The 492,908-nt window shown below is 39.0% G+C and overlaps 15 protein-coding genes across 35 annotated transcripts; 6 read left to right on the forward strand and 9 right to left on the reverse strand.

The window, feature by feature from the left end:
* Positions 1 to 2,728: 2,728 nt before the first annotated feature.
* On the reverse strand, positions 2,729 to 38,535 carry LOC118809142 (poly [ADP-ribose] polymerase tankyrase-2). 2 transcript variants are annotated; one of them, XM_036572145.1, is made up of 27 exons: positions 37,949 to 38,535; positions 32,012 to 32,236; positions 30,957 to 31,052; positions 28,509 to 28,545; positions 28,281 to 28,356; positions 27,666 to 27,760; positions 27,493 to 27,559; positions 25,990 to 26,176; positions 24,951 to 25,072; positions 24,736 to 24,827; positions 24,416 to 24,494; positions 23,564 to 23,735; positions 23,105 to 23,184; positions 22,813 to 22,958; positions 21,983 to 22,148; positions 21,658 to 21,877; positions 20,991 to 21,100; positions 15,465 to 15,653; positions 9,017 to 9,254; positions 8,002 to 8,084; positions 7,222 to 7,342; positions 6,895 to 6,992; positions 6,535 to 6,609; positions 6,308 to 6,413; positions 5,251 to 5,437; positions 4,424 to 4,580; positions 2,729 to 3,800 (listed from the first exon to the last, which is right to left on the reverse strand). In XM_036572145.1, exons 1-27 carry the CDS (start codon positions 38,151 to 38,153, stop codon positions 3,741 to 3,743), a joined length of 3,489 nt encoding a protein of 1,162 aa, XP_036428038.1. In that variant the 5' UTR covers positions 38,154 to 38,535; the 3' UTR covers positions 2,729 to 3,740. The 2 variants fall into 2 exon arrangements, with proteins under 2 accessions (XP_036428038.1, XP_036428039.1); XM_036572146.1 differs by lacking the exon at positions 15,465 to 15,653.
* A 3,528-nt stretch (positions 38,536 to 42,063) lies between these two features.
* tbc1d12b (TBC1 domain family, member 12b) lies at positions 42,064 to 66,101 on the forward strand. Of its 5 annotated transcripts, none has more exons than XM_036572149.1 (15): positions 42,064 to 42,388; positions 42,642 to 43,635; positions 45,443 to 45,554; positions 48,618 to 48,674; positions 51,124 to 51,245; positions 55,758 to 55,840; positions 56,541 to 56,658; positions 56,897 to 57,003; positions 57,521 to 57,601; positions 59,995 to 60,092; positions 60,402 to 60,473; positions 62,262 to 62,390; positions 62,487 to 62,596; positions 63,197 to 63,455; positions 64,348 to 66,101. In XM_036572149.1, exons 2-15 carry the CDS (start codon positions 42,704 to 42,706, stop codon positions 64,414 to 64,416), a joined length of 2,349 nt encoding a protein of 782 aa, XP_036428042.1. In that variant the 5' UTR covers positions 42,064 to 42,388; positions 42,642 to 42,703; the 3' UTR covers positions 64,417 to 66,101. The 5 variants fall into 5 exon arrangements, with proteins under 5 accessions (XP_036428042.1, XP_036428043.1, XP_036428041.1 ...); XM_036572150.1 differs by having other exon boundaries at positions 42,064 to 42,379; positions 59,998 to 60,092; positions 64,348 to 66,087; XM_036572148.1 differs by having other exon boundaries at positions 42,064 to 42,379; positions 64,348 to 66,084.
* Positions 66,102 to 67,661: 1,560 nt separating this feature from the next.
* Positions 67,662 to 80,056, forward strand: noc3l (NOC3-like DNA replication regulator). 2 transcript variants are annotated; one of them, XM_036572163.1, is made up of 21 exons: positions 67,662 to 67,800; positions 68,220 to 68,430; positions 68,549 to 68,678; positions 70,603 to 70,760; positions 70,844 to 70,909; positions 71,383 to 71,516; positions 72,013 to 72,174; positions 72,935 to 73,028; positions 73,108 to 73,283; positions 73,810 to 73,938; positions 74,041 to 74,172; positions 74,758 to 74,838; positions 74,945 to 75,045; positions 75,239 to 75,311; positions 75,636 to 75,699; positions 75,773 to 75,844; positions 76,393 to 76,574; positions 76,940 to 77,068; positions 78,156 to 78,253; positions 79,424 to 79,508; positions 79,587 to 80,056. In XM_036572163.1, exons 1-21 carry the CDS (start codon positions 67,792 to 67,794, stop codon positions 79,707 to 79,709), a joined length of 2,409 nt encoding a protein of 802 aa, XP_036428056.1. In that variant the 5' UTR covers positions 67,662 to 67,791; the 3' UTR covers positions 79,710 to 80,056. The 2 variants fall into 2 exon arrangements, with proteins under 2 accessions (XP_036428056.1, XP_036428057.1); XM_036572164.1 differs by having other exon boundaries at positions 71,386 to 71,516.
* A 61-nt stretch (positions 80,057 to 80,117) lies between these two features.
* plce1 (phospholipase C, epsilon 1) lies at positions 80,118 to 190,908 on the reverse strand. 9 transcript variants are annotated; one of them, XM_036572154.1, is made up of 36 exons: positions 190,689 to 190,908; positions 186,354 to 187,279; positions 184,281 to 184,736; positions 150,904 to 151,150; positions 133,428 to 133,738; positions 125,808 to 125,953; positions 125,381 to 125,639; positions 124,798 to 125,009; positions 122,018 to 122,044; positions 120,605 to 121,259; positions 115,483 to 115,668; positions 115,279 to 115,396; positions 114,615 to 114,783; positions 112,736 to 112,858; positions 112,504 to 112,640; positions 111,959 to 112,197; positions 111,483 to 111,544; positions 111,122 to 111,287; positions 109,661 to 109,768; positions 109,456 to 109,572; positions 109,213 to 109,371; positions 105,029 to 105,158; positions 104,476 to 104,517; positions 103,255 to 103,370; positions 103,036 to 103,153; positions 97,297 to 97,428; positions 95,976 to 96,269; positions 94,470 to 94,633; positions 92,047 to 92,308; positions 90,317 to 90,435; positions 89,294 to 89,422; positions 88,809 to 89,000; positions 87,118 to 87,279; positions 86,118 to 86,330; positions 85,504 to 85,618; positions 80,118 to 82,157 (listed from the first exon to the last, which is right to left on the reverse strand). In XM_036572154.1, exons 2-36 carry the CDS (start codon positions 187,059 to 187,061, stop codon positions 82,009 to 82,011), a joined length of 6,942 nt encoding a protein of 2,313 aa, XP_036428047.1. In that variant the 5' UTR covers positions 187,062 to 187,279; positions 190,689 to 190,908; the 3' UTR covers positions 80,118 to 82,008. The 9 variants fall into 9 exon arrangements, 8 of the variants coding, with proteins under 8 accessions (XP_036428047.1, XP_036428048.1, XP_036428049.1 ...); XM_036572155.1 differs by having other exon boundaries at positions 103,261 to 103,370; positions 190,689 to 190,907; XR_005007339.1 differs by having other exon boundaries at positions 82,001 to 82,157; positions 85,392 to 85,618.
* A 6,307-nt stretch (positions 190,909 to 197,215) lies between these two features.
* On the reverse strand, positions 197,216 to 204,954 carry slc35g1 (solute carrier family 35 member G1). 2 transcript variants are annotated; one of them, XM_036572166.1, is made up of 4 exons: positions 204,594 to 204,739; positions 202,759 to 202,865; positions 202,187 to 202,361; positions 197,216 to 199,286 (listed from the first exon to the last, which is right to left on the reverse strand). In XM_036572166.1, exons 2-4 carry the CDS (start codon positions 202,802 to 202,804, stop codon positions 198,539 to 198,541), a joined length of 969 nt encoding a protein of 322 aa, XP_036428059.1. In that variant the 5' UTR covers positions 202,805 to 202,865; positions 204,594 to 204,739; the 3' UTR covers positions 197,216 to 198,538. The 2 variants fall into 2 exon arrangements, with proteins under 2 accessions (XP_036428059.1, XP_036428058.1); XM_036572165.1 differs by lacking the exon at positions 202,759 to 202,865 and having other exon boundaries at positions 204,594 to 204,954.
* A 3,071-nt stretch (positions 204,955 to 208,025) lies between these two features.
* lgi1b (leucine-rich, glioma inactivated 1b) lies at positions 208,026 to 237,686 on the reverse strand. 2 transcript variants are annotated; one of them, XM_036572168.1, is made up of 10 exons: positions 237,573 to 237,686; positions 220,315 to 220,379; positions 217,539 to 217,609; positions 216,681 to 216,752; positions 214,434 to 214,505; positions 213,880 to 213,951; positions 213,723 to 213,794; positions 213,455 to 213,624; positions 210,174 to 210,338; positions 208,289 to 209,106 (listed from the first exon to the last, which is right to left on the reverse strand). In XM_036572168.1, exons 2-10 carry the CDS (start codon positions 220,339 to 220,341, stop codon positions 208,289 to 208,291), a joined length of 1,539 nt encoding a protein of 512 aa, XP_036428061.1. In that variant the 5' UTR covers positions 220,342 to 220,379; positions 237,573 to 237,686. The 2 variants fall into 2 exon arrangements, with proteins under 2 accessions (XP_036428060.1, XP_036428061.1); XM_036572167.1 differs by lacking the exons at positions 217,539 to 217,609; positions 220,315 to 220,379; positions 237,573 to 237,686 and adding an exon at positions 216,910 to 217,307 and having other exon boundaries at positions 208,026 to 209,106.
* On the forward strand, positions 224,126 to 246,081 carry fra10ac1 (FRA10A associated CGG repeat 1). 2 transcript variants are annotated; one of them, XM_036572172.1, is made up of 15 exons: positions 224,126 to 224,210; positions 225,303 to 225,379; positions 225,692 to 225,784; positions 226,695 to 226,740; positions 227,134 to 227,210; positions 227,328 to 227,411; positions 227,505 to 227,589; positions 227,673 to 227,718; positions 234,210 to 234,323; positions 235,132 to 235,174; positions 235,297 to 235,436; positions 235,929 to 235,973; positions 237,625 to 237,694; positions 237,830 to 237,909; positions 245,862 to 246,081. In XM_036572172.1, exons 1-14 carry the CDS (start codon positions 224,181 to 224,183, stop codon positions 237,870 to 237,872), a joined length of 993 nt encoding a protein of 330 aa, XP_036428065.1. In that variant the 5' UTR covers positions 224,126 to 224,180; the 3' UTR covers positions 237,873 to 237,909; positions 245,862 to 246,081. The 2 variants fall into 2 exon arrangements, with proteins under 2 accessions (XP_036428065.1, XP_036428064.1); XM_036572171.1 differs by lacking the exon at positions 245,862 to 246,081 and having other exon boundaries at positions 237,830 to 239,266.
* On the reverse strand, positions 238,677 to 252,244 carry pde6c (phosphodiesterase 6C, cGMP-specific, cone, alpha prime). The gene is made up of 21 exons (XM_036572176.1): positions 251,708 to 252,244; positions 250,267 to 250,419; positions 249,832 to 249,921; positions 249,593 to 249,733; positions 249,405 to 249,479; positions 249,241 to 249,305; positions 248,927 to 248,993; positions 248,734 to 248,781; positions 247,985 to 248,380; positions 247,827 to 247,892; positions 247,383 to 247,529; positions 247,133 to 247,240; positions 246,399 to 246,508; positions 246,222 to 246,309; positions 246,036 to 246,136; positions 245,840 to 245,947; positions 244,016 to 244,079; positions 243,846 to 243,920; positions 243,304 to 243,387; positions 242,997 to 243,150; positions 238,677 to 240,472 (listed from the first exon to the last, which is right to left on the reverse strand). Exons 1-21 carry the CDS (start codon positions 252,173 to 252,175, stop codon positions 240,432 to 240,434), a joined length of 2,649 nt encoding a protein of 882 aa, XP_036428069.1. The 5' UTR covers positions 252,176 to 252,244; the 3' UTR covers positions 238,677 to 240,431.
* Positions 252,245 to 254,709: 2,465 nt separating this feature from the next.
* On the forward strand, positions 254,710 to 256,489 carry rbp4 (retinol binding protein 4, plasma). 2 transcript variants are annotated; one of them, XM_036572173.1, is made up of 6 exons: positions 254,710 to 254,865; positions 255,054 to 255,172; positions 255,258 to 255,394; positions 255,486 to 255,592; positions 255,906 to 256,118; positions 256,257 to 256,489. In XM_036572173.1, the coding sequence occupies exons 2-6, from the start codon at positions 255,071 to 255,073 to the stop codon at positions 256,268 to 256,270; spliced, it is 573 nt and encodes a 190-aa protein (XP_036428066.1). In that variant the 5' UTR covers positions 254,710 to 254,865; positions 255,054 to 255,070; the 3' UTR covers positions 256,271 to 256,489. The 2 variants fall into 2 exon arrangements, with proteins under 2 accessions (XP_036428066.1, XP_036428067.1); XM_036572174.1 differs by lacking the exon at positions 254,710 to 254,865 and adding an exon at positions 254,904 to 254,928.
* Positions 256,490 to 258,449: 1,960 nt separating this feature from the next.
* cep55l (centrosomal protein 55 like) lies at positions 258,450 to 277,674 on the reverse strand. Of its 2 annotated transcripts, none has more exons than XM_036572170.1 (9): positions 277,636 to 277,674; positions 276,548 to 276,759; positions 273,291 to 273,563; positions 265,328 to 265,372; positions 265,044 to 265,194; positions 263,076 to 263,380; positions 261,612 to 261,683; positions 261,391 to 261,516; positions 258,450 to 258,657 (listed from the first exon to the last, which is right to left on the reverse strand). In XM_036572170.1, exons 2-9 carry the CDS (start codon positions 276,743 to 276,745, stop codon positions 258,454 to 258,456), a joined length of 1,374 nt encoding a protein of 457 aa, XP_036428063.1. In that variant the 5' UTR covers positions 276,746 to 276,759; positions 277,636 to 277,674; the 3' UTR covers positions 258,450 to 258,453. The 2 variants fall into 2 exon arrangements, with proteins under 2 accessions (XP_036428063.1, XP_036428062.1); XM_036572169.1 differs by lacking the exon at positions 277,636 to 277,674 and adding an exon at positions 277,061 to 277,138.
* Positions 277,675 to 284,146: 6,472 nt separating this feature from the next.
* Positions 284,147 to 291,546, reverse strand: abi3b (ABI family, member 3b). The gene is made up of 5 exons (XM_036571823.1): positions 291,285 to 291,546; positions 288,784 to 288,951; positions 286,493 to 286,684; positions 285,663 to 285,733; positions 284,147 to 285,479 (listed from the first exon to the last, which is right to left on the reverse strand). The coding sequence occupies exons 1-5, from the start codon at positions 291,411 to 291,413 to the stop codon at positions 284,657 to 284,659; spliced, it is 1,383 nt and encodes a 460-aa protein (XP_036427716.1). The 5' UTR covers positions 291,414 to 291,546; the 3' UTR covers positions 284,147 to 284,656.
* Positions 291,547 to 303,286: 11,740 nt separating this feature from the next.
* Positions 303,287 to 334,752, forward strand: ace (angiotensin I converting enzyme (peptidyl-dipeptidase A) 1). Its single transcript, XM_036572177.1, has 25 exons — positions 303,287 to 304,198; positions 308,811 to 308,981; positions 310,091 to 310,178; positions 310,930 to 311,073; positions 312,796 to 312,987; positions 313,088 to 313,185; positions 313,472 to 313,641; positions 315,961 to 316,184; positions 316,276 to 316,420; positions 316,830 to 316,928; positions 317,695 to 317,817; positions 319,527 to 319,738; positions 320,064 to 320,203; positions 321,636 to 321,794; positions 324,982 to 325,069; positions 325,399 to 325,542; positions 327,000 to 327,191; positions 328,464 to 328,561; positions 329,201 to 329,370; positions 330,056 to 330,279; positions 330,741 to 330,885; positions 331,661 to 331,759; positions 331,930 to 332,052; positions 333,898 to 334,091; positions 334,249 to 334,752. The coding sequence occupies exons 1-25, from the start codon at positions 303,992 to 303,994 to the stop codon at positions 334,443 to 334,445; spliced, it is 3,846 nt and encodes a 1,281-aa protein (XP_036428070.1). The 5' UTR covers positions 303,287 to 303,991; the 3' UTR covers positions 334,446 to 334,752.
* Positions 334,753 to 336,329: 1,577 nt separating this feature from the next.
* itga3b (integrin, alpha 3b) lies at positions 336,330 to 392,852 on the reverse strand. Its single transcript, XM_036572178.1, has 26 exons — positions 392,546 to 392,852; positions 372,122 to 372,249; positions 366,612 to 366,694; positions 366,081 to 366,330; positions 364,983 to 365,081; positions 364,234 to 364,438; positions 363,404 to 363,591; positions 362,731 to 362,819; positions 362,363 to 362,499; positions 360,613 to 360,693; positions 360,432 to 360,499; positions 358,872 to 359,008; positions 357,240 to 357,386; positions 357,065 to 357,162; positions 356,264 to 356,432; positions 356,048 to 356,122; positions 349,601 to 349,677; positions 349,361 to 349,438; positions 349,165 to 349,267; positions 345,857 to 346,033; positions 344,139 to 344,246; positions 342,880 to 342,993; positions 342,220 to 342,318; positions 342,009 to 342,134; positions 339,136 to 339,299; positions 336,330 to 338,661 (listed from the first exon to the last, which is right to left on the reverse strand). Exons 1-25 carry the CDS (start codon positions 392,716 to 392,718, stop codon positions 339,189 to 339,191), a joined length of 3,120 nt encoding a protein of 1,039 aa, XP_036428071.1. The 5' UTR covers positions 392,719 to 392,852; the 3' UTR covers positions 336,330 to 338,661; positions 339,136 to 339,188.
* Positions 392,853 to 421,892: 29,040 nt separating this feature from the next.
* On the forward strand, positions 421,893 to 425,238 carry dlx3b (distal-less homeobox 3b). 2 transcript variants are annotated; one of them, XM_036572179.1, is made up of 3 exons: positions 421,893 to 422,205; positions 423,535 to 423,722; positions 424,234 to 425,238. In XM_036572179.1, the coding sequence occupies exons 1-3, from the start codon at positions 421,893 to 421,895 to the stop codon at positions 424,528 to 424,530; spliced, it is 798 nt and encodes a 265-aa protein (XP_036428072.1). In that variant the 3' UTR covers positions 424,531 to 425,238. The 2 variants fall into 2 exon arrangements, with proteins under 2 accessions (XP_036428072.1, XP_036428073.1); XM_036572180.1 differs by having other exon boundaries at positions 423,538 to 423,722.
* Positions 425,239 to 433,116: 7,878 nt separating this feature from the next.
* dlx4b (distal-less homeobox 4b) lies at positions 433,117 to 441,060 on the reverse strand. The gene is made up of 3 exons (XM_036571694.1): positions 440,006 to 441,060; positions 438,325 to 438,518; positions 433,117 to 433,503 (listed from the first exon to the last, which is right to left on the reverse strand). The coding sequence occupies exons 1-3, from the start codon at positions 440,292 to 440,294 to the stop codon at positions 433,288 to 433,290; spliced, it is 699 nt and encodes a 232-aa protein (XP_036427587.1). The 5' UTR covers positions 440,295 to 441,060; the 3' UTR covers positions 433,117 to 433,287.
* Between the last annotated feature and the right edge of the window lie 51,848 nt (positions 441,061 to 492,908).

The raw sequence follows: 492,908 nt of genomic DNA on the forward strand, positions 1-492,908 counted from the left end.
TAAAACAATGTTATTTTAACAGTTACACCTTCTTGAGCCTCAATTTAGCATATTGGTTTTTAAATCAATCATGTAGAGCTCCGAGCACCACAGAAGTGCTTGTCCCCACAGTCATGTTTAAAGAGTGCCATATTTTGAGGTAAAAAAACATATTTTTCTGCTATTTTAACTACAATAATCTATACATGACTATGGAATATATAAATTAAATGAATTAAACAAATAGCAAATAAATCTTATAAAATATACAATTAAAGTTGCGGTCCCCAGAAGTCGTGTCACTGGTGTTACCACGTAACAAAATTGTCTTATTTTTAGAATGCAGTGGCTAGTGGCAGGACACGGCTCTCTGGCACTGATGAGCAGCGTAGATGGAATTCAGGGGGCGAGAGCAGATAAACTTCAGGCATCAGGGGGCAGATGATGTGTATGAAGTATATGCAGCAGAATGGGGTGAAAGGCTCACAGCCACACCTTATTATCTGTCACATGGTGATTTCAGGGAGTCTACACCAACAAAACTACTCTTTTGTCTAAAGAACAGTTATTTAGAAAAGTGCCCCACCACCCCATCAAAACATGGAGACAAGCTAGTTGGTGGAGATAGCAGTCTGCTACTACAGGCCCATCAGCAACACAGTGAAATCTTGCAGTAAGTGTAAAGCATTATATAAATTATAAAGTATTAATAGTTGTATTTGTATATTTACATGTTGATGCACACATTTTCTAAGCAGCTTACCCTTCTGGGTCACAGAATGAGCTGGAGTCTATCCCAGCAGTCATCGGTCAGAAGGCAGGAAACGCCTGGGACAAGTTGCCAGTCTATTGCAGGGCAGACACACAGATATATACAGTAACACCTAGGGGCAATTTAGTGTGTCCAGTTGGCCTGACCTCATGTCTTTTGACTGTGGGAAGAAACCGGAGCCCACAGAGGAAAGGACCCTGGCTGCCTGGCCAGACATCAAACCCAGGCCCTTCTTGCTGGAGGCAGCAGTGCTACCAACTCCGCCACCATGCTGCCCATGTTCATACAGTTCTAAACAATTCATTCTGATGTAGGAGTTGTTTATAGTTCTATCTGCATTCCACATTCCACATCTATACTACTGTAAACCAGTTCTCTGTACAAATTATTTACAGCTATGTCTATGTACATTTTCATACTCATACACACACACACACACACACACACACACACACAAACACGCAATTATCGAAAGCTGCTCATCTTCCTGGGTCGCGTGGGTGCTGAAGCCTATCCCAGCGGTCATTGGGCGGAAGCATATGGTTCTAAGCAGCATCAAAAATGGTTCTGTAGTTACAATGTCAAGCTTGTAACAACAGAAGAATGTTTTTTGGTGATGTATAGAACCATTTTCAAAAAGGTTTAATATGGAACCATATATCCCACCAGTCCAACACATTTTCCATCAATCAGAAGAACCATTTAGCCATGCAGACAACACTTCAAGCATGTAAGGGTTCAATATAGAGCTCATTGTTTTAAACAGAGTCATTGCCTTTACTAAAGAACCATTGAAGAACCATTTTTTAAGTGTGTTCTACAAAATCCTAGGAGGGATACCAGAGAGTACTACAGAAAAATGACATGAGTACCATAAATTTAGCACAGAAAAAAACTATTATCTGTGTTAAAGCATCCCAAAAAATTAATAATAGCCATTGCTTCACCTGCTTTTCCTCTTTTCTGTATTTTTAATATTTTATCCTAATGGTTAAACCTTCTATTCTTGTTCTTTTAATTATTCTTATTTTTGCTGCATAACTTGTCCCGCAGTTTTCAAGATATCAACACCGTTGCAACTCCAGATTGTCCAGTCTGATTGTGTGATTCGGGCTTGTATAGAGTTTTTTGATCGGATGTGCGGATTCTGAATATTTTCCCATAGGAATGAAGTGGTGAAAAATTGCATGACAGTCTACTGTACTTCCGCTTGACCAAAAGACTCCGTTTCACACTATCTCAGGGCAGCCCCCCAAGCACAAATTCAGTGTTATTCTGACCGGCACTCATCTGTTTGTCTTTTTTTTTTCCATCCCTTGTTTCTCCCATTCATTTTCGCCATTACTCAAACTCTATTACTTCTTTGCCTGACAGCCACCAAACTACATGTCCCCACTCAGGGCAGGTCCTCAAGCTCTAATCCACAGGCATACTGACCTGCACTCCTCTGTGTGTCGTTTTGTCATCCCTCGTTCCTCCCATAGAGTCCTATTCGAAGCCTCCAACGAAGCCTGAATCTGTCTTTTTCCCGAAAGCGACCAAAGTACATGTACACATTCAGGGCAGGTCCTCGTGCTCTAACCCAAAGCCATACCGACCCGCACTCCTCTGTGTGTCATTTTTTTTATCCCTCATTCCTCTCATAGTCTCCCATTCATTTTCAACAACACGTAGTTACCACTTATCAACTCCCCATGAACGACATAAAACACCTTATACACCACGGCAACTGCCTAGGAGTAATTTAGCAATGGCATAGCAAGTGCCTAGCAACACCTTAGAACCCACCTGGGATATCATAGTAACCTATGCGTTTCCGTTCTGCATTTCCTTCAGGAATTGCAGGTTTCTAGTTTTTAGTACAATGGGACAAATAGGAAGTGGACAGGCTCCCAGTGAAGTGGGTCTGGGGTTCATTTCTCAGCCTAATTCAGTCCTACAAAGTGTTCATCTTCAGTAACATAACAGCACTCTTGGTTTTGAGACACATTGATTTATTCATAGAGTTTATGTTTCTGATAGTTTAACTCTGTAGTGTTATAATAATAAAAAACAGGTATTCATAAAGATCTTTATTTCGTATTTTTCTGCTCTTCTTCCCCCAGTGTAGCACTGAAGTAGCGCAAAGCAAAAACACATCTCAAACATGACATTACGATGAATTCATGCACAACAGACAAGTGCACCAGAGACATTATGCAACAACAGCATAGAAGTGGAAAGGCTTGTTATGTCTTTTCTAACTACTTGCTCAGCTGCTCTTGAAACAGTCCGTCTGCCACAGGCTGCTCTGTTTTATGACAGACGACTAACTTTCGCCTTTTCCTTCACATTTTTGATTTTTCTTTTAAATGATCTGGAGATTTTCCTTGCCAATTTTTTTTAGAATTAAAAGTGAAAGACATCTAAACTGACAACTCCTCACAGACAGTGTCATCATTAGAATGGAAGAAATTGATGCTGAGCGAATTTGGCTTGCTATCATAATGTTCTCTCCTCACACCATGTAACAATATTCAGTGTATTACTAGCAGTGTTTCACCGGATCTCCTTTGGAAGTTACCTGCATGTATCACAACAGCAAAACAGGAAGAAAATGGCATACACATTGGTAAAGTCATCCCCCAAGCATATAACTCTCATAATACAAATTTAAATAAGTTAACATGCTAGTACAAAAAATATAAATACACAATTGTCTTTGTAAAATAAATAAGCCACCTTTGTGATGTGTTCTGAACTGAAACCTGAAAGTTAGTGATTTACAGTATCAGCGACTGACTGGTTGAAAGCCTAGTGCTAACCAGCTCCTACAGACAGAGTTATAAACACACAAATGGAGTAAACTGTAAAGTAATAAATATAAAATGTAGGCTGTATTAAGAAAAGATGAAACAAAAACATTTTATACAGCATATGATGAGAATGAGTATGTGCATGCAGTAGGCAGAACAGTCTCTTTCCACACAGAAAGTGAAGAATCCTGGTGTTACTCTGTAGTCCCATCTGGTCTGATGATCTGATAAGTAATCAAATATTCAGGATAAGCCTAGAAGGAAGAACATCATGAGAATAAAAACAAAAACTTCATTCCTTTACACATAACTGTATACGTAGCATCTTGCTACTTGGAAATATAGCACTTCGATTAGAGACTTCTAGTATAATTACACCACAAATAAAACAATTCCACAGTTTTGAGTCAAAACAAAACAAACTGGCACAATTTATGAATAAATAGTTAGAAGTGAGGTAAACATTCATTTTGCATCAGCATTTTGCTTGAAAACTAGTATGATCCATGAACCAAAGGCTATCAGCACTACAGGAACAATTTCCCAGCTTCGAGTCAAGTCCCTGGCTAAAGAGGATTTTCAATGTAATCTGGTCCAGAACTAGATTAATCCCTTAAAAAGACCTATATGTAGACCCGCACCTCAGTTACTCACTCTTACTACATAATTTGCAAATTAGTTTCATTGTAATCCCTGAAGACTTCATAAGAGCTAGTGAAAATGAGTTCATATGAGTTCCTGAATAATTTATTACAGTTATTCAGTGAAAAGTCTTAGGGATAATCACTGAATAACAGGCCTGCAGTTTAAGGGGTTTAAACAGTATTACACTGCTACCGATTCATTAGTGTGAAGCATGAAATAAGGAATCTGGTACCTGCTCTCCTCTGTAGATGACGTACTCAGCAAGCGCAAGGCCGTTAACACTGGGCCTGCCAGAGACTGAGTGGTGACCTGGTGGCGAATGAGCCATCTTCATGGCACTGAACTGTAGGAAGGATTTCCCCAGAGTCACGCGGCAGAACAGCAGATGTCTGGAGGCAGCAAGTTAGAAAACTCTTAATACACCAAAATAGGCTTGCACAGTAGTATCGGAAAACTTTCAAAAATGCCTGAAATTAAAAATGAGGGCAAAAAATAATAAAACATTAAAAATCTTAAAAAAACCTTAATAAATATTAATATTTGATAAGTTGTATATTTGAGCTATGTAGAGATCGCATGTGAAACAGTGCTTCTGTGGACAGCATGGTCGCCTGTGATTGATTTGTTCACAATGTATTTTTAAAAAGTCATTGGACTGTTCAGCGACACAGATGTGAATGATGCAGTAAACACTGGACGCTTTTTGAAGAAAAGATCTAAATTCATTTCTAAATCTGCATTAGCATCAGTGGGAAACAGAACAGACCTATACATGGAACAACAAAATTTAATTGGCCCATCGCCACTAACTGAAACTGCGAGAGCATAATCTATGATGTAAATCTAAACTATTGAGTAACAGTTTCACTGAAATTTTTTAAAATTAAAGTATATATTGACTAGATCACAACTGCATGTCAAAGTCAAAATTGCCCCAGATAATCCAGACCAGATGATAAAAGAAAAAAAAAAAACTGACACTGGCTGAAAGAGTCCAGCATTTCAGTTGGCCAACTTGTCTGACGTGACTGCAAGAAATAATACACACAAATATCTCACCTCTGACACATATAGCATGATCTGTCCTTGTGAAGAGGGCATCCTGTGCCTCCTCCTATTCCATATACATACTGGTTGCTCTTTGAGGAGTTCTCAGCAAAGTAGATCCCCGCTCCAAACATTCCTCCGATGTAGGCATGCCTCTCGTCGAAGCCTTTGTGAATGATAGCATTTACAAATGGTGAACCTATAGAACAAAAAAAAACAATTAAGCGAATCCACAGAAAAACATTTCAGTTTATTAAAGAACCCTGTTGAAACCATGCTGTATTCAAAATTTTCACATAATGTAAAGGTTCTTTATAAATGTAAAGTTTCTAAATATTACAAAGTGCTGCTTTAAGCAATCTAAAATAGATGTGCTTATGTGATTTCTGCTCTCTGTAGATATGGACAAACAAATACAGCATAGCTAAAACAGTAGCTAGGCTGGATTTTATACATATTTATATGTTTATATGTTCTTTTTTATAACAGACAACACTAAAAAAAAAACGTGAATTCATCGTCAAGAGTCTTGCTAACTGTGGGTCGCATATACAATGGACGGACCTGGTTTTGACAGCTGTCTGTCCACTGTACATAGCTGTAGTCCTAACAGTGCAGAGACGCTGGGACTGAACATGCTGTCACACTTCGCCTACCGAACCACTGTGAATGCCACAGGGGAAAACAGTTTTGATAGGATATCGTGCAAAACACATGACTTTCAGCCTGCTACATCAACACTTACACCATCAGCATTTTTCGCATTTCTCCTTCATTGATTAAGCAACTTTTCCAACGCATCCAATCGTAAAAACTTCTTTAGACATGGTTTCCACATTTCTGGCTTGTCATACAGAAACTACATAGGCAAGGCTTGATGAGATTACTTGTTGCAGCTTGCAAATGGTGTTTGCACAGTACTGCACTGGTGTCTATGTGCTTCCATTGACTGCTAGCTTCATTTGCCTCCAGCAACTAAAATACTCCAACCATGCTCACAGTTGGGGCAGGGGCCAAGTTGTGTAGATTTGCCAAACACACACTTTAGCAAACTTTGTGGAATCCTCACCATGGAACAGCATGCGTTCATTGGAGTGGTTGTGGTTCTCCTCCGACACTTCTTTCCTGCGATGGGTGTATCTCTCCCATAGTTTCTTATTGCACACCTTCTGAATCTGTATTGAACACAGCACAATGTTTGGGTGTTGATTTACAAAATCACAAACCCTTCTCAAATCAGGCCTCCTGCATGGAGCTGTATGTTCTCTACTCTTCAGATTAGGAATACAGTTTTACCTTCAGGATATTGTATCTGCTGAAAACTCCACCAGCGTGGCCTCCATCTCTGTGTTCTCTTATTGTACTTTGCATCTAATCAAAGATAACATGATGACATCAGAGGAATTAGATGTTCCTTGAAGTGTCCCTTGAGTTATATTTGTTGTCTCTGACTGTGTAAACCATTCAAACTTCAGATACTTAGTATGACTCATAATAACTGATAAGTGATTGCATCAAACAAGGCTTTAATGTAGCAGATTCAACTCATCCTTCTTGCATATTGTTTCATGAGGATGACCAATACATGACCTGATCTGACAAAACGCAATCAAACTACATGTTGTTCTGAAAGGAAAAGAAAAAAAAGAAGTGTACCTCCTCTTCAACAGATTGAAATTCCTTGTCATCTGAAGCCAAGTCAATCAATATAGTTCCACTGTTGGCTGTGTTTAAAGTCAAGTAAGGGTTCAAACCTGTAATGGAGCAGAGAAGACTTTAATTAAATACATCAATTAGTTCGGTTCCACATAATATCTCTACTTCTGAGCAAAAAACATGACCTAAAATCCTGAAGTCTAAAAGGAATTTTCAGCTGTAATTACAATACAAGTGATCGAAAGTGCATGGACACTGTCTCTAATGAAAACTTTCCTTGAGGCACATTAACAACAATAAAAGCTCTGGAGCAAAAGCAGTACTTACTCTGAGGCCCACTAATGAGCCTCTCCACCCCTTTGATGATCTTGTGCCTGTGGCCATAAGCATTGATGCCTATCTCCTTCAGCTCTTTGTGCCCCATTTCGACCAAGACGTCCAGAGTTATCTTTAAACAGAGTCCCAAATTTTACACAAGAATGTTTGGGCACGTGCTGAATTAAGCCCAATTTCCTAAACAACACTGTAGGACAATTTACAGGGTGATTCAAAAAGATTAATCCGATTTCAAAATGATTTATTTCACTTGTAAATCGTTACAGAACAATGCAGTAAGTTGTAAATGTTTTAAGTGAGCATAAAATTTACTATGTAAGTTTATAAGTGCTCAATAGGAAACTCCTCCAGCTTTACGGACAACATCAACGCCGTAGTCAAATTCATCCCATACTCCATTGAGCATGTTGGGTGTCTCTGTACTCACAGCTCTTTCAATGCGATTTCAGAGATCATCCAGTGTTGTGGAACCAAAGACGAACGCTCTGAGCTGTTGGAGGTTCACTGCTGACGAAAATCACGCTGCACAGTTACGGCGGAATCACTCTTATTGAAATGGAGAACGCAAAACGCTTTCTGCTCAGGGGTCTCATCTCCTCGCAGACTGAAGGGAGCCATCTTCCGGTGACAGTTAGAAACTCTATGACCTCCTCTTTCACTTGGTATGTGATTGGTTCCTAGGCGCCTCACAGTTGTTAAAAATATGGGTGCTTTGAAATCGGATTAATCTTTTTGAATCACCATGTAATATTCAGAGCATGTATTATGAACCTGTTCTCTGTCAAAGATCTCCAGAAGATGCTCCAGACCAAGCTTATGAAGAAATTGACTGATACTCAACTCCACAGGCCCACCTGAGAAGAGAGAAAAACATTCATAATTCTTGTAACATCTTTAAAGGAAAGCTCAGCCAAAAAAAAAAAATCAAATATGCACAGTTTTGTACATGTATCCACTGTCCAAAATTTGCTTCAGGTTAATGTTTAAAGTAACAAGAAATTAAAATGGGGAAAATTTACAGACAAAGTCAGGACATACTCCGAAACATAAAAACATACATACAAAAAGACAAAAGTACGCAGCACAGCTAAAAACAGTACAAGCAACAATCTTAAAGACCGTTTTTGTTCCAAATGCTGCTTTACAGAGTTACAGTAAAGTATGATGCCTGCAGAGGTGCAATAAGTTACAATGTGTACTTCATTCTAAACTGATGACACATATCAGGATCTTGTCTGCTAACATTTATCTGCACTCTAGTCTGATGGGACGCAAACTTTCAGTTAGCTAAATGCCTGATAACAAGTAACTAGCTGTCATCATTTCTGGACACAGTGACAGCAACAAGCCTTTTGGAGCAAAATACAGTCTCTGGATTAAAAAAAAAAAAGTTTGTGAAGTTTTAAAAGTAATTCAATAAAAAGTCTGGATTGCAAGACTATATTTCTTACACAACTTGCTGTAGAACTGGTTTGTGTTGTAATATTTGCCCACTAATAATGTACTTTGGGCTTTGTGTTTAGCAGAAAGAAAATTCTTGTTCTCCTCCTACATGTTCTCTAATGTTTTTTGTTTTCCACATCTGTATTTATGTATTAAAGTCCATCACGGTTCCTAACTAGCTGACACCTGTCCACAAATCGTGAATTTATCATCTAGTCTCCTACCTAATGTCTCACTTGGTTTAACCAAGTGTGTGATGAGTTAGGCATGTCTTGACTGATCGACTCCATGTGAAGTAAGAAGAAAACAATCAGCATGAACTAAACACGAGTTACAGTCTCACCCTCCTCAGTCTTCTCTACTCCTATGGCCCCCTCAGCCCCAGAGGGACCCAACACCTCAGGGAAGGCCCCAGTCTGTGGGTCCAGGCTGGAGCCAGAGGGGTGGGGTGTGGAGCTAGAGGACAGGGTGGAGGACACCATGCCACTAGATGCTGACACACTGATGACCTGTGGTTTGTAACAAGCTGGTAATGCCGATGGCGGCATGGCTGCAGTCAGCAAGGCACGGACATCATCCGCCTGGAGTGAATTAACAAAAAAACAGAAAAGAGGCGTGAGATCAGTGGTGATGCAATTGATGGTGTTTAAGGGAAAAATTCAAATTTACTCAATTTACCCCCAAATGTAGTCAATCTGTCACTTGTTGGCGGTCCTGAAACTACAAGGCTAATGTAGCCAATAAGTAATGAAAGCTAATACCCAATTAATATGCCTTGTGCAAAGTGCAGGATTAAATTATCACTCACTTATCTCAAACCATGTCACGTTAAATGATAGTCTTGCTTATATGGTTTCTGACACTGTGCTATCCATCTATAAAAACTGACAAAAGTATGCTGTATAGCTAAAAAAACAGTAGTAGCAAAATAACTTTCCTCATACCTTTGTCCATTTTATAGATAACAGTGAGTCCTATAGTATCAGAAACCACAATTAAGTCTACCTGAGATTACTTAATGGGGAATTTCACCAATTTTTCCAAAATATTTGCATAATTACTTCATCAAGATGTAAACAACATCACTGATGCAAAATGCTAGGTTCTATAGAAACTTAAGAGTCAGAACTGTTCATAGTGGTTGTGATAAGAACCAGAAATGAGACATATGACAGCTCTAAAATGTACCTCACAGAAAGCTATTACATGAAATGGTTATGAATATTTGGCATGATGCCCAAGACGTTGTTTACTACTTAAAACATGGCAGGGTGACGCAAGGCAAAATAATTCCCAAAAAAAACATCTTTTTCCATTTTTACCACTTTTTTCCCCTCATCATCATTATTAAATATAAAAATTCAGAAGACCTGTGTTGGTTCATTGATATTTTTTTTTTTATTTGATCATTTTTTTAATTATTATATTTGCATTTTTGACACTATGACCCCTGGTTCGTCACCACTATAAATAAAACTTTGTCAGTAAGTTACTCTATAATGATCTATTTCTCATCACTACCATTTCTGCATGACTGAATTATGCAGACATTTTGACAAAAAAATCATTGGAACTACCCTTTAACAACTCAACATGGTTTGAAGCAAGTGCATGAACATTTTATGATGAAACATTAGCCTTGGGTCTTTAGCACAAAATGAAAGGAGGAAACATCAGAAAACAAACATGTCTGACGGTTAAATAGTGCAAAATTTGGGAGAAAAATGTGTAAATTTGACGTATCTGAAACACAACCAAATGCAGCCGACTGCAGATATATGAACAATGATTCCTGAGGACAGTCAGCACAAGTGCAAATCAGAAACAATGTCTAGGTACAACAAGTAGAGAGTGACAACATAAAAGAGGTTGCCCAAAGACTGGATTGATTATTAGAGTGCAGAATAAGCACACTCGTTCACATGCGCACATAAAGTCATGTTAACACAGGCTTTTGATGGATCCTTTCCCGTCACCCTTCAGTCTAAATACTCCAGCCATGACATGCTCTCAGGCAACACATGAACATAGATGAGCACCACACATGACACCTCTGGAAATGTGAATACAAAGAACCTTGTATGACAAACCCATGCAAAATAGACTCCTGAAGGAATAATTTAACGAAAGCTCAAATTTACACAGTTTACCCCTAAACGCAGTCAAACGGCAATGACGTGTGTGGTGTCCAAAGCTTCTTTAGTATTGCACAACAACTACAAGACTAATGTAGCCATCAAGTAACAGAAGCTTATGTGCACACATAACATTGTGGTTTTGTGTGCACAAGTACCACATGACAATCTACTATGAAGGGCACAATAAAAGGAAGCAAGATTTCAAAGGTTGATTAAAAAATAATAAATAACTATATAACTTTACATTGTGTGCATATTTCATGATGAATGGACCAAAAGAAATTGCCCAAAATTACTTGAAAAAAAAATGATTCCTTTGACTTACATTAAAAGTAAAGTATGTTTTTCCTTCTCCTGTAAAGTTGTCATTTTGGAGATATGAGGTTTTGTTCCGAGAGCAGTGACATATATATGTACATTTTACAACAGAAAGAGTCAAACGCAAGCGTGAGCAGAACACAATGAATCCATTCAGCAAATCAGCGTGCAGTATTCAGGTCAGGTGACGCAATCCCTGCTTCAAACTGTTTTAGGCAGAATAACAAATGGCTCTGTTCTCCCTACAAAGTGCAGGACGCAGGCCTTAAATTAATGGCTACTGCATCTACACAGTGCACAGTCTGTCTAACAAAGAACCACTTTGGATTCAGCCATGTGTGCACAATTCCATATTGGACATAAAGTGCAATATGTGTGTGTAAAAGCCAAAATTAGTGTATAGTGCACTATAGCGCAGTGAGTCATGTGAGACTCAGCCTTCATGAACAGTCTTATAGATTTAAGTCTGTTTTGTTGTTTGGTTTCTTGTATTAACTCCATGGCTTTGTTTAACACTAAAACATAAGAAATCAGTCACTTTATTTCACCAAGTATGTTACACATACAACAAATTTGTCTTGGTGAGTGCACACCTGTATAACATGTAACATACTAAACAGACCGGACAGCACACAGGCTATTTACAAGTATTAAACTAAGGGAAAAATAACAGAAAATGCAATAAATAAAAGAAAGAATAATAATAAAAACCAGCCAATGTGAAAGGAGCTCAGGAGATGTACATATGTAAGGATATCTGTACATATCCAGACACGAATGTCTATACATATGCAGGTCAAGTAGACATGTACTATGAAATATACTATAAAAACTTACACACAGAACATTACAGACTGACACAAACACTAGTAAACATTTACTTGTACAGTAGTGCAAATAAGTATTATACTACAGGAGGAGTTATACTGTAATATTGTAAAGCAAGTTTGTTGGTTCAGTTTAAGTTTAAAGTGTCCACTGTTGTAGATGTCCTGATGTGTTGGCAGACTACAGAGAGTCTCCTGACTGTCTGTCTGTGGCAAGATCAAAGATTTACATCACTACATCCAGTGATCCTCTCCGCTGTCCTGATTATGTGCTGGAGTTTGGCTCATTCTTGTGATGTGGAGGAAACAAACCAGATGGTTATGGATGATGTGTGGATGGACTCGCTGTTTAGAACTGGATCCTCAGACTCTGCGACCGGTTAAATCTCTTCAGCCGTCTTTGCTGTGCTTTCTTGGCGATGGAGACCGTGTTCCTCTTCCACTTCAGATCCCAGTGCCCAGGAACTTAAGTGACTCCACAGTGGAAACCACATCTGCAAACTTCAGGATCTTCACAGTTGGTTCCTGGAGACACAGTCATGTTTGTCAGGAATTCCATGATCCACTGGCAGATGGGATCTGGCACCGACAGCTGGGACAATTTGGCCTGCAGCAGCTCTATCACTATGGTGTTGAATGCCAGAAACAAAGCTCTAGTCCACAAACAGAAGTCTAGGGTAGGTTCTGGACTTTCGAGATGTTGTAGAATGAAGTGCAGGGCCAAGTTGACTGTGTCGTCGACAGACCTTTTAGCTCTGTATGCGAACTGCAGGGGATCCAGCAGAGGGTTTGTAATGGTCTTCGGATGGCCTAGGACCAGGCGTTCAAAGACCTTCATGACTACAGAGGCCTGTAGTCATTGAGTCCAGTGATTTTTTGATCCCTTTTTCCAGCGTGTATTTGTCCAAAGCTGTCCAAGTTCAGCTGAAAACATTGGTTTATTGTTGCTGTATTTCACCTATGCCATAGTTGAAATGCAGCTGTTCTCACAAAAACTGATGTATGATGTTACGGTGTCTGTATATTCGTCTAGGCTCTCTGTTGCCTCTTCAGTAACAGTCCAGTTTGTGTCTCCACTGGTCCTCCTCTTTGCTGTTGTGACAACAGGCTTGTTGGTTTTGAGTTTCTGCCTGTATGTGGGGATGAGGTGTACGAGACTGTGGTCGGAATAACCGAGCCCCGCATGTGACGACACAATAGGCAATTTAACAGTGGTGTAACAATGATCCAAAATGTTCACCCACAGGTGATATGCTGTCTGTACTTGGGCATTTCTTTAGTTAGTTTTGCTCTGGTAGAGTCTTTCAGAATGATGAGTAACGAGTCCAGATTCTTTCTTTCTACTTCCATTATCTGATCAGCCAACAGTTCCTGCAAGTCGCTCATGCGTGTGCCTGGAGGAATGTAAACAGTGACCAGAATGAAAGAAGAAAGCTCTCTGTGAGAGCAGAATGATTTGCAGTTGATGAAAAGTGACTTAGATGAGGAGTGCATGATTTTAGCAGTACTGCGATGTCTTTACACCAGCGTTCGTTGATGTAGAAGCAGATTCCTCTTTCTGTGGTTTTGCCGCTGAGCTCTGTCCGCTCTGTGCGGATGGAAGCCGGGGAGCTGCTGACCCCAGAGCGTCTGTGGTCAGATCCGAAAGCCAGGTCGTGAAGCAGAGGGCAAATGCATGTGAAAAGTCCTTGTAGGTTTGGTTGAGCGAAAGCAGTTCTTCCAATTTGTTGTGCTGAGATCGCAGACTGGACAGGAATGAAGACAGTAAAGGGCTAGATATTCCTAGATTTTCTATGATCAACCGTGAGTGGTATTATTAAGAAAAGTTGAGGCATTTAGGAACCACAGCGACTCAGCTAGAAGTGGCAGAACATGTAAAGTTACAGAGTGGGTTGCCAAATGCTGAGGTGAATGGTGCATAAAAGTCACCAACGCTCTGCTGACTCAATAATTACAGAGTTCCAAACCTCATGGCATTAACATCAGCACAAAAACTGTGCTCTGGAAGCTTCATGGCATGGGTTTCTATGGCTGAGCAGCTGCATGCAAGCCTTACGCCACCATGCACAACGCCAAGTGTCGGATGGAATGGTGTAAAGCACACTGCCACTGGACTCTGGAGCAGTGGAAACATATTCTGTGGAGAGACGAATCACACTTCCCTATCTTTCAGTCTGATGGACGAGTCTAGGTTCAGTGAATGCCAGGAGAATGCTACCTGCCTGACTGCACTGTGCCAACTGTAAAGTTTGGTGGAGGAGGGGTAATGCTATGGGGTTGTTTTTCAGGGGTTGGCCTAGGCCCCTTAGTTCCAGTGAAGGGAAATCTTAATGCTTCAGCAGACCAAGATATTATGGACAGTTGCATACTTCCAACATTGTGGGAACAGCTTGGGCAAGGCCCTTTCTGTTTACAAAGCAAGGTCCATAAAGGCATAGTTGGGCAAGTTTGGTGTGGAAGAACTGGCCCACACAGAGCCCTGACCTCAATCCCATCAAACACCTTTGGGATGAATTTAGAATTTATCATACAAATAAACCAATTTCAAGCACTAAAACCAAAATTATCCATCAAACTGACTTTTGAAAAACTGTGATATAAGTTTCGATTTATTGATTTAAAAAAAGTACTATTTTATATATGTTTCTATTGCTAATTTCATGTTTGTCACAACTTCTGTACCTTTGGCTTTCCTGAATTCTCAATAATCTACTGATAAGGAAATGGTGTCAGTTGTGCTGTATATTTGATTTTATGCTTTTTTACTCAGAACCATTCTGGACATCTTTCTGTAAGTGCTGAAAAGTGGCAACATTCCTCTTAAAAACACTCGTCTCCTTCTCCAACTACACAGTTCTACTATGCTGTCTGTGTTTGTTGTAAGAGAGATATGAGGGAAAATGGTCATGTGACATAAAATTTGTGTGTAAATGTGTCATTTTTCTCCCCCAAAAAGTTTCCAGTGTACGTTTTGCAATTTCAGGTATCGACAATTTTTCTGCTGAAGTTGAATGGATAAGTTTGGTTGACATTCATAAAATATTACAAACCGTTGAAGCATTAAAAATGTTTATCGTAAAAAAAATCCTTTGGAATCAAAGAAGCAAGCTATGGACACCAAATATGTCATGGTTGATCGACTACAGTTAGAGTAATGGGATAATTGTGTAGACCTGATTCTTCACTATAAGTATTCCTTCAAAAGGTGCAATAAGTACTTTTCCATGAAATATCGAAAATACCTATTTGACTTGTATCCAGAGACAAAACCTTTCTCTTTCTATAATGATCTTTTCCACTGATTCTTATTCTCTATGACAAGCCAAGAGACCAGTTTGTCAAGCATGACAAACGAAACAAAAATGCTTATTGCACCTTCAGGCAGTGAGTTTTGACGTTTACTTGAGCCAGAAATGAGTGACAGGCCAGTGAAGGGTATACCAGAAGGAGGGGCTAACACCCCTCCCCTGCCTGATGAGACACAGTAGAAGAGGCACTCCTGGGGTACCGTGACAAGGTCCAGCGGTGACTGGCCTTCCTGGTTGCGGAGCGTGGGGTCAGCCCCGTGCGCCAGCAGCAGAGCACACAGCTGTGTCCTGCCTTTCTGTGCCGCCTCATGCAATGGGGTGAATGCCCACTTATCCATGGCGTTGACGCATGCGTTGTATTTGATGAGCAATGCGGCTACGTCCACGTGCTGCAAATGAAACACACAACTTGCTCGCGGGTTGGCTTTCCGGGCCTTTGTATAGGACAGTGGTTCTCAACTGGTGGCTTGGGATCCTAAAGCGGGTAATGTTTGTGTTTTTCTTCTCCATCAAAAAGTCCAGTAAGCCTGCTTACAACTTTCATCTGATGCTGTGCTCATTACCAAATCATACCTCAAATTTCAGACCTTGAACATGGGAAAAATTTGAACAGCATTCCAAAACCCAATCCAAACAACAGGACTCCTGCCCTATGACCTCCGGCCTCACTGACTTTAGACCCACATTATGTGACTTTGACTGAAGCACTCAAAAATCATCACATCTAATTTGTGAGGCTGTAGGGTTGCAAGAGTATAAAAAGTGCTAATAAAACTTGCTTCTATGGTTCATAGGCTACGTTCACATTACCAGGTTGAAGTGACACAAGTCAGATTTTTTGCCCTAATGTGTCTCAGATCTGATGTTTTCTGATCTTCTCGAATTCGACCTGAGCCACTTTCATATGTGGTCCTAGATCGGATACGTATCCGATTCATGGACATGCGACCTTAATGTGAACGCTTAGATCGGAAATCATGTGCTTTTTTTTCGTTTAGTGTTACCATGGCAGCTTTAACAGAAGTTAAAGCCTGTAAAAGGTGGAAAAGCAACACATCTCACCCTTTTTGCCTTCATCTCGCTCTAATAATGAGCAGCTGAGAGCTGATCAGAGTTAATTACCTTCACAACGAAGGCTTGTTCTGCTCAGTAGTTTGTTTGCTGATGATGCACGTGACGTTACTGAGTAAGATGTGCGCATGCAGGTCATTTCAGGACGCCAGTTCGTTCACATTAATGTGAACCATCGTGTCAGAGAGATCAGATTTGAGCAATTTGTAATGTGAACACAGCCATACTGACACCGAAATTTGCACATAAATTTTGTATTACATATATTGAAAACCTTTGTTTATGTAATATTTATATTTATATCTGTTGTTTATGGGTTTGTATATTATTTTTGTACTCTTTCATTCAATTGGTCCTGTGTTTTGCTTTGAATGTAGAGCCTGATTTTTGGAAGTTTGCAAAAAAATCAGCATTAACCCCCTTACAATCTAAATGAATGGCAGAATTAGACAGTGCTATGGCCCTGTGGAATTTCACGCACACGTTAAATCGGTGTGTCTGCAAGTCCGGAAAAGAGATAGGAGATTTAGACTGGGCACAACTTGTAATTCCCACTTGAAAAGTCAAGAGTTTCTCAAGAGCCCTGACTTTGCTTATTTGCAATTCCATGGCATAACATCAACATGGCGACACCCACAGAGCAGAAACTAATAGCATGTTTTCAGTTCTTGTGTATAAAATCACTAAATACAGGGATGCTTACATAACTAAAAGGTTAAGTGGTACTATGCAAGATTTTCAAACAAATTACAGGCTTTAATATAATTTCAGGCAGCAATAATGATTAATAATGGTGTTGGTATAACCAACATCCACTTTTTAAATAAATGGAGCACTAACCACACAACTCTTTTAAACTAATAGATTTTTTTATATGCTCATAGCAGCCAAATAAGCACCGACATACTGTGAACACCCATGCGTGTGGACCTCAAACAGTGGAGGTGGGAAGCAGGAAAGGATGCTCCAAGTTGGAAAGTCAGAGGGGTTTTAAACAGTAATATGCAAGCCTGCGGTCATGAATCAATGAATTAATGAACAACACAAAAACCAACAATAAAATACTTGAATACGGCACAGTCACAGCATTTGGATTTTATCATGCAGGGCCTCAAAATTAAAAATATTACAATAACTATACTAATCATGTTTTTCCTAAATAGCATAATTGCCATTTAGAAACAAAACCTTGCTTCTCAGTTGTGACTTGGTGAAAAATAAGTCAAGCAAGACCAGCTGAGAACCACTGGCGTTAATTTGTAAAAAGAGGATGTGTGTGGCCACCTCAGGCCTGCTGATCCTTTCTCCTTCTCATATATTCACTTTAATATTCCATACAAATGCAAAGACCCACACCCACAGATTCATCCTGAAATACCTTGCTTTGTTACTGTTGAGTAAATACTGCCCTCCAAAGACAGTCAAGGTTAAGATTTACTGAGCACAGCTAACATAAAGAAAGAAGAATAAATAACAGCATTTAGAGATTAGTATTGTGATAACATTCATTCTGAGAATACTATTTCCAAACGATCTTTCCTGAAGCAGAGAAAAACTTAAATAGGGTTCATCATGATGAAACTCCAGAGTTCAGTCTTGTCATTTTAGCTCAAAGTGTTTAGCTAAAAAGCTTAGAGAATGTCAATGCTTTCAAATGGTGCAATAAAGAAATGTTTGAAAATGTTTCATTTATCAGGCCATAGATCCTTATAATAATTTCCCAGAAGCATCATAGCCTTAGGACCAATTTAATATTTAGAAAAGGCATTTAAAGTAATACTTGCATTGTCATTTCACAGAAATCTTTATCCTACAACGCTTTTGGGAAACTGGGTCCCTAGGAATTTCAAACTCAAGTATTATACCCAAAACTGCTTTGATACAAAGCATATTTTCACAAAGGTGCTTATATTTATAGACAGACCTTGGGGCCTTGAATGGAATGGGCAACGGGTAGAAATGAAGCATATGAGTGTGATTAGCTCTCTTGAATATGAAGGCCTGCAGACACAATGATAATGATGTAATTGGGCTTTTGTGTATTTAAAGTGGTTACTCTTTTGCCCTTAACAAATACTTTGACTGCCACACCGATTCCAGGCATTGAATTTCCTTCAAATTATTGTAACTGTGTCCCATTCTGTCTGCTTTGTCTGTGAGCCAACAGCTGACCACAACTGACCAATACTACTGTAGACTGATGGTGGAACTAATGGCTTGCTGTGACATACAGATTTAAACTCGGCGATAGGACACAGCACTCCAGTCACAATCCTCCTGTTAAATCCCATTTATACACCCTGTACGCACACTTCATTCTGTTCCTTTTAGGGTTATCAAATTATTAAAATAATTTATCATGATTAATCGCACTTGGTGTAGTGTATCACTGCACTTTGTGTAGTTGATCGCATTTGTCTTATGTGCTCTAATTTGTCCCCTAAAGATTTGTTTCTATTTAAAAGCAGTTAATTTTGTTATAGCTATATGAGTGGACACAAAAAGTATAATCAGAATGTATTTATATCTTTCTTTAATTCAATAACCTCATTTTCATTGTGTGATGGCGGGTTCACATGAACCTGAACTTCAAAAATCACATGATTTTCAAAGGGTGACCGCAGTTTCCAGTTTTCATCAATGGAGTGAAGTAAAAGCAACAGTGGCTGCACGTCCCAACTGTAGGCTCTAACTTTTGCTAGTTTGCTGCTTGTTGATTTGTCTATAATTCTCCCATTAGTACTAGGGATGCAATGGCATAGTGGGTTCACGGTTCAGTATGTATCACAGTTTTTAGGCCATGGTAAAGGTACAGTTCTTTATATTTAAGAAAAAAAAAACATCACCCTTTAAATTATGAACTCTTTATTTTGCCTTCAGAAAATGGAAGCATGATTAACTAAGCCTGGTTTCTGCCTCTGCTGTATGAAATGAAGGGGAGAAACTCATTAGCTTGTTAGCTTTGACAACCTGTAGGTGCCTTGCCTTCTCCATTTTAAAAAATTAAAGTGAAATAGATATGGTGTCCATGTCGATCGTTTTTAATTTTTTTGTCCATGATGTTTCAAAGAGTTCGGGATTTACTTTGCTGCTATAACGTGTGCGTAAGTGGACATTGTAAAGGCTTCCGCACACCAGAGAATGCTCCCCTAAAAATTAGAAATGAGCACTTAGCTATCCCTGAAATCATTAGCACTTGACCTAGGATCAGCAAATGAAACGTGGAAATAATGCTAAAAAGCTAACTTTTTATTAACGCAGATAATGGGCTGGAGGTTAGGGAACCAGCCTTGTGACCGGAAGGTTGGTGGTTCGATCCCCTGAGCCCACAATATTTGACTGAAGTGCCCTTGAGCAAGGCACCTAACCCCCAACTGCTCCCCGGGCGCTCTGGATAGGGCTGCTCACTGCCCCCTAGTGTGTGTGCATTCACTAGTGTGTATGTGGTGTTTCACTGCACGGATAGGTTAAAATGTGTAGGTGAAATTTCCCCATTGTGGGACTAATAAGGGTAATTTAATTAAAACTTAATTAAAGTCACCCCTCCGCTCCCAAGCTGTCTCCCAGACACTGAGACTTGCAACAAAATTTTAACAGATCGTATTAGTTTCAAACAGAAAACGCATAGGCATAATTCATTTAAACATACGGAGCCTTATTCAGCATGATAAACTTTACACTGAAACTGAAAATTTTGATTTCACAAGCCGTATTAAGGTATTGTAGTTCTGACTGAATCATAGTTTAAACAATCTCTGTCAGAAGTAGAACTCAGAAGTAGCCCTACTTGGTTATAATCTATGTAAGACTGATAGGAAAACAAGGGGTGGTGGTGCGACTATTTATATCAAATCTATGATTCAAGGAAAAACTCTTAATTCATTATCCAAAGAAAAATGTTTTGAGTTTGTAGTCCTAAACGTATGTGTAGGACACAGTAACAGTTTTGTGGTAGCTGGGATCTATACACCTCCTGCTGTGCCCTTTCATACTGTAGATGATTTAGCTGAACTTTTAAATCCATACATTAACTCAGAAATGCTGAACCTAGGTGATGTTAATCTGAATTGGTTAACTAACACATCTTTAACGCAACAAATTACAGAACCAACATGACCAAACTTGCATGACCCAACTTACATGACCCCACTAAGTCAACACTAATAAACTGAATTTTATCCAACAGACCTTACAAAATGACTTCTGTAAGTGTATTTGACCCTGTTATTTAGTGACCACTGCCCTATCAGATGCATTAGAAACACAAGCATAATAAAGTCAAACTCTACATTACTGATATCACTGATATTGTCAGCATCAGCAGTGTTTTGCTTACATAAGTCTTCACCATGGTAGTAGCTAGAAATAAAGTTTTATCAAGAGAACCATCAAAAGAACTGGGCTTTACACTGAAACTGCAGTCAAACTAAGAAAATAAGTTAATGCTTTCAATTTCTACATTTCACATCTGCCTGTATGTTACTTCTTTGAAAGACCGTGTACTTTATTGTGATACTATTTTTGTACTGAGCTCGAGTCTGAATAAGGCAATAAAACAAAACCTTATTATAATAATAATAATAATTATGATCATTTTAAAATGAGTGCACTTCACTTTCTGGGTTGCCAGTGTAAGTGTGTAATTTAAGACTCACCCCATAAGAGGCAGCATTATGTAAGGGAATGAGGCCTCCTTTGTCCTGCGAGTTCACCTCTGCTCCATGCTGCAGCAAATACTCTGCCACCTCAAGGTTATTATAACCAGCTGGCACACAATAAAAAGACAGGAAAGTCATAAGACTTTGTTTTACGTAATTTACTAGGAGATGAAAACAAGAAGATAGTGGTATGACAATCTGTTGGAGCAATCACACCATCATTTTTGGCCCTGAAATCTATTATGGAAAAAAAACAGTCCAGCAAAGCAGGATTCTATAAATCTCTGAACTCACAATGATTTGATTACTGTTCTTCTTCTTCCTGTTCAAAAAAACCCAATCTGAATGCATCATAATCTTAAATTTCACCACAATTTGATTAGATAATTTTGAATGGTTCAGAACTAATTTTAGACAATATACTGGATGAATTACACACATTAAAAACAATACGGAAACCTTTTTTTCCATTTTGGTGAACAAGTGAGAACATACTTTATTTAACATTATCATAATCCATTTTTTCATATTCAAAATTTCATGCTGATTCATGTTAAGTCGCTACCTTCAGATTATTGTGTCAATGCAATTTTACAACCATAGAACAAAGTACCATTTATATACGGCATGTTTGATGGACGTAACCCTCACCATCCGTACTAACCTGCCAGATGTAACGGTGTGGAGTGGCGTCCCTGCGAGTCCCTGCAGTTTACGTTGCTCGGCCTGCAGAGCTTCTTGACCCTGGCCAGGCATCCTTTCTTAGCCGCATCCAGCAATGCAGCATCACCCCTCAGCAGGTCCTGGATGTCCATGTCGCCCTCCTTTACCAGGTCCAATGGTGTGTTCCCATCGCGGTTCTTTTTGGTGGGGTCTGCACCATGCTGGAGATGCACATAGCAGGTATTAAACTTTGGTTGGCTTATTCTGTGGTCCATGAAGACCATTATATGGTTTTTATTTGAAGTGATACGGATAAACGGTCTTACCTGAAGCAGCAGTTTGCAGATCTCATATTTTCCCTTGGCAGCTGCTTCGTGCAAGGGTGTGAACTTCCACAGGTCTGCCACGTTAATCACCGCACCGTGAATGACCAATAGCTCAGCCACTTCATAGTGGCCATAAGAGCAGGCGTTGTGTAACGGCACAAGGCCTCTAAAATAGAACAAAAAGCAAAAAAACATGCTCTGAATAATCTGGTAAATCTTCATGAACTTCTTCATGAGCAACATGCTGGCTAAAAATACATACTTTAAAGGGCGCATACTCTGCATAATTCTTGTACTTTATTTTTTCCGACTTATAATTCATAAGAATTAATTACAACTTTTTGTTGTTTAACTTTATAATACAAAAACTTTTGGCACAAGGCCTTTAAGACTGACTATGTAAATGACTGTTCTGACTGGCTGACCCCTTCACAAGTGAAATGAGTTATGCCATGTTCAAAAAGCAGTTTGGGCTTAAATACACAGAACAAACTATTTGGGTGAAAATCCTCAGCCACTTATTTTAAATGTCTGGATCCTTTGGATGGACATGTAATACATTCGCACCCACTTGCATCCTGACAGATAGAAATGAGACAGTGTTTAATCTTTTTCACACATCTTTAATTCCAATTACTCAGACTGTCTGCAGTAACAACACTACTTATCACTTCAGCATGAATGAATAGACTAAACTGCTAAACTGCCAATGTACCATTTGGACTGGGGAGTGAAATAAAGAAAATACAGTTTCACGCTATACAGGCCATTTAATGATTAAACCAAAAGCAAGGGGAGCACACAGGGCTGAGTACAGACAGAACTCTCACCCTTTGTCTTTAGCATGTACGTCAGCTCCATGCTGCAGCAGGTACTCTACCACAGAAACACGGTTGTACCCAGCTGCAAAGTGAAGCGGAGTGGACTGCCGGCCCTCCACATCCCTGCAGTTTACATTCTGCAGCGTGCAGAGTTTCTGTACACAGACAACACCCAAGCATATTGAATATTATTGCAAATATCAACTAACAAGTTACTGTGGCCATCATGCTATCAATCTGTCCTTAGCAAACATAGTTAAAAGCATTTTTTGAAGGCAGATTAAATAAGTGGTTCTGTTACCTTTACAGTCTCCAGGTCTCCTGACTTTGAGGCCTCCAGCAGTTGCCTGTCTGTATCAGAGTTCCCCACCAGCACACCCTCTAACAAAGAGAGACAAAACAGCAACATCAGTGCCTAATTTATCTAGAAAGCCCTGCTGTGACAGCTCCACACTTGTATTTTTACTGCATTTTGCATGTCCACTTTATTTAGCCTCGTCTTTTTATTTTGGTATTTTTTTTTTATTTGCTTTGATTTGCCTGAAAGTTATAACTTGAATTCTACATGGAAATAATATATCTACATGATTTAGCTTTCAGTTTCACAATGAACCGAATTTTAAGTGTGTAAAAGTTGCTATGTTTATAAAGTTATTACAGATTCAGTGCTGGCTGCTATTTTTATTATTACTGTCACACCTCAGTAAAACACTTCAGACTATTTAGCGTTCCAAATGAATTCTTGTGCATGGTGTGTTACCCTGCAGAATCTCCTGGATGCTCTCATTAGCAAGCTGTGCAGGGGAGAAGCCCTGCAGAGAGGTGATAAGAGGGTCACAGCCAGCGCTGATCAGCAGCCTGCAGGTCTGCAGGTGACCACACCGAGCTGCCCGGTGCAGCGGCGTCTGACCCTGACTGTCCACTGCATTCACCTGCACACAAAGAGCAACGACAGGTCGAAGCAAGAATTAGAAAAATTGAATTTACTTACTTTTTCCCTAAATTTAGTCAATTAGCCAAGACATTCGCTCCTTCGGTTTTCCACTGGAGCTACAGGGATAATGCAGCTAACAAGTAAACAGGGCCGCCAGAGCCACGGTGGCAAGCGGGCAATTGACCCACCACTTTTTAAAGTACTGTGGTGATTCCCCAAACCTCCGCTTTCTCTAAACTGCATGAAGCGCTGACCAGCACAAGAAGACAGAGTAAAACTGAGCGGCAGAGGCAATTAGAACCTGCCTTGGCTTATTCATTAATTAAACTGAAAACAATGTTAGAATCTAATAAGCCTAGAAATTTAAGTGGTTAAATAAACGTTTTAAGAGGTGTTTTTAAAAAGTTAGAGTATCAACTGCTCTCACATTTTCAAGTAGAGAACTCCAGATCTCAGGGCCACAGAAAGCTCCCTCCTCTGTAGTCATGGTATAGATAAAAGCAGGTCATAAGCTTCCATCAGTTGTTAGCAACATTAGCCATGTAGCTCGAGTGAACAATTAAAGAAGCCCAACATGTCTTGGCTGTTCGACTACATTCGGAGGTAAACATTTATGTTTGGCTGAATCTTTCGGTGTAAAATGTGAACATGTGTGAGGCGAGTTGACAGTGTGCTTACTGTAGCTTCGTGCTTCAGTAACACCTCGATGACATCATTATGGGACTTTTCAGAGGCAAGGTGCAAAGGCGTGAGGAGGCTGCGATGAAATGAGACGCATTAACACAGCAGGCAAGTATTTTAGGAATCAAGGTTTCTCACTTAACTGGAGGCATAAACCATCAGTGTAATAACACCCTTATTACCTCTACCTCTTCTTCTGTTTTTTCTCTTCCTTTAATCAATCAAAAAATATTCTTTTAGACTGCCAGACTATGAGTGCATAAAGCGGGGAAGCACATCACAAGCCTGGGATTAGTGAGACAACGAGCACGACTCACTCTTTTGTCTTCTCATTCACATTGGCTCCTTTCCTCAGCAGCATCTCACAAACCTGCTTCCTCTTGGGATATGATGATGCTGAGGCACAATGCTGTGAAAAACATGAAAATAACACTGCATTAGATTTATATTAACCTCTTCAACTGTACTCAGTGATGAACAACTGCTGTCTATAGCCACAGTTATAATAATGTAATGAAAATGTGTTTTCTACCAGTGCTGTCTCATGGGTTTGGGGGTGTCTGAAGTTGATGGTTTCCAGACAGAGATGCTTTTTAATGCGGATGAGATCCGCCTCGCGGGCTGCCTGCAGCAAAGCATGTCCTTTGAACTCATCTGGGGGAAACAGTCACAGTTTAGGACGATATCATTGCTACTATTCATCATTAGCAATATTATTCAGTGTAATGTGCAACATTTTAGCTATTTAGATACAATCTCTTTTCCATGTCATCTTTAGATTGTAGGCTATATACACCGATCAGGCATAACATTATGACCACCTCTTTGTTTCTACACTCATTGTCCATTTTATCAGCTCCACTTACTATATAGGTGCACTTTGTAGTTCTACAATTACAGACTGTAGTCCATCTGTTTCTCTGCGTACTTTGTTAGCCCCCTTTTACCCTGCTCTTCAATGGTTAGGACCCCCATGGACCCTCACAGTGCAGGTACTATTTGGGTGGTGGATCATTCTCAGCACTGCAGTAACACTGAAATGGTGGTGGTGTGTTAGTGTGTGTTGCGCTGGTCTGAGTGAATCAGATGCGGCAGTGCTGCAATAATTTGCATTTTCATTTTGATTTTGATATAGATATGCTTCCATACACTACAGGCCTTTGTTTTGAGAAGCTGTTAGACCACCGTAGCTATTGCGATTTTATCATAGGAAACGGGGTCTTAGGAACGTCATGAAGCAGAGTAGAACAACACAGGATCGTTATACACTACAGTCGTTTCATGAACTTTTTACCTTTTTGTCTCTCAGTATATATATGATTACACAGAACTTTCTAATGCAAAAACTCTAGTTTTATAAGTACTTATAACCAAATTACCACCGCAAGTCTTATTTACCACCAAGCCCAGCCCCGCGACGGAAATCCGGCACAGTGCCAGAGAAGTTTAATCCATACACACTACTACTGTGGAAAACTGACTTTCAATTTGCTGAAGAATTAAGTTTGTTATCATATCACTAGCAAAGTTAGCCTTTTTTGGTCAAACTTTAATGTGAAGTCTGCTTTTACAGGCCAGGCGCTCTTTGAGTAGTGTGGTAGGGGCCAAGTCGATGGCACTCTTGTTGTGGCAATTGAGGAATGTGGGGTCGGCTCCGTGGCTAAGCAGCAGAGAACACACTTCCACTCGGTTTTTAGATGCAGCTTCATGCAGTGGGGTGAACTGCCACAGGTCCATCGCGTTCACACAGGCACCGTGCTAGTTCAAAAAAGGAGATGAGAATAACATCACATATAACAGACAGCAGAAGTAGTAAAATACTGATATTGTTTATACATGTTTCAGGACCAAGGCCTATTCTGTAAATAAAATACATAATCTCTGGATATTCTTCTTAGGCCTCCTCGGAGATGAAAACAGATAAGTATTTATTAAGTAGAGTCCCAAATAAACTCAGTTATGTGGTTTCTGACACTGTATGATGGACCTGACTGACACTGACACTAGACCGATGTCTATAACAACAGGTATAGTGTTTATAGGGCTAAAACAGTCTTCTGTCCATTTATATAGATAACAGAATGTCATACAGTGTCAGTGTAAGTCTATTTGAAATTAATTAATAACTTGACACAGTTTGAGATAAGTGTTCGATAATATAGGCATGCAGTTTGTGCAATTGTAACTGGGAGGTGTAAGCTTCCATTACTTGTTAGCTACATGCCCAGTTCTACCCCTGAATAACAGAATCAATCATCACAGGGATGTATAGTATCTTTCTTCATAATTTATACTTTTATTGCTTGCTTTATAATTCTACCTAACCTCAGTATAATAACTGTTTAATTGATTCAAAAGCATTTTTTCCCCACAAATTAAGAATCATTTAATTAGATTAGACAGACTATTTGCTCAAATTTGACCCTAAAGACATATTAGTCCCCATTTAAACAGTAGTGAACTTTATTATAGCTATATGAATGGAAAATAAGTTTCATCATAATGTATTCTTATATTTGTATTCTTACTTTCAAAGGTTCAGTAAGATTTTTGTTCAAATACAGTTCATTATTTTCATGAAGGAACTGTATTTGAATGAGGTTGCTATCATAGCAACACACAACACGCAAGAGTGGGTCAAACTCGAAAAATCTGTCATCCCAAAAAAAAAACTTTGGGGAGAGTTTTAATTGAGGTTTAAAACTGAGCAATCACACATCAGACATCAACCAATACACAGTACGTAATATTCACGATTTAAGCTGTGCCTACACTACACGATTTTTTGCCCGATTTTAACCCCAATTTGCCCCTTGCGACAAATTTTCACAATTTTAAGCGAGTTTCCAGGTCAGCAGCTCGACTGGATACAGTGAGTTGAGTTTTTATTTGTAGCCCAAACTCATTGTGTGTTATAGTCTCTCTTTTCCCTTTTCGTCTAGGGTGACTGACCACATAACAAAAAAACAAGAAATTCTGTGACAAACTGATGTTAAGTTTGTGATGCTAAAAAAAGTCGTGTAGTGTACACTCAGCCTTAAGACTGAATTAATCCTTGAAACAAAAATACCTACCTTCACAAGCAGTTCAGTCACTTCATAATGGCCATATGAGCAGGCATTATGGAGAGGCACAAGATCACTGAAAAAAATACAACACTAAATAAAACACAAAGTTTGTAAAGTACAGTAAAGTTGCAAAGAGCCTCTGGATTTTGGTTGTAGCTGTGAATGACACACTGTCATACCCTTTGTCTTTCGCGTGGACGTCAGCTCCATGCTCCAACAACAGCTGCACTGTCTTCACCCGGTTGTAGCCAGCAGCCAGATGCAGAGGGGTCGACTGAAAGGAAACAAGAAACAAAGAAATAATAAAGGGATTCCAAAGAGATTCCAAAGAGTAAAGCATCGAAGCACACAGTGCTGTGTTAATACCCTTACAACTGTTTTAAATGCAAGTTAAATTTGCCTTTGACTGGCTGAGTAACGTTGGGAGACTCATAAAATGCCTGCACATAGACACATAACAGCACATATTAAATTACTTTTGTATCAATGCAGCAGTTACTAAAAAAAGGTTTAAACCATCATAGAATTTTTTTTAATACAAATAAATAAAATTAATTCAACATTGTTGTGTGACAACACATTTTGTGGCTGATTTATTAAAGCAATAAGCCACTCGAGGTGATTTTACCACCGCTACACATTCTGCCTAACAATACCCCGTTCCCCATGGTAAAACCAGTGCAACACACAGTCTCATGACTTATTTGTCTAAATAAACATATGTCCAGTATATTGATATTTAATGTGAAAATGTTATAAGTATGTATGATAAACGTTTTATGTAGTTCAATTACCTTTCTTCCATCACTGGCATGACAGTTGACGTTTAAAGGAGTAAGAAGGCTCATCAGTTTCTCTTCGTTTCCACACCTGAAGGACAACGCCATAAATGCCAGTTCAATTACAATGGATTAAAATCCCAGTGTTACTTGTAATATGAACTGAATGTATTTAGAAATCTAGCCTATTGCACTCAAGCTCTGGCCAATGCAGAAATACGAGGTGAGATGAGGATACATTACCTTGCACTCTCGAGAAGTTCATCTTTTCTGTACTCCCCTATGTTAGAAACACAAACAGTTGATTTGAAGTAGAGCATCACATGGAAAATAGAAGTATCATCATGTTCTATGCGTACTCCATATTACTATTGGTTCTACAGGGCCACAGTTCTGCAGAGATGACCTTTTCCCCTTTTCTAATACTCTATGTTCAATTCACAAAGACCTGGCAGAATGCTAAAGGCCGCAGTGAAAACTGGAGACTGCTACAGGTAGTAATATGGAAAAGAGCAACACAGAAAAAACTAAAGATTGGCATCATTATTCAAATATACAGATATCATCTTAGTATTTGTTTACTATCCGTGTTCCAGTTAGGTTGTGGTTCCCAACCCTGGTCACGGAGCACGCCTTCACTGCATATTTTGGTGTTTCCAAAGTCCCAACATATCTGATCCAAATAATCAGCTTATTAACAAGACCTTCTTGAGTGTTGGTGTACACACTAAAAGAAGGGAGAGAGGCTACTCTTGCATTAACAACCTATTAAATAAGGTATGTGTAGCTTTGAATTAAAAAAAATTAAGTGCATAGTATATTACAACAACATGTCTTTTTTTTGAGTATACAAGAGAGAATGTTGGGACACAAGCAGCTTATCGTAATCAAAGTTGATCAGGCATAACATTATGACCACCTCCTTGTTTCTACGCTCATTGTCCATTTTATCAGCTCCGCTTACTATATAGGTGCACTTTGTAGTTCTACAATTACAGACTGTAGTCCATCTGTTTCTCTGCATACTTTGTTAGCCCCCTTTTATCCTGTTCTTCAGTGGTCAGGACCCCCATGGACCCTCACAGAGCAGGTACTATTTGGGTGCTGGATCATTCTCAGCTCTGCAATAACACTGACGTGGTGGTGGTGCGTTGGTGTGTGTTGTGCTGGTACGAGTGGATCAGACACAGCAGTGCTGCTGGAGTTTTTAAACACTGTGTCCACTCACTGTCCACTCCATTAGACATTCCTACCTTGTCAGTCCACCTTGTAGATGTAAAGTCAGAGACGATAGCTCATCTGCTGCTGCACAGTTTGTGTTGGTCATCCTCTCTTCCTTCATCAGTGGTCACAGGACGATGCCCACAGGACGCTGTTGGCTGGATACATTTGGTTGGTGGACTATTCTCAGTCCAGCAGTGACACTGAGGTGTTTAAAACTCCAGCAGCACTGCTGTGTCTGATCCACTCAGACCAGTGCAACACACACCAACACACCACCACCACATCAGTGTTACTGCAGTGCTGAGAATGATCCAGCACCCAAATAGTACCTGCTCTGTGAGGGTCCATGGGGGTCCTGACCACTGAAGAACAGGGTAAAAGGAGGATAACAAAGTATGCAGAGAAACAGATGGACTACAGTCTGTAATTGTAGAACTACAAAGTGCACCTATATAGTAAGCGGAGCTGATAAAATGGACAATGAGCGTAGAAACAAGGAGGTGGTCATAATGTTATGCCTGATCGGTGTATATCCAAGTTTTTATCCTGTAGGTGAACTGGTAGTGTGTATAATTACATATGCCTATGACACAAAGATAAACCACTAAATAAACTGAACTACCTATGCCAAGTTAGACACAGCTGGATTCACTCACCCTGGGACACATAACTGTTGACACTGGACTAGTTATATGCCAACACTACAGAGCATGCAAGTCTGCTGATCTACCCCCATTAGGCAGATCCGACCACAACCTGGTTCAATTTATCCCCAACCTGTAGACCCATACTCTACTGGGTGCCTGTTACCACCAGCACAGCAAAATGGACGAAAAAGGCTAAGAATGCTCTGCAGACTGGAGTGGAGGACACAGACTGGGACTGTATGAATCGCATGAGGATGAACATTGAAGGATTTAGGCACTGTATTACAGACCATCAACGTTTGTGTGTATAATAACTTCCACAAAGACATTGTGCTGTTTCCTTTATAACAAACTGTGGATCACAAAGGCCCTGACGGATCTTCTAAATATAATGAGGAAGGCCTTTAGGTCAAGATATTTGGAGGAGATCAAGTAAATAGTCACAGCTTATGAAGAAACCCCAAGAGGGGAAAGAGAGATACAGGGACAAGCTGGAGCACAAGCACAAAGCACAAACAATGTAAAGCAGGTGTGGAGGACAATCACTGGCTACCATCTGCCATCTTGTGTAGTGTTGTGTTACATGTGTAGTATGTATTATAAGGTACATTTATTATGTGTGCATGATGTCCTGTATTGTTCAGTAACTGCTGCACTCTCTTGAGATCAATTTTCTCATATCTACCCATCTATCTAAAACGAGACTGATGTGTGTTCAGCTGTAAGCTACAAGATCAGTCTCACTGCACAATAAACAGTGCGAGCTGCTGTAAATCTGATGTGTGTGTGTTTTTAAGGAGGAGAGGTGTGGGTTACTCACCAGTCAGCACAGCTTTGGTGGAAGGCTCGGCCAGGTCCAGCGCTGACCTCCCGTCGGTGTTGCGGATGGTTGGTTCAGCCCCGTGCTGCAGCAATACTGCCACATCATAATGTCAAACATCATCTCATACGAAACCACACAATTCATTTAAGGAGCACTACTGCTCAAAAACAGTACCAATAACCATGAACCCATGTGTATTCATGCTTACCAGACCCTTCCAGTTTTCATTTACTATTTGCAAAGTCAACATTATGAGGGTGAAGTACTACCTTAATGCAGTATTTCCTAACATACTGTTATCTACAAACATGGACAGAAGAATACAGCATAACTAAAGCAACGTTTACATTACAAGCCTCATTGCTCAAATCCAATTTTTTGCTCAAATCCGAACTCTCTGACAGGATGGTTCACACTCGTTTAGGTAAGTGATTCAAATCTGTCATTAATGTGAACGAACCAGCGTCCTGAAATGACCCGCATGCACACATCCTACTCAGTAACGTCACGTGAATGAATCATGTGCGTCACCAGCAAACAGACTAACAAACAGAACGAGCTTCGCTGTGAAGATAATTAACTCAGAAAAGGTAAGATGTGTTTACAGGCCTTAACTTCTGTTCGGCGTTGCTGCAAAACGCAAATGAATTCCGATCTGAGCGTCACATTAAGGTTGCATGGCCACGAATCGGATACATATTCAATCTAGGACCACATATGAAAGCGGCTCAGGTCGGATTTGAAAAGATCAGATTTGTGTGTCCACACAGCCCCGAGAACATCAGATCTGAGTCACATTAGGGCAAAAAATCTGATTTGTGCCACTTTCAACCTGGTAATGTGAACGTAGCCTAATATACTATAGTAGTAGCCATGCAAAGCCTGCACCTTCATCGTCGTTTTTATAGATAACAGCATGCTATAGTGTAAAACCCATGCAGGCAAGTCTATTTAAAAATTCAGTTTGAGGCAAGTGCTTCATAACTTAAGTATACAGTTTGAGCAGTGCTAACTGGTGGGGTATAACTGTTGTTCAGGCAAGAAAAACTTACCGATGCAGACGTCGATTTTGCCCTTGATAGCGGCCTCATGGAGAGGAGTGTAGTTCCAGTTGTCTCTGGAGTTGGCATCAGCGCCATGGTGCAACAGCAGGCTGACCACCTCAGCATGGCCAAATGAGCATGCATTGTGCAGAGAGATCAGGCCTCCATCATCACGGGCGTGAACATCTGCCCCATGCTCCAGGAGGTAGTCCACTACATCCCTGCGGCCAAAACCTGAGACACACATGATATGAAAATAATAAAATATCTAAAAAAAAATTATAAATAAGTAAAAATAAAAAATACGTGTAAACTAAGTATGTACTACTTAATGAAATCGATTGGTACATATCTATATGCAGTTCTGTATGTTTTAGGCTTGTTTTCACAGATATTATCTCACCATTGCTAAAGATGTTACATATCTAGCAAACAACTGACAGATTCATTTAAAAGATTTAGTTGAAAAAGTTAGAGATCCCCAGCATTCAAACTTACATCTTTTAACATACAATATTTTTCCTCAGAAAACATTTCTTACACACAGGAGGAACTTTCCAAAAAAAAGTTGTGATGGTATGTGAAATGCTAATAATAACAAAAACAAAAAGCAATGATTAGTAAATTCTGTTTGACATGTACTAAACTGAAAATGGTACAGAACATAATATTTTATGTTTTACCTTAGGAACCTTTTATTTTTTGAATATATGCTTATTCCAAATCTGATGCCTTCAACATTCTCCAAAAAAGTTGGGACAGGAGGAGTTTATTACTGTGATACATCACCTCTTTTTCCCTTTTTAACAAGGCTTCGTAATTGATTGGAGACTGAAAACATCAACTGAACCAGTTTTGAAAGTGGTTTTTCCATTCTTTAGTTATTCAAGTCTTCAGCTGTGCAACCCTACAGGCCTTCCTTTAATATCATATTTAGAGCTTTAAAATACACACATTTTCAACAGGAGACAGTTCTGCACTGCAGGCAGGCCCACTAATAACCCCAATACCATGAGTCTGAACTGTATGCTGCTGTAACAATATAGATTTTCTTTTCTTCTTTGGCCCAGAGAACATCCATTATTTCTATAAACGATCTGAAAGATTGATTTGTCCGACCATAACAGACATTTCCAGTTCTAACTGTTGGATTTTTGCTGATGCATTTTTTGCAGTGTTGAGCCTCGACCCTCCTTGCTCATAAAGGACTAGGCCTTCCCTGAATGCTCTTTTAATATTAAAGTATGATTACATCGCCTCACTCCTCACATAATCACAAACAAAATGATCATTTAGGGTCCTAAGCTAGCATGTCACATACCCTGCACAGACCACTCTCAAACGTGGATTGTGTATGCAAATTGTGTGTTATTCCCAAATCTCCAAACCCACACCAAAAGGGAACATACACACAGTCTCTATATGCACAGAAGAAAGTCCATGAACACAGCCTTCAGCTCAAAGAGTCTTCGTCTTGATTAAACTACATCAGTCTCACCAGTCTGTCCTTTTAGGGGCTTGTTAAATCCATAAGATTAAGACAGATGGTCCAACCCTGGACTTTGTATGACTCCAGGATTGGGCTGAGTGGTTTGTTCCCCTTTACCTACTAAAATTGAACAATTTAGCTCACTACTAATAGTAATGACTACTAAAAACCAGGGGCTTCACTAGAGATTTATGGATAGGTGGGATAAGTCTGGGGGCATAGTTGTCTGAGGAGAATTTTTAGTGGCCCCAAAATGTGTTCATCATGCAGCTTTAGTGTAGCAACAGCCATTTAAAAATGCCTGCTTGGTTGATCTGGCACACAGTAGGTCTGTATTTCTGTTTGTATTAAGCACAGAGCTAGTATGACTTAAACACTATATCCATCCACTTACAACAGACACCGATCAAGCAAAAGTACTGAAGTCAAGCAATGAGACCTTCTCTCTCTTTGATAAGCTGCAAGGTCCTAAATATATTATTCAAACACAGAAATTTTAGATCAGTTCAGTGTCTGTTAATGCAATCAGAAAGAGTGTGATTTTGGTGATTTCGCTTTGTAGGCATGCTTAATAAGCTAGGTGACTGAATTCCATAGTCATGGTCACCAGTATTTGTTCAATTAAGTTCAATTAAATGCAGTATTAATTTGAACTGAAATCTTAAAATACTCTCCCTCACTTTCATCAGATCTGCTCCTTCAGCCCTGTCAGTCTCCATCAGCTTCTTTTTCTCCTTCTCCTCGCCTGGAAATTTTAACTGGTAAAATCTTATCATCTGACTGGCCTTCAACGGAGCTGCTGCCTCTTAATATCCACCTACAGATTAAGGAATTGAGGGATATAAATTTGCGTTATGATTGACACTATATGACCTTTTTACTGAAATTAACTTACTATACACAGAAATATATGGCAAATACTTGTGTCATTGTTTCCAAATGCTGATGAGAAATATAAAAACAGAATATACAAAATAAAGAGAAGTCAATAAACTTATTTCTGTCTGTCACTCGTTCACACTCTCACTATGAAGTGAAGTTTCTTCAAATTGTTAAACTAGCTGGCTAGTTTTTTGCCTCCTGTAAAACCAAAGTTAGCTAGCTAATAAGCACCCGAGTAAAAACCCTGATAGCCAGCTACACTGACCACAATTTGCCATAAATCCATATTGTAGGAGAATAGTCACTCTGTAACTACTTACTGTTTCACCCTAAATATATGCACCAGAGACCCTCCCCCAGGTCTGATATGACTGGCTGAGCCAGAGGTTCTACTTACATTGTGTTAATAAATCTCTGGTAGCACAGCAGAGGCAGCGCTGCAATAGAGCAGCAGCAATGCCTCCCTTGCTGTCACAGCATATTGTGTGACAGCACGATTTAAATAATGAAGAATGTGTGAGAATAAACTATAGATTATTTAAACTATTAATGTACATTTATTTAGGAAGGGGAGCTAAAGCCAAACTAAAACTGACCTAGTGATGCCCATGCAAAAATCCTAGTGGCCAGAGCTAGTATTATGTTCAAATACACCTGAAACCTGGAATGACACCGGTTACAACCTGTTTAAGGTGTTTTTTGCATTTCACAATGTTCCTAGTCTTAAATTGCTCTGTAACTATTTTTTGGAATGCATAGCACGTTTTCATTTTGGAATGAAAACATATTTCCCAAAAAAAAACAACAAAAAAAAACAACAACAACAACAAAAAAAAACACAATGAAGTTGAGTAAAACATTCTGAACCAATCCAAGCTGGCATTACAAAAGTACTGCTATAAAATAACGAATCAGCAAGTGTATACATAATTGGTCTAATTTACATTTAATTTGCATTAATAGATAAACTGCTTGTCCAAGTCTGTGTTGGACAGAGAAGACAGCTGAAGGTGCTCTCAACCCCCACCTAATCATATCTTTGTCTTTCTCAAATTTGACTTTTTAGTTACGTCTGTAAGATTGTGTTTATGTGAACATGGTGACCCATCAAGATGGACTTTCTCCATGTCCAAATCATCCTCTTAATCTGTTTTTCCTTTTTGTGTTATTTTAATTTTGGAAAAACGCTTTTTTCTATTACATTTTACAATCCTTCTATTTGAATTCTAAATCACTGTCTTCTCTTTTTTCATATCACATTACAGAAGTTATGATTAGGTGTTTTTCATACATACAAGTTTTATCTTGGGTCAGGCTGTGGTAAATTGTCCAGCATAGTTTAGCTACATCTGGTATGCATATATCTGGTATGCATGGCAAGATCAATCATTTTTATATCAGAACTGCAAACTGAAGCTGTACAATTGTCAAATCAAAGAGCTGTAAATTTAATTATATTATCAACAATACTGTCTTAAGTTTCAAGTGGGGAAATTTAATCTAAAAACACTGACTTTGTAAACTGCCCACAAAAGGTGTGGACCCATCTAAAGTTACCAAACACTCATGTGCTATGACATCACAATCATGATTTACTGGCAGTCCTGCACACTACATCTTTAATTTACAGAAATCGCAATTTAAAATCGCAATCAATATCTGTCTGAAAAGTCACATATATATTTATATATTTCTTTGACCAAAAAAAGGATGTTTAAAGTGTCACAGGCTGAATTTTACTTCTACGAGGATGTACGTAAACATATCTGTGTCAAGATGAAGAGAAGAGGGTTCACACATAAGCATAGTTTGCAGAGCCTCACAGAGGCCACTACATGCACACCTAAGTACCGTGCAAATCTGCAGAGCTGTGCATCAAGTAAATGCTGACTGCGTATCTGGTAGCTATCCGGGATGGAGCAAGAATAATGCTTGACTCGAACCAGAACCAGCGCACAATCAAAATGGAGCAGTTTGAGGACTGGCTGGCAGGACACATGCGATGTTACAGACATTTTTCATTATGCATCTCCAAAATATTACAAACACAGTAAAGCAAGCATTAATTCTTGGAAAGAAGACAGGAAAACGCAATATTTTCCTTTTCATTTTCTGTATGTTCTGGTTTGGACACGGCCCTCTGATGCACAAATTCACATTACATGTATATATGTTGGCAGACACCCACGCAAACGTCTGCACACGATGCCCGCATATGTTCGCAGATACACAGACGCAGAAGTGTGATTCGGCCTTTAGCCTGGCAGCCTAGCAAACATTAACACCCAAATTGCACTTTTCATGCTTGTTTAATTCCATTAATCAACAATCCAACAACACACTGCCAGATCATAACACATCTGTCTGCTGTAATTAGCTCAAGATCAAGACTTCGTTCACACTGTCTCCCATTATGAAGGGTTATGGCTAGGCGACATTGTCTATACCAGTATACCATGATACTGACATACGATGATACTGCGTTTCAGTTTCTGTGATTTTTTTTTGCACATTAAATTCTAAATGAATATTATCATAAAACGCCCATAAAACAGCTGTGTTCCTGTTGCCAAGCGGTATCTTTTTAATTTTTTGACTCTACTTTGTGAGGTTTACTCATAATTGTTTTGAACAGTTTATATCACATAATAATTAAATAGTGGTTTTTTTTTCTTTCTCAATTTACGACAAAGTTGTTTTCGTGGGCGTGGCCTTTCTGTTGATAGGGGGCGTGGTTACGCCTGGACGATCACAGCAACGCCTTCCCACGGGAAGATAAACAAAGCGCCATCGATTCACTTTAACGTTAAATTTATTGTGGTTTTCCTGTGTTGATCAAAATTGGCTTACACGGAGAAGGTTCTGAAAATCAAACGACAAAAAATAAAACTCGTCTCAAAATCGGAGAAATTCAGGACCGCTGGTTCAACTACGTTCTGACCCACCATAACAGAGCCAGTACCTGGTCATAAGGTACACTGCAGTTCATTAATATATGAAACAATACGGACACTACACCGAGTTATATTCATTTAATAAACAACCTGGACACAAAATTACATACAGTAGACCGTAAAATCATAATGGTGTCTATATACGCAGCGCACCGGTTTAATCAACGCCCTGCCTATGATTAACGTTCGTCACCGCAAAAACATTCAATACAGATGATTCAAGAAGACGGTAGGAGTTCATATCGACCGCTATCCCTCTAAACAGAGACACAGAACAACAAAAATTAAGCTATTTGCAGGTTTAAAAAACAAACAAACAAAAGTCTGATTAACATGGAAACAAAATATGCAAAAACAACACTTCCGACTGGGGCGTCGCTGTGTGCTTAATTAGTACAAATAATTTATTCAACTTTACTTTAATGCTGTTTACAGCAATTCAGTGGCTAAATCCTATTACATAACCCCTCAGTCCACTCCTTAAACGGCCGCCTGTGTGCGTTAGCAGGGTAACCTGTCAACAGGGAGGCGTGTGAGGCGCTTTTGTCTGGCACGCGCTGTTTTCTGTGTTTATGCGTGTCTGAAGGCGCTGAACTGTTACCGCAAACAGATGACACTCACCGGCGGCGAAATGGAGTGGGGTGGACTTTCTACCCGCTGTGTCCCTGCTGTTCACGTTGGCGGCGTTAAGTAGCTTCTTGACCCGCTCCAGGTCTCCGCTCCTGCAGGCCTCGAACAGCTCCCTGCTCGGCTCTCCGCCTGGGGCTCTCTCCATGGCGGCGGCGGCACCCAGGCCGGAGATACTGGGCGAGCGGCGGGCACACATCCACTCACTCCTGTTCCCTTTTAACCCTGTTTGTGCGGGCTATAGTCTGAAGCCTTGGCATCGAAGAGGCGAACCGAGGGATTTGGAGGTATAGTGTGTAACAGACGTTAGCTACCTTCTTTCGTGGAGCCTCATCCTAAAGCCGAGTCGACTAGCTCGCCTCGCTAACGACTGGAGTCGCTCCCCTTCACTGTTTAGCTGAGCGCCCTGTGGTAAAACTCCCTCAGGCTGGGTGTAACAGTCATCTGGTCAAGCACACGCACAATAAAACATACTGGAAAATCTCCATATGGGACGTTAATGTGATTTCAAGGAACGACTGAAGCAAGCCATCCTCCTCCCCTACCTCTTGTCTTCTATTCCCTTTCTCCTCCACACAGCTTCAAAAGTGCTGGGCTGAACACTGGAAGGCCTGCTGATTGCTGCCACCTACTGTGTCCAATATTTTTCTCAGTTTTTATATTATTAGTAGTTACAGAACAGTTATGGGGTTAATTTTGTGCCTAATGGTGAAAATAAAATATGAAAATTTACAAGCAAAGCACAAAGCACTGAAATGTAAACAATATGCACTGGGCTGCACTGGATTTCCAGTATGAAGGGCTTAAAATGTGTAAATACGCCAATCAGGCGTAACATTATGACCACCTCCTTGTTTCTACGCTCATTGTCCATTTTATCAGCTCCACTTACTATATAGGTGCACTTTGTAGTTCTACAATTACAGACTGTAGTCTATCTGTTTCTCTGCATACTTTGTTAGCCCCCTTTTACCCTGTTCTTCAGTGGTCAGGACCCCCATGGATCCTCACAGAGCAGGTACTTTGGATAGTGCAATCTTTCTCAGCACTGCAGTGACACTGATGTGGTGGTGGTGTGTTAGTGTGTGTTGTGCTGGTACGAGTGGATCAGACACAGCAGTGCTGCTGGAGTTTTTAAACACTGTGTCCACTCACTGTCCACTCTATTAGACACTCCTACCTTGTCAGTCCATCTTGTAGACGTAAAGTGAGAGACGATAGCTCATCTGCTGCTGCACAGTTTGTGTTGGTCATCCTCTAGTCCTTCATCAGTGGTCACAGGACGCTGCCCACAGGACACTGTTGGCTGGATATTTTTGGTTGGTGGACTATTCTCAGTCCAGCAGTGACACTGAGGTGTTTAAAAACTCCAGCAGCACTGCTGTGCCTGATCCACTCACACCACTAACATACCACCACCAGGTCAGTGTTACTGCAGTGCTGAGAACGATCCAGCACCCAAATAGTACCTGCTCTGTGAAGGTCATGGGGGTCCTGACCACTGAAAAACAGGGTAAATGGGGGCTAACAAAGTATGCAGAGAAACTGATGGACTACAGTCTGTAACTGTAGAACTACAAAGTGCACCTATATAGTAAGTGGAGCTGATAAAATGGACAATGAGCGTAGAAACAAGGAGGTGGTCATAATGGTGGTCATATGCCTGATCAGTGTAAGCTGTTGTAGTTAGCTTAACGATTAGTATATGTGTTATTGTGCCTTTCTGTGTTGCACTGTGGGGCTGGATATTGGGTCTATATACCTGCCACTAGCATGGAATCTTGATGACCTGCCTTCTGTACCAGCTGTTCAGTACTTTTGGATATCACAATTAATTTGATGCTGTGTTAGATATAAGTGCATTTGAGACCAATGTAGTCGCGTCATCATTTCAAAATCAGCCCCTTGTTCTTGTATCCGCATTAAGAACTCTGGGCCTAAACTCAATTTCTCTATACCCACCTTTTCTCTATATTTCTCTGTATCGCACCCTGTGGTAAATAAATATGTTCAGAACCTGATACGTTTTGTTCTATGAACATTCTTCTCTCGAATATCACTGGATCCTCTGAATTACAAGGTCAGTAGAGAGTTGAAATATGAATATTGCTACATGTAACCTATTGCTACTGCACACTTAATTGACGTCATTAGACTGGCGGCCTCCTTAAAAACTGCAGATGAAAAGAAGTCAGAACAAAAAATATCAGGTTGCCTGCAGTTCTCTGTTCTTCACCTGATACTCGGTGAAACACAACAGATCTTTACATTCTGTTCATAGCTTGATTTGAAAAGCTCTACAAACACCTGCACTCAGGCTAATTCAGTACTGACTCATATTACTGTTTACCACTGGATAAGCTGATCTAGGCTACCTTATTACTTTAATGCTGGCAACATTTTCTGAGGAAATTTTCTCAGGACATTCGCTAGTTTCTTGTTCGAATTTTCCTGTTCTGCCTTAAATAGTGCAGCAGTTACATTCTGCATTGCTGCTCCATTTAAGGTGGAACAGAAAATTCAGACAAGAAGCTGGCAAGAAACAAGACTTCAGATTCATGGAGAGTTGAAAGGCATAATATGAGCAGGTTGCTTCACAGCTGAGTAACATTACATTATTTTTGCTGTTTTACAGAACTGACAGGTCAGTATTGTTTTCCCCATTTGCTAATGTTTGTGATAGCTAATCACAACTGCTGCACCATTTACGGTGGAACGGGAAAATTTGGACAAGAAGCTGGAGACAAAGAAGCTAATTTCAGCCTCATAGTTTTGATACTAGTAGTATTTTTTGATAATGAGTTTTAGGCGTTTTATCGAAATGTCCTACCTAGAGGTTTTATTTACAGGCATACCTGTAAAAAATCCAGTATGATAGAACATTTTGATAAGGTAGCACAACCTGCCATGACACGCTATAGCCCGTAAAATGTATAGGGTTTTTTGTAAGTCCCATTCATTCTGGCCATAGAGAAATCGAGCTTAGGCCCGGAGTTCCTAATATGGGCGTAAAGCGCACTACAGTGTAACGCACAACTACAGTGGTCTATGAGTGTTGAGTTGTGAGCAATTGGCCATGGGAAGCCGCTCATCAGCATAATAACTCCAGAAAGGATTGCATCGATTACTATTGCATATTCTTTGGCAATTATTAGGATTTAAAATTGTATAGTCTACAATTTGTGTCAAACAGTTGCCCAACTATCTAATTAGAAAATAAATTTATATTATTTCTAAGTCAATTTAAAAAACAATAATGAAACATTTTTTATAAATGACCTTAACTGTTCCAACTGAAGTATTTCTGTGGAGAGGAATTGTGTTTAAACGTAAGGGACCAAGCCAAAAGTACTTGTTGATGAAATTTGATCGTGATTTTCCTGATGTCATAATTACCCAGTAACAAAAAGGCCAACAGTTTTGGGAAAAAAATGGTACCAGAAGGGAAGATGGGTTATTAATAAATTGTCTTGACCAGTTAATTGTGAAGAAATGGGGTGTTGAGGTGGCACCAGTACGACTAATGTAATAATTATGTTCCCATTTCTAAATATAACATCTTATTTTCCTTATAAACTGTATTTTAGTAACTACTGTAACATTGTTCATTTTTAAAAACACATTTTTAAAAATACCTGCCTTCTTTATTTGTATATTGTTTGTCTTTTATCTACAGGTCCACCAAAACTGTAGTTAATATATTTAGTTTACACACACACACACACACCACACGTTTGTCTTGCTATACATATGAGGACGTCCATAAGTTTCTATTGATTTTTGTGTTACTGTAGCTAAATAATACTACACTTAAACCTGTACCTAACCCTAACCTTAACCTCAGTATCCAAAGAAGCAATTTTTCTGCTCTTTTAGTTTTCGAAGAAAAAAAGTAATTGTGGTGAAAACAACACAAAAATTTCATATAGTCCTATCATAGTGAGGACAGGTTCCTCACAAGTATAGCACTACAAGAACACACACGCACACACACACACACACATTTCCCTGACCAGGTCGAGCTGAACTGCAGTACACGTCTGTTTCCAGCGCGCAGCAGCAACGTGCCGTTTTCCGTCTCGTGCCGAAACGACGTCATTGGCATTTCAAGATGGCCGCGGATGAGGGCTGGAGGGAAGGGATCTGCTCAGCTGCAGGTTTTTAGCCTCCAGACTGCAGCTTAAGACACTTTAACCGATTCGTTTCGTCGGTATGTTCGGGATGATACGCGACAAGCGCGAATTCGATAAGATTGATAAATTTCGGTGTTTTTGTTGTGGAAGCGAAAGAGACGTGTAAGCGACGAGGAAAGGGCTCGAGGATGTCGAGGAGTTGTGGAGGCTGGCACTGTCGGCCTATGCCAGGCTTCCGCTGTGGTTCATACGCTGTGAAGAAGTGGAGTCACACTGGTCGCTGACTCTGCAGGTATCAGAGGTGTATATTCTGTAACCTACTAACTAACCGTCTTTTGTTAGAGTGGCTCAAACCTTGGTTTTGCGTTCTTCTTAGACTGACGTTTGACATTTCCTTCTCTAACACACCCGCTTCATTAATCAGCTGATTAGTTCAATGAGGCGTGTTACAAGATGGTGAACACCAAAGACATGCAGGGCAGTATTAACCTACTCCAGGAGCGAATGCAGTGTGCTGTTGTTGGGCCTACAAAAATGATTGATTTTCTTTACAGGTTGCCTTGACCTGAGGTTGTGATGTACCCTTGATGGACCTGCTGTGTCACCGGGAGGGCTGATGGTGGAGTCAGCAGCTGGAGGCAGGGGTGCTGAGGAAGGGAGACTGCCCTACACTGCTGATGGTCCCGGTAAGCCAGAGGAAATGGACAGACGGGACCCTCAAGCTGTAGCCCCACACGGCGAGAACGACGAAAGCTGTCCGACGGAAGAGGAGAGCAGGCATGGCCGAGCTTCCAGTAGAGGAGTTCAGAGTGTTGAGGCTTTTGCATGGACAGAGGATGAACAGCATCAGCAGGGCCATGCAGGTCCAGCTGTAGCAAAGCTTCCAAACGGTAATGTGGAATGTGTCTCTCGTACAGCATCCAGATGCGATTCCTGTGATCAAGCTAACCCTGCTAAATGTTGCTCTTTGGACAGAGATAGCAAAGTATTTGTTAATGGTGAATTATTGTCAGGTTCTGAATGTGCTTCTTTGAACGCTGATGTATCACCAGCATCGTCCACAAGCTTTGTCTTGTGTGTTCCAAAACCTCAGTTACATGACGCAACCCAAGATATGGGAGCAGTCCTACACCAAAATACAAATGTGTCCAGCAATGTCAGCTCAGGCTACACTTCCAGTAGTACACTATCTAGTCTGGTTCAAAGGGAAGCCACTGATGGAGGTCAGGAATCAGGAATGACCTCAAAAAATTGCTCTTCTGCAGCAGACTCTGAATCCATGCTCCGCTCTCTCCGGACCTTCTCCCCGAGCGATTTCCGCAGTGAACCACTTCCATCGAATCCTGAGGACAGGGAATCATGTCCTGGTCCTAACGGACAACAGGAAGACAGCTTAACGTTAATGGACGTGAGCCTGAACTCTAGAAACACGTATGAAATCAGCCGGCGCCAGAGCGCCCCGGACAACATGCCCGGAGTCTTGACTGTGGCCTCTTCGGATCCGTCACTGAAGCAGAAAAAACAAGGCCTCTCCGAAATCTTCGGCAGGTAGGATCTCACCTGACCGCTGCTTCTGTCTCTGCAAGTTTATGTAAATTGTATTACTGTGGAGCCGTTGGCCAAGATTGTCCAGTTGTGGTCTTGGTGGGCCAGAATCCAGTGCAGTTTTGTGATTTCCCTGCTCAAACACAACTGGTTTAACTCAGCAGTTAGTTTTGATGTTTAGCAGATGACTTTGAGCAGGAAAATCACTCCTGCTGGTCCTCCAAGATTGGACTATGACTAGATTATGAACCTACATTCTAGGGCTTCAGATTATGTGCAGAGTACAAATATTGCGATTATCTTGCTTAATGTTGAAATTGCTGTACACTTCACAATATATCAGAATGCACTGCAGAATCAGTAAATCAGGGCAAAGACAGGCCTGCATTATTTTTTGCAAAAATAATTTCTTTTTGCTGGATTACCTGAATCATCTGGAACTGTGATTGTTAAAGATGCTCACAGCACACAGTGAACTGAGAGTAAATGGAGGGCTCATTTACATATTGTAGCTTACAGCAATAAAAGCCAATATTGCAGTAACAATCAATAAATGACACTTTGTTCAGCCCTACTGCAGTTTTTTGATGAGTTTCTGTCCATCGGAAGACTGATAACTCAACCTAGAGCTCATGTTATAGTCATAGACATTCCACACACTCTGCTGACAGCAGTTAATGCTTCAGGCCCCATGAGTGGAATCTAAGAAAGCCGCAGCATATGCCTGTCAGCTGCTGCATTCACAGCTCAGCTGTAGTGTGTAATACTGCAATAATTCCATTCAGTTATATACAAAGTGTATCATTATTAGCCATTTTTTTTCTAGCTCTAGGTTTCTTATACATGTTAAATTCGATGACTTCTCTCAAAAATTCTTTTATATTAAAAGTGCCACCTTTAGATGATGGTCTGTATTTGAGATCTCACACAGAGTATTATGATAAATGCTGAGGGGTTGCAGTGAACTGGATGCTTTTTACTGGAAGTTTCATTAAATCATAATGAGACCTGTGCTGTAAGCCCCCAGATGCCACAGCAACCTGTGATGATCATTTAGCCTGTCTGGGCATGCTGACCAGGCAGGCAGCCAATTACAGAACAACAGCACAAGACAAGGTGCATTCTTCTCATTCAACATTTAAGACCCATGTAGACAGGTGAAAAACATCTGGAATCTTGCAGGCTCTCATTTTTGCTCCTTGCTTTATCACAATTGGGAGCTGATTCCCTTGACATTTTTATAGCATGATCCAATTAGCCATGTTTGGCTGAGCTCATTTGAGTTGAGGAGTCAGTTGATGATGATGTGTAGGAACAAGAAAACCACATTTTCCTTCACACTGTGCACAAATATTAGGGAAGTGCCAGGCTGTAATTGTGTAATGGGACAGTGTGAAAGCTATGGTCGGATGATACTAGGCCAAAACGTCACACTGTGAATTAAAGTATTGCAACATTTAAAAAAACTTTTTTAAGGCGAGGTAAGGCAGTAGTTTGATATTCTGGATAGGGCTGCATGATATGGATATAATACAACATTTTAAAATTGCTACATATTGCTTTTGCTAAATACCTTCAAGTATATTGAAAACATATGAGTGAATCCTTGATGTGACATGGTAAAATATTGGTTTGCTTTATTTTTGTATCAAAATATGTTTATTATATAAGTATAAAAATAAAATCGTAAAAATGAGAAAAACCTAGTAGATATGGTGACGCTTTTGACAGGTCTTGTCCCAACTTACTTGCTACAGCATGGTTTCAGCATCAGTTTTTAACAGATGCTATTGAACTATGTTTTTGATAGGGGCCTGTTCTCCAGGAAGCAGAGGGAGGCCCAGAGTGCACCTGGCTGGAAGCTTTTTGGAAAGGTCCCGCTGCGAGAAAGCCCTCCAAAAGACTCCAAGACCATCCAGCAGGTCAGCTACCAACCACTACAACCCTCATTTATGCTAGTGACCACAACAAAGCTGGAGCAACTGTACCTAGTAACATATATCTTGTAACTGTTTGATCTCCTTAGTCTTTAACAGCCATGAGAGGCTGTGCGTTACTGCTATTTTATCACGGGAAGGGTGATCTAAAACCCCCTTCTATAGGCTAAATAATGTTTTTCCTTTAGAGTATGGCATTGTTGCCAAGCAACCATGGACTGCCGAATGAGGAGAACGTTCGGTCGCCCATCGCTGTATATTGTGGTCATTTCATGACTCTTTTTTTTAACGTTTTTGTCATATAAGAATGAGCATATGATAACACAGTACAGTTTAATGCAAAAACCTTCGCTTTTTAAGTAATTTTTGGTCACCAAATTATCACCACGAGTCTTATTTAGCTCCAGTGCAGCGGCACACCTCTTCTTGTGCTGGGGCTGAATCGCAAATGGCTCCCTGCTTCCTACATAGTGCACTGCAAAATTTTAAATACTAGATTCTGCAACAAATAGTCACTTGGGACATTCATACTCGATAAATGATGCACTATTTGACTGTAGAGGCTAGAATTTCTAAACTTTCCTATCTAGAGCAATATTTATGGAGTACGGAGCCATTTGGGATTCAGCCTGGGTTTGACGTAACTTCTGACTGAAACACGAACATTTGAAGCATGTAAACCATGCAAGTGACATTTTTAGACTTGCTGCCATTTTACAGTTAATCATTACCATAAGTACTTTAATTCAAGCCTGTGATATTAATGATAGAGTTGTTTACGCTATTGGCCTCTTTTAGCCTGTTAGCTAGCTGACCAGCCTAGTTCTAGTTAAGAACATAAGTTGCCAGCCCCACAGTTTAAACAAAAAACGGGTTCTTACCTAATCAGTACGCTCAGTCGTCCTTGTGAGCTGCATGAGAGTCAAAGATTATTTCATTAACAGCACAAGGGTTTTTTTTTATGGAGCAGTAATACAGAGTTCAGTTGTATATACTAGATTGTACAGCAACGTCGGTGCAGCTCAGCCAATCAGATTTTAGGACTGGAACTATCCTTTTTATAACAAGCAATAAATTGGACTAAAGAAGCTTGAGGATGATATCATTTAGGTTGTAGAAATGCAACGAAATGCGACTTTTCCATTCTGTCTAGAGACACTGAGAATGAAACATGGTGTTTTGATTTGTATTATCTCTACTTACACTTGTGCAAGAAACAAAAGCAGCAGAAAACTTCCCCGCAGTAATTTCACTTCCCTTGAATAGTTTGTGGAAAAATCAAAATTACACAATTTTCTCCTGGCACCAAATGGAGTCTGTCAGCCAAGATGTGTTTGGTGTCCAGAGTTTGCTTCTTGAGTTTTACACTGGATCTAAGAGACTAATGTAGCTAACAAGTAATGGAAGCTTACGATGATTAGCATTGTGCAAACTGTGTGCCTGAATTAAACACTTGCCTCAAACTGTTTTCGGTAATATTAGATTTGCTTATTTGTTATACTGTAAAAATAAAAGTTCATAACATGCTAAAAACTGTAGTACCAACCATATTGAAGCCTGGATTTTGTCTGCATTTATGTTAATCTGTTTTGTGTATTGGAAGTTTCCATTACTTGTTCACTACATTACACTGCTACACATAGGGTGTCCCAAAACCTAGTGAGCTCTCTTAGTAGCCGCTGTCTACATTGGCAGCTGTCTAGGTAGAGAGCTCACTAGTTTTTGAGACACACCCATAGACTACATTTAGGGTAAGGGGAAAATCATGGAAATTTTCAGGGAAGATTTTTCCTCAGTTGTGTATGTAGGTTCTGGCTAGGTTGTATCAGCATGCGTAAGCTCTGATAAGTTTATCTTCACATTTGTTTGATTGTGTTTCCCCACTGCAATCCTAAGATTGGTAGCTATCCCTCACTATCTCTGCCTGGGCCCTTATCTACTAAACTTGACCTTCACCAACAGTGATCTACCAGAGCCAACACCAGCTTGAGTATTTATGCATCCACAAAGCATATACTTCTTGTTCTTGCAGACATTTAGACACATTAGGACTCTGCAGTGTAAAAAGGCTAAAGACTTGATTAGTTCAGCACTAGGCCAAATGTTGTCCAGGCCTCTTAAGTCATCCTTAGCTGCCCTGTTCTTGGCAGCTTTAATAGTAGACAGAGGCCCTAATGACTTAAGTGGAGTCGAACGACCGCACAAGGGATCAAGAAAAGACCTTCCTGTTATATGATCAAAACCTTTTCATCTCATCACTGCAGCAAGTCAGGGTCAGACCTTCAGTTAAAGGAATATTTAATGTAAGGAAAATTAAATGTACAAAATTATCCCAAAAGTAGTTGGTCTGCCAAGACACACTTAACTGAAGTTTGCTTGTCTGCTTTTGTGCTGGGAGCAGTGTTTATACAACATTTCTGAGATTATTTAAGAGCTCAACATGGCTTGAGGCAATTATATGTGATGATTTATCAATGCTAACAGGGGGATTATATGCTTCCATTAGTACTAGTAGTAGTAGTTGTTGTTAATATCATTATTAGCATATTATTGTTAATAATATTAATAATAATAAAAATAATAATATCACTGTCCTCTGCATTGGCCTCGTAGCACCAGTTCAGAGCTATAATAGTAAACTTTGAGGCACCAAACATGTCTTGGCTGATTGACTACAATAGTGCAAATTTTATTTTTTGCTGAGCTAATCCTTTAATAGCATTCTTCATCAGTTGCTGTAAGCAGTGAAAGGTGATAGTGGCCAAGCAGTGTTATACATATAAAATCATACAAACAAATACATAAATCATACCAACTAGTCCCTTTTGTTTTTAACTGTTATTTTTATGGTTTGAAATATTCCTTTTAAATCTGATTTTGATTCACAGATACTCCCAAGACTATGTGTAATTAAACTGTAGCTGCCAAAAAAGAGGCTTGTTTTCTTCCCAGGGCATCAGAGCTTCCAGAGTTTTCACAGATTTTCTTTCTTTCTCTCTGTCTTTTTTCCTCTAACTGAGTGCAGTCTCTTCTTCTTTTTTCCTTCAGGACAGTAACCCAGGCAATCTCACATCTGTATCAACACCCAATCTCTTAAGTGCAGGGGTAGGCTTCTATTTCATCAACGCTTACGGTCTGTGTTGTGTGTGCATGAAGCACAGCAGCATTGCTTTACATTGGTCATTTCAGCCATTGATGTGTCCCTGGAGCTCGAGTGGATGTCAGGCACTTGTATACTTGCACTTGCCAGGAATTCATTTTGCAGTTTAAAGCCACCAGACTTGTTAGTCAGGATCGGCGATGTGATTGCTTTAGTCACTCTGGGTCATCGAAGGCCTGTGCTGCTGTTCCGCATTCTTGGCATGTGTGCTTTCACTTTCAAGTATGTTTCTTCCTGCAGTGTCCTTATATATGCTATGCTGTGGTGTGCTTTGTTCTGCCATGTAAAAATGTATAGATATTACCCAGGTAGGTTACAAGGCTAATAGCTAACAAGTAATTGAAGCTTATGTATATGAATTAGCATTGTGCAAAATGCATGCTTATTTAATCACACACTTGCCACAAACCATGCCATGTTGTTAAGTATTTTCAAATAGACTTACACTGTAGAACATATTGTGATCTATAACAATGAAAGCACATTGCAGAGCTAAAACAGCAATAGCTGACATGTAGAAGACTGTTTTTTTTTATGTACGTTCACCATTATGATAATTGATATGATATGATAAGTGTCATGCAGTGTCAGAAAACAATTTGACAGGGTTTAAGACATTATCGTCAAACACGTGGTGATTTAGACGTGCAATTTGCAAAGGCTGATGTTTTATTGTCATAAGGTTCTGTTACTTTTTAACTATATTAGACTCATTGTTCCATGTTAAAAACTTTGGACACAAAAGGTGTTGAATGATTGACTGCATTTGGGGTAAGGTAAATTAGATTTGTCTGTTGTTTTATGAATATTACGCATCCCCATTTCCAAAAAAGTTGGGACGCTGTGCAAAATGTAAATAAAAACAAAATGCAATGATGTCCAAATCATTTAAATCCTACATTTAATTGAAAATAGTGCAAAGACAACATATCAAATGTTGAAACTGAGAAAAATAAAGCGATAATGTAAAATAGCAAAGACATTTTGCTTTTCATCATCTACCATATATAACATAAAGATTCAGAGAATCTGGATCCAGAAACACTGCCACCTTCTTTGGGCCTGAGCTCATTTAAAACGGACTGAGGCGAAGTGGAAACGTGTCCCGTGGTCTGACGAATCATCATTTAAAATGTTTTCTGGAAATCATGGACACTGTGTCCTCTGGGCTAAAGACCACTCAGCTTGTTATCAGCGCACAGTTCAAAAGCCAATGTTCATGATGGTATGGTGTGCATTAGTGCACATGGCGTGGGTGACGAGCACATCTGTGAAGGCATCATTAATGCTGAATGATACAAACATGTTTTGGCAATATGTGCTGCCATCAAGACGACGTCTTTTTCAGGGAAGGACTTGATTATTTCAGCAAGACAATGACAAACTACATTCTGCATGTATTGCAACAGCATGGCTCCAGCTGCGAAACTGACCTGCCTGCAGTCCAAAACTGTCACCCACTGATAACATTTGGTGCATTATAAAATGAAAAATACAGTTGGTGTCCTCAGTTCCCAAATGCTTACAGAGTGTTGTTAAAAGAAGAGGTGACAGTGGTAAACATGACCCTGTCCCAACTTTTTTGGAACGTTTTGTTGGCATGAAATTCAAAATGGGCATATATTTTCCAAAAACATTTCTCAGTTTCAACGTTTGATTTGTTACCTTTGTACTATCTTCAAAGAAATATAGTGTTTACATGATTCGTACATCATTGCATTTCTTTCATTTACATTTTGCACAGCGTCCCAACCTTTTTGGAAATGGGGTTGTACATGTTTTGCTCTGATATTAGACTACTTCTGCAAGCCTGACACCATCACCCCCGAGCTGTCATGTTCATGTTCATGCTCATCTTCCTCTCGTTTAAACCCCTCTCTTAGAAGTTTATTCATGACTGCGTCTGTATGTTTTGAGGAGTAACTGTTTATGAACAGTGAGGCAGCGTTTTTGATTCTCAGTGCTTGTGCTGTTTTTCAGCCATATGTGATGTGTGAGATTGTGCTCTAAGAGGTAAAACTATAGTAAAACTATGGTTTACTATAGATGCTGCAAGTAAGGAGTAGATTTAAAAATGTAAGTGTTCCTTTAAGCTTTGAGTCGATTCCTCCTAACTGAACATGCAGTGCTTGTCATAATTCTTTCTTTCTGTAGTTGTAAAGACACTCACACAAGGCCACTGCCCACCATGGCCTACAGCCTCCAGCCTAATCAAACCATGTGATCTTCTTGTTGGCTTTTTCCTTTTTGCCTTCATTCACAACTCCCTGTATTGTTATCAAAAGCATTGCTACATCACTTTACCCTTCCACCTCCATTCCCTGTGCTTTTCCTTTTCTGAAGGTAGAACATATACTAAATAAGTAAGTCTCCGTTTTTTTTTAATATCTGCAGGAGTACGAGGCCAAGGCCAGTAAAGGAGGTCACAGCCCGCCCCAGCCTTCCCAAGGACGGCGTAAGAACCTAGAGTTTGAGCCTCTGTCCACCACAGCTCTCATATTAGAAGACCGGCCAGCGTGAGTGTCATTTAAAGCAATGATTCTGCAATAAAAACGAATTTACATAGTTTTTCCCTCTTTCCCCAAAGTTAGTTGCTCAACCAAAATGAGTGTCTAAAGTTTGCTTCTTTAACGTTGCACTGAAGTTATAGATGTGATTTAGCTAACAAATAGAGGACCTGATTAATTACTCCCAAAAGCTAAGAACAGTAGTAGCAGCCTGTATTTTGTATGTACTTTTGTTATTTTGTTTATAGACACTATGAATGTATGTGGCTTCTGAGGGTCAGAAACCACACAAGTAAGTCTGTTTGAGGTTTCTTAATGTGGTTTGAAGCAAGTGATTTAGGTATACAGATCACATGATGCTAATTGGTGAAGTGTAAGCATTCTGCGCTTGTTAGCTACATTAACCTGTCCAGTGCAAGGCTAAAGGAGCAAACCTCAGACATTGAAACTGCCCACATGTCTTGGCTGATCCACTATGTTCAGGGTATAAGTGAAATGGTGCAAAATTGGTTTTTCGTCAGACATTCTTACATTAAGTGTGGTCCTATCAGTGATCATTTCTGTGTACAGTCATGTGAAAAAGTAATGTAAAGTTTAGCCTTTTTTTGGACATATTTTGAGAAAAGGATATCAAGTCTTCATTAAAACAGTGATGATAGATAAATGTGATATAATTTAAGTGAAACTTAGAATTAATATTTTTGTCATCCTTTACACAATTAAAATATGTAATGCAGTTTTCTTATGTGGAAAAAGTAAGTACACCCCTATATTACTACATCAAACATGTCATTTTAAAATCAGGTGCTAATGATTAGAGCACTGTAAGAGAATGTCCTGGAGGAGCTTGTCATATTTAAATCTCAGATATCTGGTCTGGTTTGTTCTTTATTTGAGTGTATAGTATCATCATGCCTAAATAAAAAGCTCTCTGAGGCCTTCAGAAAGAAAGTTGTTGATGCTTTTTAGTCTGGAAAGGGGTTTAAGATATCCAAAATATTGGACATGAATTATTCCACTTTCCAGAAGATCATCTACAAGTGGAGAGGATTTAAAACCTCTGCCAACTTAGACAGGCCAGGCCATCCCAGCAAATTTTACCCAAGAGCAGACAGTAAGATGCCTCAGCCTCTAAGAACCCCAAAATTTCTATTCGTAGCCCTTGTCACTCGCTGTTGTAAAAGTGCATGTATCTACCACAAAAAAATAAAGACTTAAAAGAAATAAAATTTGACCTACATGGGTGGTGCAGCATGAAGAACCATTTTCTGTTTTAAAAGAACTTTGGGGCAAGACTACAGTTTGCTATGAATATCTGGTCAAGGACTGAAACTTCTGGAACAATTTGCTATGGACAGATGAGTCAAAGAGTTGTTTGGCCACAGTACCAGAAAACGTGTTTGGCGAAAACCAGAGACAGCAGTTGATCAGAGGAACCTCTGCAAAGCACGGTGGTGGGAATGTTATGCTTTGGGGCTGCTTTGCTGCCTCAGGGCCTGACCAACATGCAGTCATAGAATTGTCTATGAATTCTCGTTCATTCTTAGAGAGTGCTTGTGGAGAATTTGAGACCACCTGTAAAAAGTTGAAGTTAAAGAGCTGGACCTTCAAAGAGGATAACTGGATTATGGTTCCAAACATGCAAGTAAATCCACCAAGGAATGGCTCACAAGGAAAAAATGGAGGGTTGTGGAATGGCCTAGTCCAGAGGTTGGGAACATGTAGCTCTGTAGCCATAAGAATTTTTAGGTAAAAATAAAAAAAGGTCCTCTTTTGCAGTAAAATAAAGCTTTGCTGAGCGTTCTTACACACAGTCCAAGTCCAGTTTAACACAGTCCATCAATAAATGGTCTTTAACGCTGGAGTTCATTTGTAAATGGTCTTATATGCTACTAATTCACCACCTTTTAACCCTGAAAATGGGCACGAAGACTGGTCACACAGCAACACAGACAACGGTCACACCTAAATTGTAGCTAATGAAATGGCAAAGGAAATAAAGATTTAAGATGAACGTCAATCATTTAGAGATGAAGGGACAGACTTATTTGCATTTGTAAGCACTCCAGCTGGTTTCCTGATACGGTTAATCTGCAACGGGAAACTGTCAAACACAAAGTTACGAGGCTGAAGTCAGCTTCTCGTTCGCCAGCCTCTTGTTCGAATTGTCTTGTTGCATCTTAAATGGTGCAGCAGTTACATTCTGGCGCATGCACTATTTAAAGTGGAATAGGAAAATAGGAAACTGGAGAATGAGGAGCTGACTTAAGCCTCATAAAAAATCAAACATTGGGAGACATTTTACAAGAAACTATTCTGCTATTCCAGAGGGAAAGTTTCCTGCTGGAGATGCAAGAAAAGCAGCTGTAGCAGAGCAAAAGCTTAAAGCAGAGCAAAGTATGCATTCTTGTTTATATTATGTTTTTTAGCCTATACTAGGATATTAGCACATACTAAGGCATATTTACAGCCAGGATAGAAAAACGTTACTTCAATAAAATGGACATAAAATGTAGTGGATCCCAAGGTGGTTTGATTATTTGTGAAAGGACAAAATGGCTCTTCTTAACATTTTGGGTTGCCGACTCCTTGCCTAGTTCAGATTTGAATCCTTTTGAAATGCTGTGGGGAGATTTTAAATGGGATGTACATGCAAGAACCCACTGAAACATTGCAGAATTCAAAGAATTCGGCATAGATAAGTGGGCAAAATTTTCTCCCAGTAGATGACAGATGTAGATGATCTATATGTACTGTTTAACTGAAGATCTAATACTGATATTTCAGTGTATGTCAAAAAAAGAGAAACTTCTCATGGGGTCTGCTTACTTCTTCGCATGACTGTATGTATGTATGTCAGTCCCAGTCTTTAAAGCTCCAGTCATGGCTGTGGTTACCTCTGTGAGTTTGGCACCCTGTATTTGATTACATAGTTGTTGTTGTTAACTCAACTGTTCATGTAGCCCATTAGAACATACTAATAGGTGCCAGACTGGGTCTTTCAAGCAAAACAACTTAAAGGCTACAGACAGCAAATTTTTCCTAGTATATTTTGTATGTTTGGGATCAAAATGGTCAGCATTCTATTTTTCTAATGTATAGACTATAGAGAGACCTTGTAGCATTAGAGACTCACTGGCCTCGGTGACGTACCAGGACACTACACAACACAATATGAGCTTTTGTAGTATGTACATTGTACAGCTTCTAAATGTGTATTCGTTGCACTGTCCCTGCAGCACTGGGTGTGGTGTATAGTGAGTGGTGTAGCATTTAGCCTGGCAAGGAGATCACTTCTTGCGAACAAGGGTCTAAAAATAAGCCTCTGCTCAGATGACAGCTCTTGTGTTTCACTGTGTGGGTCTCCCCAGCCACCCCACACTGCTTCTGTCTTCAGGCACCTATTAAGAATGAATGATTGATGAAATGTGAGGGCGCTTCTTGATACAGGAGAAGTACAGATAAACTTGGAGTGACAGGTGCTGTGTACTGAATAAAACTTGTTGGTTTTGTCTGTATGGACACGATGATGTAGAACCAGTTTATTACCTTTCACTTTGTACCTATGCGCGCTGGCCATTTTATCAGGTACACCTTCCATATAGATGCACTTAAGGTATTCAGTTCACTGACTGTAGCTGTATCTGTATCTTTTGCTGTAAAATGCTTCAGCCCTCTCTACCCTTTTCCACCAATGGAAACGCACCAACACAGGGCCACCACTGACTAAAATGAGGATATTTTGTTGCTGTCATGATAAATTCAGAAAAGCATATTGTAACAATTTATCATGACAGCAATAAAATATCCTTGTAAGTATGTTGTGGTCATCACAAATACTGAAAGAACACTGCACAACTGCATGGTTTATTAGAAAGACTTGTTTAATTGGCTTTAGTGCAACACAATGTGTGAAACATTGAATAAAACGTGCCAGTTCTAACTTATCAGACCTCAGAAATAATGAATTGTGTTTTTTAACATGTGCTAGATCATCATGATGTTATGTTTTTGTCATATTTCCCACTCCTAAGTAGTGGCATCCTAGTGCGTGTTGCACTAGTACGCATGTATTGGGCACAGCAGTGTTGCTGGGGTTTTTATCTACATCAGTGTTGCTGCTAGGTTGAAAAGAGTGTAGTGGAGCTTCATGGGATTAGTTGGATTGGCATTTGTGATCCTGAATTAACCATCCAATATCAGTACCAGACCTCACTAATACTCTTGTTGCTGAATGCAATCTGATCCTCACGGTAATGTTTCAACATCTAATACCTTCCCAGAAACGTGGATGCTGTCAGCGTAGCAGAGTGGGGACAAACTCCCTATTAAGACTCCTAATAAATGTCCCTAATAAAATGGCTAATTAACGGTTCAAGCTAGTACAAACACTCATTAGATGCACGTGTGTTGCACCTAATGAGAGGGAAAACACTTCTAATGATTGGTATATAATGATCTTTTAAAACATTTCAGTGTTTTCCATTGTCTTGATTGCCAAACTTTGCACTTTTGTCTCAGCAACCTTCCTGCTAAGCCAGAGGAAGAAGCTCAACGCCACCGGCAAGAATATGACGAGATGGTGGCTGAGGCTAAAAAGAGAGGTAGAGACTATCCGTCTGTTGCACCAATAGCTTATGTTTGTGTTGGTTATCCTGATCTAGGCCTTTACAGCCTCATTGGAACAATGTCTTGTTTAGATATTGTATTTAGTGTTCCTCTGTACAGTGCCTAAAACGTCCAGGAAAGACAAAAAAACATGAGGGCCAGTTTTGGCTAATTGGCGTAATCTGGACTTAATTTTGTGCCAAAAGTTTCAAATAAAATAATAAAATCCAGAATCAAAATATTGAGTATCAGATTGTCTAAAATGTGTTGCAAATACAAATAATGAGAGTTAAATCAAATTATAAATTTGATTTAAATTATAAATATAAATTATAAATATAATTTTTTATAAAAATTACAGCTTATTTTCTCTTATTCTGATGTAAATTCGATACTCGTTTTACCAGTTTTTTTCTCTTTGCTAATTTTCCTGATATAATTTTTGCTCCTGGAATCGCTCTTTTGCTTCTAAAAGTTTTCTTTTGCTTTTGACTTTTGGCACAAAATGAACTCCATAGCTTAATGCTGTTGTTACTTTCTTTTATTATTCATACTTTTCTTTCACTGTTAGCATTGTTAGCAATGTTAGCATTTTTATTTTAATTTTTTGGAAGAGTCGCTCTTTAAAATGGAAGCTGTAGTGTTATGTAAGATTGGTATAGTCTTTGAGGGTAACTGCCAGCTGTTTATGTGCAGAGCTGAAGGAGGCCCAGAAGAAAAAGCAACAGATGAAGGAACGCTTCAAGCAGGAGGATAACATCTCCAATGCCATGGTTGTCTGGAACACTGAGATCCTGCCCAACTGGGACAGCATGTAAGCAACACTTGCTCTGTTTAATGCTGTACTTTACAGGCTCTGAATCCACTAGTGGGTAAATTAAATTAGCAACTCTGGCTATGTAAAAAAATTCCTTATATAATGTAGTGTTTTCCTATTCCTATTCCTTCCTATTAATGTCCTTCATTTAAAGTAACATTGTGGCATTTAAGTTTTTTGAAGTTGCAGTTTATACTCGCTTTGAAATGAACTAATTTCTTCTTTGCTCATTCAGGCGTGGTACTCGTAGGGTTAAAGATTTGTGGTGGCAGGGCCTTCCACCAAACGTCAGGGGCAAAGTATGGAGCCTGGCCATCGGAAATGAGCTCAACATTACTCCAGGTATCATTTATTAAATATTGTTTCATTATAGTGGTGCAGATATCTAATTTAGTTTGTGTCTAAAAATGTCCATTTTAATATTCTTAAACTATGCAAACTTTTGATGGATAGTGTACAATCACGTCATGTATACTGTAATTATTGCCACTAATCATTTTGTGACATATGGCTTGAGATTTGATGTCCACTTTTGAAGTATAATGAATACTGGATATTAGTTTTCTAACTTAATTCTCAGTGATTTACAACTGTCTCAGTCTCCTTAGAATCTTCTACAACACTGTTCATGATTCTGGGCACATCTCAAAGTTCTACATTTTTATTTAGAACTTCTTAGTGTCCAACCTAATTTTATTTTTTTACGTTTTATTTAAAACGTGAAGTTGCACCAGAATACAATATTAAATATTAATTTGTTTAATATTACTGGAAACACTGCTTCCAATATTTTTTCAACACTGATTCTAAACTTATTTCCTTTGTACTACTCCCACACACTGCTGCTCTTTCTTGGCAGAGCTGTATGAGATCTTCCTGTCCCGGGCCAAGGAGCGCTGGAGGACCTTTAGAGACACGGGCTGTGAGGTGGAGACAGAAGGTACGTCTGTATTACAAAATAAACATAAACAAAAGTCATAAATGGACCACAATCACAAAATGACCATATAGTTATTTATTAAATACCTACACTTAATTACATATTAAAGCGCCACGTTTTCAACATTTTATAAAACCACTAAGCCACTTGTGGCTGCATATTTTCACAGTAATTTCACCCTGTTTTTGTTTCCACAACATAGTAACACACAGCCTCTCATGGTTTATTGAATATCACAAGAGATAATTAAAACAAGATATTACATAAAACCCACGAGCCAGATTACTGCATGATTCAGAAAGTTTGGTGGGTATTATCCCAGTTATGTTGTCAAATGTCATACATTTAGCCCAATCCTTTGCGATTTTTCTTTCGGCCTATATGACTTTTGTTTATACCTTTATAGTTTGATGTTAAATGTCAGTGTGAATGCAAAAAACAAAAACAAATTAGAACTAAATTGTAATAAAATGTCATATTTTCTACTTTAGTTAAGACGAAAAGATCCCACAGCCTATAAATCTATTCATCTAACGTCATGTTTCAAATGTTCGTTTTGGTAACTGAATAAAATTCTTAAAATATTGAATGTTAAAATCAAATCTGAACCTTTATTAATGAAAAAACGTAGTTTAATAAGTGATTGTTTTCCAGTATTAATTGCCTGGTACATCAAATAAATAAATATCCGATTTCCACAGACTTGACAAGTGCACACTGTGAGCACCAAAATACCCGTATGCACACACTCGCAAACCACTGGTTTTAATTCTTTCGAGTGGGCGTGGGCGTATGCGTGTGCGTGGGCGTGTGCACATGTGTGAGAGAGAGAGAGATGCGTGGGTGAACATCAGAAACCTTTCACTTCCCTATAATTGCCTTTTCTTTAGTTAGTTCCTTATTGTGCTTGCAGCATCAGTTACTTTCCATGTGTTCTGCACACCAGAACCTAGGCTTGTTGTCGACACGCTAATTTAATGCCAGTGTTCTGTGTTAGACATAGTCATCTGTCCTCAGGTTGTTGATAAACAGTGAGTGCGTTCACATGCGTTTAATAATCTGATAACTGCAGAAAATCAGATTATGTCAGTAATCCGCAATTAACATATTTATATGCACCTGAGTAATCAGATATTGTGAAACTCCGGGTCTACATGAGTCAGGCAGTAATCGGATCTCTGCTTTGCAACCAGCCAGTAAACTCACAAAAGAAGACGTGACGTAAACATAACATAAAACTCAAACTTCATGCCGTGGCTTTTTTTTAAACATTGCGCCACTTTGGGATTTATTTAAATCCTTTATTTCGTGTTTGTTTTCAGCTCCGCTCCAAAAGTGTTTTGCTACCATCTCAGGACGTCCACCATCTGTTCTCGTGCATGCGCAGACTGAGAAATCCGAAAGAAATCCGAGTAAGAGTATACGTGCACTGAGAAATCTGATTACTGAGCTAAAATCTAGCTCTCTTAATTGGATTTCTAGATCAGAGTATGGTGTTTATATGACCATTTAAATAATCAGATAACTGCATTATGATCGGATTATTAAGTGCATGTAAACGCACTCATTGGTTTAGCAAGCCTCTAGGACAGGGGTCACCGTACACAAAGGGCTGGTGTGGCTGCTTAAAACCTACAGCTACACCAACCCTTGAAAACCTACAGCTACACCAACCCTTTTTGAATAAGACTGACCGCTCTAGGAAGATTGGATGAGAATGTGCATGTGATGGCTCTGGTGTTGGGCTTTAGAGCCTCCTTACATGTAATTTTCATTCTGACATCAGTGCTGTTTTGTCCTGGGCTACATCACTAGGAGTTTTACATGTTTTGACACTACTATAGTTAATTGGTTTCCCAACCAAATATATTGAGTCACCCCATTTTGTGGCTTTTAAACTATTTCCAAAATATTTTGTGTTTTTTTTGAATAAACAAAAGCACACTTTGTATAACAAGACACAGCGTCAGCTGCATATTGTTAAACACTTTTGCGGTGTAATGCTACACTCTAGCAATATATTAATCAATATAGAGTATTTTTAAGGTATGAATTATGACCTTAGGGGTACTCTTATCTACAGATTCCTCTGACATACTGCAAGTCTTGGTTTGTGGTTTCTGCTATTAGAAAGATGCAGAGTTGCTTTCCCTTTGCCTGGCACTTGCAATGTGCTGTTGGGGTTTTTTTTTAATCCTCTAAGTGTCGTGCTGTGACCATACTTAACTCCACTATTCCCTTTGAGCATAGCTTAACCGCCACAGAGGCTGATGATTATGAATAAAGTCACAGACTTGTTCTGCTTTCCTCCTTACCACAAAGTTGCTATTTTCATGTAGCCTTTATCAGCTACGTTGAAAGACTGGTTTCTCTCGCTGTTGTGATGTCCACAGTAGACAGCGGAGCATCAGTGGCAGACCGAGAGAGCAGCCTGGATCTGATCAAACTGGACATTTCCCGCACCTTCCCCTCACTCTTCATCTTCCAGAAGGTATGTAAGATTTGTACAGTCAGATCCATAAATATTTGGATGTATTGTTATTTTAGCTGTCTTACTAGAGTTGAAATGTAAAAATGAATGAGTTCTACTTTGAGGGTATTTGCATCCAAATCAGGTGAACGGTGTAGAAATCACAACCATTTTCATACACAGCACCCCATGTTCAGAGGCTCAAAAGTAATTTGACAAATTAACATAATTCTACATCGAATTGTCTTTTTTAATACTGAAGCTGAAAGTCTAATATGCCAATATGCTGTGGTAGACAGTTAAAATAACAACAACAATTTTTTTTTTTAGGGAGGGCCATATCATGACCTCCTCCACAGCGTACTCGGAGCCTACACCTGTTACCGGCCTGATGTGGGATATGTGAGTATTGCTTGCCGAGGGAAAGGAAAGAAAATTGCTAGAGTTATTTACACTTTTTTGAGAAATCAATGGGACTCATTCACCAACTGTTCTTAAGAAGAAATTTCTTCTTAAAACCCACTTATACAGTTTTTCGAAGATTGTGATATTCACCAATGTTTTCTAATTTGGCTTTTGTTCTTAGGTAAAAACAGAATCTACACACACTCAAGAGCACAAATGTGTGAACGTAGACTTTTTCTTGGGACCTTTCTCAAGAACTAACCTAACAAAAACTTAGAAAGATATTGATGAATGAGGCCCATTGTTACACCATTTACTTTGCTCTGATCATAGTACTGAGACAGCTCTCATCCATGTCCTTAATGATCTGCTCCTATCCTCTGACTCTGGCAGTGCATCTGTATTGCTTCTGCTTGAGCTCTCAGTATGGTCATTTGTAATATACTCATTTCATTACTTTCCACTGTTGGTCTATCTTGGCTCACATCTCATTTTGTTGCTAGTGGGAGGCACAAATCAATCACTGCTCCGATTACCACAAGGCTCTGTTCTTGGTCCCTTGTTATTTATTGTCTGTATAGTGCCCTTTGGAAACATTATTTATTCCCATGGCCTCAGTCACTGCTTTGCTCACAATACACAGATCTATCTTTGCCTTAAACCTACAGAATCATCCCCCCTGTCTCTGCTGTTGTCCTGTATTCAGGAGTTAATGCATTTGTTGAACTCTAACCTTCGAAAGATAAACACTAAAAGAATGGAATTTCTGATTGTTGGTGCCAAGTCAGCTGTCTCTGCCTATTTGGAGTGCATTCTTGTTACTGATGATACTACAGTCAGCCCATCCTCTATTGCATGAAACCTTGGAATGCTGTTTGACCCATGTCTCACCTTTGTTCCACATATTAATCTCTGACGAAGTCTGCATTTTTCCATCTTTGTAATTTTGCTAGACTTAGCCTGATGCTTGCCTTATTAAAGATACTGAGATCCTGGTGTATTCTGTGCATACATCTAGGTTAGACTGCTGCAGTTCTCTGTTCTATGGTTTAACTTTTAAAACTTTGTTCTCTTCAGTACATCCAAAATTCTGCAGCCAGAGTCTTAGTACCCACTAAGACTTCTATCCATATTACTCCCATCCTTCATCAGTTACACTAGCTTGCGGTTACAGAACGGGTCTGTTACGAAATCCTGCTGTTAACTTTTAAAACCTTGCACCTACTTATCTTTCTGCTTTGTTACATCCTCATGCCCCATTGTGCAGTCTAAATTCTCTGATTCTGGTCTTCTAGCTGTTCCTATATTCAGGCTTTCCACTATGGGTGGCAGGTCTTTTAATGTTGCTGCCCCCACCCTCTGGAACTCCTTGCCTTCACCCGTTTGCTTGGCGACCTCTCTTTTCATCTTCAGCTAAAACTTCTTTCACTCCCTTTTAATGTTTTAATAATCCTAATAATCTTTTTTCCCTTAAATTGTAAAGTGACCTTGGGTATATGAAAGGTGCAATATAATAATAAGTAATAACAAATTGTCGCAGAGCTAAAATGGCTGTTTGTTCAGTGTTAATTGGCATACATAGCTCCAGTGCAAAACTTAAAAAAAAAAAAATTCACTGAAAATATCTTGACTGATTGATCACATTTGCATTAAGTGGAAAATTATGTATGCAAATTAAAGATCACTCTTTTAAAGGTCCCAGACAATGTGATTTAAAAATACATCTAACCTGTATTCCACGTCATTTGCAGTCTGTGCTTAATCATTGTTTGGGCTGATTTTCAGGTCCAGGGCATGTCCTTCATTGCTGCTGTGTTGATTTTAAACATGGAGGAGGCTGATGCGTTTATCGCCTTCGCCAACCTCCTCAACAAGCCCTGCCAGATGGCTTTCTTCCGAGTCGACCATGAACTGGTACAAGCTTTTGAACTCCTTTTTTTGAGTCCTGTTTTGGTTTGTCAGAAGATTTTCGGTGTGATTTACTGTTGCTGTGTTATTTTTTAATTATAGATGCTGAAGTACTTTGCAGCATTTCAGGTATTTTTTGAGGAAAACCTTCCAAAGCTGTTCAGTCACTTCCAAAGCTCCAGCCTTACCCCAGATCTCTATCTGATTGACTGGTAAGTGCAAGTTTAGTGAAAGTACTAGTCTTTGGTTGTAAGTGGGACTGTGTGAGCCTCGCTTTAACTCTTAGAAGACTGGAACTATTGTTGATTTGATGTATTACTTAAACATAATAACAAATATAATCACGTAGTTAATTACACTTTCATTTGGCAGCACATTCGACATTATCTGATTGTTTCAGTGAGCTATGAGTGAGAAATTATTCATATGAAGTTACAATATGCTTTTGTATTGCTTGCGATAACTGCATCTTCTAAAAGTCAAAGTTGCTCCAACTCCCTCAGAAACCGTTATTTGTCCACCTCTGTCCTCAGGTACACCTGATGCAAATTTACGCTCAAAGGATTACTGTCGGACCTCAAATGACTAATTTATACCTCAATTCCTACTAATGCATACTCATCCAGTCATATTTGTCATATTTGTGCATTGTGTTTAATTCTGAATGTTACCAAGATTATCTGATCAAATCGTGGTGAAATTTGAGATTTGATGATCAGTCATTTCGAAAAGGACCATAATTTATTTATTTATTTTTTGGTTAGGTCAGAGATTTACTTCTCCACTCTGAACATTTGTGTATATGTATGCAGGATCTTTACCCTCTACAGCAAGTCTCTGCCGCTGGATGTGGCGTGCCGTGTGTGGGACGTGTTCTGCCGTGATGGAGAGGAGTTCTTATTCCGGACGGGGCTCGGCATCCTGCGCCTATATGAGGAGGTTCTGCTATGCATGGACTTCATCCACATTGCCCAGTTCCTCACACGCCTGCCTGATGACGTCTCTGTTGACCGCCTCTTTGGCTGCATTTCTTGCACACAAATGACCAGCAACAACCGCAAGTGGACCCAGGTCTGTTCCTCATTCAGCTTCCCAAAGCACAGAAATAACTCTCCTCACCTTCTGATGAAAGTCACCATAAGATCAAATTAGTGCATAATTCGTGCATATCTCAAGAGAAGTTTTTTGGGGGGGTGGGGGGCTGAGGAGTGGGAGGGTCAGACAGTCGAATGACAGACAACTGCAGAAGTTCAGAAAGACGTTTTGTTGGAGTACATTCTTTCCCACCCTCTGTGAAGACCCGCCCCTACTCTGCCTCTGATAAGACTGGCTTTGACCCTGATATTCTTACCCTAACCACCTCACTCCCAACAAAGGCAATGAGTACCAGCCAATCAGAGGCAGAATAGTTCAGGTCTTTGTGGGATGCCGATGAGAAAGGCCTCAGTATGTATCTCTTCATTCTCCAGAGCTGAGGAGAGACAAGAAGGACCACAAGGTCAATTGTGCTTATTCTACTACCTCTAGCAGACAAGAGTTAAATGGAAATGGGCCAGAGTACATTGTGTAAATTAAAAAAAGGCATCTTGAAGGCTGAACTTTGTCTGTTTATTTTTATAGAGAAGAGTATCTTGAGAAGAGAGAAACTGTTGCATCAAGGCTATGGGAGGCTAGTTTGAAGAATCTACTATAGAATTTTGTTCTGATTTGAACACTTCTTAGTGTTGTTTCATGCTTTTGATCTCTTGATTATTATTCAAAAAATGGAAAACAGTAAAGATAAAGAAAATCCTTCAGAGTAAGCATAAAACGCTTTTGATTACTAGTATTTAACAGGCCAAAAACATGGTCTATTAATATTGTTTCTCAGCTATATACATGTAGCATTCTCTGTTTAAATAATATATTAATGATGTCCTTCGTTTTTTCTTTCTTTCTTTCTTTCTTTCTTTATTTTTTTTAGGTATTTAGTGCGCTAATGAAGGACAAAGAAGTGGACAAAAGCAGCAGCCCTTCCCTGAAGAGCTCTTGACCCATCTATTCTAAATCTCTTTTATAATGTCTGTTCTTGAAAGGTTTTTAATAATGGCAGTGGTGTAAGTTAAAGCTTGCTGGCTTTAGAGCAATGAAAGTCACATTGACTGAAGTAAAACTCTCTCTCTGGAACAGTTGCCAGGATTAGGAAAACTGTGATTTTTGTAGGAGTAGCTGTACAACGTAAAGGAATACACCAACATTCTTTTCAACCTAATCTCTTTGCCACATTTGTGGCATACTGAAAATTGCCACAGACACAACTTGTGCAACTGCCCATTGACATTTAATAGGATTGTTTTGAGTCAGTGGGATTTCTGTTTTTCCCCCCCCAAGTACAGGAAAATGGTCAGTATCCATAATCAGACAGAGATTAGGTAGAAAAACTCTGGGGTATCCCTTTGACTCTATATAATCTATAAACAGTTACTTTTTAGTTTGGTATGTTCTCAGACAGGGCATACAAACGTGCATCAGGAGAATATGAAAATATTCCACCAGCCTCCTAATGTGCTGTGCTCGTAACCAGCAAATTGTTTGCTGTGATTTTCTTGTGGAGAAATAATTCCTCAGAAATGTTACATCAACAGCTGGCACGTTGTATACAGTGGGCCAGTGCTCATGTCTGTCATCTCTATTGTAAGGAATCTAAGTGTATGGCTGCTTTTTTTCACCTAACATATTTAATACATTAACTAATAATGTACTTGAAGCTGTGATCCTTATGAAGGATATTTGTTCTTAATTCAGACATACTCAACCACTAGCTTCAGAAAAGAGGAAAAAAGACTTTATACACAAAGAGTTAAAAGTTTTAGGTGAACTGACTTGTTTTCTGCAGTTAAGCTAAAAGTGGTCCATATTAAGCTTTGAGCCAGAAAAGAGTGAGAACTCTTTACTGTACGCTAGCAGTAGTGGCTGTCCCATTCCGAGTCTTTATTCAGTACAAAACTGACGTGCAGATTTTCATCCCGTCCCAATGGCTAAGTAACACGGAAACATGGAAAATTTGTATGTTTTTCATCTCTCCGATGCATCTTGATCACTCAGTCCACAGACAATAAATAAGACATGTTTGACTGTACTTAAAAAAGAAGACAAACCTGTTGACAGGCAGGTGCTGTTTGAGCAAATGTGTCAGCAACTTTTCTGTTCTTTTCCAAGTACAGGAAAAATATGGTAATCAGCAATATATTGCACATAAGGCAAATAAAGACTAGGTTCAAATTCATTGAAATATTCCTTTAAACTGTGCTGCTTTGAAAAAAAAAGGAATGCACTGAATGTACTTGTTTCAAATGTGCACATTATGTCCACATTAAAAAAATAGATCAATGCAGTTATTGGCAAATGCAAATATACAGGGTGATTCAAAAAGATTAATCCGATTTCAAAATGATTTATTTCACTTGTATATCATTACAGAACAATGCAGTAAACTGTAAATGGTTTAAGTGAGCGTGAAGTTTGTGTAATTTCAAACAACTCTGTATGAACCTCCTCCAGCTGTACGGACAACATTAACACCATAGTCAAATTCATCCCATACTCGATTGAGCATGTCGGGTGTCACTGTACTCCCAGCTCTTTCAGTGCGATTTCGGAGATCATCCAGTGTTGTGGAACCAATGACGAACGCTCTGAGCTGTTGGAAGTTCACTGCCAAAAATCACGTTGCACAGTTATGACGGATTCACACTTATTGAAGTGGAGAACGCAAAACGCTTTCTGCTCAGGGGTCTCATCTCCTCACAGACTGAAGGGAGCCATCTTCCGGTGACAGTCAGAAACTCTATGACCTCCTCTTTCACTTGGTATGTGATTGGTTCCTAGGCGCCTCACAGTTGTAAAAATGTGGCGCTTTCAAAGCGGATGAATCTTTTTCAGTCACCCTGTATAATGTAGTGCTGATGTTAATGTGGAAATTCTGTACATTTCTTTTTTTCAGTGTGGTAACGAGTATTACCGTTTTCCATGTGGTTAAGATATGCTTTATCAAAAAAATTGGCTGGGACACTAAATGATCATCTTTTAAATGAATGCATTATATATCACACAGAAATTCTGTTTTGTCTGATTTGTGTGTCTCTGTTTTAACATTTGACCAAAACTTCAGCAACAAATCTTTTTATTGTGTAATTGAATTCCAGTGACATTAGTCTTTCTGGAGGTTAAAAAAAACATTTGTTCTGCACTGCATTCATGATGACTGATTTTTAAAAATGTAGGCTGTATGTTGAAATTCTGAACTTCTTTTCTACTCACGCCATCCCTTTTATTGTACAGTTTTCATATTGGCTGATGAGGAGAAACTGTAAATATATGATGAAATACCACTAATATGAAGCACATGTAAATAAATCTGAAAATGTGCCTTTTGTGTTTAGCCTGTCCTTTATTTTGAATTGGACACAAACAATACATGGAACATGTTTTTACTCTGTCTCCATCTTTCTAATCTGTGCAGTGACAGTGTTGTTGCTGCACTTGGTACATGGAAAAAAAAGAACCTACAAAAGTGTTTTTGGTATAAAGTTTTTTTAAGAATTAAGAATCTGTGAAGAAAGCAGAGTCAATTGTTCACAGTGGTGGGGATGCGAACCGGCGTCTGAAGCGTTTAGTGTCTCTAAAAACAATCTCGTAAATTTTATTACATGGGATGATCACAAATATGCAGCAAAGCTTGTGTTTGATATTTTTGCAAAAAGGTTTTGGCCTTGTATTTTAAAACCTACAGAGCCCTGCTGGTGACATCCTGTATAAATAAAAACAATGCGTGGCCCAAGTGAGTAAGGAATGGGAACACGAAAATTAAGTCCTGGCCACCACTTCATAAGGTGTGGGAACGAGATCCTAATGCCACGACTTAGCAAGGCATGATCTCATTCCCACGCCTTGCGGTTTAACACTATTTCACCGTTATCAACGTAACAAACTCAGAAGACACATGCCGGTTTTGGTCGTTCTGGCCGAGGAATAAATTGTCTGTATTTGCACTGTTGACATCACGACCCCTAGTACGTACCACCACCAAGACTGTAAAGAAATCCGGTTTGGTACGTTTCTCACAGTGTACCATTTCACATCACACCGCTATGAATGACCGTTTGTATCTCAGCGATAGATGTATGAAGAAATTTTGAAAATATCGGTGGAACTCCCCTTTTATGTAGCGCTCTAGTTTGAGCGGCGTATATTTACTCCGGACCACTAGAGGGCGCGTTAGCGGCATGTGTCAGTGTGTTGTACGTAGCCTTGTCCGATAAAACACGTGTGTCTGCAAGATTCGTGGTGAAGTGAATGGAAGTGAAAAACTTCACAGTTATTAAAAAATTTGGATTTTTTTGACATTGAGTGAGAATCGATACGCAAAATGGGGGCGGTAAGTAGCGTTACTGTCGTTTTCATAAACGAGTTTATGAGTTTGTCTTGTTAGCTCGCGCCCGGCTAGCTGGCTAACTGTTCACCGCGAGCACAGGTTTTAAAAATCAACACACCTCTCTTTGACGGGATATAGTCAGGATTTGATAGTCATTAAGTTGTATAGAGCAGTGCTCAGTCTAACATGAGGATTTTTCAGCTTTTGGCGGAAAGCCTGCTGAAGGGTTTGTTTACTCCATTTGTGCCGCGGTGTAACTGTTAAATACATTCCTGTCACAAATGCTCCACATATGGTTCAGGAAATACGACCTGACATGTACAAACACTAACAAAACAAAACACAATCGGCGCAATGCGTCGTTTTTTATTATAATTGGTTTCTGTCTTTGTTTAATTCGTCTAAATGTGTTTCACGATCAGGCTTCGAAGAAGCACAGAAAGAAGAAGCCAAGCTTCCGCAAGCTGCTAAAAACAAGCAATGTGAAGCTTGAAAACAAGCTGAAGAATCGCCAGTTCAAGCAGCAAAGCACCGCAAAGAAACAGCGCAAGGAGCAGAGAAAGCTCCGTCAGGCCATCAGCGATGTGTCCCACCAGACCCTCAAACCTCTGGAGCGCTACAAGAAGAAACCAGGTGAGGAGAAGCTATTTTAGCTTCCAGTGTCTTTTGCATTATTTCCTTCAACATCATTCTGATGTAGCAAAGCAGTCTCATGAACATTTTTGCGTCTTGTTGGTTGTGTGATTCGCAGAGGAGGAGGAGGAGGACGAGGAGGAGTTTCTGGAGTCACTACCGACAGACATGATGGATGAGGATGACCTGGAGCAGATCAGAGCGATGGCTCAGAAAGCTTCCTTTATCACAAGAGACCTCTCCTCCTGGTAGGGCAGTCCGATATTTGATTGTACTTGGTATTGAGAAGATTACATACAGTGGTGGACAGTAACGAAGTAAATGTAATTCGTTACTGTACTTAGTTTTTTTTTGTGTATCTGTACTTTACTGAAGTGTTTCCATTTTGGGCGACTTTTTACTTTCACTCCACTACATTTCAAAGTCTAATATCTTACTTTTTACTCCACTACATTATGCGAAATCTGTCGTTCCTTTTAGCTTATGTGTGTATAAAAACGTAACATGTCGAAACGAAAGAAGCGTGAAGCAAACGCAGCAATCAGAACACAGCGCACTTTGTTTTGAGCTTGTTTTGACCTGTTGGTCATACCGACCCAGTGCAAGCATACGGTTCAACATCAGTGCAGCAGCGTAAAATTTTGGGAGTGTCTATTCAACATATATGATGGAAGAAACTCCTGACTCTAACCTAACTTTGTGTAAATAGAGCACAATATAGAAATATGTACACATGCAGCTGTGACTGACGCGTCTTTTTCACTTTCATTTTATAGTTGTTGTTTTTGCTAGTTTATGTTTATGAACAGAGACCTACAGATGCAGTATAGTAAAGGAAATAGTAGGTAATAATGGTAATAGGACATGAGAGCCATTATTAATCCTTTAGTACTTCGTCCACCACTGATTACATAGCAGTGTTCGTTTGCTCATCAGATATTATGTCAGGTTCTGCGTAACGATGGGCAGTTTAAGAATTTGTGTATGCGTACATCTGTATATCCATAAACAGTGTCAGTGTTCATTTGGGCTCCATAGTATCATGACTTCACAGACCCCTACTCTGTGCACCGACTTGTGCTTGTTATCCTTTGTCGTTCCATCATGGAAGAAGACATTTCTGACTTTTTAGAGTCACGACAGGTGGCACAAGAACAAACAAAGCAACGTAAGATATAAGGCAAGTATTTTTGTTCAGACAGTTATAAAAATCTTTGACCCTTTCAAAGTGATATAACTACAAGTAGGCTGCCTTTGCTAGCTAGATACAGTTAGCTAGCTAACTTGGTGAAAGTTGCCTAAATGTGAGTGCCCAAAAAAGAAAGATCCTGCTTTATTCACTTCTCATAGTTATCATGCTAGCTAACGTTAGCTCTGGGCTGAACATTCCCCAATAAAAGTTAAAATAATAATTAGCTACTCAGCAAGGTAAGTTAGTAAATCGCTAATTTAAAACTCTGTGTTTACATTACAACACATTCATAGCTGCCTTTTAGTTTAGGCTCCTTAGCTACCAAAGTTCCCACAGTTTGCTATCTGTAGCATTTTTCTTACTAGTTTGTTAGCTAGCTGGCTGTTTAGCCAAGAACGCTGTCTACATGCTCATCTGCTTAAACTACATGACTAGTTAACTTGCCCGGACGTGGCCTTTTTGCACTAATACCATACACACCTGCGACAAAAATGAGCAAACAGGGAAAATGTCTTCAACTTCAAGTGAAAAAAATAGCTTTTGCTCATTGCAAAACAGATAAATGATTCCACTGGGTGGTTTATTTACGTTTTGGAGAAGTAAAAGAACATTTTTGGCACCTCATTTAGCAGCTGGAGCTGTTTTCACATAACTTATAGCTAATTATATCTAGCAAAGGCAGCCTACATTTAGCTGCATCTCTTTGAAAGGGGCAGTTTGGTAAATTAAGCTTTTTTTTAATCTGTCTTAACAAATAATCTTACCTTATCTTGTGCCACCTGTTTCCAGTGAGCACTGATACTGTTTATGGATATAGGCTACACAGACACACGAAAACAAAACATGCTAAGATGAGTTGTATAACTACACGTATCACAAACTCTCCGTGTGATTTAAACTTTACCAGCCTGTAAAGCCAAAACAACAGAACTACAATAGTTTGTTAACTTCAACCCCCCCCCTTTCGTTTTGTGTCTCAGTGCTCCTGTTCACTCCAAGAAACGCAAGTCAGACCAGCCAGTGGAAAAGTATGAGAAGATGCCTAGAAAGATGAAGCAAGAGGAGGAGAAGGAGCTTATTCATTTACTGCCAATAAAAGACAAGAGCGGCCTTATCCCTCAGACCATGGAGAAGCCAGGTGTGTCTGTGGCGTGTTTGGGTATTGGCTCAGTGTGTCGTTGTGGGTTCATGTTGTAACTGTGTTTTCATTTTGGTTTCTAGTGGTACAGAAAGCAGATGAGGAGAAAGAAGAGGAAGATGTGAAGGACCAAGATGAGTCAGGAGAAGGTGGGTGTTCCTGCTAGCGTTCGGTAGGGTTTCAGTTAGGTATCTGTTCGAAAATGTGTTTCAATATAAAGGCAGGCGCACACTCTGAAAGCATTGCTGTGATTCTGTTGCAGACAGTCGCAAATCTGGCTAAAAACCTGTAATGTCGAAAGAATTCTTTGGTCATAAGCTAAATTTGGAGATCTTAAAACGCTTAGTGCGATGTTCCTAATCATCAGACATTTCAGTGCTTTTGCAACCGTTAGCTGGTTTAGCACCATTGTGCACCGTTAGCTGGTTTAGCTTTACAGCTTTACATAAGCATTGATCATATGCTCTCGTTCTCTTACAAAGAGGCATCCAGCACATTTGAACATAAACAATTTTTTTACTCTTGTCGTCTTGTGTAGTGAGACACTTTAGTGGCCTTAAGTTGTGGAAAAGGGTTGTCCTTCCAAAAAACTGAACTTTTCTGTTGTAATTTTATATGTAAGCAGTGGAAGAATCTAAGAGCTTCTTGACCTTGACTCCTGAAGAACATCTTGAACTTCGCTCCCAGAAACTGATGGAGAGGAAATTGCAAATCGCTGCTTTAGGGTCAGCCATCCTGGCAGATCCAAATTCCAATGTAAGAGACACAACTTAATGGAGTTTGTATGGTTTATTTCTTTATTCCCAGAGATTAAAGCCTGATGTGATCTGGTCAAGTTTTGTCTATGGCAGTTGTATATATCTGTATATAGACTTTAAGAGATTAATGAGAAAATGTGTAATTTTAATCCTGTACAAAGAACTGCAGAGTGAATGGCCTGCTGTAATTGACTGAACCCACAGCTCCAGTTCACCTCTCACTAATGTATTTACAGTATTCACTGATACAGCTGTGCTGTGTTTTGTTATTGTTAAGGAATGTGGCGGCTGTGGCAAAATGCTTAGTGTCACGTTCAGGCTGTGATTTTTCAGTCCTCAGGCTTTCTGTGAGGATTTGGGTAAACTACTCATATACTTTATTGCGTATGAATTACCCAGTAAACGTCCATTACAGATAATATTACTTAACCTCTTCTGGTAAATCTAATCCAGTTTGAAGTAGTGAATAGAAGTGTTACTCCTGTACCCATCAGATTAAGAAGCTGAAGGAGTTGAGGAGCATGCTGATGGAGACGGACCCTTCTGTGGCAGTCACAGTCCGGAAACTGGTCATGGTCTCGCTCATGGAGATCTTCAAGGACATAGTGCCTTCGTACAGGATTCGGCCGCTGACCGAAGCAGAAAAGGCTGTTAAGGTAGGGTTCAGTTCATCTGGGTGGTGCACACTATGGAATATAGAATCATGTCTGTTTTTAATGCAGTGTCGCCTGATTAATTTTTAAAAATACAGTGAATATGCTATACATGTGAACAAAGTTTCTGTACATTTATTTTCAAGAAGTGCATTTTAAATTGATTAGTTTATAGTTTTATATTTAGTAATTTATGATAAATTGATTAATTAATCTCAGAAGAATTCATATGTGAGCGAATGCTTTACGTTTACACACTAGACCGAAGAATAATACTAATATTTCTATAGAAAATTATAAAAATCGTATCAATGATTCTTTAGAACAGCACTAAATTTTATATTGTTTATACTGTAAAGTTTATAAGAAAGCCCAAATAGATCTCCTGTTATTATTAGGACTTGAGGAAGGTGGAAGTTGATTGCTTTAAAGTTGATTGTTAATTATGTCTGCAATCATCCAGGAGGGGGAGCTGTTGCTGGTTTTACTCGTTAATAAAATGGCAAAGATGAAACATGTATTTTCACATCTTTTTAATTCCATATTTTAATAAAACAACCCCAAATTAACATTTCAGTTTGCAGATTTTTAGGAAACATGTCTTGGCTGATTAAATGCATTTTGGGGTGGCAAGAATATTAGGTTAATTAGATTTTTTGGTCAAGGCTCCAGCTTATATATAAGATAAGCGGCTTAGAAAGTGTGTGTGTGTGTGTGTGTGTGTGTGTGTGTGTCCCTTAAATTTCTGCTCTTTACTCCTCAGGTTAAAAAGGAAATACAGCAGCTAAGAGAGTTTGAGGAGGGACTCGTAAGTCAATATAAATTCTATTTGGAGAACTTGGAGCAGACAGTCAGAGGTAAAGCAAAATCACAAGTGTGATGAGTACTTTGTATAGCGTTGTTCAGTGTTGTTCAGCTGTCACTCTATCATTGCAGACTGGAAGCAGAAGAAGCATAAAGGCAGCCAGGCGGTATCTCTGGCCTGCTATAAGGGCCTGGCTGAAGTAGCCATCAGATGTTTGTGTGAACTCTTGGTGGCGCTCCCGCACTTTAACTTCCACAACAACGTCATTGTTGTTGTGGTGTCGTTGATGAATGAACCTGTTAAGAAGGCAAGTGGCAAAACTTCATAATCCTTGAAAAGACTTTTGTGAACCCTTAGAAGTCACAGCTGTTACCATTAAAAACAAAAGCATATTGTAATTTTGTTATTTCTCACTCAATGAAACCAGCGTAGGACTTCTGTTAAAAGTACAAATTCCAAAACTTTGTCCATCCCCTATTTTTGTATTAGTAAGCAGAAGAGATGATATTTTATGATGAGTTGAGTTTATTAAAGTTGTTATTGTTGTATGCACAGTCTTGACTTGCATCTTGTAATTTTTGCCATATTTTTCACTTAATCAACTATTTAGTTAATTGTTGTGTGTGTGTGTGTGTGTGTGTGTGTGTGTATATATATATACATGGATCTAAATGTTTGTAGCCTGCTCTAGCACATCTTATTCGAAAGTGCTTGGTAATTAGCCAGTTTGAATTTTGCAATGCTGTGAATTCAGCACTGTATTTGATTAAAGTCGGTCCTCGAAGACCGTATAGTTTGATAAAAATGCCAGCTTGTGATCTGTGCATTGGCAGGTATCTGAGATGTGCTGTGAGGCAGTCAGGAAGCTACTGAAGCAGGACAAGCTGGGCCAGGCTTCACTAGCCACAGTGAGGGTGATCTCTGGACTCGTCAAAAGCAGGAATTATAAAATTAAACCAGAGGTACATCACTGAATTCAGCTTTCATTGCCAGTCATAACATAGCACTTTATGTCCAAAAGGTCTCCTTAAGTTGGAATGTCCCTCTATTTCTGTGCACGGCAGGTACTCAAAACCTTGCTTTGCCTGAGAATAAAAGAAGTGGAGGTGAAGAAGGACACAGAACAATTGACCCCTAAGCAGCAGTTCATGAAGTTCAAAGAGAAGAAGAAAAATCTGTCCAGGATGCAACGGAAGGTCAGTTTCGGTTGTCTTTCTTGTTACCTTACCTTTTGTTTTGGTGTGGTTCTTAGTTTTAAACTTTCATTTACTGTAAAGCACATTTTATTGTATTGGTCTGTTTTCTTTATCATCTTAGTTTACATCATCTGTGGTTTTCATTTTTTGGTTTTATTTCATTGTGAGCATATACATTCATGAGCTCCAGCAGAGTTTTGTCCCTTTAAGTTATGCACATAAGCAAAATCATCCAATCGCAGCCCCTGTTTGAGAGTTTTAAACTACAGCACATGCTCTAAATGAGTTCCACACTCATGTCCAAATACTTTACATATTTAAATGATAAGTGTTTTTAGTGATTACCGTGGGGACATCTGGAAATAAGCTATTAATGCCTTTAGAAGACCACAAAATACTGTATTTTTTTATATGTTAGTATTAGTTAGTATTGTTTGGGTTTTTTTTCCCTCTTTATTGTCATGGCTTTTCTAGGTCCTTAAATGTGTGTCAATCTGTAAAGCACATTGCATTGCTTTGAGTTGCTTGTATGTCATGTATATAAATAATGATTTTATTGACTGGTTGATTATGATTTCTTCACAGTGGAAGAAAGCTGAAGAAAAGCTCCAAAAGGAGCTGCTTGAAGCGGAGGCGTCTGAGAGCAAGGACAAGAAGCTCAAACTGGTAAAGCACAGAAAACCAAAATGAATTATTAATTTTAATTTCAGCCAAGTCCAGAATCTGCCATGACTGTGAATTTGAAACTATGCTGAACCTTCTTTCTCTCTAGCACACAGAGACACTTAACATAGTGTTCCTTATATACTTCAGAATATTGAAGAAAGCCCAGAAATCCATATTGCTCCCTTCTGTTTTAGAAGGCCTTGCAAAGTAAGTGGTTGATGATACTCTGTGTCAGACTTTCATGATGATACTCTCTATCATGACCGTCTATCTGTCCTTCAGGAGAACTGCACTGACTTTAGCATAGATTTTGCTTTTGAAGTTTGCATCATGTCTGCTAAATGATGTAAATGTAAAATGTAAATGTAAATGAAGTTTGTTACCCCAAAAAGTTTTAAAGGTTTGCTCATCTGATAAATCTGGAGTTCTTTGATGACCTGCTGACAGTTCTCCATAGCTTAATTATGTCTGGCGTAAGTATTTACACCAATACTAAGACTGTTAACTTTCATTTGTCATGAATTGTCTAAGTCTTTACCCCCTTTAATCCCAACGACCCGTGTGTTGTTTATTTTCTCACTCTTGTAACTCTGTGACTTACATATTACCTTACCAGATATATTTATAGTAAATTCAACAGATGCTGAAGAGTAAGCCTCAGGACTAATACTACATTATTAAACTTGAGTAAACTCGCGCTGCATATCATGCTTGTGCATGTGAGAGCGTTATGGGTTTGTCATTCTAACATTGAAATGTATTGATTGTTGGTGGAACTGTTTGTGTTTTGTGTAAAGGATCTGTCTCACAGAGAGAGTCTTCACTGCATTCTCACAGCCTTCCACATTCTCTCGGGTCAAGGTCAGTGCTGATATTTACATCCCCCTCTCTTTGCAGTTGTTCTGCCTTCTCTGACCAGTCCCTTTTCCAACAGGTGACGTCCTCAATATCGACCCCCTGAAATTCTACACTCACTTGTACAAAACTCTGCTTACACTGCATGCAGGTAAGTTCAGCTTTATATGCTATATGTACCCAAGTATCCAGACACCTGATTTCCAGCACTTTTTTTCTTTTTAACTAATGAATAGTGTTCATAGGGAGTTTGTTCCGCTGGGGTGTAATTTCATTTAGGTGTAAGAGCATTTTGTGCATTCTGCATCACAAATGGTCATTCAGACTCATCCCACATGTGGTCAGTGGAGCTTCATCACTCCCAGCTCATCCTAAAAGTGCTCAGTGGGGTTTCATGCCTCTAGAGAACACGTTTCCCCAGCTCCAGTGGTGAGGAGTTTTATGCCCCTTTAGCCAACACTTATTTTTATGCCCCTTTTTCGCTAACAGATATTACTCATGACAATCTCAGGGCTGTGTATGGCTGTTCCTGAGCCTTTCTATTGACAGAACACAGCTGTGTATATGCATTTTAACACCTTTCCTTCAAAAGTCCACGAATAAGAAGGTATGTCTGGACACTTTGGACAAAAAGGGTGTCTTCAGTGCCTCTGGGCTGACAGTAGGAATACACAGGTTGGTGTTTGTCTCTGACTGCAGGTGCATCAAATGAAGACACGGCCATTATGCTGCAGTGTCTGGACATAATGCTGACCAAGCGGCGGAAGCAGGTCACTCTACACAGGGCACTGGCCTTTGTCAAGAGACTGAGTACACTCGCGCTGCATGTGATGCCCGACTCCTGCATGGGCATCCTGGCAGCCATCAGGACGCTAGTACACGTGAGAGAACCTTATGGGTTTCAAACACACTTATTGAACACAATGTATAGTTCTGTCTCAGTTTGCTCACCTTGTGATCACGTTATGTAGTTATTCTGCAGTTTAATCTACAAGGTAATCTGATGGCCATCTGCCTCAGTTTAATCTTCTACATTACGTACCTAATGACCACCCCATTGAGGTCTGCCTCAGTTTATTGTAATACTGTTGTTAATATACTCTGCTGTTTTTTCTGTAATGAAACGAGGAGTCTTGTCGCTGGCAGGGACCTTTACTGGACTTCAAACTCATTAGCACTGATACTGAGATATGGTACCTGGATGCTGTATATTAATTCTTGTCATTTCTTTGTGTGTGTTGTATAGACTTTCCCTAAGTGTGACATCCTTTTGGATAACGACATGCAAGGGAGTGGTGTATATCTGCCTGAGCTGGACGAGCCAGAGTACTGCAATCCCCAGAACACCTGCCTGTGGGAGCTGCACACACTCAAGGTAGCAGGAGTACAATAAACACACTAGAGGGAAACAGGCCACATCTGCTGTTTGAATGATGGGAAGATTTCATAGCGACATTTAACAATGAGGAGTGAAAGAGCTTGTCTGACCTGCCAACACTTTACCCAATAAAACTTAGTATATACACTAAACACCCACTACATTAAGTACATCTGCCTACATATCTACACTCCGTGTCCATAGGTAGACTGTAGTCCATCCCTGCACGCTTTGATGTTCTTCAATGATCAGGACCCCTGAGCAGGTATTATTTGGGAGGTAGATCATTTTCAGCACTGTAGTGACACTAACGTAATAGTGGCATGTTAGTATTTAAATACTGTGTCCACCTATCGTGCTCTCTATTAGACACTTACCTCGTTGGTCCACCCTGCTTGTGTACAGTTAGAGACTACCTCATCTGTTGCTGCACTGTTTGTTAGTCACCCTCTAGTGCTTCATCAGCTGTCATATGATGCTGACCTCAGGATGCTGTTAGCTAGGATTTTTGGTTGGTGAACCATTCTCAGTCCAGCAGGGACACCGAGGTGTTTAACAACTCCAGCATCACTGCTTTGTTTGACCCACACTTACTAGCGCAACACATACTAACATGCTGTTACCACATCAGTGTCACTGCAGAGCTGAAAATGATCCACCACCAGACTATTTCCTGCTCAGTGGTTGTGCTGTGGGGGGTCTTGACCATTGGAAGAACAGGGTAAAAGGAAACAATGTATGCAGAGAAACAGAACTACAAAGTGCATCTGTATTGTAAGTGGAACTGATACAATGGACAAGAGTGTAGCTACAAGCAGATGTACTTAATGAAGTGGCTAGTTGCTGTTTATACTGTGTGTGTCTGTTCAGCTCATTTGCCATTTCTAAGTGTAAAATCTGTATTGGAATTGGAGTCAGTTCCAGACTTTAAGTTGAATGGAAATTATAACCAGAGAAGCAGATCAAGAATAAACAAAACTGTAATGTTGTGTAGTACATTGCTCGTCTGTAGAATTCTGTTTTAAACCGATGTGAAGACCAAGAGCCATCAATCTACAAAGTTGTGTGTGTGTGTGTTGTACAGAGACACTACAACCCCATGGTGAGAAAATACACCGCTCATCTGTTGGCTGGAGCGCCCAGTGAGGGCTCAGGAGCGCTTGCCGTAGAATTAAGTAGAAGGTAAATCAAATGACTGCTTTTGCCTGGTTTTATTAAAGTAGAATTTTGTACATGATGTATCTGTTTTGCTGTTATATTAAAAAAACTGAGTAATTCTACAGCACTTACCCCTGTATTTTAGTGTTAGAGTGCACCACAGTCCACCTTGTTAAAATCAGTATTTTCTTCTAGAAGGAGTACGGCTGGGTCATTACAGGCAACTGATTTTCTGAACTCCTCTTTTTTCACTGCATTGTGTAGCATCCTGCATATGGCTCAAATGTTTAGCTGAACCAGTCGTTAGCAGCCATACTGAAACTTTAGAAAATTAGAGTTGTAGCCACATTGTGCTGTTAAAGGCTGGAGTTGTAAGTTGTCTACAGGGATAGTTGAGAAACAATTAAATGTGAAAGAATGTGTAAATGTTACGACGGCGCTTTAAGGCCACTGTTAATAAAAATAAAAATAGTAAACTTCGAGAAAAAAGTCGTAATATTTTGAGGATAAAAGGGGCTGCCATAACGTGTTGGGGTCTCGATTGCTGTACTGGTGCACCGGAGTTCCACTCACTCCTGTCTCTGTGGATCGATCATTTGATCATCATTCTCATTATCCGTGAAACTTCATGCCCTCTTTGAATGGCGCAGAGATGTAGCCACCGATAGCCGTGTAGACGACCTGCCTGCGATTTTTCAACAAAAGTTTCCTCCGAGTCCGTCTGGCTCTTTATTCTAAATAAACAGTTTCCCGCACAGCCGTCATATACTAGTAACAGGCTGGTGCTGATGTACCAGGAGAGACAGGGAGACTGAGTATGTCTTTATGGGTGAATTGATATGAAAGTATAACTGTCCCAACTCCTCAATGCCCCTCATTTAACACAAGGAGGTGCTGCCTTCCCTTTGCAAAACCGTTGGCCACAACATTGTGACCTTTCCTGGTATTAATGCCACTTTAATGTCAACATTTTTCTTGAAATATTACGATTATACTCTTGAAATATTAAAAAAAAAATCTCTAAATATTGATTTTTTTTTTCTCAAAATAGAAACTTTTTTTTTGTTTTTGTTCTCGAAATAGTACGACTTTATTCTACTATTTTTATTTTCATTAACAGTTGCCCTAAAACACCATCGTAAAATGTTGATCACATTAGAGTTTCACAGTATTTAAAACAATGTTGTCTCGTAGAGCACCTGGGCAGCTATTTGAAGATTACAGGCAGAAAGATATGACGTTTAACCCACCGGTGGCAGGACCACCATCCAAAAAGAAGGTAACCGTCCAATCTTAGAACGTCAAATGCATTTATTTGTGAATTATCTAGACTGATTACTCTCTTTCTATATTTCAGGAACATTTCACAATCGGTTCTGCATTTCTGGATTCAAATTTGAAAGAACAAGTTGATGCAGCTCTTCAGGTGGAGAATAACCAAGACTCACTTGACTTTGCCACACACTTTACACATAAGTGACCTTCCTGTGTGGCTGTAAAATTGGGGTGTGGTTGGGGGGGGGATGTTTTATATCAATGTGTATGATATAAATGAGTAATTTTTATGTTGCCTGTTCTGCTTTTTCATGTGACTTGTACAAATATTTAAAAAAAAACTTCTGACCAACTTCTGACCAATTAATAATAAATTTAGGGGAAAAACATCCTTTAGAAAAAAATGGCCAACTCCTCCAACAGTAGGTTTGTTTGAGGGGCTAATCTATTAACTAATATCTATTATAGATTATTTAAAATTGTCAAACTTGAATTAAGCTGTTTATAATTGCTAACATTGTCAATTGCAGATGCAGTGTATATGTGGGCTCGTAGATAATTCAACTTGAAACTCAAAAGTAGCCGTCAGACACCAGTAAAGCTTCCCAGCATGAAGTGATTTGCAAGCTTTATTGGACTTCTTAATTGTTGAAAATGTACAACAGGTCCTGTAATTTCTTCCACAGTAGTCAAATAAGTCACCAGATTAATGTCACAGAAACTAAGTGCCAAAAAAAGAAATGAGACACTGAAGGAGTAGCAGCCGACTCCTATTACAGAGGCATCTGTTCCGCATGAGTCACTGAAATAATCAATTTAGGCCTTTCAAAGCATTTTTTAAACTAAATACTGGTGAAAACACTACTGAATACTGATGAGCATGAACAAATGTAGAGTAAAGCAAAAAAACACCCAACCGTATACATTACACCCTACTTTACTTGCTCAAGTTATCATTTAAAAATGTCTATATAGTGTTCTGGAATTTTTTTATTTTTAAAATATAAAAGTAAAAATATACACGGGTACAGAATAAACTGGATGGGGTAATATTTACACCCTCTGGAATAAATTAGACATGGATTTAACAGTTACAGTCTTATTTATATGTACAAGACAAACATATAGCCAACCTGGGCTACGATATCAAATAAATAATAAAAACAGCTGCGTGGCCGAAGACACTGTAACAAACTGAGGGGGGAAAAAATGGACCTCTTCAAAGCAGGAAAAGAACAAAAGACAGAGGTTTAAACCTTCGTACAGAACGGTTCCACTTTACATTAGTAAATTTAGAAGCAGTCAGGTGTTCAGTAACATAATATAGCAAGGAACATACACAAGAAAAGAGCTGTGAGTAGGTCTTCAAGGCTCCACAGGTTAGTAGAGGTAGTCAGGAAAACTTCATATTTAAATACAACTTTCTAGTTAAAATGTTATGCACACTTACATTGGGACTCGATGTTTAAGTGCGAGTGCTTATTTAGTTAAAGGACATGATGGTGCTACATGCAAAAATGGGGAGAAGAATGTGGTGTCATTTTTTCCCCACATTATCCCACAATGAAAACACATTTTTATGCACTAAAAGTGTCGGTTCAAATCTAGATAGAGAAAACAGTAAAGTGAAACAGGAGTGGTGTACTCAACAATAAAAGTCATAACAATAAAATGCCTCAGATTTAAAGAAATCTTAGCTCATAACAACAAAAGAAATTAAATAAACGTTTTGTTGGTCTCGGAAGTAAATTGTACCTTAAATTGTAAATTGTACATATTAGGGTTTAGTTATTTCTCACATCTTACTAAAATGCGGATCAACTACCCAAACAATAAATAAATAAGGGCACATCTAACAGCAGTCTTACCCCTAACTGAATGATACTGTTTAAATCTATGCTTTAAAAATGACGCACTTCTTGTCTAACAACACTAGCAAGGTTAGTGTTTTTGTGGGAGGGACTGCTACTTTTAATGTTTAAGGGGGGAAGAAAAATAAAAAATCAGAGTGAAATAAATATAGAAAAATTTAAATACATTGGTACCAGAGTGTGGTGCAACCAACAAACAAGCGATGTGCAATAATGCTGTTCAATAATGTGTTACTCGATTACAGTACTGCAGAAAGAAAAAGGAGCTAACTGGTGGGTAAAACCACGTATGCTGCCAAAACACAGGGGAAATGGACATAAACGGCCAAAACTGACCTGCTCTGACCACAAACCCAGCGAAACTTTCCGTACATCCCCACGACCAGCACAACTTCCTCAGCTGAAATAATAAATGCAGCATCTCTATACAGTCCCTAACAGCTCTGTAGACTCGCCGGTCCAAAAGGTGGCTGAGCTTGGGGCTAACTGTTAATAGGCTAACGCTAAGTGCTAACGGCCTAAATCTGCCTCCCCATGCTAATCTGCAGCCAAGAGGTCATTGTGTTCCTTCAGTAAAGCCTGTGTGAGGCTTTGTGAGAACATTTTAGTGCCATGTCAGCAGTGTGTCTGGACTCATTTGTGCAGTTTCCAGTTCCACAGCAAGGGGAAGGTCCAATTGGAGGAAACACCGCTGTCATCAGGATGTCCTTTAACTGACCGCCTCTGAGAGCACAGACGGCCCTCTGCCACCCAGGTCTTCAGTCCCACTGACAACAGAGACCCTTCAAACAGGGGGAGAGAGAAATGTAAATTAAACTCACTCGTTGACCACTTTATGAGCTCCACCTACCTTAATGATCCACTGTATAGGTATTGCAGACTGTAGCCCAAGGATAAGGCTTAACATGTGCCAGTATACAGCTTTGCTTTTAAAAAGTATGCATGGCTTTTATAATTACACTTTTCAAAATAAAAGCTCCTAAATGGTTCCAGGATTCGATGTACGGTTCTAGGAATAAACTTTAATTGTATAGAATCTTTGCATTATGTAAAGGGTTAATTGCACGTAAAAGGTTCCTCACACCTCATTTACAGAAATGGTTCTTTAACCATCCACTGGAAGATTCTTTTAGGGACCCCAAAATGGTTATGACATCCCTCAAAGTTAACGACAGGAGGCTATAGTGTTGTTGTGCTTGGGACTGCACAATCTTAATCAACCAGGCGGGAAATTTATTCAAAATGAAAGTGAAATAAATACGAAAAGGCTTCAAATAAGGCGCCATCAGAGACTCTGGCAACCACACTTTCAAACATTAAGCAACAACAATGTGCAAAACCACAAACGGAAATCAGTGCAATCTGTCAGCCACCGTGTACCACATAAATCATTGGTCAGTTTCAATATTAGCATTACAGCTCAGTGTAAATGGACGGCTGCGTTTGATTATGAAACACTGAGATGAGAAGCGGGAACACATCTGTCGTTTCTACTGTGGCGACCATCCTGTTTGTCTGGGGTAAACGTGGTGACCTTGGCACACAAATGCTGGATGGTATTCTCATGCTATTAATCACACTTCAGTGCAAACACTCTGATAGAGCAGCATTGTCAGAGCTTGTTAATACTGTTAGTGTCCATCACACATTAACACCAACACCTACTGCTAAACTTAGTCGACATCCAACTCCACCTTCAAAGGGGAATATTTAAGATCCCTCCCAACAGCCTAGAGAACACAGAATAGAAGATCCTGCTAAACTATGAGATGGAGCTGCAGGCTTGTGACTTCCATGCTCTTAATAGGAATATTCACCCTACATCCTTCTCATTTGGATTGTTTGCACTGTGAGGGGAAGATTTTTGATTTTGGTTAAAATGCCAACAGTATCAGGCAAGATAAACACCTAATACTAAAATGATTCATTTGGGGAAAGAACAGATTTATGCAATTTTCCCATCACTCTAAATCAATCATTTAATCAACCAAGACATGCTTGGTGTCTAAACTTCTTAATTTGGTACTGGAGCTATCACGCCAATGTAGCTTACAATAATGAAAGCAAATACCCCACCAATTAGCATCATATGCCTTAATCACACAGGCCTGAAAGTGCTTAGGCCACCAAAACACGGAGGGGTAATGCAGCTGGACACAACAGAAAACTGCGAACAAAAGTTTCCACACAAGTCCTACAGCCAACACAACTGTTGGGTGCTCATCTTTACTCAAACAATAAAGCCTGAGTGTCCACATGTTCCCAACAGCTCTGTTCTACACCCTCTCACACTACCTGAGCCTGGATTTATTTAGAAAAATGGGCAGTATTTTTACAGTAGTAGCAGATATGGACAAAATTAAGACAAAGTTGGCTGCTATTACTGTTTTCAGCTTTGCGTCACTTTTTATAGATAACGGTGTCTAACAGTGTCTGAAACCACATGCGCGAGTCTCTGAGATTACTTGACAACTTGATGTGGTTTGAGGTAAATGTGTGATGATTTAGACTTGCAGTTCACGCACTGCTAACTGGCTTTAATTACCTGATAGCTACATTAGCCTCATAGCTCCAGTGCAAAACTTTGAACTCCAAACGTCTCTTGACTAGAATTAGAGTAAATTACATTTTTGCTTTACCATTCTGAAAAAAGACTGGCCAGACAGAAGGACCCACACTGCAAATCAGAAGCAGCTTACCTAGGACATGTCTTCATGTCAGCAGTCCCTTGCGAGAAAATACATGGTCAAAAAGGCCTAGAAAATGGGGGCGCTAGTGAGCTGGCAATGGAGTAGGTTGTGCATTTAAAACTACGTATTTGGCACCTTTAGCTCAGCCGAATTTATCTTTCTTTTTTTTTAGTTTATTTTGTATATATTAACACATAAACGGCCAAGAGTTTGCGGCAGGACACGTACACAGGGAGGAGCACTGCTAACAGGCCTGGTGATTCGGCGTCATCAGCTTGACATGGCAGACACAAAAGCCGAGATTCTCTCCTCTCTGAAAGCGGACACTTCCACTCTCCTCATTTCTGAGCTAAATCTTCTCTTGCTGCTAAATCAGGATGGTGTGAAGGCTGAACTAACAACGTTGCACTACTTCGCTCTGATTTGGGTGTGATAAAGGTGACTGGAACAAAAACAGAACACACTTTCTGCATGTTCAGATGAGGTGACATCAGAGAACTTATAGAGAGGAGAATTTACCACTCTGTAATGTCTTCTGAGTTTCTTAAGAGGGCGCTCCTGAACGAGTCCAAAATGTATGGGTTAAGATGGAGCATTTGAGCACAATCATAGTTTAGAAACGCTTAAACATTTTTAATGTAATAGAATACATTCATTTCCTGAACACTGAATAGCATAAAACATTTTAACACTGCTGTTATATTTTTAGTTTATAGTAGTTTAAAACAGCGTCAAATCGCCTCAAATATATGAACAGATTACCAATCCAAACAGAATACAATCTTTTACTAACTAAAAGTATCAAAACTCTCATGAATAAGACAGCATAGGTCCTATCAACATGGTGAAGATTGTTGTACGTCAGTTAAGGCAGAAAGCTGTTGATCGATGCATCTCTCAAATAAATGATGATTCAGGTGTTCAACATCCAGATTAAGCACAGCTTAGTCAGTGTTTTCATTTCTACTCTATATAATTCAGTTTGAGTCTTTGCTCGAGGATTTTTTTCCCCATTTACTACTGAAGAGTTTATCTTCAAAGTGAAATGTATGCAAAGTGCAAAACCCCAGGACTTTTAATGACATGAAAGCAGCTGATTTAAAAGTAAAATTATTAGTGTTGCATTCATACCCTGTTCATATTTTAGACCAGTTTAGAAATTCTGTAAAAGGTTCAACTCAATATTTAAGATACGATTTAGAACCTGAAAGAGCAAACTTTACTTTTTTTTTAACATCACACATAATATAATTATTATATACATTAATAATTCTCTTTTAAACTACTGAATCTGTCTGGTCTCTAGGCTGTATCAGGGATATGTACCTGGCTGGGACTCCATGCACTGCATGCACACAAACACAATGCAGAGTGTGCATTCAGTCGGAGGCCTCGGGCAGAGGTGGCGCGGCAGGCCATACGCCACGCTCGTCCTTACTCTGCGTTGCCTCAAATACTGGGGGGCCGTTCACAGTCACGCTGCGGCTGCGGCCCGTCAGCTTCCGCAGCTCGCTGGCAAATGACACGCCCTTCCGTTTATCCTCACGAGCAATCTGGAAACACATACATATACACTGCCTGTCACGTGGAGATAAAATGATAGCTTTATAAATTATTTTATTATAATGAAATATGAAATACGTGTGTATATTAAGTAGTTTATCCAGTGGCCTGAAACACTGGAACTGGAACAACTTGTTTTATAACAGTTGTTTTATGTTGGTAAAGCATTTGCAGCTATTAAGTAAAGTACGTGAGAAAGTTTCAACAGAAGGTAAAGCAACTGCAAACTCTTCAGGGGCACACAGTAAGCTAACAGAGGAAAGAGGAAGATGCATTAGCATTTCACAAACCAGATCAAACCATCTGGATCACTTTTACTACTGGTCATGACACATAATAGACCGCAGGTTGTCGCTAACATGTTTAGAGGGCCTGGGTTTTATCAGGGGTCCAATTTACCTACACATTTACATGGCTAAATGCATTTCAGCAAAAGAAGTGCGGAGGAAGAGGATAGTGGTGTGTCTTGGCAGCACTAGCCTTGCGTACCTGCTCTTTGAGTTTGAGGATGAACTTTCCGGTGCCCTTCCACTTGCTCTGGGCCTGGAAAACACACTCGTGGTCCAACAGCACGCGCTGGCTAGGCTTGGCAGAGGATGCCTTCTTTCCTGCCGCCTCACGGCTTACCTCCTCCAGCAGGACGTAGTCACTGGGGTTGGGATTACTCAGGATGCTCAGAGAGTACTTGGCTTTGCTTAGCGTCTGTAATCAGGTGGGGTATGGAGAGTCATTAAGATTGGGCAGAGGTCGCAGTAAAGGTAGAAAATTAAAAAAAAACTAAAAGCAAAATAAAGCAATAAGCCAATCAGATTACAGTGTTTTTTTTCTCATGGTTAAAGGGGAGCTTTTAGATGAATTAAAATCCCTGTAAAATAGTTTATTGCTCATCTAAAACAGAAACAAAACACAATTCGATAAGAAAATACACCAGTGCTAAATAATTTTTTTTTTTTATTATTAGTAATCATGATGATCAATTCGTCCACCAACATAATGCTCTAATCCCTGAACAGCAAAATGTTTTTAATAACTTGATACATTAGTACAGAATTCAATGTATGTGTGTGGTCACGTGTGTATATCAATATTTAACAGCAGTCAGCCAATCAGATTTCAGGACCAGAACTCTCTGTTTTATAAAAACTTAAGATGGTCTGGTTTAATTGGATGTTACTGTCATCATAATATTACAGGGTGGTTTAAACACTCTTTGCAACATAATCATACTCTCTACCTTACAAACCTTCTGGTAAACGCTTCTGGTTATTTAATAAAAATAATGAACATTTGATGCATGTAAAAATATGAAAAATTCAGAGGAATTATCTGAAGTGTGTGTTTCTATTGTAACTACATGTCAGCTGTAGTTGTTAGAGCAATCCACAAAAAGAAGTTGTGGTAAGAAGCCAAACTGTACAGTCTTATGTTGCAGGCTTACATCTTATCATTAAGACTGAGAAACTAGAGAATGTGTTCCTGTTGAGCTGACCTGCTGGATGATGTCCTGAGCAGTGCTGTAGCGTGGGGCTTTAATGACTGTGTGAGGCTGTTCTGGTGAAACATCGTGCACCTGCACAAAAAACATGTCCTCCTCTCCTCCACTGTTCACCTCCTCTGCTCCCTCCAGCACAGTGTTCCTCTCGTTAGGATTCTGTCAATAAAGCAGCTGGTTTAGTTCCATTGCTTCAGTACACATTTCTGAAAGTCACAAAACGTGAAGCCTGGTGGTTACAAATGAAGGGTCAGATGGAAAACAAATTCAGTTGATGTCTAAAATATTAGTATTAATTCAAAATTCAAAGTTCCTGGTGGGACACGTGTGGAAAAATGCAAATTGGCTACAAGAGAATGTAAATGATTTTGTCATGAGACTTTGTTGAATGGGACATTTCAGTAGTGGGTGCCCACAAAGACTTGGACAAAAAGTCATTAAGTATTATTTTGTTGTATAGGTATTTATCTCCTTTAAATAATTTTACCCCTCTGAAATCTTATTTTATATTTTCTGAGTAAGGCCAAGCGCTTAAACAACAAAGATATTTCTTCATAAGTTTTTTGCTCATCTTCACCAAATCTACCAATAATTCTGGTAGGTACCGAATCAGTGTGTCCCATTTCAGGGGCTGCACCCTTCAGGGGCTGCATTTGAAGGCCGATTGTGTCATAGTGGCGCGACTAGGCTGTCCCATGTCCCAGGCTCCTTCATATGTAGCCGAGAAATGTGTCCGTCTTTTCCATGGCAACAAAGGATCCATCGGGTGCATCCTTCGCCAGCCAACATATCCCGAGGTTCATCGCGTGCTGGCAAGGATTTGAGAACATGGCGGCATCAACAGAGAAGCGAAAGGCGGCTGAAGAGTACACTTTAAAATATACTGGGTTGGGTATTGGGTTTAAACTCTGGCGAATGGCTAACAATACAAATGAAAAAAATAAATCTCATCAGTAACCGGCGGAAAAGCATCTCCAGCTCTAATAAATGAAAAGATAAACAATTAAAATCAAAGTTTCTGGCTCCGTCTTTAAAGAACTTTAAAATAACTTGACAGGAGCGGTGTTTCGTGACACACCGGTAAGGGCGGGAACATCGGTGCTGTGACACAAACAGAAAATCCACCGTAGAGCAGACTGACTCATTTCAGTTCAGCCTTCGCGGGTCTAAGCAGCCTTCGAAGGACACACCTTCGTAGACCGCGTCCTTCCAGCCCCTGAATTGGGACACACTGAATGTCTGTAATCAAGCAGTATGTATTTCATCTCAACTGCACATTTGAGATGTAACACTGGACATTTCACTAGATGAACATGTTCATGGCTCGTACACAAGTGCCCTGAAATACTGGAGAAAGGTTATTGTTAAATGGTCTTTAATACAATCACTGCTTGGCTTTCTTATTTTGTGTAATAAAAGCACTGTAAAGTCTGAAATCGTGGTGAAAAGTCATGGCACCAACTGGTAATATGACAAACAGTGGACTCTGGGAGGTTAAACTGTAGCACTGCTTCAGAAATCTGTAGATTCATATATGCCGATAAATCATTGTCATTCTCAAACAACACCTGGTTATTTATTTATAAACTATTTATAAACAACTACACACTAAAACTTGCATTAATATGTATTGGTTATGGAAAAAAGCATCATCAGAGGAGCCCTAAACAAATCAGACAGCTGTTTACCTCCTCCCTAATTTTAAGGTATATTCTTCCCACGTAGCCCTCCTCTGGCTGCCAGCTGTGCAGCGTTTTAAGAACCCTCTCATCGGGTGGTAGGGAGCGCTGCTGAGGTATTTTCTTCAGGTCACTTTTCTCCTTCGACAGAGACATCTTCTCCTCCATTAGGAAGTAGTCTGCAGAGGTATCTGGAACCAACTGGTGAGGACAACAAAATGGACTGTGTTTACAGGTTGAGGAATTGTGGATATGTGAATGTTAGCAGACAAGTATCTGGCTAGCATCTGTGTGCTAAAGTAAGACTCATTCATTATAAAGAGCACAGTGTCTCTAACTGGAGTGCTACCTCCAAGCTGACCTGAAGCAGATCCTCACATCCACACAGCTGTAGAAATGTTCACAGCTACATACAGGCACCACAGACATGACAAACACTCACAGCTGAACACTCACAGTTTAGACGTGAGCTTTTTAAGTGCGCTGAGACTCACCATGTCCAGGAGCTGCTTGGCCGTGGTGTGTTCACTGACATTGACTACAGTAAACGGCTCTGGGCCTGGTGCTCCGTGCACCGTTATTTTGTGTGGTATCGCCGCTCGCCTCTCCTCTGAGCTAAACAACTGAAGGAACACAGAAACAACTCGCTTATAAAGTCCTCAGCCACAAATTACATAACTTCTTATATATCAGTCGGTTATAACAGGTAGGAAAACTGATGTATATTTATAAAAAAGGTTCCGCAAAACACTGGTTGATTTGAATGAAAGCATAGTGTAGTAAAGAAGGCTGTACAGTTCTTTGTGATTTCCTGTTTACGTTAAGATGCTGAGCTGGAATGGTGGGGATTTTGGGATGCGTTGCATTCTTAAGCTGTAAAAACATCAAAAATATTCCCAGCATGTTCTGCTAAGTATGCTGCCTGTTTCCTGGACGTGTTCCACAGCAGCGCTTACTTAATCTAAACTGGACTTTACTCACGCAGAACATCTCTATTTAAACAGCTGAACACAATTTCAGGAATTATGCTTGTAATACAGCATGAAGCAACCAATCTATTACCGAAAAATCAAATGTAGTCAATCACTCACTAATCAAGACACGTTTGGCATCCAAAGTTTAGTCCTGGAGCTGGTGTAGCTAATAATTAATGGACGTTTAGTAATCAGCACCGTGCAAACTGCATGCTTAAATCATTACACACTTGAGTTTATCAAATCTCAGATATGTTGTTGGGAGAGTTTGCTAATGTGGTCTGACACTGTACAACTGACACAATGTTAGCTACAAAAATGGATAAAGGATCTTACAAAGCAAAAAACAAAAAAAAGGCATCTTAAATCATGAATTTTGTCTGTATTTTGAGTTTTTTTTTATTTTTTATAGATCATTTTTATAGATAAAATTCTCATACAGTATCTTGATGTGGTTTGAGGTAAGCGTGGGATGATTGGCCATGCTAATGGGTGTGTGAGGGCTACGTGATTTAACTGTGAGGGGTCTCTTGAGGGTCTCACCACAGCCGCAGGCCGGGGTCCTCCAATTGGACTCTCCTCTGTCCTGCGGCTAAACAGGAACAGGCTGGACACCTCCAGTGGTTCATTGTGCTGGTTCCTCAGCTGTAGGTGTCTGTAGCCTAAGCAAACATGTAACAGAGATATAAAATGCCAGCCATCATAGTCATCATCATGGAGCTTCCAGAAACTAACTGAAAATATATAAAAAATAAAAACATTATACAGAGACAACAACTAATATTTATCAGAGGTCTCCACAAGGACACCCCCACAAGGCCGGATTCCTCGATGAGCCAGGTCATTTAAGCCAAAAGTGAAGAATGTAGAATAGGAACTTCCCTTACCTCTTTGATTATTGAACAAACTTGTCTTAGGCTTTAAGTTAACTGAGAAACCCTGCTATAACGGATTATAATAATATTAGGTAGAGTACGCTCTCGTTTTGGGCCAAAATGTTATTCTAAAGCTTTTTTTTTAAATAAAAAAAATATAGGAGCACTGTTTTTATCTCTTGTGTTGCACTGCTATGGAAATAGTTCCTCCAATCGTATTAATGGATTAATGCATTCAGTCATTCATCTCCTTAAACCGCCTGATCCAGCTAGGGTCACAGTAGTGATAGGGAAAGCAGGGAATCCCGAATGACCCTGTCCTCCGCAACTTCCTCAGCTCATTCTGGGGTATCTCGAGCCGCTCCCAGGCCAACATATATATAAATATAATCCCTCCAGTGGGCTATAGGACGACCTCGGGGTCTCGTCCCAGTCGACTGTGCCTGGTAAACTTCCAACGGAAGGGGGCCAGGCAGCATCCTAACCAGATGCCTGAAACACCTTAATTGGCTCCTCTCAATGTGGAGAAACAGCAGCTCTATACTGAGCTCCTCCCAGATGACTGAGCTCCCCACCCTATCAAGTAGAGTGCAGCTCACCACCTTGCGAAGAAAACCCATTTCCGCCACTTGTATTCGCAATCCCATTCTTTCGGCCATTACCCAATGCTCATGACCACAGGTAAGGGGGGATGTAGACCAACCGATAAACAGAGAGCTCTGCCTTATGGCTCAGCTCCCTCTTTACCACTACAGTCCGGTATAGTGACTGCATTACTGCTACCGCCTGTCCCAGCCTGCGGCCGATCTCACAATCCCTCTTCCCATCTCTTGTGAACAAAACCCTAAGATACTTAAACTCCTCCACCTGGGGCAGGTCCTCTCCTATTACCTGCACGGGGCATGCCATCCTTTTCCGGGCAGGGACTAAAATACAATATATTGTGTACCCTGCCCAGGAGAGGGTTACCAGGACCTACTCCTGGAGCCAGGCCCAGGGGTGGTTTTCCTCGGGGAGCGCCTGGTGGCCAACAGCCCTCATAACCTGACCAGGCTCAGCCCAAAAAGGCGACATGGGGGGGACCATATGGGCCCACCACCTGCAAGGTTTAGCATGAGGGACCCATGCGGTACCTTACAGGCAGTGGGAGATGCCAGGGACGTCCTTGGCGGCATCGACCCCTGTAGCGGAAACTTTATGGATTCAGTGTAATTAAAAAAATTATTCTGAATTGAACAAAAATAATTTAATCGTGGTGAAATCTGGGATTATGGATTATGCAATTAACTGTCATCTAAAGAATAAAGCAATAAGCCATGAGAGGCTGTGAGTTACTGTGATGCATGATGCAAAGCCATAAATTAACATGAACTAATGTGAATGGAATTGTGCTCTGACCAGGTTTGAGGGCTTTGAGGGGCAGGATCCTCTGTGCTGTGATCTGTGAGCTGTTGTTCTCCACCACAGCCAACCGCAGGAAGGCCATGTCCTCGAAGTGCACGTGAAAGGAGAAGTGCTCATTCCACATGGGGTTGAGTGTGTTGCGGTGGATGGGTTTGGTGCGAAAGTGGCAGGTGTCAACTGGCAGGCCTAAAACGTCCACCTCCACACATGTGCTCCCAATGCTGTTCCCCGGACATACGTTCTGACCTGACACCACCTGGAAAAGAGGGATACAGGAGGTGTTTGTGTGTTTGACAAAACAGGAGCAATACTACTATACGTACTTAGCACAGTGAATAAAAGCAGCAATCAATGAAATAAAGGCATGTCACTGTTATCTGGTTTGAGAATCCTCTTCAGGCGGGTGAAATGGCAAAGAAAATCGTAGTACTTATTTTGACAACAGATGATATGTATCATTATATGTACAATTATGAGTACAATGTTTTTTTTTGTTTCAGATACTGTGCTACAGTAAATCCAATTAAACAGTAATGATTCCGCTCTCTTTTTAACAAAACATGAAGTTGGTCAGTGTTCTTTAAAGGCCCAGCACAGAATTTTCCTCCTTACTCAAAATGTTAAATTAGCCGAAAGTATGTGATTATGTTTATTATTCTTCTGCCTCAGTCCAACATTTATTGGGCACTGCAGCAGAGTCCATTAAAATGACCTCTAAATGAGTAAGTTTTTGTGTACTGCCCCCAAACCACCATTTAGAAACTACACTTTATTTGGCGTGATTCCGCCCAATGACTGCTGGGATAGGCTCCAGCACCCTCTGTGACCCAGAAGGATAAGCAGCTTATGAATAATGTGTGTGTGTGTGTGAATCATACGTTACCTTATATTACATATTTATAAACTGTGAAATCAACTGATCCTCCGACACTTCACACTCATCGCTCTACTTGTGTAACGTTATAGCTGCTAGGAGACAGCACTCATTTACAAACGCTCAGTTTTTGGATGAAAGAGGTCGAAGGTCACTGTCTACATTCTGTTCCAAACAAGACCAAATCAAAATGGCTCAGATTTATTTATGGGGGTGAAGTTACAGAGTTTGTATGAGTTTGTAATAAGCATTTATTTGCCAACTCATTTTAAAACTGGGCTCAATATAGCCCCAGATTTGCCAGCTGACTCAAGCTGAAAGGAACAGCCTTACTGACACTTACGGGAGGCGATGTGGATAAGACGGTAAATCTTTATGTTTAAATAACTCATTGTTTTCATTTGACAGTTTATTCAATAATGTTGCTAACCATGAGAATGTAGCAAAATGTGAAGCCTGTTTTATCTAATTTGGCTCACTAACCTTACATTAACGTCCCACATTTAGTTCCCGGCGTGTACAGCTAAAGCCTGGTAGCTGGACCTGGTTAACCAGCTGGATGAAAGCTAGTTAGCTAGCTAACATTAGCTAACAGCCGACACGGTCAACGGCGGAACTGACACCGTGATTAAAAAGTGGCTAATCTAGCTAATTCTCTGTGTATTAACGTAAAAGCCATCAGTATATAAGTAATGATACCGATCTAAATACGTTCTTAAAATATGAACTGGGGCCCACACAGCAGTACGGCAGAAGGCGACAGAGAATAAAGAAAACACAAATCAATTGTGTAAATGTCGTTTTTGAGGAAAAAGATTAGAAGGTAATAGAAAAATATAACACTATTTTTTTATAGATTAAAAACATATCTGCAGGGCCTTTAAGCCTTAACTATACCCATGATATGTCCAGAAAACTATACTGTTATGTAATTTATTACAAGTATAGTCACAATGCCCCTCCTTACTGGGTAGTTATTTTGTATCTCTTCTCTCTTTCTTCTCTATTCAGCTATCTATTTTTTTTTCATCACAGACCTGTGATGTTTTCTGCCACCAGTACCAAATAAGGCTGATTAAAAAACAAACAAACAAACAAACTCAAGCAGCAAATGCCTAAGGCTGGTGCCATTATGGCTTGGTAAAAACCTCAAAGCATGGAAACTTCTGAAGACATGCAATGAAACCACGGCTATGACCAACAGTCATCTTCTGTCTACATAATATTAAGCATAATATTATTGTTGTAATGTTTAAATATTACTGTCTGTGCAGATTATGGCCATTAGTTATGTTTTTTTTCCTCAGTGTGCACATTAAACACGCGACCATCTGAACCACGAATCTTGTGTATAATTTATACTGTGTATTCAGGGTTTTTGGACACACATACTGGCCCTTTGGGTTTAAGGGGTTAATCAATATTTATTTTATAAGCCTATGAATAATAATAATGGCAAGTCTTGCTGTGGCACATAAACGAAGTCTCCATTGTGACTGACCTATATTGCCGCCCTTGAAGTGTGTCTGTGGTGTGTTCTTACAGTGAGGGTGTATTGAGTGGGGGTCATGTGCTCCAGCTCTCGGTCCAGTGGGCTGAACTGCTGATAGAGCGGACAAGAGCGGTCCCACAACACAGGAGGCTTCAAGACAAAGCCACAGTGACCGTTTGCCTCGAACAGAGCAGAGTTCAGCTGCATGGGCAGGTCTGCACCACAAAACACAAAACACACACTTAAAGACCCCCAATTTACAAATCACCAGCATGGGAAATGCAATTTTGCCAATCTGACAATCTCATACCTTTAAACATGTGACCACAAGGATCTCAGATATTATTTTTTTAATACAACATTGGGCCTCATTCAGCAAAATCTTCCTAAATTTTTTTCTTAAGTTTGTTCTTGAGAAAGGTCTGAAGAGAAAGTCTACGTTAGATTCATGACGTTTTCTTAAACTGCAGAATTGTTTGTGCTTGAGTGAGCGTAGATTCGGTTCTTACCTAAGAACAAATCCCAAATAATAAAATATTGGCGAATGTCAAAATCTTCGTAAAAACTGTCTAAATGGGTTTTAAAAAGAAATTTCTTCTTAAGAACGGTTGGTGAATGAGGCCCATTGGTTCCATCTGTGAATACTAATTCTTGGGTATCTTTAAAAGAATAAAAAAAAATCAACTGTACACATTTTCCCCCTCTCCCAACAATGTAGGGGACTGACCAAACCATGCTTGAAACCCAAATTGTGTCTTTACCTTTGTCTATTTTTATTGGTATCACTATTTCATATAGTGTCAGAAACCACAAAAGCAAGTGAGTTTGAGATTACTTAACAACTCAGTACAGCCTGAGGCAAGCCTGCTAACTACTTGATTGCTAGATTAGTCTTGTATCTGCTGTGCAAAACTAAAGAAGTTCAGATATCAAACATTTCTGGATGACTGTCTGAATGTGTGTTAAGCAAAAAATTGTAACCAATCACTTTAAAAGATTCTTCACTGACAATAATCTCTGTCTCTGTTATTCGTATGTTAACACATCACATTGTTTCCAGCTGTGAACTCTGCAGAAGTCTGTTTACATTCATCCCAGTTACACCTGGTCTCTGCCATTCAATCATGTGCAATATCAAATTACCAAGCAGAAAGCCTGATTTTGTCATGTAGAGGGTCTGTGTACCTTTGGCCGTTTGATGTCCATTTCAAAAACCAATACTGAAAAACTAGAAAATGGCTCGATTATTGTTTATGGTTCTGTTACTGTCAGTGGAAAAATCAAGATTTTATACTTTCACAAAACATACATGGAACAAGAGGGTCATAGATACTTAATCATATAAATAAATTTTAAATTTGGATAAATAAACTACGACTCCCTTTTTTATAACTCCATTTTTGTTTGTGAAACTATAAAATGAAGCTGTTTCTTGATTTTTCCACTGACAATAACAGAACCAAAAACAAGAATCGAGGCATTTTCCTGTTTTGCAACACTGGTTTTTGAAATAAAAATCGAATGACCAAAGGTACACAGACTGTGGAAGCTGCTCACCATCGGTCTGGTAGTTAAGGGCAACAAGCTGGATGCCATGCAGCCAGAACGAAAGGGGGTTGGGGTTGGATGAGTCGATGCGGGTGGCGGCCGGGTAGGTGCGCAGCAGCTGGCCTGCTGTGTGCTGGATCAGCTTGGATGAGTAGCGCCGGCACAGGCGCTTGGCAGCATTCTCGTTCACTGAGGAGATGTGGTAGCACTTGGGTGTGCGGATGATGGCACTGAGCGAGGGTGCCGGGGTAGAGGAAGACAAGACCTGCTCCTCCAAATTCACCCTCACACCCTCCACACCAGCTGCAGGGAAACAGAACAAATACAGCGCTGTGAGGAAGGCAGCTCAAACTGTGATTAGCGGCGGACGTACAGTATCAGTCAAAAGTTTGACTGTATGTATGCTCTTCGATAATCCTTAGGACATTCAATGACCATAGGTGTTATTTAACAGCTCTGATATGTTCAATATTATTCTATAATAATAAACCTTCTATAAGTATGCCTGTCCTGACGTTTGACTGGTGATATTAGTTCTGCTTGAGATCAGTTACAGAAGACGGTGAGGCTACAATTTCAGAAAAGCTCTTGAAAATGAAAGGAAACGTACTTTAAAACTACAAATAAACACATAAAACTCAAAATTTGGCAAACGAATATAAACAGGATTAAAACTAGGCTTGTGGCCAGTGACTGGGCATATAACAAACACAAATATCCCAGTAAATATCCCAGTAAATTGTAGGTAATTTGGTGATGGAGAGGTTCAAAGAATATTCCAGATATTTTCTTTATATCTCTACCTGCCAAGTCTGTAGCATACAGTCGAAGGACAATAACGTTGATGTCTTCGCTAAAAAAGGTTTACTAAAACCCTTTGGTTTGTGTTTTGAGTCAACAGGTTTACTGTCCTTTTCTAAGTACAAAGATGTAATCAATTGCTGTAACTGATCATATGATGCAGGCGATAGAGATGAGGTTGAGGAATGCTGGAGTACTCCTTTAAAATCATTAATCATAACACAACAGAGAGAAAGTCTGCCCATTGGCAGGGGGATGTGCTAGCACTAAATGGATCAAGAGATCAGCTCCCCTAATGTCTTCCTACTGTAGTCTCTCAAGCGTAAACACATGGAGTTAGAATGTTAAAATTCCTGCATGTGGTTTTGCTTATGCCTAGAGGCAAAGACTGGAAACACGCAGCGCAGAGAAGGTATTTTTATGTGCTTTCGAGGGACTGTTTTAAAAAGAGTGGAAAAGTTAAACAGGCTTTTCCCATGGGTGCTCTAAGTGGGTGTTCTGTTTCCTGTGTGATCCAGGGCGGCCGTACCTTTCCCTGGGCCACGGACCAACGTCACTGGCTCCCCGGGGTTTCCACGCACAGGAGCAGCGCCAAAGATGGACTTCCGACTCTTTCGGTCCTTTCCCCTTCCAGAGCCCGGCAGTGAGAGGGTGGAGAGGCCTGGTTTCCACATCCCAAACATATACACTAGTTTTTACATAATGTTAGGACATGGGGTCATGACATTACATAACACTGCTAAAGGAACAAAACCTCGTATCTCCAAAATGATAACTTCTCAGGAGAAGGAAAAAAACCTACTTTACTATTAATGTAGGTCACTGGAACCAGACTTTTTTCCAAGTCACTTTGGGCCGTTTGTTCTGGTCCATTGACCATGAAATTACACACGGCAACAGGCGTTTTCAAATTTTGTCAAAAACTGAAAACTGACTACAATATCTATCTAATAAGCCCTCCTGAATTTACAAAAAGATACTGGTTTTATGGTATTTCATCAGATATCTTACGATTGAATTAATCTCCCTCAAGTTTTATTTGATTTAGTCATTTAAAAAAATAAAGAACTCATTTTATTTTAGAAAAATGATTCATTTTAATAACTGACAAGCTTATGAACAATGCAAACATGCTTTGAAAAATTACTAATAATAAACACGTAAACTGTGAACCACTGTATTTAAAACACTGAAAATATTTTATGCAATCAAATTAGAGATGTTCCTTCTAAGTCTACCAGCTGACTAATCACAGCATTGGACTAAGTCAATCTACACATAAACACATTTATGTATTCACTTATTTAATTTTATAAAGCTGAAGGTATTTTTCTCTCAGTGGTTTGTTGACCATTTGAATCACGTAGCTACTTTACTGAATATGTTTTTCATGTGTATCAATTGTGCACTAGATACGAAGTAAAGCAAACAAGATACAACAACAAGAAAAAGAAGTCATAGAAATGACAAAAAAAGCTATTCTAAGAAAGACCTATGATAAAAACGAAACATATATCTTCTCTGTCTTTTACATCGTGTTTAACCAATAAAATTATTTTATCTTCAGACATATGTGCTCATGTGGAGAGACTGTCCTGAACATATTAAACTTTAAAAGGTGGTCTTAAGGTTAATGTGGTCTAATAATTCTGCTCAAGATTTAGGTGTTACTTTCCATTTTAAAACCTTCTTTAAAAGACTGCCAAGTTGGGTCACTTCAACTCAGAAGTCTTATCATCAAGTCGGACAGTTTGGGCTCCCACTTAAACAGAAATATTCAAAAACTTATTGCGGTTTAAACACAGCACTGCAGCTCCATATACTATCATTATATAAAAAAAAACAAACAAAAAAAAAACAACAAAAAAACATTTTTCTGTTTCTTGAAATATTAGCAGTAATTTACGCAGTGTGCTTAAAGGGTACGCTGTCATGGCCGATCTTTACAGACATGCTTATTCTACTTCTGAGAGAAAAGGTTTATTATTACAAATATCTATACAAATATCAAAAGATTTTGAATGCAAGCCTAATGTCTAAAAAAACCACTAGGCTTTTTCACTGCTTTTTATGTACAAGGGCACAGCATGGCGAATTTACATTGTGAAGAGCAGACCTGAGCATAGATAGTCTCTGGAATTCATTTTGATGCAACCCCTCAACATCACTGTGCATACATTGCCTTACCTGTCTCACAAAATTCAGACAAAAAGAATTATATTTGCCCAAAAGTCAAAGCAGAAAAAGACGATTGTTAAGACGGCAAGTTTTAACTACTCCGATTTTTAAAATATTTTACAGTAAAAGTGCAAGTAGGCTTATAAGGTATGTCGGCTTATTGGTCACTCCCCTATAGTTAAATGAAAGCTTACATTTTAGTTGAAAACTAGATTTAAGTTCTACATTGCGATTCTTAGCTGGGGCCGCCCCAATTCATGTACCATTAGAACAGAGAAGAACATGGCTTTTTCATATTTCACCCCAGACATCAAATTCAACTTAGATATCATATTCTGTCATTATTTAAATTTACACTGTGAACAGCAAATCCAAGAAGCGATAGTCTATAATTCCCTTTCATCTGACTCATGCTGTGTCCCTGTATTTCTTAAAGAAATTAGGCTTCCATTGAAAATCTATTGACAAATGCCATACAAATGAGTAGTGGGCTTACTGGTCAAAAGTGTAAAGTAATTAGTTAAAGCATCTTCTATAATTCTACAGAAACAAGCAAACAAATAAACAAACAAATGAAATCAGAAAAAAACATTTTCTATGTTGGAAATGCAACAACACAAAATGGGATAGATAATCTGAATAATGAATCCTTCTTTAAGCATGTCTAAGGTTTCACCATGACAGCGTACCCTTTAAGCCATGGTAGAATTAGAAAGTACGCTGTCAAGGCTAAACTAAATAATTAATTAAAATAAACAAACAAACAAAAACAACAGACCAACAACAACAACAAAAACCCAGAAAATATTAGTTTGTATATAATAATTTAATGGAACTAAATTGCTAGGTTTTTATATTATGACAATGTCTTTTTAAGTAGTAGCCCAAACTATCAGACTGCTATATGACTTTTGAAACGTAACATATTTAACTCGTAAACAACACTGTCAAAGAGGTAAGTACTTTATTCTTACTTATTAATTATATATTATGCAAAAAATAAAATTTAAAATGAATTAATTTAATTTTACCTGGTCGTCTGAAATTCTGAAAAAAATCTTCTGTTCAGGACAGTTGCTTCAAGCTGACATGGATATCTCAAGATAAAAAAATATTATTTCTTAACTCACAGCGACAGACAGGTTTGTCTAATGGATAAGACTGCAAGTGTTTTTTATACTCTGTTCAATTTTATTCTAATCTATTTATAATCTATTTCACATTAAAAGTACATGCGGGCTTATGAGGGGCTTTTCCTATGTACTTTTTACTTTCACTTATTAAAAATAATAATATTAATAATATCTCACATGTATTATATATCGTTGCTGTCTGGACAAAACCTGTAGTTGTTATTATTATTATTATTTATTGATTTATTTATTTTACATAATTTGGAAACACCAGTTGGACTTCACATTGTGTGACGATTTCATGATAAATTAACCAACAGAAATGGTCCAAAATTACTTAAGTTAAGAAGGTATTTTCCTTCTCCTTAGAAATACAAGGTTTTGTTCCAATAATATGCACAAGTACATATATGCAAGTATCTATATGTAATTAGAATTTGCCTAAACCTAAATCTAACTTTAACCTCCAAATTCCCCAAAGGTAATAGTTTTGCCATTTCAGTGTAAAAAAAAGAAACATATAAGTTACATTTGTTGGTCCTGACATTGTAGGTTATCTCTTGTCTCTGGTTTTCCCACAAAGTAAGACATTTTTGTCCTGAACATGTACAAAAACACACACACAAGCATGTAAGGGTCTGGGCTGCAGGGCATGGTCTCCTCCTGCACTCGCTTCATGTTGCTTGTTTGTTCAGCCTGTGCTCGGGGGACTGCTAGTATTTTTCTTTGAAATCAGAATCTGATTCTAATTTACCACCATGCTAGTCCCTCCTGTTTCATTTGTTAATCCTTACTGTTATATTGTTATAACAGGAAACTACAATATGTAAATCAGCACTGTATCATTTTACATTTGATTATTACTGTGTAATGGCAGCATTCTAACAAATAAGGTAAGGGCTCTGAGGGTACTGTGATATCAGAAATACAAACCCCATTTCCGGAAAGATGTGACTTTTTGTAAAATGCGTTAAAAACAAGAATCTGTCATTTGTTAATTCTCTTGAACTTTTATTTAACTGACAAAAGTACAAAGAAAAGACTTCTAACATTCCACTAACAAACTTAACTGCATTTGGCAAATATAAACAAATTTATATTCAATGTCGGCAACACACTCAAAAAAAGTTGGGAGAGAGGCATGTTTACCACTGTGTTACATCGCCTTTCCTTCTATTTACACTTTTTATCATTTGGAAACTGAGGATACTAATTGTTGCAGTTTTGCAAGTGGAATGTTTGCCCATTTCTGCTTGATACAAGGCTTCATCTGCTCAATAGTCGGTGGTCGTCATCTGATTCTCCTCTTGATGATGCACCATATATTTTCAAGACAGATCCAGACTGTACGCAGGCCAGTCAAGCACACACTATGGCCATGAAGCCATGATCTTGTAGCACATGCTGAATGAACCCTGGCATTGTCTTGCTCAAACAACCAGGACTTCTCTGGAAAAGATGTCGTCTTGATGGCAGCATAAGTCACCCACGCCGTGGGCACTGATGCACCCCATACCATGACAGATGTTGGCTTCTGCACCTTTTGCTTATAAAAGCCTGGATGCTCCCTTTCGTCTTAGGCATGAAGAACCTGATGCCCATTTTGCCCCAAAACAAGCTGAAACATGGACTGCACAGATTTCAATTTAGTTTCAGACCATTTGAGATGAGCTCAGGCCCAGAGAACTCGGCGGCATTTCTGCATAGAATTGATATATGGTTTTCTCCTTGCATAATAGTGGTTTAAGTTGCATTTCTTGATGCAGCAGCAGTGTTAAGTGACCACGGTTTTCCAAAGTACTCCAAAGCCCATGTGGCTATATTTAACACAGTAGCATGACAGTTTCTCATACAACAGTGATTTCCAACCTTGCCCTATACAGACTCAGATTTCTCTGGATTCCCTGAATCTTTTCACGATATTATGTACAGCAGAGGGTGAAAGGCCTACATTCTTTACAATCTTGCACCTTTGCTTGCAAAGACTGAGCCTTAAGTGGATGCTCTTTTATCATGATACCTTCATCCGTTACCAACTCACTTGCTTATTGTGGAATGTTTCAAAATGGTGTAATTCAAATATTCTATAAACTTTCTCTTATTCTGCCACGTCCCTAATTTTTTTTTTGAGTGTGTTGATGGCATTAAAGTCAAATTTTTTATCTTTACAAAATATAATTAGCCAAAGCACTAAAAGTCATTTCTTTGTAGTTTATTCAGTTAAATAAAGGTTTAAGAGAATTAACAAATAACAGATTCTTATTTTATTGCATTTTACAACAATTTTCCAGAAATTGGATTTCTACTTCTGGCCAAGATAATGCAAGCTGCTTTTTAAAGGGCCCACATAACAAGGCTGTTTAATTCTAAGAGACAAAGACAGGTTGGAAAACGGTCATGTAAAAATGAATTATGACTGTTTTTGCTACATAAAACCACACTACTGTCATAAGAATACTTTTCTTCATTAGAAGGCAGAGGCAAAGGTCACGCATAACTCAAAAACAGGACACTCAAATGGCTCCAAATGAAAAGTATTATGGGACTAAGAACTTCCTGCATTTTTTAATACCTCCTTGTCTTTGTTTGTTTGTCTAAATAAATAACCAAGCAGGCTTATATGGTATACGGGCAACTACATCCAAGTTGTTTATCAAACAGCTTTGCTTATGTTTTTTCTGACACTAAATAACATGCAGTTGTTTATTATAAAGGTCAAAAGTTTCCATTAGGATGGGGTATTAGCTACATTAGCATTAACGTCAGAAACTAAATAAGTCTTGGCAGACTACATTTGAGGTAAGGAGAACACTGTTGTGTAAATATCACTTTAAGCATGTTACATTGTGTGCTCATCAAAGTGCTTTTAACTGGAAGGCACACTGCAGTCCCTTTACACTGCAGTGTAGTTACAGTATCTCTAGTGAAATGCACGGTCTGAGGAGGCCGGGCCCCACCTGGGAATTTGACGGCCTGGCAGTAGATGATGAGGTCGGAGAGTTCCTGAGCGATCTGCCTGCTCTCCTTCTCGTTCTGCGGCAGGTAGAACTCCTCCCCAAGCTCCATGTCGAACATCTGCACAAGCACAGGCAAAGCAGCACTCTGTACATCACTTTGCACTGCAAACAGTCATGCTGTGGTTGAGTGTGCAGGGTTTTAGTGTAAGTGAGTCTTACGTCTACCTTTCCTTTACTCCCTGCTTTCTTAAACCTCTTCGGCATCTCGTCGTTGGACTCGTACTGCAGTTTCTCACTCGATGCCTTCCCCTCAGGCTTGTCATCCAGAATGTTATCTGTGGATTAAGGAAGAAAACGAGCTGTTAGTTCAGTTAACGTTACACTCTACGCTGCCAGTCAAAAGTTTGGGGACACTCAGCATAATTTTTTAATACAAATGGACTTTTTTTTTGGTGGTTTGCAAGAAGGTAAGATATAAAACAAAAATTGGTCATAACTTAATAATTTTATTTGTAAAAACTGCCAAACAGAATTAAAACCTTGGAAAATCCTTTGGAAATAATACCAAACATCATGCATTTTAACCCCTTGTTGCCTGTACTCCTCAGCACCTAAATCCTCCAGGTGTTTAAACCTTCTGGCCAAAGGTTTTTAGGTGCGTTCTCACTTAATTGCAAAGTGAGTAGGAAAAATCAAACATTTCAAAAGAAGGCATAGTGTCCCCATACTTGTAACGGGTGCTGTATGTACGGTGATGCAGACAGGAAGCACAAGCAGTGACTGCTTTAAAGCGGAATTTTGAAGAAAAAAGAAAGTAAACATGGCATCAGCAAAACAAACCAGAAAACAACAGTTTCATCCCTCAAGTGCAATAAGAACTTGAATTTTAATAACTTGAATTTTCACCACTGCAAGAGGCAATCACACTCATTACAACCACTTATTAGGCTACGCAGACTCACTATCTCATCCTGATCTGATTGCTGGATTCCCTGGGGTGTGCAAGATGGGAATGGGCAAAAAGTGAAGGGGAAAAAAAAAATCCCACTTCTCTTTTTCAGCAAAAGAGCACCCAGGGCCTGAGAAACCAGATGGCTTTGTTTTTTTTCTCTGATGAGCCAGTGCTGCTAGCAAGGTCACATCATTTTCAAAACACTGTAGACAGAGTTAGGGGGGAGGGGAGGGGGGCAGCTTGATGTTTAAACACCACACAGCTCGTTTTTGTTTACTCATAACACTGCTTATTAATAAAAAAAAATGGTCCAGACCAATTTTTTTAACTAGGCGTAGACTTCCACAAACACTGCTATTTTGGCTTTAGCCAAATGCATATTTGCTGTCCAGCAGCAGGCAATCCGCACAAGCTCCCAGCACCCCAAATACACTGCAAGACTGCGCTGCATATACATATGCACAAACATACACAAACACTGAGGTTACCTTCCTGGCAAAAAGATGCGGTGGAAGCATTGAGGACATCAGCTATGAGAGATGAAAAGAAAGGAAAAACAACGGAGGTAGGAAAGAAAAAAGTTAAGTCGAACACAAGCCTGCATGCTCCAGAGTAAAGAGTAAAGAGTAAAGAGTAAAGATGTCTATAAAGTGTCTTCACTTAATACAGGAAAAGCTGGAGGAAAAACCAGAGAAGGTCAGTGAATTCGAAACAAGCGTGGGGTTCTATCAAAAACGCTGTGTTCCAATGCTGCTCTGTTTCAGGACTGCAACGATCAGTGAGGTCAATTAATCGTAAACAAAATAACATCAACACATCATTTACTTTACAAATATCACTCTAAAATATTCATATAATCCATACAATACTCACATAATCCATGTGGTCATTACAACAGACTGCAGTTCACTACAGGAAGTGTAGGGGGTGATGTGGTTTGTATTGTAAAGTTTCAGCTAGTTTACTGAATTGACAGATTAAGTGATCATATGAATAATCATTGCAGCTACAAACATCCTTTTAGGTGTAAATCACAAATACCATCAGAAAGTGACTCGTAGTCATAGTCATACTCGTCTTCTTCCTCCTCTTCTTCCTCATGGCTGCCAAGACAACTTCCAGCAGGTGCCCCACTGTTGGCCTGTGCTTGCATATGTGCCAGCTGAAGTGCCTACAAATATAAATTAGGAGGAAATAAGAGAGAATAGCTCCTACTGCCCTAGACCGTTCATGCTTAGTGTTGTTAATGTATCATCTTCTTAATGTTTGGCCAAGCGCAGTATCCACTTCCATATCCCAACATCAAATCACGTGAGATGCCATTAAACAAATCAAGTTGTGTGAGCCCTCCTTTTCCCACCTACTTTCAGCCTCAGAGGGTAAGGGGTGAGGGGTGAATTTTAACTACACGTCACTCTCTTAAGTGCATCTTAGTCAATGTTTTGACTGACAAAACATTGCATCACCACAAAACATTTTAAATATTATTATTATCGTTAATTTTATTACAACCCCATTTCCAAAAAAATTGTGACGCTGTGATGTAATGTAAATAAAAACAAAATCCAAAATGTGCAAATCATTTAAACCCTATATACTCATTCAGTAACATGATTGGGTATAAAAAGAGAGGCTGAGTCTTTCAGAAGTAAAGATGAGGAAAGGTTCACCACTCTGTGGAAGACTGCGCAGGCAAATAGTGCAACAATTCAAGAATAATGTTTCTCAACATAAAACAGCAAAGAACGTTTGCTTTTTATCATCTACGGTACATAATATCATTAAAAAATTCAGACAAGAAATCTCTGTACGCAAGGGACAAGGCCAAAAAACAGTATTTGCTGGCCAAGATCTTTGGGCCCTCAGGTGGCACTGCATTAAAAAGGAGGAGTTGGTCTCCTCAGTTCCCAAATGCTTACAGAGTGTTGTAAAAAGAAGAGGTGATGAAACACAGTGGTAAACATGCCCCTGTTTTTTTTTGGAACATGTTGTTAGCATTAAATTCGAAATGGGCATTTATTTAAAAAAAAAAAAACAATACAATTTCTCAGTTTCAGCATCTGATTTGTTGTCTATGTAGTATATTTCTTTAAAAATATGGTTTAGATGATTTGCACATCATTGCATTCTATCTTTATTTACATTCTGCACAGCGTTCCAACTTTTTTTGGAAATGGGGTTGTACTATTATTGTTGTAGTAGTAGTATAAATATGGTGTCTGATTTCCTCTATTTTTGCATATTTTTACATTAAATGTTTTCAAATCCTCACACACCATGCAAAATAACACAAGGAGAACATGAGGAACCACAAAACAGTTTTTAAATTGTCAAATCATTTATTGAGGGAAAGAGTTCTTTGGCTAGGTCAATTCTTTTGAGCCATTCAGAGATGGACTTGCAGTTGTACTTCGAATCTTGCTGTATAACCCGATTGTGCTTGAGCTTCAAATCACAAACTGGTGACCTGACATTCTCCTGCAGGATTTTCTGGTAGACAGCAGAATTCACGCAATGGTAGCAAGCAGAATTCGTCAATTATGGCAAATTGCCCAGGCCCTGAAGCTGTAAACATCCAGAAACCATCACACCACCATCACACTGTTTGTTCTGCTATGATGTTCTTATTGTGGAATACCATGTTAGCTTTATATAGGACGTAACGGGGCCCAGTCTTCCAAAAGGTTCCACTTTTGACTCATCAGTCCACAGAACATTATTTCAAAAGGCTTGGGGGTTGTCAAAGTGTTTTTTCTTTTGGCAATTGTGAGACTCGCCTTGTTTAGATTCAACAGGGATGGCAGTAATCAAGTCTGGGTGTGTCTAGTTTCATTTGGTTAATTGGTTGATTTAAGGGGACAATCACTTTTTCACACAGGGCAAGTTTTTTTCTTCAATAAATGAAATGGCTACTTAAAAACTGCATTTTGTGTTTACTCAGGTTGTCTTTATCTTATATTAAATTTTGTGTGAAGGTCTAAAACAAATGTAACAAATATGCAAAAACAAATCAGGAAGAGGTTCATACTTTTTTCACAGCACTCTACAAAGAGTGTTTAATAAACATCTTAGTGTTCAATTAGATAAAGTAAATGATTTGTGTGTCATGAATGAATCACACAGATGGCAGATTTAACAAACTACCAGTCTAAAGTAGGCAAAGAACTAGGCTCGGCTCAGTTCAGCCAGCCTGTCTGCAAACTGTCTGCTTAGATTGCAGCCAGTTCATGCTGCTTCAGGTTATTGTTTGGTCCATTTTAGATACATTTTTGCTTTTTAAGCTTCAGCCTAAGCTGATATTATGTTGGGTAACCAGCCACGGTGCACGGTGAAGACATTTAGCCATCAAATTTAAATATTTAGCTGCAGGTATAACAAACAAACAAACAAACAAAAACCAAGCATGTACAGGAGAACACAGCTGGGGATAGCAGACAAGGTCACTACTAGCCATAGCTCTTCACTCTACAGTACATGTAAACCCACACTAACTCACCCCACTGCCCAGGCACAGCTCTGCATACTATGTCTCTAAAGCCCCTTCTGCAAACTGGAAAAAGTGAGAACCATCACATAGTCCTGGCAACCCAACTCACATCCCAGGAGCTCGCCCAGTCTGACCCACATCCCAGGGACGTGTGAGGTCCTGGCCAGCACAAGCGGCGTGCCCAGTCCCCGCCACCGTGGTTCCTCCTGAGTGTGGCAGGAATCCTCAAACCTCACTGCATGAAATCTGCCGCCACCACTAACAGTGGCAGCAGCAATGGCACGTCTCTCAGCCACTTTCCATTTTCCAGCTGTCCTGTCACACCATCAACACTGGTAAGGGGGCCGTTCATGTGTGCCAGAGCCCAGGCTTTGGCTCTGCCGCTGGTGAACGACCTGAGCTGGACGTTGGCCACCTACTGTGCCCCTCTCTGTGTGTGGGCACAGCCAGTCGTAGTAGGGATATCGACAAATTGACAAGCACAGAGCCCACAAGATCCTCTGGCTTCTGTTTCTCCACTTGCTTAGGTTCGCAGCACTGTCTGGCACAGTGTCCCTTCTTTCTGCAGTGCTGGCAAACCAGGGACTCGGCCACCCGTACTTTCTGAACCTTGCAGTGATGTCCCTGCTGTCACTCTTTCACTCATCTCTGCCTTCCTCACCATCCACCTTGAAGTTCTTTGAAGCGTCGTTCCACTCCCTGCCACGGGGGTGTGCTATCCCACTTCTGACTCCAAATGTAGTGTCTTGGCAAAGAAGGAGACATGGAAGAGGCCATGATTTCTGCTCCAAGAAGTGCTCTTTATTTACTTCAGCAGAAAAGCATCATAACACAGCTAACCCAAAGGGTGGAGGTCACCATGAGCCCTGTACTTTGTCTCCACGGTAGACGATCAACCCACCAACCGACTCCACTGCCCAACACAAAATGACACGAACACGTACACACACCTTTAAACCAACATAAAACGACACATACAACACAAACAACAACATTTAACATGTCGGAGAGAGGTGGGCGCACAGCACAGCTCTGCATAACCATGCCTCTAAAGCCCCTTCTGCAAACGGGAGCAAGAGGCAGCCGCCACAATAAGAACACCTGGGTCATATTTTAACAGACGCGTCAAACTTGTCAAACTAACACTGCAGTTGTAAACACTGACAGCACATGTTTCAAACTGCAACTCCTTAACCTCTTCAACTCCTTCAGACCACCGGTGGTTCCAAAACGCACTTCGTTATATTCTTCACAACTTTCATATTTCATAAGCTACATTCAAAAAGTGGGGGTCATATGAGAGCTGTAACTGTCTTCTTTCCAGTCAAATAGATGGGTGATGCAATTTTAAACCATTATAATAAAAGAAGCTGAACTCACAAATTTTTTTTTTCTACTGAAAGTCGACCCATTTTTTGACAAATCTGCGCTATAAACTATAAACAGATGGTGTCTCTTCAGTGATCTGCTCTGTAAAAATTATTTTTATAAAATAATACGAAGAGCGTCTGAGATTTTTTGGCTTTTAGCAGTAAATTCTAAGCATATAGCAATATGTGTATGATCATAAAAACACTTTTTCTGTTAACTTGAGGGGAGCTTTTAAAATAAAGAATTTTTTTTCATGCAGTTACTCAATAATTTGCCTCATGATTCATGTAAATTCAGATGGAAAAACCAAAATATACCCGGGTTAATAAGAGGTTAAAGGCTGTATGTATGTAAACAAAAATCCCACCTTTTGTTTTAGAATATCCACAGGGGCCTGATGGGCCTTCAGCTTCTTGTTCTTGAGCAAAATCTTGCCCCTGAGCTGCAGAGGCGAGGGGAGCAGTGGGTCGTCCGAAAAATCACTCTCAAAGAGGAACTTGGTCACCAGCTTGTCTCCAAACACCGCCTTCAAGCCAGAAGAAGTATGAGGTCATTTTGCAGTTAAGACAGAGACAGGGATACAGGGAGTAACCAGGCAGAGAGAACATACCTTAAAAATGTCAGCCATTTTGCGCTGCTGAGGTAGAGAGCAGTGGTTCTCGATGGACAGGATGACGGGCATCTCAGAGTTGACAAAGGCAGTGCGATTGACAGCCTCCACCACATCCTGTGGAAGTAAAGAGAGGACAGTCATAACGATACCAAGAAAAGAATTCAGAAAGAAGTGAATAAGGTTGCCTTTTTCACACTCAGACCTTGAAGGGGATTTTTGTGGTGAGCGTGTGCCCATGGTAAATGATGGGCATGCCATCGTCTCCATCCCAGCAGTCCAACTCCACACTCCTACAGCCTTGCAACAGCACCTTCCCCAAAAAAAGCCATTATCTTAGCATGTTTAGCATGAAGATTAAGTTTCATGTTAACACACACAGTGGCCCAAAAGTTTGGGAACAACACTAATTTAGTATAAGTCAGCATGAAGCATGTTTGTTAACTCCAAGACATGAGATTTACTAACACAGAACATGAGGGTTTCATTAAATATAATAAATAATAAATGGTTATAAATTGGTCAGAAACTTTACGGGGATACAAATGCTCTGTTACGGTCACATTTGCCACCATTTGAGACAAAAACTCATCCTTTGCATGAAAATAGAGACACTTCTGCTTCTGACTGGTTTGTCAATTTGAATGTAATTGTCCATGTGCCAAAATCAAAAGCATTGCTTTGCTATTATTTTATTGCTTATCTGCTGTTATTAGCAGCAGTTCCTGTTGCAAGAATGATATGAGCATCTGTAAAGAGTCAGATAATAAAACATGCAAATCATGCAGACGCTACAGTGCTAATGTGCTGCTACTGGATGCTGATTTCCCTCGTTTGGTGCGGACCATCACAAAAACGTGCAAACTGAACAGGGTTCATCTGGAAGCAAACCGAGACCCATGGTTTTTTGGCTGACCATGGTTCATTTCTTTAGTGCCCACCCAAATACAGGTGGAGTATTTACACTTCTCAAACAAGCCAAACTAAATAAAAGGTTTGCTAGGTCCACACTGAATGAGGTAGATGTGAAAGTGTCTTTAATTACTTTAGCTCCTGGTAATTTTTTTATTTTTTTTTGCAGTTCTAATCATATCCACCTGACTGTCACATTCAGAGGCTCCTGAAGGCTTCAGTAACTGAATCAGACATGTTACATGTTTTAAACTGAAATAAATCACTTGAAATCAGTGGAAATTTCATAAAAAAAACAGGTTGTAGTTATAGGCAACATGTTGTGAAACATTTTTAAAGCTTGAAAATATCACTGCTTGCTTCCATACCTTTGACTTGTATTCTACTACAGTATATTCTAGGGCTTCAAATCATTGCTTTGATTGCTTACATCATTGAATAATTTACTGGATTCCGTAAGCGTCCTAACGAGTCAAAGAATGCTTAGGATGAATCAGGACATCCACATTATCCAATAAGCAGAAATAATTTTCATCAAAATTAACGCACGCCCATCTCTAATCATGACATATCAAGCATTCACTAATATGTTTTTAATATATTATAATGTTACAATCCCAATGTAGCAGCATCATAGAAATAATGTATTTTGTATTGTGCAGCAGTAATATATCCTATGAACAAAGTCATTTAGTATATATTTGAAAAAGGCAATTCCATTCAAGCCAATTACACACAGCAATTTCTGCCCCACCTGACTGTAGAGCTCCACTGAAGACTCCCCTTTCAGCTGGTGGCCGGTAAGGTACGTGTTGTGTGAGGATTCAATGTAATAGTAAGACAGTGGGTACTGCAGCTCATCCAAGTTCACTTGAGATTCCTCGTTTGTAGAAGCAAAGTTGTCCTTATCCATCAGAAACCTTTGGAAAGAAAGCTTTGCACTATTTCCTTCTTCGAAAATGTTTCCCTTTAAAAATACAACTTCTGTTTTGACTTAGCAATCTAGAACACAGAGTTGTGTTATGGTCCTGGCTTGAGGTACTGCCTGTCAAGAACGTGTATTTGAATCATCAGTTGTGTATGTACTACATTTTCAAATATGCTTGAGAACAAACCTGGCGAAGCCTTCAAAGGACATCCAACCCATCTGGCGCATGCTGGAAGAGGGCTCAAATTTCTGGAGTAAAATGGAAATAAATTAATCTTGTAATTACATCAGCGTGTATTTCAATAGATGTTCCATGGTGATTTATGAAGTGCTGAGAGAGACCACTGCTAGTCTGCCAGCCCTGATGCCAATCAATTGTAAAGAAAGCAGCAATAGCACTGCTGAACCTAGCACACAAGAGGCTAGCATTAGAAACTTTAGCACTAACCTGTCACACACTCACTGTGTGGTGTTCTGATTTAAACTCAGTTTGCATAAAGTCAATAAAGACTATAGTCAATAATGACAATAATAACTGATTATTCCTGTGCATTTTCACTATGTTGGAATCAACATATATACAAGACAATAAAATTCAGTCTGTTACAACACAGTTAGGAAGTTATAAGTGTCCTTCTGGGAAATGAAGTCACTCAGACTCACTTGAATGATGCTCAGGATCTCATCATAGGTCAGGTGCTCTCGCTGGCAGTTGACCAAGAAGTCATTGAGCTGAAGGATGCCGAGACCCAGAACGCCGAGGGAAGCATTCTCTACACCTGTGCCGTTGGTCACGATGCTGGCAGCGGCGATGGCGTCAGAAATCTGCTTCTGGTTGTCAGACATCTGCTGGCGTGTGCGGATAAACAGGCCCAGGTCAGAGCCATTTCGGGTCAGGAGGTCTGCGATGGGGACATAACTCACTTTCAACTTTTCACTTTCAAACAGCTGGCATTCATCTTTACTCATCTTATGGTATATTTAGCAACACTCAGGTTTTAACCTATAATTTAACACATTTCTGTTCCAAACTCGTATTAAAGTGCATACTCAAAGTCTTCTGACTCAAGGCTTTAAAAAGCTAAAAGGTTTGAGTAATCACATGACAATGAGGGGGAAAAATGTGTGTGGTCTGGCATTATTATTAAACTGTTCTGAAAAGTAAGGTGTCTCCTAGCTTTTCATGAGTGGCATATACAAAAACAAACCTAAGTCAGGCTGTAGGCCTGTCACTTTGTCATCGATTCTTAGAGTGGTGTAGAGAGGCACTGAGTCGGGGCCTGAGCGGCTACAGGGAACGGCATAGGTGTCAAACAGCTCCTTAAGGTCCTTTCGACTGCGGATACTGCAGAAGATACAGAATTTTAAAACTGCTTTAGTGTGGGATCAGTCAGCCCGCAGCTTATTCAGTGGGATAATAGATCAAGACATATTTAGCACCTGAATGACTTGAAAAGCTCCACAAACTCGATGAAGCTCATGATGCTATCTGACAGCATGAGGTTCTGGAAGCCACGGAAACAGCCTTTACCTCGACCATGCCAGCTCCTGCTGCTCCATGCCCTAAAAACAGAGCGAGACCGACACGTCTTCCAAAAGCTGTTATCTTGGTTGATGGACATATGCTACGCACTACACACTAAATATGGAATAAATGCTTCACACCCAGACTTATGTATACATAGATGCATACATCGCTGCTGTCGGAAGAAAACCTCGTATCTTCATTTTTGACGTTTTTTTTGATTTTCACATAATTTGAAAATGCCTGTCGTCCTTTACATTGTGTGTAAATTTAATGAGGAATGGACCAAAAGAAACTGCACAAATTGACTTGAGAAAAAGTCTGGTTCCATTGACCTACATTAAATGTGAAGTTGGTTTTTTCCTTCTCCTGTAAAGTTACCATTTTGGAGACACAATGTTTTTTTCCGACAAAAGCGATATGTATACATATCTATAAAATGACTAATACGATGCTAGCACTGTGCAACTCTGTACATTTGAAGGTTGCAGTTCAAAAGCATGACAGAAGCAGCTGTGTAACATTAGGAACTATATTATTAGGGATGCATCAATACTGATACTCGTATTGGCTCGATATCCTGCTCCTGTACTTGTACATAAAATTTTCACCGATACCAACATTCCAATACCCGGTGATATCATGTGACGAGTGTACGCTGCCGCACTGATGAACAAACAACTGAAGCTGACAGTGAAGGAGGCTTTGCTCACACAGAGAAGTTGTACTGACTCCATGGCAGTCAGACACAAAGCCATCAGTCACTTTCAACATTCTGCCTTGGCAGATTCTAACCAGGAATACATCGAGTGATTTCATCCTGTTTCAAACATACAATCATAAGCACTTCCCCAGTATGGATGGAGACACATACGCCAGCTAAACTTAGCCAGAAAAGTCAACATTTGCTACCAAAGTCTGTATATGCGACTTTGCTTTGTTTGACTGAATAAAATTGCAAGGTATAAAAGTTAATACACTGACTTTCTTTTTGGAAAATAGGCTGTAGGGAGAGTGAGCATCTTGATACAGTGTGAGTATATAAAATGTAGGCTTTGTCCGTCCACAACACACTATTCAAACAAACAATGTGTGTCACCGAAGAACAAGATTTCTAAAATCACACAGTGTATGTCTGGCTTTAAAGGACACTGAACTACAGCTCAACCTGCCAAACAAAAGAATCTGAAGAGACAAACTCCACAAGCAAAGAGGTGCTTTTCTGATGTGGAACAAAACCCGCTCTTCTCCACTGCAGCGCTACGCAATCCAAGGTAGCATTAAATAATATAGCATAGCTAGCTAATGCACTGAAATGAATTAGATTTGAATGATTTAACTGTTAATGTACACTGCACTCATTGACCCTATCAACTACTTAATTCTAAGTAAGTAATGTGTTATGGTATCGGACTCGGTATAGAGTACTAAAAAATATGTACTCATATCTGAAAAAAAATAGTATAGATGCATCCCTATATACAATAATAAAGTTAATATCCAAAAAGCCCTTATATTTGCAAAGCAATGACAAAAGAGACAGAAGAGTACTCAAAATACTCTAAAATATCTAAAAATATACTTATATATCTATATATATATATATGTTTAAAAGTATAATAAATGCTTTGAATTAATGAATTAAGTATTTATGCATTTAACATACTAATTTAGAAAAAAAATGGTTAATGTTCACAAACCTAAAGCCTGAGCTGGGCTCCGTTATATCAAAAAACACCATAGTGTGTTTGTTAGGGTATCAGGGTATTTTGTTCATTAATTTAACACCTTTACCCAGTTTGGTTTTTGAAGCTGCAGGCGAGGACAGGGGAGGAGTGAGGTCGGGTGGGGGTGCAGCTGTTTGTGGTGGAGGAACAGGAGGAGATGGAGGAGGTTCCAGGGGATTGGAATTTGGTGCTGGATAAGGACAAGGTTCCAGGGCTGCCAAAAGGGACTGAGTCCTCTACAGATATATACAGTACAAACATTATTACTTTATGTCACTTTATGCATTACATTTACATTTATCCATTTGGCAGATGCTTGAATCCAGAGCGACTTCTGAAATGTGTAAACAGTAGAAGACAAACAGATACAAAGTACCCAGAGAATCTGCAAGGATCTACCATCTAATAGCTTGATCTGATAAATAAATACAAGTGTAAACTTTAAAGACAGATAAATGGTGTATTTTTAATGAGTAGACAGTCTTAGTTGTGGAGAACTGCTGAGGAAATGAAAAATGATGAGGAACTGAAGAGTAAACCCATAGTGATCATTACAGCATTGTGTCAAAGTCAAAAAAAAGGAAAAACACAAGAAAAAAAACAAACCAAAAAAGAAACCCCTATAAAATCAGCTGAAATCAATGTGAAGATCAAACTATATTTACAAATATACCAGTCTATTCAAAATCAGGCTTAGATTTGCTTCCAGTTAAAGAGCTGGGCTGCCTCACCGTTTTCTTCTTGCTCCACACAGTCTAAAGGATCTGATGACCTCCTGCTGAGAGTCTCCTTGCAGCTTTTAGTTTTCCGTGAGATCATCTCGTCATCGGTTCCGTCTCCACTGTCTCCCTGTCCATGTCAAATAAGACATTACATGGACTGGGAACTAATATAGAAATATGAGCCCAAGTAGAGCACATAGCATTACAGCTTACCCTTACGAGGGTTTTCTTCTTCTTCTTGGTGTTGGAGTTCATGCCCAGTGGGCTGTTCTTCTGAGCAGTGGTCTTCTCCAAGTTCTTGTTGGCAGAGCCTGGGCCTCCGGCGCTCATGCTCCAGCGCCGGCCACCAAAGAGCTCAATGGCTTGCGCCAACGTTGGCCCCTCAAACTTAGCTTCTTCCTGGAGGGAAGGGGAGGGAGAAAGGCATTAAATTAAGGCGACAGAAAGAGTAAACTGATGGACCCCAATACAAACAGAACTGACACTTACTGACAATCTACGATACAGGCAAACTTACAAATGATGAGTAGGTTTGTCAGTTACAATGACTCTAATTCTGTGTTTTTCAACCGAAACACAAGAGACTTCTGATAAGACCTCTTGATATATTTGCTCTTTTTATAGCTGATAAAGCTCATACTCACATACTCATACTTACCAGTTCTTATCTGATCAGGTAAATTATGTCCCTAACTGCTCTGTATGGTTAAAACCTAACTAAATAAATAAATAAAAACAGCCAGTGCTAACATTCTCTAGAAAGTTAGCAAAAAAATGTAAAAAAGTTTTTCTGCTAAGCCAAATGTTGCCTACTAGCATTTGTTCATTGTTGGCAACATCATAATTTTTAGGTGAAGTTGTCCTTAACACTTAGAAGTCACATTTATTGTATCATTAACAGCAAGAATGGAAACACACTATAACAAGAAAGAGAAAGTTTGTGAACAAACTTAAAATTGTCCTGACAATTCCAGTTTATAATGGTTGAATTACCAGATTATAATGCTGAAATTACTGTAAACGCTGTTTACATGTTTGTGTCACAGTGTGTGTGTATGTATGTAAGAGTGTGTGAGACTGCCTGGGAGTAGAGTTCTGCAGTCCCACAACAAAACGTAACAGCGCAGAGCTCATTTTCACAACTTTTACCAACACTCTGTAAGTGTTTGGGCACTGAGAAGACCAATTGTTGCATTTTTCATTCAAAATGCAGCAAATGTTCACAACGGGTGACAGAGCTGGACTGCAGGCAGCCATGCTAATGCAATATGTGCAGAATGTGGTTTGGCCTTGTCTTACTGAAATAAGCAAGGCCTTCCCTGACGTCGTCTGGATGGCAGCATATGTTGCTCCAAAACCTGTATACAACGTTCAGCATTAACAGTGTCTTCACACATGGGCAAGTCACCCATGCAATGTGTAGTACTGCACCCCCAGACCATCACAAATATTAGCTTTTGAACTGTGCGCTGACAACAAGCCAGTCAGTCCCTCTCCTCTTTAGCCCAGAGGACGATGGGACAATGAAGTGTATTCACAGACTGGTTTTCAGAAGTGCTCCTGAGCCCATGCAATGGTTTCCACTACAGAAACGTGTCTGATTTTAAAGCAGTGCTGACTGAGGGCCCAAAGATCACAGCCATCCAAATATTGGTTTTCGGCCTTGTCCCTTGCATACAGAGATTTCTCCAGATTCTCTGAATCTTGTAATGATATTATGTACCACATATGATCAAATCTCCAATTTCTTCGCTATTTTACATTGAGAAACATTATTCCTGAATTGTTGTCTGTGCAGTCTTTCAGAGAATAGTGAACTCCTCCCCATCTTTACTTCTAAAAGACCCAACCTCTCTGGGATGGTCTTTTTACACCCATCTCATGTTACTAACCTGTCACCAATTAAATGAATTAGTTGTAAGATGTTCCACCAGCTGTTTTTTAGCATTACACAACATTGCCAATGTTTTGATGCCCTTGCCAACCAATTCAAAATGGCCATATATTTTTCAAAAATCAATACAATTTCACAGTTTTAACATGTTGTCTTTGCACTATTTTCAATAAAATGTTGAGTTTAAATGATATGCACATCATTGCATTCTGTTTTTATATACAATTTGCTCAGTGTCCCAACCTTTTGGAAAATTTGGGTTGAAATAATAAAGGCCAATTCTAAAGTTCTAAACTAGTTTTAAATAGAAGCAACCAATGATGTGAACAATTACATGCTTCACATAATTCTTTAAGGCCACATAAATGGCAGAGCTTTCAAACAGTCAGATGGCCACAGCTGTGGAAAGTGCTTTTTAATAAAGGTGTATATGTGAGAATATAAATGACTAAAGGCAAATCTGACCTACGGCAATGATTTTTTATTGTGACTAATGCAAATGGAAACCAGCTCTTTGGGTCTAGAACAGGACAATCAGAGCAGATTTTCTACAGGAGCAGGATAAAAAAAATCAGACCTCTATCTGGTGGCTACGTTGCTAATTGACTGATATGAGGTTCCAATGTGTTGCTATTTGGTTGCTATGTTATTTAATGTGGTTGATAGGGTGTTGCTGTGGTATTGGAGGCGGTTGCGGGTGTTGGCCATGTGAGTGTATGTGTATGTGTATGTGTGTGTGTGTGTGTGTGTGTGTGTGTGTGTGTGTGTGTTTGAGTGTGCATGAGAATGTTTGTAATGAGTTTGCATAGAATATTCATGTAGTGTGTATTACTGTATAAATACTGTCTATTAACATGTATGATTGTATAAGTGTGGGGTGTATGCTTCATGTATGCAGTGTGTAAAAGCTGTGTAATTACTGCATGATAACTGTGTAACTACTCTGTATTAGTGAGTGTGTGTGAGAGTCTGAATGTAGTGTATGAGTGCAGGTGTGAGAGCTGTCCATTGTGACATCATCATTGGCACATAGATACCAAGCTTCAAACATACCATCAATCATTTCCTATGTGGAAAAAACAGCCTTTGAATGATTGCTGTACAAAAACCTATGTTGAATCACTCTCAAATCCCCAAACATAAACAGGCTCTGCAAAGTCTGGTGGTTCTACATTATAAGCTGTGGGCCACGAAAAGTCTCAAACATTGGAGCAGATTCAACAAAAGAGGCACTAATTATTGACAGTGTACTGACACGTTGCACTAATGGGGGGCTTATCTGCTAATACTTTCTATAGAAATTAACATGCAGGCACAACTCTGTAATTAACGTATGACCATTGTTATATAAATGCCTGTTTGGCTCATGGGCTTTTTGTACAGAAGTTCATTTTCTAGCATCATTTCCTCTGTTTCAGGTTCATACTGTAACTCATTCTGGGGGAATAAGAACTTACTTTGCACAAAGTAACGATCACACATTCGTAAACATTCAGAAATCATTGAGCGTAGAATAATAATAAGCAGAAAACGAAGAACAGTAAATGTAATAAATTTCCTTTGTAAAAATGTGATTTCGGTCTGGTTAATGTTTCCAATCATGCTAACTTTGAGTCATTTTAAGAAAAGAAAACAGTCCAGTTGAAAAATGATAAGCTTCAAGAAACAAAACGAAGTACATTTATTCTGTTGTTACAGTGCGGTTTTCCCTCTAACTGTAGCGTGGGGGGTGCTCAAAAGAAGAGTAAACAACTTGAAGTTTGTGCCCATAACACAGCTTTGTTTAGAACTGACTCAGCAAACAGAGTACACAGGGGAACAGTCGCTCTCTAACTCAGCTCACGTCTCTTCCTCTCCACTTTCTCTCCCATTTACACACACAGACACGGCAGGGGCAGTTCCAAGCCACACCCTCCAAAATAAGAGTCCAAAGCAATGAAATGAGTGTAATAAATGGTAGGAACACATAACCCAGGATCAACAAACACCTCTTTTTGAACTAAATAGAACCCTGGCGTGTGCTGATGCCAAATTGAGCTCTCCCATTTGCCCAACAGCAGTGACTCTGCTGCCTTCCAGCCCCACCAGACAAAGTCCTTTAAAAGTCTAGGAGTCTGTTGTCCCCTCTTTGATGAAGTTCTGCCCTCTCTCTCTTTTCTTCCGCACACTCGCAGTCCAACCCTACCACTTTACAAACCTGCCTGCAGCCTGAATATTCTCCCTCCATCTCTTCTGCCTAATATAAAGCCCAGGCAAGTTGGCTTTGCAAACTGCAACTGTTGCCAAGTTATCATGGGCTGATGTGTTCAAAGACATTAAGTTTAGTGGAGACGGAGAGAGGAGAGGTTACCAGCACAGACAACAAACATATTTCACCCAATTTGTCATCTTTGTTTATTTTTAAATGAATGAAAGATAATAGCAGTGTTATGATCTGTCAAATATGCCTCTTGAAAGATCGCAGATGGCTCGTTTCACAACTCAGCTTTGATACTGAGGAAGCATACAAACAGTGAGATGACTGGCTGACTGATCTTAGATAAATGATACGGCATTCCTTTACTATTCTTTGTTGTTTTAAAACTCGTATGACTTGAGTTGTAAGCAAAACTTTGAATACCTAAAGCATGACATTGTGTTTATTTATTTTTTATTATAGCAGTTTTACCCACCCTCAATATGTTAAGGTCAGCAAATAAACATTAGGTAAGCTTGAAAAAGGGCCGCAGTGAGGATGTGACAAATTATTTTCATTTGAAAATCAACAAAACAGATCATTTGAGTGTGACTGTAGCTATTTATTAAACTTAAAATTCTATTATTAACTAAGTATTCGCTCTATTATGAAGTTCTGTTTTTTTTGAAGGCCAAACGAAAAGAACAAGTCTTAATCTTAGTCAAACAATAATAAACAGTCCATAGGTTTTCAGGGATTCTAAACTACTTTGTAGGACAAACTAGGAAGCCTTATAGTATAATTATCTGACCATGATATGCCTAGCTTTATATGCCTTACACAGTACACAGTAAGATGTGCACATTATGCGCGCGAGCAGAACTCAAAACTCTTTTTTTCCTACATCACGTTTAGCTTTAGCTTTGTGTGTATGGTTATTTTCCAATGATACAGCCAAGCAAACTCAGGAAAATTATCAAATTATGATTGAGACATACAAAAATAGAGAAGTTTTTCAATAAACAGATTATTTACTCCTACGTGATTAACTTCCTTACAATACGCGATCACTACAGTAACAGTACTTTCACTTAAATCACTTATGGTGCAAACTTAAACATCATCTGACGTCATGATCAACAAGTAATATTATGTGATTCTGAATTTTATCAACTCTGCCCAGCACTATTTAAATTTACTGTATAGCAAAACTACAATAATACATCTAGGCTTGTAAAAGTTAACGTGCCCTGTTTGTGATGTACCTGGTAAAGGCTGATGTACTGCTTGCGCAGCCACTGCAGTCTCTGGTCAGGGAACTTCTTGATCTTCCTGATGGCACTGAGTAGCTCCTGCAGGCCCTCGTGGAGCATGCTTGCCGTGTGTGTGGGTGCCACAAAGTGCAGCAGCCTGTTGTCAGTGGTGTGTGTTCCGTACAGCATCGTGACTCCGTTCTCCTGCGCGCTCATGCTGCACAGGTTGTGCTGCAGACACACAAAGTTGATGTCCACGCCCGGGTGGCCCATGTACACGGCCTTTACTATGCTGAGGTCCAGGAGGCCCTCGGTCAGTCCGCAGAAGGCTGCTTGGCTGTGGGGGACAGGGTCCTGAGGGCAACCTTTGCTCCGGCCAGCTGGAGGGCAGCTGCTCGGGGGTTTGGCCCAGGTCAGGAAGCAGTTGTCTGGCTGCAGACGGAGGATGCAGCGGGCACTCTGGTGGCTCTCCTGCTCGTAGTGGATGACTGTGGCTCCCTGCAGGAGGAACTGGTGCACATCAGCTGGCAATGAGAGAACGTACCAGGGGATGAGTTCCGTGCCGTGGCTAAAAGCCCCATGCGGCTCCTCTGGACTCTGGAGATCTGCTTCATGAGGCTGCTCCACCAAATCCCCTTCAGAGTCAGATAGGTCCCCTACTAGAAATCTAAAGAGGAGGATAAAATCAGGAAATCAACAGAAATGACTATATATGTTAATACACACCCATGCACACACACATTTATGTATATTAAAAATCACAATTTTCCAAGCTGGATGCAGTTTGAGACAAGCGTGTGATAAAGCATGCAGTAGCAATTAGCACAATGCTACCTACTGGGGTAAAAGTTTCCATTAGTAGCTACATTAGCCCTGTAGCTTCATTGCCAAACTAACACCAAACACATCATTACTTTATTAATCTGGGTAATCTGGGTACTGTCAGTACTTCTAGAAAACTGAATGAATGCATGCATCATAAAAATATCATGACCGCTTGTAAATAACAACAACAAACAACTAGTGACTGCATAAACTGCATAATAAAAGGAAGCTGATTTATTATCAGCCCATTATATCATTATCTGTTCCTTCTTATGCAGTATACTTTTGCATATGTTTAAAAAAGGGAGCACCACTACAAGCAGACTGATGTTCTACTTTTTCCATATCAGCCACCCATAGAGAAAACTGTAAATTAGATTTTTCGCCAGACTGTTTCTTCAACAGTGGTCTCTCTACGTGATTTCTCATAAGCCGCAAGGCCGGTTAGTCTTAGTAGAAGGGAAAAATACCCATCCACCCACCCACCGCCTCCGAAGATTAGCACTGCACCAGGGCTGAAGGCTACAAGGCTACTGAACAACAATCTTGCCAAATCTAGTCACTACAAACTTCAAAACACACACAAGTGCAGCGACTTACAGGACTCGGCCTGAATCAGAGGCTTTCCTTAAAGGCAGTGACAAAACACAAGGAGAGGAGGGAAGAAAGAAGATGAAAAAAAATTGTGAAACTACTCAAGTTGTTTATAAACCTTGAGACTGAAAGATCAAACTTTATTACAATGAACACACTGTTATAGTGTGACAAGAATTATTTTTTAAATATTATTATTATTATTTCTTCTTCTTCTTCTTATTATTATTATTACCTGATCCAAAGCCAGCTGTATGTAGTACTCCCTAAACGTCATCTCAGTTAAACTAAGTATGTGAGAGGTCTGCGTGAGAGGCCTGTTTTTTCAGTCCTGCTCCCGCCCGCAACCAAAACAATTTCTCCCGTCTGCAAAGTCCCATCAAGGCGAACTGACATCCTGTGTCTGACACAGTCTATTCATAAATACATAATTCTCTGTCTACTTGTTCTTGATGTCTGTTTGTTCTTAATGTTTTGACCTCTGGGAGGAAGAATTTGTGTGCTGTTCACATGATCGGCTGCTTCACAACTCTTTAGAATGACTTCATTCATTTGAATTGTTTCAGTTTTCCTTCTAAATTGTTTATATATATATGATTTAGTGCTCGTTCTACTTTACTTAAATCTATTCATTAATTTTGCAGGATTTCTCTTCATGCGTGCTTCGGGCCACTCCCGCTTACAGGTTGCTTTTTTCCTGCCCGCTCCCGCAAGTAGCACTGAAAATTACTCCCGTGCTGCAAGATACTGTGTCGAGTGCTGACCTCTAATGTGAGATACATTCAAATCTAACCTTTAGCAGCAGGAAAAACTAATTATAAAAAAAAAAACCTTGATGTCATGAGAACCACTGAAAAATAACACAAGCCAACAAAACTCAGAATGCTGAAAAGCTCCACTCCCAAATCTACAATACTTGACACAGACAATCATATCAGTCAGCAAAGCATTGTTTAACTATTCAGGCCTGAAGTTTAATTTTGAGCAACTAAAAATATAACAAATATACAACTGGCTATCAGAATTCCTTAAAATTGTTAATGTATCAGTGACAAAATTTTCATACAATGACAAACTGAGTATAGCATAGAACTAAATTCTAAACCACACTTAAACTTACTATTACTATTAAATATTATTACTGATATATCATTGATACTGTTATTGATTATTTAATATTACTAGTTATCAGTAGTTATCAGTTTGTTTTAACATTTATCATTTTTACATAACTAACTGCTCCTCAGAAAACAAAGATACTCAGCAGAGGTTTCAGAAAAGCAGGACTAGGCTGTGCTCCCAGCAACCTGAAGATGAAGAGCCTCTACTGAGATTTCAGCACACCGTGGACAAGGTAACAAACACAGGCGGTGACAAAATCCAGGCAAACCCTCATTTTGACATCACATTAATAATCAGTATGAATTCCTTCCTTCCAAAGACACACAAGTGCAGTACTGAGGACAAGCAGAGACCAAACCCATAGGTCTCTTCTTTCTCAGGAAAATGTGCTTCTCTCTAATGGATAAACAAAAACTAAAATTACAAAAAAAACAGAAAAATGTCATTTTATAAGGCCCTTTATAAATCTATTTTTAAGACTGTCTGTGACTTTGGACAAAACCGACAAACAGACGTGACGTACCATACTATTTTCATCTTTGTCTTTTCAGTTCTTTGGGGAAAAAAAAATAAAAAAAAAAATCACAAAAGGACAGAACATGACGGAAGCAAAAAGGGCTGAGGCTATTATAGTGCCCTCTAGAGTTTTTAAGGAAAAAAAGTTAATTGTCTTATGACGATCACTGATAAAACACTTCTAGTATAGGGGATAATCTGAGTCAATAAATTGTAACATAACTGTAGCAACATTCTTTAAGCATAAGCAAAAGTTACCCCATCACAGGATGTATTTAAAATAACTAATTTTTCTTAATAGTTTTGGTAAATCATCCGAAAGGAAACCTTCCAGATGTTAAATAAATCTTGCTTTTCATATCAGAATGATAGCTCTGGGCAGATGAATATTTACACATAATTGGACAGAGAGGTACAATGGTATCAGAATGATATTCTATTTTTTTTTCTTTTTATTGGATTTTTTTGTTGCACCAAAAGAAATTCAATATACAGCTTTTACTTGGAGAATCACCGACTCTAAAACTGATTTTATGGCTACGTTCGCATTACCAGGTTGAAGTGGCACAAATCCGATTCTTCGCCCTAATGTGACTCAGGTCTGATGTTCTCAGAGCTGTGTGGACACGCAAATCTGATCTTTTTAAATCCAACCTGAGCCACTTTCATACGTGGTCCTAGATTGGATATGTATCCGATTCATGGTCACGTGACCTTAATGTGACGCTCAGATTGGATTTTGTGTGCTTTTTTTCCACCGCGCATGTGCCATTGTTCAGTGTTGCCATGGCAGCAGTGTCGAACAGAAGTTTAAGCCTGTAAAAGGTGGAAAAGCAACACATCTCGCCTTTTTCACCTTCATCTCTCTCTAATAATGAACAGCTGATTCTGCTAGGTAGTTTGTTTGCTGATGATGCACGTGACGCACGTGATTCATTCACGTGACGTTACTGAGTAGGATGTGCGAATGAGGGTCATTTCAGGACGCTGTTTCGTTCACATTAATAACAGATTTGAATCAGCTACCTAAACGAGTGTGAACCATCCTGTCAGAGAGATTGGATTTGAGCAAAAATCAGATTTGAGCAATGAGGCTTGTAATGTGAACGTAGCCTATGTGCAAAGGCCTTAATGAAGCAATGACTCACTGGTTCCTGCTCTTGTCCTTGAAGGAGTTCTTGCGGAGGGAACTGCTGGGCTCTCCAGCGTTCTCCTCCAGGTCCTCAGCCTCCAGGCTGCGGTTGCAGCTGCGGATGGTCTGCAGGATGTTGCTGACCGTGGCCTCCTTCTCTGAGTTGTGTAGCCCATCGCCTCCCACCCTCTGCAGAAAGTGCTGTTGACCGTTGTAATCGGAGACAAACTGGGTGGAATAAAAGAGAAGGATGGTGTTTAGGTGATCTTCAAAAAGGCTTAATGTGAATTTGATATAGTTTTTTTTTTTTGTCACAATTTGAGAAAGCTAAAGGACGGTTGGCTTCCATTCTGAGAGTCAAGCACCTGTTCTCTGGACAAATCATTTTGCTGGGCTTTTTGTGAAACTATAAAACCTATTAAAATTATGTTTTATGAAGAAAGTAAGAAAGTCATCAGTCAAACAGCAGCCAACCATAACAACTTTCAGCGAATGATTACATACATTCTAATGAGTGTGGCAGACGCAAACATCAATCTCATACAGATAAGATTTCCTGTAATAGGTGTTAAAGGGATGCAGAGGTTTTCAGTCCTTACTTCAATAGAGTCCTCTTGAGAATCAAAAGAAGGACGCAGGCCAATCAGGCTGGCAGCTCCATCGAGAGCTTCGCTGAGCTCCTTGAGGAACACTCCACAGAAGGGCACTACTTTACAACCAGGGATGTTGAGAGCACGGTTCACCACCTTTCTATACTCAGATGAGGATTCGTGCTGTGCCATGGCATCCTTCAGGCTTCTCATAGTCTCGATGTCTGCTTGGTCCATGAACTGCCACATTTTCAACACTTTGCGGGATCTAAGTAAGAACAGGTGGTTAAACTTCTTACCTCTGCATGGTAACCACATTAGAAAATAGTTGGGCAAAAACAGCATTCTGAAAACCCAAGGAATGTTACCTCACTTTGCTAAGCAAACCACAAACCAAACAGAGAAGAACTTTTGGTTGAGGTTTGTCAAGTCATACCTCAGACCTGCCAAGAACTCCATCACTGCATTGTAATTGCCCATATTCCAGCAACACTTGGCCACATGGACCAAGTAGGAGAAGACCTCTCTCTTCTCCTCCATAGAGCCTGCTGCCAGGATAAGCCAGGTCACCCAAGAACTGACCTAGAAAACAAAGAAGAACTGCTAATGAAAGGCAATTAAAAATAGAGCTTAAGGCTCTGAGTAGGTGATATAGCAAGAACATAATATCACAATATTTATTTAGGATGCATATTATTTTTTTCCTTTGGTGAACAAGATGAAGTAGAAACGATGATGTACAATGATGATAAAGACTCTGCTGACAGTGTCTCAGACATTTCTCAGTGGAATTTTCTACAATTAAATCATGAAAAAACAGAAATACTGATCCTTAGTACTCAAAAAATGCTTTATGAGAAGGTAGGTTCTTTAGCTTCATATACCAAATCTGAAGCACATAACCTGGATGTGATCTAAGACTCTGTTTCATCCTGTATATAAATGCAGCTTTTCATCATTTGAGAAATACAGTGGAAATTCTTTTCTATCTAGAGCAACACAGAGAAACTTGCTCATGCATTTGTTACAAGCATTTGTGAGATAAGCACCAGTTTATCTCACCTTGAAGAAACATTGGAAAACTTTAACTTAGCTTTTAATTGAAAATTCTACATCTTTTTTAATTTGATCTGTGTTTAAGTTTCTTCTTTTACTATTAACTTTATTACCAGTATGTAAAGGACTCTGAGCTGCCAATGGTATGAAAAGGAAAGGAAAAGGTCAATTACTGATGATGCCATTAAATATGTAACAAAGCATACTATGAGAGAGTATATTTTAATAACAATCACATATTGTCATATCGCCCACCACTATTTGAATCCATAAGACGTACATAAAATTTCAGCCCTCAAGTTGTCATGAGAATACTTTGGATCTTTCATTTTAACCTAATGACAAAGGCCAAAGAAACTATCATCTCTTAGCCAAATCTGAAATACTACCCCTTCCATTAAATGTCACTACAGAAAAACTCAGAAATTGGATTTGTTTTTCCATTAATATAAACATTAATTTCCTGATGCAGTGCTTCCAAAGCCTTAAATAGAGAATAAAAAGAGCTGCCGGAATAGCAGAAGCTAATGTTGTGCTCAGTTCCCTCTCGGTAAGCTTCAGGGTGAGAGAAGGTAAACACATCTATCTAAATTTAATTAGAATCAACCACAGATTCGTCTGCCGCTTTGTTCCCATGGAAGGCAGAGAGCAAGATAGATTAGTGTTCCTCAAAGATTTTCCATTAAGACTGAGAGGGGAAAACGCTTTGATATAAGGCCATTGAATCTGAGCACAATGAAGTGGCCTTCGACTTGCAACCGAGGACTTAGGATTCGGTTTTCTTGCTACATTTCATGGCCAGACACTCATGAAACTCAATGCTGCTGAGAGCAGAAGCACCACAGAGCTTTTCCACTCCTTATTTAGTATTAAAGGAATAGTTTGGTGAAAAACATGTTTCTCCTACTTTTGTTGTGTAGCCTATCAGCCAAGACATGTTGGGTGTCCAAACCTTGCTTCTTTAATTCTGAACTGGAGCTTTGATGCTAATGTAGCTAAGTAATGGAAGCCACCAATTAGCATCTCGCAAACTGTATTTCTAAATCATCACACACTTGCCTCAAAGGAAAAAAAAAGCTATAGATTTGTTTCTGACAGTTTGACATACTGCATATCTGAAGAATTAGACGAAAAAACAAACAAAATTCAGGGTTCAGGATGGATGCTACTACTGTCTAGCTATGTAATGTGTTTTGCCAATTTTTATGAACGCAGTGTCAGAAACCACTATTTAACCGCCTATTTGTGATTGCTTAACAACTTGATGTGGTCTTAGACAAGTGTGTGATCATTTAGGCATAATGCTTATACTGGTGGGATATTACTTGTTAGCTACCACCAAAACTATGAGGCTAAAGTAAAGACGCAAACTCTGGACACTAAACATGTCTTGGGTCATCAACTACATTTGAGCTAAGGGGTAAACTGTGTGATTTTTTTTTATTTTTTATTTTTATGTACAACCTTGCATCCAAAAAAGTTGGGATGCTGTTCAAAATGTGAACAGAAACAGAATACAACAATGTGCAAATCATGTAAACCTTGTATTCAAACTAAAATAGTGTGAAGACAACACATAGACGTTGAACCTAAGAAATGTTATTGTTTTTTGAAAAATATAAGGCCATTTTAAATTTTCAAAAAAAAAAAAGGATGGGGCAACAAAACATTGGTAAAGTTGGGTAATGCTAAAAAAAAATATTATCTGGCAACAGGTCAGTAACATGACAGGGTATAAAAATAGCATCCCAGTGAAGCTGAGTCTTTCAGAAGTAAAGAGGGGTTCACTAATCTGTGAAAGACTGCGCAGGTAAATAGTGCAACAATTCAAGAACAACTTTTCTCAAAATAACAAGGAATTTGGGATTATCATCATCATGTATGGCACATAATATAATTAACAGATTCGGAGAATCCATAAAAATCTTTGTATGCAAAGGACAAGGCTGAAAACCAATATTGGTTGGTCATGATTTTCAGGAGGCAGTGCATTAAAAACAGCCGCGTTTCTGTAGAGGTAATCACTGCTTGGGCTCAGGAACACTTCTGATAACAATTGTCTATGAACACAGTTCATCACTGCATCCACAAACACAAGTTAAAACTCTACCATACATGGAAGAAACTATATATAAAAACAGGTTCCAGAAACACCGTCGCCTTCTCTGGGTCCAAGCTCATTTTGGATGGACTGAGGCGAAATGGCTGTCCTGTGGTCTGCAAAACCAAAATTAGAATTTTTTTGGAAATCATGGACACTGCGTCCCCCAGGCTAAAGACCACTCAGCTTGTTATCAGTGCACAGTTCAAGGTGCATTAGTGCACATGGCATGGATGCACATATGTCAAGGCACCATTAATGCTGAACAATATATACAGATTTTGGCAACATATGCTGTTATCCAGATGACGTCTTTTTCAGGGAAGTCCTTGAATGTCAAACCACAGTCTGCATGTGTTACAATAGCATGGCTCGGTAGTAAAAGAGTAAGAGTGCTAAGGACCTGGCGCATTATTAAAGGAAAAATATGACAAATGAGCCCCCGAACTGTTGAGCAGCTAAAATCCTATATCAGACAAGAACAGGAAAACATTTCACTTTCAAAACTACAGCAGTGTCTCCTCTTTTACAGAGTGTTGTTAAAAGAAGCGGTGAAGAAACACAGCGGTAAACATGCCCCTGTCCCAACTTTTTTGGAACGTGTTGCTGGCATGAAATTCAAAATGGGCATATATTTTTCAAAAAACAATAAAATTGATAAGTTTCAACATTTGATATGTTGTCTTTGTAGTATTTTTTTTCTTAAAAAATATGGTTTATATGATTTGCATATTATTGCATTCTTTTTTTATTTACATTCTACACAGCTTCCCAACTTTTTGGGAAATGGGGTTGTAGTATTTTTGTCACAAAACCAAGTAATTTGCCCAAATGTAATATTTCCTTAAAGATTTTACATGTTTTTTGGTTCTGAAAACAAATGTTTGTGTGCTTTTTAAAAAAAAAAACAAACAAAAAAAAACATCAACGTCAGTTATGTAAACAGTTCCGCTGGGGCTTGTGTGTAGAGGGGAAGTTTAGTGTAGTGGGACACGGGCTGCCTGGGCTCATATCACCTCTGCAGCATTCCTCTAATCATTCCACCGCTCTTGAGTTACACCAGAGAACAGTCGGCTTCCCTGACACACTGCAGGGTTACATAAGAGAACGCCACAAAGACGGTCAACGTTATTTAGGACTTCAAAGGGCACAGCGCCAACCCCCAGACACCAGAGAGGCTTGTAGACTACAGCACCATAGCTAACCACAGGACAGACCACTGACCACCAGCTGACGCTGTAAATACAGGACAGTGTTGGCAGTGGTTTTCAGAGAGATGTTAAGTGGATTACGACTGTGTAAAAATAACACAGTCTGCGCATGAATGAGTGTGGAGGATGCAGAAGTGGAAGGACAGAACATGCTTAGCAAAGAATGAGAAATTTCACCTAGGGTTAACAGATGGGGGACAAGGCCATATTCCCACTACATATCCCTCCAGTTTAAGCAGTGGTGCCACTGTTACATAGAACAGCTCGTAATCCGGTACAGAGAAAAGTTCATATGCAAAGTGTAAGTGCAAGAGTCCACGGACAATGCAGTAATTCACAGATGTCTACTGAACGGCAATCAGGGAAGGTCGCTTTCCAGATTATAGTGTATTATGTAACCAAGGTTGACTGACAGGAACAGTTTGCTTGAGACACACTACTACATAGTGTCTGTAAAAACTATCCAATACAGACAACCTGTCTGCACAGTCTAATACAAAATGAGAAGCCGGCTGCTTTGAAGTAGGACTGTGTTATGACACTTAAGTTGTGTAACTCAATGTGAGCACTGCCAAAAACGGGCAACTATGCATAGCAGCCTTCTTATAATCAAATCCAGCTGATGTAAAGGAACAAAACATGAAATATGACAGCATTTCCACATTCAGCACATTAAATTCTAAAGCAGGAACAATTTTTTGCTAGAAATGAATGTTCCCATATTTATATCTACTGGACTAACATGGTGCATGTATAAGAATAGAAACAGCATCCTTCTGGAAACAGACCAGTGATTGAGATATCCAAATACTTCTTTCCATTTCCTTAGTTACTGTCTGTTTAACGTCAAATCAGTTTTTCTTAATCCAAACATGCCTGAAACTAGTCTAGCAAGCAAGCAACTACATGCAGCCTATACAGACTAAACAAGTACTTGGGGTATTCACTTTGTATTTGATGCCACCAGGTTTATGCATTGTAGGAGTAGTGCTTTAAAGATTTAGACCAAATGCTTTTGAATATTTGTCAAAATCAAGATTTTGGCAAGCCTTTTCACACATTTTAGTCAGCTTCCAAAAATGTTTCCCAAAAACAGTCTTTTAACAGACATTTTGAATTAATTTTGCTGTGTGGACATGAACCTCAACATACTGCACACTTATGACAAGCTCTCATCTGATGGCCTCTAATTTAAACATACAGAAAATGAGAAAAAGGCTTAAAAACTGTGCTAAAACCACACGGTTGGTACATGTTCATGATTATATGATAAAATCATATATACATCATATATACATCATAAACTTACTGGAATAACCCACGCTTTATTTTTGGTTTGTGCGGGTTATGTGAGGTCATGGATAGAGATCCACAGGCAAAAAGCATCAAGAGTCCAGAGAAAAAAGTTCCACTAGACTCACAAAGAAATTCAATGCCACTGTAGTTTGGTCTCATTATTTAGAACGGAACAGAGCGAATGACCAGAACTTACTCTTACTATTCACAATGTAGAACGGCGAGTTGATTTCACAGTGTACACAGTATAGACAAGAGTGTGACCTGCTATTGTCAAATAATGTTATATATGATGTGTATGACAACAGCAAATAAGTGTAATTCCAAAAAAGGTGTGCTGGGTCTTAAAGCTTATATGACATGGTTAGCCCTACAGTTACAACCTTTGGTGTCAGCGAAATGTCAAAGAGGTCTACCAGTGCGTTGCCAGGCGCATCAGACCGTGTGTAATGATGGATCTGACTAAACAGTGCCCTCCCTGGAGAGGGGGCCCTCCAAAAGCCTTGGAAAAAAATTGATAAAGAGTAGGCACCTCTTCCTTTTCTGATGAAACTGAAGAAATTAAACAAGGTGAGCTCACAAAGGTAGGTAGCTAATAGGTGTTCCAACCATTAAACCATTTGCTCAGCCATTTTAGTGAAAATAGCAGTAAATATATTTAAAAACTGTTTTTTTTTTAGTTTTTCTCATTTGGATTTCTCTCTAATTACATTGATTGTTGTGAACATAGACCAAGTTTAGGCCTAATCCCTATTTAAGTACAGCACAATTGATGATTCAAAGCACATTTTCCTTGTTGTCGGCTGTTTAACTCTTAAATGTGTACTAATCATAATGTACACATCATAAATACATTAAATATTTTTCCTTTCCTTTATTTCTTTGGGGGCAGCTGGGCACATTACTGTGCCTTGGGCCCAAATTTTGGTGCTACACCCCTGTGGACAACTCTTGCATGTGTATTTATCCTGTCTGTTGCTGGGACAACACTGTGTGTTGTACTGGACCACTGGTCTTCAGCAGCGTTAGAGTAACAGAAACAGTGCTGTAATATAAACAGGAAAGTTCGCCAGTTTTTAAACTCTGTTTTTCACGTCTACAGCCACAAATGTATTAATGGAAACTGTTTATCAAAACATCAAAATAATACAACATGATAACTAATAATTAGAATAAGCACATATGTATAAATATAAATTGAGGACTTCTACCTTTACTTAATTATTATTTTACCAAGGCCATCTCTAATTGTAGAATTTCTTTGCAAAATGCTGTATATCCATTTGTAACAATTTTGGATGATAGCACGTTTTGAAAAGAGTAACAGCGGACATTTAATGGAAAAACTTTTTTATTTCTCTAATAAAGGTGGTATTAATCATAATATAATGATATTAAAAATAATAATTACATGGGGGCTACACAAATCATGTTAGGCTTAGAGTTGTGATTAGTAACAAGGTTTGATTTAAGTTTTGGACTGAGGTTAAGGCTTTGATTGAAGTTATGATCTAGAAAAGTTTTATGCTGTTTTTTGTTCATCTTACTGATTACACTACCATAAAGGTATTTTCCCTCCAAAATTGCTAACATGACTGAAAAATAAGCAAAAATTATTAACCTGACACTCAATAATCATAATTGGATTTCTGCAGTTATCAGATTATTCAAATGGTCACTGTAAACACCATACTCCAATCTAGAAACCTGATAAAGAGATCTGGATTTAAGCTCAATAATCAGATTTCTCAGCACATGTACACTCTTACTCTGATTTCTTTCAGATTTCTCAGTCTAAGTGTGCATGTGCAAAACGGAAATAAGCGAGCAGCGTTGCTGCGAGATGGCCTCAAAACACAACTACACGTGTGATGAAATGAGGGATTTAAATATTCTTTATTTTCTAGATGGTGTATGTTCTGATTACTGTCTGATTCATGTAGACCCAGAGTTTCCCCATTATCTGATTACTCAAGTGCATGTAAACACGTTGATCGGATTACGGACAAAATCTGATTTTCTGCGGTTATTGGATTGTTAACTGCATGTAAACGCATTAAGTGACTGAAGGATGTTTCCACTGAATGAATTCTGAGCCTATATTCATAAAGCTTCTCAGAGCATTAATGCTGACCCAAGATCTATTCCTGTCAGCACGGTCATTGTAAATAAAAGATAAATCTGATAAAGATCAGCAGTCTGTTCTCTGTTCTGAGAAGCTTTATGAATTTGGGCCCTGGACTCTGTTAGTTGCATAATGGTAGGTGGCTCCACTAATTTTCATCATTTAATAGCAACAGCAGCATTTCTGAATAAACTCCTTTAACCACTACAAGACTAACTACAAATAGTGGCTACAAATCTCAGTATGAAAAGGGACAGAAGTCCTGACCTCATTGAAGCGCATGACCAGGTCCTCCACCGTGTTGTGCTGGGTGTTCTGGGTGGACATAGTGGGGGCTGACAGGGAAGCTTTAAGGTGTGGGTGGCGGTTGTGGCACTCAGGGCTGCTCAGGTCGCGGGTGAGGAAGCAGAGGTAGTCGAGTGGGAAAACGCGGCGGTACAGCTGCTGCTCCTGCTCCGTCAGGATGCTTGCAATTTCCTCTGGGAACTGGATGAGGTGGCGCAGGTCAGCCAGCTCCTTACTTATGCCTGTCACACTTGAGGACAGTGAACTGGAGCTGGCCATGGAGCTGCAAAACTCTGTGTGTAAGAAAGAGAGAGAGTGTATCTGAAGTTTGCTTCATTCCTTTTGCACTGGCGCTTTAAAACAGCACACAGACAGACAGAGAACATGTTCAAAGTCATTATTAATACTTTGAGTCTTTCTTTAATCACCATTCGGCCTTCACTTCCACTACCTGGACAATGAAAAGATGCCCTCATTAGAAAACACAACGTCAAGCCATAACACCAAGTACTGACAACTTTAAACACCACTACAAATAATCGTAATAACCATAATAAAAAAGTAACTATGCCGAGCACAGCCCTCATTTATTATGCACTCAAACAAAGGCCTTTAGACAGTGTCACTGGTGAAGCTTTCATTATCAGCATCGGTACATAATCATCACTCATTAAGGCCAGGAAATATTTACACATATTTGCTTCTTCAGTTGCTCCACTCCAAGGTTTGGAATAGAGAGCTGCTTTGTTGATATGGTGAGCCAGGGACGACGGATAAAGGGAAAAAAGTAAATAAAATAAATACCCGGCATGAGGTGCCTGGTCAGCGTCAACTGTCACAGGACAGACTACAGGTTCCTCCCACGGTACAGCACAACGGTGACCTCCGGAACAGGAGGTAAAGAAGCACAAAACGTGCTTGATTTGTGCATCCTGTCGCAGGCGTTCATAAAACAATAATAAATGACAAACACATATGTATGGTACCAGAGGGCTATCAACTAAGTAGCCAAGCTAGCGCTGCTGTTGTCAAACATTATGAGGGTATTCATATAATAAGTGGCAAAAATGCTCGCAACTCTGCTGTTTTCCTATGGAGAGAGCGCTGCCACTTCACTTCGCGGTACCACAGAACCTGCAGTAGGGAGAACTACCACTCTGTAATGTCTTCCAGGTTTCACAAACACTAGAGGGCGCTCCTGAGCGAGTTCAGAATGAAAGGGTTAAGATGGAGCATTTGAGCACAATCACAGTTTAGAAATGCTTATCCTTTCCTGAACATATTTTACCACCACTGTTACCTTTTTAAGAGCTTTTGAACTTATTATCGCTGCTGTCGGAAGAAAACCTCGCACCTTCATTTTTACATTTTTTTTGACATTATTTGAAAATATCTGTTATTCTTTACATTCTATGTAAATTTCATGATGAATGGACTAGAACAAATGACCCAAAAAGACTTGTAAAAAAGTCTGGTTCATTGACTTACATTAAAAGTAAAGTAGGTTTTTTTCCTTCTGCTGTAAAGTTATAGGTTACAGTAAATATAGGTAAGTTTGCTTTTTTTTAGTGAAATACATTCTTCTGCTTTCTAAAATTAAAGGAAAGTTCTTGGCAAGCGATTACTATTTTAACCAAATCGAACTTTGACCCGATTTACCGCTGACCCCTCCAAAGCCTGGCCAGTGAGACAAAGAGCTGCATTCCATTCCACAGGGTCCCTAAGCTGTACAGTAATGTTCACTACACACTTGAGCGCTGGATGTCAGTTAAGGGAACTGCAGTTGATAAATACCTTCATTCGAAATGTCCTACATCACAATCAAACAGGCATCTTCAAGAGACCTGCATTGACTGCTAAATTTCCTGCAGCTTCCTGTAAAGTGATAAACCGTTGTTTGATACTCCCTGTGCAGTTTAAAGTTCCCTTCCAACGGAACTTTTCACTCCCTGTGGTTTGGAATCACCCTTAAATTGTCTGAATACCCTGGGCAGTACACTCTGCGTGAACTACGAGGGTGACTGGAATGCACCTAAACCGTTTCATACGACGTGGTAGAAGCAACCCAGGCTGTTATGAACATGGAGGAGAAACTGATTCTCACCATTTCTCAGTACTTCCAGCTGTATAACATAACTTCAAAGGTGTACCATGACTCAGGAAGGATGGGATTTGTCAGCAGTCAGACAGGGCACTCAGACAGCAATTCAGTGTTTAGAGGACACTTGGCCAGCAAAGTTAGCTAGTTAGTTGTAGCCCCACTAGACACTGTAACAGTATTTTTATTTTATTTTATTAAAACTGTTGACTTTTGATTGTAGAAACAAAGTTTCATGGACCCACTTTCTTTTTCGCAGGGTCTTCAGTTTGTTGCGTCTTCTCCACATAACCACAGCCAGAGCTTTGCTCTGTGGATGGTTTCAGAGAGGATCAATAGGTTACCTTAAATCTTTGATGGTTTTCACATTCGCTGCTAATCTACAGTGAGCGTGTTTTGATGACGTTTCACCACACTGCTCAAGCCCAGCGCTGAGCAAAGTGGCAGTGTGCGCCCAGCCTCGTGGTGAAGCCCCCTGTCAGTGAGGAGCCAATTGATGTCGTTCAACAAAACGCTGTTCACCACCTTATTCATTTGGAAGCAGGGCTGCTTTATTGGTATAGGTACGGGGAGCCTGAAGCTGCACCTGCTTGGCCTGGCACCAAGCAGGGCCAGGGACAAATGATTTGGTATGAATAGTTTGCTAAAAGTTTACTAGCATTGATTAAATGTCGGCTAACTCAGACTCAGAATTTGTTAAAGATACTAAGTAACTAACGTAAGTGGAGAAAAGTAGCCTGCTTCACTATGGACTAAGCTAACGGACTACACCGACCTCGCACCGCTAGCGAGTACCCTTTCTTTTAAGTGGAGGGAATACATACGCTCTCTGAATGTTTACTTTTTCCCAAAAGCAAGAAAAGAAAAAGAAAGATTTATACATAATGTATATTACATATTCTATTAATGATAATATGTTAATAATTTAATAAAATAATAGAAAAAAAATGACCTAATGTTCTAGTAATTGTTCAGGGCCGCTGTCAGCCACAGGCCCTTAAAATCTTCCTAACTCGCCCCCAACCCCCTGGAAAACTCTGCCACAGTGGCAACGGTCAGTAGACTGAGTCAAGCGCTCAGTTTTCCCAACCTACGCCGTCGTTTGCAGTGGTGGAATAAACCGGATACAATTTTTTTTTTAACTATGGATGTCAAAAGTCTCATTGTTGAAGTCCTGACAAACTCAATGTGGCACAACAGAAATAAAAGAGTACACAGCGTCTTCCTGCCCTTTTCCAAATTAAAGGTACAATCTAGTCAAACTGATAAAGCTCTTCACTGATAATCATCTGTTTTCACTGGCCATCATGCCAACGTTTGAATAGCTTCTTGACAGTCAGCCACACAACGCTATGAGGCGCAGAATGACATTTTTTTTCAATGCAAAGGTGTGAACACAGCATTACTGACCCGGAAGCGCACAGTTGGTAAAAGTGACATGGTGCGTTTGGACGTACGGTAGCTTATTCCTGGCAAGCAGAACAAAAGATAAAGCCATGCCATTATTACAAGATGCTATGTCGTAATTAAGCTAGAGCTTGAAATAAATGCCATAAAATGTGGATACACACCACAGCTAGCATGGTGATCACATCACATGTGGGACTAGCAGAAATTAGCATTACCTAGTGGAAGTAATCAAGACAAAAAGGGTACCAACAAAGTAAACCATGAGGTTTCTGTATTAAGGTCTGTTTGCAGATTTTCATTTTATGACAAACGTTATCTTGTTTTCAGAGTAAACACAAAGTTAAAAAAATTAGGCACCAAGAGAAAGTTTTATTTAAAAAGCTACATAAAGCTGTATATTCAAAAAGCACTAATATTAGAAAAAAATACACATAATATTAATGCAATATGTTGTGATTGTATTTAAGTCAATAAGTGCGTTTACATGCACTCGATAATCCGATCATGATCATCAACAGATTATCGAGTGCATGTATCATCATCGGATTTCTGCAGTTTCTGCAAATGGTCATGTAAACACTATGTTCCAATCTAGAAATCAATAAAGAAATCTGATAAAAAGAGCTAGATTTTAGCTCAGTAATCAGATTTCTCTGTGCATATATACTCTGATTTCTTTTGTACCTCTCAGTCTGCGCATGTGCGGAACAGATGGCAGTAATAGAAAATAAGCAAGCAGTGCTGCCACGAGACGCAGCAAAACACTTTTGGAGCGACGCTGAAACCAACTACATCCTCGACGAAATTAAGGATTTAAATATTTCTCATCTTCTAGATGATGTATGTTCATTTTTTCAGGTAAAGTGGTGCGATGTTTCTTTAAAAAAAGCTGCGACATGAAGTTTTAGTTTACGTTACTTTACATCACGTCTTCTTCTGTGACTTTATTGGCTCGTAGCAAAGCAGAAACTTTGTCATTGTCGAACTTGTGCAGACCCGGAGTTTCCCATTATCTGATTACCCAGTAAGTGCATGTAAACGTATTGATTATCAGATTATTAAGTGTATGTAAACACACTCAGTGTGTTGTCAAGGAGAAATCCACAACCAAATCTTTGTTCTATTAATTAGCTCACAAGATATCAAACACTTTTTTGAAATGAAGAATTTGTTATTTTATATTTTTTGTAATACAGCAGCTAGCATTTTTTATTAATAATTAAGAAATGTCTCAACAATTTCTAGCCATTTTTCATTCATTTGACTTTTGGAAGAAGGGACTATCACTCTTTCATCACTCTGAGTATGGAATCATAGAGCACAAACAGATGTCATATGCAGATGATGAGGAAATGGGCTACAGCCAGCATTTAACTGTACACATGCAGACAGAAGGAGTGTTGCAGGTTTCTGACTGGACAGCAACAGTTGGCATGGACTCTCAACTTCTGATTGACACTGTTTTCGATAGAGGCTGCACAAGTTGCTACACAACAGGGATGCACAGCTGCCATCTTTAGAGCAAATTAGCAGAGCACTGTTTGATGATAATTAGCAAATGAAATGAATCAGCAATCTGCAATTGGCCTCCACGGAATGTCAAATGTGCTAAAAAGTAAAACACGGTCAAAAAGGGTTTAATTGGTGAAGCGTTACTGAAACGTGCTTTCTCTTGGTGTCGCTAGGGTTTCGTTAGCTATCACATGCAGCTGCCCTGTGCTCCACTCCACTCCATCCTCACATGGCACTTTTTGATGTGAGCCAAATGGGCTGCAAATGAATGCGCTTCATTAAGTTGCATAAAGCAGCGAGCGCCACGGCTACCCGATCTTTATGTATGTGCTGTACTTGATCTTTATGCATGTAGTCTGGCCTCAGAGTGGCTGGGGGGGCGGGGGTTTCTGGGTTTGTGGATGGTTAATTTTAGTGGAGATCCTGCTTTTGCAAAAGAAAATGTAGCTGCCTGGGTGGACTTCCTGCACAGCATCACACACATGAACTCACACACACACACACACAATTCAATGCCACTACACTAAATTCTTTGGAGTAATGCTAAAGAAGAACCACTTCTTGTTCCCTTAAAGTACCTCTCACTGGACGGTTCTTTGAAGAATTATTTTTGTAAATGTTCAAGTGTAAAGTACGGCGAGAAATTCAAACCAAATTCAAATGCAATGACTACAATGGAAAAACATGAAATGCAATGAACCATTGATTCATTAATGTAATCAAGACCAAGATCAAGGTTCATTACGTTGATTCATTTTTTAAAACGCAAATTCTCATGTACTGTTTTTCAGTAAAGAGGTCAAACAATATGAAAACTATGTGATAGAGGGTTTGTTTCTCATTCTCAGGTATTCTGCATGTAACTACAGAAGAGTATTGTCATGTATTCACTGCATTTCACATTTTTCATTGTAGAGACTGCATTTCAATTTGGCATGAATTGCTCTCTATAGTAAAGAACTGTGAAGTTTAAAGTCAATCTAAAGTGAAAACGGACCTTTTTACCTTGTTAGTTCTCAACACTGGAGATATGAAGCACGCTTCATCATATGTCAATTAAAAGGCAAAATTCTTGTTTTCCCAGAATCCTTCTACAAAAGATAACGGCTTTGCCCTCCCTCTGAAACATATCACTTTAGACTACATCACCACTCATCGGCAGGCAGGAAAAAATTAATATTAATCAACAATATCATGTGTCGTCTCCCTCTCCCGCCACCACTACCTATCAATCAAGCAAAAATGCCCAACTAGCTCAAAGATCCTCCCTAATACAGTTATCCTGTTGCAGCGCTGCCTACCGTCTACTCCCTAAGCACATCACCAACAGTGCACCTGAAACAATGTGGAGGGTAATCTGAACCAATCAAACACATTCTTTGTACACAAATGGTTTGATTTGAATACAAAGAAGCAGTTTGAACTTAACATGAGAAAAAACAAATGAAAATGCTCGGATTGTGTCCAGGATGGGAGTTACTGTTTATTTGGACAGACAGCCTAAATCCAGACTGATGCAAGAGAAATTATGGACGGAGTGGGGGACCCTATGTAATGCCATGAACCATAACACCGCTAGTGTTCAGCTGAAGGTCTTCCTCTATCTTGGAAAAAAAAAGCCAGCGTTAATCAGAAATCATCAGAAACAACTGTGTTTTACAGAAACACAATTTAGCTAATTCTTTCACTCCTTCAGGTGAGTCACCACACATCAAGTCATCAACACTAAAATATAAATGGTTTTCATGCATATCATGGCAATATGCTTTGGCATAGGAGGCTTGACAGTTTAGGTTTATAAGTTTGCTGCAGTTGTTTTTCCCTTAACTTTGCTATGAAACATATTGCAGCTGTCTGATTTTTACTCGGTTATGTTGGCTTCACTGCAGTACAGGTTGTGCCTGCATGAGCAGACGTGAGGGAAGGATGTCTTGTTTAGGCTTATGTGAGGCCTACGTTCTTGTTGATGTGTACACAGCTATTTTACTGTACTACAGCTTTGGATTAGATTCGATGATGACTGTACTGCTGTCAGAAGAAAAAGGCGATAGCCTGGATGTCAAGACATTGTGGGACAAAGTATATGTGAGTTTGGGACGTGCATGTGGAAAATGTATAAAAGTGTATCCTCAGCTTCTTGTTTTGAGTGTCTTGAACGTTTATATTATGTAAATGTTCTTTAAACTTAAAAGAGATGCGAGAGAAAGATGCCACAAGAAAACCAACAATTTGTCCATTAAAATGTAATGGCAGTTCAAATGAAACTGTAATCAGGACATGTATGCTTTATTGTTCTGAGTAAATTTATATTAAAGAGCCCAATTTAAAATAAACAAGTAAAAGTACTTTGGTCTTTGACTTTTGTTTGACAATGATTTTTGAATAGGTTCCTTTTGGCTCACACTTACTGTTCTACTAAGTTCAGTTATTAGCAAACACCAGTGCCCAAATAAGGAATAGCACACCTGATTTAAGAATCCTTTAGGTGGCTGGGACTACAGTGTGCAGAGATCAGGCAGGAGTTGAGGATATTAGGTTAGAAATGAAAAAAATGAAAAAATACAGTACACTGCAAATAAACAAAACACATCTAAAAGAATCTGTTAAGAATCTGTTGAGAGCCCAAAAAAAAATTAGCAAATGAGATGAATTATTTAATTAATATATTATATTATATAATAATTATATATATATATATATATATATATATATATATATATATATATATACACATATATGGTTTGTAAAACCAACAAACTTGAGTTAGTTATAGGGGTATCCTGGCCTAAAACTAACATTTGACATGTTATTTGTCATGTTATGTAGTATTCTATAGCCGAATTCACAATTGTGTATCCTTTTTTGTGTTTTCTTCCACCACTGCTCTCTCACAACAACACTCAGCATGAATTCTGCACATATATCATACAATCATTTGGAATTCCCCCCACAGCAAAAAGGAAAAGCACTAATATACCACTGATGTAGACGTTCAGCTTCATAATGTTGGCTAGCTAACTGGTTCTAAAACCAGATCTTCCAAACAGCCTGCCCACATGTATCCACTCACCCAAAAGTGGTTGTAGTTTTCCAAAAGTTCCTCCCACTTTCAAGAGACATCATCAGTTTCTGAGTCTATAAACTGGACAATCTCACTCTATAAACTATTGGGTCACTGTTGTTGGAAACAAGTAGGCATGTTTAAAACAGATAAAGCCTTTTAAATTATCACTGTGGATCGTATTGAAAGAACAGTTTGAAATGTACAAAAATAAATAAAGTTATTCCTTCTCAAGATGTGCTTTCTGTCTGATTAACTTCTACAATACCATTTAAGGTTCCTCCCTTGGTGTCATTTTGAGAAAACAACCTCCTTTTATTGTAGAGCAGCAGTACTTAGGAGGCATGGGTTTATTAGTGCAAACTTATTGGGTTCATTAACTTTAATAACGCAAACTTCAAATATCATGAAACACTGTGATAAATTTGGAAAGCGTTGTGATATTGATTTATTAATATGGTCAGCACTAATGTGTACATAAACCTCTCCCATGGCTTCAGAACACAAATACAATACACGAACTATATAGTACATTTACAACTCAATCATATAACACTACTAGAAAACAAAAACAAGAAAAAAGCCTCAGCACCTGCAATCCAGGCAAGAACAACCTCGATTGCATTATGAAGGCTTCGCTTACAAATGCAAAACCAATTAATGGCAGTACATTCACTGGTTGCCATGGCATACAAGAGTCTTCTCCACATCTAGTAGCAAAACGAATGCTTGCCAGTCAAACGAGAGGCATTTTAAGGCTTGCCTCCAACACAGTGCAAGAGGATATGTTTGAAGGAGAGCGAGTGCTTTCCATTCTTATCCTTCAGTCACTGAATACTTCACATGTCCTTGTCTATTGTGTTGCAACCTCTGCTGTAGAAATGATGGCCCAACTCAATAAAACAAAGTATAGCTGGATAAGATGATCACTGTACGATATCCAGCCAAGCCTGACACTATGGGACGAAAGGTATTTTCCAGTGTTTTTCAATCTAAGCTCTATCTACTGCTTTTTAAACTCCAACAGGCCAATAGGCAGTTGCTGAATTCAGCAACCCAATTGATTCTACTGTCTGTCTGTTTAGAGTTCACAGGGTTTTTGTCTTTTCTAAGTACAGGGTACGTGTCAAAATTTCTGTCTGAAGTACAGCAGCATAATACAGATATGGCTGGTTGAGATTAGGTTGAAAAAAAGTAAACACCCAAACAGTCTTTTCAGTCATCACACAGGCACATCACAACAGCAGTGCCGACAGATTAATATGGCTGCCTTCCACTTCACTAGCACAGAAAAAACGGTCACTTACTGATCAGCTTGTAGTCCACGGTGTGTGAAAACGAGTGTTTCATGGTGGCGACTGGCAGGTGCTTGGTCCCCTGCTTGTTGCTGCACCGGCGAGTGTCACTTAACCACATTTAAACTCTAGCCCCTGCGCAGCTGCTCGACTGCTCAGTGGCTGCGAGCTGACGTGCTGCATTGCTCTCTCTCTCTCTCTCTCGCTCACACACACACACAACACACACACACAAAGAGGCACGCAGTTCGATCACTCCACCCCCCCCTCCCTGTCAGTCTCTCTTGCGCACACACTTTCACCTCTCTGGGCTTCAGCTCACTCCCTGATGAAGGCACCGATGAGGGCGAGGAAGCCAAAAATCGGAACACGCGCCCTATGCTGCTCAACTCTCATGCCATAGCTAATGAACCAACTGGGGTCCATGAATAGAGATAGGAACCTGACGGTCAAACAACAGGTGGACCCTGATCTTTTTTTTGTAAAGACTTTTATGTGTGGACATTACAAGCTGGTAACAGGAACCCATGTTAATACTAAGGAACTGAACTCAATGACATTTATTGTCAAATATTAAAACCAGGCAAACATTTTGTCACCAATAAAATACCAATTTTAAGAATTAGCTTAATGTCATGATGAAAAAAAAATGTAATCCTTTAATGGAAGCAAATTTATTCTGAGAAAAAAAAACACAAAACTAGAAATAATTATTTTTAACAAGATCATTGGGCCACAATAACTGGCACCCCTATGTTTAATACTTTGTACAACCTCACTTTGTTCAATAAAACAGCACTCAGTCATCTCCTGTAACATCATACAAGATTGGAGAATACAGGGAATTTGAGACCATTCCTACAGAGTCTCTTCAGATGATTTTAGGTCCTAGGTCCCCTCTTGTGTACTCCCCCCTAAGCTCACCCCACAGGCTTTCTATTGGGTTCAGATCAGAGGACTGAGACAGCCACGGCAGAAGTTTGAATTTGTGTTCAGTAAACCATTTTATGATCTTTGTCCTGCTGGAAGATCCAGTGATGACCCATTTTTAGTTTCTTCGCAGAGGTAGATAGATTTTGATTTATAATGACCTGGTATTTCATCGGGTCCATGATGCTATGTAACCTAACAAGGTTCTCAGGGCCTTTGGAGGAGAAACAGCCCCACGTCATCACAGACCCTCCACCATACTTAACAGTGGGCATCAGCTTCTTTTCAATGTAGTCATCCCTTTTTTTTTATAACACCAAACCCACCTTGAGTGTTTGTTTCCAATTTTTGATTCATCTGACCATTGAACATAGTTCCAGTCACAGTCCCAGTAGCCTTAGCAAACTCCATCTTTTGGCATGGAAGTGGTGTCTGATTGTAGTTTTGTGAGACTTAATGACCCCAAGATGCCATTTTTTTTCTCTCCAACAGTGAACACTGGAGATTTGCCTCTCTTACAATCCTCCTCACTGTGCATGGGGGGCAAAATAAACTTGGGTCCTCGTCCAGACATGTTATTCACGGTTCCAGTTGATTGGAACTTTTCAATTATTGACCTAAACTGTAGATGCGGGCAGCTATTTTTTTTTTACATTTTTTTTTACAGCCACCCACTGACTTATGAGGGTCAACACTTTTCCCTTATTTGAAGTGTGTATTCTCTTGTTTTTCCTATGTTGAAGAAGGGAATTTTTGTGTCACCTCATATATATATCCCCAGTAAAAAAGGAAGTCATGGATTACTGCTTAAAAGTTCCTATACTTTCTGATCAACTTAAAAAAGTAAAATATAGAATGGAAAAATTTTTATCTAATAAGTTTACTTCTATTTACTTCTATTAAAGCTTCTATTAAAAATTCAGTGTGAGATTCACTCTTCCAAGCTGAGTGGTCTTCAGCCCAGAGGACACAGTGTCCATGATTTCCAAAAACAATTTCAAATGTTGATTCGTCAGACCACAGAACACTTTTTCACTTCCCCTCAGTCCATTTTAAATGAGCTCGGGCCCAGAGAAGGTGGCGGAATTTCTGGATCCTGTTTATATGTGGTTTCATCTTTGCGTTTTAGAGTTTTAACTTGCATTTGCGGATGCAGAGACAAGCTGTTTTCACAGACAGTGGTTTTCAGAAGTGTTCCTGAGCCCATGCAGTGATTTCCACTGCAGCATCATATCTGTTTTTAATGCAGTGCCACCTGAGGGCCCAAAGATCATGACCAGCAAATACTGGTTTTTGGCCTTGTCCCTTGCATACAGAGATTTCTGCAGATTTTCTGGATATTCTGATGTTATTATGTAACATAGATGATGAAAAGCAAAAGTGCTTTGCTGTTTTATGTTGTAAAATGCTATTCTTGAATTGTTGCACTATTTGATAATGCAGTCTTTCAGAGTAGCGAACCCTCCTCATATTTATGTTACTGACCTGTTGCCAATCAACCACCAGTTTCAGTAAACAATAAAATTTCTCAGTTTCAACATTTGATTTGTTCTTTGTACTATTTTCAATGGAATGTATGGATTAAATGATCTGCACATCACTGCATTTTGTTTTTATTTACATTTTGCACAGCATCCCAACTTTTTTGGAAATGGGGTGGAGACAACCTTATTATCCATCCTAGACTAGGGTGGCGCAAACTATAGACACGCATCTACCAGTAGCCTTAAACCACTAGATTTAATCTGTCACTCTGCTCTGATATTCATTCATTCATTATTCATCACTGCAAGTTGTATGAAAAAGTTGGCTGGTCATCTCTAGCTGTGTGGAGGGAAAACTCATTGGTTTGTTTTTAATTATAGGACGGTCTCCGGCCATATGCCATCGTACATCACATCTAATCTTTCTGTAAATATTAGTTTTTCATTATCAGACTCTCTCTAGTGACAGTCACCTTGTCGGGAACTGGAATACATTACAGGAAACTCTAAAGCTCCACTCGCTGGTGTCACTTAACCAAGATCTACCCTCTAATCAGCTCCACTCCACCTGCAACTGTTTTATTTGATGTTCGTTTTTTTTACTGTTCCATTTTATTTCATTATTTTATTAAATAATTCTGTATTTTTTGTTTTTCTTAATTTTATTTCAGTTTATTTACTTTATTTGTTTTCATTACATATTTTATTGCTGGTATCTCTATTATTTGAGCTTTATTTTTTTAAGATTGTCTTTGCTTATTTAGTCATGATAATCTGTTTGTTTTAACTGATTAAATTTAATCTTTATATATTTTTTTATATAAAAATATTTATTTTTCCATTGAAAAGACGTTTTCTAATCTATATACCAAAATATTGATTCTCATTAACAGACACGAACTTCTCTAAGCTAGCAAAACATGCAAAACAAGGTCAATCGTTCTCAGCAACCCCAGTTTTATGTACCACTACAATTTAATGGTTATTTATATGAACTTATACAAGCAAATTTTGAACTTTAACATTACCTTAAAGCCACTGATCTATATATATTTTATTGTATTCTGATTAAGTGCAGACAGACAGCTGGTGAAAAACTTGCTGGTGTAAATCTTTTTGTTTTTAATAATCAGCTTTTATCATTTTACACCTTTATATATATTTTTAAAATACAAACTCCAAAACAAAATACTTTTCCTTTATACATTTCTCCAGATTCCCTGAATGTTTTGATGATAAACACTTTTTGGCAAAGTCGCGAGCCGTGACCCATCCTTGCACATAAAGGACTAGGCCTTTCCTGGATGCTCCTTTTATGGCCAAGCATAATTGCATCACATGTGTTTTTAGTCTTGAAATGCCCTTGTCTAAACTTTTTTGGAACATGTTGCAGGAATTAATTTTCTGATAAGTATATGTTTACAAAAAATAATGTAGCTGATAAGATAAAATGTTACATATCTTATCTTTGTACTGTTTTTGTTCAAATATATGTCAATGTAGATTCATAAACCACTGGTTTCTGTTTTTTATTTGTCACTGTCTCAACTTTTTCTGGAACTGTTTTTTTTTCTTTGTATGTACACGCTTATTCTTAATTTGATGCCTGTAACATGTTACAAAAAGGTTGGTACAGGTGCATGCTTACCAATGTGTTACACTACCTTTCCTTTTAGCAATGCTGAATAATTAGTTAGGAACTGGGGACACCAGTTCTTGTAGTTGTAAAAGTGTAATTTGACGACAATGTTTTTAATCGTCTGATTAAAAACAATTAAACAATTCAGTTGCTCAACAATCTGGTGTCTCCACTGTCATATATTGCCCTTCATAATACACCACGCTTTTTCAATGGGAGACTTTTTGGAGCTTTTCCAACTTTTTTGGAATGCACTCCAGACATCAAATGTGTAATTAGCACATATCTACAAAAATCAATGACGTTGTTAAGGTAAAATATTAAAATATCTCGTCTTTGTACCACTTTCAATTAAATATCTGTAACAAGCAGATACAAATCAATATTTTCTGTTTTTAACTGCATTTAACTTACTGTCCCAACTTTTTTGGAACTTGGTTGTAGTGAGCTTTTACAGTTCAGATTTAATGAAATCAGTATTTGAGAAAAAAAACCCTATATATATATATATATTATATATTATATATATATATATAATAGAATAACACACTCAATCGATTGAATTTATTTAAACATTTCTTTTAAAATAAATAGCATTATTCTTAAAAAAGGGGTTATGCCATAATACAAAAACACAGAAAAAGTCAGGCTCACTGCTGTAGAGCGTCCAAATCAATTGGCAGTGTTTTCTATGGACATTATACAAGCATGTGTGTGTATGTATGTGTTTGTGTGTGTGTGTGTGTGTGTGTGTGTGTGTGTGTGTCTATGGTACTATGCAAAAGTCTATGATTCACATTAAAAAAAGCTTTATATCTCAGCAGTCAGCATTTATTTGTTCCAAAAACACTGATATAAGAATAAACTTAAACATTAACACAATAAGTTGTGATGTCAGCATGTTCCTTTAACCATTTACAAACCTGGCCTTGTGGCAGTCCAGCATTATTTGTATTTATAATCCAATACCTGGTTTAGCTGATCAATACTTCATCAAATTAATTCAGGTGAGCTTCTGGTGGAATTTAACAAATCCATGTAATGCTGAAGGCATAGCGGAGAAGAGAGAGCCATGCTTTGTTCTTCTATGTAGCTCAAAAGAGGTCAACAAAAATTCTTGTTTGATCGATAAATAGTTTAAAATAATTTGCTTAGATGCCTTTTTTACTAAGACGTTTGCCTAGTATATGTATATGGCTAATCAGACATTATTTTGGGGTGGATCATTCCCAACACAGGGACCAACATTGTAGTAGAAAGTTGGTTATGTGGATCCTAACATTAGATCAAATGCTGTTATTTAAAAAAAAAAGTGTCAAACATGTCTTGGCTAATCAATTACATTTGGGATAAGCAGGTTGTTTGTGTTCCCTATTCTATTCTATTGGTATTAGGCTAAGCAAGACTTCAAGATGTTTTTCTGAAAAGATTGAGTGTTACACACTGTTATAGCAAAAAATAAAAGACAAAGCAAAACGGGCAGTATCAACGGCCGATGGGTGAATCTCCTAAAACAAACAAAAGCCATCTGCGCAAGATCAGAAACAAGCTGGAATGCTGCACTGCTCTCTCGGTTTCGTTCCCAAAGCACAGAATAAAAAAACATTCTGTGTGGCAAAACGGACAGAAAATAATATAATATACCAGTCACACCCACCCACTGGCAACAGTTTATTAGGGAATGTGCTTTGGTGACACGTTATTTGCAGCCCATCGTCTTGCGACAGAGCTGAAAAATGCTGCCAATCAGGAGACAGGGCTGCGTATGGGCAGGGGAGGGTAAGTGTTTCCCGCAGTTCAAGAGTGAAAGAATGCTCCTGTAATGAATATTTGGAGTCCCAGGATGCCGGGGCCACTGACTCACCCATGCAGCTCTGATCAGAGACACTGTGTCACCTGGCACCAGGCCAGGGGACAAGCTGTTAAGCCTGGCGGAGGATCGCTTTACAGCAGCATACAGCCTGCTGGAGGGGGCACCTGAAGTTTACGTCAGTGGTAGGAGAAAGAGTGACCACTGACAAACAAATTAAAGCATGATGATCAAGAGGAGAACATTTCTCCTTTACTGCCTTTCCTTTCAGCACAAATCAAAGCAGAGGGCCAAAATGTTTAGAGTGTGTTTGAATTTCTGGCAGCATGAAAGTTGAAGGTTAGAGAGGAACTTGCCTGTTCCCTCATCCCTCTTTAGGAGTAGTTGTAGTACTAGTTTTATAAATGTATGTCCTGCTGTGGGTCACTCTGGAGTTCCTGTGAGAGCTCAGGGTAGCAGATTCATCATTTTTCATTTCATCATTTGTAATCATACAGGCTGCAGCATCAACAGGAGGACACATAAGAGAGAGTCTGCGATTGGAAAATGAACAGCGAGTAACACAATTTTCACTAACCTGAACCACAGATCACATTAATATCATCATGTAAACAAAATACTAACAGCTAAGCGCTGATCACAGCAGCTACGGATGAATCAGTAAAACCACAAAACACTGTTCTACCCCAACCTACAAAAGTCAGCTATGTTATGGTATGTTATGGTATGTAATATCCACTGGCAACAAACAAACCAAATAAACAAAACAAAAAACAAAACAAAACTACACGCTGGTGCTTCACATCAATGACACTTTGGCCCAATCCCATTTCTTATCTTTACCCCTATCCCTTGTTTTCGAGTGTCACATTCACCCCTGGAACGAGTTACAAGGGGTAGAGGTTGAAATCTTCCCCTACGAGATGGGACTTCATTCACGAGATGGAACATTACTTCATTACCAGACTAGTATGGTTACTCTGTCATGCTATGTCATGCCAGACACGCCAGTCCACAGTGACAGCAGATGAGGGGCAAGGGGTGAAATGGGATCAGGCCTTTGTGTCCTTGTTTTAATTTCGCTGTGTGGACCTATAACAACCTCTTGACTGACCACTTCTGTGGTAAACATAAAGAGCAATTTAGCTTCAAGAATCTCAAGCCATTTTAGTTTGTTTTCATTATTTAGAGCTGAGCAGAACTTACTCCCTCTCACAACTCTAACACACACTGTTACATAGTGAGAAGTGGGAGGGTGTGTTGATTCACAGTTCCTAAGTATGCTTGCTGAAATAAAAGTATACAGACAATCACAGACTTGTTATTAGGTTAAGATTTGTTTGATAGATCTGTATTGACTATGTTAAACTAATGTAATCCCAATGTTTTGTTAAGGTAATTTTACCACACTGTGCTCTTTTTAAGCCCGTCATACTTGATCCGCAGCCTGCGTATTACAAGCTTTTTTTTTTTTTGTTTAAAAACCTAAAAGGAAAGCTTTTATTTCTTAAGTCAGAGCAATACCACCTCTATCTGACTAAAACTGGATGGGTTTTAACAAACTTATTCATAGCTAAATTTGGGCACTGTGCAGCTCTATTGTCTATGAACTCACAAACATCAGATTTGGACTTCGGGAAAAACACTTCGCTGGAACATCCTTACTAACATGGGCACATTTGCTTAAGAAAAGAAGTAGACAAACTGAATTGATACAACAGTCCTTTAATGGGAAAAGAACATCACTGCTCCCTAGGGACTTACATTCTACTCAAACTGAAAGCTTCCTACCCACAGCTGAATGATAAAAATACAAATATGCTGAGACAGATTGACACTATGGGCTTGTACAACAGACATTTCTGGCAATTGGTTTACTTTCCATCCATAACAAAGGTAAGTGTGTGTACAAATTTTTTAACAATAGCCACGGATTATATAATTCATAGAGTGAACTGCAAACAGTGTTGCTGTTCAAGATATATAAAATAAACATATTCCAGCAAGAGTGATGAATATGCAGTGAACATGCAGAGAGAGTGGGAAACATGGAGCGCAGTGATTACAGAACGCTTTGAGTGACGAGCGGAACTGACTAATACGGGTCAAAGTCCAAAAAAGTAAGTAAGGAGTTCTAAGTAGCACCACAGTATCTTTTCAGAACAACAACAAAATTAAAAAAAAAAGAGTTAAAGTTGTACTGCAGTATCAGGACTTACCTTTCAGCATGGGTTTGCTGGTGGAGCTGAGAGCAATGCCGGGCAGGCTGCTGCGGGCCCCGAGAGCTGCCGTGGCCTCCAGCAGCGCCCCACTCAGATGGGCTGCGACACTGGTTCTGGACGAGCAAGCCTGATACTTAGTCCGCAGCAGGCAGGCTGATGGCCATGCTATCGTCCTAGCCAAGAGCTTTCTGGAGGGGTGTAATAGATGGACCTCAAAGCTCAGAGCAGGGAAAGCACGCTGCAGCTGGACACAGGAAGAGAGGAACGAGACTGGAAGTTAATGTTAAGTAGGGTTAATTAGGCCAATATGGCTTTTTTGTCTACCATTAAAAAAGAAATTGGTTATAATACATAGAAAACTTTAACCCTCTACTGCACACAATATGAGAGCAATTAAAAATGAATAAATATTCAATTCACTTGTGCAGCGGTCCTTTTGAGGTATGCTGCCTGGGAAAAAATGATATAGAGCTGTGTTCCCTGTAGTGGTGAGACCTGATTTGTGGCTGGCCAAATCCATTCCACTGTCGCACAATGTTGCTTCTAGGCAACAAACATATTTCTGCAAATTCTCATAACAAAAAAAGTGGTACTGAAAGTTGAAAAAGAGGGTTAAAAGTACCCACTAAGAGATAGTTTGACGAAGTACATGCTTTTCATTCACTTACTCAAACTCTTCCCTTTATTGTAACCCTGTCATTGACTTTAAATATGTATAATGTTATCGTAAAGTGAGGAAAATGGGTTTGTTGCCCTGAGGCAACATTGTGCAATAGAGGTTTAAACGATGATGGCAGCAAAGAAAGAGAAACTGAAAAACAGTTAGATCACTCTATTAATCAAATCATAATTATTTTGTTAACAAACAGTTAACAAAATAATTGTGAGACGCAGCCTTACTGTTAATGCTCTGGTAGGGATGGCATTTTTAAGGATACTGTATTACGGTCACCCTATGTTGAAAGTCCTAGATCCCAGAAAAAAATGAAAATTCCGGGCCGATGCCAGAAATCAATGTGCGCTCACATAGTGACTTTACTTTAAAAGCCTTATTCATAGAGCCAAAAATCTTTACTATTGAGAATCATGATGCTTACTTGATATTAAAAAGCTACTACAATATCGTCAAAACAACGTAATCTGAAGCAAAAATCTGAGTTACTCAAATAGAGTGGAGCTTCTTTGAGTAGAAATAATGTTGCTGTGCTCCTTAAAAGTTCTGAACACTTGAAACACTTGTACAATTCAAAATCTTCTATATCGTTAACCAACATAACGGAGAGCACCAACAAAACTTTATTATACACGCAGAGCACTGTTGCTGACTCACAGTTATCTCTGTGGTTTCTCTTTTTTCTTCTTCCTAGACATGACTTCGCAGCACACACGCAGAAAAAGAAACGGTAACCTGTCAGATACGTCCACTCTAGTGCCCAGAACGGCATAATACAACCCTGGTAAGCATCTGTCCCCATCACCCCTGATTTTCTAGGAAGTACCACAGTTTGTCATGCTGCTACTTCTACAGAGCCTCCGGCACCCTTTTCAGAGTGACCTGACAAAAACAAAAGGGTCATGAGGGCCTTTAATAATACAAGGGTCACTTATGAATAGAAGAGTCAGTTATGATGAAGCACCTGTGCTTCTCTCGTAACAAAATGCGTCCTGATGGGACCAGGGCTTGGAGCTCTGTGGGAAGCATCCATTATTTCAACATTAAGCAGGCTGGGTTGCACTTCTGCCAGCTGTTTCCAGGAAAAAGTCATTCCGACTTGCCTCCTGCACCCTTGCATGTAAGCTATTGACCCACCTTCAGAGTCAACACTCTCTTCAAAAGGTGGCACAGACGCATTAAGGCACTTTCAACTGGCAAAGTGAATTTGGCACCGCCGCACCTGGACTAAGTCAATCACTACTTGGCTTTTGGAGCGGGGCCTGAGGTGAGAGGACTTCAGGGTTTGGTTCAAGGAGTGCATGACACTGTATAGACAATAGTACTGGGACACTAAATGAGTTGAGGTGTTTCAGCCACACCTGTTGCTAACAGGTGGATAAAATTAAGCACATAGTCTTGCAGCCTCCATAGACAAACACTGGCAATAGAAGGGGTCACATTGATGAGCTCAGTGACTTTAAACATGGCACTGTCATAAGATTCCAGTTTGCGAAATTTCTGTCCTGCTAGATCTGCCCCAGTCAACTGTAAGTGCTACTACTGTAAAATGGAAGCTCCTACAACAGCTTAACCATGAAGCAGTAGACCTTAGAAAACTCACAGAGTGAGGCTGGTGAGTGCTACAGCGCACAGTGCCTATCCTCTGTTGAATCACTCACTAATGAGTTCCAAACTGCCTCTGGAAGCAACATCAGCAAAAGAATGGTGTGTTAGGAGCTTCACAAATGGGTTTCCATGGCCGAGCAGCGACAAACAAGCCTAAGATCAAAATGCACAATGCCAATCATCAGGGGGAGGAGTGGTGTAAAGCACGCCGCCACTGGACTCTGGAGCAGAGGAAATGCATTCTGTGAACTAATGAATCACACTTTTCTATTTGGCTGTCTGATGTCTGGGTTTGGTGAATGCCAGGAGAACATTACCTGCCTGACTGCATTGTGCCAACTGTAAAGTTTGGTGGAGGAGGGATAATGATATGGGGTTGTTTTTCAGGGGTTGGCCTCGGCCCCTTAGTTTCAGTGAAAGGACATCTTAATGCTTCAGCAGACCAAGACATTTTGGACAAACAATCATACACTTCCGACTTTATGGGAACAGTTTGGGGAAGGCCCTTTTCTGTTCCAGCATGACTGAGCCCCAGTGCACAAAGCAAGGTCCATAAAGGCATGGCTGGGTGAGTTTGTTGTGGACAAACTTGACTGGCCTGCACAGAGTCCTGACCTTAACCCCATCAAACACCTTTGGGATGAACTAGAACGGAGATTGCTAGCAAGGCCCTCTCGTCCAACATCAGTGTCTGACCTCACAAATGTTCTTCTGGATGAATGGGTAAAAATTCCCACAGACACACTCCAAAATCTTGTGGAAAGCTTCCCAGAAGAGCGGAAGCCACTATCGCTAAAAAGGGACCAACTCCATATTAATGCCTATGGATTTTGAATAGGATGTCATGAAAGCTCCTATCGGTGTAAAGTGTACGTGTCCCAATACTTTTGTCCACATAGTGTACATCAACAGTAGCACATTACCAAATATTTCTAAGTTAAGTTTCACCTTTCATCAGAAAATGGACTTAAACTAGAGGTCTCAATCTATCAGCCCGTGGGAAATGGCTTCACACATCTTGTCACATATTTACAATATATCTTTAAATCAGGCAAGTTAATTTTTTTTTTTGTTCTGCAACTTGAACATTTACATCTTATGGGTAGACTTGCTTTACCCATCATACATTGTAGCTGGCTAGCATTATCAGCTATTTAAATTTGGCTCAGATCTACACCTACATTGTTAAAAGCAAAAACAGTGCTAAAAAAAAATGCACTACATGCAAGAGAACCCATTAAAATAAAAACATGATGCAGCATGAACGCTGCACACTAACCAGCCATGGTCATAACTTAGCTTTACCTAACTTAGCTATTATTGTAATTAAGATCAATAGTGAGTTAAACCTGCCTTTGTGGATTCATTCATGACATAGTAGCAGATGTAGAGTGTTAGAACTAAGAAATGAATGGGGTTATCAAACAAATCCACTGAGAACACAGATTTAACTGCTCTACTTGCAAAACACTTGCAAAAACTTTACTCATGTTCCACCAGGACTACCATAGTAAGATTCCCATTTAAGTCAACTGATAAATATGGTTATTTATATATATATATATATATATATGTTTCCTCTGTATGATCCCCTCTGATTAATCTTCCTTGACTTACTTGTACCATGAACAAACTATTCAGTGCAGCCTAGAGCCTCTCATGCTTTTAAGAAGCCTTTCCTGGAATAAAACGAGATCATAAAACTCTCAATTTTTCATTAGTAATGATTATTTAGTACTACTGTTTAGGGACACCATGTTTTAATATGTAACAAAACGTAACATAGCATGTAGCCCCAGCTACATCTCTCCCAGCATATAAGGGAATACAAAAAAAGGCAACAAATGAAAACAAAACAATGCATCTCTGGTTCCCTGTGTGACTTAAAATCAGCAAGCAAATTTGGCTGGCAAACACCTTTAAACCGTGCACATCAACAATATTGGTGATGCACAGAGGGAGAATGTTTAGAGGCCCAAGCACAATTGAAAGACATGTTTCGTGTGAAAGGCCAGTCACGTCTCTAATTAAATCGCCATGTGCCACGTTTCTGTCCATGGCTTAACCAAGTGCAGCTGAAATTAAGAACCTTATTGCCGCAGCAACTGGCGTGAAAGATTATCAACAGTGTTTAGCAAGTCAATTGCTTGGCTCTCACATTTCTCATTTCATGGTGCCTGAAAGAAATCTGCTCCAAGATACAAAGAAAACAACCAAAATTGTTGAAAACGTTGAATTGTTTTTGTTAAAAAGGAACAAACAAAAATCAAAAATGCAAGACTGCATTTACTATTTTGATAAAATACGGAAATATTTTTTCCAAGCATACAGCATAACCAGGAAGCAAATTTGGCTTCCTTTAATCAGGACATAAAGTGCATATAAATAAAGCACTTCAGACATTATGGTGATGCACAGCATTCTCTTGAGTTTAATTAATGTTTAGAGAATGTTTCTTCTGTGAACATATAACATCAGAGACACATCTACAGAGCAGTAAACAGGGTTTTTTTTTGGGGATATTTATTCTTGAACGTGGCTATCCTCAATACATGATCTCTTGAATGATTGGCATGGGCTTCAAGTGGAAATGCAGCCTTCAAAAGTGTGTCTGCAGAATGTGAAGCCCTGTTCTTTCATTAAGACTCCTTTTAATGGGATGGGTTTCCTGTTTGGCTCCTGATAAAAGCTTGAGTTACTGATGGCAGATTTGAAAGTGGTCCCCAGGGACCCGGACAGCTCCTCCTGCACGTTCGCCAGTATATCTAGCCCTGCAAATTGTTCCCGTCACAAAAAATGCTGCTTTGTCATTCTATTCATCACTTAAACATGGGGCACGAGTGCAAATCAGGACCACGGCAAACGGCAGTTGTTGATGGCCCAGACGTTGCTGCCATATGAGCTCCAGCCAAGTTAGGGCTGAAAGAAGAGCCTGCATAGACAGATTGAAGCCAGACTAGTGAACAGATGCTAACATCACTAAACACGATGTACAAACACTGAGGCAGAATGCTGTGGAGGATCACACTGGCTGGAAAAGGGACAGGTACAATTATTTTTTCAGTCACCGTGGACTGTCTCCAAGAAGTCAGACCAAGATTCAAAAAGGGCCAGGCAAGCTCTGTCCAATCTGATAACGACTGGAGAGTAAGCTGTTGTCCATTATAAACATGCTGGAGCAAATAAACAGGATAACGTCCAAAAACCTCATCAACCAAGTAAAAAATCCTGCTTTCTGTTTTATTATCATCCTCACTAAGTTCGACAACTTGTCTGTTTTTTTCCAATATTTTTCACTGTTACTTTTCAATTAAGTAAGAAAAAGTACATGCAAAGGCTATTTATGCTAATCTGTTATTCATTATATACTTATTATATGCTTCACCATTCAGCTTCATGTGAATAAAACAGCAAATAAAACGTAAGAGAAGTTTTATGAAGAGCATTGTGTTTTGCTTAAAATATGTTTTTTTCCAAACTACTATTAAAAGCGCATATTGAAAATCTTTTGGCACAAATTGTAAATACTTAAAACATTTGAGTGCTTACATCACAACAAAAAATAAAATCTTTTGGGTATGGCATCATTCCAAAGATTTTTCTCAGCTATTTATTTAATATATTACTGTTGTCAGAAGAAAACCTTGTATCTCCAAAATGGTAACTTTACAGGAGAAGGAGAAAACCTACGTTACTTTTAATGTAAGTCAATGGAACCAGACTTTTTTCAAAGTCATTTTGGGCCTTTTCTTTTAATTCATTCTTCATGAAATTTATACACAATGTAAAGGACAACAGGCATTTCCAAATTATGCCAAAAAACTGAAAAACGGAGGTTATAGAAGGCAATAGAAGGTTTTCTTCTGACAGCAGCAATATGAAGCTTTGCAACGTGGGTTGAGATGTTCCTACAGTAGCCAACTGTAGGAACATCTTCCTCTTAGCCTCAATTTTCACTTGACTAAATCAAGTGAACTGGTGTCCGTCACCAATACTTTATCAGTGATATCTTGATATATTATCACAGCAAGCATAAATGGAAGCTGAAGCACAAACCAGCACATCTAGCCAAGGTGTAAATTAACAGTTTAGATATAAAGATACAAATACAAAGACATACAAAAGTCATCTCTGCAAGTAATATACTGCAACAATTTCTACTAATCCAGGTTAACTGTCTGACTATGGAAGAAGCTAGAACTTCTATCACTGATATAAAACTGGTCAGTAAAATATCAAACAAAGTCAACCTTTAATGATTCCAACCTCAGTGTCAAGTCAAGACAAGGTTTATTTCTATAATGCTTTTTACAACAGGCGTTGTCGCAAAGCGGCTTTACAGAAAAATCTAAAAAAGTCCAAGACCCCATGAGCAAGCCAATGGTGACAGTGGCAAGGAAAATCTCCCTAAGAGTAAGAGGAAGAAACCTTGAGAGGAACCCATTCTCTTCTGGTCAACACCAGATAGCAAACAATAACAAAATTTGGTTGCTGTGAATTTATGCATCTACCTGTTTGTTGATTTTTTTTAGAAAATGTGTTTTAATCAACTCCAATTGGATAATTGTTATAAAATGCAAATGCATAACTAATCACATATGCCTAAGAATTTATTATGTGTCAATTATTTTTATTATTATTATTATTATTATTCCTAAGTTGGCTGAAAAAAAACAACCCAACGTCCACGGTAAAGTTAAGTCAGCACTATGTAAACAATCCTACATTTGGGTCATTTCAACACAGAAAAATTACTAAATTAATTAAACCAATCAGGCAAGATAAAAAGATAAACCCAGGATGTGTTCAGCCTAATAATTACCGAGCACTGGGCTTCCAAAATAACCCAGTTGAGTTGTTTTCAGACCAGCATTTTTTCTTTAGAGTGTAGGGAATCCAATCTTTGCTCTAAATAAATGCACTAAAGTACAGTGGGGCCTACAGTTGGCTACTGTCTGACATCAGTCATGCTTGCAGGAGGAGAAGCAGGGGCCTTTCACTGAAAGAAACCCTCTCGCCACTGTCTGGGTCAATGCTGCAGCGTCATGCTGACCACACAGCTACCAGCTAAGTGTGTAAGACTCCTTCAACTGCCTTTTAAAAATGGAGATTCTGGGTCACTTATAACATTCCAGGGTGCCCAATATGCAGTCAGCTCCATAATTATTGGCACTTATGTTCCAATAATTATAAGTATATTTTTTGTTCTCAGTAGAGGATGTGCTCACGGCCAGTGGGTCAGAATAGTGCCCCCAACAAATATGGTCACCCCTAGTAAACATGAGCAAAGCAAGCTGTAAAAAGCATTTTCATTGCTTATCCATTTGATACTTCATTTTAGCCATTTTAATTTTAACAAAATCTTACCTTATGTATCTAATTTAATGTACAGTGATTAGAAAAACAAAAAATGTCTATCTATCTATCTATGTGTGCCACAATTGTTGGCACCTCTTCATTTAATTCTTTGTGCTGCCTCCAATTGCAAAGACATCAGCATTGAGTCTTTACCAATAACGCTTAATGGGATTGGAGAATAAAAGGCATAGGGCCTGAGATCACTCCTCAGTGCAGAATCCCTCCAGACTAGATCAAACCCAACCAATGTACAGTACAAGACATAAATATACTATACAAGCAATTTATTCACCCCCTTTGCATCGTCTTCTGTGTGTATTATCAATATCTGGCAGGTTTATTGTATGTTTACGAGGGATAATATTCTCAGTTGCTGTTAAACGTTCTCTGACTCTGGCTTTATTCAGCAGAATGTTGGTGGAGGCTGAGGATCGAGTTTGCATAACAATTCACCAGAATTTGCACGTTAATTGAAGGATCTTCTTGGATGCTGCGTACACACTCTTTAAAAAGCGAGGCCAGGAGAGATCAGAGCAGCGTGTCTAAAAGCAGACACGGCCTGTGCTGCTTTCATCTGATCCCTTCATTTACAGTAAACCGCACTGGGCCTGAGCTGTGAGTCAGCACGTTAATCCGTCGCAGATGAAGTCACAAGGGATTCTAACCATTTTCTTCTATAACAATGTTAGCCTTAAGTATGCCCAATCAGTGCGGCCTCGCTGCTGACGCCAGAGTGACCCCATGGATCCTTCTAGCTCTCACAGTGCTCTGGGGTCATGTGACACAAACAGAGAGCAGCTGTCACAAACAGGATGGAATGAGGAGGCTGGTTTGGGCTGAGTGGGGTAAGTTAGGGTGAGTAGGGGTGGTTTTTGTAGGGGAAGTAGCACAAGTGGTGTAGAGTTACAGATACCAAATCTGGACCACCACTGAGTTTGTTCACCCTTACAAGTTGCAGTTTTCTTGATAAAAGTGTGGTCTTAATCTGATCTAAAATCTTAGGCATAGCTCATTGAAATTAAGACTTATTACGTAATTATGTATATTATGTTAAAACAATTAGATACATGTAATTTGTTATGTATATAAACTTAAATAATTACATAATGTAAATTAAATGTATAAGGAAACGACAATAATAGCTGTAAACTTCTAAACGGTAAGAAACGTCCACTGACATTGGTCTTTATAGTAAAACTCTGGCAATGATGTCTAAAATCAACACAAGAATTGATTTAAGCTACAACTGTGAAAGAGCAAAAAAGCAGACTACACCGCAAACACAGATGCCAAATCTGGACTAGATATCACATATGAACCTCCAAGCTTTTCAGGTGTAGCACAATAGCATGACATGTAAGAGTGACATATACAGCCAAGTAGGCCTGGGCGACAGGGCGATGTAACTGGATGTCTTTGATGACGGACAAGTAGCCTGATGCTGATGTGTAAAAGGAGATAAAAAAAGTGTTGAGAGGGAATTATATTTTCATTTTTAAGATCAGCTTGAGTGAACAGAATTGATTATAAACGCCAGAGTGCTTTGGAACACCTGCTTGCCTCAAAGTGCCTCACTGCAGTTAAAAAGAGAAAAAAAAAAAAGCACTAGTTAGCTCTAACCTGGATAGTAAATTTCTCTAATCCCCATGTACTGGTGGTGTTTACAGAAGTTAAAAGTTAATAAATAATATGGAATAATATGTACACAATGTTTTACTCACTATTAAAACATTGAGTCATAATGGCTACAGCAGAGTAAAGTCCCCACTGTCTCTGCTGCGTGTGATTTAAATGTAGTAAATTTGCAGTATTTTGACCTGGTGACATGGTGGCTAGTTGATTTTTGAAAACACTGCTGTAATGATGGAAAATGCCTTGTTTTTAATTGAATTGTGTGCAGTTCGAAGTTTCTCCAGCAGGGAGCACTATTATCACGCAAGTTGCCATAAATCTGCACCAGAAGAAGCAACATCGTTTTTTTGTTGGATTGCTCAATATTATATTATTTAACATGTTTTATTAATGCCTTTCACTCAAAAGAACCCCTAAAAACAGATCAGAAAGTAGGTCAAACCTGCGGCAGACCCATGCGCTTGCTTGGGATAGGGGCGATCTTCATAAAGACGATTTTTTAACTAGAAGATATCGTGCTAATTAGTTTTAAACATCGCCCAGACCCACTGCCAAGGTCATAACACTGCTGCAGTTTGAAAAAATAATGTTGGGGTGATACACAGGGATTCAGCAATGCTGCTTTGTGAAGTGTTTTTCCAAGACTGGCCACAGTAATGCGTCATATAGACAATACTCAGGGACTTTTGCATTCAAGCACGGTCAAGGGCTGCAGCGTCCACACACATTTTTTCCCCGAAGCACCGCAAACACTGCTTAACCAGTAATTGTTTGGTATTTAGGACAATTCCTGTCAAAGGTTTGGACACACCCACTCATGCTGAATAAAAGTGAAGACATCAAAACTATGCAGTGACCAAAAAACACTCTTCCATGCTATATGACCAAACGTACATGGGCACCTCTTCTAATTATTGGATTCTAAATATTTCCACCGACAAATGTTAGCAAAAGAATGAGTCATACTTAAGAGCTCAGAGATTGTCAACGTGTCATAAGATGCCAACTTTCCTGCAAGTCAGTTCAACAAACTTCCACCCTGCTAGAGCTGCCCCAGACAACTGTTTTCTGTTAATGTGAAGTGGAAACATATTGAAGCACCTGCAGCTCAACCAGAAAGTTCCCCAGAATGGGATACTAAATGCTGGAGCACTTACGAATCATCCATCCCTGAGTGGACAACACTGTCCACACTGTCTCTGGAAGCAATGTTTGCACAAGAATTGTTTGTCAGGAGCTTCATCGATTTGGTTTCCATGGCTGAGCAGCCACAAACAAGCCCAGTGTGTGGACCACCATATGCAGTGGCAAGTGTCTACTAGACTTTAGACCACTGGAAACGTTTTCTCTAGAGCAGAGGTCTCAAACTGGATTCCCTCCAGGCCACTGCTCTTCTAACATTCTGAAGTAGGGATGCAACTTACAACTCTTTTCACAGTCGTTTAGTTTTTCCATTATGAATTCAGTTAATCGATCAGTTGGGAACAGAGCATGTAGGCGGCACAGAGTGGGAGCTGAGCAGGGAGTGAATTGACGTGATTTTGCTCAGACCTGAGACAGTCGGAGAGTCATTGTTTTGTCTTGCTCCAAAATCACTCCAGTATCCCTACATCACATAAGCCAGACAGTCCTTTTTTCCCCCCCATACTGACTGCTTATGCCAGATATGAGTGATGGGGCAGCTCGCACACAACGGCCATTTACAAACAGAGCTGTTCAGCATACTGCATACTGGAAATGCTCACAGACTACAGTTGTACAGACATCACACAGTTAGCCCTGTGTTACCATTTTGCTGTGTGAGTGATGAAGATGATGTTAAAGGTATGTGTATTTCTTTACCCTCAGCAGTTCTACAGCTTGTGATTGGGCCGTCGCTTCAATCCTATACCTTTAAAAAAAATAAATAAATAAAAAAGCCTGTGTAGCACAGAATGTTTAAATAGTTCTTCATTTAAAAACAGCCATAAATTATATAATTAATGCAATAAAGTGTGTAGTGTCTTGTTCATAGATTCAATTAATTCATAAGAATGAATCATATGGAGCAGACATGGAGTGGGGTTTCTCTAACGTGCGAGTGAGCAGCGAGCGAGGAGCGGGAAATAGAAGACCAGGAATGGCGCTGGAGCAGGGTGATTACAGAAACACTCTGAGTGAGGAGCGGAAATGTCTGCCACTCTGCTCCACTCGTACGGTCTGGCTGGGAAACAAAAAACCTGCAGACGTTACTCTGGCAATAATGTTTCATTCACCCAATTAAAATACAAGGATTTAAAGCCTTCTTATTCATAATTTCCACAAAAAAAGCTTATTATTATTATTATTATTATTATTATTAATCTATTGTTTTCTGCACAATGCACCTCGGCACTCAAGGACCCCCCATCTAACTTTACGTGGTCTGACACTTTGAGGCAGAGTTGCTGTGGTTCTTAAACACTTCCAGTTATTAATAATACCATTCACAGTTAATCATGGAATATTTAAGACGGAAGAAATTTCACAAACTGACTTACAGAGACTGCATAGGTAGGTGCTTGATTTTATACACCTGTGGCAATGGGACTGAATGAAACACCCGAATTTAGTGATTAAGAGGTGCGTCCCAATACTTATGTCCATACAGTGTATTTCCATTTGAACGGGTCCCCATTCAAGTACTAAAAACAGAGTTATAAAAAAAAAACCAAAAAAAATTGTAAGTATGTGCAAATTATGTATATCAATGAAATAAGTAATTCCTATAATGCTTTGTATTTACCAATTTGAACAAAAACATAAATGCAACACTTTTGGTTTTAGACTAATTTTACAACAGATTCCAGAAATCCAGGATTTTTCCCTGGAAATGTATTGCACTGTTGTAGGCAAACGGTGGTCACACCAGATACTAATGTGGGAATTCTGTATCATGACCCACGCTGTGTTTGTGAGGAACAACTGTACCCCCGGCATCAACCTGGTACTGAAGTATCCTTTCTTGTGACATCTCTACCTGTAGTTAATCAAATTAAATGCAAAATCTTACACAGACCTGTAAATCCACATAACCAAAATCTTTATGTGCTCTACATGTGCCTAGCAGTTGTGCAAAACAGCACTTCTTCCACTGAAAAGTTCAACCAGTAAATACGTCCTGGAAGGTCGGAGGACATCAGTAATCATAAGCTTCTTCATAAAACAAAGCAGAAAAGACACCCAAATCCTTGTCCTAATGCAAATATTTCATATGTTCAATCTAACCCAACCGCCAACCCCCACCTTCACTAGTCTGGATGTCTGGACTTTTTCAGAAACAAGGAAATATTTTGTTTCCATGCCAGTGTTGTCCTCTTATCCGCACAACGCTGCCTTCAGCCTGCGCCACATCAATTAATTCTGTTTGGATAGCCTGATACACAAATATCTCCACTGATAAAGAGGGTCTTATCAGGAGAGAATGTTAGGGCAAAAGTTTGTATGCAAAGAAGCGAGACACCCATCCACTACACTGAAGAGGAAAAGGGTACAACAATATCTTGTCAATTCCAGATTTGACAGCACTTTTGAAAGAACAGAAAGCGCAGTGAACAATCGTCAAAAATGACTGCGGCAACACAACTGGGACTTATGGTCAAAGTCAGGACGGTGCAACAAAAAGAAGCCGGCCTCTGGTTTTAGCTGGCAAAGCTACTGATTGACTGTTCATAGCCTTTTCCCATGCATCATATCACTCCTCAATTCATCATATCATCATGGGATGTGCCTGGTGATGGTTAACAGGGTTACCATGGTAACAGTCCCTAGTGACCCTAAAAACTCATTTATCTAGTTCTTACCTGAAAAAATGACTTATGAGGACCACTGTTATTAAAAGAATCAAAATTAAACATGAACACTAGCATTACAATAAACCAATAAACCAACTTTACCTAACTTAAAAAAACAGAACACATCTAGATTTCATGAGCAATTAAAACCAATTAAAAATGTACAAAACTGCTATTTCCCTGTATTTATTAGTTGACTGCACATTTATTTCCATAGTCAGTCATCAGACCTTGCCACACTGTGCAAAGAGCAGCAGGGACTTTATCTGAAGCTGACCAAAGAACGTTTGGTCAAAGCGATTTATTCATGAAGTACAGGGTGATTCAAAAAGATTCATCCAATTTCAAAATGATTTATTTCACTTGTAAATCATTACAGAACAGTGCAGTAAACTGTAAATGGTTTATGTGAGCATAAAGTTTATTATGTAATTTTAAGTGCTCAATATGAACCTCCTCCAGCTGTACAGACAACATCAGCGCTATAGTCAAATTCATCCCATACTCGATTGAGCATGTCGAGTGTCACTGTACTCACAGCTCTTCAGTGCGGAGATCATCCAGTGCTGTGGGACCAACAACGAACGCTCTGAGCTGTTGGAGGTTCACTGCCGATGAACATCACGTTGCACAGTTATGGCGGATTCACTCTTATTGAAGTGGAGAACGCCAAACGCTTTCTGCTCAGGGGTCTCATCTCCTCGCAGACTGAAGGGAGCCATCTTCCAGTGACAGTCAGAAACTCTATGACCCCCTCTTTCAAGTGGTATGTGATTGATTCCTAGTCACGGTTTTAAAAATGTGGCACTTTGAAATCAGATTCTCTTTCTGAATCACCCTGTATAGCACAAGAAAAACAAACACAGTAGCTCCCACTGTAGGATTTTTAATTCATTACTGAATAAATGTTAAACCATCAATCTAATAGCAACACCTAACAAAAGGAAAACAGTGAAGTAGAGCCAGGTGTGCCATACACTACAAAATGGACCTGCTATTAACAACACCATCCACTTAATCTCACTCCATCCAGATTTCAGTCTTTATTCTCTAAAAGACGATGTCTAATTTCTTTCAAAAGGGCCAGTGTGGCTGCAGGTTTTCATTCCAGCATAGCAAGAACACAAATGATCAGTTGTTTGAAGGCTGACCAACTAAATAAACAAGTGAAATCAAAACTGGACACGCCTGCTCTAAATTAGTATCAGTGGAGCATCAGATAAGCCAGACCTGAACTTGCCCTACATTGAAGTATTTGTCTGTACAATATCACTGGTTGTTATTTAGAGTCTCTCTGTAGCCGGACACTGCCCTCACTAAAGTAGGTTGATAGTTTAGAACACTTTAGGTGCACAGCTCCGGTCCTGGCCAGTGTCCAGCACAGTTTGGTGATTTACCTGCTCAAACACACCTGATTATACTTATCTGTTAATTGCCAGGTTAAGTGGGTGTGTTTGAGCAGGGAAACCTCCAAACTGTGCTGGACACCAGCCCTCCAGGACCGGAGTTGTGCAATCCTGGTTTAGAATATGCACTATGTTGTTTAATATTCAGCAACTGTTGCTGTTAAACTCATAATTTAGAAAGTTATTTTTTGGTTAAAACTGTGTTCTAGTTTTGTTTTGCTATGTCTCACACAGAAAATGCTTACAAGTTCTTTGGATGGCACCACTTAGCACACTGTGGACTTGAACTGACTGACTATGTAGACGACCAAAAGGCTTGAGCTTTGTTTATATGAGGTTTATTACAATTTAAATCAGAATCGCAATACCGGTCAGGAAAATCACAATTAAATCAGGCTTAATAAAATGTAAAAGCACCTGCTTTTTTATCAAAAAAGTTGAAGAGGTGTAAAATTATTTTCAAAAGCTGTTAGAGACCATTTTTGTTTTAATTTCATTTTCAAACTCTGAGTCAATACTGTCCAACTTTCTTGTTCAATGCACCTGACAGAAGCATCAACAGACCAATAGGACCCTTAGTTCTTAACCTCTGCAGAGGAATGCTGGGAATGGCATCCACTTGACCACACAACACAATAAACTTCACTGCCTTACACCCACCCAGCAAGAGCTTCTAAACATTACCAAGACCCAAAAGCACAGAAAACGCTCTACCATTGTCAGTGTGACACTGTGACAATACAGAGGTTTGTTCCCACAATTCAATTGATCCACTAGGGAACTTTAAATTTTTTCAGCAAATGGCAAACCAAACAATGACTGCTGATAGTCGGACTGATTTCTTTGAGATTTCTTTCAATGATTTCTTTCGGTCTTCTTCAATAGAAACTTTGTGAACTAAAATTGATGTTTGGGGAAAAAAAAACCCAAAAAAACATGCAGTATATTACAGGCCTGAACCTGGCATAGACAGGAATATTATGAAAAATAAAGCTTGTTATCAAGCATTTTCGTTAACAGATATTTTTCATGTTAGAACAGATTATTGTGATCAAGATATTCTTGCAATCAAACTTCTAAATCATAAGTAAATCTACAGTATAACACTGGCAAAAACAAGCTTTTCAAGAACTGTAAAAACGCCTAAGCAAGACGACAAACTGCTAAAAAGCAATCTTTACTTACAAAATATATTTCGACTTGCCAGTGAAAACAAAACAAATCCTGCTTGCAACCTTTTCAGCAAACACTGGTCCCTTCAGAAGCAGGTGCCTGGCAGCTTTAATTGCGTAAGAATCACATGGAAGAATTAGCATTGACGAAACAGAAAACGCCTAAATCTGGGAACGGGAACGGTACAGGAGCGGTTCAGCCGGCAGGTTGGGGAGAGCTCTGCAGCAGTGATGCTTACAGAGAGCTCGGCACCGCTTTGGCAACACACAGCTGCCAGAGGTGGGGCCCAGTTCATAATCTTCTGTTGAATTTCACATGGGGCTGTCTCAGTAGTTCTAAAGTGTGTTACGGCCTTTTCACTTCAGTATCCATCTACACTCTTGAAAACAAATGGCAGTGATGCCATAGAATAACCATGTTTGATTCCCTAAGGAACCATTATGGATGGTTCTTTGAAGAATCATTTTGGTAAATGAGACGTACGTGTGTGAAGTTTTAAACGTTTCAGGTTTTCTTAGAATCCTTCATTCTGCTATTCTGGATTTGTAGTTTTAGGAGTTTAGTGGTATCAGCAACTCCTTGTAAGCCACCATGTTGAAAACAAAGCAGCCATGAGAACTTAAATACAAAGAAGTTCCTTAAAATATCCAGATTCTCATAGATATGTTACACTATGAGCAGGAGTAGGTGTATGAAACCAATACTGAAGGAAGAAGCAGGGAAGACGTGTGTTTGTGCTGCACACATTTCAAAAAGTCTGTGCGCAGATGACTAAGAAAACTATGAAACCCTGCTGGTGACATCCTGTATAAATGAAAATAATGCACGGCCATGACTTTGTAACGTGTGGGAACAAAATAATTAAGTCATGGCCACGAACTAGTACAACTTCGTAAGGTGTGGGAACGAGATCCTAACACGTGGCCACAACTTTGTAAGTCATGATCTCGTTCCCACGCCTTACAAAGTTGTGGCCATGACTTAATTACCTTGTTCCCACGCCTTACTAATCCAATGTCTGTACAGTTATGTTTTTTTTTGTCAAGGTACAAATAATATAAATGTACCTCAAAGGTACAACAGTGGTTTTAAGGTACAATTGTGAACCTTAAATAGTTTTTCCAGGTGAAAAGTACATATTTGTATCTTTTCATAAAAAGCCTGGAGACGAGACGGGGTGTGTGGAGGCAGTACAACTTAGAAAATATTATTTCGATGGATTATGGTACAATCGTGCTCCTTAACGTACTCTTGATGGTATCACCCCAGTATCTAGTAGGGTACTGCCCCAGTGACAGTTCAGTACCTTTATTTCTGAGAGTGCATTGGATGTCACCGGCAGGGCTCCACAGAAAACAGAGATGCGAGAGAGATTGTGTGATTGGGGGAAAGCCAAAGAGTTTAATTAGGACAAGGCAGCAGTGGCTGCTGGGCTGTGTGTACAGATCTGAGATCGTGATGAAGCAAACCTGGAAGCCATTACAGGAGAGAGTGTGAGAGAGAAAGAAAATGAGGGCACTTTGCAGGATACTGTTATCTCATCTGCTGGCTCATGATGTCAGCGCATGACCTCCACTCTTTAATACAGCAGGACTTACTCCATAATGCTAATGCAGCTGGTCACATGATACAAAACATGAAAACCTTCTTAAGCTGTGTTGCCATCTTAGAAGTACATGATCAATGAGCCAAACCGTGTTAAAAATGCTAAGCCTGACAAAAGAATGCATTACATTCTCTATTGCAGGGAAAGAACAGAATTCTAAAAGATGACCTAATCAATAAACCTATCTCAACTAAAGGTTCTCCATGGCAAATCAACTGCGCTCTGAAAAACAACGGTGCCAAAAATGGTTCTTTGGAGTGATGCCGTAAAAGAACCACTTTTGGTTTACTAAAGCACCTTTAATGTGCTTTGAATTGTGTTTTTTGGAAGAAATGTTCTTTAGGGAATCAAAAGTAATCTTCTACGGCATCACTCCGAAGAATTCCTTTTTTATTCTTTTAAAGACTGTACTTTCGCATCAAAACATAAAAATGTCTACTTACTGCGGCTGAGCATTGACATGCGGGAGACAAACCAAAGTAAGCAAAGCATTGAGAACAAGTGTTGTGTCGTTGCCTTTCTCCTCTAGGAGTGAAGATATGCCAATTGCAGACACACAGAGTTAACCAGAGGAGGGACTTCAGGAAGTTTTTAGTGGAGCTTTTGGGCGGGCTACCCTTATTTGGCTATGAGGCAATCATAAGAGATACAATCTCACTCAAGACTAATCTCTAAATGGCCCTAGTCTAAACTCCAGCCTCGCTGTAGCCGTTTCACTTCAGTATCCATCTAACCGTATCAGCAGCCAGCTGTAAACCAACTTTATGAAATGTTACAAAGCAGCCAGAAGAACTCTCCTTAAAAGAAGTGCTTAAAAAAAAATAACCAAGAGTGTTAGTTCTTGGGTTTCAGATGACCAATTCAAAATAAGAGCACACGCTGCTCAAATAAACCCAATTTGCCTTAGAACGTTTTTAATGACTTCATATAGGACAATCTATATTTTCTAATGGTCATGAACTGCTTGGCTAGTAATTGTATGAGGGCATAAACACTTGCTTTCATAACAATCTAATAAGCCAAGTGAGAATTACACCCAAGGATTGCTGCTTGATCCTCTTCATTAGCCTGGTCTCTGCTGTTGCTATGTCAACCTCCTAAGAAGGACCCTTAAGCAGTCTGACTTAATGCTCAAGACAACAATGTAACATCATTCATGAAATCAGAGGACAGTAGAAAATAAAACTGCCATGTTCCATTACTAACCAGGGGTATGAATATCAAGATGTTGCTCACAAGTCTTATCAAACCTAGATGTTCTGTATTTGTAGCATTGGAGAAAATGGCTTGTCACCAATGGCAACTCTTGCTGTCTGACATAAAACAACTATATTACACTGATCAATCAAATTACTGGTCAAAGCCAGGCCACTCAATAAAAAAGCAGTTTCAGGTCCTGCAAATATCCAACCAATCTAATCTTCTGTGTAAAGCATGTTGTTATCTTGCCAAATATTTAATATACATTAAGTAAGCAAAAAGTCTGTCTCAGAGCAAATGAGTTCCATAAAGTGCAGACATGGTCTCACTGCTCCATGATTCTGAGTCCAAAGCGAGTAGGATTCCTGTTGTTGTAGCACACTGCCCCCTAGTGGAGCACAGAAAAGAATACAAATCAAGTCATATGTGGGGACAGGCATGCTGATTCATTTTGATATTTCAGTATTCGCAACAGTTTAAGAACAGATGTTAACCCAAATAACAAATACAATTTATTATTATCATGGTCCAAAAAACATTCCTGAGATTTTACCCAAAAAAAAACCCCTTAATCACAGAATAGCAATATCACTGTAATACAGTATTTGTAACACATACTATTTATAAAGTACCTTTTGTTGTCTTTTCTGGGCTGATCTGAAGCACCTTGGCTAAATGAGGCTTAATGCAAAGAATAAGTATGATATATAGTTTATAAGATATAATTTAGATCACTAACAGCGGTAACAGTGGACTTGGCCCAGTGTGCACCCAAAATGATGCTCGAATATACTTTCAATATTGAAATGTAATTTATAAATAAACCAAAATAAAAAATAAAACGCTACTCATTAAATATGACACATTTAAAACTACATTTATCAATCAAAATCCTGGTGTAACTAATAACCATAACCGTAGGGCGTTTGCTTAGAGCCACCAACACACTAAAACATCCAGCTACAGTTTTCAGTGCTATATTTACACTCTAAATCTCATCACACAGGTATGATAAGCATAAGTTTATCAAGTCATACATTATTAATGACCAGCATTTTGAATATAAATGTTGGAAGAAAGCAACTGTGGAAAATAACTGCAGTCAGCTAAAATAACTGCATTCTTCAAATAATTGTAATGATTGTAAAAGGCGTGCTGTAAAAGCTTCCTTACAGAAAGTTACATGAAATGGTTATGAATGTGCTGCCTGAGACCTGGGATATTGTTTTAAAATAAGATTGTTAGTGTCTCTTTGAAGGGGGACATAATATCATTGACACCTTTGGGAACAGTTTATGCTGGGAGGACACAGCTGAAACTTCTTGGCTTTAAGATTGGAAGGATGGAACAGGTGGAGCATCTCAATTAATTTACAGATGTATTTCGCCTGAGTAATTTTATTATTTTGCTAGTTTAAGGTGTGGGTTTATCAGAAATGAGGTTTCAGGTTACTGCACACCAGAAGCCTGAAGCACTATTTTTGTTTGATTACTGCAAGCGTTTTAAATATAGTTGCAAGGCAGGAACACATTAGATTTTTCCTGTAAGTCAAAGACATACTGTATAAACAGTCTTTAGCCTGGGGACAGGAGAAGGTGGTGATGTGATTTACTAGAAATGCAGTGCACCGGATATCCTAGACACATAAAGGCAAAGGAATCTGGCAGAGGTGTAACTGCTCAAGCAGATAAAAAACTTGAAATACCAACCATTCTTGAACAGGTTTTACAGCTGACAAGCAATGCTTAATATGTGTGTTCACTAGGGGGCAGATTCAAGCACTCATACACCAGACCAGTGCAGATTTTTTTTCTCCCTGTACTACATATTATTCTATTGGGAGTTGACAATTTCTTCTTCAATTTCTTCTTTCTGACAATTTCACCCTTTTTATCATGGACTATGATATATATATATATATATATATATACACACACACACACACACACACACACACACACACACACATACACACACACACACACACACACACACACAAGACTGCTTGTGGTGTTTGAGATCCATAAACAGTTAAGGAAGAGATGACATGATGTTCATAAATCATAAATTACTCAATATCACACCAGGTTAATAAAACCTGAAAATGGTGAGGATTACTACTTCCTAAAACCAGACACACAGTATGATTCAGGTTTACACTTAACCACTATGCAGGCCTACAGTGACCTAATGCACTCCATACGACCTGACAGTAGGGAACATGTCTGTGACCTCAGAGGCCGTTTGTTTTCCATGAGGCATGGACATATGCACGCACGCACACGTATGCACACAAACACACACACACACACATATACACACACCAGAGACATAACTTTTGGGACTGTTGGCTCTCCTGAGAATTCAACAGTGATGTTGACCTAAACTCCTTCCACTTTCCCAAGGTCCAAGACACAGTACTGCGCAGAGGCCAGACTCAAAATATCAAAGGGGAGCTCTCACCCATGGTGTATTCCTATTACATTCTACTCATTATCTATGCTTAAAAACTATAAAAGGAGTTATATTTTGTATTTCCTGACTGCCATAGCGGTTCTTATTAAGCAGATGGTTGTCTAGATGTGCCAGCTGCAGACTGAGAAAGTATGCCAAACAGTAACCTCATGACACCAGCGTGTGGCGTACTCAAACTTATATACACTGGAGTCACACTGCAGGCTTCCTCCTTCTCTTTTCACTTCTTGGACCAAGTCATTTGTTAGTTCAATGCAGTTCGGTGCCTTTGTCTGAGCTTCGAAAACTTTCGTCAACTTACAATGCACATCTTTCACACAGACACTTAAACACAGTACACACACACTCACACACTCGCAGCCTAATGCACAGCAATAACAATAGTAATAACAGTAGTAATATCAGTAATTACTAAACTGGTAATGACGTAAATAAAACAGTAAAAAAGCAGTTGTAACAGTCCCAACAGCAACAATACACCCCACACCACATAGAACACACACACACACACACACACACACACACACACTATATGCACTCAACACACCACAAACCACTCAACGCAACACACCACAAACCGTACTCAACGCAACACACCACATACCGTACTCAACGCAACACACCACATACCGTACTCAGCGCAACACACCGCATACCATACTCAACGCAACACACCACATACCATACTCAACATAACACACCACATACCATTCTCAATGCAACACACCACATACCATACTCAACGCAACACACACTCAACACACCACACAAACTACATGCACTCCACACATCACATAAACCACAAACATACTACACCACACACAAATCACAAACACACCACACCACAGACCATTCACACACCATAAACACACCACACACTCTACACACAACACACTCTACAAACTCTACACACAAGTATTGGTAAATTTAAGGTGGCAGTGGATTTAAGGTGGCAGTAAATTTAAGGTGGAAGTGAATTTAATGTGGCAGGGGATTTAAGGTACCGGTGAATTTAAAGTGGCACTGAATTTAAGGTGACTGCTTTGGCAGTGGATTTAAGGTATTAGTCAATTTAAGATGGCAGTGTATTCAATGTGGCAGTGAATTTAAGGTATTAAATTTAACATGGCAGTGGATTTAAGGTATTAACACATTTAAGGTGGCAGTGGATTTAAGGTATCCGTAAATTTAAGGTGGCGGTGTATTTTGTATTTAAGGTACCAGTGTATTTAACGTACTAGTGTAAATTTACCTTAACATGTCCAGTTGCTTTAAACTTCTTAATTACTGCCCCGATAGTGGCCCTATTGGTGTTTTCAACTGTTTAACTGTTTTCTTGTAGTCATTATTAATAACAATTGACACAAACAAGTATTTCGGCAAGAAATGTAGTTCCTTTAGAGTATGGTATCGTTGCTAAGCAACCATTGACTGCTTAATGAGGAGGTCGCCAATCAGGAGGTTGTTTGGTCGCCAATCACTGTACAATGCAGACAATTTATGATTTTTAAAAACTTTTTTTTTTTGCATAACAGTGAACATTTGATAACACAGCACTGTTTAATGCAAATACTTTCAGTTTATAAGTACTTTTTGGTCACCAAATTACCACCACAAGACTTCTGCCAGTCTGATGACGACACTTTTCTCACGCTGGGGCTGAATCTCAAACGGCTCCCTGCTCCCTACATAGTGTCCTACATGTAGGAATTTAAATACTGACTTCTGCAGCATAACAATGCAAAATATCGCCAAAAAAGGGTCATTTGGGATTCATCCAGATTCATACTCAACAAGCAGTGCACTATTTGACAGCAGAACCTAGAATTTTTAAACTTAAAATGTTACACAGCACACTATTTAGGGAGCACAGAGCCGTTTGGGATTCAGCCTGGGTTTGATGGTATTTCAGACTGAAACACGGACATTTGAAGCCTGTAATCCATTCAGTTCTTTAGACTATTTTATTGCTGTACTTTTTTATTGCAGTTTTCTTTGCAATATTAAAGCCAGCCTGAAATCAAAATTGATTTTTTTTCTCTCTGTTTATACTGAGCACGATTCATCTCATCCATTAAAAGACAAATTCCTTTTTTTCCTGTAATCTTACATATATTTATATTTATTTATATTATATATTTATTTTGCCAGTCTCTAAACCATTTTGATTATGTTTCTTTGAGCCAGCAGGTGGGGGGGGATAATAATATTCTACTGATACTATGTTTCACTTGGAACTTTGGCTGTGATAATCAAAAAAATAGACGGAAAGGTATTTTTATCACTATTCTGAAAAAGTCAGTGGTGGGATAACATCAGATCATACACTGTAAATAACCATAAAACCTTCTAAGATTATTTCTGATTTATTGGTGAAGCCTTGTCAATATTAAAGACTGGCTTTCATCACTTTAAGCAAAAAAAATCGGATCTGTAAATGACTCAATGTCCCAAAAACCTGCTAAAGCTAACCTAGATCACCTGTGACTTGACAAGATGACCACAGTACAAAGAAATATGTTTTGATTGGTTACAGGGCTTTTGCAAACAGCAGCTCTTAGTGATATTTGTACTGCAAGGGCCAACACTGCGGCAATGATTAACAAATGATATCATGCAGCCATTTTTATTCATGCAAATAAAAATACCCTTACTTTAGAGGATATAGGTCACGATGGGTCACATGGGTTTCTTAATAAGTTACCTTTCTGAAACCCAAGTGTTTCAAAACAAACAAATCAGCTCTCGTGATGGCATAAAACACTCATCAGAAGCATCATGCATTTAGTAATCCAAGACCTTAACGCCCACACTGCACTTCATGAAGAGTGAGGCCATAGATCATAAGTATAAACAAATCATTACCGTTGGCCTGCTCATCCCTAATACCTTGATTTTTTGAATGAACGTGGACTAATCCCTGAACTAACGTCTCTGACAGCAGCTGAAATACTGAAATGGAAACCGGTTGTTTGAGCAGTCTACCCCTCTACCTCTCTATCTAGAGCGCACCACATATGCACCTGCCTTTTTGTTGACATTTCCATCCTTTTCATTAATGTTGTGCTTCTGAAACCGGCTGACTTTTAAAGACAAACATTTACACTCACAATTCAAAGACCACTCCTCTTCATTTCTAGGTGTACACATAAAAAGCTTTGACCCTTTATGACCATTTGCCACAGGATAAACTTCTAGATATAGCACTTCACAGAAACTAAACAGAGAGGCTCCTGTATTAATGCTTCACCTGAAGCAACAAAGTGCTGTTTGATCAAACCAATGAATTTCACAGTAAAAAATGGTTTAAGACATGATGATATGTAGCTACACCCATCAGGCAAAACATTATATCCTTGTTTCTCCACTTACTATATAGGTGCACTTTGTAGTTCTACAGTTACAGACTGTAGTCCATCTGTTTCTCTGCATACTTTGTTAGCCCCCTTTTACCCTGTGCTTCAGTGGTCAAAACCCCCCACGGACCCTCACAGAGCAGGTACTATTCGGGTGGTGGATCGTTCTCAGCACTGCAGTGACACTGACATGGTGGTGGTGTGTTAGTGTGTGTTGTGCTGGTATGAGTGGATCAGACACAGCAGTGCTGCTGGAGTTTTTACACACTGTGTCCACTCACTGTCCACTCTATTGGACACTCCTATCTTGTCAGTCCACCTTGTAGATGTAAAGTCAGAGACGATGGCTCATCTGCTGCTGCACAGTTTGTGTTGGTCATCCTCTCTTCCTTCATCAGTGGTCACAGGACGCTGCCCACAGGACACTGTTGACTGGATATTTCTGGTTGGTGGACTATTCTCAGTCCAGCAGTGACACTGAGGTGTTTAAAACTCCAGCAGCACTGCTGTGTCTGATCCACTCAGACCAGCGCAACACAAATTGTACCTGCTCTGTGAGGGTCCATGGGGGTCCTGACCACTGAAGAACAGGGTAAAAGGGGGCTAACAAAGTATGCAGAGAAACAGATGGACTACAGTCTGTAATTGTAGAACTACAAAGTGCACCTATATAGTAAGTGGAGCTGATAAAATGGACAATGAGCATAGAAACAAGGAGGTGGTCATAATGTTATGCCTGATCTGTGTATTCTGTAGAGAAACACTACAGCTGTAATAAATGTAGTTATTGTGATGAGCAGCGCACTTTTCTGAGCAAAAAAGCCAAAAGGTATTATTGGTGACTTGAGCCAATTGATCAGACTCACTGAAAAGAGTAGCCATCAGTAGCTGTGTGTGTATGCAGACTGCATTTCACTGTATTTTCATTTCAAACAGCCCTGACGCCACAATCTTTACAAGTGACAGACAAAGCATACTTTGTGCTCAGTAATGGTCGTAATGCCGCCCCCCCATCCTTTTCTGTTGTGTGTTGTGTTTGGCAGAGAGGTTTGGATAGCGCTGTTTGCTGGTGAGACGGGCCTTATCAGTGACTGCCACTCCCCTCAGTGCACAGGATATGATGTGGCTCAAACAGGCAGTCTGGAATTCAAACTGGCCTACACATCACAGACTGGTGGATACTGTTGCAGTGAGAGGAGTTATGTTGCTGGGTATCTGCTGTTTTTTTTTGCTCAGAATTGAGAGCACAAGTCACCAGACCTCACCATACCACTTTTTCCATTCTGATACCTGATACTACAACCCCATTTCCAAAAAAGTTGGGACACTGTGCAGAATGTAATTAAAAATAGGATGCAATGATGTGCAAATCATGTAAACCATAATTTTATATGGAATATAGTACAAAGACAACATATCAAATGTTGAAACTGAGAAATTTTACTGTTTTTTGCCGACAACATGTTCCAAAAAAGTTGGGATGGGGGCTTGTTTACCACTGTGTTTCATCACCTCTTCTTTTAACAGCACTCTGTAAGCGTTTGGGAACTGAGGAGACACTGCTGTAGTTTTGAAAGTGAAATGTTTTGTTTGATATAGGATTTCAGCTGCTTAACAGTTGAGGGGTCTTCGTATTTTTCATTTCATAATGCACCAAACGTTTTCAGTGGTTGACAGGTCTGGACTACAGGCAGGTCAGTTTAGCACCCGGACTCTTAATACTGAGCGATGCCGTTGTAATACGTGAAGAATGCGGTTTGACGTCTTGCTGAAATAATCAAGGCCTTCCCTGAAAAAGACGTCGTCTGGATGGCAGCACTTGTTGCCAAAACATGTATATATCGTTCAGCATTAATGGTGCCTTCACAGATGTACAAGTCAGCCATACCATGTGCACTAATGCACCCTTATACCATCATGAATACTGACTTTTGAACTGTGCACTGATAACAAGCCTGATGGTCTTTAGCCTGGAGGACACAGTGTGCATGACTTCGAAAAAGAATTTCAAATGTTGATTCGTCGGACCACAGGACACATTTTTTTCACCTCAGTCTGTTTTAAATAGCTTTGTTAGCATGTTCTTAACACCAAATACTGCTGTTACAGATTCTGCCATGAGCATTTTCACTGCTTCATGTCGACCCACTGTCGAAGTTCTGTCATAATATATAGTGTAATATAATATAATATATTAAGTATAATTTACATAAATGAAATCCAAACAAATCATTACAAAAATCCTGTCTGTAAAACAATCCAACGAAGCCTACTTTTCAAACCTGTGCTATCACTTTCAAATGAAATGAAAAAGCTAGAGCTTTACATAAAGATAAACACATAGAATGTGTGTGTGTGTGTGTGTGTGTGTGTGTGTGTGTATGTGTATGTGTGTGTGTGTGTGTGTGTGTGTTTAAAGTACTTTGTAGAATTGTTGCAGTTTATCTTGGCATATTGTTAACATAATTAATCTTTCATTAGTCTACTGCAAGCTTTACGCCAAAGAGCTCTGGGGCTCCTGATTTACAATTTGAAATGGGAGCACAGGGAAAAATCTATGAGCACAAACTTAATATGAACTTTTCTTTATTCCTTGTTTTCCCTTTATTTAGGGAGGAAGTTTAATTCAGCGGATTTATCCTACATTGTCCAAGCCCTTCAGGATTACCTTAACGACATTCAGAACTATTTTTCATTCATTCTGCATTTATGTTCTTTTCTTGTAGTTCCTTTATTTTATCTGTGTTCCTGTTTTTTTAATCTTTTTTTTACACATAGCAGCCTTTTGGCCAGCAGTTCTTATGAGTTCGGCCTGCAAGTGTTTTTGTTGGACAGCCATTTCTTACTGTAATGTCTTGATAGTTTCTCCTGAGTTTTGAAGCCAAAAAGTATTATTGGTGAGCTGAGCCAATTGATCAGACTCACTGAAAAGAGTAGCCATCAATAGCTGTGTGTGTATGCAGACTGCATTCCACTGTATTTTAATTTAAAACAGCCCTGACGCCACAATCTTTACAACTACACTGTTTGTACACAAACTTTACAAAACACTGTTTCCCCTAGTTTTAACTTCTCAATGCAACCAAATTAAATGCCAATGCGCAAACTAGGCCATTAAACAGTACAATATGTAGCTGAGCTCATAACTGGCTTTTTCTGTGATGCCACTGCACAGCACGCAGGCAAAGGCCGGAGGTGGGTCAAAATCTGTTTTTTAAATTCTGACCACGTTTTTAGGAGCAAACATGAACGCAAAAGCTAGTAATATAAAATTTAAACAGTACAAATGAGGCTAACACAAGCTTATTTTATAGCAAAAGCCACACGTTCCAACAATAAAGCAGAACACGAGTGCCAGGTGCCACAGAAGTATTATGTAAATGCTTCAACCGGCACACAGCTCACAATAAACATCATTTGATGCGGAAAGCCTGCTCTGCGAGGTCGGTGCAGTGCGGAAGCGTCCATGTTACTGGTCCTTTCACTGAAAAAAAAAAAAAAGCCCACTTATAGTGGTGATATGCCTCTGCGGACAGTCTGCATTCACTGCAGAGTAGAACAAAAATCACACTGAATCAAGATCATAAATTTAATGTGATTTTTTTGTGCAGCCCTTCCTGGTGACATAAATACCCAGTAATGTGTTACTACAACTGTTTTACAACCTCCAGGTTTTTACGTATTCAGTGCAGGGGCTGTAATATTGTACACTGAGAAAATGTCTTCATTTTGCAATATGGCTCACATTGTTTTGCACTAAAGGGAATAACCATGCAGTACCTCATGTCATTGAACCAGCCCTGGGTTAGCTTACACTAGCAAGGTAAAGTTAGCTATGACATAATACGCCCAGTCATCTTTATATCATTTTGAAATCCTCTGCTGCGTAATGCAAAAAGCCTAATGAAAAGAAATGTGGCACAAAAAAATGTAGTGACAAAGACATCGTACTCCGATTTGAACTTCCAAACTGCCGTGACCTCTCCGGCCTCTTCCCTTTCTGCTTACTACAGCAGCCGGCTAGTGCAAACAGTGTACACTGTTAGTCTCATTAGAATTTTTGGAATATGCATTCCTATAAATATTACTTGCCCTGTACCAGAAGAATAGAAGTGAAGTTCCCAAGTGGCACAAGTATCTAAGCCAGGGGTCGGCAACCCAAAATGTTATGAAGAGCCATTTTGTCCTTTCAACAAACATCAGCAGCACTGCTGTGTCTGATCCACTCAGACCAGCACAACACACACTAACACACCACCGCCACATCAGTATTACTGCAGTGCTGAGAATGATCCACCACCCAAATACTACCTAGTTAGCGTGTGTTGTGCTGGTACAAGTGGATCAGACACAGCAGTGCTGCTGGAGTTTTTAAACTGTGTCCACTCACTGTCCACTCTATTAGACACTCCTACCTTGTCAGTCCACCTTGTAGATGTAAAGTCAGAGACGATAGCTCATCTGGTGGTCATAATGTTATGTGTACACACACACACACACACACACACACACACACACACACACACACACACACAATACATCACTGTACTGCATAGCGAGCACTAATAGATGAATCACCTCCCAGTTATATACGTCTTCCCGTGCTGGAACACCCTACAGCTATTAGTTATTCCCCCTGATGGCAAGGACACCATTACAGCCATCATTCTCTCCATTCTTTTAACTCTTAGCTCACTTGCCATGACTTGTTCAAGCCCAATTACCATTCCACTGTTTGAGTGAGTACAGCTGTAAAGACATAAAAGAGAAAAAAAACTTCTTACATACTGCTTTGTGATTAGGCATCATTAGAAATCAGCCAGCACTGGAACTGTAGGACTGGCAAGTGATTGGTAATTTTAGCATTTAGCCACTTTTGCTATTTGAATATTCAACATTTTACATTTAAACTAGTAACACTACAAGCAACACTTTGAAAACCCAAACAAGAAACTGTCCATTAAAATTCACAATGCATCCACAACTATGAGTATTACAATTAGACCTTATTCACACTCCCTCCCTGTATAGAATGAAAAAATTCAGAGTCAAGGACAGGACAGGTCCAAGGCTGAACTCTGCACTTTCTTCCCACCAGCTACTGCCATTGCATAACAGACAATTAGCAAATGCTCCCCAGCCGCAAGTCAACGGCCGTCCATTTAACACCGGCTAAGAAGTAGAGGAAGGTGTGTGCTCAGTAAACATCAGCTGGCAGCCAAGTCAATTACTGAGACAAATCTATGACATGAACACAGCAAACAGAAAAAGCAGGTCAGGCCCAAATGAAAGGAAGTGCCTCAGGAAAACTGGAAAGAGGGTATGTCATTAAAGAAGCTGCTGAGCAAACACCAGAGAGAAAGACAAAGAGGGGGGGAGGGAGAGTTCAGAACTTCAAAACTGAAGTGGCTTTGCAAATTTGATTGACAAATATAAAAGGTAAGATAAGGACCCAGTCAGAGAACCTGTGGTTAATTAGGCTTCTTACCAGTAGGAACAGCAAATAAACCTCTGATAAAAAAAAAAGTGACAAGTCACAAAAAGCATAATGCAAAATTCTAATTGATTCAGTTAACTGGAGATTTATTCAGCCATTAACCGTGAACCCTAAGAAGAAGCAGATGCCGTATTGTTGCGACGGGAACGCACAGAGAACGGCATTATGGAAAAAAGGCCTGTATAATTCAGCAGCCATTAAATTATGTGAATTACTCTGGACTGGAAACAGCAGGGCTCGTGCTCAATAAAAACCACTCTAAGCTCACGTGGAAAGAATGCTGGCTTATATGCACCTTCTCTATTGGACCTCAAGTCTCAGGAGGCTTCAAATTGGCCGGGTGGAACAGAGCTGCTCTTTTTCTCCACTGCAACTCCCCTTTCCATCTCTCCCATGGTGAAGCATGCCATGGAGTTCCACTGCTCACCCCAACACTGGAATAAGTAGTTCAAAGCCTTAGTGACATGCAGGGATAAGCTTACAGTGACAACTACGCTGAGCGTATCAGATCCGAATCAAAGTCTCTGCGATTCTTTGACATAATAACAGTCTTAGCAACATGCAGACACAAAAACTATTCAATTCTATTTGTCTCAATATGGAAACTACAACTGTCATAATACGCTTAAATTCAATTACTCAAATCAGCAGTTATTAACTGGCAATCCAAATGATTTTAATGCATATTTGAAATTCTCCAGAGGCTGAAACCTCATTTATACACATTCTCTGTTTTCCATATTTTTTTAATGAAGGCATTTTTATGAAAAAAACAGTATGTGTATGTATTGCTAACGTAATTGACAGCAACAGCCTTAGTCTCAATGTAAAAAGTTACGTTAATTTCAGTGGACCTTAAATAATCTTTTCAGTGAGTTCATTATGCTCATAAGTCAAGAAATGAGCCTCGAGGTGACTAGTCACACAAATGAGCAATAAAAGGTTAATGTCTTTAACCAGTCCAGTGCCACGGCTCTTTAACAGAGGGCTCCAGTGTCCCGACCAGCAGGAAAAACACAGAAAGCATTGGAACGATCCTAAGAACAACAAGCACCAGATTTTACAAGGCCTTTAGTAAAAAGCCTGTTCCATGCCACATCTGGACAACTACTGCAAAACTTGACAGTCATCTATTAAATCATGATTTGCAAAAAGATCCAAATACTAAAATGAAGTATTGTGTGATCTGCCATACGGGCCTAAAGGCTAGAAACAAACCAACTGTGGAAGCTGGTCAAATTAAGGAGAACTAAGTTGCTAATTTTCCACTGCTTACAGGGTGGGGGACATATTAGAACTGCAGGCTGCTCCATGAATTAGTTAGGACTCAAATAACACTGCCAAGTTTTTAAAACCATTCAAGCTACAGCACCCTCCACAAATACTGGCACCCCTGGTAAACATGAGCAAGGTTGTAAAAAGCATTCTTTATTGCTTATTCTTTTGATCTAAAGTACAACGATTGAAAAAAAAAAAAAAGTACAACTAAATCTTATCAGGAAATAAATATTTTTCTAAAATCTGTTTGTGCCACTATTACTGGCACCTTTATATTTGAGACTTTGAGACCTTTTGTTGTACATCACTACTGTTTTCTCTGGTCTTCCTCATATTGGTGGATAACTGAGCCTGTCTTTAATCTCATACAAATTCCCTAGTGAAACGGGAAGACACGGCTGACCATTTAAGTGTCCCGATTCACTCAGGTGAACTTAAAAACATAAAATATTTATGATAATATACTTCAGTTAGACTTCAATCTTAATCATTTCTTGGGGTGCCAACAATTGTGGCACACATACAGTTGAAGTCATTAAAGTTCATATTTATCCCCTCCACAGATTCCTGGTCAACAAACTATACGTCCAACAAGCTGTTTAGGACATCTACTTTGTACATGACACAAGCAGTTTTTCCAACAAATGTTTGCAAATAGTTTATTTTACTTATAATTCACGACATCAAAATTCTAGTGGGTCAGAAGTTAACATACTAATTGGCTAATTGACATCATTGGAGTTAATTGGAGTTGTACCTCTGGCAGTATTTTAAGGCCTGCCTTCAAGGCCTACTTGTCTCTTGCTTGACATCATGGGAAAATTTTATGAAGAGCTGAAGGAAGTAGGTACAAAAGTATCTGAACCAACAGTAAAACATGTCTTATATCGGCATGACCTGAAAGGCCATTCAGCAAGGAAGAAGCCACTGCTCCAAAACCACCATAAAAAAAAAGCCAGGTTACAGTTTGCAGCTGCACAATGTTCTCTGGTCAGTTGAAACAAAAATGGAACTGTTTGGCCATAATGACCATCGTTATATGTAGAGGTTTTCTCCAGGGAAGCTTGCAAGCCAAAGAAAACTGTCTCAACCGGGAAGCATAGCGGCGGCAGCATCATGTGGTGGGATGCTTTGCTACAGGAGGGACTGGTGCACTTCACAAAATAGATGGCATTACGAGGAAGGACTATAATGTGGAGATATTAAGCCAAAATCTCAAGACATCAACCAAGAAGTTTGGGCATAAACAGGTCTTCCACATGAACAATGAACCCAAGCATACTTTCAAAGTTGTGCTAAACGGCTCAACAAAGTTTAACAAAGGCAATGGAGCAGCCATCACAAAGCCCTGACCTCAATCCCAAAGAAAATTAATGGGCAGAACTGAAAAAAGCATGTGCAAGCAAGGAGGCCTACAAACCTAACTCAGTTACACCAGTTTTGTCAGGAGGAATGCGTTGAAATTCCAGCAACGTATTGTGAGAAGCTTGTGGAAGGCTGCTCGAAATGCTTGACCCAGGTTAAACAATTTAAAGGCAATGCTACCATACTAATAATGAGTTAGTACTGTGTAACGTCTGAGCCACTGGGAATATGATGAAAGAAACAAAAGCTAAAATATATCATTGCCTCTAGTATTATTCTGCCACTTTACATTCTTAAAATATAGTAGTGATCCTAACTGAACTAAGAGAGGGAATGTGCACTAGGATTAAATATCTGGAATTGTGAAAAAACTGAGTTTAAATGAATGTCAACTGAGTTGAAGTATGACTTCATTGAAAATTGAAAATTGGAAACAGACGTCCATGACGCAGTGTAGTCTTTCAACTGTTCCACAAGTGATGACATCCTTGCAGTGTTGAATAGATCTTGCATCATTAAAAAAGTGCATGAAATAATTCAGTTTAAAACTGTTCACCTGAGTCACCTAAGCGAGCACACGCTGTGATTAGAATTATTACTGCAATATGGCACTTAGTCATTCAGACGGAAACACATGTAGATACTAAACTACAACAGCAGTACTAAAACTCAACTGACTGATAGTAACTTTGTTTTGTCTATTTGATATCACAGCTGAGTTGTAATAGAATTTGCTTTATTACTGCACGCATATTTGCAAGCATCAAGCTCAAAGACAAACATTCCAAGCTAATCCAGAATTCAGCTCTGGAATTTGGCAGCAGGCTGAGAAAGAGGCCCATTCATAATAATTTATAACATCTGAATAACCCTCTGACCACAAAGGAACCATTCATACCGCATGCAGCTTTACTATGAAGAGCAAACAATCTTACCTCTGCCAGCCTGGCCCCTGGATAGAGGAGAACGGTCCTGGAGACTTGCAGCTGGATGTCCTGACGCTCTCTACTGTATCTGCAGTAAGATGCAAAGGTACACATCTCACTTAAGAGAGGCGTTCTTCTGCAAACAGCCTGCCACGCTCTCTCTGAAATGCAGCCAGTCCTCATGATAGCTCTAGTGCCAGGGCACACCATCTTTGTGACCTTCATGTTGTTCTTCAGGTACCGCCTGACGAGCACAGTGGAGCGCTCCTTCTTATTGCGCACAAACTCGCAGTCGGATGCCGTACCTTCGCTGTCACTGTGCTGCTGTTGGGCTGGATTAAGTCTGGAGGTTCCAGAGCCTTGACATGGCATATTTGAGCACCGTCCCAGAGGACATTTGGTTTTGTATCTTCTGTTAAGCCTCTCCAGGCTGGAGAAGCCACATCTCAGATCCATCTGGCAGGGCTGAATGATAATAGGGAGGAAAAAGTCACACTGTGATCTCTTTTTTTCAATAAATACTGGGATATTTGAAGGAAAAAGAATTTAAAATTCCCATAATATTCCTGTAATATCACTCAGGCAATGGAAAGGGTGCGTTTAAAAAGGTAATTAGGCCCCAACCACTATAAAAAATTTGCGGCTAAAAATTCTGAGAATATTTGCAGACATCATTTTTTATTTGTTTTAGATTTTTTTGGGGGTGGCACTACATAGACTGTTTTATGTTATACTATTCTCATGCTAAAGGTTATCTTTGGATCAACATTAAATGCCTTTGCTGTTTTAACAAGGATAAGTGTTTTGTGTTCACCAGTTCAGCCTACATAACATTATGATCACCTCCTTGTTTCTATGCTCATTGTCCATTTTATCAGCTCCACTTACTACATAGGTGCACTTTGTAGTTCTACAGTTACAGACTGTAGTCCATCAGTTTCTCTGCATACTTTGTTAGCCCCCTTTTACCCTGTTCTTCAGTGGTCAGGACCCCCATGACCCTCAGAGAGCAGGTACTATTTGGATGCTGGATCATTCTCAGCACTGCCGTAACACTGACGTGGTGGTGGTGTGTTATTGTGTGTTGCGCTGGTGTGAGTGGATCAGACACAGCAGTGCTGCTGGAGTTTTTAAACACCTCAGTGTCACTGCTGGACTGAGAATAGTCCACCAAACAAAAATATCCAGTCAACAGCGTCCTGTGGGCAGCGTCCTGTGACCACTGATGAAGGAAGAGAGGATGACCAACACAAACTGTGCAGCAGCAGATGAGCTATCGTCTCTCACTTTACGTCTACAAGGTGGACTGACAGGGTAGGAGTGTCTAATAGAGTGGACAGTGAGTGGACACAGTGTTCAAAAACTCCAGCAGCACTGCTGTGTCTGATCCACTCATACCAGCACAACACACAATAACACACCACCACCACATCAGTGCTACTGCAGTGCTGAGAACGATCCACCACCCAAATAGTACCTGCTCTGTGAGGGTCCATGGGGGTCCTGACCACTGAAGAACAGGGCAAAAGGGGGCTAACACAGTATGCAGAGAAACTGATGGACTACAGTCTGTAACTGCAGAACTACAAAGTGCACCTATATAGTAAGTGGAGCTGATAAAATAGACAACGAGTGTAGAAACAAGGATGTGGTCATAATCTTATGCCTGATCAGTGTATACTGCTATCATATTGTTATGATGGGGGTGACTCATACTGGGTACCTCAGTGGTACAACCCAACCCTGTATTCAGATTAACAGGTGACACAGCAACAAAGTCATTTCTTGTGGAAGCAGGTGATTCATTTACAAGAAACAAGAGTGTCACACAAAAATGTAATTTATAAACCATGTACCCCTGATGTAACACGGTTAAAGGACTGGCACATATTTTTTAAAAATTATTTAGGTTTGCTGCAGGACATCAATGACCCAAAGAATATCTGTGACTGGTCTAGTCGCTCACAGCACACAATAAACTCTTCAACAGCTCAATTGCATATTACACACTTCTGCAATATCAGTATCACGAAGGCTCGTGCCAGGATAATGTTTAAGGGACACGATTTTGTGCAGCCTTACCGTCACGTCCTGCATCGTAGCTTTTGACTTGCCGTTGTAGTCCCACGTACAATGGAACTGCACTGGAGAAGGTGTGGGCAGGCTGCCTCTCCTAGTGCTGCACCCAGAGGCAAGCCTGTCTTCCTCCCTTTGCTCGACCACATCAGCTTCCAGCTGGCATGAAGCGCTGCGTGACCCACTCAAGCCTGGCGGCCCTCCATTGAGGTGAGTCACTTCAAAAGAAAACCCCTCTGTTCTCTCCCCTCTGTCCTGGCACTGCTGAAGAACAGCTAGAGGGCTGGCCCCCTGGCAGCTTCCATTCTTTTCCACTGCCCTGCATGTCCTATTTGACTGCCTACAAGACAGTTCTTCAGTCGCGCAGCAGTACATATCCCTATATACATATCCCAGGCTGTCCAAACTCTTGGATCTGGTGTGAAAAGGACTCCCTGCACCACAGCCCGTTTGTATCTCCTCAGAAAGTTTAGAGTCCTGGTGGTCCTTAGATGGAGACAGACGGCATGAACGTACACAGGGGAGCTGTGGCTCAGAGCTGCTTCTTTCAGGCAACTCGCAACCTAAAGACAGCAGCTGGTTTCTGTATTTTGCAGATGTGTAAGATGCTGTTTTGACTCCAAGCACTGTGGCAACCTTCTCTGTGGTCATGGTGACACTAAGAAGCCCATTATCTGCCTGCCCCTCCACACAAACCCTCATATCACAAAGCATTCGACAGCGGCTCTTCCTCAGTCAACAAAAGCGCACACAGATGGCAGGATAGAGAAAAGCACAAGTTTCTGTTACAAAAGCAAGAGCTTGTGGCCTTGGAACTTAGAAGTGCATCTCGACCAGTCCAAAGTAAAGAGAAGATAATCGGTCCGGTAGTAAGCAGCCCTCCCTGGTTGCGTAATGTCAGCTCTCTGCTCTCACCTCAGGGCCTCAGAAATCTAGGAGAGAGGGGAGGAAAGGACAGTCAACACTCAGCTAACAAATGACTGCAAACAAAAGCAAAGCTCACTGAACAGAGATTCGAAAGCCTCCAATGCCTGAAAAACGGACAAAGATGTAGAGAAATTTTACAACCCTCAAAATTACTCTTTCATGTGTCCCGTTTGATGGTTTTTTGGCCATTAGGTCTCCTTTGCATTTAGAGAAGCTATGTGTGAAACAGCAGTAGTTCTGTGAAGATAGGCAGGAGCGTGGAAACACTGTAAACAGAGACTGACTTGTAGTTGAGAAACAAAGAAAATCACAGTTGTCCAAGAATCCTAACGTTTTAATGTGTTGGAATTAAAAATAGTCAAAAAATCACACTTTAAAAATGTGTGGGTCTCTGGAATGTGGGGTCTTGCTGAGGGTAGCTTGAACAGAACAGGGCTGCGGGTTGAGAGGAATTACTTATTTGATTTTGAGTCTGTTTAGCCAGGCAAGGTCCACAAGTACAGTTCTCACACCCCCACACACAGCCATAAATCTCTGCACTAACACAATATATAGACTTCTTTCAAGGAACAGCACCAGAGTATTCTCAAAGAGATGGGGTAGGACAGAAAGGGCAAGGGTCCAGCAGAAATTTGTAATGACACAAAGAGGAAAAAGAGGGAACAAAAACCTACTGTAGCTAAGCAACAGAAGACCTGACCATTCTGTCTGCATAGAAATCATAGTAACCTACAGTACCTGTATTATACCAGACCATTTTGTTTACATATAACCTATTTGGCCCAAAAAAGAAAGCTTGAAGCAGCATTTCATTCTTCTTTATGCAACACACAAATTGTTTGACCAGTTTTCAACACAGCGCAAAGTAAAACATTCTTGTGCCAACAACACTTCCACGGTTCTATGAACACAGATTGCGCAGGAGATTAAAAAAGGATACTCCCTTAGTGTTACGATAACAGAAGTGTCCATGTGACACTTTAACTTGCTAAATCATCAGGTATAGAACGCCGCACAAATAAACACCAACAGTCGAGACTGTATTACAGTTTTCAAATCTGATCATCAAGCAGATTTTTATTCACAGAAATACATGATCTAAAAGGAGAAGTCCATGTACTGCGATTGATAAGTTATCAAACTAAAACATTTTTTTATTTGAAATAAACAAACAATTTCTGTACGTTTATTAGCACTTCCTATTTTCTTAAAATTGTACAGAAAATGCAGCACAAAACTTAAACTGTGAATCCTCACCATCAACTACTCAAAGACTCAGAAATCTCTGAAATGTATTACTTTTGCCCTTGTTTGTCATTTCTAGGATTATTCTTTTTATTAAACTGAGAATATTACAACTCACACCTCCACCCAAATTCAGTGTGGACAAAAACACTGTAACAGTGTAACAGAAACCAAAGCTCTAGATCAAATCTTTTATCTAAAAAGCTTACAGCGCCTCGTTTTGACTATCTGCTCACTCCTGGTGAGGGTGTTGCTGTGTGTGTGTGTGTGTGAAATGAGACATGAGGCAATTGTATTGCTTGGGAATTACGGGAATTCCCCCTACTCCGACCCCCACCTCCATCCCCCACCCCCAAAACACGCACACTCACACACACCCAGACAATTCTGGGCTGAAAACAGCAGTGGAAAGGACATGCTAATGAACTACAGCTGAGGTTTATCTAAGCCCAGAGAGGGCCCCCTTAAAAAAAATATACAAGCTGGAATAATGTAAAACTGTGCTAACTGATAAAATGACTGGTAAGCATATCTGGACCAGCGTTTCATAATAACTGCCAATACAAGTCCATTAAAAATGACCCAAACCAGGCAACATCTAGAGTGGCTACTTTCTCAAATCAGTCAACAAACTCACTGATGATAAACTGAATTTCTGAATAATTGTTTGTCAAAGATTCTACAGTTTGGGCCCAGGATTCTTTCATATACATATACATATATATATATATATATATATATATATATATATATATATATATGTACATACATACATACACACACACACACACACACACACACACACAATGCCGGGAAGATCCACAGATTCCACCAAGACGCACTTTCGATCTGACAGTCCTCTGACTTTATGACAGTGGGTGTGTCTTCAGAAGACTCAGAGTTTCTAGTTTGTCCACACAAACCAGGTGTGTCACATTCAACCCGTGATTTTTCTCTACACACAATTTCGCAACTCACCTTGCTGTGTGCAGTATTTGTGATCTGGGACACAATGTTTCTGTCACATTAAATTAGGTGTAGGCCCATTTTCTTTCAAAAGTGACTTTATGGGACAGGTTAACACCTCCTAGCAAACAGTTAGTTATCTCTGCATGATCAAAGTCCACAAACAGGGTCGTAGGGACATAAAATACTGCTCAGTGCTGCACCTACAAAGTCCTTCAACATCAATGCTTATGCTTGACTTGGCTGTGTTTTGAGATGGGAGGAAACACCTGCAACATCTGCTTTAATTCCAAATATAAGGAAGGCTATTATTTCATTCAGGTTGACCTGAGTAAAAAACAGCAGCCAAAATGTAATAAAAGATCCAAGAAAAGTCATAACCGGTGTGACGAAATGATTCATTTCCATGTACTGTAAATCTGTATTCTAGAGAAAGCCATCAGAAGAACAACAAACCGTCAGAATGTAAGCATCATATGAGGCCACAGAGGAGAAAAAGCAGATATATTACATCATTGAGACTAGGACACATAAAATCTGTTTAAATGTGTCAGGAGATCAAATCTTTGTTTCCTTTGCTCTGCAGAACTTTACACCTGAACCTAAAAGAGCACAAAAAAATATAAAATTGTTCAAAATGTTCAAGGATAGCGCCAATGTTTCATGCTAACAAATGTCCTGCAGCCAAAAGGTGTAACTTATGAGTTTTCAAGTATATCTTAAAACCTGTGTATATAAGTCTATGTACTGTAAACCTCACTCACACCTATCTGTGACACCCTAGAACAGGAGACACCGCACTTAAATCTAGTGAGCATCCCCCCTTAGGCTAGACTGCACATCCGTTACAGCGTTGGTCAGTAATCTGAATCTCACTTCACTGCACTGCTTAGAAACTCACAGATACGACACACCTTTAAAACAACACTAAATCTGTGCTAGAAATAATGTGAACCCAAGAGAACCTAAAAACGCCGAGAACTGAACCGAGAGGCTAGCTAACCTAGCTAACGTAGCGCCTTTATTTTCTAGTTCTTTCGTTTCAAACCTGCTAACCTAACTAACGTTAACGCTGCTGTTCGCATATAGTTGCCTTCACAGCACTGACTTGCTGACTCTGCACACGGGGCTGCCACACAAACCTCACGAAAAGGATACTAATATAACTAAATATCCGACAACAACGTGTAGAAACACACTCACCCCAGAAGAGTGAAGAGTGCAACCTCGCCGCTTTTTACCAGCCGTCTGCGAAAGCTGGAGGAAAAGCAACGTTGGCTGGAAGTAGTCAAGTGGTTGGACGAAGACAGATGAACGTTACTGAACGAAGGATAGGCTAAAACACGTGTGGAGGAGGGTTTGCCTGTAGACTCAGAAAAAGATGAGTGTGAGTGAGTGAGTGAGGGAGTGAGGTGAGAGAGAGTGAGAGAGAATGAGAGGGAGAGGTATCTCGGAATGTGTGAGGCTGTGAGACTGTAACTGTTCAAAGCTGGGAGTTTCTGTGTTCTCCTCGATTTGTAGAAAATAATAAAAAAAAGGATTTTGACACTATTAACGCTGAAAGTGAGGCAAGTTTCAGAGTAAAATCGCTAATTCTACCATTTTAGCTGATTTACTCAAACCAGTAGACGCCAAACGATAGTATTGGCGGTTACTCTGACGTCATCTCTGCTGTCGGGACAAGACATCGTATCTCCATTTTTGTCGTTTTTCAGTTTTTGACATAATTTGAAAACGCCTGTTGCTCTTTACTTCGTGTGTACATTTCATGATGAATGGAGCTAAAGAAAGAAGTCTGGTTCCACTGACTTACATTAAAAGTATGTGTGTACATTATGAAAAAATGTTATTGTCTTAGTAATGTCATCAGTGTAACGTTACGTGTACCATATGTCGTGTACCACTCGGACTTCGTTGAAGGCATCCCTAGTTTTTGTTTACCTTTTGGCTCTGTATGAATGAGAGCCAGAGCTGAATGGTCAGGAAACTTGGTCTGTCCAGGCGCTTTGTGTACACTGTGCCATATCAAAAGCAGCCTGTAAAAACTTAAAGATATTCAAAAATCCACCCATTTGTTCATAATTTCTACATTAGATTAAATCAATTAAATCAATAAGATGTAAATAAGGTCATTCAGAGTGTTCCCAGTGGTAGTGAAAGGAACCAGACGTCCAAGGCCCAATCCCATTTCACCCCTCGCCCCTACCACTTAGCCCTCCGCTTTGCACGTTCATGCCTAGAACGTGTCCCGATTTGAGTCGTGATAGAGGGGTAGGGCGAAGTGTTCCACACGGAGGTTCTTCAGCGGCACGCTCCAAACGGATGAGAAACAAGAAAAACCGGCAAGATGGCTGCGCAAGCGACCAAAAAAACAAATGTGAATATTTTATCCATTCAAATTATGATAACCATTGTATTACCTTAGTTTAATGTTAGTTTTAATGTTAATTATAACAAGGTTAAAAAATTGCTTAGTAGTATGCTGACGTCACGGTAGCTAGCTAGCTTTTTTTCCCATTCCACCTTAAAAGGTGCAGGAGTTACATTCTGACACCTCAGGCATCTGCTGTTCCATTTAAGGTGGAATGGGAAAATTCGAACGAGAAGCTGGCGAATAGTTGACTTCAGCTTCACATGACTGAAGAATTAGTTGTGGGCGATAATAAATAATTGGCGTATCCCCCTCTTTGAAGGTATATGATTCCCTCAATGTAAAGCCCAGCAGGGAGGTTGCTGAACTTTACCCTCCTCTGCTGTCACTGCAGACTGGCAGGGTGGCCTACAGAGCACTGCTAGTTAGCCTGTTGATGAAGTCATGTTCTTTTTATTTGAGGGTCCCATTTCATAGGAGAAGACTTCAGCCACTACCCCACTAAGTCAGTTCCAAGGGGCAAGGTGACACTCGAAAATAAGGGGTAGGGGTAAAAAATAAGAAATAGGATTGGGCCCAAGTGTTTCATGCCTCTAAAAGCTACCTTACAGAAAAATCATAAAAAACATGAAACACTTGATGAGACATTGTTTTACAGTAGTTTTGAGATAAGGTGTTGGCCTAAAATGTATTTTTAAAATAAAAACAGAGCTTTATGAGTCACAATAGTACACAAAGAAAGCTTTTTTGGGGGGATTTACCACTATTTTACTATCATCAGCATTAGATATAAAAACCCATAAGACATGTGTAGGTTCATTGGTCATTGTGGATAGTAAATAAAATGGATGTTTCGTTGTTGACATAGTAACTCCTGGTTTTTATCACCATCATTTTAAAGAAGGTCAGTCAGTAAGTTTCTCTACAACACAATTTACTTCAATGCATTTCGAATTACTTTGCATCTCACGATTAAATTATGCAAACATTTTGGGAAATCAGTGAAATTTTCATTGCTGTTGCCCTAGTTTGGGCATACACTTTAAAAATGTGCAACGGGCCACAAGTTGATTTGCAGTGTATATGAGGTTTGAATTAATGCAAAACATTGTTTTATTCATCCAACTTGATTTTCCTATTTATTGAGTTAAAGGAAACTAGTTATACTGCGTCTTATTAAGACACAATTCCAAAAGTTTGGTGGTTTTAAAGTAGGTTTGGTTTCTTCAGAAGCAACGTTTCAAACTTTACCTACTTATCTTTTCACATTGTATGTCTAATCTTGAGCAAGGTTTAAGACAGTTACAAGAAAAAATGGTTTCTGTTATTTGGCAGTTCAAAGATAGCTTTGATCTCTCTCAATTCTTTGCAAGATTAGTAAATTGCAAAGGTACACTTGCAAGAGGAAGTTGCGTAAGCAAGTTTTACCACTGTCCGGGAAGCTTTAATAAAACCGACCATGTTTTATGAAGGCAGTTTTTTGCATATTTTATTTCAGCAGCGTCTCCAACTCAACACCTTTAGTGTAAATAAAGTTTGTGAAGGTTATTGTCTAGTATTTCAAACATGCTTTCAGCAGCACACTAACAGAGAGTTATAATGAATCCATTTACTTATAATGAATCCAAACTGTAGAATTATTAAAATTGTAAAGCTCACCCACTTCCAATGATTCTACGCTGTTAGAAATAAAGGTTCTGTGCAGGTACATTTTTCATTCATCAAGGTACAAGCAATGTAAATGTCCCCTTAAAGGTACCACAGTGGTTTTAAAGTCCAATTGTGTACCTAAAATATTTTTTTCTCAGATGAAAAGTACACATTTGTACCTTTTTATAACCTAATGTTTTAAAACAGAACAATAAAATACAACCCCATTTCCAAAAATGTTGGGACGCTTTAAAATGTAAATAAAAACTAAATGCTACGATGTGCAAATCATTTAAACCCTATATTTTATTGAAAATAGTGCAAAGACAACAAATCAACTGTTGAAACTGAGAATTTAAATACGTGCCCATTTTGAATTTAATGCCAAAAACATGTTTCAAAAAAGTTGGGACAGGGGCATGTTTACCACTGTGTTTCATCACCTCTTCTTTTAACAACACTCTGTAAGCATTTGGGAACTGAGGAGACACTGCTGTAGTTTTAGGAGAGCTATGTTGTTCTGTTCTTGCTTAACAATAGATTTCAGCAGCTTAACAGTTCTGGGTCTCCTTTGTCATATTTTTCATTTCATAATGCACCAAATGTTTTCAGTGGTGACAGGTCTGGACTGCAGGCAGGTCAGTTTAGCACCCAGACTCTTTTCATACGGAGCAATGCTTTGTATTACATGTAGAATGTGGTTTGACATTGTCTTGCTTAAATAAACAAGGCCTTCCCTGAAAAAGATGTTGTCTAGATGGCAGCATATGCTGCCAAAACATGTATATTTCGTTCATTAATGGTGCCTTCACAGATGTGCACGTCACCCATGCCATGTGCACTAATGCCCCCCTATACCATCACGAATACTGGCTTTTGAACTGTGCACTGATAACAAGCTGAGTGGTCTTTGTCCCAGAGGACACAGTGTCCATGATTTCCAAAAAGAATTATAAATGTTGATTCATCGGATCACAGGACACTTTTCCACTTCACCTCAGTCCATTTTAAATGAGCTTGAGCCCAGAGAATTTGGCAGCATTACTGGATCCTGTTTATATATGGTTTCTTCTTTGCTTTTTAGAGTTTTAACTTGCATATGTAGATGCAGCGACAAGCTGTTTTCACAGACAGTGGTTTTGAGAAGTGTTTCTCAGCCCATGCAGTGATTTCCACTACAGAATCATGTCTGTTTTTCATGCAGTGCCACCTAAGGGTCCAAAGATCACGGCCAGCAAATACTGCTTTTTGGCCTTGTCCCTTGCATACAGAGACTTTTTCCAGATTCTCTGAATCTTTTAATGATATTATGTACCGTAGATGATAAAAAGCAAAAGTTCTTTGCTATTTTATGTTGAGAAACGTTATTCTTGAATTGTTGCAATATTTGATCGTCTTTCACTGAGTGGTGAACCCCTCCTCATCTTTACTTCTGAAAGTCTCAGCCTCTCTGACATGCTCTTTTTATACCCAATCATGTTACTGACCTGTTGGCGATTAACCACTAGGTGTTTTTTAAGCATTACACAACTTTACTAACCTTTTGTTGCCCCGTCCCATTTTATTTTGAACGTGTTGTTGGCATCAAATTTAAAATGGGCAAATATTTTTCAAAAAAATACAATTTCTCAGTTTCAACATTTGGTATGTTGTCTTTGTACTATTTTCAGTTAAATATAGGGTTTAAACAATTTGCAAATCATTGCATTTTGTTTTTATTTACATTTTACACGTCCACAACTTTTTTGGAAATGGGGTTGTAAAAAGCCTGGAGACGAGACGGGGTGTGTGGAGTCAGTACAACTTAGAAAATGTAACTTCAGTGGATTATGGTACAGTTATGTTCCCTGACTAAAGGTGCTGAGATGTACCCTTGAGGGTATCACCCCAGGGACAGTATGGTACCTTTATTTCTGAGAGTGTATGAATTCTATACTTCTTTTATTTTATTAAATAATTATTTATTAATTCTATATCTTTATTTATATTTTTCTTTAACATTTTAGAGCCCATGTCCTCTGATACTAGATTTTACACACATCAAAAAAAAAGTGCTTTTCTTTCTGTCTGAAACAATATGAGGAGAAGCCTTCTACTGTGAGATTTGACTAGAACTAAAGTCAGAGAAACAAGAGCAAAAAATTTCATTGCACCCAGATTATACAGAGAAAACATTACCACTGATCAGTATTAAACATAATATGTAATAGTATTTTAAAATAGCATTAAAGATCTCCCACCCCCCCATCCTTACCACCTTCTACAGAGGCACTGAGCAGCTGTATTACTGCCTGGTTTGGGAACTGCACCACCTCCGACCACAAAACCCTCCAGTGAATAGTGAAGACAGCTGAAAAGATCATTGGAGTCTCTCTTCCCTCCATCACGGACATTTACACCACACGCCGCATCCGAAAAGCCACCAGCATTGTAGATGACCCCACACACCCCTCACACGAACTGTTATCTCTTCTGCCATCTGGAAGAAGGTACCACAGCATTCGGGCCCTCACAGCCAGACTGTGGAACAGTTTCTTTCCACAAGCCATCAGATTCCTCAACTCCCACAGACTGAACTGATGGACCCAGACACACATACACAACAAATGAAACCATCCCACTCCTCACTTCTTGCATTTCCAGACTATCTAATATACTGTAATAAATAATTATAAATGTAATGTTCACACTGAAATACTGTAATAAAAACAAAGTTGAAACAAATAAGCAAAGTAAATTTTATCAGTTATACTAATTAATCTAGGTAGTCTATTGATTCTTAGGAATTATACTGTATATTCAATAGAAGCCAAACTTTGGAGTAAAGATGAAGTACATAATCTTTACTAGCCATGTGTTTTGGACATAATTGACTTTTCCAATTCTCTGTTCTTCAAGAGCAAGAACCTCTTACACCATCCAGAAAGAATGTGCAAGTCATCAAGTCTGAGCCAAACTATTCTGCTGCATAGAACTCTAGTGTTTGGAACTATGGTGTTCCAAATTAGCATATAAAATCAAAGTCTTTATACTATGATGGTCATGAGGTTAAGGGGCCATTCAAGTATTCTCCTCCATAAGTAGCTTGTTTGGCCAGAGGAGACATACGACTGGATTTGAACACACCCTCCCTGCAGTGACTCAGGAACACCACCCATCTTACTGCTCAACTACAATATCACTTGCCTTGTATGTCTTTCTCTTTTTGGTATCAGCAATACTTCTGTCTGGAAACTGAATCATACACAATGTCTTATGAATTCATAAGAATACCTTTAAATATAACAAAACCGGTTTTGCAAATTCATAAGCTGCAACCCTTCAAGTCTTGGACAGCTATGCAAAGTAAAATAAACCAACTCACCTCCTGCATTCTACACATGTAAGTGGTGATGGGCCTGTGGCTGCTCAGTCCTTATCCATGTCGGTGAGGTTTTGCCTTTACCCATGTTTCCCACATAAGCAGTTAATTGAATGAAGTCTACCCAAACACCATGGCAAGCAAATCTATCCATTCATGCATTTACGTGTATCTTACGCCATCTAGGGGACGTCTCCGGTATGCTAACTACAATGAAATAATTTGGCAAGGAATTGTTAACCTGTTCTTTAGCCATATTCAAAATGTGGCTTTATTTCCAGCTTATACAATAGATTCTTGTCAACAGTCAAACCACACATGAACCAGCCACAACGACAATATTTGAGGAGTTTAAATCTTTTATTTACCAAATAAGACTATATAAAACAGTGTTTATCTGTGTTAATATCACAGCTTAGTTTTGACTTAAATTGCTTACGTCAACTAATCACTGTTGACAGTGTGGATGTTCACCCCTGTGAAACTGTGCTGGATGAATGACAAAAATAAGTGACACCATCATAAAATCTAGTTGCAAGTTGCAGTGCTGGTTCTAATCCAAAATTGAAAGTATATCAAAATATGCTTTTTGTTTCCATTAAATACACAGACAGTAAATCCACTAATCTTATTAGAAAGTTGTGTGATTTACTCCTGGAGGAAACGTAGACCATATTTATTCGAATTGATATGGTATCGCAACAAAGTCTTTAAGGCAACATTTATTAACTGAAAAACACAAAAAAAAAACATTTTCTATAAGTGCTTCTGATTAAATTGCACTGGTCATCAGTGCAAAGTGCCATCATGTCGTGTAATGTTTACACAGACATGTAATATCCGGATCATCTTCCAAATTAAACACAGCAAGTAAACTGTAAGAAAATGTTTTAAAAATGTCAGTTGTACTTTGTTCTTCTCAATGTGCAACATGTTAAATGAATAAATGAAAGCCATAAATCAATATTTATCTAGTTAATGTTTGTGTGCTGCGATCTTTGGTAGTCCCATAGCTCAATGGGACAAGGTTCAAGTTCAAGTTCATAAAGTTAAATTACTTGATACCAAGTTGAGCTCATAGCTCATAGTATCAGCTGCATTCTTACTAACAAACTAGTTTAAATAAAACATCTAAATAATGAAACAAACTAAATGCCACTATTTTAATGAATAAAAACGGATGTTGAAGTATACGGTAATAATACACTTCCATGATTATTTCATCAGTTATGCCACTCAAAAAGTAATGCCACCTACACTATCAATGGCCAAGTGCAAATGCAGGCTTTCCCTCCAGAGAGCCATATTTCACTTCCATGTGCTCTACCAGCTTTTAATCTTCTGACCAGCAGTCTATTATAATATGGTTTCATAAATATAATAAAGCAGATATCATTATTTAGAAAAATAAATACATACAGACTTACTTAAAAAGAGAATTTTTGCTAGCGTCCCTCAAGTAGCATACAAGAGTGATTCAAGTTTACCTAAACAAACTAAACCACTATGGTGGTAATGTATAAAATCTTACCACTAATTGGCTATGGCTACTCCAGGCCTAGGTTCTTTGGTATAAAATAAGTATCAACTTACCAATATTTAGTAATTACCAAAAGCTAATTAGTGCATATCTGATTTATGATAATCTCTTTAGATTTAAAACTAAGTAGCTCAGGTTTTTTTTCTGGTGCTGTTGTACCACTTCCTCAGTGCCACCCCACTAGTACTGCTTATTACACACAGTGCCCCGCCAATGCTCCACCAGGTTGGCTTGCGATTGAGGAAGAGAAACTGCAGGACAAAAGCCAGAACTACATCCATAGTCCTCATGAGTGCCACTGGACCGGCCTTTTCAATTTGCAGGGCTTTGGTCAGGAACGTCTGCCCGGCTATGCCCAAAAGTCCAATGGCCATTAAAGTCCACCTGTCCCAACCGCAGGATGGCACGGTCCACTCGTCCATAATGAACAAGGCCACCACACACTCAATGAACCCCAGCGTCGCATAGTACCAGATGGAGAGGTAGTAATGGGCGTTTTTGCCCATCTTCCTCAGGATGACCATAGTGCAAGCTGCCCCGATAGCCCCGCTGAAAGCAGCCACTGTGCCCTTGATGTGGTTGGTGTATTCGCCTTCGATTCCTGACAGCTCTCCACCGAACAAGAAAGGCGGCCTGGCTATGAGGATGACCCCTGTAAGCGTGAAGACTGTGAAAATTACATCCCAGATGGTACAGCGTTCCTTCAAGAAGATCCAGGCCAGCAGAGCCGTGAAGACCGGGTTGCTGAACATAATGACGGTGGCGTCGGCCAGGGGCATCTGGAGCACAGCATAGTACAGCAGGATCATTGCGCTGGAGCCCAGAACTCCTCTCAGGACCAGGTAGACTCGCATTCCACGTGGTCCCAGGAACCCAGTCCTAAACAACAGCAGGTGCATTATGCAGACATGGCACAAAACAATTCTTTACTGATACTGAAACCTTGAGGATAAGCTAATACCAGACTAGTATTAAGCTTTAAAACTAACCGTTTTTTAATTGAAGCAGTTCACTTAAGATGACCATCCAGAAGTTCCATGCTCAAACACTCTACTACCAATACTACCATAGAGGAATACAAACATAGCCTACATGACTTGTATAAAACGTCATTTATAGTGTACGTATGAGTGCACAATTAGAAAAAAAACTGTAATTATAATAGAATTAGCTAGCTGGTCGATCTTATGTTAACGTTAGGCCACATGTGCCTACTATTCATCCATTCGGTCATGAGTCTTTTTCCGTAAGGCAACCATATTAACGACTGTCTCAATGAGATCACTGGTGAGAAATAAAAGAAAAGTGAATATCACTACTGGAAAAACAGCAACATCTATAAAAAACACAATTACTTCTGATTTATTTGTAGTTGCCATTAGTTACTCATTTAAATGCTTAAACATCGCAGTCAGGGGACAAGACAATTCAAGTCCCCCCACCACCAAACAAATTAAATATTTTTATACGTCTGCTCACGCTACATTCACCTTCCGTTTTAAATCTCTATGGATAAGAGTACAAACCCAATTCAAAAAAAAATTTAGGCCAATATGTGAAATAACAAAAACAGAAAATCTGTTTGATTCTGTATAAAATTGAAAACGGCACAAAAGCAGAATATGGTTTACCTTATGTTTTTTGGAAATATAAATTTATTCAAAATTTGATGCCTGCAACACCTTGGGATAGGAGCATGTTTACCGTTGTGTTACATCACCTTTCCTTTTAACAACTTTTAATAGCCATTTGGGGACTGAAGATATAACTGATACAGATTTCAATACACACTTTTTTGCCATGCTTTTGTTACAGGAGTCTTTAGCTCTGCAACTGTATGGGTCCTTCATTGTTGTATTTTGCAAAAGTTTTCAATGGGGGACAGGTCTGGACTACAGGAAGGCCATCTCTGATTCGCAGACATTCTAACATGTGCAGAATATGGCTTGGTATTATTATAAGCATGAACATCCCTGAAAAAGATGTCATCTTGAAAGCAGCATATTTTGCAAGCTGCCCACTAATACCCCCTCCTTCAACCCAAAGACAGACCCTGATTTTTGAACTTTATGCTGGTAACAATCTGGATGCTCCTTTTTTCCTTTGGCCCAGAGAACACAACATGCATTATTTCCATAATCAGTCCTAAAGGTTGACTCGTCAGACTCATCAGTCCAGAACATTTCAGATGAGCTCCGGCTCAGAAACGTGGAAGGCATTTCTGCACATACGGCTTCCACTGTGCACTCTGTACTGTGTCTTTTTGGAAATCATGGATGCTGCATGCTCAAGGCTAAAGAGGAGAGGGACCATCCTGCTTGTTATCAAGATGGGGGTGCATTGGTGACTTGCACATCTGTGAAGGAGTCATTAATGCTAAACGATACAGGTTTCGAAGCAACATATCTCCAAAATGGTAACTTTACAGGAAAAGAAAAAAACCCACTTTACTTTTAATGTATGTTAATGGAACCAGACATTTTTCCAAGTCCTTTCGGGCCGTTTCTTTTGGTCCTTTCATCATGAAATTTACACACAATGTAAAGGGCAACAGACATTTTCAAATTATGTCAAAAACTGAAAAAGAACAATGGAGATACAAGGTTTTCTTCCGACAGCAGCGATATGCTGCCATCCAGATGATGTCTTTTTCAGAGAAGGTCTTGCCTATTTCAGAAAGACCAAGCCAACCCACATTCTGCATGTATTCCAACAACATGGCTCCGTAGTAAGAGAGTCTGGATGCTAAACTGGCCTGTCTGCAGTCCAGACCTGTCACCCATTAAAAACATCTGGCACGTTATGAAATGAAAAACACGACAAGAGAGATCCAAAACTGTTGAGCAACTTAAAATTAATCAGTATTAAGCAGTATTGGGGAAACACTTCCCTTTCAAAACTACCGCAATTGGTCACTTACTGAGATGCAACAGCAGTAAACTTGCTCCTGTCCCAATTTTTTTTGAAACATGTTGCTTGCAACAACTTTAAAATGGCATAGATTTTTCCAAATTTTTTTTTTTATATTTGTCTTTGTAATATTTTCAATTATTTACAGGGTTTAATTGACTTGCACATCATTTTGTTTTTATTTATATTTGCACAGTGTCCCAACTTTTTCGGAAACAGGGCTGTATGCAGTTGTATTTAGCTAGTACACAGTCTGTCTCTGTGCTCTGTGAAAGCCTGAATATCATTAAAAGTAGTTTAAAACTAGTGATGCTGCTGATTCTGCGCATATAAAAAACAACAAAAAAAAAGAATAAACTGCATATGAATGGGAGAGAGAATATTTGACATTACCTATATTATATATATATATATATATATATATATATATATATATATATATATATATAAAAAAAAACAACTGGTCTAGTTACCCAAGTTATCTAATGTTAGGTAGATGAGTAAGTGAACTGTGTGGACTGTTATGTACTGTTATGTCTATTAGTGCTGAATAGTTTCAATAGTTTAGACAGCTAAATAGCTAAATATTAACTTAAGAGATATCACAGCTTGAACAATGAAGTGATTAAACGCTGTGACATCACATGAAACACATACTATCAACACTTTCCACTGCACTGCATACATTCAGTGATATTTCAGGCTAGATTTCTTGCAGACTCAGATCCTCCGATATCTAATCCAGCATTTTCTACTGGCATAAGGCCTAATACAGATAATGGGTATTGGATCAGTGGCATGTATAATTATACTGATTACGAGTGTATACATCACCAAGTCAACATTCACCAGGGATTACTTGCACTTACTTGTAGTAGATCATAGGTGGGATAACAAACAGCATCTGAAAAAGGCATCGTATTGCACTGATTTCCACAGCATGCATGCCCTCGATTTTCTTTACAAGAAGAGCAGCCACTGAGAAAAATACAGAGGCCAGAAGACTGTACAGGAGACCAAGACCGGGACATGCTGGTTTCTTCTCTGCCGAACAAACAAACCACAAAGAAACAATCAGCCATCAGAGCTAAATTACTGCCCAGCTACCCTTTAATTTTTCTCTTGCAGAAATCTCACTTTCTGTTGAAAATACTTTACCCGTCTCATTTGTGCAGTACATTTACATTGAACATTGCATTTTATTGGCCAAATTTCTGTAAAAATGATGGAAATGGGACACGACAACCTCACTGCTTGACTTGGCTTTGTGGGGTGTGATCAGAATTTTGATTCACAAATGGAATGAAATGAAAGGGTGGGAAGCAGCATGCAGTGGTATTGGCTTATAGTGATTTTGTCTCACTTTTCACATGAAATGATACTGAGCAAACAAAGGCAGCAAGATTTGACGTGATTCACCACCACATGGCGTTGCTACTACCTGTCGGCGAGTTGACCTTGCTCAATATCCCCAAGGTCATGAGCATGCCAAGATTGGACAAGGGCCAAATTGTGTCAACATCCCTTGGACTGACCACAACATGGGGTCTGGAAAAATAACAGAGGTCTGCTGATCAGGGCTTAGACAGAGCTAAGAGTTTCCATCATTCGCAGCTTTACACAGAAAGAGCTATTGTTTCCTGAAGTGACTTGTAGCCTACGACTTTCCCACAAAGCCAGCACTGCAAAGATTGCGTAATGGTTTCATCAATCTCCCAATTTCCTCCTTGGTTAAATCAGCAGAGTATCCTTTAAGCTAAGTGACTAAGCAAAAGGATAGTAAAGGCCTATATCAGTTTACACGTCTATCTCCATGCTTATTAATTTATAGCCCAGAACTCAATGCCAAGCAAGTTAAAGGGGAATTCCACCAATTTTTTAAATTTTCTGAATAATTCAGTCCTAGAGATGTAAGCAAAGTCATTCAGAGTGGATTGACGTGAAATGGTTCACTGTAGATAAACTTCTGTGAGGGAGGCTTTAGAGGTGGACGTCTGGTTCCTATCACCACCATGTCTACACACAAATATGTTCATTTTATCTAATATCCAAAACCACCAGTAAACGTCTTCTTAGTTTTTATATGTAATGTTCACAAAGCTAATCATAAATCCGAAAAATACGTTTTTGGGGGGGACTATTTTGCCTTAGAACATCCTGTGAACACCTGTCTGCCAAGAATAGATTAAAATAAGGGGATTAAAATACATTTTAAGCCAAAACTTCATTACAAAACTATCATAAACAGCGTACCCGACATCAGGCAGCGTATATCTAACCATTTCATGTAATAATTATCTGTGAATTAGCTTTTAGAGGTGGACGTCTGGTTCCTATCACCACCACGTTTCTCTAGAAGGGAGCATTTCACACCAAACCACTCTGAATGAGTCTGTTTACATCTCAACTGTTTGAACATACAGATTTATTGAAAAATCGATGGAGTTCTCCTTTAACCTTTCCATGTGGTACTAAGTCTCAAACTGCAAAGTCATTCTGCACATATTGAGAGTTCGCGGAAAACTACCGATGTAATTAGGCCTGCTGTATCTTCATCCACGTCAGTCTTCAGTTTCAGTATTATTTTGATTCTACATCACCGACACGAACGTGTATTCGCGTTTTCTGAGGCGATATGGAGCATATGGCTCGTCTATTACGGTGACAGACTGCTATGGTTTTATTATCCCATTTATGGTTTTCTAACTACGCAAATGTAGCCATAACGTATAAAATGTCCAGACAGTGTTCTGAGCTACGTTTGTAGGGCTGTAAACCGAGGAGGTCCTCAGCGTAACGAACGGCTCATGTTACCGGCAGGTCACGACAACCGATGTGCGGGCTAAATCCGTTTTTAAAGGTTTAGTCAAGCCACAAGCTACACATTTAAGTCGCTGGTGTGGAGTTAAAAACTATAACGCATTTCTTTGAGGACTGTGACGCCGAATTGGTCCTAAAATATTAATATTTCACTGTTTGTAGAAACATTCAGCGAAACCTTGCTAGCACATTTTAGCTAGCGTTAATACTCTTATTATTTTAGGGAAAGGCTGTTTAGTGCAAGGATTTTAAATGATTAACCGCTACCAAGATGTTCATGTTTTACAGAAAAAAAAAATGATTTATTACAATTTTTCAAACTGTAATATATATATGTGTCATATTAACACCACACACCTTATATCACATTTCATTCCACATGCAGCTAAATCGCTCATTACTAAGCGTCTAATCGAATATACTGAATACAAACTGATCATCCTCGTTTCCTTCTACCTTTCTCTTCCTCTTCTGTTTGTTGTTCCGCGTCCTTCTCTTCTCCGCAGCAACACGACAGCGAAAATATTCGCCTCGAATTGCCGACAGGCCGTGAGTTTTTTGACAATTGTGTACCGACGTCTCCCTCTGCGTTCTCGGTCACCCCGGAGGCTTCCACCTCGCCGGCTTGATGAACCAACACCACGGCCGCCACGTCCTCCTCATCCTCGTCCTCTCTACAAGGCACAACCGACAGAACCGCGTCACCACCATCACCAGCAGCTTCACTCACAGAGACACTCCTGCTCCTGAAATCACCCATGTTAAGATGCAACAGGCGGGCATACCTTGATAAAAGTGACCTGCCCCGCCGTTCCCTGAGGAGTAGCTTAAAACGGAGGAGGGTAAATGATTAACTGTCGTGGGGAGCAACGCGCAAACGTGTCCCTGGTTACTCCGCCAGAGGGAGCCGGCGAGATATTTTGAAAGCCATGTTGAATGACCCCGTTTTCACCACGTGCTCGTGAAAGAATCATTTGTTGTGAACTGAACCGATTCTACTGAACAAGTTCGACTTAATTCTTGTAGCATCTATGCTAATTTTACGTTCGTGTGAAACATAAACAGGGGGTGGTCAGTTTTCTGGGGAGGTCTTCGAAAAACAACACTTCGCAATTGGGAACAACACGCGATTCATTAAGATGGGACACTTTAGAAGGAATCGATTCATTTAACTGAATGAAACTTACCATCTGGAAATTGTTCATTCGTGATTAGTGAGTCATTACATGGAAACGTCCGTATTTGTGTCCCATTTTACAGATATATTACACTTGAAAACATGATAGGGATGCAATTTATTTATATTTTAAATTAAAACAATAAGTTATTTTAACAATTACAGCTTCTTAAGCCATCAATTTAGCAATATTGGTTTTAAAATCAATAAAAGGGTGAGTGCCATATTTTCAGGTAAAAAACATGTTTTTCTACTATTTTAACTACAATAATCTATAAATGACTGAACTATATTATTTGAATGACATTAAAAAAACAAATAAATGCCAAATAAATATTATAAAATATATAATTAAAGGAGTTGTGTTACTGGTGTTACCGCATAACAAAAATCACAGTGATGACATCACTGGACTTCCATTTTACCTATTTTCTAAAGATATATGAAGAAAAGCACAGGGCAAGTTCACTGTGTCTTTTCAGTTATCAGAAATGTTTCTCATTTAGCTCATGATTTCATATGAAGCCCTTTAGTTGAAGTCACTTCTATGACCTACTTTATTCTTAGGTAATTATGAAAAAATGGAATACAAATGGATTAAATGACATATTTTAGTGGATATTCCATGATTGAAACGTGGTTTAAGGCTCTGTAGCAGACATTTTGTAAAATGCATTTTTCATTAAAAATGTCTCTGGTGCTACCTTTCTTATGTGTAACACCAGTGACTCCTATGGATATATAAAAAAGTGGACGTTTCTGTAGAATGACCCTTGTGATTCTTTGTTATCAGGAGTATCGTAATTTAGTACAAAACCCACTTTACGCCTCAGGTTCCAAAGGTGCGTTCCAGTCACCCTCGTAGTTCCCTGCAGAGTGTACCGCACAGGGTTTTCAGACATTTTAAGGGTGATTCCAAACCACGGGGAGTGAAAAAGGTCCGTTTGAAGGGAACTTCAAACTGCACAGGGAATAGTTATGACTTAGTAAGGCATGGGAACGAGATCCTAATGCATGGCCTTGATTGGTAAGGCATGATCTCGTTCCCACGCCTTACTAAGTCGTGGCTACCCATTAGAATCTCATTCCCACATGTTAATAAGGCGTGGCCATGCATTATTTTCATTTATATGGGACGTCAGCAGCAGGGCCATGTAGAAGTCTTTTCCTCTTGGATGGATTCAATGCCTTTTCATGACTTCCAAAAAAGTCTCTTTTTAACTTTACACACTTTCTGTGTTTAGTTTTCTTGCCATTTGTAAAGACCATTAACTACCATAGCAAAGGACAAAATGAAATATGACTTGGGAGCATTTTGTAATCTTACAGACTTTTCCAGTTATGGAAATGAGTGCCTTTAAACTCCGTGCAGACAAAGACAGAACACAATTTGACAATGAATTCTATGTAAATAAAACAAGATATTGTGAAGTTGGTTTATTAGTAGACCTGTGACAAACAAGTAACAAATAACTAAAACCATCTTTCTAAAGTAACAATCACAGAATACTACTAAATGTGAATGTATAACATTAAGATTATCCTTCTAAACTGAATTACATTATAAATGTAGGACAGCCAGTGTGAGAAATCCTGTGAAGTGGACGGTCCATTTTTGTATAAAAATTATAACTTGATTAAGATTACGGTAAAAATGTAAACATTTCATTTGACAGTCTGTTATGATGTCAACAGTTAATCACTTGACCGGTACTTTTCCGCTTTATTATACCTTTAAAGTAAACGTTCCACTAGCATGTGTTTGCAGCGAGAGAATACATAAACAATGGCTGTTGTTTAGCAGGGAGGGTGTAAAAAGAGGAAAACTGAAAAGTGCAGAAAGGATGGTCACAATAGCGAAGGACACAAAGGATATTTCTAGAGAGGCGATCATCTGGAAACATCATTAGCAGACTAGATAATGCAGGTAGTTCTGACAGTGAGCTTATTTACATAACTCTGTTCCTCTTTCAGCTCAGTTTATGCCTTCAGGAGCGTGTGGCGTCACGGACCATGGAACAGGATTGTGGTGGAAGGGGGGTGATTTGGATCAAGGCCTATAGCAGAGGTCTAAGCAGGACTGTAGTTTCAGTCCCACACCCTGCAAGATTAAATCCTGCGTCGCGCACTCCCGCAGAGAATTGGAATTATTTGTCCTGGACCCATCCTGAACCGAAATGTGTTGGCCTGTTTGGTTTCGTCAAGGCGAACTGACATTCAACATCTGACATAGTCTATTCACAAATACATTATTCCTTGCTGAAATAACATGGTAGTTATCACAGGGCTAAACTGAAATATACAACATTTATTTCCAGTAAATGCAAAGCAAGAACCAAACCACAGATTGTTATTTTTTGTATTTTGCTGGGCTTGGCTGCTGTGGTCGTCGGACTGTTAGGCTCCACCATCTCTGTAAGCTTTTGCGTGTTGTTCATGTGGTCGGTTGCTTCGCCACTCTTTAGAATAGCTTCATTCATTCCTTCATCGTAAAATAAAGACACTTAACATGACTTATAGGCTTACTGGATTGACCTATATCAAAATAAAGGCAATAAAAAATAAACTTTACTTAAAAAAGGAGAAAAAAAGAGAGAAAAAAGAAAAAAGGGGAAAAAAGAAAAAAGGATAAAAAGGAAAAAAAGAAGAAAAAAGGAAAAAGAAAAAAAAAGAAAAAGAAAAAACAGCTATATAGTTTATATTTTGGTCAAAACAACGTGGAGCAATCCTCAACCATTATTGATTCACCAAAGAATTAATATATATTGCAAGATATGTCATATGTCACAGTATAATTAGTCCAACAGTAGCGTTTTGTCCATATTGTGGGCTACAGGAAGTGATGAAGAATGAAGTGCTGTAATATGATAACGAACTTCAAATCAAACTCAAGGGAAGCAACTGGAGGCAGGGGGAGGGGATACTGGTTTTAATATCTGGTCCTGCCGATCAAAAACACGTTCTGTGGCCCACATTAATTACTCAGATCGATCATCAAGTGCTCATAAATCTGAGTCTTCCCTTTGAAGCTGGAGGCCAGCAGGAATTCTCGGTTGTCAATAGACACAAAGGAGAAAGCTCTCGGTGCCTGGATGTTCAGCTCCTGGAAATTTACAAAGTTGCCCTTTTTGGAGTCCCACTGGTAGACCTGGGTGAGCGAGTAGTCACTGCCTAGGATGGCATACTGCCATTTGCCAATGGCAATGGGCTGGAAAACCATGGAGCCTCGAGAGGGTATGGTCTGCACTTCAGTAAACATGCCGCCGTCCCACCGCATTACCTTGGAGTCACCAATGAAATGGGTCAGACAGATGTAGAGCTCACCATTGGCCTTGAAATGCTTGACAGCATAGACGTCTTCCATGTCAGGGATATCAGTCTGCCGGTCAAACTGCTTGTGGCCTTTGCTCCACTGGTAGACAACGGGCCGCTGTGAGCTGCTGGACAATATGAGGTGAGACTTGCCGCCAATCTCCAGGTACTCGACATCCGTGTCCCGATACCAGGGGTGCAGGGACTGATGTGAGTAGAAGCCATTGCCATTCCACTTGTACACAGTGGTGGATCCTGCTTTAGAGCTGTCGGCAATGACAAAGAATGACTCGCCGTCTACCTGGAACGTCTCAACGTCATTAGGCTTCCGGATTTTCAGAATGTCGATGTCCTGGATCTTGATGAATTTGTTGGCCAAGATGTCCCGCTTATAGATGTGCGAGCCGCCAAAAAGCTGGGCGACGATGACGAAGAGCTGGTTGTCAATGAGCATTGGTTTGCAAACCACTGTGGAAGTGCCTACAAAGAAACAAACATGAAATAAGTTAAAATGATCACACCACAACGTGGTAAACGTTCTAATAAAAAATACAGATGGCAATCAGTGTTAAACGTGTCTACTGTAGTTTGAGATTATCATACATTACAATATATAACACTCTTACTGAGATCAAACTGTATGGCATTCTGTAAAGGTATCAACTGTGTTAAACTGTAGCTGTAAGAAAGTCTATGATATACTGTTATCTGTACAAATGGACAAAAGTACAAACACAATTCCGTGGTCAAGATGGTTGGGTCTTTTTCCATTTTTATAAATAACAATATGTCATATGTTGTCAAAAACCATATAAGCAGGTCTTACTGAACTGGACACAGTTTGAGGCAAGTGTATGATGATTTAGGCAATTTTTATTTCACTGGTTGATGCTATAAACATCCATTACAATAGCCTTGTACCTCCAGCACAAAACTAAAGAAGGAAACTTCACTATACACCTTGGCTGGCTGAGTACATAGAGCTGGTTCTGGAAGTATAAACCCTATTCGTAATCACTATAGGGAATTTGATTTTTAGTCAAAATGCTTTAACAGTATTATGAAAAAGATATATTTGCCATAAGCTATGAGTTTGACTTCAGTTTCATTTTCAACAAATCATGTTTTATTCTTCCACTCATCACCAAGTAATACACTCCCCATAATCCTAAAGTGAGTTCCACCAATCGGAGGCGAAATTTTTTAACTGCATGGTTTGAAAAGCCACTTAAATTGAGGGAAAGTCATTGTGACATTGTTTAGTCTTGTTTTTTCAGAACTATTTTTGCTCCAAATTTTTATACCGTCATGATTAATCTAATGCCTAAAACTCATTCATGTAAGGATTTTCAGAAATGTCTGTGAAGAAAATGCATGGGTCTCCAGAAGCAGCACTACTGATAATGTGGGCGGTCACTGTTCAGTTTTGGCTGAAGTATTACTTTAAGCATTTTTGTTACTCTCAGATTCATCCACCCTACTATCAGCTGCCAGTATCATCACAGGGACACAACAGCCCTACTATAGAGTGTTTTGGTGGCTCTCACTCTCTATGTTGTCGTAGGCTCTAAACTCCATGTTGACATGATCCCATTCCATGAAACTGCATGTTCCAGCAAAAGGTTGAGCAAACACAGCATACTGATCATTCCCAAAGGTGAAGGCCTCTACGGAAATGGATTCAAACTTGAGGGTCTTGATGGAAACAAACTCTGCAACAGAAAAATGATTGTGGTGAGGGACACGCTGAAGCCAAAAGTTTTTCAGAGACACTCCAAATGGAGTGTTATGAGGAAAGAAAAGAAAAACCAGGAAGATGGCTGTGCAAGCAACCAAAAAACCTACAAATGTTAGTATTTTCTCTGTTAAAAATTACAATAACCATTGTATTATCTTAGTTTAATGTCTTTTTTCTTTTTCTTCACATGTATAAAAAAATCGATAGTGTAGCCTGTTAATGAAGTATTGTTCTTTATTACTTGAGGGTTGTCCCATTTCATAGGTCAGATTTCAACCACAAGACACTCAAAAACAAGGGGTAGGGGTAAAAATCAGAAATGCGATTGGGCCTAAATCTACCAATCACAAGAGGTGCCCACGTACTTTTAGCCATCTAGTGTATGTGTTTGCAGATTATTGGTAAATTCATATTTAATACTGGTATATTATATACTACCAGTGAAACAAAATTCAAAATTCGATTTGACATTGAATTTAATAAGGTGGTGTCTCAATACAATTTATTCCTTGATACAGTAAAAAATTAAGAGTGCCTGAATATGTATGTTGTGTTCATATGTTGATGTTGATACGTTCATGTACCAGACACCAGAAATGGTGCTGTGAAATGCTAAAACTGTGTTTTTCCCAGTGAAGTAATCAAACTCTTTCTAATTGGCTGGAAACCCTACTGTCAGGGTTGATACCATCAGTCTGTGGAAGGATAAATGAGTGAATGAATAAATCAAACAAACAGGCAAATAAACAAATACTGTTTGACGGACTCACGTCTGAAGTAAACGCTGGAACAAATTCCAGCTGCACATTCTATACCAGACGACCACTGTTGGCTTGCAGCTGCTATTCTATTATTGTTAGGCTCCTGTAAACCTTCATGACCACTCAGCACAACTCACCTGGCTGTTTTATGTCTGTTACACCATTGCTCAGCAATATTTGTACAAGGTTGAAATAAGGCATTGTTTTAATGTATATCCACAGCATTTGCAACTCAACAATATCCGTATCAATGTCAGCTGCATGCATTTGATTCAGGAAACGGGAGCTCTTGACAAAAAAATCTTAGCTTCCTTGGACTATTTGTGTGTAGACTGTTTTTGTTTTAAATGAACACAAACACCTAAAGCATCAAAACTGCAAAAAAAAACAAAAAAAAAACATACTCATAGATTAAAAAAGGATTAACTGACTTTTCACCATGACCAACTCTTACAGTGAGTACATTATACAGTGTGATTCAAAAAGATGCATTTGATTTCAAAATGATTTATTTCACTTTTAAATCATTACAGAACAATGCAGTGAACTGTAAATGGTTTAAGTGAGCATAAAGTTTATTATGTAATTTTAAGTGCTCAATATGAACCTCCTCCAGCTGTACAGACAACATCAACACCATAGTCAAATTCATCCCATACTCCATTGAGCATGTCGGGTGTCACTGTACTCACAGCTCTTTCAATGCGATTTCGGAGATCATCCAGTGCTGTGAAACCAATGACGAACGCTCTGAGCTGTTGGAAGTTCACTGCCGAAAATCACGCTGCACAGTTATGACTGATTCACTCTTATTGAAGTGGAGAACGCAGAACTCTTTCTGCTTAGGGGTCTCCATCTCCTCGCAGACTGAAGGGAGCCATCTACTGGGAGCCATCTTCCCCCTCTTTCAATTGGTATGTGATTGGTTCCTAGGCACCTCACGGTTGTAAAAATATGGCGCTTTGAAATCAGATTAATCTTTTTGAATCACCCTGTATAATGGACCACTACAGTTAGATAAAATCAGGAGGGATAAGCAATCAAAAGGAAAGGTAGGATGAGGGAAAGATAATAACACAGAGGAAAGACACACTCAATCTGCAAATAGCTGGAACTAAGACCAATAGGGAGCTCTCAGAGCGACAAAATATTAGAAGCAAAGAAATTACAATTGAATCCATTTCATCAGTCAAAGAGAGAATACAAATGCAATATCTGTCATTTTTAATGTAGGTTAAATGTCAACCATGTGACCTTGACCATCATAAATATGTGTACTGAGATCAGTCCACAAACTCAGGATTGCTCTCTGAATACCAGCCCAGTGTTATCTCACAGATGCTAACATGAGCATAGGCTGAACAGGCCTAGCCTGGTTACAGCTTAAGCCTTACAGATTTCAAATGCTTCCTGTTATATTTCTGTCCAGGACACTTTCACTGGCGTTTGATCGATTATCCAAGTGAATCTGAGATACTGAGAAATATTGTCTTCCTTCTTAGGGCTGGTATTAACAACAGTCCTGAGCGAGAGATGTGATCTCAGATCAGATTTTTCTGTACTTATGATGGTTAAACTGATTCTTCTCAAGGTGTTTTGTGAACATGAACCCTGAAGTTTAGCCTGCAGTGACACTGTCTGCGTCTATACAAGTATACAAGTAATCAGCTATATGTACAATGCATTTGTCTAGAGTTTATCTAGAAGTTGTTATGCTTATAAGCATTATGTGTCGTATGCTTATATGCAGATGAGGCAAGTATCTTTGGAAGGGCCTGCTATGACATAGCGGCCAAGAAATGCAGCCAAGGCTTTGGAACGCAGCTAAGGTGAATACACAGATGATCAGGGCTAATAAACTCCCAATGAAGAGCTAAAGCTCAATTTTAAGGAGCCCAAAACACCATTTGGTGTTTCAGAACACTAATATTTTGGTACATTTTTCACCACTATTACTGTTTTCAAACACTGAGGTCACTGAATTTCAGTACACCATGTACAGATACACAGACCCATGTGTTTCAAGGTACCTTTTTCAGTGGCAGCTCAGTTACCATCAGTTTCAGTGTTTTCAGACAGACACTTTCTTTTAACTGTGTAGGAAAACACACTGGTTTAACATATAGTGGTATTGATAAGATCAATCTAAAATAAAGCATCTTGTATCCTTGGGTGGTTCCTGACTTCTCACTGTAGCTCTGTGCAAGTTATCATCAAGTTTCTCGGGGTTCGTTATATCAATCATTACACTTTCTAAAGGTTTTTATCTTTACATGTGTGGCAGCATTAACAGCAATGTCAGGAATGTGTGAAAGGAATGGCTCTTCACCTGCCGTTATGCAGTCAAAGGACTGTGGCACCAGGTCATTGATCTTCTTCCCCTGATAAAGTGGAGGCCCGCTGCAGTATATTTGGTCCACTGTTGCGTTGGTATTATACATCCATTCGATCAGCCATTTCAGCTTACAGTCACAGTTGAACATGTTTCCTCGAAGATCCCTGTTGGAATAGATTGTCCGGTGAAACCTTGAACATTGTGTAGGCAGACTGTATGTCTGATTGTGGTTGTCCCAATTTGTGAAAGCTGAAAAACCTACACTTTTGTTAAGGCATCCATACCCTTGAAAACATCTTTGGGTAATGTCTCAAGGTTATTATAGGCAAGGCTCCTGATAAAAAGTTCAAACCAAAATATTAGTGTATTTAAATAAATAAGAATTGCAATAAAGTACACAAGAACACTGTTATACTTACAGATGTAACAGGGATTTCAAACCTCTGAAGGCCTGAGGTGATACTGACTCGATTTTGTTGTTTTCAATAAACCTGAAATCAAGTGCTGTAGTTACTTTCACTTGCATAATTGTGTTTACTGAAGGGTGCATTTATTTAACTTCTAGTAAAAATAACTTATATACACAGTTTTCATTTCTCTGGAGAAATGGATTTCTGAGATTAGATACAAGATAAATCAGTTGCATAAGAAAGAGGAAAGGAAAACAGATACAGAGAAAATAGGATTCCTAAACAATGTGCAAGATCTAAAAGGAAGTGCACCAAATAAATGAAGCAGTAATAAAGGCAAAGGATGAACATACTTAATATTGAAAAATGTGCAATCATATTTAGTTGTTAAGGCTTCTGTGGACCTTTCTATTAAATATGTTTTCTGCTATTTTTCTGATGCTAAAAATGAATAATTTGTACTTAATAGCTGCTCTGACTGGAAATTACATAAATGAAGGGTTTTGTCTCTGACTTTTGCACAGTCCTGCACATGAGAAGCAATAAATGCCGATTCGACTCACAGATATTCCAGATGTGGTAGTCCCTGGAAAGCATCTTCATCAATAGACTCAAACGAGTTTGCTGTAAACAAGCTGTAAGCAAAATCAAAGCTTTAGTTAGCAGCGTCACATACATGCGTTAATGTTTAATATCCCCTCTAAACTTTGGGGTTTTAAGCAATTGTTTGATAAAAAAGTTCCCTATGAATGTGGCAGTACGGCAGACGAAGACGGCAATAATTAATATTACCACCCAATTTCCAAAAAGTTGTGATGCTGTAAATAAAAACAAAATGCAATAATGTGCAAATTATGTAAATTCTATATTTAATTGAAAATAGTACAAACACAACATATCAAATGTTGAAACCCATTTTGAATTTGATGCCAACAACACGTTCCAAAAAAGTTGTGACGGGGGCAACAAAAGGCTGATAAAGTTGTGTAAAGCTTAAAAAATACCTGGTGGTTAATTGGCAACAGGCCAGTAACATGACTGGCTATAAAAAGAGCATCTCAGAGAGGCTGAGTCTTTCAGAAGTAAAGATGAGGAGGGGTTCACCACTCAGATGATCAAATATTGCAATAATTCGAGAATAACGTTTCTCAACATAAAATAGCAAAGAACTTTTGCTTTTCATCATCTGCAGTACAGAATAACATTAAAAGATTCAGAGAATCTGGAGAAATCTCTGTATGTAAGGGAAAAGGCCAAAAACCAGTATTTGCTGGCAACGATCTATGGCCCCTCAGGTGGCACTGCATTACAAACAGACATGATTCTGTAGTGGAAATCACTGCATGGGCGCAGGAACACTTCTGAAAACCATTGTCTGTGAAAACAGTCCATCGCTGCATCCACAAAATGCACGCTAAAACTCTAAAATGCAAAGGAGAAACCACATATAAACAGGATCCAGAAACGCTCCTGATGGACTGAGGTGAAGTGGAAAAGTGTTCTGTGGTCTGACGAATCAACATTTGAAATTCTTTTTGGAAATCATGGACACTGTGTCCTCTGGGATAAAGACCACTCAGGCTTGTTATCAGTGCACAGTAAAAAAGCCAGTATTCATGATGGTATAGGGGTGCATTAGTGCACATGGCATGGGTGACATGCATATCTGTGAAGGCACCATTAATGCTGAACAATATATACATGTTTTGGCAACATATGCTGCCATCCAGACAACGTCTTTTTCAGGGAAGGCCTTGATTATTTCAGCAAGTCAATGCCAAACCACATTCTGCATGTATTACAACAGCGTTACTTCATATTAAAAGAGCCGGGTGATAAACTGGCCTGCCTGCAGTCCAGACCTGTCACCTGATAACATCTGGCACATAATGAAATGGAAAATATGACAAAGGAGACCCCGAACTGTTGAGAAGCTGAAAACCTATATCAAACAAGAACAGGAAAACATTTCAGTTTCAGAACTATAGCAGTGTCTCCTCTGTTCCCAATTGCTTACAGAGTGCTGATAAAAGAAGAGGTGATGAAACACAGTGGTAAACATGACTCTGCCCCAACCTTTTTGGAACTTGTTGTTGGCATCAAATTCAAAATAGACACATTTTTTTCAAAAAACAATAATTTCTCAGTTTAACATTTGATTTGTTGTCTTTGTACTATTTTCAATGAAATATAGGATTTAAATGATTTGCACATCATTGCATTTTGCTTTTATTTACATTTTGCACAGCTTCCAACTTTTTTGGAAATTGGGTTGTATTAATAAGAGTATCAATAAAGTATCAGAATCGATAAGCAGTATCTGTATCGATCAAATCCTAATAATACTCATCCCTAGTAATCGATCTTCTGGGTGGGACTGATCAGGATTTTGGGATTCCGTTCCTATTCCAGCACCCAGACCTGAAGGCCATTGTTCACTGGTTCATTTTAAACGCTGGCCCATCATGCCAGTAGTTCATGACTAAACTTACTGTGTTTGAATGTGTTTTTGTCCCAACACTCTCGAGGTTCTGGGTGCCTCGGTGTCAACGAAACACTTAAGTATTTGCTCATCACGAGGTTAAGGCAATGGCCCCTCTATTGAGCAGCCGCATTGCATAATTTCCACACCAGCTTTAAGCACTTCAGAGAATTGGTCACGGAGCATAATGCCCCATAGAAAACCCTCTGAGGGGAGGGAACAGGCAGTGATCGGCCAGTACAGACATCTCAACACTTAACATGGCGATCAGCCTTTTATAATTGAGACCACGTAAAACAATAACAAATGACCATCTAACGTTACTCACAGGAGCTGAAGGGACGGCGTGTGAAGGAAGCTTCCCGCTGCAATTTGGCTGAATCCAGACTTCACAAATGATCTGTTGGCAGTAAAACAAAACACCAAAACAGCATTAAAACACGAACAACGGAGCTTTTAGCTTTCGCTTCGATTCAAACGTCTTGCCTGAGGCTCTCAAGCGTCCACACGTGCTGACGGCTGCTTGTATAGCGGAATACGTGCAAGGAAAAACTCACAAGGAGACGACGTCTGGTGGGAAGCTGTGAGGAACGGATCTGAGGTTTTCACACAACGCATTATCTTTGGTGCAAGTGCATCCCTGCGGGCATCTCGGCTGCTTTCCTCTTCGGCTCTCGGCTAAGAGCAAGCTAAAGGCGAGCCACAGAGCCAGAGAGAGACGCTTTGCACGGAACACCATTCCGCCGCGGTCTTTTATCCCCAGAGCCGGTGGAAATGTGGAGGGGTCGAGCTGCTGGGATGCACCTCGGTATTCAACTGCGAAGGAGACTTAAATCAAACGGGTTTGTGTTGGATAATGAATGCAGAGGCGAGGCGCCCATCCGAGCGATTCGTTCCAGAGAGGCTGGTCTCGGCCACATGAGCACAGCGAGACTCCAGCTTAGCGAAAATAAGTCCGCATCCACAGCGAACAATGATCAAATCTAAATGAACTGAGTGACTAGTGTGTAGAAATCCCAACCACGCTAATGTTTACTGACGTATCAGATACAATATAAAGTCGAAGTTGCGCAATTGTCGCCGGAGATGCGCGCACGAGGACGACCAATGGGCTGTTTTTGTTTCTGCAGCAGCTCATGAATAAGTGATGAAGGCTGATTAGAATATTCATGAGGATGAAACGCACCTGTGTCCATGAGACAGGGGGAGGGTAATGTGAGCGTCTTTATTCCCACTGCCGTTGTTCTTTCTCGTGGCCTTCACAGGAGCAAAGAATACAAATAAAAGGTACAATAATAAAGATAAAATGTATGTAAAAACATGTTGTTATCATTATTATTATTATTATTATTATTATTATTACTATTATTATTAGTTGTTGTTGCACTACTAGTAGTATTGTAGTTTATATGAAAATAATCATGGAATAAGAATTATTATTGTGATATGATAAAAATATGAACGTTAATTAAATACAGTCAAATTATGATGTAATTATTATATAATGTATAATATAATGTATATCATGATGATATAATGATTACATAATTTATGTTATAGATATCACATATTATTATACATTTATTGTTATTGTTGTTTTAATATAATAATGATGGTATAATAATTTTATACAACAGGCTATGCAGCACTTTAATATTTTATATGTGGCAGTTATGGAGACCTCTGTACGGACTGCTCTTTGTTCAGCTTCTTTGTTTGAGAACAGTAAAGTTTCTGTCCAAATGTTTAATGTGCTGCTGTTCTCTTCATCTAGGACAGTTTACAGAATAAGACACTGGCTGTTCTGCTCTTACAACAACGCTCCCAAACCCCTGACTGATTCCTTTCGATTTGTGACAAAAACAAGACTGTATAGTGTATAGGTTTGTTTCTGGTTGCTAAAGCGTTAGAATATGTCAGAGTGAGTGAAAAAGACCTGCATATCCACAAAAAAATATACGCTAGATAGCCTATTTATATCATTAAACTCAAAGCATGTTCTTTATTAGTAACCACGTTATTATACTCCATGGACGTCACTAGAGGTTTATGGATGGGGGCTAAGTTTGTACTGGGGGGGGTTTGGGGGAAATTTTTTTTAATGGCACCAAGATGTTTGTTCATGAGCTTTCAGAGTAGCACCAGTGAGAAAATCGATCAAAAATGGCTATTTGGTCGAATTGGCACACAGTATATCTGTCTCTTTATAGTCTGTATTAAGCACAGAGCTGGTATGACTTAAATACAATATTCATCCACTTATAGACAAAGATCAACCAAAGGTACTAAAATCAGGCAAGTCTATCTCCTCTCTCTTACAACTCCAGTTCCAAAAAAGTTGGGATGCTGTGTAAAATGTAAATAAACATGAATAAAAACAGAATGCAATGATTTGCAAATCTCATAGACCCATATTTTATTCACAATAGAACATAGAACACATATCAGATGTTGAAAGTGAGGCATTTTACCATTTCATGAAAAAACATTAACTCATTTAGAACTTGATGGCAGCAATGCATCTCAAAAAAGTTGGGATGGGAGCAACAAAAGGCTGGAAACATATGTGGTATTAATAAAAAAACAGCTGGAGGAGCAATTTGCAACTAAGTTACATGACTGGATATAAAATTTTAAGAAGGCAAAGTTTATCAGAAGCAAAGATGGGCAGTGGTTCACCAATCTGAGAAAAACTGCATCTAAAAATTGTCGAACAATTTCAGAAAACTTTTCCTCAATGTAAAATGGAAGACTTTGAATATCCCACCATCTACAGTACATAATATCATCAAAAGATTCAGTGAATCTGGAGAAATCCCTGTACGCAAGGGACAAGGCCGATGGTCAATATTGGTTGCTTGTGATCTTCAGGCCCTCAGACAGCACTGCATTAAAAACAGGCATGATTCTGTACTGGAAATCACTGCCTGGGCTCAGGAACACTGAAAGCTGTATCATGCAAAGAAGAAACCATATATAAACAGGATCCAGAAATGCCACCAACTTCTCTGGGCCCAAGCTCATTTAAGATGGACTGAGGTGAAGTGGAAACGTGTCCTGTGGTCCAATAAATCAAAATTTGAAATTCTTTTTGGAAATAATGGACACTGCATCCTCCAAGCTAGCACGCAATACCTCCCAGCTTGTTATTAGCACACAGTTAAAAAGCCAGCATCCATGAAGGTCCAGACAATGTCCCTTACAGGGAAAGCCTTGTTTATTTCAACAAGACAATGCTAAACCACATACTGCATCCATCACAACAGCATGGCTTTGCAGAAGAAGAGTTCGAGTGCTGAACTGGCCTGCCTGCAGTCCAGACTTTCACCAATAGAAAACATTTGGTGCATCTTGAAATGAAAAATCCAGCAATGAACAACCAGGACTGTTGAGCAGCTAGAATCCTACATCAGACAAGAATGGGACAACATTCCTCTCCCAAAACTCCAGCAATTTTCTCCTCACTTCTGAGATGTTTACACACTGTTAAAAAGAGGGGATGCTACACAATGGTAGACATGATGCTGTCCTAACTTGAGATGCGTCGCTGCCATCAAGTTTTAAATGAGTAAATGTTTTTCATGAAATGGTAAAATGTTTCACTTTCAACATCTGATATGTGCTCTATGCTCTATTGTGAATAAAATACGGGAGATTTGCAAATCATTGCATTGTTTTTATTTATATTTATTTACATTTTACACAACGTCCCAACTTTTTTGGAATTGGGGTTGTAGATACGCTGCAACATCCTAAAAATATTATACAAATACATAGTATAGTATAGTTCAGTTCAGTCTCATATAGTGTGATTTCACTCTGTAGGCATGTTTAATAAGCTAGGCAATACAATTTCATTGTCATGGTGACAAATATTTTCTCAGTTAGGTTCAATTAATTATGGTATACATTTTATTTGAAAGCTTAAACAACTCTCCCTCGCTTTCTTCTTAATTACTTACCTCCATCAGATCTGCTTCCTCAGACATGTCGGTCTCCTTCAGCTTCTTTCTTGCTCTCTCTCTTTCTGTATTTAGTAACACATTATTTTTTAAATTAAACTCAGATTGACAAGGACTCAGGGGAATAATGAGAGATCAGTCAATAAACTTTTGGTTTGAACTGGTAAAATTCTCATCTGACTGGGCTTTGCTGCAGCCTCTTAATTTCAATCTACAGGTTGAGGAAACTTTTCACTACAATTAACTTACAGTAAAAAAAATAGTGTTATAAGCTGTGTCCCAATTCAGGGGCTGCATCCTTCAGCGGCGGCATTTGAAGGCCGATTGCATCACAGCGGTGCGACTAGGCTGTCCCATTTCGAAGGCTCATTCATATGCGGCCAAGAATCCTTCACCAGCCAACATATCCTGAGGTTCATTGCATGTTGGCAAAGATTCGAAAACACGGCGGAATCAACAGAGGAGTGAACAGTGGCTGAGGAAACACTTTTAAAAGTAAGTATTGGGTTTAAAATGAGTCGAATAGCTAATGATACAGATGTTAAAAAAAGCCAATGAGGTCTGAAGCAAAGCTTATGCTGATGTTTTGTTTTGTTTTAGGAAGCAAGGAGCAGACAGAGAAAAGCATCTCCAGCTCTAATAAATAAAAAAAATAAAATAAAATAAAATCAAAGTTTTTGGCTTCATCTTTCAAGAACTTTAAAATAACTTCACAAGAGTGACGTTTCATGACGCAACGGTTAGGGCAGGAACCGCGGTGCTATGATGCAAACTGCCGCAGAGCAGACCGTCTCGTTTCAGTTCAGCCTTTGCGGGTCTATTTGGGAAAGGGGGCTAAAGCTAAAACTGGCCTAGCTTCTAACATGGAAATTAAGGAAAAACACAGGAACCACACTGAACATTTCACAGAAATACTGTGTGCCCATTCTTTATTTTATCGTATGTTACACCACACGCCAACTCCGACTTTGATCCAAAAGATCTCACGTTAATATAATACATAGCGACCTTGCAAGTGAACAAGTAGACCGTAATAATAATATTATAATAAAGTCAGAGACTGTCACGATCAATGGGAGGAAATAGACAGCTGTCTTGGTTTTACAGGTCTTAGTTTTATTAGAAAAACAGTTTCCCACTTGGAGGCACTACATAAATATCCTTAGTTGGATGATGTCAGGTACATCTAAATTTTCAGTGCAGCATGAATTGGTCAAGGTTTTGGCCTGGGACCGAAGCAAACTTGCAAACATGCTATCAGTGGTGTGGAATCAAATAACAATGTACAAACCAGCAGCTATTTGAACTAGAAAAACTGAAGAGTTTGGGCCATAAGTACGAAAACTCAGTCAAACTTTTACAATAATTCTACTTGTTGCTAGCCCCCTATACAGTTTCTAACAGTATGTTAGCACTAAGCTAATGTTGGCACACTTTAACAATTTATGGTCATTCCATATTTAACATGGACACTAAAGCTTATAAAATCCATATTTCTATTTGAAGCTGATTTCATTGTCACGTCCTCGTCTTGGTTGTTGATCAAACATGTAATCACACTTTCAGATAATGTGCACTTCGCTCACCATGAGGATGCTGCTGGGCACATACCGCTGCTTCGCTCACTGCTGGGTTCAAGTGTGCTATGTCACACACTGTGGATTAGCAGCAAAAAAAAAAGAAAATAGATTCAAGAAACATTATTTTCCCGCTAATCAATATGTTATTGATGCCTAATCTGGCCCGCAGGCCTTGTGTTTGACACATGGGGCCCCATCAATGGGTGGGCTAGCTATATGGTGATTAGACAGTTGCTGCAGTACTTGCAGACAACAGACATGATTATACTAAAGATAGCATTCGACTGACATCACGCTTGTTGCAGCCACCATATTATTGACATACAGTCAACGCAGTGCTGACAGAGCCTTACAGCCGCTCGCAGAGTCACAGAGTGCTGTAGTGCTCCCTGAAGGCCAGTCTGGGTCAGATTTTGCCTTCCTTATCTGAATCTCTGTTCATATAACAGGTTTACATTTTGAGACAATGAGACAACATTCGAGCTTTGGTACTGTAATTCAGACGAGCCAAGGCTGCAATGATTTATTAATATGTGGCAACTATGATGGGCAAAAAAACAAACATTTTTGATAATTATTTACCTACAGATACCAGAGATTGTTTTAAGACCAATTTTGAAATGATTGGATAAAAATGCTAAGACTAGTTTTATAATGGGCTGTTTTCAAACAGTTTATGTTGAAAGAAATACATTTTATGAAAATATTTATAATTGCAAAGTTATTAGGCTCACTAAATTGCATTATTTGAATCCAGTTTCATGCACTCAAGTGAAATGATGTAGGAGACATACTTTATTAGACTGTTGGAAAATTGAGAACCAACTAAGTGTCCCTACATAAACACACTATTAAAGTTTCATGATGATTGGTCAATGGTAAGCCTGCGCAATGCATGCTGCATGTTGATTGGCTAATGGTGGCCACAGTTTTCCAATTATCAGGTCATCTTTAAAAACCCACTTTTAAAAAGCTCAAAGATGCAGCACACAAAACATTTTCAGCTTCATCAGATGTAGGGATGCTGAGAAACGAGCTACTGAGCTTAAATAGCACCCCCTACTGACACACAAGAGCCAAAATTGGCAGGCTTACTCAGAATTGTTTCACACAAAAGCCTTTCAAGTTTTATTAAAATCAGACCATGCCTTTATGAGTTTTTGTTGTTTCAGTCAGCAACACTCTAATCCAGAGAGATTATCTGGCATGTGGCAGCCTTGTTGTTTACAAAGGTCAATATTTGTAATTATTAAAGGTTCAGGGTCTTGCAGATAGTTTGATACCAGTGTGAGGATTGGATAAAAAACTTAGGACAGGTTTGCAAAAGTAGGCTTCGCAAAAATTTTGAAATTTTAAGTTTTTTAATGAATTTTGAATTTTAATGAAAGTTTGTAAGCCTTACAGTGTAGGCCTATTGATTTGATTATTCCGAGTATCAACAAAAGGTGATTAATGTGTTAAATATATTCTTATTCAAATATTTACTTGTTCAAAAATATAATTTAGGACCTGGGTAGCTTGCAGTGGCTTTAGTTTCTCTGCCCTCCTCTGAATATTCATTGTAATGTCCATGCTTTGTTTAATGTCTGGTGAAATAAATTCATAATGGTTTTTGGACATATGAGGCACATGCATTTACTGTGGCTTTCAATGCAAAAGTATTCAAAATGCCATCTCACCAAAATCGCTAGTTCTCAATGTTAAGTGCCTTACGGTTGTATTCAGTAAATGAAGTTGCAGGTACAACGTCTTGGCTGTCAGGCCACTTTTAACACATTGTAAAACAGAAACCATGGGCCAATTAAAATCTGTCTGCGGGCCACATTTCACCCTAGGGACAGACTTTGGACACTGGAGGGAGTACTACCTATTGACCAAGTGTCATGTACGTACATTTGTAGGTTTACTGTACAAGATTCGTATTAGGGGAAAAATTATGCAAATCTGAACAGAGCAAAGTACTATGGGTCCAATTTGGATGGAATCTTTGGATGTAACGAGTAACGTAAATATCCCATAACGCTGTAATCTACGGGGATGTTTAACATACAGAGAATACTCAGATATTTCGACATTTTCTTAACAGAAAACACAAACATTCTCATCCAAATAATTTTTTTTTCCCTAGATCATTCATTAACCATTCTCGTCGATCTTCAAGTAATATGTTCACTCGAGTTGAGGATATGGCTTAACTGTAGATCTGCAGCACCCTTCTGTCTTACGTCATCATTTTGCGCGCGCGAACAAGGTGGTCTGGCGTCGCGTAAACATAGACGAGGCACAATGAACCAGAGCGAATTCAATCTGCAGAAGGTGGTTATAATATCTCATTTAAAACGATTCTGTTGTCGGAAATAATATAATAATATAATGTTCGAATTGTTCGTACCAAGAATATGCTTCTACTTCAATGTTTGACTTTTGAATAAGGTTTAAAGTGCAGGTTTCACCCTTCCTCCTGTGTCCTGTGTTTCTGTAGTGTAAGCTTGCATTGAATTTGTCCAAGTCTAAGGGTTGTCACGCCTCAAACTCTTTGGGCTTCGAGGCTACATTTATCTTACCCAGCAAACACGGTTATGTTGTGACAACATTGTGACAACCTATTGTTTTGGTGTCCCAACGTTGTCACAACGTCGAAATGTGATTCCTCAGGAAGTTGTGAGAACGTTATCTGGCAGCGTTCTAGGAAGCTGTAGCTTAACAACGAAATGGCAGCGTTGTCAATATGCTGTCAGAACCTCCTAGAGCCCTTCATATGTTCCTTTATGTTGTGCGTAGAACTCCTTTTGTTTTGCTGAGTATGGACATTGACTCAGACTCAGCTTTAGCGAATTCAAAGCTATTAAGTTGCACCAACATTGTAATCTTGTGGATTATTTGCTGATGCAACATTCAATTTGCGGCTGGCTAATTTTAGTTAAGTCCTAATATTGTAATATTTTGATCATATGGTGTATGTTTGGGTTTTACGTTTTATGTTGACCTTCATAGTGTACAGATACAGTGTTACTGCAGGCCTTGTCAGTCTGTGTTGGATTTCTTGTGCTGATGTGAGCTTTTAGTAGCTTGATATAGTTAAGATGTCTCTACAAAGATGACAAAACATTTGAGGTCTTTGCAAGTTTTTTATCCTTGCAGCTCACTGACTCTATCTGATCTTAGAGTGAACTGAGACACAAAAGAATCCTGATTAGTTCATTAACATCTATCACAGAAAGAAGGGCACAAACTGATGCCATCATCTCATATAAATGAGTGCTGTATTCCTTTTAGTTTAAACTGATTCTGTTCTAATTCTAGTACTTGGATTGAAATGTTTATAATGTTATTCTTTATAAGAAATGCACTTATTGTTCTATTACTGTTTCACTAGTTGTAATGTGCTCTAATTGTATTGTTCTGTAGGTACATGGAAGTGGTGGATATGACTCAGATTTCAGTGATGATGAAGGTGGAGGAGGATCACAACATGGACAAAACAGGTGAGATTTTTGTTTTTCTTTTATATATTTTGGTGTGGAACAGTATGCAAGAACTAATCATGGCTGGGCCATCACATTCAAATACCTGTTCAAAACAAATCAGACTTGGGCTGAAAGGGGATAACTTATTTGCAGTCATTTTCTGTAAGTAGGTAGATTGGAATAGTACCTGCAGCACAAATTTGCATGAATTTCAGAAAACAGCAAGCAGCCCAGGTGTGACTATCCATATCACACACAACGGTTTCCTATGCCTTAGAAATGTCAACTGGTACAAAAATTACACTGATGCATTTTTTTTTTGTATTACAGAAAATATGAAGACGAGCTGTTGCAGAAGCCATTCCAGCGAGGAAAACACACGAAGGTCGCACATAGAAATGTGGCTGCTGATGAATGGGACAGGTATAAGCAGAATAATAGAGTGTGTATTTCTGTTTGAAATAACAACTTGACACGTTTATAGATAAGCGTATGATTATTTAGACATGCAGTTCACATGATGTGAACTGGTGGCTAAAAGCTTTCATTCAAAAGCCTCACTTGCCTAGGTTACGGTCAATGTACACGATTCCACAATAAGAAAGACATTGGGCAAAAATATTGTCCATGGGAGAGTTGCAAGGCACAAACCACTGCTGACCAAAAAGAACACGAATGCTAGTCTTACATTTGCCAAAAACATCTACATCACCCCCAAGACTTTTTGGATAATATTCTGTGGACCGATAAGTCAAAGGTGGAACTTTCTGGAAGACATGGACCCTGTACATTTGACGTAAAGCTACCATCGCATTCCACCATAAGAAGATCATACCAACAGTCAAACATGGTGGTGGTAGTGTGATGGTCTGGGGCTGCTTTGTTTCTGCAGGACATGGACGACTTGTCATAATTGATGGAACCATAAATTCTGCTCTCTATCAAAAAAAACTGAAGGTGAATGTCCGCCTGTCAGTTTGTGACCTAAAGCTCAAGCACAGTTGGGGTATGCGGCAGGACAGTGATCCGAAGCACACAAGCAAGTCCATCTCTGAATGGCACAGAAGAAACAAAATTTAAGTTTTTTTAGTGGCCAAGCCAAAGTCCTGACTTGAATCCCACTGAGATGCTGGGGCAGTTTATGCTCAAAAACCCTTCAGTGTAGCTGAATTAAAACAATTATTTTAATTTGTTAGCTATATTAGCCTTGTAGCAAAACTAGAGAATCAAACTGTTGATGTCATGGCTGAGCAACCACATTTGCAGAATTTTGTGAATTTCTTTAATTATGTTACCCTGCTCCATGCTAAGGGTGTTTTATATCTCATCACAGAGAGGAGGCCAGGAACCGACGACATCATCTCATATCAATGAATGCTGTATCCTTGGAGCTAACACTGATGGTTCAACAAAACATTCTCAGTGCCTCTCTGATTCATTTTTGTTTTATGCAGCCATTTCCCATGTAGAAGGCAGACAAGGTGTTTATACAGCTTAATAATTTAATGATTCAGTGTTCTTAAGGCAATAGTCCTGTTAAGGAAAGTGTTCACGTAGACTTGTTTGCTAAAATGATGCATTCATTCAGTATTAGGTCAGGGCCCATGTTAACTGTGTTGTGGTTGTGGAGTGTTGACTTACAATTGCTAACAATTAGGTTAACCTGCATCAGTTTTCATAGTGTAAGGTGATTGATGCATATGACCCCAAGGCTGTGTAATTATTGCATACAGTTTTTGCAGAGTCTTTAATCCTTGATGCCACATCTTCAGTTTGATAGACATAAGAAGTTTGTCAGTGATTACATTCTGTACTATGGAGGAAAGCTGGAAGACTTCAAAAGATCCTTGTGAGTAGGTTGTTCTGTTAACTGTTCTGACAGAAGCCTTCTTTCACTTGAGTTTACACAACTTGATGTAAGATAAGCCTGTTTGTAATGAATCAGCTTAGTGCGAACTGTATGCAGGGCTTCAGATAAGACTGATCTGGATGTGGTGAGAGAAAACCATCGCTTTCTCTGGAAAGATGAGGATGAGGAGGATATGACATGGTAAATTTCAATAACCTTCATATAATCAAGTTAATTTATATTTAAATTGCCTTTTCATGCATTTGACAAGTATAACAATGATACTTTTTGTAGGGAAAAAGAGCTTGCAAAAAAGTATTATGATAAGCTCTTCAAAGAGTACTGTATTGCGGACCTCAGCAGATACAAAGAAAATAAGGTATGTGTCTTCTTTGCCCAAATCACTGTCTATATTATAGATATACAAAACATTTATAACATTTTCAATTTTCTCCCTTGTAGTTTGGATTTAGATGGCGTATTGAAAATGAAGTAATATCAGGAAAAGGTCAGTATGTTTTTTTCCTCATAAAGCACACCCGAGATACTGCCACCATCCTTACCTGAGCAGGGCACAGATGGATGCAGTTTGATTCTGTTTATTGGTTCTAGTTTAATATATTTAATGTCAACACTGCTGTTAGCTATGAAATCACTCATGAGTCCATTGAAACCTACTAAACCCATTGAAAGCTACTAAGTAAACCAGTTAACCAAATTCAATTGACTACTGGGTTCAGTTTCACTAGCCACACCCAGGCATGATTACTGACAGACCTGCTGAATCTAAACATTACTTAAATAGAACCTATCTGGCAATGTGAATCAGGTTAGAAGGTCTCAAAAAACAGCACATGATACCACACACTAAAGAGATTCAAAAACAGATGTGAAATTGTGTCGTTGAAATCTATCAGTCTGGAAAGCGTTGCAAAGCCATTGCTAAGGCTCTGGGAATCCAGCGAGCCACAGCGAGAGCCATAATCCACAAATGGATAAAACTCTGAACAGTAGTGAACCTTCCCAGGAGTGGCTGGCCTTCCAAAATGTCACCAAGAGCTCATGGACAACTCATCCAGGAGGTCACAAAACAACCCAGACAAGCATCTAAACAACTGCAGGCCAGGCTTGCCTCAGTTACAGTCAGTGTACACGATTCCACAATAAAAATGACACTGGGCAAAAATGGCATCTATGAGAGAGTTGCAAGGCACAACCCACTGCTGACCAAAAGAACACAAAGCCTAGTCTCACATTTGCCAAAAAACATCTAGGTGACCCCCAAGCCTTTTTGGATAATATTTTGTGGACTGATGAGTCAAAAGTGGAACTTTTTGGAAGACATGAGTCCTGTTACATCTGGTGTTAAGCTACCACTGCATTCCACTATAAGAACATCATACCAACAGTGAAACGTGGTGGATCTGGACAACCTGTCATAATTGATGGAACCATGAATTCTGCTCTCTATCAGAAAATTCTGAAGGTGAATGTCCACCCCAGTCAGTTTGTGACCTAAAGTTCAAGCACGTTTGGGTTATGTGGCAGGACAATGATCCGAAGCACACAAGCAAGTCCATCTTTGAATGGCTCAGAAGAAACAAAATTAAGGTTTTGAAGTGGCCAAGTCAAAGTCCTGACTCGAATCCCACTGAGATTCTGTGACAAGACCTTAAACGGGCAGTTATGCTCAAAAACCCTCTACTGTAGTCGAATTAAAACAGTTCTGCAAGGGAGATTAAGAATTGTGTAATTGTGGCATGCGCAAACTTTTGTACACGCTACTAAGTCAGTACTTGGTGACACCCTCTTTGGCAGATACCACAGCTTGCAAGAGCTTTTTGTAGCCAGCTAGAAATCTTTCTGTTCTTGTTTTAGGAATTTTATCACCCACTCTTCTTTGCAGATGCTTCTAGTTCTGTGATTTTCTTGGGCCATCTTACATGCACAGTGTGTTGAAGATTTACCCACAGATTTTCAGTGATGTTCAAGTAAGGGGGCTGTAAGGGCAAGTGCAAAAGCTTCAACTTGCATTTCTTGAAGGAGTTTATGGTGGATTTCAGAGATATATTTAGAGTTATTGTCCTGTTATTTCAGCTTCGGTTTCTTGATTGACTGCATTACATTTGCTTCCAGAATTTGCTGATATTTAGTGGAATCCTCATGCTTAACATTTGGCAAGATGTTCTCTTTTGATCAGATGTTTTGCTTATTTTTCTCCCAACAAACCTGTGGCAATTGTGGCCAAAGAGTTCGATTTTTACTTCACCACTTCACCACTTGTTTCCAAAATGCCTGTGGCTTATGTAGATGTTGTTTTGTCTACTTCAGATGTTGACTTTTGTGGTGAGGCCACATGCAAGGTTTCCTTCTGATTACTTTTCCATCCAGATCATGTTCATGCACAGTTCTACTGTGTAGCACTGCGTGCACCACTACTTTTATGTCATCGAAACCCTCCTGCCGGTCCTTCGCTGTTATATGTCGTTTGCCTTTCTGGCCAGCATATACGCAGTTCTGTCTGCACATTTTTTTGCTCTTCCAGATGAAGAATCCAAACCCGTCACAAGCCAGGGACCTAGCCATATGTCTGGAGAATTAAAGTTTATTTCTTGTGTGCAGGACTGATGCCAAGATTAGGCCCAACCTATTCATGACAAGTGTGTCACAGGTGTGACAGACATGACCTGCAGAACAGAATGTTCTAAATACAATCACAGCACATGCACACACAATACTGCATATAATAATGTACAACACAGCACTGAACACATTACACAGTAATAAGTTCTTTCATAGATCTTGCCTTGAGTTACACAGTTCCACCTTTCTGACATCTCAAACAGTGAAAGTTGCGAGCTGGAAGCATTTTATTTTCATTTCATAGCCTTTCCCTGTTTTTTCACCAATTAGCTTCACTTTCAGATCCTTAGCCAGCTTTTTAGAGGAGCCCATGGTTGTTGAGTGTTAGCACAAGGTTTGAAGACTCACTGAAGAATTTATTATGCCTTGTAATTATTCAGTTAAGGTGTAACAAGTTAATTTTTTGAGACTTTACAGTAGGAAGAGTGTCCAGACTTTTGCACATGCAAAATTTCAAGTTAGTTTTTTTTTGTTTATTTTTTATTTATTTATTTTGTTTAAGATGATTAAATATAAAGTAACATTTGTGCATTAACATTTGCAGAAAAACTTTATTTTTTTTAATAGTTTGCTTTAGAGGTTGTGTTTCCTAAGATACACATAGTCCCTCATTTACATATTTTTGCATTTTCACACTATATTGATACTACTACTACTACTACTATAATAATATAGTTAAATATTAATAATAACAATAGTTAAAACGTATTAATTTTACAAACCATGACATTGTTAAATCAGACATGACTTACCTCTTATTAGAATAGCTGTGTGTACGCATATATGTGTTTGCATACTCCTTGGTGATGTTATTCACTATGTGCCATTTGTGCTGTGTTGAAAGAAATTAAAATTCCTTACAGTAGTGACTACACTAATTAGGGCTCTAAATTATGGGCTAAATTATCAATCATGCATCATTTCAATCATGCCAATAATAATGATTAGATTTTCCCATTCACTGGCCGAATAATATATCAGATGCAAACTGTCATGCACCTCTGGTTTTCTTCTTAAGTAAGCAGTGGTGCACAAATCACCTTCCTTAGGCTTCCACAGGGCATACAACAAGATGGCGAAAAGCTAACAGTAGCTAATATATAACTAATGCAGCGATGCTGTATTCTCCTGTATTCAACTCTCATTTCATCTTTTAGTAAGACCCTAAAAAAGAGAACACATTTTTGTGTGTTTAGGGTAGCAATGCGTTTTTGTCCATCAGTGTTTTCCACTATATTTCCTTTCTCAGAATACTGATTATATATCGTATGTAAATAATGGTTTTAAGTGCTCTTGCTAAAGCTTCTGCAGAATACATTAAAATACTCATTTATCATTCACACAATAACCTGAGAACGATCTGATGTTTTCAGGCTGTTTGGGGAAAGTCATTTTTACATTTAGTTTATAAGCTGTGTATATACCAACAAAAACATAAATCACATCAAAGCAGAGAAAATACAGTACAGTGTGAAAGTCTTAGGCACTTTAGAAAATTCTATTTAAATTGTATTTATTGTATTTATGATTATTTGCATTAATTCTAATGGTGTTTTTACGAGAACAAGCACACTTACTGCCAAGATGAATGACTTTAAATAACATGCTTAGCTCTCTATGACTTTTGCACAGTATGTGCAGTTTGTTATTCCATAAACCTTTTAATTATTTAAGTAAGTTAACATTTTGTTTCCCATGAAACAAATATTTCCATGTGCACCCCCAACCTGCAAACAAATGTATTCATGCTTTTTTTGTTTTTGAGCCCTATGAGAATAACAAATTACCAGCCTAGTTATAATCTACGCCACTAGATGGTGGTAGAGTTGAAGTCTCAGCTTTGTCCAGGTGTGGAAAAACATTTTTTTTATTTCATGACTAACTGGCATTTGAAGTACTGTTGTACTGTTGCTCTATAGGAGATTCTTTTCAAATTTTTTTGTAGCTTACTTGATAGTTTTCTGGAGATTTCGTGCATTTATGGAATCTCCTTTCCAGTAACAGAAAGTAAGCATATTAAACTGCATTATTTCTGGAATTGGTTACTGGCAGTTTGAACATAATGGGATCAACGTCTGAAATTTGTCTTATTGACATATTGTCTTACTGATATTTAACCTTTGGTCCTGTATAACTTTGGAAACGTTTTATGACTTGCATGCTCCAGTTGCTTATAATATAGAACTACTTCCACTGTGTCCTTAAACAAACCTCAACTACTCCTGTCTTTGTAATTCACAGTCTTATACTAGTTTGGGTCAAGGGATGGCTAAATCACTTTAAACATAGTTTTAAAAAGTTTTTAAGCTCTTTAGCTTATGTGCTGGATTTGCTGTAAGCAGCCACCCTTGCGTGTGTGTGAGACACCTGCACACAGATTTCTGAGCAGCACCATCTGCCATCAGCCATCATGAGCTTCATTAAACAAGGGCAAGCTGACATGGCACAAGCACACACCAAAAAGAAAAAAGGAACACTTAGTCCACATAGTGATCACAGATATCAACCAGCATGGAATAAAACTTGATGTACTCATCGGTCAGTGCTTCTCATTGAGGATATAAATCGATTACAATTCCTTACGACATAATATAGTACGTTACAAAACCTCAAATTTTACCATTATTTGATTAGGTTATTTTTAAAATGCACTGAATTACATGACTGGACAAATATTTACCCAGCAGTGGAATATAGACACTAAAACAATCTGCCAGGCTGTTTTGGACTTTTAACATTCCAAAATTGATGCGGTTGAATCACCACGTTCACATCCACAATGCTCTGATGCATTTTATACACCCACTTTTTTAAGCTGACAACTGTGACATTCCTTCTCTTGTAAACCTGTAAACATGAGGATAAGGGGCATGGCCTAATGAGGGTTTACCCCGATGTATTTTTACATTTATCTAAAGATGCTTTTTGCTGGATTCACAGGCCTTAGCGACTTGAACACGGCTCACGTGAGCCTAATCGGAGATTCCCTAAGTCACAAGTACGTCACAGCGGAGACTAGATAATTAGCCAGTGCATTAATTTGTGTGGGCAAGGTGAGGATAATGGCCAGCTCACTCTCACTCCCTTAGAATCATTTAACGACTCCTAAGGCTGACTTGTGGATGTCACCGAAAATAAAGGCCTAGTCCATTTAAATGGAGCGTTGTGCACATGGTGACTTGGAATTAGTTGGATCAAAGTTTAGTAAAATGTCAACAGAAGACAAGCTTAGATAACTTCTGTTGGATTTATCGGTGTGTAATCACGTTCCACACTTCAAAGCTGATGCACACCAACTCTGTTCAGACCTGCTGGCTCCATTCAGCTGTTTCAGCCTTGCCTGAACGTGCCTCTGTTGGTCACGTGTGTCTTGTCAAAATATTTTCCTGTGTACCTTGGATCTAAAGGTCGAACACCTTAAAATAGTTGGCATAATGTGGTAGTGAGCAACAAAATAAGATCCGTTTTTGCTAACTTCAGTGGTTGTGCATGACAAAAATTCTGTCCGCCATTTAGAGCAGGACACCGGTAAGGTGAGCCTAAAGCTGACCCAGACGGCGTGCTGTGAGGAAAGCCTGGCAGTGGTGCTCTCCCTGATGACGCACTTTCCCCCAGGCGGCAATCTGGAGGATCCCTTTTTAAGCCAACTCGAGCTAAAGCCAGCTTGTTGCTGGTCCTGGGGTAAAAGGCCAAGCCAGGGGACAGCTGAAGGGAGCGCTCTGTTTCTCTTTGGTGCTTTATCTTAAACCTGATGTCTACACAATATTTTTGCATCGAAAAGAGCTTTTATTAAATTGATATAGCCTTTAATAGCTTATAATCTGTTAATTTTATCTAATATTGGGTATTAGATGAGCTACATATTGCATTGAATGCAGCACTTTTATGAGTCTACATTGCTAATGTGAGCACTTAGAATTATAATTAAGTTTACCTTAACTAACTAGTCTAGTTTAGTGACTGTTTTTTGGTAATGTTGAAGCTACAGCCTCAAGGCTCTCAACATCCCCACATGTAAAGGGGCATGTTCCCTTTTAATGGCAAATCCAACTAGGTCTTGAGTTCCAAAACTTTGTTTTTGTTTAAAACAATTGTGTTTGTTAGTAATATAATAACAATATAATAGAAATTATGAATTAATTTTTGACCAAAATTTTGTGGACATGACAAACAACCATGGGCACCAAAATGGCTGCATATGTGAACTATACCATTATCATCGAAGCTCCTCTCTTTGTTGCTTTGTGTCCTTATTGCACATTGCTTTTCCTGATATAAGGTTCCATATTTTCTTCATGCTGCCCACAGTTCTAACACTCTCTTGTATCACTGTTTTATCCCTGTGATGTGTGGCAGGCCAGTTTCTTTGTGGGAACAAGCGCTGTGAGAAGCAGGAAGGTTTGAAGAGTTGGGAGGTGAACTTTGCCTATGTGGAGCAAGGCGAGAAGAGGAACGCTCTGGTCAAACTGCGTAAGCTAGGCACCCACCTAAGCTCCACTGCTATTAATCCTCTCCCTCTCTCTTTTCTGGCCCCAGAGTGGAGCTAATCTAATTACCACAGACTTAAGGAAGGACCATCCGTGTCCATCGCTGTTCATGTTCACTGACCACCACCTTTTATAAATCTTGCTTGTAGGCAGTACTGACAGTAATGAATAAGAATTGAAGGTCTGCTAGTCATGTGTTGTATCATAATTGACAGGTTGATGCTCCTCCCACAAATGCATTTCTTTCAGTCAAATGAGAAATTATAGTGCGCAAGTAAGTTTTAGTGAAAATACCAAAATGTAGTTTTATTCATTTTAATTTTTTTGTTTGTATGTAATCAGTGTTGTAAACATCTGATTGGTAGACTAAGTATAATTGTTTTAATGCTACAAACTTGCTAAACTAAGCCTACATAACCCACTCCTGAATCGTGGTTGAATGTACCCTAAGAGATTTGCCAGAATGTTTATCATACTTGCCATTTATACAGACATTATGGGAAATAGAAAGCCTGGTAATATGCTGCCTCAAACAACTATAATAAAGAGAAACAAATAGACGCTAAATAGTAGCATTAACTTTCTGCTAGCCTATCAATCTAATCTTTATCCCTATAAACCTTGATCATACAACAGAAAAGCTATATCCAATCTGAACAGTGTGACCACACACATCAAAAGACTATCATTTGAAGTTAATAATGCACTCAATTTACAAAATTTGACAAAAACTAAGCACTACAATTAGGCATTATTTTAAATCAGTCTCACTCTTTTGTTCTGTACTATAGGTCTCTGTCCGGAATGCTCCTTCAAACTGAACTATCACCACAAGTAAGGCCATATGATTTTTAAACATTATCACAGTCGCTAACTCGTCCCGGATATCTTTCATTGGCCACTATAACATTTTTGGTTACATGTTCGTTTCAAGCTGTTTTCTGGTTCTCTTCCAGGAGAAAGGAGGTCAAAGTTCAGAAAAAACGCAGACCGAGAGACGATGGAGATGAGCCGCAGGCAAAGAAATTCAAGTCATCATCCCATTCTAAGAAACATAAACGCAAGGAGAAACGCAAACACAAAAAGAGACTAAAAGGCAGGACACGCAAGTTCACAACTTTATTTTCACTTACCGGTGGTTTAGACTTAAACTTTGCTCAGTTGTTTTAAGGCCACTGTATGTTCCATATAAAAGCCGGCATGTTTGGCTGATGTTTATGATATGGATGGTTATGACACTAGGAATGAAATACCTCGCTCAAGGGCAGAGCGCTGTTGATGGCATGCATAGGCAGATTCATACAAGAACTGCATGTATTTTCTGAAAAACACAGCTCGAAATCATGCCTGTACCAGTCTATGCTTATGATGTCTTCTGTCATGTCTGCGAAAGGGGGTCCGTTGATACATATAGCTGAACATGTTGCAACCAGTGCTTGGACATTTAAAGAAAGATTTAAAGTACAGTTATTGTAATGATGTTCAGATGTTACATGGCTAATTCAAACAAACGTCTACGGCTTATGCCATAACTTGAAGCGGTTGTGCAATAGTAGTTCATGTGACCCACTTTTTCCTCTGTCTACAGAATACTCCTCCTCCAGTTCAGAAGATTCTGTGGAATCAGACAAAGGTTTGAGCTCCCCGTCTTTCTTTTTCCCCACTGCCACTAATCACAGGTCATCATTTCATGTGTTTAGGAAAGACATGAACAGGTCTTGCCTCCCGCTCAGTGTATACATTTGTGGGGCTGTTAAGTGATGCATTGGAAGGTTTGATTCCAGACAGTGAAGTCACTGGTTGGGCTTAGACCATTCAGAGTGATAGTATTCAGTTGGGACTGTCTCTTAGGTCACATATACGAACTTCAGCGGATAGTAATTTCCTCCAAGCATGTTTAAGGTGGCATCCTAACTGCATGAGCAACAGATTTGAAAGAAGCATAAGCCAGCATCTTTTCTTAGAGGATGCACTGCAAGATAAATAACTGAATAATAACAAAACCTTGAATTTGTAACATTATAGGAGCAGGAAAGGAAAAAAAAACATTATTAAAGAAACACTCTTTTTCTAAACACAATGGTACCACAGTAGGCTGTAAAGCCAGATTATCTGTTTAAAAGATGAAGAAACCCGCTTTCTGATAACGCATCTTTACTGTGGAAGGAACTTGAAAAACTACAGCTGCTTTAGGGTGGGATAGGCCATTTCAAATGGGTTTTTTTCCACTATCAAGCAAATACAGAGGGAAGCTAAATATCGTATTGCAATTGTAACTGTGGTAACTTTAGATCATAATTACTATGGGGAGAATGGACTACTTGAATGACAGAAATGGCTCGTCAGATGTGGAGGACAAGAAGCTAAAAGCTAAACTCTCAACCATTAAAAAGATCAATTTTGTGCTAAATAAAGACTTTGTTTTCTTGACAATCTGCTTTTCAGAGATGCCAGCTATAAAGCTTTCAACTCTTTCTAGTAGTAGGTTTGGAGTGCTGCACATTCCTAAATATACATCAGTTTTCTGTGCCGTATTAAAATTCCTTCCTTAATAGCCACTAATCAGTGTTTGCTGATGCTCTTGTTCAGAGAGATAAGAACAGTAGTCGTCTTGCTCAGGGTCTCTGTTTGGACACGAAGTCAACCCCTAGTCTCCCATGTTCGTGATGAGAGTGTTATCCAGTACCAAAGTTCATAGTTTCCACATCCAGATATACTGTATTACGTAAGTGTTCATAAACTGAATCATAACTTTGATTAAGAAAAAAGCTTGTTTGTCAAACATGGTAAGAATTATGAATTAATTGGTAGCTTGGTTATTTATTAGTCTATAGATCTATAGTGGCTAGGCTAGCAATGAGGATTCATTGAGCACTGCAGGGATTCCCAGTGGTTATATGAGACTGGATTCAGTATTGCAGTACAGAATGCTGCACAACACACCAAATAACATAGTTTTAGACCAGAATGTCCCTGTAACGTAAATGTATGAATTTATATAATGTGTTATTCCAAGTCATTTTCAAACATTTCTATGGGCTCAGTCATCATTAAATTCTCACACAATGTAAAGGGTAGCTGGCGTTTCCCAAAAATCATAAAGATTTTGACAATGGTGACAAAAATTACGTTTATCACACAAGAAAAAAGGGCACCAGCATAAACCTGGTTGACATAAATGAGTTCTAAACTTGTTAAAGCATCACTGTGATCACTTCGAATCAAATCTTACCTTACTGGGGTAGTCTGAAGATTTGTGTAAGCAACTCTTTGTTTTCTTCAAGGGGATGGTGAGGGCCCCTCAGAGTCCGAGCACTGGAAAGGCCCAGCTCCTGCTACGGGGGAGAAGTCACGGTGAGCACCTTGTTAAATGCTTTTAAATGGTCTAGTGCCACATATGGCATTCACGTTTATGAAGGAAGCTTTTCCTGAGTGCTCCACTGTAAACAGCACACAGCATCACCAAGAAAACTGTTGTTTCTCTTCCAGGGAGGAGGAGTTTGACGAGTACTTTGAGGACATGTTTCTCTGAGAACATTGGGCACACAGAACAACTTGGACCTGGAAATGTAACGGCAAAGTTTTTGTATAGAATTCATTGCTGGTCTGAGATCGGTGAACAGTTTGAGTAAAAAGCTCCCTCTTCTGTTCATTGCTTAGTTCTTATGTTCTGACTGTTTGACCTGGAATTTAGTTTCAACAGCTTTGGGTAGGAACGTTCAAAGGGCATGTTCATATACTATTTGTATGCATAGGAGATAAAAAGGATTCCAAACAGAAACTGAAGTTTCAAAGAAAGCGTTTCACATCAGCAGATGTAGAGGTAATCAATGTACATCCCACAAAATATCTAAACAATGACTCAACTGAATTCATGAGCACCAAACTAAACACTGTGCCAATACCCCACAGTCCATGGTTGGGTGGAGAGAACAACCATCACCCAAGAAGAGTTCTGCCCCATTACTCTTGTCTTTAGTAGTCATTTAATCAGCATGTGTGATCACTTTTTTACTGCCTACCAGCCTGCTTTCCTCGTATTTGGCAGCTACATTTTCTTGCGATTACCAATTGAGCTGTAGATTTTGACTGAACCAATCTGCCGGTTGACTTGGCTGCTAGCCAATTACCTGAGCCTCTTTACCACCGGCTGATCCAGCTTTGTTAACTAATCCCTCTGATGGAGAAGTCATGGGGATGGCCAGTGCTTAAAAGTATTCCCAGTTCTCTGTGTATCCTATAAACAACCTGACAGAAATACCCAGGAACAGCTAGAAAACATGGCTATAGTTTGCAGTGTGGTAAGTCCTAGATAGCACATCTTCAGAACATGGGAGACATTTGAACAATGCATTTATTTGTTTTCATGATTTACAGCATTTTACACATCCAATGGAGTCCGTTAAATAAGAGGACACTGGATAGTAATTCTACAGTCTCTCAAGAGGATGATACATCAGTAGTACATGTCACAGTGGCTTGCATACACAACAACCACAGAATGTACACAATTTGTGTCCATTCAGTGAAATTAACCTTTTTTATTCTTATCACAGTCCCTTCTGTCTGACCTGTCTTTAAATAGGATTAAGGGAAATGCCATTCTAGGGAAAGTGTTCCAGCTTCAGAATGTCCTGTTGATATTGATTTACCCTTTAAAGGTCTACACTGATTTGCCATCTTGTTGGTAGCAGGTGTATATTGCAGAACATGAAGGGGTTTCTAGCACTGTGTTGGACAATGAGATTAAAGCACTGTTTTCAGGTCCAGCAAGGTGTGGTCTGAGAACCACGTTTGTGTTGGTGTCTCTCCAGAATTACCGTTCATTTTTTTCTGTTTTTGACACTCTGTTTCAGTCTTTATCTACCTGCTTTGTCTCACTTGTCCTCAAATACGCCACAAAAAAATTCACCACCTTTGACCAGACTGTACCTGATTGCTAAGCATGTGCTCCAGCTCATGGCGAACATGGAGAGCCTCCTGGGGCCTAGGTTATATAAGCATTAGAAAACAGTGAATCTCAGCTTCCTCTTCAGCTCAGTTCAGTTCAGCCTTCTTACAGTACTTTAGTATTGCCTACTCTTTGCTCTCTTTTGCTCAATCTTCAAACTTAAAAGTTTAATAGAATTGTCCCTTTAATATCCCATTTCTTTTTTTGTGGTTTTACATACAGATTTACCACAGATTCTTCCAAATGACTTCCAAATTTCCCATTAGGTAAACATTTAATGTCCTATCGTAAATGTACGTTCTATGTAATATGTACGCCATGTCATATTTGTTGCGATTAAACGAAAACTTTAACAACTATGTTTGACATACATTTAAGTCTCATTAAATAGTCAAAGTGGAAGGTCAAACATTTGGTCACAACACTGTGCAACTGTCACACGCAAAAATGCAGTCACCAGTGATTCTAGAGTCAATAAGTTGCGTAGATTGTATTTTCAGTTTCAGTTTCAACTTCTAAAGAGAAAAGCGTAGAAAAGGTAGACAGTTAACAGTGATTCAAAAATATATTGTCTCAATCATCATATATCTGTAATGTGCAAGACAAGGTAGGCTAAATAAATTAATAAATTTTAGCTAATAAAATTTGCCCTTGTTTGGTACTGGCTCTCACTGTGTTGCTCCCTGTGTAAGTAACAGAACCTGTCTAAACTCTAGACTCATTAATCAAGTTTTATGGATCGCATGGAACGTAAATCGCATTGACAGTAATTATTTCCTTCCAAACATTATCCTTTACCTGCTAAACGATAGTGCCTTAAACATTTCTTGCAATAGTTACTGCAAGTGCTGCGATCTCTCTCTCTTAGGAACTAATCATACAGCAGGAAAACAAACATCAGACCATGTGCGTTGTTCAAGTTTTGTAGGTGTTCTGCGCTGACAGCTTCCACAAGAGAAGCTGTGCATAGAGTCCATCCTTTCATCCATGACGGATGGAATTACTGTTTGCTTGAATGTCACAGAAAGACAGAAGGGGCGGGGGGGAAGCTGGTGAGAGTCACATGGTCCAAAAAGGAGCACTTTCCACCTGCTGTCATTTGTGATAGGGTGATCAAGCTTTCCCTCCAACTCTGCCTTTTTAAAATATGGTGCAGGTTTTGGACTTCCCTCCTTCCCCATCTTCAGTTCAAAAGGAGTTCAAAGGAGAGAAAAAAAGAGGGCAATGGTTAGAGCTAGCGCTGGAGTTCTAGTTTGCTCACCAAGTTCTAGTTTGTGTCCATTTGCTCCCCTCAGGGTTAAAATAGGGCTTCAACAAATATTAAAAAATATAACTGTTTCACAGCTAACTAGGTATGCATTAGTGACATTTTAGTACACAGGCGAACAAACTACTTTTATGTTCGGTTAAGCAGGGGCGGATTTAGTGATTCTGGGCAAATCTGGGCCCAGTCGATGCACGTTTTTAAATGAGTTCATTAGTAAAGGCTCTGGACCCTACACTGCAAAACATGATATCTTGGCAGGTGAAATCTTAAATCTAATAGTTCTCATTTTGAGACTGCTGTAAGAATATTATGAGATTATTTAATTCTTATTTAATTATTTAATTACTTCTAGACATTTGAGTAATTTTATTACAACCCCATTTCCAAAGAAGTTGGGACGCTGTGCAGAATGTCAATAAAAATAGCATGCAATGATATGCAAATCATGTAAACCGTATTTTTACAGGAAAATACTACAAAGACAACATATCAAATGTTGAAACTGAGAATCTTTTGGAAAAATATTTGACCATTTTGGATTTGATGCCAAAAACATATTCCAAAAAAGTTGGGACGGGGGCATGTTTACCACTGTGTTTCAACACCTCTTCTTTTAACAACACTCTGTAAGTGTTTGGTAACTGAGGAGACTAACTCCTGTAGTTTTCCCATTCTTGTTGATATAGGATTTCAGCTTCTCAACAGTACAGAGTCTCCTTTGTTGTAATATTCATTTCATAATGCACCAAATGTTTTCAGTGGTGACAGATCTGGACTGCTGGCAGGCCGGTTTAGCACCTGTACTCTTTTAATACAGAGCCATGCTGTTGTAATATGTGCAGAATGTGGTTTGACATTGTCTTGCTGAAATAATCAAGGCCTTCCTTGAAAAAGATGTTGTCTAGATGGCAGCATATGTTGCCAAAACATGTATATATCGTTCAGCATTAATGGTGCCTTCAAAGATGTGCACGTCACCCATGCCATGTGCACTAATGCACCCCTATACCATCATGAATACTGGCTTTTGAACTGTGCACTGATAACAAGCCTGCTAGTCTTTAGCCCAGAGGACACAGCATCCATGATTTCCAAAACGAATTTCAAATTTTTATTTGTCGGATGACAGGACACTTTTCCACTTCACCTCAGTCCATTCTAAAGGAGCTCAGGCCCAGAGAAGGTGGCAGCTTTCTGGATCCTGTTTATATGTGGTTTCTTTTTCCTGATTTAGAGTTTTAACTTGCATTTGTGGATGCAGTGATGGACTGTTTTCACAGACACTGGGTTTTCAGAAGTGTTCCTGCGTCCATGCAGTGATCACTGCAGAATGATGTCTGTTTTCAATGCAGTGCTGTCTGAGGGCCCAAAGATCACAGCCAGCAAATACTGGCTTTTGGCCTTGTCCCTTGCATACAGAGATTTCTCCAGATTCTCTGAATCTTTTAATGATATTATGTACGGTATCCAGGGTGTCTCCTGCCTTACGCCCAATGACAGCTGGGATAGGCTCCAGCACCCCACCGCAACCCAGAAGGATAAGCGGTTTAGATGATGTATGTATGTATGTATGTACCGTAGATGATGAAAAGCAAAAAGTTCTTTGCTATTTTACGTTGAGAAACATTATTCTTGAATTATTGCACTATTTGGTCGTGCAGTCTTTCACAGAGTGGTGAACCCTCCTCATATTTGCTTCTGAAAGCCTCTCTGAGATGCTCTTTTTATACCCAATCATGTTACTGACCTGTTGCCAATGAACCACCAGGTGTTTTTTTTAGCATTACACAACTTTACCAGCCTTTTGTTGCTCCCGTCACAACTTTGTAATGTATTATGTATTTTGGAATGTATTATTGGCATCAAATTCAAAATGGGCATATATTTTATGAAAAACAATAACATTTCTCAGTTTCAACATTTTATGTGTTAACTTTATATTATTTTCAATGAAATATAGGGAAAAAATATTGCATTTAGTTTTTGTTTACATTTTGCACAGTGTCCCAACCTATTTGGAAATGGGGTTGTAAATTATATTATGTCACTATTATGGCAGATAATTTCGTTGTTTTAAGAAATAATGCTAGAAACAAGCAACATTATCTGCCACTTTAGAGAGATACTTTGGTACAGAATAATACGGAAATAATGAGTAATGAGATTACTTCTTTCAGTAACCATGACCAGGGTCGAGGCTACATTAAAAATACTACTAATAACAGAGTCGTGAATAACATCTGCTTTTCAAAAATTGTACATGTATTTGGGAATGTTATTGATCAGCATGTACAGTATATCCAAATCATATTTTCATGGGGCCCTTGGCTCATGGGGGCCCTAGACGGCTGCCTATTTTTGCCTAGTGCAAAGACCACCCCTGTGTTAAAGCATGCTTATGAAAAGAAATGGGTGTAAAACAATTATTTTAAACAGACCTTTTTTAGTCTCTGCTTCCTCGAGCTTCTTCTTCTCATTAGCAATGGCATCAAGTTTGGCTTGATAAACGTCAGCCAGCTCTTTCCAGTGGGCTCTGTTGTTGTTCAGGCCATCAAACATCGGGGTGATCTCCTTATGGAACCTCGAAAACTCCTGTGTGAGAGAAATCCCTCTTTTATTGAAAACACAGGCTTAACCCATGTCCTAGAGTCAGGCAGCTTGTCGTACAGACGTTTGACCCAAGAGTTTGTGTGCCAACTGGTGGGTGTTTTGACTAAACAGCCAAAGAGAATAGGCTGGATTTACCTTGTAGACGAACGAGCAGACGAAATCAATGAAACCACATTGCATCTTGGGCAGCTCATCTGACTTGTTTCTGTCCATCATGGGCTGAGGAGAGATTTATCACATTTGCATTTGGCCTATAGGAAATACTTTGAAAGTGTACTGTACTGTGCAGAGTCTGCAAGCATCTGAGAAAAAAGCCAGCCAATGTTATTTATTCGAAAAACTCTCACATTAGAATAAATACAAATTAACAGCACATTGTGAACTGAGGCCAGTATTTGTATCTCGCTTGGATAATCAATCCTTCATTGAATTAAATCAGATGTGCTGCTGATGGAATTGAACAAATACACATAATGTCTGCACCGATGTCAAGAACCAAACTTGAGTTCGTCGGTGTTCTTTTAAACAAGAATGTCAATAAAAAAGTATACTTATTGCCAAGATGAATAGTTTAAAACAATTTTCTTGGCTGCTGAAGACTTTTGCACAGTACTGTACTTTAAAAAAAAAAAGGCTAAAAGAAAAATTAGTAGAATCATTGAGTTCCAGGCACTAACAATGGGCTCTTGCTGAAGCACATTCCTCTCCAGGTCTCCCTGCTCCCAGAATTCAGCAGCTACCATCAGAGCCACCTTAAGGAGAGAATGAGAGAGGCTGTTTGACAGGCTTGTGCGTTCAAGAAGCACATTTCTGCATAGCTACTGTCAGGAACTAGAGAAGTACAAACCTTGCTTTGGACCTCCCATGGCTTTGTGATAGCAGACAAGTCACAGCCAGTCATCATCATTGCCCTAAATTCAACCAAAAACAGAGTGTACATCAGCATTTATTCATCAGGGGCCATATTACAGAAAATTATTAAGTCTGAGATCATATCTTAGCTGCTTTGTTGTCATGGCAACTTCAGTTAAGACTGAAGTTAGGGCAGAAGCTATTACAGAACAACAGTTCTTAAGTCCATAATCTTATTTCCAGATAAGAAAACAGTATTACAAAAACATCCTAAGTTGCCAAAATATTCTAAATACTTTGTTAACTTTAAGACAACCCCAGAGCGTCTTAACTTCTGTTTTAACCGTCCGTTTCTATTGTTTTATGCAGTGATAGGCAGTTCACTATAACTAGCATAATGACGTTAGCTACATGTATCTACACTGAAAACGGTACTTTGATTTTTTTTTTGTTTGGCTGTTCACATTATCTTTTAAATGTGACCTCTAGTTCGCACGTTATTGGTCCAACTTCTTTGGTTCGAGTCCTCGGATTCTTTGAACTGTTGTATCTGTGTCACATACAGAGAAAAAGATCGGATTTGGGCCACTTTTACCTGCTGTGTAAACGTAGCCTCAGTACTTTCGGGTGTTAATGTTTGATATAAACTCGTTAGATACGATATTACAGTGATGGTGGTGAATAATGAGGAGACAGAGCTGAACGTGTCTCTGTTCATTAAGAGGAATAACGTTAGCGCGCTCGGCTAAAGCGCTTGGGAAATGAAACAAAGTGTGGAGAGGCAACGCTCTGGAAAAACAGCACGAAGCGCTGACACATTATTATTAATGTTCAGTTTTTCGCGCTATAGTTTTATTTGATCTTTTTTACTTCAGTAACGGTGGCTAACGTTAGCTGTCTGGCTAACTAGCTAACTTGATTACGTGTTTACGTTTCAGCTGTGCGCGGATGGTCGGTTGCTAGGTAACAGACAAGACAGTTGATTGTCGACTTCAATTGAGAAAGTTAAGATTTCCTAATTGAGATAAGAAAAGATGCTCTAATATAAGATAAGATTCTTAAATTAAGATAATATTTGCTTCTGTAATGCGAATTTGTGAAAAATCTTATCTGGACAGATTAGATCTTAAGACGAAAAGATAGGAAGTTTCTGTAAAACGGCCCCAGGTTTGTAGAATGAAGCATCTGCTTCACGAATCTCTCCTACAACATCAAAACCAGGAGCACAGTTGATTAATCAGTCAACGTGAAACACCTTCTAATACAGGCAAAGGTTCTGAAAGTGCACTAATAAAAAGAAAGAGCCTCATTTCTATTTAAAGTGATAGGGTGGTTTGCTTATTGTCCTGCTTATCTGACCCTCAAGCGTTCGTCTATTTCTACTTTCTTCTCAACCGAAGAAGTAATTAATTAATAAAGTTGACAGTAGAAATTCCAGTTCACATGTTGACAAAAATTACCTGCTGTTTTACAACAAGGACTGTCATCTGTGCAGTCATTGTATTCTACTGTATTGATATTGTTAGTGAAATTGATAATGATTTAACTGGAATCAAAGCATTTCTCAGGTTTATACTTTATAATTTACAAGCTACTTTTACCAGACATGAGCTTGATTGCACAGTTGCACCAAAGATGAAACTGATGAATAACTAAACTGTGGGTGAAATTTAGATCTAAACTCATTAAGATCTGATCATATGCAACTTTGGTGAATAAGGGCCATAATGACTGTAGACATGAATGCCGTATATCTCTACATGGTGCGGGATGCTAATTTAGGTGTGATGGCTTTAATAGAAAAACAAAGGGTAACTACATGATAATTTCCTTCCTGGTAGGGTTGTTGGACACATAGGCGATGGCTTCTTTTTCATCTGCCATTGGTTCTGTGGCATCAACAATCTTCTGGAACATTGTTCTTTTCCTGTGAGGTAATGAAACATCATCAGAGGATTCAGATCGACCAGCTCTTTCCATAATGAACTGACATAAATCAGAGGAACAGCACTCACTTGAAGTACAAGGCCAGATCAGTGGCGATGATGCAAACGTCATGTAAGTGCTGTACAGTTTCAAACTGCCGTTTTTGTAGATTCTGGAAAATGTTCAAGTTCTGCGTGGAATAAAATAATGAATTAGAACGATTAAGAATAAAATAATGAGAAAAAAGCTTAACAAGTATGAAATATTTGCAATACCTCTTCTGCCATGAGAGTCTTGCTATACTCAAGATGATGTCTCTCCAAGATGGAGGACCCATGAAGCTTGGCCAAAGGTGAAGCACTCCTACAGTGGATTATGAACAAATCCAGGTGATGTTAAATAATGTATAAAATGTAGTATAAGAATAAGTAAAAGAATTGCTAATTTCGTACTTTGTCTGGTAGAGATTGTTGGTACCCCTGTGGTCAATATCATGACAAAAAGCAGCCGCTACCATTGCAAAGGCGTCAAGGTCTGAGTAGTATTTTCTCAGCCTTCCGGTCTGTTTTTGGAGGGAGAAACATAATATTCCATGGGATTATGACAGTCAGTTTGATGGAAAAAGTACTTTGTATGGTTGAGGGAACAAATCAATAAAGCCTGCATACATGACAGGTACAATGTCCAGTGGTTGTTTGGGCCGTTTGCAAATCTCGCCGGAGAGAACTGTACACATTTTGAGCTCTTACGAACTTGAACCCAGTGGAAAGCCACGTGTTTGAAGTGATCAAGGTCGGACCTTGATCTCTTCAAACACATGAAAGCGTACAAGTAACTGTTCAATCTGAAGGTCTCTTTGATTTTCTGACTTACTGCCAAACCGGCACACATTTCCTCTGATAACCAGATAATTGTCCAAATTTCAGCTGGATGACCAAATTTACATTTACGTGACACCCATCAGAGCAATAGGCTGTTTCAGCTTTGCCAAAATATAGGCAGTTTTGTCTAAGTCAGCTCTGGTAACTAAAAGGAAAGATGTGTTTCAGTACTAAACAGAGGGAGGAATCCAGAGCTGGTGTTTTTAGAGATGCACAGATGGGTGTAGATCCTGGAACACATCAGATTCCACACTGAAGCTGCTGTGTATGGAGGTTAGCATTGAAACAGGGCTACTTTAACTCACCTGCAGTAAACAGAACATAGTCTGGCCCACATTGAAGCCATGCCTCCAGTTATGGTACGTAATGTCTCTGTAACCCTTCCTGACTGTGTACATCCATCTGGTCAGAATCTAAAGTGAAAGTTATTGGATAAGCATATAAATAGACATGATAAACTCTAAGGAAGGATATCATTTCACTGTGTTGCTGTGTTGGTACAAGCACAGTATATCACATGAAAACAAGACTACATTAACACCAAACATGTCTAACCTCTGCTGGCACTTTGAACTTTTCCACCACACCAAGTTCAAAGAAGCAGCGGATACCACACTTGATAAGGTCGAACTCAGATAAAGGAAAGTCGCTGAAGTGGAATTCCAGCAGGTCCACATCCTTGGCTTCAGGTATGTTTGCTCTCTGTAGATTGGCATTGCATCATAGAAGTAAGGTGATAAACAAATTATCATAGTATGACTGCAAACACTTGCTGATGAGGAAATAAAAAAAAATTAAGAAATTAAAAACTGTGGTTAGATGGACAAATTCACCAGAGCAGTGATCCCCACGAACCTCAAACTGCCACCAGGTATTTTTAGACATAATTATTGAGTACAGCATTTCTATGAGCCTATGTGAGCTTATGCTTACGTTTACAAGTTTACATAGTTAATGATTTGATTATGTATATAATAAATGAAGAAAAAGATGGCTTACCAAGAGTTTGTACATCTCTTTCTGATCGCAATCCTCCGGTTCCATGTCAAACTTCTCCCTCGTGTTCTGCAAAGCAAAGATTAAGCATGCATGTAGCATGGCAGCAGTAACATTGACTTGACCTCAGAATGGAGGTCTTCAACAAGCAATGGCCTCACCAGAATCTCCTGGACCTCCCCCAGGGTGGCTCTAGTTTGGTACATCACCATCTCCTGTGCAATCTCCTTCTTCCATTCGGTTCTGTTCAGTTTGTCGTATGTGTCACAGTTGAGCACTGACCATCCCAGGAACTGTGTGAGGGCCTGCAAGATGGTTTTGAAGAGCCACAGGTCAATTGTGCAAAAGCGTAGAGAGTCAGATGAATCGTATGAACAAAGCAGCAGCTGCGGAGAAGGTAGTCTCACCTCAGTGATCTGCTCATCCTGCTCATCAAACGGCTTGGCATCTTTCCGGTTGAAGAATGTGGCGACGCCAACGACTTCCTCTTTTTTATTGACAATGGGGAGGGACAAAACGTTCTTGATGACGAAGCCTGTCTCGTCAACAGCTTCTTTCTAAGATGGGGTAAAAAAACACGTTGTAATGATGGTTTCAAATGGTGATTCCCAACTCTGGCCCTTTTCCTTGCTCTAACACATCTAACTAGCCTTCTTGAGTGGAAGTGATTATGTTAAAATCTTGAGACAATGAAAAATCAAACAGCATGTTAGAGGATGCAGTTTAAACATGGCCTCACACTAGAAATACCTGCTACACTCCTAATACTTACCATACCACCAATTATTTTACACGTGTTATGAAATGGGATTACGCAATGGCATGTTTATCGATGACATCTAATGGACAGGTAGCAGGGCAAGAACGAGACTTCCTAAAAAGCCTATTGCTTGTGTCTTGGTAACCCCACCTGGAACGTGAAGTAATCATCAGCGGCAACGTTCATCATGTTACAAATCTGCGAATGGAAAACAAATATCATTTGTTTTCTTTGCTGAACACAGAGATGTTCGCACTATATGCTAAACAGCGCCAGGTCATCACATTGTTAATTAGCCATAATAGCCATGACTATTGATACGAGTGTATGATTTTGGACTCACAAAGCCATTTTCAGCCACGTAGGTTGGGAGGCCGCTAACAAGGGCCCAGTGGTCTGCAGGAGGTCCCCTGCCAACAGGAAGAAATGCAAGCTTTATGGAAGGCTGTGAAAAAAGTGTTGCTTTGAATAGATTCATGTACATACGAATGTGTACATCAGTTCCACTTGAATAAAAGTAACACCGCATCGACACAATTCTTATTATATATATATACGAATAAAGAAAATTGAGTGCAAACTTTTTTCAGTACCACATCCTATGACTGATTGTGATTAAGCCTGATGTGCCCTATACAGTGGTCGAGTGATACGTACGGTATGACTTTGATCTCTTCTTTAGCCTCTAAGAGATAATCAATGATTTTGTAGAAGTTGATTTCCTGAGAAGAGCATATAAGGACATGTTAGTTACACAGAATAATTCTGAGTTCATGACTTGAGGAGTAAACAGGATTAGATGTCAGCGGGGAGACACTTACCCTGCCGTCAGGTGTCTTGGGACCCTTGTATGGTTCCACATCACCCAGTTTAATCGGCCACTCGTCATAGAATTCCTGAATCAACAGCATGACACAGAAGATGAGTTGGGAGGAGTCAGTCTGTGATGGGATATTGCATCATTAATCACCGCTTAGTTGGTGGTGCTTGTTCTGTATGAACCACGAACCTTCTCTTTGGTCATGTCCAGTAGCCCCACAGAGTACCTCTCGCATTGGAGGTAGGTCCTCACAGTGTACAGAGCTTTGTGGAACTGTCGCTCAATGTCCGTCAGTTCTTCAAACACTTTGCTAGCGGACCAGAGAAGAACCTGCGGTATCAGAAGGAGGAAGAGGTGCTTGGTTGCCATGTTCATTTGGACTTCAAAAGTTTTCAATGACAGATTGTTAATGTCTACTGAAGAGTTACCTGACTTCTTCTGGATTCCACATTCCACATATACTTGGTGTAATGCTGAAGAGCAACGACTGAGGCAAAGTCAAGATACTTGTTGAAGAGCTTGGAAGAAAACAGTATTCATGTTATTTATATATCACTGCTAAACATAAACAAAGTACTTTTATTGCCATAAGGGCCAGGAAAGTTAATGGTGCACATGTAATAACTTGAAAAAAGGAAGTTACTTGTACTAAGATTGGTTCTGATGCCCGGCCTGAGCAAGCAACTTTTCTGGTTTAGCGCTTCAATGAATTGGATTGAATCAGCTGATGTCATTGTAGAGATTGTTGCCAAAGATTACTCTGCGTATTGTTCTCGGTTTGACCTGTAAGGTCTTACGCCAGTTTTCTAGTATGTTCTTTATTGTTCTTATACGGATAAAATATCCACCCTATCTATACTTACATCCTCGTCTGCTTTGGTGAATTCCGTGCCTCCAACTTTGTTCAGTGCCATGACGACTCCAAGCGGATCCTTTCCACTCAAAATGGGGGCCGCCAGCATATTTTTGGTAGTGTATCCTGTTTGCTTATCCACAAAGTCACTGAACTTGGGATGCTTGGAAAAACAGAAGAAATGTCAATTAAACTCGAATGAATTGTTTATATCTGCATGATTATCAAAATTTATGAGCGTACACTAATGACACACAAGTACTTTATACATTTCCATACTGTTCACTGTGGTATGTGCTCTGATGCTGGATCTTTTTCAATTACAAATGTAGGTTCAGTATTTTTGGCCAATAGGAGCTACTTCTTAACTAAATTTTGAATGCTGGACTGTGAAAACTGTAAAAAGAGCTGCACTCGGTTAATACGAAGGTAAATGCCTTCATATATGCATATACAGACTAAATTAGCAGATTAATACAACTAAGTTAATGAATTAAAAATGTTAATTAAAATCTGTTGTCGATAATTGTTCCTGACTGAACTGGAAAAGATCAGAACCTGGAGTTCCCAGCTTGCTCATATATTGTTATCCAGAAATGAAGCACATAAGACTGAACCACGAATTTGATTACTATAGTTGTGATATATGATACAATACATATATATATATATATATATATATATATATATATATATATATATATATATATATATATATATGATACAATTTGTTGTCCATACTATTTTCTTTATATTTTTTAATATTATTTCATTACAATATAACCCCACCGGGCCCCCCAACCCCCCCAAAAAACATCTAATTAGGGCTCTAATCTGATCTATCTTGGTCTAGTGCCTATTTATGTCTCTTGGCTATAGCTCTAACAGTTCTTAATCAGATTGACTTGCCTTTTAACTGTCAGAACAGTTTTACAGTGCTCGTTTCACTTTCGTTATGTAATGGGGTAAAAAGGGGTGTCATCTATTTGTAGCAAATAACGGTTCATCCTAAAAATGTAATGAATTTCAGTTCATTACAGAATAATGAACACATCCCTACAAAGCTGATTACTTTCTGTTTTAGTTCCAAATTTAGTTCCACTAATAAATAAGAGACAAAATAAGAGAAGGTAACTTTTACCAAACTATTTGGTACATATGTTATGGTTATAACTGTAATGGGGGTATACAAACTACTTCATGCATGAATTTGGCTTTAAAATTTGGTCTAAAATTCTGCAAAGAAGGCCTAAATTAGTGAGTGCTGCTGATTTTTTAGGTATGTAGTTTTTATATACTTGTCAAAAAGTCAGTCTAACATTGTACTTATAGGATTTTTTAAAAATACTGTCATTTTTTTGTGAGTTTAACTTGGTGAATAAACATTTCTGTTCTACATGGCTAACACTAAACAAAAAGAACAGCTGGACCAATCTGATTGTTCCACTTACCTGCTTCACATCTGGAATGTTAACTCCTTTTTTGGCCGTGGCCATTTGCCCAACTATGCCCATATCGGTGGGGAAGACAATTTCGGCCGACGAGTTTACCAGGTTGCTCTCGTATTTAGAGGTTGGGGTGACATCGAAAAGACATGTGGCCAGCTCAGGGATTCCGTTTCTGGCTCGGACTGTGAAGTAGCTGCAGCGGTCCGCGTTCACCAACAAGCATATCCGTTGCAGGACCTTGTGCATGCTCTTCTCCATGACCTGCTCAGACTGCAGCTCCTTGATCAGGTCGAATATGATGGTGGCCTCCTGGATCTGAGACACATCTTTGTACGAGGACGGGTCTTTGATGTTAAGGTTTTCGGCGAAAGCGGCTGTGATGACCTCCACCCGTACCTTCTTGTCAAAATACTCTTTGGCAAACTGGGGGTTGTTCTCCAAATACTTTTCCACACTGTCCTTGTCTGCCATTTTGTATAACAGGTGTGGACACTCTTCCTAGGGTATCGAGGGCTGTTTCCCACAGAAAGACCGAAAGAAAGCACCAAAAGCTCAGTGGCCCTCTCCGTCACCCAGCTGCATCCTCCACTGCGGTGCTGCAACAACCAGAAAAGAAAAGCCTCCTGATCTTCTCTGGCAAGCTGGCAGACTATACAGTGGCTTACAGGGCTGAAGGGATCAAAGTGGCTGCTAATTAAAGTGACGTCATGACATTAAACCCCCCCACAAGCTTTCTTAACCTGCAAATCCCCTATGCTGATCATTTTATGTTGGACAATCCAATCAGAGGCGAAGTCTCTTGTTTTATGCTGCTTAGAAATTGCCCCAAGCATTAATGCATTAACTAAAGTGTAGTAACACAAAATTTTTGGTTCAAGAGGTTTGCTCCATCCTCAGCTGTTGATGATCTGTTGGGGAAAAAAAAAAGCTGAGGAGCTGGGGAAAGTTGGAGAAATGGGGTTAGCACTAAGTACCCTAAGAATAGTGCACAACTATATACGAACTGTCAGACAAGCATTAGGAGAACAACCTCCAGCTTGGAGAATGGATGTACAGAACGGGCGTATTCTAGTCTATGAGTATTCAAATGGTTGTAACTGCTGCATATTGATATTAGTATCAATGCTTAAGATTCAATAGCTGCTTTGGATCACTGCTGTCCTCAAAAGACTTGCCAAGAAATTCACTGCCCTGTTCTGGCTTTAAGCCCTGGAATGAGAAAGGAAATGCTCAGAAGTTTGCTATATGTCTTTTTTTACACTGTCTGCTAGTGGGTGGACTCCAGTGAGCTATTTCCAACAATGGGATTAGTCTGCTGGATATAAAAAAGGGGTCAATGACTTTTCTTCAGTCTTGATGGGAAGAAGCGACTGGACCGTAGTTGGACAGCAGAAAGCTTTGCAACTTTTATACCTGGCACAACAAATCCAGGATTAAGTAAAAGTGATTACTAGGATGTCCTCCCTTGAAGAGGGTTTTGGCACAGTGGATTGGTTACACGTCAAAGTTTACTGGGTGGAGTCAAAAGGCATCTCCACACGATGTAAAGCACACATGTATATGTAAAACAAAGACAAAAAGACAATGCTCTATGACGAATTGAGAACTGGGGTCCTTTTTCTAAATGATTACACTTTCAAAAACAACACACTGTCATGGTGTTAAAATAAGATGTAAATAAGGTGAAAAAACACATGAATGACAGTATCTGCAAAATGATGCTCACATTCGAATACGTTTGAACCAGTTCCAGAGACAAAACAAGAGCATGAGAACTGAGTTTGAGCAGAGATAATAGTCATTTTTATTACAATAAGCTCCAGCAATAAGAAAGCTGCAGTAGCAGTCAGCAGCAGGTAAACGTGACTGGATATTTCAGTCAAAAGGCCTGCGGAGCCTCAAACTACCTTTGCCAGAACATGCACAGCACTTCTTTCCATAGTACCCACCGCATTCCATCACCACTAAAAGACAGGCAGTAAATCTAAGGTCACACCCCCTTTGGATGAGGGCAAAATTGAGCAGGATGGAGGGGAGAGGGAGTGGGGCAAGCAGAGGTTTTTTCAGCTTTTAGCCAGCAAGAAAAACATTCTCCATGTGACATCAAACTTTGTCAAAGTCCATTTCTCGTTCCAAGGCATGTCCGTATATGCAGCAGACAAGATCTTGCTAACCTTGTGGGAGGAGTAAAACACAGAAAGTAAAATGTTTGTACACGTGTGTATATATTACATGGGTATATTATATAAAGGATTTGCTGTTGCAAATAAAAATCCAAAAAGAAGGCAGGACATATGCTGTACTTGATCATATTCCATACAATGAAATGATGTGGTGAAGGTGTCTAGATATAGGGGGAATGCAGGTCATGCATCTTCTCCAGTGTTTTTTCCTCACTCAGCCAGGTTGCATAAGAAGCACGTGTGATATTTGTCAAGCTGAGATGGGGCCCTTTATTCAGGTCGTTGGCAGAGGAGAAACCAATGAACTTTACTCAGAGCTAACATATGGCAGACAAGGATACTAGACCCCAGCAGCACGTCGATCACACCAGTGCTGACCTAGAACCAGATATAACTGAAAAACAGCACTGCTGCAAAAACATGCTCAGATATGAAGAAATTTACTTCGGTTGAATCCGGCCCAACTTTGTCTATAGGGGTATGTGTGTGTGTGTGTGTGTGTGTTAATGAGCACGACTGAAACAAGAAATTGCAACTAGAGGCCTATTGTTTCGCCATTTTTCACCTTTCTATTTTGGAGTCACAATATGGAGAAAGTCAACAACAACAAATAAGGTAAAAACACCTAGAACACATGCATAGTAGTAGAAGTGTCCATAGAATTACTCAAGCCATATGCTGTGTATATGTTCCAGATGTTTTTCTTAACTTAATAGTTCTTTCGTAACCTGGTTACGCAACAGCACTTTGAGGAGGTACAGGGGGTTGGGTTCTCAGAGGTTCGTTGGAGTTATGAAAAAAAGAAAAAGAAAAAAAAAAGAACAAAACAATCCAATGAAAGAAAGCTTGAGGGAAGACAGTTTAGGGGGTGGGATTGTGAAATTGCTTGCAGGTGGGTAGAGGCCCTATTTAAGCTCTGTACATAGCAAACAAGCCACAGTGCTGCACTGATACTCATCTAGTACGGTCCGAAAAAAGGTACAGGCTATGAGGCTTTTGTGATTTTTAGGAAACATCTGGAAAACATCTACCAAGCTAGTGGTTAAGTCGTTTTCCACTTGAAGAACAAATAATAGCGAATGTAGACAGGGAGGTCTTTGGAGGTCATGCTGAATTGGTGCGTTGGTTTTTATTGTTGGTCTTTATTGTTGGTCCTGTTTTTGCAGGTACTGTGGACAGCAGCATGCTGAGGTTCTTTGTGGTTTTTTGTGTCCTGGCAACAGGCTGGGCGCAAGAGTGTGTGGTCAGTCAAATTCCAGTCAAAGAGGGCTTTGACAAATACAGGGTAAGTAATGTTCATAAATCTGATATATGTTTTTTTGAAAGTTAAACGTGAGCATTTTGTCTGACTGTTACCTTTTATCTTACAGTTCCAAGGAACATGGTACGCCGTAGCTAAGAAAGACCCAGTGGGACTTTTCCTGCTGGATAACGTTGTCGCCAACTACAAAGTAGAGGATGATGGCCAAATGACAGCCACTGCTGTTGGCAGAGTCATCATTCTCAAGTAAGTTCAAGAGTTTTCTAGAGTCAGATTTTTGTCTATTGCACCTTTCCAAGCAAGCTGAGTACACTTTCCTGATTTTTTCACACTTTAGCAACTGGGAGACATGTGCTCACATGTTCGGCTCATTAGAAGACACCTCAGACCCTGCCAAGTTCAAGCTGAAATACTGGGGTGCAGCTGCATATCTCCAGACTGGATGTAAGCTAAACTAGAACTGTTGAACTATTTACCACCATTACTGGGTCAAACGGATGCTCATTGTATATGAATCTTGACTTTTTTGCAATACCTTACTACTTTTAAGACTTCTGCAATAAGGAAAGACCATCATAGATTAACTGCTTTGAAAATAATGTTCATCAGTTCTTATTAAATTGCCTGGGGCCTATATTTCACAGCAAAACTGCATAATTTAAGCCAAACTCTCTATTTCCTATTCTGAAACACACAACTCTGCATTCTACCCACAGTTCAATGACCATTCTTATCTTGTTTGTGACCTTCCTGCTAGATGATGACCACTGGATCATAGATACAGACTACGACAACTATGCAATCCACTATGCTTGCAGAGCGCTGGACACTGATGGCACCTGTCTGGACGGCTACTCCTTTGTTTTCTCCCGTCACCCTACTGGCCTGAGGCCAGAGGACCAGAAAATTGTGACCCAGAAGAAACAGGAAATGTGCTTTCTGGGCAAATACAGGAGGGTTTCACACAACGGTACAGATTTTTTCTCTCTCTTTCAGCCTTTACCTTCATGTTAGCCTTAATATGATAGACAAAAACCATTGATGAGATGACACAAATGTAATGACATCAACATAATGAATAACTACATGCTTTTCTTTGTCTTCATAGGTTTTTGCGCCTGAAATGTCACTGTTCAACACCAGCAAGAATGTAAACTCTTATTTTCTAGCTCTAGTAGCAATGTAAATAAAAATCTCAATCTCAAGGTAACTTTCAACTGTAACTGTAAAAGTAAATGCTTTGTATGTGGCTGAAAAACAGTGTGAAAATGAATGACATACCATGGTTGTATCGTATAGCCTGGACTACTTTTTAAAATAAAGTATTCTGCATAAACAGAATTGGGACTCGTTGCTAATGCAATCAATGACATGGAAGCTCCATGTCACAGGCACAAATGGCCTCCAATGTGTAATTGTAACTGACCTCAGGAGTGAGTAAAGGGGCAGCGGCACCTCCAGTGAGATGGTCCAGAAAAATCAGACTAGCTTGACAATTTGCATAGTCTTTTGCTATTGATATATAGAAGTTGTGCTAGTCCGAAAATGGTATGCTGATGAATATGAGATAAAACAAAGCATAAATCTGCACAAAGTAGAGAAACATTAGAGGACTCCTTGCCTTCTTTTAAAAATTTAGATTTTCACTATTACTTTTAAATTATGAACGGGAAAAAATGCATTTTTAATATAAAGCCAGTTTTAATGAGTTTTCTTTTATAACCCCTTGATAAATCACATCAAGGAGGAAAAACGTGTGGGCTTTGGCACTATTTTAAACGTTTTTACAAACCAACAACAAAAAAATGCTCATTTGTATGTAAACAAACTAGGTATTTTCAAGCATTTGACAGTGTTTGAAGACAGTGGAGCAAGAAAAAGCAAAACTTTTCAGTAATTGCCCCTCCTTTCCTCTTTAATCGCTTACTTGGTAGTTAGTGGAGGTCCCCTGCCTAAAAGTTCTCACACAGACAGCCTAGCCTGCTTTTAGCTCGACTTCTGTAGCCACACTAATCCCCCTGCTTTAAATGGGTGTAATGCGAGGATTTACACATGCAATCTAATTCAAGTAAAGTCAGGACAGGTTGCTGAAAGTGAGTCTATCCAGGTCAACTAACATTTCAGAGGCACCATCGGGTTACAAGGAGGCGGTGGGGTGGGGGGAAAGACTTGACATAAGGAGCTGTTTTCCCTGTTTTTTACTGACTTCACAATGATTGAATTCTTCACCTCAAATCATCTCAGATGTTACCATTTGACTTAGAACAGTTCAGTCAATTAATTAATCAACTCAAACAATAAATAAATTAATTAATTAAATGTGTGGAAAGGACTGAAGGTGCTCTTTGATATCACACTATAAAAGGGAAGGGCAGAAATGCTAAAAATTTTCTCCAGTTTTCTACAATTTTTAGTCACTGCCTCCAGTCAGTCCTGTAATGGCACAAACTTTTCTGATCAGATTATTGAGATACATGGCTTCCCCTGCAAAGGACACTGGCCACAAAAGACTGATAGAATAACCCCAGCACTGCGCTGCACCCATTACAAGACCTAATCAGGCCTTTCCTGTACAGAGCATCCATGCTATTTGTACAGTCTGTCATTCAGGTGGACCTCCAGGTACTTATGGGACTGTGCGAGGAGTTATGTTGTATTTGCTCTGTTGGAACATACACAACTAAAATAATGGTGCACAGAAACACATGACATGTATTATAGCCTCAGCCCATCAACAAAATCTGGTTTGCAAATCTTCAACTTTGTGTCTCACGTTACATAAAAAGAGCAAGTTCACCTCTCCTTTAACGCCCTTCTGTGTTCACATGCATGATCTGAAAGCCGTACAAAACATTAAACAAGGCGTTTTGAGTTTCTTCTATTCAAAAGATACATATATATTAATAAAAAAAGAAATGAAATACAGTCACATCACCCCAAGATACAAAAGCTAACAAATAAAATTAAAATTATGTTTAAAAAATGCCCTGCATAAACTGACAAGAAAGACTGACTTAATAATTTATGTTATTTTAAATGTGATATTATTATTATTATTATTTTTATTACTATGAATAATAACAGTAGTAGTAGTAGTAATAATAATAATAATAATAATAATAATAATAATAATGGAAAAGTTCTTTGGAATATCAAAAAATTTAGAATCTGATATAAAACTATAATATTATATTCCAAATCAGAACAAAGAGAAAATTTGAGGAAACAAACAAACAAAAAAAAAAAAGTAGTCACAATGTTAAATATCAAATCCCTTTTTTCCTTCAGTGAAGAAGCTTTGCGTTTTAGTTGAAGCAGCAGTCCAGGTGCATGAGGAGTTCTCTATGTTGGCTGGTGGGGTATGATGCCCTGCATTTGGGACATTCCAGGAAACTCTCATCCAGTGCGCTGTAAGTCTTCGTTGGAGACATGGCGGTCAGGATCTGGTCCTGAGCGTCCAGCCTGTTGTATGAGCTCGGCTCAGAGAAACGTGCTTCTCTCTGCTGTTTCTGTTAAGGAGAACCACAAATTTCACACAGTTAAAGTGATGCTTCTGCCAAAAATATCACAGTTTTCCCCTTTCATGTTTCATGTCAGGGCATGTTTTTGTTCGAGCTTGATGGATTAGTTGGTCTATCACAATAACCAGCTTGACCATGCTAGTCTTGGCTGGATATTTCAGCAGGGAAGACTTGCTTCTAGGCAATATGTCAGGAATGTAACTTAACGAAAGGACAGATGAAACACTGAGGATTCTCTCATCAGACAAAAATCAAAGAAGAAAGATAGCAACCTGTCAGACTACCAGCCAAACGCTACCTGTCTATGGAGGGGGAAAAAAGGCCAGGTATACCGTGCTAAAACATAAACTGGTACACTATTAGGAACCATACAATATCACTCTCACTCATACATTCACTCACTCACACACTTATTTCCAAGTAGCCATTCAACCCACTTTATAACACATAATAATTCAAACACATTTCTTAAAATAATAAAAAAAAATACAAATAGTGTTATTAGTTCCATAAACCAACTGTAATTGCTGTCAGTACTGACAAGTCTACACAAAAGCCTAAACAGATCTGCTTTGGATTATTACATTTTAAAGAACACTATAAGTTTGATGGCTTACGTCAGCAAACATCTAAAAATGCGGAGTTTCCTTGCTTGAGAAAAGACATGAAACTCATGGCATGGTGTTTCACCTTTGTTGTTTACTATCTCTTCTTAAGGAATAATAAAAAGAAGTGTGATATTGCAGTTTGCAGAACAAGCTTTTTTTTAAAAGGACCAATGAATTCTGCAATTAAAGCCTACTGTAACTAGCTGTGCTGACAGTAACAGAGTATTTCCATTTTCTGATACTTTTTTGTATTGATCCAAAGATTACTTAGAATTTAAGGGGCTAAAATGTCTACCTTTCACACTGTGAACACCATAGTTCAAATAATGCACACAGTAGCCTGTCATATTTAGGAACAGTAACTAAGGCAGCTAATGGACATGCCAAATGTTTGTTGTTGAATTCCAGACGAACTCAGTATAGTAAACGAATACAGAGTGTCCCCCTGGCTTTTTTCCACCCTACATAAACAATCTGCACTGCTAAGGCTTTACTAGCCACCTCTACAGGCTCCTCTAAAAATCATCCATTTTAGCCAGTAATGCAGTTACCATACCAATGTTTGCGTGGCTTTAGGCTGCGTATTTCTATGAGGATCAGAAAGTTTTGAATGCAGCATTATCTGTGGTTGCTCTTAACTCCAAAACATGATAGACTTTCAAAACACGGTTTTTATTAACAGAAGAGAAAGCTCATATCTGCCATGGTGAAAAATGTGCATATGTTTGCATTATTATCAGTATCATGTAGGCTAAAAAGTTACAATATATGTACACAGTCGAGTCACATTATTATGACCACTTCCTACTTTCGACGGCAGCAGCGCATAGCTCATGAAGGAAGTCACGTGTCGATAGCTGGCTTGGTGGGTATATAAGAAATGAATCCATCCTTGCACATCACGAACACCCATACATGCTGATTGTCTTCCCTGGGGCGGATGGGATCTTCCAGCAAGACAATGCGACGTCACATGGCTAGAAATGTCTGACACTGGTTGGATAAGCATGACTGAAACTTCCAAGTACTACCCTGGCACCCTAACACCCCAGACTTGAACCCAATTGAGCATCTGTGGGACCATCTCGATCGTTGGGTTTGCTCTGTGGATCCTCCCCCATGCACCCTCCAGCAGATGTGGGATGCACTGCAGTCAGCATAGCTCCAGATACCGGTGACAACCGGCCAGGACCTTACTGAGTCACTCCCAGCCCGTCTAGCTGCTATCCGTGCTGTCCACGGTGGTTACTCGGCGGATATTAGCTGGTGGTCATAATGTGACTCGACTGTGTATATATATATATATATATATATATATATATATATATATATATATATATATATATATATATATATATATATATATATACCCAGAGTTCAGGAATCAGAAACAGTATGGGAAGAGAAAAACTGGGATAGATGCATCCTCAAGATGTGTAACAAATTTAAATGCAAATGTATGAATACATTGCCATTTACATTTTAAATATTACATTTTCTTTTCAATTTCGATACTGATATTCTTCCATACCTATTTAAATGGTAGGAGAAAAACTGAAAACTGATCCCGTCACCTGTTGTACTGAAGCAAAGGAAAGTTATTCCAGTCTACTGTACACTAGAGCTCTGCATTCCTGCAGGACTCCCGTGTGACCCACCCACAATATTTTGTGGCGTGGGGCCAATTTTCAGTGTGCAGCAGCAGGTGGTTAACCAGCCCAGTGCACATGGGCAAATCTCAAATTAAATGATGAGCTAAACAATATGAAAACAATTACTTAATAATTAGTAAATATAAATAAAATCTAACAGCAAAAGACCTAAAATTAATAAACTCGTTCCTAATAGTAGTGAAGCCACAAATCATGTGAACAGACCCTTTAAACATTCAGAAAGGCACAGCTGTGGAAAAGGCTGAACGCAAATACAAAAGTGAATAAAGGCATATTCGACAGCTGGCAGGCTGATCTCTGTCTAACGCTGAAAAAACCTCGACATATGCACCCACCCACCTTTTTGATTCAATATGGTGAGCAACCAAGGTGCTTATATTGAGTATGATCTACTATCAGCTCAAAGGTTGGTTATGTGGGAAAGTTAGTTGCAGACTTACTGTGAACTCAAGACGGGTGATTTGGTCTCTGGCTTTGCGAAGCTCCTTCAGAACTTTATGGAGCTGGTGCTGTAGACTCTGTCGGTCTAACTTCTCATTCTCAAAGTCTTTGGCTGAGATCTGGATCTGCCAAATGAAGATGGAACTGCTTAGGAGATTCCTTCAGACATCTCTCTTGTATACGGACAGACATTCCGTCAATAAAATGTTGCGTTTTATACCTGTTGCTCCAGAAGAGTAATTCTTTGTTGCTCATCGTGCTGTTTCAGTACGGACTTCTGCAGCAGGTTCACCTTTCAACAAAGTAAAATGTGACAACTGTATGTAGACATTCTGTAGAATTTGAAGCAGGAACAATCGAGAAATTGTCTGTGGTAATGAGCAAAATAGTGTTGACAGGAGGATAAAACTACAATTTTAGAATGCAACAGTGGTAATGGAATAGCATAATTTAAGCATGCAGGTTAAGAACAATTTCAAAATGTAACTTCTTCCTTCAGCCAACAGTGTTTATTTTTCTCTTTACTACATTAAAATGAAGCCAGCCGAAATGCAAACAATTTTGATCATGGTTTCAGTTGCTGTGCTTCGGCCATGGATGCAGAATGTTTCTCCAAGATGCTCATGCATGACATGCTGTTGTGAGCTTGGTTTTCCACATTTAAGGCTGCAAGATTGCCATTGCCACTGTGTTAGATATTGAAAGTGCTTTTGAATAAGTAAAAAGAAATACAGTGTCAGAAACCACATAAGAAAATCTGTTTAAGATTACTTACCAACTCACAGTTTGGCTTACGTTTGTGACGTTTTAGGTATATAGTTTGTGCAGCAAAAGTTACTATTGATAGCTTCATTAGCCATGCAGCTACAGTACAAAACCACACAAAGAAACTTGTCTTGGCTGATCGACTACATTTGAGGTACTGTGTACATTTGACTTTCCGAACTGTCAACATTTCATTTTTACAGTTTTACCCTTTAAGTCCACTTAAATCTTTATAGTTTTATATATCAATAATTCTTACCAACACTCAATAAATCTTAATTTACTTTTACATGAAAATTTTTTATCTTCACTTTACAATACAGAAACTGTTTTTGTTATTACACAGAATAAACTTTTAAGCCCTGACTGAAATCCTCAATAAGATTGGGAAAAAAACCTCAGCCACTCAGCCAGGAACAGCACAACATGTAATTGTTCTCCCACATCTTCCAGAGACTGTCTGCTAAAACAGCACCCTTTATCACTCCATTAGGAATGGGTGGGCTGAACCACTTCCGGCTGCATGGGTGGTCATATTTAAATGTGCCGAATTGAAAACAGACTATTCCCAGCTTAGTGACCATGTTTATAGACTGTGTAGAAAGGAAGGAGAATGATATAGCAAGAATCTTTAAACATGTTCCCAGCTTAGTGTCCATGTTTATAGACTGTGTAGAAAGGAAGGAGAATGATATAGCAAGAATCTTTAAACATGTTCCAATTTTCTATCAAACTTACTAAAAAAAAGCCAGAAAAAAACGTCAATCACAATGGCCTATACGATCAAACGTTCTGACACTTACCAGTGCAAACTGAAATTAATTGTGCTGCGTTGTGAATGTGACATTATGGCAGTACTATTACACTGTCCTATTTGTAAAGACTACAATGATCAAAAATACATGCATGCTCAGTGTACCTGCAGCAGCAGCTCAGCTGCTCTTTTCCTTTCGTCCTCTAGTCTGGCATCAGCCGCGTTCACTTCGTTTTGCAGTCTGGCTGTTCGTTCAGCCGCCAGCTTTCTCTCATCAGACAGCATCTGTTGGACACTCCTCCGCTCCTCTTGTGCTCGTGCAACCTCCCGACTCCTGTCCTCACATTGGGCCTTCAGCTCCTTCAGCTTAGCCTGCAGCTGGCTTGCCCTCTCTCGCTCTTCCTGTAGCTCCCGTCGCACTACCTGCAGCACTTGCTCCTGATCTTGCCTAGCAGTGGGCAATGACTGGTCTGTGCCAAAGTAGAGAGAAATACATTAAGGTACTTCAGCTTGAAATTAACAGCAAAATCTGCACATTTGCACAGGAATCCTGTATTACTTAAATCAAAAGACTTTGTTTTGTTTTTCAGTTTATTTATTTACTTATTTATAGGGCTTATTTTATAGGACTTATTTATATTTCATTTTCACTCACGTTATCCTGTGTGGTTCTCTATGAACTACTACTAGCAATGTATGCCTGCACCCCAAGCATCCTCTCTGGAAGTTCACAAAGAGTCTGCATTATCGACCTAATAGCCTAGATCAATGGCAGAATTACAACAGAATGACACCCCAACAGCCCTATGGATTATCTTGACAAGAGGCACGTTACATCTACATGTCTGCAAATCCAGGGGAATGGCAGAGGTTTAGATTGGGCAATTAAGTTAATTGCAGTTGTTCAACAATCAATCTAATTTACACATTTTACCCCTTACCCCAAATGATGTGGTTAATTAGATAAGACATGTTTGGTGTTGGCAGTTTGCTTCTTTAGGGTTGGACTGTAGCTACAAGTCTAATGTAGTTATAAAATACATGCATATACCCTATTAACTGTGCAAGCAAATTGCATGCCTATGTCACAGATGCCAAATTGTTGAATAATCTCAAATGGACTTGCTCATGTGGTTTCTTACACCTCTTACACTATAAGACACTGCCATCTATAAAAATGGACAAAATTACACTGCATAACTACAAACAGCAGTAGCGCCCATCTTGAACACTGAATTTTCTCTGTACTTTGCACATTTTTAGAGACAACAGTATGTCATACTGTGCCAGAAACCACATTACCATCGTAGCTTTAGTGTAACTTTCTTAGATTTATGAAAAAAAAAAACTAGTTCAAAATCTGCACTTAATTCTCTTTAGTGTCAAAAAGGGTATAATATTTCATTGTTATTGTGATAAATTATGTCACAATACACTTTTCTGAGCATATCATGGATACAGTTACTTAAAGGAGACTGTCTAACTACATGTTTCATTACAAAGTGGGCATAAATGATTAGACCCGTTTAACTGGATTTACTGCATTAAGTTTGTAAAACATTGATTAGAAATCATTGCAGTTGTGTTTTTATTATTATTATTATTATTATTATTATTATTATAGATTTTCTATATTGCACTACAGGTTCTATTTTGTCTGTTCCAACATGTTAAATTGAAATATCATGATGCATATTATGTATTGTGAAATTGCTTTTGTCATTTCACCTAGCTCTAGTGCCTACACTAGACTTTACAGATCAAGCTATGGTGTGGCTCTTGTCTCTTAGATTATACATTATTGCTAGTACTTTGTATTGCTTTGGCTTCCACTGTTTTGTGAGCAACTCTGTGAGTGTCTTCTAAATGACTAAATGTGAACTCACTTTGTTATCTACCACATATTGTTACATGCCCTTTAAAGTACAGCACTATCTACTACATCTGTTCACTTTTTGTTGTACAGGGTTATAGTGTATATAACGACTATGACTTTAAATGAACGGTAAACTTAAAACACACTGGGTTTCTGGAGTCAGTTATAAATGGTAGATTTCCTAGAGCAAATCACACCTAAACAACTTTCTTCAAGTGAAATATTTTTCTGAGGCCAGACATTTTTCCCCCTTTTACCCTCTGAATTGGCTTCTTTGTGTGGTTGCTTGAGAGCTTGCTTGGCTTGGTTTAACTGCTGCTCAAGCTCTGCCGTCCTTGCCAGAATCCCCTGAACATAGGCCTCTCTCTGCTGATCATAAACAAGCCAGTGCTGGTTCTTCTCCAAGGCCTTGCACACAATAGTGCGGGACAGGAGGGAAAGAAAACACGTCAGTCTGTGGCACATTTTGCTTAATAGGCCAGCTCTATGAAGAATCAGAGATCAGAATGTGATAATAGAATCATATTGCTTGTGAACTCACATCTCGCAGTTGCTCTTGGACCATGGTAATCTCACTCGAAGAAACCTGTAAATAACAATTATGAAATTAATCAAAATGTTTATTACATAAACTTACAGCCAAACTTCATATAGTACATTAATACTGTATTGTCATTATATTGCAACTACAATAAGCCTTGCAGTATATTAAAACACACTTGTGAACCTTTGATGTGACATGATTAAAAGACCATCCTGCATTATTTTGTCTGGTAATTTACACTTGTTAGATCACATCAGCCTTGAATATCCATCCACAGAGTCAATGGGAACATCTAAAAATGGTGCGGTAGACAGATATTACATTGTTTCTTTTTTTTAAACCTAGCCACAATGTAAAATTCTGCCACCACCAGTGGCAACGTTCTGCAGGCCGCAGCCAAACGTCTCATTGTTGAATTCTAGACAACTCAGTACTGTACAACAAAAGTAAAAGAGACCAGAGGGTCCTCCTGGCAGTCACCATACCAACGTTTGTGTGACTTCACACCTCCATAGGCTGCGTATAAAAGCCCCATGCAGGAACTTTTCCTTGTACAGTATCCTTACTTCGCAAGCAAAATACTATTTGCAATTATCATCAATTTCATGTAGGCTAAAAACTAACAGTTCAAATCAAACAATGTGGTTAAATATGAAATGAATAATAAGGGTGTCTCATTTTAAAAATCCTCAATTTAAACATCAGCTAACAAGCAGCACAACTCATGCTGGCTAATAACAAACATGTCTGCAATTTGGAGGTATTTTACACTTGATACAGCTGATACATAAGAATTAAACTTACATTTTCTTTGAATGTTCAGATTTTACAACTTTATTGTTGCGCTGAAAAGTTTACACTGGAAATATAAATACTATTTATCTCGCTGTTGCATTATCCGGAAGCACATTAATAAGAGTTTCTTCATTCGTGGTTTTCAAGCTTATTAATTTTCATTTTTATTACTCTATTGCTCTAGTTACAGCCTCATGTTAGACACAGTAAGGTATACAAAATATATAACACATGTTCTCCCGTTACCAGGAGACCACTCACTGCTGCTGCTGCTTTCTCTGCAGTTTGCACTGAGGCAGTAAAGATGCAGCAGGCAAACACACTTAAGCATGGGTCATGGATTTAAAAATGTGGCATTTTTTAAAAGTGAGTTTTACATGTACATAAACTCAAATGTGTTCAGGCCTTAAAATTAACTCATTTAAAAGCTTTAATTCACCTGTGAGTGACTTTTTGCCATTTTTCTTTGTTTACTTGCTGTATTTTCTTTTGTGTGCTCTCATTTTTATTGGCTGTTGCAGGAGTCTGTTCAAAATTTCTCAATTTTTAGGGGCAGTTTAGCTACGGTTGAACACCAGCTTGGCTAAACCCATCACTGAGTTTATTAGCACAAATGTGGTATGGAGTGAAAGTTTAGAATAGGGCTAGAACAGTACATTTTAAAATTTAAGTTAAGTAACAGTCTGCACTTCATTAACTCAGTAAGCAATATTCACAGTAAATTTATTCCTTTATGCCCAACACCAACGGAGGTCTCTTCGTTCTACCTGCCAGTCTGTCAGTTCCGGTACACCAGTAGTACAAATGTTTGTCCAAGAGGGTCTTCATCCAGTTTGGTGAGATCACTGATTCAACTCATCAGTTAACTAACATGTTGCATAAGTGTTTGAGTAGTGAAATGACCAAACTACCCATCACTCCAGCCCTCCAGAACCTGGGCTGAACACCCTACAGTACACGACCCCTGGATGAGGGCTTTATCAGGTTGGACACAGAACTGAATAGAACACCACTGCTTTGGAAGTATCCCTACTGGTAGGTGTCCATTTTTACCTCACTCTCCTCAACCTATTCAAGCTTCATTTTTCGAGGTTTGCTTGTTGAATAGTTCTGACATCCATTAAGCTTACCCCAATTCTTTCTATGTTTTTATTCAATGGTGATGTCTTGTGATTATAATGTTCATTGACAAAATTATATTGAAAGTTGTGTTTTTTATATTGCAGTTGCATATTTACACTGCAGAGACAATGAAAAAAATGAGGGTGTGGCATCTGATAAAGGACCTAATTTTTCATTAGCTAAAAACTGAAAATTCATACAGTACGGAGATAAACTAAATTTGTAGTTCACAGTATAGCTTCAAATATTATATGCAGAAATAAATTATAGGCTTGAAAAACAGGAACTCTACATATACTATATTTAGCAAAAATAACTATTGCTTGATCCCCCCACCCTTCTTCTGATAAACTAAATGAAAGAACACTAGACAGAGTGCAATGAATAAATTTATGTAGACTGACTCCGCTAAGTGACTGGTAGTAACCCTCACTCCACTCCAGTTTTTGTCTACAACAATGATACAGCCAGTTACCATTGCAGTATATCAACATGTAATGGACTGTTGTTGTTTCTGCCAAGCAGCCACCATCAAGCGTAACTCTACAAATGTCTCGGAAAGCAGCTCCAAAGCAAGGTATGGCTTGATGTGGACCCAGTGAAGCACTTGAAGTGCAGAGTGATATTGCAAGGCAAGCAAGACTAGAGCATAATGCTGTTCTAGTATGCCATCTAGTGTTCACTGAAATCAAACTATATAGGTTTAACCCTTCGAACTCTAGAAAAAACGTCTGCTGTTTGCTATACTAGTAAAATGCAACATTCATCATTACATAATGAACTATTTTTTCTTTGATTTACATTCGGTATTGACAGATTTGAGCCTGCACTTCTGACCTTTATGCCCTATTAATTTTGCTGTCAAAAAATGACAAACATGTCATCTGGAATCTTACTGAAGCTGCAAGAAAAACACTAGCATTTTCCTTTGTGAAGATTATACTGCTTGAATGTACTTGTATGTTTCTTTTGCAACATAAGTTGGACTTCCAGAGACAGGATTTTGAAGACAAATCTACCAGGAAGCAACTATTATATTGTATGTGCTTTACATTTGCATACTCAGCATTTCTGACTTGATATAACAGAATATTGCAGAAGGGAAAAAAAAAATCTATGCAATTTAGGTGACGTAAAAATGCTTTATTAGGCTAATTAAAGTATAATATAATATAATACAAAATAATATAAACTTAGAGATAGGTGAGCATTTATAGAAAGGAAAGAAAAAAAAAACGTTTTACTATAGCGTCTCAGTACAGTCTTGGGCACCATAAGGCACCAGAACAGCTTCTACAAGTCTCTGGAACCGTACTGGAGGTATCTCCCATCTTTTTAAACTAAGTCGAAAACAGAAACAACTAAAACATACAATATAATCACAGGCCTTTTACATCATATGACACTGGTTGTCAGACAGCTGACTGAGAAACGGATTCCAAAATGTATAATGGCAGACTTTGAAAGACAACTGATGCAATGAACTGAGATACAGTAAACAGAAACATGATTTGAACACATGCTGTGATAATTTCATGACAGCCATTAATGGTTTCACTGACAGATACACAAACATGTAGGAGCAGCCCTAAAAGGAGCCCTTTGTGCTAATAGCATGGGCATACCCCAGGGGTCAGTTCTAGGTCCACTGTTCAGCATGTATATTAACGACCTATCTGAGAGATGTCCTGGGGTTGGCTGCCAATATATGCTGATGATCGTGTTATGTGTCCATATGTCAGAACAGCTAGCAAGGCTGCTGACCAGCTTGCTGAATCATTACATGCTGTATTGCAATGGCTTAAATCATGTCACTTCACACTGAATATAACTTTCAATATGTTTTTCTATACGTAGACAACGCCAAAATGAAACATCAATGGTAAAAATAAACGAGATCATCAGCAAGGTTGACAGTGACATGTACTTAGGAATCATTTTGATAAACAGTGAATAATATTCACAAAAAAAGCTCTTACTTAACTGCTTAAAATTTATTAGCAAGTACCTACCATTTTTACAGCCTAGCTCTACATGTATGTCATGATATTCTCACATTTATCATACTGCATCACTTCCTGGTCACAAGCCACACAATCAACTATAATTATCCCTATACAACGAGACAATAAAAACTACGGAGAAAAAAAATGAATGAGGTGACATCACTTGGAGAAAATATAACATGTTGAGCTTTGAAAGCTTTATAAGCTCATTTTTGTAAGTGCCTACATGGTCATGCTTCTCCCTTGCTTAATGAATAACAACAGACGACGAACGGTAATCGTCACATCGTAATGTGCAAAGCCCTGTTTGGACAGTCAGCATTATCTGTTAAAGGAGCAACATTTTGAAATTGTTTACTCACAGAGTTTACTTTTGTTTTCAATGGAGGTGTTAAAACATGGCTAAAAGAGAAACATTATTGCTCTTACACTTTTATTATTGTACCGACACGTCTGTATTTTATTGTACTTGTACTTTATCTATTGTTTTCTTTGTATTTTTTTTTATTTTTTTAATTTTTAAAAAACCCTCCCTTGGAAAGGTTTAATAAATTAGCATTTCACTTTAAAACACTACAGCGCATCAAGTGATTGGCGTTGGAACTGAAACAATTATGCACACTGTTATGGCCCTGTCAACTATAAAAAATAAACTATAAAAGGACACACAAACTACACAAAGGACTCTCTAGAATCTGTTAGCCATCTTGGACAATAACTCACACCCCCTGCATACTACACTGGAAAAACAGAGAAGCGCATTCAGTGGTAGACTGTTAGAGCTGCACTGTGTGAGAGAGTGCCATATAAGATCTTTCTTACCCACTGCTGTAAGACTCAACAATAAGTCTCCTTACTGCAGAGACGGTACTGATCTCCAGCTGTCTGAAGTGCACTGAATCACTGCACACAGCCCATTGTTAATAATGCAAAATATCATTCTGCTACTGTAATGACACTCGCTGTACACTTTAGACTATAAATGCTGCTGCCACTCTGAGTTATGTATATACTCATTGTGTTAATTACCTCATAACATGTAGTGAAATACTAGCTCTCATGTGAAATTAAAGAAATCTGTCTTATATGCTTATGTAAATATACCAAAAGATACACTTCACTTCTTATTCTCTCATATTCTACCCTAATTTATGTTTATTACTTTTTCTGCCTAACATATAAGGTTATGTCCAACTATACCTCTTGCTCCTGCACCGTAATCCTATATCCCATATGATGGAAACATTTTATCATATGTCCGTTTTTGTAGACTGTCCTTCTAGGCTCATTTATGCTCCCTTTATATGAAAATAAATGTGTCCGTTTCAAACAATATAACCATCAATGCGCACATACTTCTACGCATCCTTTATGTTGACATGGATGTTAAGCAATACATCCACTAGAGGGCAGTGCAGAGTCAAAAAGTTTCTGACAGACAAACATGAGGAGGGTGGAGGAGGTCTTAATAATGTACCTACTACCATAGATATACATACCTAGATGCCAGCTTCAACATAACCTACTTACACAAACCTGAAGCTTTTATTTGCCAGCTCCTTGTTCGAATTTTCCCGTTCCACCTTAAATGGTGCATCAGCCAGCTTCTTGTTACAATTTTCCCATTCCACCTTAAATGGTGCAGCTTCAGGCCCCAGAAAGTGGCTGCTGCACCATTTAAGCTGAAATGCAAAAAACTCGAACCAGAAGCTGGCGAGTAGGAAGCCAACTTTAGCTTCATCCTTACTATGTTTTGGGGGGGTTATTTTATTTTTATGTGTATTAAGATTAGAAGTGATTTGCTGATTGTGACATTAAGTTTCTAACGGAGCTCATGCTAAACTCAGACTGAATAATTTTCTGCTGGTCTGGAAGGCTAATTTGCATGACCAGTTTTTAAAGAAGTAAAAGCTACCGAGAGCAGTCCATGCAGGATTATAACAAAACAAATTTAGTGAAAATCGGTTGAATAATAAGGAAGTTGTGGCCGATGTAATCCTGACTCATCATCTCTCAATACAAGTGAATTTATTCACAAGCGGATCTTGACCGCTCCAATATGGTGGACGCGTCGACGTATCACTTCAGATAGAGAACAGACAACGCGGCATCTAGGTATGTATATCTATGGGTGGAGGAGGTCTTAATGTACCTACTCCAGAAGAGATGAAAGAGGCAGCACTGTAGACGCCAGTGTTCTGTGAGGCCATTAAATACTTTGCGACATGTGAACAGAGAATTGTTTTTACTTATATTACCAATGAGAGAAATTGACATGTCAAGCTTGAACTATCAGCTACACTACCCCCACGATTTCCAGTGGTACTGCTCAGTTTCGCCTGTATCTGTAAGCTTTCATGTGCACATACAGACGAATTAACTCACAGTTCGAACAGAAGGCTCCATCTGTATCCATATTTAACATTGAGCATAAATAAGCCTTGAGGGTAATCAGACTCACACAATGCCAGCAAAATGTCCCCCGCAGCTCAACAGTGATTGGAACCCCCCACCTAAATGCTTGGGATCAAGCACTCAGGCCGTTAATGTTCTCTTGGTGCACACCACACATGCACTCGCCTACTTGCTGAGAATTTGGTCAAGGATGACTCATTTGACAATATCACTTTTTCCACATCTCTGAAGACCTGCGGCCAGTTGCACCAGCTGAACACAATTTCGATCGTAGCCTAGTTTGAACGTACACTGCCACTACATTAAAGCTTACGAGCTACTAGAATTTAACCAGTTACACCAAGTAACATAGTTTCAACTTAGCTTTAAGTTATAATTTATAATGTACACACACCCTATAGTAGGTGTTATGCCGTAAAAATCAGTTCAAATGGCTGGTCGATTTGATCTATGGGAAAACTTCCAAGAAAACGAAATATGTCTCGGTTTGCGTCGGCGAACAGTTCTGCAGGATAGATTACACCCGTTTTCGTCAATCGGAGATAGAAAAGATCACAGACCTCCTAGTCGCAGATTTACATAAGAACACAGACAGGAACGGAGTGCTGAGTACTACCTTGTGTCTGGCACAGAGATATTTTTCTACAGGGTCTTTCCAAAACAGATAGGTGACTCTGTTCCAAGTATACAAGTAAACTGCATGCAGAGCAATAACTGCATCAGTGCTCAGGTTGTGTATGACGCTGACCTTTTTAAAACATAACTAACATAGCAAACATTACCGTTTTGTCATTCATCAGATTCAAATAACGATTATGTTAGTCGCAACTACGCTAACAGCACCGACCGTTCATTGATAAAGAGTTGTTAAAATACTGTGCATGAGAGCCCAGTTTGAACATCAAATTAATTCCAAGCAGAAGGAAGGAACAAACATACATATGAGATGGATGGTTTGAGGATGCCACTTTACTGTAAAACAGTCTCTTTTTGAATGCGTGTGGAGAGGACGCGTGTAATATTTCCTGTTTGTGTTGGGTAGCATTTACTGATGGGCTGCAGAGAATGAAAACGTCATTCTGTGCCACAGTGTTTTGGCCTATGGTCACTTTATGCACTACTAGTTAAGATGTACCATAAGTATCTGTGGTGTAACCAAAATTCTGTGTGTTGATAGTTTTAAACTAACTACTCTCAGCGAAAGGTGTAGGCGTTCTCCCACTCTCCAATGCCACACATACAGCATCCTCAGTTTACTTCCGTTTAAATCAAGGCTGTATCTTGCATGAACCCACTTCTTTCTTTCACTTTTGTGGCTTGGGAATGCACCAACACTAAAACATGACCGTAACAGTGCTGTAGTTGTGTGGAGCAGATGTGATTTAATGCTGGTAAAGCTTGTTAGGATGTTAGGAAAGAGGTGAGTTCGCTCTAGAACAGAATAGTTGCACCACTTATCTCATCACTCACACTTGGTCACAGGAGAACAGATCGCCAATCGCTCCACTCAAACAGGGAATTTATTTATTTTAACTCCACGTTTCAGACGTTGCTAAAGTATATTTGGTGACTCATTTCCTTCCGCAGAATTCTTGGACAGGCCAGTGTAGAAAGCTCCTCACCTGTAACTCTGTGCTGCTTTTCTGAAGTGCTTGGGATCTCTGCGTGACCGTCACAAGCTTGTTCTTCAGCTCTTCTGTCTCCTGCAAGAGGGCCTGGAATACTTTGTCTTTCTGCTCTGCCTCCTTTTTCTTCAGCTCTAGCTGGTCCTGCAGCGACGCCACCACCTCTCCACTCTCTGTCCGCAGCTGCTGTCTCAAGATGGCAATCTCCTGCTCCTTAGCCAACAGCTGCTGAGCGTTCGTCTCCCTCAGAGTCTCCAGGGACACAATTCTCTGAAGAAGAAATTAGGGGTGTAAATCTATGACCTTACAATTTGGTTTGACACCAATTCCTTGTAAAACAAAACAAGTCAATGCGTCATGAAATCTCTAATTCCACCACGATTCAATGATAATTTTGGTACAATTGAGGATTTTTTAAATACACAAATGGACATGAATTAAAAACTAGATAAGTTAGATAAGTTTCCTTTCAAAATTTTTTTTACAAAAATTTGTCGCTAATTCATGCATGTCGAAAACTTTTTTTCAGTTCAGCTTTATCTGGAAAAGTGTCTGTCGATATTTCGAATGTCACAGAAAACTCACTGGGAAGTGTTTTAAATCCACTTATGCATACATTTAGTGCCATCTGACCAATTTTCCTCATGTGCCTTCTACAAGAAACACAAACAGTGCGGTGGAGAGGTATAGATGTACTGAGAAGGCGACCAGAGTGCTTTAAAAGGAAAGCTGCACTTTTCAGCTCTTTCAGAGAGAGATGTCTTGAAAAGACTACAGTGATCTCTCGGATAACCGTCCCAACGGAAAAAAAATACATAAGCAGAAGAAACGTAAAATAAATTAAAAATCACCTTTCCTTATCAGAAAGTTATGGAGAAGTCAGGTAAGCCAACTGCTGTATACACCAGGGGAAAGGTTTTATTTCCGATGTTCGCTTTTTCAGCACTAATAACTTCTCAACTGACCATGCTAGCAAGTAAAGACTTTCATATTGATGACTGTTTGACCACAGAGAATGATGCGCATCTTTTTTGTGTTTTGGGTGACATTTAATATAACCTTTTTGTGTTAACACCGAGATCACATTTTCAATCAGAATAAAATACACATACATGCACACACATTTGTTTTCCTCCAGATTGTTTCAGTGCATTTAAAATACATAATTTATTTTTCCCACTTTGGGGGGAAAAAAAGTCAGTAGCTCCTTAATTACTGGGTCTATAATGCACACCACTTTAATTTTGAAAAAGGATTTTAAATTAACCGGTAGCTAACAAATGTACTTCTCAATACTTATTCTAACACAGTGACCTTACCTGTAAAAGTACGTTAAATATATCATTATGTCTTTATTTGCAGAGAATTAACAATAATAGGTTATATTAAATACTGCTATTATAGAAAGGAGACAAGGGAAAATAACCAACAGAACCACGGATACCTAGTCATTTAGACTTCAGCAGATCACATACAACTATAATCAACTGTGTAAATGGCAGTTAGTAGCAGCAATAACACACATCAGGATTTTAGAATTAACGCAAACTAATGCAATACTTGCTTTACTAAATTATTTATTTTACATTTTGAAATTAAACTGCATTTCAAACAAATATCATACAACACTAATCAACTATGTAAGGTGCACCTAGGTGCCAGCAAGAATGCACAACCTATAGATTTTGAATGTAATGCAATGACTTCTTTATATGAATTATTATGTAATTTAAGTTTTAATAGTATTTTTGCTGCACTATATAAAATGCAAAAAGCAACTGTGTATGGTGAAGCGAGGTGTCTAATTATGCACAACCTATGGATTTTGAATGTAATAACTACTTTCTATTAATTTCATTAGCATTTTTAGCCACATTACATACAGCACCATACAACTGTGCATGGTGCAGCTAGGTGTCAGCAATCATGCACAACGTTTGTTTTTTGGATGTAATGCAATGCCTACTTTCTATTAATTATGTACTTTGAATGTCAGCTGCATTACCTACAACACTAAAAACAAGTGTGTATGGTGCAGCTGGATGAGAGCAATCATGCACAACCTTTACATTTTGGATGTACTGCAATAACTACTTTCTATTAATCTTTAGGCACATCAGCTAGGTATCAGCAATCATGTACAACCTTTGGATTTTGGATGCAATACAATGCAATTTAGCTGCACTACATACATACAAATCAGTTGCATTACATCCAAAGGTAACTGAAATAAGTAGATATTTAATTACATCCATATTATTATTTAAATGAATATAAAGTATATATTACAATACATCCATGAACCAAAGCTTGTGCATCATCAATGGCTTTTGTTTGCACATATTACAGCTGGTTTTAGGATAACAGAATAGCACATAACCCATCAACAAGACGTCAATTTGTAGATGGCCCCTAACTTGACTGGCTGAGTGTCTGGTGGATTTGTAACACACACAGTTGCAGTTAGATAATTACACTTAAATAAGACGTGTTCTCTTGTATATGCTTATGTGACTGAAAACAAGCCATTTTTAAACAAACAAACAAACAAACAAACAAACATCTATTGAACTATTGATTTATTCAATACTGTGAACGTCTGACAAATATTGAACGACCAATATCAAGCTAACTTTGTCAGTGTAATATCTAATGTATGTAATAGCAATATTTAAAACAGCATTTCACCTGGGTAGTTACTGTATACAAAGTGCGACATACATGAAATTAGAAATAGAAACATGTTAACCACCACTTTTTTAATCGATAAACCAAAGCTTGTGAGAAACGTTTTTTGCAGGAAACAACGTCATTACGCAAAGCATATTTATCACAAAACTTAGTCTGATGGAAACAAGCAAAACACCGGTCGAAACGAAGATACTGCTGTGCTGACGACGGTACACCAGCCATTTAGTATACAGGGTGTCCCAGAAAATTTGCATCATTTCGTAGTCTAATAACATAGCCAATTCTCCCTCAAATGATCTCAAATTTTAACAAAATGTGTAAAAACTAACCAAGTTTAATCTTTAATGTTTTGTCAGGTTGAAGAATGGCGTTCACTAGTAATGAAAAGGCATTTTGTGTTAGAATATGCTCGAACACAGTCAAACAAGAGTGTGCAGCGTGCATTTTCGAGAAAATTCAATAAAAATGCAACAACTGGAAAGCAGATTTGGACATGTCACTAAAAATTCAAAGAGGAAGCTTAATTTAGAGCACCGGTCCAGTACGGCCAGTGACTGACTCACCTCCAGAAGTTTAGCTTTGTCCGAATCACGACGTGTAAGCGGATGCTTTCCGTTTCGCTTTGACATTTCATCCAAAGTCTTCTTCAGCTGGGCGTTTTCTTTCTTCACCTTCTCCAGCTCAGCTTCCATGGACTTCGAGCCACTGTTTTTAAATCCTAGTTTATGTGCTATTGTTTCTTTTGCTCCTTTTGATGCCATGACTGGAGTGTTTTCTGAAAAATAAACAGGTGGCTCTAGTAATGCTCCGTGATGGACGATATTCCAGTTTGTTATGAAAAAGTCAAGGCAAAAGTGGACAAAACGCAACGCTGTCAACCGTTTAAGTTACCTTACTGTGATCTAAACTGTACAGCTAACCTAATGACTTTAAGCGTTACTGTTTCTGAAAAGTACCTATTAAATGTTAAATATTAACAGAAATGTACACTAGCGCTACGCTGCTTGTTTATTGACGTAAAGAAACAGTAAATTAATCAACATTGGAAGCGAAGAAAACACTAAAGTATCACTTACAGGTCGAGTAGGTTACTCGTTTCAAAATACGGGGAAAACCTCAACACAAACCGCCTCAACACCAGTTTAAACGCTGCGCCGCGTCTCACGTCACTTCATTTAAATCAGGACTGCGTTAGAGCAGCTCAGATTCGCGCACCGTTTACGTAGATACGCCAGGGGAATACAGCTTGGATAATGGTCTTAAAGCTGCGTAAAATATGCGCCACCGCAGCCGGCACTTTAAGCCCCACAGGGCTCGTTCCAGAGATTCCGGAAGTAAAATTCACATTAAATTTCTCCATAGACATTTCGAAAAATCCTTATATAAACGGATTTAAGCCTTGGAGATCTATCATGACATTACAAACATTCAGTCGGAGCAAAAATAGTTTTAAAAAATGAACAAAAACTGTGCGCTTAACGTTTTTAATGTCGGAATGAACTACTTATCCCAAAAAGCAAAAGTGATGTCAAGCCATTTCCTTCTCTCCCCTTCAAACAATTCTCATCCGATTTCTGCACAGCTCAGTAAATTTCGTCAGAGTACATTTGATGAAAATAGTCGGAATCGCTGCAGCCACAGATATACATACCTAGGTGCCGCCTTGGGTCCAGCCAGGCACGTCAACGGCGCCGCCATTTTGGAGCGGTCAACATCGCTGCTGGACTGCATTCAGTACCATTACAGAGCGGCAATTTAAGAAGAGACTGTCCAAAATTACACTAGTTCAAGAATATTGCACCCAGAAAGTGATATATGATTATTTAATGGAGGGAACGCAGTCATCCACGCTCATGTTTGTGTGATGCGTACTGTTTGTGTGATGTTCATGTGTAGATATGGCCGTGTGGTTGCTGAGGCACAGAGAACGTGTTGATTAGCAAACGAGACAAAATACTGACCTGTTAGTTCGGTGAAACAGCAAAAATAATTTGATGTTACTCAGCTGTTAAGCGTCAATAGTGAAACCTCTTCATATCAGGCCTTTCAACCCTAAATGAAACTCGTCAGCTTCTTTTCCGCCGGCTGCTTGTTCGAATTTTCCCGTTCCACTTTACATGGCTCAGCAGTTCAGAACGTGACTGCTGCACCACTTAAGGTGGAACGGGAAAATTAGAACAAGCAGCCGGCGTAAAAGAAGCTGACTTCAGCTTAATGGAGGGTTGAAAGGCACGATATGAGGAGGTTTATCTTTTTCATGAACAGCTGAGTAACATTAACTTATTTTTGCTGTTTCACAGAACTGACAAGTCAGCATTTTGTCTCGTTTGCTAGCTAATGTTTGTGATAGCAAGCTAGTGACAGCTGCTGCTCCAAGGTGGAACGGGAACATTTAAACAAGAAGCTGGCAAAAAAGAAGCTTAATTCACTGTTTACTGCTGTTATTTACTAAAACAATAAGCCATGAGAGGCCGTGGCTTACAGCGATTTTATCACGGGGAAGGGCGCTGCCTTGAGTGGCTTATTGCTTTTATAAAACTGCGGCCAACATAAATTATATTAAAATACAAAGTGTTTTAGATCATTATTTAAGCTATTATTAACAATAATCGACATAAACAAGCATTCCGCCAAGAAATGTAGCTCCTTTAGAGCGCGGTATCGTTGCTAAGCAACCATGGACCGCTGAATGAGGAGAACGTTTGGTCCATCGCTGTATATTGCGGTCATTTCATGAGCCCTGTTTAATGCAAAACCTTTGTTTTATAAGTACCCTTTGGTCACCAAATTACCACCGCGAGTCTTATTCAGCACCAGCGGCGCACCTGCACCCCAAAGATGCAAAATGCAGCTAAAAAAAGTCTCAGCTATTTAGACTCAGCCACATCCATACATCCATAAATTGTGCACTATTTGGCTGTAGAGCCGTTTGGGATATTCAGCCTGGGTTTGACGGTACAACTGACCGAAACACAAACACATCCATGCACGTGACATTTTAAAGATTTTTTTTTAATCGTCGTTTCACAGTTAATCATACCATAAATACTTTAATTCAAGTCTGTGATATTAATGATAGAGTTGTGTAGGCTTTTAGCCTGTTAGCTAGCTGACCAGCCTAGTTCTAGTTAAGAATGTAGTTAAGTCTCCAGACCTGAGTTTTAACAAAAAAACGGGTTATTACTTCATCAGTATACTCGGTGGTCCATGAGCAGCATGACAGTCGGAGTTTATTCCATTAACAGCACATGGGTGTAATACACGACTCAGTTGTTGTGAGGCGGTCATAGGAGCTGTATATCATGGATTTCACAACGGCTTCGAACGCGGCTCAGCCAATCAGATTTTAGGACCGTATCTATTCGTTTTATTATGAAGTGTTTCCTCTTATGCTCTTTTCCAGCACACTCTAAAAAGTGACGTGTAAATAACGACACACTAACTTGTGTTACACTTTTTGTGTCATATTGTTTTATTATTTAGCACACTGTAAAGTTAAAAATAACCCAAAAATGCGTTGTCCATAAATAGATATCAAAATATTTCAACACATTTTGTGTTAACCGTTTGATGCACAACATGCGTCAAAGGTGAGTTTTTTTTTATAAATTTGTAAAAATGTGTATACATTTTTAATACATTTTTTAAAATAAATGTATTTGATTATTTAAATTAATGACTTTTCTTTAATCATTTTTTTCACTACCATTCTTTCATGTAAACTTTTTATTTAACCTGAGAGTATGCTCTGACACAAAAATAACATTTTGCCAAAAGAATTATGTTTATAAATTCGAAAATAAATTATGTCTGTGATTACGTCATCGATCAACCTAAACTGCCCTGGAAGACGTTTCGGACACTGAAAGAGAAGACAAAGGAGATTCATAAGAAATGGAACAAATTTGTCGCTGAATACGTCGATGTGGCTCCCCCTTACCAGTATGAGCCGGAGATGATCGAAGGCTGCTTGCAGGCATTATGGTGTGCATGCATATAATTATGGAAAATTAATTTATTAAAGCATGTTCTGGAGTCCTGTAATGTACGTTGTTTTAGGACCACTGTTAAAAAATTAAAAATAGTACACTCTTAAAAAGGCTGGGTAGAAACTGACCCAAATGGGGTCATTTTCATAACCTAGTGCTGGGTCAGTATTAGACAAACACAGCATTGGGTAGAAATGACCTCAGCATCTTGGGTTATTATTCTGACCCAGCTTTTTGGGTCAAGCAGTTAACCCAACAGCTGTGTACTTTTTACTGTATTGCTAGATTAAACGAACCCAAGACTGGGTTGTTTTCGTTTTTCCATTTTATTCCATTGATAAATCGAATAAAAATATATATAATACACACACACACACACACACAAACACACAATGTAAATATATATATATATATATATATATATATATATATATATATATATATATATATATACACACACACATACACATACATATATATATACATATATATACATATGTATATGTATATACATATATATATACATTGCTGCTGTCAGAAGAAAACCTCGTATCTCCATAAGTTGCCCTTTACATTGTGTGTGAGTTTCACAATGAATATACCGAAAGAAATGTCCAAAATGACTTGGAAAAAAGTCTGCTTCCATTGACTTACATTAAAAGTAAAGTATGTTTTTTTAAGTTACCATTTTGGAGATACAAGGTTTTTTTCTGACAGCAGCGATATGCACAAGTGGCATGTTAACATTAGCCGAGCAGAACATTAATGACCCAGCTCCACGAAAAATATCTGCGTTTTGTTAAGGTTACTGCCTTTGTAACCATATAAATGTTATATGTCTCTGTAATGCTTTTCTCAGTCAAGACGTTTTCCCTCACAAGTAAGGAGTTTGCTCACTGGGAGAACCAGATAATTTTATTATTTTTGTAATTAATTTTATTTTTTTGTATTTTCAGGGTCCCAACTTGTTTACAATTCCAGATATAAGGGTTATAAAAATGTTCAAATGTTGGCTAGGCATTGGCACAAAGTAGCCTGGCATCAAATTTGAGCTGTTTTTTGGCAAATAGAAAAAAATGTGACCAGCTGTCTCACAGCACTTTTTAAAATCTCTGGGCACAATTTCTGTATAAACGGTGTCCACATTTTCCAGTACAGCAAAATGTTCCAGATGTTAACTGGGTTATCCTTTTTCTCTCCCTGAACAGTTGCTGTAAAGAGGAACTCCATGTGTAGCAAAGCCACTGATGGAGACATTAAAGATTCATCAAGAGATGGTTGTAGCTTACACTGGAATGGGATTCATTTATTTATTTTTTGCAGGTCTGTATACAAGTTAGTCACGAATTTCAATACATCAACAGTTGTTTAAGTGTTAATTTGTATTAATTAAGAATGTATATTAGTCATAGTAATTATTAAATAAATAATAATAAATTATTAAAATACCTAAAACATCAGTGTTTTCATTTTTCTGTTTTAGCATGTAGTTACTGATTCTGATGGTCAACACTCAGCTCATATTTTGTGGCTTTAACAGTTTTTTTTATATGTAATCTATAATTTGGTTGATGGCATTCACTAATAATTCACTTTTTGGAATGTACAACCCCATTTCCAAAAATGTTGGGATGCTGTGCAAAATGTAAATAAAAACAAAATGCAATGATGTGCAAATGATTTAAACCCTATATTTCATTAAAATAGTGCAAAGACAACAAATCAAATGTTGAAACTGAGAAATTTTATTGTTTTTGAGAAATATATGTCCATTTTGAATTTAATGCCAACAACATGTTCCAAAAAAGTTGGGACGGGGGCAACAAAAGCTGGTAAAGTTGTGTGATGCTAAAAAAACACTTCGTGGTTAATAGGTCAATAACATGATTGGGTATAAAAGAGCATCTCAGAGAGGCTGAGTCTTTCAGAAGTAAAGATGAGGAGGGGTTCACCACTCTGTGAAAGACTGCACGAGCAAATAGTGCAACAATTCAAGAATAACGTTTCTCAACATAAAATAGCAAATAACTTTTGCTTTTCATCATCTATGGTACATAATAACATTAAAAGATTCAGAAAATCTGGAGAAATCTCTGTATGCAAGTGACAAGGCCAAAAACCAGTATTTGCTGGCTATGCTCTTTGGGCCCTCAGGCAGCACTGCATTAAAAACAGATGATTCTCTAGTGGAAATTGCTGCATGGGCTCAAAAAAACACTGTGAAAATAATTTGTCGTTGCACCCACAAATGCAAGTTAAAACTCTAAAACACAAAGAAGAAACCATATATAAACAGGATCCAGAAACGCTGCCACCTTCTCTGGGCCTGAACTTTAAAATGGGCTGAGGTGCAGGGGAAAAGTGTCCTGTGGTCTAACGAATCAACATTTGAAATTCTTTTTGGAAATCATGGATGCTGCCTGTGTCGTCTGGGATAAAGACCACTCAGCTTGTTATTTTCTGGCTCACTTTTGGCTGCAGGTATCTGGGCCAGTTCAGGCCTGGCGAGCAGTTTGATTTTGGGCCAGATCTGGCAGCCAGAACCGGGCTGGATAAACTGCTGGTATCACACCAGAACTTACTTGCTTTTTGGCTATGTTTACATGCAAAGATGTTTGCCAATCCGATTGAACACATTTCGCTTATAGATTAAGACTGAGGTGTTTATTTGCTCATTCTACTTCTGATGGAAAATCTCTGTTTACATGCCCACTACAAGTAATCAGATCCAAAATTATATGCATGCGTAGAGAACCACTTAGTGTAGATGTTACCATGACAACGAGCATCACGTGAGCCCAGCCAGAATGAGACAAGCAGCAGTAAGAAGAGCTTGTGTTTTTAAATGCTTTAAAATGATGTCAGACTCAGGAAAATGTACCTCACATGTTCTTATTAAAGAAGGCCGAGAGGAAGACGTCATGTTCAGAGACACATAAGCTGGACGCCCGTCCCACCGCCGTCTTTTAAAGCTCAAAGCATAAACTTCGTCTCCTCTGCATCTCCTGTACTTAAACTTTCTGATTGGGAATGTAATCGAGCACAGGCTCTTACATGGTTGCTATTCTTCTATTTAACCGATTATTTACAGGGTTTCCCACCTCCTTCAATCAGATAGAAATTGTATTCCGAATGGCTTCAAATTGGACTAGTCTGTTCCGACCGAGGTGTATACATGGACATGTTCTATTCTTATTGAGCTATTAGTCAGATTATTAACGGAGTATGTAAAGACGTCTGACAGTAAAGATGGCCTAAAAAACCTCTGCCAAAACTGACCGACAGCTCTGATATTTGAATGAATATTTCAGGCTTTACAGGGAGACCTGCAGCAGCGCAACACTATATTTTAGCTGTTTTTTTTTCTTGGCTCATTAATGTGAATTCTGTCCATTTTAACAAACAAGTCTTACACAGTGCAACTTTAAGCTATTAATTGGACACTTTGTAGTTTCTTGGTTTAACCTTTTGTGAATGATTTCATAACCATTATTTGCATATTTTAAGCATAAACAAATTGCGTGGCAGTCATGGAATCAGTCTTATATTAATGTATCTGTGTACTACACTCTGTGTTGCTAGTTTATTAGATACACCTACCTTTTACACTCACTGGCTAAGTTTTACACTCACTTTTACACTCTATATAGATGTACAATTATAGACTGTGGCCTGTCTGTTGTCATGCACAATTTGTGCACCAGCATATAATATAATTCCAGCATATAATATAATTCTTTTATAAAGACCATCTTATTATCTGGCTGTAGCTTAACCACTGACAATGTCTTGTAGTACTTGTAGTAAATTGTAGTACAATAAATGTAAAAATGGGACAACTGTAAATGTTCTTATTTAAGACACATTATTTAATACATAAGAAGTTGCTTCATGATACATTTTTCTCCAATATTTGTATAATATTATTTATAATGTGATACAGATGAATAGAATATATTTTAGCATATACAGCGTTCTAGTATTTAAAAGCCTGATGTAATCAAGTAATCAAGTGACTCTTCAATTAGGTGAACATTTCTGTCCCCTGCATAGATTTTCAAAGCAAAGCAAACTTTTAAAACCATAATTATTATGTTTATACTGGTGAGGGAGGTCCTACTCAGTGTTAGTAAAGTGTTCTTAATAAAGTACTCAGTGAGCGTATGTGCATTTTATAATAAAGTTCTGCCGTTTCCAATTCTGCTGTCATTACCATCACACTAAAGATTTTGAAGAGCAACGACGAGTTTGTGTGGTTATGACAATGAAAAGTGACAGGAGAGCTCATGACTGGTATGGCAGAAGTGTAACATTTCTACAGCAATTTCAACTACATACAGATTTACAGTCATTTAGATTTTGATTGGAGATCTGTATTAAGCATGATTACCAAATAAGTTAGGTCTACTATTTTAGAAATAGCCAGTTTCACTCTATTTACATATAGGCTATTTTGTGTGGTAACTACTTTGCATACTAGTTATCCGTTTGGGTTAGCAAGTTCAGGACTTTTTCTCTAATAATTAATAAAATTACATGCCATAACTTATGATTCATACATTCATATGATTCATACATTCTGTAAATCCTGTCAAACCTGGTAACAGTTGCTAGGAAAGACTGCATTTGTGGACAGAGCGTGGATTTTCATACCGATATCTTACAAAAGTCCACTTTCGACATTTAAAATGGTGGTGGTGGTGGTGGAGGAGGAGGAGGAATATGACCTTTTCCGGGTGGTGGTGGTGGAGGAGGTGGTTGTGGAATGGTAGAAGTGTTATAAGGAGGCGCTGGTGGTGGTGGTGGAGGTGGCTGTGGAAACACAGAACTGTTCTGAGAAGGTGGTGGTGGTGGTGGTGGTGGTAGAGGCAATGATGAGTCTCTAAATGCTGAGCTAGGTGTAGGAGGAGCAGGAGGTGGTGGGGGTGGACCTCCTACACCAGTGTTAGAGCGAGGTGGTGGAGGAGGTCGAGGAACATGACCTCTTAAGGCACTAGGAAGAGGAGAGGGAGGAGGTGGAGCCATGGAGGCATTTTGTGGGGGCGGAGGTGGTGGAGGCAGCAATGATGAGTCTCCAAAAGTACAGCCTGAAGGTGGAGGAGGAGGCGGTGGAGGAGCAATCATGGAATTGCTCTGAAAAGGAGATGGAGGAGGAGGAGGTGGGAGAGGAGCCATGAACTCAGACTGGGGAGTTGGGGGTGGTGGCAAAAAGGAGTCTCTGAAAGCTGGGCAAGATGGAGAAGGAGGTGGTAGTGGAGGAGCAACTACCGAATTACGTAGTGGAGAAGGAGTTGGTGGTGGCGGAAGGGCTCCAATATCACTGCTTAGGGCAGGTACAGCAGGTGGTGGTGCAGCACCTGAAGAGAAAGTTTGAGGTTGGGGCAGGGAGGAGATGGCTGTGGCTGAGGAAGGAGGCTGAGGAGTGGCACTTGATTGAGGAACCGTGGATGTAAAGCCTACCCAGTTAGGGACTGAGGGAGGAGGAACGGCAATGCCTGAGCTAGACCTAAGAGAGAGAGAGCGAGACAGAAGTACAGAATGTGACAAAACAGTAGTACTAGCCATCCTGAAGGACGATGTTTGTGTGTAATATTGTCTATTTAATCTTCCTTTAAAGAAGCACACTTTAGACAACAAACATGCCATCTGGCAAGTGACATCACTGGCAATGTTTATTATGAACACATACCCGTGTACGTGTGCTCCGTCCTGGGGGTTTGGCTGTGGGGTAGGTGTATCTGTTTCAGGCTTCTTCTGTGCCTAAAGATCACATAAAAATTCTGTCAAAAATACGTTTTCTTAACTAAAATTTATACTTGATTGTGCTTTTAAGTAGAATCGGAGATAGTTTATTATCATTTGAATTTGATTAAAAATTCTATGTTTATAATCTTGTTTTGCAGAAAGAAAAAAAAACTTACAATTTTTGTCATTGTTTGACATCAGAACAAAAGGAGATAAATGAGAAGTACTGGCTTGTACTTCTCTCGATAATTGTGTAATTACCTTTAAATACAGAGCGATTCACTTGAAAGAGGCCCCGAATATTCTGTAATAACTCGAATCAATCTGAATGAACGAATCAATCTGAATGAAACATGTGCAATGTGCTCCTCCGTATATGGAGCTTCGAACAAGCCATGATGCCCCTGCATCGTAGTGATGAGGTAGGCGCTGGACAGCCGTCATGACGTTTAACCTCCGTTTCCAACCCCCGTACCCCTTCATGTGTCTGGCAGAAAATGGAGATCACTTCCAGCATCACATGTAATGCAATCGATTACACATATGTCAAGGTATGCAGTGCATTTCTTTGGTTCAGATTGCTTCATCATGACGGGAGTTATAACAGAATATTCGGGGCCTCTTTTGACTGAATCTCCCTGTAGTATAGCAAATTTACAGCAATAACTCAGGAGTTCTGTGGGTTAATACATAAATGTTACAAAATTAGATGACAGCATGTCAAAATGACATCACACTTCATTACTCTTTAAAACAGAACTAAATCATCCATACAGCTTTGGAGCCATCCCAGCATCCGTGTCCTAGCGAGTCCAGGCTGGAGTAGGATATTGGGACACGTTCATACTCGATGGGTTCTTCGACAGCTGCTGGAGGAGCCATCTTCTGAACATAGGTTATTTTGTTTGATGTGGTCAGCACCCCAATTTCCTGCCGTGCTACTTTCTCCTTGTATATGTCCACTGTCTGAAACAAATTATTAACACCCTTTAATACTCACCATCCCCTTTAATAGAAACGTGTACTTTTTACTGACTTAGTGGGATCACAAATGAAACACAAAGGATAGTTAACAAAAATTGTGCATTCTACGGCCTGTGTTCACCATCATGGTGGCGCTAGTAGTCATTTGTAATAAAGTGGCCAGTGAGGTTATTCAGTAATTACACATTGAAAAAGGTAATACATTTAATTTACTTGTAATTATTTATAAATAATTTCCAAAATTTGTTTTCTATGTATGTACACCGATATATTTTATTCATGTTAAAAATGATTTTTGTATTTTATAAATTCAATGCATTACTTTTCTCAGTGCACTCACTTTTCTGAAATAGAAGTGTACTGATATACAGTAAAATTAGATTTATAGTTGTTTTCTCACATGTAAGTACACTACCATTCAAAAATTTGGAATCACTGTTCAAATTTTGGAATCAGTGTTTTCCACAATATAAAACAAGGTACCACTTTATATATTAAGTGTCTCTAATATCTGTGTAGTCACATGTGAACAACATAATCAACAATAATGTAACTACTAATGATTTTGTCACTATTGTAGATGGATTACAGAAGTACACCTAATTACACGTGTATCAACTTCAGTTTTGCCTCATGTAATTACACAAGTGTATCTTAGTAGTTGTAACAGCCTATTCTCTGTCATGTAATTACACATAAATCAGACTGGAACAGCAGTTGTTTTCAAAAGTTTTTTTTCCAGCAGTATAAGGAAGTATGTAATAACTTACATTAAGACATTACTTACACTGTATCTGCCAGCTTTCCTAATGTTTAGCTAGCATTTATGTTGCTAGTGCTGTGACATTGAAACCTGTTTCAACTTTAAATCATTCTGTACATATATGTGACAGTACAGCAGATGACCTCTTATCTTAAAATGTAACTTGTATGACATTTATGAAATGTGTTGCATTACCCCCAAAGTGATGTTTATATTACCACTCTATTATTACACAGTACCTACATAACAACTACACAAGAACTGTCCACTAAAGTAAACTTTAGCACTACACTACAGGAAAGTTCCTGTGTAGAAGATACACTTGTGTAATTACATAGGCTGTACTTCTGTAATCCATCTGTAACATTGTCTAAATCATCAGTAGTTACACTGTTGTTGCATATGTTATTCATGTGTAACTACACGGTTATTAGAGACACCATATAAAGTGGGACCTAAAACAATTTGGTCACAGACTAATGCATAAAATGATTGAAATAAGTTAGTCCTATACAATTCCAATTGTCAAAGCTTACCATGGTCGCACTATGATGATTTTATATGGTAAAAAAATTTTTTCTCTTGGATAAAAGACTAGTAGAGGGATGTTGTCTATTTTTTCATAGTTAATTAAGTCTTTTGCTTGGTTTGTATGACATTAATAGTACTGGAAATGTACACCATATTAAGGCTTGCATGTTTTTACAATGAGGGTTTCCTTTAAGCAAGGACCCTTGCACCCTGGACAGTCAGTACAAATAGGTCAATAAGTTTGGTATAAAGGTGTAAACCTTTCAGTAAATCCTACTTTACTACGTGGATTGTAAATCCATTTTGTGATTGTGTATTGATTGTGTATTTTGTATTATTTGCATGTTTACCTTGCCAGGGACTACAGGTGTAAATTATCTAGCTGCTAACTCTTTCTTGCTCTGCCTATTAAGCCACATTAACAGCTGCTTAAGGCCTTGTGGCCACCAGGGGTCCCCCAACAGCTTCTGAATTATTACCAATGTACTAATACGTTATCTTGAATGTGGTGGAGGATGTGCCTCTTGGTAATAATAATTATGGACAAATAATTAATGCAGCAACAGCACTAAAATGATCAGATTTTGACATTACAGGTGTTTATTGCTGAATCTTTTTCTTGTAAAGTGTTTTGATATCTTTAAAAAGCTATGCATGGTTGGTTGTTGTTTAGTTGAGTCCATTTTTTCATGTTTGGCTTTCTTAAATATTTGAGTACTTGATAAATTGTCCAAATAATTGGTAAAAAAATCAGTTTTCTTCAAAATGCTACCACATTGAAGTCTACCATAGTCAGGATGTTGACTGAGGATTCCATCTGTTTGAGCTGAATGGTCTGAGCATCCAGTAGTCTTAACACACTCGAGGCCAGTGTATTGATTTGGTAGGCGATGCTGGCAAGGGCCTGGGTAGTGAGGGCTTTGGACTTCTCCACTGCTCCTCTAGAGTCTTCCACCTACAGCATAATATAAGGGCACGTTGTCATGATAGCAGAAATTTGACGCTGATAATTTTTACCAATCCCTTTAACATCAGTACAATGTTATTAAAATGTTAAATAATGCAAATACATAACTAAATCATTGAAACATGGCCTCATTCAACATGTTCTGAAAGGAAGAATAACAAGGAAGTACAATACAGCCTAACATCACATTGTGTTTAATTGAATAAAAAATGGGTCACCCCTTATGTTTATTGCTTGTAAGAGCACAAGGTCACGTCACTGAATAAAACTCTTTGCACGTATGTTTTAGACATGCTGATAGGTGCATTTCTGTCCATCTGTGTCAAATTAGCTTCTATAGAATACAACATATGATGCAACACATTTAAAAGAAGAATCAAAACGCTGTGTTAGAGCACTGAAGTGTTTACCATGTTGTAGTATTGAAAAAGTAAGTTTCAAATATATTTTACAGCACTTGTCTCAAATACTATATGCTTCCTGTCCACAAACTTCTAATAAATTTACATGCAAAATTTATGAGCATTTTATGACCAGACAGTGGTGCTCTTCATAGTAAAGGTGCTGTCGCTGCTCCCAAACTGTGACAGTGGTTTGCGTGTTCCACTCTACATCTGACAAAGCATTAATCTTAAAACTAAGGAGTTACGTCTTATTAACGCATGGGTACAAGATCTTAATGTGTGGCCACAACTTAGAAAGGTGTGAGAATGAGATAACTAAGTCGTGGCCATGACTTAGTAAGGCTTAGGAGTGAAATCATGCCTTACTAAGTCGTGGTCACGCATTAGGATCTCTTTCCCACTGCTTACTAAGTTGTGGCCACAACTTAATCATCTTGTTCCCATGCCTTGCTAAGTTGTGGCCACATATTATTTTTAATTATACATGTCACCACTGGGGTTCCGTATGAAACACCTGTTGAAGTGAATGTGACATCAGGATCAATATCAAGAACTTTGCCCATTGTTTTGATTTCTTCTTGATGTTTCGAGCCTGATCTTCATCGTCCAATCAGTCTCATCTTATGCTCACCAGAGTTTGCTGATTGATCTCACAAAAATGCTTTAGAACTGGCCCTAAATTATAGACTGAAACCTTGGAGAAAAATGTAAAACTTGAGATTGAGGACAATTATTTATTTTTTTTTACAATGGATACAATTTCATCTTTTATACTTGTTAAACATTTAAGCCATCTTTTAAGTAACTTAAGTGAAAGGAAAAAAAAATATACTTCCACAGTAGTATTAGCATTAGTTATGTAACTCTCATTTGAATAATTTGTATAATTTTTGCCTAATGACAATAATTTATAATGCTATAATTAATCACAAAAAAAAATCAAAATATCATTATAAGAATTGTTATCCAGTGCTTTTCACAAGTATTGGCCCTCTTGACAAAGATGGGATTTGAAAAATATTTCTCTGAATTCTTTACCCATACAGCCCAAATGCCACATTGGCTCTTATTTTATATCTGGACCAGCTACTGACAGAATCCACGTCACCTGTAGCAGTCATTTACTACATAATTTAACATTCACTTACTACTTAATTTAACATACAGTTACACTAGCAATATAAAAAATATAACCCTTCAGAGTTTTAAAATTTTTCACATTAAAAAGAAAACCTTATCAAAAAAAGTTTTCTCAACAGCACATGAAGCCTCACTTCATTAACATTCATGATTAGTCCAAAATCATATGTGATTTCTTATCCAGTGCTCTCCAGAATTATGGGCATGCTTGAAAAAGGCCCTGATTTTAAAGTGACCTTTCAGTATGATAAAAGTAGACAAAGTAAACATAATAAACAAAATAAAACTATAATAACTATGAAAAGACACACAGTGAGGATTGTGCAAACACAAAACCTTGTGCATAACTTGAATGCGAGACAGCATGTTTGGAATTGCAGTAGCTCAGATATGCCATGCCCTGTACAAGCCTGCTGTGTTTGGGCTTGTATAGCTATCAGTACACATAGCTCAGAGGAGACGGGTGTGAGACCAGAAAATATGTCTAGAGGCAAAACTCTTTAAAGTTGTATTGTTTAACTACACAGTCACACTTAGGAATTACTCAAAAACTATTGACAGCTAGAGCTACACACTTCTTAATGATACATAAAGCGTTACATATAAAATAGAAAACAAAGATTTTGGTTACATCTACTAATGTAGGTACTTCTTTGTATCAGACTCATCCTTAAGTTCAGCTCCATAGCTAGATACTGAGCCCTATTAGCAGACAAGAAAAAAAGACTTACAAATGCCAAAAAAGATCCACCTCTAATACAGAAAAACACATCTTACATTTAGGTAGTTGTTCTCACAGTAGTCGGCCACCTTGTAGAGATTGCTGTGATTGTCAAGAAGAGCCTTCCTGGCCGCTGGTGCTTCTTCAAAAATCTTCTGAATGTCCTCTGTAGTACTGTCCTTCATTTTAGATTTGGCACTTGGAAGGAGATGTGTAGCCTAAAAGCTCAGTTAGTGGTTGTTAGAAGCAACGACAGAAGTAAATGACACAGGTAGACTAGCCAACCTGAAAATAGTATGGCGGACAAGTGTGTGCATGTTGAGAGGAGGCTGTAAGAAGGCACTTCATGCTTATGCAACTGCTATAGTTATCTAGTAAGATGAAGAAAAAGGCAGTAGGCTGTTGCAGAGGTGTGTAGTTACAAGCCACATTTACTCAGTTCATTGCACAATTCTGATAGACGTGCTTTATTCTGGATGTTTATGATACTTTTAGTTGCATTCAAGAAAACAAGGAAAGATAATATTTTTTCAGTTAGTTTGGTTGAGTTTTATTTGGTTTGAGTTCATACATGGCTAGTTGAACATCTGTAGTGCTTTGCTGTTGCCCACACCTCTCATTTTCGAGCTTCAGCTTTTTACTTTACACCAAATAGAAGAAACTTCATTTCCTATGCTTATAGATGCTGCATGTAATACGAAGTTTCATTTTCTGTTTCCTTCTTTCTTTGTTTCTTTCTTTATTTAGGCCTCTCCTCAAGTTGTTTTTGGTACATACTTACTCAAGTCAGTATGTCAATGGAAGATTAAGACTTATGCGTTTTTAACCTTCAAAGATGTGTAGTGCTTTGTTGTGGCCAGTGGATGTCAGGCTTTAGCTAGCCAAACAGATTTTCTTGGGCTTTCCTGATTGTGTCCGTTGCCTTTTCAGGTTTACCACATTAATGAGTGAGTTGATTGTTTTCTAAACTCAGACTTAATGCATTGAGTATAAGCCATCAAGTGATCCCAATGAAGGTGAAGTAAAGTGAATGAATGTTTATGTACACACTACCGCAGCTGAGTTCTGTGTGCCTGATCTTAGCTTATTTGTTCCATTTTCCTACCAGTAATCTTTAATTCTTTCCATACCTTCAGTGAACTGGTCATGCGATACAATTACTAACTGACAACAAATTGTATCTTTATTTAACCGGTAATGTAAAGTTTTATTGTTCTAGTAATCACTTTCCCAAGGCCTTGCCACGTGCCTTAATGCCTTACTAATCGTTTCGCTGATTATGACTCACCTGTTGATAGTTCATGCACAAACCCGCACATTTTGCTGGACTGGATTGGATGGCACTGTGGAGAGTGATGATGGGCAAAGTCTGTTTATTGCAGGGATTTATTAGAAATGGATGTCTTTTGACCCTTAGTAATCTTCAGTCGTGTACAACGTCACGGTTTTACACTCGTGTACAACAACGTCTACGTGAAAATTGTATGTACTGAAGGCAAATGCTAGTTTAGGAACAGACTGCTTACTATTTCTTGAGACTTGTGAAAAAACAGGTCCACTTGAAACAGGCTGAAGTATGTGGCAATTTAACATTGGACTTGCTCACAGCCCATCCAGACAGAACAAATTTAGAACTTTTTTCCCTTATGATTTCATAATGATATTCAGCTCAGCTGTATTATTAGCCCTTGTCTGCTGCTGACAGAGACCGATGCATCTCATTTCTCATGTGCAGGTGTGTGGTTGGAGAAATTGTTTTGTCTGGTGTGTTCTGGGTGATTGTGTGTGATGATATCAGCTTGTGGGAGCTGTTAGGTGAAATAAATGAGGAAATGGAGAAGCCCACCCCACAACAATATTGCCTTTGCTTGCAGGGGTGGGGGTGAAGTTCAAGGATGCAGCAAGCACATTTGTCCTTTTCATGTGCTGGTATGTTTACACACACACACACACACACACACACATATATATATATATAGCATTTTGGAGATACAAGGTTTTGTTCTGAGAGCAGCAATATATATATATATATATATATTGCTGCTCTCAGAACAAAACCTTGTATCTCCAAAATGATAACTTTGCAGGAGAGGGAAAACCTACCTTACCTTTAATAGATAATGCACTGATCAGGCATAACATTATGACCACCTCCTTGTTTCTACGCTCATTCTCCAGTTTATCAGCCCCACTTACTATATAGATGCACTTTGTAGTTCTACAATTACAGACTGTAGTCCATCGGTTTCTCTGCATACTTTGTTAGCCCCCTTTTATCCTGTTCTTCAGTGGTCAGGACCCCCATGACCCTCACAGAGCAGGTCGCAATGGAATTTAATTGGATGTGTTTTCATCAGTTGGATTAAGGCAAATTTAAAAAGGAAACACATTCACTAAGACATTTAATGGGTCTTATCTATAAAAAAGTTCTCACTTTTGACTTTGTTGCTATAACCAACTGTACACTGTTAGAAATAAAGGTTCTGTGCAGGTACACATTTTGTTTATCAAGGTACAAACAATGTAAATGTTCCCTCAAAGGTACAACAGTGGTTTTAAGGTCCAATTGTGAACCTTAAATAAGTTTTTTTTCCAGGTGAAAAGTACAATTTGTACATTTTCATAATCTAATGATTCATAATTTAAAACAGAACAATAAAATAAAAGCCTGGAGACGAGACGGGGTGTGTGGAGTCAGACGTAGAAAATATAATTTCAGTGGATTATGGTACAATTATGTTCCCTGACTAAAGGTACTGAGGTGTACCCTTGAGGGTTCCACCCCAGTGACAAGAGGGGCACTGCCCCAGTGACAGTTTCTGACCTTTCTGTAATTAGTAATGGGTCTTCAGGGAATGTGCTCAAATGGTTCTTGACTTAATTACAGCAAGCTTGTGGCCATTTTGTGATTGCCAGGTTTTTTTGTGACTATTTTGAGCCTAAACACGCTTTTTGTGCCTAAACACAGGTTGCGTAGGGGAGGGTGGCGGGGGACAATTTGTCACCTGCCGAAATTATGCTCCTTCTGTTATCTCTGTGGTGCAAGTTTTGGTTCAAATTAAATTTAATGTGACGATTTATCTTGGTTTGTAGGTTATACCAGAACGTACACGTCTCTAGGTTCAATGGAGGACTTTATTATTATGTACATCATTTTGTAAGTTCGCATGTCTGTCTTTTCTCACAAAGGATGACGTGCAATTTCTTGATCATCAGGATAAACGTTCTGACACTTGTATATGCTCAGATAACATTCATGCAGACACTTTCTGCAATCTCAGGCTACAGCGCTCTCAGGAGCACTGAAAATGTGCATGTGCTCGCTCTCAGATTCACTCACTAGTTCCATATGTAGTGGTTCAGTACATAGTAGTTACAAACTGAGATCCAGATACAATCGTTGTCAGTCACACACAGCAATGTTTGATAAAACAGTCAACTAATGACTGAATATCACTGTAAAAAATTTCACTGTAAAAAACGGTAAAGAACTGGCAGCAGGGTTGCCAGGAACTTATTGTTAAATTAACGGTATTCTGTTGTTGTAAAAATGTACGGTTAAATACCATTTTTTATAAATACAGGATATAACTGTAATTTAGTACAGTTAGTACATTTACAGTATAATACTGCTAGAGGTTAATAGTTCATTACCTTTTTTTTGATGGGGGTGCACTAAGTTTCCTGACAGGTATAGCTACAGATTTTCCTGCACTGATAAAAAACATTGTGTTTTTACTGCTTGTTAATCTTACCAGAAATGTAACATGCATGAAAGGGTTCATTATTTCAGTGAACAGTTGACACGGCAATTTCAATCATGTGACTTTAAAAATGCAAAATGTGTTGTTTTATTGTGAATAAAGTCTTAATTCTACTTGCAAACACTTTGCACATTTTTCACATCAGACATCAACAAAGGAAACCATTTAGGCATGAAAATTAACAGCAAATTAACTTAGATATTACCCATATAAATAAATGTGCTGTTAAAGCTTGTTCTCTTTGCCTGTCATATCAGCATAAACATGAAATTTGACAATAATCCTTGTAGAACAGTCTACAGCTGTAAAAATCTGTCTTGTCCTGCTTTGTCTTTCCTTGTTTCTGTCTGTGTCTGCCTTTATGTTCCCGTCTGCGTCTTGTTCCATATGCTTTTGTTGTTTTGGTCTGGCTCCTCCCCAGTCATCTGTTCCACCTGTGTGTAGTCTGTAGCCCCGCCCTCTTGTTAGCCCCAGGTGTTTCTCATGTGTTCTTTTGTCTGTTTATTCCCCTTGGTTTGGTCTGTTCTATCACACTGCAACAATGGTGACTCACTTCTAGAGGCATTTTGTATAAATGTTCTATTTGATTTATACAAGATATTTTAATACTACTTGACTGGACTAAACTATATAAAAGCTTACAAGTTTCATCAGTCATGGTTCCATGTGAAACCTAACCTCTGAATGAATTTCAGTGTGCATGCGGCTTCTCTTTGATACTGAAGATTAAAGCTGTATGTGGAAAACACAGAAGCAACCAAGCAGAAGCCTGGTTAAGAATTTGGCTGTATGCCCTTACAGTTGATGTATCCCTCACGACTGACCATCCAGCATTCAATACAGCATCTGAAAGAAAACGACTGAAGAGTTAACCACTGGCAGCAGGGATAGGGCCATTTTGCTGAAATACAAAATTGTTGACTTATGCAGATTCTTTATAAACATGACAAGCAGTAGCAGCTGAGGAGTTGCCAGTAGGGTGAGTATCCTCTTCACATCAGCTGCAGTGACAAACAAGTAGAACACGTCAATATAATTGTTTAGTTTAGGCAGAAGAACAACAGCATGCACCATACCCATACCTGATTCATGGTAACTCAGCCATACAACTCATAATCATGAAGGCAGTTGAGAGATTTGTTGATATAATTTGATCACATTATATCAGCGAATGAACACATTGCTGTTGTTGGAAGAAAACCTTGTATCTCGAAAAAAGGGTAACTTTACAGGAGAAGGAAACTACATTAGTATGATGTTTTGTTGCGGAGAGAAGATGTAATGTTACTCAGGCCAAACACTGCATATATAAGACTCTTGACCACAGGATTCAGTTGTTAGCTAATTTAGTTAACTAGTTATCAAATGCACCCTCTCTCTGAATTCTCCTCTGTAAGTCAAGTTCAGCCAACACAAACCAAATAGAACACAAACAAGTCTAGGGCAATTGATATATTAACTAATAGATATCAATATAAAAGGGACTTATTTTGTCCAGTGTTGCACAGGAGGGAAGGGCAAGCTTGTGCACTACTAAGACTGTATTCAGTCTTGTCAGCATTCGGCAGCTAGTTGTTGAAGGTGCTAAAAGGACAAAAAACTTAGTCTCCTATAAAATGATAATCCAGACAGTTGGAAATGTTACAGATGAGTTTTGTAAAACCTCAAAAATAAAATGCCATGCTATAATGTAAAACATGAAGGTGGATGAAAATCACAAGGAATTGCCACAAGCTACTGCTACGCTAGCTTCATGTCATGCAACTCCTGTAATGCATTAGTTTTACAAGAAATAGCTGTTTTTTAAGAATGACGTGATAATACCGTGAAAAACGGCTGTAAATTTAATTTGTTTTACAGTAAAGGACTGTTTTTGGTGTATAACAGGATAATACAGTTGAATACTGGATGTTAATTTACAGCACTTTTTTACAGTGTACATCTGATACTTTCAGTAAATATATAAACTTAAAGTCTGTAACTGATTTGTTTCCAAAGTGGCCTAGTTAGCTATTATCTGTTAGCAGGTCATGCTACTTGTGTCATGTCATGGTTTGTGCATAAAATGAATAACTAAAGTGCAATAATTGTGAAATACAGCATGTTCTGTATTGTGCTAAATACAGCATGTGATATTTTGTAGGTAATATATTGTAGGTAGTGGCAAACACTAACATCAAAGTGTGTTAAATGAGGAACAAATGCAACTGGTTAGCTAAGCAGCTAACAAGATGCCAGAACGTTTCAGTTAGTAGAAAACTGATAATGAAGAGGCAAGTGAGATAATGTACGCTAGCACTAAGAGCACACGCATGTGTATTTTCTCTCAGGAGCACTGTAGCTTGAGAGCATCTCTGAAGCTGCAGGAACACCCTACACTAGTTGATTGCTGCATTTAAACAACCAAAGTACTTCTTTCAGCATAGAGTCGCACATCCATTACAAAAGACCTTTGACATAAGGAGTTGTGGAAATGTACTGTAGTGGTAGTAAATGAAATGGAGAACAGCTCCACCCCATTAAATGGTGGCAGTTCAGGTGGCAGATTTTTCCCCACGCACATAATAGCGTGAAATTGTGTTGCTACAGTACTTTATTTATATAAAATTTGATATAAACATTGAATCTCTATATATGTTACTGGACGTTGTGTGTGGTGTCTGTCTGTTTTAACTTACCTGACTAATGCAAACATGCAAGTATGCAAATAAGCAAAAACCCATTGTGCTGGGGGCCCCACGGGACAGGTGGGACCCATGTAGTCTAGTCTAGTTCGCCTGTGCCACGGGCCAGCTATGTATGACACTGACACCATGGTAAAGTTTGCTGCTAGCTGCCTACACACTTAATTTCCAATCTCTGATTGGTTCAACTCACTTTAGAATAATTAGTAGTGCATTATGAGAAACTGGAGAGTAAAATGCATTTTTATTTTTTAGCAAAGTTGATGTCAGCCTGACTTATGAATTGCCACAAGTCCAAGAGAACACAATTGGCCTTGATCTTTGGGAAGTAGATGTGGTTGCATTATTGAATATTTTGTCCAAGCCTTAAAAATGTTTAATGTTCAAATGGCCTAATGATGCTATTACTAGCTTCTGTTTGTTGATGAACAGCTTCCAATTGCTCCCACTGAATAATGAATTGAGGTACATTAGAGTGACTAATATCACACTCCAGTCTCTGGCTAAGAAGTTGGGCCAAATCTTTCATCTCAAGTCCAAATGAATGAAACTTTATGTTTTCTTACACAACCCATAGTGTTAGAGATATGCTATGATCTACCAAGGCCACAAGGCGGGTACACTTGCTGATTCATGGTAACTCAGCCATACAACTCATAATCATGAAGGCAGTTGAGAGATTTGTTGATATAATTTGATCACATTATATCAGCGAATGAACACATTGCTGTTGTTGGAAGAAAACCTCGTATCTCGAAAAAGGGTAACTTTACAGGAGAAGGAAAAAACCTACTTAACTTTTAATGTAAGTCAATGGAACCAGAATTTCTTCCAAGTCATTTTGGGCCATTTCTTTTGGTCCAATCATCATGAAATTTACACACTATGTAAAGAGCAACAGGCATTTTCAAATTATGTCAAAAACTAAAAAACGTGAAAAATGGAGATACAAGGTTTTCTTCTGACAGCAGCGACTTGCTGGGCCATGGGTAATGTCAGTACCCAGCGCTGAAAAACTGCATGTATTATAAAAAATATTTATACCTATTATAGACCAAAGTAAGTATATAAATGTGTACAGTAAACTGCATAACAGCAGCTGATTGGATGTCAGCTCATAATAATGGTTTATAATATTAATACTAATAATTATGAAATAATAAAAAAACAACAATAATTTATAATATTATTTGTTTTTTCTACCTGTTTCTTCTTAAATTGTTTATTTTTGTAAACATTAAATGAAATAAATCATTATGCTTAGTTTTAACATAGGTTCACTTTAAGGTTTGAGATGACTTCATTTTATGGAGATGCCCACAGTTTGCATAATGGACCCAGGTCAGCCTGGCTGTTCTCCAGCAGCCACGAGGTTTCCAATTACACGCTTGTAGCTATTAGGTACCGGGTTTGTAACACAAGTGAGCTGGAAGCAAGCCTGGCCTAGCTTTTGCATCAAGCTGTTCTCCTGTTCCTGTGTTGCTAAATCTGACTTATGGCTTGACAGAATTTTTACCAGTATTCACAGCGTCCATGTATTTGGGAAGAGTAAAGGATTTTAGTGCCATGATTAGTTTATCAAAACAGATGTTTAGAGGTCTGCTCCTTTTTGACAATAGGAATTTTGGAAAGAGGGAGTGGCATAATGTTTCTTGTTGCCATGTAATAGCTAAACACAATATCCTGCAAAGAGCACAACATTTCTCAAAACAATGGGAAAACATATTTTATAACAATGGGCATTTTACAGCGCTGACTGCCCCACAAGCCATTCTCAGCCTCCAACCCCCTCGCCTCCCCGCCCCATTTCCTATTTGATTTTCTATTTGTTGGGGAGTGCCTGCCAGAGCTGTCTTTTCGCTTATCTGTGGAGATTGGATGCTGAGGGCAATCAGAGCTCTGCCACACTTCACAGAATTCCATTAAAGCTTGTGAATTAAATTACCAAACCGAAGCAATTGCAAATAGGAAACTTTCTGTGTGTGCGGGTGTGCATGCGTGTGTGTGTGAGAATGGGAATATTTGAGTTTGAGTGGGCCATTTATTCTACATTTTCAGATCACATTGAGTTTGGACCTAAATTCTAATCTCTTATAGATAATAATGATTGTATGGCGCAGCTTAGGCCACCCAGAGGTGCTCAACACTGTTGTTTTTCCTTTCAGAACTAACATATTGTTGATTTTGTGTTCCTAAATCCTAATTCTTATTAGTATATTAATTAATTTGCGTTAGTCTGTATGCTGATTGACTAAAACTAGGAGGGAAAATTGATCCTTTTCAAATGGATGGAAATTCTTTTCCTTGACTTGATGCCATCTGTCATCAAGCTGAATCATTTCACCTCTTGTTGATTGTGCTATGTTGTGTTCAAGTTATCTATGCTTCACGTTCTTGTCACCTCATGCTCATGTCACACGGATAACAGTGGCATTTTACTGCAGATACCTTCTTACTGGCATGATACTGTACCTAAACGTCAAACTTAAACCATATTTGCTTGGCCAACCCTACAATTCCATTCCCTTCTTTTTTCTTTTTTCCATATGCCTCTAAGTCTCTGTTGAGAAGATATATGTAAGAATTTTTTTTCAAAATACAAGTGTAGCCGTGTGTCCAGTTGACTCATCATCATCACTAACTGCTTAGTCCAAATAGGGTCATGGAAGCAGTTGGGAGAGCAGAGAATCCCAGATGATCCTGTCCCCCCAACTTCCTCCAGCTCATTCCGGGGGACCCCAAGCCGCTCCCAGGACAACATGGAGATATACTCCCTCCAGCGGGTCTTAGGACAACCCCCGGGGTCTCGTCCCAGTAGGCCATGCCTGGTAAACCCTCACTGGGAGGCGTCCACTGCTGGCAAACTGTAGGATAGAGGCTTTTAAGAATTATGTATGCCAATCGAAGCAGATTCTTTTGATGTTCCTGTGGTTTGTGTCTTCTGCCATTTTCAATTCTGAATTCATATTAATTAACTCATACGTGATATGTGGCTCATGTGATTGGTGCTCTTTCTATAAAGCTGAAAGGGTGACAGATCTCCCAGATTTTATCTTTAAATCTTGTGATTACAAAGTGATGCCAATAAGTGATAAAGTACAAGGACTATGTACTGCTGGTCTAGACATGCTTTGATTAGAAAATGCTTGTCTCTTAATATCTCTTACACCGTTAACTGATTATTAGAAAGTATTTTTGCACTGCTTATCAATAAATATGTAATAATAAACCCTTGCTGAGTCCATTAGTAGAATCAGTAATGGTGAAATGCTTTTGATGTAGTTATCAGCTGTTATCAGCTGTAGATGATAGCTGTAGCAACAGCACTGGCTTAAGCTTGATAATGGACATGCGTTCAACACAAACTCATAAAGATTCTGCAAATATGACACAGGGCAATAATCAGAGAACTGCTCTCTGTCAGCAAGTTCAGATTTTATGAGCTGTTCAGTGGAGAGATTATTGAGATCTTGTCAGCATGTTTTTGTCATTTATGATGCCCTTGCCCTTACTCACGCACCTGCAAATAGCTTCTTATGCATATTATGGATGTTTGACTTTGGGCAATTTAGGCTGTGTGATGTGATCAGTGCTGTTTTATATGATCTTTCTTCATCATCTAAATACATAGAACTACATATTTTGTGTCCTACTTTGGTCCTTTCAGGATATAATCACCAGCTTGTAGCTTGTTTCTCAACTCACAAATCTGAGCACATAGAAAATGGAGCTAAAATGTGACATGGCTGGTCATGCTTGCTATGTAACAGAGCATCTGTAATAACTTATCAAAGGCTCATCATTGTTGTCTTTTTATTGTCAGATAATGAACCAAGGTACAAGCTGAGTCTGTCAAAGGCCACTGACCAGGCCTTACTGCAGATCAGACAATAACTTTCTTACTGAGCAGTGCTGAAGTCACTGTCTGTGGTTCGTGGATAGGTAAGTATGTAAGTATCAGGCTGCAGTGTCCTGTTGAGCCAGTGATTCAGCTTTGTGGCTAAATTGTAGCCACGTAATGTACAGCTGGACCGTGACGTTAGGGTGACTCAGACAAGTCATTCTTTTTAAACATTTTTTTTAACATTTTAACTGGTTTTCCTTTACGAGACTATGAAGATTATGTTAGTAAGTTTGAAGAGGCAGCAGTTCTGTTCCTGATTACAGCGTAATTTGGCTTTTCCTCTCTCTCTCTACTGACTTTCTTGGCGTAAACACTTGGTATTACTATGTACATACTTGAAATACCCCTGGGAACCATACTGTGTATTCCCGAACTTTTTTTTATGAGCTTACGAAACAGAAAGGACGGAACTCATACTGTGCAGAGGACTAGATTTGTAAAAAGCACCCTGCCTGCAGTGGTTCTCACTCCATGAATCATTTTGGACGTGGTCGTGACAGTTTGTAAGCCCCACTAAGCCTTCCCATCAAAAAAAAAACAAATACCTTACATAAATTCCACTGGGTTGACATAGTTTTCTCAAGGATTAGGAGTGAATTCTCAGCTATGGTTGACTGGTCATGATTATGGCAATTCCCTATACGCTGCATGCATTCTCTTGCTTCAAGATGGTTCCGTATGTGAGTCATCTACAACAATGGAGAGCTCGTTTTGACGGGCCATCACGATGGTGTAATCCATCCTCTTTACCCAAGTTCCCCCAGCAGTGGAAGGAAATTGGCTTAGATCCCATCATGTTCTTCACTGGAGCTGTCTGCCTTGCTTCAAATTCGATTTCTGTGCTATCATGACCCCGTGCGACCCAATATAATCAAGCCTGGATTTGTGCAATTCCATCGTCTTCTTTTATTCTCTTCTCTTTGGCGTTATTTCTTTCCGCTCTGCTGCCGACAGGCCCAGTCCATTTTGTTGCTGAGAGGCAGATTCCTATATGTGACAGCAGGATGATGTGCCTCTTATGACTTCTCATGAAAATGCTTGACCCTCTGGGGGACGGTACAAGGCAGTTTTGTAGACACAAATGAAGTAATTGAACTAAATGCTACTGTCAATAAAAATGATCCCTATTAAAATTTGTTTTCCGACCCAGAATAAATAATTGTGTAAGATCTCTCTCGGCTGTTTTGAGTCAAACAAAACAAAGATACTCTGAATCTAATCGTAGGAACAGTGCAAGATTAACAGAGTGTATATTTCATTTGACTTTATGATAACAATACAATGTATGATACAAAAAACACTGACACTGGATATTTCTAGAGGACAGACGAGAACTTTTTTTCGGCTAGTTGGGCGCAGAGTTAAAGAAGCCTCTTGGCAAAGACAGGGATTGTTAAAGTGTCAGAAGGAAGACCCTTGGACTCTTATAAAACAGAATGCCCTTGTTCGATGGGATCTTGATACATTGATTTAATGACTGTTCCTCAAGGTATTTCTTGGTTTGTATGTGTAAAATAAGGAATCACTATGTTTGAGTAGAAGCTGCGTTGCAGAAATCACAACAACCCCCTTCTTCCTCTCATTCTTACCACTCCTACTTATTGTTTTTTCCTCAACAATCATCTTCAATCTACACCCTTCTCTCTCTCTCTTTCTCTCTCTCTCACTCTCTCTCTCTCTCTCTCTCTTTCTCTCTCTCTCTCTCCCACTCTCTCTTTTTTTCTTCCTCTCTCCACTCTAAGCTGTAAAAGAATGAGCTGCCTGACAGATCCTGGGCACAATGATTCAAGACCAAAAGCAATGATCTGTACAGCTCACTCTCTGTTTGCAATAGCATTATCATCAGTGACAGCTGCTGCAGCTTTAGCAGTGGCTTCCAGGCTCAGAAGCTTTGCATCTTCCCTTCTTTGCTGCTTTTACTGCTTATCACACATCGGAGAGGGCCAGACAGGTAGGTGCAGACAATGAAAGAGAGGTAAAGGGAGAGAAAGAGTAGAGAGCTGGACAGTAAGAAGGTGGGGGGGGCAGAGAAAGAACAAAGGAGGGAGTGAAAGAGGAGGGGGAAGAGAAACAGTGTTAGCTGAACATATTAGGGACGTGTGAGGGGAAGGCTGGTAGAGAGTGTGGGCTGGGTTATACGGCACTTAAAAGGCACCAGCTGTGAGCGTTTCAAGCCTGAATAACGGACAGGCAGGCAGAAGCAGAGGGGCAAGAAAGGGAAAGGAGGAAAGGGAGAGAGGGCAAAAGAGGTAGAGAGAGAGAGAGAAGCACTGGACAGGAACATCCAGCAGTGCACCTACTGGTTCAGTACACACTCTTGTGGAGGGCTACTCACAGCAACAAGGTTTATTTTTAGATTTCCCCCGTCCCCTTGATCCCTCTTATTTGGTGGTTGGAAGTTGGAGCCGACAATGCATTGGGCTGTTTTGCTGCTGGCCCTGATAGGAGCCAGTGCTCTGAAACCCGAGTGGGAGCCCGGGACTTACGAGTCTTCGGAAACAGGGGCCGAGCAGTTTGTGAGTGACTACAACACAACTGCAGAGCAAGTCTTCTACTTCAGCACAGAGGCCAGCTGGACGTACAACACCAACCTGACGGACTACAACTCCCAGCAACAGGTATGAGTCTGTCTTGCATCCCAATATTACACTTTCTAAGTGTAATCATAGCTCTAACCTGCAGATGTCAAAGAGCTGCAAGCTTACGCATGTATGACGATAGGCTCTAGGCACAACTGCTTATTGTATGGTACAACTTTTTACAGCAGTGCCACTGTCTTTATAGCCTGTGTGATTGTGAAGTTCCACTCGGTCTTTAAAAACCATCATGATGTAACGGCCACAAAATTACACACATTCATGTCTTCTCCGCAGACGAGTGCTATTTTTATCACTGACACGATATGGTGTCCTTTGATGCATAAAGCAATGCAAAAACGGATATGAACTCTCTATCTGGCAAGGCAAAGCTTTGCTGCAAACAATTCCACTATCATATTTCAGAACGCAAACATGCAACTCCTACAGTTCAGTAGATCCAGATGTCAGAGGGTGAGTGGATCGTAGAACACACAGAGAGGAAAAGTAAAGAAATCCTGTTCAGCGAGGATTGATGCTGAGGTGGAGGCTTATTCAGTGGTTCACTGATTGAGAAGACAATTTGAATATATTCTCATCTCTTTCATATACATATATGTTATTCACTGAATATGTCTGATGTCCACTAAGTCTTACTAGTCAGATTCTGAATGTACAAGAGAAACAGCAACAGTCTAGTGAGAAAATACACACTTAAAGAGGATGCCATAATATGATACATGAAACAAATGCTTGAATCAGTTGTGAATTAGTTTAACTGGTTTCTTGAAAAGAACAAGAATTGAAGTTAAGGATTCGTTCATGAGTTGGATATCACATCCACACGCGCCAGGCGTCTCCTTGCAGCATCTTCCTCCTCCTCCAGACAGCTGTTCCAACAATGTTTGACACCAACATAGCATAGCACATGGACAGCAGCCCAGCAATTTCCCACCCAACAGGTGTGACCTTAGGCCCATTCTTTTAGAGGTTGGCTTGACACGCCTGAGAAAGCTGTGTGGCTCTGCCCAACAGCTGAATTAAACAAAAAAATTATAAAAAGAGAGACACGCGGTGAGCCGAGCCTAGCCCAAGCCTCGCATGGTGTGATGTCTATTGTTCCAGACAGATCAAACAAGGTGATCAAAGCGCCTCCATCCCAGGGCGGCTCTCTCGGAGGGGCTAAGCAGAGGGCCGGAGCTGACAGGGCTCACCCTGGCAAAAGGCAGCTCTGTCAAAGCAACAAAGCCCACCCCACATTCCACAGATAAACGGCTACTCACAACAAGCATAGCAGCAGTCAAAAGTTTGGACGGAGTTGATTCGACATATGTTTTTTATAGTCTTAAAGGCATTTTGATGTAAAGGCTTGAAGATAATGTTTATGTGTGAATTTCTTTCTTTTGATATCTTCACTATTATTCCAATCAGTGGACAGTTTACTGAATACTGTGCTTAAGTAATTTTTTTGAGTATTGGTACATTACTTGGGTATCAATTTTTTTTGAAAATAGATGTACTTTTAACTCTACATTTCTATGAAGGTTCTTATTGTTCGTTACTTTGAAGCATAGTTCTGAAGTCAGTAGGCGAATTATCTAAAATGCAGTAGGCCATATTGTGTTTGTCACAGGGGAAAAATCAGTCACAGTAAATTACTCCTACGCTGCCAGTCAAGTTCAAAGTTCCTCACCGGAGCACCTGTGGCCACATCTAAAGTCCATGTTGTTTTGTTTACCGCACACTTCATCAATGCCTTCAAAAATGCGCCATTCAGCCTGAGAAAGCTTATCAATGAATGTAAACATTTGTTTAATTCTAGGAAACATTTTAAACGAAGTTGTTTGCGCTTGTAGTAGTTGTGGTTTTTATGCGATGGTTGGACAAATGGCTTTTTATGGATTTTAATGATTTTTTATAGGATTTTTGATTTGCCCGCTATCACATTGGTAGCTGTGATGTAGTGCTCACCACTGACTTATACTATCATATTCGCTGCAGAAGATATGAGATGCGACTTGATAAATTAAAAAGAAAATGTACTTTTGAATGAGTATTTTTAAAACCAACTCAAGTAAAAAAATTGACTGAACAATTTTCACTTGTATTGGAGTAATAATTGACCAGGAGTATCTACATGTTTTGCTCCAAATCTGATTGCAATATATAGAAAATAGTAAAAATAAGGAGAACCCTTCTAAACCTCACTGGTACTGTATTTGCGTTTGGCACTCTGACTTTATGGTGGCCATAAATGATAAAAGTAGTGTATGCAAATGCTTTGCACATTGTTATTATTCCTTGTTATAGTGAGTAGGGAGCAGGAAAGGTATAATGGACTCTGCTTTGATAGATCCACCAGGTGCAGATCAGATGGGCCATATGGTAGAAGGCAAGCAAAATACACCCAAATAAACAAAACTGGTGCACACCCGTGCCATATACACTTCAAGGCCAACAAAACAATACTCACACACATACACAGAAGGCAAAGTGGACAGAATTCCATCTGTGGAGTGTGTGCAGTGTGATTGGGGCCAACTAGCACACCAGATCAAACAGCAGAGCCTGCTGGAATCAGTCAAGAGGCCTTTTAATTAACCTCTAAAAATAAAGCTCACACAGAGCGAGAGGCCTCCAATAAATTGCTGACGATGTGGATCCTTCATCAGAAGGCACAATGGGGCGGAAAAACATGCATAAGCTGACAAATTTCATCCAGGCCCATCAGACATTTGCGAAATAGTAATGGGAGAGTATTTCAATAACACAGGATCATCTACGGCCAGCTTGCATCATGGGAATAGTTAGCCGGAAAATTAAATTTGCATAATTTTCTCCTTCAGCCAAGACATGTTTAGCTGTAAAGTGTTCATTTAAGAGAGAGAATGGGAAAAAAACAAATGTGCATAAGGAAGCATAACTTATATCTACTGGGCTTTCAGTGCAACAGGTTCCCCTTCCTCACTACTTTTCACATTTTTAATAGTGATTACCTTCTTGTTTTAAAAATTAACAAGAGGTTTTGCGCCAGCTTGAGATGGCACAGCCAAAGCATAGACCTTTGGACTGCAACATAAGCGCTCTTCTTTTTCACGTATTAGGGAGGCTGGAAAACAAGAATGTGCTCGTCCTTATCTCAACCATTCCTGGGAAACGTGGGGTGAAAAATGAACATTCGTGTTATGGAGCAGGCACTAGCTTTGGGCGTTAGTGTGATAACATGAAGGTGAGAACAAAGCGGACAGTGAGGTGGCAAGAGGTCAGGGTTAATGTTTATGTACTGTCACTCGCTTTCCTCCAGTTAATCAGTGGGAATAAACCAAACTGAGGTGAAAAAGTCAGCAGTCCTTTTGGGTCAGTGAAGATGTCTTGTGAGTGCAGCTGAACGTAGCAGCAGCTACAGGCTTTGCATTTGCCAATTTAGATTTTAGCAGTTGTGGGTGGCCATAGAGAGCACAGCATGACGTGTGAGTCATTCCTCACAGAAAAATCCATTTTGTGTACACTGATATGTTCTCATCTGCCTGTTCAAGTGTTTCAATGTAAGAATGCAAATATCATGGGCTACGAGCAGTTCATATGAGGCTATCCTTGCAGCAACCAGCACAGAATCCTCCTAGGCCAGCACTTATGTCAAAGACAAGGCGCTGGATGAAAAACAGGAACAGAGAAGATGATGTTATACGGCTTTCAGCAAAAGTTCACAGCAGTGTTAGAGAACTCCAGACATTAACAGCTGGAATTCTACGTAGTTTAGTGCTTTCCTGCTCACACCTGATCAAAATCAACATTTAATTACCAGGTTTATTTGATGTGCTAGAACAAAGAACTCAGCATATAGTGCTAGACATCAGCCCTCTGTTTACAACAGGCATGTCAAACTGGGTTCCTTCCAGGCCACAGCTTTTTCCCTCATCTAACACTCAGAGTTCCATTCACGAAGGCCTTAGCAATTACCTGAAGAGTTGAATAAGGTGTGTTTAATGAGGCAGAATGATGAAGTCTGCATTACTGTGGTCCGTAAGGATTGGAATCTGACACGTGGTGTACAGATTAATGTGTAAATCCTACACTGTAAAAAAAAATCCAGTAAAATCCAGCAGCAGAAGAGCCAAACAAAATGCATTCATTAACAATAAAAGTATTTTTTCTCAATGATTTTTAGAAATACTGCCTTTTACTGTAACTAAACAGGTGCACCAGTTTATCTAGTTATTCTGACATACAGTATTTTGCCAAAAGAAAACAGTAAAATCATTCGAATAAATGCAAAGAAAGGCGATTTGTTTTTTGTGAATTTACGTTATATTTCCGTAAATTAACAACAGCAGTGTTGCAGTAGGTTTAAGTACATGTATTAAAGAAAACAGGTACTGACCATTACATTTTGCAGTACTTTGACAGTTTATTTAACAGTGTATCTTCTGTGAAAATGAAAACTTGACTATCTGATGCAGCAATTTTGAGCCTTGGTGTGGGTTTTGTCTCTCTTGGCTGAAGTCATTGGGGGTTGCCTGCACCTGCATTTTTCTGAAAGCTGTTTTGTGACAGTGTAGTACAAATCACTGAAATTGTGTTTCTGCCGTTCTCAAAATATGTCCTCTTCCTCTGCAGCATATAACGTAACTAACTAGGTCCATTGTTTGCACAGGTTCAGGCATCTTTGGAGGAGCAAGCATTTATTGAGGCCTGGGGACAGAAGGCTAAGGACACCTTCAAAGATGCACTCATGGACACCTTTACCAATCAGGAACTGAAGACACTCATCAAAAAGATCAATGTGCTGGGACCTGCCAACCTCCCTACAACAGAAAGAGAAAGGGTTGGTCTGCATGCTTTCATCCAAGCACAGATGAGCACTGATCTGAGTAACAACACAAAATGCATTTTGACATTTGACATGAGGTACATGTTTAATAACCTGTATCATCCACCACACTGGATGCCATAGTGCTATAGTTATTAGATCATTGAAATATTTCATTGTTCTTGAAATAACTATTTATGGACCAGGGATGCATCGCCAGCTATTGACCACTTTTGGTGCTGTGCAGCTAAAACACATGCCTCAAAGTGGCCTACTATTGTTTTTAAACCTATAAAAATTCAACTACAGGAATGAAACCCTGTGTTTTTAATTTTTTTTAAGTATTGAAATTATCTCATCTCATCTAATATTTGGTGCGTAGCTTGACAAAGTGCATGAAGTACTTGGTTACCATGCCAATCTCATTGGTTTCCAGCACAGCTCCTCCAGAACGAGAGAGAACAGAGAGCATCAGTAGTTGATGTATCAGTTATATGTGTGGAAGTAATGCCTTTCCATGTGCCTGTCATTGACACAAACATAGCATAGTTAAAGCACAGCTGGTTATATCACCTATCTATATGGTTCAGACTTGTTGCCATGTTGATGATCTAGTTCAACACCTCACAGTCACCTCAGATAAAATGATTTAAAAAAGGTACATTCTCAGTGGATGTACCTTTCATTCCCATTGTATTGTCACAACCAGCAACACTACGTACTGGTGGTATTTGTTATATAGCATATGTACAGCCATGCAGGGGTTAACAGCCATCCCATAGAGCAAGAATGTTTAATTGACTTCCTTCCAGGCCACAGCGCTGCAGAGACTTACATTTCCCCTTGACTAACACTCTTAATTCAATTCAAGGCCTTGCTAATTAGTTGAATCAAGTGTCTTTTTTTCTTGTTGGGATGTTCGAATACTATTAAATGATTACTAATAGCTGAATGAATCAGGGCTTCCCAACCTATTCTGGTCTGAACAGCCCAGAGCGGCTTTGACAGATCAGAGTTGGAGCTCCGGAATAGAGGGGTGGAGGATAATGATACAACACACAGGATCAGCCTACGTTTTGTCTTGAAATGATGACTGATAGACTTTTGTATGTTTTGCGTTTTAGTACAATACCATCTTGAGTCAGATGGACAACATCTACTCCACTGCGAAACTGTGTCCTAAAGAAGAAGAGTGCTGGTCTTTGGAACCTGGTGAGTAATTTCCACTGCATTTCAGTCACCACAGTTTATTGACTCAACAAGCCACATCTAATTGTGGCCTCTTTGACCTTTTACTCTGGACGTTTTTGTATTTCTGAGATGTAAACAAGGAGTAAAACAAACACACAAGGAGGAGGCAGGATGGCATTGACCCAGCAGGAAAAGAAAGAGCAGGAAAAGGAACATTAGCTTGAAGAGGCCTCTGATGTATATCCGAAATGTACTTCATGCCTAAACTGGAAGAACACGATCAAAACAAGCTAACTTCTTCTTTGATAACAGAGTCTCAGTCCTAGACATAACACAGGCATCCGTCCAACCTTGACCCTTCTTATGAAGAGGCATTGTTCCAGAATTTATATACAGCCCTCCATTTACTCGACAATAATGCATTTTCAAGTGGTCATGCATTTGACTTGAGCAGTCAGGATATCACTGAACAGTAAAATCTAATTTCGTCTCTTTCCCCTTATAGTTTCTTTGAATTAAGTAACGACAATTTCTACTGGCTTCTTTCTTCCTTTTCTTTTGTGATGGTTTTAATATCGCTGTGCCCTAATTTGCACTTCAAAAGGACAAGCATAGATCAAGCATGGAGCACTTGCATAGAGCACTTGCCATACACACAAATACACACATACTGAAAGCAACAACAGGTGAAACTAGGTCTCTCTCTTGCTTATGTTCTTTGCCAAAGCTTTCTTTCACAGCATTTAAGCCAACACTGTCTCTGTATTTCCAGAGTTGAAGGAGATATTGGCTAACTCCCGGAGCTACAAGAGGCTACTGTATGCCTGGGAGGGCTGGCACAATGTCTCTGGAAAGCCACTCAAGGACCTTTACCCTGAGTTTGTGGAGCTCAGCAACAAGGCCTCCACTATGGATGGTGAGTATATTATTCTAGATGGAGAGTCTTATTCAGAGAGTGAGAGAGACTGTATGCATATGTAACACTGAAAACACAGAATTACCACAGGAATCAGAAGAAGAAGCAGAATTTAACATATTTGCATATTGTTGAAGCTGTCTTATATGAGTGCAGACTAAATCATATTATTAACCATATTATTAATTATTAATTCACTAAAGTGACAGTTATGGCTGGCAGCAACAAAAAATGTTGTACTTTTATACCAGAATTATTACTCACTCAAAGCTCACTGAAAGGGACATTCTGTCAAAAACACTATATTTGTGTTTGTTAGTGGAAATATTTTAACCCCTTAAAATCCCAGGCTTATAACATACTAAGGCTTTTAATTCAGTAACTACAGGGACTTCAGTGCAAACTGGTCGCACTATTCTTAGCTTATAGATGTGTGTAATAAAACTTTGGGTCTGCTGGCGGGCCCATGGCCATGTAAGGGGTTAATAGCATTTGAATTAGCCAAACAGTTACTGTTGTGCATCTTATTTTGTGGAAAGAAAAGCATCCTTTAAATTTTTAGCATGTTTTTGTAATTTACGTAAGTGTTGATTTTGAATTAAATACTTCATCTCATGTAATTAATTGCTTAACCGTTATCAATTATCTATTTGCGTAGTTATGTTTAGATAGTATGTTTAGATAAATCATGTTACTAATTGGACTTTTAAAGGTTAATATAAACCTTTATATACATTCACTGTAAAATCACAGTAAATTGCTGGCTACTGAGCTACTTGCATTACTATGATAGATGTTGTGTAAAAGTACAGAAGATTGCTGTATTTTAGTTACAGTGTATTACTGTAAGTGAATTAAGAGTAAAAATGTTTACGTATTCATTATTAAGAGTCCTGTCAAAAAAATATGTCTACTTTCACATCTGTTCCAAATCCACAACTTACAAGAGGACAAAGTGTTTTGTTGATTTCTTCCATGTTTCTTCTTCAGTTTTGAACTGTGCACTGGGTTGATGCCCATGAAGCTTCTGGAGCAAGACGACAAACTTTCTGTTTTCTACTCATTTTTGTATTGTTGCCCCAAGTCACATGAACTGAAGTCTTTTTACCCACTGTTTTAAAAAGACTTGCTGTTCTATGTTTCTGTGGTTGGTAGACAGGAAAAAAAAAGTACTGGTAACCGTAACAGTTGTAATATAGACCAGTGTTAGTTAACCCCTTAAATGGCCAGGGCCCACTGGCGAGCCTAAAGCTTTATTACACCCTTCTCTAACCTAAGAATAGCTCAGCAAATTTACACTGAAGCCTCTGTAGTTACTGAACAATAAGCCTTAGTAAGTACTACGCCAGGAATTTTAAAAGTTAACTAATGTAACAATATCTGACCCAGTGTAATTTGTCTGGCTCCATTTTAACTCTCAGTTGCTGTCCAATCCCATAATGCTGTGCGGTACAGCTTCACAGTAATTTGCTGGGTTATTACAGAAAATATCTTAAGATTATGTTGATTTCTCAAAAAAAAAAAAATGTGTAAATGTGTAAGTAATTGATAGTGTACTGCACTGGTCATTTAGGGAGACTTACTGCATTCTGTACGTAATTGGCTGTAATGTTTTCAGTGTTTTTATGTTTATGTTGACCCCAAGAATAGTAGCCATTGCCTTAGGTTCAATGGACATCCACTTAAACCAGTATTCAATAAAACCACCACTGTCATTTCCAGGTTTTGAAGATACTGGTGCTTACTGGCGTTCCTGGTATGAGTCTCCCACATTTGAGCAGGACTTGGAGATCCTGTTCAAAGAACTGCAGCCTCTTTACCTGAACCTGCATGCCTTCGTCCGGCGCAAGCTCTATGACTTTTACGGTCCCAAGTACATCAACCTTAACGGACCAATACCTGCCCATCTTCTCGGTCAGTTACTACTGTGGACGTTGTGCAACATGTGTAGTTCTAAAACATGCCAGTTTTGTTAATACAGACAGATTCTGATGGAGCTGTTGGATCTGTGCAGGAAACATGTGGTCACAAACCTGGAATAACATCTATGACATGATGATTCCGTTCCCTGATAAGCCAAATGTGGATGTCACTAGCAACATGGTTGCACAAGTAAGCAAAACTAACGGTGGCCATTGTTCTGCAAATGAAATCATGCCTCCTTCTGAAGCCCTTTAGTTGAATTAGGCTTGATTAGATTAAAATGTGAACTTTTTTAATGTGGTTTGTTTCTAGTTTTTATATTGTGTATCTTGTGTTGTGATACAGCCATTTGTAAACCCACGGGCAAATTTTCAGAAATGGACAATAAAGGTATCTAGCTGTCCACATTCTATGCTAGAAATCCTGGAAGTGACTTTCCAGGAACACTGAATACATGTTTATTGCATTTTCACAGGGCTACAATGCCACCCACATGTTCCGTGTGGCTGAGGAGTTCTTCACTTCTCTGGGACTGCTGGAGATGCCCCCCAAGTTCTGGGAGAAGTCCATGCTGGAGAAGCCCGATGGCCGAGAGGTGGTGTGCCATGCCTCTGCCTGGGACTTCTATAACCGCGAGGACTTCAGGTGAGGAATCTGTGGTAAACTTCATACTTTATTACAGTGTGATCCCACTCTTACAGGATGGAGCATTTATAGAATAGTTTTATTTGGGAAAGTACTGTAATTTAAGTAAATGCCAGCAAGGGATGGATTTCTCTAAATCATCTTAGATTGAATCTGAAGCATCTGAGATAAGAATTAAAGCTGATTCTTAAATGGTAGAGCGAACATGATTCTACCAATTAAGATGATGTTAACGCTAACATGGATCTGCAGTGTCTGTAGTTTTTACAAGTTTGACTGAAGTAATTCTGAAGTCAATACCCTTCTGTAATTGACTGGACCTAGAGCTCCCCCAGTAGTAGTAGTCCTGTTCCAATACTGCTAACAGACATGTTCTGTAACACTGAGGTGTCCACCTGGGGTGTGACCTTTCAATCTAAGCAATTTGTGGGAATTTGGAGAGATTATGCAGATGTTTTATCCTGTACTAATCAGTCAAAACGCTTACAACTTGACCTCTCCATGCTCCACCCTTCTTTCTTTCATAGAACTGTTGAAAGGTTGGACAAGTTTTACAGAACACTGGCAAAGCCCAAGGATACAGGGTTTAAAAGATGGTCAGAGTATGGTTTAACCAAACTGTATCAGATGTTGGACAGGGGTAACCTTAAGACATTTGAACAGCTAGAAAATGAATTTGCTCTTCCCAGAACAGACTTTAGATATTTACAATTGAGACATTTTCTAAGTACACACAAAGAATGGGAAAAACTTACAAAACCTACACATATAGAAAATTATTTCATGGAATTACAAATGAAGAATGGAGGGGAAAGAATAATTTGTAAACTGTATCAAATATTCATGTCTATGAACCTAAATAATTCTTTAAAAATGAAGCAGAGATGGGAATCAGAACTAAATGTGGATATAAAACAGAGTACTTGGAACGAAATATGCACCGATGCAAGTCTAGTGACCAATTCAAACATCTGGAGAGAACTCAAATGGAAAGTCATCACCAGATATTTCCGAATGCCAGAAATAGTGTCGAAGATGGGTCTGACACATGACAGTTCATGTTGGAGAAATTGTGGAGCACAAATTGAAAACCATACTCACATATTTTGGCTGTGCCTTATGTTACAGATATTCTGGAACGAAATATTTGATGCTCTTAAGGAAGCGTTTCAGCAGAATATTCCACAAGATCCTAGAGTAGCAATATTGGGAGTAATACCGGATAACTTAGAGGGGAGATCCAAGAAATACCTTCAAGGAATAGTACTAACGGTAGCTCTGAAATGTATTACAATTAAATGGATGAATCCAGACCCTCTCACATATAATTTATGGATCCAAAAGGTGTGGGATGTCTACCAAATGGAACAAATAACATACTTATTAAGAATTCAAAAAGATACATTTACGAAGAGATGGAGCCCTGTAATAGATCTACTAATGCAGTGAGAAATATATATATATGTATATATATATATATATATATATATATATATATATATATATTTATATATATATATATATATATTTTTTCCCCTTAATGATTGTCTAATTAATTATTTGTTTATTTATTTTTTGACAATCATGTTCTGTTCTCACATTATTTTCATTATTTTTGTTATTGACTACTTTTACTTTGAAGTGGATTCCCTTTGTTGCTTATTTGTGTGATAATTAAGATTGAAGAGTGTATAGATATAACTTGTATTCTGATAGGATTTTTTTTTCAAAAAAAAAGAACACTGGCAAAAACACCTTTCAATCTAATGAAAAATATTTGTTATATTTGTTTAGAGTTGTTAAGACCTACATAACGTTGAGTTTGCAAGAGACCTGAAAACTCAAATGTACTTGAGTAGAAGTATTATAATTTGCAAATAGAAAAGTACAAATCTCTCAAAATACGATCTGAGCACATTCCCCGAGTAAAAGTAACTTGTTACTGTCGTCCTCAGCCTTTCACAGTCCTACAAAAAAATTGACATCAAAATTGCACTGACAAAATGTTTCTTTCTAGTTTGAAATGGATTATTGACAGTGTTCTGTCCAAATTTGCAACATTTTCTACAAAAGTATGCAATTATGAGTGGAACATTAATAGGTCACATATGTTACAGAATTTCCCCAAGTAAAACTAATCCAGCTCGAATAGGGCTTATGATAAATGAATATATCCTTTTGTTTTTGCATAACACACAGTCCCTGATCAAAGGAGAAGGGAAAAAAAAGTTAAAAGTCAAAAGGATTGACCCAAAATGACTTGGAAAAAAGTCAACATAACATAAGCCTAGTGTCATATAAAGTCTTTGTCTGTGACAGGATCAAGCAGTGCACTATAGTGACTATGGAGCAGCTCTTCACTGTACATCATGAGATGGGCCATGTGGAGTATTACCTGCAGTACAAAGACCAGCCGGTTAGCTTCAGGCGTGGAGCCAACCCGGGCTTCCATGAAGCCATTGGAGACGTGCTGTCTCTTTCTGTCTCGACGCCCAAACACCTGCACACTATTGGCCTTCTGGAAACACTGGCTGATGATAATGGTAACTAGAAAGGAATAATCCTTGATCAGTTGAACTCAATGATGTGGTTGATTAAAAAGAACTGATGAACAAATGCTTTTGTGTGTTTTAGAGACCGACATCAATTACCTATTAAAGATGGCTTTGGAGAAGATAGCATTCCTTCCTTTTGGATACCTCATTGATCAGTGGCGCTGGGGTGTGTTCAGTGGACGTACACCGCCTGAGCGCTACAATGCAGAGTGGTGGTACCTCAGGTAAGTTATTCTAGGCTGTACCTTTATTCTGATACTATGATAATATCAGAGAAGAATCTACTGAGACCAAGGCTTTTCAATGTTGCTAGCTACATATCGTATCTCACGGTCACTTGACTTAGTGTGTATACATAGCTTGATATATAGCCTCTTTTTACTATAATATTCGTTTATATGGCAAATGCAATGAGGTATATGTTGTCAGAAAATCCCTGAATAACTTCAGCCATGATTCAGTAGCTAGTATTGTACTCTGCAATGTTAAGACAGCTGAAGCCACGAACTTTCTGCTTAGCCTACCAATCAGATTTGATCCTATTTAGCAGGAGTACCTATGTAAATACACATTTGTGAGTGAGTGTGGGGAGGTCATTTAATCTGAAACATATCTTATTCCTGTACTTTATAGGACAAAATACCAAGGCATCTGTCCACCAGTAAGACGGACAGAGGAGTTCTTTGACCCTGGGGCAAAATATCATATCCCAGGAAATACTCCCTACATCAGGTGAGATTATAATCTGATGCCGCTACTATGAGAGTTTCACTCATCTTCAACATCTTTAATGTCTCACAGTATCAAAACCCTGCACTGTTTAAGCCAATGATGAATCTTTCATGACTATTAAAAGATGATCATATTGGACCAGTTTTGGCATTTGGGTACACTTAAGTGCCTGTAATTACTGAATAATAAGCCTTAATATGTAAAGAGCCTGGGATTTTGTGCTAACTAGTTTTTAAATCTCTTGATGTAAATCATAGATCTCTGAATAAATTACGTTCCAAATCATGCCTTAAGATCATCCAATGCAAGTTCTCCATATTCCATGTATGAGACTTTAAAAGAATGGCGACGCAGCCTTTTTGTTTTTATGCACCAGATCTAACATTAAATATTCTTCAGGCTTCTTCCATCTGTGGTTTGGAAAAACAACTAAAAAACCGAACCTCTTCACTTTAGTATTTCATTAGGTATTATTATTACATACTTTCAGTGGAACGATCTTTATACTTACTTTATACTTTTACATTATTGTAATTGTTGTACTTTTTCTGTTTTTTCCATTTTTTAAAATGTATTTAATGTTTTACATCTTTGTCTTTTTTATCACTTTTTTGTTACATTTTTATCATTTGCTTATTTTATTTGTTGACAACCTTTTGTTTGCTTTCTTTCTGATGTTTTTCACATTTCACTGTAAAGTACTTAGAGCATTTTAAATGTATGACATTTATTACATAAATAATAATAATAATATGTTATCTTGTAGGTACTTTGTGAGCTTCATTCTGCAGTTCCAGTTTCATCAGAAACTTTGCCAAGAGGCTGGGCACGTTGGACCCCTGCACAAGTGTGACATCTACAGATCAGCGGAGGCTGGAGCTGTTTTGGAGTACGTACTAAACCAGAAGATTACCTTGAGCTGCTCAGATGCAGTACTGCTGTTATTTTCGCTCCGGCAAAGAAGTCAATATGCACTACCATAAAGTTTGGAGACACCATACTTTAAAAAATGTTTTTACACAAATAAGCAGGTTTGCAGTAACGTAGCATATTTGACACAAAGCAGATATGTTTTGAGGTAAACAGTATCGCACGTGAATACATGTTCCAATATTTGAGTGCTATCTTGGGAATAATGCCAAACCCCACATATTTAGACTCTTGTAGGGATGCACACTGTATGTTGGGTCAAATATTTTCAGAATGAGCTTTTAAAAATAGCTTGTAAAAGAAAAGTGTCAGATCACTCTTCGTACTGTGGAAATAACCGTGAAAATCAAACATTGCTACAAAACGTTCAGAACAAAATACAACTTGTCCCCAAACTTTCAGTACATCTGTAATATGTAACGCTTACTTAACAGGTGAGTATTGAGAAATATTTTAACAAAAAAAGCTGAGCAAGGAGGAGAACTCGTAGTTCAGGTATGCCCTGGTATGTGCACATGCACAGAGAAGCGCTGAAATGACATCTCAGAGAAGTGCAGTTTGGTCGATATTTGAGTAAAAGAAATTATTCGAGTCTGCAGTGTGTGTTTTCAAAGTATGTTTAATCCCTTTTGCCAACAATTATGGTTTCTTTTGTCAGTCGGTTCACTGTTATTCTCCTGCGGACTGTATGAAAAACAGCTGGTAGGCTGTAGTGTGTTCTGACTGAAAAAATGTGGTTAGCTTTGGGAATGTAGCAACAAACATTTTGGTTTCCTCTCTTTGTGTTTCTCTGCTGCACTAGAATAACTTTATTTGATTTTCCCTCTTAACACTCAAAAAATCACACTGAAGAACCTCCTCTCTCTTATGTAGATTATCGCTTCATTGCCTTGTTCATATGATTATATCTTTAGGCAGTTTTGTCCTCATCTAACAACATGGAATACTCCTAGGTGATTGGGCTGCTTTACTGAAAATAGTTGCTACAGTCTCCAGTAACAGCTGTTTTCAGAATGTATACATGCCTAGTGCTAAGACCACCGCTGTACACAGAGGTCGGACAAATGAATATAAATTCTTTCAGTAATAATTTTTTCAGTATTTACCCACTCATTGCCTTCAGTACAGCTTTAGAGAGTTTTGCTTTCAGTGTTTCAAAGAAATGTGCAGGAATATTTTTCCACAGGTTTTGTCATAGAGGTTTGTTGCATTTTTTGTAATCCGGTTCACTGTTATTCTCCTGCAGACTGTATGAAAAACAGCTGGTAGGCTGTAGTGTGACCTGTTGGAGCGAAAAAGCTGTAGTTATTTATGCTTTAGAGTTAATGTGTCCTTCCACCCCTCCATGTCAGCACCAAAGTATATTTCAAATCTGTAAGAATCACTGAATTTCATCCAGTCCTGTAACAAATCTAGCCTGAAATTGTACACACTCATGTTGGTTTGAGCATGATAGTCTACTCTTAGATGCTCATCCCAAGTGAAGTTCTTCAATTAAAATAGCTCATTTTAAAGCTTAGTAGTTTTTAAAGAAAAAGTATCAGATTGGTGGCTGAAGCTTTCAATATAGGTAAAGAAAAAGTGGTACTGGGCCATCTTTGTTTAGAATGCATTCTGATGCTTACTGGCTTCTTGGAAGTGAATGTTTTCTTTGCTTGTGTTTGACAGGAAAGTCTTGCGCGCTGGCTCATCTAGGCCCTGGACGGAAGTGCTTCAAGATGCTTTGGGCACAAACAAAATGGATGCCAGTCCCCTGATGGAATACTTTCAGCCTGTAACCGCATGGTTAGAGGAACAGAACAGGCTGACAGGTGAAACGCTGGGCTGGCCTGACTTTGACTGGATGCCACCTGTTCCAGAGGGGTACCCAGAAGACGTTGGTAAGGAGCAGAAATAATATTAAATACACCATAAGAGTAAGAGTCAGAATCTTCATTCGTCAAGTACAGATGTACATAGAATTTTTCTTGGCCATGGTGTGAACTGAAATAAGAAATTACAGATAACAGATAATATCACTAGTAGAAGTATCTCTAATAGAAATAAATAAATGTCTAGTATGAACAGTTGCATTATAAATAGGATGTGCGTGGAACTGTACATTATAACTACGAATTGTACATGAAAATACTAAAAGTAAATGGCATTATAAAGTTATATTTCTTAATACTAAGTTGACTACATTGCCATGTTTCTTACTCCCAGCTGACAAAATAACCGATGAGACGCAGGCAAAACAGTTCTTGGATCAGTACAACTCCACAGCGGAGATTGTCTGGAACGCTTACACTGAGGCTTCATGGGCCTACAACACTGATATCAATGAAGAGAACAAGCAAATTATGGTGAGGTTCCAAGTTCATTTTTACATCCGCTGCTCTGACTACTGGTTATTCGGTCTCTTAACGTGCAATACTAAGTACTGTGCAAAAGTCAGAGACCACCTTTCATTTATTTAATTTCCAATAAAAGTTAAGTGACCCTCATTAGTCTCACAACGGGGAAATTTCACCTCCACATTCTAACACTTTCTTGGAGCAATGTGCAGCCCTATCCATGGCAACCAGGGAGCAGTTGGGGGTTAGGTGCCTTACTCGAGGGCACTTCAATCACGTACTGTCGCCTCAGGGGATCAAGCCGGCGACCTTCCGGTCACAAGGCTGGTCCCCTAACCTTCAGCCCCCTTAAAGTGGCCATTAAGTAAAAGTTATACATGTTATCAGCATCAAGAAAGCAATAAAGTAGAAAACATATTTTTACCAAATGTTATTAAGTGAAATTATCTGACCATTTTGGCAATCATATTACATTTTAATTACCCCAACACTGGCGCTATCTACACTAACATTAATGCTAGCATTATGCATGGTCTTCAGAGATGGTGCAGCACTCTGTTCTGACTGAAAAAATGTGGTTAGCTTTGGGAATGTAGCAACAAACATTTTGGTTTCCTCTCTTTGTGTTTCTCTGCTGCACTAGAATAACTTTATTTGATTTTCCCTCTTAACACTCAGAAAATCACACTGAAGAACCTCCTCTCTCTATTATGTAGATTATCGCTTCATTGCCTTGTTCATATGATTATATCTTTAGGCAGTTTTGTCCTCGTCTAACAACATGGAATAGTCCTAGGTGATTGGGTTGCATTGAATTTACTGAAAATAGTTGCTACAGTCTCCAGTAACAGCTGTTTTCAGAATGTATACATATTTTGAAATATCTTATTTAACATCAGCACATGCTAATTTGTATTCTCATGGGGCCCTGGCTCATGGCAGCCTACCTTTGCCTAATGCTAAGACCACCGCTGTACACAGAGGTCGGACAAATGAATATAAATTCTTTCAGTAATAATTTTTTCAGTATTTACCCACTCATTGCCTTCAGTACAGCTTCCATTCTTTTAGGGAGTCTTGCTTTCAGTGTTTCAAAGAAATGTGCAGGAATATTTTTCACACCTCCAAGGTTTTGTCACAGAAGTTTGTTGCACTTTCTGTTTCTCACGATCCAAGTAATCCCAAACACATTCAGGACATGGATGTCTGGACTCTGTAGCAGCCAGTCCATTGTTCTGAGAACCAGTGGCTTCTTTGTTTGATTTACAAGCTTTCTTCTTTTTTGTCTGTTTTCTTGTATCTTATTTCTAATCTTCACCATGAAGAATTAATAACTTGCACTTAATAGCTGTTTCAAATGGACATTAAATAAATTAAGGGTGGCTTCTGACTTTTGCACACTGTATGTAAGTTATATGTCTAATATGTATTTTATCTCTAGCTGGAGAAAAACCTGGAGATGGCCAACCACACAAAGACCTATGGACTGGAGGCCCGCAAATACGACACTACTGACTTTCAGGACCCTTCAGTAAAAAGGATTCTTAAGAAACTTAGTGATCTGGAAAGGGCCGTGCTGCCTGATGCTGAACTGAAGGAGGTAGGAGAAAAAACAAGATCAAGACCAAGATTTTTGGAACGTTGACACAAAATGCTAATTACTAATGTAACTGTGGTTGTGTGGGTAGTGGATGACCGCCAGGGGCGATTCTTACCAAGTGAATGTTTCCCTACGTACGCAGCTCAGACCAAGAGGTTTGTATACCCAATGAGAGATGTCACCCTGCATGTGATGTCACGAGGTCTATATCATCCTGTGACTCACTGCAAACGTCCTTAGTTACCTGGATCTTCTGGTGCACTCCAATTGACAAGGAACCCTGGTGGTCATCCACTACTCACATAGCCACAGTTACCTTTATAACTAGCCTTATGTTTTGTATGTGATTCTTACCAAGTGGATTACTTGTGCCCACAACGTAACGAGGAGAACATCAGTCGCAGCCTGTGGTGTGGGACAAGATTGACAGGTCTGATAACTATGTGTAATAAGTGCGTAGACTTATTTTGTTCCATGAGTTTCAACGGAGTGCCGCATATATAGTCCAGCACCATGGGGCGCTCCCAGGGTGGTGGCTGGGACAATAGGGGTGGGCAAAGCCTCTATGCCCTTCTCAATAAGGCCACAGTCAGCATGTGGGTGCCCAGAGATGTGCTGTCGCTCTGAGCCAGAGGGAGATCTCTCCGTCTCCAGTTGCTCCTGTAGGAATGAAAGCGTATCTCTTTGGTTCTTCGGGTAACAGCCCAAGAACTCCTGCCACTTGTGCTTGTATAGGGTGCAGGTAGAAAGAGCTCTCACATTTAGGATCGAATTCTTGAATCCTGGAGAGCACAAAGACAGCTCTGAGTTGGCCCTAAGGGCCACAGCTGGAGAAACTGTGGTCGTGAATGCCACATCTGGCTCCACAGGTTGGGAGAGAAGGTCCTTCTGTACTGGGCGTTCCCATAGAAAGGAGGGACAAAAGCAGAGGACCAAGAGGACCTGATGTTCTTCTTTATGAACTCTGTTAAGGGGAGCTGGAATTAGAGGCAGCAGGGGAAACGCATATAGCAGCATACACCACTTCCACCTGTGATGCCATACTGCAGCCTATCCTGTAGTAGATGCCCCACTGTGTGCTGGCAGCTGACCTATCAAATTTACAGACATGAGGAACTGTAAGGACTGGCATGGTCTGAGAGCTTGCATGGAATACAGACTAACTCATGCATCCAGCTCGGTCAGTGAAGCCACCATCATTTGGGAGTTCAGTGTCATGTCGATAAACTATGTCATCTGTCACAGGGACAGTTTCCTCTTCTCCCAGTTCACAGATAGGCCCAGTGCTTGAGCGTGGTCCAGCAGCCTCCAAGTATCCTTGAGTGCTCGCTCTTTGGAGGAGGCACATGCTGATCATCCAAAGGCTCCTTGAGGGATGTTAGGGCATCTTGCATGCACTTTGAATTGGAACACTGTGCTCTGAAATGCAAACTGGAGAAAATGCACTAAGAGTAGCGGAACTGCTGCCTGTATCCTGTTGACATGATATGCCATCCTGGTAATTGTGCCCTGGAAAAGTTGTGACTAAGTCCGTGTCTCTATATTCCGCACTGGGGCAATGCGGGTCAGGGCACATCCCTTCATCTGGTGACACCACTTTAGAAGCAGCAGAAGTATCCACTACTGGTATTGAAGCTAGGTCATGAGAAGCAGCATCTGCCAGCACCAGTTCTGGCAAGCTTGTTCAATTCTGATGAGAACTCGAGTGAAACCCTGCCACATATCCATCCACAGGGGATGCGCCTACGAAGGAGGGGGTGTGCATATATAGATGTGGAGTCTATAACAGTAGTCCGGAGTGGACAAAATGTTTTTGAGGCTCTGGCACTAAGAATTGTGTTGCCGGGCTGCGCAGTCGGTCTGATAGCAAGAAGAGAAAAGAGGAAGTTTGCAGTGAATCACAGGACGTTATAACCCTGTGGACATCACGTGCAGGGGTCACATTGTGACTCCTTGGGTATACAAACCTCTCGGTCTGAGCTGTGTACACTGGGAAACATCTACTTGTAAGAACCACCCCTGGCAGTCAGGAGATATGAAACATAATTGATATTTTCTCTGATATATGATAGAAATACTATCCTAAACACTATGATATGCTAGAGCTTCTACATCTGTTTTGTGCTTTTTTTTTAGTATAGCTATGAGCACTGCCGTAGGAACTAGGTAAGATGGGTGGGGTGTGTCTCACTCTGTGTCTCACACTGGAAATAGTTGCATTTGTCCCACCCAAAAATTATATCGTGGGTAGAAAAAAAAAATATTTTAAAAGCGCAATGCAGAGGGTAGCATGTTTTTCCAGCAAATCAAACAACCTTACCATTTCATGCTGTGTTGTGTGTTGGGTGGTGCTGGGCCTTCTTTTAGCCGTTGTTAAGGCTTGTGTTGTGAGGTGCCTGTTCAAAAATGAAGAGCTTTTGCCTAAAAATAAAACATGTTATGTTTGAATATCCTCCAATCACAAGCTTCACTGGCCTGAGCGTTCACCTCATTGGAGTGTTTGGATGGTAGTGAGGTTAGCTTTCACCTGTTTTGAACTTGGGCTCAGTAACGAGAGCACAACGAATAGCAACACGGCTAATCATAACTATGAAAACGGCTTGTGTGTAAGTTCTTGTTATGGCAACATACCAGGAGAGTTTGGGTTAGCAAACGTTAACATTAACTATGCTCAAGTTGTCCAAAAACACCCTAAAACATCAGGTAACATTAGCCTCTGGCCACATCTCTAACCACATATTGCCACACAAAATAGTATGTAAAATTGTACCCCACCATCAGAAGTGCTTTCAGTAAAGTTGGTGTAGTACGGAAAGTTCCATAGTGAGTTGTTTGTTAGTCTTGTCTCAGACTTAATACTAGAACTGTCTCAGTGGTTTAATGTAAACTGCTTTGTCAGATTATTTCAGCATAATGTCACAAAAAAGATAAATAAACCACCACAGGACACAATGCTACTGATGTTTTTAAAAGTGTAGCCTTAAGCCTTATTACCGGATTGGTTTTTATGTTTAGATGGAGTAATGCCAGTTACCTCAGGACATCTGTAATGTCTAAAACATTTAATTAGCCATTATTTTGTTTCTAGCATGGTCAGTGTATTGCAAAAATAAATGTAACATATTGTATTAGATTTTCATGAAGTTTTGTGCAGCCACTGCTAACCCTGCTTTCTCTCTTTCCACAGTACAATAACTTGTTGGCCTCTATGGAGACTACATACAGTGTAGCTAAAGTCTGTAAAGATGAAAATACCTGTCTACCTCTTGATCCAGGTAAGTTCACTTCAGTAGGACATAACATTTACTGGCATAAGCTTACAGTCTTATAATTGAATTAAATAATTAACAATGGGTCTTCCGGTAAATGTGACGCGTCAGTGTGAAGAACCATTGTACATTCTTTTCCAGTTTACTTCAAACTCTGATACTGAAACATGACTGTTTTGCAGCTAAATGATGGTTAAAAAAATTTTCATGCACACTTTCCTGATTAACTTTGTAGGGGAAGCCAATTTGAAGCAGTCTTACAGTGTTTATTTTTCAAGCTGTACTGTAGTGTGTTAGTCTCACAGTTTGGTCTGTGTGTTTTTTTTTTTCCTCAGACCTGAATAGGATCATGGCTGAGTCCAGAGATTATGATGAGTTACTGTTTGCCTGGCAAGGCTGGCGCAATGCTTCAGGAAGAGAACTGCGCCAGAGCTATGAGAGATATGTAGAGCTCGCCAACTTGGCTGCCCGCAGTAACGGTAAGAGCCACAGAATGAAAGCTGCCTCTGTGGGAGTGCGACCTACTACTGTAAAGCTCAATAGAAACATGAGAACTGGGCTGGTTTTGAGGACAATATTGGGAAAATTGGGATTTACTGCTCATGAGTCCATTCATCAGGCTAGATAGTAAACTGTGTGTGTGTGTGTGTGCGTGTGTGCTTGTGTGTGTGTGTGTGTGTGTGTGTGTGTGTGTGTGTGTGTGTGTACACAAAAGTCTCTGAAAAATCCAGATCAGCAAACTGGTCGTTCAAGTTCAAACTCCTTTAAAGAAACTGTACAATCAATGTACAACCAATAAATATTTTAATATAAATTTGAATGGATTCTTGACCCCAGAATCATATCAAAACTGAAAATCATATCAAAACTGAAAATAAACGTGTACAGCCAAAGATGTGTGGACCCTCAACCATTACATCCATGTGTGCTTATTGTACAACCCTGTATCCAAAAAAGTATAATATATAAAATAGTACAAAGACAATGTATGAAATGTTGAATGTGAGAAATTTTATTGTTTTTTGAAAAATATTTGCCCATTTTGAATATGATCCCAACAACATGCTTAAAAAAGTTAGAACAGACAACAAAAAGCTGCTAAAATGGTGTAATGCAAAAAAATACACCTGGTGGTTGATTGGCAACAGATCAGCATCATTAATGGGTATAAAAAGAGCATCTCAGAGAGGCTGAGTCTTTCAGAAGTAAAGATGGGGAGGGGTTCACCACTCAGTCAAAGACTGCACAGGCAAATAGTGCAACAAGAATAACGTTTCTCAAAGTGAAAGAGTAAAGAACTTGGGGATTTCATCATCTACATAATATCATTAAAAGATTCAGAGAATCTGGAGAAATCTCTGTGTGCAAGGAACAAAGCCAAAAACCAGCATTGGCTGGCCATGATCTTGAGGTTCTCAGGTGGGACAGCATTAAAAACAGACACGATTCTGTGGAGGAAATCACTGCATGGGCTCAGGAACACTTAACATTCAAAGACTATCAAGCTTGTTATCTGCGCACAGTTGAAATGCCAGCATCTCTGTTGGTCTGGAGGTGCATTAGTGCACATGGCATGGGTGACTTGCACATCTGTAATGGCACCATTAATGCTGCACGATATATACAGGTTTTGGCAACATATTCTGCCATCCAGATGACGTCTTTTTCAAGACAAGCAAGACGCTGCCAAACCTCATACTGCACATATTACAACAGCATGGCTCCGTAGTAAAAGAGACTGGGTGTTACCAGATCTGGCTGATCTGTTGTTGCTCTTAAATGTTTCCACTTCACAATAAAAGCACTTACAGTTGACTGGGGCAGCTCTTGATGTTACCTGGTGACGTTGTCCATGTCATAATATGTAATACTCCTTAGACAGTGTTAGGAAATTGTATTTTGCATTCATATGCTCCTTTTGACTCACTATCAACAGGTCACGCAGACAATGGGGCTTTCTGGCGCTCCTTATATGAAACACCCACCTTTGAGGAGGACCTGGAGGCGTTATGGAAAGATCTACAGCCCCTTTACCTCAATTTGCACACTTATGTCCGCCGCGCTCTCTTCAAAAAGTACGGAGCAAAACACATCAACCTCAAAGGGCCAATTCCAGCTCATTTATTAGGTAAGAATCAGCATTTTCAACGATTTGCCAATGATTACTGCATAATGATGCAGTAATGTTTTTATTTATTACGATTTATATTTAAATTCCACCTTCTGAGAATTATGTTCAGACTTTTCAAAGTGCACACACATGGAGGATTTTAGAACTCCTTTCTTCATGTTGCATCTGCTTTGGTCTTCAGAGGGCCCCTTTAGGCCAGACTTCACTTTTTTGTCATTATTATAATATCATTATTTTTTAAGTGCATCCTGTAAAACTTGCTTGATTGTGTTAAGAGATGAATCATTCATTACATCACTACAAACTGAAAGGTCCATTTGGAAAATAAGTGTAGAATTTGGTGGGCTTATTTTCCCTTGTATTAGAAAAATCATTGTAAAATGCATCTAAAATACTTTGAATTTAGCCTGTAGAAGTAAAATATTATTTCATAGTTTGGATGTGTAGCTTACAGTGCAAATCTGAGTCTGAATACATTTTTTCATGCTTCTTAAGAATGCACATTAATATTCTGCTGCTGTTTGTGGCAACTCCAAAGGAATCTGCAGGATTTAATATGCTTTCAAAAAAACGTCAAGCGTGACTGTGTGTGTGCGTATGTGCAAGCGTGTGTATATATTTACAGCCTTGGCCTGTATCAGTCTGTCGAAGTCTTTTTGAGTGTATTGACACACACACACACACATTACTTCCACATGACTGAAGAAAGAGTTGTTTAGAATTCCAAGCCCAGCGGTTTCCCTCAGTGCCAATACACCAACAGCCACATACATACAGATGTGGGTAGAGTAGCCTAAATCAATATTCAAGTAAAAGTAGTCAAACTTGGGTAAAATAATGACACAAGTAAAAGTACCTTCAAATAAAACAATCTGAGTAAAAGTACAAAGGTTTCAGGTAAAAAATGACTTAAGTACTGAGTAACTTATAGAACTATGAGCACAGAAACTGAAATTTGCAGGCTCTGTTTTTCTCTTTTTTGGATTGTTTTGGTCTAATATAAAATGCTAAAGCTCTAAAGTTGAAATATGACCAAGAACAAAGCAGTACAGATGTTGTCAACAACAAAACAGAATGAAAAACACAAAAAGCAAGTGGCAACAAAACATGAATTGCTAAAATGGAACTGGAGTTGAAGTATTACTGTGTGAAAATACTCTGAGGAGTACAAATCCATGAGTATTTTACTTAAATATATGTACTTGATTAAATGTAACTAGATATTACCCACCTTCAACCTCCAACTTCTTTTTTTCTCGCTCACCTCAGGAAACATGTGGGCCCAGACTTGGTCCAGCATCATGGACCTGGTCATGCCCTACCCTGAAGCCACTCAGATTGATGTCACACAAGCCATGATAACCAATGTAAGTACAGACTCTCTGTCTCAAGAATTAAAGGACCCACATCATGGAAGAATTGAATGTTGTTTGCTCTTTCAAAAAAAATTGCTTAAACATTGCTACATTTCCAAAACATGATGTCACAATTCTGAACACAATTACATTTGACTGTCCATTCAGCCTACAACAGTTTAGTTGTCCATTCATATCAAAGTGTTCTTACTGTAGACAGTCTATTACTTAATTGAGTTATCGGAGTGGAAGATGTGGGCAGAGACAATTAAACGTTGTGCTATTCCTGCCTGTTGAAAAGGAAATGTGTCATCACAGCAGTTTAAAAGGTCTAGACATCTCAAAGCTAACCAAAGTTAAGTTTTCTGACTTTCAGGCCAGAAGAAATAGTTCAATGCTGCTTTTTAATTCTAAGATTCTTAGGATTAATAAAGGGCGACAATGGCCATGTAAAGATGAATTCAGACTGTTTTTGGCGCATATATATATATATATATATATTGTTTCAGAGGGAAAAAATAAAATAAAAGTCTGAAACAAGGCCCTTTAGTAGAAGTTAAATCTTGGAGAGTCAAAATTAGCTTTGCCCAACTGATGTTGACGATCTGTAAAACTCAGTCGTCAATTTTCTTTCTGTTTGGTTCCTATTAGGGCTGGAATGCATTGCGAATGTTCAATGAGTCTGAAAGATTCTTCACGTCTTTGGGACTGATGGCCATGCCTGATGAGTTCTGGCAGAAGTCCATGCTGGAGAAACCCACAGACCGGGAGGTGGTATGTCATGCCTCTGCCTGGGACTTCTACAACCGCAAAGACTTCAGGTATGTATCAGCGTGGAAACAGGAAAATGTTTATGTGTTTATCTGAAGAAATAGAAGAAATAGAGCCACATACATGAAAACTTGTTTTGGATTGAACATACTAAAAAAAACAATCAGGGCTCCTTAAGATACCATAAAATAAAAATGCACAAGGCACTGTCTATCTCTTTTTTTACACTAGTTACAGTTTTGAACTTTTAGGACACTTGCAGTCAGTTGTTCATCCTAACAGAAGGAAATCTGGTGGACAATAAATTAAATACTAAACAATTTTTACAATCCCTGTAGAACAACACTGATCTGAAACTGGTGATTGTGCTGAAAAAAATGTGTAATGTTAGAATTGATTATAATTGATTATACTTATTTTCAATAAAGTCTGAGCTCATTTTTAACCAAAATAAAAGTCTCTAAATATTTTCATAAACTTAGAATAATGCATTGATTTAATCATAAAATAAATAGTTATTCCAGTAACGTCTGTGTAATCATTTTTTTTTAATAATTCTGACTCATAACAAAACAATCAAATTGAAGCCTGGTGAATCGTGTAGTGCACTGGATTGCTTTCTAAAGAACTGTAATTGAATCAAATTGTTTTGAGGTTGGAAATATATACCCCTGATTGCCACTCCTCCATCCTCATTGTGAGAGGAATTTTAATGCATGTTCTCTGTCCATCTAGGATCAAGCAGTGCACGGTGGTAAACATGGATGACCTCATCACAGTGCACCATGAGATGGGCCATGTGCAGTACTTCCTGCAGTACAAGGAGCAGCCCATTTCCTTCCGCGATGGTGCCAACCCAGGATTCCACGAGGCTATTGGAGACGTCCTAGCCCTGTCAGTGTCCACTCCTAAACACCTCCACAGCATCGGCTTGCTGGACAAGGTGGAGGACAACCAAGGTGAGCTTCCAACAGCCTTAGAACCTCAGTGAATGTTTGAGAATATAAGTTTGTTCAGAATGTATGTGTTACTGTACCACATCAGCAGCCTTTAAAGTGTTAGTTTGGCAAAAAAAATAAATAAAATATACGCTTTTTCACTTACTGAAAAAGTTTGCTTCTTTAGTTTTAACCTGAAGCTACAAGCTACAAGGCATATGTAGCTACAAGTAATGGAAGCTCATACCCAAACAATTAGCACTGTGCAAAACAACATGTCAAAGTCATCACACAAGTCTCAAACTGACTTGATTATTCCACTTTATAATCAACACTGTTGTCTTTTAAAGTGGCCAAACATATATGGAACATATATATATATATATATATACATTTGGAGTGAGTACATGTATGTAAAAAAGCACTGATTTGGGATAGAAATGCAAAGCTGATGATTGATTCTGGTGTTAATCTGTCCACAGAGAGCACCATTAACTTCCTAATGAGCATTGCCTTGGATAAAATCGCCTTCCTGCCATTCGGCTACCTGATGGACCAGTGGCGGTGGAAGGTGTTTGATGGCAGGATACCAAGCAGCGAGTACAATAAAGAGTGGTGGAACCTCAGGTGAAAATCACTGATCACATTAGGCAGAAAAACCTATAAACACAACTGCATATGCACAAAAGTTGTCAAAAGTTAGGGACGCCTAACTTTTTACATATATCGCTGCTGTCAGAGGAAAACCTCGTATCTCCATTTTCTACGTTTCTCAGTTTTTGGTATAATTTGAAGATGCCTGTTGTCCTTTACATTGTGTGTAAATTTCATGAAGAATGGACCAAAAGAAATGGCCCAAAATTACTTGGAAAAAAGTCTGGTTCCACTGACTTACATTAAAAGTAAAGGATGTTTGTCCTTCTCCTGTAAAGCTGTCATTTTGGAGATATGAGGTTTTCTTCCAACAACCATATGAGCATGTTTTCTTTGATGGTTTTCAATAAAGCAGCCTTATACATCACGTTTAAATATTAGCTACTTTGAGAAAAAAGCATTTCACCCCCTTGTTGTCAGTATTCATCAGCACTTAAACTTTGCCACCTTTGAGCCAAAAATTTTTCAGTATGTTTTTTTAACATTACTTTGGAAAAGAAAACTGTCACATTCATTATTTAGACAAAATCTGCTCTTTATACCAGGGAAGACACTTTGATGAAGCTAGGTGTTAAAATATACCCAAAGTATTTAATAGCTGTTTTATGTTAACAAACATTTTTTACTTAAATGAAACTTTCCAGTGAGGGAAATTCAAAAAGTGTACACAGAACATTAATGTGTTTAGATTAGCTTCTACAGTGTCACTGGCCTACTACAATATTACAGTTGTAATCGTTTCTTTTAGGCTGAAGTATCAGGGTCTGTGCCCTCCTGTGACACGCACAGAAGAAGACTTTGACCCGGGCGCAAAGTTTCATATCCCAGCCAACGTACCCTATATCAGGTACAGCACTATAAAGGATTCATCATGAAAATGACGTGAATCATAGTGTGTCGTGCTTTGCCTGTTTTGCCTTATTCACCAACAGTGCAATGACAATACTGTTCAAATTACTGTGACTGTCAAAGCAAGAGATATTCTGACACAACTGTGTGGTTTGTTCTCTCACATAGGTACTTTGTCAGCTTTGTGATCCAGTTCCAGTTCCATAAAGCTCTGTGTGAAGCTGCTGGTCACACTGGTCCTTTGCACAACTGTGACATCTATGAGTCCAAAGAGGCAGGAAAACTGCTTGGGTCAGTAAGCCACAGAGCAGCTCTTACATATTGCCATTTTAATTAAATTATTTCCAATAATTAACTGCTTAAACTGCAAGGGCTTATATGGGGGTCCACATTTCAGTTTTACACTCTCATAACTACTTACAGTAGTTTCATGGTACAACCTCAATTCCAAAGAAGTTGGGACGCTGTGTGAAACGTAAATAAATGTAAATAAAAACAGAATGCAATGAATTGCAAATCTCATAGACCCACATTTTATTCACAATAGAGCATAGAACACATATCAGATGTTGAAAGCGAGACATTTTACCATTTCATAACAAACATTAACTGATTTAAAACTTGATGGCAGCAATGCATCTCAAAAAAGTTGGGACAGGGCCATGTCTACCATTGTGTAGCATCCTCTCTTCTTTTAACAATAGTCTGTAAATGTCTGGGAAGTGAAGAGACCAATTGCTGGAGTTTTGGGAGAGGCATGTTGTCCTATTATTGTCTGATGTAGGATTCTAGCTGCTCAACAGTCCTGGGTCCTCTTTGCTGGCTTTTTCGTTTCATGATGCGCCAACAGAACAGTTTTCCATTTTGCCTCAGTCCATTTTAAAGGAGCTTTGGCCCAGAGAAGACGGCGGCGTTTCTGGATCGTGGCTTCTTCTTTGCATGATACAGCTCTAACTTGCATTTGTGGATTGCACAGCAAACTGTGTTCGCAGACAATGATTTCTGGAAGTGTTCCTGAGCCCACGCAGTGATTTCCAGTATAGAATCATGCCTGTTTTTAATGCAGTGCTGTCTGAGGGCCTGAAGATCACGAGCATCCAATATTGACCATCGACCTTGTCCCTTTCATACAGGGATTTCTCCAGATTCTCTGAATCTTTTAATGATATTATGTACTGTAGATGGTGGGATATCTGGTGGGATAAGTTTTTGCAATTATATGTTGAAGAACATTTTTCTGAAATTGTTCCACAATTTTTAGATGCAGTTTTTGCAGATTGGTGAACATCTGCCCATCTTTGCTTCTGAGAGAATCTGCCTCTCTAAACTACTCTTTTTGTACCCAGTCATGTGAGCTAGTTGCAAATTGCTCCTTTAGCTGTTTTTTATTAGTACCACTTACTTTTCCAGCCTTTCGTTGCCTTTGTCCCAACTTTTTTGAGATGCGTTGCTGCCATCAAATTCTAAATGAGTTAATATTTTTCATGAAATGGTAAAATGCCTCAATTTCAACATCTGCTATGTGTTCTATGTTCTATTGTGAATAAAATATGGGTCTATGAGTTTCGCAAATCATTGCATTCTGTTTTTATTTACATTTTACACAGCATCACAACTTTTTTGGAATTGAGGTTGTAGTTATTGAATCATCTATAATAGTTATTAAATGATAAGTCTTAATGGAATACTCCAGTGACATTCAACCGTATCTGCAGCATACAGTCGATTACCACACAAAATCATTCCAGTGTGTTCAGAAAAACAGATTAGAAAACAAACTAATAATAGAATCCAGTGGGCAGCTGCTTTAGCTATTGCTCATTGACTTCTTTTTAAGTGTCAACAGGTTTTCTGTTTTCTAAGTACTGAGAAGTGCTTTAAACTTGGTAGTTGAGATCAAGTTAAAGTTGTTGAAATAATAAATAGTCATCCCTGTATCTGCTAATCTGTGAATAAAAGAAAGTTTTTTGCTTATAGTTGTATGGGGCATAGAAAGGTAGTCACCATTTACTCTGTATATGTGTACAAACGTGAATGAGATTATAATTATCAAATTGAAGTGTATCTTTTCTGTTCAGTAATAATCATATGTGTATTAAACAACGTTATGAACCCCTCTATATCCTCTCTCTCCAGTGATGTGATGCAGCTTGGCTATAGTAAGCCCTGGCCTGAGGCGATGGCTATGATCACTGGCCAGCCCGAAATGTCTGTGCAGCCTCTCATGGAGTACTTCCAGCCCCTCATCACCTGGTTAGAGCAGGAAAACAAAAAGAATGGCGACATCCTTGGATGGCCTGAATACAGCTGGATGCCGTCCACAACTGAGAGTGAGTGTCACAATATATAACTTGATTTTCTATAAACTTGTATGTTAGTTTAATAGTTTGTAGTACTACTCCCTTTACTGTCCACTTTATATACATTTTTACCTTGCATTCACTGGTCACTTCACAAGTTTCCTTAAACTTGCTTTTTGTATTGTAGATACTGTAGTGGTGGTGGAGGACAGCTCAGTAGACTTTTTGGGCTTGAATGTAGACCAAGCTGCAGCTACAGCTGGTCAGTGGGTCCTCCTGGTGCTCGGTATGGTTCTCCTGCTCGCTACCATCTTCTTGGCCTATAAGTACAGAAAATCCAGACACCTACAGAACAAATCCATCTCTCAAATGGAGCTCAAATAGGAGTCTTCATACAGCAATTTGGCTGTAGGTTCAAATGCCCATGTTTTTTTTTTTTCTTTCTGAAAACAAAAGAAAACAATCCACCTCTTTTTGAATGTCATGTATATTTATTAATTATTTTTGGTCAAATTTGTTTGACTATGCAATGAAAGCTGACTTGTAATTTATTTGTAAAGATTTAAACTCAATGTTGGGTGGGTAGGGACTGTTTTCAGTTGTTTGTAAAGTCTTACCTGTGTATGTATTTTTAGATTGATTTTATAGGTAAATACTTTACCTTTATAGAATAAAAAGAAATAATTATTCACCCTTTTTGTCTTGGCTTGTCATTTCTTGTGTAAAAAGTAAGCAAAGAATATTAAGATTAAGACACCCCTTCTAGGTATATTCTAAGGCTGTGTACTTATTTTCATGAAAATCAACAGAACTTAATTGACTAGGGAAGCCCAAACTTTTGCACACAGCTGTACATGTGTGTGTTAATAGTGACACTCTTTTTGTTATACCACTGTAAAACTTTTATTTGAAGCATATAGTGAACCCCATAATTATTAGCACCCATGGTAAAGATGGGTCACGAAAAGGTCATGAAAAAATGTCTGTGGTTGATCAGCTCGATCTCACATAGAAAAAAAAACTGAGAAATCTGTACAACAGAAAACAAAAACTCTGGTCAAAAAAACAACTGTTTGCAATAAACTGCATTCTTTAAATGCAAGAAATATCACTGTAAATTCAGATTGTTGTCAGGTTCTCTTGCTAACTTCAAAAATTCTTAAATATTTAGCATTTTCTCTTCTAATATCTCACAGTACATTGCTTCATTCATGTTTCCATCAATAATGTGCAATGCCACAGCACTGTTTGCAGAAAAGCAGCCCCATATTGTGATGCTCCCACCTCCGTACTTCACTGTACAGTGTTATTGGGATCATCTGTGCAACCTTTCTTTTTTTTACATGTGACAAAGTGGATTTATCGCCTAAGAGTTATATTTTTGTTTTGTCTGATAAGAGAACATGGTTTCAAAAGAGGTTTGTCCTCTGTGGGGTGTAGGAACAGAGATGATTGCGGTGCAGTTCTGTTTAACTGTTGTTCCTGATGCTTACAGGTTGTCCTGCAGCTGTCCTTTTTAAATACTTTCTGGCATTTCTCACATCTTCCTTATCATTAGTCTGAACCTTCCACTCTCATATTATCAAGCCAGTTGTACTAAAACAGGTGTTTCAGAAATTTGCTCTGTGTAGTTTTTTTCTATTCAATGTTTAATAATGTTGTCCCTGAGAACTTTTGGAAGTTCCTTTGAATACAATATATATATGTATATATATATATATATATATATATATATTGTATTCAAAGGAACTTCCAAAAGTTCTCAGGGACAACATTATTAAACATTGAATAGAAAAAATATATGTATATATATATACATATAGCAGCACAGTTTTGAGGTTTCCCTACTCACACACACCCATTAAACCTGTGCTGGACACTGGCCCTCCAGGACCGGAGTTGTGCACCCCTGATATATGCAATGGAGGTGCATCAAATAACCAAAAAGGTCTAAACACTTGTTTCCTCTCACTGTAATTACCACAATGGAGCTCATCATTCAGAGTTTATTTTTTACCAGACTGGCATAATTGTAGTGGGCATGGTCATGATCTGAAACTGGTCAGATTTCACCAAGCACATGGTTAGCAGAAAAATCAGAATACTTTATTTATACATGATGTATTAAGAAAGAGAAACCAGAACTAAGTTTTGCACTTTTTGTTTAAAGACAATTAGTGGACAAATGAAAAACAATCTGCATTGTTAAAACATCATTCATATTTAATTATAAGACAAAGTGGGCTTTAAATGCTGTCCCACTATCGCTGAACTTCTTCGCTAAAGTGGAATACAGAGTGGCATACCTTTTAAAGTCATTGTGGTATAATAATTGATCACATGCCATGTCTACCACAGCACATAACAGTTATCAATGCGTTTTAGCTAGTATATTTCATCAAAAGCCTAATTATATTCGTATATAGGCACCAACAATAGGCTATTAATGGTAACCTACCTTACTGATTCATCTGTGTGGTGTGGCATAGACTAGAGGCCTGTAGGCACTGACACTAAAGAAGTGTAACACATTCTTTTTAGGGCCACAGGATTATATTAATACATGTTGTGTGGGGACATCACAAACTTTAAAACTTAAGGAAAACTTTACTATACATGAAGCAACCTATAAAGATGTTAAAATGCCAGTTTCTTTTATGTACAAAACCCATTTAATATCAGTATCAGGACTGTAAGAAAGAAGACCTCAAACCACATCAGCTATTTATCTTTAAAAACGCAGTCTCACAGTATGAATTACCCTGCCATTCACTGCCAAAGTAATGAAGTGATTCCTGCACTGCATCTAATGGACCACTGTGATTTTATCTGAAACTTCATACAGGTGTAATAAATCATAAGAAATATTTTAGTTTCACAAAACTAGACAGGCAAAACAGCAGGATATATGGTCTTCAAGGTTTTGGCTTAATAGATATCTAAACTTTAAAGAGAGGAAAATTCTTTTTAAATGTACCAAAGTTCCATTTAAAGCAACATCACACTTCAGCTGCAACTAAATAATCTCACTGTGCATTAATATTTACAGACAGGTACAACACTAATATAAAACACCTTGCATGGAAAACAGTATAATCTCCAGTGTATTGACTCTTACTGGTCAAAGTAGTCAAGGAAATGGCATACCATAATATGAAATAAATCTTAATTCAGCAAAGTAATTTACCTCTTAAATCAAAATGTACAATTTAAAAGTCGATTTTTTTAAACACCACCCAACAAGTAGCGATCAGAAGCCAGCAATGGCTCAGCAGATGTGCATCTTCTTCAAACATGAGGTAAGTCCTTATGAAGCTACTTGAGAAAATGCCAAGCATTTTAATCACTATTTGGTCACTGCATAATGCCACGTTATTTCATTGTATTTGTGTCTTCATTACTATTCTAACAGATGAAACCTTCTATGAGTAGGTGTGTCCAAACTTTTGACTTTGGAGTGGGGTTTCATTCTGAAAATAAAGCTAAAACATCAAGTTTTATAGCACCAGCTACATCACAATCAGCATAGTGTGCTGGTCAGCTTTGCTCTGCAATGGACAATGAGATAAAATCCCATCAGAATGCTGGATGCAAGTCATTATGCATATCACTCACAGTGTCGGTTGGAGTGTGAGCACCATTCTGTACTACTTCACACACTTAAAGCAATGGTTCATCAAAAATTAAATTAGCACAATTTCCCCCTAACCTCAATCTAGTCCATCACTCATAACGTTTAACATGGCTGCTGATACTGTTTTTAGCCATGTACTGACTTTGGCATGCACTTTGCATGACACTAATTGTTGGGGTGTAAGTTCCCATTATTTGTCAGCTACAATAGACTTGTACTTCCAGTGCAAAATGAAAGAAACAAACTTTTACACACTAAACATAACATGGTTGATTGACTAAGGGGACAAGTGTGTGAATGTTTCGTTGAACTGCTCCTTTAAAGACTTTGCCACATGGCACAAACAAGCACTAAACTAAATACACTGCATGACATGACTTGATTAGAACTACAGTTTCAGAATGTGGAATCATAATGCGTAAAGCTACACAGGCACTTGCAACACGGAACAATATCCATGCAGAAGGCATTCGTTTTCTTACGAATACTTTCAGTGTGAAGATTGGGAAAATCTCCACAGTCAATTACTCACAAGCAATGAATGTTCCAGAGCACTTCTCAGTAACTGGTCAATACTTTCACTAAAGGAACAGCAGGACATTTGCACATCTGCAACACAGCTGACACAATATTGCACTGGAACGCGAGAAATGCGTTCATCCGTCTCCACTTCCATTCATGTTCTATGAGCGAAGGCTTAGAAAGCCCATATCAAATGTCACTGTCATGGGAGATAAGAAAGGAAATCCTCCAGTCATCATGAGCTGGTGGGTAAGGACATGTTTCCAGTAATGTTCAGTAGTAATATTCTCGCATTTCTGTCCAGTTGGTGACCCAGAGCTTTTTGTTGAGTTCTCGTTCGGGCCGGAAAGCCTGGCTAAACTTGTGCCTTTCTTCTTTGCGTATTTTCACTCCGTGGTACTTAGGCATGACCTTGTAGTAGACAGCCCTCTTAAAGAAGCCACACTGTGTGTGAGAGATAAAGAAAGAGAGAGAAAGAGTGAATAATAAATAATAATGACATATAGTTTCTAGGGAAGATTAATTCAAAGAAAATCATGTGTTATTTCCATGCTTCATTTGTGAGTAATTGGAATCACTGAGTACAACACAGTCTGGAGGAAGCTCATTAGCTGGAAATGGCACCAGTGGGTAAAACAAGCTCAGCTGAACACCAAAGTCAATGTCTGCTCTCTAATGAAAAATATCCAGCCCAATCCCACAAGACAAGGACATGAATAGTGAGAGATGGGCAGAAAGAAGGAAGACTCGCTGTTTTACTTCAGTGGGCATGCAGTTTCGCTGAAAAAGGAACAACTGGAAAGTGATTCGAGAAGAGTGAGTGCAAGTCAAGGCAGCTGTTAAAAAACAGGTGATAGCTAAAAGAGAGAAAGAGAAAAGGAAGAGAAGCGCAGGAGTGAATCCACAATGCTGCATTACCGAGGGGTACCAATAGGGCATGCTGGGAGGCCAGTGTTAGCCCCCCTGCAGACTCAGTAGTCCTCAGTCAGCTTTTCGGTCTCGGACGGCTGTATCTTCATCTCAGCTTTTTGAGCCTTGGCCTCGTACATCTCCCTCCGACTAGCCCGCTTAAAGAAACCACACTGCCAAGTGGGGGGAACGGTAATTGAAGGTTGAGTTAATAAAAAGCAGATTTACAGTTCTCAAGCTTTTGGAAAGTTTCTGTTCTGCCCACAATATGTTTTCTATTGTAGCTACTTTTGCAAGGTTGGCTAAGCAGAATGTTGGAAAAGAACCTGTTTAAAGGTAATGAGAAATTGTAGCACTTAAGTTTAATTTTAGGGGTAGATATCTAACTGACAGGCTAAGTAATTCTAGCATTGCTAGCAAGCTCTGCCTCTGTTTCACATATTACACCAACTAGCTTGACGTGTCATGTGTTATATATTTGTTAAAATATTCCAAAATATATGGTAAGTACAAAAGAGAAAATACTTTCAGCAAATCTCCTAACTTTAGCTATGCTACAGTAGCTTGCATTGTAGCCTACAATGTTAGCTTAGCAGCCCTAACACAGCTGAAGACAATATGATGTTTAATTGATGTTTAAAACCTCAATTAGACTACTTTGATCTATCTTAACATTGAAACTTTTCATGCATACAAAATAAAGATTGACATAACACTATAAATTTAGGTATTTTTACAAAAATAAGAGTTTTGTGGGCAGGAAATGGACAGATCAGTAGGTATAGAAGAGTGATCCTAAATTTTTGGCAGTTGGTCATCACTGTAATTACAAAAGAAAATTGTACTCTGCTATTTTTACCTTGCAGTCCACATGTTTATAAGTCTACTATATAGTTTTACAGTTGCGGATTTGCTGTGATTCACACATCAGTCAGCTTCTGACCACAAGGCTGCTGCTGACCCAATATCTTTTCGGTGATGGACCATTCTCAAACAGAGCAGTGACACTGTCACGGTAGTGACATGGTGGGGTTAAAGGTGCTGGCACGTGTGTATCAGACATTGTGTCTCTCTATCTACTGCTGTTTTCGTGGAACTTTTACACGTCAGTGTCACTGCTAGATTAAGAGTGGTCCACCACCCAAAGAAACCCAGTAAAATGTGGTTGTGTGGTCAGAAATTTCCGATTGATAAAGTATGCAACCGTTGCTAGCACAAATTGTGCTTTATGGGCTTAGAAGGTAACAGTGGTTGGTATACTGTATAATTTACCAGCCACTGTTACCTTCTAAGCCCAGGAAAAGGTGGCTGGTAAATAGTATTAGTTCTCTGCATTGTTTCACAAAGCATTCTAGAGTAAGATCTTTTTTAGAATCATATTCGCCCTCAACAGAAATGGCATCAGATCAGTGACTGTTATACAAAAGCTTATGCATACTTAACCTGGAAAAATATTTCATATAAACATATGGGAGAAAAAGTAACAAAAATATTTGAGAAGAAATGTAACATACTGCTCTAAGCAAATTTTATTTCAATATATGTAAAACAGTTTGAGGGTACAGTGCTGTGAAAAAGCATTTGCCGCTTCCCAATTTCTTCTATTTTTGCACATTTGTCACATTTGAAAGTTTCAGATAATCAAACTACTTTTAATATTAGACAAGTATAACCCAAGTAAACACAAAACGCTGTTTTTAAATGATGATTTCATTCATTGAAGGACATAGCTATCCTGTTCAGCCCTACCTTGAAGAAGTAATTGCCCCCTTAGCCACTAAATCAAACAGTTAGCCAAAATCAATTGACTATTGGGTTTAATTTCACTAGCTACACCCAGGCATAATTACTGCCAGATCTGTTGACTCTAAACATTTCTTAAATAGAACCTGTCTGGCAATGCGAAGCAGGCTAGCACGGTGCCATGTTCTAAAGAGATTCAATCTAACAGTTTGAAAAAGGTTATAAAGCCATTGCTAAGGCTCTGGGACTCCAGTGAACCACAGTGAGAACCATTACCCACAAATGGAGAAAACTTAGAACAGTGGTGAACGTTGGTGAATAGACTATCAAAAGTGCATTGATGACTCATCCAGAAGGTCACAAAAGAAGGCGAACATCTAAAGAACTGCAGGCCTTACTTGCCTCAGTTAAGGTCAATGTATGCGATTCCACAATAAGAAAGACACTGGGCAAAAATGGCATCCATGGGCGAGTTGCAATGTGCAAATCGCTGCTAACCAAAAAGAAAACAAAGGTTTCTCTCGAATTCTGCTCTCTATCAGAACATCCCGAATGAGAATGTCTGTCAGTCAGTTTGTGACCTAAAGCTCAAGCGCAGTCGGGTTATTGCAGCAGGACAATGATCTGAAGCACACAAGCAAGTCCATCTCTGAATGGCTCAAAAGAAACAAAATTAAGCTTTTGGAGTGGCCAAGTCAAAGTCCTGACATGCATCCTGTTGAGATGCTGTGGCAAGACTTTGAACGGGCAGTTCATGCTCAAAAACCCTCCAATGTAGCCAAATTAAAACAATTCTTTAAGAATGGGCCAAATTACTCAGCAGCGATGTAACAGACTCATTGCAAATTATCGCAAACATTTGACTGCAGTTGTTACTGCCAAGGGTGGCACAACCAGTTATTAGGTTTAGGGGGCAATTACTTTTTCACATGGCTGAAAATCTTTATCTTCAATGAATGGGATGATCATTTAAAAGCTGCATTTTGTGTTTACCTGTTATCTTATATTAAAATAAGTTGGATGATCTAAAAAATTTAAACGTGACAAGTTAGCAAAATACTTTTTCACAACACTGTAAATCTTATCTTAGCTTTGTAAACTGCTATCTATATGAGGATAACGATATGTGCTTGATGTACCTTCCATAGTATGAGGGTGATGATGCCTAGTAAAAGGATTCCTGCTACACCTGCAACGATGTAGATCCAAAGAGGAGCACTGTATGGCGTTTCCTCTCCGGGCACAGGATCAATGTTGACCATAAACTACAGAGAAAAAGACAATAAAATGCAAAAAATCCAGCAAACCACCACCTTTATTGTCCATGAATGGAACTGCCACCCTGCTAACCTCTCTGAATTCGCTGTCCATTTTGATGGCAGGTTTATCTGTCAACAGCCTCAGTGTGACACGTCCAATAACAGTCACTCGAAAAGCTTCAGCATAGTCCTGAGGAAAAAGGGTTTGCTGATTAGTTGGGTGATGAGAAAGCAATGGTTTGGAAAAAAAACTCTAAATTTACGTGATCACCCAAGACATTTGGTGTCTTAAATATGCTTCTTTAGTTTTGCACTGGGACTACAAAGGTAATGTAGCTAACAATTAGTAGAAGTGTATACCCCACCACTTAGGACAAACATGCAGCCAAAATTCAGACTTAAGATGGCTTCAACTACTATTTTTACATATGCAACATATTTTGTCTTTTTTTTAGATAACAATATGTTATACAGTGCCAGAAACCACATCAGCAAGTCTGTTTGAGACCATTTAACAACTTAAAAAGGGTTCAGGCAAGTCTGTAATGACAGACATGCAGATTGCATGATGCTAATTGGTGTACATATGAAGCATATTGTTCCATTTCTTGTTAGCTCCAGTGTAAAAATAGAGAAGCAAACTTTGGAAACCAAAATTGTACTGACTTGTCAACAACATATGGGTTAGGTTAAAATGTGTGCTAAAGAGAGCTATAATCAGCTAGAATCCTTCCGAGCTCTTGACTTTTACCTCCAGCATGGTGCTGTTCCACACCCTTGCTCTGACGATGATCGTAGCCTCAGTAGACATGTTTTTCAGGGGGCATGAGAAGGTCACGCAGCGAGCTGTTTGCTGTGAGCAGTTCTGCAAGCCAGTAATGACAACCAAACTGTTAGCACTCCAGAGTCAAACTGGCAAGCAATTATTGTACCATTGACTAAACATATGTAGTTAACCACCTTATGTAGCCACCTTAGTGTACTTTTGCATAATTGTTCTGGTATTTTGGTCATTATTTGACAGCTAACAGAATTGTGATATTACGACTTTTGATGGAAAATGTACTTTGTGCCTGCTATTTTCTTTTTTTTTTGCTTATACAAACTTTAATATATTGTATTTTATATATATTTAATATATAATTAACAAAATTGTCAGCTCAAGTACCTTTGCAAAAATTGTTAGACTAGAGTGTACGTGAACTGAAAACACAGTCATTTTGATTGTGGTTTATTCCATTATTTATTACTGACTAAAAATAAATGATTAGCATAAGGTGGCCATATTTTTCTATTAATTTTCTATCCTCTTGGATCCATGCTGAGTGCTAATACTTTGACAGCCAGCAAGGCAGACTTTGGACTTTTTTGTTCAGGGCAAGATGAGTGCTTCTGAAGACTGTTCGCTGTTCAAAATATCTGAAATTACTTGAAATTGAAGGATTTTATCCAGGAAATTGAATTTTATCCATTATAAGTTAATGTATAATTATTTAGAGTGAGTCCAATGCTCTGATTGGCGGTACTGAACAGAAGTAGGTTAGAGCTCACAGCTCTCCAGCTCTCTCTCATTAACCCTGATCAACCCCCCCCCAAACCATGACAATCACAATGTGCTGACAACATGCACTCTGCACGTGTCAGACTCCTCTTTCTTTCTCTCCCTTGCTTCTCCTAGAGAGAGCAAGTTCTGCTGATTGTTATAATATGTTTATCATATCTGTAAGATAAATGGTTCCAAAGTTATGAAGGCTAAAACAGTCCTGCAAACAGCTTTTTAAAATTTGAACTTGAACCAGCTGATACAATATGTATATGAAATATTAATGTAATTAATTACATAATCCATTATGTAATTACATTCATTAGGGTTACTTAAATCAAAACAGTAATAACCCTATAGCAAAACAATAATAACCCTGGATATTTAAAGGTTGAACCAACACTGACATTGCATCACATTGAACTACAGCTTTAACAGCCAAGTGTGTATGAGGATGGGTGATGTACCAGTAGGTGGCTCTCTTTGTGAGGGGTAAGAGGGTTCCTAGTAGCATCCGTGTGCAGCAGGCCAATGTCCGCGTCTCGCTTATTTCGTTTGGGACCTTTCTCTGACAACTAAACACAAAGAAAAGGTGGTTATTTGTTGCAAAAGCCTTGCCAGGAGACATTTTGCCATCCAGAACTCAAAGTTAACTTAAATATTTTTGGACACCTCCAAATATTCCAAATATTATGTTGAAGACAGGATCACTCTGTAGATGGCAAAATCTGAATATACGTTACAAGTTTATTGCTGTGTGGTTGTTTCCCTTTTTTCCATTAAGACTTAGTGGTAGTGGTAAAACATAGTTCATGAATTAATGAGGATATGCCATTACGAGGTCAGATGTGTGTGGGTGGTTGTTTCCATTTAAAACCAATGACTTGCTTTCCAGTTACTGAACAGTGCAGTTTCAGATTATCAGTCAGCTAGTTAGATAAACCCATGGCTGATGGATTCAGGACTGTTGAGACAAATAAGTTTCTGTCTATTATATTAAGTTCAGCAAATAAATGGTAATCATGCATTAAAATTATGGCTGGGCAATATGACAACATTGAGCATTATCGTCAAAAATTACATAATAATATGTCACAACATGCTTTTCTGAGTACACCATGAATGTCATCAGTACTTCACAAAACATCTGAACTGCATGTGTGATGACAAAGAGAGCATAATTGGTTCTATTTTATTGTATTCAGTGCAGTGCAGTAAGTCAACTGTTGGATAGAAAACACTAGATTTATAGTTTTTGATAGTTTTCTTTAAATGTGATGCTACTTTGTCAATTTCAACTTATCAAATGTCAGAAAAAATGTATTTTGCTTTTAAAAACTTAAAGGTATAGTGAGATTTCATTTTTGCCATGCCATGCATCTCTAATTAACTCTAACGTTAACTTCTTTTCACTTAGAAAATCAACACAATGTGACATTTCACCAGGGGTGCCCAAACGCTGACATATAACTGTATCCAAATTACAGTGTGTCATATACAACCAGGGGTGTAATAAGTACAGAGAAACTGTACTGAAGTGAAAGTGTGGCTAGTGTGTCAAAATCACACTCAATTGAAAAAAAAAGTGGAAGTATGGAGCCAAAAAAGTCAAAAGTCAAAAAGTATATCCATTTGAAAATCACGTAAATATAAAAGAATATATAAACTACACATTTTTAAATGAAAAAATATAGTTTTCTTTTTTTTTGTTATATGCAGAGGTGTGTGGTGTATGTGTGGCAACTAATAAGCAATACTAATCCAAACACAAAGTGGAATTAAGCATAGTTTTCAATTGTTTGTTTTTTAATGGAAATGTATGAAAAAGACTGCATTATCACTTGTAAATGAAAAAGTTTATTACACACTTCTGTAACCTAAGAATAGCTCAGCCAGTTTGCACTGAAGTCCCTGTAGTTACTGAATAATAAGCCTTAGTATGTAATAAGCCTGGAATGTTTAAGGGACTAACACAACGAATTTAATACATTAATGTAAGTACAGTACGAATGTCCAGATATGTTAGGGTCACTGTATGTAGCGCTCCTGATTTTCCAGTATAGGAAATAGTGATGAGGGACAATTTATGTTCCCTAAAATGTTACATTAACTGCTCATGACTTTTTACTGTAGGCAATAGTGGTTATGGGGCCATTCTGAACACAGTGTGTGTACTTGTACTTACTATGAGGTTGAGTGGATTGACTATTCCCCCAGCAGGAATGCACCTTGGTTCTGACGTTCCACTGGTCAAGATCTCTGTTAGATATAGCAGCCACTTTTCGTTCATCACCTCATACGGCCACTCAAAATCCATCACCAGAGTGCCCAACTCTCCCAGCGGTTCACCAACCACACTCACCTGCAACCCAACATAGATGCTCATTTTATTTCCTGAGACGCTCCTACAACACATCTGCCAGCATGACTTGGACATGCATCTGGTCAACTGTCAATAACATACTTAACCCTCAGTTAACAATGTACCTTCATCTCTAGAACTCTGTTCTTCTGTGCTTCTTTTTAGACTTGTTTTCTTTTCTTTTTCTTTTTTGACATTTCTACCACATCCTACTACTAACAAACATCACAGCTATGAAAAAACACATAAAATTTCAACAATTAGAAATGTTTGGCCTTCTATCAAATACAGCTATTTAGACTCACCCCTCCTCACTGTTTGTCTTAAATGCATTCACGAAGAGACATATTCTACAAGCTGAATGATGATTGTTGGGGCATTTAAAATATTTAATAATTTTGTTTTGTTTGATTCATAAGAATTAACTTCACTTTTTTATATTTATTCTATAAAAAATAGTCAATAATTTTAGCATAAACCTTGTGTATTTAAGATCATGATAAACATACATCCCAACTTGCCTGGCACTGTATCTTCCATCTACCTTCACCTCTACTGACTGTTGATCTGCCTTTATGGCTAGTGCTTGTTCTTTTGATCTCTCTTCTTCCATTCATAATTAGCAATATTAGCACTTCTTACTGAATTGCTAATGAATTCAGAATGAGTCTGGAATAGACATAGTGCTGTGAAAAAGTATTTGCCCCTCACCCGATTTCTGCTACTTTTGCTTACTTGTCATATTTATTTGTTTAAGATCATCCAGTTAAGTTTAATATAACACAAGCAATGGCATCTCTATGTTAGGGGCCGGCGGGGCCCCACTAGATTTTGCTGTGGAGCAGTGCACGACATGATCAATATATATATATACATTGTTGCACGTTTATTACATATGACAATGGTAAGGCTGTCCGATACATTCCAAATATCTTCCAGTACCTGTTGTGTAAATGCCAGTAGGCTAACTATTTCTCCAGGCAGTCTTCTTTTGATGAGCATGTTGGATGCTGAGAGCAGCCAATAAAAAATAATAAATTTACATACGTCCAGACGTTTACCAGGCATTGCTATGCAGCTAGCCACTGTTCCTCATCAGCTGTGGTAGCCACTCATAATAATAAGTCAAAAAGGTAATAAAAGTTATTTTTGGTACCAGCCATTAGAGCAGAAATTAGAGAGTAAACGTTTGGGACCACACCAGCCCAAGGATTTCAACATCATTCAGTCTGAAAGGACAAAAACTGCTCCTTCAATCCAGAGTGGCTCAAGAGAAAAACATGGCTGACTGCGAGTGTAGCTAAAAAAAACTTTTCTGCTTTCCTTGACTGCCCTTGCTATGCTATCACTTGAACTGATTCATGGATTGGTGGACTTTGAGAGAAAAGTTTTTGACAGGCTCGCCCAGATGAACGATCGTCATGCATCTTTCCTTTTCGAGCAGTGAGCAACACTGGTGAGTCATTTTGCATTATTAGAAGGCGTGGTATTCCTAATGCCCAGAAATCAATGTGTCTCCCTGCTCTGAAATGCTGCTTTGGATATGTAGTTGCAGACCACAATGATTGTACACTGCTAAATGACTTTGGATTTGTAATACGATGCTGTATAACAAGGTTTTGTGAGATCTAATGTCGTTATCATATCACTCATATTCCTCCTAAGTCTCCACTTCCGCCAACTCCTGCACCACGTTACATTAATCTGTGAATTTGTGATTTCATTGATGGGGTGCGTTTGTGTTTGGATCAGGTTTGTGTGCAGTTTCATTGATGAGTCGGCTGCTGCCCCTACAGTTGTGCCCCACCAGGCTTTCTGTGGCAGAGACACCATTGAACACAAGTAAACACCAGAGCAGCTTTTAAATGATCATTCCATTTACTGAAGATAAAGATCTATTCAAGAACTGTCACTCATGTGAAAAAGTAATTATAATGGTTGTGCAACAACTGCAATCAAACGTTTGCGGTAAGTTGCGATAAGTCTTCTACATCACTCTGGAGGAATTTTGGCCCCTTCTTCAATTCTGAAGAATTGTTTATAATTCGGCTACATTGGAGGGTTTTTGAGCATAAACCCATTTGAGGTCTTGCCACAGCATCTCAGATGGATTCAAGTCAGAATTATGACTTGGCCAGTCCAAAAGCTTAATTTTATTTCTTTTGAGCCATTTAGAGATAGACTTGTGGATAGATGGGCTTGTGTGCCTCGGATCATTGCTCTGCTGCATAGCCCACTGTGCTTAAGCTGTAGGTCACAAACTGACAAAGAAACATTCTCCTTCAGGATTTTCTGATAGAGTGCAGAATTCATCGTCCAGGTCCTGCAGAAGCAATGCAGCCCCAGACCATCACACTACCACCATGTTTGACTATTGGTATAATGTTCTTATGGTTGAATGTAGTGTTAGCTTTATGCCAGATGTAACGGGACACGTCTTCCAAACAGTTCCACCTTTGACTCATCAGTCCACAGAATATTATCTCAAAAGTCTTGGAGTCAATTTTTGGCAAATACGAGACGGGCCTGTGCTTTCTTTGTGGTTAGCAGTGGTTTGCACTCTTCCATGGATGCCATTTTTGCCCAGTGTCTTTCTTGTTGCGGAATCGCGTACATCGTACTCTTGGTGAACTCCTGGGAAGGTCCACCACTGTTCCAAGTTTTCTCCATTTGTGGATAATGGCTCTCGCTGTGGTTTGCTGGAGTCCCAGAGCCTGAGCAATGGCTTTATAACCCTTTTCAAACTGTTAGATTTCCATGACTTTGTTTTGCGTCTGTATTGGAATCTCTTTAGTATGTGGTCTCATGTGCTGTTTTTTGAGACCTTCTAGCCTGCTTCACATTGCCAGACTGGTTCTATTTAAGTGATGTTTAGATTTAGCAGGTCTGGCAGTAATCATGCCTTGGTTTGGCCAATGAAACTTAATCTAATAGTCAATTGAATGTGGCTAACTGGTTGATTTAATAGCTAAGGGGGCACTTACTTTTTCATATAGGGCCAGATAGGGCAGAACAGGATGTTTTCTTCAATAAATGAAATCATTTAACAACAGTATTTTGGGTTTATTTGGGTTATACTTGTCTAACATAAAAACCACCTTAAAAAGGTAAAAAAAAATATTAAAAAATACCTTAAAAACAAACTCCACTAGACTGCCCACGTCACTGGTGGTGTTCATGGCAGACTCGCCCACAACTTTACCACTGAAAAAGGTGCTCAACACTGGCTTCTCTCTGTAGGAAAGAGGAGAGTAGATCAATGAAACCTATACAGTAAAAGAATATGGTGTAACACTGTCCAGGTTTTTAATTTTGTAGAAAACCTACATAGAGAATGAGGTGAGGATCTTGTTCTCCACGTTGAGGATGACGGACACAGGGTACAGATCACTCTGTTCACTCAGACTGGACAGAAACAATACATGCACAGAGCAGATGTTTTCAGCATCATTAAATAATAGTCGGTTGGACTATTAGTCTGCACCGTCATTACTTCATCAAGAACAGGACATTATTTCACTACATATATTTCACTACAAAATGTAACTTCTCACTTTAGTTACTTACGTTGATAGCTGGAGCTGCGTCTCAATCTGATCAGTGTAAAGTGTGATAGAAGTTTCAAATATAACGTTGAAAGTGGTCTGTGAATAAAAGAGAGAGGGGTTATTGGTCAATGAAGCATTTCCAATACAGAGATCACAGCAGGATAGCCTTTATATAGCAGTATTTGAAGGATCCAACTTAGGGACCTCATTAGATACCCACCAGATTTTTCTGGAAAAGCGTAAAAACATTTTTACATGAACATCTGTGACTACATCACCCTGCTCATATGTACACATTATGATATTCATCTTTTATATACCTTTGCTTAAACAACGTTTGTACAATCATTGCACTTGTAAGTTTATTAGTAGAAGTATAACCATCACATCAAAACCATCCATGCATCAAAACAGAATAGGATGTAAGGGAAATATATAATAAACCTATAAGCAGACACAAAAAATACAAAAAACAAACAAACAACAAACAAAAAACATATTTTGATACATTTGTCTACAGGTCAACTAGGTCAAATAGTACAGTCCTCCTTGACAACCTAATTTAACATGGTTTAAAACTGCTTTAATGCAGAGAGCATGAGACGAAGGTGCAGAGAATTTTCATCTAAGCAAGATTAGCCTTCTTGCCAACAGGGAAACTAAGGCAATTACATCTTTATTCGATTTGGTCAGTTGTAGCATGGGTGATGAAAGCCCCAATGATGGGTCTGGTTCAATCGATGTGCCGCTTATTTCAATATTACAGTGTTAAACATGTCTTTCCAGAAATCAACAAGCGATGGGCAACACAAAAAACGTGTATGTGATCTGCAGGAGACTGGCTGCACTGCTCACACAATTAGGATACCCATCCTTATAAATTAATGGATAATCTTTCTTTAGTCCAATAAGCTCTATGAATAAGCTTGCATTGAAAGAAACTGTACTCAGCCCAAATAGAAGACGTGTGTACCCTTATAAGAATTCTCTCCTATAATTCTCCAGATATTTCCTCTCACTGCTCCTCTTCCCATGAGGACATCATTTAATGAGGTGGTCTGTAAAGAGCAAATCTGTCTATAAATTGATGTCAAGGCAACTTTCAGAATGGGAAGCAGGGTAAGAAATGTGTCTAGCTGTCTTTTAGTAGAAGGGGTGGGGAAAAAGGGATCAATACTACGAATGTAGCTATGGATCTGTAGGAACCTAAAGAATTACGTCTGAGACTAAATTTAGCTGATAATTGTTTAAACGTGCGAATGTATTGTCAATATAGAGGTCTCTAAATCCTTTATTATCAAGATTAGATCATGTTGAAAAAGCATTATCAACCACATACAAAGGGACAGCTGGGTTAGAGGCCACTGGAGTGGAAAAAGAGCTTGCCTGAAACTCAAAATGGAGTCTAAATTGATTCCAGATCTTCTATGTTGCTTTGACGACATTTTTAGTGAAGGGGGAATAAGGACCTGGAACGCAGGAGTGTACAAGGGAAGACAATGCCAGCTGCCTTCATCTCTAGCGAAATTGGGAGTGGGGATATCTCTCCACTTTGCAGCCAACACTGAATGATTAATAGCTCCTGAAATCTGGTACTGCTAAACCTCCGTCTGGTTTAGGCCTCTGCAAAAGCTGTTTCCGTATCCTAGGAGTGTTTTTGTGCCATACATAAAATAGAACTAGGCCATCAATGTTTTAAAGAATGTAGTGGGAAGAGAGACTGGTACACGCTGAAAAACAGTATGTTATGTAAAGGAAGATTTCTAGCAGCTGTATTAAGTGGCATCAATTTGCTTTTACTAAAATTCAATTTATAACCTGATAAGTGACTGAAAAATGTGAGTGTGGCAAAGGCAGCAGGAATAGAGATGGAGAGGTCAGATGTGTAAAACAGTAAGTCATCTGCATATCTAATTATTGTTCGTATCCATATCTGACTATGTCTTTGACAAGGGGTTGTGTTATCACAAGAGGTTCTATGGCAGGGGTGAACAAAACAGGACTTACAGGGCAGCCCTGGCATGCTGACCACTGTAGGGGGAAAATATGCTGATTGATTGTTATTAGTCCTACAGAGTCTTGAGGAGATTAGTACAGAAGTCTTATCCATGTAATGAATTCTAAACCAAGCAGATTCTCCACAACGATGCAATGGCCTGAGAGCTATTAGTGGCACACAGAATTACATATAACATTAAACAAAAAGCAGAGATTGAAGAATGAGTGTCTACTCTTAAATCCAGTTTGGTCAGGAGAGATAATTGTTGGGAGGACCATTTCAAGACGCATTGCGAGAAGTTTGGAAGAAGCAAGAATTTCATAGTCGACACTCAACAGGCTAATCGGATGTCATGATGCACAGTCTAGAGGGTCTTTTTTTCTTTAAGAATGAGACAAATAGTCGCCTGAGAGCTGAGATAATGTCTGCTTTTAATCCTCCCACACTTCATCAGCTTGCACTTGCAAACAAAGTACAGACAGTCCCCAAAGAAATTCTAAGCAAGTTTTGGAAAGAAAACAGTGCATAATAAAGCTAACCAGGGACCCGGTATTTCATTATGTTTCTATCATATTTTCATTACAGTAAGTCAAAAACAGCCGGCTGCTTTGGGGGCTCGTTGCTCAAATACACGCAGGCTGAGCTTCAGAGACAGAAAGTCTATGCAGAGACAGAGGCCAGCTCTGAGTCCCAAGGCGGCCTAATATTGTTTTTTTTTTTAATTTAGAAAGTCATAAGGTAATGATGACTTTCCTAAATCAACCGGTCTCTTGCTCCATGTGCGTTTCAGTGTTAAAAACTCACGCTGTGTCTGTGAACGTGACACAATCGGTTAGCGCGCCAGATGTCAACAATCTGAATGGGTCACTGCTCAGCTCATTTGCATAAAGTTTTCCAGAACTAGAGAGCAGAGTGCTGATGTGTGTCAGTGGTTTAATGTGGCATTTATATGTATATATATAATCCTCCCTTGCCTCAATACAGCTCTCTGTGATGCTCGGTTTCATGTAAATTAGCCAAAGAAAAAAAAAATCAAATGGAAAAATGGCAAATCATATTGCATGGTCATGTCACACTGCTTAAAATTTCAGCACCCCCAACGTAAAACACCTTCCTGCGTGCGTCCCTGTAGCTAACAAATACCCATTTGGGATTTAGCCACATCCATACTTGACAAATACTGCACAATTTGGCTGTAGAAGCTAGAATTTCAAAACTTGCACAGCAGAGAGTTCGAAGCCGTTTGAGATTCAACCTGGGTTTGAAGCTGCTTCTGACAAAACAGGAATATTTGAAGCATATAAGCAATTCAAGTGATATTCTTTAGACTTTAGTATTGCTGTTTTACAGTGAATCATACAGTAAGTACCATAATTTAAGCGTGCGATATTAATGATTTGTTTAGCATGTTTACTGTCATTTAGCCTGTTAGCCAACTGACCAGTCTAATTCTAGTTCAAAAAATTGTCAGTCCCTCAGTTTAAACAGTACTGGGTTCTTACTACATCAGTACACTCAGTGATTCATGCAAGCAGCATTAAATTCAAAGACTTTTCCATTAACAACACAAGGAAATGGAACAGTACCACTGGAAGCCATGGGGGCAGTGTAGCCATAGTTCATGCGAGACACAAGTCAAAAGAATTCTCTGTCCACATGTCACAAGTGTTTAACACCACAGTCTGCACTGGTGCCTCTTTCGTCTCTTTGGTAGTTGGCACATTATTACAACCTCCTCCACCATCACCATTTGCCCTCCAGCAGCGGCTACTCCTACAGGATGAGCAGCTCTTGAAGGAGCGAGGCCAAACATGGCGACGGCGGACTGCCCTCTAGTGGACGTACTGCTTAACATTCATGCCAATATAAAGGAGGAGTGGAAGTGAGCAGTGATGGTTACATCGTTTGAAACGGATGTGTTCTTTGTCGTACGTAAAGGGAGTATAAATGAGCCTTAAAGAAGACTAACGTCAAGAAAAGTTTGAAGTCAATAAAATGATTAAAGTGATAATTGTAACCTCCCATCAAATAGTTTAACTGTGACAACGTTGTGACAACCTATTGTTTTGGTGCCCATAACGTCATCACAACATTGAAATGTAATTCCTCAGAAAGTTGTGACAACGTTGTCTGACAACATTGTGACAACATAGTGGCATCATTGTCAGTACGTTGTCACAACCTCCTAGAAAGTTCCATTATGTTGTGCATGGAAGTTGCCAACAGGTAGTCATAATACTGTATGGCAACGTTAGGGAATAATGAGGTTCTGACAACGTTATGACAATCTTGTTCAGACAATGTAAACAGCACCACCTTTTGACACCGTTGTAGCAAAACTGTAAGAAAGTAGACAATGTTGAGACAATGTTGTGTGTTTGCTGGGCTGGCAGTGCAAACAACTAAGTGTTGGCACTGAGGCATTTTAGAGCAGGATGACACAATGGTGACACAAATAAATTAGTTCCCAGTACAGCATGAGAGAAGCTAACCTCAGTAAAGAAAGGTTCAAAGTCAATGAGAAAAGTTGAACAGCAAAGCTATGAATGAACTGTGCAAATAGCTAAACATTAAGAGGTGGCTTTGATCAAAATAGCCTAATAGTAATACAAACAACAAGCAATAATGTGGGCAGAAAAAGAAAAATACGCACATATGAGTCAACTGTGAGTCAACTGTGTAGTCATCACTGCGGATTAAAAGTTACAAAATAAGGCACATACATCATTATTCAAAACTTCAACTTTTCCAGTTAGCCAGCCTGCCAGCTAATTAGCCATTTAACCTAATAACAAGCCCAGCTAAACGACCATTTATTCCCCACCCTGCTGTACAACAGACATATTGACGTGTTTTTTTGGGGGGGGGTTGGGGGGGGGCAAATTCGGCTGCAAGAGATGGGTCCTCGAATGTGTGTGTGGAGCCACTGGAGAAGAGTCTGGCAAACCATGTACTGTTGGGGTACGCATTGTCATAGTGATAACAGTGGAGTAAAATAAGATTTACAAAATAAAACCTACTACAATGACAAGACATTATGTCGAGTCTACTAAGCAGAAAAAGCAAACAAGCTTTTGCAGAAACACTTGAAAAAATTAATTAAATGGAATTCTCTAGGTATGTTTTGTATATTGAGATGGGATAAGAAAACTATGATGATGATACTGTTTTAAGATTCCTCTCGACTCGCTAAGCAGAAGCAGCCAAATATTAACATGCGGTTGAACCACTTCTGCCATTGTAGCAGAGAGTGCATGTGCATGTGACATCACCGGTAACAGTGCACGTCTGCAGTTAGACTCTATTGGACCCATCTTGTAAAGTCAGTCTTAGAACCTGAGCTTCACGTTCTCAGAAGGCTGAGCTTCACGCCCAGGCAGGCGTGTAGCTGGCGCTTCACATCTCTGAAGCTAGCCTGTTTCTTTGCTACAGGCATTGTTTAGTCTGCAAATATTGAGGCTTGTACTTATTAAAAAGAGGAGGTGCCTCTCCGGCTCTCTTCAGAATGTTATTGCTGAAAAAATGCATCCTGGTAAAAAATGGTTGTCCATCACGAGGTTGGCTCCGCAGGATGCAATGAGCCCAATCTAGCAGCGGATACTCCTACAGGACAAGCAGTTCCTGAAGCAGCAAGGCCATAAACTCCGTCGATCGCGGGCCCAGAACTCCCTCTGGTAATCCCAGAAGGTGAATGTTGCTCCTCAGCATTCTGCTTTTCAGGTCTTTGTTTGTATCTGCTGTCCAAGTAAGACACCCAGGTTGTCAGTGAGTTACTGTTAGCCTCCAGTGCACTAATGCCAGTGCTACGGTCTGTAGCACCGCGCTCCAGCGCCCATAGATTACTCTGTGAGTGTCAAGCTTATTTTGTATATTCTTAATAGAACATTTAATTTATAAATGATATCTCTGATCTGAGATTCGTAGACAGAGAGTCAATCTTACCAGAAAAATTTTGATTTGAGGGAGCCCACCATGGAGGGTAGCAGCTCCACAAGCATGGTCTTCATGTTATAAAATGTTGTGGGCATAATAGGAAGCATGAAGGGCAGATGGTATTATTTAAAACGGTGTAAATAAAAAACGTAGAACCCTTATAACACTTATAACAGCGACAATATATAACGTTCATATATGAGAGTTATGCGTATGGGTGCTTATATCAAGACTGTCTACACAAGCATTCATCTGATTGTCTGTTGCATGTTATTTTATAATGGTTTCATAATACTTCTCAACATTTTGATGTAAATACATATGTTTAAATGCCTGTAATCAGTTTGTAAGAGACTGTTTTGATAACACTTTTTGATGTGTTTTCAAAGAAGTAAGAAAAACTATGAGTAAGGCTGTGCAAGCTTTTGACTGTATTACTATGAAAGCTTTGGGAAATCATAATCATAAAGTGATTATCATTTTTTATGATTATCAATCATAAAAAATATTTTTTTTCCAGACAGTTGCAGTTACCTTCTTGTTGCTCTTAAATGGGTTCCCAAGTTCACAGATCACAGTTGTGTTGGGTCTGCATACAATGTCTGCGTCCTGTTAAAGAAAATAAAAATAAATAATACATACATTAAAAAAAATAATTTTGGCACTACCAGCCATTTCTGCACAGCAGGTGATGTTTCAAAGACATAGCAGTTGTAAACCCTCTCAAAGGGCGCCATCATGTGGTCTGACCTGTGGGCGCCAGCCGGAGTACTTCAGGGCCGGAGGGATTGTGATGTTGAGCACTGCCTGATGAGCGTCCTCTGCCTCCCTGCCCTGCTCAGGTAGATTGGTCACCTCCACAAGTAGCGTTAACCTCTTAATGTTGCTGTTATACTCTATGGTCTGACTTCCACCATCACTGTGGACAAAGCACGAGAAGTTACTTTTGAATAAAAGAGCGAGTTGGAGTTGGAACTGCAATTTGTTCTCATAGGCATCTAATAGTTTCCACTTTTCAAAATCCTTATTTACCCTCTCAACTAGCTAATTCTTTCAAAATTAGCAGGGCAGCCATTCATCTTAGTCACTCTGAAAAGGTTATTTTATTCTTCCTCAATACTATTACATTCTTCAGATTCTCATAAAAGTGGCAGGGCAGCATTATACAACCAGCAAACTCCTCCCTTTTGTTTTGCAATTGCTTAGCTTGATTTGAACTGTGCTAACTGGCTTGCCAGAATCTTTGCTCAGCCTGAACTACAAGCGAGGTCCAGGAACATGGGCATCTCAGAAGAAAGCTAGCCAACATTTTGATCAGTATTTTCTAAAGTTAGAGAAAAAGTGCTGACTGATTATATTGCGGTCTTTAGATCACAAGAGATCACCCAAGCCACTGCAACTTAGCTTATCATTAAATGATCAATTATTTGCTTGTCCAAGTAGCTGCATTCTACATGGTACAAAATACTTCAAAACTAGGAATTGCACATACTGCGATCAGGTTTTTTGCCATATTGAATGTCTACACTAATATCTTTTCTCGCAACTCACCTAGGGAAGGGTTTTTGGGATTCATTCACAAACACTGCCTTCACCTGTAGATTACTGCTGCATTTGTTATCAGAACCACACTCCTTTCGGAAGTTGATCTAAAATGGCATAGATATCACCACAGTTATTACATGGTCTCATTAAACTATTTGCAACTTTATTATTGTTTTACAACCTCAGTTTTCTCAGTAACTCCTTGCTTGCTGCTAAGCACAGGGAACGCATCCAGGTTTTGCAGGGCCTGCTGGGCCTTGACCTCAGGCTCGTGTAAGGACACATTCAGCAGAAATACCACTGGCTCCAGCTTGTTCTTCACCTGCTCCTGTAAAGGGGAAAAGCACAGAGCATATATGAGTGGAGTATGTGCTTTTAGGTGTGTGCAAGTTGTATGCTGTCTGTTATACACAACAAATAGGTCCTTGCAGGGCAGCCAAGTGATTATTAGGTACACCTACCTTGTATCTGCACTTATTGGCCATTTTATCAGGTACATCTACCATATAGCTGCACTTTGTGAATATTAAATTACTGACAGGAGCCTAATTACTGACTGGAGCCTATCTGTTGCTGCACAATTTAGGAGACACCATTTACCCCATTCATCACTTCACTCTTCAATCAAATGCTGTCTTCACACTGCTTAACTATGGGTGTATCTTGTTTAATTTTATGTCCTCATTTCCTTTCCTTACATCTTTTCCTTGTGTCTTAGCTCCTCCCTCTGGGAACACAAGGAAAGATGCAAGGATAAGAAGTGTAGACAGAAGAATCAATTGAAAACGTGTTTGCCAAATCAACAACATCCAGAAACACCGCCAACTTCTCTGGGCTTAAGTTCATCTAAAATGTCCTCTGGGCTAAAACCCCTTAGCTTGTTATCAGTGCACAGTTCAAAAGCCAGTATATATCATGATGATATAGGGGTTCATTAGTGCACATGGTATGGGTGAGGTGCACATGTGAAGGCACCATTAATGCTGAACGATATATACATGTTTTGGCAACATATGCTGCCATCCAGATGACGTCTGTCAAACCACACCCCGCATGTATTACAACAGCATGGCTCAGTAAAAAAACAGTCCGGTTGCTGAACTGCCTGCATGCCTGTAGTCCAGACCTGTCACCCATTGACAACATTTGGCGCATTATGAAATGAAAAATACAATAAAGGAGACCCCGAACAGCATGAGCAGCTGAAATCATATATCAAACAAGAATGGGAAAATATTCCACTTTCAAAACTACAACAGTTGGTCTCCTCAGTTCCCAAATGCTTACAGAGTTTTGTTAAAATAAGAGATGATGAAACACAGTGGCAAACATGACTCTGCCCCGACTATTTTGGAACGTGTTGCTGGCATCAAATTCAAAATTTCTCAGTTTCAACATTTGATATGTTGTCTTTGTACTATTTACTACAGGGATTAAATGATTTACACATCATTGCATTTTGTTTTTATTTACATTTTGCATCCCAACTTTTTTGGCAATGGGGTTGTATAAACCAATATAATAGCAGTCCAATATACTAGGAATTTTTGATATTTGGGTTAGAAAAGAGACAACGACTATTATTATGACTGAAAAACAAGTGCATTCTTTGTTAAATATTTTTATAATTTATTTTAAGTGACTGATATTCCAGATTCAAAGCAGCTGAACAGCTCTCCTTCAAAATGACGCATCAATGCGCATTTACACCTCTAGTACTATGTACTACACTGTGATGTGTTTCTGCTCTGTCACAGCCCTACACTTTCATGGATTACTACACTGTATCAAAATATAGGCAAGTGTCTCTTACATTCACACTCAGTTTGAGTTCCTGGCAGGTGGGGGAGGAGAAGGCCAAGACACCTGTGTAGGTGTTCAGCTTGGTGTCAACGAACTGGACCCTTGGGTTGCGCTGAGCACGGTCAGCCTCTATGGTGTACTTCACAGCTGAGAAGAGACGAGGACATGGAAACATTTAACTCAACGCTCTGGAGGCATTTAGATTATTAATCATATCTACACTGCAGGCCAAAAGTTTGGAGCCAACACTAACACTAAATTACATAAAGCAGGAAAGACAGTTTAGCGTGTTGTAAATGTAAAACGCCTTGGATCTGCAGCAATAATACAGATAATATATTCTTAATTAGTTTAGCTCCTGGTGATTCTCCTGCTGGGTTCTACTGCAGCTGAGTTTTATATCCACCTGATTCAGATGCTCCCAAATGCTTGATGAACTGAATGAGGTATTCTACAATAGGAGTTTTTAAAGAATGACAAACTTCTCAATTAATGGAGTCCTACAGAATATGTTAGAGCACACTACTGCAAACCAATAGAATATTCTGGAAAAATGTCTTGGGGCTATTGTTGTCATTAACTTAGCACTGGTTTATTGGCAGTTTAAAACAGGTTCAGCAGCTGCCTGTTTAATTAACCACAATGGCTCTGCCAAAACAAGCATGGGTCTACCTGATCCTGGCTGCGGGCGGCATAACTAAAATTTCAATATTGTGTTTATATCATTTTCCAAAGACAAACATAAGGTACATCTAAGCATGCAATGGTGCTTAATGTTGGTTCACGTCTAAATTTCTCACGTCATTTGTTTCATTCATGCGTCCAAAACACTTGTGCTCATATCTACAACTGTCATACATTGCTGAGGTTTCGTAAAAAAACGGCAGTTCTTTATATATTTCTCACAGATGTCTGCCCATACAACAACAAACAGACAGTATCACATATTCTCTTACACATTCTCAAACAGTTATTTTAATATGTACTGCTCGCCCATCCAGCACCAAAGCAGCAGCGTTATTAGCTGCTATAATATATATACAGTATATAACTGCTAATAATGTTAAGGTTTTCACTAAAGCACAGGGAAAGACTGTGCACTAAATACAACTATGTTTGAGTCTATAAACTGTAAAATATTACATTCAGTTTGTTGGCAAACACTCTTCTCAACAGAGGTTTAAAACAGTAAGTGAATGTAGTGTGAGAAGTCATGCAAAAGTGTTTTTAATCAGTTTAACAGTGTCCTCCTGTATGTCCACAGGTGATGTTAAAGAAACCCCAGGCACAGCGGCATCTCAAAGCAGATGTGTGGTTTTTAAATGCAATGCAATTGGATAGTAGGTGCACTTTAGCTGCAGAACACAGCAACTTAGGTTTAAAAACCTCATTGAGACTCATTCAGGCCCTCATGGGACTCATTCAGGCTTAAATTCACGTTAAACTCTAAGCTAATAAGAGTGTAACGTGTTATATCAAGTTTTTGGCAAACTGACTTAACTGTAAAATATTTTTGCTCGCCTCTATACTTTTGGCCTGTAGTGTACATGCGTGTCTGATTATCACTTACAAATGTCGTTCTTGAAGTCACGGTTTCCATTGCTCAGTGTATAGGCATAACACACCTTCACTGTCACACTGCAAATACGTTTCAAGAGTTTCAGTTAAGAGTACCAGAATACAGACTCAAGGCAAACGTTTCATCTACTTTGGTATTCCACTCAAATCTATGAGGAAAGCAGTCTCCTCACCAAGCACCCTTGCACTGGCTGGGGTCAACAATCTTCGGCTCTACCATGAAATTTCTGGATAAATGGATGACCGGACGTGCCCTAAACAAAAATAAGGATAAAAAATTGAGCATAAAATTGAGTATAACATACCACTAGTTTCTCAAAAAGAAATCCATTACAAATGAGACTTCAATGAGATTATTTTAGTTATTACTTCCTAGAAAAAGTCATGTCAATCCTCATTGCTTTACTCGTTAAAACCCAAACAAATCTGTAACAACTGGAAAGTACAAAGAATGATAACCAATAATTAATTCCGTACTTTTTTTTTAAGTATTTACAAAGAAGCAGCCACACTGAACACCTTTTAAAGGTATGTCACTTTACCTGTCTGAGCTGTGAACTTGAACTTGGCTAATATTATCTGAAAACCCACAAACTTCTAATCAAAAAACAGTTGTCTGTACTTAAAAGCTTCATGAATCAAATAATGTATAGCTTACCAAACAGCTGGAATGGTTTAACAACAAATCACATTATTTACACCTACAGCATTTGAGATATTAACAAAAATCAAGTCTGGCCTATTCAGGTTAGATACAGAACAGCAGAACTTATTTCTTCAAAATGGGGCCTTTTCATATTGGATTACATGCTATGATAACCAGATTGCTTGTTTACAGCAATGCAAAGTTGTTATACTACACAATGGTATTTTCTTTTAATCTAACAATCTAAATTAATCAGTTATTATCATTCTTATGATGTCAGTAACTGTAACGTGATTACAATAATTTAAACTGTCATGTTATACACTACTATATTACAGGGAAAAAATATTACATTACTGTATTGCATTACCCCACCACACTGCCCAGCACTAAGAAGCTGCCACTTCACTGCCTGGAGATTCCAGTTCTTGCCACTAGAGGGCCCTGTCACCTCATTATTAAGTGTGTCTGTCTCACTTGTGTTCTGTTCCCGCACTATTTAAGTTTTTGAGGTCTTTGCATTCAAGTGCTTTGTAAAAGGTGCCAATATGTGTTTCAAGTTAATCAGTTGTCTATTCTTAGTACAGGGAAATCAATTTAAACGATTTTCCATGGTACTTGATCACCAAAAGGGAACCAAAAGCGTTTTTTTCTATGGCATTGCTCCAGCAAAACCCTTTTGGCTCCCTTATTTTTAAGATTGAAGCCTGCTCATCAAGCTTTTCAGGTGAATGTGCTGCCAACAATAACTAGTTAGCCTATCTATTTTGGCATCCTCCTAATAGTTTTGTTATCTTGTGCCCCATTGTAGAAATGTACATAATGCAACCAGCGGTTACAGTAAGTTAATGACTGTGGCCTAATTGCTAAAAGTAAGCTGCATTTAGAGAAAATAAAGAATTTCCTACCATCAACCCGTGAATCTGTTCTTTCCTCTGCCTTGGTGAAAGAGGTTAAAGGTCAACAAGTCGCAAACCCAGGTATCAAGACCGTTTCAAAAGCTTCTTTTAATTACGATTTGAAAAGCAATGTCCCATGTGCAGCTTTTTTAGGCCAGGAACTTCTAACTGTGGTATTTCTCATAGCACATCAAGTGTTAGTATCTACTTCCATTTCTGGGTTTCCTTGATCTCCCAGCCTTACATGATCTCGCTGTTTGTGTTTTGTTGATTTCAGCTCTCTGTTAACTGTGCGTTTTTGAATTATGAATTATTAAATCTATACCTGGACCCTAATCTCTGTCAGTGTGACAGTATTTTTTATAAATAACTGAATACCTCAAAAGGGCTATGCGGTCGTCAAGCGAGCCAACCAAGATGTCAGGGTATTTGTTTCCATCCATGTCCATGCCTCCACTGAGAGAATAGCCAAATGTCTGGAACCCACCGGTGCCCACAGACTTCCCTTCAATAACCTAGGAAGAAAAAGTATTATAGTCAATACATTATACACCAGTGGTCTCCAGCCATGTTCTTGGAGACTTGCAGGAAGCAAGATCTCTAGGAGAAGCATTGCTGACCACTGTTCTACACTAAATTCTCCTGAAACAACATCTGCTGATTCAGAATGAGAAACAGCACCTTTCCGCTGAAATAGCTTATTAAACCAATATTCACAGAGAACATAAGATTAGGCTTGACATTACCTGGCTGTAGTCCTTCATTATGCCCTCCTTGCTGCCCATCCACACATAGACCTTTCCAGAATCATGGAAAGGAGCTCCCACTGCAAAATCTGACACAACAGACCAAAATTGTCAACTCTAGTCAAGTCAAAGGTTATTTATATCGTACTTTTTTTCAACAGGATTTGTCACATATAGTGGAGACAGCACTTTAACTTCCATCATGCAGGATTTATCTGTCCTTTAGGTGGCAGCAACACGACAGTTGAACTCAGGTGTTTCATTCAGTCCCATTGACACTGGTGTACAAAATCAAGCACCCAGCCATGCAGAATGCCAGGAGAATGTTGCTTGTCTGACTGCATTGTGCCAACTGTAAAGTTTGGCGGAGGGGGGATTATGGTATTGGGTTGTTTTTCAGGGGTTGGCCTAGGACCCTTAGTTCCAGTGAAGGGAAATCTTTTCAGCAGACCAAGACATTTTGGACAATTGTATGCTTTCAACTTTGTGGGAACAGTTTGGGGAAGGCCGGTTTCTGTCTCAGCATGACTGAGCCTATGGCTGGCTGGGTGAACCTGACTGGCCCGCCCTGAGCCCTGACCTCAACCCCATCGAATATCTTTGGGATCACTTAGAACGGAGATTGTGAGCCTTTAAAAAACAAACAAAATTAATTAATTAAAAAACACAGCACCTTGAAATCCATCCTGATTGACGTCTCCTATAGCTGCCACAGCTAATCCAAATGCTGAATCCTTTACACCCTTCAGGACTATCTTCTTTTCAAATGATCCATTCTCATTCATGAAGACATACACCGCTCCGCCCTGCTCCTTGTAGCGGTCGAAGTAAAATGGTGCTCCAACGATCAGGTCGTTCCAGCTAAGGCAGAAATTCAAAAAGAGATTAAGCAAAAGCAGACTTCCCTTAGTTTTGTTTATTTCCCTTTACCACACAAGCATTGCATTTCACATTTTTTTTTCAGAGAAGAGCAAGCGACCTGTCATAAAAAGGCTTTCAGCCGCCAACCTGTTGACAAGTTGATGAAGGCTTGTGAATCAACGGGTGTCTGTATGAAAGCTGACAAGCATGCAACTGCTGGGGCATAACGTAATTTGAGATAAGTGAGGAGAGATGCTTTGGTCTGCCTCCTCCGAGCTCAACTAACATAAAACAGGTAAGGGATAACAAGGGAAGGTGTGGGAATGGTGGGTGGCAAGAAAATTCAAGCAATGCCAGCAATTCCCTTCAATGCCATATGGCCTATATGTATTTATGCTGCATAAAATAGCAATTCACTAATAATTTGGTTATGTTTTACACCAGTCAGGTTCATGTTCATGAAAATGGTATAAAGAGCAGGTTTTGCCTAAATAGTGATTTGATAGTTCTCTTCTCCAAACTATTGTTATAAGTACATACTGAAAATACAATTACAAAGGCTAAGCCAAACTTTTCATGGGCTGTTTTTACCTGTGAATACATAGTAAATGGTGTTAGGCTGAGTTAGGGAAAGTGACCTACTCATCATTGTTGAGGTCTGTCACTGCTATGCTGCTCCCAAAGTAAGAGCCCACTTGCTCCCCTACAATTGTCTGCTTGACCTCAATGTTGGACTTCCCTTTCGTTGCTAGAGTAACCGATCCTCTGGACTCATCTCTGGGAGCCCCTGTGACCACAGTGTACTCCTTTCTGTCCAGTAACTTCTTATGTTCAGTAACAGAGTATCCTAAAAATCAAAGCAATTTCAGTCAATATCACATAACTATGAGACAATCATGTATTTGATAATGTGACCAGTATTCAGAGGTGGACAGAGTATCCAAACCCACATTCCAGTAAAAGTATTGTTACTTTATTAAAATATTGACTCGTGTAGAAGTAAAAGTAGAACAGCGAAAAAGTTTAAGTAGGTCAAAACCAAAAAAGGTCAAAACTCTCCTGGAGACCTGAGTTTACTACAGAACTGCAGTGGCACTTCTTGGTGCATCCAGTATCTAGTTTTAGGAACTGAATTTTGTCAGATGACATTCTTCTCTTTTTTGGGATCCTTTTGGTCTAAAACAAACCGATAAAGCTTGAAAATTTGCCAGATATTTTTTTTTAAATATATAATCATGAATATAAATAAAAGTTTTGTCATCTGAAAATTCTCAGAGAAGTTCAAATCCATCAAAATTATACATTATACAGGTACATGTATCTGAATAAATGGAACTAGTTTCTACTCACCACTTACTGCATTTAGCTTCCAAATAAAAATGATGTCATACCCATGTAGCTGTTCCGCCTGTCCTTTGGCTCAAAGTCTTTGACGTTGTAATCCCAAGAGTTCTCCGGTTTGGTGTCTCTCCACGTTACATGGACATTGCCTGATAAACAAAGTTACATACTCAATCAGCTCACATTCAAAGTTAACCAGTTATGCTGGTAAGTAGCACGTACATGATATCCAAAAGTTTGTGGACATCTGTTCATCCCATGTTTCATCTGAAATCAAAGGTACTAATATGGGGTTTGTTCTCCTTTTTATTGTAATAACAGCCTTTACGCTTCTGGGAAGGCTTTACATTAGATTTTGGAACAGTGCAGTGAGGATTTGATTTAATTCAGCCACAAGAGCATTAGTTATTAGTTTTGAATCAGCAGCTCACCCCAAATCAGTATTTTGTGATAAAGACACATATATTTATATGTGGGTTATTAATATTGTTGCGCCACTACTTGACTTAAGGTTTGGGCCAACTGGGAGAGCGGAGGAGAGCGTGTAAAGAACTCCCAAAATGCTGTGTGCCTCTCTGAAGGCTTTGTAGGTTAAATTTAACGTGTTGTTGTTTTACAGTTGAGATGTATGAACATTTTGGCTGTAGGAAATCATTTCCTTTTCAGCTTGATGGAGGTGTTTACCATCGTCATGTTACGTTGTGTTCTCACACAGAGCATCCCATTCTTTGGCAAAACTTTAGAGATTTACTCTTTCGAGAGTACACAAGCTGTCATGGACACCTGTGTCCGCAATGGGATGCACCTTCAAGTAAGTGAATTAACTAATTGAACTGGGTACTTTTGGATATATAGTGTATTTTTTAGTAGTGGTCTACTGAGGGATCCCCACACCAACATGTGTTGATTCTGAGGTCAGGAATCAATTAGATTTTCAGTCACAAAATAAGCTGAATGTCTAAAATTTACATGCAGCTTCAGAGAAGAAAAAAGCCTTGTCATTTGAATGCGGGTTGAGTCGGATCAGATACACCAGGACCAGGACAGAGAACCCCTGCTCTATTCTTACAACTGTTTCCATATTTTAATTACTCTGCTTCCATTCATCCATTTTCCTCTGTCCCAGGGTAAGTGCTAATGGTACCTACCCTGCCACAGGTAGCTGCCAGGGCAGCCGATGTAGACGTCACTCTCCGTCATGCCTGCAGAGATGCCCATATTGCACATGCCCTCCAGCTCCATATCAAAGTTGGGGTTGCACACTTCATATGTGTGGGTCTGCCAGTCGTCGTTATGGTCAAATGTCAGGTCATTGCCCCGGACAAAGCACTTGCCCACCATTCTCCGCTGCTCCTCCGTGCCCCCGCGCACTATTTTTACATAGCGGTGACCACAAGCCTGTCAAGCATGAGAGGGAGATCAATCAATGTGAAGGTATAAATGAAACAAAAATATTCTTCAGAAACTAGCAACACTACCATGAGGTGATTTAGCATCAGCCTTTAACACGTAGAAGTCTATTCTAAGTAATTACTGTCATTGTGCTACATTATTTCAGTGTAAATGCAGTATCATATGATTCCTGACACAACATTCCATGACACCCTTCTAGTTAAGGACCAGCGGAAATCGAGAGGTTATTATGTTTCTCCATTTTAACCATTACGAGAGAAACATACCAGCACTCGTCCACCAGGCTGCTCTCTCTGACTGGCTACTGTCACCCCCAGCCACATGCCCTCTATCATCTCAGATGAGTCCGCTATTGGAGAGACAACATAAATAAGCAAAAGAACACAAGGGAAATATTTAGGCTACTGACACAATCAGAGCATTCACAATCAGTTGGTATATGGTCCAATCAGTCCACTCTTTGAAACATCAGCCCATTCAGAAAAGCTAGTGAAATGTTTATATCACTTATTCCCTATTCTTTAGTTTCATAGACTTTAAGAAGTCTTAAAAAATCTAATAACTGGTAATATTGGTATAATTTTATATATAGTCAAAAAATTAACAGAATCCAATAGTTTAGTGACATGATGCACCACTAACATAGATTTATCGTATCAAACCTTTCTAAAACTCTTTAAGTTGTATTATATTATGGAAAGAACAGAAATAAAGGATTGGGAATTAATGATTTAGATAAGGTAGCTTATCTAAGATAAGGTCTGCTTACAAATGGGCAGGGTAGAAAACAGTGTTATAGTGCTTCAGTCCGGTAGACACACCATATCAGAGTTAAGAAACAAACAGAAATATCAAACAAATTCACAAAGAACGCAGAACTGCTCTCCGTTTCCAGCACTTCAACTGCGAAAACATCACTTGCGTTCATCAGAAATGACAATGCTATCATAATAAGAGTTCCATGCAAGTCTACTGTTAAGTTTAAGTTTATTTATTTCAAGTCAGCGCTAAATGTTTATTAGACACTCTACGTATCCACTCCTCTACAATAATAATATCATCATCATCATCATCATCAGTAGTAGCAGTGCTCTGTGGTGACTGAAGACTTGCTAAGCATTCCATATGTTGTTATTTTCAGAAGACCCTGGGCTTCTCAGATATGCCATTGTTTGATATGTAAATGCTAACAGAAATTTGATATCTTTATAAATTTGGGTCATTTCTGATCAAGAAATTTACCTAGCGCCTGCAAAATTTTGTATTTTTTTAATTATAGAGATCTTGAAAACAAGTGCAGTAGTAGTTATCTTTTCAGAAATTGTTAGTCTGGAGTGTCTGTGAGCTGAAATCACAATAATTTTTGGTGGTGATTCGTCTATTGGTTATTATGAGTAAAAATAAACAATTATCATAAGGCTGACATGTATTTTTATTGATTTTCTGTCCTCTTGGATTCATGCTCGGTGCTAAAACTCTGATACACAGCAAGATAGGCTTTATTTTTAACTACAAATTGAGTTGCATATTTAATATCAGATATTTTTAATACTCAAAATCAATGTAACTGAAAGCCCTTTGTTTATAATATGAAGGCTAAAAGCAGAGACGTAATATAACAGTAGCGAGTGGGTTTTGGGTGATTTTGGAGCTGGATTTCTGGCTGATAGATGGTCACAGGTTGGATGAAATCACTCTGGATTGTGAGGGCAGAGTCTGATGAGTGATCTGATGTGTGAATCATGTCCCTGTTTTAAGGAATATGAAGGCCACACAGCAGAGTAATAACATCAGGATTTTAGGTGATTTTCTAAGCCGAATTACTCACTGATGCTGTCACAGCTCGATGACGTCATGCTTGCTAGTTAGGTACAGGTCTGCTGAATGTCCTGATATGTGGATCATGTTTGAATCTTAAACCGTTCTGAAGTTATGAAGGCTAGAAATGACCTACTGTTTTGCCCGCAAATTGCGGGTTTAAATGAGTGCGTAAATGTAGTTAAAATTGATTTTAATTTCTTTATCCCTACATTTTTCTTCTCTTGGAGAAGACCACCTGACTAGTGGCCCCCAGATTACTTGAATTTAAGACCCCTGCTTTAGCTATATGTTGAAATAAAATCTGTTTGCTTCGAATTGGCCCTTTCCACGATGGCTTAACTTGGCAGGACTGTTTAATAAAAATGGATGTATGTTGTTTGGTCAGTTGACTTTAGGTGGTGATTCTGAATATGTTTTAGAGAAGAAGGTGACAGAGAATAACCTCTTCATCATTTGTTTCCAAAAGCTACAATACAAAGTGGGACTAAGATTATGTTATAATAACAACTACTAATAATTTTATGCTATAAATGACTGAATTTTATGTTTTACAAAATATATTCTAAAATCATGTATAATAAAGATTTTCCCCCTTTCTTCTTTTCATTTTTCTATTCTGAAAAAAGCTTAATCTGGTCTCAATCTTGACTTGAACTTGACTAGTACAAAGTCTTGATCTTAAATCAGACTCAATGTGTCCAGGTCTTGGTCTTCACTCAGACTCTCCTCTAGTGGTCTTGACTACAACACTAACAGAAAAGGCACTACTAACATTTCGGCCCCCACGTGTGAGAGTTATTCAGAGACAAAGGCCGCAGCAGAAGCGTTTGCATACCTGCACGTTTATATTAACAGTAACGCAATAGCAGAGACTTTTCATTTTGTTCAGTCATTGACTCTTATCAAATCCCTGCTGAAAAGATATCAAGGCCAGCCAGAGCAGGTGTAAACAGCTTTCAAGCCGCTTGTGATCCAAAAACCAACAGAGTGAACAGTGATCAGATAAGGGCAGGCGACTGTTTATTTAAGAAACAAAAGCTCAGCTTACGCACCACATGAGGTCTAACGCGCTCAGCATTACACCTGGAAGTGCAATGTTTGCAGAAGAAATCGCCCAACATAATTAGACCGATAACATATTTCTTTCAACATAAACAACTGACAAAACCATGGCATTGTTATATCTGTATGCCTGTTATTTCAGGATTCCAGCATTTGTCACTGACTACAGACCACATATGAGTCATATTTATGAGGTAGATCATTAAAATATACTAAGGGCCAGTAACAAATGAGCAATCCCACAGCAAGTACGAAACCTCAAACACTAAGTGAAAAGCACATTCATAGAAGGTGAAATTAAAGACTATGGGCTGTACCAAAACTGAACCTACACTATACCCTCGTTCACCTCAGTGGAATAATCCTAACTTCAAAGAGGAGTAACCTTGATAAGTAACCTGGTCCCAAACCTTCTGCAGAGACTGAACCTGTGGCTATGTCTGGCTGTGATACTAGCCAATCATCGCTCACCTGGGGGGGGCGTGGGGGATGGGGCGAGGGAGGGGAACTAGACTTTTGAACATAATAACCTGTGGTGAGACACTCAGACAGGTGAGGTTTTGCTGTGGCTGTGTTGGAGCTTGTTGGGGCATTTTGCGACCTTTGAGAATAAGAGGAGGGGATTTTGGAAACTATTTTCTTGATCTTGTGGGTTGGGTTATTTGAAACCTAATTTACATATAACCATGAGAAACGACACTGTAAAAAATCATTCGGTGTTTTAACTAACTAGTAGCCTTAAAATTTTGATTTCATTGAACTTTAAATAATAAGTTTGAAATGAATGTAAGACAAAGATTATAATTCTGTTAATTTACTATTAGAGGTTTAATGTACTCAAACTTTTAAGGCAGCCAAGGTATTTTTTTTTACTTTAAGTTTTTTAAAATAATAACACACTGTCAGAATTAAGAAATGAACAGAATTATCAAACAAATCCACAGAGAACACAGAACTAACTCCTCTCCATTTCCAGCACTCGAAAACTTCACTTGCGTTCATGAGAAATGACAGTGCTATCATAATAAGAGTCCCATGCAATTCTACTGTTAAATATGAGTATATTCATTTAACTGAATGACAGTATGTATTTATTCTACTACAATAATAACAATAATAATAATGTTACTAATAATAATACTATTAATAATAATAATAATCATCATTATCATCATCACCAGTGGTGACCGAAGACTTGCTAGGCATTGACTAAAATGTGCTCAAATGAATGCATAACAAGCTGTAACCTTAACCAGTCAACTAAAGATTTGTCATGTGAAAACTTCACAAGAAACACCTAGGAAGGTCACTACTTAAAGACTTCATAAGACATACATAACATGCTCAAGAGTCCCAGAAGAATGTACAAAAAAGACCACCCATTGTTGCTCATGCTGCCTATAACTGTAAACGTATTTACACGTATAAGAAAATGATGTGTGTATTCACGTTCTATGAAGTCCTTAAAGGAATAATTCAGCCTAAAATATAATATTTATTTCAGAGCTGGAGCATTGAAGTCAGTAGTCACCGTAAATGTTCCACAAATACATGCCAAAATCTTATATTATGCCTAAAAGCTATGCAAACTCATTTAAACAAAAACTGCTTATTAAAATGGCATGGACCTTATTTACAGGCTAAAAATGCAACTACTTTATAAAACACAGCTGTAAGAGAGGACAGAGGACACCAAACCATGCTCGCCAATAGAGGAATGGAAAAGGGGGGATGAGAGACAAAAGGCGAGTACAGACCTGAGCTGTGTTTTTTCAAACCTGCTCTGGCACTCAGCTCATTTGGTAGAGACAAAAGATGACACTGGAATTAGGAAAGGATTATACAAAGGCTTCTCTCACTCAGAGATTTACCTGCTGTGGACTGTTAACTTCTTTAAGTTAAACTAAAAGTGATTTACAAAAAAAGCAGAAAAAAATAGATGTAAGTGATCAAAAAGAAAACAATAACAAAACAAAAATATCAAACAATAATATAGATAATTTTAAAATCTGCAAAAAAACGTAACTAAAACATTTTCAAAGAATATTCCTTTTTTTAGCCTCATCTTGATCTTGAATTTAGAAAGGAACAGAAACCTTTTGCCTCGCAACCATAATAGAAAAAAAGGGTAGGTGCTTTAGGTTGTCTCTTCTTTTACTAGGCAAAGGGAATGTGTCAAAATTATGGTCCATGACATTCAACCGTAGGCTATAGATGCAGCATGTAGAGATGGGGTTGAAGAATGCTGGAGTATTCCTTTAGCCTGCTTTATGAATTATATGAAGTCCTCAAAGGATATATTAATATACAATTCAGCGTAAAATAGAACATTTATTTCAGAGCTGGAGCTGCTAGGCTAATTGTGCTAAAAACACTGCAAGTCAGTAGTCACCGTAAATGTCTGGTTCGTTACCACCAATTTCCTACCAATGCACGTGCATGCAAACTGTGGCTTTTGGCAATGATCCACAAACTAGCAGGAGAGAGTTTAGTAGCTACAGGTCCAACTGACACAATTCATGTCATGTGACATGTATATTTAAACATATACAACTGAAGCTCATTTGTGCAGAAAATGTGCTCCTCAAATTCGTAATCAGACATTGTATTGATTTTCACTGTATTGATTTTCCTATTTGAATCACTGAACTCTAAAATACTGTTTGTGTGTGATGATTTATGCATACAGTGCTAACTGGTGGGAGTATAAACTTACATTGAATGTTAGCTACATTGGCCTCGTAGCTCCAGCCCAAAGCTAAACAAGCAAACTTCAGACACCAAACATACTTTGGCTGATCAACAATTGTGGTAAGGGGAAAATTAAGTAAATGTAAACTTTAGTTATTACTGGTAATTTGCACACTTTCCCCTAAACTGGCAATCAGCTTACTTGAAGTGATGAGCTCCACTCTGGTGCAGTCCGTCACATCAGTGGTAATAGGGCAGGAATATACGGCTCCGGTCTCATTTACTTTGAGTCGGGATGAAGCTTTCTCTCTGGGCGCACCAGCCAGGAGCCTGCACACAGACAAACACACTGAATGCATTTTCAGAGGACTATGATTTCATGTGGTGTTTCTGACAAGCAGTATGGCCAAGATTTACACCATCAACAGTACTCTGCCAAGACGTCATCACACTTGTTTTAGCTTCGTAGGTTAAATGATGCTATGATTTATTGTCATAATCTGCTTCAATCTTGTCTTGTTCCAATATGTTTTGACTATGTGCCTCGAGACCTACTAACCCAAAAAACCTTCCAGCTGTAAGAGAGGACAGAAGACACTAAACCATGCTTGCCAACAGAGGAATGGAGGAGGGGGATGAGAGACAAAAGACAGGTACAGACCCGAGCTGGTTTTTTTTTCAAACCTGCTCTGGCACTCAGCTCATTGTTAGAGACAAAAGACGACACTGGAATTAGGAAAGGATTATACAAAGGCTTCTCTCACTCAGAGATTTACCTACTGTGGACTGTTAACTTTGTTTATTAACATATTAAAATTAAACTAAAAGTGATGGTGGAGTTTTCTTTTAAGCTGCTTTACAAATTTGGCAACTGAACATGTATCAAACATGTTAAAGCAACGTCATATGCTAGTAACACTACACTGTATTCATGCTGGATGTGTGGGTGTTACAGATACAGACATCAAATGAAACTAGTCAAAATCAAGTCACCTACAAAAAACAGTAACACATCCCTTGCAATAAACGCAGAGCAGTAATTTGATCTGAAGAACGCAGCAAATTTCGGATTAGAAACTACTGTCATTCAGTTGTGAACTGGGGATCCTTTTTTCTCATCTTCTCATGGAAGCACTTACTTTCTCCATCTGCTGTACTAACCACAAAGTATTTGCCCCCAGTCTGTAGAATTCTGTCCTGTCTCTGGTTGAGTGTGAATGATGTCATGAGAGAGTTTTTTTGTGTGTGCCCTGGAGGAGTACAATCTTTCACCAGGTGTTGGGGCTGCGGGCCAAGCAGCATGGAGGGGTTTGGACTTGCAGACTTGTAAAACTCAAGCTGAAGACTCACTGATAAAGATTAAACATAGCTTGGTCAGCCGGCCAGCAGAGTGACCGAGTTTCTGGATGAACCAGTAAAATCTGTCTAAATGGTTTTAAAAGGTCATTTCTGTGTATCACATTCTATGGCAGAAGCTAGCAGCGGTGCTAGGCTCTGAAAGGTGCTGGAAGATTTTTCAGTGGGCTTTAAATGACGCTTAATTACTGATAATGTGACACTGAATGGGCTTATGAAGCACTTAGTGCTGGTCTGGATATTGCTGGTACACGGTTATGGAAATATGAAAGCATACTGTTGCTGTCAGTACCAAACTCTGTATATCCAAAATAGTAAATTTACAGGAAAAAGAAAAACAAAACATTGCTAATTTTAATGGTAGTAAATGTAAAAATATTTCGCTCTCAAAACATCCTCAATTCCTCAGGAAACATTCTGTTGGAAACATTCCTTTAAGATTCTGGTCCATGTTGACATGACTGCATCAAGTACACTTTCATGCTGTGAACCTCCCAGTATACCACATCCTAAATGTTCTACAGGATTCAGATCCAGTGAGTGGGAAGGCCAGTGAAGAACATTAAACTCATTGTCATGTTGATGAAAGCAGTTTGAGATGACTTTTGCTTTGTGACATGGTGCCTTATGCTGAAAGTAGCCATTAGAAGATGGGTAAATTGTGGCCATAAAGGGATGCACTTGGTTAGGCTGTGGCATTCAAGCAATGACTGACTGGTAATAACAGACCCCAAGTGTGTCAAGAAAACATTCCCCACACCAATACACCACCTCCACCAGCCTGGACTGTTGACACAAGGCAGGTTGGATCCATGGATTTATGCTGTTGGCACCACATTTTTGACTCTACCATCTGTGTGCCTCAGCAGAAACTGAGAATTCTCAGGCCAGACTTTTTAAAGTCTTTAACTGTCCAGTTTAAATGAGCCTGTGCCCACTGCAGCCTCAGTTTTCTGTTCTTGGCTGAGAGAAATGGAATCTCACATGCTTGTCTGCTGTTGTAGCCCATCCGTCTCAAGGTTCAACATGTTGTGCATTCTGAGATGCTTTCCCGCTCATCACAGTTGTACAGAGTGGTTATATGAGTTACCATAGCCTTTCTGTCAACTCAAACCAATCTGGTCATTCTCCATTGACCTCTCTCATCAACAAGGCATTTCAGTCTGCAAAATTGCCACTCACTGGATGTTTTTTCTTTATTGCACCCTTCTGAGTAAACTCTCAAGACTGTAGTGCGTGAAAATCCCAGGAGATCAGCAGAAATACCCAAACCAGCCCATCTGGGACCAACATTCCTGCAAGAGTCAAAATCACTGAGATCACATTTTTTCTCTATTCTGATGGTTGATGTGAACATTATCTGAAGCTGCCATCTTGTACGTGCATGATTTTATGCTCTGCAAGGCTGCCACAGGATTGGCAGATTAGATAACTGCATGAACGGGCAGGTGTACAAGTGTTGCGAATAAAGTGCTCAGTGACTGTTAGTAATATCACCTACACAATGTAAAGGGCTGTGGGTATTTGCAAATCATGTATACAAAAATATACAAGATACAAGGTTTTGTCCTGATAGAGACAGTATTTTTACATTTTGTCTATTTTCCTCTACTTACATTTGCATTAATGCTGAATCATACCAAATTAAAGGAATCAAATTGAAATGTGGGGAATTTTTATAACGCACTGAATTGTTTCCTAAATAGATTTACACCATCATCCACTTCTGTTCAAAAGTTTTCAATAAATTAGTTTTTTTGATGAAGTGCTAGTCCTGTGCAACTTAACAGGTTTCAAATAATTAACAGGAAAGTAGAAAGCTCTAAAAAAGAACTGTAAATGATTCAAAAGTGAGAAAGCTGTATAGCATCAGAATCAGAATCACTGGTCCAACTGCATGTACAAGGTATTGGTTTTGGTAAGGTATGATAATACAAATACTAAACAATTAATACCTATATTACAAAATAATTAAGGTAAAAAGTATACATTTCTATAAGGATACATGTCCATTTCTGATGAGCCCAGAGAAGTCAGTGGTGTTTCTGGTCATTGTTGATATATGGCTTTCACTGGGCATAGTACAATCTTAACTTGCATTTGTAGATGGAGCGATGAACTGTGTTTATTGACAACAATATGTCAAAGTATTCCTAAGCCCATGTGGTGATATCCATCATAGAAGCATGCCAGGCTATAAACAGGTGCAACTGTGCAAGGAAACTGTTCAGAGCTTCCCCTGTTCACAATATGCTTGATGCAACAAATGAACTAACTGAGGTTCTGTAAGCGTGCCAAGAAACATAAACTGACTGAACTATTTCAGTGAGCCTTTTAAAACAAGTAGAAGATGAGTGGGTTGTTGTTTTCTGAAGTCTATCTCCTGTGGTTTTGTACTTTTCAGATCCAGGTTATTGTGACTACAGATTGACAGATGTTCCACCTCTCTTCTACATACGTGGACTCACCACTGTTGAATATGAGGCCTATCAGAGTGATGTCATCCACAAACTTGACAGCTTGACAGATGGGTCATTTGAGGTGCAGTCATTGGTATACAGGGAGAAGATCAGTGGAGAAAGCACAGATCCCTGAGGTATGTCAGCACTGAGGGTGAGAGTATCTGACATGTACTTGCAGATCGATACGTACTGCTGTCTGTCAGTCAGAAAGTCTAAGATCCAATGACAGATGGACACTGGCAGGACTAACTAAGGAGCAAGTTTCTTATCTATTAGTTTCTTATCTTTTGCAGAGTTGAAGTCTACAAACAAGATCTTCACATATATTCCAGGGATGTTGAGATGCGTGTGAATGTTGAGATACTCATGTCGCCCACTGACCTTTTGGCTCTACAGGCAAACTATAGGGGACTAAAGATATTTTGGTGAAGTTTTTGAGGTGCGCCAGAATGAGCTGCTCAGTGGTCTTCATTGGCACAGATGCTAAAGTGACTGGTCTGTACTCATTCGGCCATGTGATTATTTGGTGATGATAATGGAGGTCTTGAAGCAGGCAAAAGACAGTGCACAGTGCCAGAGAGCGTCAGCTGCTTTGCTGACATTATACTTCTTATATACATTGCAAGCTTCTCATGCAGTGAGGAACAGGGAAAGCAGGGGTGCTTTAAGTACAAGAGAGAAGGTGTGATGTAATGGTGAGTACTGGACTGAAGGTCTATTGTCTTTCAAATCTGCCACAGAACTGGTTCAGCTGCTCTGCTAAGCTGGGACTGGCTATGCAGCTAATTGCTTTCTTTTTGCAGTCTGTAATGTGTTGAAGTATTTCCAAACTAAGGATCAGAGAGTTAGTAAACAATGGCTCAAGTTTATCCAAATAAATCATTTTGGTTTTCTGATTCAACGATAAGGTTGTAATAGATTTAATATCTAGAATTACTGCACCTTGTAATTGAAAGGTTGTGATCACTTCTTGGTGTCTAGTTTATAATATATAACCAAATAATTAATATGACAAGTGAGGAAGCCAAACCCTCTGCAAATCAGGGGGCCGGCCTTGTGTCTGGAGAACCGATCTTCATTTCTTGTGCGCAGGTGCACAGACATTACAGGCCAGCCCATTAAACATCGGACAGTCACGTTTATATAGGCTGGACTGATGCCAAGATCAGACACAGTCTATAAATGACAAATGACAGGTGTGACAGACGTGACCACATAGGGACGGACAAAAATAGGCTGAACAGAATGTTCTGGGTACAAACTCATACCACTGACACAATACTGACTATAATATAATAACTAACTTTTGGATTCAAGTGTAAAACATTAGTTGGAAAAGATTAGGCTGAACACTTGTTTGGCGGTGTGAGCATCGTTAAAATATTTCAGCTATTTCAGAGCATTTCCCAGGACTTTCTGCAGGTGTTGGTCATACCATCAGTCATACCTAATACTTAGACCTGCCTTAAGAATGAACTGCTCCCCCCCTTGCAAATCACAGATGTATGGTTAGGGTGCCTGACTCACACTGGCACCACCACTCTACTGCTGACGCAAATGTCTACATTCACCTGGTGGCTGTGTAGAGAGATAATCTGTTATAGTGTCTGAAAGAAAAAGGTGGAGAAGCTCCATAACTGGCTTTTTCAGTGCATTAGGGAGAACTGCAGAAGTACACAGGAAGCTGTTTCCTGAAATGCATCCATATGTCTGAGAGTTGGTGGGAAAGCAAACCTGATTCAAAAAGTACTTTAGAGGGGCCATACCATATTTTTATTAAAATAGTTGTTTCAAATGATTCACTTTTCAATGCATACAGTCTATTTATGGAAATTAAACTGCAAAAACAGCCCATTTTCAATTTATTTCATCATGGCTGTGATGTCACAGTCATGAATAAGTTTACAGACGAAGATTCAAGGTATAGCAGTTTAGCAAGGCCATTCATACTGAAGTAACATCAAGTGCCGAAAAAGTGGGGAAAATGATTAAATGTTGTGCTGTTTCTAACTGTCAGAAAGCAATATGGACAATTGCAACCATTCAGGCATCCATAAGGACTTTTCTACTTATGTCTCTGAGGATTTCATAGACTTAACCACAAGAACCTGGTGAATGCTACTGATTTGAAATTTGCAGCCAGCTTAGTCAGGCTGCATGAACTTGCCTGTTGGCAAGAGTAAAATCATTTTATCAGTTTTAGCATGAAGGACCAGAGCTTCCTGTGTGCAACAGTGTTTTCTGTGACTATATATAATATGCACAAGGTTTCTTTCTTGCTGGCCTTTTTTCTGAGTGGATCTGATATTCTTCTGCAAAATGACAAAACTAATAATAAAAGAATCTCTGAAATTTTGGCTTTAGCTCACATTCTTTGAAAAAATCCAATAGCATTCATAAATCATGTTATTAATCAAAATGAATAGATTGTAAAAACATTTTTAAGAGTCTTAAGCAGTATTCCAATGGGATTAGCTTGGGTAATATAATTTTACCCAGGTATTGTTTATGACCAATTGGCACGGGATAAAAAAAACAGTATAAATTACAAAGACACGAGGGGCTACTCGATTTATGCATTGCCACCACACCAAAAGAATTCTATACTTAACAAGTTTGGCTGCTCACAACTAGATTTCATTTATGCTAACCATCAAACTTTTCATCCATTTTACATAATAATAAGCCATACATTTGAGGTAGGAGGCTTGATTTGGGTCACAAAGATTACAAGTAGATGTTTCTTTGACTATATTATTGTAAAATAATCCAGCTAAGCCAGTAGCATATGAAACACAGACAATTGCTTATCTGCATTTACCAATTACCTGGACTGAGTGGGCAGTAAAGAAAATAGTAGGGACAGTACATAGGAACAGTCCTATGGGATGCAAACTAATAGTCTCCAGCAGTGGCTGAAATGACTGATTTGTGGTTGGGAGAAGGAGAGAGGCTCAGCTCTCATGATCACTCAGTAGCTGCCTTATCTGAGATTCCACAGACTTACACTGTGCCTGAAACGCTGAGAGATATGAGCAGAACTAAGGCTACCCTGGAACTAGTGAGCGCGTGCGTATGTATGTGTGAGACAGAGAGACTCCAGAGGCCTGCCGTCCTTGTCTGTTTGGCTTCTGAGTAGAGCTGTCATCATTTGTAATATTAGTATCTATTTCAGTGTGCATTTATTGACTCAACAACGTTGCTACCAGGTAACAAACCAACAAATGAAACTTTTGCTCTGTCATTTTAGTCTGTTTCAGTTATTCTGAACAGACCGAAAACTGCACAGATCAGCAGCTACTTCTGTCGGTAATTGTTTCTCAAGTTACTAAGGATCTTTAGTTAACATTTATCTTCAAAATGGCTTTAATGTATCACCAGCTAGCAGGTTAGACCAGAAAACACAATGGACTTTGCTCAGAGACATAGAATGCTTTGTGAAAGTGGTAAACAAAACCATTTTAGCCAAGACTAAAACTGAAAAACTGGGCATATCCCCGCAACGAGAGGAGTGGAGGTAAGTGAGCTGAGGAACAGTGGACAAGGTTGACCTCATTCACTGGTGCCATCAGTGCAACTGTTTGTTATGGAAACACTGACTCTCCTACCTGACTGAAAACTAAAGCAACGCATTCAGCTTTGCGTAAAAAGTACATTTCTCTGAATTAGCAGGGGAATGCACAGTGTAGTAAATGTCCATTGCATTGCAAGCTGTTTGGGGAAAATTGTTATGAAGCAGGTTGAAGTCAGGGGTCACTCTGGGTAACACCTGTAGGGGTAAGAGTCCCCTGGCACAGCAAGCACAAACTGTGAGGGAGATTTTGAGCTCTTGGACTATGGAGGGCTGGGGTGGTGGTGTTGGAGGTGCAGTGGTGAAGGCAGAGACATTTCAACTCAAATTAAGAATGACTAGCAGTCATAGTTCTGTCAGTGGAAACATTAGATGGATAGCACAACAATTAATAATTAAACTACAAAGTAATTGAAACTGGCAAAAGCAGTATTCTCATGGACATTGTAAATGCTCGCAGTAGATGTGTACATGCAGTGTCTGAATTACCGAATTACCCTCTGGCTTTTTGGTGGGGGTCTCTTTCAGAAGTGCCAATTATAATTAACAGGCCACACACAAACAGCCAGGGGCGCTATATGGTTGGAGTTAGGATGATTCTAAGGGCCTGTGACTGACAGAGGCCCTAAAGATCTGTGCCGGCACCCCTGTGCACAGCATCAAATTATTATGTGGTATTTTGTGTTGTCAAATGTATTTGAAAACAGTGCTTTCAGCATTTCTAATCATAACATGGATGGGTACCTACAAATATGTTGTTTAGTTTGCTGCATGCACTGAAACTGACATATGTTACTGGCATATCTAGAACCGCATTGATATTTACACCACTGTACATTGCAATGGTGAACAAACACCCGCCTATAAGCAGTGGTGTGGTGATGGATGGGTGGGTACACTGCGCCTTTTTTGGGACTCTATCCCAACATGCGTGCATCCGTCCACACGCTGTGAGTACACATCATTTCCACATATACTCTACAACAAAAAAAACCTAAATCTGCGCTACAAGTCTTGTGTAAAACTGTCAATATAAATTTAACAGAGTATACTATTAACCAATACAATACTATGAAAATAACATTTAGATATTTTAACTGTGTATCAGCTGTGAAAGCTGCTCAGTGTGAAAACTCTTCAAAAATTAAAGGATGAGAGAATAAAATCTTTTAATGGATCTCAAAATTGATTTGTTGAACCAGAACATGACTGTTGGTGTTACTGTCATCTTCACTATTTCATAATTTCAAATAATGTTCTGTGATGTTTGCGTTTCATTCCTACACTACTGTTGCACAGATGTACATATCTTTGGACATATGCAACATCTAAAGCTCAACAATTTGATTGACCACTGAACAACAACAAACAATACCAATATTTACCAACTATTGCTCAGTTGGTGAGAAAACTTTTCCTGGTGGGCAAGAGTAAGGAAACTGAGAGAATGCACTGTAATTCCAAGAACACAATATGATTGGTTGGAAAGCACTTTGCCCATGCTTGTATTTGTGAATAACCTGGGTTAATCTGGTAACAACTGAAAAAAGCTGAGCTGAACCTAGTGTTGTGGCAGGTGTATGGCTCTCCCTATAATGCAGAAGGGTACTAATTTTTGTGGCAGAAAGAACTGCCAATATGAAAATCTATTGAATATGATGTCCAGGGTTCTTTGCTTTACTTTCTTCTTTATTTTGCAGCACTGTTGTATAACAGCAATAGGACACTCAAGGTCACGTGTTATCATGAAAAGCGTCATGGCTGTGATCCACACACACTACCTTAAATTGTTTAAACAACAATACTAAAATTGAAGAAAAGGGGACAATGCCTTCCCAATTGTAGTGCAAAGCACAAGAAAAGCCACGGTACGGAAACTGCATAGACCAGTCTAAAAACAGCTGCTATATGGCCAACAAAATTCGAAAAGTTTGGCATGAGACCATGAGATCTGGCCCCAATGTGTGAGTCTTTGATATCTTAAGCCTATATCATTTATAGAAACAACTAATTGAAATAAAATATGACAAAGCCCAAAATAAAGTGCCATTTGCAAACCTAGATGAATCTAATGACTTTGAAGGGGGTTAAATACTTTTGCAAGGCACTGTATTTTCACACAGCAACCCAGAGTCACCTAAACATTCTGCTCTTCCAGAGTACATCATAACATAGCAGCCAAATCTAACTATCCAATGCTGAGAATTTTTTTAAGCCATTATCTGTCAATGCTACTATGATTCCAATGTCATTGTGCATCCCTAAGAGAAGTGATTTTTAGTCAGTGGAATAACCTTATGTAAGTTTCACAGTATGTTTTATGATAGTATATACATATCTGCTCATTAGAAATGTATTTTCCCAGAAAAATGTATGTACATGTATACGTGTATGTGTTTTATTCTATGTGATCCATGTTTTATGGCTACTACACAAACACGCTTATATAAAACTCATTGAACTAATCACCAAGCACACTGCGCTTTTTAAGCTGTTAATTTCCGTTAAGAAACCTAATCATGGCAGTTGGTTTGCATGTTTATTTGGTTTTTATTTTTATTTATTTATTTTTTTTCCCCCAATTTTCTCCCCAATTTAGTCATAACCAATTCTACCCACTAGTCAGCACTCCTCCAATCACACGATACCACCAGCACTAAGAGGGTGAACGGCTAGCTTAGGCTTCCTCACAGGCTGTGAAGCCACTTTGCTTCCCATTTTGCAATTTGCGTCTCCAACCACACGCGCATTCAAAAGAGTTTCTTCCTTCTCAATGATGCACACAAAAGCTACTTGAGAGCTAAAAACTCCCTCCTGTGGAGAATCTGAATTATTGTGCAGAAAATTAAGTATTTGTACTATTTGTATTTCCCAAAACTTCTTACGTTACCTCTGTTTGTTTACAATTAAAATGACAAACTGTTCATTTATTCTGATTAATACTTGTTAGAAGTATTATTAAAGATTCGCTGTTACAATATTTTAATATGCGCTATAACATGTTACTTTTCTAGCGACAGTCCTGCTAAAACTATTTCGTAACAGTTAGCAAAATTGTCTAAAATTTTTACTTTTCTTTCTTTCTTAGCAAAAGAAAGAAAGAAAAGAAGACTGCTGTTTTTGCTTATTTGCTTATTTTAGAGTGGCAAGTTGTATCAGCACATAAAATGTGGAGTTCCTATGCAAACAGCATACCATTTCTTATCTGAAATTTACCCACCGAAGCACAGAAGAAACGCTTGTTTTGTTTGGTGGATAAAAAATAGTAATACTCAAGCTAACTTAAGTTTTTAATCATCGGATAAACTAGCAGACAAACACACAGGCAAGGAGAGCAATTAGGATGCTACTAACTGAGAATGACCCACCTCCCAACTAATATTTGGTCAGTGGTGATTCTATGGTGGTCCCTACAAATTGCATCTATATAGTAGAGGTGCATCATAAAACTCTTCAAACCTGTCCCAAACTGGCCTCCTATCTATGGCCCAATCACAGGAGACACCACAGACACACACACCAGTCTAAACAGCAACATGCTGATAGAAAGAGTGACACAAGTCACCCAGATAAGCTGGCGTCCTGTGATGTAGGTAAAAAGAACCCTTCCACGCCCTGATTTGGGTTTGGATATGATGGCTAGAACCTGTTCATCTTAAGGAGAGGTTGAAAAGGGGACAACAGTCCTCAGATCAGTGAGATAAAACCTACACAGAGATCCAGCCAAACTGATAGCCGGCATTGCACTCAGCTGACTAGACAGAACATCTCCTTTACCGAAGAACAGCCTTGTCTCACAAACAAAAACACTTGCGAGATGGATAGACACTAGGCTACACTACATCAATGGATACACTCCTCAGTAAAGAAACTACTCAGTTGTTCACTTTTAGACCTGATTACTGCTTCAGTATACTGTAAACAGGTGAACGAATATACTCCAAACATTCAGTTGTGATATTGAATTTGCCATTATAAGCAGGGAAGTCCTTCATGAAATTTGCAGTTAGTAAATGGGACAATTATATACAATTACTACTCTGTAAAGGGGAGCGAGAATTTAATTATGGTGCATATATCCATACAGGTTCCTATGCCAATTCATCAAAATGATGCAGTATTATAAGATGAAAGTGTGCGTTTATGGACCTAGAGTCTAGGGTAGATCTCTGATGTGTATAATATGTTCAAGCAGAGATCGTCAGCCTATAGATCTTTGGTGCACTTGCAGTGATGTCTTTACATCATTCAATGTCAATGTCATACATTGATTACAGTATCAAGTAGAGTAGCCGTGAGGCCATCAGAGAGTGTGTTGTAAACAGTGGCGTAGTCTAATCTGAAGAAGTATATGTGACTAGCTGACCCAGGCAACATTAGCAAGACTAACTAGCAAATATGAATGTAACTTATACACTTAGCTAGCCACATAAATACCCATTACTCCATTAATTTTACATTCACGGTGTAATTTTACTTCAAATATAACCATTTAGTTTAGTATGTTTACTTAAAAGGTAACTCCACCGATTTTGCAAAATATCATAATTATTCAGTGGTTTAGATGTAATCAATAGAGTCAGAACTGTACACCATTTTTGTACTAGGAACCAGACGTCCAAAGCATTTAATGGCTCTATAGCTATATCCCGTTAAGTCATTACACAGAATGGTTATAAATAGGTTGCTTGATACTTGAGAGATTGTTTTGTTATAAAGTTAGTTTTATTATAAACTTTATAGTTTTATTATAAAGTTTTGGCCTAAAACGTATTTTTAATATAAACTATTACTCCAGGATCACTTCCGTGTTCCCTATCAAAACTGCATACTCAACTGAGATCAAGCTAATAATAGAAGATTTTATTCCCATGGCTGATTTTCTAGTAGGTATGCAATATACTCCTGTAAATCATGAACACTATAAGTTGTAAGCCCTACAGCAGCCCTACAAACCAACAGCATCCTTGTGAGGTTGTAAAATTGACAGAGTGGTTACTGCGAAACCACTCAGTCTAAAAGTGGCACATTTCATGCAAGCAAAACACGACTGGTGAGGCACTTTTTTATCACTTATCCAAAAAATCGCCTGCTGCAAGCTGTAGGTTACATGTGACGGCCATAAATGTGAAGTCATGTTGTAACATAAGCCAGTAGTACTTCAGTAGTACTACAGTAGTACTACAAGTATGCAACAGAAACCTGAGAGTAAAGCTTTCAGGTCATTTCACACCAAACTACTACTAGATTTTGTTAGTAGTAGTTAGTTTGTTCATGACACAACTCAATAATAACAATAACATGATTGCTCATTTAAGAGGAAACCTACTGGAAGATCCCTAAATGAAAAATGATTAAGGCTCTTATCTGTTTCTTCGGGTCTTAATCTAAACCTATCAATCCTTAGACATCATTATTGCTGTTATTTCACTATGCTATATTTAAGTGTAATTACATAATTACATGATTTATTACATACACATAGTTAGTTACATTAAAAAATAATCTTGACATTTGTCCAAAAAATGTCAAAAAGGTGGGAAAATCTAAAGGATGGTTTATGCTAAAAGACTATACACACAACAAAAGGTGGTATGAAGTGAACATTTAGCATCTGTACTTTCAGATAATTTTTTTTTAATCAGCTACAAGTTGAGCTACGAGTTCACTAAGCTTGTTTCAATGAGTTACACTGTTAGAAATAAAGGTACTCTGTACCAAAAGATTGGAGAGGGGGTGTGTGGAGTTAATACAACTTAGAAAATATAATTTCAATGGATTATGATGCTGGTGCAATTATGTTCCCTGACTAAAGGTACTGATATGTACCCTTGATGGTACCACCCCAGTGACAAGAGGGGTACAGCCCCAGTGACAGTTCCATACCTTTATTTTTGAGAGTGTACAAGTGAAAAATAATTAATAACAAATTATATCATGCTTTTGTTATTGCTGGCAAAAAAAGATTAAAACATCTTGATTTCAACCATATTAAAATACATTAAATGAAACACTATTTGATCTGAACAATTTTCATATACCTACACACTTCAGCAACGTATATGTCAATAGTGAGCGTAAATGCAATCTCCAATCAGATGAAGAAAAATCAGTAATCTGACTTACATTTTGCATTTCCTTATCTATAATAACAGTATCTGTAGATCCACATGAAAAACACTGCAGTTTTTAGTGTACTTGCACTTGTGTGTGTGTATAAAGGCATAACTGTCAGTGGCATTTCTCTGAGACAAGCATCCCGGCAGTTGGGCACCAGCTGCTATTAGCAAAAGAGCCACAGAGAGGCCTCTACTCTAATACTTCAATCATCATCCATAAAGCCAAAGAGCTATATAGAGCACACCTCCAATTATAGGCAACAGCATGACTGAGTACAGCATTCATCAACCATACCCTAAAACACAATCTTTAAAATAAATGCATCTAAACTGTTTCAACCAAAGCACAAATAAACTTGAAAATTTGAGGCTTGTGCTTTCTTGTGATTTCTCATTATTTGGTGTCTTCTAAAATTGGGTAATCTTTGCCTCCATTCCACTGAGCAAAGGTCAGCAACATGTCACTATCGCAACAGAACCTCTGTTCTGACTGTCTGACCACCTCTCAGATATGACGATAATAGGGCCAATGCTGAGCTGTGCCCATGGGGAAAAAATGTTCTTAACTTTAAGCAAATTATGTAAGTAACAAAGTCATTTTGGACCATTTCTATGGGTCTATTCTTCATGAAATATTCACATAAGGAAAAGGTCAGCTGCCATTTTCAAATGATGTAAAAAAAAACTGCCATAATTTGCTGACAATCAGCTGCTTAATATTTATAATAATATAAATAGTTTGTGAAAGTTTATGTAGTTACTATACATTTGTTGCTACTGATTCCCTGAGGCCCTCTATAATTGGTCAATATCTGTTTTTCATGATACACAGTTGTTTGGTGCTCTAGTACTAAACTATCCTAAAAAATCGTAATGTGTTTTGTCACAAATATGATAGCATATTGTGAGATTACCCATCCCTGCTGTGGAGAGAGCCATGCAAAAAGACTGCATGCTTCAAGCTAGCTAGAAAATCTAAGAAAAGTATCTGTATTAAAATATATTCATGCAACTTACTCACTTCAATACACTATAATATATGAATAAATAAAATGGAAAAAGTTTCAACCACTTTAATACACTCATAAGTGGTTTTCACATCACTATACTCCAATAGGGCTGGGTAAAATAGTACCTAGTGGAGCATAGCAGCAATTTTTTATGATATGCCATGTTGACAAAACATTAGCGTTTAGTGCGAAAGGGGACTCTGGGGTCATCTCATTCATATCCTGCTGTATGTGCTGAAAGGCAGCCTTTTTGTATCATGCTGGCTTTGCACTGAAAAACAAGGTACAGAAGGAATACACACTAATCCCAAGGCGGCCATATCCAGTCACGCCTGAGGCCTCTTATCTGCTTCTCATCCAGGAACTTTCAGCTAATCTGCTCGAGAGGAGGAGGAGAAGGCCATTCCCTGTTGAGTTCAGTGAGGACACAGTAATATTCCCCAGCAGCTCATGATGGCCAAAATATCTTAGACCTCAACCTAGGCATTGTTCATAAAGCTTCCAGCACAACTGTGAAAGTTTTATCAAGTTACCAGACCTTGCTTTTCATCCAATTGGCACACACAAGTTTTGTAGAATTATAGGGGGCAAAAATATAGTTTTTATAATAATATTATGTTTTAACAACAAGATGTATTCTATTGTATTCTATTTTATTATAGCATTATGTTACAGTGAAAAAACAATTTACTCCGCTTGGCTGAATACTAAAATTGGGATGAAGTTTAGGATCGATGGTGACCCGGTAAAAGCATCACAGGCTTACTCCGAATAACTTATTCATTAGATCAGACTGGATTTATTGCCACTTTGTGCGGTGAAAAGGGCTTAAGTGTTAAATAAGTAGCTGAAAGTGAAGTGAGTTTGGCCTCAGGACAGATTTCCTGTTCCAGCAAAAAGTCAGAAAGAGTCCCTGAAGTCTTCTAGTTGATTTTCTATGTTAAAGTCGGTGACATAGGAAGCCATTTGAAGTCATCTTAGTGTCAGCGAAATGACTGTAAAAGTGTTGGAACTGGGTGCTTTACTCTAATCTGTGTTTAGGTATCAAATGCAGCTTATGAAGACCCCAGACTCATGTCAACCAGCATGTCACTTGAAATCATTTACCATCATGGAATGCAGGATTTGCTTTGAATAGCATACACCTGAACCTGAATCAACCACTATCACCACAGCTTGAAAAAAAAGCATGTTGGAGAGTTGCCAAGTCTGCAGACTCAAGCAAGACATCCGGTATTTCTACTCTAGACACATTATTACTTGTTTATATCTCTATACATAACATTTTAAGTGTTTTTCTCTTTACACAACTCTTCATTACAGATAGCATAATTCAATAAATCGGTGGGACACATACTGGCGTCTGTTTTTAAGAGCCACTCAGAACAGTGGACCGATGGGAGCTGATGAGAAATATGGGAGGTGAACAGTTAAAAACAGAAGGCGAAGATAATAATTATTTATGCCATGGGGGGAATGTTTTGTTTGAGGGAGTTAAAATGTTTGAGGAATGCGAGTAACTAATAGGTCTAAACTGTAATTAACGGATAAAAGTTGTTTAGCTGCCAAGAAGTACTTTCTTGCACTTCTAACCTTCTTAAGCAAAACTACCGTCTGTTGTGTTGCAGTAAAAGCATTCTTTATATTTGATGTTGTCTATGGCCAATTTCTCATGAGGGATGCACAGACAAGCAGAAGGAGGGGGGAAAGACAGAGATGCTGGTTCATGTACAGAACCACCCCCTTACCCCTCTGCCAAGACATGTCTGATGTCTGAAGTTCGCTTCTGTAGATTCGCACTAGAGCTACCTAGCTAATATAGCAGTATACGGCAAGTGTGATGATTTAGACATGCAGTTTGCGCAATGTTAAATGTTGGCCATAAATTTCCATTACCTGTTAGCTACAGCAGCCTCAAAACTACTACTAAAAGAAGCAGACTTGGGACTGCAAACTATTGCTTTTGTACCACATCCAGTGCTACTATTCATTCACTCCAGAATATGTTATTATTGTAAGTATTTTTTTGACAATATAGTGCTTGAAACAATAGTGCCAATAATGCTAGCTGGAATGGAGACAGTGAAGAAAAGCCCTATCAAATGAAAAAGCTGAGTAACTCGGCTCGTGGCCTTGAGCCACGGTGCCACAGTGTTCAGCCAGCTGGTGGCTGGCTCAGCAACACCATTCTCAAGTTTAATTAAATGCTTGAATGCAGAGGAATCAGGCCATTGATGTGCGCTCACTTCACCAGCAAATTGCTGCTCTTAATAAACTCCATCGGAAGCAAAGGTGACTGTGTGAGATCGAGTCCAGTGTGTGCATATGTGTGTGTGGAGGCTCTAATATGGCACTAATCCTTCAGGGTTCAGGATGTCTGTGAGGCAGCAGGTTCCCAAGCTCTCTCTCCCAGGCCTGTCCCAACCTGTAACCTGGCAGGTCCTCTGAGCAGGCAATGATGAAGCATTCCCCACATTCCTCAGGGTCAAGGGCCTAAAAGAGCCAATGAGAGGCCAGAGAACAGCCTCAGTCCTCTACCAGTCAAAAGAACATACAAAGAACCTGGAGACCCTCCACAGGCAGAAAACAAGACAGGGAAGGTGTATGAAGTTGGGAATAAGGAGGAATGTGTGTGTGGGGAGGAGGGTTAGTTTCCTAGCAGTATCTGGGTTTAAAGAGTAGGGGTGGGCAAAATGATGACATGTTACTGTTAACATGATATATTACACCACAGTACACTTTTCTGAGTGCACTGTAAGTACTGCCAGTATTTCCATAAAACTGTCCAGCTGCATGCTCCAATAGCTGTCCAAGCATGACCAAACTAAGGTTTAAACCAGCCCGCAAAGAATAATCGCTGTTGTAACTGTCAGATCAAAACTGCACAGTAACACAGAGTTGACTGGATTGGATCCATTATGCCATTATTTTATATTTTCATTAGTATATTTTAATTTTTTACCCACTGTTTGATTTTTCCTTCTGTTCCTTATTGTGTTAACTTACAGTTTTTCGTTTTTTAAAAAGTCAGTAGATTAGTTGGATGCCATGCTTCATGCTGACAAATAACTTTCATGGCCATAAACCACGTCCCCCATCTTCACAAAATCTTCAAGAGGAAGTAGCTGAGCTCACTCTTCATGTGAATTCTTTCACACAATATTCATGTTAACATTTACACACATTATTTCATGTGAACTCTTTCACACACTCTTTAAGGGTGAAATCATTCATTCGTAATTGAACAGAAATTGGAAGATTGACATGACTGTTCCAAAATAAGCAATAAAAGAAAAAAAAATCAATATTCAAAAATACCCATGTAGTAGGACACATTATGTACATTTGTTCCATGTCTTTTCATGTTTGAACCTTTACTGCTTCAGTATACAGCAAAAAATAACTGGCTACTGTCTATTACTACAACACTTTTGTAGCAATGGCAACTACAGTATTTATCCTTTGCCATACTTAAGTTACAGCAAAGAACATCTTGCACTTCTATTCACTGCTCCAAAACCAGCTCTCTATGCATACTGGAACTAGATGACAAACAAACTCTGTTATACTGGAGCTTCTCAAATAATGGCTAAATGCTAGCAGGCTGGATCTCATGTCTCTGTGGTGAGGCAGTGGAGACACTGGATTTTGCTATAAAACTGGGTGACAGAAAATAAGATCCCTCTGTTAACACTGGACACACGGCAACTTGAGCTAGTGCATTCCAATCTCCCAGGATATGCAGCAGGAAGAGCAGTGTCTGGACAGTGTCCTCAACCGGCCAAGAGGGCCTATATAGCAACAAAAAACTGCTTTTTCATGTACTCAAACTGAAATTGTTTCACAGGGTAGCACACATCTGCAAACAGGATATTAGTTTGCCAATGAAACCATCATGAAAAAGCCCTCCTTTGTCTTTTTTAATTCTGCACCTTTAAGATCGATAAATGTAAATGACTGCTGTTTTGATTGGCTGTCCTGTATAGTGCTGCATTCAAAAGCAGTCCAGGCTATAATGTACAGACAAAAGTTTTTACTGAAATATTCAGGAGTGTCTGAAAAAAAAACAAGGACAGGCACTCCTTTCAGATGTCTGGATACTCTTAATACTGGAAAGACACTGGAATATTGGATGCTGGTAGTATTTGCTTCCTGACAGTCAGGAACAGCAAATGACTTCACTGTTGACCCTACAACGACAGGCACTCGGCAACACTCCTCATCCCTTGAAACAAATGGCTGGTTTTGCAGCTTCCATACATGGACCGTATGACCTGGTAACACTTTTGAATATTTAATGTTTTTGGTTTATATAGTGAATCAAAGTGCATTACGATGAATGCAAAATCATTCTAATTTCAAAGATCACCTGGTGCACTAGTGATGTTTTATGGCCTATGTCAAATGCTGTATGAGAGGCAGACAGCACTGTTTATCAGTCAACACTTGAGATAATGAATGCAGCCAATTTACTGGTGTGTAAAGCACCTTACAAGGTCCTGCTTCAGGGCCAGTCTGTTAAAATGAAGGTAGCTGGGTTCCCTTCCATCTTACTATTTGCATCTCCCTAGTGATCCCCATGTCCCTAGATGGCTGGGAGCGATGGGCAATTGACGTTACTATGTGGCCCCCATCTACATGTTACAAACAAAATGCAATATAGAGCATCAACCCAAAAATCACTTTGAAGCAGCATGGTTCACTCGCTGCTCATTCTGAAACAGCTGATGTCTTTTTAGCTGAAATCGGCACCGTACAGATTACGTTTAAAGCAACGCCAACAAGAAAACTATGGGTCTCATTAAATACCACTGTCCTTTGAAGGGCCCTCACTGTGTGCAGATGCTGCATGATGATAGCTTCATCTCAGTTGAACAGGAAATACCAAATAAGGGCAGAGCAACAGGGTCCTCGCAGAGTAACCAGGGAACACCCAACCATCGCACAATACAAAGAGGCTTACAGCTTTGAAAATGCTTTGACAGAATCTTTCCACATACCTGCAGGGTCGATATAAAGGTTATGACTTTAGCATCTAGAAGACTTTGTCTGTTTAAATCAATGGTGAGGTTTAAATGTACCATCAGAAAAAAAGTATTTTCCCAATCTACAGCACAATTCACAGGCAAGCAAACTCTCTTCAAACCTCATGTAATTAAATTATGAATGACTTCTCCTTATGCTGTCTCAAACTTTGTAAATGCTGAAATCACAAAAGTGCAATATACTGCAGTTTAAAAACGAATAAAATTAAATGTCAGCAGTAATTTAAACAGGGCAGGAGTCATGGGACTAAAAGGCCAGGTGGTCTGCACGTAAAATTACATTTTACAAGCGTGCTACTCCGAATATTCACACCAATTAATAACATGTCCCCTGGCTCAGGCTTTCTTTGGGATGTGGCCCCATACTATCTCATTTCACCTGCATTCACCCACAGTTACATTTACTGTTTTGTGCCCTGAGGCTATATCTCAGCCTAAGAGCAGCATTCCAGCTTTCTGTCAGCTAATGCTGGTGCCTGCATTCGCATTACATCGTGAACAACTTGTACTGAAAAGCTGACAGAAATACTCACGCACAACTAGCTAAAACACAACATATTGAAAAAGCAACGCACGTCCATCAGTGGGGAGGAGGAGGCTATAGTTTTCCAATGTAAGGCATTGTGGTCATCTGAGGCTCAAGGTGGAAAGTCACATTAGGCTATGTGAACACAGAACAAACTCCCAGCGAGCTAAACAGACATGTGTAAAATCAGCCCCCTACATTAACAGCCCACAGTCGGTTTACCTCAGAAGTGAGCAGCTCTCACACAGAGCAAAGTGAACACACCAAAGAAAAGTGGAAACAGGCTATGCTATCCAGCAAGTGCTGACCGGCGAAAAACTCCAACCTTTTAACAAGACTTTTACACAAAAAACATGACTGCAGTATGGTTTAGTGCTAAATGAGTAGATGTAACTGTCATATTCTCAATTTATTTTCTAATTTTGCGCCACACAACAAAGGGGCAACGTTATTATACCTGCAACGTACGTAACTACAACCTGTTCGTCAACCTTCCGAACCTGCGTCCGACTAAAGGAAGGAAAGAAAGGTACTCACAGGTACTTCTTTGCCTTTTCAGTCTGTTCATGCTGCGCGACGGAAAAACCAAAGAAACTGCCTTTAGTTTTTCCCTCCTTGATGACCGGGAAACGCACGTCAATGTTAAATCCACAGCCCGGCTGAACGGCGTAAATCACGAACAGGCACAAGTGCAGCGCGCTGGGAGCCATGTTTACCCCTGCTCTCTGCTCTCACTCAGTCCCAATGAAAACGGGATATACAGACGAGCTCCCTCAGTCACACGCCATAGGAAAGCTCCCGCATAGTGAGCGCTAGATGCTCGCTTTCTCTCTCTCCACCTCCCGCCTTCTACCTCTCCCCCACCCCCCCTGTCATTCACCACAGCCCCCCCACACTCCCTTCAAGTCATTCACCACAGCCCCCGCTACTGCACCTAGAAATAGACTGAGTGGTAGTCGATGGCTCAGATAAATTTGTGCCTTTGCATTGGCAAATTGATAACGACAAGAAGACTCTCGCCCTGTCACCTGTTGCAGCCGTTCCAAAGGGAAACTTACTACAAATTAGTTATTACAAATCTGCTGCCTGAAAACTTATTTTTCTGAAATCCATTCATGGCGGAGAGGTAGGCTACATGCACTATGTTGGAAGAAAAAATAGTACCTCAGCAAAACTATTTTTTGTCAGATTTACTACTCTTTTATTAACAATACATATAAAAAAATCATATAAATAAAATTATTTTTACATATAAAAATATCCTTATGTTGACTGGGTGGTTTGGATAGTCAGTAAAATGGCTGTATTCACATCGCAGACATTAGGACTCCTGGTTCTTATCACCACCACTGGAAAGAAATCTGAGTCATTAAGTTTCTCTACAATGCACGATTTGACACCAAAACACTCTAATTATTTTGTTTACATCTCAGTGATTGAATTATGTGGAGATTGTGAAAAATCAAAATGATTCCCCTTTAACTTCTTGACCCCTCTGTCTTACGTTTCCCACACTTTAGTTTCTCTATTTCTTTCTACAAGAAATTGAAAAAAAGAAAAAAAAATGTACCAAGAATTTAAGTGTCAACCTTCACGTCCCTCAAGAATGACTTGTTTTATAACTGCCAGCTCTATCACAATCTCCTAAACTGTTTCTGGAAAATGTAATCCTGCCTTATAATCATATAAAACCTCTTACTCATGTTCTCATATCCAAAATCCTGTTTGTGTCCCACACAATCAGTAGTGCACAAGATATTTTTTTCTTACTATCTTTTATCCTTAAACTACTGTCTTACTATTCATTTTTTATTTTGTTTTCAAATATTTGGTAACAACTAAATTGGATAACTACAATGACATTAATATGTACAGGCATGCAGAGTTTTGGGTACCCCTGGTCAAATTTACTATTACTGTAAATAGTTAAATGAGTAGAAGATGAACTGATCTCCAAAAGGCATAAAGGTAAGGACAAACATTCTCTTCAACATTTCTTCTCATTTTAAACAAGATTACTGTATTTCTTTGTACAATTTTACAGTGAAAAAAGGAAAGGAGCACCATGCAAAAGTTTGGGCACCCCAAAAGATTTGAGCACTCAGATCCTAATTAGCTTATTAGGGCTACGGCTTGTTCACAGTCATCATTAGAAAAGGCCAGGTGTGGCAAATTTCAAAGCTTTCTAGATACTCTGACTCCTCAAACCTTATCCCAACAATCAGCAGCCAAGGGCTCCTCTAGGCAGCTGTATAGCACTTTGGAAACTAAAATAATTGATGCCCACAAAGCAGGAGAAGGCTATAAGAAGACAGCAAAGCCATTTCCTCAGTTTGTTATGTAATGAAGAAATAGCAGTTAACAGGAATGGTAGAGGTCCATTTGAATTCTGGAAGACCAAGAAAACTTTCAGAGAGAACTTCTTGTGGAATTGCTAGAAAGGCAAATCAAAACCCTGTTTGATTGCAAAAGACCTTCAGGAAGATTATGCAGACCCTGGAGTGGTGGTGCACTGTTGTACTGTGCAGCAACACCTGCACAAATATGATCTTCATGGAAAATTTCCTGCATCCTCACCATAAACTTCAGCATCAAAAGTCTGCAAAGGAACATTTGAACAAGGCTGATGCATTTTAGAAACAAATTGTGCGAACTGGTGAAGTTAAAATAAAAGTTTTTGGCCATAATGAGCAAAGGTGCAAAAAAGCATGCTTTAGGCTTATGTTGCAGCCAGTGGCACAGGAAACATTTCACTGGTAGAGGGAGGAACAGATTCAATTAAATACCAGCCAATTCTGGAAGCAAACATCACACTGTCTGTAAAAAAAGCTGAAGATGAAAAAGACAACAGGATATTGGGCCTCATTCACCAACCGTTCCTAGGAAAAAAAATTCTTAAAACCCTCTGATGCTTAAAACCCATGAAGATTCTGACATTCACCAGTGTTCTATTATTTAGGATTTGTTCTCACATAAGAACAGAATCTACGCACACTCAAGAACGCAAACGTGTGAACAATTCTGTGGTTTAAGAACACGTAATGAATCTGAAGTAGACATTTGTGAATGAGGCCCATTGGGAATTAAACTTGATTTGTCAAAAGATAATTGGCCTTTTCTTAACTTTGTTCTTGAGAAGCGTCCTAAGAAAAAGTCTAGGTCAGATTTATGACGTGTTCTTAAACTGCAGAAATGCTCACACCTTTGCGCTCTTGAGTGTGATTAGATCCTGCTCTTACCTAAGAACAAATCCCAAATAAGAAAACACTGGCAAATGTCAGAATCTTCATAAAAACTGTAAGTGGGTTTAAAAAGACATTTCTTCTTCAGATCGGTTTGTGAATGAGGCCAAATATTTGTATCTGCAGCACATTTTTACTTTTTGTTGCTTAATACTGGATAATAGTGGATTTTTATGTTTAGTTTAAAACATCTAGGACAAATTTAACTGCTGAGATTTTCTGTCTCCCTAAACCTAATCATTAGAGGGCCCACATTTCTTGGAAAGCTGCTTCGGGACAATATCTGTGGAAAAACTGTCATACAAGTAAAACTGAATCGAAATGGATTAATTTGTTGATAGTGTGTGTATGAGAAATACAATTCAAAAATATTTAAAAGCAATTACGTTTTAGTGCTTTACTTTAGTTCGCACTGTGATGTGAATGGATCTCACAGCAGATCTCTTAATAATAAATATTTTTTTGAGGGAGAACAGAGGCTCCTGACCTCCCCCAGACATTCTGATTGGCACATCGCTGCCCTCACATGACAGTCCAGATATGAGACCCTCCTTACAGCACTGTTTATTCAGGCCATCAAACACTGCCAGCCAGTCATTACAGTGCTAACCTCCTTACTGAGGAGAATGGGGGAGGACAAAGGCACTGAGATGAATCAATTTCCTCACTCCTTTCATGCTGTTAGCATTACTCAGTTATTCAGTTATGTTGGTAAGTGAGCTTTTAGGGGGGTGCATACCATTTTGCTTCATCAAGCTAAATCTTAACAGGTCCTACATACACTAACATTCAAAACTCAATAGTACATCAGACCCTGCCATTCAGAAAACATCACTGTGCTGTTCACACTGGTGTCCAATTCTGTTCCACTGACTACTGCCCACATTCCTGAACTTTGTATGTGCATCATAAACAGACGACTACAGAATGAATAAATAAAATGAATCTGTGTAAATAAGCTAGGTCATCCTATTATTTAGTTAGCTACGCTAGTTACTTGGAGCTTGCTAGTAGCCTAAACTAGCTACAGGCTTTCAGCATCGACAACAACACAAAGTAAATTAAAGTTGTTAGCTCACAATGAAACCTCCAATTTAAGGTGATCTGGCTCCAACCATCAAAAGTGGATAAAATCACACAGCATGGCTGCTGCTTACAGGTTGCGGTTGGGGTTGTGATGCCAATAAAGTTAAAATAGCCCTCTCTTCTGTCTCTTCAGTGTGAAACGTTGAGTGAGGCCTGCTCGATACTGTCCAAGGTTTGAGAAACTGTCCAGAGTGAAATGTGCAAACTAACAACTTTGAATTAAAGTTGTCCAGGATTTTGTTAAAGTTGGCTTCCTATTCGCCAGCTTGTTTAGCAAATTTTCCGTTCCAGTTTAAATGGTGGTGCAGTTACATTCTTACATTCTGTCGCCTGTACAAGCTTTTAGGGTGGAATGGAAGTTCAGAAACTTCAACCTTGGTTAAAAATGGTTAAACATGCCCGTTGTAAGTTGGAGCTTCCTTGGAAAGGGTATAAAAAGTGTCGACATCCCCTTCACAGTCTGGAACAGTATATTTCTGCACATAGGCTGCCATTTTCTTGTTGTTGCTATGTTGTATATTTTAGGGACCTAAATATTACATTACATTATAGTCCAAGATTTTGGAATTGGTCTGTTTTACTGCTGCTCTTTTGCAAATGCAAAATATTTATTTGAAGGAGGAGACAGCAATGTTTGAGGTTCACTGTATGTCAGTTCTTTGCAGTAAAATAACAAAAAGGCAAAGAGAAAGATTTAAGACAAACATCAATAATTTGGAGGCGAACAGACTTATTTTCATTTATAAACACTCGCAGTGATTTCCTGATACGTTTAATCTGCAACGAGAAACTATCAAACACTAAAAAGTCGCGAAGCTGAAGTCAGTTTCGTGTTTGCCAGCTTCTTGTTCATTATTTTCCCATTCCACCTTAAATGGTGCAGCAGTTACATTCTGGCTCCTCAGGCACCATTTAAGGTGGAACAGGAAAATTAGAACAGTAAGCGAGAAGCTGACTACAGCCTCGTAAAAAAATTTATGTTTAGAGACATTTTACAAGAAACTAACTTATTTTACTTTTGAGGAAAAGTTTCCTGCTGGAGATGTGAGAAAAGCAGCTATAGCTGAGCTAAAGCTTAAAGCAGAGCAAAGTAAGTCTGTGTTTTATATTTTTTAGCCTGTACTAACACATTAGCACATACTGAGACGCATTAACAGCCACTGGCTCTTCTCGTTTGGGTTGCCAACCCCTGCCAATGTAAATACAGTTTCCGATTCAAGGGTAGCTTTAAAGAAGCTGTAGTGAAGTGATATGTGTAAACATGGAACGCATTAACCCCCTTGACCACAGGCACACATGGATCTGGACTGGGTTTTTAAAGAGATCAGCATAGTCAATTTGATTGGATATCGTCACAGTACATTTGTATATATATATATATATATATATATTTTTTTTTTTTGTTACATCAGCTAACAGACACCTGCATTGGTTGGCACTGGTGGGAATGAGAGGACTTGATCTGCTTGGATATTGTTTCAGCACACTTTCAGGCCACTAGAAATGAACATATCTCCACATGGCTAAAAAAAGAACATGCATCCACTCTCTTTTCACTGATCCTGAACGGCCCAACCCTCCCACTCTCAATACGTCTAACCTCTACAGAGCTTTGCCCCCTTTTGAAGGAGGAAATACGCCCAAGTCTCTGCTAAAATGATGGCTTTGTAGATAGCAGATCATGGTATGCATTCCATTGCCCAACGAACGTCTGTCCCTGCTTCCGTTCACTGAAATATATAAAGGACCTTCAGTTCATGGGAAAATAGCCAGCAAATAAAGAGCGATCTTTTCTAGAAGATATATTAAGTAATATTTTATCATCCTTCTAATTTTGGAGCCCTGATATATAACTCTAATTACAGCTTTTTGATCTAATCAAGGTTAGAGCATAGAAAGGACTCGAGACAGAAGTTTTTCAAATAAGTAAATGTTTCAGGAAACGCTGTAATTGTGCAGAAGGGCACTGGTGCCTTCACATGACCTTCCTGACAAAATTAAAGCACAGAGAAAACTAATTTTTTAGGAAAATTCTGCTGTACAGTGAAATCTGTTTTTTATTGCAAGTATTAACTTATCACATAAGGATAACATTTCATTATTACGATAATGTATACTCAAAAATGAGTATTCTTTATATCTTTACTCAAATCAAAAACTCATAACCTTTTTGTTTTCATTTGTTTTGTATTGCCTTTACATCGTATGAACATTGGACCTATATAACTGGTCTGAAATGTCTTGTTTCATTGCCATACATTAATGTTACAGTCATATGCAAAAGTTTGGCTGCTCCTGGTCAAATAACATTTTGTTGATGAAGTGAAAAGAAGTACACACCCTCTACAGAGAACACACTTCTGCACAAGGTCAATGCACAATCACTGTTTATTTAGGCTATGAGACCTTTTTATATTCAATTTTTTCCCAACATATTAAATGTCGGTACTCAGCTTTAGTCATGCATAAAAACAAAAAGACTCTGAATGATTCTGTTTGAGCTTTTGAGTAATGTTGTAATTCTGTCTGAATGAAACGGATAATTTGAATTAAAGCAACTTTAATACATGCAAGTTTTTTTGACCTGCTACATTTTGATGTGAGTTGAAAGAGATTTTGTACTGTATCACATAATAATTGACAAGCAGAGAGCTTTGTGGAAGAAAGAAGTGGCATAGTTTACAGAGCATTACTTGCCAAAATTCATTGACCTGAAATGACCTTTAGTTAAGTCTATCTAGAACACTAAGATGTCCAGCTAGTGGACCTGCCTATAAATAAGGTCTCTATAGTCAGTGACACAGTGACTGAAAGAGGCCTTGTTTTGGTGCAAGAGACCAACCCATGGGTACCGACGACAGCCACAAGAAGGAAGATGGTGCCCTAGCCTCACACGCCGACGAAGGCCGCGAGTGACAGTGGGAGGGAGACATCAGCTGCAAGAGAGGGGGGGAGAACAAAGATGCCTCCGGCATCCTTCCTTTACCCACAGGCCATGCTACAGATGGATTCTGGGATTCACTTAGTCTATTGGGAATGGTAAAGAAATGGATTTGACAGAGGACTCCGAGCACAAGTGCAGATTAATGGAACCAATGAATTACAGCTAAACATTTAAGTGGCAACACTGGCGCATTGCAAATTGCAAGCATATTTTTTATGTTTGTTCTCAGTCAAAATTTTGGTAGCCAAAACTTATAGCACTGATTAAAAATCCCCTGGTACAGCAGTATTTTGGAACTCCTGCTCACACTACCATCTCCTCAGACGCATTCTTAGCGCAAATGCCGAAGGCCAAATTCGTATTTTCTGACTTTAAACACAAACACAAAGTCCTGTCCAAAGTCTTAACTCCAAGCTAGTGGTGGTGTATATTCACATTTGTTGGCTTCTCCAACTTAAACAGGAAAACTTTTCACTTCTGTGTTGCACTTTTCCTACTGTAAAGATCTTAAGTTAAAGCCTGTCTCTGAATCCTGTTGAGAAAATTATTCATCTGTCTGCCTGCTGACCTCATTAGCTTTCTTAAGCAAGGGCAGCATATATTCAAACTGTTAACTAGACCTACATTCATTTTGCAATGAAGGGGTAATGTCATGTGTAGCAGGGGTAGTGCCACACCTCCAAAGGTGGTGGTGCAAAATGTATTTAGTAAAAACAAACAACCAAACACTCAAACAAACACTCTTGCCTAAAGCATGCTAAAGGAACAACAGCTAACTGACTTTGCTAGCTCACATCTTCGAAGATCCAGCTTAACCAAGTCAGCAGTAAGAAATTGTCCAGCTAACATTTAATACATTTCACATAGTACGGTAACATAAACTAGTTGATAGCCTACATAATTAACATGTTGGTAAAATGAATCAAGTTATCCATAACCATATACCAGAGGAAGAGGGGGGCAAATCCTGGGTTGATGGTGTTCCTAATTTTGCAGAATCTAGATTTCTTGATGAGGGCATCACTGCAGACATGCTTCTGTGTTTTATTGGTGTCTAATGGATTTTTTTTTGTGGAACTGCTACATCAAACCCTTTATTAATCAATATGGAAAAAACTGTAGTCTTCAAAACAGGTAATGTCTGTCTGCACAGTGTCATATATCTTTAACCCCTCAAGCTGAATCTCAGATTCTTGGGTGCCATTCTAAGCACCAACACCAGAAATGTAGACCATAGTTCACTTTGGTCTACTGTGTCCCCTGTAAGATGAGTAGAAACACCTTCTCTATTAATCTATTAATCTTACTGACAGCAATGAACCGCCAAGTATGTATTACGCATGTATTTGAATGCTATTCAGCCACAAAGCCCCCATGATGTACATTGTACAATGGATGGCTAATGGAGCCTCCTAATTGAGCTGTTGGTAGGAAAGTACTACTGCATTTAGCACAATTAGTGGAGCACTTGCACTGCCTGGAGTTCCTGAGATGCACGCTAACAGTATAAGGCATGCTAACAGTGCTATAACAATAGGCTAACCTTCTATTGGTTCCCCAGACCCTCTGTAAACTAACACCAGTTTCAATGTGCTTGGGGGGACAAAAGCTCCTAACGCTGCCGACTCCACCTCAGAGACCCCCAGTTCAACCACAATTTACACATGGAATGTAATCAGAACTGTGGCTTCAAGCTAGTGCTCCTTCCCTCCCACCCACCTCAGTTAATATTTCTCTTTTTGAGCACTTAACTAGCTCTTTTATGCTCTGTTCATTTACTAACTACAACTTAGCCCTTAAAAGTATGGGAAGTTATTATTGTATTGAATAAGTAATTACACAATGGCATAGTTAGTTACAGAGGTGGTCATGAAAGGAATTTTCTCTTGCACTTCCTATTTTTTTGTTTGCTTTTATGTTAAACAATGACAAACACATTTGTGACAGACACACATTTTTTAAAAATCAAATTCAAATCACAATAAAACATTTTTTGTATCACTTAAAAACACAATTATGGTTTTGATTAAAGGTTTGAAATCTTTGAAAACTTCTGACATGATTTCTTTGTCACAATAAGCCACATTTAAGAAATAATTTCTCTTTACATGTTCTACTTTATCATTTACTACTTCATTTTTCTTTTCTTTTCTACATTCTACCTTACCATTTACGAATCTCAGCAATGTTATAATGTTATAATACTACTTAGCATTAGACATATGGCACGTCCATTACTTGGTGTTTAAAAACCAATAGATAAAAGAGTCAACCTTTACCTAACCCAAGGGCACGTCTGGTCAGGATCAGTTCAACCTTTTGGTTGACAAGACTAAAGATAAATGAGGGATAAGATCCCATATCCAAACTTATTTTAGCTTTCAAACTCCACAGTCTCATCCAATGCATACAAAAACTGGCCTTGCCCTTAAGAAGTGAACTCTTTGGCCTTTGTCTGTTTCTTTCAGGCCACTGAGGGTTATCAGTTTGAAATAAACTCCACCCTGTCAGGTGATGAAAACAAACAGAACAGTATTAATGGACAAAGTGAAGGGTACTTAAGACACAAACCCATAGTAACTAAACTGGGCAGTGAGAAATTTGGGTGAGGAAAACTATTGTGTCCTCAAAAGCAAACAGTGTCTGGACTAGCAGAACAAAAATACACGAAACAGCACACAATCAGTGTAGGTAAGACAGTTAGCTAAATTATTGCCGCCACTGCTGGAGAATTTCATAAAATGTCATGCAGTTGCAATTACGAAACTTTACAGAGGGCTGTTTCATAAGTTAATGCCTCAGAAGGCAGTGACGTGATGAAGGTAGCTGCAACCGAATCGCATTTGAAACACACTTAAAACGTAGCGATACATCATGTCATTGCCAAGATACCACACCTTACTGCTAGTTATTAGCATTTTTTACCGAGCCTTTTAAGAAGGCTATGATACTTCTACGCTGCCTTCAAAAATTTGGACATGACTTCCTGCCTCAAAATACTATATGAGTAGGCAGCATTTATTACGTTCCCGACACAGAACTTCTTCCTACATCTGTCTTCCCGATGAGAGGGAGAAAGAAATGAAAAAAAGACAGAGAGAGAAGAGAGAAAGGTAGATTAACCTAGCTCACGTTAAGTTAGATAGATTTTACAGTTTAAAAGAACATTTATGTTGTAGCATTATTCTCTATTGATGTTCATGGAGAATTATTATTATTACTATTTATTTATTTAATTTATTTATTTATTTATTTTTTAAAAAATGATCCAGCTAGCCTAACATTAATGCTAGCAAACTTAGTGAATCATAATACTGGTAGCGTTACTTCAATAAACATAAGTAAAATAATTGCCAACAATTAAAACAAAGTAACTTTTTGAAAGGTTACTTTTGAAAATGTAATTTTCGGGTTGGGGGATGTCAGTGAACTGTGCTTTTGGGGGTGGGAGGGCTGACACTGCTGCTGAAAAAATCTAGAGGAAACACTGTCTTGGGTTGCAGTTAAAAGACTTTTTACAAGATTATAAAGTGACCTAGTAAAAGAGACCATTAGGCCTATTATGACCCTAAAAATAAAGGTGCAAAAAAAAAAGATTCTTTGGTACAATGAAAAAGAGGAGCTACTTTGGCCCCTTGACAACCTTTCAGTGTAAAGCTTCCATAAAAAACAAAAACACTCTGCCCAAGTAAATATCCATTTAGGAAGCTTTATTTTAAGAGTGCATTGTGCTGATGACGTCCAGCATATTGGACAGGGCTGCAAGGTTTAAAGCATGACCAGTGTTTCCCTCACCTAGACGGCAGCGCCTGCTGTTGTCATGGAGATCATGGTTGCTATGTGCACAGTGCTTTCCAAATGTCGGTCAGTGGAGGAAGACACTAAGCTCTTTTAAAGCCTTGCCAAGTTTCCCAGCTCTGATTATGAGCTTCAATGCACTGTTGCAAGAACAAATTTTTACAGTAGTCTGTCAGCCGGCCATCACCAGCAGGGTCAGTAATAATGAACTGGAAAACAGTTTATACAGAACTTCCTGTCTCTAGACAGAACAGTAGTGTTAGGTGCAGTGTGTCCAGACAGGGGGTCACACAGCTGCATAACAGGAGAACAGGAAAGTGGTTTTTATAAACAACCCCACAAAACACAGAAATTAGATTAAATGTCAGTCTGTCTTTCACTCTGGGACCAATATATCCTCATCCTCTTAGTTTTGACAAAGAGTTAAGAGAAAGCAACACATTTACACACACACACACACACACACACACACACACACACCCTTGTTTATATATAATCTCATGACATGAGGTCATACATATGACAAATATTATATATGCAATGTATATGTATAATAATGTATTTTATATGTATTATATTTAAGTATTTATGTAAGATTAAGATCAACTCAAAAATACTTTTACTCTTTCATTTAAAAAAAAGAACTTTGTGGCTGAATTAAGTAGTGAGAAGCACTTAAATTCTCAGGTTTTCAACGTTTTTGAACTGAAACTGCACAAAAGCAATACACACACTACTGGTATGCGATAAATAATGCCTCAGCCCTTTACAGGGCCTAATATCTGCTGAATCCTGGGCTTGCATTTCTCTACATACATACAGTGCGCCTAGGCAGTATAATCTGCTTAAGTAATGCAACAGACAAGAACTGCATAGGTAGCTATAGCAATAGTGAATTTATCATTTTGCCTATATGAGCAACTTAAATGCCCCTACTCTGACAAAAAATGTAACAGTTAATAGAAAGAATTACCTCCCCTGATGCATATTAGCAGGCAGTAAATTGCATGATAACCGGTTTGTTTACCCATTAAACTACAAGCTTATTATTCAGTTATTAATCTTAAGGTTTATTATCACCACTATAACACTACTAAGCAAATTATTTAGTTAAGGAAGGAATTGCAGAGCTTTAAATGCTGTGACCTAACAAAATTTAGGAGATTACAATTCAAACACTTAGCATCAGAGGAAGAAGAGGACTTGCAACAGAAGCCACAGAGGTGCCTAGAATGGCTCTGAAGGAGCTACACAGTTCAGTGGATGAGACTGGAGTGAAGGTGTACCAGTGTCTGTATGGGAGGGTGGCTGGAAAGAAGCCATTACTGAAGAAAAAACATAAAACACATTTGGAATTTTCCAGAAAGCATTACAGTGACCCAGCTAAAATGGGGGATAAATGTTTTGTGCAAAAATCACTCCCAAACAACGTGCTAAGCTGGTAGAAACTTAAAGCTGTTATTGCAGCAAAGCTGATTTGATGAAGTACTAGCCTGAAGAGGTTAAATACTTATGTCAGCGACATTTTTCATTTTTTTTAAAGATCTCCTGACAATAATGAATTTTGACTTTGAAAATGTACTTTAAAAGCACATTTGTTAACAGCATAAATACTGGCTGGAACAAGTGACCTGTAATCCTGACAAATCTGATGACTTTTAATCCCTTGTGTGGTCAGGACCCACCAGCAGGCCAAAAGTTTTATTATACATTTCTATAACCTACAAATAGCTCAATAAGTTTGCACTGACGTCCCTGTAGTTACTGAATAATAAGCCTTAGTATGTAATAAGCCTGGGATTTTAAGGGGTTAAAGGGGTTGAATACTTTTACAAGGCACTGTATATGAATAAGTTGTCTTAAGTCCCGAGGCATTTCCATTGCACTGTAGTTCAAAGTGGTGAGTTTGCAGCTGTGGCCATATGGCTTAGGGCCTGTCTACAAATCCCCTAACTCACAGTATGTGCTGCATATGTTTAACATATCAGGCATTTGACAATAGTGTGCCGAAATATGATACGCTTTTGGTAACCCATGTAAGGAAATCACTTCACATTGCTTTAACATTGTTCCCACGCTTTTTTAATCCCTAAACCTACTCTCCATGAAGAGATTTGTTAAGAATGGAAGATATGAAGGACTGTTAATATGCACCTTACGACAGAACACAAATTAATATTAATATAAATGAATATAGGGGCGTCAGACGTAATTATTTTCAAATAAAATAGACTGAAATAAGCTACAAGTTACAAAGCTAAAGTAGTTGTTTTCATTGACCAATTAGCATCATGCATGTCTAAACCTTTAAAATTAAGCAAAAAATAAAACACACATACGTATAATAGTAAAACAGGCAGCAGTATTTTGGACATAAAGCAGTTTTGGTTGGAATCTAACTGTCTAAAAGCCAATGCTTATTTACTTCATTTAATGTTTTTTACACATTACCTCTTTAACCAGTAGCAGGGCTTGTATTATAGAAGTAGTTCTAAACGGCACAAATGCAACTACATTTACTTGTTGCAGTGCAATATGCACAGGAAACAACATGTAGAAGATCAACAGCAAGGGAAACAAACAATGCAGGGCAGGGAACAAAGGCTAATAACGGACTGTAAATACACTGAACTCAAGACAAGAAACACCTGGACGGAAAGATTAAGGGGCAGAGTTACAAACGAAACACAGGTGTACATAATAAGGGGGCAGAGCTAGGGAGAAACGGGAGCTAGGGAGATGAGCAAGAGATTATCTGAGCAATAGATAGAAAGAGGAAAAACCTGACCGGGTAACATGTGACAATGCATGTATACGCATATTGTTAGTTAATATATGGTATACATATAATACATAGTTAATATTATTTACTATTCACAAAAATGGTTTATTTCATGAAATTCAACCGTGCTGTCGAAACCATAAACAGTACTAGTAAAAAGCATTAAATTCTAAGCAATTCCTTAATTAATGATATGATTGGCCTCTTTTGTCAGTAGCAGAAATGGCTCCAGAAAAAGGTTTTTGTTTGTTTGTCATTGACAATATGAGACAAATCCAACTTTTTAGTGAAGTAAAATAATGTGTTTGTTGGTTTTTGCCAGTTAAAGTGATTTGTTACTTTTTTTAATGCCAGAGACCACCGTTGATTTAATTCATTTCCAGTCAAATTTTCATTGTCATGAAAAAATTAGAAAGCATGTATTTAACAGAAAATCACACAGAAACGTCAACAATTAAATATAATATCAGATTTTTCAATATTTCGTTTGTACAACCACACTACAGCTTGCTTTCTTTTCGGGAGACTTGCTTTCAGTTTTTGAAAGCAATTTGCAGTGATATTTTTCCACATCTACAAAGTTCAGTCCTAGAAACTGGTTGCATTTTCTGTTTCTCACAATCCAAGTAATGCTAAACACATTTAGTGATGTGGAGGCCTCTGGTGTGGTCTGAGAACAGTCCATTGCTCTGAGAACACCAGCAGCTTTTTTGTTTGATTTACAAATGTATCTCCTGAAAAATAATGACTGTGTTGACAAAATTAAATAAATTAAGGATGGTCTTGACTACTGCACAGTACCCTATATCAGGAGCTACATTGTAATTTTTTTCTTATATGAAGCTTTGGCATTATATCAAAGAACTGCCCAGCTATCCTGTGTCCCACATTCAGGCATACAGTGTATCATTTGAACAGCTTGACATCATTATATTCTCTGTAGCAGAGGCCTTTTACATTTGTCACTGGCCTTGTTGGCTGCTGTGACAGTAAGGGTGATGTATGGTCATGGTGATAACAGAGTAAATGTAATTTAGCTGTAAGATCAGTGAATGATGATGCTATTATAAATTGGAGGAGATAGCCGGGTCTCTGGGCGGACAGAGGATAATATCAACAGCTTTGGGTAGGAGTCTGCCTTTTATGCTGGTCTAGGACGAGCTTCTGTGTTACAGACATCATTTCTGCACATAATCAAAATAAGAATCTTTTATTCCCCAATTACAAGATTCACAAGGAATTTTTATTGCTGCTCAATATAAATTCCACTGAGACAAATAGCATAAACGTTGTGCAGTGGATAATAAGGCAATATGTAAGCTTACATTATAATTATATAAGTGGCATATAGTTATAAAATAATAAACACTTTTGCTGATATTTTTTCAGACCATTTAAAAATGCCAGCTTCCATTTACATGATGTGAATAGACCAATACAAATGGACCAATAGAAATGTTCCAAAATTGCTTGAAATAAAATCTTCCTACATTAACTTACATTCAAATTAAAAATTGTTTTCTTTCTGTAAAGTTACCATTTTGGAGATATGAAACTTTGTCACCACAGCAACGGTTCACAATGTGGGTGTTACATATTATGCACATTTACATTGTACATATAAGCAGTGGCAAACTGTGACTATTACAGCAGGCCAGAAATGTCAAAATTCAGAAACGAGAGCTGCGTCCCAATTCAGGGGCTGCGTACTTCAGAGGCTGCATTTTAAGGCTCAGCGGCGCGACTAGGCTGTCCTATTTTGAAGGCTTCTTCATATGCGGCCGACAAATTTGTCCTTCTTTTCCATGGCAATGAAGTATCCAACGGACGGATCCTTCGCCAGCCAACATATCCCGAGGTTCATTGCGTGCCGGCAAGGATTTGAGAACGTGGCAGCATCAGCCGAGGAGAACATTTTTAAATTAATGTATTGGGTTTAAACTGATTTGAATAGCTAACGATACAGATGTTAAAAAAGCCAATGTGGTCTGAAGCGTATGCTAACGTTTGTTTTGTTTTAGGGAGCAAGGAGCAGACAGAAGCATCTCCAGCTCTAATAAATGAAAAAAATAAAAAACATAAAATCAAAGTTTCTGGCTCCGTCTTTAAAGAACTTTAAAATAACTTGACAAGAGTGGCGTGTCGTGACACACCGGTAAGGGCGGGAACAGCGGCGCTGTGACACAAACAGAAAATCCACCATAGAGCTAACCGTCTCATTTCTGTTCAGCCTTCGCGGGTCTATGCAGCCTTTATACAGCGTCCTTCGAAGGATGCAGCCCCTGAATTGGGACACAGTGGAGGTTAAAAAACACCTTTATGACAATGCTAATTTATATGGGTATTTAAGCTAACAGAAATTCACATCAACATTTCTTGGCCGTTCTAAATTAATTGTGGACATCTGAAGCCAATCTGGTATATTTGAAGCTTGTAACAGACATATTAACATATATTTTACCTTGTAGACGTTTCACAGTGACTCCATCAGAGCCCTGACATAGAGCTGTTTATTGCCTGAAGAAAATCGCCTGAAGAAGGCTTCATTTTATTAAACATTGCTGTGTGTGGTTGACACATCTGGGTCTCTAGTTCGTTTTTACTATGCACTGATTCACTACATACGGAGCTACTGAGTGAATCTGATGGCGAGCGCATGTGCATTTCCAGTGCTCCTGAGAGCGCTGTAGCCTGAGATTGCAGCAGCCTGAGTGTGCCGTGTCTCCGAGGTTGCAGATGGGTACTAAAGAAGTTGGGGGGGGGCTGTTTTCCCTCTGATGTAAACGCAGACTTTTTTTTATTGCTTTATTTATTGAACAATGTATAATGTTCATACAAGGGATTGACAATTTAATAACAACTGAGGGCACATGAGCTATGAAAAAGGACACTATGTCAATTTAAAAGTGTTAAAATGTTCAAGAGTAATGATTGCTAAAGGGTTTTTGGAATGAATTAAGGAGTGAATATACATTTCAAGGTCCTTTTTAAAAACAAAAAATATAGGACTTCTTTTCGAAAATTTACATTTGTGTATATAAATCAGTTTCTGAGTAAGGCTAAAGTCACAAACATAAACACAGACGTGAGGCTATCACTCAGTCAGTGATGTATCTAGGACTTCCGAAGGCCTAGAATGATCTTTTTTTTTCGCTTCTCTGTCTGGCAATCCGATGGACGAGTCTAGGTTTGGTGGTTGCCAGGAGAACGGTACTTGTCTGATTGCATTGTGCCAAGTGTAAAGTTTGGTGGAGGGGGATTATGGTGCGGGGTTGTTTTTCAGGAGTTGGACTCGGCCCCTTAGTTCCAGTGAAAGGAACTCTTAATGCTTCAGCAGACCAAGAGATTTTGGACAATTTCATGCTCCCAACTTTGTGGGAACAGTTTGGGGATGCCCCCTTCCTGTTCCAGCATGACTGCGCACCAGTGCACAAAGCAAGGTCCATAAAGACATGGATGAGCGAGTTTGGTGTGGAAGAACTTGACTGTCCTGACCTCAACCCGACAGAACACCTTTGTGATGAATTAGAGTGGAGACCGCGAGCCAGGCCTTCTCATCCAACATCAGTGTCTGACCTCACAAACGCGCTTCTGGAAGAATGGTCAAAAATTCCCATAAACACACTCCTAAACCTTGTGGAAAGCCTTCCCAGATGAGTTGAAGCTGTTATAGCTACAAAGGGTGGGCCAACATCATATTAAACCCTGTGGATTAAGAATGGGATGTCACTCAAGTTCATATGCGTGTGAAGGCAGACAAGCGAATACTTTTGGCAATATAGTGTATGTGATGATTATATTAAGCAAAAATGAACTAAAAATTACAGACATGTATTTTTTTAATTCACAGAAATCATTAGGCTTTCTCTGAAGGCCTAAAAGACCTTGAGAGGGGGTACCCAATTCTAGTCTTGGAGATTTAACACCCTTGGGAGATCCAGCATACTTGGCTCTTTATGGTTGGAGCTAACTTCTGCAGGCCTTGAGGGCTTCTAATACATCCATTAGAAAAAGCTCAAAACCAGCCTCAGACCAGCAACATCTCCCAGCATAACAGAGTATCATTTTGAAGTTTTCTTCTCAGGTTTATTCAACAGGAACCTCACTCCTCTGTGTTCTCTATTTAGCATCAGCCATTACACATGAGCGTATGGCTGTCCCTCACAGCGGTAAGAAATGCTAAAGGAGTCTGCTTTACTTCCTCTCCCTTTGATTTATAAAACTCATTCTTAGTCTCAGGAGACTGCTAGCACAGTACTTGTTCATGACCTGCCCCGAGTGACCTTTAAATAAACATATGCAGTAGACCCAGAGCAGGGAATTTGTTAGTCACACATGGGAGACCTGCTTTCAAGTGGCCTAGCTGATCTTTGTTCTGAAGCCTTGCAGTTGTTAAGGCTACGGTGGACATAACAGAGGTTTTACAGATTTATATCTACATGTTTTTCTCCAGTGCACCGCTAATATGAATGAATACAACAGTGGTGGCACATTATTCACAAAAAAGTGAAATCATGCAGATGGTTTGACGTAACTGGATGTAGCATTACAGCCAAATCTATTTTTGAGTGTGTTAGACAGAAAGAGGGAGAAAGTTCAGCAGCAGAATCGGCCTTTGTCTCCATGGACAAGAAGAACTACGCTCTGCAGACCTGCACGTTTTCTACTCAATTGAACTCCTCTTTCAGATCATTAAACGACCATTCATTAGTGCAGGGGGTGCACACATAACAAAACAACAACAAAAGCAGCTTGACAACAAAAGCAGACAGAAGGAGGCCAGCCTGGGAGTCCAATCTGTTCCTTTACTCACACACTCCCCAAGTAATGACAGACATGTAATGACAAACATGTAAAAGATGTAAAGGATGTTTTTTTTTCTCTATTCTTGTAAGAACCGTGACTTCCGGGGTATTTTGAAAACAGTGTAAAATCATAAGTGATGTAATTGATGTCTGTCTGATACTGAAGAACACTGACAACCACATTTGCTATTCAAAGGTGACAATCAATAATAGGTGGTGTGGGGATACAAATGTAGACTAAAGATTGAATAACCGTAAATGTTCCTAAGGTAAGGTATTTGTACAACTGTTCTGCTTGCTGCAAAGTAGCCCACTTTTTATGGACCTAATTCAGGAGTTAGACACTCATGCCAAATCCCTATCAACGTATACAGGCCTCTTATGCTGATTCGCTCCTGCTTTTTCCTCAACAATTTTTAGGCCCCTCCTGGACTTGTCAAGTTTGGACATGTCCCTGCAGTATGACCTCTGCTCACTTCCCCAACTTCTGAACTGTACAGTCATTGGTAGGAATAATTTTTCCATGTTTGTACCATAATTCAGTTTTCTAGTATGTTTCTAACCTTAAATGTTTCTTAGCTTTTTAACATGAGCTGCAAATTTTCGCAATGTTTTGTCTGGATGTGCTCAAAGCAGCACTATGTAACATTTGGGGATGTGGAGACCTTCTACTTCTTTCAGTTTAAAAAAAAAAAAAAAACGTACATAGTGCTGCTTTAAATCATTTACGGTATGGTGTAGCATTTACAGTGCATTGGGTTTGTGTTATCATAGGATCCAATTCAAATAAAAGTATTCTTTGATTCTTCTACCCCATTGATAATGGGATATCCTGGCCATTGCAATTCAAACTCTGAACTGCTAAACAAATAAACAAAAACAAAAAACATACAATTCAAAGTGATCGGCCACGTGGTGATCTGTGCATTTACCCTGAAGTACCTTATTGTATCCAGGAAAAAGGTCTAAATTAGTGTTACCTTTTCGGTCATTGTGTTCAGAATAATTGTAGGGTTTTTTTATGCTCAAAGAGTGTTTTACGCTTCAGTGCCTTCATTACAGGTTTCATGTGAGTACTTCTTTATTCCAATGGATAAAATATCTAAAGAACAAGCCGACACATGAGCTCACCTGCTCCACTGTTTGTTTTAACGTAAGCCAAAACAAGCAGAGACAGACTGTGGTGTGGTTTCCTTGGCAAACTAAGCATATGCAGTTTCCACAGTCATGTAGAGAGAAAGTGTCTAAAATAGTGCACAAGGTCAGACAAGCCATTGGAAATGCTGATGTGGACAGAATAGGAATAGAAACACAATGTTCTGATCACCTCACATTTACATTGTACTGACATATCGCAATGATATATCCATGTCTTTTCAAAGTTGTGCTTGAAGATAAGATATTGAGACTTTAAGATAATGTATGTTACAACTTTCACTTCATTAGTATCCTTTTTTCTGTATCTGATTACCACTGCTACTGTAATGCTAATTTCAGCTTCCTCTGAGATTCAGTCTCTAATGGAATTAATGGTATTATACCTTCACTTTCCCACATTTTGTTAATACATATGTTATTACCGTACATCTCCAGCTTAAACCACTGACCTTTGGGGGTTGTAACATCCATGTAACATATTTTGACTCTGTATATTGAGTTTTTTTTAAATTAGCCATTGAGTAAATACCAGGGGTGTGGACTCGAGTCATATGACTTGGACTCAAGTCTGACTCGAGTCACAAATTAGATGACTCGACTCAAGAAAATCGAGAAAGACTTGGGACTCGACTTTGACTTCAACACCAGTGACTCGGACTCTGACTCAGACTTGAACGTCATGACTTGGAAAGACTCGAGACTCAAAGTGGAAGTAACGTGGAGACTTTGCAGATGAAACTCTCTACACAGTCAATTATTTTTCTTGTGAATTAATTCGTTTCCTACCATAAACAGAATAAACAGCAAGTACTCTTTGGTTTTATGTGGAAGTATTTACCAGAGGTGGGAACAAGTCACTAAGTTGCAAGTAACAAGAAAGTCTCAAGTCTTGACACTCAAGTCCCGAGTCAAGTCCCAAGTCAAGATAGTCGGGTCCTGATTTCAGTTTGTACTGCACTTAAAAATATGGTACAAAATGTAACCACTGTAAACAAACATTACAGTATGAGTGCTGTAAATATATTAATTAGTGTCTGCTGCTAGAGGTTAACTGTACAGAGTAGTATTTTATAGTGCAACATTACTAAAGTATAGTGTAATATAAGTTTGGTTGCAAAACTGAATAGAATAAAAAAAATGTTCCACCAACCAAGAGTTCAGTTCCTGTGTTTGCTCCTTGTTTAGCAACATAAGTGCCACTGAGGGAGGCACCAGTTAATAAGCAGAGCTTGAACACAAAGACGGGAGTTAATAAAAAGAAGACTCAAAGCTCGTCCTTGAGGCACTCCCTACACAGCTGTTTCGGTTGTCCGCTAAGCCATCCACACTTCAGAATGAGAGGCTCTCTCTCACTAAATGAATGCATTCCTGTGGATCACAGTCCCTGTTGCTTAGAGAACCCATCCAATTTTATATCATTCCTCACACTCCAATGTCAGCTGCAACACTGGAGGTCCCAGAGTCTTGCATAGCCAGAATAACAGGGGATGAAATATACAGAGAGAGAAATGGGATCAATTATATAACTATATAACTGTAACAATGTGTCACAGTTATAGTTATACGACTAACAACTATAATAAATCTCATTTCATTCTATAATTTTAGTTCAATAATAAATGTATCATTTAATAATAAATGTGCAGTTAAAAATGTGAAATGGGTTTGTCTTATAATAAAATATTTAAGAATTACTTTAAGTACTTTATGGGGAAAAAAATCAGCTGGACTAAAATTTGGATTAAAATTGAAATGTGAAATTTTATTTATGTGTGTTTATTATATTATGTGAGATATCTACTGTGAAGAAGATCTGAAGATTTGTCTGTGGGAAAAAAAAATAGTTAAAAGTCTTAAAATGTAAAATAAAGGATGGGTTTTAAAAATACATATCCTCAGAGGTGCACCTGCTGTGCACTGGGATCCCTGTATGTCTGCAGAAAGGCAAGGTTTAGCACTATTTTACTGCTGAAGGGTTTGACAGGATAGAGCATAAAATACAAGAAAATGGTTCACTATTAAGAGTCACCTCATTAAATCTTCTTTAGTGTTCCCAGATTTTCAGTGCTAAAGTGTGTGTGTGTGTGTGTGTGTGTGTGTGATAGAGAGAGACAGAGAAAGTGTGTCTAGCACCCAGAGCTGGGTTTCGTTGGTAACATCTGGCCACAGCTGGCAATCATTTGCTTGCTGAGGCCTTTGACAGCTGTGGTCCACTGGGAGAGCATTAACCAGGACTGACCTGCGGCTTTTCCCCTTCACTCTCCCATTTCCCTACACACACAGTTCATAACCCTGCACAGCAGAGGGGGCAATCCCTTTAAAACAAATTAAGTTGTTAATATGATTTCTGATTATTCCAAAAATAATGTACAGAATGTTTGGCCATTCTATACATTAGCATACTGAAAAAAAGCATATTTCAGCACACATTTTGTTTTAAATGTGTTGATATTTTAGAATTGTGGAAATTTCGGACACATTTGAATCAAGCAAATTTGGTCAGTTTTTTTTTGGTCAGAATTTTCTCCCCCCATTTAATTGTTGTCCTTTCCTAACTGCTAGTTAGGTATCCCTATCACAAGATGCTATCATGCTGGATTGGGAAAGGCTAGGACGTGCTTCCTCTGAGACACATGAAGCAGGCCACTGTATCTTTTTAAACTTCCGCTAATGCAGCGCTTGTGCCACTCCAACTCATCCCAAATGTACTGGATTATGCTCACTTTAAATCACTCCAGAGGAAGCTGTTTTACTGCTCTCCAACCCAGCACTGCAGAGATTTATACCCCTATAGTCTTTGGGCTTGGTGACCTTAAGCTAAAGTGCTGCTGCTCCAGAGCGTCACATTCTATTGGCAATGCTTTTCTATGCAGATCATACAAGCTGTGTGTGTGTGCAGTTGAACCCCTGTTTTCGCAAGTCAAGTCAAACTTTAGTTATATAGCGCTTTTTACAACAGGCGTTGTCGCAAAGCAGCTTTACAGAAAAAGAAAATCTGGGTTCGAACCCCCATGAGCAAACCAGTGGCGACAGTGGCAAGGAAAAACTCCGTAAGAGCAAGAATAAGGAAGAAACTTTGAGAAGAACCAAGACTTAAAAGGGGAACCCATCCTCCTCTGGTTGACACTGGATAGCAAACAATAACAAAAGAGCAATTTGAACAGTGAATAAGGTTTTAACATTAGTGTAAAACATTGAAATACAGAATAAAGGGAGAAACCACCGAAGCAATGCCTATGATTAAATAGTTTAAGTCTGTGCAGCAGCAGTATCAATCAAAGTATCATCAAGATAGCAATAGGTGTACTTTAAAGTGGCTGAATTCAGTAATTAGCAGGGGAGTCTGGACACTATGTACTAAAGTTTAATACAATTTTCAGTCGTAACACATTGAAATGCATTTATTCTCAACTGAGCAGCCAAATTTACTTTGAGAACGAAAAATCTCTCTGACTAAAATGTCTGTATTAAAAACTGCTGTGTAGTGCACCATGACCTCCAACACTTCACAACTCACCGGAGTGTTTTCGTGAAGGAAACTGAAGTGGTGCTGAAAACATGAGGAGCCAAGCAGTGTTTATGTTGTAAATGTAATTCAATTCCAAAGTTTTTTAATATTCTTCTCTTTTATTATTGTGTGTGCTTGCCTGCATGGGTGTTTGAGTGTTTGTGTGTGTCTTGGGGGGAGCTCACATAGTTTGCAGTATTACACCTGCACAAGTATACGAAGACATTTGCTGACATTACTTCATCATCAGCCATCAGCCATCCCTTATTGATTACTGCATAAAAATGTGCCTAATAATGGGGAGATAACTACTTTTAACTTTGTATCTATGCAATCTGTAACTGTCTGACTCAGTTGTCCACTAGATTTTTGACAGACTTCAGTCCTCCTAGGTTCTCCATGGTGTATATATAATTAATTAATTAATTAACTAAACTCACAGCAGCAAGGGGACATTCCCTTTACAACAAATCAAGTTAGAAAGATGATATATGAAGTGTGGATTCTAAAGTTTCAATCGAAACCACATTTGTGGTAGAAGTAGCAGACATTAAATGAAAAGGTACTACTGTTCAAGCATTCACTTGAGGAAAGAAAAGCCATGTCAAACATTTTTGACACTGTTGATATAAAACATGATGATGTAGCATATGGAATCTTACCTTTATATGATCAGAGTGGCTTTGTTTAATCTACCTCGTAGACTCGCTCTACTTGATTCCTAATTCCGCTATTTGTGGAATTATCGGAATGTATCTGTGGAATCTTGAGTCTTGGTTTGTCTCAGTGTTACTTCCTCATGCACTCAGCTTGATCATCAAAGGTCTGAACCCACACCTCTGTTGGAGAAATAAATACAGATACAACAGAATTGAACTGAACTGAATCATTTCAATCTTCAAAGTGAACTCATATCTGAAAGAGTGATCTGAAAAAAGTGGTGGAAGGAGAAATAACTGAAAATACCTCATGAACATTTTCACAGCAAATTACCTATCAAATTAGATAAGTTTAATGAGGCTATCTGGAAGTTCATTGCTTCATAACTTTGAATCTATGAATGATTACAACATAAAGCTACATCTGAAAATTCATCAACACTTGTGTTCTTACTAAAATGTAAATTAGGCCAATTAAATGTATTTTTTCTGTAACACTGCTTGCCTGCTAGAAGTCATAGTTGTGGGCGTTTTCAGGTGGATTTGGAAGATTTCTGGGGAAATGATGCACTTAGTGGAAAAGGGCTTCCCATTTATAATCTTCACAACTAAAGACCAGGCCCAAACATGACTGAATGGTAGAACAGTATATTTATCCTGTAATTGCAGGCTTCCCCTGGGACCTACAGTGCTTTAGCCAAAATGAAAAAAGATTAGAGGTTATGCTCTTTAGGACATCAAACACAGGAAGCAGAAACTCTGCTTACAAAGGGAGCTGGTCGGAGCTCGAAATCAACCTCCACAGAGTCCTATAAAGGTGAGAAATGCTCAGTGTTTTAACACATCTAGGTGACACGTCACAAATGTGTGCTCAGAGAGGCCCAGCAGGCCATGCTGGAGAACAATGAATCTTTCAGTCCCCACATCCGGTCCTTCACCCACTCGCTTCAAACAGATAACATTCCATGACTACCAGTAATACTAGACTTGTGATAAATTGAGATCTCTCGCTCTTTGCCTGTCTAACTTTTATTGATTTCGCTAAATTTCTGCATATTTCAATTGTTAAAATGTAAACAAAGTCATACAGACTGGTTTGATGTGATACGGAATAATATAGAATAACGGCCTTTTGCCTTAAAACATCCTTCAGTACCTTTCTGCCTTGAATTGATAAAAAAAAATAAAACATACATTTTAAGCAATAAGCCTCGCAAAACTATATTTGTTTATATCTTAACTATTTAATTAATGAAGGAATTCTGAATAATTAAAGGACTTTCCCTTCAACTACCCCCCCCCCATTCTCGCTCTCTCTCCCTTCTTTGAAAAGTAAATTATTAACATTATTGCAAAAGCATGGTTTACATAGAATATATAACAAATAATAATATGAGAAATTTAACTTTTTAGACTAAAATTGTGCAAATGAGAACTGTTACGCTTGATCATTTAGCATAACAAAAAATCAAGAAATTTAAAAGGTGTAAAATACTAACACGATCAATCAATCAATGAAATTTGAATGTTTAAGACATTGTCAGTCAGTTTGACAGAGTAGTGAGACTACTGGGACACACTGTCCAATTCTTATAATTAGTTGATTATAATTGATAAGTTATAATTGAATGCAGCTACTTTGAGGGGCACCCATTGTTGACACACGCTTTCAGTTGCACACACAGAGTTTGTATAATCTCTATACACAGCATTACCAACAGAATGACATGGTCTGGAGCAGCGACGCATGAGCCTAAGGTCACAGCAGTCATTTGCTACAATTGTGTAGCAATTACACCACCTGCTGGATCTCATCTGTCATTACATGTAAACCTCACTCCTAATGTGTCTGTAAATAAATAATAATCTTCAGTTTCTGTACAACCCAGAAAAATTGCAGTGGGATTTGAAAAGGGGGAATTCAATCTTCTGCTACTGAATCAAATACGGATTTCGTTCTACACATCTAGTACACAAGTTTCAGATTCCAATACACAGTTACAGGTGCAATGTAAACCCCAGTGTTGAAAAACATTGGTTGGACTGAGTGAAGAAATCTTAAAATGTATTCAACAGATAGTAAAAAAATATATTGAGAAAATAAGTGAGATAAGTGATGCTGAATGCTTTATCTGTCTACAGGTTATCAAAGCTAAGAAGCACTTATAATTTTAATGTTCTTCTCTCTTTGATTTTATACAGTAGAGACAGAAACAAGGCTAAATCAGTCATGCTGCCATTTTTCTGAATGGAAAGTTTTATTTATCTGTAAGCAAAATGATTTAATTGTTGAAAGGGTGTTGTTTTTTTCTTAAATATACAGATACCAAAACTGTACTGTTACTGTGGCTCAAAAACCGTGAAACATATTGAACTGTGGACCCACTGTACCGTTGCATCCCTACTAAAGACCATGCAGCCCACACTTTTCCACACTTGGGTGACTTTGATCAACATGCAGACCTATAGGGCATCAGACCTTGAGGGTGCTTGGGTTAAACATGTTTTTGGGACATACTCATGCATTGTGCAGTCTGTGCATGTGCAGCATATTGTGCAGCGTATGATGTATTGTTGGTACTCTAATTTGCTTGTGTACAGAACTTAACTTAGAAGTTAAATTAATTAATGCATTTTCAATCCCGTCTGAATAACTTCCTCTCCGCCATGTTGGTCAGCTGTAAACAAAACCATCTACTCTGATTGGTCCTTGCTTGTATCTCTTGGAGTTTTGGGTAATAGGCTGCGATAAAGGTTCACAGAACGAGTACTCCAAGCTTCAGCCCTTGCCTCGCCCATAGACGCCCTGATTCTTGAAGCACTTAAGCTGCACAATCACTCTACATTTTCTTCTCAAAACTTCAAACATGGGCTTAAGATGTGGCCATGGGTGCTGTTTAAGGGTAGGACTGTGTCTGTGTGTGTCTGTGTGTGTGTGTGTGTGTGTGTGAGTGATGGTAGAAATGCATGTTTTATTTTATGCTATTTTATTGTATTTTATTTTATTTACTACATGTAAGTGTTTGTCAGATACTGTGCACTGTGAGCTCCTGTAACCAAAACCAATTTCCTTGTATGTGTAAGCATACCTGGCCAATAAAGCTTGATTCTGATTCTGATTCTCTGATGAGAAACATTTATCTTTATGATCTTTATCTGTTGTGGTAGTACAGAAGCTACAGAAGCCAAGCTCAACTGTTCACAACAAATGCAGCATACACTTTGAACTTGATTAGTTAACTGATTTTTCCCCTGGGACAAACACAATATGGCCTACCGCGTTTTAGATAATTCATCCACTGACTTCAGAACTATGATTCAAAGTAATGAATAACGAGAACCTTCATAGAAGTGTAGTCGAGTCAAAAAGCAAAATCATAAATTTCAGATCATAAGTCAGCTATTCGCCAGCTTCGCGATCGACTTTCCTGTTCCACCTTAAATGGAGCAGCAGTTACATTCCAGCGCTATTTAAGGTGGAACAGGAAATTTAGCTAGCTGGCTACTGAAACATTAGCATACTATTATCGATTTTTTTTATGTTTGTTATGAAGAAAAAGACCAAAATACATTGAAACGACATTAAACTAAGATAATACAATGGTTATCGCAATTTTAACAGAAAAAAACTCTCACATTTATGGGTTTTTTTGGGCGCTTGTGCAGCCATCTTGCTTGTGTTTGGATTGTGTCTCTGAAAAACCTCCATTTGGAGGGCCATGTATGCCTAACACTTCGCCCTACCCCTCTATCTCAGCAAAAATCAGGACACCCTACCCCTAGACGTGAACTCTCAAAAGGAGGGCAAAGAGTAGTGGCGAGGGTTGAAATGGGATTGGGCCTAACAGGTCTGGGAGTCTGGGCTGACTCTTGGCCAATGACCGTGAGAGTTGATATGCTTGGAGTCGATTCTTTCATAATATATATGTGTGTGTGTGTGTGTGTGTGTGTGTGTGTGATTATTACTGTAATCGTACTGAAGGATCCGGGGCTATTGAAAAAACGTTCAGGAATTTATCCCGATAGACCTAGTCACACCCGTGTCACGTGACCGGTAAATTCAATACGCGATTTCCAAAAGGTAACCACCTGATCACTTGTCAGTTCAGTGAAGAACTCCTGATAAATGCTGCAGTTTCAGTTTTAGCCACGGGGAGGCAGTGTTGCATTAGAAACATATTGAAAGGCAAACCAACTTTTTTCGCAATGAGAAAACCGCGTAGGCTGCACTGCAAAAACGTGCTTTGACGGTTTGAGTTGATATAAAATATCGTTTTTGTTCATCTAAACTATTTTTGGGATGAATTGACACACGATTTTTACAGTGTAATTAAGTGATATTTAAACGCCAATCTAAAACACTTTCTTTTTCTCAATTCCCTAATGGCCTAATGAGTGGATGTCCCAAAAGTTCGCCAGAGGAAGGAACAGCTGTACAAACGGAGCCTTACAAATATTAATTAATAATTAATTTATCCCCTCCCAACAAGACTAACAGTATTTGTCACTTGATAGACAGAAGCACTGTGGGAATCACCGAAGGTTATCCATCTCCAAAAGTGCTTCGATGGAATTTGAGTACATGATGAATCTACGCACCCAGTTACGTGGTTATGTGACAGATTTTTGCCTTGCAGGATGATATTATAGTCAGTGTGAACTCAAGGAGTGCAGTGTGTCTTTTCCAGAGGCGGGGAGAAAAGCCTAAAACCACTGTCCAAAAGTATTCTTACTTAAATTAAATGACTGAAGTAGCTAGAGTGAAAATGTGTCAGGTCAAAAAACTCCTCAAGTACTAAGTTCTCCGTAGAATCGCGATGGAACTAAGGAAGTGGTATTCTCCACTTTCTGGGATCAATTTGGTCTAAAATAAAATGCTAAACTTCATAAATGAGAGGTGTGAGCAACAGCAAAGCAATCCAGAATTAAATTAAACCCAAAAATGGAATTAGGAACAAATGGCCACATATACTCACATGACCACAGGTTATGGGTCAAAAAAGCAGGCCTGGGCCTTTTCAGTGGCAAAGGTTAAGAGGTCTGTGGTACCACGCCTTGGGATAATGAGCACATAGTGGAATGCCCCAGTGGGCATTGGGGTTGGGGTTGATGGCCTTCCTGCGTCTCTTTCACCACAACGTCTCAAGACAGCTAGCTCTGAATTAGCATAGAGAAAGACACAGCGTTAGTTCTTCTCACAGGCATTCAAGCTTATTGAAGCATAAACTCCTGACTCAAACTGGGCAGAATAAAACATGTAGAGGGTTTATGCATTTATATGACGTCAAATGTGGAACTACACATATTCGACAGTGTTACTGTACACTGCCAAGAATGATTTAGACATTTATTTTTTCTCTCTTGTCAAGCCAAATGTGCATCATCAGTGTTGTTCAGCTTTTATAATTTGTACTGGACTCAGCGAACTTAGCATCCCTCACTTTTTAAATTAAAAGCAGGTTCCTCGCTTATTAAAGTTAATTAAATAGTCAAACAGTGTAGTGGGACTAGGAAAAGCTCATTTAGACGTTTATTAGATTCACACAACAAATATCCCACTAAAATCGAAACTTTCATAAAAATATATCTAGCAAAGCTTACGTTTAGGAGAGAGCCGCCCCCTCGTGGACGGAAAGTGGACTGCACCGAACTTTTGAGCCAATAGGATCACAGCTCGCGCTCTGCCTCCCTATAACTCAGTTTCCACAAAGCAGCTTTTCGCCACAGTCGGAGTAAGTTCAGCTGAGAGAAGTGGGCAAGAGAAGCCCTCCAAGGATTTGCCCTCTTTGCCACATCCACATCTGCATTTCCCCTCTTAAACTGCAGATACATCGCAGGACTAGGACATAAGAGTGGACACCTTTCTTTCTCCTTTTTTTTTTCTTCTTCCCCGCCACCGACGATGAGTGGACCGGCTTATGAGAGGAAGATACCCGGGATTTCTGCAGATCTTTCGGGCTCTATGAGTTGCCACCCGTCGTCTAAAGACTCTCCCACACTGCCCGAGTCTTCAGCCACGGACATGGGCTACTACAGCGACTACTACTCTGGGCAGCCCTACCAGACTCAGCCTATGGGCGCCTACCCCCAGTTCAACATGTCCGGCATGGGTCCAGCGGGGCCTTACCCCAGCAAGGCAGAGTACCCCTACAGCCCGTCCTACAGGCAGTACGGACACTACGGCAGGGAGCTGCAGAGCCCTCCCCAGAATACAGGTGGGACATTTTACACTGTAGCTCAGGGTGAATAAGGAATACACGGGAATGAGGAAGGGCAGCTGCGGTAGTGATACTGTTTTTTTTTTCAACGTGCACAGGAAAAGTGGGTCAGTTTTAGTTTTAGTAAGGAAACGTAAAGTAAAGTTTAGATGTTGATTTTATTTAAATTCCAATGCGAAGTGAACAAGAACAAAAATATAGTATTGTGTTAACAGCAGTGGGGAATCTGAGTAGACCTGACAAAAGCGGATCGTACATCGCGTAGAATCTGTGCGCGCGGATGAGCAACAAATTAAACTTGGCCCACAGCAGAGTTTTTCTTTTTCTTTCTTTCTTTCTTTCTTTCTTTCTTTCTAAATATGTTTAGCTATATTTAAGCTCATTCTACAGTAGCGATTTCACCTCATTTTTTCTGTCCCGCTTTTCCCTAATTTTATTTTAAAGACGTTTATGTCGTCATCAGAGTGTGTCGTGTATATTTCTGCTACATAGGGCGAAGAAATAAATTCATTTCGGTTTAATGTGAAGGAGTCTCGCGCTTCCAACAATCGCGAGATGATTTTGTTACAACAGTTAGCCTGCGCGGCTCAGTGTTAAACGGCTATGATTGATAGATAACCAAATGTGTATCATATTAATATATAAAACAGAATTTTCCCTCAAGGAACAATAAAAAATTATCTCTATGTCTGCGGTCTTAAGTAGTAAATTTAAATGCTTTTAATAGGGAAGTATTGTACTGTAAACATTAAACGGAACTGGTCATTTGTGGTCGTTTAAAACAAACTCAGAACACGAATGAAATTCGAATATAAACGAAATAATAATAGTAATAATAATAATAATAATAATAATTATAGTGATAATAATAATAATAATATGGAAAATCAACAACCAGCAATAGGCTTACTCGTGCTAATTGTTACATAATAAGTTTAATATTACAGCACCTGTGAAACAGTATAATAGGCTGCTTATACTTATACTTGCTCTAGTATCAGACTAACAAGTACAAATATTTTAACTGCAATTCTGTTAAAACGTTGTATCAAATTAAATTAAATGGTTTAACTTACCATATTAGACAAGTTTAAAAAAAAAAAACAGTCCAACATTTTACAAAATTCCTTTTCTGGCTTAACTTGAACTAGTCAACTGCACTCAGTCTAACCATGTTATACTAGTGGTGGAAGGATAAACATGTTAATTTAAAATTTAATATTTTTTGCTATATATACTGCTATTTGTTTTTTAATACAGCAAGATATATCCACAAGTTTGTTTATGTAAGTATTTATTTATTTATTTATTGATCCTTTCTATCAGCAGTAAAAGAAGAAGTGGAGACTGAAGTCCGGATGGTCAATGGCAAACCAAAGAAGATCCGCAAGCCCCGCACCATCTACTCCAGTTTCCAACTGGCAGCACTGCAGCGGCGCTTCCAGAAAGCCCAGTACCTGGCCCTGCCTGAAAGAGCGGAGCTTGCAGCACAGCTTGGCCTCACACAGACACAGGTACAACCCAGAACACACACAACCCAACACAGCCCTCCTGACGCTGTACGTCCAGCATAGCGAACGTGACCTGAAGGTCTATATCGTGAAACCAGTTGATGAAATAGTTACAGATGTGCTGTGCACATCATTGAATCTTTCATAGTACATTTTCAGGTGTTTTAATACCCGTAATGATATAAATTAATGCCTTTTTTAAAGACGTATTTTTCAAGCACTGTAGAATATTATGTAGGCTTTTTGTGTTCTCTTACCTTTTCCTCTTTAGTCAGGTCAACTCAGATTCCACAGTGTTGTTGAGATATCATCATCGTTTCCGTGATGTTTTTGCTAACTTACTATTAGTTTTGATGAAAAATAAACAAGTTAACTGACTTTACAAAGTCAAAGCAGCTATTTTTTGCCAGCGTAGGCAAATGACCACCTAACTCCAAATATCAGGAATACTGTCTATAATTTATCACACACAAAACACAGATAACTCAATATATGTGCTTCTTTCTTTCAAAAGGTGAAAATATGGTTCCAGAACCGGCGGTCCAAGTTCAAGAAGCTGTACAAGAATGGTGAGATCCCGCTGGAACACAGCCCAAATGCCAGCGACTCCATGGCCTGCAATTCACCACCCTCCCCGGCCGTATGGGACAGTAATGCGCACTCAGGACAGGTTGGCCGGGGCCAGGGCCCTCAGCCCCCTCTTAGCTCCACACCGCCCTCCTACCTGGAAGACTACAGCAGTCCCTGGTACCAGCAAGGATCGCATTTACAGCACCCAGGCACTGTGCAGAGCCTAGGGGCCGTCTACTGACCTGGACAAGGGACTGAAGAGCAAAAAAAAAAACAGACTGGACTTTCATACAAGCAAGCAGACTGTTTGTAGTGGCTTCGTGCTAAGTAGGGCCTTAAAGGGAAATAAGCTGAAAAGAGGCATTTGAAGTCACAATCGTCGATCCCCTTGACTTTCGCTGGCCTCTTTGAGTTGAGTTCAACGGCGACAGACTTCATTTGTCAGGCTGAGAAGAAAACGACGACTATTGTACCACAGCAATATTTCAACTGCTCGACTATTCAGATTAATATGAGCACATAGGCATGTAGGTTAACCTGTTATTTAAAGGACATTATGGCGTGGTGTTAAATTATTTTGAGTTATTGCTCCCATTTTATTCATATTTGTTCTTCCTTGCTAGACGGATTTTGGAGTATTTGTTTGTTTACGATGCAACAAAAGATAGAAATGAACCCAAAAAAAAAAAGGAAAAAAGGGTCACCTACGATGTGGGTGGCTGTCGTGCGCTTCACAGACTCAGGACATAATAAGTTATATTGATTTGTACAATCTATTGAAAGATGTAGTTGTATATATGTGTTCAAATGCAACAACAGAACCACTAAAAACATATTGTTTTGGAGACATAGAACACTGTGTGGTGGTGCCTGGAACTGTTTTTATATTTCTGTAAGTAGTGCTTCTGTTGTAATGCTGTTAAAGTTGAATAAATGCAAATTGAATTCATGTATTAAAAAAAGTTGGTATTATGCCGGTTGAACCAATTCCAAAAAAAAAGTTTTTTGTGCTGTTTTAGAGGAATATTACACCGGCTTAAGTTATAGTACATAATAGATTGCTCAGCCCCCTGTAGGATCACCTGTGCTGAAATCAATGTGCCTAAATTCCAAGATGTTTATGCCACTGTATGCACTGATGTTAGTTTGTTGCTCAACGAGCTGGTCCAGAAAAGGGTTAAATCCCAGTAGGCGTGAGGTTAGACCTGCGTGCAAAGAGGCAGGAGGAGGCGACAGGCAAGCAGACATGTTGGAGTCACTGCATTTTATTAGTATTCTGTTGCCAGATAACAAGAAAGCCCATGGAGAGGAGCAGGAGGAGGAGGGGATGACTACTGAAGGCAGCCTTTAGCCTTAGGCATCGTCGTGCAACGCACACACACACACACACATGCGCACACACACTCAACCCCAAACAAAAGCACGAGATGAAAGGAGAAAGAACTGAGCAGGTATGCAAATAAGAGATCAGCAGTGTTCAGGAGTTTAACCTGTTCTTGGTGACCGGGAAATCTAGGTTCATTTAAAACCTTTTATATTTATTTAAACAGACATCTAGTGAGAACCCAATAGTTTTACTGGATATGTAGGTCTACATCTGGTAAACCCACAAATCTGTTTTTTACAGTGTGGTGAGTCTTGTGAAAAATTGAAAACTTACGACAACAAGAAGTCTGAACTATGTTCTATGGGCTAAATAAGATGAGCTGAACTGAAGATGCTTTAAGGAATGGAGGAGCATGTTAAAGGTCCTGAAGTTCACAAGCATCAGATACTGAAGAGTTTATTCCCCGTAACTCTTAGTGAAAACACATGTTTATGTTTTTTCCAAGCAGATTGGCCAGAGTGAGGCTAGTTTTGTCCAAAACAGCTCTTATAAAGTAGGTGTGAAAAATAATATAATCCAGCAGGAGCCTATTTATAAACACACAGACTCTGTGGGTATGAAAATGATAGTGGATTTGTATTACAATACATTGCAAAGTCAGCATGTAATATATTAAGTAGGTCGTTTTTAGTCAATGCACGAATATCCATAACATTTTCCCTCTTCTTTGTTTTGATACTGTCCGTCAGCAACAGATGCATGAAAGCATGAGCAAGATGACATTTTATTTTCTGTGATTTTACTTATTGTGTGAAGTTCATATGAAAATGCTCACAGAAATGTCTCTTTAACTGCTCATTGTTCAGGTTTTCACGCTCTGAGTTTTGGTGGATTAAGGTGCTAAATAGGAATACAGGCTCACATTGCACAGTGGTGACGTTTTCTTATGAACTTTTTCCTATGTTGTCAGTTTAGACTTAAATGTTCAGATATCATCACAGGTTTTTGTTCTGCTTCGGTTAAAACTGGAGTTTAATGAGCTCGACATTTTAAATCAACCAGATCACTTTTTAAGTTAAAACAACAAATCACTTTTTATAAGCACATTAACAGACATGGGAGAATAAGAATCAGCCTACTGTGCTTACCATGTCCCATCATTACTCTTAATGAGCTTGTAAATATACAGTATAGACAACATGTTATTGTACCGTAATAAGCATGTAGTAGTTTATTTTGGCTATATGCAAATAATGGATAAACTGAAGGGAACCTTGACAAAGGTCCTGTATTTGTTCATGTAATGATGTCATAACACAACCCCACGTCTTTTGAATAACTTTTTAATTTTTTTAATTACATTAGGAAAGGCAGATAGATATGAGCTAATGGATCGAAAGAGACCTGCAACTTCAAACGACCTAATAAACAGATTCCTTTCTTGTGTGTGTGTGTATGTGTGTGTGTGTGTGTGTGTGTGTGTGTGTGTGTGTGTGTGCTAGTGTTTTGGTAAAACCATAATTTGGACGGCAGAGAAAGATTTGCAATGTAAAAATATGTTCAGACTTTCAGAGTTCACATTGTTCATTGAAACTACTGTTTATTGAAATTTTAGAGATTTAATGAACTCAACACATGAACACAATCAGATTATCTTCTTTTTGAGTTCACACAACAGTCCTTTACAATGTTGTAGGAGGTCTTATAATAGAGTAATGATAACACCATATGGACCTCGTAAGGGCACCATGCACATGTTTAAGGGCATCAGTGGAAGATTAAATTTTCACTGTTTAGAATCATTCAATATAAAAATATTGATCAAAAAACTCATCTCACACACCTATTCAGTGTTAAAATACTTTGATGCTGCAGGCATATTATGATGTTTGGTGATTTGTATTAAGCCACAGTCTAACAAATCGGGTATATCCCAACAAAACCAAAGAACTATGGGTTTTGTTGACAAGACAGGCATTCTTTGACTAAATGTATGCAACTATTTGGCTGCTGTGCTAAAATAAGGTTGAATTTATTTAAGCCTAGTGGGAATGCTGCATCCCATGTGAAGCTGTTTTCCTTGTGGTGAGCACTGGGGAGAATAGGAGCTTCTGCATGGAATCATGTAATATGAAGTTACTCTCTCATGACGTCACGGAAAACGTGCATTTCTGAAGATCTGTTGGCAAAATAAATGGGAACAAAGGGAAAAAGGTCGGCCCATGTCTAGGCATGGCCTATCACAGTTCCCACAGATGTTCCAAACACTGCTTTCGTCAGGGTCACCGCGGCCTGGGGAAACCAAGCTGATCACAGCTTGTGTGTGCGAAAACATTTGTGTGGTTTCACGTAAGTGATAATGTCAGATCTTGGAAGCGAAAATGTTGGAACGAAATCTACTGATGTAAGGTCGGAGAGAGATGGATGTTGTTGGGGATCTAAGCAGGGGGTTAAGAGAAGACACAAGCTGTCAGAGATCTTCGATCAATGGTGTGCTTGATGGAGATAGTTGAGATGGTTGCCTGGTCAACTGTGAGTCATTTCAGGGCATTCCATAGCTGAGAAATTAGTCATGAAGACATGAAGAGATTGAATTACAACACTACCTACAGAAGAGAGGGAAGAGTCACATTCACACATAAAAACCTGTCAGGCCACTTAGTTCCCTTTATAGGATGATTATTCTGTCATCTACACACAAAGCCTGTTTCTTAAGTGAAAATGGTCCATCTTGGCCAGGCATTTCCCTCTTACAATCTTGTTCCATTCGGAAAGTTTATAATATCCACAGCAGAAATATTCATCAAGACTTTTTCAATTCTGCCTTCCCAGTGGCCCATTGGCCATATGTGTCATATCACTTTTCTCATTGGTTTGTACATCGTGTGTGGCCTTAACGTGCTGGTACTGGTCCAGGCTCTGCTGTCTTGGGACACATTGCTCATTCAGCCAAACACGTAGAGTGGCAAAGCCTCAGAACAAGGTCATCTCAGAGCTTAGGTCACCACCCTCAACGTGCAATACCCTGAGTACTATGGCAAGGTTTGAACTGTTGAACTCAGAATGTGATACTACATTTTGATGGGCCCTAAAAAAAGACAGTGGGGTTCACTCTTTGCCCCTTTCGCTGAGAAACGTAATCCAAGAAAATGATGTCGAGGGGTCTCTAGGGTGGCAAATGAAGGTTGAGCTGGCGGTCAGCGGTGGGTGGGACACGCATATGTTGCCATGAAAAGACAGGGGGCAGCTGCCTGACCAAGCTTGCCAGGCGGAAACCTCTACCTCAGAGCGGGCATCACTCAGCAGTCTCATCCTGCTCGAAATGTAAATAAGATCAAATGAGACAGGCATCTTTGACAGCTGTGAACCAGTGAACGCTGCTTCACCCCAGGAGCCAGGGTGCAGTTCAGGGTGGCAGCAGAGAAATAGTCTAGGGAGGTTGGAGCCATCCCGATTCGTGGTCCATACCCCAATAAGCCAAGCATAAATTGAAGATGCTGTTAGCTGTACTTATAAGGCCAAGTCTCTTCCTACCATGCCACAGTGTTCCCTTGTGGAAGCATAAATCACGAAGGGGCCTGGAAGGGAGATGAGATGCATTCTAGGATTTGATCTCTAGCAGCGCAGCCACAGATAAGCATTGTGGTAGTGAAACGCACCCCCCACTTACGCCACATTGTGCACTCTCTTAAGAAATGAAAAGCGAACACACAATTACGGTTGTTGTCAGATCACTCAGAATAATAATTATAATCACTGCTGAGAGGATTGTCTCTCCACTATGATTTATTGTAATGAGACATCTTATTTTGCAAGTGTTGATATACTGCAATTGGCATCTTTAATACAATAAGCTTGCACTCTCACAGTATGGAGAATCTATTAAGGTGTTTTTTTTCTATCTATCAGCCCACTCCCACTCTTTGTGCTCCCCCCATCCACCACAACATCACCCTTCAGAGCTCTCCCAAATCTGCCTCGTCAGTAATTGCCCCGTTTGAAAGGTCTATCCAACCATTATTCTAATCTTGAGATGTAAAATTGCCTATAATTTGCCTTGTGATGCCTTGCCACTTCATTGAGTTACACTTGTCCTCTCTTCCCATGGCCCACAACTTAACAGGCCCCATAATTTCGACAAATCAAGCACAGGGATGCGGGATATATAAAGAGGTACTGGAAGATCTAAAAATCAAACACAAGTGGAGTTTTATCAACCAAAAGCAGATTGGATTTCTTGGTTTTGTTGGTTCGGTGACTTTGGGATAATTTCAGTCACTGAGGTAAGTGACTGGGTGTCTATGCTAATGCTTCTAAAATTTTTAGTCACTTTAAACCGAATAGAAGGATGTGGATTTGCTGTTTTTGCGAGCCTATAACTGCTCGAAATGGAAAATGCTGAAGCATTAAATATCAAAGCCGCAGCACAAGCTCACTACTGGTGTAACTGTACCTCTTATTTAAAACAAATCTTTCAAACACAATAATTAGACAGCCCTTTTCAGTCAATGTGACTTAACACGTCTGTTATGAAGGGGGAATTTGTAAAATAATGACAAAATATCTTAACAGTAATTAGTAGCCGCATTGTGTGTCACATTAATTCCCAGAGAGTTTCCTTGAAATAAAAATTCTCTGAACAGTTTGGCTGATAGTCCTCAGTGAAAAGTGCATGTGAATAATGACCATATAAGAAGCTTGTGCTATGGCGTATTATCACTCAGTGGTGGGCACAATGACAGAAGGCCTTTGTAATGTGCCTGTTTAGACAAGGGGAATGGACTCTGCTGAGTGAGCCAGGTCAAAGGCAGGTCAAGTGGACCCCACAACTCTGCAGGTGGCTCTTATTACCAAGTTTTAATAGGTCTGGAATTAAGCATGAACTCATTTTATGAGAAAATGTAGAAAAAAATATTTTTGTGTTCTTATAACTATTTGCTTTTAAGTCAACTTAGATGCACCAATGTGTACATAATAAATGTGTTAATTAATATTCATTATTAGTATTAGAAGTATTAATTTAATGTTGGAATTTCAGTGAACTCAAAATATCAATGCAAACTGTTTAGTAAAAAAAAAAATAAACAACAGACATTTTTAACAGTAGGCTGGTAATAAAGTAATAATATCATCACATAGACCACAGTGGGAGTCTGGGACCCTCTGAGAACAAGTTCTTGTGTCAGCAGAGAAAGCTTAAACCATCATAATGAAAAAATAAATATATATATAAATAATTTTGACCAGAATATCTGTATAAAAAGTGTTATTCAAAGTTTTCTCGGTTCTATAAACTTCCAAGAAACTTAATATTGGAGCTTTAATAAACTCAAAAATATAAGGCAACCAAGTTTGTTCATTTTTAAGTTAAAACAACAAATATACTGCACAGTGCATCCATTTGAGACTCATTTTCATCCTTGATTTGTTCACTCTTGTGTTCAGCACACTCTTTTCTCCTCTTCTGAAGCTCAGCAAAAATGTGCAATCCATCATGGTTGCCGAAATTTGCAAAGCTCTGAGTTTACATCAGTTCCAGAGACGAGCGAGTTTAAAGTTCTACAAACATCTCGTTCGCTCCATTTACACGCTTTAAACACTAAAACGTGTGAATCAGTACAAGTTCCTATTAATCAGGCTTCGTGGCTGATGCTGCACACATTTATCATCTCATTACAAGCAGAGTTTCCTGAATCCGCTAAACAAGAACGCGCAGTTCTAATCTGGCAGCGAGGTCTGGCCAGTTAGTGTTAAACAGAGAGCAGGAACAAAGACAGGCGCGAGGGTGTTTTACTCCCAGCTCGACTGAAAGAGAATCCCTCTAAGAGTTCTCAGTGGACTTTTCGTTTCTCAGTAAATTTGGAGTATAATGGAACTTCAACTGCACGAGACTCTGAGGATTCAAAATCCTTATAGTAAGGACATTCCTGCAGAAACACTATATAGAACTATATATAGGTCTTAGGCACCTAAACACAGTGTTTAAAACAGTTTTTTATTCACTACACATCATCAAAATAGATGCACCAAATAGTAAAAATTAACAAGATTTTTTTACCTGAAAAAAAAAGGAGTAGATATCTTGTGAGCTAGTTTGGAGAAGAGAGTCTGGTTCCACATTTCTCCTGGACGCCTCCAGCCATCACACAGATTTGTACAATTTCATCACCAGCACACTTGCCAAACCATAAATAAACAATACAAAATAATACTGGGCTTCCTCCAAGAGAGCATCAGAAATTCTTAAATGAACGCATTAACTTTGAAACTCTAATTTTGTTGGGTGCCTAAACCTTTTGCACAGTATACTGTTAGAAATTAAGGTTCTGCGCATGTGCATTTTTCGTTAAAAGGAACAAACGTTGTAAATGTTCCCTCAGAGGTGCAACAGTGGTTTCAAGGCCCAATTGTGTACCTTAAATACGTTTTTCCCAGGTGAAAAAGTATGTATTTGTATCTTTTCTCATACTCACATGCTCCAAGTTGGCCTGTACATTTTACTCATGAAGCATTTTGAGGAACTTGCCTGTCAAAATGAGTCCAGTCCCCGTGAGTAAATTTCATTCACCCCAGTCACGCGCGTTATACTAAATCACATCCTATTTAAACGATTTAACTGATCATTTAAGTTCGATTAAATATACAGATATTCAATAAAAAAATTGGATTTGGAAACTTTTTGCCATTAAAGGTTAATAAACAAATGAAAAACACACAGTCAGAGAATCAGTCTCAGCTTTGAATTCAGTGACTCTCTGCAGAGGGAAATAAACAGATCTGGACTGCTTTACATGCTTCAGCTGGAGTAGGAATCAAGACAGGACTCTTTCAATAATTACTCCTCACGTCATACTAATATTGAGCTACTCTAATGCAAATACAACAAACAAACAAACAAACAAACAAAGCTCCTAACGTCTCACTGAGGGCTGCTTTATCTTGTGAGGAAAAAAATAATTAGATCCGATCAAAAACGGATAATTTGAAGGATTTTAAAAATAGAAACATATAGAACATGCAAGAAAACTGAGTGAAACGGCGAAAATAGGAGAAAAATAGAAGTGATTCAAACTATACACTGAAAAAATGGTGCTTTGAATTGACAATAATAAAATGTATGAAGTATGTATTATATGTACAAAATTATTGCCAAAACAACCATTTTCTCAGTGTACAAGCTGTGTCGAGTTTATCTTTCCTGCAGATTTCTTTTCTGCCCTGTTTATATGTTTATATATTCGATATAATTATATGTACTTGTAAACATTTTAAAACATTTTTAAAAATGTTTTACGTGTTTTATATTTAACAAAATGGTGACAATGTATTTACATATCATTTGCTAAAATATAATTTCATTAAATATTACTGATCACATAATAAAATGTCAGTTTAACATCTGTGCAGGAATCATTTCGTTAGATCATATGAAGAGGCAGGCAATGGCTGGCATTCTTTCATCAGTCCTTTTATTCAAAGTAAATCTTAAAAGAGTCTGAATCAAAATAAAAAAGCACCGATGACTTATAGTATCGACAAAATTAAAAACATAACAATAATAATAATCAAACAACCTTAATGAAGGAATCACGTCACAGCCCGCTCATGCACACACAGACATATTTACAGGGGGGTAAAGGTCAGAGTCCTCCAGTCCGTCTCTGTCTTTCACTATAAAGGCTCTGGGTGCTGGGGGTTATTGTACCACCCTGCGTAAGGGTTCATATAAGCACCCCCCGCGCGGCCCGGAGCGTCCCATAGAGGCGCGAGCCCGGGGCATGGCGGAGAGGTCGAGCACGGGCCGTGCGGGTCTCCCTCAGGTCCGTTCGCTCCGTGCTTCATGATCTTCTTGTATTTGGAGCGCTTGTTTTGGAACCAAATTTTAACCTGCAAAGAGAAAAAAAAGGTGAGGAAATGGTTAAAATGAGCTGGAGCAGAGTAAGACCACAAAAAGGGAAGGAAAAAAGCAAAATAAATAAATAAATGAAATAAAAAACAAACGAAAATATTACAGGTTCAAAATAAATAAATAAATAAATAAATAAATAAACTACATTCGTTTAAATAAGACTAATGGCCTATAAACGATCAAACAAACAAGGAAACAAATCAGCTAATTACTTAATGACTAATAGCTAATTAATTTCAATAAGACTACTTCCGTACAGTCGTGTGCAAAAGTTTGAAAATAATTCAGAATTTAGTTTTAAAAAATGAAACTTTTGCACAGCCGTATTTTACTTCAATCTTTTCCCCAAAATATTACATTCAGGAAATGAACAGTAATTGTGCATTTAAATGTGTGCTGTCTGTAGAGGATGTGTACTTATTTTCACTTATAAACATAAACAACAAAACATAATTGTAATTTAGTTGTGACATGCAATTTGACCGTGGGTGATCGAACTTTTGCATACAACTGTACTTAGAGCGTAGAATAGCTATAAATGAACCTTAGTGGAGCATCGCAGTACATGCAGTATAACAGCACAGGAACTGTTGCTCACAACTGTTTAGGTGCTGAACCAACAAAGCAAAATTAAATGAAACCCAACATATGTATATATGCATGTGTATATCTATCTATCAATCTATATCTATATCTATATATATATATATATATATATATATATATATATATATACTGGTTTTGAAGGACTGAAGTTTTCCTTTTCACACAAATATACTACATCACAAGAAATAATATTATTTAATATTAATATTATTATTATTATCATTTGAAAAAAAATTAAATATAAACCTACTAAAACTCTTCTTGAGTACCTGGAACTAGGAAAAAAGGAACTAATTACTACCCAATTATGGATAGAAATAAAAGTTTCATCAGAAAATGCCAGCTAAAAGATTAATAATCAAGCAATTGCAGCTTATGAAAAGAGAGAACGCAATTGGAGCCATTGTCCATTTGAGGCCAGTGCTAATGAAATCCTAAATATAAAGCAGCCTTGCTGGAGATGGGCTCAGTGCCACTCCTGTGTTTGATTACACGCATGCCCTCTTATTGTTGTGCCCTGCAGCTTTATGAGGGACGTTATGCATGTGTCTCACAATAACCCTGAACCTAAAATCACTGTTGGTGAAATAACTCCCAGAGAGCTTTCTGGGCGAATAACATAGTAAACATGTACACCAGGTTCACGCATGATTGCTTTTTTTCCATTGTTTCACAGCCAGAGAATCATTTTTGTATGAATTTAATACGCAGTAGCAAAAGAAATCGAATATGCCACCAAGGGGGCCATGTAATCAAATTTAAGATTTAGCTTCACTCCTTGTTTTGATACATTTAAGACACTTAGATGACATCAGTGAAAATGTTACACCTATTCATTGCTGCAGGTTCAAGTACTTATAGTGACTCAGTCTAATAAACTAACATAAAGACACGTTTATAATCTGTACGTGTGTTTGCTGGCAGTCAAGTAGGTTCTTTCTGACCTCTTGGAATTCTTCATTTGAAATCAACACCTTGGAGGGTGAAAGACTGGAGTATGGAGTCCAGACATCACACTCTGAGAGTGAGCCACCAATCCCCTAACAGTTTCCATAATCTCAGATGAGCAAATTCTATGTAACGGCTTTTTCAAACTGTTATTGGTTTGGCCGTCAACAGCCTTAATAAACACATGTTGAAAAAGGGATTTTCTTTCTATTCCTAAAGACTAGTTTGCCAAACAGCTTTTATGGTGAAGTGATTGAATCCAGACTTGAGTTATGTATGTGTGTTGGGTGGTGGTGGGGGGCTTAATGGAGCCAAACCATGTGCTGTGTGGCATTTGTTTATATGCTTACAATCATTTTTATAGATCATACGGAAAATGGCTGGCAAAAAATGACTGTTACGCTTTGGCTTAGGTCTTCATTTTGAAGCGGCTTATCCGTTATGCTGCACTGGTGATCGGTAGGGGCTATCTGAAGGTAAGGCCATGTGTGACAAACCCTAAGTGTCTGCCTTCTTGAGCAGATCATAGGCACGCTTTGATGCAGTCTGGTGAAGACTGAGGTCTAATCAAGAAAACAAGCCAGCTGTGGAACAGATTTAGCCAAAAAAGGAACAACCTGTCACACCCAGGGTGGCAAGTGTCTGGGTGTTTGACACAGCAAAGATGGAGAAGAAGGAGAAAAGATAGATAGAAGAACAATAGAAGAGTTTAAATGTGTCAAAAGGTAATGAATGTGTGTGTGAGTGCGTGCTCGCACCTTTTGCTATTCTTCTGTAGCTTCTATTCTTATTGTATTCTTATTATTCTTATCCTATTGCTTATTGCACACGAGGTGAGGCGAAGCCACGTGTGCCTAAATTTGCTTTAATGTATTGCATTAGTTTGTGAGGTTGTACGAAGCTTGTGTCGAACTTGTAAAAAACATCTAGTGAATGTTCTGAAAAAGGAAGGGCATCAATATTGCGCAATAAAGCAAAAATACGTTCTAGAAGAGATGGCTGGACAGGGGAACGAAATGCACCCTAGAAATGGACTGCAGGCCCATTTATCTTATGTCACTACCATGAAAGACTTGTTAAAGCCACTGGTAAGTACTTGGATATGGGCTCTTAAGTACAAGGCTTAACCAATCAAGAGAAAAGTCTTCTGGATAACCACTTGAGCACTGAGAAAATAGTAGCTCACACTCTAAAGATTCTTACCCTAATGAGCCATGCAGAAGACAATAGGCAACAAGAAGATAATTACAGAAAAACACTACCCAACGTTGCCAAAATGCTCTTTAGCTTTTAAGTTTAGTTCAGGGTCATGAATCATTTAGTCAAATGACTTATTGCAAATTTGCTTCAAATAATCTTAACTGATTAGCAATCTGGACTATTCACATTAAATACCTCACCATAAAATGTACCTTCAAATTCCCAACAAATTTCCAACGTGGTCATGTCAAAAATAAACTTATCAGGCCCCGTGAGCGATGACAAGAGCAAAGACACCAGCTTGGGAATCACACACAGAAGGAAAAACCAAACGAAGAAGGAAATATTACTTGAGGTTATCTAAACTGCCTTATATCAAATGGCACACAGCTCTCATTATCATTATTATCTCTCAAACGCTTTCAGTTTCTCATATGCCTATATTTCAAGCAATAGAATAAAGACTAAAGGCCTAAAGTAGCACAGCATGATAGAGGAAAATCTAGCTACTCTTGAAAAAGTAAAAATACTCCATGAAGTGTAACTAATGGCTGACATGTTTTGCCTTCTCATAACTGTCCCACTTAAATCAACATAGACTCCTCTGTTATTCAGATAACATCACAATCTGGGTTTACATACTTGCTTGAATTGCTATTGTATCAATACAGTGAAAGTAACCAGATTATTGCCTCACTGTTGATTGCTGATACTACTGTACTCATAGACCGATGCATTTTTTCTAGCTGTTCATACATACATACATATATACATACATACATACATACATACATAACTCTTTCTCTTTCACCAAGTGATCAGGATTAATTTGAGTGTTGCTCAGATGACAAAATACTGTTTTTGCTCTTGTTAACTTACTTATGGGAAATTCAATAAACTCCATGTTTATAGCCACTAGACTAAAGACTATACCAAAGCTGAAGCATAATGTCTTGGAAAAGTCAGGCCCTGTTTTCTAAACAACATACACCACACTGCACACTATCACTGTCCACATAATTCAGATTTGCCCTTGTGTCAATTACCATGTCCACAAACTCAAGGCAACTATTCATTTTGTAATAACATTAAAACATTTTTGTTTACAGTATGTTCATGTAACGAAATCATCATCATCACTTTTATTATACAGCACCTTTTCCACACTCAGGACGCTTTACAATCAAAATATGGGGTTTCGCTCTTCTTAACACTAAGAACTAAACCAAACCGCTAAACCACTAAACCTAAGGACTAGATCAAATGCAGCAGAGCTAGGAAGAAAAATTTGGCCCATCTTAAATTGCCATTCTACACATTCACTTTCAGTGAAGTCAAAAACGGCAACCAGTTTACTGGCTTTCAAATAAAATCATCATTATGGTCATTACAATATTGAGTATCACAGATACTTTTGACATTTTTCTTTTTAAAGTTTGAATAGCCAAATATTATTAAGATGTCCCAGCATGTTAATTCACTGTTGGAGTTTGAATGAACTCAATATTCTGAGGCCACTTTTATTGGAGTGTAATGTTAGTGTACTTGTTGTGGTTTGGGAAGTAAATGGCAGAAGTAGGAAGCTCATCTGTTTATTTACAAAATGCCATGGATTTATACTTATTTGAGTAGTTTCAAATGATGGACCTTTTCCTTATACTCAAGTACATTTATAAAGAAAGTAACCTACTTTTTACTCACTTCAGTTTTACAATTCATTCATATGGACAGCCTAATTTCTGTTACTCACACCTCTCATTTTCGAGCTTCAGCTGTTTATTCCAAACAAAAAGCATCCTTTAAAGTTAAGAATATCACCTTCAAAAAACGTCAGCTCCCATGCTGATAGGTGTACAGATGTAATAAGATGCTCTGCCCCAGTTCTGAACTTTAGTACTCCAGAAGTTTTAGTTTGACCTGCATTTGATTACTCAAGCTGCTTTGTTAGGTTACTTTTACTTCTACTTGAGTCAAGTAATACTTTTATTTAAGTGTAGGCTTAGCCTGCATAAAACCCCTCTGGTAAAGGGCAGTGTTTGTCGTACCTGTGTCTGTGTGAGTCCAAGCTGTGCGGCCAGGTCAGCTCTCTCGGGCAGGGCCAAGTACTGGGTCTGCTGGAAGCGCTGCTGCAGCGCCGCCAGCTGCCCGCTCGAGTAGATAGTACGGGGCTTGCGGAGCTTCTTGCCTTTCCCTCCGAGACGCAGCTCGCCAGACTCAGCCCCCACGGCCTGCTCGCGGCCTTATGGGAGACAGGACAGCAGTTAGACAGAGATATTCCCTTAAATATACGGCCTACAAATGGGTTATGCGCTTTTAAGCACACCCCAAGCCTGATTTACGAGCTAGTGAAAAGGATCACAGTAAAAAGCATGCTGATTTATGTCACTCAGGATACGGCTCAGAATAAAACTAACAGAAGGCCAGTTTCTCAGTGAAAGCTTATTCAGCAGGTCATATAAATTTTAGAGAAAATCTGCAGACATACACTTAAACCATGGGTCTAAAGATATGTTTACATGAGGCCTAACGGGTATAAACGCTCATTTTAATATATCTACTGAATTATCTTAAATAAATAATACAATAGTAGTGTAGTGCTTCTCTCGCATTTAAAAAAGAGAACAGTTTAAAAGGGTTAGGCTTCTGGACGCTTTGATGTCCAGATAAACCTAGAACGTCACGCTCATCTAACTGAATGATGGATAACTGGAAACATTTTTGTGCCCTAATGCATAATGCAGGTCAGTCTGTTTGGAGCGGAGTTTCAAATCAACAAAAAAATATATATATTTTCTAAATATGAATGTGATTCATCCAGCTTCATCTTGTATTATGAAGCGGGAATAAAACTCTCAGAGTATTATTAATGCCCGCAGCCGAAGGTAGGACATACAATCTAATCTGTTGTCATGAAAAGTTCATTACTGGAATACACTGTATTGTATACCTTCTATATCTGTCATATACACAACAGCGGCTACACGACAGAATTAATACTGATTAAAGTTAATAAATCCCTGCAGGCCCACTGCGCTGTGTGCCATCGCAAAAGAGGCTCTAGATGCGGACTGTTTCATTAGCGTTAATAGGCACAGCATTAATCAGGACGGACTGTTATAATTTAATTAAAGGCAACATGGAGCATTTTAGCTGAGCTATGAATACAAACCCCCACCAGTGTGTCTATCCACACACTGCATTAAGCTACTGAAGGGGTCCAAACACCAAAAACACACGCTCAGCATTAGCTCGAATTTCCTTGTTTGATCGATAAAATCACAACAGCAGACTCGGTGACGCGAGCATCAATCATTATTATTTATTATATTTTTATGTATTTATTTAAAATAAAAGGTTTAAATCGGCATTTTCTACTAAGGTGCGTTTTCTCGCATACAAGTTTAACTTTTACAATTTATTAATAAGTAAAAAGTGAGTACATGCGCTCGCTCTCCTTTTACTGGGCTTTTCTATATTTTAGAAATAGTAATTTTTGTTATTTAAATGTCTTAAATGGTGTGTTTTAATTTTAGTATAATTATATTTAAATATAGTATATTTTATATATATATATATATATTATATATATATATATATTATATATATATATATATAACAATTTGTGTACTGTCAATTGTCAACAGACAATACCGATGACAGACAGTAACAGATGAATGAATGAATGAAGGAGTGAAGTGAGGGTATAGGACTCCGAGCTGTACTCACCCGGGTGCTCTGCTCTGCTCTGCTGCCCCAGCGCTGTACTGTAGTTGCCCTGCTGGTAGGGCATGTAGGCAGGCGGGGCAGGAGCGCCGGTCTGCCCGGGGTAAGAGAAGCCCAGGGGCCGTGTGTAGTGGGCCACCGCGCACGGGTACGGCGCCTCGTGCTGGGGGGGTCCGGACACAGGGTAGCCGGCGGGGGGCAATCCGGAGCCTGGCGGAGGAGAGAAAGGCAGGAAAGCGGGCGGCCGGGGGGCAGCGGCCAGAGGGTCAGACACGAAGCCCACAGACATCATTAAAGGAGAAGTCCATGAAGGCGGCGGGAGGACGAGGGCTCAGAGCGAATCCATCCCAAAAACAGAGCGGCACGAGCAGCGAGGAATCGCGATTAGCGAAAAAAATATATAGCTCACAAAACAACGAAAAAAATATGCAAAAATCCCAAATCTGTTTTCGGTTGCCGTTTAAAACGAGCGGAAAAGAGTAAAACTTTTCTTAAATCGAGAGAAAATCATCTAGAAGAACACACACACATACGCACACACAGATGCACATACACACACGTTCACACACACAGGAGCGCGAGCTCTGATTGGTCCCCCAGTCCGCTGTGTCACACGTCCCAGAGGGCAAAACTCATTAAGCTCATTAGCAGGTTTGTGGAGAGGAGAGTAAAGCTCTGAATCCCTCCAGCATCACTGTGGACTACAGTGGACTTTACAACCATCACAGCGTAAGAAGCTTTTTTAAAAAGATGGAATTTATCATAACGCATTATGAAGGCACGTGACGACTTATGAAGGCATTACACGAAGATAAAACAAAAGACGGTTAAAAATACAGATCTCAATGAACTACAAAAACATAAACTACAGTTAAAACTCCTACACAGGTGAATTTAAATAAAGGTAAACGAAAAAAAATCGAACGACAAAAATGCATATTTCTAATATGTTTTTCGAATAAATACTGTAGTAAAATTAAAATTCCGTCAGTAAGAAAATTCGACTTGTAAACTTGCAGTTAAAACGTTTTTCACGTCGATAAAACAACGTACATCCCGTAAATATCCATCAATAATAATAAAAAACAGCGCCTTTTCCCCAGAATTTAAGGGATTATTGATTCAATAATAAGTAAAACAGAAATAGCAGGATGAAAAATTCAATAACAGAAATTCCAGCATCTGTAAATGCAACACGTTAATGTAATATGTTATATCAATATACATTCCAGAATCTAAGCAGAATACATTTCAATATATTTTCAGTTTGTTCTGCATGTATTTCTTGTGAAAGAACCATCTCACTGTGGTGAACTATTCATTTTACTGCAGTTCATCTAGAATTATTTACTTCTTCTTTTCAATGCTATATTTCACTTAGGCTCCTTTAAGCTTGACAGATTTTCTTCTGGCATCTAAACTGAACCCAAACTGCAAAGTGCCACGTTTAAAGTCAAATGTGCTGAATCAACATTTGCAGCTGAAACTGTAAACGCGTCTAGCGTTAAAAGTTAATAACGCCCAATTGATTAATAGTCTCTATCTGTGTCCACATGTCTCCCCCTCTTCTAAAGTCCTCCTGGGATAATGTAGCATGAATAAAGAGTACAAAAAGCAATATTTGGATCTTGTGTTTTAGCCAGAGGCCAAACTGAGTTTAACAGATAATGGTTAAGGCTCAACAGACTCTAGAATAAATGTCAAATTCTTTTGTAAGCAGTGCTGCTTTCACCCTGACAGCAAAACAGCAGCTTTGCTAAATCTATTCACCATCTGGCTGAGGAAAGAAAGTGCTTTCTGGAGAATGATGGAAGTGGTTGTCTACAGGTCTATAGAAAATTAAAAAAAGAAAATGAAAGTGATAGTAGCAGGGGTGCCTAAACTTTTTCTTTTGAAAGGTGCCAAAATGGCAAAAAACATGTAAATAAAAAGATAGAATGCAATTCAGTTATGCAGTGTAAAATATGTCCTCCCCTTTTGGCTGAGAGGAAGAGTTAGGATAACTTTCTAGTGGGCCAAACCAAACGTCCTCACGTCCCCATACTTGGGGCAGACCTGGTATAGAGTGTGGTCCCATATTTCTGATCAGTGTGCTGTGTAAAAATCATTTGTTGTGAAGTCAGGAACCTGGTGGCCTTCAATTGTTGAATTCATAGAAACTGCAATAATACACTGAAGAGAATATTGTAATCTGAACACTGGGGAACCAATTTGACAAAAGAGCAATGGTTATGAGAACACAATGAATAAATAATTCATTTTTATGGATTATTCATAAATGTAATCAAGCATAAACTATATCACTCACATGGCCACTGCAGAGCTACAGTTAAGTGATCGGACTATGTAGAGAAAAACGTAGAGTAAATCCAGGCACGTTTAGACTTACTGTCTTAATAAAAAGCTGTATATTGACAAGAACATGTCCAGCAAAAGGGCGGTGACTATGCTGCACCAAAGACATAAGCCCATATTTTCAGGCTTGACAGGTCTTTAACTGCATGGCTTTCATCTTCTGCCAACTCTCAAACCTTCCTCAATGACCCTGAACCCAATACAGTCTGACATACTTCAGACATATATAGGCAGAGTCATCAGATGTTGAAACAGGTTAGAATTCATCTTCGAAATTGATGCAGTTCTAGTGCAACTGATTCCAAGTAGTGTTTTCATGATCATGCAATTCAATAAAATTTAATGAAGCATTAACATCAACCATCCCACGTTCGACTGAATGATGAGTGTTTCTTCATGGTCCATAAAGTAATATTAATAAGTTCACATTTGTTTAAAAAGAAGCCTAAATGAGAAACAAAAGTCTGCAAAGAAATTTCAACTGCTACATTTTCATTGTTGGTACGTTTTCAGGTCCAAAAGAAACCAGCAATAAATCATACAGCTGTGGAAAGTTCACACTTTGCGTCCTGTTTTGTTACACTATAGCACCGCCATTGCATTACCTCCCTTTTTTATAAGCCCCACGCAAACTAAGGCTGTCATTACAGCACAGCGGACTCCATATGTTGTTGAAAATACGTGTCGTCGGTGTGCCACTTGCTCATTTTGGTCATGTCTCTCCATATGATAGCGCTCCTCAGGCCTGCGCGGCTCCGCCACAATAGGCCCAAGGCCCAAGCTTTGACAGGACATGGTCTTTGAGCTCAATAGGCCTCAACAAAACCACAGATTACCACTGTAGCGAAATCATACTTTCACAAATGACAGCAAAAGATACTAAATGCCAGATGTCTTGCGAGTAGTTGCCTGCTTGGGGACGGCTTGAATTTCCCTTCTCAAATGGAGGAAAGGAAAATAGAGAGCCTTCAGACCCACGGATCCCAGCTAGTACAAAAAATGTAACAAAGCAGCAACAAAACAGAGTACAAATTTTTTGGTTAACATGTTTTAAACATTTTCAAACCACAAAATAGTCAAAATATTCTAAAATGAATGAACTGAAGGACATTCCATGTCCTTATACACAGATATAGATGCCTCATAAGACCTAGAAATGAATACACCTCAAAATATCAAAGTGAAGTTTCACCTGCATGCCACGTTCTAAAAGGTGACAGTTGCCAGGGTGGATTCTTTTGAATAGCTATCATAACAAAATGGGGTGCAGGTTGAGGTGTGTGGCAGGAGAGAGAGGGTGAAAAGGAAAGGTAGACTCTCTTTAAGGTTGTAATTATGCCTGTGTTACGGGGAAGAACAAAGCAGAGCCCTGCAGTCATAGGGCTGGGATGTGTCCTCATGGTGCCTTAATACACGCAAGGGAGAACGTTAATAACAATACTGCTGATCGTGGCCCAGACTGGCTGGCGTCTGCTTCCCTATGAGTAGGAGCGAGTGTGCGTTTGTGTGTGTGTGTGTGTGTGTGTGTGAAACAAGAAAAGATTGACAGCGTGTGTGTGAGAGCATGCGTATGGGTGAGATGTATCTGCATGAAGGACGGCCGTGTCCATTGCTGGTCACTGATGCGGCATGACAGGACCCCATTTTATCCAAATGAGCTGGGTGCTCTGTCTATGTGTCCCAGCCAAGCCTTTCCACCAGTTTGTGCGTCACAGTTTCCTAGTGCCAGGGTTATGTCGCAACCCCTGCGTGCTGCAGATTTTCCCCATTGTGTCCCAGTACACCTCCACTAACTAAAAAACAAGGTACAGAGTAGAGTTTGTGGAAATTTAAAAGTAAACTGTGCATACTAAAATATAATGGTCTGAAATTTTCAGAATAAAAAATTAAAACGTAGCGAATTATTTTGGGCCAGTTTGGTGGACATGGATCAAGCCCTTGAATTAATGCCAATGAATCCAATAAATCACCATAAAAAATCTCATCTAATTTAGTTCTGAGAAAAACAGCCCATTGACAACAGAATTTTAAAATAATAACAAGATTATTCTAACCTGCATTGAATGACAAAACAATTTTAAAAGATTATTTTTTGTCTGAATGATTCACACATTACCCTCACGGTGATTAATGACATCTTTCTGACTCTTTCTTACTTGTGCCACATCTTCACATTGCAGTCTACAAGCAAGGATCTTGCAAACCACCAGGTTTACAACAGGATTTGCGATTTTTCACTCATGTTTTGGCCTGGGGAAAGAACGCAGGCTGAGGGAAGATGGCTAGGTGCACTCATTATGATAAGCAGCACTAATCTGGCCCCCAGGCCAGTGCTATCTGCAGTTTGCCTTCCAGTTCCATTCTTCCTCGCGCACCAAAGATGGCCTGAGCTCCACAACACTATAAAGGTTCGTCCCCATTGCCACTAATGTCAGTCACACTGGGTACTCGCTATGGAATAACTTTGATGCAAATAAATAGTGAGGAAATATATCTAAAAGCTAGATTTAAGCATTAAACAACACTGCATTGCCAAAACATTACTGAGGCATAAGAGGTTAAACAATCAATTAACCAAACAAATATTATACTGGCAAACTGTTTACATTACGCAGGATGGTCAATACTGGTTACAGAACCGTTAAAACTTTATAAGGGAGTAAACTTTTTTTCTTTAATGAACTACAAGATATATATTATCATAACGTACTTATTAATGTATTGACGAATATCTATTCAAGTAGTGATATTTTGTGTGACTGACAGAGGCAAGTGTATTTTAAATTAAACACAGGTATGTCATGTATCGATAAGCCTACTTCAGAGCACAATTTAATTTAATAAAATTAAATAAATAAAAAAATATATATTTTTTATTTTTCTTGAATAAAACAAATAAGAGAAAAGTTATTTTGGGTCATTTGTTTTGGTCCATTCCTCATGAAATTTACACACAATGTAAAGGACAACAGACATTTTCAAATTATGTCAAAAACTGAAAAACAACAAAAATGGAGATACGAGGTTTTCTTCCGACAATGTGTGTATATATATATATATATATATATATATATATATATATATATGTGTGTGTGTGTGTGCTTTTAAATTCATTTATATATTTAAATTTATTAAAATTAACATAAGGAATGCTTTATATTCATACATTGCTTTCACTAACTCATGCTCAAAAATGAATAAATAAAAAAAAAAAATTTACCTTAAAAAAAAAGAAGAAAGAAAAAAAGATTAGCTCTAGTCTAAAATGAGTCAAATGGACACCTGTGTAAGGAAGCACAAGGACAGCAACCTTGGAGAAAATCGCAGGGAAAGGTTTCCCAGACCACATGCTCAGGGGGAGCGTCAGCTTCTCTTTGTGTGTGTGTATGTGTGTGTGTATGTGTGTGTGTGTGTGTGTGTGTGTGTGTCTGGATTTTGGCTCCAGCTTTGCATTCATCCCCCAAGTTAATTGCTGCCAGACAGAAATGTGAAAGAAAGCTTCGGGAAGCTCTCTGCAGGAATAACTAACACCACTCTTTCATTCACTGGCAGAGTGGAAACCTGGTCACGGAAAACGACAAGATATAGTTCTTCTAATGTTTAGTAGAATTTCCCTGCACGTCATGCTTGATTATGTCCTCGAACAACAAAAGTGAGAGAGCGTGGAACAGGTGCGGTGGCTCCCTCACTGGTCCAGCTGGGCCAGACCTGACATTTTTGTGCTGAGACTCTACTACTGGACAACAGCAGTGAACAGTTGCTGGTGACGTCAAATTCAACTCTAAATCCAACTGCTAGAAGCTTTTGTTTCCAATTAAGAACGTTTTTGTGAGTTAACAGGCACATATTAAATGGAGCACCATTGTTTTACTTTAAAGGCATTTTTGGGATGTTTTTTTAGTCAAAGGTAATATAACATTTTCTCTGCTCTCAACACTCTCAGTTACTAAGCCAAATTATACACAAAAAGTAAGCATCAATTTATGTATTAAAAATGCTAATGGAGTCTAAATTTATGTAAGACTCACTGTAACACATAACGCCCCCAGTTTATCGTTTGTTTTTCAGATGTTAAAAATACAGTTATAGGACAGTGTATTGAAATTCATGAAAAAAGCTGAAAAATGCTTTTATAATAATCTGAAGCAAATAATATGAAGCAGAACGTTTAATAAAATGTCTAAACGTCTAAATGTCAAGATTCCCTGCTAATGGACATCATCCAATACACTGAACTTTAAAAAAGCTCATATCAAACCCTCAAATCGTGTCTTTTGCGTAAATGTATACATTTGGATGTGACAAAATAAGTGACAGTATAAAATGCAGAGAAGATGCAGGCTTTTCAGGCAAAATTAGGTGTCTCTAAACAAATTTGGTCTTCATGCTCTGTCTGACATCTGGATTGCAGACAAAAGGACCCAGATATGCTTAACGTGTTTGCACCACTCAGTTGTTTTGCCGTTCACATCTAGTGCACAAGACATGCTTCATGGTGAGACAATGTTGGACCATAAAGTAAGAGATTTTCCACCATAAATCTGTGCTCTGCACCACAACACCAAAAGATCTGGCTTAGATCAGGCAGGGGTCTGGGAAGTGTTGCTGTAGCTGGTGGCAGAGATGCCATAGTTCAGTTAAGGTCACTGGAGCCTGGCATGGTGTGGCAAATGTCTGGGAATGGTGAATATAAAAGTAGTAACCACCAAGGGCCCTGACAATGCAATATGGCATTGATACTAATGAATAGAAATGGCTTGTGTAATGATTCTTCATGTATTTGATTCACTTCAGTCCAATTTTATATTTTTTTCTGTTCTACTTTGACTGCAATGCAGTAGAAAACCTCCAAGAACTATTTCTTGAGAATTAGGTGGGGTGCACAACTCCTGTCCTGGAGGGTCAGTGTCCTGCACAGTTTGATGATTTACCTGCTCAAACACACCTGATTACACTCATCCAGCTTTAGTAGGTGTGTGTGAGTACGGAAACTACCAAACCGTGCTGGACACCAGCCGTCCAGGACTGAAGTTGTGCACCCCTGACATAGAGGAACATGTATTATTTCAAGCTGTATTTGTTTTGGAGGCTCATGGCTCTGCACATTACTCCAACATGTCTGATTCAACACGTCATCTGTTTATTAATGATTTGACTTGGAGGCGCTGGGCAGGAAAACGCAAAAAACTGGACAGTGGAAAAGTATCCCAGGACCGGGACTGAGAATTACTAAATCACTGGTTCGTAAAGCACAAGACATGCAAGAACTGAACAACGATATAATAAACAATTTAATAAACATCAATGTTACAGGTGCATTCATCCACTCCTCTAACTCAGAGAGAGAGAGAGAGAGAGAGAGAGAGAGAGAGAGAGAGAGAAAGAGGTGTGGAAAAAAGGCAAAAAGAGAGTGCAGCATGATAGAGAGAGGGGAGAGAGAGGGAAAGAGAGAGAAACAGAGAGAGAGAGCAGTGTGGAAAGAATGCAAGAAAGAGAGAAATGTACTCCACTGCAACACAGTAACCATGTTACCTTATAAATGTAGGTAAACTGGCTGTTTTAACATGTCAGTGAACTTGTAATAGTAAGTCAACAGATCTCAGTGTGTGTTACACTCATGTGTAAACTCATTATTTGAAGTAGAAATTTAATTCAGCCAGGTTACTTAACGTCTTCAGCTAAAACTCCAAATTAGTTTTTACATAAAAATCACTCATTTGAAAACCAGCCCAACACAAACTTAATGCTTTAACTGAAAATGTGTTTACCTGATGTTTTATCAGCTCTTCAGTCTACAGAGCTAACAGTGTTCTTCAGGACACTAAATGACCGAGACGGAATGTTTTGTATTAGTGTCATCTTATATATTTTAAATGTAGTTTCTTGTTTGTTTTACTGTATGATTGTTCGGCGTCTAAAGTATCTAGAACTGTAAATGAAATGTTCCTCTGTTAGCGGGACATTAGAGATGAGATGTGTAGATGTGGAGAGCTTTGATAGTGGCATTAATGAGGAAGCATCTCCATCTTTAACACAGCGTTTTCTTCTTTTGTCTGTTTTATTAATGATTTTTTTTATAAGATACAATCACCATTGCTGGATGCTATGTGTTACATGGATGTGTAACTCCTCACATTAAATATAAAAGTCGCAAATGCACATTTTAAAGGTTCATTTAAAAAAATTCTGGTTGACGATACACCAAAACAATCCTACAAGGAACTGCTGGGCTGAGCCCCGGATCTTTACATGCAGCCAACGCCCCTGGTGTTGCCTGAGGACCAGAAGATCACGGCCAGCCAGTATTGTTTTTCAGCCTTGTCCCCTGAATACAGAGATTTCTCCAGATTCTCTGAATCTTTTAATGATTTTATGCACCACAGATGATGAAATCCCCAAGTCCTTTGTTATTTCACTTTGAGAAGCATTTTTCTTGAATTGTTGCACTACTGTTCTGAAAGACTCTCTGAGATGCTCTTTTTGTACCTAGTCATGTTACTGACCTGTTGCCAATGAACGTAAGTAGGTGTGAGATGTTCCAGGTGTTTTTCTTAGCATTACACAATTTTACCAGTCTTTTGTTGAGTCTGTCCCAACTTTTTTGAAACATGTTGCTGGTATTGAATTCAAAATGGGCATATGTTTTTCAATAAACAATACAATTTCTCCATTTTCAACATTTGCTATGCTGTCTTTGTACTACTTTCAATAAAATATAGGGTTTAAATGATTTGCACATCATTGTCCCAACTTTTTTGGAAACAAGGTTGTTCATAGTGACTTTATATTACTATTTCAACCTGACTGGTTCATTTTGATTATGGTCCATATTTAAACACAATGTATGTGTACCATTCCATGAACATAAAATTAAACAATACACTAAAAACTGATTGATGCATGTAATAAGAAAGTATATATCGAATTGTCCAGAGGATACAAAAGAAATAAAACCAAGAGGAAATCTGCAAGCAATTTATGTCAGGTAAGAGAAGGAGTTATGATACTGGATTCACAGCGCTGCAAGAAAAAGCTAATTCTCACCACTTAAGAGGCTTTTGTCTATATGGAACCTGCTTACTGCCCTTACTGCAGAATAATGGTGTCTGATTATAAAGACAGCAGATAGAGGAGATACACCAGAATACTTCCCTCAGGGGACTGGGACTAAGCACATGCACACCCAATCAACACACAATGCCACAAGGCCTGAGGTTGCCAGGTATAGACAGTGAATTTCTAAAGACCGGTTTACCAGGTCCAGGGATTATCCTTCTGGAGTTACCTAACCCCCACAGTAACGTGACCCCCCCCCCCACCCCCCGCACTACCCCATCATATTGTACTGTGAAGACCCAGAGCATCAAGAGAGCTTGTCGTTAAACGGCTAATCTTTGTCCATCTGTACAGTCAACCTCAGAAGACAAGACATCTGCCTGAATGAGAAGAGCGAGGCCAACTGGCAAAGCATAAACAATAATCTTGAGAGAAATTCAGCAGCAGCACCCTAAGACCATTTTGATATTCAAACAGATATCGTGTGCATATGACTGACTGCAGTCATGAAATTAATAGATCCATTTTGCCCTCTTTTCCCCTCATAGATAATATATGGAGAAACCACCTGCCCCAAGGTCAAATCCATCTCTTTACAACACTTCACTGGGAACAAACCAACAGGATCAAGTTCAGCTTCTGACAAGAAGTCCTGGCTCTGTCAAGTGTTAAGTTCCATCGAGACCTACAATGGCTCACAGTAGTCGGTGGGGCACACAGGCCATCCTTGATACCTAAAAAACAATATAGGGTCTGCGTATAGTAGCACAGGTGATCATGCCAGGTTGTCACAAATGGGTTTTTCACAACTAATTCTGTAATAGCAGGAAACTAATTGAATACAGAACTAATTATACATTGGTTAACATGCATATGAAGATTTGTTCCCGTACTAAAAAAGCCTAAAATGACAACAAGTGTGGCGGTAAAGTTAATAGTAGAAAACTACTAAACAACAGTTTACTCCTGTAAATGTTATTACAGTGAAGAAATAACTGTAAAAAAATTGGCCTCACAGTTGCTAGTAGAAACCTCTTAAATAATAGACATATCTGTGAATGTAACTACAGTGAAGAACCTTCATTTAATTGTACTCAGTTTTTTATTCCACCTTAGTCATGGCCAATTCTCTCCTGTTGGTTTGGACTCCTTAGATCATATGATGCTGCTAACAAATGCTCTCCTGTACTCCAGGCCATGGACAGCATCAGGGATGCTGTTGTTTTACTGTTATTGACTGTTTTTTCACTACATATACTGACAATAAATTCAGCATTTATTGCTGTGAATTATTAGTCATTAGCTGTTATATAACTGAATGACGGTGTATATTGACACAAAAACACAAAAAAAGCAAAAAAAGGGATTTATTAATAAGTTGTAACAGCATGTCACTGCCAACTTTATCGAATGAAAGCACAGCAACATCAACTATGACAAGACTTTTTTTTTACAGTGAAGTATGATACTTAAATGCACTTTAAAATATTGAAATTGTCTGTGATTGTCAGCGCATGATGAATGTCCTCACACCTTGAGAGCAAATATGAACATGAAACCAAGTTTTCTTTTTCAGACAAACAGTTAAACAGAGTAATGAAAATAAATTGCAATGTTAAAGGTGCCCTGTGACCCCAGCCTTTGTGGTAGAGTCCCTCAGGCACTGAGTCTGTCATACCTGAGCGCTAGTCAGCGGTGCCTCCGCAGAAGAAAAGAGAGATGGAGAGAGGTGGTGCTTCTCCGTTCAGCTGCATAAGCCCTAAGCGTCAGATTGTCTGCCGTCAGAGGGACCGCCAATGACTTCAAAGACTCTGCATTTTTTCTGCTGTCATATCTGGACTTCTTGAGATGCTTAAGACGTCACATAAGATGGAAAGGAAGCATAAGTTGAAAAAAAACCTTTTTACAGCAAATACATTTAACATATAAGATAGATATTTGAACATTTTTTGTTAAAGGAAGTCTACAAAAGAATTTGATCTTTGGACATGTTTGAGCAAAAGGCAGCATATTATTAGGGACATATTATGCAGAATTGCACTGCAACTTTAAATTGATTAACTGATTGAGAAAACTATGCTATATATCAGAACACAAGGAGATTGCAAATCTTGGTCAAACGTAGCACCGCCCAAAGGTGATAGATCACAGTTGCTTGGAGCCACTTGAAGACTGATGGAAATAGACAAGCAACCTTTAGAAAAGATCAAAGCATCACAGGTTATGCATGTCTGGCTGTCTAACTCTTTCATCTTAACGTAGTTCTAAGAGTCATGAACCCAACCTGTTGATCCTGGTGACCCTTTGGTACATGCCTGAAGAAGCACCTGCCCAGTCCCACATATAGGTATGCCATGACCATCAATCTCATCACATATTGAAGGCATGATATAATTGACAGAGATTAATTTGTTGGGATATATCAGTGAAGCTGTTTTAAGAAAGCATATCATGTAAATTACACACAGCTACTTTACCTTCAAAACAGAAAGGTAATATGTTGGGTATTTTAAGGGACACAAAGTCTTGGTTATTTTAAACTGTGAGGATGTACACAGACTAGCTGGAACCCTCCAAAGATGGAGGGTTATTTGCATTCTTGGTCAATTAAGCCATTTCCCCTACAATCTATCTCCCTGCAGCACCTAGATCAATTGGGCTGCAGCTGCAGAGGCCATGCAAGTCAGGCAGATGGAGAAGATTGGGGTTAAATTTTGTCTGGCCCCAAGGAGAAAGACTGGAGAGATTGTCTCCATACCTGTGGCTGTGGCTGATCAAGGAACAAGAGGGTGCAAGGCTGACTGGCTGTCCATGGCCAAGGGTAAAGAGAATGAGATTTACAATACATGCTAGTGTCCTTGAGTGCTCAATTCTATTTCATTTGTGAAAACACACAAAAGTGTAAGAACAAGTAAGAGAATTTAGCAAACTAGTATCTCGACTTTATGATGCAGTGCAGCACTGATCATCATCTGAAGAAAAGTGAAGAGCAAAGTGGTTTTTAGTTACTACTCATCTTGTCTTGACTATTTTCCTTCATACTTTCTCAATTTACTTGCTTTTCCCCCAGCAGCACTAGGCTGTAGACATTTAGCCACACAGCCACTACGGCCATCTGGTGGAACTTTAGCCCAAAGGCACTCTGGCTTTCCACTTCAAACCCAATTAGCCAAATCACATTTCAAAAGTGCTCGAGTTTACCTGCCAATGGTTAAATTCTTCAGGTGTCAAAGAGCTGGATTAAACCCGGGGCAGGCAGAGCCGGTGTACAGAATGGGATGGGATTAGAGCTAACAAAGGACTAAACATATCCCTTGACACCTGTGCAGGTACTGTGGCCACTGGAGTGCCCACTAATGGGAGAAGGCTTTGGTCCAATTTGCAGGTGCTCAGAACCTAATCTCTCAGCTTGCAGTACAGCCTGGGTATCTGTTTTCAACTCAGCCTATTCTCTAGACTTAGTCCTTGCCTGACAAGTTGAGGCCTTCCAACCAGCCTTGCAGCATAACCCTGATAATCAATCATTTACATCAGTAATTAGGGCCAGTGTCAAAACAGAAATTGAACACAAGGTAGGAGACTTGGAGTGTGCAATGGGGTTGACGTCAGACTCTGCAAGGGTTAGGTAATGGGGTCTGTGCAGGCAACAGTGAGAGTGAAGGCATGGGATGAGATCTGAGGTCTTCTACTCTTGTGTGCTATACTGTGGTCCAGTACCCTGAGGTTCAGACATTCCACACCACGATTATGCAAGGAACATCGTTTGTTACATCTGCTCCCTAAGGTCACCCACAGGATGAATGCAAGCTCTGGCAAAGTTCAGTACATGTATCCCTTGTATGTCTTTCTCTCACTTCTAGACACATATCAGTTAACTGTAAGATAGTACGTCTTTGTCTGCTACTTCCCCTTAGGTACTTTGCATTGCTGAGCATCTTTTCCTAACCATTAGCCATAACCTGCTTCACTATAACCTAAGAGGAGGCCTGTTAAACAACACCTGAATTATTCTGAGTAAACAACAATGCACAGCAAAAGCTTTCATCACTTGTGTGAAAACAAGCAAGGTCTGCACTGAAACTAAGGCAACAACTAGAAGAAGTTGCTTCGCTTTACTTTGATGAAGTACCAACCTTACAGCCCAAGGCAGTGTTGTAGTTTTAAAGACAAAATTCCTCTGCTTTGACAGGGGCTGGACAATGAATTAGTGCATTATCCATGGGAAGAGTCAGTCTAAGGGTGGAGCAGCAGATCAAAGGAGGTTGATCTTATTGCCGCACTTCAGGTAGAGTTGAGACATGCAGCGCAGAGGGCACGTTTTGACCTGGGAAGACACCCAACTCTCATCGCCAGCAAGACGGCATGGTGCAATATGGGAAAACTCACTACTGAGTCAAGTTTCAGTTTGACTGTAATAAGCTCAAATACATTGAAATAGTATTGGGGGCCAAGACCATTCATTTGGGTAATGGGAAAGGGCCAAGATCAAAAACAGTGTGTGATGAAACAAGGAAGTCTGAAATGATTTTTAGATACTGGAATGCTTTAAGCAGAACTAACAAATCTCTGTTGTCAGAAGAGAACCTTGTATCTCCATTTTTGTCATTTTTCAGTTTTTATCATAATTTAAAAATGCCTGTTGCTCTTTACATTGTGTGTAAATTTCATGATGAATGGACCAAAAGAAATCACCCAAAATTCTGGTTCCACTGATTTACATTAAAAGTATTTTTTCCTTCTCCGGTGAAGTTACCATTTTGGAGATACAAGGTTTTGTTCCGACAACAGCAAAATACTACCTACGGATGTCTTCTAGTCATCCTTGCTGTTTGAATGAGCTCTGTAGTAAAGGGAATTATCATATTAATCATATCATATTTTTGCCTTTTATTTTAATACTCACCAATGAGTAATAAATAACACAGAGAAAGTCTGTATTGTCATAAATACTTGACCTACGTTAACGATTATCCTGTAGTTACCATACTTTTATACTATAGTATGGTGTTATTGCTAGCTATTCATAAAGAAGTGGTTGGAAGCTGTATAACAACATCTAAGTATAACTGGCATACAATTGTTCAGATTCACCTCAACATATTGCATTCCTTGTGATTGGTCACTTTCATTCAGGGCTAGAGCTCTATAAATGCTACAGGCAGGCTCATTCAAAACTCTTTAACTACTTTATCTCCTCATAAAAAGTACATCATTGCATCAAGGCACTCCTTAAAGACTCCAAATGATAATGTGCTGTCACCATTTGTGCCTTTTTGGGGTCTGAGATTTGCTATAAGACACTAGTTTGCCTCTGACTTGTTGATGAATTGATCTTGAAGAGTTATAAGAAATAACTAACAACACAAGGTGTTCAACCTTTCTATGGGTAAAGTGTCTATGATACAGTGAAATATCTGAAAAGACAAGTAAAACTAGGAAATATGATTAAAACAGGCCACACTGTTGCCTGATAATCAACATCTTTGCATTCCCATGTGTCACATAGGATATTTCTTACTATAATAGGTTGATACAACAAATACGAATTGGAAGGTAATCCCTAACAACAAAGCACCACTTTCAGAAAATCCGCTGAATACAGAGGTGTTTCTTTTGAGAACTTTCACTTTATAGGTTAAACAAAACAGATTTAAGAGACACAGAGACTCTGAGGTGCTGAACTAGATTACTTTCCTGTGGGAACAGCTAACCATGGATTCATTCTTGCTTCTCTCAACAGTTGTGCTGTATTTACCGTGCAACTGCTGAGTCTTAATTCCATAATCGTCCAGTTTCACCACTGCATGGGCACAGCGGGCTGTCCCTTAAAGAGGCAGTGAATAGAGAAGAGCAAACTGGGATATGTTTGGATCATTCCAACACCTGTTTTTCCCACAAGCTCATATGATAAGTTGCTCAGTGATGTCAACCTGAGACATTTACAAGGTAAATGGGCTTGTGGGACTTGTTGTCCTTTTCTCTTGAGCCAACACAATTATTTGCGGTAGATCAAGAAATCATTATAGAACACAAAGTTCACGACAAAGTCTCTTGGGTTAGCGGTTGAATACTGAAGGAGAAGTCAATTTTCCACTGATTCAGACATTAGGCATGTCACCAAAGCATATGTTCAGGCCTTTTTGTATTTCCTTGTGAAAAAAACAAAAACAAAAACAAAAACAAACAAAAAATCAATTCTGTAGAATCAATAAAACAGCCCACTGCCAAGGTGTAAACCTTAGGAGAGGTAGGGAAAATTGTCAGCCTCTGTGGGTTTTGATTAGCCTTAATGACCGACCAATTGGGAAGTTGTGTTTAGATCACAGAAGGATGTGGTGGAGTCAATACGAAAGCAAGAGAGATGCTGAACCACAAACAAGCCTAATGAGACATGTATGCTTACCAGATAACAAGGTCTTTTCTAAATAACCAGAGGAACAACACAGAGACGGGGCCCTCAGGTGTTTCGTCAGGAGACAAATCACAACCACAAAAATGTCCACAACTTCCTTATTGGAAAATTGTTTGGAACACATCGGGCTGAGCCACTTTGACTGAACTTCAATTTACTAATATATTTAGTAAACCAAGCCAACTCCAAGTGTACTCAGTCAATACCAGTAGTAAATTAATAAAGGATACTAAGGATATATTTCCAGTAACTGAGTTTCTGAGCTCTCTGATGTATGTTTGCATTGTCATTAAATTTGTCATAGACCAATTCGATCAACCTACAACACAGAGGCAAGCTGACCAGCACTAAGGGGAGTAAAGCAACACGGAAGGATGACAGCTGGGCACAACCTGTGATAATTGATCCAATCTAACCTCACACCTGTTTGATGCTCTCCACTCCCACATGCACGCTGTTAGCCCCTCGACATATGCCAACACCAAATCTCTAGTGGACCAATTTAGTGGTTAACAGAAAGAAATAAACACAGATGCTCCCGAGAACAAAGATGACTTGCAGCAGCCTTACTGAGAGACTCTTAATATGATTTACTGATTCACCACTACAGCAGGATGGTTTAAAGGGGCAGGTATGTAGAAGGTGTTATCAAATAATTTCCATTCTATTACTATTAAAGTCTATATACATTATATCAAAATCTATTAAAGTAAATTCAATTAAAATCTGGCAACCAATGTGAGAAGGAATCAGGCTAAATGCACTGAGCCACAGTAGGAAAAAACATATCAGTAACAGCACAAGTTTGTTTACATATTAATGTACAATAAATGTCCAGTGAGACATCTATGTTTATATTTAATGGGTGAAAATATTGCATGTTAAAACATCCTTGGTTTTTGCTCTATATAAAAGATTTTGATCATCTTCAAACAATATTTCTGAACCTGAATGAAATTTCTGTGCAATAAATCAATAGAATGCTTTTGGTATTTGAAAAAAGTCTTCCTATGAAATATGGAACTGTTGTAGTAACATATACACTAACAATATAATAACTCTTACATTAAGAGCAGTGCATACACTTATGTTTTTGCAAATATAAAATAACTAAACTTTTTCAGTCAGATTTTTGTATTTATTGCTCTTTTTGTATTGTACCAGTCTGTATTTACCAGTTTTCCTACAAATGTTGAAAATGATTTAAATATAATTTTTTTTCTACTACTCCAAATTTCTATTAGCATTAAATGAAATCAAAACAATGTTATTAACATTTAATATGAACAGTGAAAGGTGTTTATGGATTATTATTATTAATAATAATAAAAATACTACTACTAATAATAATAAACTTTATGTACATGCACCTTACATACATGAAACGCAGCTCAAAGTGCTTTATTATTATTATTATTATTATTATTATTATTATTATTATCAAATGACCCTTATTAGTCCCACAACAGGGAAATTTCACCGCCGCATTTGACCCATCCATGCAGTGAAACACCTCATACACACTAATGAGCACACACACACTAAGGGGCAGTGAGCACACTTGCCCAGAGTGGTGGGCAGCCCTATCCGCAGCGCCCAGGGAGCAGTAGGTGCCTTGCTCAAGGGCACTTCAGTCATGTACCATCAGCTCAGGGGATCAAATCGGTGACCTTCCGGTCACAAGGCTGATTCCCTAACCTCCAGCCCACGACTGTTCAAAACATAAAAACATAAGGAGAAGACAGAAATTTCAATAATAAAAACATTAAGTAGAAAGGGGTGGGAATAAAAAACTATTCTAAAAATGAAATTCAAAAAATGTAAATCAAAAAATCACATCAAATGTGAAAAAAAAATAAATAAAAAAATAAATACAATAAAATAAAATAAACCTAGAAAGCACAATAGTACAAATAAAACAATATAAAATGAGAGAAAAGCTAAGGTAAAAAATATTTACAGGTTCTAAGCTGCTTTTTAAAACTGCTAACTGAGGATACTTGTCATATGTCTTGTGGGAGGGACTTCCACAGTTTAGGAGCAAATACACTAAATGCTGCCTCACCACTTCTTTTGAGTTTTGTTGTAGGAACAGAGTAACGCTGTGTTTGATGATCTTAGATCATCATTGTGAAACATACTCAGTCAAACAATCTGACAAGTAAGCAGGTGCTAGCACATTAATGGCCTTAAAACAAACAAAAGAACTTTAAAAGGTATTCTGTATTAAATGCAAGGCCAATACAGTGTTAACACAGGAGTAATATGTTCATTCTTTCATGTTCAGGTGAGAATTCTTGCTGCTGCTTTCTGTACAAGCTGTAATTTATGTACATTATTTTTAGGTAAGCCAGTGAACAATGCATTACAGTAATCCAAAAAGCATAAGTCAACTTTTTAGCATCATGTGGTGCAAGAAATAGCCAGACTTTGGCAATGTCTCTAAGATGAAAGAATGCTGTTTTAATCACATTATTAATATGAGGTTTAAAACTGAGGTCAGAGTCAAGACTAACACCCAGATCTCACACTTCAGATTTAAAGTATGTTGCCAAACTTCCTAGTTTGCTCACAATCTCCACTTTGTGTGCAGCAGATCCGGTTAAAAGAATTTCAGTTTCATCTTTATTCATTTTTAAGAGATTACTGTCCATCCAATTTATTATACTTGATAAACAATTAACTAGCCAATCAACAGCCCTTACTTCATTAGGGGCAATAGAGATGTAAAGCTGTCTATTGTCAGCGTAGCTATGGAAGTTGACTCCATGTTCACTGATGATATGGTCAAGTAGCAGCATATATAACAAAAATGTAAGTCTTTTTCCCTGCTGTCACAAATAATCTCAACCAAATCAGTGTCTTGAGTTTTTTGGTAGCCTAAACAGTGTATAAGTCATTATCGACTGGAATCGCAGTGGCCACTCCTAACATTGCCTTATATGTTACCAGCAATCAGAGATGTGTCCCTGATGTGACCAGAGTCAGCGGTGACATGCTTCCTGTGCGTTTGTCTCTTTCCGCCTCACTAGCCTGACTGGAGTGAGATCTGTACGATAAAGTTCTGGCCTCCCTTTCGACATTGGTGATCTCGGGCACGTTAACACAGCCTCATTACTCATAATCTGCTCCCTTGGGATGCACTTGAAAAACAACGCTGGGCAACTGCAAATCAGTCAAAGAGAAACATCTTTGTGCATGGCTCACAAAGAAGGGGGAAGAAAACTCTTATCTGATTGACTTTGCTTTGGCATACCCTTTGACTGGACGGAGAGGGAGTGGAGGGCGCTGTTAAACGATGTCTCAACGTCTTGAACTTAGCAGAATGAAAAATAGACGTCTGGCACAAAAGTATTTCCTTCCCTGCCCCGCACATCGTGCCGCAGATAACCGTTCTCCCTGGTGATGAACACTAGATAATCCTTCAGTGATTACTAATCACTCTCTCCTTCAAAAACACACACGGACACTCACTTTCGGCACAGACAGTTCAAAGCGTGTCCTCTGACTTACCAGTTTATAAGGGACAACCAACTTGTACCTACACTCAGTGGCCATTTCATCAAGTATACCTACCATATTGATGCACTCTGTAGGTTCCAACTGCTGATTGTAGCCCACCTGTTACTGTACAATTCATCAGCAACCCTCCCTACCCTATCCATCAAAAGAGCACCAGATATTATTTGGGGTGAACTTTCTCAATACTGCAGTGGCATTGATTTGCTGGTACCCATCATGTGTTGCTCTAATTTACATGTATCAGGCGCAGCAGCATAACTTTACTAGCAGAGGTGGGTAGCAATTGGTTGCATTTTCTCATTTAGACATATTCAATTTTGATGGATTTACTTAAGTATAACTGTAAAGAAATAAACCTTTACATTTGCACTGTAAAAAAAAAAATTGGTTTGTCAGTTCAACCTAAATTTAGTTCAACCTCAAATTACTTTATGTGAAACTAGTTCAATAAATAAATAAACACTAAATAAACACAATGTCACTCAAAGTATATTTTTGGTTAAGTAAAACTAGTTTCACTGCTTGTTACTACATTAAGTCATTTCTTTAGGATGAATTGACAAACGATTATGGAATACTCTTTAGTTTTTCAGATTTATTTACTGATTGCTTTTTGCACTGTGTTTCATTACATTGGTAACTGCATTTGAACTGCTTTGCTGCTGGTCACACCTCTGATGAGGTTAATCATTTCATTTTGAAATGCATCAAGAAGATGATTCTGGATAAAAGACTCGCTGTGATCTCACCATAACTTCAGTCTTGCAAATGCTTGCTCTTATAGATGGTCATCTTGCACATCTTCTATTCATATCTTGCATAATTTGGAATATGTACATATCAGTATTCTATCCCCTGTGTATCCTTCATCTCATCTATCTACCTCAGATTCACAAATTGCATACATGGTAATGTGTAAAACTGTACATATCATAGCTTTAATTTCATAACATATTATTGTGCAAAACTGTACAGTGGAAATTGTGTTGTTAATTAATCTGTATATTCTGTATATGTGTGTATATTTAGTGTCTAATGTGTATGTATATATATATATATATATATATATATATATATATATATATATATATACATATATATATATAATGTGTATATATATATATATTTTTTTTTTGTATTTACGTTCTACAAGGAGGCTACCCACCTAAGATTTTCACTCACCTTCGCACCAGTGTAAATGCAATGTGACAATAAATGTGATTTGATTTGATTTGATTATAAAGAATTACAGTGTGAATCTCTCTCTTTTGGATGATATGATACAAAAAAATAATATTGTTCAGCGCCAATATGCTTCTATCTGAGAATTTTTACTCCAGTAATTCTCTCCGCATGCTAATTCCATCTGTTCCTCAATAATTCTCTCTGTACTACATTAATTAACAAAAAAAAAAAAAGAAAAACAACTTTACAACTCAGGCTGTATGTGTAATCAATCAAGCGTGTAATTTTCTATAATTGTAATGTAAGACTCATTGAAACATGCTGAACATGATGTCTGCCAAGTTGTTAAAGATACTCGCTCATACTCAGCATGTGACAGAGGCTACGTTTGATGAAGCTGATTTTCCTCGTTTAAGTGTGTTTTCCTTGACCTCGCCTGATCTGTAGCTCATGCTGCTGCTTACTTGATACTGTATATGTGGTGTTAAGCACAGCTATTGGGTCTGAAATCATGTATCCCTGCATATAAACAATAACCTGTTATTGCTTTCACACAACTAGAAGTGTGGGAGAGTGAGCACCGGAACAAACTGTTGCATCTTTAGCTGCAGGCTTGCTTTCAGTCCCTCTCTGGGGTACACATCAGCTGTTGTGTGTATTGATCTACAATGGCCAACCAGATCTGCTTTTAGCAGTTTTCCTTTTATATTCAAATTGGATGTAGACTTGTAAATCGATGCAGCCATATTTCTTCTTTCTCTTTACCAGGCTAATAAAGATGTTTCTCTATAATTGAATAGGGAACGCAGCATTTAAGTAGCTTTTTGTCCTGGTACTTTTTGTACTCAAGCTGTTATTTGAAATGGTTTATAGACACCTTGGGGTACAGTTAGAGGCTATATCTTTGTCTGTACACAATTTGTGTCTTCAACCGCAGCAATGCAGCTGCACCTCATAATCCTTAGGCATGATAGAGAGTAGCCGACAAATTATGCATAGCAACAAATGGGCTACAATAAGTAACTGTATACCTGCTAGGTGTACCCATAGGGTAGGGGTACTTGATAAAATGGCCAATGAGTAAAGGTACAAGGGAAGTGTACCTAATAAACTGGCTTCTCACTGTCTTCAGCACAAAATCAGACATGAAAACACAGTTGACTGAAGATTTAAGCAGACCCTGACAGTCATTATCTGTTTGCAGATGTAGCTGAACACAAATAACAGCAGGTAAGAAAATTAGAGCAAGGTATAACCCCTGAGGACAGCAATTTAGGCTCAGGAATTTTGCTGTAGTTTGTCAGAGATGATGGGTTGGACTGCCAGTAGCCGCACTGATCCTGTTCTTTCCTCCAGCGAGTTACTCTGCATCTGATCAGCACTTCAAACGCATCCATCTTGTAGAGACAAACGCTCTAGGCAAGCACTTAGGAGAAAAAGTCAATCCGCAAGCTGGCTGGCAGAATCAAAGTCTTCAAGTGAATGTAAATATTCACATTAAATGCAAATCTGTGGGAGTGCATTTGACTCCCTGAAACTAAGGAAAGACAGTCAGTTTTTTGGTTGCATTATAGGGCAAAATAGAGGTACAAGACATAATAATATTAAAAGTACTAAGAGCAATATTCAAGTCTGTGAAGGAAAGCTTGAGTAATGTCACAGATTCGTTGTTCAAAGTGTTATACCCAAGTCCGTGAAGGAAAACTCCAAAGCCAGAACACATCACAGCCAACACAAGGCAAGATTAACACAAAGCAGAAAGGGAAAGGAGAATGCTATGCCATAGGCTGAGCTAGTGGAACATTGTCCACCTAGAGCAGGTAAAGCTTGTAAAGCCTAATGGGCCTGACTTGACCAAAAACAAAGAGACTCACTCTGGGTGTTATAGACAAAACTGAACGAAGGTAGCAAGGGTGGGGTTAGCATACTTTTCAAGGAGCCAATTAAAACACTGTCAATAAAGCTTTGCATCATAACACCATTATTTTATATAAAAAATGTCAGATGATGACTATACCAAAAATTCCAGTTGCACCAAGAGGCTCTTTTGACTCTCCTAGAGTACTCCAAGGTGCTTCAAGGTGCTCTCAACATAGAAACCTAGCCTGCAACATAGCCCATAGCTTAGCCTTAGGCGAGTGACTGTGACTGTGGGCCCTGCTATTGTCATGCGTCACTGAGCCTGAAACCCCAGGGGGTAACATGGCTTGTTGGGACAACCTCTATTGTATTTCTAGGGCTGGTGAGATTTGAAAAACTGATTTCTACACCCCTTCCTCCTGTAACCCCCTCAACCTCCTTGTTACCTTAGTGCCGAAGGAACGGTATGTCTATTGTGTCTGGTCAACAATGACAACAAAAAACAACAATACTGGGACTTGCCCACCTGAGTATCCACCCCTTGGAGACAATGCTGCCACCAAGCCACCACACTCAGCCTGCCAGTCATACTGACCCAACCCTTGGCTCCCTGTAGATTCAGGAATGCCTAACTTTCTTTTCTGGCACCGCTCTCAGGAGGATTAACCATAAAACAAGAGCAACACAAAGACGAATTCCATCCCACATAACAGCTGACTCTAATGAGTGGGTAACTTTGACTGACATGCTTTGAACATGCCAAGAGATATGAAGAATGCACTGGCTGATAGATAATCATGACAATTTTTATTTTATGATTCAATGCGTTTTTTGCAAGTGTTCATGCTGCATGGGTAGACAATTAAAAGACAAGACTGGCCTTTTGGCTTCCAGCCAGACATGATGAGCATGTTTCAAGATCGTAGCACAGGATCATAGAGCATGGTCTGCTGTGGTTTCCTCAATGCAGTGCGCTCAAGAAACGCAAACATGTGAGCACAAGTTCAATGAGACAAGTAGAGCCATCTGATAGAAAATCAGTTGGATACAGTGCAAAAACTCAGATCAACATTCTGTAATGCTGCTAAAGGTAATATAAATAGATTGTCTGGGATCATCATAGGCAAATATTTTTAAACTGCAATTTTCAAAAACTCATTCAGGACATGAAGTTAAGGTGACAGTTCACATGACGTTCATGCTCAATTTTGGGTCAAATTTTAAAATATTTTACTGAGTACTTTAATCCATTGTTCTAATATGGGGGGATTGGGGGGAGGTCTGACCCCTCTGATTAAGACTTGGACCCTGCCAAAAGGTAAAATCAGCAGTTGGTGGGGGGGAGTGAAAGGTAAAATATTGGGTGGTTGAAACATCTATATATCCTTCTTACATGTAATTGTAAATATTACAATATAATTCTCATATTCATGCCTGAAAGAATCTTGTAATACGATTTCAGACACCCCTAAAGTGGACCACACCATTCCTAAACCTGAGTTTTGCATCTCATCTGCCTCAGTCTATGCGCTAGTTCTGTTGTTGCACAGGCCAGTGGAGATACTGTAGGTTAATGTAAGTAGCCAGCTATCTTGCTTGTTTAATACACTTTTACTTTCTTACATTTAAAGTTTCTGAATTAGATTGTGTCAGGTGTCTATGGATGAATGCTAATGTTAGCTAGCTAGTTCCTAACTTTTGCCTACAGTTACATACAGTTTAGCTAACTAACATTAGCTAGCTAAAGCTAACATTTGCCTTACCTAACATTACCTAGCTAACAAATGTTAGCTAGCTCATAGCCCGATATAAAATTCATTACCAACGTAAAAGGTCATATATTATCTAATGCTAGCTAACACTGGTGCTCAGTCATGAGCAGTGAAACAATGTAGGATTTGTAGGGATATGATTTGACATCAATATAGAGTTTATTATTTCATTTTAATAGTCTTTTATTCTTTTGCGTGGCTGTGGTGGTGTACTTAGTCTTTTGCCTTTGTGGTATTAGCTTTTATTATAAGCACCCTCTTTGTTTTCGCTCCGGAATTCAGGGGTTTTACCTGGGTGGGTAGTTGAACTATATTAAAATCCATGTGTGCTGAAGTCTGAGTACTTGTATTAGTTCAAATGTATGACTACTGTTTTAAACTCAGATTAGATTTCATTCACAGAGTCAACATGAGCAGGGGGAGAGGAGATACGGCACTTTGCTAAATTAAAAGTTTAAACTTGCAGGAATTATGGCATAAAGCCGATAATATAGCCTGCATTTTCTGTGTTTGTCATGCAGGCTTAATACTGAACATGATAGTATGGATGATGGTGAGTTTTACATTTATGTGCTGTTGTATTAAGGAAGCAGAGAGAGGTCAGCAGGCAGGACAAGGTCAGGAAGACAGTGAGCAGGCAGGACCTGCTAGCAAAGAGGTGAGGTATGAAGGAGACTGCACCTAAAGGTGTATACCAGAGGTCACTAATAGGCGGACCGCGGTCCGAGCCCGGACCCAGACGCTGTCCTATGTGGACCTGATGCACACAAGGGTGGGACAAGGCGAAACACAGCAGTTAGAGAAGAAAGTGAGCCAGATTATTTTACATGTTGTGCTGTAAAAAAAGAAAAAACTGACAATAAATGTTGTTGAAATATGACTGAATTGTACTTATACCTACTGGGTTACTTCAGTAAACAGTATATGGCACTGAATCATGATGTAAGTTAGACATTATGATGTTCCGGACCTTTGCTTGAAGAAACGTTCTTTAACTGGACCCTATTGAATTGTAATTAAATAACCCCGGTGTATACCATCATGCCACATACTGTTCTCAGCTAATATGCTATGAGTGTTGGCTACTGATAGTAAAGAAAGCTCAAAAGTCTAAGCTACAGTGACTATCTTTCTCATTAATTCAGAAGTGAGAAACATATGGTTCCTATGGAGAAGATCCTGTAGAATATGGATTTAATTTTCAAGGCAAGAAAACCACTGACAAATTTAGATTATTGGGTGACCTATGTCTTTCATGTTAGTGAGGCACAGGCCTAGATGCTGTATGGTAGTCACACATCTGCCTGCCTTTTTTGCATGTTAATAGCATCTTTAGTTCTGGTACAGCATTTTGGGGGTTTTTGTTTGATCGGAAATGATGGACTGCTGTTGTGTGTCTGCGAGATGCTGACTTGCTGGCAATTTTGCTCTAGAATACTTGGGTGACCCCTGACTGCAAAAGTTGCTGTGTGGTATTTGCCCCAGGAGCTGGTGTAATGGATTTATCATCATCTACAGACTGCAGATATTACATTAAACAAGCAAGATATTGAAAGGATTGTAAAACCTCAGTTCACTGAAGCACGTGCCTGTGCTGTGCTGCGCTCCCTTTACACCCTAGAGAAAAAGTTGACCCCCCAGTTGTCACTGTACAATTCACACTCTGCTTTAATCAGTAGAGGAAGTCTAAGATTTGTAACTACTTCTTTACTATAACTACACAGCGCAATGTGCGCAACACATTTCAAGTGTCATTTTTCAGTAAAATAAGATTGTGTTACTAGGGAGCTAATATAAGACCAACCTCATTCGGATAAACACAGGACTGAAGGACATCTTTCCTTTAAATGCAAGTGAATGATAAATTTGTTATTGGGCAGCTGCAACAAATATTATGGTCCCAGTACATGTGGTGATGGAGTAGTTTTCTTGGATGAGGACCACATGGCAAACATCATAGGGGGGTGTCTGGGTTCTATCATACTGACTGACAGCTAGGTGTGGGCACACCCTCAGGCAACGAAATAACAAAACGTCCAAGCCACCCACCCAACCCTCCCCAAAGCTCACCATCTTGAAGCACCTATATTACGCTGTCAGGAAAAGGGCTAATGAATAAAATAGGTTCCGGGATCATAAGCTATTTTTGGATTTTGAAGTGTGAGAGTGTGTGCATGGGTGAGTAGATGACACAGATATGCTGGCATATTTTGACGTTTCTTTGATTTAGACTCAGTGACCTTGGTCAGTGCTCCCACTCAGGCAGGAAACACAGCATGCCTGAAATCCAATTCATTTTATACATTGTTGTTACATTAAATCCAAAAGAAGGGAAAAAAGATCACTGTTTAGAATTCTTGTTTTTATTAAAACAACACTAGTTTCCACTAAGAAAATGCCACACACCACTGCGGCCAAGACAGCCACAACCAGATGTTAGCTTTTTTTCCAGAAGCTTTGGCAGCAGTTAACATTAAGAAGTAAGAAGCAGCAAGCCATCAAAGACTTCTGGTGCTGCTAAGTGTACATCTACAAATATCATAATCCTATTAAAACAGTTGAATAGGTTTTTTCACTGGAGAGCAGTTTTCATGGATTGTTAAAGTAATACATAATTGCTGTAAATATTTTATTAAACAGCACAAATGTACTACACCATCGACCATCTTCTTTCCAACGTTGTGCCATAATACTTTAACACTGTTTTCATGCATTTACATTTCAGCGTGGTGGGCCATTTGCCCAATTTGCCCTAAATGCATACCAATTTGATGTGCAGTAAATATTTATAAGACTCAAACATGCTTTCTTAAAATTGGTTTCATCAAATCCTCATAAAAGCACCAGACCATGAAATTCAAATAAACTGAAGGAAAAATAATTAATGATACAAGCTTGGCAAACGCAATAAATACTGCATCTGGAACTGTTGTTTTACAACACTTATTATGAAAATTTAAGGTGGTAAATTTAATCTGTCCAGTGTTTGGTTTGAGGTATAATGAGTATATTTGCAAAGCAAAACAGCATCATACACAAAAACGCAGTAGGTTATAACACACATGGGTGGTAAAATACAGAGAAGTTACACTTAAGTGAAAGTATGGGTACTGTGTTAAAGTCTTCCTCAATTAAAAGTGGTACGGAGCCACTTTTGGTGATGTATGATGAGGTAGTACTGAGGTTATACACAAATATGATTTGGCGTTGATATTTTTTGACACTGATATGAATTTAATTCAAAATAAAATTAATGGGAACTTGACTGATTGGCAAAAGAAAAATTTAGGAATAGAGAAAAATGTCACTAAGACTTTGAATGAAATGTAAGAAGCAAATGTTTTTTCTTGGAAATGTAACTGGGTAAAAAATTCAATGTTAATAATCCAAAACAATACAATGAGTAAAATTACTTAAGTATTTTCTACCTTCGCTAACAATATAAAAATTTGGGCCCACCTTATATGGGGGCAAGTTTGAAAAAACCCACGTAACAAAAGACATAGTTTATGCAACTGCATAACAAAAACAGAGCACAAAATCCAAAGTGATCCTTTGCGAAGAGGCGCAGGTTCTCCGGTGTGCCACAGAGCGCAGAGGATCTCTGAACATGAGATTAAATGACTGTAACACCTTAAATGATTATTTAAACTAAACAGAGCAGAGTAGGCTTTCAGTGCAGCCCATTAATCTCAAATGTACCTCCTACAGCTATCAGCAAACAGAATGGCCTCCAAAATGGCCTCCATGCTGCTTTATTTCACCTTGTCTCTGCCCACAAACAGGCTTAAATCGAACCAATTGCCTAGTGTGTCTCACACCAGGTCTTAATCAAACCACTTAACACGTGTGTCTCAAGCACTTGCTCATTTTATCATATGCTCTAGTTATAGGTATTTGAAAACTGTTTTGTCCCTTTACTACAATATGACAATGCTGGTAAACAGAACAGAAGTCAAATGTACCAAGAAACCATTCATTCAACATTTTGGGCTAGAAAAACAAAACAGGACGTTGAGGTACACAACGATAAAATGGCTTTTTGTTCCTAGCGATGTAACGTTATCAATGGCCCATGTAAAATGTTTGTATGGATCATTTTATGCTGAATACAGAGAGGAAGTGGAACTAACACTGTGGAGGTGACAGAGCAAACCTGTTTCACAACGCATGTGGTAGCAATTGAAAGGAGAAAGGTCCGCCTGACCAGCTGCAATTTGGACGCAACCCCGTGTTCGCCTTTCTTTTAATAGCTCGATTGCCCTGTTTAGACTAAAAATAAACAGTTCAATTTAGAGTTGTTGGGGACTGCCATTTCATGAGCATGAACTCTCACCCTGGCCAGAGGCCTTGGAGGTGTCCATGTGGACAAAGCTGTTGGGGGGGCGGTCAACTAAACATCTCTCCCATACCAACAGTACATAACGTTACTTTAAAAATTTATTTTTCACCACTTCTAAAAGACAGAAGTGGAGACTCTAAGTCAGCAATTGTCCCTTTATGCTCACGGTGGTCTTCAAAACTCTTCAGTTGTAGCCATTTCAAGATCACAATCTCAGGCAGAGTGAAGATGAATCTCAAAAAAAAAAAATCCTAGAATTCAATCCCCATTCACACACTTTCTAAAATCCCCTTTTCTGCAAAATTACTCTCTTGTTTAAATGGAATCTGCAGCCAGATTTGACTTGAATCTGTTCCAGAGGTCTGGCCAGCAGTCTGGCACAGATGTTCAAATAAGCCCAAGAACAACAAGGAGAGCCTTTCACACCTGGCAACTCTTGAGACAAAAGCTGGAACTGCAGAACCTGCAAGGTTGTCCCAGCTCGACCTTTCACCTCTTAGTGATGTCAATGTATTCCTTGGCCAATAGGAGCACTCAGCCCTGCCCTTGACTTTGCTGAGCCCAGACACAAAGACAAATGATTCTATTAGATTAAATGCTTTTTAATGGCATGTACAGAAAGCCAGTGTGGACCTTGCTGGAAGCCATATGTAGAGTTTCTCTGATAATCATTGCAAATGAGACCTAATTTGTAACCAATCTGTGAATGGAAGCGCTCTGCTTCACAGGGGCCTATGCAGAATCTATTGTTTGTTTCTCTAGATGCACTATATTTAATGATGACAAGGTACTTTGGTGGATGGGGAATGTTTAGCATTATTGTAAATTTAATCTGCAGGAGTGGAAAACATCCAAAATATCACTTAGTAAAAGATCAAAAACGCGATATGAAAAAAAGCCATTTAATGAATTAAATGGTGATTCAACTAGGATATTTATGTGAAGACATTTCTCTGAGTTAATGAAGTGACATCACAAACAATGTCACAGGGAACTTACCAAAATGACCAAAATTAATGACATGTGATTGATCTCTTGCAGCACAATGTCCACAACCAGTTTTTTACACCAGTCACAACGTACATGTCAACAAATGACAAATGAAGCACTCTGTTAAGAAGCTGATATTCAGTACAAAAGAACACATCTATAGAGGCCTCCAGTGATTCACACTGTCGGACAAAAGAGGCTTTAGAGAAATCGGAGAGGTCAAGTGACGCTCTTACACTAGGCTGTGGGTCACATAGACAGACGCTGTCCTCCAGTGGCAGGTCTTCATCAAGGTGAGAGGTTGACTGGGTTTGGCCCCAACAAAATCAACCTGTGATCACTCAGGCATAGCTCCATTACTGGGGGAATGGAGAAGAGGGATCCAGGCCCCTGGCAATGAAGTGACCTCGTCACTCAGCTCGGCCATTGTTTATTGACAGGACTCTCTGAATCAACAAGGCAACCCTCATGGCACTTAATAAGGAAAGGTTTGTTCTTCCTGACAGAGACTCAATTGAAGATAATTGTCTCTTTCAGATAACTAAGGGCCTGTGTGATCTCCCATGCATTGAAATGTAAGGCATGATTCATTCTTTGATTCTTTTTATCATTTTTTGTTGATGAGGAATCCACTTCATGTGAGAACCAATACTGTGCTTCCCCCAAGGTTTAGTCAATGTTCTGGTTTGATGTTTCCATGTTACATTAACCAAGGTATATAAGGTCACTTTGCTGTAAAGAATTTTAGTTTCAACATACACATGTCCAAAAGTATCCAGATTGTTTTTCTAATTAGTGAATACAGGTACTTTACAGTGAAACCCCTCAACAGCAATGTTACAACATGTAGTGTAAAGTCTTTCCAAAAGAGTAGAGGCTGTTACTGCAGCCAAGGTGGGACAAACTCCCTATTATTACCTATTATCGTCATTACTAAACTATAATATATATATATATATATATATATATATATATATATATATATATATATATATTTATATATATATAAATATATATAATTTTCTGTCCTTGCATTTCCTCTACCAATACACACATACACACAATTTACACACATACACAAACACACACCTGCAGCTGGCCCGATAATAAACTCCCCATGGCAGTCCGTTAACAGGCCAGCTGTACGCTAACAACAGAACCATGTGTGAAATTAGCATGTTACAAACTCTATTATGGGGCGATCACAGGTACTATACCATTGACCCATAATACACACTCCCACACAGCTGAAAAAAATCTTCAGCCTACATACACAATTAGGTATTACAGCTATAAATGGGCTGTTTCATGGGGACCACAAGAGAATTTCCTCAAAAGTAGACAGTCATCGTAAAGTTACAGTAAAGAAAATGTGGGCATGTCATTGTTTCCACAGTAGCTAGCTAGGTTCTAAAGCTTGTGTGCTTGTGTGTATAAAAAGCAATAGTTCACCATCCTCAACTGCCTGAAATGTTTTATTCTCTTTGTATAGTTTTGACTTTGTTTTTGTAAGCACAGATATAGCTACAAGAAATACTCTCTCACAGACACAGGCTTGCATCCTAAGTACGTATCCTAGACGGTCCCGTCCTCTCCGTCATGTGGTGACAATGTGTGCTCTCTGGTGGAAGTCTGTAAAAAGAGGAAGCGGGCTGTAGCCTCGAGCAGCTCAGCCTGGAGAGGAATGTTTATCGTGTCCAGCTCCTTTGATCTCGCCCAGTTAATCACTTCCTGCACACTGTACGTGAACTGCTGCACTGCCACAGAGGGGAGGCAGGGGGATGCCATTTGATGCGGTTTCTCCTGCCCTACCTTCTACAAGTCATTAGATGGAAGCTGTGATAAGGCAGACGGGTCCTGTGGGCCTGGACCAAGTGGTGGCCAGTTCTCTGTGGACCAAGTTCTAAAGTCCCTAACCGGTGTCTGACATTGCCTTGCATCTCTGCATGACCGCCAAGGATCTTGCTGTGAGGAAGCAGACAGATATTGTGCAACCCTGGGTCACAGTCTACAAGTCAACTAACACAGTGCCTCACAAGCCTGCATGGTGAGTGAGGAAATGTCTGCCTTCGCTTGAATTTATCACCGGCTCTATGCGCTTCATGAAGATGGACTAAAGACAAGACTCCAGGATCAATTTTAGCATGCTGGGACGAGTCTGAGCTTCTCTGCCAACAGCTTCTCCTGCAGGGGTTGGTTCGCACCGTTAACTTGGTCTCTAAGACTCTTTAATGAGGCAATCATGCTGGTCATAAAACACATTCACTAGCACTGAAACTTGCGACTCACAAGGTCAGGAGATGCCACCAGTCTCTTACTCATTTTGACCTGTTCGAATGTGTTAACAGGGAAACCCATATTGCTCCCATATTTTCTTGGTCAACACAATCCCCTTAGGCATCGAACACCTCCCTTGACAAACCAGTGGTATATGAGAGATCCTCCTAAGGCTGGAATTAAAGGCAGGCCCTTTTTTACACCTGCCAAAGGAAAAGACAAGCCCGAGAAATGAAACTGGAATGCTTCTTAGAAGCCGTCAATTGTTTAAGGGTTAAATATTTTGGAGACATATCAATGGGGTACATATCAATGGTCTTGAGATGGCTTCAAAACACCACAATATTACCTAAATCAGAAGTCCTAATATGCAACATCACATGATACGCCGTTGCTTTTTGACTCAGTGCCATGAAAAACAGTGAACGCCCATAAGTGACGTGATTATGGTACCGTGCCTCCTTCAGGGCAGTTGGCATGGGGTGTCGCTGCTCTTGTATTTTACTAATGCCGGTGGGTGTAGCTGATGAAAGCTACAGAAAAGCTTTTGTTTCTCTGTGAGTGACACAATCTATATGAGGAGGATTTTCAATGTATTCTTCCGTCCCCCTTATACTAAGGGTCATGAACCAATAAAAAATGCTCGAAACTATTTTGGCGGTATGTTTTACTTTTTTCTCGCATGATATAACAAATTAGATGACTAAGGACTAACACATGCCTCATTTACTTACAAGTTGCATACTAGATCCAGGCAAAATATCAAAATAAAATAACTTCCTGAGTGTTCTATATATTCATAGTCTAGTTTAAGTGTGGAAAAGGAAATAAGATAGCCCTCTGTTTTGAAAGGCAAGTCCTCGTAGATATCTTGATGACAGAGACTGTGTCTTTTTAATGGAAGCAAGAATCAAAAGCAACTATGGGGAACCTGGCAGTTACAGAAGGTGCTCAGGTGAGAGCAGGCCCGGGTTAACTGCAGGTGAGCACGGGCAACATTGTTATGGTCCAGCATGTCAAGACACCCATGAAGAACAGGTTAACGTCTCTCACATCACTCATTCAGCAATGCCCTCCAGCCTGTTCCTTTTTTTCGTCAGACTAGACCTGGCACACACCCCCAGCAAATGGCCTGCCAAAAAAGCATTTTCTAAGCACAGGCACCAGACCAGCCCTAGGACTCTACAGTAGATTCACAGGCATGGGACAAAATGTTCAAAGTAAATTCCAATTTGCTGGTAGCTCATTTTTTTACACTGAGTAATCTTGTAATGTTAAGATAGCATGTTGCTTGTTTACCGCCTGGTTGGCCATATGTCTTCTTATAATATTAAAATACAAAGCAAACCTACAGGGTGCCAACTATTGTCAAAAAAGGCTTTTTCCTAGCTCAAGGTTTATAAGCTTGCTATGATGTAACTGTAAAGTAATAGAACAATGAGATGTACAGTTCAAAATGATCATTTGCAAAAAGCAGTGGTCATGCCTCTAGATTTACTGCAGCTGATCATCTGTGTGTTCATTCATTGTGAATGACTGTAGGAAACATCTAAACCGAAAGGTACTAATCACAACATCCTGCTAATATTACCACGGTAAAGGGAAAGCATGCAGAGAGGCTCCTTCAGCACAGTGAGTGTACAAGCCTGTTGTGCTGGGTTGCGTGACTGTGGAGCATGTGTGTAAAAGTTCCTGTCATGCCCCAGGCTAGAGGCACACCGTGAGCAGCTCCTCACTTTTAATCCGTGAAAGTCTAAAAAAGATTCCTATAAAACAACAAACAGTTCAGCTTCGATGTGAAATGCCAATGCTAATCTACTCAACCACAAACAGAAGTGTGTTAGCATGCCCACAGAAATGAAGGCTCACACAAACAAAGTTGACGCTGAATGGGAAGCGTGCAAAGGATCAAGACTTGGTAAAATATTTAGATGCAGAGCAGCCAAAAGTACTGGAAAACTGCAGAGAGACAATAACTACTGTTAAGTGTGGAATATGATTTCTGGAGGTCTAATCGGAGCTGGTGGTAAAACAGAATTGTTTAACAGCTGTTTATGCATGAGTGAGCCAGAACAGACATAGGTTCCTGGCAGTAGTGGTGACAGATCACACAATGCTGACTCATACAATTCAATTACAGACCCTGATTCGAAATTCTCCAGATACATGGAACTGTATTAGAGCATGGAAACAACAGAGCCTGGTCGTTCCAGCATCTGCTGACAAGTGGCCAAACACAATACAAATACTGGGACTAAAAAAAAAAACGTGTTTTATCAGAGACACGTTTCAGTTCCCAGTTCTCCAACTTATACATGCATGCATACAGGTTTAAAAACCGTCTCTCTTTCCCTCTTTCTCATGCACTCTCTCCTCCCCTGTTCCCACTCCTCTTTTGCTCTTTCAAGATTCTCCTAGGAGTTAGAGCAGGTATACAGCTGCTGTTGAGACAAAGAGGAGTTGCCTTGTGAATGTTAGGGGCGTGTGCATGTGTGTGCATCAAGCAGGAAGGGTGGGAAGCGCGGAGAGCCTGCTGTTTCCCATCCCGGGTGGAGCATGTTTGGGGTAGGGAGGTATAGAGGGGGTCAGGGGGCTGGGCTTGACCCCTGCTGGGCCACTGAGACCTCCCTCACCTGTTCTGCTCGTGTCTGAACAGGCAAGGGCCAGGGCCCATTGTGCTCCATGCTGCTGCTTCTCACCAGGGGCCAATCTCCCAGAGCCCAAAGCCTCTGCTCCTGCTCTCCACAGGCCAACCGACTCACGCCCAAAACAATATGCAGGGTAAAAAACTCACATCTGCTGGCCTTGACTGGGTGCCAGACGAACTAAAAGCCCACCGTGGAGCTGAGAAACTCTGATCAGGCTGGGAGAGAAGACAGAGAGCCAGAGAATCAGTCTCTCTATCTCATTCACTTAGTCCAAAACACTCAGGCAAGTCTTTCCAAAGCACGTAACTCTGCAGGATTGCATAACCATAATGACTATTATAAGAAGACAATCAATTTTGCAACTTCAACATGCGTGACATTATACAGTAAGTACGAGTTAGGCTGACAGGAAACCCACTTGTTTTTTGCTGCATGTATCTCCCACAAACCTTAGCATCTTAGGCAGCCAGAGGGCTGTCTCTTTTGGGTGGGCGATCATTTTTGCATAAAAACCTACAGAATTTGCAGCTCCAAGCCAAATGTTGGAAGGCTTAAATGTGAAAACAGAATCAGGCAACAGAAGATTAGACTGACAGGCTACTCAGTCCATCAGTTACTCTGGGGGAAAAGTTTCTGTTCACTGCATTAATCCTTTGACTGACAGAAATAATTACTAATTATTATTTACAATAACATTATTGACAATCATGTCACCAATATACTGAACACATGTATATACACTCCCTGAAAACTACTTGTATTAATTTGCTAGTAAGAGACAGTCTCATTCTAAACACACCCAAACATCATCCATTGACCTGTGATCTATTCAAGTCGAGTGCTCAGGTGTTTTGGCATTCCATTTAGTGTAGGATTGGCCATTGTTTTACACTGTTGTGTGTGCATGACAGCAAAGCTGTTCTTTGGTAATACAAAAAAGAGAAAAGCTTTTGTTTGTGGAAACTGGCCTCAGGTGCAAGAGACCTCTGACCCTTACAGCTTGCAGGTGGAACAAAGGGCCCTTGAGGAGGAAATGTATTCTCTGGAGCAAGCTGGTTCCCAGAGCTGTGGGAATTGGCCCTAAACTCAGAGATGTGGCCCAACAAATGGGACCAGTCAAAACAGTTTGAGACAGGCATTAAAAACAACATTGGCATTAGTCAATAATTTCTATGGTGATTATTGCTATGGTAATTTGTTGTGATTTCTGTACTAAAGCCATACATGAGTTAACCCAATTCACATAGTATTTGCATTCTGCATTTAAAACGTATTATTTTACTTTGAGAGAAGATGGGAATTGAATGACATGTCCTGCCACGAGGCATTTGTTTTTCAACAGCTCTCGAAGAAGTGCTGATAACTTATCAACACCAGCGAATCTCAGTTTGGTGGACTGTTGATTGATCATTTATCTCTTGTAGATGATTTGTCCTGAGAAGCATCATCCCTCATCCCAGTCAGTGAGTCTAAAACTGGATGTGGGTCAGTGACAGGAAGGTCTTCTTGTTCAGGGAAAGGGACAATGCTTCTTCTTAGTGCAGCAAACAATAGAACCAGTGAGGCATAAACTGGAAGACCAGCAGTGGTGTTGGGTGCCATAGCTGCCTTTCTGGCCTAGCAGTGAAATGAAATACAAAAACTAAAAATTATACTATTTAAAAAAACATAGAAGGAGCACATCAAACTGATGTACCTTTCAACTAAAAAAGGAAGAAATTAGTGTTTGTTAACAGTCACGTTCCATGTAAATATGTTCTAACAAAGATGTTCAGGAACTTGGGTATACATATTACACATTTATACGGGCTGCTGCTTAACTACCTGTGCACCTTGAAGCTGTTGGACAGATACTGACTCAACACTACCACCAAGTGGTTCCCTTGATTATTATAAACTCTACCCGCTGGAGTGGATGAGTAGTGGTTAAACTGGCAAGATGACCTCACTGGAAGGGAAACACATAGGAACGGGACAGGATTTTCCATTGCACTGTGCCATGGGTATGCACGGACCCTCTCTGTACATCATAAGCTAATGGAATAGAGCATTTGGTTGTATTACAAAAGCCTCAAAGCCTCAGGGAAATCCTATTAATATTTCAACTCTTTGTGCTGAACAATGCCTTTACTTTAGAATGCTACATCACTCTGTCATGATTGCTGACCACTCACTAAGACTTATCAATCAGCTCCCAAAACACAAATCTTTAAGAAAATATCGCCCTCAAGTGGAAAACCTAGAAAAATCTGGAACTTGCTGTGCAAAAGTGAGTTCCACTGTTCGGATTCAAGGCCCTGTACCATTTGGAGTTGGGGAACTCAGGAAAGATTCATCAGCACGTGTGTTAGTTGTTGCCTTCCCCATTGCGGTGATATTGTTAGAAATCTAGAGAACTACATCTAGAGACCTACTGTACTGGGAAATGGCAACAAAAACATTTGGAAGAAATTAAAAAATACATGAATTGTTCAAAAACTATATAAAGTATATGTATATATAATCAATTAAAGATTTACTTTTCTGTACTTTTCAGAAAGTAACCCAGATAGATGGCACAGACGTTTGGACTATGTTGCAGAGGTACAGACAAAAGTTTCTAGTAGACAGTTGGGAGAAACCACCACAATGGACCCCTACTTGCAACATCTATTTACATGAGGAGATCTTCATATCTTGCTCACTTTAATTGTATGACTAAGTCAGCTAGCTGTAAGAAATACAGCAGCTCACAATGCAGACTAATTTAGGGCACACAGACTAATTTAGGACATGTCTGTTTAAAAAGTGCTTTGGAGGATCATTCAGCTTATTCTAACAGTGGCGATCTCATTAGAACACTCATGTGTACGTCTCGCAAGGCTCCGAAGGTGTAATTATGTGTTGGAGAAACAGGAGCCGTAACGGGAGTGGTACCTCACTAGTGTGGCGGGAGTTCCTGACACCTAGAGGTGACTAAATTATTCAAGCAGATTCATGGCTTACACTCCAAAGCTCCTGCTATTGTCAGGCTTACTCAAGAGGTGTGTTTACATACACATCCACAAATGCAAACACGTACATAAGGTCGCATTACATACTTGGAGAATTGATATAACTAAGCAAATGACCACAAAACCCAAATGGGAATTGTACACAAAAACGCAAACACATTAACATAAACTTTGTCACATGTGCAAACAGGCTCACAAAGTGCTGGGATTAACGGTGTTGGCTTTCTTTCCATTGAGCAAGAGCATGCTACCACAGGAAACTTGATCCCGCTCAATAATTCACAGTCACACTGGACCCCTACACTGCTCTCGATTAGCTCTGCTCAGACCTCTGACCTGATGCCTCTACATTTCATTGTTTCTCCATCTACACTGAGTTACTCTAGTAAGCTACTTTAGTTAAAAAGGAAGGGCAAACCATACTTGGAAATGAAGCATGCCAGGGCTTCTGGAGGTTCATTCAGGTTCACTTAGAGCTGAAATTAAATCACAAAACCCCTTGGCCATCTCCCAGACATAAAATCTGTTCTAGATGAGACCCAAACTTGCCTTCTCTTGAGACAAAAGGTAGAAGTTATTAAACAGATAACAACAGGATTGGAGGATGTTAAGAGCTGAAGTGTCATGAAGTGGTCTGGAGGGCTTGACTATAGTCTCTGTTCCTGTGTTCACTTTGTCTCCATTTCCTTAATTAAGGCAGGAGGCTACCGAAAGCTACAGGAGAGCATAAATCCTTTGCGTTCCTGGCAGAGCAGCAAGCTGCCCATCAATAATGCACAGCAGCACCTTGTGCGTGACTAATCTGCACACATCACATGCATTCTCGCATCACAGAGAAGACCCGGTCCTGCCCATCGTGTCTCATGATTACAGGACAGCAGTGGACCGCTATAGGCAGTTTAGCAAAGTTTGGCATGCTGAGGCCAATGGCCTAACTCAAGGGCAGTTCTTTTCACACCTGGTTAAGAGGTCTGGAGCTCCTCATGACAGTAAACAGTTGTCCACTAATGGAGGAGAACAGAAAGATCAGCTGTTTTGCAACGACTTTCTCTGGGTAGATATTTAATGGTATAGCACTGATAGCCTTTCATGGTTACTGAGGCCAAGGTTGAAGTGTTTTATCTTATACCTGTATTAACAACCCGGAATAAATTAGTGGAAATCTAAACTGTGCTGGGTATAAATGGAGCTGAAACATAATCTTGTAGGACACACCACTGATTCCATACACTAATGACATGGTTAATTCCTCATAACCCTTTTCTTTTTTTCAGCTGGTGAGCCAAGTGGAACAGCAGGCTGTTTGCGTGAGAAGAGCTTGGTGTCGGGATGCCCATCTATGCCCTGGTTTGGCAAACAGGAAACATAAGACACCAGGTTGACAGCGATGCTGCTGAGAGCCATTGCTGAGTCCCTATAAAGTGGCACTTTCATTACAGCTGATCTCAATACAACAGGAGTGGAAGAAGTACAATACATCTGTATTTAAGTAAAAGTAGATGTACTCTTGGTAAAATACTACTTGGCGCAGGTATTCTATCTATATTTCTACTTACATTAATGCACAGAGCTACTTGCCTGTGAATATACTTAGGTATCAAAAGTAAAAGTACTTTGAGTACTCTGGGTTCTATTTGGGAGAACAAGTTTTTCATGTTTGGAGTCATACAGATCTCCTTGATCTAAAATGATCAACATAATATTATACAAGAAATAGACAAAAAACTAACAATTTTCACACATACAAATAGTCCAATCCCCACTTTCTCACACATTAAACAGAACATTATTTCTGTCATTTAATTTTCCAATAAAACTTTACAAGTTTCAGTTTCTGAGACACAGATTAAGCCAGATTAGCTTAGACTAAAAGTAATTTCCAATGGTGAGTCACCATTTGCATTACAATTTAGTCCAAATCCAGACTAAATCCATCTTCTAACACAAATGAAATGGTACTCCACTGTATGGGATGGCAGAACCCAGTGACTGTATCAGCAATTACCATGACGGGAGAGTCATCTGCTGGCTCACATCTGGAAGAACCTGCTCTATCACAACACTATCACAGAAACACTGACCTGAGGCCTCCCGCTCAGCTTATCTTAATTGTCATATTGTCAACTCTACTCAATTAGGGCTTACCTTAATAGAGTCATCCATTACATTCATGAACATGAGGAAAAACAGAGGTTAATGTAAATTAATGACACCTTACAGCAAAGCAATTACAACATAATTATAGCTTTTGTGAGGTAAATGACACAATTGGTAAATGTGGCCTATAACCTAAAGCTATGGATTGCTCCACCCCCCGCCCTGAATTATTTTGTACGCCCACTGTGACTGCTGCCATTTCCTGTTTTTTTTGCTATCATAGTGATAAGGACTGGATCTATCTGTGTAGAAGGGGATAATCTGAACAGCTGAGAAAAGGTGGAGGAATGTGTAAACTGTCCATCTCTCCCTCCACCTGTATAGAGCAACATTTTTATGTTCTTTGTCATGACAGCCGCCAGCAATCATTCCCATTATGTGTCATGCAATGTCAATTTAGGAATGCAAGAATCCATCTTGCTGCTTTATCTTTCTTATGCCTATGGAAACCAAAGATGTTTTCTAAAGAGAGTCATTTAAATCTGGATGGTAATTGTACACTTTAGGACCATGTTTTGTATGTTAGACAGTTACTGCAAATGTTTTATGGTTGCAAACTAAATCACAAATTTTTAACTTTTGCCTGATCTAATTTTGCCTGAACTAATTTACATCTACTAACACTATGAAAGACTCATAGAAATAGATGTAAGTATGACCATAATTATAATTAGTTAATTAGGTGCAATGACTATATAATGAAACACATTCCAAGAAAACCCATGACATTGCTGAATTTGAAACACTGATTCAGTTAATGAAAAGAATTACCAGAATAAATATTCCAAAACCTGCCTTACATTATGCATGTAAACTACTGGAACTTCAATTCAGCTGAATATTTGGGATTTTAAATGCCATAAAATACCAGTTTTGCCCTTCAAGATGTCTGAGTCTTAACCCACCTTAATTCAGGTCACGGCCACGATATGCACTTGTGCCAATTTCGTTATTTATCCCTTCAGAGTACAGCTCACTCACATGGGCTCTTTTATCACCACCCACAAACTCAGGAGAAAAACAAGACAGCCAGCAGAAAGCCACCATCAGTGGCTGCCCACACACACACACACACACACACACACACACACACACAAAAAAGAGGAAAGAACAGTATGAAGGTGTTGTTGGCTGACGCCACTGTAAGCCCATGTGGCTCAGGTGAGGCAGACTTGTCGTAGGCCTGCTGTCTGCTCTCCACTCGTCACACTCATGAGAAACTCCCAGTATGCCTTCAGGCCTTTCTTTCGACGGTAACAGGTATGCCTGTTGACACATGCCAAATCCTTCTTCTTTTCTTTCTTGTGTTTTTTTCCCTTCTCTCCTCAAAGTTCTTGTGAACGTCGTGTAACGCCCTGTCTAAACCGCAGACATCAGAAAAACCGCCCGAGCAAAGCTGAGACTTGTTTGATTGCGCTGCCTCTCAACTCGGGCTCATACGCACTCCCTCTCTATCGCAAGAACGCACATACACCTCAACTTACTTACATCAACAATGCCACACGTCCTTCAGCCAAGGCTCCCTGAGGCCTGATCCAGCCTGGGCCACCGCCATGCCCAAAGAGAGGGACATGCTGATGGATGGAAGAGCTTGTAGATTCGCAGAGCAGGTGACGGATGCAGAGACCATTTGATCTTTTACGAGTGCCGAGGGAGCAGGAAGAGGGAGAAAGCCAAGGTGACAACACTCATGTCAAAGGTTAGACATTCTCCATCATCACGTCAAGTGGCCGAAAAGTCAAGATGTTGTGCCAAAACGGTTGTACGATGTACTGCAAGCACTGTACAAGATAAGACAAATGACACTGTTCCAACGTAATATAGCTGCTTAATAATTTATATTTCAAATTCAGTAAATTCAACTCATTTACAGAGTACTGGGGTAATAATAATGAATCATTTGCTGACATTTGGAAAGCATGGAGGGTTTCCTTCTTTTACACGTATTATCACAAGCTCTGCCTCTTATGACCAGGAATCTAACGTAGCTGTGGTCCATGTTCCACAACATAAATAACTGACCCTGAAAATGGTCAGATATGGCACTATACCTCCAGAAAATATGAATGCGCCCTCCATTTGAAACAAAGTTATTTGTTATGCCACTATGGCGACAGCATGCATGTGTATCATGTCCAGTCATGGGATGGGGTTGAAAATGCTAGCGTTGCAAAAGACGGACAAAAAGAAAACAACATGAGTCAGTGCGCCAACACAGGCTTCTTCACTGATGATAGGCCAGTGGATCACTACCTTTTTTCCAGGAAGAGGGTGGTAACACATTCATCAACACAAACACAGGTTTTTCTTAGATGCTACTGGGTGACCTACAAAGTGATATTAATAGCAATTTCAGTCCACGCAGGTTGAAACTTTCAACCATGCTCTTATTGTATGTAATATCAGTTTCAGTACTGCACGAGAAACACCGAAAATATACTAAAAATAAATAAATAAATGACTTCAACTGTGATAGTTGTGTCCACCATAATCATGATGGCAGGCCTTGGTACTGCCAGGGTTAAAGGACCTCTGCCTTAGAGGCACCAGTCAGTCCAGTCCAGGCAGCATTGCATCACACACTGTACTTGTAAACAAGGCTGTCTTGTATTTCCTGTTGCTTTGCACGCCACCCTCTTGGCAGCCACAGACTGGCCTGGCTGCAGTGACACAGCTGAGGTGGAGAAGTGATGGAGAAGGGGAGGGCAGGCAGCTGGCCAGCAGAGGGGAGGTGGCTCAGACACCACCCTGACTTCTAGGCACCCCCACAAAACCACAAACTCCGGCCCCTCACAATAAAAAAAAACAGTGTTCCTCCCAATAAAAAAGAAAGAAAGAAAAAAAAGACAAGGCCAGATCCTAAACTGAATCTATCAAAAAGGTTTCAACATGCAAGGAATTGCTGAAAGACCCCACCAGTGATAATGGGTATATGCCTGTTCTAAAAGCGTGAGCATCTCTGATTACAGAGAATAGAGAAACATGGTTTAAATTGCACCTGACTTTAGATAAGATACACAGAGACATACAGGTAGACAGAAACTTTACCAAACCCAAAGGAAACTGCAAAGACTTAAAACACTTAAATGCCAGACCTTGAACTATCCCTTAAGCACAGCAGCAAACAAACGTAACAACAGCAAATTTGAGTTTTTTGTCTATTACTCTAGCTCTGTTAAAGAAAAGTAGCATCCAAAACTATGACTGTCTATTTCTAAACTTGTGCTCTGTTGATGTCCCCACAAAATCCCAGCACATCCCTCAATCCTTCCAGCTATACCTCCCTTTTTTCCCCTCCATCCCTCCTTCCTCGGGGTCTGGGGATGCACAGTCTGTAATTGTGGAGAGGCCACAGCACACAGCCGGGGATATAAATACCCATTTCTCCTGCTCCTGTCAAAATAAAGGTCCTTATGAAAAAAGAAACAAGAGTTCTCTTTTGTGGTCTTGGCTTGCCAGTGCTGGGGTCTATTTCAGGTTATTCTCAGCACCCTGCACCTACAGCATTCTGAAAGATGAATCTCTAAATATGATGTGCTCAGTAGCTGAAGACATGTGCTCAAACACACTAACGCACTAGGCAGACTAGAGATTAAGAATCAATATAAGTGTAAGGCAAACTGGGCCTCCACAACTTGGGTGGTCTTTTTCTGAAAATAAATACTTTACAATGTTTTATGTGGTTTTATAAAACTGGCCTTGTTGACAAACGTTTCTCTTAAAAAGCCATACAAGGTTTTTACAACACCATCAAAGAATTTGCAACACCACGGCTACACTAGTGTATGGAAACATAGGTATATCACCTTATCAATCGGTCTGAATGCAGAGCCAAAATACAGTTTTAATATGCACATAATTGCAGACACTAGTAAATAAGTAAACACTGACAAGGAGAATGTTAACCCTTTTGGGTCCTTCATGGCATATACACCTTGAAATATGCCTTCTTTCGTATAATTATTTCTCACTCATAGCTCATTGAAACCAGTGGAAATTGTATATTCAATGAATATTACAATTTGTGAGCAAAGAGTGTAATTTTGTAGCTGCCTGAGCAACATTTGAGCACAAACTTGAAAATGTACCAAATAATTCTGCCACCTATAAGGAACTTCATCACACTGTACGTCATTTTTTTAAGCTCCGTTTGAGCGTGCTCTATAAATGCACCAGTTGGCTGATGAATGTGTCAGTCTCTGCTTAGGCTGCTCATAACCCTACTCCAAAGTATTCCTCCAAAATTACTTTGAATTTTATGCAGTTAATTATCTACCCTATCCATTGAAAACATAGTTGATAAGCTGGGCTTGAAAGCTTGTCAGATGTAGCAGCAGTACCCAGTGGGGTTAGGGGATAACAAAGAGTGAGTTTGGATACCAGATTTTGATAATAATTTTAAGATAATTGTGTCAGAGATGTAAAATACTGTGTTTACAACAGGTTATTAGAGTGATTTTGCAGTTCGGAGGCTTAATCAGAGAATTATTTGTGTATTTTGTGTATACGCAGTGCAGATCTTGCAGCTGTCCACTACGTCTTGTTTAGTTACACACACAACTAGCCTATTTAACGAGTGCTGAAAGTGTTAGTATGATGGCGCTACAGTATTTAATTTGGCTGGGCAGGACATTGGCTTTTGTGTGGTATTACCTGTTGGTCATGACATTGAAAATATGCAGAGGGCAGCACAATTGTGTTTTGCCTAGAACAGCACAATGGCATGTGCCAGCCCTGGTTGTTGTTTTGTGGAAAGAAAACCCAATCCTTTTTATTTTGCCATGTTTTGTCATGTTAATTGAATGTAAATGTATTTTATTTCATTTGCATAACTATGTGATTATGAAATTACATTTTATTTGAATAGCAAAACAACAGTAACTTTAGACTTCTACGTCTGCACGCTTTGACATACGTAATCAGCTCTATTTTAGTAATGACTTTTGTATTATTTTCTGCACATGAACACACGTGAAACACAGAGCATAATGGAAATCCTATGGTTTTATGCTCCACCTGTATTTTGCTGAGAGCTGTTAGGTGTTGAACTGCACACAACACACACCTGTTGATGGGCTTCTTCCTTTGATCCATGTTTTTTGCGTGTAGAATGTCACCACGCCTGTGGTTTCCCTACAGCTGACACACCTGTCTTATGTGCCTAATGTGTCTGTCTCATGTCTGTACGCACACACACACACACACACGAACATATAAAAAAACATAGCCTACCTGATGTATTGACTGCCAACACAGAAACATGTGTCTGACCAATGTCTAGTCTTGCCATTTTTTTACCGCCATATAATCATTGGAGATTACACTGTTTACAAATATAACTGTCCTCTATATATATATATATATATATATATATATATATATATATATATATATATACACAATGCATATTTAAATATTACAACCCACAGTGGGACACTGTGCCTCTGAAACAGATAAAAACAGATTGCAATGATGTACAAAGACAACACAACATAACAAATGTTAAAAGTGAGAAATTGTATAGTTTTTTGAAAAATATATGCCCATTTTGAATTTGACTTCAGCAATACATTTCAAAAAAGTTGGGACAGGTCAACAAAAGACTGGTAAATTTGTGTAATGCTGAAAAGCACCTGGTGGAACCTCACAATTAATTAGGCAACAGGTCATCAACATGATTGGGTATAAAAAGAGCATCCCAGGGAGGCTGAGTCTTTCAGAAGTTGGGGAGGGGTACACCACTCTGTGAAAATAGTGTAACAATTCAAGAACAACGTTTCTCTACATAAAATAGCAGAGAACTTGGGGATTTCATCATATATGGTACATAAAATCATGAAAAGATTCAGAGACTCTGGAGAAATCTCTGTATGCAAGGGACAAGGCCGAATAACAATATTGGACAGCTGTGGTCTTCTGGCCCTCCAGTGACACTGCCTTGATTCTGTATTGCAAATCACTGCATGGACGCAGGAACACTCACGAAAACCCACTGTCTGTGAAAACAGTTCGTCGCTGCATCCAGAAATGCAAGTTAAACTCTACCATGCATTGAAGAAACCATATATAAACAGGAACCAGAAACGGTGCCGCATTCTCTGGGCCCGAGCTCATTTAAAATAGACAGAGGTGAAGTGGAAAAGTGTCCTATGGTCTGACGACATTACAACAGCGTGGTGTAGTAGTACAATAGTTAGGATGCTAAACTGGCCTGCCTGCACTCCAGTCCTGTCACCCATTGAAAACATCTGATGCTTTATGAAACAAAAAACAAAACAAAGGAGACTCCAAACTGTTGAGCAATGGGAAAACATGTCACTTTCAAAACTATAGCAATTTGTCTCCTCAATTCCTAAACGCTTACAGAATGTTGTTAAAAGAAGAGGTGCTTCAACACAGTGGTAAACGTGCCCCTGTCAATAACTTTTTTGAAACATCTTGCTAACATCAGATTCTAAATGGGCACATATTTTTCAAAAAATAATGTAATTTCTCAGTTTCAACATTTGATATTTTGTCTACAATTTTCAGTTGAATATAGGGTTTAAAAGGTTTAAATGAATTGCATTCTGTTTTTAATTACATTTTGCACAGCGTCTCAACTTTTTTAGAAACGGCATTGTATAAATGATGATGTTTTAGATGTTAAAATGATGTTTTAGAATATTACTCAATATTTCAAGTACAGTAAAGGCTGGCAGCTTCTCTGTATAAGGGTTTGATTCTGACATTCTGTATATAATTTTATTATAACTTCATTCGTAATGTTGTACAGCTTTGTTAGTATTGTAAAACCAAATACAGCTTTCATAATTCATGTTTTTTTCCAGTTTCCTACTATTATTTGAAAGAGTTAGTTATGAATAAATGAACTAGAATCATTTTATCAATTCTAAGTATTTGCAACCGAATTGGTTTTATTTTACTGAAAACACTGAATGCAAACTTTGGAATGGCAGTGTATAAAGGTGGGTAAAACGATCAATATAACACAGTGTTGCAATATTTTGTTTGGAAAAAAAAACATTGGGTCTTATTCGTCAACCTTTCTTAAGAAGAAATTTCTTCTTAAAACCCACTTATGCACAAAGATTCTGACATTCACCAATGTTTTCTTATTTGGGATTTGTTCTTAGGAACAAATCTTTGTTCTTAAGAACAGAATCTGCACAAAGTTGTGAATAATTCTGCGGTTTAAGAACAAGTCATGAATCTGACGTAGGACAAGAACACATGTAAGAAAACACTTAGGAAGACACTGGAGAATAAGACCCATTGATATAAAAAGGCCAAGTATCATAGTCAATCATTTACTTATGTTAGATAACCCCACACACATAGAAGATTAGTTTGCCTGTCTAGAATCACTCTTACTGTTTCACCCATAAGAGATCTTGGACAAGACTTTTAAAGCTACATTAAACTACATCTGTAGGCTTCCTACAATTCTGTTTTGTTTCAAAACAAAAGTTTGATGTGAGATTAACAAAGTGTACACAATAGAATCGTATCATGGATCAATTATTGTGATAATATGGTATTGTGGGGCCTCTAGTTATTATCACCCCTTGTGTATATACACATAAGATAAGCATACAAGCCATAAAACATACACAACATCAACAATCTATGCATGCAAGGACATACACAGCTATACATGCACAAACATACAGTACTTCAGAAGATCCCTGCCAAGATCCTGTCTAGTCTGTTGAAGAGTGGGAAAAGGATTGGGATGGGAGACTAAAAAGCAGGAGGAGGTGGAGGAGAGGAGGGTTATGCGTGGAATGCTTCAAACCCAGGGCTGGTGTTGCGACTCGTCCCAGACTCTGTGCCGTCACCACTGGGGTCTGTGGCCAGACCTCCCTGTGCCAGACCCACTGGCTCCAGAGCCCGCCCAGGCCAGTTTAGCTGCAGCACAGGACCCATAATTACATCGCACTACACCCCCCCTCGCTCACTGTTAAGACTACAGCAGGGGCCTGAAGAGGAGTAACAATTTGTAGTGAAATATAGTAAAAAGTAATAAAATAATTCAACAAAGTTTTAGATTCAAGCTAAACATCTTGTTGGTAAAAGGAAGAAGAGCTTCTGTGCAGTTTAAAGCTGCACTACAGAATTTTATTTTCATTACAAAATTTCTTTTTTTTTTTTTACTGAAAGAAGTAGCTACTAAACTATGCAAAAGATACGCTCTGCTGCGAGCCATCCATTAAAATTAAAATATTCATTCAATAGTCAGAGCTGTCGGGTCAGATTTGCCAGGAGTTTTTCAGAGTGCATCATATGTTTTTACGGATTGACGTCACAATCTTAAGCTCAAAAGAATCTTTGGCTGGATGGCCTGAACACCCTATAAGCTGGGGTGTAGCTCACAGTGCAGATATGAATAGCAGTGTAGTGACAGTATAGTGGATAACATCATCACTCAGCACAGAAGACTGAAGGATCAATTCCCTGTCCAGACAAGAATGCCACCACTATACATATAACAGTCATTGGTCTAGACTCCTAATGCTACATTCACTTTCCATTGTAAGCCGCTTACTGAACAACTGAAAAAAGGCAACCCCAGTTGTTCATATTAATCTGCTTGGGAGTGCGGAGTAGAACAGTAATTACAAAAATATTTTACTGCAAGTTACTTTCAACTACATATGTACACCAGAGAGGTCCCCAGTCCCTAAATTTACATAATGCTGCTTTAATGTGTAAAGAAAATGAACTGTATCTAAAATTAATAAAAAGAGGTGATTAAATGTTAAATAAAAAAGTTGAGATATCAAAAGAACAGTTATTAAATAGACCAGTAATTATGAACATCGATACAGCTATTCCATTAGAGAGAAATACATTCTTTGGTTACCCATGTCTAAATATTAGGTTCACTTACCCCAAATGGATACCCCTTACAAGACCCCTGAACCTGAATACAGCAATCACTGAGATCAAAGGACTAAATTGCCCATTTCAGAGAGTCAAAATACAGCTACTTTCTACTTAATGAATGGGTGGCTCATTGCTTTTTAGTGAAAGAGATACCAGGTAAATCTCACATTCACTAAGAGCCATAATTGAAGTGGAATAAGCAGTACACTTTCTGATCATACAGAGACTTCAAAGCACTAAGGAATATGCACAGAAAAGCCTCTCATTGAAAGCTCAAAGTGTCTTCTCTTGTCTTGCTGGTGTCTTCTAACAGACAAACTGATTAAGCATAGGCTACCACAACTGCATTTCAGAAACATCGCTGTGTAAAAGAGACTAAGGCAATGCAATCGGCCAATAGCCAGTTTTCTTGCCCCCCAAGTTAGTAACTATGCCATCGAGTAAGCCTCATGATGTGGGGTTTTACAGCAGAAAACGGAGTGCAGATAACACATTGTTAAATACGCTGAAAGGGTTACACTCTACTGTTGCTGTCTCCACAGCTTAATGAAGGCCCAGGCTGTTTATCTGGGGTCAGTGGGTAGAGCCAGAGGCATCGTAAATCTAACAGAGACTTCTCGAGGAATACCTCACCCTCTGAAAGAGAAACAGGAAAATTATACACTGGATAGACTGCCTTTCCTCTTTTTCCTCCTTTTACTACTGCAGTAATTTCCTCTTAAGCAAAGCTTCCTAAAATAACCTTAACCTAATAATCCCAACCAAAATACATACAAGAGTTCCTGGAGGTCCTCCTGGGTGGTTTTTCTCTGTTTCATTTGCACAGGAGACAATGTTTGCTGACTTACCATAGATCCCTGTGAGAACACCCTGATGAGTGAGGTGGCAGTTACTGGACTCTACGGATGCTTAGAAACTTAGAGAGTTTTTTTTCCCAGCATTGTAAGATGTTAGAAAGCACATAGAACATCCTGTACAATTTAATAGTATCTGTTTCAACCATGTAAGTACAACAGGTGTTACATGACTAAAGGGGGCGAACTACTTTAAAGGGGGGAGGAAAACTTGTAGCATGCTAATTATGCAAGCCTTGTCCTGTGTATTATCCAGACACAATTTTTAGTTTGAAATTGTTCTTTTAATGATCTGGTTTGCATTTTCAATACCAGAATTCAAACCACTGTAACAATACAGCTCCAGTTATACCATCTTTTTGTTTTTGGGACTAGATTTAGAAAACGACTGCAGTATTTGTGAACAACCCAGATATATATTGAAATGAACAGAAATACCTTTTTTTCAGTTTCAATGCAAAGGAATGGTGGGTAATCAAGAGTATCAATAGTGTACAAACTATAACCCAGAGATCACGTGAAATTAGTCATGTGGGGCCCTATGTACATTTTCCAACTATATGACATTTAGTATGCTCTCAGAGACAGTTTGCTTTTGACATTGGCTGTGTGCCAGTTGGCATAGTCCCCCAAATTCGTATAGCAGCTTCTCTGGAATCAGCTCTCTTTCTGGAGGTATGTCTGTCATTCTTTTCTGGCAAATCACAGCCAAAGGATGTGTTAAAAATAAATAAATAAATAAATAATAAGCGTAAACATGCAGATTCATCCCATTTGGAAATCAGTAGCCATAAGCAAAGGCACTGGATCTCTTTTATCAAGTCAATCAAGTAAACCCAGCAATATCCATTCAAATCAGGAAAAGTATACATTAACAATCACTACAGGGCTTGTTTAAGGGACAAACTCTTTGGGCAGTCATATAGACAGAACGCTCTGCTTACGATGATCAGAGTGAAATTTGACTGGAACTGATGGGAGCCATCGATTGAAAAAGATAACTTTAGACAATGCTCTGAACTTTAAATGTAAAATTTAAAGCACAGTTTCTGTTTGTCACTGCATTCACAAATGCAAACTAACTCTGCTCTATGTAAAGCGGAAGCCATATGTCAACAATGTTCATAAACAGCACCAAATTCTCTGGGCTCAACCTTATCTGAAATGGACTGATGCACAGCGTCATGGTCTTATGAGGCAACTTTTCAGACTGTTGCTTTCAGAGATGTTTAAGGAAATACTGGATGTTGAAGAAGTTAAAATAAGACCATCTGGACTGTTACCCGCATAAAGTTTAAAAGCCAGGTTCTGACATGGTATGGGGGTGTATCAAGTGTCTATGACATAAATAACTTGCACACCTGTGAAGGCAACATTAACGCTGAAAGATCTGTACACATTTTGAAGCAACATATGCTGCCTTATAGACAACTTATTTTGTAGGGGCATCCATGCTTATTTTAACATGACAATGCCAAGCCACTTTCTGCATGTGTTAATATCATGGCTTCGTAATCAGAGAGTGCAGGTGTTAGACTGGCCTGATTTAACTCTAGACTTGTCTTTCAGTGAAAATGTGTGAAGCAATATGAGGCACAATTTTTTCCGTGCACAGAATTTTTTAATGTAGCCATAAAATTTGGCCAAATAATCACTATTTTAATACATTTTGGCCACAAAGTCACAATTATCAATGGCAATAACAAAAGCATGGTGTAGTTGAAAGTGGGGAAATTCTATGCTGAACTTTCAATCAATACCACATTTGTGTTTGTAAGTAGAAGATGGGATTTTTATTTTATTTTAATTTGATAAAAAATCATTTTTGTGCATACAGCCTTGTTTGATGGAAGGATAAAACATTCTTGTTAACCATCTTCTACATTTTTACCATGTTACTGTTGTTTCTTTAAAAAAAATACATTTAGGAAATAAGTAAGAAATGTAGAACCTGTTGATACTGAAAGTAAATCAAATGTAAATGTAATTAATAATGTAATTACATTTAATTGGTTTGTAAAAGTAACAATAATAGCTCTAGACTACTAATGGTTCGACTCTGTAGTTCTCTGTGGTCAACATGAGATGCTACACTGGAAAGTGGTCATCTGTCTATGAATGAAACATAGGCTTATTGTTACACACTCCTCATTACTTATAACACTACCTAGCGCAGTTACAATTTAAAATTTAAGTTTAACTGATTTAAACAAGTAATGATTTTCTAAATGCTCAAATGCTGAAACCTACTCTAAGTGAAACAAGTTATTAATTAGAAAAAAAAATAAATAAAAAACTTTATGTTAATGTTTAAATACCATTATGGACACAGTATCAAGTTCTGCTTCTAACATTAACAAGAAAAAACATCTAAGCAGTATATTCAGCTGATAAAGTCAGTTCAAAGGGGTCACCAAAATCTTAGACTCCATCAAAGACTGTAAATGGGTAGCTTTGAGCTGTAGCTGCAAAACCACAAAAAGTGAATGATGTCTATTGAAACAGAAATGCCCATGATCTCATTTGAACCAAAGTTTCCGACACTACAGTCTCCCTTGCTGAGTTCTGAATACACTACCAACGCAATCCCCATATTTCTCCCTATGATCTCCCCTTATGCATATCTATCAGCAGTAGTGATTAAAGACTGTTTATACAGGCATGGAAAGGAAAATACCAGCCACCAAATCTCAGAAAAGGTATGTAGACAAAATTTGTGGCATTAAAAAGAAGAAAGACACTGATTTATGTTTTATGGTTATTTGTCGAGATGGGCTTATTGGCTTTGTTGTTAAGGCATGTTTGCTTTCATAACTGCAGGAAACTGCAGAAGACAGAACTTCAATCTGCTTGGCTTAGAAAGTATATCAGCTTCAAAGTTAGACAGAGTGATTAAAGACACTATGTGATGATAGGTAGATGGATGTGAACAGAAATCATATGCGATGATTTATTAAACTTTAATTTAGGCTATTAGGAAACATAAGGGGGTAGAAAACAAATACAATACTTAGAAAATCAGATAAGCAACCACACAGTGTAGTAGGTGGGAATTATAAACTGTTAACAGGAAACAAAACTGGAAAAGACAAAAGTTTTCCTAGAAATAAAAAAACAAAACAAAATCACTTTCAACTTTCAGAGTGAACACTTATTTTAAAACGTAGTTAACCAAGTAATAACACGTCATGTTCTGGTTAAATTTTAGTAAATACTACAGAGGGATTTGTTAGTTTTATCATTTTAATAACTCTAATATCCATGTAATATCAGAAGAATGTTATTAACCACTCTTTTATCTTGTTCTAATCACCAATCTACTGGAAAGAAATGGAAAAAAAATTGCAATCCAACAATCCAAAATAAAAAAATAATTTCATTTCTAATCCCTAATTCAACGAAAATTAACCAGAGCCAATCAACAGTGTCACTAATGGTTATCCACCTTTACAATCAACTCAACTTTTTACTCAGTTTTGTTCCTGGTGGGTAAGGCTTTGAGTAAAATACTGTTTGTTTTGTCCCTGTAGTATTTCTAATCCCTGGTTATTTCAATCAAAGCTACACAGAAACAGTAAAGACACACAATCAAAT

The sequence above is a fragment of the Colossoma macropomum genome, unplaced genomic scaffold (genome assembly GCF_904425465.1).
Source record: "Colossoma macropomum unplaced genomic scaffold, Colossoma_macropomum, whole genome shotgun sequence".
NCBI classification, from domain to species: Eukaryota; Metazoa; Chordata; class Actinopteri; order Characiformes; family Serrasalmidae; genus Colossoma; species Colossoma macropomum.

Bases quoted from the DNA above. Each gene is read 5' to 3' on its own strand.
- LOC118809142 (XM_036572145.1), bottom strand. From the start codon at position 38,153: ATGTGTGCCCGCCGCTCGCCCAGTATCTCCGGCCTGGGTGCCGCCGCC. The intron at 15,654-20,990 runs GTGAGTCTTAAA...TTTCATTTGCAG, and splicing joins ATAATGCTGCCTCTTATGGG to CACGTGGACGTAGCCGCATT. The intron at 4,581-5,250 runs GTGAGATATTTG...TGCTGCCTCCAG, and splicing joins TCATGCTATATGTGTCAGAG to ACATCTGCTGTTCTGCCGCG.
- tbc1d12b (XM_036572149.1), top strand. From the start codon at position 42,704: ATGGTGGAGTCAGCAGCTGGAGGCAGGGGTGCTGAGGAAGGGAGACTG. The intron at 51,246-55,757 runs GTGAGTGTCATT...CTTTTGTCTCAG, and splicing joins ATATTAGAAGACCGGCCAGC to CAACCTTCCTGCTAAGCCAG. The intron at 63,456-64,347 runs GTCTGTTCCTCA...TATTTTTTTTAG, and splicing joins ACAACCGCAAGTGGACCCAG to GTATTTAGTGCGCTAATGAA.
- noc3l (XM_036572163.1), top strand. The intron at 72,175-72,934 runs GTAGGGTTCAGT...TTTACTCCTCAG, and splicing joins AAGCAGAAAAGGCTGTTAAG to GTTAAAAAGGAAATACAGCA. The intron at 73,939-74,040 runs GTACATCACTGA...TGTGCACGGCAG, and splicing joins ATTATAAAATTAAACCAGAG to GTACTCAAAACCTTGCTTTG.
- plce1 (XM_036572154.1), bottom strand. From the start codon at position 187,061: ATGCTTTGTGATATGAGGGTTTGTGTGGAGGGGCAGGCAGATAATGGG. The intron at 122,045-124,797 runs GTGAGTCATTGC...ACTGCCTTTAAG, and splicing joins AAGGACAAGAGCAGGAACCA to GAAAGCCTCTGATTCAGGCC. The intron at 115,669-120,604 runs GTACATCACAAA...CCTTCCCTCCAG, and splicing joins AGTACATCAGCCTTTACCAG to GAAGAAGCTAAGTTTGAGGG.
- slc35g1 (XM_036572165.1), bottom strand. From the start codon at position 204,897: ATGGGTGATTTCAGGAGCAGGAGTGTCTCTGTGAGTGAAGCTGCTGGT. The intron at 202,362-204,593 runs GTAGAAGGAAAC...TTTGTTCGGCAG, and splicing joins AACAGAAGAGGAAGAGAAAG to AGAAGAAACCAGCATGTCCC. The intron at 199,287-202,186 runs GTAAGTGCAAGT...GCTGTTGTTTAG, and splicing joins CCACCTATGATCTACTACAA to GACTGGGTTCCTGGGACCAC.
- lgi1b (XM_036572167.1), bottom strand. From the start codon at position 217,091: ATGGTGTTCCGTGCAAAGCGTCTCTCTCTGGCTCTGTGGCTCGCCTTT. The intron at 210,339-213,454 runs GTGAAGAGCCAT...TTTCTGTTGCAG, and splicing joins CTTTGACTGCATAACGGCAG to AGTTTGTTTCCATCAAGACC. The intron at 209,107-210,173 runs GTGAGAGCCACC...GTTTCTTTGTAG, and splicing joins AGCCTACGACAACATAGAGA to GCACTTCCACAGTGGTTTGC.
- fra10ac1 (XM_036572172.1), top strand. From the start codon at position 224,181: ATGAACCAGAGCGAATTCAATCTGCAGAAG. The intron at 225,380-225,691 runs GTGAGATTTTTG...TTTGTATTACAG, and splicing joins TCACAACATGGACAAAACAG to AAAATATGAAGACGAGCTGT. The intron at 237,695-237,829 runs GTGAGCACCTTG...TTTCTCTTCCAG, and splicing joins GCTACGGGGGAGAAGTCACG to GGAGGAGGAGTTTGACGAGT.
- pde6c (XM_036572176.1), bottom strand. From the start codon at position 252,175: ATGGCAGACAAGGACAGTGTGGAAAAGTATTTGGAGAACAACCCCCAG. The intron at 246,509-247,132 runs GTGAGTTAAAGT...CTCCAAAAACAG, and splicing joins CTATGTTCTGTTTACTGCAG to ACCGGAAGGCTGAGAAAATA. The intron at 243,151-243,303 runs GTAAATCCAGCC...TCTCTCACACAG, and splicing joins TCTGCTCGTTCGTCTACAAG to GAGTTTTCGAGGTTCCATAA.
- rbp4 (XM_036572173.1), top strand. From the start codon at position 255,071: ATGCTGAGGTTCTTTGTGGTTTTTTGTGTCCTGGCAACAGGCTGGGCG. The intron at 255,395-255,485 runs GTAAGTTCAAGA...TTCACACTTTAG, and splicing joins GGCAGAGTCATCATTCTCAA to CAACTGGGAGACATGTGCTC. The intron at 255,593-255,905 runs GTAAGCTAAACT...CCTTCCTGCTAG, and splicing joins TGCATATCTCCAGACTGGAT to ATGATGACCACTGGATCATA.
- cep55l (XM_036572170.1), bottom strand. From the start codon at position 276,745: ATGGCATCAAAAGGAGCAAAAGAAACAATAGCACATAAACTAGGATTT. The intron at 273,564-276,547 runs GTGAGTCAGTCA...TTTCTTCTTCAG, and splicing joins ACAAAGCTAAACTTCTGGAG to AGAATTGTGTCCCTGGAGAC. The intron at 265,373-273,290 runs GTGAGGAGCTTT...TGTTATTTACAG, and splicing joins AAAGCAGCACAGAGTTACAG to GTTTCTTCGAGTGAGATTAC.
- abi3b (XM_036571823.1), bottom strand. From the start codon at position 291,413: ATGAAGGACAGTACTACAGAGGACATTCAGAAGATTTTTGAAGAAGCA. The intron at 286,685-288,783 runs GTAGACTTCAAT...AATTTGTTTCAG, and splicing joins CAGTCAACATCCTGACTATG to ACAGTGGACATATACAAGGA. The intron at 285,480-285,662 runs GTATGTGTTCAT...TCTCTCTCTTAG, and splicing joins GACGGAGCACACGTACACGG to GTCTAGCTCAGGCATTGCCG.
- ace (XM_036572177.1), top strand. From the start codon at position 303,992: ATGCATTGGGCTGTTTTGCTGCTGGCCCTGATAGGAGCCAGTGCTCTG. The intron at 304,199-308,810 runs GTATGAGTCTGT...TTGTTTGCACAG, and splicing joins ACTACAACTCCCAGCAACAG to GTTCAGGCATCTTTGGAGGA. The intron at 321,795-324,981 runs GTAGGAGAAAAA...CTCTTTCCACAG, and splicing joins CTGATGCTGAACTGAAGGAG to TACAATAACTTGTTGGCCTC.
- itga3b (XM_036572178.1), bottom strand. From the start codon at position 392,718: ATGGCTCCCAGCGCGCTGCACTTGTGCCTGTTCGTGATTTACGCCGTT. The intron at 360,500-360,612 runs GTGAGGAGACTG...ACGTATTTGCAG, and splicing joins AGCCAGTGCAAGGGTGCTTG to TGTGACAGTGAAGGTGTGTT. The intron at 349,268-349,360 runs GTAGGTTTTCTA...TCTTTCCTACAG, and splicing joins ATCCTCACCTCATTCTCTAT to AGAGAAGCCAGTGTTGAGCA.
- dlx3b (XM_036572179.1), top strand. From the start codon at position 421,893: ATGAGTGGACCGGCTTATGAGAGGAAGATACCCGGGATTTCTGCAGAT. The intron at 422,206-423,534 runs GTGGGACATTTT...CCTTTCTATCAG, and splicing joins GAGCCCTCCCCAGAATACAG to CAGTAAAAGAAGAAGTGGAG. The intron at 423,723-424,233 runs GTACAACCCAGA...TTCTTTCAAAAG, and splicing joins TTGGCCTCACACAGACACAG to GTGAAAATATGGTTCCAGAA.
- dlx4b (XM_036571694.1), bottom strand. From the start codon at position 440,294: ATGATGTCTGTGGGCTTCGTGTCTGACCCTCTGGCCGCTGCCCCCCGG. The intron at 438,519-440,005 runs GTGAGTACAGCT...GTCTCCCATAAG, and splicing joins GAGCAGAGCAGAGCACCCGG to GCCGCGAGCAGGCCGTGGGG. The intron at 433,504-438,324 runs GTACGACAAACA...TTCTCTTTGCAG, and splicing joins TTGGACTCACACAGACACAG to GTTAAAATTTGGTTCCAAAA.